This window comes from Lagopus muta, chromosome 6, assembly GCF_023343835.1.
Source record: "Lagopus muta isolate bLagMut1 chromosome 6, bLagMut1 primary, whole genome shotgun sequence".
NCBI lineage: Eukaryota > Metazoa > Chordata > Aves > Galliformes > Phasianidae > Lagopus > Lagopus muta.
In genome coordinates, this window is record NC_064438.1 from 55,768,097 (window position 1) to 56,337,960 (window position 569,864).

At 46.6% G+C, this 569,864-nt stretch overlaps 17 protein-coding genes, 1 long non-coding RNA gene and 2 other non-coding genes across 72 annotated transcripts in view; 8 read left to right on the forward strand and 12 right to left on the reverse strand.

The window, feature by feature from the left end:
- Positions 1-32,572: 32,572 nt before the first annotated feature.
- Positions 32,573-99,277, reverse strand: PELI2 (pellino E3 ubiquitin protein ligase family member 2). 3 transcript variants are annotated; one of them, XM_048948297.1, is made up of 9 exons: positions 99,110-99,166; positions 91,983-92,061; positions 90,960-91,460; positions 89,977-90,126; positions 76,850-76,979; positions 47,087-47,188; positions 41,380-41,577; positions 40,799-40,987; positions 32,573-38,126 (listed from the first exon to the last, which is right to left on the reverse strand). In XM_048948297.1, the coding sequence occupies exons 4-9, from the start codon at positions 90,090-90,092 to the stop codon at positions 37,560-37,562; spliced, it is 1,302 nt and encodes a 433-aa protein (XP_048804254.1). In that variant the 5' UTR covers positions 90,093-90,126; positions 90,960-91,460; positions 91,983-92,061; positions 99,110-99,166; the 3' UTR covers positions 32,573-37,559. The 3 variants fall into 3 exon arrangements, with proteins under 3 accessions (XP_048804254.1, XP_048804253.1, XP_048804255.1); XM_048948296.1 differs by having other exon boundaries at positions 90,960-92,061; XM_048948298.1 differs by lacking the exons at positions 89,977-90,126; positions 90,960-91,460; positions 91,983-92,061 and having other exon boundaries at positions 99,110-99,277.
- Positions 99,278-118,810: 19,533 nt separating this feature from the next.
- Positions 118,811-174,490, reverse strand: LOC125694708 (uncharacterized). Of its 2 annotated transcripts, XM_048948299.1 has the most exons (9): positions 173,163-174,490; positions 167,016-167,098; positions 166,889-166,922; positions 136,780-136,954; positions 136,546-136,670; positions 136,328-136,472; positions 135,383-135,547; positions 130,977-131,212; positions 118,811-119,727 (listed from the first exon to the last, which is right to left on the reverse strand). In XM_048948299.1, the coding sequence occupies exon 1, from the start codon at positions 174,171-174,173 to the stop codon at positions 173,259-173,261; it is 915 nt and encodes a 304-aa protein (XP_048804256.1). In that variant the 5' UTR covers positions 174,174-174,490; the 3' UTR covers positions 118,811-119,727; positions 130,977-131,212; positions 135,383-135,547; positions 136,328-136,472; positions 136,546-136,670; positions 136,780-136,954; positions 166,889-166,922; positions 167,016-167,098; positions 173,163-173,258. The 2 variants fall into 2 exon arrangements, with proteins under 2 accessions (XP_048804256.1, XP_048804257.1); XM_048948300.1 differs by lacking the exons at positions 118,811-119,727; positions 130,977-131,212; positions 135,383-135,547; ... (3 more) ...; positions 166,889-166,922; positions 167,016-167,098 and adding an exon at positions 141,893-141,911.
- Positions 174,491-175,127: 637 nt separating this feature from the next.
- Positions 175,128-245,127, reverse strand: KTN1 (kinectin 1). Of its 10 annotated transcripts, none has more exons than XM_048948066.1 (44): positions 244,957-245,127; positions 224,817-225,267; positions 222,822-222,959; positions 220,549-220,716; positions 218,005-218,135; positions 216,440-216,556; positions 213,963-214,103; positions 211,628-211,734; positions 209,981-210,113; positions 208,955-209,042; positions 208,496-208,662; positions 208,029-208,097; positions 207,187-207,224; positions 206,564-206,654; positions 206,193-206,261; positions 205,429-205,466; positions 205,234-205,324; positions 203,465-203,551; positions 202,320-202,354; positions 202,096-202,186; positions 201,255-201,323; positions 200,365-200,402; positions 199,621-199,711; positions 199,385-199,453; positions 197,794-197,831; positions 197,018-197,108; positions 196,831-196,908; positions 196,222-196,259; positions 195,030-195,120; positions 194,863-194,931; positions 194,398-194,435; positions 193,371-193,461; positions 191,413-191,499; positions 189,379-189,468; positions 188,370-188,450; positions 187,554-187,643; positions 187,377-187,469; positions 186,286-186,357; positions 185,691-185,774; positions 185,410-185,493; positions 182,872-182,955; positions 181,379-181,471; positions 176,524-176,647; positions 175,129-175,629 (listed from the first exon to the last, which is right to left on the reverse strand). In XM_048948066.1, exons 2-44 carry the CDS (start codon positions 225,232-225,234, stop codon positions 175,625-175,627), a joined length of 4,005 nt encoding a protein of 1,334 aa, XP_048804023.1. In that variant the 5' UTR covers positions 225,235-225,267; positions 244,957-245,127; the 3' UTR covers positions 175,129-175,624. The 10 variants fall into 10 exon arrangements, with proteins under 10 accessions (XP_048804020.1, XP_048804026.1, XP_048804023.1 ...); XM_048948061.1 differs by having other exon boundaries at positions 224,718-225,267; positions 244,957-245,126; XM_048948062.1 differs by lacking the exon at positions 244,957-245,127 and adding an exon at positions 239,545-239,554 and having other exon boundaries at positions 224,718-225,267.
- A 3,207-nt stretch (positions 245,128-248,334) lies between these two features.
- LOC125694415 (uncharacterized) lies at positions 248,335-252,109 on the reverse strand. The gene is made up of 3 exons (XR_007377545.1): positions 251,707-252,109; positions 250,632-251,004; positions 248,335-249,103 (listed from the first exon to the last, which is right to left on the reverse strand). It is a non-coding gene; the product is annotated as an uncharacterized LOC125694415 (long non-coding RNA).
- Positions 252,110-252,172: 63 nt separating this feature from the next.
- TBPL2 (TATA-box binding protein like 2) lies at positions 252,173-261,408 on the forward strand. Of its 3 annotated transcripts, XM_048947541.1 has the most exons (8): positions 252,453-252,500; positions 253,043-253,105; positions 255,214-255,620; positions 256,084-256,171; positions 256,750-256,841; positions 257,661-257,828; positions 258,621-258,715; positions 259,629-261,408. In XM_048947541.1, exons 3-8 carry the CDS (start codon positions 255,250-255,252, stop codon positions 259,706-259,708), a joined length of 894 nt encoding a protein of 297 aa, XP_048803498.1. In that variant the 5' UTR covers positions 252,453-252,500; positions 253,043-253,105; positions 255,214-255,249; the 3' UTR covers positions 259,709-261,408. The 3 variants fall into 3 exon arrangements, with proteins under 3 accessions (XP_048803497.1, XP_048803496.1, XP_048803498.1); XM_048947540.1 differs by lacking the exon at positions 253,043-253,105 and having other exon boundaries at positions 252,173-252,500; positions 258,657-258,715; XM_048947539.1 differs by lacking the exon at positions 253,043-253,105 and having other exon boundaries at positions 252,174-252,500.
- TRNAG-UCC (transfer RNA glycine (anticodon UCC)) lies at positions 252,532-252,603 on the reverse strand. The gene has a single exon. It is a non-coding gene; the product is annotated as a tRNA-Gly (tRNA).
- Positions 261,409-261,518: 110 nt separating the features above from the next.
- On the forward strand, positions 261,519-279,104 carry ATG14 (autophagy related 14). The gene is made up of 10 exons (XM_048947542.1): positions 261,519-262,064; positions 266,465-266,527; positions 266,647-266,689; positions 267,088-267,169; positions 270,432-270,669; positions 271,036-271,265; positions 271,726-271,843; positions 272,916-273,006; positions 273,109-273,194; positions 276,595-279,104. The coding sequence occupies exons 1-10, from the start codon at positions 261,787-261,789 to the stop codon at positions 276,899-276,901; spliced, it is 1,536 nt and encodes a 511-aa protein (XP_048803499.1). The 5' UTR covers positions 261,519-261,786; the 3' UTR covers positions 276,902-279,104.
- A 1,217-nt stretch (positions 279,105-280,321) lies between these two features.
- FBXO34 (F-box protein 34) lies at positions 280,322-322,146 on the reverse strand. 19 transcript variants are annotated; one of them, XM_048947563.1, is made up of 7 exons: positions 316,069-316,116; positions 303,857-303,936; positions 293,957-294,050; positions 291,275-291,474; positions 286,513-286,633; positions 285,029-285,170; positions 280,322-282,948 (listed from the first exon to the last, which is right to left on the reverse strand). In XM_048947563.1, exon 7 carries the CDS (start codon positions 282,936-282,938, stop codon positions 280,806-280,808), a length of 2,133 nt encoding a protein of 710 aa, XP_048803520.1. In that variant the 5' UTR covers positions 282,939-282,948; positions 285,029-285,170; positions 286,513-286,633; positions 291,275-291,474; positions 293,957-294,050; positions 303,857-303,936; positions 316,069-316,116; the 3' UTR covers positions 280,322-280,805. The 19 variants fall into 19 exon arrangements, with proteins under 19 accessions (XP_048803520.1, XP_048803518.1, XP_048803506.1 ...); XM_048947561.1 differs by having other exon boundaries at positions 285,029-285,503; XM_048947549.1 differs by lacking the exons at positions 285,029-285,170; positions 286,513-286,633 and adding exons at positions 291,808-291,914; positions 292,601-292,845.
- Positions 322,147-322,332: 186 nt separating this feature from the next.
- On the forward strand, positions 322,333-344,718 carry LOC125695074 (disks large-associated protein 5-like). Of its 2 annotated transcripts, none has more exons than XM_048949147.1 (19): positions 322,333-322,454; positions 325,046-325,296; positions 326,940-327,148; positions 327,595-327,687; positions 329,250-329,334; positions 331,459-331,557; positions 332,613-332,683; positions 334,545-334,810; positions 335,053-335,171; positions 335,254-335,383; positions 335,754-335,839; positions 336,296-336,456; positions 336,979-337,071; positions 338,590-338,809; positions 339,827-340,058; positions 340,407-340,464; positions 341,996-342,107; positions 342,540-342,589; positions 343,484-344,718. In XM_048949147.1, exons 2-19 carry the CDS (start codon positions 325,056-325,058, stop codon positions 343,604-343,606), a joined length of 2,448 nt encoding a protein of 815 aa, XP_048805104.1. In that variant the 5' UTR covers positions 322,333-322,454; positions 325,046-325,055; the 3' UTR covers positions 343,607-344,718. The 2 variants fall into 2 exon arrangements, with proteins under 2 accessions (XP_048805104.1, XP_048805105.1); XM_048949148.1 differs by lacking the exon at positions 322,333-322,454 and adding an exon at positions 324,061-324,152.
- Positions 344,719-346,090: 1,372 nt separating this feature from the next.
- On the reverse strand, positions 346,091-367,924 carry LGALS3 (galectin 3). 5 transcript variants are annotated; one of them, XM_048949210.1, is made up of 6 exons: positions 367,716-367,828; positions 348,337-348,359; positions 347,641-347,925; positions 347,344-347,432; positions 346,943-347,111; positions 346,091-346,378 (listed from the first exon to the last, which is right to left on the reverse strand). In XM_048949210.1, the coding sequence occupies exons 1-6, from the start codon at positions 367,786-367,788 to the stop codon at positions 346,223-346,225; spliced, it is 795 nt and encodes a 264-aa protein (XP_048805167.1). In that variant the 5' UTR covers positions 367,789-367,828; the 3' UTR covers positions 346,091-346,222. The 5 variants fall into 5 exon arrangements, with proteins under 5 accessions (XP_048805167.1, XP_048805165.1, XP_048805169.1 ...); XM_048949208.1 differs by lacking the exon at positions 367,716-367,828 and adding an exon at positions 349,331-349,434; XM_048949212.1 differs by having other exon boundaries at positions 346,092-346,378; positions 347,641-347,877; positions 367,716-367,820.
- Positions 352,930-363,103, forward strand: LOC125695518 (disks large-associated protein 5-like). Its single transcript, XM_048950077.1, has 12 exons — positions 352,930-353,195; positions 353,438-353,556; positions 353,639-353,768; positions 354,139-354,224; positions 354,681-354,841; positions 355,364-355,456; positions 356,975-357,194; positions 358,212-358,443; positions 358,792-358,849; positions 360,381-360,492; positions 360,925-360,974; positions 361,869-363,103. Exons 1-12 carry the CDS (start codon positions 352,930-352,932, stop codon positions 361,989-361,991), a joined length of 1,650 nt encoding a protein of 549 aa, XP_048806034.1. The 3' UTR covers positions 361,992-363,103.
- A 3,866-nt stretch (positions 367,925-371,790) lies between the features above and the next one.
- MAPK1IP1L (mitogen-activated protein kinase 1 interacting protein 1 like) lies at positions 371,791-382,417 on the reverse strand. The gene is made up of 4 exons (XM_048949220.1): positions 382,290-382,417; positions 376,186-376,213; positions 374,955-375,668; positions 371,791-374,388 (listed from the first exon to the last, which is right to left on the reverse strand). The coding sequence occupies exons 2-4, from the start codon at positions 376,207-376,209 to the stop codon at positions 374,377-374,379; spliced, it is 750 nt and encodes a 249-aa protein (XP_048805177.1). The 5' UTR covers positions 376,210-376,213; positions 382,290-382,417; the 3' UTR covers positions 371,791-374,376.
- A 395-nt stretch (positions 382,418-382,812) lies between these two features.
- SOCS4 (suppressor of cytokine signaling 4) lies at positions 382,813-403,701 on the reverse strand. 6 transcript variants are annotated; one of them, XM_048949182.1, is made up of 4 exons: positions 402,199-402,412; positions 400,801-401,145; positions 398,076-398,158; positions 391,128-397,632 (listed from the first exon to the last, which is right to left on the reverse strand). In XM_048949182.1, exon 4 carries the CDS (start codon positions 397,532-397,534, stop codon positions 396,224-396,226), a length of 1,311 nt encoding a protein of 436 aa, XP_048805139.1. In that variant the 5' UTR covers positions 397,535-397,632; positions 398,076-398,158; positions 400,801-401,145; positions 402,199-402,412; the 3' UTR covers positions 391,128-396,223. The 6 variants fall into 6 exon arrangements, 5 of the variants coding, with proteins under 5 accessions (XP_048805139.1, XP_048805138.1, XP_048805137.1 ...); XM_048949181.1 differs by lacking the exons at positions 400,801-401,145; positions 402,199-402,412 and adding an exon at positions 403,570-403,695; XM_048949180.1 differs by lacking the exon at positions 400,801-401,145.
- Positions 403,702-403,711: 10 nt separating this feature from the next.
- Positions 403,712-437,489, forward strand: WDHD1 (WD repeat and HMG-box DNA binding protein 1). Of its 6 annotated transcripts, none has more exons than XR_007377792.1 (28): positions 403,712-403,818; positions 404,387-404,475; positions 405,952-406,063; positions 408,891-409,042; positions 410,760-410,871; positions 411,169-411,219; positions 413,589-413,684; positions 415,386-415,478; positions 415,926-416,032; positions 418,398-418,533; positions 419,064-419,259; positions 419,463-419,656; positions 420,270-420,454; positions 421,594-421,835; positions 422,310-422,447; positions 422,723-422,879; positions 424,587-424,701; positions 425,953-426,084; positions 426,437-426,654; positions 428,158-428,288; positions 429,941-429,997; positions 430,840-430,883; positions 431,026-431,178; positions 431,601-431,734; positions 432,963-433,098; positions 433,696-434,436; positions 435,109-435,987; positions 436,787-437,489. XR_007377792.1 is itself a non-coding variant. In XM_048949128.1 (26 exons), the coding sequence occupies exons 2-26, from the start codon at positions 404,399-404,401 to the stop codon at positions 433,894-433,896; spliced, it is 3,369 nt and encodes a 1,122-aa protein (XP_048805085.1). In that variant the 5' UTR covers positions 403,712-403,818; positions 404,387-404,398; the 3' UTR covers positions 433,897-435,060. The 6 variants fall into 6 exon arrangements, 4 of the variants coding, with proteins under 4 accessions (XP_048805085.1, XP_048805087.1, XP_048805086.1 ...); XR_007377793.1 differs by lacking the exon at positions 436,787-437,489 and having other exon boundaries at positions 435,109-435,279; positions 435,810-436,187; XM_048949128.1 differs by lacking the exons at positions 435,109-435,987; positions 436,787-437,489 and having other exon boundaries at positions 433,696-435,060.
- TRNAG-UCC (transfer RNA glycine (anticodon UCC)) lies at positions 417,194-417,265 on the reverse strand. The gene has a single exon. It is a non-coding gene; the product is annotated as a tRNA-Gly (tRNA).
- A 1,074-nt stretch (positions 437,490-438,563) lies between the features above and the next one.
- On the forward strand, positions 438,564-457,765 carry GCH1 (GTP cyclohydrolase 1). The gene is made up of 6 exons (XM_048949222.1): positions 438,564-438,941; positions 448,347-448,456; positions 450,640-450,695; positions 453,456-453,487; positions 454,654-454,738; positions 455,617-457,765. The coding sequence occupies exons 1-6, from the start codon at positions 438,641-438,643 to the stop codon at positions 455,741-455,743; spliced, it is 711 nt and encodes a 236-aa protein (XP_048805179.1). The 5' UTR covers positions 438,564-438,640; the 3' UTR covers positions 455,744-457,765.
- Positions 457,766-463,451: 5,686 nt separating this feature from the next.
- SAMD4A (sterile alpha motif domain containing 4A) lies at positions 463,452-532,089 on the reverse strand. Of its 6 annotated transcripts, XR_007377800.1 has the most exons (13): positions 532,000-532,089; positions 531,064-531,411; positions 490,529-491,047; positions 479,501-479,764; positions 475,335-475,444; positions 474,653-474,739; positions 473,068-473,362; positions 472,371-472,456; positions 471,603-471,721; positions 470,289-470,490; positions 469,818-469,944; positions 467,883-468,791; positions 463,452-466,893 (listed from the first exon to the last, which is right to left on the reverse strand). XR_007377800.1 is itself a non-coding variant. In XM_048949166.1 (12 exons), the coding sequence occupies exons 1-12, from the start codon at positions 531,257-531,259 to the stop codon at positions 466,865-466,867; spliced, it is 2,118 nt and encodes a 705-aa protein (XP_048805123.1). In that variant the 5' UTR covers positions 531,260-531,646; the 3' UTR covers positions 463,452-466,864. The 6 variants fall into 6 exon arrangements, 2 of the variants coding, with proteins under 2 accessions (XP_048805123.1, XP_048805124.1); XR_007377799.1 differs by lacking the exon at positions 532,000-532,089 and having other exon boundaries at positions 531,064-531,647; XR_007377802.1 differs by lacking the exons at positions 531,064-531,411; positions 532,000-532,089 and adding an exon at positions 493,751-493,922.
- Positions 532,090-533,668: 1,579 nt separating this feature from the next.
- Positions 533,669-549,515, reverse strand: CGRRF1 (cell growth regulator with ring finger domain 1). Its single transcript, XM_048949207.1, has 6 exons — positions 549,339-549,515; positions 543,665-543,804; positions 542,110-542,287; positions 541,783-541,930; positions 540,369-540,476; positions 533,669-539,057 (listed from the first exon to the last, which is right to left on the reverse strand). The coding sequence occupies exons 1-6, from the start codon at positions 549,440-549,442 to the stop codon at positions 538,707-538,709; spliced, it is 1,029 nt and encodes a 342-aa protein (XP_048805164.1). The 5' UTR covers positions 549,443-549,515; the 3' UTR covers positions 533,669-538,706.
- A 232-nt stretch (positions 549,516-549,747) lies between these two features.
- On the forward strand, positions 549,748-561,767 carry GMFB (glia maturation factor beta). Its single transcript, XM_048949234.1, has 7 exons — positions 549,748-549,940; positions 551,210-551,306; positions 551,848-551,897; positions 552,839-552,888; positions 553,951-554,033; positions 555,498-555,571; positions 557,968-561,767. The coding sequence occupies exons 1-7, from the start codon at positions 549,938-549,940 to the stop codon at positions 558,037-558,039; spliced, it is 429 nt and encodes a 142-aa protein (XP_048805191.1). The 5' UTR covers positions 549,748-549,937; the 3' UTR covers positions 558,040-561,767.
- Positions 561,768-566,826: 5,059 nt separating this feature from the next.
- The window catches only part of CNIH1 (cornichon family AMPA receptor auxiliary protein 1), a 6,891-nt gene continuing 3,853 nt past the window's right edge, over positions 566,827-569,864 (forward strand). Inside the window, exons 1-2 of the mRNA XM_048949233.1 lie at positions 566,827-566,982; positions 567,251-567,319. Of these exons, the coding sequence (XP_048805190.1) occupies positions 566,902-566,982; positions 567,251-567,319 (150 nt within the window). The 5' untranslated portion in view covers positions 566,827-566,901. The remainder of the gene's footprint in view (positions 566,983-567,250; positions 567,320-569,864) is intronic.

The window sequence follows — 569,864 nt, forward strand, 5'->3', positions numbered from 1 at the left end:
GTGCCACCACTTGTTGGCTTTGGCCTTACGCCACCCTACAAAGCAGCATCTGTTCCTCAGGTCCATGGAGCTCCAGGAGACCAAGGCTGAGAAGAGAGAGAAACCAGTTTCTAACAGCCTCTAATCCCAGCCTTCCATAAGCAGTTTTAAAATGGCCATCAAATCTTCCCTCTGCCTTTAAATGAAAAAGTGATGTCAGCAGTAATCTGCTGCCCCAATTTATCCCCATATAGTTGGGCAGTTTGGGCTAATGCATTGTTCCATAAACATATGTTTTAACGCACCCGTGAGCGCATACACACAAAGAGAAAGCTTTGAATACGCTGCACTAGTTATGGAGACTAATGCCTTAAATATTACTTTTAAGACTAATGTCAGATTATTAAAAACATAATCCATTCTCCTGATTGGACCTAATGTAAGCGGGAGGATAAGAGGGCTTCTATCCATGCATTAACACATTTCATGGAGTGTAAAGCCACTTTCTTCCTCTTAAAACATAAGGTCAGGAACTAATAGAATCTGCACTTCAAGTGGTTTTTTTTGAAACATATTACACAGAAACTTTAGTGAAAGTTAATCTGTTGATAAGTGTTGGCTGGAGCTGTGTGGGTAAACAAGAAATAAATGTAATTCACATGGAATTTTTTTTCCCCCTGTTAAAGACCTATCTGTGCACTTCAAAACATTTATGTTTAAATAGAGCAGAGACCAGCACTAAGAAGCACTCAGCCCAAAGCAGCTTTATGTAAATGTGTCGTAAGGGACTAAAATAAAGTAAGCTACCCAAATCTCCCAAAGCTAACTGGAGAGGGGCTCTGACCCCATGGGAGCTCCCCCCCCCCCAACCCTGACCACCACTTTCTGGATTTCATTCCCTTTTCTGGCCTCTTTTTTTTTTCCTCATTGCCACTGTAGCAGGTTGAGTCGTCCCCCAAAACAGTCCCACTTCCCCATTTCCTTTGCCCAGCCTCTGCAGAGTGATTCAGAAAGCACAAACCAGGTGCTGACACAGAGACGATGTCCACAAAGGGCTGGTGTTGCCCAGGACCCATAAATCTGTCAGAAACATCAATTTTTAGCATCCTCAGCTCCTCAGTGGTGCTGGAGGCCAGGCAATGACCCAGCTGCAGCGGGAGAAGCAGGAGGTGGAAGCTTGTGCTGGCAAGCTCCGGGGCTTTGGCCCTTGTGCTCCCAGCTTCATGCCAGGGACTTAAGCTTTGGAAACGAGCAAAAGCCACCAGAAAGGGATTGATGACATATGGATTTCATACATTCAGCAAATGAAGGAAAAGCTCGCTGCGGCTGCATGGGATTAGAGCCATTCATGTGCAATTCCTTACAGGGAACCTCCATCTCAGGAGATACTGATAGAAAGATAAGAATCAGAATTTGGGGTTTTAGCCAACTCCAAGGAAATGGGGAACAAAGCGATTTCCCAGCCAACCAGCAACACCTGCCGAGATAGAAGTAAGTTGCTGGTGCTGCTTGCACCCCAAGGCTGCTCCAAATCCTTTGGTGACCAAAGTACCATCAGAAAGAAGCAGCAGCACCTTCCAGTCAAATACAAGCACAAAATATTCCCATCAGAACCCAGATAGCTCCTCTTACTTTCAAATATCCTCTGGATGCAACTGCTTTCCAATATATTCATCCCCATCAGATGTCATGCACCAATGAGGCTCCACAGTTCATGAGAAAAATTACTAAAAAAGGAAGAAAAAACAGTAAGATAAAGAACTGTGATGCTGGACAGTGATCCCTCATTGTGTGGCCATGTTACTTTAAAAAGTAAGATATGACTTTGCAAAAAAGTGGAAATTGGATTGTGTGTTTGGTGGTGGTAGGGAGCAGGAGGATACTGCTGTCTTAATCCCTTCTGTGGCTCTTGTCCTTAGCAGGAACTGATCATGCCTCAGGGGACCAAAAATCCTTACAAATGGGAATTCTTTGGCCATCTAAACGGCTATGATTTTGTCATGGAAGCCACAGGAGCCATGAATTTGAATTAACTCCATGAAATCTTACAAATGGATGGGGAAATATATCTAATTCGTCAGGTTCTTTTTCTCCTTTCCAAAAGACCATGTCCCACTGATGGCAATTCCAATCAGTGGAGGCATCATTCAGCAGGGAATTAGCTCTGGTAGCTGTGCCCATCCCCAAGGCACACAGCTGAACGGGGAGGTGGGAGTATTGGGAATGCCACCAAGGTCCCAAAGGGATGGGGAATATTGGAGCAAACGTGGCACGGCCAACTGGGCAGAGCGCTGTTATTGTATAAGAGAGAACACAGCAGCTCTAAAAGCTTTGAAGAAAAGCAGTAGGGAAAAAAATAAAAGGTGAAAGTGATATAATAATAATAGTAATAAAAGATGCTAAATAGAGGCTTTTGCCAATGAATTCCCAAGTCTTTCAGTGGTGACAAGCATTTGATCCTGGTCAGGCCAATCCTCTTGACCTGACTCCAATGTGCACTTTTCCCGTATTTGAAGGGTACTGTATTTGGCCAAAACTAAATTCAGAGCTTCATAAGCACAATTTCCAGTTAGTTATACAAAACCCTCTTGAATTGCTGTGTGATTTAAGCAATAGCATTCTTGTTGCCACCATTGCCTCTAAGAGGTCCATCAGGAGCCATCAATGGGAACGAAGTCGCAGATGGCAGCCTCAGCTTCCAATCACACCTCCATCAGGTTCTCTGCAGAGTAAATTAATGCCTCATCACCCTGTTAGGGACGGATGTAGCTTTCTGTTATGTGCATATGTAGGTCTGGCAGGTGTATATTTTATTATTTAAAAGCACCTTTAAGCCACCTGGGTCATTTGGTGTCATTCCAAGGACTTTTCCCCAGCTCTTACATCCTCCATGACATAAGCTCATTTTTACTGCTTTGAACCCATGGTTGCACTCATCTGCTGGAAAAATTCTTTGTTATATTTAAGTGTCTTTTTAGTGGTATTTCCTGTATGGCAAGCAATGGCAGGTTGGAGTTTCAACTTCTCCATCTCAGTGCAATGTCCCCTCCCCAGGCAGGCAGAGTGGGACTGGTGGTGAGAAGCCACAAGGCAACCAAGATGCCCATCTGAAAGGAAAGCAAGTGGTTCAGTAACGATGGGTAAAAAGCATGCAATTAAATTACCACGCATTTTAATTTACAGGCCATAGAGACAAACTGATTTAAACACATTTTCATTGCAAAATAGGTACGAGCATTGAAATATTACCCTCAGACTCAAGGACCAGCTCTTAATTCCTCATTTGCCTTCTGCTTAGCCTTTCCTCTCGTTTGGTTCAGCTTCCTGGCTGTCACAATGTGTGTGTATAATCCTGTAAAGACTTGGCTAAAGTGTTCAATTGGAGTGGCCTGATGGAAGCTGTCACCATAGATGAATGAGTTGACAAGGCCAAAAAATGCTCTGCTCTGGGTACACAGCAGGGATGGAGGAAGGTCCCTGTGCTGAGGGCAGGGTGACCCAGTGCCCTGTGAGTAGAGTCACATGCAAGGAGAGCATCCTCATCAGGTCCTTTTCCTTCTATAATCACGGCCTTCTCCAGCTCCTGCCTTCTCACTGAGGAAGAAGAATAACTCTCCTCCAAGCCAGCCTCCCATTGGGAAGGTCGTCCACATCTGTCCCTAACGTGGAAAGAGAGAGAAGAGAAGCAGTGAATGCAAGGAGACAAGGTGAATTGCAAGGCTGTCACATGGGGCAGAAGGTGGCCATGGCATTAAGGAACAAACTGCAGTACTCACACGGTGACTTTTTGCAACTTCTTTACACATAGCATAGGGAAAGAGGTGGCTGTGAGCTCGTTTGCCAAGTGTGGGTCCCACCAGGAGCAGAATGGTGGACGATACTGGAGGGAGGTGCTAAATTCACCTGCAAACACAGGCAGCTGAATTTTAAAACATTAACAAGTTAGGAAATGCCTCCTGTTTAGAAGATCAGTGAGTATTGAAACAAAATGGGGCCAGAAGCTAATTATATGGAAATATTTCTATTTGCACATTTCACTGGAAGGCAAAGCGAAGAGTGCAACTAATACATCTCTGCAACTGACAGGAATATTAAATTTTCTGTCATTTTGCTACCACGGCTACCTCTCTCAGCATGCATTCTGTCCTAGTTCCTATTAAGGTGAGAACAGAATCAAACTCATTAATTGTCTGCATTTTAGATATGATAAGAATTTAGTGGCTGGTCTTAATTAAACTACAAAACAACTCCTCTTGCTGCGGTGTGCATTCCAAGTTGGAGCAATTAATTCACTCACTTAAACTGATCAAGATTTAATTACCATCACTCTGTGCAATTACTCCATAATTAAAGTAATTTGGTTCATTCCACTCACTGACAGTGTCATTGAACAGCCATTCATTGTACCAAAAGAAGTGATAATTAACTTAAAGAACAGCTCAAGGCAGTTCTACACGGACTTTTAGTTATTCCTAAATATACCTGTACCAGAGAAAGCAACCTGTCCTATCATACATATCCCTGGTAAATGGTTTTTCATTGAAATTGCATGTTTCCTTTCCTGGAAAGAGAGAACCACCACCAGAGAGCAATGCATGCTATCTGAGAAGGACAGAGGGATTTTGGCCATCTTCTCAGGGAGCCCATTTTGCTCCCCAGCGTCATGGGAAGACAGATCACGTAGATAGTACCATCTGTCCATGCTCAACCTCACCCTGTAGCATCCCACAGCGTCCCCAGTTTTGCTCCCATACTCACAGGTTACCTCCATCAGGCCATGAGTCGGGTGTTGATGTGAATGGTGATGGTGGCACTGTGCTCTGTGATTTCCTATTGTAGGCTGCCTGTGTTCTCCTTGAGCATCCTTTCCTTCAGGGGACCTCAAAGGACCCATGGGTGCACAGTCAGCACAGAGCATCAGGTTTGGGGATCTCATCTGTGAGAAGAGATGAAAGGACAAGAGGTAATGGCTTTAAGCTGCACCAGGCGAGGTTCAGGTTGGATATGAGTGAAAATTCCTTCTCAGAAAGAGTGGTAGGGCATTGGAACAGGCTGCCCAGGGAGGTGATGGAGTGATTGTCCTTCAGGGTGCTCAAGAAAAGGATAGGTGTGACATGGTTTGGTGGGCATGGTGGTGATGGGTTGATGGTTGGACTTGATGGTCTTCTTCTAACATGAATAATCCAATGACTCATATAGGCACCAGAAAAAATGGCTTTAGGTATGTCTGGTTGCACCTCAGCCCAGGTAAATGTTAAGTGTGCCACAAATGACCCTTGCACCTGCACCCCTGGTAAAGCCAAGTGCTTTGGTTGGGATCCCAGCGCTTGTTGGCCTTTGGTGACTTAGTTGGCTGAGTTAATATCAGCTCTGCCCAGGGGAATAGAGACAATATTTCTTTTTTACTTAAAAAGAAACAAATCCCAAACATTATTTTTAAGCTCCTAAAAAAGAGCATTACAAAAGAATGAAGGGGAAGAAGGAAAAAAAAAAAGGAGACTACGTAAAGATTGCTTACCGGAGTCCTTTTGCAATAGTCAGCCACACAACAGAAATAGGTGGACATTAATTCATGCTAACCTTGCACACCTAAATACCATTAATTCATCAAAACTAATAACATTAATTCCTTCAAAAATGAGATTAAAGACAGGCACCCCTTGCAGTCATAATCTGTGGCTGATGACACTAAAATGAAACCTCCGCTAGACAAAGCTACCAGCAGAGCTCGTAGAATCTCATAAATTGCAGCTGGCAATACATAAATCCTCAAGACAATATATATTATTTTCCAGAGAGCATGCATTTGCACACCAAACACCAAACAAAAAGGAATGCAAAGTTGTGTAACTTCTCTCTCTACAGGAGCTGTCAGAGCAGCGGGACGCTGCAGGGAGCAATACTCACCCAAATGTGTCACAGCAGGATTGAGGACACCCGGCTGGGACCACATTTGTTGTGAGCTGGGTGCACAAAGCCCAGCACAAAGCTTGGGCTGACCTCCTGGGATGGTTTCCAGCAGGGATATCAATGGGGCTGTCCTTCATTTTCAGCAGGCTGGGGGCTATTGGTGCTGACATGGAGCACCTTAAAGGTAGGATTTGACCATGAAAACTATTCCACGAGATGGCACAAATTGCTGCAGGCCTTCCTTCCCCAAGCACGTGGGAATACGAGGGTTCAGCTTCAACACTTGGGATCATCATGACACGCATCTGTCTGATTCCTTCCTCAGCCCCATCCCTTTCTATCATTTATCCTCACCATGTCCAGGCATGGAGGGGGGGAGTGAAAAAAGAGGAGAGAAGGCACTGTGGCAGGATTTGGAGGATTTTTGAATCTTGCTCCTTTCTGAGCAGGTCAGGGTTTTCCATGCTGCACATGGTGCTCACTTATGGGGATAGACCAGGGCTTGCTTGGATTAAATGAGAAAAACAACTGAATAAGGGCAGCGTGGGAGCCCTGATACACTCATCAGGATATGCATCAGCGCCTGGTTCTGGATCCGCAGCCAAGAGCTGCCTGCAGCTTCACCTGCATGATCTGGGACTGTCAACAGCTCCAGCAGGAAGTAACACGGGCACATCTTGAACCCGCAAACATTCAGACTCCAAGCTTCCTATAGATTGCACCAAGAGGTGTCCCTGTCACAGCTAATGGCCAGATTGAGAGCAGGACCACCTGCAATGGGATGGATGCTGTGCGCCTCCGTGCTGCCCAACTTCACTGCCCCTTGGCCCTTTGGGGAAGCATCGATGCGTCCAAACACCGGAGGTATTATTTCAGATTAAAACCAGATTAAGCCCATTTAATTTTAACTCGGATTAAGCCCCTGTTTAGAGTCTGGCCCCGTTTCCAACGCAGTCAGGCTCCCTGCAGCCAACTGCCTTGGCCCTGGATTGGAGCAGAGCTGCATCTCCTCCTGCCTGCCTTTGGCTCAATGGTGCACTGGGGCTGTGCTTCATGGTTTTGAGTGGGCACCCCTGCAATCCCCAAGAGATAGAGGCACCAGTGCGTGCACTGCTCCAGATGAATGTGTCACCCACACATGCACACCCTCTGCATGTTTAATTACACAGTGCTTTTCAGTGCTTTTTAAGAAACACAATCCTTCAGTGCCTTTCAGAGAACAGTTGTTTGCAATGAAATTTAAGGAAAGAAAGGTTTTGGACCTGTTCAGTCTAGCTGGAAAACGGCAGCAGGGAAAACGCAATCCATCTCACCACACTGAGTTACACTGTCCTCATGGTGTCACAGGTCTGATTTCTGGGATATCTTTGTTTAAATTATTTTGAGATTTGGGGATTTTGCCTGTTTCCATCGGGTCATTCCTGATGTTTGAGGATGGATTGGTGCCCCATGGCCCCACGCTGCACTTGATCTAGGAGCAGTTCCTTGGCTGCAAGTCCCACACTTCAATGCTAAAACCACTTCTTGCTTCTGCTGGGAAGCGTTTTTCATTTGCAAAACAAACCCCACACAATTTCCCCGACTCCACTCACCATACTGGGTGTGCTTGTTTCAGCTGGGCTCTGTTCCCACGTGGGGAGCTGGAAACAACGCACAGCAGTGAGGTTGCAGCCTGGGTGAGTGAATAAGAGAGGTGATCAACCCAGACCATTCATCCCTTCAAACTTCTGGCCTCTTGAGGTGAATTCTGGGTCTGATCAAGGGCAGCGCTGCCCATGGGATGCATGGGACCTGAAAAATGGAGTCCCAACCCAATAGGAAGTGAGCTGCGGATTTGTGGAAGCCAATGATGACATCCCCAAACATGGCCCTGTCACAGCAATGGGACACAGTAGGTTCAATGTTCTCAGGAAACACAACTGAAGACTCAGTTTCTCAGCAGGAGAGCAGAGCCTGGCACCAATCACAGTGTTTGCAAACCCAGGGCTGCTTCCAAATAAATGCCAGAGCCCAGAGCAGTACTGGGATGCTCAGCTTCCCTACTTTTCCTACTGAGCACCCTCTCCTTAAAAATACTGAAAACAAATCTGATATTTTGATGCTTCCTGATAAATCTTACATCTGTCAAAAATGACCTTTTGGGGAAACAGCAATAGCTGGCATTAATCCTATTATTTTATCGTGATTTTTTTTTTAAACGCAGCTGCCATTTCATCTTGCACTAAGTGAATTGAAGTTCTCAGCTGGGGCACGCCACTCTCTTAGATGTGTAAAACACTGATAGCCATGACAAGAATCACAGCTCCTTCCCCTCCTGAGCCCCCAAACTTCTTTCCAAGTCTGCACTGAGACCTTCAGAAGAGTCAGCTCAGCATTGAGAAAAACAATCTCTCACCAAATGATGAAGGGGTCAGGTGAAATTCATGGCACCCTCTCATGGTATCAGCCCTCGTATCCCAGAGCTGCACAATGCAAGAAAGAACCTTTGTTAGTTCTGCAAAGAAGTGGGATAAAATTACTAATGATTTATCTTAAAAGAAACAATAAATGAATGTTGAACAATACTGTTCCAAGTCCGAATTAAAAGCAGATAAAGACATGAGCTAAAGCGTTATGAGTCAGTTAGACAAATTTCTTTCTGATTCAGATATCATTGCTCTTACCAGAGCACCAGACATAGATTTGGTGGCCTGGTGAGGTCCCTGCCAGCTGCAGTCTTGGTTTCTGTGCAAGGAAAGGGTTGGATTCTCAGGAGGTAACCATACAGAGCTGGTCCTGCTGAGCTGTGCATGGGCGCAGGCCATGGAAAGACATAGGAATAGGCATAGGTATGGGCAGGGGTAAGGGTGCAGATATGGCTTTGGGTATGGGGAGGAGTTTGACAGATGTGGGCATGGAGATGGGAATGGGCATGAATATGGACATAGGGATGAAAATGGACATGGAAAGACACGGCTATGGATGTGGACAATGCAATGGTTTGAACAACCACAATGGGCCCTTTGGGACTCACCACCAGAGCTGGCGCGGTGGGAGTTGCGCTGGGATTGGAGGCATCCCAGCAGCTCCCTTCCTGAGAGCTTTCCAAGGAACTGATTTCCAAGGAGTTCAGCCAACGCAGAGTAAAACCCTTCTTCTGCAGCCCTACACTCACCGTCCCAAAAAACCTTGGGTTGAACCCCTCCCAAGGCAAGGGGCGCCTGCCCTAGGGGACCCCTCTGCATTGAGGAGACAGCACTGGACAGAACCTTCTTCTGCAACTCTTCATTTGTCCTTTACAAGGTTCTGTGATTTAAGAACGTGTGTTAAATCTTCTGCAACAATCAATTCAAATATACAAGTTTGGCTATTCAAATTACTTTTCCAAAAGTACTTTAAAATGCATTAAGTTATTAATTGCCTGCTGGCACTTTAATCAAACGGGAAAATTGACATAGCTAGAGGCATGTATTTTTGTGGAAAGGAAATTTATTTAAGAAGAAACAGCAGCTCTTACTGCTTAATTTAAACTGAGAAAACTGTGGAAAATCAACTGCTATGGAAAATTAATAAAACATTTCCAGCTGCAAACAGTGACTAATTGTACAAGATGAAGACTGCCTGGAATTAATAACTTGCAATCTTCTGTGTGAAGAACCCCCTACCAGTTCAATTTACTGGGAGATTAAATTACTTCTAAGTTTGCCATATTAAAACAGAACATGAATAAAATGTTAGTGAAAGCACATCTATTATTTACTGTCTGTGATATGGATATAATTATTTCCAAACAACCACAATGTGACGTGACTGGCAATATTTAAGTTATTTGCTGGTGAATGCAGTTATACCACCCTGGTTTCTGTAAAAGCAGCCCAAATGGGTTCCTACAGCTGGCATACTCCTGCTACAATGAGTTCTCTCCCATCCAACCCACCATGCCCAGCATCCTCATCGCACTGCTCTTTCAGCACCGATGCTGCTGTGCTTTCTCCACCACCCCACGTTCTATGAACTCTGCACCTTCTTTGCTTTGCCTGGTTTTTTATATCCCCCCCCCACCCTTCCCCATTTTATAACAGGAGGCAGCTGGCTGCACTGAAAACCTCATGGAGCACAATTAGGTGAATGCTTTCCCTGCATGTAGGGGCTCTTCGCTGGACCCGCTGCAGAAGCTCGCTTTCTTTTTCAACGTGTGCCAAGTTCCCGGGGTGCATAAGCCCCTTTCAAAGCAGTAAAAATAGGAAGGTGAAAAAGACAGAAAGCCAGGTGAGAGGGTATTTGCTGAAACCCAAACAAAACCCGGTGGGATTTCAAAGCAAACCACGGAGTGGTGGGAGACGAAGGAGTCACGGCTGCTGGGATGCTGTGCTGTGGTCGTGGTGTTGCATGCTGACATTAAGCAAAAAAAGAGCTTGTGCATGACATGGCTTGGCTTTGGTGGAGGAGATGGTACTGAAAGTTGCAATGCTGGGAATGAGGAGGGACTACCTGGGACACATCGGGGCTGATAAGCTTGACAGAGATCCTTTGCCATGAAGCCATAGAATTGTTTAGATTTGAAAAGTCCTTAAAGATCATCACGACCAGCCATCAACCCATCACCACCACATCCACTAACTGTGTCCTTCAGTGCCACATCTCTTGAACGTGGCCTGGGGAAGCAATGAAATGAGGCGAGAGGGATGGAACTGGGTGAACCGCAGTGGGAATCACTCAGCAACTCATTCGAATAGGAATAAATGATTTACCATCAAAAGGGACTGTCTCTAAAGCTTTGCACAGACATTATAAACCATGAGTGCAATAAGCCAGAGCTGCTGGGGCGGCCGTGTCAGAGGAAGGCAGAACTGGCTGCATTGTGCTGGTCTGCGTAATTATTAACACTGGACGTTGAAAGATAAGCAGCCCTTCTTCCTCCATCCATGAGAAAATGAGTTGTAGTGCAGATCTGTAGGTTAATATACAGAATGTGCATGGATGGAGATGGAGCTTCCAGAAAATGTTTTCACATTTCGATAATTGAGTGTGTCACATTTAATTGCAATAGGCTTTCCACTGTGCAAACCCAGGGACCTCTCCTCTTGATATCAAGTTAGACCTGATTGCCTAATTGCAATTACCTGGGTAATTAGAAAGAAATAGAGTAGCCCTGTGCTGCCCGATAGTGACGATCCACTTCCTAAAAGAATTAGCCTAGCTTCAATGTGGAAAACTTGTACATCTACTGATAGACAGACAGACAACTTAACCTGCCTGTAATTACACAGATTATACCTGGAGTGCGTTCCTTCCAAGCAGTAGTTATAGATGTCACTGGAACAGGTTGCCCAAGGAGGCTGTGGATGCCCCATCCCTGCAGGCATTCAAGGCCAGGCTGGATGTGGCTCTGGGCAGCCTGGGCTGCTGGTTGGCGACCTGCACACAGCAGGGGGTTGGAGCTGGATGAGCACTGTGCTCCTTTGCAATCCAGGCCATTCTACGATTCTGTGTTAATTCTGGTTCCACGGAGACTCATCTGTGGATCTGGAGGTACCAGAGAGCAAAGCAGCCAGCATGCTCCCACCACACAGGAAATTTTCGCCACTGTGCCCCAATGCCACCATGCCACCACTGGGCCTTTCTCAGCCAGGCAGGAAAATGAGCTTTGCTCTGGAACAGATTCCAGAAGCAAGAAGAAAGCAGTAATTCCCCTGCAGGGTGCATTTCTCATAAACACAAGTGGTTGTGAATGCTTACCTGGAGATCAGCTTGCTTTAAAGTTCCCTTTTCTCCCCTGCAATCACATAAGTGGGGGATATGCCAGCCCTGAGTTGCATCTCCTTGGGATGGAGATGAGTAACGATGGCCACGGTGTGACCAAGCCCTGGTGAGGAGTGGGAAGAAGACATCATCTCTATAGGGCTGCTATTTAGGACACCATCAGCTCCTTTGCCAGCCCTCACACCAAAACCCACCCCAGGCAAGGCGAGGTGGCCTGGCTTAGCTCTGAAGGGCCCATTGCAGCCCCATTCCCCCATCCACCTCTCACCAGGCCACCCTCACCCATCACATTGCTCGCTACTCCCACCCTCCCTTTTCTCCTCGCTTTGTTAACTGCATTTTTTTTTTCCCCTTTCTCCCCCCTCCCCTCTTTTCTTTTACCCTTAAAGAGCGAACAAAACAAAACAAGAGAAAGCGGTGCCAATCCGATCCTCTTAGCACAACGTGCCCACCCCGGGGAGGGATCTCGCCTTGAGCCCCACGCATTCGTGCTGTTCCTTCAGAGCGACTCGAGCAAATTGAAAGCCGCGGAGGGGTGCGCCCCGAGGCACTCCGCAAATCCACTTCCTTTGTCATAACAAGAACAAATCCCACCTTTGAAGTTTTTTCCCTTCTTGTTACAAGGGGGAATGTCTTTTGTTTAATCCATTTTAGCCTTTAATGCCTGACCTGGATCAATCCTGTTGGGTAGATTACACATTACTCACGCCGACTTTAAACCACCCTACAGGGATTTTTATTTCCCCCCCCCTCCCCCCGCTGCATTGGTGTGAGAATCTCAGCAGTAATCAGCATTATGACTTTAGACCATCGCTCACTTTGAAGGAGGAGACCTTCCTTTAACAGGGGGGAAGGGGAGGAAACCCTCAAATATCAAACAGATTTAATCAGCTTTCAGGCCCTCCTATCTCCTATTCAGAACGGATCTTTATTAGTTATGAAAAATCAGTGCAGATTTTGGTTGGGCTCTGTCTCCTCCTTGGCCATTTGATGCTCTGTACCCCACCACTGATTGTTGGGACGTCCAGCTCCCAAACTACATCTGAACCTCCTGGTCTCCGTTCCACTGCTCATGCAAATACAAGAGGCTGAGAAATGCTGCCAGCAGAACCCAGGCACCCTCTTTGATGACCCAGATAGAGAATAAATGTATATACGACCCTTTAACCTCGCCTCATTTAACCTTACATTAGAACTTGGGATCTCAGCTCTCAGGGTTACCTCAGCCTTGCAAAAAAACCCTGCAGTCTCAACTCCTTTGCTCTCTAATAACCACTTACAGTGGCTACACTCCCATGTGAAAGCCTTCAGTCCACAGCACTCCTCTTCTACAGCACTTCAGCCCCCAATGGCTCCCAGCACCCTCTAGCAGGGTTGAAGAAGCTTTGGGGCAGGCCCTGCCTTGGGATCCCAACAAGGCACAGCTGTGCCTCACAGCCCCAACCTCTCAGTGAGAGGAGGTGATTGCTTCATTAGCGCAGCCAGACCCCATTAAGGCCAGCCCAGGGCCCTGACAGCCACCCCAATACCCTTGGGACTTGCCTTACACAGAGATGTCCCAGATGGCCACAGATATCACCTCACTGTGCAGGATGTGGTGGCAAGGCTGAGATGAAGGATGCAGGATCCAGGGTGTGGGATGAAGCTGCAGGAAGAAAGAGGACAGAGGATTTGGAGTGGTCCTGTGTGTAGTCAGGAATTAGACTCAGCGATCCTCATGGGTCCCTTCCAACTTAGGATATTCTGTTATTCTGTGTGTGATTTCTCCCTCCCCGCTCATTGAAGAACCCAATTTTGCTCACTTCTGACCTCAGTTCGTCACGTTTAGAATTCCTGCACAAAAGCTCTGGTCTCTCCCCTTCCCCGAGCTCCAAGGTGGACAGCAGTACCAGCTCAGCATCTCACCTGACCACACACAGGAAGACAAATGAAAAAGATAAAACTGCCTGAACGTCCCAGACACATCTTGTATTGCAGCTCTTGAGAGGACCAAAACATCTTCAGGCGGATGCAGCCCACCTGTTGGGTTGGGGTCCCAGTTAAGCATCCAGACCCTGTATCAATGAGCAGCTAGGAAGACTGGGGACGTGAGCTATAGATGCCCCTGTTCATTCATGGCCTAGGTGACCTGCAAAGATACCTTCCAGCTCAAATGATTCCGTGTGGGCATTTAGGAAGTGGGATGATGATGCGACAGGGTGCCACCAGCGCTGGGTGATTTGGGATCTGCCATTCTCACCCCAAGCACCAGTTCCACCGACAGATGGGAGCCATTTCTCACACCACTGACAAGGCTCTCCTTTGGGGATTTGCCAGCAGGAACCACAGGACACCCACCACGACCTTCCTGCATCACACTGGGGGGATTGCAAAGAGCAGGGATGTCCTATGGGAACAGCTGGGTCATTCTCCATGAAACTGAGCCAACTGTTCCATAGGATGGTGCAGGTAAGGAAATATCCTCTTTGTTTAGCTTCTTATGAGTTTGATATGTTTTGAAATTAGCAGCCCTCCATTAGCTCTCCAAATGGCTCTGCATCATTAGGGTCAGTACGTCTGCACTCCTCAGAATGAGCTTTTACCTGAATTAGCATCTCAAAGAGGCAGGGCTCCCTTCTCTGCTTTAATTCCAGCACCGCGGCACATCAGGATGAGTTCAGTGGCCAATCCAAGCCCCGCATCCCAAATACATTCAGGGGAACCTGCTGGCTTGTTTAAAATGTTCTTTTTCCTTCCCATTCTTTACTAAATGCCTATTATATTAATGTTTAAAATCCATTTAAGTTCATCATGGGTGGTTTTGTGAAAGGACACCGGCTCTGCCATTGTAATTAGATGATTTATTGCCCTCTCGTGGTGACACACGCTAACTAGAGAAGCTGTGATTTAAATTGGATGATCCTTCCAAGAGTGTTTGAGTGAGAAATAAAGGGAGAATTATTAATACCATTAGAAAGCAGCGGCGTATACATGCTAGGGATATACAGTGCCAGGAGAGGGATTAGCCCAAACTTGCTGGTTTGCAGCTGAGCACTGTGTCAGCCAGCATCCATCCCGACGTGGGACCAACATCAGTGATGGGCATCTCATAAAGATGGAGGTGGTGCATGAAATCTCTGGGTTTCAGCTGGGGAACTGTGGGGAATCCATTGACGTGGGGTCTGCTGCTCCCTGCGCCCTGGATCTGCCATCTCTTCTCACCTTCCATTTCCATTTCTGGCCACAGAAAGCAGTAGCTTAATTTTATTTACTTTTTTTTTTTTCTTTTCTCCAAAAGTTTGCTTTTTATATTTTCCTTTCGGATTAAAATAGGTTAAATGTGATCTTGGGTTTACCAGCCTTCCTCCACTCTATGGAAAAGCACCCCAAGTTAACCCATGTACAGTAATTTCCTGTCAGCGTATGGGAATCTGTATTAACATTTTTCATTCAATTTAAAGCAAACAAACAAACAGACAAGCCTGAACCACAACAATTTTGTATCGAACCCAAGTATAGACCTAGCCTGGAGCTGTTATTCAAATGCCTGGGTTAATACAGTGTAAAACCATGAGCACATCCTCTTACGGTGGGGGTTTAAATCTTTAAGAGTGGCTTATATCAATCTAGTTTAAGTCAATTCCTCACCCAGTTAAGCTAAATTGAAATAAGCACTCAGACCCCAAATGCCGGCACGAAGCCGGTGTCAACTAATCTCCTTGCACATAGACTTCAGCCAGGCACTGCATCCCTGCAGGGGACAGGGTGGTAGGGACAGCTCAGTCCCACTTCAGGTGGCTGTGCCTTAGCAGAGGGCTTTCAGCCTCAGCATCCACTTTTCAAGGCTTCGGGGGCAATTTCTGCTGTTGTGCTGAGCCCCAGGAGGGGCACAGCCGTCTTGCTCAAAGTTTATCCATGTTGGAACAAAGCTTCCCGACCTCTGCATCAATGGGATCTGTGTGCGCAGCTCCCCCAGGCTGCACTCATAGAATCATAGGGTCATAGAATCATTCAGGTTGGGAAAGATCATGAAGAGCCTGAAACCCAACCCAACCTGATCCACCCCACCATCTCTGCTGCCTGCATCCCTCAGTGCCGCATCTCCATGGTTCTGAAACACCTCCAGGGATGGTGACCCCCCTGCTCCCTGGGCAGCTGTGCCACCGCATCACTTCTTTCAGAGAGGAAATGTTTCCTGCTACCCAACCTGACCTTCCCCTGGCACAACTTGAGGCCCATCACCTCCCGCCTTTTGCCGACCCAAAGTCACTGCTGTGAAATCACCAAAGTCCCTTGGGAGATGCTTGGGAGATTAAATGGACACAGATTTGAAGATGTCACCGAAGAGTCCCACGCTCCCTCTTCCCTGACCTGCATTTTGCTTTTTGGGGCAGGACAAAAGCCATTTTTTAATCCATTCCAACTCATTACATACAGCAGCACAACTAAAACACAGAGATTAAAGAACCCATAAGAAGTGACTCGCAGGAAGAGGGTGCTTTGCCTGCAGATTTTGGGTGTGCTCAGCTAGTAGGACCAACCTATAACCAAACAGCATCCCGGGCTGCCCTGAGGCCTGACTTGAATGCTCTTGCTATTTGCATTGCCCAAAGGGCAATTTGGGAATGGCACTTGGGAAAGGGTTTTATCATTCATTCATTCATTTAACTATTTATCTAATCATTTATTTATATCTATATTATTATTATTTTCTCCTATGGTTTCCCAAAGGTCTCTCCCTGCTCTTCTCCAGCTCGTGGGCTCTGAGCGTTAGGTGGCAGCAGCGCTCAGGCAGTGAATGTATCCCCATCCTTCTCTTTTTTTTCCCGTGCTTTTAGCTCCCTATCATCCTTTACAGGACAGGAAAAGTTGGATGTTGGGATTTGAGGTCGGGGTATTTTGGAAAGTAGTTTTGGGTAGCTGGTGTTATCACATGGGTATCAACTCTGGTGCTTTGGTTGATGAACCTCTGGAGCATCCACGTTGTCCCGTCCCAGGGGAAATGGTGCTGTGGGCACACAGCCTGGGATCCCCTCACTGCTCCACCAAGAAAACTGCTGGAAAAATGGATAGTAGTAGGGAAAGCCACAGTGTCATAGAGGTTGAAAGGTACAGCTGGAGATCATCAAGCCCAACTCCCTGCTAAAGGTTCAGGTTGGATATTAGGGAACATTTCTTCTCAGGAGGGGCTGTGATGCAGTGGCACAGCTGCCCAGGAGCAGTGGGGTCACCATCCCTGGAGGTGTTCCAGAGCCATGGAGATGTGGTACTGAGGGATGTGGGCAGTGGGCATTGCAGGATGGGTTGGGCTTGGGGCTCTTGGAAGTCTTCTCCAACCTCAGTGATTGTGTGGTTCTGTGATTCTAAAGCAGGTCCCTACAGTAGGCTGCAAATCATAGCATTTAATGGAAGGGATTTGGGCCAACGTACGGTTTGGGGTGTTGGGGTGCAAGGAGGGGTCACCTCACCATCAGCACGACTTTCAGAAGGCCATTTGCAGGCTGAAAAGCAAGTTCTCCAGGATCAAGTAAGATAAAATGAAATCAAATCAAATAAAATTTGACTTCTTTGCTATTGCTGCAGCTGCAGAGGAATTCATGGAAGCACAGGACAGCTTGAACAGTACAGTAGTTAGCGCTGGGGAAGTGTGGTCAGGGTGCAGTTGGACTTGATGATCTTGAAGGTCTTTCCCAACCTGAGCAATTCTATGATTCTATTTATTTGTTTTATAGGACACATCCACTTGCTCACCTCACCTTGTCTTATCTACCAACTCCAATTAGTGCCCCCAAAAACAACAAACAAAACCAGAGATTAATAATCAAGAGAAATTGCATCAGGTCTGTGTGCCAAACGTGGGACAGAGAGCACTGTGTCCTTTGTCCTTCTGAGATTGGGCTGCCTGGAAACCACAGCACTGTTTGACCAAACAAGGCAGAGGAGGACGTGGGTTGGGGGTTTTTTCCTGGTGTCACGTCTGCAAACACGGGGCACCCCTGCACCCACACCCAGCATGGCAATGGAAGGAGCCTTTGCTTCAGCAATGAAAGAAGAAAACAAAGGTGTTTTAGGCTGCACTCTTGGCTGGTTTTGCTCCATGGGGCAACTGCCTCTGGTATGAACAGCCTACATTCACCAAACATCCCAAAGTCACCAAATACCTTAAATATCCCCTATACCCAAATACCTTGATCCTGGGCAGCCTGGTCTGGTATTAAACGTGGAGGTTGTGGCCCTGGGAGGGGGGGGGGGGGGGGGGGGGCTGGAGATTGATGATCCTTGAGGTCCTTTCCAATCCAAACCATTCTGTGATTCTGTGTGATTAAGTACCCCAAATACCCCACTTACCCCAAAATAACCCCTACCAGAGCCACCCTGTGCCATGCAAAGGGAAAATCCAGCCAGCTGCCCGTAAGCAAAGCTGGGCTGACCGGTTCAATCCTATCCAAATTTACAATATTACTTATTTTCTAAATAAGATTGGCTGTCACCTTCGGCCACGACCTCGCTGATGACATCCAGCTCTCTGCTGCCAAGAACAAGCTGTGGGTTTGCCAGGAGCTATGGAGCAGCGTGCCATCGTGGCTCAGGGGGATTTCGTGCCTTATCACACGTGCACTGCAGTGATTCACACCGTAACGGGAGGCAGCAGGAGGTCACATTCACAAATGTTGGCAAAAATCTTTAATTACTCCCCCAAAGGCTGCGTCGGAGCTACCGTAGGGCCAAAAAAGAGATTGGGAAGGATCGTTAAGGAAGTTGGCAGGCAGCTGCGCCCGCAGTGCCGCACCGCAATAAAGTCCGTGACCTTAACGCAGCGAGTGGGGAACCGACCGCAGTGTGAGGAATGCGGAGAGCTATGAGGATCCTCTGCAACCTGCATCGTGAGGTTGCTGCCCTGAAACGTTGACTGTGCTCTGTGCAAGGAGCAGCGCTGCCAAGAGAGGGCAGCCCAAGCCAGCACATCCATCTGAGCTGCTCCCAAATCCGTGAGTGGAGCCGTTGGGGTGCTGTGTGCAAACAGGAACGAGAAGGGTAGGGAAAGGGAAAAGGATAAAAGAGAAGGGAAAGGAAGGGATAAAAGGGAAGGGAAGGGAAGGGAAGGGAAGGGAAGGGAAGGGAAGGGAAGGGAAGGGAAGGGAAGGGAAGGGAAGGGAAGGGAAGGGAAGGGAAGGGAAGGGAAGGGAAGGGAAGGGAAGGGAAGGGAAGGGAAGGGAAGGGAAGGGAAGGGAAGGGAAGGGAAGGGAAGGGAAGGGAAGGGAAGGGAAAAAAGAAGAAATCTGAAAGGCATTCCGAGCCTAAATTCCCTGTCCAAAAAATGCTTTGGAAGAAAATACAAGGGGAAGCAAGGAGTCTCCAGCTTTGGAGTGAAGTAATAATTCTGCACACTGTGCAGAATGGCTGATTTTATGTGATTTTACAAGGCCAACCCAAATCCCTTCTGTAAGGGATCGTGGGGGATGACTTGCAATGAGATAACCCTGGGCTTTGTTTTCACAGTATTGTAGGAAGAGGAGAAAGCATCCAACGTGGGCCATAGCTCAGCCCCATGGAGTGCATCCTGGAGGACTCAGCCCCTCAGGAAGCATTGATTTCCCATGCAGATGTTTGGGTTTCTGTCTCCCCCGAGTCGACGAAAGGCCTTTTTCTCACAGAACGAGGCAGCTTTGCACATTTACAGAGTCCTTAATAAATAGTGACAACAAAACCCATGGAGGCTGTGTAATGGGTTGTGTCAGTGCTCCAGTGTGCATGTGAGGCTTTGCCAAGCCTTAATGGCGGTGGGGGAGCAGGTGGGGTGGGTTGCACCAAACATGCGGTTCGGACACGTAAAATGGACATTATCCACAGCCCCAACTTAAACATGGGATTCCTTTGTCCCCTTTCAGCGTGGATTTGTGCTGATAATAAAACCCGAGATGGTTGGGAAAACCCTCGTGGTCGGCAACAGCCCACAGCAGGAGGTTGGGACTGGATTATCTTTGAGGTCCCCCTCCATCCCAGGCTATTCTGTGGTTCCATGGATTAATGAAGATGATGGAATGAGGATAGGCCCCAAAGTGGCTGATTTTAAGTAAATTAATCAGGAGGAAAAAGAATTACCCAGCACATTCCCTCAACGTGTTGCATCAGTTTAAAGCGATGTTAATGTTGATTTATTGATTTGGAAAGGTACTTACATTTATAAAAGCAGCAAGGGCTTGTCCATAGTGCCAATAATGTGACATAGGCATGCTGGCTGGCACATGGGCTGCTCTGGTCCTGCCTGCCCATATCCAAGCAGCAAACCCATCATGGGATCAAAGGGAAAAAGCAGGAAGCTGTATTGCTTCTGCCATCACAGAATCTAGTTTGAAGGGATCTTTAGAGGTCATTTAGTCCAATTCCCCTGCAATGAACAGGGGCATATAAATAAATGATAGAAAATAGAATAAAACAAAACACAGCTGGAAGACAAAACAAGAAGCATTTTGCAGGGTGCTGGATGCTGGGGGACACTTGGAGACACCATGCTGTGCTTTGGGGAGCCCAGAAAGGACCCATGCAGGGGGCAGAAGTAGGGAGAAAATCCCTTTGCGTGGCAAAAACAAGTCAATAACCTCCTCCTGGCTCATTGTTAGGAGAGACATGGGATTAAAGGCATTTTTCTGAATAGGAGGCAGAAATCAGTCATATCCCACAGATCTGGCACAGCCCAGGTCAAGCAGGCAATAGCAATGCCTGCTTGTAAGGAAATCCATACCAGCACCCTGCAGACCGAGCTTACTTCTCAAATGGGAAATCAAGCTCCTTGCACAAGCTCTGGGGTTTTCCTGTGCTGAACCAACATGGAAAGGGCAGAAAAGGCAATGGGCAGCCCCAGCCATTGGCTTCCGCACCAAAAAAATGATGGAAAATAGCAAGAATGAATTGTCCACAAATTGTGCAAGCTGCAGAGGTTGCTCTGGTTACCAAAGAATTAAAGCTTCTGGTTGATAAAGCGATGGGGATGGTTATGGTGTAAAAACAGGGAGTGTGGGGAGGGGGCTCCTCCTCTACCCCTTCAGGGGCTGCCCCAGAGAAGTAAAACATCACGGATGGAAATGGAAGTGGATGAATCAGTGAGCTGATCGGGTCACAGATGAGAAATAGCACATCTGCTGCTGCTTTCAGTGCATTAACAAATAAGGCCACTGGATCAGACACCCTAATGCTTGGAATAATGAAGCTTCAAGAGCGATTAGAGCATAAATCACTTTTTTAAAATGTAGGCAGTCCTTCCTCAGCCATTGGGATATATTTGCTTTATTCTGCATGCTCCTGGCCACGCTGCTGCCCTGTTCTGTTGTACAAAGAAGCATAAACCCAGCCCTGTGAATTGCTTCCACGTGCATCAGGTCAATATCTGGGTGGATATTAGGAAGCATCTGTTCTCCAAAAGAGCAGTGCTGCAGTGGCCCAGCTGCCCAGGAGTGGTGGGGTCACCATCCCCAGAGGTGCTCATGAGCCATGGAGATGTGGCACTGAGGGACGTGGGCAGGAGGGATGGGTTGGAGTTGGACTTTGGGATCTTTGCTGACACGAATGGTTCTAAGATTCTGTACATTGGGTTTGCAGCAGTTTGGGGTTTGGCTTGCAAACTTCCAACTATGAATGTGGGGTCAAACCAGAGGGGCTCAACACCCAGTGGACCCACCAACATCTAGTCCCATAAGAAGGGATTTGGTAGGATTTTGGCACTTCCCAGCCCCTGCTCACAGGCTCTCGCAGTGTTCAGCCTTCTCCTCATTCCTATTTTCCCATCTCCCTACCATTGAACACGGGAAGGTCACAGCACCCCGAGTCTTAGAATCACAGAATCATTTGAGTTGGAAGGGACCTTTAAAAGTCATCCACTACTCCTTTATCCCCTCCACACCAAACACCAGCCCTGAGCTCACACCCTGCCAGTCATCATGGGTCACAAACCAGGAGATGTCAGCACCATTTGGGTCCCACAGATGCAGCCGGGGCTCTCCTACCCCTGCTGATCCCCAATTTCTCTCAGCCAACCCCACCTCCTTCATCCCCTTTGCATCCACTGCGCACAGACGAGCAGATCGATAAGCTCATCAAGCTGCTCCCCCAGGGCTTGTAAGAGAGATGGATCGTTATTGGTGTTTCTATTTTTAAACAGTGCTGGGATATTATAGCAATAGGGTCATCTGCGCTCCTGGCTCCACTGAATCGTGACTCAAACTGCAGATGTACGGGCCTTAAAGAATGGTGCAACCTGAATGTGGAAATCCGGCACCAAAATAGCAATAGGAAGAGCCAGTTTCTGGTATCCAGATGCAAATGCTTTGAGTCGAACACTGATGCTCCATCCCATATGGACAGAATTGTTCCACCCTGACTTCTTCCTCACGCAGAAGCACAGATGTGGCTGGGATAAGGATGCAGCCCTAATGCCCGTGGGCATTTTCCTGTCTGGAGTTCTGAGCCCCATTCCCATGCATGCATCCTTTGGGACAGGGGACATCCCCAGGGATTGCAGAGTGAACCGCTGCAGAAAAAGCCCCTGATTTTTCCGTTATGTCCCCTAGTGGTGGTGGCCTCAACGAGAGGATGAGAGGAAATGGCCTCAAGTTGCATCAGGGGAATTTCAGGTTGGGTATGGGGAAAAAAATCTCCAGTAGAGCAGTGATGCAGTGGCACAGCTGCCCAGGGAGCACTGGGGTCACCGTCCCTGGAGGTGCTCAGGTGCTCATCCACCATGGAGATGTGGCACTGAGGGCCATGGGCAGTGGGTATGGAGGGGGTGGGCTGGGGTTGGGTTCAGGGACCTTGAAGTTCTTTTCCAACCTCAGTGATTCTGTGATTCTGCCTGCAGCCCGTGAGCTGTGCACGAAGATGGGGTTGACTCGCAGGTCAGGAAGCTTTGTTCCAACACGAGATTTCATTTTGAGCAAAATATCTTGTGCTCTTGACTTTTTACCATGAGAACAGAATCACAGAATTACAGAATAGCTTGGGTTGGAAAGGACCTTAAAATCATCTCATTCCAGCCCCCCAACAAGGATGAACTGAACGGCTAACGTGGGCTTGACTGCTAAAACACAAGCACTCAGATCTTTGGAAATCACGTTTCATGAGAGCAAGGTGCTGCTTGGGATTCAGGGGCAGCCACATGGGATTACTGCACGACGGGATTATCGACCCATTAGGATTTCCTGCACTGCTGCTATCCAATTACTCAGCTCCAAATGCCTCCGCCGCCAGCCCACGCCTGTGCAAAATCGCTTCCCGTTGTCCTACCGGGGAGATGGCAAATGCGATCCTTCAGGCTTTATTGCTGGGCACTGAGAGCAGCCTGGAATTATCAATTTGCAGTGAAGGTGGGGAGGGCATCGCTGCGAGGGATGGGGCAGCAGCTTTAGATCGAGCAGCGAATAGCAGCGCGTTTCCCAGCCTAGATTAAGAGCTCTGCTCTCGCTGCGAGGTGCTCGATTTATTGCTGTGACAGCTGCGTGTGTTTGGATTAATATTAAAAGGCAAAGGACCATCCAGCTCCACTCATTCATTAGGAGGAGTATCGCAAAGAAGCCTGCTTGGGTTGAGATTACCTGTTTGCAAGTGATATCCATCGCTGAACCAAAAACTAATTACGTGGTTCGCTGGCTTTCCTCTCCCTTCGACTCTGCCACAAGACCCCCAAAAAGCCACGGGAGCACTGGGTGTTTGCAGCATAGAGCTGGAACTCGTCAGCATTCACACCATGAGCACCAGGAATCAGGGCTGGGTGCAGGGCTTTGGGATGGGGAAAGGCCCAGGTGGACCTTGGACCTCCTCCCCATCTCTGGGGATGCTCTGGTTGTGTCTCCAGTTGGCATCACGAGGCTCAGCGTCCCCTTGGGACCTCACCCTGGGTGGGTGGGTGCGTGGCTTTGGAGGAGCAAAGTGAAATCCATGTTTGTAAAGGCTGGGAGAAGGTCACTGCAGGCATCCATCCCAGCACAGCGTGGCTGCGTATCTGCGTTTTTTTTTAAAGGCATGCTTTCATGTTGGGAAGTGTTTAAAAATGCAGATTTTGACCTAAAAAGGGCTGGAATGGCTCCTTGGGTGTGCTTGCAGAAATTGTTTGTCTTTTGAGTTCAGAAGAGACTTCTCGCCCAGTGTGACTGGGCAGGGGGCTGCATCAGAGATGGGGATTTGTAAAGGGAAGTCACAGCATAGCCTGCAAAAAGGGGGTGGGAAAAAGGGGGAGAGGGGAAGGGAAAAGGAAAAGGAAAAGGGAAAGAAAGGAAAGGAGGAAGAGAAAAGGGAAGGACAAGAGAAGTGGAAGGATAGAGGGGAGAAGAAGGAAAAAAGGGAGAAAGAAAGAAAAAAAAGAGGAAATGAAAATGAAAAAGGGAAAAAAGGAGGAAACTAAGGGGAAAAGATCCCCACCACCCACATCCCACTGCTCAGCTTCTGCTCTGCAGAGCACGTGCAGAGCCAGCTCCACTGAAGAGCTGGCAATGTAGGTCAGAGCCGTGCTTTAAGCATCTTTCAATATTAAACAAAACTCAGGCACTGTGAGTAGCACATCTGCAGGGCTTCCTGCTCCCCTCCATTGGCTCAGCATGGAAGGCAGCAGCCCTGAGAGACACAAAATCTCCCATGGCACTGGGTCTTACGTGTGGAGGAGCGTGAAGCAAAGGTAACCTGCTTGGCAAACGTTTTGAAGTACTCAGGAGGTCACGTTTATGTGTTGATGCTGGGAAACCCACATTCCCCTTCTACATGAGCTATTTCATCTGAGTAAGGGTAGCATATCCTCCCCAGCCCTGTTGCTATCCTATTAAATGTGGGTCAATCCTCCAGGCAGGATTAGTGCTCCGGGGACACAGGACAGCTGGGGAGTGATGATGGCACCCAGATTTGAGCTGGATAAGACCCAGATGTAGATGGAACAAGACTCAGATGTGGATGGAACAAGACCTGGATGCATCCGGGACAAGAGCTCCCCATGGCTTTCCAAGGCTGCATGGCCAGGGGGCTGCATGGTATCTCCTCACTGCTCCCCACCCGACATCCCCAGCTGGAGCAGCTTGTCACAAAGGGTTTCAGATCAGATAAATCCAGGCTCAATTTAGTGCCTGTTACACTCTGCAGGGAGAAGGATGCCCCTGCCCAGAAAAATGCACTCGCCGGTTTTCATCCTTTTGATTTATGGAGCTTCTGGTTTAAGAGATGTTCCTCTCCTCTCCAAACGAAGCTGGTGCTGACAGCTCCATCCATCACCCGGGCTGTCAGAGGCCCAGTGCTTTAAATAAGCTATTAAAGTGAGATCTAGCTGGTTAACAGTCATAACAGACCAGAAATCAGAGAGTTTGCTTACTTCAGTGCTCGGCCAAATGAATTTCCTTTTAATGACCGGGGACCTGAAGGCACAAGGGCTGCAGTCTGACAACGGGAGATATTCCTGGCCTCAGCCATACCCTGTAAACAACCATCCACAGTCAGGAATTCATCTTTGTTATTGATGGTAAAGTCTCATTAAAGGGCTAATTAATGGGCTCCAACACCCATGGTGCTTGACCTTGGGACCTTCCATGGTGGTGATGGTGGGAGCAGCAGGGGAGGACACAGCAGCCCTCACTGGGCAGGCATCCCTCTGTCTGGAATGCATTTTTTAACAAAATGAAATATTTTGGATGTTTTCCCTTCCTTTAGAGCTCTTAATGCTTTGGCTCCAGTGCTGGTTCCTGCTGTGCCACAGCTCAGCAAAGCTCATCGTGTCCAAGAAGTGACCCACATCAGCAGCAGTGTAGCACCTTCTCCATTTTGTTTTGGTTTGTTTTTCTCTTAGCTCACCCAGAAAAATCCAGGCACTTTGTCTTTGTTAGCAAGCTCAACGCCCTTGTCATCTTTTCCCTTTCAATTCCCACCAGCCCGTGTCACCCATTCCCACCCCACCATCCATCTTGCCCACCTCCCCTCCTCCATCAATGTCCCAGCTCACATCACTTCACCTTCTTGCTGCACCCAATCTGTTCCCAAGGTTGGAGCACCTGCAAATCACTGGGATTTCACTGTCAGCCTCAGCACTGAAGCAAGGGGACTCTGCTGGAGCAAGCGTCACCACCACAGAACATGAATGGGAACTGGGACCCCAACCACAGCCCTATGCTTTTGCCTCTGGGTTATTGATGCCTCGAGGGAAACCTGCTCTAAAACCCATTTTGATGGCTCTAAGCCAGCCATCAAAACAAAGTGCTTTGCATCTGCAAGCAGGTTTTTCTCATCACGTGTGCAGCAGGAAAGGCACTGGGGCCATTTGGGGCACCTGGGTGTCCTGATACACGAATTGGGGCTCACCTCCCAGCTAACAGCAGAAGGAAGAGTGGCAATAGTCTCATGTTGCACCAGGGAAGGTTCAGGTTGGATGTTAGGAAACAGTTCTGCTCCAAACAAGCAGTCGGCACAGGCAGAGCTGCCCAGGAGTTGTGGGGTCAGCATCCCTGGAGGCGGTCAGGGAACGTGGAGATGTGGCACTGAGGGACGTGGGCAGTGAGCGCAGTGGGAGTTGAGTATCTTGGAGGTCTTTTCCAACCTGAACGATTCTGTGATTCTGTAATGATTCTAATTGCCATTCCCTCGGTGCTGATTACATCATTATCTGCCATGTGCTTCGCCTGGCAGCCTTTGCAGGGAGTGAAGGAACTCGCGTCCTCACCTGGATTCAGTGAGACACGGGGCCTTCACTCGCTTCTAAATTAGTTTGTAAACAGGGATTTTGTTGGCATTTGCTCTCAGACAGGTAATGCTTCTGGGCAAGGAGTCAAGCATAGATCTGCTGTCTTGCAGCACCGTCTCAGAGCCTTTAATCTGCACTGACACACAAAAAAAGCAGTTTTCCTCATTCTGTTTCTGCTGTGCAAGACCAGTACCACACTGCATGCACACAGCCAGCAAGAAACGGGAAAAAAAGCCATTTTATGGGTTCTCAGACCAGTGCTATGGCATGGGTTTTGCATGGGTTGGCAGTGGAGGGAGGCTTGGGGCTGATGTGGGGCAAAGGCACGGGATGAAAGCAGCGCTGTATGGTTCATCCCCACATTGAATTTTGCCCAAGACTCAGAAAAGAAATCCAGGATTTAGGATCATCACAGCCTGCCAATGTTTCTTTCTGGTACTATGAAACCTAATTCCTGGGCAGCAGGGACATCACCCTTTCCCACCTCCCTGGGATCATCCAGCAGCAATTCCAGGGGATCCTCACTTCACTGTTGGCTGAACCCAACGCACTGGCACAGGTTGCCCAAGGAGGCTGTGGATACCCCATCCCTGCAGGCATTCAAGGCCAGGCTGGATGTGGCTCTGGGCAGCCTGGGCTGCTGGTTGGTGACCTGCACACAGCAGGGGGTTGGAGCTGGATGAGCACTGTGCTCCTTTGCAATCCAGGCCATTCTAGGATTCTATGAAATACCCAAAGTCATGGTACAAAACAAAGGCCATTGGCTCCTTTTGGGAAGGATGGGGGAAAGGAGACAGACTGTGCCCAGAACCAGGGAAATCTCCCCAGACAGCGGCAGACGGGCGGCCTGATGGGAAGATTTAGCTGTAAATAATATCAGTATGCTAATAAGAATCCTGATTATCAGTCTTTCTTTGGGAGAGCGCAGCGGATGGGTTTTGTAGGGGCTGCTCCTCACAGCCACCAACGCAATGAAATCTGAGCTCCCCCAGCTCCAGTGCAGCGTTATTGGGCTCTCAGAAATCCAATTTTACTGCGTCCAATATTGAGAGTTGATTAAACCTGATTTGAATCGACAAATGTCTTGGGAGGGTGAGTGGGAGCCAGCTGCGAAAGGAGGGGGAGAGTTTAATAAACAGGCTTTGGAGATAAAAATCTCCTTTTATTCCAATAAAACACCCGCATCAGAACGCTGATGGCTGTATGGAGGGTTGGAGAGAGGGAGAAGGAAGTCTCGAAGACACAGAGAACTGGCTATCAAGAGCAGCAGAGATGAAAGATGAAAAGTAGGTGGGAAAGAAACTCTTTAAGTTGTTTACAGAGAGAGCAGTGAGGTGCTGGAACAGCTGCCCAAAGAGGCTGTGATGCCCCGTCCATCCCTGGAGGTGTTGAAGGCCAGGTTGGATGGGGCCCTGGGCAGCCTGGGCTGCTGTGAAATGTGGAGGTTGGTGGCCCTGCACGTGGCGGGGGGTTGGAGCTTCATGATCCTTGGGGTCCCTTCCAACACTGGCCATAGTGTGATTCTGCAGTTCCTTTGGTTCAAGACAATGGATCACAGCAACTAAAGCACAGCCAATGCCACAGAACTGCCTGTGGGGACAAGGAGATGCCCTCACTCCTATCCCATCATGAAGAGTAGCATGCCTGCGTTTGGGGCTGAGATACAGCTGTTGGGGTGCCAAAACCAAAACCCCAACAGAAAACCAGGCATCTCTGTGATGCGATCCCCAAGGAGACACAGTGACCCAACCACATTCTGCTGCACTTCTATGCCCACATGCCAGCCCCACAGCCTCCATCCTGCCCCATTCTGCCTTCTATTTGTGCTTCCCTTCTGATAAACCTGAACATCCCTCCCACCTGCAGCTTCGCTGTATGGTAGCAGTGCCATAAATCCCCGCATCCCTCTGCTGTAGGGCTGCTCAGTGCTGTCAGAGCCGCCTGTGAAACCTCCCCCTATGATTTAGGGAGCGGGACGATGCGAAACGCCGCAGTGCCCAAACCCTGCGGCATCCAAGCACTTGGAGCCAGAAGGAAAACTGTGCCCTGTGGGCATGAAACCAAGACCCACAGCACCTGGCATCGATAGGGGACCCCATGGGAGCTCCCAGCTCCAGCACACCCCAACAAAGCAGGCTTTTATCACCTTACAAAACATATTGCCATCTCCTGTGCAGCCGCCGGGCTCCTTGTTATTCAGCCCACATCCGTGCCGATGGCTCTCTCCCAGGCAGCAAAAGATCACAGCAAGGGCTGCTCGAGACACTCGTTGGGACTTTTTTTTTTCCCATAAGGAGTGTGTTGTCAAAACCTCCAGGTTTTTGTTCCTGCAAAAGGCTTAAAATGATTTTTACAGCAAGGGAGCACCGTTAAACCGTTATCCCCAGCTGTCCTAAAGGGATAATGGTTGGGTATTGGGAAACATTTCTTCCCTGAAAGAGCAGTGATGCAGTGGGATGCAGCTGCCTGGGGAATGGTGGAGTCACCATCCCTGGAGGTGCTTCAGAACCATGCAGATGTGGCACTGAGGGATGTGGGCAGTGGGCATGGTGGGGGTGGGCTGGGGTTGGGGATCATGGAGGTCTTTTCCAACCAGAGTGATTCTATAGTGATGCCATGGTTCTATGCGAAAGCTGCTTTCAAACAAACTGTCCAAACCACACTCACTTTTTCTGTCAGCTGTTTTATCCACAGGGCTGAAATCTCTAAACTGGACCCCCCTCCCCCCAGTTCTCCCACCAGATTGTGAAACTTAAAGCTTTGCTCAACCCCAGTGACAACATTCCATCTTAACACCACTTTGCAGCTTTCAGGGTTGAGTTTCAGAAAGCCCACACCAAAATCCCTGGAAGCAAAGGGGAAAATTAAAGGAATCTTGAAGGAATCCCAGCAAACACTGAGTGCAGAGCCCCAGGGCTCAGGTTTTGCACCTCACCAAAGGAGCACACCCCATCCCAGTGGGCCTTTATGGGAACGCTGCATATTTCCACGCACTGCAGAGCCAGCGCCCTCAGCTCGACCCCAAATCCCTGCACAACACAGAGACTTTGCTGCCAGGGGGAAGAAACAGGGATGCAGCCCATGTCTGCACCCCATAACTGCAGCACATGGTGCTCACGTGGCCCCACACACCGGGGACATCACTGCCTTCACTTCTGTTTACTCCATTATCCCATTTTCCACTCTCTAACTCCCTCAGCATTTTCAAGCCAAATCAACCCTCCCCCCCCCCCCCTTTTTTTTTTATTATTATTATTTTTTTAATTACTCATAATTAAGTGATTCTTGGCAGGGAGGCCTATGGAAACAGCATTATCCCACAGGCAGTCAGTCAGTTAGGAATTTCCTCTCGGCCCCCCTGGCCTGAAATGCATCTGGAAAAACAGATAATTGCTTTATTTACTACTGCAAAGTATTTCCTTGCTCGCACGGCCCCTCACAGCACCTCAGGACCTCGCTCAGCTGCTCCGTGCTTTGGTTCTTCATCACAGAACCATGAAACGGGTGGAGTTGGATGGGACCCTTAATGGCCATCTGCTCCCACTCCTCTGCAATGAGCAGGGATCAATGGACATGGGAAGGCTTTTTTGGTGTTGCTGCAGGACCCTGCAAAGAGCTGTTCCCATCTGATTCGGGCAGATAGTCACCTGAATTCAGCTGACAAAGAAAACAGAAATGCAAAAGCAACTGGTTTCCATGGGGTGGTTTTGGAGGAAATAAGCATTAAACAAACATGCTTTCCTTCTTAATGAGACAACAGGGTGAAAATCCATCCCCAAACCTCTGCTGAGGGCAGTCTGAGCTGGGAGGAGGTGTCCCTGACCTCACAAGGGGCTGAAACCAGACTGGCTTTAAGGTCTCTTCCAACCCCAACCGGTCTGCTGTTCCATGAACAGGAAGGTTCACAGCTGCTAATGAGAGAAGATGATTGAAAAGCAGATCCAGACTTGACTAAAGAACAAGGCAGGTATCTTTAGGACCTGTTGCCCCACTAGCCACCTTCAAAGGTCTTACCACACTCAGCCACCATCTATCCATCATTCCCATTCCCACCGCCAGCAGCATCCCCCACCACTCAGCCACAGCCTTGTGTTTCCATACAGCCTTCAACACAGCACAGAGGTTGGATTTGGGGAAACCAGCATCTCACCAGAAAGATGCAGAGCACGTGAGTCGGGTTTTTACCACAGGAAAGCAGGAGGCAGCTCAGCATGCACAGCCCTACTACAGCAATGCTACAGCCTACCTACAGCAATAGGCAGGCAAGAGGAAGAAGGCAGCAAAAACTGAGTGGGGACCAAAGGCAAACCCACGAGCCAACTTCTGGTTACTGTACCCACCAGCTTCTCTGCACATTCTTACGTGATTTTCTTACTTCCAATCCAAGATACTTGGTTGTGGTGGGTTTTCTTGGTTGTTATAAACCAGAAGGCCAAGCTCTGTTTCCAGAGATGTCCCTTAAAAGAAGCCAGACCCATGGAAGCACACCACAGCTCTTTGACCAGCATTAATGCAAAGGAACAGATTAATGCTTGCTGAGATCCAGGGCTGGGCCCTCATTTTGAGCAGGCTCTGTGTTAATTAAGTGCAGGTCTCACATACGAAATACACCAAGAGCCCTTCAGCTCTGCAGACAATGTCTGGTATCTCCTCCCAGCCCCCTGGCCCCAGTGAAGCTGCACCAGAACTACAGGTTGGATAACAGGAAAAAAATCCTTCCCTGAAAGTGGGGTCAGGCAGTGGAATGGGCTGCCAGGGAGTGGTAGGGTCAGCATCCTTGGAAGTCATTCAAGAAGCATTCAGATGTTGTACTGAGGGACGTGGTTTAGTGAGGAAAGATTGGTGGTGGGTGGATGGTTGGGCTGGATGATGCTGGAGGTCTTTTTCCAACCTTGGTGATGTGGTGACTCTATGAATCACTTGAAAAAAAAAAACAACTTGAGAATGGCCCAGGTTGGAAGGGACCTCAAGGATCATGAAGCTCCAAACCCCCAACACAGGCAGGGCCACCAACCTCCACATGTCATAGCAGCCCAGGCTGCCCAGGGCCCCATCCAACCTGGCCTTGAACACCTCCAGTTTTCTATCAAAGCTGCAAATTCTGTCCAAACAAAAGCAAACAACAAAAGGAAACAAGAAAAAAATACGGATTCTCATGCAGTTGCAGTGGAGGTCAAGCTTCTGTTTTCCCAATGAGACAGGACAACGTGCATCGGAGAGCAGAGCAGCAGGTTCCCAGAGCTCACAGCTACGGAGCTCCTTTCTGCTGCTCAGTATTCCCTCATCCCAAGCCCGTATTCAGCCATGAGATCTCAGAGTTAACATTTTAGAAGAATAAAGAAGAATCAGGCTCACACAACTCCGACACCTCCGTCAAACTTCTGTCTGCCTTGTTTTTACATGAAAGAGATTTCTTAAGTTCCTCCTAAAAATATGCATCCGTGCGGCGATACCTTGGAAGGGAAAGAAAGGGAAGACATCAGAGGTGCTCTGGAAACCTCTCACAAAGTGCACATCGATATCCCAAAGCTTTTCCTCTCCCGTTCACCTAAGAGCATCTTCCCAGGGAAGCACGTAAGGCTCCTATTTAGAAGGAAGCCTGCTAGCCAGCTGGCAGGTCACATGTAGAGAAAGCTGCTGAAATCCTGATTCTCCTTTATTATGCTCTTGTCAATGTTCTTTCCTTCTTACTGAAAAAAAAAAAGAGAAGCAGACCATTCATTTCAGTTCATTTTAAAGAAACGAAGCTTGCAAATTCACAGCAACTGCGTACAGAAAGGGCACAAACACACAGACGTAAATGAAATGCAGAATTACCATTATGAAAATTAATCTCAGGAGTCACAAAGCATATTATTCCTGGAAATTGCTTTTATTTTGCAATTATGTTAACACCGCGAGAAGGCAGCTGGCATTGGAAACAAACAGCTCCATTTAAAAACCAGGGGTGTCAATCAACTGGAATTTCAGGGCACTCACACCTGAATCCACTCTGTACCTCCAATGCTTAAGGATCCTCAGAGATGTGGGGCTTTGCTTGCTGAGGAACAGAGGGAAGGGGATAAGAGAGCAGGAGAAGTGGTGGCATTCTTAATAAGTTCTTCATACGGTTTTGCAAACCCTTGTCAAGCCCTGACAACCAATCAGCAGGAGGGAAAAGAAAACAACATTGGAGGAGTCGATGAGAATACTGAGATAACATTTTAATTTCTCCTTTTTTCTTGAAGGTTTCTGCCACCCCCTCCCTCCCTCCCCCCCAAAATGGCTTGTACTTCCACGGGTACAACAGCAAAGAAATCATTTCAGTTCATTTCACACAGTGTAGAAAAGACCAGCTTTACAAACACACCCAGAAGTCTACGAGCTGCTAAAGCTGCTGGAAGGTGAACGCTTCTCCATCACGCTGCGTGGCTGAGGCTGTTCCTATGGCTGTATGGCAGCAACAGGGGCTCTTCACCACACGTTTGATCCCTGGACACCCATCCCTAAGCACTGAGATGGAAACAGAAGGGACTTCAACTCCAAGGTGCCCTGCTGCAGTCAGTGGGGCCCGGTTTGCACGCTGCAACTTCTCAGCCCAGCAACTACCCCCACACCCCCAAAAAGCTCATGATCTTCTAAGCTCATCCCTTCAATTCACCAATACTGAGTGTGAAGGTTGTGAAGAGTGCTCATGAAATACAAATATTGAGGAAAAAATCAAAGACATTTGTAACTTCGTTTTCCTTAAAAAGAAGCAAGCCTGAAGGCATCTATTTCTTTTCCCTGCCTTCCTTTCAAGCCACGTTTACTGGTGTACCTGCAACGAGGCAGGTAAGTAGAGAAAGAAAGGAACCAAGAACTCACAAGAGGCTGAAAACTGAGTAAATGAGTAGGAAGGAAGGATCCTCAGTCAGAATACTCCAGAAGTTGGGCTGCCCACATCTACTCAGCCCCAATGCCCAACAGATTTCTGCCTGCCACCTCCTTGGGTCAACAGCTCTACATGTCCATAACGTGGGAGCCACTCATCCACATCCAGTGCAGAAAGTCAGCAATAACTGTGGGTAAAACGAGACTGACCACTCTCTGCAATATGATCCTTGACAAAAATGGACAAGCACAGCTCCTTTCAAACTGGAGTCAGTTTTCCTAGCACATTAAAAATGCTTTTCAATGACCATCAGTGCTAACGATGGCCAGATCGCTACCAACAGATCTCTCAGCCCAGAGAAATGAACTAGATGCACAGAAACGTGACGGCTTCCAAAAACAAAACAGCAGAAAAACGAGTGAGCAGCAAAGGGAGAGCTCCCACAGCCCCAACCAAGAGCTTATTTCACGAGGTACATGGAGTTCCAGTAAATCCTGGTCAGTGTGTTGCATTCTCAATGCAACTCCCAGCTGTTCAGGGCAGCCCCAGCCCAGCACCTCCACTCCCTGCTCGGGCTCTGAAGCAGAATCCTTCAATTCCAGGCACTGCCATGTTCACAACCAGTATTTTCCTGGGATGACCACAGCCTTCCCAATCTATTGTGGGGCCTCCTAACAAAAGTGAGTGCTTTTTGCAGCACGAACTGGGTCTGAAAGCAGAATGGTTATGGTCACAGCTCCTGGCACAGCACTTCATGGAAGCAGTCCGACAGCGGCTTTCGTCTCCTTTCAGTCCCATTCCCATCCTCCCCAAGAAACACAATCCTCCTTTAATTGCTATGCCAGTACAGTGCTGCTACTGTACCAGAGGCACAAAGTGACCACACTTGAAAAAAAAAATATCTTGATTAAAATGCAGTATCATGCTAACTCTTTTGTACAAGTTGGACCACGGTTCAAAAAAGAACAACACTCACTACTGAGCTGCCTATTGAGACTTCAGCGCTCTACCAAGAAGCTGCCAGGAAAAAGAGAAGTGTTACAGCTCCAGCATGCATGGGTATGACAGACTTTTTCCTGCTTTAAAGATCAGACTAGAAAAAAATACTTTTAACTTTAAGTTATGCAGTCAAAGCTGTTTCTGAAGCATTCAAATTGAGTTAACAGGTTAAAAAAAAAAACTTTACAGAATATGCTGCCAGTGCTTGAAATGGTATGTAAGAAACTCAACGTTGAGATCATGAAATGAGCTTTCAAAACAAAGTATGAGTGTGGTTCTCAAGTTCAGTCTCTCCAAACAGGATCAGTCTTGCTTGTCTAGAATCTACGGCTTCCAGTTGAGTTAGCAGAATGAGAAGCCGTGTGGTTATTGAGATGAGAGAAAGAGAAATGGGATGAGCAACTGAGCAGCCCCTCAGTTAATCAGAGCAGCACACGTGGCAATGGTGTTTGAGGAAAATAATGCTACCAACTCCTCTGCCTTCCCAGAAAACCCAGCCTTGTAGGATGCACCCTAGATTTGAGTACTGTTCATGGCAAAGTACCTGGATTTATACATGGGGCTGCAGAAGCTTGCTTCCCAGACAGAAGTTTTCCCTCCTGCAGTATTTTCATCATACAGAACTGCTGACAGTGAAAGCAAAGGAATCCTGCTTAAAACACAGCCTTTTGAAAGGACGCTTCCCTCAGACACAAACCATTCACCTGCCTTTCACTGCACACCAAACACGGCGACCAGATGGTGTGCTGGCACTTCCAACACGCGCTCCTCTAGCTCTGTGCATGCACTTTGCACAGGGCACAGCTACATGTAAGCCCCGAAGCAACAATTCATCTGCAACAGAAAAGGAGGCAAGTGAAGCACAATAATGGAGGTGCCTTGGAACCTGTGCTTCACATCCATTTAGGCTCAAAAGGAGACACGCGTGTCCCGATGAGCTAAAGCTCAGGAAAAGGCAGCTGCCAGCCCAGGCTGGTGAAGATGTTGCACATGGAACCCAAGACTTCTGCCCCCCCCCAGCATAAACACACAGCTCACAGCCAGAATTCAACAGTCAGCATTTCCTGAAAGTGTGTTTTCATCGCATCTCTTGTGAGAAACAAAGTTAAGCACTCCCGAGTCCAAGAGGAACGAGGTGGAGGTGAGACTGCCTCTCACAGATGAGGTATATGCTAAACAGAAATAATGCTGCACTATACATGTGGAACCTGAGGAACTCGTACTGAAGATAAACAGGGAAGAGGCACCTTCACATTTACAACAGAAACCAGGAGGAACTGAAGGCCAAAGGCGTTTCTTCCCCATCTGGTTGGATCGCCGTTCTTGATGAAGAGCAGCCACAAGGTTGTCTTGTGGGAGTAAGGACTCAGCACACGGAATCACAAGAGGATCTCATTGAGAAGGCACTAGGAAGAAGCATATTGTTTTCTGTTAACAAGATGCATCCTATTTCCAATCACTGAGTGGGACAAAACTGTACAGTTTGATTTTTCTTAGAGAAAATGCTACGGAACAAAACTGAAAAAACCAAAACCAAAAAAAAAAAACCAGCAAAAAGCAGTAAAAAGTAAAGCTATTTTCAAATTATTAAAATGCTGAACATTTATACAGCAAAATTACACTAAAACCAGCAGCAGACAAAGCATGTCCCAGCACCACCAGCAAGGGACACGTTAAATGTTTATAAGGTTAACTATAAAATAATTTTACAACCAAAATATGAACAGGCCAATTCAAGTATATATACAGAATATATTAAAATCATATAAATTATCTATTTATACAAAGGGCGCAAATATAGCAAAAAGCTACAGTTGATCAAACAGAACTGAGTTCGAGTCTGGAGATGCTGTAATTTTCTCCCGTTTTGTTGTTCTTTATAGACTGGATAGATTGATACCTCAGATACCAAGAGCACAGAAAGCAAAAGGCAGAAACCAAATCAGAGTTCTCACTCTGCATGAAATGACACTAACAGTGGGCAGGCTACATCTCATATGAAATTCTGATTTAATTATCTCCACAGTAAATATTTATCAGCTCCCTTAAAGAGTCAGGAATTCCAAGTGATCCACTTCAGATGTACCACCCCGATACGTGGATCTGATCACATCTGAATGTTGTTTGATTTGCAAACATTTAAGAAAGGAAGATACAAACACATCTCAATCTGCATAAAGAGGTGACAGATGGCAGCTAGTTGAAAACTGAACAGAAATACTCAGCTGAACCAGAAAGGATGCTCTCCTCACAGCATTTTGGCTACTAAGTGAACTCAAATAAATTATTTTTAACCTTTGCTTTTCTTTATTATTTCAAAGCGTAACAGTGCATAGCCACGACCCACTGAAGCACTTAGATCCTTGAATCCCATCTGTGGGATTATACTTGTATGTTAATTAAGTGCTTCCCTGAATTCAGGTCTATGTAAATAGGTTCTGTGTCAATTGCACCTGAATCTGCTGTTTTGCTGTAGCACTACATCCCTTTCTTGGATTTAGTTTTTCAAGGCTTGCTACATCTCAACCCAATGGTTGTGGGCATGCAAGGCGCAGGTAGGGCAAGCTAAGCTAAGCAGAAATACAGAGATCAGACTACACGTATGCAGAAGGCTGGCTTAAAACCAGATGTATGTATGTAGAAAAGTAAAGAGGTTTCACCATATGCAAGTTAAACAGGGAAGGAATAACAAAACAAAACCCAGCCACACACTACACATAACGAGCAGTGGACATCTATTACACTGAAAAGAAATCAATGCAAACAGGATTTCCTCAGTTTCAAGTAATCCTTGATGCCTTGTTGGCCAGCTGTGTTATACCATAATAGATATTTTAATTACATTTATACTCTGCAATTTAGGCAGCTAATTTTTCTCTTACATATCCAATTATCTCTAGTGAACATTCACCTATGGCTGTCCACACATTCTGCTTTAGCTCCTTGAGAAACTATTCAAGTTAAATTATACTGCAAATTAAAGACAGTTACATTCTGTATGTTCCTTCTAGGTTTGAAAAATAGGTTTTAAAGGCTTGTCAAAGTTTAGAAGAAAAACCTTTCCATTAAAAAATCTTAGCTTAAAAAAATCATTAAGACATCTTTTTCTGATCCAGGGTACTAATAAAAAGATTACAAATATACTACAATTTGACCAAGAAGACTTTGTGAATATGCTGCTTTTGAGCATGCAACCCCACTGATATCTGTCGAGTTCCAGGTATCAATGTATCCCATCCCACCACAGTTCCTCACCGTTTCCTTTGTCAGTTCCCCATCCCCACCCCACCACCCTATTAATAACGTTATAAAAAAAGGTAAAATCTAGAGTTAGTGGCAAAATTTTCACAGTAAGTTGTTAAACAAAACGCTATCGTGGTCATCGCAAAAGTGACATCAGTCGATTGGACCCTGAAAAATAAGCTTGACGCAGTTGTGTTCCCCAGACAGTTGTGTCGCACAAAAAGGGCAGGCAGCATGAAATGCGTGAGTACCGTGAGGCAGCGGGATTTGAGACCAGTACTTTGCAGACTTCTCAGAGCACACGTGTCCACAAGGGGTGAAAGCATGAGTCGGAGGGCCGGCATCCACGTAAAAGCCTGCTTCGCAACCAAGCCAGAGAGGCACGTAGGGGCCAACGGTTCTGCACATCGGACATTCCCGCTCGTTCGCTTCTGTGTCACTGCGATGTCCCCAGTTGTGATAGCCGTGAACGTGACCGCAGCTGAGGTATGCCCAGGGCTGCTTCTCTTCCACCACATCTTTACGGTTGATACTGGGAAACGCCAAAGTGTTTAACCCGACGGGACACTGCGGCCTGGCGGCGTTGATCTCCTGCCGCAGAGCTTCGATGTGTTTCTGGGTCGGGGTGTGAAACAGTCCGTCTGCTGTTCTCCACAGAAGGGTGGCTCCACACAGGTCAATGAGGGAGCCATCTTGTAGGACGTTGGTCTCGTTTTCTACCTAGTGGTGGAACACAAAGATCACAGAATCACCACAGAATCATCACAGAACGGCTTGGGTTGGAAGGGACCTCAAAGATGACGAAGCTCCAACCCCCCACCTCATGCAGGATCACCAAGCTCCACATTTCATAGCAGCCCAGGCTGCCCAGGGCCCCATCCAACCTGCCCTTGAACACTTCTAGGGACAGACCGTGCATCCACAGCCTGATAACCAAGATAAGGGGTCAGGTCTGAGACACCACTTTCTCACAACCAACTCTGTCTATAAATACACCCTCTCTCTCAAGAAACAATTACTTTCACCAGCATGCTAAATAATTACCTTGTTCTTTTGTTACAGTCCCCCATTTGTCTGAATTCATCTCTCACCTCTTCTGTATTTAAGATTACAATAAGCATAGCTCTTTTTCATCCTGTTCTTGTAGATGAGATCTTAAATTTGCAACCATTACATGCTACGGGAATACCAGTTACCATGCAGTTTTCTTTCCTCTAATTCTTTGTGAAATTATCACATTACACTAACTTCTTCATAAGGTGCCCCTTCCCATGGTGGGGTTGGAACTAGATGGTCTTCCAAGGTCCCCTCCAGTCCACACCATTCTGTGATTCTATAATTACTCTCACCTCTGAGCACGTTATTTTTTGTCTGGTACTGACTGCCTGCATGCCTTTTATGCCTTTGATAAGTCACCACAGATGGAAGGGGAAACCTGCCATTCCCTCAGGGCTGTCTCAGCCAGGCAGCAGCTAGCTCCCCTGTAATTCCATGCCCATGAGGACTGGCAGAGGGTTGCTCATGCTAAGACCCTCTATGGACCAAAACCAGCTACTACCAGGACCGTCCTGATACCCAGATCCCATTTTTTTGGCTTGTGGTAGGAGCAAAGCATTTTGCACAAGCATGAACCCCCACAGCATACCTTATTAACGGTGATTCTGCAGATACATTACGGATAAATGACAAATGCAGCACCAGCTGCACACACAGGTACATCCAAAGGTATCACCACACAGTGAATTACAAGTCACATCTCTCAAGAGACAAGTTCTGCAACCAAAGCCACCCAGCCTCAGCTTCTGAGCAATGATCCCCCCATCCCCCAAACTAATTAGCCCTCTCTTCAGTGAGGTGTTCCATGTAAATACAGCCCCAATAAGCACTGCCTAAGGGTTTCTCTTATCTGAATGAAAGCAGGTAATCGTGATACATTTTCAAGGGATTATGCTAAACACATTGTACTTCAGCGAAATATTCTAATTTATTTTAATTTCAAAAGTATATAGGCCATTGCCCCCAGTTTAGTTGTGAAGAATATGTATTAAATGAAATCAAGAGAGACAGCATACCTACTGCCCAGGTTTGTACATTGAAAATGAGTAGTAAATGCCACTAAGACAAAATAAATCCCCTGGACATTAAGTAGGTCACATAAAGTCATCACTACAGCCTAAGAATTCCATGAATGACAAGCAATTTGGCATTCACACTTTAATCCAGTTTAAATTCATACTAACTGTGTATCCTCCTTGGATAAAGCACCTAAATGGTACAATACAGACTGCAGATAAAAAGCCACCATCATAAAGTACTAAAAAATAAATAAAATACAAAAAAACTCAGTGGTTCAAATAGAGAATCCTTGATCTGATGCACTTCAGATAATGCCTTCACAAACAGAAAAGAAAAAAGCCCTCGTATGCAATGTGTTCAATTCATTATACGCTGCATTTGGTTTTATGAACCAAATCAACAAATACTGATCACATCAATACCAGCGTGCCATGTAATTTTATTTCAATGAGAATTCAAATCATTTTACATGCAGGAAAGGGGATTTGTTTTAGTACTGCCTTTCCTTAGGAGCTCTATCAAGGTAGCTTGCTAACAACGTACAAAGGGCACAACTGCAACACCAAAACAATTTATGTACTCCAGGTTGTTTTCTGGAGTTTCAGAATTTTATTCTGCATTCATTTCCCAAACCCACTGAAGGAGTTAGTTTTCAGCAAAGCAAAACTGGGTAATTCAGTTCAGCATGAGCACACGGATACCTCTAACACTATTAAACTAATGAGAACGAGGCAGCAGCACAAAAGCAGCTTTGGCATGAAGGAGAGAGCGATGAAAATCCTCTCCCCCTGTTCTCAATGTTTAAAGTCTGGCAGATGGATGAGGAATTTAACACACAAACCCTGGTTACATATGGCACAGGTTGGCAGCTGAAGCCTTCCTCTGCTGGTAAAGGTGAAGCTATCCTGCTCCATAGGAGAATACAGGAATATACTTAGCAGGGCTCCTTTTATCTTCCTAGTAGCAGGTAAATCAAACAGAAGCTGCACTATTCAAACTCGTTTTGCATACAAGCAGACTCTTTTAAGGTTCCAAGTGCACAGGGAGCTGTCTTTTGCAATACAAACTTCCAGATCTTCCCATGTCTCAGAAGGACATTTAAGAGGTGAACATTCACAAGAGCAAAGTTTGTTTAGCTTCTACACTCTTCTACACTGTTTCAGTTGGAAAGAAGTGACATTAGCAGAAAACTAAAGAGAATTCTGTGTCAGTAGAAACAGAGCAGCAACGAGAACACACTGTAGCACACACATACTTCAGTGCTACTGGTACCCTCTACCCTTGCTCTGGTTTAATGACCAGCTGCTTTCACTCACCAGCTTCCCTCTTTGCTGAGCAGATCTGGTTTCCCGGAGGGTGTACACATCCCCACAGACAGAGATCTCACGCCAAACTCCAGGTTTAGACTCCTCAGTGAACCCTCCTTTTGGATGCATGACCAACACCCCATTGGTTGTTAACCCATCCATGTGGCCATCAGGATTTTTCCATTTTGCTGCTTTTTCCTGCGGGTGACAACCAGCCCCAGAAAGAAAGTTTGTCTGTAAGTTTATAGATTGAAGTTTACAGATGAATTCCTTTGTCTTCAGCACCCAAATCCACAACAGCAGTATTCCCAGTGAACACCAAGAGCATAGCAGGCAAACCCAAAGAAAAATTCTACCAGCTACTGCAGTAGACCTTCATCAGTAAAGACAATTATCACCAAGAGTCCATGGTAATAAATTTGGCACATAAAACTACGGTTACTTCTTAATACCATGGCTGCTACTCTGCAGTAATAAAAGTCTAATGACAGGATAAGTTGCCAACTTATAACAAGAGAATCTGAGGGCTTGAAAATAAAAGAGGCCAAAAATTGAGTTTGCTCACATTTAACATAATCAGTAGTACTTACACCGAGAAATATGTTTTTAGAAGAGTCAAATCCAGCTGCAAAAATCCTTGCTGTGTATGGTGGGCTCCTGTCACAAACAATCCTGCATGCAAAGCGGGAGATGGTGCTCTGTGTAATCTGAGTTTCGTCGTTGTTTTGACTCCCAGAAATAGTATCTGTCACTACAAAGTCTATGGGGCTTTCTGTTGACCTCCCAACCTGCGAAAAGTAGTGAGATGATGGTACAGTTAGAAAGAATCATGGGAACATCACCCATCGAGGGCATAATTTTGTCAAGTTAACACTGATGACATCAATAACCTACTGTCTATTGAATTTCTGGATCATAGAATGGCCTGGGTTGCAAAGGATCACAATGCTCATCCAGCTCCAACCCCCTGCTGTGTGCAGGTCACCAACCAGCAGCCCAGGCTGCCCAGAGCCACATCCAGCCTGGCCTTGAATGCCTGCAGGGATGGGGCATCCACAGCCTCCTTGGGCAGCCTGTTGCAGTGTGATGGAACACACTGCATGGCAAGATCCACTTAGAGGCTCACACATTTTCACATTGGTCCTAGGCACAAATGCACTGCTAACAGCAAGACAGCTTATGTATGTTTGTCCATCACAGCTCCCACAAGCTGTTTGATGGCATATCAACAGCACAAAGGGATTATCACCTTGAGATTGCATAATGCAATTACAAGCTAGCCACCACCATATTCTGTCAATTAAGAAAAAAGCTTGAAAAAGAAAGCTAAGAAAAAGAAAGTTTTCTTTGTAATTTTTGTTCCAATTTAATTTGCCACGAAAATAAAGGACTTGTTTTTAGATCCAGAACCTGATTATCTTTGTATGTTTTAACAAGGAACTACACACCTTCACATTTTCAGAATTTGCAGTTGGAGAAACAGAAAAGCTTTCAGATAAAACCTAATCTATGATTAAGTTTATTCCAAATCATAAGCGTAAGGAAGTTAGAAACATATTTTTGTCCACTGACCAGCAGTGTTTTTATCTTTCTGAAGAGAAGGGAGTTTTGTTTTTGTTTTATATCTTGCTGCCTACATGTTTTAACTGTAAAACTGGGAACACCTCAGCAGTGCAAAACAGGACAGCAGGAACTGAACTTGTGGTTGGATGATTTTTACAGTCTTTCCCAATCTGAGCAATTCTATGATTCCATGATTTCATGAAATGCAATCCCAGTGCCCAAGAAATTGCATTCTGTTTAACTTCTTGCTCTACAAAAGCAGCTACTGGAACACACATCTTGTTTCGTCCTGAATATTAACGTCTCTGCAAATCAAATCCATTGTATCAACCTAAAACAGTAAAGAAAAGTTATCTAAGAGTTGAAAGTGATATGTTTGATACACATAACCCCTATTAAGCACTGTCACAACTGAATGATAGGAACAGTGCAGGATCTTTCCCATGCCCCTGTTCTACTTGCAGTTCTGCTCTGCAGTGCTACTCTTGAATGCAAGCTGAAAGTCGTGTCTCAAGGAACACATCCAATTCTTTCCTCTGCATCACAGCTCAAAGTAAAAAATATGATGAGCTTGTCAGAGAAAAACCACCAAGGAAATACTAGCAGAGGCCCCATCAAAAGTATGCACTTCAATTTTTCAGTGAAAGTAACACGATTGCCAGAATACCCAATAGATAGAGTTTAGAAAACCACTTAATATAGGAAATTCTGATTTATGAAACTTGACAGGTTCAATCTAATAAACTATAAAGCTGTTTTCTACAATATTACCACCAACAGGCTCCTATTTGCCACCCAATGCAGCTCCTGCTAAGAGTCAGCACTGACCAGCAGCAGGAACTTTATTCCTAACTTCTGACTAATCCGTATGCAAAGTCTCTTAAAGGGCAATCAATAACGAATATGAAGTTGTTCTTAACAAGCTCCTGCCTGTTGCAGTCTCCCCAGCAGCTCACTCAAGGCTTTTAAGAGGCAATTAGAAAATCCTGGCTTATTTTCCTGTAAAAGCTGCAAGCCTTCGTGCCTTGTCTTCCTCATACCTCCCTCATCTGTCAACATGAAATCCAAATACATCCAGACATAAGCATGAAATTACATATACCACCATCCTGCATTTTTAAAAAGCTGACATTAAAAGTAAATTTTGAGCAACAACGAAAGGCTGCATTTCAGGACTCTTTCTGACCCGTGCCATCATTTCACCCAACCACTTCCAACACCACGCTATGAATCTTGCAACTGATGTGCCAGACAGTTTCTGTTGTCTACACTACAAGCTGCTGTTAAAAGCTGTCAGAGCCAGGCCATCAGTCAACTCGCTGCTGCCTACTGTCAGTCAAACAGGTGTTATCAAAAAGCCCTCACTCCTGAGACAAGGCAAACCCAGACAGCCTGCCAGCACACAACGCAACCGCTGCAGACTCTTCAACTCAACACAACTCTGCTCTCATCACTGGGAGAAGCAGGGAGAAGCATCTTATGTTGTTTTCAAGAGAAGTCACAGAATCACAGAATCACCCGGGTTGGAAGGGACCCCAAGGATCATGTAGTTCCAACCCCCCTGCCTAGCAGGGCCACCAAACATACACATTCAGATCAGGTTGCCCAGGACCCCGTCCAACCTGGCCTTAAACACGTCCAAGGACGGGGCATCCACAACCTCCCTGGGCAGCCCGTTCCAGGGCCTAACCACTCTCCTTGTAAAGAACTTAGTCATAGAATCCTAGAATGGCCTGGGTTGAAAAGGACCGCCATGATCATCTAGTTTCAACCCCCCCGCTATGTGCAGGGTCAAATGTTCAAATCCAATGCTCATGTGCAATATACCCACTTCCTATATAGACCTGGAGTTATTTAGGCTGCTGGCTGCACACTGTGATCCTTCTAGAGGTACTAATTTGATCCACTCTTGTCTAAACAGACCGTGAAGGAACAGGTTCTGCTCCAACCTGATGCATCACCCACAGATTGCATCAACTCGTAAAAATCTTTTTCTTTTTCTTTTTTTTTTGCAACACACAGGTGATGAAAGGAACAACTTGTCTTTGGGGAAACAGAAAATGAAACGTTAGCACATCCATGCTTTTAACCAAATGAACACACTCCGTCTAGGTGTCACTAATACAAAGCTCCACGGTAGCGTTTGTGCTCAAAATTCACCAGACAATTACATCAAGGAAAAAAACACCCAACAGGATAATAAATACAAATGTAGTCTGCATGGCTAACACAGTGTGTGTGTGCACGGGAAACAGGGGCTGGAATATGGGTGCATATGGGGCATGGTGTTATAAACTAGACCAATAGGTTATACACAGGAACAGATGGAAACTTTAATGTCACTATTGAAAGTATCAAGAAATTGCATGGTTTGCCTATCATAGCACATGTCATCAGGAGTCTGAGGAGAGGCCCCAAGTCTTAAGATAATCCTCCACCTTGCATTAACCTTCCCTTTCCAGATTCTGTATCCTTACCACTGTTCTACAGAAGTCAGGAAAACAAACTTCAGAAGAAAGCAGCAAACTCAAAGAACTGTCTACTCGAGCAATGATTGATCAGCAGTAAAGTTTTATCCTGCAGATCAATACAGACAACTAGGAATTTGCCACTGTGTGGGATGGAGCAACATAAAACAGCCCTCCAGTAGCTACTCTGACAGCCCACAGCCTAAATCTTGAGAGTAATTAAAGCCCAGTGGCTTGCCCAAGTTAACTGAAGCCTCTTCAGCTGCTGTCTGAGCATGCCCCAAGCAGCAAAATACTGTCACAATCTACCAGACTATTTCCTTCCCCGTTACATGCTTATCAGAGCCTTCAGGCCCATATCTGCAGCACACCGAAGGAGGCTACAGGCAGAGGAAACACGAACCAGCATGCAGCACTCAAGGTAAAGCTGAGATCAAGTCACAGCATGACAGCCTTCACATCATGGCTGAGCTGAAAAGACAAATCGGAACAACACAGAAGTTGTAACCCTGACACATGAGCTGTTTGAGGGGGCACCAGGAGGACTGGGATGCTCTACAAACACCACACTTGTCTAAAAACGTTCTGTTAATAAGATGGGATGGGTTGGCTTGTAACAGGTCAAACCAGTCATGTAACTACAAAGGTAGGACAGACAGTGGCACGAACCACGGGCATCGTCTCAGAGGTGAATGAGTAGAGAAGCAAAAATGAGAGCTTTTGTGACATTTCACTCAGCCTCTGAGAGCTGATCCAGGCTTGCAGAACGGCACTGAGATGTGCACTGCAGTGCCAGCTGGTGCAGTAGGTCTCTGGGTCAGTTCAAGCTGTCTCACTGTGTTACTCCATGCAAGTTCCTGCTCTGCTGAGCATCAATGGATCCCAACGGGTGCCAGGGGAAGCTGCTACATTTGCTAGGCTGCTCCACACCGAAGTGAGTGTAGAGAGCTCCTCTCAAGGTAAAATCCTGGCTTAGGTTTGAAGTACCTTTAATTAGCTCCCTTACCCTCCTGCCTTAGACAGGCATCACCTCTACAGTAGTCTGCAGAGCATGGCTTTACTTCAGGCTGCTAGATTTCATTAGTGACAGCTGATCCCTCCAGCTAATTCTTTACTGACATCCTTCCCTAAAGGAAAAGCTGCAACTACCACTATATTATTATACAAGGAAAGAGTTATCTATACAATGCAACCAAAAAAGCAGCTGTTCTGCTACTCTTCACTAGCACAATGAATTCTTTTATCTGTGTTACTGTACACAAGAAGTAGAAAAACCTCCAGCTTTCTTAAATGGCTTTTCACGATTACTGAAATGTACAAACACTTTACTGCAGCTACTCAAAGCACCACGCAGAGACGAATATCAACCAGGAACTCAAAAGCAGGGGTTACGTTTTCCTTTTACCAAAGTTGTTATGTTCACCCCAAATGATCATTTTATAATGGTGGAGCATGTGGACAACACTGTTTCTTCCCACTCTCTCTTTGGACTGAACCATTTCCAAGAAATACTGGGAAAACATTACACAGAGTAAAGAACAGAAGCCCCACAAGGTAAGAAGCCCTTTTCATCTTGACAGAGATGTTTCCTCTTCTGTCAACAGCATGCAGTTGCTGACCCTTCTGAATTTGAATGAGCAGGGATAACAATCCATGATAAGATGCTCTAATTACAGAGGTCGCTGACGAGACAGACCCAGTAAGTCTAGATTGGAAAAGGTTGTGCATCTTTGTTTTTCCTCCAAGCTTGAAGTTTCCACTGAAATAAGCATCACACAATAGCTAGCTTAGGTTACCACACTATCAGATGAAGAGAAAAACAAACACGCATATGTGGGTAAGTGAAAACACACTGGATATTAAGGTACATAGAGAAAACTCAGCACGGGTCCCTTTCCTTCTTTCTCATCCCATGTTCTGCTCACATTCACTTCATTTTACTGCAGTTATTCAATCAACTGGAAGCTGGCACAGGCAGGAGGGTACATAATTTCTGCTTATTCATGAATTCAAATGGACTACTCATTCCTTTCTGGTAATATTTGTACCATCACCACACTGCCCTTGCAGAAAAAAACAAGTGTAGGGACAGCAGAGAGGCAGTACAGATATTAGCAGATGCTGGCAGTGCTTTGACAACATATTAGGGCAACTGCACAAGAATTCCACACCACAGACAAGATGCCCTGAAGAATATAAAGCAGAACTATGGCTTCACGTATTGCTTCAAAGAAATTAAAAAGAAAGGAGTTGCACAGAGCCTTACCTGAAACATGTCTGTATCTTTATCATGTGTGTACTCCACTACAACCGTCTGATTTCTGGATAAAGTGTAAGAGATACTGTGCTGACCTTTGCAGCTGATAGCCTGTTGAATTAAAAAAGAAAATAAATTATATACAGTTTTACAGGAATATCATAATCAAATTCATTTTGCTATATAAAAACCTTTGACCATGATCATAATTTTAATATGAGGCTTGGTAAATAAATGCAGGACTTCTCGTTATAATAGAAAATCACAAGCTGCTCTCATTTGCTTCTGGTTTTAAAGTACCCATACCTACCATTTTCATTGTCCAGACTCCAAGCATACAGTTTTAACTCAAATTATACGAAGTTCCCATGCCTCAGAGGAACCCAGCTCCAAAGATTGGGCTTTTAGGGTTCCTTAGTTCTGTCTTCTTTTTTAAGCAAGCATGCAATTAGATCAATTCCCAATTAAAAATGCCAGGATTTTGAAGGTAGGAGTCATTAGAATCGAGCAGACTTAGCACTTACATAAATCATGAGGAAGAGCGTGCACTTTCAACATGTTTTTCCTCACTCTAGTGTTTCTCACTCCCTGCCAAAGGAAACTGATCTCTACAGATACGAATGCAGCAAAGACCAAGCAGTACTTCAGCATTTAAAGCAAGACGACAAGAGGACACTCCTGTTGCACATAGCAGGAAGGTTGAAACTAGTTGATCATTGTGATCTTTTTCAACCCAGGCCATTCTATAATACGATATGATTTGGCTGAGTACGAATTCTTGTTAAGCCTTCCCAGGTTTACATCTCTACAGAAAAGCTGTACCAGTGCAATGACTTCCAGAACAGACCAGAGACATCACTCCAACATAGGAGTGCTCACAGCTCTAAAACAGACACCCACAAACAACAAAACAAACAGCAAGAAACCCATTTCCCCACCTAAAATAAGAGCACAGCTGTCCCAGTGGAGAGCTGTAAGAAGGGGTGGCACACAGCAATTTTTTTGGCACCTCTGAGACTCATACAGCATTTCTGTGGCACTAATGATCGGTTCTCAAGCTTGGGATTAATAGTTATTATGCAATGTCAAAGCATAATTGCACTCTGTGTACAATGTAAATGCATCAATAAAAGCTTCAGGACAGAGGAGAACCCACTGAGAAACTGTGCCTATTGGCTAACAGGAGACCGTGTGTAAATATCAAGTCCATACAATGACACGTCATTAGGAAAAAGGCAATGACTTACTACTCAGAAACACTTGCAGATACTTAAGTACTGAATTAATAAATCAAAGCTTTCTCCAGATTCCTGCTGAAGGGGTTTGTTTTCTAGTCTCAACAGCTTCATTCCCTAGTGGGGCTCTTCACCTACAAAATCACAGCTGGGGTGGGTAAGCCAAGCAGCTACAGGTATTCTGCTCTTCTATCTGACATCTCCCACAGAAGCCCAGAAGTTCCTATTGCTACAAGTGCTAAACAAATCATTAGAAGCGTTGCTGAATGTTAGAGCTACCTAAAACACTGCCATGCACACTGAAAGCCTACTAAGGGCGAGCAAAACTACTGATGCATACATGAAAAAACACTGGCAAAAGTATTCTTTTCTTTTTTGCAACCGAGTGTCTGCAGCAACAGATTAGAGACTGCTTTACAACATGCCTCTGCTGAAAGCTCCCAGCAGCTTCAACACCTGCTAAAGCTTTAGGCTTAGGTGATAATACCTGGAGGCAAAGGATTGGCAAGATGACCTCACTAGTCCCTCCCAAGTTTGTCTGCAAGCAAGCTTTTCACACTTGAGAGGTTCTGTGACTTCAAGCCATGGTGCCTAATTCCCCTGTTTTTCTTCCAGCAGGGATAATGACTGCTGAAAAGTGAGGTAAACACATTTGGTGATTGGTGGTGCGCTAACAGATTCGAAATGTCTCGTGTTCAATGGGCAGGCTGTTTGGTAATAACCATTATGCTGACGCACAGTGTGTTGCAAGAACTAACAGCATCTGTAGATGCAATGCAAATGAAGTCACCACCACTTTGTGACCCGCCAGGAGCAAAGCATGCAGCAAGAGCTTCTCCTCTTTGCTGTCCAACACGTGAGGAGTGGGATCTCATGCCCCAAGCAGGTCTCAGATGCTAGAGAGCGAACATGAAACATTAAGAGCAACAAGAGACCCTTACGCTTTGCATTTCAAGCATAATACTGCAATGATCAACTTCTACTCACGTTATCAGGCGTTTCAAGTGTCAGAAAGTAATTGCTTTCAGACAAAATTCATTTGTTTGTAAAAAAAAATGGTGGCAGCTGAAACCATCATGGGAGACAGCCCCATCCTTTACTGTTACCTGATGATCCTGCCTTAAGCTCCAGCCAGCCCATGAATACTGACCACCAGCAGCAGGGTGAAATTACCAGGCAAGGATGAGTGCCCTAAGCTTACACTCTTCTCAGTCTGCAATTTCTAAGGTCCAATTAAAACAAAACAAGATAAGTGGGAAAGTAAGAAGCTCCAGGAATACTTAAGGTCATGTCCTCATCAATAGAATGTAGGGCACAGATGTGCTAATAATTCCCATTAGGTCATCCATGGTCGGCATCTCATCTGAAATATTAGCGTAGGACATAATCTGTATTCTTCCCCCCCCCCCCCCCCCCCCTTTCTTCCTCATCTTATTTCTCCTCTTTGCCTTCCTCTGTTCAAACCCAGTCATTTCCAGTGCAAAAAGCCACATTTTGTTTCCTGGACTTGTGTAATCATTTCTCAAAAAGCTGAGACTATTACAAGCAATGTTCCAGCCCGGCTACTCAGCACCAACAGTTCCTTCAATTCAAAGGACATTTTACAAGTATTTTAATTGCTTGTCTCAAAGAAATTGACCATTTCTAGCTAAGAAGAAAAGTAGCACTATTTCAGGACTACACAAAACCCAAGAACTGGCACAATGAATTACAAGTGCAGGGCAAATATCTCAATAAAGCAGCACTGCGAGTGGAGTGCATCCACAGGCAAAAAATCATGAAGGACCTCAATAGCTTGATAAGCTATAGAAACACAGTGTTACCAGTCCCAAAAGCCTGGTGATGGATTGCTCCAATCCCCTTATACTTCTCCTAGGCTGCCACTAATTGCACAGTTCCAGTAAGCTGAGCTGGAATAAAACCCCACCTCACTAACACAAATAGCCTGAGCTTGCCAAACAGCTCAGAGACATGCAGTTCCAGGCTGGCCATTGCAAATACCACCTCTTGTCCAGCCAGAATGCTGCTGGGGAGATGCAGGCTAGATTCACCCTGCTGCCTATACAATTGGGTCCGTACGGCCTGCTGTCTCAAGCTGCTGCATTCAAGTAAAGCCTTCAGGAGATAGAGTGGGGACAAAAACTCTATGGAAGAAGAAAGTAAGAAGTAATCAGAGCAAGACATCTTCCATGACAATCCCACTGCCAGCAGCTCCATGCCCACACTGGGACTGAGGGATTTTAAGTCCAAATGAAAGGAAGAGGAAGATTGGGGTGCTATATTCCAGTTGGCATGAAGGCTTCCCCAGCACCTCTCCAAGCTGGAGCTCACGTTTGCAATAAGTCACTCACCTCCATGAGACTTTCAGCTGCAGGACAGCACACATTTGCTCCATGCTCCTGCATGCTGAAGCAGTTTATCTTAAGAGAAAACCTTCTCTCCATTGCTAAAAGCAAAGCTTGCAGTTAGCTCACTTGTGCAGTGCTCCCACAGCCTCAAAATTTGCATTCCAGTAATTTAAGGACATAAAAACTGCCATATATTAACAGAGGCTGGAGAGGTGCATATTAACCTCACTAACCCACCCTCACTCTTGACATGGCCAAAGCAGTTCAACTTAAATCAGAACTTTGCAAGCTACTTCATAGCAGCTCCTCAATCTTTCTGTTATTTTGCTCCCATGGGCCAAAATTACGCTTGGCCTTGGTTTTTCCCCACTTCTTTATCCACAATTTCCATCCTTGCTTCTTTCTCTCCAGATGGAGAGCAAGACTTCATCACAGCACTCTGCATAAAGGCCTCGGCTTACAGACCTGCCCGATCTCAGAGGAACCAACATCAAACAGTGCTTCCCCAACAGCAGTGCAGTAGCTCGGCCCACCCAAAACATCTCAGCCCACCTGAATGCATTGCTATCCCTCCAGATCCCCACATCACCATTTTGAGAACTGGGAAAGCCAAATGCACTCAGCCTATACAGAAAAACACCTAGCAGGTAAGGGGAGTAAGAACATACAAAGATTGTGTTAAAAAAGCAGTATCAGAACTCTACTTTTGCTAGCAAAATAGAGAAAAAGGAAGGATAACACCAAAAAAACACCTTCAGCAAACAAAACTTATGCCCAGTTAGCAGTAGCCATGCACAGCACCTTCTCATCTGCAGGCATCCAGCATTACTCAGGAGCAAGACAACACTGCAAGTGTCAACTCCTACCCTAACCACAGATGGGGCACACAGCCTCCATCCCAGCAATTAGCAGAGGGCAGTACCTCTGAAAACAAGCTTTAACCAGTTCCTGTTGTGCAACGACAGACTGATGTCAACACCACTCCAGAATTGCCTTTATGGACCAACAGGACACTGCAGGTATAGTAAATACCCTGGACTAAGGACGAGGCCCAAAGAAAGGTGTGCAAAGTACAGGTGTGTTTTTCCCCCAAGGTTAAATGCAGATCTCCTAGCAATATTCCCCTAGAGGGGAAAAATTACACGGGTTTCTTACCCACCATCAGGCAGATGTTCCTCATCTAGGAGCACCTGCTGATGTGCCACAGCCCTTCCCAGCACCGACATGATGAAGGTGCTCATGTGCTATAGGCACCTTCAGCCCAGCAGTTCAAGAACAGGTCAGAAACACTCAGCATTAACGCTGCCATGCAACGGGGTCAAAACTTCTGTGTCAGGAATGTGTCCATGAATCAACTGAAGCAGCAGATCCTGACATTCTCACAGCCTTCAGGCCGTTACGTACAAGCAGCAGGTCCAATCCACTGCCAGAAATGGATGTTTTCCTGCTTTTTTTTTTTGCTCTGCTGATAGTATTTTCAGGAAGAAGAATAATACGTGAGCTCTGCTTTGGAAACTGAAGCTTCACTCATGCCCAGCCATCTCCCCAAAGATCAGACGAAAGGCACAGCGTTATGGTTACCAACTCTCATGCACCACAGCAGAAGGAAAGCGCAAATCCATTAAGAAAAGAGGCAGCTGTCCTGCAGGAAGGGCTGTTCCATTAGAACAGGAGTCCTAGTTGAGTTAATTAGGTTGGATTAGGACAATAAAATGATTTATGGGAACGCTTTAGTTTCCTTTGTTGGTAGTCAAGCTGACCGACACCACACTGACGCGTGTGAAATTAATGACAGCAGTGCCTTCATGAGTTAAACGCTTTCTTCCTTGGCTGCCAGCCTTCAACTTCTTTCAGAAAAGAACACAAACACTCAGGCACACCAGACAAAAGTTCTTAAGAAGAAAAAAGAGGCTTTAGCCAGCAAGGAAGACTCTGTTTTAAAGGGAAGAACCCAGCACGCTTCCACTGGATTTCTAGACTGTCAGAGCCAACAACCATTGGGTTATCATGTAGAAACCACACCAAGGGTCCCTAATCATGACACTGAGATTTTGCCCACTTCAGAAGTTCCCCAGCAAATTAGACCAGTTTTCAATTCATGTAATGTTAACTAAAGCCTGCCTGCAGTGTTATCCAGCCTCAATGTAAAGCCACCAGTAATTGCCCAGAATTACTGCTTCTGTAGCGCTGTATTTCAATAACTCTGGAAATTTACACTGACCTCTAGCTACTGATACAGCTATTATATGCAATTGTCCCCCAGCCTCTTTCAGAGAAAATAAGAGACATTATCATGGAAATCTCCCCATGCCTGCATCTGCTCCCTGCACAGCTCCACACAAACCCTGCTTTCAGCACTCCCCTTTCCTTGGCAATAAGAGCCTGAATTACAACTGCAATATCTACGGCCTCTTCTGAATACCAACACCTCCCCTCTCTAATCAACATCAGTCTCAAACGCTGAGTGTCACGAAGTGGTTAAAGACAGTCAGCAAATGCAGGTGAGGAAAAAGCTGCTTTCTGAAAAGCACCAATTGTAACTGTAAAAACATCAAATTCCATACCAGTTTCAGACAGTCGTGTTTATTTGCTGATCTGAGCATTAACAGCCATAAACAACCCAAAGTGGGATTTTTGCCAGTTAAAGAAACAGTTTAAACCTCTGTACGCCCGGCACTGTTTGCAATCCCACTTGGAGCAAATCAATCTCTGTACAACTTGAGGCCACTTCTGTTCAATTCACCTAAGTGCAAGTCAGTCCCTCTGAAAGTCTGGGCTCAGCACCTAGAAACAAACTAATTCTAGTTGGTTATTTACACTTAAAAGCTTTTGTGGCTTCCAAGCGCTCATGTTTGTTTCCTATGAACCCTTTCATGCTGAGCTTGTATATTTGAGGGGGAGGGGGAAGAAGGGACAACGCATTTGTATACATGGCAGCCATCTGCTCCACGTGCACACGTGGGGTTGTGCTGCTGCTGAATTGCCATTTATCAGCTCAACGGGCAGACCTTACATCTCCTCCATTTGCTGAACTGAGGCTTGCACAAAGCTTTAGACAACACTGCAGACTGCCCTTTCTCCTCAAAGGGCACCAAAATATCCCATTGGAGTAGTTCTCTAGTCTGAGTAATGCAATAAGCAAGGAGGCAGTGATCTAAGAGCATCCCCAGGGAAGTTTATTGTAAAGCAAGGTGGATGTTGACAGATCACACAGAGCCCAACACCTCTGTGCATGCTGTTATTCTGGGGAATACTGCAGGGTGGGTTATTCCTATGAAAGCAAGCATTAATCAGTGCCTTAGCAAGGCATTCTGAATTGCATGGACTGACTCCAGATGGCCAAAATCATCATTACTGCAGACCCAAGTCCTGCCTTAACACCTAGGACTCCTGAGCACGTCTGGTAAAGCAGTGCAAGGCCTTCTGCTTTGTATTCCAGTGCATTAGGAGCAGCTTGAAGAAGGTGCAGTTTTATACTAACAGATGCAGCTATACTATGTAGTGCCTCAGGACCTCTTTGAGCATCACAAATTTCTTCTGAGTGTTATGAATCAACACTTTACCTGCCTAACCTGGGAAGCATTTTCCTTCCATCTGGCCTTCTAGCTTTTTTTTTTACCCCTTACAGACCTTTATCTTCCCCTTCCATTCTCCTTTAAGCATACATTAAGTAACACTACATTGCAGTGATCTTTCACACATCTTCGAAATCAAGTCTGTAAACACTCCTCCCTTAGTCAGCCCGCTCCATTTCCCCTCCCCCCAGCAGAGGAGAGCTGCAGGCAGCTCAGATGCACGCACAATAAGGCGCAGCAGTGCCAGATACATCACCCACTCAGCATCATCACTCACACCAAACTCCAGAATGCTCCTTTCAGCAAATTCCTGCCTGCACATTGCTCCTACACCGTCTACTGCAACTTCTTCAGAGCTGCTTACATATTCTGCTCCGAGGACATCACACCTGCTTTGAAAGCCCAGGAAAAGGCACACATTATCACTGCCCTGTACTGATTTTTGTCAATCTGATATACCTCACCTGGGTTCCAAAAACTGGTCTCTGACTTCCAGGACAGGACATGTATGCATGCTCCTTTAAACTTCACAGTTCTTACACTGGTAATCAACAGTAATTATTCACACTTAGAAATAGTCATCTCACAATTCCTCATTTATTCTATCATGCTGCCTTTTCATTACCTTAACTGTTCACTACAGGGTGTATGAGACATGGTTTGGTGACAGGACTCGGTAGGTGAAGCTGACGGTTGAACTGTGTAATCTTGGAAGTCTGCTCCAACCTAGATGATCGTATGACTCTTTCTGGAGATCCACCTTCCACATCACAGGTCGGATTCACATATACCTCCATCTTTCTTCCAGTTTTGAGGAATGGTTAAGATACTTTTTTGGATCACACACCTGTTCCCATCTCAGCTTCAGCCTACCATGCAGTCACATCACTGCCTTAAAGGAGAACGCATACAGGCATGGAGGAAGGCCCAAATATGATTTTGCTACAGCAGCTGGAGCACATCCCCCAACACTCTTGATACACCCACAGAAGTGTCTGTAATTAGAGAAGGATGCAACAGTGTTTGTAGCTGAACGTTCTGGTGCCAGCAGTTTACAATTCATTTATATACATCAGGAACAAAAGCAGCAGATGCTTGGCTACACTTATGTATTTGGATACGCCAAGCACACAAAACAGTCAGAAATTAGAATCTTTAACTAAAAACCACAAAAAATAGTGATAGAGTCCCCTCAAGGGCCTCTATCAATACACAGACTGAAAGATTTGTACACTTAGCACATCAGCAGTGAATGCTTCTGTGAATCAAAGCACCCACGAGCACCGATCTAAGCCTGCCTGCCAAAGGAGAGCACATAATAACAAGATGAGAAGCTGCATATCATTCTGTAGCTTCCAGAAACCATAAATTCAATCTGACACAAATCAATTTTACATTAAGACAGCCAAAGGCTCTCCAGACAGTTACCTTAACAGACCTGTTAAGCAGCTGCACGGAAATCTCTCAGGAGAGAGAAAAAGTTAACTCTTGCCAAAAAGCCATTTAACGCTTATGGAAAGCAGTTAGGTTTTATGGAGCCCAACAAAGGACAGAAGTTGCTTTCTGAACTTCACACTACAGCTTGAGCACTGTGAGAGAAAGCACAGAAGGAGCGTGCCCATAGGATCTGCCTCCAGCTGGGATGAAGGAGGAGGCTCTGATCAGCAGGCTCTTGGTGCATGTTCAGATCCTAAGTCAAAGAAATAGCACACCAGTTAACAACGTGCATTTCATATGCAGGAAACGTCCACTTTTTTTTTTTTTTATAATTTCTATGATCTTACAGTGAGAAAAAGTAATCCTAACCTTTACAGTTATACATATTACGGAGCATCTTCCTGTGTAAAGTTCAGAACTTGAATTCCTTATGTGCAACTCCGTATATTTAAAAAAACCCACACACTTACACTGCTTGCCTAAGCTACTGATGTGATTGAAGCCATAAAGTTAACACACTATGATGCTGCCCTGATGCTGCTGCACGGGAGATGCAAAACCAAACCCCTAACAAATGGGAAGCAAGGAGCTTTCCTCACTGTTTATGCAGCTGCCAAGTTCATATCAAACTGCAGCTGGCTATAAGAGCCTTCAGTAGTAGATACGTACAAAAAGGACAAGTCTGGCCGGCCCTGGGCCTCAGACTTGGTACTGATAAAAGTTATCCCAGGAAAGAAAGCAAGCCCCTCGCTGCACACAGTGAGATGGCACAATAATGGTAGTATGGAGCAGCACTGAGAATGGTCAGAAAGTGATGGGTGCTCAGTGCATCCTCAAGTGCAAACCCTCAGCCATCCACCCGAGCTGTGAGGAGGTGTGAACAACCAAATTTGGGATTCATTTATCAGTGTTTAGTCACTGGCTGTCACTCCAAGAGTTCTACAGGCTAACGGATTCACAAAGTAGATTCAGTGCTTGTACAGGGAGGTTCAGCTGAAAGCCAGTTAAAAAGCTTGCATACCTTGGCCTTTTTGGTTTGAATACCTATTTACAGCTTCAGCATGAAATACAAAGTGGGGAACAATTCAAGTATCAACAGTGAGCTAGAGAATAAAGAAGTACAAAAGAAGCACTGGAGCCAAAACACGGGGAACATTTACCATGGAACAGCTTTGATATCAGAGCAGAACCAAAGGACTTGTACAGGTCAGTCCAACACAGCCAACCAACCACTCAAACGACACACACCCAACCCACCAAAGCACAGCACTGCACTGACCTGAGCTTTCAGCTCCATTTCACAACCTGGGATGTCAATGGGTAATCAGAGGGCAATCAGCACCCAGGAAAAAAATCAAGCCTGAAGACAGACGTTTAGCAGAGTAGCCGCATCTGTTCTACTGCTGTCAGATAAAGACCACCACAGTCCATTACTATTCCAAGCTGGCAGCAAAATCCCTCCCTCTGCAGCTTTGGAAAGGAATAAATTGAGATTACTTGAGATTGTACTGAAGAACGTTCTGCAGCACAACTCCCAGTATTCACAGAAAGTAATTAGAGGATTAGTAGCCTCTATTGGTCTCAGTTCCTGTCATTTTCATTGTGTTCTCAAATCCACACTTTCTATCATTTTCCAGTAAAAATGGATTCAGATGAGAAGGAAGGAAAATTTATTCCCCTATAAAATTTAAATACAGCATCCTAGCTTAAACACTGGAAAGATTCGTTTTAAAAGAAGTAACAGTGGCACCTGGCTTCAGTAGGCTGTGCTGGGTGCACTCACAAGCAGGAGTTACCACTTATCTCTTCCGCAATTTATTAAAGTTTAAAGCAAGCTTTACAGGCAACTTGCTTTCTATTCCTACGTTACATTAGATAAGAGAACGTCTCATCAAATGTCTCATGCAGTTCACACAGCATGGTTTTACCACTGATAAGACTCACGTCCCTCCCTCCCCAAACACACACGCAGCCGTCCTTAGAAATAAGAGAGGCAGAATTGTGTCCTGTATAAATACATTTCTCCATGTGCATGCTCAGTGATAAAGCTCAAGTCATCCTGACCCTATGCTCAGATAACATCTCAACCCTCCAGGGTTGGAAGTAATAAAACATTAAATACATAAAGAGGTACAGCACAGAATTGAAGCTGCAGCAGCCAAGTTACAGAATACCTCACAATTTCTGTGGGAAACAGCAGCTAGGTATACTGGATTTTAAGATTTCACACTGAATGCAACAAATGCTGAGCAAAAGATATTGAACTGCAATACATTCCAGAGGCCTAGGGTGTAAAAAAGGCATGGCATGTGATTTGGGCTATAGAACAGCAAGTACCTCTGTACTTGCTGTCTGACTGCTCAGAGTGAAGATGACCAATGACAAAAATTCATACATCTGAATATTTCATAGAACCACAGAATGGCTTGGATTGGAAGGGACCCCAAGGATCACGAAGATCCAACCCCTGTGGAGGGCCACCAACCTCCCCATTTCACAGCAGCCCAGGCTGCCCAGGGCCCCATCCAACCTGGCCTTGAACACCTCCAGGGATGGACGGGGCATCACAGCCTCTCTGGGCAGCCGTTCCAGCACCTCACCACTCTCACAGCAAAGAACTTCCTCCTGACATCCAACCTCAATCTGCCCTCCTTCAACTTCAAACCATTTCCCCTTGTCCTGCTGTTATCTCCCCTTCCCAAGAGCTGACTCCCTCCTGTTTGTAGGCTCCCTGTAGGTACTGCAGGCTGCAATGAGGTCACCCCACAGCTACTGTCAAACAGTTTTAGTAGCAGCATTTGACTCGTTTCACAGTTAAATCATGCCCTCATCCTTAAGACTCCAAGTTCACTGATAAGCAGATAATGGGGAAAAAGCAACATAACCCCACCCAACCAAATCTCCCAGCCCTTCCTACGCCTTGGCACAACACGTGCACCATGGGGTGCCAGCAAGACTCGACTGTGTCCCCACCTCACTGTACTTAAGCTGCAGCTCTGATCTTGCAAAAAATAAATAAATAAATCCTGCTCCAAGTTCAACGGCTTTGGTACTCACCACCTCACACACCACTGAAGAACTGAACGCTTTGGAGGACAACTGATTTCATCCACACAATCCTATACAAAGCTCAGTCTGTCACCCGCTCACATTACAAAGGCTTTCAAGCTGATTTGGCACATTACACGAATACATATTCAACTACAGACCAAGATTTCCAAAGTTTGAGCTTTGATGACTCCAGCATAAGAATTAAAGTGTTCTGAATCACACAATCAATGACTAAGTGTGTCTGCTGCAGATAAGAACAGAAGATTCCCTTCTCTGTGCCCTCTGCCAAAAAGCCACATCACTGCCTTCCAAAAGCTGCTGCCTAAAAGCATTCCAAGTGGTGCACAAGTTGCCTGCACTGCTCCGTTCCCCTGCTCCCACTTGCAGACTTACCAGCCTGTTTTTGCACTACTGACCAACCACCTAATGGCATTGGTTTTACAGAACGTGGAAAATATATGTAGTAACATGTAATTTATGCCCTTTGTGTTCATTAAATGTAAAGTTAAATATTGAAATTGCATGCTCTTGGGTTGGATTTCACCACACATTTGGAACATCTGGATGCTATCCAGAGGAATCCTCAAGGACACTGAATGAAGTCAGCTGGGTGGACTAGGAAGCAGCTACAGGGGCTCCTTGGAGCAAACATTATCTGCAATAATTGATCACATTATCTAATGCAGACAGTAGAAAAATAATGAATAGGCTTTAAGCCAGCAGCAGCAGTGAAGATCGAACTGGTATAGTGAACAGCCACCTCTTATCTGAGCTCAAGAAGCAATTTAAAAACAGTTAACATGGGAAATGTGCACTGAAACCGGCTGATTCTTTCACAAAGTATGAATTCAAAGCTACGAAAAACAGCAAGACAACAGATAAAATAGCAATCCAGATCAAATGCCAGATTATAACTAAACACTTGATATATTTCCAGGGCAAAGATAACAGAGAGAAACCCAAAGAAAAACATAATCTCTTCAAAGTCAGTATTACTGAAGGACGCGTTCACATTTGCATTTAATAAAATGAGAAGGCAGGTTATCAGTTTTCATACCTAACAAGCTAGAGCAGATTCACCATTCCTTGAAAAACACAGAGCTTAATAACACTGTATTGTTGGGAAAACACAGACCACACAGACTGCAACGGCAAGAAGTTCTTTTAATGTACAGATCGTACACAAGCAGGCAGCTTTCTCTGAACTACCAGCTCAGAAACCAGAGCAATAACCCTTATCCAGCTCACCTCTACACACACAAGGAGGGATATCAGCCTGTCTCTGTAACTGAATGCACTCCCAATGGATGTTACACACTGCCTCAACGTCTTGTCCAGCAGATGCAAATAACAACTTACGTATTGAGTCTCCTATATTTAAACTGTGATTTATTTCACCTCCATCTAAGTTTCACGTAGGAACCTCAATCATTAGTCATCATATATTAAGTAATTAAGAACATTTTATCACAGAATCTCATTCTGGCCTCCTAGTTACTGTGCATGGCAACTGATTTAACTACTCAAGAGATTGATTCTCTTAAGCTAGGTGAGCCAATGGGGAAAACAGGGATTTAAAGCAATGGCAGATGGTGGAGCCAAAGATTTATGGCAGATAAGCCATCTCTTTACACTACATACAGCATCATTCCAACTTTTACTCTCCCACAGATTAAAAACAAACTGCAGTTTGAAGATGTTTCTGGCATTGGGAATAGTTAACGAGCCTCTACAATAATAGCCAATAATCACTTAAATCTGCTTTGTTGAGGACGCACTGCATCTGCTTTGCCTAACGAAGCACCAGAAACAAGGATCTGACAGCTGACTGCTCCACATCCATGAAGGCACGGGCTTTTACCTCCTCCCCTGCAATACGATGCCTCTGCAGGCAGAGCTGAGCTGACAAATCACACATGGGCAATAAAGCTGGTGTCTTCTGAAGACTAACGCTTCCCAGGTTTCCCACCCACACTCCATGCACAGATATTAGCTTCTCTTCTCTCTCTCCCAATAAGCACTATCATTTTCTACACCTGAAAAGAACAGGCCTTCAGTTTTGACAGTCGTTCACAATCACCCTTAATTTGTTTTACAACATCCCTTACCCTCCACATCCAGTTTCACACACTACAAACAGTGACTACTTTAACACACAGGAGCATTTTCCATCATCCAAGACAACACTACAGTTACTGCACTGCAACTTCTCCCTCCTCCAACAGACTTGGAAGAAAATAGCGCCTTCCTGCTTCAAAGTAACCAAAAACCTTTGAGCAGGTAAAGGGCTTTTTTGGAGAGTCCAAGTTTAATTAACTCGGAGTTTAAAAAGACTATTTATTTTTAATCAGGTCCCATTTTCCCCATACCAGGTATCTTCCATTTCCATCCCATCATCCTCGCAGTGTTCCTAACCACACTGTTTCAGATCTTTCACAAAGCCGCTCCAGGCCGATTTGTTCACATCAAGATATTTTTAGTCATCTTACCAAAGAATGGCCCGGGTTGGAAGGACCCCAATGATCACCAAGCTCCAACTTCCAGCCACAGGCAGGGCCACCAACCTCCACATTTCATACAGCCCAGGCTGCCCAGGGCCCCATCCAACCTGGCCTTGAACACCTCCAGGGATGGATGGGGCATCACAGCCTCTCTGTGCAGCTGTTCCAGCACCTCACCACTCTCATAGCAAAGAACTTCCCCCGACATCCAACCTCAACCATTTCCCCTTGTCCTGCTGTTATCTATCCTTTCAAAGAGTTGAAATCTTCCTTGGTTCCCATAGCTAACTCTTCTCTTAAAAAGCATCCTTTCTGTCTTCAGCATGTAGCTCTGGTTGCTGACTCCCCTGCTAGTGCAGAACGCCTTTTGGCCTCCCCTGTGCCCACGGCTGCAGGATGAGCACTAAACACAGAAAGCAAACCGTGTTGCAAGGAGCAGGAGCAGCAAGCTGGAACTGATAGGTAGTCCTGCAGTTCAGAAGCAAAGCTGTGAGCCACTTTCTGCGTTTCATGCATCCAGTCCCCATAGCAATAGACACAGACCTCACTGAAAGCTTCCACTTGTTCAGCTTTACTAGCATTTTGGTTACAGATTTCGTCAGATTAGGAATGGGGTTTTTGCTTTCTTTCCTCGATTTCATATGGTACATCCCACGCAGCAAATTGCTTATCTCTCTGGAATCCCATTAGTAACCAGCTCAGGAAATTAAGTTTCCTTGATAATTCCTTGGGATTTAAATGAATTAATAGCCAGCTGAAAATGGTTAAGATATTAAAACCACACAGTGCGCCTTCCTATTTCTCTCCTCTTCATTTCCCATACCAGAATACAATTAACTAAAATTAAAGAGAAAGGCAAATATAATACATAGTTAACAGTCAATCTACTAGCATTGTGGCAATCCTTACTTCAGTGTCACATAAAACTGTGAGGCAGAGGCAGTTATTCTTACTCTCTGTTAAGAATAAGGAAGTTCCTTCACATTTATGACAGTAACAACATTATTGCTGCCACAAGGTAGGTGAGCCACAATAACTGCCTTAATACCACATGCAATGGGGCACTGATACAGTTAAGCAGACAAGCATGCATGCTGAGGTCCTGCAAAATCAGTACATTACTGACAATAAAACATAACTGTGCTCACAACACAACGCCTGTCCTGGACAAAGAGCTGTAACTAATTCAATTCTGGTCTCTAATCATTCAGTTTACCTTTTTATATGCTTAGCAGACCACCAGAACTCGGCAGGAATCCCCCACTGCAATCCGCCCAGCACTGGCTCTCTTTGGCCACTTGGGATTCCAAGCAACACACCTGATTATAGGTAAACACCTATAATCTATAATCTATACTAGGATTCATTTTATAACCATCCAGTGTTCTGCTTTTTTCTCCTAAATAAAAACAACACACCTGTGAACAGGGATGAAAAGATGCTGCAGAGTTGTTGTGCGAGCTTTATCATTCTTACTTTCACTTAGGGAAAGGAAACCAATGAGCTCTCACCTGTTTCTAATAAAGAACGTCCAATTACTTTAACTATAGGAAAGATACTTCAAAGGCGAACAGCTAAACAGATGAGGAACCAGACTGTGGCATTCATGCTATGCTCCTGACCCCTTCTCCAATGAAAAGCAAAGGCAGAGTAGTTCAGATATCACACTCCTCCTTTGTATTTTCCACTGCCCTTTCTGAAGAGTCCTTTTTTATATCAACATTTCACTTACGCAAACCCTCAGCAAGTTACAGAAATGCCACAGCAAGTTTCTTGTCAAGAGATGATCTGCAGAGATTCCCTGCATTATTCTGTAGGCAAGCAAGGAATTTCTTTGGACCAGAATCTGCTGCGTAAGTTTCTCACATACGCTACTTAACACACCATGAACTGCCATCCTGGGTGTTTTCAGGTGTCTTCAACCTAGATGCTACTGCCACGTGCCAATAAAATTAAGGTCATCCTCCACACAGTCACAGAACTATTCAGGTTGAAAAGACCTCCAAGCCCAATCCTAACCCATGCCCATGTCCTTCAGTGCCACATCCCCGTGGTTCTTGAGCTCCTCCAGGGATGGTGGCTCCACCACTTCCCACTGAAACTGAACAAGAAGAGCATACAACACAAAAACATGTAGTTCTTGCTTCTCACAGTACATCTTTCTTCCTTCTTTCCTCCTTGCCAGGAGAGACTGAGAAGGCAGGCATTCGCATGGTACCAGATCCATATATTGATGCATTCAACACAAAACAAGCTCTTTGAAGAAAAAAAATTTGGATAGAGCTCCCTTAATCACCCCTACTTCTAAAAATAAGTATTAAACAATAGCTACATTTATTTTCCAGACAAAGAATTGTAAATTGCAGATTGCTACTTCAGTAAATGCTTTTAAGACCAGACATTCCTTCCAACTTGCTACAGACGTATATATGAATCAAGAAGCTGTTTGCTTGACTTGTTCTCAACCCTTAATTGCTGGCAAAGATACCACCATACACACACACTGCAGAAAAAGCCTCACAAAAATATGCAAAAGAAGTACATTCTGGAGTCATTAAAATCATACAATGAAATTCTAGCATGAATTATATGCAGTTTAATTATGTAAAGGGATTTGAAATATCAGGTGTCCAGCTGACATGTTCTTAGGTAGTGGAAAGTACAAGCATCAGACAGTTTTGGTTCCCATAATCCAATATATCCTTAAAATCTTGTGCTGAGACTCAAACTTGGATTCAATAGCTAAAATGTTTCACCAAAAAAGGTTTACAAAGTGTCATGAAAGAAAACCAATAACAGTGCACTACCTGAAAATATCACAGCCATGATGCAGAAATATTTGCCTAGAAGCTCTGAAGTATTCAATACTTGCCCTGGGGAGAACAGGTTATCAAATCAAACTTCAAGAAAGCCTGTTTAAAGACACTACCCCATCACAAAGTTGTTTTTAAAGCATAAGCTTTCAAGGGTTAAAGCACAAAGTACCTGTGAAAGCATATTAATCAATGGTGGAAATACACCAGCCTAAAGCCATTTCAGATATGCAGTTGTCCCCATCTCTTCCTGATAGTGGTGAATTGATGCACCAATACAGTTGATACTTTTGCTACACTGCTATCAAACAAGTTGATTTAAAGACTAGAAAGTCTGCCAGAAATTGCACAGATCCTCTGCTGTTGTAAGAACAGCAAGAAGGATGGCTTGATGTCCAACCTGTAGGCATGAAACACTGCATTACTGCTGAATAAGTTCCACAGACATAAGACCAAAACGACAGCAATTCGTCCTGAAGGAAGCAAGCTAGGCTGTTTTTATGAAGCTTTTCCAGCACGTTTGCTACAGGAGAAACAAGATGAAATTCTGTCCAGATTTGGAAGGCCTCATTTTATTTGTGACACGAGGAGACCACAGCTCAGCATGCTGCTGTTAGATACACGGCTGACTGACACTTTCTGCTCAGACAGCCTTCCAAGCAAAATGATAGCTTTGAGAAAATGATAGCTATGAAAGAGCTGCATGTATCCTACATTTTTCCCCTTCGGTAGCAAAAGGTCCCAGTACCAAAGAAAATATAAAGACAGCAGAAGAGCTTGCAACTGAAACATGTAATTTTTAATGCTTGCCTCCGTGCAGCTCACATAGCAAAGTGCGTACAGTAGTGATTTTCACTACAAATAGCAAACTAAGAGATAATCCAGCGCAACTAATACTCTAATTAGAGACGTAATTACAGAAATACATTTACAGCTCCAGGACCTTTCACCCTCCACGGAAGCATGAAGCAGCAACAACACAACCAAATCACCTTCCAACCTGCAGCTTCTTGCTTTACAAAGTTCAGACCTACTTCTCTGCAAAGATTCAAACCCAGAAATTCACAGAATTGTATCACAGAATCATAGAACCCATAGGCCTGGGTTGCAAAGGAGCACAGTGCTCATCCAGCTCCAACCCCCTGCTGCGTGCAGGTCACCAACCAGCAGCCCAGGCTGCCCAGAGCCACATCCAGCCTGGCCTTGAATGCCTGCAGGGATGGGGCATCCACAGCCTCCTTGGGCAACCTGTGCCAGTACCTCATCACCATCCTAATATCTAACCTAAACCTCCGCTGTCTTAGTTTAAAACCATTCCTCCTTGTCCTATTCTGAGCACACCAGATTGTTTTTCACTCCATGTAAGAAGGAAATTTTTCACTCAGGGTGGTGACTACTATCCTACTCCTACTATCCAATCTATCCTGCTCCTGGAGGATGAAGGTTCTCAAGCAGTAGTGAGTGCTAAGCACAGCCGAAATATGTTTTATGTATTAAATGCAAAATGAGAGGGAAAATTCTCTTTACGAACCTCCGAGTGCAGTTTTATCACTTTTCTTTCCCAGAAGAAAACGTTCAGCAGCACTTTTTCTAAAAGAGCTCAGCAAGAGCACCTCACAACAACCACATCCTCAGGACTCCTGGTGCCCCTTGCTGTGACAGCAGAGCACTGAGCAGAGCAGCACCACAGGTAATGGGCAGAGAGACGAGTGGGGAGGGACAGTGACTGCAGAACGCTTTCATCCATCCTTTCAAACCTACTCATTAAAGCAGAGGGCACTTGACCTACATATTTTCATAATATGCACAGCAGATTATCTGGAAGGGGAAACAACACGCTGCAAGCTTATTTTTCACTTTATTCCCATATCATATGTAATCTAGCCATAAAAAGTTACTGGAGTGCATTATGAAACTGTCACTGTCAGAATCTGCACGCCAATTATTTAAGAGTTTAATGCAACAGCCACCCCAAACGTTAACTGCTTTATCATAGAGTGATAGAATGGCTTGGGTTGGAAGGGACCTCAAGGATCACAAACCAAACCCCCACCACACACAGGGCCACCAACCTCCCCATTTCGTAGCAGCCCAGGCTGACCAGGGCCCCATCCAACCTGGCCTTGAACACCTCCAGGGATGGACGGGGCATCACAGCCTCTCTGGGCAGCTGTTCCAGCACCTCACCACTCTCATAGCAAAGAACTATTAAAGAACTTTATACCCCTGGCAACTCAGAATCTTGGAACTCTCTTCCAGCCCAGCAGTTTCACAGCAATTCACACAGAGGCCACATCAGACACACTGCCTTTGCCCTGGTTACACCTAACTGCACACCCCACAAGCAGACACCCAGCTCCACGTATCGATCGCAGTTGCTGTGAAAAGCACTTCATTACAACCACGTCCCCTATTTTAACTGTAAGGGTTCCTCACCCCCACAGAGCACGCAGCATACACTCAGCATAACAAACTATTGATAGAATGACTGCAGCAAAGGTTGAGCATCAATCAGAGCCAGATCTTGCTGACCACACCAAGCACTGAGCTCTCTTTGGGCCTTTCTGCTCAGCGTTCAGCTGTGTGCACAGAGCTATGTTAACCTCCTATCAAGGAACCATCTCACTCCAAGTCTTCAGCTGGGCTTCATAAAACAGCATTCCAAGACCACACCAGTTCATTAACTGGCAGTAAATTAGTTTTAAATGCAGTGATGCTTCATGAGAAAAGGTTACAACTGCTTGCTTCCTCCCTTCGGCTGTGAGTTCCCCACTGTAGGAGCAAGGTGAGCGTGGTATCTAAGACTAATGCAGCAACAAAACACCAAAAAAAAGAGAGTGCATAAGCAGCAAACCATCACACTGCATAAATGTGAACCCTGGTCTGTCACTGAAATGGGATTAAACATCCTTACTACTCAAAGTTTTCATTTTAAAGAAGAAATAATTTCTATATATTTCACAGAATGTCTTGGGTTGGAAAGGACCTCAAGAATCTACCTTTCAATCTTAATTGTCCTTCAAATATGTTTTGATGCATTATCTGAGAAGCTACACAGATAATACATGAAGTTATGCACCTGCATCAAGCATTACTCAGCACTCTCTCCTTCCTGATAACGAAGGTCAAGAAAGTCGAAGCGGAGGCAAACCCTGAAGCACTGAACAGACTTAGAGGCAGCTCCAGTTTGTGAACTTTCACTACTGCTAAAGGCTCAATTAACAAAGCCAGCCCTAAATGCAGACAGGGCTATGTACAATCCACAAACAGTTCTGGCTAGGACATTTCCTTGCGGAAGACTTCCTAGACTTCAAAGCAACGAGTACGTGAATCATTGCACCAGTACAGAAAAACGACTCTGCAGATGTTCCCTGAGTGCTTGGCAGAAAAATTACTGCGGGACAACAGCTGACATGAGGCTCCACAAAATGTCAAGCAGCCACTGCTCCAGTTCCTTCTGGAGTTGCTTTCAGCTGGAGCAAGATCTACTATCAAAGCAGCTGCATTGCCACAACCCACCCTACACACTTGATCTCCACTGTCCCTACCTCTGAGCACTGTTGTACACTGTTTTAACCAAGGCACAGTGGCTTGCTCAGAGCAGTGTCAGGCAGGATTGTCAGACTTACAGCTACGAGCAAGACTTTCTGGATATCAGATCTTACACACTAACAGTCTGCCATCGATGCTGTAGCTAAAAACAAGCTAAAAAAGAAAGGATTACTGGTTCATGAAAGCTGTAATGTTTGCTTGTTGAGGCAAAACCATCATTTCTCAGCATTTGCATAGCCTGCAATCCTACCTGAGGCAAATGTACTTCTTGCTACATTCCAAAACCTTTTCTTCCCCCCAGAGATTTGTTTGAAGCCATGCAATCCTTTGGCCTAGGATGCTGCCTCTGTATTCCTGTTTTAAAGTATGCATTTTAGTGCTTCTAAGGTTAAACACAGTCAGCTCCACTGTCACAAAATAAAACAGTTACCACCTTACCACCTACGTCCAGAAAAGCCTCAGCACATCAATTCATCCCTCTTGTCATTCGTACCTGGTGCTCATACACACCTCCCTACAAGCACGCTCACCGTTATGCTTCAAGTTGAATCAGACAATTTTCAACCCATATCAGTGCTTCACATCAGAATTTTATAACTGGGGGGCATAGCCATAAAATGAGGCAAACTGGAATCGAAGCAGCAACAGAATGCACACAGATACTGGTACAGAGCGGGTAATCCCAGAGCAGTAAGGATTAGAAATAAAGCCTGAACGCTACGGTTTGTACGGGAGGGGCAGGCTGAATTATGAGGGTTTTGTGATGTTCCTCACACCCACTCCTTAAGAAAAAGCCTTGTGAACTTGAACATCTGGAATTAAACCCCCACAGCAAACAGGAAGAAAGGCATTCTGCCAAAGGATTTAACTGTCGTATCGTAAAGGAGTTTTGTTCAACAGCCAGTATCGGAACTGAATACGCTGTAGGTCAAATAAAGAGCGCCTACTCCCGTTTAAAGAGCCATCTATCCAAATTTTAACACAGCCATTTTCATATCCATTGATTTTAAGCTGCAAATCTTTTCCGTCAAGATCCAATATTCTTCAGAGAACGACTGAAACGCTTTCATTTTTTTTTTCTCCAAAAATCCGTAAAAATATTTTACACAGTGAAAGCCATAAAAGCAGCTTACAAAATATACGAAACATCCATCACATCATCTAATAGCAGTGCATTACACAGTTATTTAACAGAAAAACGCTTCTGGAGCAAGGTTTTCAACGACTGAATGGGGCTACTGCGACTCAGGCAGATTTTTCACCAACTACTTGAGGCCGTAAGCAAATGCACACATCCAAAGGAATTCAGATGCACAACTTCCCTCAAAAACCCTTCTGCCTTATTTCTAAGAAGAAAAGGGAAAAAAAAGCTTCTCGGGAACTTCTGTGTTTTTGTATGCAATACAATCATAGAATAACTGGGGTTGGAAGGGACCTCAAGGATCATCAAGCTCCATCCCCCACCAACAACATCACAGCAATACTCTAAACTCCAGCAATTACGCGTTAGTACAGTACAAAGAGAGTAAAACTTAACTTTAAAGGACAAATATTTATCAAGGAAAATATGCTTAGACCTTCTCAGTTGCAGTTAAGGCTGTAACTGTGACATTGTAAGGAAATAGGGCCGTCTCCAGCAATAAATTGCAAACACTGTTTTGACTTGTATTTTATTTATTATGCTACAACAGCAACCGAGCCATTTTTGTAATTAAATACCAAAGAAGAGCATTTGAGAAAGCTCTGAGGGGGAGGGAGAAGTTAGGAAGAACATTAAGAGCTATTATAAGTTTTGCAATGCAGCTTTCCAAAGCTGGTTTTTCATTTGGAACAAAACAAGAGCAGCTGCCCATGCTGAAGCAAGGTCAGCTTTGTTCCTGCCTGCCTCCCACCTGGACCACCAAGACATTGCCTCATTGCTGACCCTCAGCAGCGGAAGATTCTTTGGTGGGCTGAAATAGAGAGAAAATGGTGCTCGAGACTGAATGTCAGCATATGGAAACAAGGAGCAAACCGTTTCTGGGCTCCTCAGTTGATTGCGTGAAGTTTTTAATACAGTATTCACTATGAACCACAAAGTCCCACCCAGAGTTGATGGGGGCATCCTGCAGTCCCTGTCTTCTTTAGTATTTCCTCCAAACCTACTCTGGTAGGAAATTAAACAACTATAAGGTCTGGATATACGAAATACATAGCTATCAAAAGTGCAACCGAGGTAAATCCTATCTAGAGAAATTAACCTATGATGACTGAAGACTTTTGGACCATTCACACGCTTTACTGGCAGATAGAAAAACTTTTATTTTAGTAACACTCAGCGAGCATTCCCAAACATCAAGCTGAAAAACCACACCTCTCCCTCACCTTCTCTCAACCACATCATCTCCTTAATTACTTCTTTGCCTTAATAACCTCTCCTGGAATTCTGGATTCTGAAGGAGACTGCATGTCAAGCAGACGCATAGCCAAAATACTGTGAAGGAAATACCTTCAAAGAGAGGTTGGTTGTTTACCTGTATGATCAGCTTACGTCCATCCAACCCTCCACCCAGTGAGAGACTCCAAGCAAAACTACCAGAGAACCAGTTGTGGAGCAAAAAGCTCCCAGGCTCAACACTTAAGCAAAAGATTGAAGGATGGCTTTCCCCAAGTACAGCAGCAAGACTGAAATGTGAAGAGAACATCTAGAATTGAACAGTGACTGCCAGCAGCATGCCCCTATTGCCAAGGAGGCCAACAGCAGGAGTGGTGAAGGGACTGTCCTCTTGGACGTGACACTGGTGAGACTGAGTTTTAGGTCCCTCACTACAAACAGGGCATGGAGATGCTTGAACGCATGAAGAAAAAAGCACTGAGGCTGACGAAGAGTGTTTGAGTTATGAAGAGGGGCTGAGGGAGCTGAGCTGCTCCACCTGGAGAATAGGAGGTTTGAGGAGACCTCTTCACTCTGCACAGTTGTATAGAGATCGCTGAAAAGAGGGGTTGGTCTTTTCTCATATGAGATGTGAGGAAACAACATCAAGTTGTGCCAGGGAAGGTATATATTGGACACTAGGAAGAATTTTTTTTGGAGAGGGTGGTCAAGCTAGAATAGGTTGCTCAGGGAAATGGTGGAATCTTCATCTTTGGAGGTATTTAAGAAGTGTGCGAACATGACTTATGAGGCTGATGGGCACAGTTTAGTGCTTGGACTTGGTTAGATTGATGGTTGGATCTTGATCCCAAAGGCAGCATCCAAGGCCAAGAAAGGAGCTCTTCAGTGAAAGCCCAGCCCAAAGAAAATCACCATTCAAACACTGGCCCCATTCACCTGAGCAAACAGTCAAACACGAGGCTAGCAGAGTGAGATTCCTAAAGGAAAAATGAAAATCCAACTCCAATAAACCAAATCAAGGTTTTCATGGTGACAGCAAGCAATACTCCTGCTTGCCTGGTGATATCAAAAAGCAGGGGAGAGATCATTTTTCATTCCCTGACTATGGTAAACTCAGCATAGGAGAGATCGCTCAGAGCTCACACTGATGTATGTAGTTGGAGAAGAACTCAGTACTGTACAACTAAGCAAGCTGGCAGTGTTAGGCCTATAATTAGCTTCCTCAAGTCAAAGTGATAGGCATCTGCTCTTACTGAATTAGAAGGCCAAAGTATATATTACCACACACATTATCTCACACGAGGCATCTGCAGAGTCCTGAACTTCCTGAAGTACTGGCAGAATCACAATGGACAGGAGACATGTGCAAACTTAAAAGACAAGTCTGTACACAACACATGGTCTTGCAGGGAGGTCACGTAAGTACAGGGTATGACAGAGTCAATGGTTAGAAAAGCTTGTTTTCATAGAAGGGCAGCTCACTGGACAATCCCAAAAGATAACCATCTTGTGGAAGCAAATCCTTAGTGTTAAAATGTTCTGAATTGTTCCTATGAAATCCAAACATGATAATGCCTTCTTTGCAAAAAAGCTCTGAAGTGCTGGGAGCATCCAGTGAACAAAGCATCCCTATAAGCATTTTGCTATAGGTACATCCTTTCAGAAGAGGTTATCCAAATGAAGGAGGTTATCCATTTTCTCCCTAAAATCTTCATGAGATGTTTGGTATGGAGTGTAAGCAGAATCCCAAAGTGAAGTAGTCCTGCATGTTCAATAAATCATGAACACTTTTCAGAGACCTACAAACAGCAGAACAGGAATCCTGTAGCCTCACAAATCACTCACCCCCTATTACATAGTGAGCAGATGAAATTAATTACTCTTTATACATGTATCATAAAGCACCCTTCTAAAACAAGTGCTTAAATTTTGTTCTCACCATCAACAAAAATCTCAAAGAACTCTGAAAATTAAGTATTTTCCTATTTTTAAGAACAGAAGTAGCAGTGCTTTGCTTCTTTGAAAAGCTCCTGGTGGCCTATGAGGCTTGAATTGCTTCCTGTGTTTTTAGAACAACTAATCCACTCAACAACCCCTTAAAACATAAGAGTCTCATCTACTGTTTGAGGCAGTTCCAGCTCCAGTGCCCCAGGACAGTTGTTCCACACAGCTCTAAGTAAATACCACCTTATTTTTCCAAAATACAATGCTCCATCTATTTCAGATTGTTTCCCCTTATAGGACAATACAGTTTGGGATACTAAAGTAAACATTTGTTTGGCTGCATATTGCCCTTTCACCTAGAACGCAACAGCAGATTTTCATTGCTTTTAAGGCTCTCACTTAGTAATGCCAACTTGCAATGATGCATTAAACCCAGAGCAAGTTCAAGGAGAAGTAACCCGTGTTCAGTTTTGGGCCCCTCACTTACAAGAAGGGCACTGAGGCCCTGGAGTGCAATCAAAGAAGGGGAACAAAGCCGTAAAGGTTCTGGAGCACAAGTCATATGGGGAAGGGCTGACAGAACTGGGATCGTTCAATCTGAAGGAGTTTCAAGAGATCTTACTGCTCTCTACAGCTTCCTTATAGGAGGCTGCAGCATGATGGGGTTAGCCTCTTCTCCCAGGTAACTTGATACAGGACATGAGTTGAGATAGGACATGAGGTACTGGCCTCAAGCTGCACCAAGGGAGGTTCAGGTTGGATTTTAGGGAGAAATTTCTTCTTAGAAAGTGTTATCAGTCACTGGAACAGGCTGCCCAGGAGGTGGTGGGGTCACCATCCCTGGAAGTGTTCAAGAATAGTGTTGATGTGGCACTGAGGGACACATGCAATGGGTTGATGGTTGGACTTCATGATCTTAGAGGTCTTTGCCAACCTTAATGATTATACGATTACCCAGGCCATGCAATTTCACTTGATCCAAAAATCAGCACTAAGTTACCCCTTAACCTTCAGGAAGACAAGACCAGCCGAGTTCTCAAGACAAGCACTTGTAAAACCAAATCCAGTTTACTCAGGACTCTTATTTGCCTCGAACAAGCATGTAACAAGAGAGATTCACCACTACACTAGATGGCCTCAACTTTCTGTTCTACATCCGAGATGAGGAGACAGAACATACAGAAACTAGTTAAACAGGAAGAAGTTGGTGTCAAACAAGTTGTCTTTTATTGAGTGGCTCTGCTTCTTGCAGTGCAAAGCTGCAAAACCCTATAGGTAGCTTCTTAACGTGATCCTTGCACACAGCACACCTTCCTCTGCCTCCAAAGGATAGAGGAATTCAAGTATAACCTGCTCCAAATATCAATTTATAGCAGATGTTGTTTAAACAGTTTACAAGGAAAGCATTTTCTGATCTTCTGTCTACCTTCTGAAGGAAAAGCATGAAAGCAAAAACAAAATGTTATAAAAAAAATAATTGTGGTCTTCAGCAGTTTAATTCCCCTTCCTTTTCTGAACATCTGTTTTTTGTTAGAAAACATTGCAAAGTGATTTTCAGAAATCTTTGACACGCATTCTGCTCAGTATGACCCAAAAGCTTAGGAAGAACATCAAACCAAGTGACAGTTGTTATTTATTAAGCAATACAAATGAAATTGGTATAGCCATTTTCTTCCATCCTACCATTCCCTACTATCTGGGAGAGCAAAGGGGTAGGGACATAGCATGTTATGAAGATTTCATTTAATAGAAAAGGACATTTAACAGCAAGGAAACCATTAATTAAGCAGATGAGCCAGGGACTCTGGACAACTCGGGACTTTCAAGACATGTATGCAATTAAGTTACTTGAGAACAAATTAGTGTTCCAAAAGCTGGTTACACAATAAATAAGCCCAACAAGAAATAAGAAAGCCACTGACAGGACACTGACAGCACCCTCCTCCCAGCAGCCAAGCTCTACAGCGCTCATCTAGAAGGAGCACCAAAAGCTCCACAAGGATTTTCAGCCTTTCTACTCAAAATTCATCACATACATCAAAGCAGACACAAGAACTTGCATTAGATAAGCAATCACAAGGATCCTATACTTTCATTTTCTCTAGCCACTCAAAGCACAAATCGCAGCTCTCTCTCCTGACCAGCTTGCATAGCTGCCTTTTATTCTTTTGCAGTAGCAGTATGAAACTTGATGGGAGCTGCAGGAACCCAGCCAGGGACTATACAAGCTGCTGTTGTGATAGCACAAGGCAGAAGCCAGCTCGGCAGGTAACTGGACTTCAAGTCAGAAAGATCTTCCCCAGTCAGCTTGAAACAATGATTTCAGAGGGAGGGAAAAGTACGTTGTCTTCATCTACCACAGGTTGCCAAAGGAAATCTTTTATCCTAAGACAGACAGACAAAAAAATAACGAAATCAAGATGCCCTTTCACAAAAAGCTATTACGGTCAGATTTTCTGTTGCACTCTACAGCAATTCCAAAGCCATTTGCAATCTTCTACCGATTCAGCATTAATATCCGACAAGAAAGAAGCACTTAGGTATCAAAACACAACATCCACTTGTTAGAAAGGAGCATTTCTAGTATTTGCTTGTTATATTGTACTGCCCATACAATGAAGCGCTTCTGCAGATCTCAACTGCAAGTAAGCTAACTCAGCAGCATCCTACACATTGCTACAATAGAGTTTATTCATGCTTTCAGAGTACTTCCATGGAATCCTGGAGGGCTAATGCCACCCCCTTAACTCTTGTATACAATTCAGGTTTCCAAATTGCATACTTCATGCAACTTTAAAATGCACATTGAGCCATTTATTCTTTTTATCCTAACCTACACGACCATGAAAGCAGTTCCAAAGTGTGAGGAACTCAAAGAAACCCTAAATGTATAAATACCTACAGTCGTGGGCAATTACATCATTTGACCATTCAGCATCACATTGTTAGTGCCCACTGCCAGCAACAGGACAGGGGAAGATCTCTCCCATGGCTCCCCCCATAAGAACTCCAACTGGCAGATTCCAACAGGGCCTTACTGTTGGCTGCAATGAGGAGGAAAGAGCAGCGAAGATCCACCTGTGCTTGAACAGAAGGAAAGCTAACAGCCCACTGAACCAACAGATGGGATGTATATGGGAAGATGAACATCTCTGCGTGGCAAAAATTGGGATCATACAGCCTGATTTACACAGGGCACATTCACCCACTTAAGATCTGTAAAAACACTCTGCCTCAAACATTATTCTACACAGATATTAAGCTGTTTATGTTTTTCAGTGAGAGAAATCTATCCCTTCCTCTTCCAGATACGTGCAATTATTTTTTCTGAGTAAATAAGCATCCCTCTCCCTACCAAAAAAGGGAACACAACCCCACACCAAGAAACCTCCTGAACCCCAATTTATCACATCAATCCTAGGTCTTAAGTTCCACATTCATCAGAAAACTTGCAAAACCTGTGCCTGGGTCTGCTGGCATCCAATACTAGATTCACTACTGCACATGAAAGCAACAGTTAAACTAAACCAACCCAAACTTCTAACACAATTAAAGGTTAGCTGTAAATAGCTCTAACATCTTGAAAATAAAAACTTGGCAATCCTAGCTATATCATGATGAACTATGAGATTGTACCTAAGGTTCAAGTAGTGCAGTCAGAGGAAAGCTGTTATCACTTGATCAACAACTGGTGAGAGACTTCTTCGTTAGGAGCTCCAGGTCAATCCAAGTAATGACCTTTCTAAGTAAAACCCGAATGTAGAACTGGAGAGGTAAGGATACACTTTCTTTAAATATCAATTTTGACTCTGCTGGGAAAAGTCTGTCTCAAATGAATGGCCTCAGTTCTGTGAAATGTGGACAGGACAATTCCCTGCATGGTGTCTAAGCATGGAGTTAATAAAACAGGTCTTGAAGTCAGGTGCATAACGTTGAAGAGATGTATGCATATTTTAAGTGTAATCTGAAAAACCTGTGACTCTTAACCTCATAAAATGCTTTCTTTTGGAATATACCCATTAATAGGCCAAACAATTGTGGAGGTGTCAAAGAAGGTAATTTAGAAGGCAGAGAGGCAAAGAAAAGCAGCACTTTGGGGGGAGGGAGCAAAAGGCGCTGATTCACACACAGTTAGATAGATTTGCTACTGAAACCATTGCTGCTCCAGCTGTCCTTGACACCTGCACATAGCTGGGACAACAGAACATGACAAGCATCCTCTCATGACCTACTGCAGCTTTCAGGCTCACACACTAACTTCAAATCAGTGACAGTTGTGGTTCTTGAGCTGCTGCATTAATGGAGTTGCACAAAACCACTGTGGCACCTTATTCAAGCATCCATGCCACAGCAGCAACAGAACAGATGAAAACAGTCAGTGCCTCACTCACCTCCAAAAAAGCATCAGCACCTGAGAGTAAAGAAACTTCCTTCTACTTAGAGACTCACTTCACATGGTGATGAACAAGCAAAATAAAATAACTTGTATCTGAAAAGTTGCAAGGGAGGAAACTTGTAATATCCTGTGCACTACAAGTTCCCACTGTTTTTCCTTCCCTGAGAATTAAACTGAAAGATTCAGAGCAGAAGGAAAATGTTGAGGTCAAGTTGCATATTATTTTCCAAGAACAAAGCTCTCTGTATTCTCTACCTCCCAATATTTCTGGGACCATTTACAGAAGCTGCATGCAGAAGCCATTCCAGATAAGGCAGTCAGCTTTCTGAATAAGGACAGAAGGGTCAGATTAACTCATACCTGAGGTTAAAGACTACTTTAAATAAGTAACTGGATTAGAGATCCATATCTCTAGAAAGAAAATCCACTACAGACTTTCCAAAGCAAGTATCTGACTACCAGAGAACAAACCAGCAGCAAGATGAATCAGGTAGCTGGGATACAACCCAAGAACACCAGAAAACAGGATCTGCCTCTGTTATGTACCTTGGATGCTTGAGGAGTAGAAATCACGTGAACAGTGCTGGGCTTAACTCCATTTGCTTTAGGTCGCTTATAAAGGGCGAATCTGCTTTTCCTGCGTCCTCTGTCACCATTAGGGAGGGAGCCATTATACCTGGAATTGAACAAAAAAAGAGTCTGTCAAAGCATCAGCAGTTTGAAACAGAAAAGGAAAGCAGCAATTTGGTCACAGTACCCTGATGATTTCGAACACGGGGCTAAAAAACAAGGCACAGTCATACTAAGCTTTGCCACCTAAATTACTACAGGCATTCAAACGCTCCTTTCTTGCCAATGGTTGATGACCTTATTAAAGAGGAATAAAGCTTCAACTACACATGAAACAATGAGCTGTTCAGCAACAGAAATAGTTATTGGCCTTTAGAATTAAAGGAATTCTGAAGAACAAGCTCTAGAACCTTTTGTTTCATTTCATGACATGGCGAGTTGGGAAAACGTCTTTGCACTGCTACTTGCTTCCCACAGATCATGCAAGAAGGGATAAGACAAGAGAGAGAAAAGGAGAAATTTGGGAAAAGCTGGGGAAAAAAATACAGTTTTAACTCCAGTCACATAGAATGGTTTTTTAATTTATTAAATGAAGCCTCTAGGAGTAGATTTATTATTAAGAGAAAAGGACATGTGCTTTTTGATTCATGTGAATCTATCTGAAGACTAGTTAATGACTGCCTTTATCAGGTGTAACCCAGTAACCTTCAGTCATTCTTTCATCTCTCACAAGACAGAAACCCAATGGGTAAGTTATTAGGAGAAGCACTGAGCCTCACGAGGATAATTCCTTCCCCAGGGAAGGAAGGAACTGCAAGTTTCTTTGCAATCCATGGGCAATGAAATCACATTTCCCCCTCCCCAAAGATTTAGGAAGGGTAAATGCTTCTCATCACAGCGCCTCCACCTGTCACATTCCTGATAGCTTTCAGCTGGTCTGTGCTCCCAGGACTTGGCTTTACTGCAGATGCCTCTTTCACACCTGATCTTCAGGCCCTTCTCTGAAGACCTACAGCTGCAATTCCACTTACAGATTTATGCAGTTTTACTGGTGAAGTCTATTCTACCTACTGGATCACCTATTTCTCTCCAGCAGTCTTTGTGATTAAAAGCTAACAGGAAAGCCACCTGAAAAGAAGGTTTTAAGGGGACCAACCCCCTAGAAATGAAATGAGGCCCAAGAATTAGAAGTCCTTATCTATTTAGGGATGCACCTCGAAGCAGTCCAGCTCTATATCCACCACACCATCTGCAGATCTGAAATAGTTTGTCTGTAGCCCTACAGAAGCCAAATTAATGGTCACTCACTGCTCAGGCTGTAAGAGCAATCCTACAGCTGCCAACTAGGAAAAGCAAGACAGTAACCCAGAATCATTTTTCAATAAGATTACCATTCAGCATACATAACCAACCAAGTTTGCCTTACAAGAAAACATGCTTGGGGAGTTTGTTTTGGTTTGTTTTGTATATATTTTTTTTCCCCCCCAAAAAAAGATGGGAAAAGTGAGGCAGACAAGGACACACAGCCTGCTCGCTAAAGCCCTGGAGCCCAGCCTTGCAGAAGCCCTACTTACAGCATCCAACAGATACCTGACAGCTCTATGGAAAATAGCTTCAGCTACACGTGGGAAGTACCTGGGGACGTGAGACCTGAACTACAGCACTGCTGAACATTCCTAAGCAGATAACAGATTTGAGATTATGCTCTCAAATTTAAGCGCTCTCAAACATAAAGCCAGACGTGAGGACTGCTTTTGATAAAGAGTCCCAGAGAGCCATGAGTAGTTCAGAGCTTTGGGCTGGGTTACAGCTCAACTTGTTCTGCCACTCCTGTTTTCACAAGGAAGATCACTTTGTCTCTCTGAAATATTAACAGATTCCCCAACACAGCAAAAAACAAAAAAACACTAACAGAAACAAACCACTCAGTTCACACCAAGACTATTTGTTTTTGGAAGCTTGTTAACTCTGTGCAAGGAGAGCAGAGCTCAGTTAACACAGCTGATCCTAATCCCTAAAGACCGATTCCATATATCCATGACTCACAGGGAATGAATACAAGCCCTCAAAGTGTGAGTGATTTGATTCTGCAGATCCAGTCTTTTTGGATACTGAGACAGGAGGTTTAGGTTGGGTATTAGGAGGAAGTTTTTCAGCCAGAGGGTGGTGAGGCACTGGAACAGGTTGCCCAAGGAGGCTGTGGATGCCCCATCCCTGCAGGCATTCAAGGCCAGGCTGGATGTGGCTCTGGGCAGCCTGGGCTGCTGGTTGGTGACCTGCACACAGCAGGGGGTTGGAACTGGATGAGCACTGTGCTCCTTTGCAACCCAGGCTGTTCTAGGATTGTAAGTACTGTCTTTCAGTGACACTATTACCTCGATTATGTCTATACCTTTCCTAATGACAACATTCCTCCTGCATGGATTTGTGCTTGAAAACCCAAAAAAAAACAACTCCTGAAGAAATCATGTGAGTAGCATCCTTACTGGCTTTACACTCTGCAATTACATTTGCTGTGCTGGTACCATTGTTAAGCAGTCTTGATTTTATGCAGTTTTGCTGAAAGTCAAAACCAGACTTGGCATGGTTATCTTGTTTGGCTTTTCTCATGGTCGCAGAACAATCAGCTGCAAAGGCCACTTGACTTCACTACAGGGTTTTTTTTTCCCCACCCTTGTTCAGAATTTAAACAGTTTTTAAACAAGAAAAGAAAGAAGCCACTCCAGGTTAAAGGCCTCTTGGAACCTAAATAGAAAGGAAATGCAAGCAAAATGAAAGCTTAATTCATCCATCCTGATTAGCACTGACAAGTTTTCACCAAGGTTTTCTTTGTGCCAATTTCTTCATTTCCTTTATATGAAAGGGCAGGAGGATTTGAGTATGCACAACAAACAGCAAAAACTAATCACAGACTCTTAAGTTTTATTCTGATCGGGAAGCTAGTGAAAAGCAATAGGACAATCGCAAGGCATTCCTATGCATTTCACAGGGAGGAAAACAGCATCAGATTGGAGCCTTTTCTCCCCACAGCCAACAGATGCAGCCCAGTACATTTTCCAAGTGCCTCTCAGAGGCAGCAGCACCGGGACAATCAGCATTATGAACCTCTCAGGATAATTATCTCCGTTGATAGCGCTGTTCCTTGCAAATAAGGGAGTGGTGCTGGCATTTCTCTAACTAACAAAGCCAGTTTCCAACAGATTTACATCAAACAGTTGAGGACTTTGGTATACCAAATGACATGCAAACTGCAGTAAGTTTTTCCCAGGGTTGGGGTATGTCATGGAAGCTTCTGCTTTGCTGCTTGGAAAGCAAGACCAACCAGTAATGCTTCCACTAGCCAAAAAGGAACAGCCTGACTTCATTTTCCTCACTATTCCTGACAGTTCCACTGCAGACACTGTACGTTCAAAGGCCATCCCATGCACAGGCTACCATTCCATCTCACAGACTCAGCTTTGAGCAGGCAACAGATGTTAGAATGGCTCTAATTTATGAGAAGAAAGCACGACTTTCCTGCGCTGAACAACAAAGCCACAAAAGCATTAGTGACAGCTTTCATTATGAGGTCAGACTTGAGTGAATTTTTTCCTTTTAAGTCCATTCTGATGCCATATTTGGTATCACACAGTAGTATATGCTCAGCACATACCAGAAGTCAGTCTGGGCTTACAGCACGCTTTTTACCATCACTGAACCAGTGTGGGCCAACACCGCTGCCAAAAGCAGCAGTCCCACCCTTCATTTGCTATTTTGTCCCTGCCCCAGTGCAGCTTCTCTCCCTGGTTCACATGCACTGGAAATAAAACCAGATTTATGCTTTAAATTTAGTTTAAACCACATCAATTCCTTGCTCTCTGGTTCACTGCAAGGCCACAGAAGCATTTTTATCAGCAACAAGGGGAAAAAATGGCACAGAGGACGGGAGAAAAATTCCTTTGGCAGCACTGCAAGCCTGCATTATGGTATCTACAACATTATAAGTCTAAAGATATATTATTTGCCTTGGCAATAACCAACCGCAGGTTTTCACAACTATAGGCTAAAGCCCTGAGTAGCTGGAAAGCCCTATTGTGCTGAAGCATCCAATTTTTCCTTTCTTGAACACAGATTAAACGGGGAAAAAAAATCCACATGCTTGTTTACATAAACACAAACAGCTTCAATACTGACTGCAAGATATATGAGCTTACAACTCCTTTTAGGTAATTCCACTGAGAGTACTTTACATTCTGAACAGTACCCTCTTCTATCACACTGAAACGTTCATTTTGAACACAGAAATGCTGTATTACTTCATAGGATCATTTGAGTTGGAAAAGATCTCCAAAGGTCACCTAGCTCAACTCCCTGCAATGGGCAGGGACGTTCACAGCAGTGTGCACCTTAGCAAAGCATACAGTTACTTGCTGGTCACTGAATGACAGAATAGAGCTTGTCAGAACTTCAGAAAGTCACCTTGTCTATCTTCAACTTGAAGACCCATTCCAAAGCATCCTCAATATTCCTGCTTCAGCCTGGAAAGCCCACTCCTCACTGCCTTACAGACAGCATGCTGCATACCTTCAGCAGTTGCATCCTAGGATTTCAGGATCTTTTGTGTTAAAACTCTCACCCATGCATTCAACAAGGGAGACTCCAGTCAAAGCAAGGCTGCAGCACTTCCTGTCAATAACCTCTGCTGTCAATAACTTCTGAAGAAAAGGATTTTAAGTTAAGGCTACTTCAGTTACTGCTGTAAGAGTTTTTGTTACTATGCCTTTAGCAACAAGTAACTCATGGGTAAGCAAAGAACTTCCATCCTTAGTTTAAGAAGAGCCACTGCTCCACAACCATGGCTCTTGGGTCATCCCGAATGAGAGCCCCAGTCTCACCCCAGACTCTGTTGGTGAAGATCTCCAGGCAGAAGTGCTTCCTGATCACCACACCAGCAGTACAGGTTAACAAAACAGCCTTCCTGTTGAGCAAGAAAATCCAAACCAGCAAGTTTGGAAGTCCCAAATAATCTCATCTCTTTCCCCAATTAAGGCAATGTTTTTGCATCTGTGAGCTTGATTATCCCTGAGAAAGGCATGTTGGCATAGTTAGTTGTGGCTAAATCAGCATCTTTTCCCCCCTAAGATAAATATTTGTTCCTATAACTTGCATTTGGGAAGCCATTTTACACCTGTAAACACCTTACAATGCATTCCCTTCTGTGGGGCTTTCAAAATATCCAGTGTGCTCACCACAAGCATCTCTTCCCCAGCATCATGCCTTAGCAGAGCTGCCTCATTGACTGCCACCTGTACAGTCCCAGAGCCTTCAAACAGAGAAATGCAGTCTAATCTGGCAGCTCCTTCAATTCTTGGGTAGACCATCAGTAAAGGCCGAGTTGGCGTGACTTGATAGTGACTAGAGGCAAGAGTTTTACTTGTCAAACAGATTATTTGAAAAGCCTGGTACAGATATGGGCCCCTACAAATGCTCTTCTACTACACTCCAGAAGTTCACTCCTAATTGCTCTTGTCTCCTAAGATCTGAGCAGACACCTTGACCAAAAGCTATATGCCAGCCTGATTGTGTTTGTATGGTCAAATACAGCCAGCTCCTCTTACAGATCAGGATAAGTGTGGCTATTCACACCATGGAGAAAGTTTCCCAAAGCCTCCTGCAACACATCAGATAAGCTAGAACCTCCTTCCCATGGTACACGGATAAACTTGAACCTTATCTCCTGAAAACACTGCACGAAGTCACACGCGAAACAGCGGGGTTCTCTGGGGTGAACTCAATTCTCCTTCACCATTCTGAAAAAGAACCAGTTGTTCTCCTGGTTCCCATCCCTGGCTGAGGCAAGGAGCCTGCTTCTGGCTGCCGCGACCTCCTCCTGATTTGCCATGCAAGGAGCTGCCATGCTGTGGTTCACATTAATTCACAGGCTGGCTGCTCAGCCAATACTCCTCCACACATCCCCATCCACCATCAGCAGGAGGACTCTGTAATTGTAGCAGCTAGAACATAATTAAAAAACCTGTTTAGTTCTATTTAGGACAATATTTAGACATCCTCCTGCAAGTTGAGCTTACATAATACAGGCAATCCAGGAAGATGCACACCTGATCTGTATGCATTTCTACCTCTAGGAAAAGATGCTACTGGCTTGCAAATACCATGTTAATCATATAGTGCAAATAAAGGAAATTAAAAGCAGTTCTTACACTTCCAGTTTCTTTCCAAATTCCCAAGCCTCTCTGTTACTCTCCCACACACTGCTATGGGAAATAATTTAACAGAGCAAGTAAATGCAGAAGCAAAGAGGTAAAAGCAATGCATCTCCAAGTGAGGAATGCAGGTGTGGCGCTTCATCACTACAACTTCTTGTAACATATGAAGACTGAATCCCACCAGAAACCTAGTTTTGAGACTTGTGCAAGCCATCTGGCATTTCTTCTGCAGAAGGGGGATCTCAATACTGAAACTTCTTATCGCTCCAACCAAGCCTTGCTTGCATGTGGTTTGCTATTTGTCCTAGATTGGAAAACACTGTTACTTTTACTCTTGCGAAAGCAAAGACAGAAGTCCTTTGTCACAGCTTCTGCAAGACAAAAGTCTCTGTAGAAAACTCAACTGATACTACAACCTTGGTTTAACTATTAAAGGAGAATCTTCAACTGCACTTATTACCGACAACAAGGAATTTGGCATTTCAAGAAGCAGCAACCGAAGATATTTGCTGCACAGGCTTCTGTAAGACACCTCCACACACAGCACAGGAGTTTGATTGAATGCTCACACACCTCACAAGCATGCTGATGTGGACTACCAGAGCCTCATGATGAGCTTCAATTAAAGCAGCCTGACAGTTTCAAACAACTTATTAGCTGAAAACCTACACAGACATCCCAGTTAAATACTACAGCCAGAGACAGTACGAGTGAAGTCACACCCACAACATGCATTTCTCAGAAGTCATCCATAATCACTTGATTAATGGGGAAAAAGAGCAGCTATCTTTAAAGGGAAAAAAAAACACACCACAAAAAACCCACAAATTTAAGACAGCATTACCCAATTATAACATAATACACTACAAGAGCATTCAAATGCAAAAGGTTTTCTTTTTGGAAAGCAAAGGGTAAGAGAATCAGTTTTTCACACAATGACTTCCTTGACAATCCTTATTTCCAGCACTTTCCTGCTACCACCCAGCACTCATCTAACAAGGAGGCAATTTTGTTCAGTGCTTTAAGCCCATCTTCAAAGCTGTCAACTGAAACCATTCACCAGAGCATCAAACCAGCAATGCTAGAGCACAGCAAAACACAGGGTACACACTAATTAAGTTCATTTCAAAGCATGCTTCTTCACTAGCTACAAGAGCTTGAAAGGTGGGGAAAGCACAATGTTTAGAGAATCTTCTTTCCAACCCCAAATCTCTCATATTAGAAAGCACCCAGATGAATAGCAGTTCCTAACTACAACCTAGCCAAACACCACTGAAATTATTCAACACAGCATTTTGTTAAAATGAATACAAATAGCTTTTGCTGTGTTGAAAACAAGTCAGATGAACACAAAGTCTCACTCAAAGCAAAGTACGATGCATAGCTGGGTTTGGAGAGAAGCAACAGATGCAAAAGCAGAAGACTGCACATCCAAAACACAGTAGACTTTTAGCATCCACACGTTTCAATACGGAAACAATTTATGGGCCTCTCAAGCAGCAGATCAAAAACAGCTGGGAGTTTTTCAAAACTAAGATAAATTAGACCTTATCCAGTGCAAGGGGACTGGAGGTCCTGTGACACACCTGCCCTGCCACACCAAGCACATTCCCAGCCTATCTGGGCTTCATACCGACTCGAAGGTGAAAAAGCAAACTGTCCAAATTGACAGCTGAGGAATGAATAGGAACACCACCATCTGATGCCTGAAGCTTCACTACATTTATCATTATAGAAAAAAAAGCATTGGATCCAAAGGATCATCTGGTCTATTAAAACAAACGCACGACTCAAACAAATCATTTTCTCAGCTGCCAAGTGCTTTCTTTAACACGCTATCAAGGACTATTTGACTGCTCACATTTTTATGAACTGAAGTGGTAGCTGCCTTATTATTTCAGTTCTCCTCCAAATATGAGCAGCTGGAATATTTTGTGATTGCACAGACAAGTAGTTCCAGGGTCTGTTGCTTACAGTATTTTCTAACACTCAAGCATGACAAGAATCTTTTTAGGTTCCTTCCAATAACATTAAGCATGGAGAAAGAAAACATACATCCATTTTGTGAACATAGGTGATCTCAGAGGCAAAGTACTCAATAGAAAGTGAAGCACTTAAGTCCAGAGAACATCAGGAAGCAGTGCAGCGTTACACCCAGAACAGCCAGAAAGGAAGCGAGCAAAGCCCATTCTTTGCTAGAAGTGTGTATATGTACCCTATTAGGAAAAACAAACAACAGAAACACCCTACAGGAGAAGTCAGTTCTTTAAATCTGGTTATGAGGAATTATCTCAAACCTACTGCATCAGTGGAGGTTTGCAAGCATTGTTGCACAGCTGACTGTTCCCTCCACAAGTCTTGATATACCAGAAATTATCAGTGCAGTAATCCAGAGAACTAGTCTGGGATCTGTACCATTTCTGATGGCAAAGTATATCAGCTTTACACTGCACTGCAAAATTCCTGATCTCCTGTTCTTCCCTCAAGAGAACTTCCCAGGATGTTACAAGAAATAAACTCAACTTCTCAACAACTCAACTTCTATACCAGCGTGATCTCAGAAGACAATCCCATGAATATTTAGGAGTTAACAATGAATTTGCATACACTTATTGAGAATAACTCATATCATAGAATGGCCTGGGTTGCAAAGGAGCACAGCGCTCATCCACTTCCAACCCCCTGCTGTGTGCAGGTCACCAGCCAGCAGCCCAGGCTGCCCAGAGCCACATCCAGCCTGGCCTTGAATGCCTGCAGGGATGAGGCATCCACAGCCTCCTTGGCAAAACATGACCTGAAGTCACATAAATGATGTATGCCTGAAGCTTCTCCTTTCTAGGAGCTCAGAGATTCCAGCCTCCAGAAGATTCCCACTCTACAGCTTTCTGTAACCCCATCAGTGCCTGCCTGAACAAGGGCTCTGCAGTACCAGCACCCAGATGGGAAGGCGCTCCACTCTCACTGATGCACAGTCAGCCACAAGCAAGACTGCTCACACACAGAAACAAGCACATAAACCCTAAAGCCACAGAGCAGGCTCGCCAGCAGTCAAATTCATTGGAGGATCAAAGTTCTCCCATAGCTCACACAACATGAACCCCAATGGTCTATAGAACTGAAACCAAGTTTAAAGCCATACATAGTTGTCTCAATCTCCTTCCTCCCACCCCCTCCCCCCCTTTTTTTTTTTTTTAAATCCAGTACCCACAGTTAGTCAGCACACCAGTACAATTCTTGCTCACTAGCTTCTGCAAAACAAGCCACACCATGTGTTTGTCTCTAAATATCTACATTCCTTTGATTTCGGAGGCAAGGGAGCACCATGCATCAAACTGAACCAAGGAAACAGGACCTGTTTCAAGCATTATCTCCCAAAGCACAGGCTATGACTCCAAACAGTATTACAGGAGTTACAAGCAGCATTTGCAAGCCAAACGGAAAAGCAACTGCACAAGTAGAGCTGATGATGAAACTGCAGTTGGAAGTAGCTTCCCCAGCAAAGTACATCTGACAAGAGCTAGTTCAGACACACAGAAATCAAGTAACACATTAAGCTGACTGGCTCAGGAGATTCCCTGTCACCCTCATCAGCTTTTATACTTGACATTCCAATGGGGCACCAGGGCCATAAGATGCTGTTTTCAACTGAACAGAGGAGCACGTGATGCTAACAAATGCCTCATTACACTGCTCTGCTAGCAGATGAGGACGTACAAATACATATATTATAATATATATAATACCTATAGATAATCATACATTTGTAAAAGCTCAGGTATCTGCAGAACATATATGTACACCTTTTCTCCCTTGCCTACCTAAATAGACTGCATGCATGTTAGAGCAAACAAAGAGCATATTCCTTCGTTACCCTGTCAGTACTCTGGCATTATACTTGTAAAACCCTATCTGTTTAATTCCTGTTAGCTATTCTACTTTCCTCTACAGCTCTATCAAAAGCAGAGGGAAGAGCTTTGGCATTTGTTTCTGTTACACAGAAGTCTCCTGTAAGAGATGCCATCGCTCTACCACCTCAGGAGGTAGGAGAAGATGGTTAAAAAAACAAGTACAGAAATACATTGCATCAGCCTGTTTTAACATCTTATGTCTCTAAAACTGTCAAGTGCATCTTTTGGAACTGCCCACTATAACATAACAAGCCTGAAGTCTACTAGAGAAATATTCACATCTGGGCAAATCCCAAACAAGCTTCTCCTTCTGGATTTTTGGACTGATTTACAGCCACTGGGAAAGTGTGACTTCTGCCCTCTGACAAAACTAAAGGCTTATATTAAGTAACACAAAATGCCAATCTGGGATTTGAACTGAGCTTGTACACAAGAAGAAGAATCACGAGGCTGCAGAACTACAGGGGATGTTATCTGGAATTCCCAAGACAAAGTTTCAGACTGTCTCTGAAAAGCTGGTTTTCCAGGAAAAACAGACACTGATTCTTCCAGGATGACTTTTCCACTGAAAAAGCAGAGAAAAGCTGACATAGCAGCAGTATGCATCACAGTAACTCAGTTCTATACACAGAACATCACAGAACGGCCTGGGTTAAAAAGGATCACAATGCTCATCCAGCTCCAACCCCTTGCTGTGTGCAGGTCGCCAACCAGCAGCCCAGGCTGCCCAGAGCCACATCCAGCCTGGCCTTGAATGCCTGCAGGGATGGGGCATCCACAGCCTCCTTGGGCAACCTGTGCCAGGGCCTCACCGCACAACACTTAAGGTTTTTCTAGTAACCTACTCACTGTCAGCTACTTCCACCCAAAGGCATTTCTCTCCCTTCCATTTACAACACAATGAACACATTTACTATACTCAGATTTTCTTCACAGCCACCTGGGTCAGGCCCTAAGACACAGCCCTGGCTGCCTGCAGGGAACACAGCACTTCTGCACCCAGACTGCCTCAGTCTGGTTAGCAGCAGTGACAGCACATCTGTGTTTGTTCCCATTCACTCAAGGCTGACATCGCACAATTATTACAAGCAGTAGAGGTGAAGCCACGGTAGTGACAAAGAGAAGAATCAAAAGCAAGGAATTTCATAAGCTAAAGAGCCAGCAAAGCATGATTTCCTCTGGGCAACATGACTTGCAGTTGGATCCCTTCTTTGTCTACTAAGGTGACAGCTCCAATTGAACAACTTCTGCAGCTGCGAGGCAATCACAGTCACGTGGATTCCCTGATGTCTAACGAAGCAGGGGGAGTGGTGGGCTGATTTATGTCACAGAGTCTCCTCAATAGAGCACAAACAGCATCGAGAGGCTGTGGAATAAAAATCAGTTCAATGACATCCTTCATTTCCAGTTACAGACTACAGCCTCACCTGCCACTACCTCTTTCAGTAAATCACTGAGCATTCATCAGAGGCAGATGGAAAACGACTGCAACGCAGAGCCAACAGTGCCAGCAGGTTGAGGATGTGGTGTCCTCCAGCAATGAGACTGCCTCGGCAGCAGGGGAGCAGCAGCCATCTTGCACACTGCCTCCATCTGTCTGGGTCAGCATCCTGATCCTGCCTATACCCCATGGCTGCCCATCACAGTCTAAAGGAGGCATCAGACCCTCGAACAGTCTGTCCCATTGCACCTAAACACTACCAGGCACTTTTTCAGCCAGAGGGTGGTGAGGCACTGGCACAGGTTGCCCAAGGAGGCTGCGGATGCCCCATCCCTGCAGGCATTCAAGGCCAGGCTGGATGTGGCTCTGGGCAGCCTGAGCTGCTGGTTGGTAACCTGCACACAGCAAGGGGTTGGAGCTGGATGAGCATTTTCTGAATATTAAAAAGCATCATACATGTGTGCAAGCCACCGATTTCCTCATTTAATTGTTTTGCTGCCTTAACTTATGCACAACAAACTGATTTTTAATGCGTTTCTCCAACCCAACACAGCACAGAGCATCTCACTTTTTACCATGCAACATATTCATAGCAAACTTCATCAATTCACAAAACCGAGACGGCTGTTTCTTCTCAACTGCCATCTCTGCCCAAAACTTACAAGTCAGCCAATATTCTTTTCTGGCTGGGATCTGAATAGAGCCTGCAGTTGGAATTCAGCCAACCCAAAATCCAGTTCCTTCCTTCCTGCCTGCCTGCACTGGCTACAGAATGCCCAGAGGAGAAAGAACAAATCACTTTTGCCACAGAAAGATCTGCTTACCCTTTAACAAAGTATTATTTTTACACACTGCTGAGAGATTTCCAGTAGGTAAAGCTTTAATATAAACTTCTTGGAGAAGACTGGTCTAGGGTGCAAAGTAGCAATACGTGATCAGAGGCCAATTCCTGAAGTCACATTGCGTATAATAAACCTTGAGCTTGACTAAGACCCTGCTAATCACTTAAACTCCCACTATGCTTACAAAAGGTACTGTACTTTATATTTTGTAGTCCTCCTGAATCCTTAAATGGAAAGGTATTTGCTATATTACACCAGCCCCTGCACATTGGAAACTCACAACTTGAGTGCTATATATCTAGTTTTACTGCAAGCATTACAGCTGGAAATGTGATTGTGCAACCAAAGAGATAAAGCAGGGCTGAGCCAGCAATGTAACAGCATTTCGTGCTCCAATGCTGAAAGTAAGGCACAAAACAGAAGTCAAACATTAAAGCTCTTCTGCTCTGACAGCAAAGAGATTGTGAAAACATTGGGGGGGGGGGGGGGGGGTGAAGAAAAGAAAACAAGGAACACATTTACAAGTGCTTTAGGGAAAGCTGTGTTAGTATTTAAATGGGTGCAGGGGTTCACTTCCAGACATGGTTATTTAAGAAAACCTTCTGGAAATATTGAAAAAAAACAAGTGTACATCCCTAAAAACAAGTGAGCAGCTTGTGTTCTGCACCCCAGCAGCCTGATCAACACATCTGAAGAGAAATCTCACCATAGACCATAAAACCGAAGCTTGCACAGATGCTGACCACAGAACCATGTTCCTGGAACTGCTGGGAATGCCAGCATATCCCATGGGCAGCTGGGCCATCTGAAGGAGCCTCTCATCTTTCAGACTTTGCCTGGGTCCCATGAAGATAAGCTGAAGACAAAAAAAGGAGTAAAAAAAGCCATGCAAAACCGATCTGTTCAGCTATTGCCAAACTTCCTTTTCAGATTCAGCTCTGATGGAAGGAGTTACTCAGCTGCTCACTGTCAAACTAAGTCTGCACCCTCTTGATCTGCCCTAAGATCAATTTGCTTAATTCGCTGCTATGTTTTGGCCAAAAACTTCTGAGGTATTGACAGTCCACTTAATGAAACCTTCCATCAGAATCAGATTAGGGAACACTTACGAATGAGTGGAAAGTGTTGCACTTGAGTCAGCACTTAAGTCCCAAATGCACACAGATTAAGAGAACCCCTTGAGAGCAGCCCTGCAGAGAAGGACTTGGGGGTCCTGGGGGGTGAGAAGCTGGACATGAGCCAGCAGTGTGCACTTGCCAGCCCAGATGGCCAACTGTGTTCTGGGCTGCACCAGCAGAATGGGGGTCAGCAGGGCAGGAAGGGATTGACTCCCTCTGCTCTGCCCTCACGAGCCCCCATCCAGAGCACTGCATTCAGGCCAGGGGCCCTCAGCACAAGAAAGATTCAGAGCTGTTGAAGGGGGTGTAGAAGAAGCAGTAAAGATGCTTAGCTTAGAGAGCTGGAGCAACTCTCCTACAAAGACAGGCTGAAAGAGCCAAACTTGTTCAGCACGGGGAAGAAAAGGCTCTGGGGTGAACTCAGTGTAGCCTTCCACTGCTTAAAGGGAGATTACAAAGAGGAAGGAGATTGACTTTTTACATGGGCTGACAGCAATGCAACGAGGGAGAATGGCCTTAAACTAAGAGAGGGGAGATTTAGGTTGGGTATTAGGAGGAAATCTTTACTCACAGGGCAGTGAGGTCCTGGCACAGACTGTCCAAAAAGCCATCCCTGGAGGCATCCAAGGCCATAGATGGGGTCCTGGGCAGCCTGATCCTGGCGAGGGGGTGGCCAAGGCCACAGCAGGGATTAATGGGCTTTAGGGTCCCTTTTAACTCCAGCCGTTCTGCGATTCTATGGTCAAAGCCTCTGCCCACACAACTGCTCCAGCAGCAGGGACACAGACACACACAAGGCCACAGGCTACAACAAGAGGTCATGCACTAAACCCATGAATTCAGAACTCCGTGATGCACTGGGAAACTGTTCTATCAAATATTAAGACGGAAAAAGTAATTCAAACAACCTACATGCTTGTTAGCACAGAGATAAGGACAATTACTATGAGGTAATGAAACACAACCAGACTAAAAGATTCCTCTTCAGTGCCAAACTCCTTTTTGAACCCAAAGGCCGAGATTCACAGCTGCCTGCCCTCGGGGGTCCAACGCAGACTAGAAGGAAGTCAAGCTGGAAGTACAGCAACATTTTGATTTATTAGTCAGTGTTCCATAAAAAAACATGGTGATCCATGGAGATGGACAGCATCCTGCCACAGGATGTACAGGGAAGCACAAGCTACAGCTTTAACATCTTTCAACAATTCAGCCTCTCCCATGAAGAGGCACACATGCACATTACTCCTGTTTCAAAGACTACCGCTACACCATTACTAAATCAGACAGCAACAAAGTAAAATCATGCTGCTTCATGTGAAGAAATACAGCTGTGCTTATATCAAAAGTTTCAGCCCATTAACTTCTGTGTCTAGACTAAACACTTCTTTCACTCTTCCTAAAGGCACGTGCTAGGGAGTTTGCACATTTGGTCTCCAGTTTATTTGCAATACACAAGAGGAGATTTGAGCTTTTAGATGCTTCAGTTTGTTTTGTTTACTTTCATACAGTGACTAATTGTCTTCACAGTCAGTACCGCTCTGTCCCTGACATTTATATGCCCTAAGAGGATGCACCCCATATGCCTGAAGGTTACCTGTTTGTTTAGGTATTATTCTCCAAACCGGATGGCTTTCGTTAAGTTCCTTCATGACCATTTATCAATTTACTGGATCCTAAAATGAAAACAGCATACACATTTCAAGGTGAAGAGTAACCTGAAAGCCTGCTAACCACATCATCAGTGCAGCTCAGTGTAAGGACTGCTTTCTAAAATGCAACGTTTAATCAATAAGAAAAAGATTATGCCAGACTTTCTCCTCTGCCCTCATTTTCTTCAGTGTAAGGGAGCGTTTTGCAACAGGGGTTAGTTTAACATTACAGCACTCAGAGACAGAAGTGTAGTAAGTACTTCTTGACCTTCTCCTTCCTTAAGCACACCATCAGCTGTCTTTGTTTCCTCCCTGTCCCCATTCATTTGTGGAGGCAGCACAATAAACCGACATTTGAAGCAAGTTTTTGTCTCACTGTGTGACTGGCTGCTTTAGCCTCTGCTTAACACAATTAACTGCTACAGTCAGTAACACAGCTATATTATAGTTAATGTAAGCAATAAAATGTGACAGATGAGTATTAGGTCAGGATATACAGTGTACTTAAGTCCTACAGTAAAGATGATATTGTTAAATGGAAGGGAAAAAAAGATCTCTCAGCTGAAGTAAATCACTTGCAGAAGCACAAGACGTGGCTCACTCAGTTTCCCTGCCCATCAGAGGCACAAACTCCTGCTGACAGAAGTGTGCCTAACAAGTCCTCAGCAATCAGCACTTTGATATCAGGCCTAATTAAGCTCAGCTCAAAACTTTGTTTTTAATGAATGAAACTGCTCAGCACTGCAGATGTTACCTGCGCCCGCTCTCACAGCCATCTATTCCACCTATCCAGCCTGTCTGTTGTGAAACAGAGGAAAGCTTTTAGCTCAACTGTTCTCTCTTCACCCTGACCCAATAACTGCCATTATTAAGCAGCAGCAGGCTGATCTCACAGGACTTCACAGCCCGGCCCTGGAGGAACAGAACAAAACTTAAGTGCAGAACCGCTGATATTTGCACGCACTGCTCAGAAGGCCCCTCTGTGAGCAGAAGTTACATTAATCACAGCAATGCAAGCCCCCAGTCACTTTGTCCACACTGCACTCAGAACACAGTCATTAAAACCCCACATTCTGCTGCCACACAGCCCTTCAGTAAGAAGCCTCCAAGGGCTTGGAATGTTTCTACTACTACTGTAGTGTGCATTGCACAGCCATCCACAGGACACAAAGACCCTGTGAGACAGCACTTGCTGTCACATTATAAGGCTGAATGCTAAAGTGATGCTATAGAAAGGGCACAATTGACTGGGGAGTGACAGGCTGCTCCTGCATCCATACTCCCAACAAGCTCATCTGCAGCCCTGGAAGCCCCTTCTGCTCTCAGCTGTGCTGCTTGCTTAGTGCAAGGACCAGGACCTGTTCTAGGCCACTAAGAAATAGAATTAAAAGAATCTAATCCCAAGCGTTACTTACAAATTGGTCCCTCCAAAGTATCCATAGAGCATGCAGACTCAGAAATAACCTGCAGAAAGCTACACCAGCAGCTGTCCAAAGCCCATATTTTATATCATGTGCTAATCAAAGAATTGTCACTACTCAGCAAGAGCTGACAAGTAGCTACCAACTGAAGAAGAAAGTTTCACACCTCACTGAGGCAAAGATCTGTTACATAGCAAATATAACCCTGGTACAAGTGACAGACATTTGTGTAGGCATGGAAATAACCTCTCATCTAGATCAGGGTGGCCACAGTCTTTCTTGCTAAGAGAACACAAGGAGTTTCAGCAGAAATAGGCTGGGAGTAGTGGAGGGGACAGAGAGATGGAGGTGGTGGAACATCCCAGCCTCTACTTAAAAGGTAAGAGAGACAAAAATCTGAACAGCATGCTCAGGGGAAAAAAGCATATTTAGAAGAGGTTCCTCTTCAACACAGCAATAGCATACTTAGGCAACAGACAGAAGTAAAAAGGATGCTGCATATGCTGCATTCCCATTCCTGTCCCTCAAGGTTTAGGACAAGCATGATGTAAAGCTTTTCACTGCTGACCTTGGGGCAGAGTGGAAAACAAACACCAAGTATACTTGCTGATAAAATACAAAGCACCCTGAACACAAATGAGATTTTGCTACCCAGACAACACTCAGTACACCTGGAAGCCTGAAAGCAAGTTTCTGCATGAAGCTAGGAGGTTGAACCAAATCATCCTCAATTCCACTTGCCTGGCTGACCAAGGGACAAATGAGGCAATTAGGACACGGCACAGTAACCAAACAACCCTAAGTGACATCAGAAACACTGCTACTAGACACAAAGCAAGATGTAGAATGCTCCTTCTAAGGCTACATACCCATACTAATCACAGATACTATGACACTGAGAACCAAACGAAGTGTAGGCAATATCAAGAAGAAAAACTGTCAAACCAAGGGCTAGCTCAGCCCACCTAAACACCTGTTGCCTGTATGTTTGTAAAAGCTGCTTTAAAACTTTTCTGCTGGCACTCTCAACTAATAAACCCCATCTTCAGCAAGGCAGGTTGGCTCACGTTCACCCAGCTTCTCCTTAGCCTGGAGTACACAAAAAGAAGGCTGCATCTTCCCAAAGCATCAAGTTGACATGTGCTATAACTGCTGAGAAATAATGATTAAGCAAGTTAAAGGGCAACATTAACTCCATAATAAGCGAGTATAAAACAGCCAGAAGTTCCTCACCTCTCTGGAAAAATCTGTTCTCTAGCAACCTTGCAATCACAGTTGAGAAACAGCCTGCTGTTACAATGGAGCATGAAGGAGCTTGAACAAGATACTGCTTTCAGTAGCAAAAAGCTAATCTTAGTAGCCTAGGAAGTCATTTCTAGTTTTATAGGCTTTTTTTTTTTTTTTTTTTTAATTAGAGGTAAGCAGACTTTCACATTATCTGCTTGTTTACAAATTCCAACTGAAAACAGGAAGCTAAGAATCCCTGATTCTGCCAAGGTAGGAAAGTAGCAGTCAGAGAGCAGTGAGGCACTGGCACAGGTTGCCCAAGGAGGCTGTGGATGCCCCATCCCTGCAGGCATTCAAGGCCAGGCTGGATGTGGCTCTGGGCAGCCTGGGCTGCTGGTTGGTGACCTGCACACAGCAGGGGGTTGGAGCTGGATGAGCGTTGTGATCCTTTCCAACCCAGGCCATTCTAGGATTCCACTGTCTTCTGATTCTACATGTGTGACCTACAGCCTTGCACATGCCAGAGGGAGTAGCACCACTTCCCAGAAGCACCTGATTTTATTTCTCCATAACAAGCACCCAACAGGCAGATATCTGATGCTCCGAATGGCTTTGTTTCACATAGCTTTTTGCTTCCCGTGTTTGAGATTTCTGCTCTCCAGCTTGATATCAATATTGTGATGCTGTGAACAAAGCCTATAGCTGAATACAAATCTGCATGCTGAGGAAGTCAGAAGTACTCCAAGGAATATGATAGTCACACAGAATGTTTTCTTTCTTACCATAAATGAAGCAGAATCTTTGCTCTACTCAACCACAAACAAGCTTTCATTAAGAAAACAAAAAAACTCAAGTCCATCAATGAAGTCTAATGCACATTCTAAAATAAGGTCCCAAAGCAGAACCAGAATTACCTAAGCAGCTCCAATAATGCATCTATGCCATACAGCATGGAAAGTTACAGAATCACTACAAGCCTTAGGTTTGTATCAAACAGCAAATCCACATAAGCACAAGGTAATTCTCCAGCAGGATGCCATAGCCAGGATGACCTTCCCTGCCTTCAGCCCATAAGCAGAAGCAAACAGATGCCAAGGACAAGCACAGATGCTACACTGCTTCTGCCTTCAGCAGCATGACTGGCACACTGCACCAGCCCCCCTTGCTGTGCAGTTGAAGGAGATGAACAAAAGAGTTCCAAAAAAGCCAAGCAGATAATTTAACAACTGGAAACGTGCTTAAACATAGGAAATACTTAGAGAACTTTATTTAGCTTATCAAGAAGGTAGTGATTAAGAGGAACTTGGAGCAGTCAGAAATAGCCTGTATGAGAAACAAGGGTCTAAAAATGAAAGTCTCCCAGATTAACACAAAGAAACGTGCTTCAAATCTGAATTGCTAATAGTATAGAGTGATCCATCAATGAGGACAGCTTCCCAAAAGTTAAGGCAGAATCTATCACTGTAAACATGGATCAGAATTTTACATATTTTTCTGAAAATTTCTTCAAGCAGAACTACAGCATGTCTGTTCAGAAGGGGGTCCAGTGGTCCTCATTAACCTGGCAGCAAGGTGCTGTTGCTGGGTAGTTGGACTGGATGACCTTCAGGAGACCCTTCCAACTCAAAGGATTCTATGCTGAGTTGCTTCTCTAACATCAGGGCCAAAATCCTTCTGTTGCTAGAGGTCTCTGCCTCCAAGACATGCTTCCCTGGTATTCCTGTGTCAGCTTACACCATCTTTTCAAGGCCATGCTGGATGGGGCTGTGAGCAACCAGGTCCAGAGAGAGGTGACCCTACCTATAGCAGGGGGCTGGAACTGGATGATTTTAAAGGTTCCTTCCAACTCAAACCACTCTATGATTCTATGATCTTACCATCTGAAAACAGCACACTGACACAGTGGATAAGTCTGCAGAGATGCAATCCCCTCAAGGGGATTGTTTGGTTTTCTATAGCACAGCTCTGACCACATGCAGCTCTATACAAGCAGCTACCAGACCAGCCAACCAGCTCATTAAATACCCCAATGCTCTACTGAGGTGCTTGCTACTGCATTCAGCTTCTCCTTCACAACTCCCTCCAGTCCCATGTTCCACAAAGCATTTAATGGAACACTGCTCTGAAGGGACTTCAAATAAAGGCTTTAAAAAAATAAAAATAAAATGACTGCGGATGCTTCCACTTCATCAAAAAGTCCACAGCCCTCTGTGAACAGATGATGTTAGGAGCAGATGTACACAACCAGATGATCTCTTCTTTACCAGCCATCTTGACCTGTCTGGCTTGATTTATATAAACTGCTTTTGCTCACTACAACACAGATTATGTAAATCTCAAGAAACCCTTCACCAAACAAGAACTGCCACACTACTTGCAGATGAGCAGCCTGCAGAACACAGCAGCACATCCTGGTGGGAGAACCACCTCCTGCCAAGGGAACACATTCCCCTTGACGTTAACACCAGGAACAGAAGAACCCCACTGCAATACTGCTAAGGCAGAGCAAGAACAAAAGAATCACAGGATCACCATAGAATAGCCAGGGTTGGAAGAGACCTCAAAGATCATGAGGCCCACCAACCTCCACATTTCATAGCAGCCCAGGCTGCCCAGGGCCCCATCCAACCTGGCCTTCAACACCTCCAGGGATAGACGGGGCATCACAGCCTCTCTGGGCAGCTGTTCCAGCACCTCACCACTCTCATAGCAAAGAACTTCCCCTTGACATCCAACCTCAATCTCCCCCCCTCAACTTCAAACCATTTCCCCTTGTCCTGCTGTTATCTACCCTTTCAAAGAGTTGATTCCCCTCCTGTCTGCAGGCTCCCTTTAGGTACTGAAAGGCAATGAGGTCACCCCGCAGCCTTCTTTTCTCCAGGCTGAACAAGCCCAGCTCCCTCAGCCTGTCTTTGTAGGGGAGGTGCTGCAGTCCCCTGATCATCCCTGTGGCTCTCCTCCAGACCCTCTCTAACAGCTCCCTGTCTTTCTTGTATTGGGTGCCCCAGACCTGGACACAGCATTCCAGATAGGGCATCACGAGGGCAGAGTAGAGGGGGACAATCACCTCCCTGCCCAAAAGATGAAAGTTTTACCATATCAAAAAGAGAGGTCTCAGCAGCTCACCAGGTAGGCCAACTCCTTTGTTCATCATCATTCTCCCCATCTAATTTACAAGTCTCACAGCTCCAGACAGGTTATGACGCTGATGAATGACTTCTATGTCATTTTTTTCCCCCTTCTTTTTTAAAGCTACGTGGTATCTCAAAACAACTTTTTAAAATTAGCTGTGAGGTCATTCTAACCGTTTAAATCAAGCGGGTATGACAAGAGCTGCAGTGCCAGGCTTCTGCATTTTACAGATCTCCGTTTCACTTCGAAGAGAGCAGATTTACGCCTTCTTAATTACACCGAACTCCAGATTGCGTGCTTTTAATACAAGGCAGGTATTAATGCATGTATTTTTAACGCTGCCCAACAGATGCTTGCTATGTTCTGAGAATTTCTAGTTGCAAACACTGAGTCACCAAAGAAGAAAACAGTAAGTTTGTGTTACCCAGGCTGGATGTGGCTCTGGGCAGCCTGGTTGATGACCCTGCACATAGCAGGGGGTTGAAACTCAACGATCACTGTAATCCTTTTCAACCCAGGCCATTCTATCATTACTTACAGGTTAAAACACCTCACGGGAAAGGTAGCAATCGGCTTTAACGGCGTTAAACGGCTCTTCACACACCGAAAACGTAATTAGCGAAGTCACGGCATTGCCCCCCGCCTGTCACGCCTCCATCACAACGCGTCTGGCGGAGGGGAACGGCGGCACTCCGCATCCGCGCTGCCCACAAAGGCACCGAGAGCACAGCTCAGCCCGCAGCCAGCCGCTTCGCACTGCAAGGACGAGATGCGCGTTTTCGGCAGCAGCCGGCTCTCAAATCCAAAACCCACACCGCACGAAGTTTATTTCATCTTCTCGGCGTTCCAACGCGCGGCGGGGAGGAGCGGGACCTCGGGCAGGAGCGATAAGCGGAGATCGGTGCGTTTCCACACGTTAAGATCACAGCCAAAACATCCCGTACTTCTGTTACTTTCAGCCGCAGCTGAAAACAGCGAAGCCACGGAGAGGAAAACACTTCCAGCTGCGCACAAAAAGCCTCCGCGGCACAACAGCAGCCCCGATGTAATTAAAGACCCGAGGTGACACGGCGTTGCACCGCACCATTGTTAGCGGCGGGGCCGCGCAGCCCGGCTTACCCTCCATTTTCACGAGGGAAGCAGCTCGCACGGCTCTTCACGAGACTGAGTCGGACGCTTCGCCCTAATGGAGTTACTTCCACTGGAGCCTCGGAGCCCCTTCCCCCTTCCCCCTCCCCGCTCTCCTCCTCCTCCTTCCCTCCCCATCAGGACGGCCCGACCGCAGCGCTCACCCCAGCACCACCAGCTCCCCGTACTTGACGGGCTCCTTGTTCGGGGCGCAGTGTTCCTCCTGGCTGGGGGAAAACATCGGGGCGACCGCCACCGAGATCACCCAGCGCCGGGTGCAGCTCCCGAGCGGGTTCCGCGCTGCGCCCCGCACTGAGCCGGCGGTCGCCCGACCGCGGACACTACACTCCGAGGGTCGTACCAAGTGCTGGAGGCGGGGGGGTGGGTAGGAGGAGCCAAGCGGCGCCCTCGCGCCCCGCTCTCGTTCACCGCCTGCGGAGGGGGCGCCCCCCGCCAGCACCGCCCCTTCGCCTCGCCGCGCCCCCCCCCCCTCCTCCGGCCGCGAGTGGTACGGCCCGGCTCTGTTATGTAAACATAGAGTAAAGGGGACGGGGCCGCTCTTAAAGGGGCCGCGCTGAGAGTTAGCGGGGGCGGGGCTGCGTGGGGAGGTGGGACCGCGTCTCTAAGTGGGGGGTGTCCAGAGTCAGTGTGGTGTGGAAGGAGCTGGTTTGGAGCTCTGGTGGCAGTAAACCCAGACTTTCTGTGGGCTTACACCTCAGCTGCACCCAGCAGCGCGGCCTTCCTTCCATTCCCTCCAAACCCAGCAGGAATCAGCCCCCAAATGGTATTCGCTCAGCCAGGCTCGAGCTCTCTGCTCCAGGAGCAAGGAAAAGTCATTGTGGTCTTCACCCAGAACCTTCCCTGAGCACAGAGCAGGAGTGGGCCCGGCTTCTCCTGCCCAGAGCTTTCCCATGGCTGAAATCACATTTAGCTATTAATTTTCACAGCGACGCTATTTTTCTGCCATCCCTGGTGAAGAGGTGAAATGGAAAAAGCCAGCCAATCTCACAGGGCTGCAGAATGGAGATCTTCCCAGGGGCTGTGCGAAGAAGACAAGGTTTTATTAAAGACAGAGAGCTGAATTATTACGGATTTATCTTCTTTATTGCCCTAACAAAATAGAAAAGAAAGCTGAGCTGTAAGTCACTGTCGAAGAAAACAAATACAGCCTGGAAAACAGTGAGAAAAACAAACCTCCTGGCTGCATCCTCTTTAAGTTCTGCCCCTTCTCCCCCCGAACACAAGTCCTTTGCTTTGCTTTTACATGGCATAAACAAACTTAAATTGTCTTCCAAGAGGCGCTCCGACAGTTCTTAGCTCAGGTTTCCTGTAAGCCCCAAAGCCCTGGATCAGGTTGGGTTTATGGCATTTTCTGCTTCCCAACAACCGCCTCGTGGGGATGGAGGAAGGACCTTGAAGGTCTGGTTTAGTCTGTGTTCTTTCTTGTTTTCTAGCACCTTTTGGAGACTTTATTACCGAAGCACTGGTTTTCTCCCTGCATCTCCCAAGGACCTACTGCTCCCAGCACCAAAAACCTGCTTTTAATTTGCTGGTGAGAGCAATGAAGCAGAGATGGAGCAAGGAGCTGCCCCACGGCTCCACATCCCCCACAGTCACAGCCACAGCACTGACGCTTCCTACAGCCCCAAACATTCCTCTTCGCAACGGGAGCAGAAAAAAAGGAGCTGCATTTCTCCCCAGATCTATTGAAATAATGGAGAAATGTATCTACAGCCACGTTTGCACAGGGAGGTGGTGGAGTCATCGTCCCTGGAGGTGTTCAAGTGCCATAGAAATGTGGCACTGGGGGACATGGTCTGTGGGCATGGTGGGGGTCAGCTGGGGTTGGGGATCTTGGAGGTCTTGTCCAACCTTAGTGATTCTATTATGTTTAAATTGAATATATCTTGTTCTCTCGCCTTCAGAATGTCTCCACGTGGCAGCTTTTTTGGGGAGCATCCTCCAGTTTTATTACAGCAGCTTTCTGGCCAAGGTGCATCTTTCAGCAGGAATATCCAGCAAAGCCAGGAAGGCATTAAAATCAGTGTCCGAAGAAGAATCCCAAGCACAAAGAAATAGTGCATACCCATTTGTTTTTAAAATGTAATAAAAAAAAATATATTTTAAATACGGGAAGATTAATAAGGCTGTAATTCAGCAAAGTGCTTGCAGATGTGCTGGGCTCAGAGTAAGTGCTTCAGCGCTTTCATGATTCGGGGCTTAGGGACTGAGCTTGAAATGTAGAAAAAGTACTGAAAGACATAATTTGCTGTGTACCTGTGGCTTGTGTTGCACACGAAGCTGACAGGACACACATCAGGTCTGGTGATATACTGGTGCGCAGGTTTCCGTTGCATTCCTGTGCAACACCATGCTGTGTAATGGTCCTTGATTCACAGAAACACCAAGAATTTAGAAGGGGAAACAACATGAGGAAGAAAGTGGAAGAGTGAAAAGCATGACACGATTTCAAGTCTCGCAGCAGCAGCTTAAGAATGAGTTACAGGCTTGGGATTAACACAGAGCAGTCCTCGCTAAAGGCCCTACCAGGTTTTAACAAAGCAAGGTAGTGAAGCAGCAGAGTTGAAAAAGCAGCTATCAAATAACTGTATCTAAGCAGGGAAAAGAGAATAAAGCATAAGCAGCATCGAATACAAAACCACAACAAGAAAAGCTGAAAGGATGTTACAGAAATGCTTGCCAAAGGCAAAGGATTTTAAAGAGATTCAGATATGACAACATTGAACAAGTCAATATGGATTCATAGGGATGCATCTGATGAGCCTGATACACTAGGGAGAAGGCAACAGCATCTTTTGCAGACAGAAGTCAAAGTTTATAGTATGTTCACACCCTCTGAAGCAGCCAATGAACATGATCACGTATCAGGATCTCATCTGAATTTTGCCACATAAAAGCTCTGAAAGAAATAAAAGTAGTGTGAAAAAGGAACAAAGTATGTCATGGCTTAGCAGCTGGCTGCAAGAGAATTGGGAGGCTTGAAGCTCTTCTTTTTGTGGTGAGGTCACTGCTGGGACATGGTGGTGCTCTGGGGGACCTTGGCCAGGCAGCTTGCTGGTAATGGAAAACTTTGCTGAGAAGCCAAAAATTTTAAGCTGACTGCAAAGAGTCAGCAGAAGACCTAGCAAGAAAATGTCCAGCTAAAGTACATAGAGAAGATGACCTTAGCCGTATCTACCTAATGACTGGCTCTAATTGAGCTATTATCATTCAGGAAAGACATCCTGAGACTTTACAGTCACTATAGGTCCTTCTCTTGTAGTGTTAGCCCAGAGATCAACAGAAGTCTAAAAGGTGAATAAAATGTGCAAAGGAGCCCTTGTACTTAAAACATGTCTCTGCTTCCAATGTCACAGGTACTCCTAGGAAAACCTGTTCTGTCTCTGGACAGATGGTCATCATCCTTCTCCGTGGGGTAAAGCCAAGGGCATTGCTCTGCTCTGTGCTCACCAGCTCTACCATCTCCCCTTCAGTGAACAGGGACACCTCCAGCTCCATCAGGTGCTCAGAGCCCCATCCAGCCTGACCTTAGGTGTCTGCAGGGATGGAGCACCTCCCCTCTCACAGCAATGATGCTCCACACTCGGGGAGGCCAGAGGAGCAGCCATGTCCACATCTACGGAGCTACATTCAACCAGCCCATAAATCAAATGGACCTCACGCAATGGACGTGAGGAGAATCCCAAATCAGTGCAGGACGTAAAGCTGGGATGCAATGGGAACTCTGTTGTCTCATAGCAGCAAACCTCAGACCCAAACCTTGCTCAGTTTGCAGCCACTTAGGGATTTCACCCACCAGCAATGCAAGAACACCCACAGAGCCACTTAAAACTGAAGACCATTTTCACATATTTCTGCTACAGAGAATGAAATGCGATTTAGAAATTACTGCATATTAAAAAGGAGCAGTCCCCCAGCTGCTGTTCCCACTTCAGATATCCAGCTGCAGATATCCAGCATCCTGCAAAGCTCCAGCACAATCCCACGAGTGTCACTCTGCAGCAGGGTGCAGCTCCCACACCCTTCTTTCCCTGCATAGTTTTGTCATGCTGCTACGTGCACATGGTCTTAGAGGAAAAGGGGAACAGCATTTGGCTGAGAACAGTAGGATCTATGGCTAATAACTACTCAGGAGTTCAGATTTCCCTGGCAGTAAGAACTCACAGTTAATGTTTTCTCCCCTCGTTAAGGGAAAGAGAGCTGGGTCGGAGCTGGGTATGTTAAAAGCAGCATTTGGTCTGCAAAGTATATACATCAGTAAGGTCTTATAACTACCTCCTAGCATCTGATATTCTTTTGATTACTGTCATTCAGTAAGCGAGCGCATTGCCAGGCCTCCAGGCTGCCTTCAGCCTAGTTAGGGCTGACCTTGGCAAAAGACTGGAAACCCCAAAACCTTGACATCCCAGCATGAGAAAAAGAAAAAGAAAGAAGCAAAAAAAACCAAACAAAACTCCACCGAAACCAAACAACAGGCGGGCACAGATGTCAGGAAGATGCAGCAAAAGGAACAATGTCCTGCAACATCCTGTTGGGTCGCTGTGCGAGTGCAACCCCCAGCACTGCCTTCCTCCCAGCCGTGAGAAGCCTGTGTGCTTGTGGATGCTCTCCTCTCCCACGCCTGCACGCTGTGGGCAATTATGAAGTCGTTAGCTCTGTAAGCTGAAAGGATCGCTGTTGTCAGGATCGGCTGAGACGCCGGTTCACTTGTCGTTATTATGGGCACTTTAGCAGATGGATGGCCAAAACTGTATTTGCAGCAATGAGGTAATGACTGAGAAATGCAATTCTGGTAGCCCCCTGATTGCTGCTGGCTTTCACTGGCATCATTAGGAGATGAAGATGCTTCGTACCTCAGCAGACAAAGCAGCTGAGTTATTTCAGGGAAGGGTGAGAATTCCTCACCTTTGGGTCTGCGGAGTAGCAGAGAGTTGCCAGAGTCACGTTAAGCTGGGGAAGATGTTGTACAAGAACTACGGAAGAAGCTCTGAAATGACCACAAAACTTTCTTCTTTTTTTTTTTTCTTTCTGTCATTAGGGGACACAAAATAGATGAAAAGAGGCTTTGAGTGGAAAGAAAATCAACATGGCTTCAATTAGTCATATACAGCATATATTCAACCAAAGAAACCAAAAATATGTTATAGAAGGAAGAACAGGCAACCACTTGGGTAGCTTAGTGGGCATGATGGTGATAGGTTGAGGGTTGGACAAGGTGATCTTAGAGGCCTTTTCCAACCTTAAGGATTCTATGACTCTACAATAAAAATCATCATCTACCTTTTGGAATGAAGAACATCCCATTTCAGATGGTTTAGTCAAAATAAAGAGTCCAGTCATAGAATCATAGAATCAAAGAATGGCTTGGGTTGGAAGGGACCTCAAGGATCATCAGTCTCCAACCCACAGGCTAATACTAGACCAGGCTGTCCATCCAGCCCAGCCTTGAACACCTCCAGGGATGGGACGTCCAGTCATTTTTACATGAAAGGAAAAGCACTTGTATCAATCTGGATAGTGAGGGCCATGGACACCTCCCATGTGGAGGATGAGGTCTGACTGCTCCAGGCAGCTGACTGAATAATAAAAACATAGCAACATACAACCATTAAGGTTGGAAAGGATCTCCAAGATCCCACGTCCAACCCTGCCCACCCCCACCATGCCCACTGCCTATGTCTCAGTGCCACATTCCCACAGCTCTTGAACACCCCAAGGGACGGTGACCCCACCACTCCCTGGCAGCTGTGCCACTGCATCACCACTTTTTCAGAGAATAAATGTTTTCTAATATCCAACCTTGTGCAACTTAAAACCATTACCTCTTGTCCAATTGTACAGCAAAACACCCAAAAATGCCTCCAGGAAAACACACACAGACCATTTTCTTCCCCTGCAAGCTGTGAAACCCTCTGCTCCCCGGCACATGACGGAGCTGTCGATAGGAACACACTGACATCTTCCCAAGGAAGAACAGGATGTGACAGCCCTGCAGGAGCTACGCAGCGTGGTTGGTTTGGTGTTGGGAACAGATGGGAGCAAAGCCACAGGGAGCCGCTTTGCTCCGGAGTTGGCCCAATGTGTGAACCAGCAGTGGGCTGGACCCAAGACTGCCCCATCTGCAACAGCCAAAACCTCGCTGAGCTGCTGCCTGCTGCCCCTGTACATCTTCACTCTTGCCCGTCAATAACTTCAAGATGCAAATGGGGCATATGGAGGCTGGAGACAGCAAAACAAAGGCAGGGGCCACGGGCAATTCACAGGATCAGAAACAGCAAGAGGTTCTCATTATGCAGAGGTCGCTGGCTGAGTGCAGTGCTACATTTAAATATTTCAGTGCGTGCTCGCCTGCATCCTCCCTGCAATGCCTGTGTGTGTATGTGCGTGCAGGCAGGAGCTCCTCCGGGTTGCAGCAGTGTTTTGGGCGAGATAAGGAACAAACAGAACAAGTGCAGATGCCCCCACATAGCACCACATGAAAACTTTAAAGCAGACCTGAGAATCTTGGGAGCTCACGGCTTCTTTCCTCCCTGTGCTTGCTTACTGATGCTTTGAGCCCTGCGTAGCGAAGATAAATGCTTCTGCATCCCCAAAGCCACGTGGGATCCATGCTGGCACCAATAGATGCTGGCCACAGGTGTTGTCCCACAAGGGTCCATCTTGGGACCGGTGCTCTTTGACAGCTTTATAAGTTATGTGGACAGTGGGATTGAGTGCACCCTCAGCAAGCTTGCAGACAGCACCAAGCTGAGCAGTGCAATTGGTACAGCAGAAGGAAGGGATGTCCCTGGACAGGCTCTAAAAATGGGCCCACAGGAACTTAATCAAGGCCAAGCATGAGGCGTTACACTTGGGTCAGAGCGATCCCAGCCATGAGCACAGATTGGAACAAGGCACCCTACCCCTGGAGATGCCCAAGGCCAGGCTGGGTGGGCCATGGGCAGCCTAATCTGGTGGGGGCAACCAGCCCATGACAGGGGGTGGCTCTGAGGTCCTTTCTAACCCAAACCATTCTGTGATTCTATGGTTCTGGTACACCCACAGTATGCTCTGGCTGTTACCTCCACCATCATCTCCACTGCACCCCCAGGACACGGCTGGCACAGGCAGGGCAGAGGGGACAACGTTGGGCATTTTTTCCCTCCTACTCCTCCTCTTTGCGAGCATGCAGCAGTGAGAGGGGACATTGTCAGCCTGCTCGTAGGCAGCACAAAGCGGTGGCTGTGCTGGCCTCCTTATAAAAATTCAAGGCTGTCCTCCTTTTTCCTGGAGGTTGCAGTGTTTTTGCACACACGTGCCTTTGTTGTGCCCACACCCTGTCCCAAAGCCCCCACAGTCAGATCAGTTCTTGCTACCAACCCGGAAAACTGCCAATTTGGATGTAATCGATCAAAACCAGGACAATTTGGGAGAAACTTTGGAAATGCATTTCTGAACAAACAAACCAAAACATAAAAATATCAGTTCTTTCTCCAGCAATTCTGCCAGTTGAAAACTTCAGCTGGAAGCACCTGCAGCCCAGTTCTCCCCCAAATCAGCGCCTCGAAGCCTATCTTTGCTGTGAGCATGGCAAAAGGGCATGATTCTGGGTTTCCCAGGAAACTACTTCACAGGTGAGATTAGGAGATTTTTGTTTTTGTATATTTTCCATGGCCACTGAGGTCCCTAGGCTGGAACTTGTGATTTTTCCCAAGTGCAGGATGGGTGCCCATTGGTACAGTTGGTAAGTATGGAGCTGGGCTTTATCCCTTAGCCACAGGCAGGATTAAGGCCCAAGAGCTCCTTCCTGCCAAAAACTGGGAGAATAATCCTGTCATAACCTATTAATATGGAGCTGTGCTGGCACTTGGCAGCAAACCACCAAACCCACAAAGTTGTGTTTAATTTGCTGTTATAGGACAGGCTGAGTCTTCTTCACTCAATTATCCTGAGCTGATCTTTCAGCAACCGCCCTGGAGAAAAGCCACCGTGCAGCTTCTCCATCCCCACATCTCCATCCTGGGTTCACCCAGATGCCTCAGAACCCCGGTCCCCAGTTTGCAGTGGCCCCACGTGCATAGCAGACTGGCAAGGGCAAGCAGGAATAACCCCAAGAAGACAGGCTGGGGAGATTATTTTGCTTCTTGCAGGTTTTCTTTCATAGAATCATAGAATTGTTTGAGTTGGTAAAGACCCTTAAAGACCATTTGGTCCAACCCCCCTGCAATGAACAGGGACATCTGCAGCTCCATCAGGTGCTCAGAGTCCCATCCAGCCTGATCTTAGGTGCCTGCAGGGATGGGGCACCAGCACCTCTCTGGGCAACCTGTGCCAGTGCCTCACCACTCTTATTGTAAAAGACTTTTTCCATATCTCCAGTCTAAATCTCCCCTCTTTTCATTTAAAACCATTTCCCTTTGGCCTATCCCAGCAGCCTCATGCTAAAGAGTCTTTCCCCTTCTTTCTTTCAGCTTCCCTTTAGGTACTAAAAGGCTGGTGCCGGGCTTTGCTTGGTGCTTTCCCATTTCCCCCTCATCCAGGATGTCATTTTTCTCTTTTCTATTTTTACCCAAATCCTTGACATCTTCAAGGCAGCAGCTTGGAGGAAATGGATTATCCCAGCAGTGGCATTGCACTGCTCTGGCCCCAAGAAAACTTCTCCTTCCCAGGGCTCACCGCATTCCTGACCTGGCTGCAGCCCTGCAAAATAGGAAACACAGTGCCCATTAGCTTTGTTCAGTAAAACTTTGTGATTAGTCACCATATCCTTCCCGTACATGGGAAACGGCAAGAAAGGAACATCTCCTGCTGGATTTGCACGTTTCAGCACACACAGCCTAGGGGACCCCATATCCTTCCATCTCATCCTGGAGGGGGGGGATCTCTGCTCAAGGCCAGGAAGCTGCTTCCCTACACCCAACATGCGGGTGATATTGCAAACAGGACACAAAGGTGCACTGAGGTATTTTGCAAACTGCAATGGGACCGCTGTTGGTGTTCATTTTGTCCCACACCTTATTCTGCAGCTACAGGGCCCAGTGCTGGTTTTTTTCTTGTGATTTTTGTTTTGCCGATTTTGATGAAAAATCAGCTGTTGGGTCCCGCTGTTCTTTTGTCTAAAACACACAGAAGTGCAGAACAACCATTGCCTGAGGAGCATTGAAAGGCAGCACTGGGAGAAACTCTAGAGCGGCTCCGCAGAGAGCTCCCACGTTCCTGAGATTCCTCTTCCAACGCTCCACAGACAGACTTGCAGTTTTATTTGCAAAAAACTGGGAAAGATTCCAAATCCGAGCCTATAAAGCCTTCCACTAAGAAAAAGGAAGAAAAAAGCCAGGAAAATCACATTTTCCCCCATAGCGGAGCAAGAGAGGCTCACAAGCAGCAAATCCTCTGCAGATGTGCACCACCAGTGTGCTGCTTCCCAGCAAGGGTGCGTGGTCCAGGAATCCAATCTGCAAGCCCAGCACTGGTTTATGTCTCTTCATCAGCAGGAAAATCCAAGGTGGGAATACACAGCACATGCTGGAAGCCCTGATGGAGCAGGGCCCCTGGCTGAGCTCTCCCACCTGTTGTTCTCACTTCTGGCTGTATCCATCCCTGTACAGCTGCTGAATTCCTTGGGTGAATGTGCACCTAGGTGTCAGAGCCTTGCAGTCACCTTCATTTCCCCCCCAAAACAGAGAAAAAAAGAAAATGGGAGCCCAATTGCATCCTGGCTTATATCAGAAATAGTGCAGCCAGCAGGATCAGGAGGTGACCATCCCTGTGTTCAGTTTTAGGCCACTTGGTACAAGAAAGACACCACTACAAGAAAAACATCAAGACTTTGGAGTGGGTCCAGAGAAGGGCTATGAAGGCTCTGGAGGACAAGGGATTCTCCCGTGTAACAGTGATAGGACAAGAGGTAATGGCCTCAAGATGTGCCAGGGTGGGGTTCAGATTGGATATTAGGAAAAGTTCATTCTCTGAAAGAGCAGTGATGCAGTGGCACAAGGACATGGTGGGAGTCACCATCCCTGGAGGTGTTCCAGGACTGTGGAGATGTGGCACTGAGGGACACGGGCAGTGGACATGATGGTTATGGGTTGGTGGTTGGACTCAGATCTTGGAGATCTTTTCCATGCTGAATGATTCTATGATTCTAATGCGGACTCAGGACTTTGTAACACACTTGGGTTTTGTTCCTTCATGTTTTACAGAATCAGAGCTGCTTAGGTTGGAAAAGACCATTAGGATCATCAAGTCCAGCCACCAACTTACCACAAGTTCACCTCTAAAGCATTCCCCTAAGTGCCACATCCACAGGGCTCCTAAATGTTTCCAAGGATAGAGATCACCATAGAATCATTAATACTGGCAACGATCACTAAGATCATCTACGTGGGCCTGTCCCAGTGCTTAACCACCCTTTCCATGAATAATTCTTTCCTAATATCCAATTTATTATCCCATCAGAGCTCAGGACAGCCATTGGCACATTGACTCCTCCCAAAGTGCCTCACTTGGCCAATTTGTGACACCAACAGGAGAGAAATAAAAACCTGACCCTATGGACACGGTGTGGTTTTTGCCTAATTTGAAACACCCCAAACACTCCTTTGGTTTGCTGGTGCAATTCTTGCAGCAATCACCTTTCAGTACGATCTGCTCCAGCTTGTTGCAGCCTCTGCTGAAGGATGGAAAGTGCTCAAGCAAAGCAAGGTGAACCCAGCAACTCTGCTGGGTTGCTTGGCCTCACCACGTAAAAGCACAGACATTGGTGTGGAGTGATCTGGCAGACCCTATTTTGCAGGCATCAATCTGTTAACAATCCACACAAAAGTACTTTGCTAAAAAGGAATGATACCATTAAGTTCACAGGTTTTCCCAAGCCAATCTTCCATTTTCTGTAATGCAGAAGCAGCCATGCACTGAGATCCATTCTCAGATCTGTAGTGAAACGCATTCGTTCAACTGTCAATAAGCCTACAGCTGCCCTTCAGACAGCCCCAGTTAGCAGTGGGTCCCCCATTATTCAGCCATGGGAAAGGACAGATGTGGTCCTGGCACAGCTCAGCCCCAGAGCTGGGAGTTGCTGTAGGGTCAGTTTGGAGGCAAGATGGAAAGCTTGCATTCTGCTGAATGGCTCGGATCAGACAGCACACTGTGTGCCCCCACAGCCAGAGCGAAACCCATGCCACTGTGCAGACAAACCCTACTGCAGATGTTATCAGGAAAGGGAATTATTTGCTACTGGAGAATGTACTTGTGCCTCGCAGCTATTCGGCTGCACAAGTATGTGGAGTATTGCCGATAACTCACCGAGGGAAGGCTGGAAAATGGATTCCGCTACGAGATAATTCTGCTTGTAGACTCTTATTTTATGTATTTCAGTTTCCTTCCTCCCTCTCTACCAGTCCCCCTCCCACCTTTTGCCATTTACATCTAAATGGGATCTTTATTTTCTCCGAGTCAATATTTAGTCACTTGTTCCCCATTCAAGCCTCCAAAGCTCAGCTTCCAAGAGCAGAGCCCCTCCCTGGGGACGGCAAGGACTGAGCAAAATGCCAGAGCTGTGCTCTGCAGTTCCTTTGGGTGCTCACAGTCCACTCTGGTCATGAGTTTTGCACATGGATTTGTAACCAGCTGAGCCAAACCTCCTTATTCCAAGCACTCAGAAATAAAAGCCACCTCCCGTATGCTGCTACCAATGGCATTTGATATTATGGAGATCCAAGACTGCATCCACCTTCAATGTTGATTACACCAGCAGATGGAAGTTCCCGTGACTTTAGATGCAAAGACACTTCCTTAAGGCCCTCCACAAACAAGGATGTATTTCTAGCTAATCGCTGCAGATCCTCTCTCTGCAGATCTATGCATTAGCTTCAGAAACAAGGAAACCTGTCCATTAATGAATTGATTTCCACTGAGATATCAGCCACTCGTTGCCCACTGTTTTCACAACAGCTGATGGAGCTCTGCTGACACTCAAGATTCCAGCACTTCTGGTCATTGCTTTTTCTTGCTTTTTGCAGCAAACCCACAATATATAAGCAGTGTTTGCTTCTGGGCTTGTCTATACGCAAAGGAGTTATTGGCTTATTGGCAGGCTGAGCTACACTCGCTGGAACACAAAGCACCACTTGTCGTTATTTTGATGAAAGCCTCTCTTAAGGCACATACTCTAACTAGATTTTATTTATGTTTGTAAATAAGCAGATACAGCAAGCAGGAAATTATATATATATATATATATATATTTAGTCTTACACCAAGCAGCACAGAGTTGTGCTGAAGCAAACACAGGTTGGATTACAATCTGTGAACACAGGAGGTTTTCCAGCTGTAGACCCAATCGTAATTTTTCAGTTCTACCATGTGGGGAAGCCCATAGGGTGCAACATTAAATGAACTTCACCTAACCTCATGCTCATAACCACACGGACTCTGGGAGGCTGCAGGCAACATCTCAGTGCCTGCCTGCTTTGCTCAGCAGAAATGTCTTCATCTCATGGGTAAACAGGAAAATAGAAATACCGAAAAGTCAGGCAGAAAAAAGAATTTGGTTTTGGCATGAGGACCCCCAAGAGATGTCCAGGGCATGGATGATCCCATGTTATCAGCCCACCCTACCAGCAGGATGGGGGTAAGTTTCCCTATGACTAGAAAAGAGCAGGAGGAGCTGGGACAGCTGCAGTTGGGGTGGTGGCCAAGGAGATGGGGAGGATCTGTGAGATGCCTACGCGTGGACATCTGGTGCATGACTGTTGGAGTCTTTGCTGTGAGCAGAGAGGATCCTGGTGAAAAGAGGAAAGAGCATCAGCATCTTTCAGAGTGAAAAATGGGGGAAAAAATAGATCTTACACCTTCTTCTCGTGGAGAGGTTTGTAGCAGACCAGAGGGAGATACACCCACCTCCTTCAGCTGAGCTCTCCCGAGAACATATGTGCCTACTCACACATCCTTACAGGCACACATATCTAATTTTGACCAAAAGTAACTCAAGTCATACAACCTACAAACACTAGGCTGGCACTTGGACCCAAGCCCTTTCTGCCTTCTAAGCCACTGACTGCAGCAGGAGAGTTTTGCATTTGGTTTTACTGCAATTCTTTTGCCTGCTGCTTTGAAAACGCATGGAGATTGAATTATATAACAGCACTATTTAAGCACTAGCAAAATGCACAATTTCATTAAACTCAGCAGTGCACCAACTCGGAGATGTAAAAAGACATCCATGTGCATTTTAACAAAGTTAAAGCCCAAAGCTTTTCATTTCATCCTAATGGATAGCAAAGGTCATTCTCCATTTGATAAATGACATCAGCATTGCTGCATTTGTCTTCTGGCTGGCAGTGCTGGATTCCTCTGAAGCTCGTGTTAATGAGATTCCTCCTACCACAGAAACGAAACGCTTCAGTGAGGCACTGGCACTGGATTTATAGCCAAAAAAACCCACCTATTCTGCATGCACACAACAGGATAAATGCAACTTCCCATCTAGCTGGAGAGGTGCCCACAGCAAATGTGCCCTGATGGAATGACGTTGTCCGTGACATAAGTCCCAAGTGTGGGACCTAACTCTGTGATGAGACATATTTCTTTTCCCCGTGACTCAGCTGAGCAATATTTTTCACAACAAAAACATACCAGCAAAGAATTAAAGAGTACATCCAATATTTGCCCCATGGGGATAGTGCTTAAAAATAGAGCTATCAGCCAAAATCCAAGAGAGGTGATATTTGTCTTGCTAAATCACCTGGCAACACCCAGCATGCATGAGGCTCCCAAAGACAATAAATGAGTAGAGCTGCATCCATGTGCTTCATGCTTACTCCTGCAGCCGGTGCAGTGAGAGACAAATGAATGACAGCTGTAGGAGATATGAGACATCTCTTCCAAGGCTGAGATGAGAACCACAGGGCAAGAAAGAGACCAGAGAGCAGTACAGGGAGAGATCCTGCCAAACAGGAGAAAGATAAGAAAAAAGACAAAGAAAGAATTTCTTCATGGAGAGGGTGGCCAAGCACCAGAACAGGCTGTCCATGGAGGTGGTGGAGTCCCCATTCCTGGAGATATTTAAGAGATGCATGGACATGGCACTAAGGGATATTTTTTAGTGATGGGTCAGGTTGATGGCTGGATTTGGTCATCTTGAAAGTCTTTTCCAATTCAAATGATTCCATGATCCTTTGATTCACAGGGCTATTCTGCAAGTAGGGGAGGAACAGAGGCAGGGGAGAGCCCATTGCACAGGCACCCAAAAGACTGCTTATATTTTGATGTCTCAGCAGCACCAGCCCTACTCTGCCCAATCAGGACAATCTGTGGGCAGTAGAATATGTTTAAGAGCCTGTAGCCACCAAAACATGGCACCTGTGGGTACAATCCCTTGTGGAGCATGACCTACAGCGTGAGAGGCACAGCCAGTCAAGAGCAGGAATGGTTTTAAAACAGTACATCTATCACTTCACCATGCTCCCTCTGCATCTGTGTTTCCAGCCTCTCCTTCACCACTACCATCTTTCCAAGCTCTTTGCACAGACAGGACAACAGCAGAGACCTCACACTGTCACCACGCAAAACCCCGTGACTTCAAAGCCCAAAGCAGCCCCAATCTACAACACAGCCAACACAAAGCTGAGCGTTGCCCCAGGGAACCAAAACACTCCTCAGCCCCATATCAAAGGGCACGGAGCTGACACATGATGGATTCCCAACCCATCCCATGCCAAGCGCACACAATGGCACCTTTCATCCCAACCTCCAAAAGTCACCTCTTTGGGCAGACATATGGCCCTTCTGCCCATGTGACCTTGCAGCCAGCCAGACAGGAGCACTAACACCCAAAACATGTTTACTCCCTCAAGGCTGAGTCACGGGGATCTTGCTTGGACGTGGGCTCCTTACCCATCACATCCAGATGGATGCACTTCTTGAGGATCTTCGCCCTCCCAGTTTCACCTCCATGCTACCTACAAGGATGCTTCATCTCCATCCTGGGCTCTGCTAATAAAGCACACAGCTGAGATTGGATGGAGAGCTGTAACAGTGCCTGCAACTCGTTAAAGGTTATCACAGCTGAATTACTCATCCCTGAGGGACAGGCAAGGGGAAGCAGCTGACTCACATTGTGAGACCAGAGCCCTGATTTTCCCCCTGGCACGGGGTTGCTATGTGAGTACAAGCTGTGCTTTTCCTCCAAAAATTCGTTGTTTTTTTTTTTTTTAAGGCCTAGTCTCACCCAAGGAAGATCTTCTCCTGGGTAAAGGGTTGGGGAAGTACCAGGATAAAAGCAAATTCAAACAAAGCAAAGAGTCCAGATTTTCCCTTCTGACACACTCTGCATGGCTTTGATCTGCAAACAGAGCTGCTAAAGACAGTGTGATATCTGCACAATGAGTAAGGAACCTTGGACCTAGCCCTGAATTTTAAAGGTTTGGTTTGAGTTTTTGCAATAAGCCACTTGCAGATATTTGCAAGATGCACACCCCTTGCTTTCACAGCAGAGATGCTCTTGCAGAGCCAGTAAAGAGGGGAGAAGAGGCGACTTGCTCGAATGTCAACCCCCCTGAAGCCTAAACTGCTGGGAAATGATTTCTCTGGTTCCTCCCCATGACAGTACATAGCACTTCTGGCAGCCCCTGGTGCTTTGTGTACCCTGAGGGTGCCTCATTCAAACCTCTTCCCAAAATTCCTCCACATCACACGTTTCATCCTGACCTCTGCTGACATCTTGCTCTGTGCTAAGGGAAACACCAGCTGACACTCATGTACTTAAGTTTAAAAAGCCATTAAGGCTCTTATCACAGCCATAAACCCACCACACCACTCCCTATGCTGGGGTGGCCTCAGCACCCAAATCTCTGGACCCAAATGGTGTTTGGGTGGCACATGAGAGCAGGCTCATAGAAACTGCTTTTACTCAAGCCTGACCTTGTGACCTCAGCAACTTCACAGCAGCCCTTTACAAACATCCCCCATGGTCATGTGAGCACCATGGGCAGCATCTCTTGGGAATGGCATGGCAGTGAGCACTGAGATGCTGCATCGAGATGCAGCAAAACCCCTCTCCATCAAAGCACTCTTGTTTTCATCTGACTGCCTGCCTTACTTTTGTATCAAGTTGCTCGTTAAAAATACCCCTCACCAGCAAGAAGGGAGTTATTTGGGGCACCCTTGTTTATCTTGGTTTGGAGGGAGTGCCATCAGCTGCTGCACTCCTCCTGAAAATCAACTTCTGCAAAACCCATCAGTGCTGTGCCAGGTCTCTGTTCCTGGGGCGATGCTTGTGGCTGGATGTTGCCAGTGCAAGCAGACAAGAACATAAGTGCCCATCTGATCTATAGTTTGGAGGAGATCCCATAGTCCAGCACATCACAGTTTGGGGATTTGAATAGGTTTTTCTGCAAGTACATCCCTGGATACAGGAAAAAGCAGAAGGAGAAAGCCCACTGGGGGCACAGGGAGGGAGAAGCACAGCCTGTGTCCCAAGCATAGAACTATAGAGCCATGAAGGCTGGAAAAGAGCACTGAGGTCACCATCCCAGCCCACCCCCACCATGCCCACTGCCTACATCCCTCAGTGCCACATCTCCACTGTTCTGGAACACCTCCAGATATATTACAGTGACTCCACCACCTCCCTGAGCAGACTGTGCCACTGCATCACCACTCTTTCAAAGAAGAAATTGTTCCTAATGTCCTTGCCATTGGCACCCAAAGAGCACCCAAACTGTGCTCTGAAAGCACCAAGTCCCCCTGGTTCCTGCAACCAAAAAAAAGCATGGAGCACATCGGGAAGGGTGATGCTGAAAACACTCCATCTGGGGCCCCACCAGGTGACCCCCAATGCGCATTGATTCCTCCTTGCTTTTATTTACTACAGGACATTTTAAGACCCGAAAACATTCCTGGGGAAACTGTAACACCTTGTTTGCAGCCACGGCCTGCCCTCATCAATGAATCAGGCCTTTCTTCTCACCCTCTGCAGCGTTGCTTCTTTCTTTTTGCTTTTTTTTTTAAACAGGTTAAAGTAATCACATAGTAAAAGTCTGGAATCCGACCGCAGGGAGCACAGAAATATTTGAGCAAGCTGTTTCAAATCAGGGCTCTGAGTCGCTTGAGCAACGGCCTCCTTGGTGGAGGCTGTGGCTGCTGCTTGGAGGTTGGGTCCCCAGTCCTCCATGAAGAGGACGAGATTCTTGAATCCTCCTTTTTTCATGATTTATTTCCTTATCTTGCACCAACCTGAGGTATTCCACGCGACCATCACTACTGCGTGTCCATGGAAAGAGTCACACAGCCCTGAGGTGACACCAAGTCCTTCCTAACAGCCTCCATTACCTCCCTTTGTGCCCCTGCTTCCATGCAGCCGGAGGGGCCGAGCCAAGCCCTGAGCCCAATGAGGACCAGTGCTCTCTGCTTTCCAAAGTAAATAATGACTTTAATTAGGATCTATGCATAATTAACCACACTGAGCTGATGACTCAGCTGGCTGTTGAAAGACCCCACAGCACTTTTTTTTTTTTCTTTCTTATTTATTTATTTATTTTTCTCAACCCAACTCTGCTCCATGGACGTTGGTACAGCAGGGTGACACTGAGTCCTTGGGTCCCCGAGCCAGGATGGAGAGATGAGGGCAAAGCACCTAGCACAGAGGACGGCCAGCTCCTGGAAATGAGATTATTGCTGTCCTCATTTGAATTTTAAAAAGCAAACAGGCTCTGTTGGTTCAGACATAACATGTAGAGTGGGGGTTGTAAATAATGCAAGCGTTGCTCTTTTTATCAGCTTGCTTGGCAAATCAATTGGAGGACTCGAAAAAGGATTGTCATCATAAACGAACGAATTCATTAACGCCCCTTGTTTGCCTTCGTGCTTTAATCGAATGCAAAGCAAATACAACAGGCAGGACACGCGTCCCTTATGGGTTTAAATCCTCGGGGAGGAAAAGGGAGCAGGACCTTGGTGCTTGGGGATTTGCAGCTCCTCTCCCATGTGTATTCCAAGGGAAAAGAATTTATCTCCTCATGTATTCAAGGCAAGGCTGGATGTGTCTCTGGGCAGCCTGGTCTGGTGGTTGGCAACCCTGCACATAGAAGGGATTGAAGCTAAGTGAGCATTGTGGTCCTTTTCAACTCAGGTCATTCTATGATTCTATGATATCTTATTCAATGCCCCAGTTCCTGCAGGGAAGGTCGGTGTCTGGCTGCTCCCCTTCTCTATCTGGAGGGACAGATGTAATTGAAAGCACACACAAAGCAGTAAATGCAAGAACTACAGTTCTTTAAGCATTTGCATGCCCTCCAACAGTCTTACCTTTCTATGAAACACTCCAGCCCCACCAGGACGGCTGTGCTGGTGCTGACATGAACTCAGTATGATGCTATTTGGCAGCCAAGTGGGAGGTTCCTTCATAGCACTTTGGATGTGCAAAAGGGGAAAGATACAGAGCACCATCTCCTTTTCTGTCATAGAATCATAGAATCGCCAAGGTTGGAAAAGACCTCCAAGATCATCCAGTCCAACCGTCCACCTACCACCAATATTTTTCCACTAAACCACATCCTTCAATACATCTGCACTTTTTTCTAACACCTCCAGACACAGTGATTCAGCCACCTCCCTAGGCATCCCATTCCAGTCCCCAACCACTATTTCAGAGAAGAAATTTTTCCAAACATCCATGATTGTGAGTGGTTTCATGAGCAATAATCCACTGGCCATCCAGCTGGGACACACCAAGAGCTCTGCATCCTCCTCTCACACAGACCCCAGTGCCTCCAGGTCCAATATGATTATTGTGTATTGCAAGGATGCTTCTCGCTAAGAGTTCTTACATAAGCCCCAAACCAGCAGTCATAGAATCATGGAATCATAGAATGGTTTGGGTTGGAAGGGACTTTAGAGTCCATCCAGTTCCAATTCCCTACCAAGGGCTGGTTTTCCCCATCAGATCGGGATGCCCAGGGCCCCATCCATGGCCTTGGCACCTCCAGGGAGTGGGCACCCATCATTACATTTCTTCCATGGATCTCCTTGGTGTTCACCTCACCATGTCTCTGGTACAGCATCAAAATTACACAGTTTCACAGCATTTGCAAGTTATCCAGGTGTCTGCGACCATGGCTGGCTGGGGGGCATTGCTCCTAATGGACTTAAAATGTTAAAAGTGGTGTTTTCACCCCACTTTCTCAGCACCAGAAATGACCCTTGGGCTCCTTCACTAAGTCCCCCTGGTACAGCTGTTCCATGGGACTCATTCAGCCCTGAGCAACGCCTGCCTCAAACCGAGCTAAAACCAAGCTCATTTGCACATATTTATCACAAAATATATATATAAATGTATATATAGCCGTTCACTGATCCAGAACATTCATCTCTAAATATTTACAAAGCATTATTTATCCGAACGAAAGAGACATTTTTCCACTCAACAAACCAGGCATATGGTGGCAGCGGGCAATAGGAGATGAATTGTGCAGCGTAATTCTAAACAGTTTTAATGCCAGCAATAATTATTTTTAATCAGACAGCAAGTTCCCTGGGTGATAACCGAGCATCTTGCATTTTCAAGCAATTGCATGGGCCACGCATTGTTTGATGCTATTTGTTCCAATATGCTCGTTGTGCCTTTTGATATTACAATGCAACTTTGCCCCCCCTCCATCTCCCTTGGAAAAAAAAAATAAATAAATTGAAAAGGAGAAAATAAACCAAGCCCTCTGTCATTTATTTCAAGCATGCCTTTTAATTACAGTGCTGTGTTGAGATAGTGTACAAAATATTCCGGGCTGGATGCCTGTTTTGCAGACTCCCGGGTTGCTGCTTGGAGCTGCTGGGCAGAACAGAGTGAATCATTCCCAAATCTCCCACTTCAGCCCATGCTGGGGAAAAAGGAGGACAACATGTACAGAAGGCAAGTGTTTAACAGAGAATGGCTGGGAGGGGGGATTTTGCCAGGCTGGGGGTTTTGGAGGTGTTTGGCGGATGGAACCTGCTGCCCTTTCCTGGGATTTGCAGTGCAGGTTCTGCTGCAATTCAAGAGCTTAATGGAACGTTGATTGGGGTGTAACCAACACGAGGACCTCATTGCCTAAACCTGCACCAACACACTGCATGGGATGGTCCTGGAACCTCAGCTAAAGATTGAAACTGCAAGGAGATAAGGAGCAGCAGCACGGGGAGCTCACAGGGCAGTTCTGGTATCCAAAAGGGAAAAGGTTTGGAGTCCAAAAGGAAAACTGTTTTGGGGTTCAAAAGGAAAAAGGATTGGGGCCCAAAAGGAAAATGTTTGGGATATAAATCTCCTCCCAGGGCTCTGCTCCTGTCTGCTGGTGTATTTCCCATAAATCAAACAGGGTAAGTGCTGGAGCCAGGAATCCAGCAGGCTTTTCATCTTCAGTTTGGGGACTGCTAGCAAAAAAAATATCTTCTTCACAGAAATCTATCCCCTGCATGCAAGAAATGCTCCAACCTGCCTCTAAACGTGATGGACATTCTGGTTGGTTTAATATCCTTTCCAACCACCGGCATTCGGGAAAGATAAATGAGATTTTGCTTCCATCCATGGAGCCTTTGCACTTTGGCTGGGCTTGAGCTGCTGGCATGCACGGGCTGAGCTGGAACACAGTCTGTTCTGACCAGAAGAGAGCTCAAGAAGGATCATCTTCTGCCTCTGGAGTGATATCATCAGGCCCAGGGACTGGTGTTTTATAGGAGACATTATTCAGGGCAGGAAAGAAGCAGTGCTGGGATCCAAAAGGGAAAAAGTTCGGGGTCCAAAAGGAAAACTCTGTGGGGGTTCAAAAGGAAAAAGGATTAGGGCCCAAAAGGAAAGTGTTTGGGATATAAATATATGGACATGGCCAACCCAAAGTGATGGCGCACTGTACACCATGGCTCATGTCAGCTCTGGGTGTTAGGGATGGTATTGGAGGTGCTGGGAGGATTTCTCATCCAAACCTGGGTTTGACCATAAATAAGCCCACAGGTTGCACACAGTGCATGAATCCAGCCAAAGCCCCCACCAGCTGCACATTGGGCCCTTCGCTACAAGAAGCCATTGAGACCCTGGAGCATGTCCAGAGGAAGGCAGCAGAGCTGTGAGGCGTCTGAAGCACACATCTATGGGGAGCAGCTGAGGGAGCTGGGGTTGTTCAGTCTGGAGAAGAGGAGGCTCAGGGGAGACCTCATTGCACTCTACAGCTCCCTGAAGGGAGGATGCGATGAGGTGGAGGTCAGCCTCTGCTCCCAGGTAGCAGTGACAGGACAAGAGGTGATGGCCTCATGTTGTGCCAGAAGAGGGTCAGGTTGGATGTTAGGAAACATTTCTTCTCTAAAAGAGTGGTGATGCAGTGGCACAGCTACCCAGGGAGGTGGTGGGGTCACCGTCCCTGGAGGTGTTGAAGAAGTGAGGATGTGGCACTGAGGTCAACCTCTTCCAACCTGAATGATTCTATGATTCTATGACCTCAAACAGTGCTCAGCCCCCAGAACAACATGGTGGATCTTACAGCGCTAAACGTTGCAACTATGCCCAAATATACTGGCACTGGGCACAGAGGTTGAACAATGGCTCCTCATGGCTACTATCAAAGCAGTGGTACAACAAGCACAGCACTGCCAACAGTTCATTATCCCTCCTCTGCCCTAATAGGACATGCTGCTGAACAGAAAGTCTCATTCTGGGGAGGGCTCTCAGGATCTGTGCATCAGATTTGCCCTTTTCTGATGAGAACCACCTCATTTGCATGCTCATCTAGCACTGTACGTACCTGTGCATCTTACAGCACCTTCCAGGTACATTATTCCTGTATTTGAAATCCAACCCATTTACAAAAACGTTTCCCTTAAACCGTAATTAGGTCACAGTGACCCCACATAATCTTTATCAAACCCCTTTGTGACTGAACAGCACAACCTCAGAAATGCTTTATCCCAGCACCCCCATCACGAGGTTGGGCGTGTTCCAATCCAATGCATTAACAGATCTGCAAGCTTCGTCCGATTAGCAAAACTGAAAAGCCTGGGGGGAAAAGAATGGAAAATCATTCCTAGTTCTGTTCCTGCTGCGGAACAAGCTCTCTTTTCACCTGGGAAAGCCTTCCCTTGCATGACCTTTTCCAAAATCCTATATCTAGGTCCTTGGGATAGAATCAGAGAATCGCAGAAGCATTCAGGCGGGAGAAGACCTCAAAGATCTCCGACCACAGCCCACCCTACCATGCCCACTGCCCTCATCCCTCAGTGCCACATCTCCATGGATCTGAAACACTTTCAGGGACAGTGATCCCCCCGCTTCCTGGGCAGCTGTGCCACTGCATCACCACTCTTCCAAAGAATAAGTTTTCCCTAATAACCCAAACAGAGCCCCCCCTGGGTAGGTCCTGGGGAGGTCTTACACTAGGACCTATCTCAAAACACAGCAAGAGGGCTCTGTGATCCATAAGTCTGGAGACCCACAGCCTGCAGGAGATATCCAGTCTGACTAGGAGGGAAAAAGTCATTTTTTCCCATTTCTGAGCTGCCCCATAACCCAGCCCCAGGACCAGGAGCTCGGCTCCTCCCTGCTCTGTCCCTGCTCGGGAGCTGTAGGTTTTTCTGCTGACATCGCCCTTCGCCTTCGCTCTATTTGCTCCCCACCCTGATGTTTACATTCCTGCTGTATTTATAGACAGTCACAGCGTCCTCTCCCAACCTCCTTGGCCAAACACAGACTGTTTTTTGCCTCCTCTCCTAAAATAGCCCCTTTTCCCCCGGCCGCCCCAGCAGCGCGGTGCAGCACCTGCTGAGATGTCAGCCCCTCTCTGGGGAGCACAGAGCAGACCTTGTGGACATATTCCCAAAGGGTTTCCTGAGCAGAGAGCACTTCCAGCACCACCATTTCCCTATGGGATGCTCAGGTCAGGGCTCTAATTCCCCTCTAGCTCATTAACTCACCCAGCAACTCACACTTTACATCTCCAATTACTCCCTCCTTTCCTTTTCATCCCAGCTTTGTGAGCTCAAGAGAAAATAAAACAACAAAACATTCTGATGATTAGCTCTTTCCCCCCGCCCCCTTTTCAAGCCTTTGCCATTCTCCAGGCAGACGATGCCCCCTCCACCTCTTCTGTCCACAAAGGGCTGCCCTGAGTGTTGGCTGCAAACGCTGCGGGGAGGAACGCTCCCTTCGTTCCGGGTTATTATCTCAGCAGAATGCCATACATTATCCAGCAATCTCCAGCTGAGCTGGGGGGAGGCTGTGGTATCCCCGTATCAGCCTGTATGGAGCACACAGATTGCTCGTCTTGTGTTTCTGCCCCCAAAACCAACAGAAAAGCACCCGCTTGTGCTGCTGAGAGAATCCTAGTGGAAAAAAATCCAAGCGAAGCGAGAGCTGATGGTGCAAGATTTGTCACAAGCACGAGCAGAGGCTCAGAAAGGCTCGGAAAGCACTGGGAGGGGGGTTGTAACCAGGGAGAAAATCCTCACAGCCCTTAGAGGATGCCATGTGCTGCTCTGCTCTGCATGACCGCAACGCTTTGTGAGCGGCACTTCATGGGACGTTGTTTGCACACGTGGCAGCAGAAGGCAGAGTTCAATGGGGCATGGTGCCTCTTGGTGTCTGGAGAGGGAGAAAGCTCCAGCCTTCCTCCTAAAGCTCCAAAATGTTGCATGCCTTTAAAATACATCCCATTAGAGCCCCAACACCATGGGCTTTTTGCCCCTACCAAAATTATTGCCTTGCTGTCAGCAACTTTGGGACCCCCTGGCAGCACGGGGCCATCCCAGCTAACCCAAGGTGAGTTGCTTATGGGGTTAATGACAGAAGCAATTTGACATGCCTGTGGTAATCAATTCCTCTGCTCAATTAGCCTTGCAGATTTAAGGAAAAGATGGAACTTGCTTGTGGAGCAAAAATCATCAGCGTCACTGGTGCGGATGCTCATGGAGGGTGATCCTGAAGGTCCCAGCTCTGTCTTCTGGTTCCTCTTTAGCAGACTGAGGGGTCTGTAGGACAAGGGGCCAAGCCACCACGGTGTCCCCAGCAGCAGCAGCACAGCCCAGGGCTCGGAGCAACCTTGGACATCAGCCACTGATGCAATGCTTCTTGCTGGTTGCAAAAATGATGCATCGCCACCACAAAAATGATGGCTCATGATGGTCTGCAGGAATGCAGCAACTGTCCTTGCTCCATCCTCTGCAGCCACAAAGCTCCTGCCCCTATTGCACAGCCCCATATTGAACTCTTAATGCCCTGCAGCACCGCAGAGCAGCATTCCCTCTGGACTAAGCGTGTTTGATTTGATTGCTCTTCTCCTTCCACTTGGAGAAGTGGTGGGAACTCCAGATCTCTCCCTAGGAAATTTGCTTTTCCCGTGTTCATCAGTGTAACCACAGCCTCAGATTAAATCGGAGTTAGATCTCATGCCCACAGAGGGAGGAGGTGGCTGAGCATGCCGAGCATTTGAGGTGGAGAATGAGAACTGTGGGGCTGAGTCCTGAAGAACCCCATGTGTTCTGCTCCACGGCCAAAGCCGATTTGCAAATCTGTCTCTTTTTTCCCTCTTAGGAGAATCTTAGGAAAAAAAACAAACCAATAGTGCATACACATGCATATACCAACTGTTACCATCTGGGAACAGCACCTTACTACAGGAGATTTATCACACAGAGAAGTAAGTGCAGTTGTCAACTTCTGTAATACAGATGAGCGCTGCGGTGCACATCTAAGAGCAGAACGCTGCCCCAGATCCCCTAGTAAGCTGAATACTGTCAGATTTCTCATGTGCATATCCTTCTGTTCTCTTTTCCAAGCCGTAATGAAAAAGAAACTGCAAGGCTGAAGAAAAAGGAGCAGTGCTGCTCCATCTGAAAACAAAACAGATTTTTCTTAGCAAGGAAAATCATGAAGAGAGTTCAGAGACAGCCACAATCAGGGAGCTGCTCATACCAGAGCTCAGCCCACATGGAGCTGTACAAAATCTTCTCCACCACTGGAATTATGCAGAACTGGGGGTAGAGAAGAGCCTTTCCAGGCTATTTCTCAGTAGATCTGAGAGTGAACTGAGTCCTGGGCTCTGAATTCACACCTGTACTTCAATTTAATAATTCATTCTCTCTCTTCAGATTAGGGAGGACATATGATCGTAAAATACCCCAAGTGGAAGAGACCCAGTAAGGAACATCAAGTCCAACTCCTGGCTTTTCTGGACTCCCTGATAGTTTTGCTGCACAGTGAGCCATGTGCTGTCCTGGTGTTTTCAAACACTTCATGGCTCAATGGGAGATGACACATCTCTGCACAGAGCTCCTGCACATGACCAGAGGCCCAACTATTCAATGTATTTATGTTAAAGCCCTTTTCACTGGTCCATTAGTCACAAGCACGTACACCAGACACGTTTCTTGTGGCTGTTGGGCAGCATGGACAGCCAACTATCTGCCCTTGGCTAGCAGCAGCTGCTCTTTCTGCCCAAATTTATGCCAACTTGGCAAATAATCCCATGATTATTTCATTTGTAGAGCGGCTATGGCTGAAAACACAAAGAATTTTGCAAAATACAGACTTTGGAGCATGACACAGATCTGCTAGGTGGGCCAAGAGGATTGGCTGCTGTTGGGTTGTGTCTTGGATTCCCTCCATGTCAACCTTGGAGACCTCTCCAAAGGCCCCAGGAGAAATCCCAGCATAAGGAACACAGTCACCAACCCCTCTCTGTCCTCAGCAGGGCTGGGATATCATCCCATACCCCTCAAAAATGCTTCCTGAATGTTAAATCCAGGGATTCCCATAACAGAACCATAGAATGGCTTGGGTTGAAAGGGATCTTAAAGATCATCTACTTCCAACACCCTGCTGCAGACAGGATTGCCAGCCACTACATTAGGTACCAGATCAGTCTGCCCAAGGCCCATCCAACCTGGTCTTTAAGACCTCCGAAGTTGAACCATGGAGCCTGCTAAGAGAATACATTGAGAGACTTTCTAAGGATGAGGAATTCCTTTTGGCATGAGTCCTCCAAAGATCTTGGCCACCCATAGGAAGGCCACTTCCCAAGAGGGCTCAGCAGCAGTGGAACTGAACCCAGCCCTCAATTATCTGAGGTGGCTGCAAACCTTAAGATGGGAGAGACCACCCCAGGCAGAAATCAGTCTGCTGGGTGCATCTAGAGAGCAGCAGAGTGCTGCTGGTGCATGCAGCCTACTTGCCAGCCAAGCTCAACTGTAGCAGCAACGTGATGGAGATTTGCAGTAATTGAATGGGATAAAATACTGTGCGCTGATTTTAAATATTTTTCATTCGGGGATAAATTAGGCTTTAATTAAACGGTGTCATTTAATGCACTGCCCAATAGATATGATAATTGCTTTCTTTTTTAAGAGGCAGCATGGTTATAACTGCTCATTCGTAAAGTGCTAGAGACACTAATCCAACCCGGTAGACATACAGATACAGCCATGCTATACATCACACCCTTTGGCAAGGCCAAACTGCTCACAACACCCACAGCTCATGCATCCTCTCATCCTTTCCTGCTCCCACCCTGGACTGAGCCCAAATCTCACAGGCAGAGATGTGGCTCTTGGCTCCTTCTTCATACCAAAAACACAATGTGCTGGGGATACCCTCCTCATGAGATTTGCCCCAGAGGATGCAGAGTGGAAAAGGGATGCCTCACAGGATGCTGTGTGAAAGCACCGGTTACATCAAGTTACACCAAGGGCAAGTAGCTCTCTGAGTTTGTACTTTAAGCATGGCACAGGGTGCACCGAGCTTACCCCACATTGCTCACGGCCATCCCCCTCTTTGAAAAACCCATGGTTAAAAGAGCATTTCTCAGAATTTTAAAGATGGCCCAAAATACCCCTTCCCTCCCAGTTCTGGATGCCACATCTCCCTCCTTCTGCATCCTGGCTCTGCTCCCCGCTGGGTTAATTCCCCTCGCTCCGAGCTGCCCTCCCTTTCATCCCTGATTTAATGAGCTAAGTCGTGGTTAATGATGCTCCTCTTTTAAAGCAACAAAAGAAACCGGGTTAATATTCAGGGCTGCTCTCTCAGGCTCCCTGCAAACTCTGTCTGGAGCAGATCTGCCACGCGATGCAGCAGGTGGAGTGATGTACGGCACGGCTGTGACATCCGCACCGCAACTGTTCTGATGGTGCAGCCAGCACCCCAGCACACCAAAACTCCCACGTCTGCCACTGCTAGTATTTCTGCAATGATTTTTGTTTTTAATTTCAGGCTGAAATAGAACTTACATATTATATATGTATATATTTGCAAACAGAGTAGCTAGACACTTGTGAATACATGGATGCTGCACACATGCTACAGCAGGTAGTGGGGTGTTTTTGAAGCTTGCAAACCTCCAACATGAGGCTCAGGGCAGCAGGACCAAAGCTTGCAAGAGGTGCACCCACAACAAGCTCCTGTTAGGCAAGGAGCTGTGGAGTGCACTGTGCTGGCAGTGGGGGAAGGATGGAGCAGCCCTCATCGTTAGCTTCAACAAAGCACACATTTTTCTGGCTCTATAATGCACTTGCATATTTTAACTCCTATCTTCTGTTCAGCAGCTAAAAAGAGACTTTCATTCGCATTCTGGCTGCTGCGTCGCCGTCCCCATTCGTGGGCTGTCACACAGGAGCTGATCCTGCAGCCCCATAATGGAGGAATTTGGGGTGCAGAGATGCCCTGAGCCCCTCTGCAGGCAGGTGGGGTTCTACAGGCTCCGGGTTTTGCAATCCTGTCACAGCAATGCTGGCAGCAAGGAGGGAATGTGAATCAGCACCGCGGCTAAATTAGCTTTCTGCCCACAGCTCGTCCCAGGAATTCTCACAAACAGAGATATATTTGTATTCGGCAAAAGAAGGACGGTAGGAAACTATAAATGCAACCCATCACCCACAATTAGAAATAAGAGAGAGCAGGATCATGAGAAACTTTCTATTTTCATGTCTTTTCGCATAACATGCTTGTGTGCATGTATGTATATTCATATATTCAAGGACTGTTTTAAAGCTATGGAGTATATATCTACATATACAGTGCATATACATACATATTTATCTATCTTTATCTACACAGAAATAGAGAGAGAGATAAGTGCAGATATAGAGACAGATGTAGACGCAGACAAGATAGAGGTAGAGATGAGACAGAGATAGAAAGATAGACATAGATGTAGATTACGAGATACAGAATGATAGATGAAATCATAGAATCATTAAGGATGGAAAAGACCACTAGGATCATCTATTCCAGCCACCAACCTATCACAGAAAGGATAGATACACAGAAGCAACCCAAAGAAACAGAGAACCTACTGACAAAAAAAAACTATTTGTTTGGAAAGTGTGGGAGGTGAAAGGTTTCTTTAAGCAGATTTAAAGCGAAAACCATTAGTGGAGCAATGTTCATTCAGTTCCTTTACTCATGACAATAGAACAAAATGATCTAATCTAAGCAAAACTTCTGGTTTCATAGCAACTACGAATATATATATGTATATATTTTTGGTGGGGAAATATAATGCAAATCAGTGCTTATGTACATAAATTGTAGCTGCCTTATTTCCTGTACTCACGTCTGTTGAAACAATCTTAAAATACAATTTAACTAAATGGCTTCCTGAAAAATAACAATAATAATAATAATAATAATAATAATAAAACCACTCCAGTTTTAAAGTCCAAAAATATATTAAAAAAGAAGCTTCTATGATTAAGTTGTTAAAAATAATAACAGTGTTTAGCTTTTATGTAACACTTTGCATGAGAGCTCAGATAACTTTCTGAAGACAATTGGATGCATTAGCCCTCCTCCAGCTCTGAGAAACAAGAGCTATTTCCCTTTGGAAACCAAAAATAAGGTTCCAAGCCATCGTCTAAGCTGAAGAGTAGACACCTGCACTAAGGTCTCCATCCTGAGGCTATGATGCCAAAGATGAATGGTGGCAGGTCCCTCTGGCCTCTAAATTTGGGTGAAAGTCACGGAATCACAGAATGGGTTGGGTTGGAAGGGAACTTAAAGCCCATCCAGTCACAATCCCTGCTGTGGGCTGTTGCCCACCACCAGCACAGGCTGCCCAGAGCCACATCCATGGCCTTGGGCACCTCCAAGGGTGGGATATCCACAAGTTCTTTGGGCAGTCAGAGAGAGTATCCACATCTCCTGTGCTGTGCTGTAGCTTGGTGCTCTGGCACCCAGCAGACCCCAGGAGCAGATCATAGTTTTAGAAACAAAAATAGAAGTGAAAGCTTGCCCAAGGAGGTTGTGGATGCTCCATTCAGGGCCAGGCTGGATGTGGCTCTGGGCAGCCTGATCTGCTGGTTGGTGACCTGCACACAGCAGGGGGTTGGAACTGGATGAGCGTTGTGCTCCTTTGCAACCCTGACCATTGGGGTCCTTTTCAACCCAGGCCATTCTATGATTCTATGATAAATTTATCACACAGAGGTTTTAGCCTCAATCTTCAGACACGTGCCATCAGCCATCTCTGAACATGTGGTCTTCAGTCCAGCTAGGGAGGTAACAATCAAAATATAGGTGAAGGGGATCTAGACGAGTTGGATCATGATTTTTGGGCAGCTACATAACCAACCCAACATCCCAATCAATGAAGAATTTGGCCAGTTTAGGTTTTGCCTTTAATCTTCTTCATTTTCTGCAAAATAAAGACAACCTTTCCTGTGAGGCAATTAACTCTTTGAATTTCCAGGGCTGTTTTATCAGCAATTCCTCCTGCAGGCTTCCACTTCCAGAGTTTCCCTTCCCCAAGTGGAAAATTGGAGGAAAAAAAAAAGAAAAGAGGAGTTTCACTGCCTTTCCCATATGGAAAATGCTCCTGGAATTTAAACTCCCTCACTACACTTTAAACTCTTTCTTTGTTTTCCTGTCTCTGATGAACAATGACGGAGAAATGTTATCACACAATATAAAATATTAAACACCTGTTGTAAATATTGAACTATATACAAATAGAGCCTGGCAAGGATAATACTCAATACATTGTTTACCTTGCTACTGATTAATATTGGAGATTAAAATTAATACTCACATAATATAAACATCAACATGCTTTTAGTGTGCAATTAAGCTGAACGATTTCATCAGCACAAAATGTTCTCATCCTTGCTAAACAGGGCAAACTAAAACCCAAGTTGGCCAGAAAATATTACCAAAACCAAATTCCCTGCTGCAAGAGATCTGGATTGTAAAAGATGCTTTTTCCACTTTGGAAAATCATTTTCCCAACCTGGAAGGGGAGCATCCTCTGGTCTTCTCCACCGCAATATCCATCTTCACCAATACAACAGAGCCATGAGAGCCAGCAATGTTTTCTTTCCCATTAAATGGGATGAGTTACCACAGTGGTTGGGTGTGAAGCACACTGAGTTGCCCTTTGGCACGGCTCACCGCTGTTGAGATCACAGCTGGAGTACCATGGGAGGATCCAAAGTGGGCAGAGCCCCACAGGTTGAAGGAAAGATGATGAAAACAGAACCCAGTGAGGAAGAACTGAAGGAAAATGGGGAAAAAAGAGAGAGGGGAGCCTTCTCAACGGTCCTCAGAGGCAGAATGTCCCCTCAGAGAAAGGAGTGCATGGTTTTCCTTGTCTGTGATGGGTAGGATGTGACATGGTGAATCAAAGTGCAGCACACCTTGGGTGACACTTGAGGAAACCTTCCTAATGACAGGGTTAATTAAGGACAGGTAATGAATTAGCTTGGGAAGTAAAGGAGTGCAGCACTGGAAGCAGTTAAGAACAAGTTAGGTAAATGTGTAGGAGCAACGTAGAAAAACGTCCATCATTTTTAACCAGCAGGAAACATGGTGTGTTTAATGCCATCAATTTTCCCCAGTTGTCCTTATCCCTCTTCTGATGGATTTTAGCACCTGGGAGCTAAGAGGTGCGTTGGCTCCCCAGCAAGCTCTGAGAGGCCAACCTGCATGAGTGCAGACCAAAGCAAAGAGATCCCATAACCCAAGGACAGTATTGCTCCACCTTGAGGACCCACGCTCAGTGCCTCTGCAGGGAATGAGTGAAGTGTAAAGCCAAGAAGAAGAAAATGTGGGCATGTAATCAGGTGGCAGCACGCATCCTGGTAGATGACTGCGGTGATAAAGCACAGCATATGTCCCAGCTCCGATGTAAATCATCTTCAAATGACATCGTTACGGAGCATCTGAACATACGCCGGTCCTTATGCTTTCTTCCTCCTTCCTACACACTGCCAAGCTCTAAATAGCTAAACATGGCTAACCTCTGACATTGCATGGAAAGGATCTGCTGCATCCCCGAAGCTCAGAGATTGCTCATCCCACATCTCTTGCTCACCCTCAAGAGCCAGACGAAGGCCATGCAGTGGGTACACAGTGCACAGGAGACACCTCATGCTCGCTGTATGGCTTTGGATGCTCTCTGCCAAACTGCAAGGGGTCTGGTGCCCAGGCATACAAAATTTGCATTAGCAACCCAGATGATTGACTGAAGAGTGCATTACAGTAACTCTGGGCTGGGAGGACTGCAAGGCGTCTGGAAGGCAGACGACTAGCGACGATCTGAATAAATTCACAGTGATAATTTGGAAGGAGCTAGACCAAACTTGGAGAAGTAAAGAGCTGCATTTGGGATGGATAACTACACCAGACAAACTGGAGAACAGCTTTTGGGGAGGTGTGAAATCCCAAATAGAGCCTGAGACTGTGGTGGCCCAGGGTGGATGCTGACGAGCAACCAGATGCAGTCAGCCCACGTTGGGAGGATTAAAGACTCTTTCACCATCCACTATTAAGGGAAAAATAAAAAAGCAAATGTTTTTTACCCATTACATTACCCAGAGATAATAATCACTGGGTAAGTCCTGCTGCAGGTTTTACAATAAGCAGTTTCACATCTGTGATCAGACACCAAAAAGGGGCTCCTGGGGCTGATCACAGCTCTGTGGCTGCTTGCCCTCACGTACCTCTGACCTCCTGCATCTTTCTAGAGATGAGATTCTCTTATTTTTATCCATTTCATAAAATTTCTGCAGTAAACACATATTTTGCTGCACCTTTCCTGGAACCGTTGCATGACCTCATTCTTCATTCAGTCACTGTTTTCCATGAATTTTTGCAATGTTCTTTTCCAAACCACTCCTCTGGAGCTGGCTTTTCCCTCGGGTGGGTCCCTCCATCCCAGCTGAGGGCTGGGCATGGCACAGGGGAGCAGGAGTTGTTCCCTGAGCAGGCACCGTACCTATTGTTCTCTGCATCCGCTGCTGCCACCAGGGGAGGAAATCAGCTTTATCTGAAGCAAAGAAAGACATCAATTAGGAAAGTTATCAGGGAAAATTTCCTGGCAATAGAGTAGCAACGCACGGGAACAGGCAATGCAGGCAGCTGCGGAAACAGCCATATTTTTAAGAAAACAGATGTATGGGAATGTTCTCCATGTGCCACCTCTTCCAATTTTGGCACTTTGTCCAACTGATCCCACTCTTCTTACACGGTTCCCTCCTTCTGACCCCAGCACATCACTGGTACCTCCTGGCCTTACCCTGACTCTTAGAGGTTCTGGAGGACATTTGGGTGAGGGTGGGCAGCTTGCCATCCTTTGGGAGTTGATCTCAGCTGGGGAAGGTGCATGGTGGCAACCGCTACAAGCCCACCCCATGAGGCTGCTTCTTTGCCTCCATACTCTGTAGCCCACCCAAGCACCATCCACGTAGGGAGCCCTCGCTAATGGGAAAACCACCTGTTCCTCCTTTGCAAGGAGAGAAGAAAAAAAAAAGAAAAAGAAAACAAGTCTTTTTCTTCTGCTAGCTCCAGCAAAGCAAACAAACCAGCCACCCCAAAAGTCCCTTGTAACCAAATTACCCCTTTGGAATAGAATGGGAGAGGAGAGGAGAGGAGAGGAGAGGAGAGGAGAGGAGAGGAGAGGAGAGGATGCCATGTGCTGCAGATTGGTACAGAGCAGAGCAACCCTCTCAGCTGCCCCACTGCTTAGGGAATTGGGAGGGGTTCATATTTATTTATGTGCTGGAGAAGAGGGGGAGTACTGAATGATGAGATCTGGTGCTCACTTGGCACCAAGAGGTGCCTCACACCTCTCAGTTGCCAACAAGCTGCTCCTGGCATACTCTGCTCCCAGCATCCCTGCCCTTTCTGTCCAACATCCCCATTTCAGGCTGTATGTTGGGAAAAATTTATTCCCTGAAAGAGCAGGGATGCAGTGGCACAGCTGCCCAGGGTGAGGTGGGGTCATCATCTCTAGGGGTGTTACAGAGCCATGGAGATGCAGCACTGAGGGATGTAGGCATGGTGGGGTGGGCTGGGGATCTGGGAGGGCTTTCCCAGTCTGAACAGTTCTATGATCCATCTGCTAGCAAGCCCATAACAGTAACACAAGTGCTCCCAGATTACACCGTATGGAGGAGCATCTCTCCCCTGTGTCAGTCAGTCCCCGGTATCCACATCCATCTCTCCATTTCGACCTCATGAATGTATGCTGCTTGTTTCCAGCTGGCAAAATAAATATGCCCAGTGCCAGGCTGAGGCTCCCTGGGGCCTTGCAGGGCTGCTTGGGAGGCTCACATCGGGGAAAAGCAGTGGCAAAGAGGCAGATTTTGGTTACTGTGCTTGTGTTTGAAGTTTCTGTAGCTACCAAAATGCTCCCATGCACCACTTTTGAGTGAAGAAGGGGGAAATAGCACACATCAGAAAGGGGTTTTGATTTCCGTACTTAAGCAGTTCTCACCTTCTCCATGCCCCTTTCCAGGTGGGACATCTGGCTGTGTTAGTGACGCTTCACAGAGCTCAGGAATCAAATTGCAGGGGCAGATGCCACACAGATTCCCTGCAGATCTGTGGGCAATGGTGGCCAAGGAGCTCAAAATCAGCTGGGGAGCAAACAGGCTTGTGGTCCTGGGCACCAACACTGTGTGCTGCTGGGCATCCTTGCTTGGAACCTTTGGAAACGCAAACCCTTTCATTTTTTCCTCCCTTTTCCTTTTTACATCAATCCTTCTGCGTGTACACACACAGCATGCAATGGATAACCTTTAAGTCAGTTGTATTTCTGCTTTCTGATATTAGGTAATCCAGCCTGGAGAGCGGGAGAAAAAGGACCAGAGGATGGATAAAAAGAGGAAAAACCTTCCAAAAGCACCCCTTTGGGCCCTGAGGCCACCTTTGCATTCTGCTTCCCGCATCTGCAGCTCACTGCAAAATGGTCAAATCTGCTTTCCTTCTCAAAACAACGAGCCAGTCTTTTCCTTGCATTAAGGAATAATGCACGCTCTGTTATACGCAGTGCTGAAATTGCTCCGGGGGGACAGAGGGGTACTCAGGCCAGGGATGATGGATTAGGTGTGAGGACAATTTCCTCAATGGGGTTCAGGTATTTGAGTCCTAGCAGTAATAGGACCCATTTTGTTTCAGGATTGAGGTGTTTGTGGAGTTGTGCTATCTAGATCCAAGGCATTTCTTCTTCTGCCAACCACTGGGACGCAGCAATCCACAATGATGTGCTCACATCAGACTTTTTTCACATTCTTGAAACAATGCAGTTGCTTTTCCACCATGCACACACATGCGTGCACTGAGGGTGTTGTCCCTCAGTACTTACAGAATAAGAAAATGAGAGGCTCGTTTTCACACGAGAAGTCAGAGGTTGGGTTCGCACAAACATCCAGAAGTTCAAATATTTTCCCAAAGCTGCTCTGAACTTTGCATGACCTTCCTTGGACCAGAAATGTGAAGCAACCAGTGTTCCCCGGGAGATTACCAACACGTCATGAATCTTGCAATGCCTGCAGCATCACCAGCAGAAAAATACTCTCCCTGCAGCATCCAAGTGATCTTGGTTTCAGCTGCTCACCAAGACCAGGAGGGCTGGGCTCTGGGTCGTGGTCAGATGGCAGAATTGCTTTGGATGGCTTCCAGGTGGATGTAACCAGCGAGATGTGGCCAGCAGGGTGAGGGAGGGGATCTGCCCCACTGCTCTGTGCTGTCAGACCTCACCTGGAGCACTGCGTCCAGATGGGAAGTCCTCAGTGCTGGAGAGACATGGACCTGCTGCAGAGCAAGGGCTACTAAAATGGTCCCAGGGATGGAACATCTCCCTACAAGGACAGGCTGAGAGCTGGGGCTGTGCAGCCTGCAGAGGAGAAAGCATCCTGATTTTGTTGTAGGTATCCCTGTTCACTTAGAGGAGTTCAACCAGAAGGTCTTTACAAGTCCCTTCCAACTCAAATGATTCCATGTCCATTATTCCATTATGTGGCCTTCAGGCCTTTCTCCACCCATCTTCAAGAGCCAGGACACTGGAAGTAAGGAGAAATTTTCTTCATGGAGCAGAGCCACCTGCCCTGAGCACCAATTTGCCAGCATGGGTGGCCATCACCAGGACACTGTGGGAAACCTGAAGGTGGCAAATGCACACCATACAGTTAACACTGCTATTCTTCAGTTCCTGTCCTGATTTATGCCTAGCCTGCTAAATGCTGTGCGCACATCCAGCAGTGGCACATCTTTATCTTTATTACAGAATCAGTCTCTTCCTGCAGGAGGTAGATGAGTCAGTGCTGAGCCCAAGCACTGTGTCCTGCAGATATCCACAGGGTAACAAACCACCCAGAAGCAGTAATGAACACAGGCGTCCTGGTGGACATTTTCTCTCTGCTCATTGAGATCACATGATATTTCATGACATTAAGATCACTCCACTTCTTTACTCTATCTCACCAACCAAACAAAGCTCACTACCTCAGGCCAGTGTTTTAGTCATAAGTTGCTTAACAGCATGCAAATATTTCTGCTGTTGCCCCTAACAAGCAATTTGCTACTTTTGCTGTTGCCCAAAATGCCAGAAGATTAACAATCTCTCCCCTGGGTCCACAAAATGTCCTTTTACCACTGAAACTAATTATGCTGTTAACCACTAATGCTGCCGGAGGAGAGCTAATGAGTTGCGAGACGGTGGGTGTTTTTATCACCCATGCACAAAAAGCTACAGCAGTGCAATGTGCAGCACCAACAGAAAACTTCTGCAGTGGCCACGAGCTGCCTTGCCAAAGAGAAAACCACAGAGGAGGAAAAGCCACTGCTCTGAAGCACCTTCCCCTGCCCCCATCACCTGCAGTGCCATGGAAATGGGATCGATGGGATGCCCCATTGCTTTAACACCCCCAGGGTGCTGTCATCTTTAATGCATTAATGTTGTTAAATCCTTCTGAGATCAACTGGGAAATGCTGTAGGAGAGGCATTTTCGAAGACAGCCCTCACCAAATAACGTCTCCAAGATCCCCAAGCTCAAGCCCAGCCCGCCCCCACCATGCTCACATCACTCAGTGCCACATCTCCAGGTTCCTTGAATACCTCCAGGGATGGTGATCCTACCACCTCTCTGGGCAGCTGTATCACTGCAGCACCATTCTCTGTGAGAAGCAATTTCTCCTAATATCCAACCTGACCCACCTTGGTGCAACCTGAGGCCATTCCTTCCCATCCTAAAATTTACTATAGGTATTGGTAGTACTGTCAACTTTGCATTGGACCTTCCTTTTCAAGCAGTCAGTTTGGATTCTTTCTTGTCCCCACACAAGCACTGGTGAAGAATTGCTCCTGGGAGCAGACCTGGAACTGAAGAGCATCACCAAGGCACTCAGCACAAGCATTTCCAGTGGTGGACACCTAAAACTCTGCAATCCTCTTTGTGCTCACTGTAGCTATAGGATGTTAATAGATATTCTTGGTCACGTTCATTAAATCTTGTGGAAACGTCTCCATCCATGGAGACACCCAAGGCCAGGCTGGACAGGGCTCTGAGCACCTGATGGAGCTGTGGGTGCCCCTGTTCACTGCAGGGCGTTGGACCAGATGGCCTTTATAGACCCCTTCCACCTCAAACAAGCTTAGCCCAAGAAGGAAGCAAGACAGACCCCAGAATGAACCCTAGTAGAGAGGGTTGCACAGACACACCTGCACACTTTTCAGCTCCCTGTCCATCCTCTACCATGATCAGTTTGCATTCCCACCCACAATTCACCGAGCATCTCACTTGTCCCTCAGCAGGTGATTTCCCTGCACATCACCAATTTTCAGCCTATGAATTCATGGCATTAATTATGCTCACACCAAAAGCAGCAGCTTCACAAAGCAGCCTGCACAGCTGCCAGCCTTCCTGCCTGGTTCATATAACTCCTCAAATCCTCTGCATCCAACTTTCTACACCTTTTCCAGCTCTACTAGTTTGAGGGTAAGAACATTTTTGTGTTGTATTCTTTGATGGATCATTCAAAGGCTTTCAATAACTACATTTCAGATTTGTAACCTTTCCTGAGCACTGCCTACCACTCTTGTTTTCATCTGGGACTTTCTGCTGCTCAAAAATTCCTTCATAAAAGTATTAGTTCATGGCACCTGAGTTGAATTCATGGCTGGAAATTGTATCCTTCTATGTGTTTGTAAGCTTTTTTCTGCATCTGGCACAGGCAGACAGCAGTTCTTTGCATCCTGGGGAGAAATCGCCTCTTCAAGAACATCCTTTCCATTGTTATGATGAATTCTGAAGGAAGAGAACAAAGCATACAGTGCAGGCAGGTAGGAAAAAAGGGGGTCAACACACATCAGAGACTTACCCAGCTCTGGCAAACTTCTGGATGTGGAACAAGGAGCATTTGCAAGGAAGATGCTGCTGAGGGAAAGCTATTTTCTCGTAGGCTGCATCTCCTTTTGAAAGCACACTGGTCCCATCCCACGTCAGCTGGGGAGCAGAAGGTGAGAGCCCAAAGGGGAACCCAGCTGCATCCTCAGGACATGCTTCCAAAATGGGCTCAGGAATCAGCACCTGCTCCACCACCACAGATACATACTTGGTGTTTCATGCTGACATTGATTTGTCATCTACCAGTGCAAGTGTCTCCTGGGGCTCCTCGGCTACCAAGTTTCTGTGTGTAATCCAGGGCAAAGAGCATAGATCTCATGTTGGAGGCTGAAGACTTCTACATCTTCTGGGTGAGGTTTTAGCCTGGGCCTGAGCCTCTCCCCCTGAGGTGAAGGGAAGAAGGAAGAGAAGGGGAATAGCGTGCTTTAAACATTCAGATGCTTCATCCCCAACATCAAATCCCTTCCAGGGATCACCATTCCAGGATGAGGAGCCAAAAACTCATCTCAAACCAGAAGCTGTAAAGGTTGCAAGGGACGTGACATGCTCAAGGTGGGACCTGCATCTTGCTAAGGCCTTCTTAGGTATAGTGGGCTCTCATGCCTCCACACAAACATTCTGTTCAAGGAATGCTATCAGGATAAAAAAAAATTGGTTCTGGAAAAGGGACAGTAGTTATGCATTACATTGCATACACCCTGTGTCTGTGTGCTGTTTATTCTGTTCTCCACTGGCAGCAAATGTAGAGGGACGGAGATGCTTGACCACATAGTGAGAGCTTTTAGAGCACATGATGGTGAGCAAACCCTGCAGGCAGCTGGAGCTGAGCAAGCCCTGGCTGAAAAGGATGAAGGAGAAAAAAGAAAAAAAAAAATCGAAGCAAAACTGATTACTTTTGGCTGGAGAAGTTTGTTTTTGTGTCTTCTCTGGAAAGGGAAGGAAGGGAAGGAAGGGAAGGAAGGGAAGGAAGGGAAGGAAGGGAAGGAAGGGAAGGAAGGGAAGGAAGGGAAGGAAGGGAAGGAAGGGAAGGAAGGGAACGAAGGGAACGAAGGGAACGAAGGGAACGAAGGGAACGAAGGGAACGAAGGGAACGAAGGGAACGAAGGGAACGAAGGGAACGAAGGGAACGAAGGGAACAGCATATTTCAAGGATGAGGAGGGGAGAAATTCTGACAAGCTCTCTTTCCCTCTCTCTGGCTAGACCCAAGACAGCTCAGACCAGGAGCAATGCTAGTGCACATCCTCAGACCTGCAGGAAAGACATCCCACCCCAGCCAGCTCAAGCTTTTAAGCCAAAACTCCCACAAGGCAGTGTCACTTGCTAATGGGAAGCAGATCAGAGACTCGTGGGACCACACTGATGCCCGTACATCTCAGCCCCTATGCCCACCTCCAGACCATTTCTCCACCACAATGAAGCCCTTCCTCTCCTCACTCCTCTTTTCTTTCTATCCCAAGTCCCGTGGCCCAGTTCTGGCCCTTGGTCCAGAAGGTTCTTCCTTGTTTCATTTGCTTTCCCATTGTGTTTCCCCTTCAGTATGTATCCTTCCAGCCCCAGACGCTTGTTTGCAAGGTGCCACGTTTCTGATTGCTGTCATAAATCCTTAAATCCTTTGGGCTGTCTGGTTTGGTGTCCTTGCCCATGGCAGGGTTTGGGACTGGGTGAGTTTTAATAATAGAATTATAGAATCATTCTGGTTGGAAAAGCCCGCTAAGAACATCAACTCTAACCATCAACCCACCCCACTATGGCCACTGTCCACATCCCTCAGTGCCACATCTGCACAACTCTGTTCTGGAACAGCTCCAGGGGCACCATCTCCCTGGATCACCACTCTCTGTGAGAAGCAATGTTTCCTACTATCCAACCTGAAGGTTTCTTCCAACCCAAACCTTCCTGTGATATCCTGAAATTTATGTTGGATGACTGTGCTCCTCTGACCCTAGCCAGAGATCGGCAGGCTGCTGAACCTGGACCAAAAATGCTCTTTTTTACGTTTATTTTCCCTGGAGTTTTATTTCACCAAGCAAAACACACCCTTGTTTTGGTGGGGGCATTTGTTGGACATAGTGCATGGGTGGGCTCTGCAGGCAGTGGATCATTTGACCAACCATGGGCGTGAGGTGTGCATCTCCTCTGGAATCCTGCCTCTTAGAGCCTGAGAATAAGACATTGCAAATGTCCCACCTGCAAGGAGAGGCTGGTGACACCTCCATGCTGTCTGACACCAGAACTGCACAGCTGTTCCATGGATGTTCTTAGAGCAATTGGTTTGTCTATGCACTAGAGAACTGAGATGGGAGAAAGGCAATTACAGAGGAGCTTGGTATCATATTATGGATTGCTGCTGCTGCTACTGCTGGTGTTATTGCCCTCTTCCCTTTGAGCCTTATTATATGAAAGCCAAACTCTCCTGAAATGTCAGCAGGCACCATGCACTTGAACGTCCAGCCCTGCAGCGCCCTGGAAATCTTGTTGATTGCTGTAGACACTATACAAACACAGGAAACCACAGCAAGCCTGCCCTCAGGCAACTCCCAGCCCTAAACAGCAGCAAACAAGAGGCAGCAAGGGCATCCTTCCACATAACACAACCTAGTCAATATCATAGAATCATCAAGGTTGGAAAAGACATTAAGATAATCTAGTCCAACCACCAAATGTCACAGAATCATCATAGAATGGCTTGAGTTGGAAGGGACCTCAAGGATCATGGAGATACAATCCCCCCTCACCACAGGCAGGGCCACCAACCTCCGCGTTTCATAGCAGCCCCGGCTGCCCAGGGCCCCATCCAACCTGGCCTTGAACACCTCCAGGGATGGACGGGGCATCACAGCCTCTCTGGGCAGCTGTTCCAGCACCTCACCACTCTCATAGCAAAGAACTTCCCCCCTGACATCCAACCTCAATCTTCCCTCCTTTAACTTCAAACCATTTTCCCTTATCCTGCTGTACTTGTTAACCAAGTGGTCCTTCCCTTATCCTCGTTTCAGGGTCTCCATGTGTACTCCTATTTTCCTGTATCCTCAAAGCAAGCTCCCATGTTCTTCATTTGGAATAGAGGAAGGTGCCCCCTTGCACTACCATCCATATCCAGAGCTTGCCACCTACCTTATCAGAGATAAACAACATACCTCTAATAACTCTCTCTAGAGGTATTATCTCTATTATCTCTCTCCAAAGAGAACTAGAGAGGCTCAAGCAGTGGGCCCAGGAGAACGTTTTGAGATTCAACAAAGCCAAGTGCAAGGTCTTGCACCTGAGTCACAGTAACACACCCCCATCAGACTTAAAGAGATTTAGACTGCACAGAATGGAAAAGTTCTTCACTATAAGGTTGGTGAGGCAGTGGTGCTCCATCCCTGCAGACACCCAAGGTCAGGCTGGATGGGCTCTGCGCACCTGATGGGTGTCCCTGTTCATTGCATGGAGTAAGATCGGATGGCTTTTAAAGGTCCCTTCATACTCAATTCTGTGATTCCACAGAAAAGCCAGATTTCTCTTGTTTTTCCATCAAAACCAACTAGAGGATACTTCAGGGCTTTCCTGGAGGTAGCTCGTGCAGAAATGGCAAGCCTGGTCTCCACACTTAAGCACGTAGAGGTACACAAAGAGCTCTACTTTCAAGTAACCTAACTTCACAAAAGATCAGAAGCGCTGGGCTTCCTCCAAGCCACCCCATGGCCAAGATGGGACAAATGGGACCACATCTGCTGTTTTCCAGCCCATAGACCTGCTCATGGTTAACACTTCTTCTGAATTTTTCCTCTTTGTGGGCTGCGTAGCACAGATAATTGTTGACTTCACCCCTCTGTGAGGCGTGGGAGGTTTGAGTTTTACGGCCTCAGAAGACAGAGTTCCACTTGCAGCAGCTCTTGCTGCCTCCTGAGGAGTTATATTTGCTCTTCCTTTCCTCACTGTTTTCCTTAAGCTAAAATAAAACATCCCAGACTGGGGAGGGAAAAAAAAAAAAAAAGAAATAGGGGAGCATGTTTTGCTCCCAGTGTCTGGACAAACATATCACATCCCAAGCCTTAAATAGAGCTAATGGGATGAGTCAGTACAAGCTTGCTAGGATGCTGCAGCTGCAGAAGCTAACAAGAAAACGAGGCAACAGAGCCTCCATGGGGACAGCTGCTGCCTTCAGACTTCTATTTTTTCCCCACCAAAACACAGCAATCGCGTGCAAAGAAGTCTCCCGCTGCGCGCTCCTCCTGGGAAGGTGTGCTCTGCCTCAGATCAGCAGCAATGGTTTGGCCTTTTGGCCATAAGGAGTTTGTGGGTTTTTTTATGCTTGGGTGGGTTTTTCGCTACCTCAGACCACCTCTCCCCAGATTTAACGAAATGCTGAAATGCTATCAAGCGTTGGAATTACATCCTCTGCTAGCTGCATGTAGGGCTGGCTGGTTAACCTGTTGTGTTTTGCATCAGTTTAAGAACTGAAGATGCTGAGATCGTGGGTCCTTCCTCAGGGTGGGCACCTCAGCATTCTCAATAGAGAAAGGAGGATGATCTCCTTGGGCTGCATCCACGGCAGAAGTCAGGGGAGCTTGTTTCTACAGCAGGTTCTTAATCCAGCTTTCTTCTGCTCCTCCCCACATCAGTTTGGATGAACTAAGAGCTAGCCAAAAATACAACCCCGTTCAACCAAAAGGTGTATTTTCTACTACAAAATAAGAAGGTGATGTTGACTGTGCTCCAACAGCAGCCCAAACCACAACTTTCAATACAGCTTTACTTCTGCAATCAAAGTTACCTGTGCAGAAATCACAGCCTCAGGAGACACAGGAAACACTTCTCCGTAGATCATTCCATCATCCATCCTCTAAACCATTCCTGAAACATCTTGCTCTATGACTGTGGCTGCCCTTTTATATTTCTGGGGGGCTTTAATTCTCTTCCAAGCTGACCTTGCAAAAATTACCACCCCCCTGGAAGGAAAGTGGCTGCTTCTAATTTACCATTCGCTTACCACTGGGATTTAAATCACCTGCTTATGGCTGAGTGTGAAGGATGCCCTGATGGCACTGACTCAGCTCCATCCAGGGGGAAAAGCCTGGAAAGAACAAGCATAGCTTCCATCTGTCCCAGGGTGAAGCTATTTAAGGGCAAGGACTTACCCAAGGAGAGTCCCACGGTGATCCCCAAAGTGTCCTGGCAGCCTGCTGGCTGGGTAATGCACATCCAATGCGATAGTAAGGAATAGGAGCCTTCAGCCCATGGTCCACTCCTACTCATTGTATTTGGTGCAGCCTCACAATGTGGTCTTGAAATAAAGTGATCTTTTATCAGGCATTTCCTTCGTGCAGTTGTCATTGCACACCTCAAAGGCCAGGCTGTAAACACGGAGCAATACATCCCTGATCACTAATGCGTTTCCAAACAGTGTTCTCACTTCTCTGCTTTGCTTTTCACAGCTCAGATAACAAAATGCTGATGTGAGCAAATCTAAAATTAATCATCTGAGTGTCTCACAGACTGCCAGGTAAGGAGGGCAGCTGAGAATCCTTGTCTCTGCAGGATGCACAGACCTTCAAGGACTGCTCATCTCCTCGCTCCTCCTGCCTTTCATGTGGGTTTGGATTGGAGCAAACCTCACATCCTCACTCAACTCTTTGAAAGGGTAGATAATAGCAAGACTAGGGGAAATGGTTTGAAGCTGAAAGAGAGAAGATTGAGGTTGGATGTCAGGGGGAAGTTCTTTGCTATGAGAGTGGTGAGGTGCTGGAACAGCTGCCCAGAGAGGCTGTGGATGCCCTGTCCATCCCTGGAGGTGTTCAAGGTTGGATGGGGCCCTGGGCAGCCTGGGCTGCTATGAAATGTGGAGGTTGGTGGCCCTGAGTGTGGTGAGGGGATTGGATCTTCATGATCCTTGAGGTCCCTTCCAAATCAAGCCATTCTGTGATTATGATTCTATCATCCTTACACGTGAGCATGAAGGGCAGAAAGTGGGCAGCTTCTCTGCCCCATGTAGATGGACAGAAGCTGGCAATATTAACAGAATTCTTCCTCTGAAACAGGTTTTGCCCCACCATGCCCCATCCCTATTCCTCCTATTCAAGCAGCCATGATGTTCCAGAGGAATAAAGGGTTTTGCAAAGGGGTTTTCCAGGCCCCAGCATGAGCACTGGCACAGGTACAGTGCAAATCTGCTGGAGTTCAAAGGCACTTTGCATTGACTCAAACCAGAAACCAGGCCAGTTACGCTCTAGGAATCCTTACTGGATTGCAAAGTCCTTTGGGCTATGGGGAATGTTTGAGCTGATAGGCAAGGTTTTGCAAGCAGGGATTAATCTACAAGAGCTGAGAGCTGGAGCTGTAAGCCAGGGCCCTGGCCCAGCATGGCAGGCCTCTTTCATTGCTACAGTTCAATAATTATTTGAACTACGGCTGCGTTTTCCCAGACACTGCCCTGAAAACCCGTAAGGAGTTTGATCTACAGCTTGGCAGAGGGTGTGCTGCTGCCTACCTGCGGAATAACTGCATCTGCCTGCCAACAACATGGTATGAATTCACTGCAGTTTGGGCTGAAATTCACAATATCCTGGCTGCTGAGCACACATTCAGTTTAGTGGGCATTTTACCAAAAGAAAGAAGAGATGCTTTTCCATAGCTGTTGTCTTTTGTTGCTCTGAGAGCACCTTTACTGGAGGTTCTTGTCCCGTCTCATCCAGCCCCTTTCCTCTGGCAATGCCTTCAATCCAGTCACGTCAGTGCCCCATCCCTGCAGACACCCAAGGTCAGGGTGGATGGGGCTCTGAGCAGTGATGGAGCTGTGGGTATCCCTGTTCATTGCAGGGGAGTGGGACCAGATGGCCTTTAAGGGTCCCTTCCAACCCAAACAATTATATAATTATATGACTGTATGATAATATAGTTCCATGATTCAAACTGGATCCCCAAAAATGGAGCTGCTGCTGGGAGTTATAAGCAAATGGAGAGCGTTTCTCCAAGGTCAGCGATATGCATTAGGTTGTGCACATCCAGAAGGGAAGAGGTTCTGGTCCTGGTGACCACCAGCTCCTGGCCAGGCTCCAGGCTGACCATCACCCACATTCCCACAGGTTTCCACCTTGAGAGACGAAGGAGGTGACTAGTAAAAAACAATAAATGTTTGCCAAAGCCCGCCTATCCCCAGCATCCCAGTCCTGTGTAGCCACTTGTAACCCTGAGTATGCACAATGAGAGCCTGAACCAGGGGCCTCTGCAAAGTGGGCAGCTGCAAGCTTGTAATCACGCTGTGGGATGTTTCTTCTGCTTTTGCCTTTCGCAGCTGCTGTGCCAGGACAACTCTCCAGCCATGCTACTCATCCACCTGCGGAGGGCACTTCCTCCATCTATGAGCCACATCCGCATCCAGCATCCTGCTTTTCTATCACACCTATTCCCAACATCTCCCGTTTTCCTATCACCATCCCCTTTTGTAGGATCTTAAAAACATGAAGGTTGGAAAAGACCTCCAAGATCCCCAAACCCAACCCACCTCCATCATGTCCCTCAGTGCCACATCTCCACAGTTCTTCAACACCTCTAGTAACGGTGACCCCACCACTCCCTGGGCAGCTGTGCCACTGCATCACCACTCATTCTGAGAAGAAATTGTTCCTAATATCCAACCTGAAATGGATATTACAAGTGGCTGTTGCATCCTTTCTAAGCAAAAGATACCACAGATGGCATCCACCCATGGCATCCACTGCACAGGCAGTGTCCCCTTGCCTTTGGCATCCCCTTTTTCTGGAGCTGAGCAGAGGTTAACTTTCAATCGGTGCCTCAAGTGTCTTCATTAGAGGCTTCTCTTTGGTCAGAAAAAGTAGTGCGGATTGGATTTGTTTTGTCTGAAACGATAAATCTAAGAGCAGGGAGATCAGCTTGAAGCCTTCCAGTTTGGAGGCCCCTATCTCATAAATTCCTAAAACCCTCTTTTCTCCAGCCCAGCTCGATCCAACACATTTGTTACTAGGCTAAGATCCAGCAAAGAGTTTTATTTTGAGTGCCAACAGCAAATTTTTATAACCACAGAGTAAACCTTGAAATATGATATGTTTAGATAAGCGATGGGAATGCTAAGAGACTCTCAGCAAATTGAATCAAGAGGTGTGAACAGTTCTGCTTAAAGGACATTCAAAAATAATAGCACCAGGGCTGTGCTGCAAGTTCCAGGAGGAAATATGATAGAGGCAACAGTCAGCAGACCATAATAATGCTGGTTGAATTATAGCTCTGCAAAGATGAGCTATAAAGGAGCTAGAGGAGATGCATAATGATCAGTCCTAAGGCAAGGGCAAGCTCCTGGGAAGTTTAGACCCCAGAGAAATGCCCCAAGGCTGCCTAACTAGGGCTGCTTTCACTGTATGCAAGAAGTCTCCTTCCCCTGCACATCCATGTCAAAGCAGCCCTATGTATCCCAGTGCATTTTCTTCCTGCATTGCACTGGAGCAAGTCCTGTGCTTCCAGATGAAACGCTCAGCCCATGCCAGCACTGAGCTGCTCACCAGCTACAATCCTACAGCTCTGTGCTGAGCGTGCAACCTCCCTGCCCAGGCAGATGATGACCTTCTTGGCAGCTCAGAGCCGAACCACAGCTGCAGCTCAGATCCAAGCCCAAGTCCTTGGCAATCTGAGTGCCCCAGGGAGCTTTTGCAGCCCATGTCCTCAATCCCAGCCTCTCCTCTCCTCTCTTCTCTGGGGATTCAGGGTCACCGCCTTTATCTTTGAAGCACCCCACGGTCAGGCTCTGGGCCAGATGAGCAAACCAGTAACAAACTCCATTGGTGGCCATTGCTTTGTGCATGGAGCAGAGCTCAGCTGTGCATTAGCGGCGCATTCTCAGGGGGGTCGTTGGCGATGGGGATGAACTCCTCCAGGAGCCATCGCAGACCTCCCCATCGCGTGCAAAGGGCACTTTGCTCACCTCAGGAAGGCAAAACAACACATTCTCAAATTAACAGGGACAAAGCAACACGAGCGGCTGCTCAGGCTGCCCCAGAGGAGAGGATAATGTGACAAACACTGAGCAGATGCCGGCCACCTGGCTCCAAGCACGACCCGCAGCAAGCAGCTTCATGCTGTAAAATAAAGGCTGGGCTTCGAGAAGCCAATGCTTTCCCATTACACTGATGTGACCAAAAAGAATGTGATTCGGTGTCACTTAACCTCAAATTCAGGTGTACCTCTCATCACGGCTAATACTTCAATGGAAGCCCCACGTTCCAGTGTCAGTGTGATGATGGAGAGGGCTCCACTCCTTCTTTTATAACCAATTCCAGACCCCAAAGCCTCAACCGAGGCTGAAACAGAATTTCTTAGTGTTTTTAGTAAATCCATATCCTGCATTCAGACACAAGGGTGAAGTGAAAGCCACCCAAAATTGCCCCATGCTTGGCTCCAAGATGTAGTGGGATCCTCTTGGTACCGAGCCTCGTGTGGATTTCCATGGTGAATTTTTCAATGGAATGAACCCGAGCCTGGGTCTCCTCTCTATTTTAATCCTGTTCCATCATTCCCAGCAAGAACCAGACAAACAGCCCCAAGAAATGCCTCAGAAAGTCTAGAGGACTAAAATAAATGCCCAGACTGTGGTTAGAGGGGCTGAGCTTGGCCGAGCCAACTTGGACTGGAAAACAAGCAGGCTGTTTTCTTTTAAAATAACTCCAGTGCCCAGAGATGCATAAATGCCATCCCATGGCTCAGAGCTGAGGGGAAGGAGGGAGCAGTGTTGGACAACCCCAACCTCAACTCACTTGAAAGTGAAGCTCCTGTAATCTACACTGAACTTCTTTTTCTCCCTTTCCACATCTTCCCTGCCCTCCTCCTCCTCTCTTTAGGTCTGTATCTGGATGTGCCAAAAATAAGCTCAGAAATCCTGCTTTTGCTGAACTCCAGCTGCCCACAGTGAGGGCTGGGGAGCAGATGTGGGACACGGTGGCTTTGTAGTAATGCAGCCCAGAAGAGTTGACTTTTCCTCCTGCTTTACTGCAGACTTTCTTGCTGACCTTATCTTTGCAGCTGCTGAAATTTTAAAGGTAGAAATAAATCAAAATATGAAAAAAAAAGAGACAAGAAAGCTAACTTTGTGGTTTTTGCAGACCAGTGGAGGCAGACTGTCACCCCACTGATGCCCTCCAAGCCAACACCGAATTAAAAGACTCATGGCAGAGCTGGGCTCAAGGTAAGAGGCACACAGACCTATGCTGGGCACAAAGACAGCCTGATCCTTCCAGGGTGAGAAACCTGGGTCTGTGGATGGAGTATAGAATCACGGAATCACAGAACTGTTCAGGTTGGAAAATACCTCCAGGATGCCCAAGCCCAACCCACCCCCACCATGACCACATCCCTCAGTGCCACCACTCCATGGATCTTGGACACCCCCAGGAATGAGGACCCCATCACCTCCCTGGGCAGCTGTGCCACTGCATCACCAGAAAGATATTTTCTAGAAACTGAGATGAAGGAACAGAGGAGGGAGGAGGAATCTGCATGTCTTTCAAGAGGAAAATGGGATCATTAACCTGATAGATCCTTTGCTGAACCAAGGACCAGTGAGCATGGAAATCACCTTGAGCAACAGCAGGTTTAGCTGTACCATGCATGTCCCTGCCTACCTCTAAACATGCTCTTGTTTTGTACCCTGGATCATAGAATCATAGAATCACGGAATGATAGAATCATAGAATGGCCTGGGTTGCAAAGGCCCACAGTGCTCATCCAGCTCCAACCCCCTGCTGTGTGCAGGTCGCCAAACAGCAGCCCAGGCTGCCCAGAGCCACATCCAGCCTGGCCTTGAATGCCTGCAGGGATGGGGCATCCACAGCCTCCTTGGGCAACCTGTGCCAGTGCCTCACCACCCTCTGGCTGAAAAACTTCCTCCTCATATCCAACCTAAACCTCCCCTGTCTCAGTTTAAAACCACCCCCCCCTTTTCCTATCACCATCCACCCTCACAAACATGTTCCCTTCAAGTACTGGAAGGCTACAGTGGATCTCTGGGATCTCTTCATAAGAGATTCAGGATGCTGGCTGTGGGTTCAGGCTGCACGTCTCACTGGCCTTGCTGGCAAAATAAACTCCTGCTCTTTGTCTGCTATAAATGAAGCCACAGCTGTCTAAACTCTTCCGTATTCTTGGCGGCTCTTAAGAAATTCACACAATCCTTAGTAGTCAAAATAATGAGATTGTCTCCTAATGTGAGATTTCCTTTGCAGGATAAAGTACACCTAAGGGCTGCTGATGTAATTCTCTCATACTAAGCTGATTAAGTGCTGAGGAGTTAGAGCCTTTTATAATTTTATTACATTAGATTCCAGAGATGAAATGAATAGAAATGACCAGACACCGAAGGAGGCAGAAATCTGTGTCCGCAGATTGTAGAGACTATCAATTACATTTGTCCAATATAGCTAGGTGTCTGCTAGAACAAATCTAATAATAGAGCGTCCGTCTGTTTGACAACATGGATAAACTCAGGCTGTTGGCCATTGTACAGCACTAAAAGGAGAATTGCAAGCAGGAGCACAGAGAACAAGCAAAGGTCGTCAGATCCCAAGGATTCATGCTGTCCATCCAAGGGACATCAGTGGCCATAAGTACTACTTAGCGACTGACTGCAGGCTCTTATTACCTTTGCTAATTATCTGTGGTAAAAGATGAAGGTTTGCTGGGCTGAACAGGGGACACATCACAATAAATCCACCATCCCTGCACGAGAGGTCTGAGCTGGATCCAGCTGCACCATAGTTATATATAAAGGTAGTTATTTGGCTGAGATTGGGAAGATAGCCCAGATATCTCCCAAAATCAACATGGAAACAGCAATATCCTTCTAGACACGATGTAGACATGGATTTGACCTTGGCTGGTTTGACTCATTTCAGACTTCCCAATCATTTCAATGGAGTGTCTTACACAAGTCACCTGGGAACGGCGATTATGACTGAGGCTTCTGCTTCTCAAGCTCCTTCCCATCTTCCTTCCAAAGGTTCAGCTTTGGCTGTATTGACCACACGACCTGGTCTGTAATCACTTGACAGGGTGATTTATGCAACTTCCCAACAAAGCAGGCAGTGTGAGTCATGCGACCCAACGTACAATGTGAATTTCAAGGGATATTCATGCACCAATGCTTTAAATTTTTCTCTGGGCACTGCTGTCAGCAAAATGCTCCAGTATTCAGATGAGGGTCCTATGAAAGGTCAAACTGAAATTTGCCTGCATATCTCAACAAATATTTGTGAACAGTTTTCCCCATTATTCCCTAAGCTTCACATGCAGCCCATTTGGCAGAGCGGTCCTTCTCAGAATATGGGGAGGGACTGCAGCGACTTAAAAACAGCCTGACATCAATTAAGGAGCTGACTACTCAAACACATTTTCTGCAAACAGAAGTTTATTTGCTATATATAGATAAATGCTACCAGTGGGCTAATTTGGAAGCATTGTTGATTACCCATTGTAATGAGGCCTATTACATAATTAAAAGAGTTTTCTCCTAACTGCATTTTCCTGCTAATTAACATTTTATGCCATCTACAATGGACACTTTGGGCTGCATCAAAGACATTATTATGCAATTTTATCCTAAGAGCAGCCTATGAATTATTAATTAATATTAAATCTGTTGATTAAAGGGTAATTTGTAAGCAAGCCAGTCATAACTACGAACAAGCTTGGCCTATAAGTATTCCCCTGAAATAAGCTCCAAAATAACATGTACTGAAGAGAAGGTTAAACAAAAAAAAACAACAAAATCCAAAGGATTGGAGAGTGTGAAACATGGGAGAATGGGGCAATTTGTTTATGAGAACCTGTGATGTTTTTCCAGACATTCCATTTGCTGGTGTTTCAATTAAATAGAGTCTTCTAGGATTCTTTGTCACGTCCCAGCAGGATGCACAACGCAGTCCTTGTTCTTTTTGCACTGACCACAACCTGGAAGTCTGGGTCAGAAAGCAGCCATAGGTGGAGCAATACTGGAGGCAGCAGATGCTGGCTGAGATCAGAGACATCCAAAGACACGCGTGTGCTCGTGCATCACCTTAAAACTTGAAACTTGGGGCACGTTGCCTTTGTGATGGTCACTAACACAGGTGCATTTATCTACATAAAGGTTCAGATGATTACGGAATCATAGAATCAGTAAGGTTGGGAAAGACCTCCACAGTCCCCAAGCCCAACCCTGGTCCACCCCACCGTGCCCACTGCCCACATCCCTCAGTGCCACATCTCCATGGTTCTGGGACACCTCCAGGGACAGTGACCACCACTCCCTGGGCAGCTGTGCTAATAACTCACTTTCTGGTCTGACCAAGCTACCAAAATGAGATACTGGGCAACATCTTGGCTTGCTGGAGTCAGGAGCAGTCTTCCTTCAACATCAGCCAATATGTCATCTGAACTGCCCACCAGGGATGACTGTCACTGCACACCAGGCCCCATAAATGTGTTTTCACACCAGCTGCTCCCCTGCACATCAGCTGTGAGGAAACAGGAGGGCTGGAGGAAAACTTGCATTTGGCCTTATTTTATAGGTGAGGAAACAGGCACACAAGGCTGGTAGGACAGGGTTATGGTCCCACTCAAGAGACCAGAACAGGACAATGGAGCAAGTCACCCAGAAAAGTCACTCTGAGGGCAGCAATGAAGGCCAGAACCCTGCAACCAGGGCTCATCCATCACGTGCTGTCCCAGGGCTCAAAGACAAATGCACGGCCCCAACCCCAGCATCTGCTCAGTGCTGCTGCAGCCCCTTTGTGCTCTGCACTCAGGCTCGTATCAGCTGCTTCCTATCTTGAGGTTGGGAACACTATAATTGCAATAGTAGCAATGATAATAATAAGAATAATAATAACAATAATCAAAATAATAATGATCAAAATAATAATAATCATCACCATCATCATCTAACAGCCTGCTGATGTGTGTGCTGTAGCACAGGGAGAGGTAGCCGGGCTGCTTTTTCTCCAACCTGTCAGCCTTGCTTGCCAACACAAACAGGCTGTGGGAGTACCAGGGGTTACCATGACGTAATCAAGCCCTTGTGCTTTAATTATTATTGGGGAAGAAAGGAGGGAGAACATGGGGGTTGTTGCAGCCCTGACCGTGCAGTGGATTGTGATGTGTTTCACACGCAATGTGATCAGAATGCCGTGCAACTCAGCTGAGAAAAGTAGCAAAATAGGTCAAAAATAGAAAAACAGGTCAAGCAGATGCTCCAGATCTTGGACCTGCACCGATGTCTTGGATGGAAAGGGCATTTTTGGAAACAAAATCAAATCCAGATTATTCCCACTCCCCAGAAAGTGAAAATGTCCCAGATTTCTGATTCAGACAAACCCTCAGCCCCAAAGGCTACTGTCCCATCCACTCTCACTGCAAGAGCTGCTCGTATGGATTCATCCAACCCCTGCAAGCCTGTGCCTGCACACAGCCTGGCCGGAGGCACGTCATTAACTCCTCATAGAAAAGCTAACGAAGCCCAGCATCAATTAGTCGCAGTCCTCCTCCCAAGAAAAGTACACAGAGAAAATAACTGTTGGAAGCCCTTGGATACAGAGATATTTAATGAGAGTAGCTAACTCGAAAGATGTGTAGGAAGAAACAGCTCTGTTTACGTCAGCCTTTCTCATTATGTTTCCCTCATTTTGACTTTTCCCATTATTCTGGGAGACCTAATGCAGAGCTCCTTTTGGTCATGCCATTTTCACAGAATCACAGAATCACAGAATCACAGAATCACAGAATCACCCGGGTTGGAAGGGACCCCAAGGATCATGTAGTTCCAACCCCCCTGCCTAGCAGGGCCACCAAACATACACATTCAGATCAGGTTGCCCAGGACCCCGTCCAACCTGGCCTTAAACACATCCAAGGACGGGGCATCCACAACCTCCCTGGGCAGCCCGTTCCAGGGCCTAACCACTCTCCTTGTAAAGAACTTCCCCCTAACATCTAACCTAAATCTTCCCTCCTTCAACTTGGATCCATTTCCCCTAGTCCTGCTGTTGTCAGCCCTTTTGAAGAGTTTACTCCCCTCCTGGGTGTAGGTTCCCTTCAGGTATTGATAGGCTGCAATGAGGTCACCCCGCAGCCTTCTCTTCTCCAGGCTGAACAAGCCCAACTCCCTCAGCCTGTCCTCATTTTCTTTCATTTCTGCCCATCAGGGCAAGCATAGAATCACAGAAGCATTCAGGTTGAAAAGACCTCCAAGATCCCCAAGTCCAGCCCCGTCCCACCCCACCATGCCCACAGCCCATGTCCCCAGTGCCACATCTCCATGGCTCTTGAACCTCCAGGAGTGATGACGTCCACATTAACTGGATGCACCCAAAGGCTCAAACTAACCCATTCATTTTTAACGCCGTGCAAACACAGAGGGCAAACTCCTCTCCCATCCCAGTAGTAACACCATGCCGTATTTCCTCCTCCTGCCATACAACACTGTGCACTTTCTGAGCCGGGCTGCTGGCAGAAAGCTGCACCACCCTATGCCTTTGTAGCATCGTTTTGATTTTTTAAAGTAAACGTATTGCATGTGAGAGCCTATAAATATCCAGACAATTTACCGCAGATTTACTGCTCTCCGTTTTTCTGATCTCAGCGCCACAGCTCCAAGTTCAGCCCCCAGCCAAATTAATACACAGGGGTAGCTTTGCATGTCAATTAGAGCGAGGGGGTTATTCTCTGGCCTGACCTCTGATAGCAAGTGCTAATGCACTACAGGAAAACGCAGTGATTTATCATCCAAACTCCAGCAAGGAGCACTTTTTCCTATGAGAAGGGTTGGCAATAACTTACATGATGCTATCCGTCATTTCTTGGCCTTCCTCGCAGGGGCATTTGCAGAGTTACGTCAAGTGCTGCAGGACCAGCAGTAATCAGCCCCAGATGATGACTGAACTCAACATGTTATTATTCATTTTATGGTAGTAGTTTCATGCTCTGGTCATGGAGCAAGACCCAGCCACGGAGAATCAAAGAATCATAGAATCATAGAATGGCTTAGATAGGCAGGGACATGAAGATTGTCAAGTTCCAACTCAACTGCTGAAAAACGCACTGGTTAAGGGAAAAAAAATGTGAACTGGTGAGCAGATATGGCTGGAAGCATTCAAAACACAGTTTTTAAGCAATCTCACTGCCATCTGTGCATATTAGAGATCAAGGGGCAGGTACAGCATGGCACAGAGATGAGATGCTGCCATCAGCAAGTGATATGGTTTGAGTGACGTGGTGTCATAGGCACGGTGGTTGTGGGTTGATGATATTAGTGGTCTTTTCCAACCTTAATGGTTCTATGATTCTATGATCAGACTTCCCTGAGCTACAAAACCTCTCCCATCTGGGGCTTTGTCATGCCTTTCCATGCCATCATCCACCTTGCTGGTGAGCATGGCTGGGCTTATGGAAGGGCAGGACAAGCAGGATGGGCTCATGTCCTGTAGCTGCAAGGAAAAGCTCCCAAAAAGAAGGTTAAAAAAGAACGTTACTTTTCTACTTTTGCCTTTCTGCTTTTTCTTCTTCCCTCCCTTTCTTCCTGTTTCCCAGAGCCCCACACATATGGCCAACAGTAACATGTCCCCACTGGGTGGTGTGGATGAGAAAGACGCCATGAGGCTGAGGAATGTTTCCCAATACCTGCTGTACAGCACATCCCCACAGTGAAGCACTCAGCAGAGATGCTCCTCCTGAAGCAGTGGTGGGAGAAGACTCACAAGCAGGAAAGGCTCCATGTCCACGCGTCGCTTTGCTTTCAGGAGCACAACACCATCCCACTTCTGAGTGGCTCAGGGCCTCATTTGCCTTTTTTCCCCAATTGCATATTCATCTGCTTAGCCTGTGAATCCCCGGAGCCTCGTTTGTCCAATTAGTGTTCTCTAAGTCTCTCAATACTGGCCAATAATAGGCTCTTCCATGCACTATTGCATTACCTGAAGGAGAATTACTTGGTGGCTGAGAGCTGAGCATCTCAGTGCCATGAGGAATAGAGAGGCAGCCCCTGCTCTTTCGCTGCCCTGACACAAGCCCTTGCAGGGAGATGGGGTTATTTAAGGAGACCCTTGCTTGTTTAGTGGGAAAAAATAGCTGGAAAAAAAAGCTGTATTCAGATACAGGAGCAAGGAGAGCATATCACTAAAGAAATCACCCGTGCTGGAATGTAGCAGAACCACAAAGCTCAGGTTTTCTTCCCTTTAGGCTGACATTCAGGCTAGGCTTATATATATTCCTTGACAGAGGTTTGTGAGCAATTTGACCTGTGCTAATTCTTCACTCCAACTGGGAGTGTGCAGCAAGCCAGAAATCAATCTGCTCGCTCGATTCCTTGTCCAGCTCTCTGCAGTTCCTTAGGAAGAAGCAAGCGTGTCCTTGCTGATTTATCATACAACTGCAGTAAGTGCATTTTATGGTTTAGGGCATATCCTTTCATGACTCTCATTATTTTAGACTGGTATTAAAGCAAAAAATAAAAAAAAACAAGCACCGTAAAAGTGTCTTTCTCCAGTGGAGTCAATTAGCCCTTCAGTTTAAGCCCCCCCCCAATGACTAGGAAAGAAGGAACTTTGTCTGTCAGTGTAGAGTAAGACACCAAGATGAGAATGCAAATAAGTGCCTACAAAAGGTGTCTAACATAACTGTGACTCCAGCTGGAGTCTGCTGTACATTGGTTGCTCCCCAGGATGGGATGGATGTGCTGCCTTTCCCGGATTGCCAATTCACATCCCTAGAGAAGACTCTTCCCATGGCTCTTTTTTGGCTTTATACAGGAGTAAGGGAGAGCAGAGTTAGGTCTGCAGCTGCTGGAATACCATCCGTCCATGAGCTGGCTTGGAACTGAGCAAATACAAAGTTGCATCAAAGATTCCAATGGGCACTAGGCTGAACCCTTTGTTCCTCTTCAGAACTGGAAATTAGCCAAAGACAGAAATACTTGCCCAAATTTCAGAATAAGCTGATCTAAAACTGGGAGTTCAGTTTAAAGCAGAGATTGATCCAACCTTGAACTCCAACATCTGTGCATCCCCACAGGTCCTTTACACGCACAAACATCCTTGTGAGTACTGTATGCTCTGCTGCTTAACCTCAGCTTGGGCAAATCTGAGCTTCCACTTGTGGAGGTTCTCACTGAAAGAGATTTTTATTTAATGATCATGGAGGATAGCAATATTTGGATATGATCCCCATCACTTTTTTTTCCTCCCCAATGCAGGGGATCAGCCCTGAGTGCTGATCCTGAGGATCTCTGCTGTATTCCAAGTGATGCAGCCAAGGAGAGACCGAGGACTGGGAACAAACCCATCCTCTGGCTTTTAAAACCTTATTTCCAATTGGTACAGACAGGGAAGGAACAGCTCTAAACTTAAAAAGACATCTCAAATTAACAAACATGAGCCGAGCCAGACTGAAGGATTAAATAAAATAAGACAAAGGCTGCCAGTGCCTGTTAACCTGCTCAGAGCAGGGTAAATGTTTGCACACCAGGTCTATTCTGCTCTTCCAGCAAACACCCTTCTGTCAGCTCGTGAACTGGGAGATTTCACTGCCCAAATGTGCTCAGAGTTCTGCCTTCACCATGAGTTGGAAGGGACCATTAAAGGCCATCTGGTTCCACTCCCCCACAGTGAACACGGATACTCATGGACCCATCAGGTGCTCAGAGCCCATCCAGCCTGACCTTGGGTGTCTGCAGGGATGGAGCATCCACCGAATGGGCTGAATCTCACTGCTACAGAGGCAAACAGAAGAGCACCCAGCATCCACATGTAGAAAAGAACTGCTTTAATTCAGGATCCTGCTGTGTTAGCTTAGAAGAACAGCAGGACAACAGCAACCCCCCCAGGCAGCATAAGATGCCCCGCTGCTGCTTTTGGGGACAGAAAGAAGCTGCTCTGCTCTATTTCTGCCGTGCCATACCAGAGGAAAAAAAAAAGGCCATAAAAAATTCCTGTACAGTCTAATGGGCCATGCACGTATCTGCTCCCAAATACTCATCCTTCAGCAAAAAAAAAAAGAAAGAAAAAAAGACATCTGCCTTTGAACTGCACACTCAGCACCAAACAGCAATTATTCCTCGTGAGCCCAAATAGGCGCCGAATGAGTCACGACTCCGCTGTGGAGCCCTTTCTGCTCTACTTTACAAATATTTGCTCTCGAGAAAAAAACGTTCCATTTGTCACACCAGCAGACTGCATCCTTTGTGCAAGGAGCCTCATTGTGCACGGGGAAACATCTGCTAAACGCAGGGATACAAAAGATCTCGACAAGCAAAGGCACACAGATGGAGCAGGGTCCAGGCAACACAAGTTGTGTCACGGCACACAGATCCCAAGAGCCGCCAGTCTCCCTCCAGGCTGTTCCCAGCTGAAGCTGTTAATTAGGTGGGTTAAATGCTGTCATCATTAGTGTCAGCCTCAGTTCTGGCAGTGGAGGAGGAGATGCTGAGTCCGCCCGGGTTGGATCTAATTGTTGTTTGGTGTCATGAGCCCATAATAGATTGTAGACACAGATTCTGAGGTGTCGTGTGCTGTTGTAGGCTGTGTGCACCAAAGTGCTCGGGGAGGCACCAGCTCCATGATCCCCATGCTTTCAGGGTGCCAACATGTACCTCACTAATGAAACCTCCTTGAAGGACCAATAAACAATGCTGTCCTTGGGATGGGAGCAACACTGAGCCCAGTAGGAAAAGCTTTTCAGGCAGCCCAAATGACCCAAGCATAGAATTCAACATAATGCCCCCGAGGCTTACAGCCAACATTTTTTATTTCCCAAGCAATTTCAGCGTGGACCAAAGCAAACAGGTTCCCATTCCCAAAAGCTCTTTATTAATCAGTTCTCTGTTAGGACAGCTCTCTGCAGCCCACAGCTCAAGCAGACGGCAGCGGTGCTGGTTGGGATGGGCGGCTCACCAGTGGGAAGCAGGATTGCGTTTGCAGGATATTCCCTGTGGGACACAGTTGTATTTACATCCCAGAGCAGACAGGAACAAGGCCAGTTCCTGAAGCAGAGGATTTTCCACTCTGAGATAGACAGAGGTGGACAGAGCCTAGGGTTGTGCTTTTCCTGTTATGTGACCAAAGCTATAGGTGGATTTCTTTGGTTTTTTTTTCCATCTCCCTCTGACGATTCAGGCTCATCTGAGAGCACCACACCTACTCACCAGGGTTCTTCACCCTGACCTTGATATGTGCAATGGGCATCCATTTGCTTGTGCAATTGCCTCAGAGCAGGAGGAGTTCCATGCTGCTCAGAAAGTGCTCGCTGGCTGGAAGGGGTTGCGCCAAAGAGCCCCAGGAGCAGGAGGAAATGGCACCAAATAGGAAACTGTCAGCTAAAATCCCAGCTCGTATACACAAGCACAGAATTCCAGCTTGTGTGCCCAACCACACACACACACAACCCTCTTTTTTTCCATATCATTTTTCTATGCCATTACTCAGGGCTTTGTTCGCAATGCGTAAGAAGCAAGAAGCAGCTCTTTGAAAGCCCATTCACTTGGCACCTTCATCCATATTTCAGACTGCTGCCCAAAATGAAAGCTTGCTACAAGCACAGAGTGCTGCTACCCTGGTCCACTCACCCCATCACCAGCTCTGGAGGTGACCAGATGGCAGATGGCACCACACCTGATCACCATGGGGTTGCAGGAGATAAGCCAGGAGAGTTCAGGTCCACCATCAGGTCTTCTGCAAGGGGCTGAAGCATTTTAGTTGTATCCCACAATCAGGAGACCATGCAGGGTGGAAATAATCTGTGTTCAATAAGGATAGTGTTCTCACTAGCAGATGATGGCATTCCCAGGATATCACAGAGCCATCCAAGGTGACCCAAAGCCCTGGGAAGGTGATTAGCAGCTGATAAATATGGTGCCTGTGATTTATCTCTTTTGCAGGTAAAGAACTGAGCCAAGAGGGCACAGAGAGGGAGATATGGGGGACTGGGCCAGTAGGATTCAGTGTTTGCCACCTCCATTGGCCATTTGGAATGTCTCCTGGTGCAGCCAGACACAGAGAGATCTGGGTTAAGCACTGCCTTTTTTTTTTTTTTTAATTGAAAGCAGGAACATTCCAAGATGGATTATAGGGCTTTAATGAATGTGTGCCCTGCAGCCAGCAGAAAGGAATGGAGAAACCTCTTTGGTGGAGGATGGTAAAGCTTTGGAGCAGGGCTTAGGGTAGTATCTCCATCCCTGGAGAATTTCAATGCTCAGTCAGACCAGAGGAACCAGAAAAATCCCATACATCCTGTTGAAGACTCCACAGCATCCCACCTCACTAGCACTGCTGTGGCCCATGGCCAGGTGGTGCACAGTTTGCTTTTAAAGGACATAAAATGAGGTGACCTCTCCTCTGGTAGCAGCAGTCCCATGGCCCCAAGACAACATGGTGGCACACGCCTGGTACAAACACAGAAATTCCCACCAAGAACCCTCTGCCAACAGATCTGGACCAAAGGAATCTGAAGTAGCATTGAATGGTGGCGATGGGTTGCTGGTTGGATGACAGTAGTGATCTTTTCCAACCTTAATGATTCTTTGATTCTATGAATTTCCCCAGGATCTGAGTGCTGGCTCTGTCAGGTCTCTTTCCAAGCCTCACCCCAGTAGTAGCAGGGTTATGGGAACCAGAACAGCCCCAGAGAGCATTGCCTCACCATAAGCACATGTACACCTCATACACAGGGCAATGAACTCAGCTCCATGGGACATACATGGGTGTGGACACACAAATTGTTGACTTGCCGCCACTAATTACCCTTGGTATTGATGCTGTTAAGAGATCATAACCCTGTAATGAGAAGCAAGAGGAGGAGATGAATGGGTGGCAGGGGAAAGACTAGAAAGCACAAGATGCAGCTGATCAGCTAGGCAGGCTGGAAGAACATTTGCAGCAAGAGTCCTCCATGAACATCTTTAATCTAAATTTAATTGGGAGCTTGGAAGAAGCCTTTTCCATCTGCTCTCAAGGAGGGAGGGCCAGGGGTATCCAAGCTGGCCAGAACCACATGCAAGGGATGATGGCTGGCCCTGACATCAGATCCCCTTCAAGGATTAAGGACAGTGAGGCACTGGCCCAGGTTGCCCAGAGAGGTGGTGGAAGCCCCAACCCTGCTGACACCCACGGTCAGGCTGGATGGGGCTCTAGGCACCCGATGGAGCTGTGGCTGTTCCTGTTCACTGCAAGGGAATTGGACCAGAGGGCCTTTAAGGGTCCTTCCAACTCAAGATTCTATCATTCTATGATTTCAACCATGCTTCATTGCCAGCAACTCCTAGACAAAGAACAGGTATCATGGCACATACCGACCCACTTCATCTCCTGTGCTTGCTCAGCCCAGCAGCCTCAGGGGAGGATGGATTTCCATCCCCACTTTCAACTCTTGCTGCTGATTATTGGTTAATGTCGTATCAGCCATCAAAGTTCCCATGAAACCAGTGAATAGGACACAAATTGCAAATTAGACTTTAATTAGAAACTGGCACCGGCTTTCTGACCAAGAAATACAATGAAGATGTCTATATGTTACTATGGCAGTCCAGCAACATAGATTTCTCTTTCAGGACCCTTTGAAGACAAATTTACTCAGCACTATAAACTTGTATGCCAAAGTGATTAACACTTTAATGCTAATATCAAGCCGGACCAGTTACACACATTTTATTCATTAGAAGGCATCATTTTTCAACTGTGTCTTATCAGTATGTAAATGAGATTTTGACTCGGTCGTTGTCTGCTCCCAAAAGCACAGCCAAAATGAATTCAATTAATGCGATTTACATCCCAATGTGACACGCGAGGCTGTGCAGGGCTTGATAAGGCAGCCCAGATGGGAGCTGGGCCCTCGGCCCCGCCATGCCGTCATTTCCATCTTGCCAGCTTCACTCCATGGAGTGGAGGATGTAAGGAAGGGAGCGAGAAAGAGGCTCAGCTTGGCCAGCTTGAGCCCAAAACTGACGTCCACCTTCATGCTCCTATCAGAATCATAGAATTGTACGGGTTGGAAGGGACCTCTGGAGATCATCCTGCCCAACCCCTATCAGCATCCTTAATCATAAACAACTGATGCCTCCTGATATGTCAATAATCACAAATAACTGGCTGTGGAGCCTCCAATTCTGAAAATTCATGGGCAGAGGGTCCAAAGATGAGCCATGAAGGTGATCAAAGGGAAGGAGAATCCATCCAGTGAAGACAGGTTGAAGGAGTGAGGTCATTTCACTCTGGAGGGACCCCGTCCCAGTGTTCCAGTGCTTACAGGGCAGCTACAAAGGGACAGAGGCTCTCTCTTCATGAGCTGCTACATGAAGAAAACAGAGCAAAGGGTACAGGGTGGCTACAGGCTGCCCCAGGAGGAGTTTCATCTTCATATAAGACAATTTTTCCGACATAAGACTTTTTTTTTCAACCATTACAACAATCTCCCCAAGGACATGGTAGGATCACCATCACTGGAGGCTTTCAAGATGTGATTGGACAGGATGAAGGATAAGCTCGTCCAAGCTCCCTTTTCTCTAAGAAGGTTGGACCTGACACTCTTCTGAGGTCATTCCCAGCCTGGCCTGTTCCATGATTCTGTGACTTCCAACTAAATCCCACCTCCCACCCACCACCGTGCTGCCAAAGCTGCTGAAATAGCACTGAAACCAGCCCAGGATCACACTGGGGTAACTGAGGACGAGTTCAGCCCTTCTCCCCAGCCCCTGCAGAGGTGGAACGCAGCTGGCCAAGCAGTTGGCACAGCAAAGTCCTGGCTCTCCTTGCCCTCTGTGGCACAGCAGGCAGTTGGCTCCAGCAGGGATGATGGCGAACGATGCTGCTCCACCAGCATCCACCCCGAGACCACTAAGTAGGGTTCAGTGACTCTCCTAATGCAAAATGCAGCAATTTGCCCCAAAGAGCTACTGATGCATTCTAGAACACCCCTGGGAGAAAGACAGAGCCATTTCATCAAGTGGCTGAGCTCCATCTACAAATTAAACAGTATTCTGTGCTTCTGCCCTTGCTGGGAAACTGCCCAGATGCCATGTGGCAGCAGCCCCTCCACTCAGCAGGGGCTGACTTATGGACCACGCTATGAGTTTCCTTGTGAGGGAACAAGCCCTTGCTAGGATCTCTGAAGCAGGCAGTATTTATAGCTTTGTTTGTTCAGTGCTGCTTGTGTCCAGGTAAATCACCGGCATCTCCCCCGACCTTCGGAATAAATACAAGGGAAAGATCCCTGTCTGTGTGCCAGCAGAGCCTGATTTACGCTGGGCAGTGGCAGGAGCATCGCACACACCACCAGTGCTCTCAGAGGCACCATGTGCTGCTTTCCCAAGTATTGAGCCACACTTGGGGACAAACAAGGACACAGCAAGGCCCCAAAGCCTCTACCCCATCAACACCTCGCCCACCCCATTTGTGAATGCTCGTGTCTGAGCATGCCCCTTTCTGCTTTGTGTTGTGTGGGGTGGGAAAGGTTTTCCACATCCAGCTGCCAGTGAGCTGTTTGTTATCATACCTGCGAGCTGGCTTCACATTTTTCCACAAAGAGAAACTTTCCGCAATAATTATTTGTCGTAACAGTTTGATTGTGGAGAGAAGCAAAAAGGAAAACGTGTTCCTGCAGAACAGAAGCGCAGGTGGGGCTGCAGCAGCCCCTGGGACCCCAAACCCCAAATCAATTCATGCTAAAAATTCTCGTGGGTAGGGTCCAGAGGACAGGCAATAGGCAAATTCACATTATTGCTGTGCCTTAATGAAGTCGCAGAATTACCTGCTTATTCATGTGAATTCTCTGCGACCAGCTTAAGTGCATTATCCAGTGTGGGGACCTGAAAATAAACAAGCTGGGTGCCTGGGGGAGATTAGCAGAGGGAACTCAGGACCCTGTGTCAGCACGAGCAGCTGAGGTGCTTCCAAATATCCCGATTAACTGCCAGATTGGCCTGGTATTAAGACAATACAATATGCCCTTATTGTCTGAGTGCAGACAATAACAGCCTCGTGCTTGGCTGGGGACAGCCCTGGGTTGGGAAAAGCCAATGCTGGGAGGGAGGGACCAGCTGATGGCTAGGAGATGCCAAAGGATGCCCACGTGCCACCCTCACTTTGTAAGCTACCCACTGGCACCAGGAAAGCACATGAACACGCAGAGCCCAGCTTCATTTGTGCAACCTCCATCATCATAGCATCAGAGAATCATTCAGGTTGGAAAAGACCTCTGAGATCCCCAAGCCCAACCCACCCCGCCATGCCCATTGCCCACGTCCCTCAGTGCCACATCTCCATGGTTCTGGAACACCTCGGGGGATGGTGACCCCACCACTCCCTGGGCAGCAACTGATTGCTCTTTTGGAAAACAAACTGATTGCTCTTTTGGAAAACAAACATTTTCCAACTTGAACCTCCCCTGGTGAAACTTGAGGCCAAAACATGAACAACAAGAAGCACCATCCTCCCACTCTGGGAGGATTTATCAATCTCTGTATACCAATACTGGTGCAAATTTCCATTTCTCCTTCCCACATCACTGGCTTGTGCCATCTCTAAGCCCTCATTTGTACAGCACACAAGACCACGTTTTGCACCAACCAAACAGGCTCCAAGTGTTTCCTCCAGAGAAATTTGGGTACTCAGAGACAACAATCCACGCCCAAGTAACCTTCTGAGCATGATTCAAGCTCTGCCTTTGGGAAGAAAACTGCAGAGATTTGGGCAGCCCTGGAGCAGTGAAATTAAAGACCCAATGGGGACAGACCTCATCCAAGCTCCAACACTGGCAACCAAGGCCATGCCAGCCTTGGAGAAAATGGGCTCAACTTGTCCTGTGATAAGTGTGCAAAATAGGTATGTGCACCATCCAGGATCCATCCATCACTGAAGCAATGAGCTGAACAGAGGGATTTGCATGCAGACATCTCAGAATTGTTGGTGACTTCAAGTCCAAAAAGATGAGCAAGAAGAAAGGGATCTCCAGAGACAAGAGCCATGCAGAGGGAGCTGTGAATGACATTGAGAACCCCACAGATCTCATTAAACTTGGCATTTCTTACAAAAAAAACCCAAACATATCTATATGGAGATGTAGGTGTGCTTGGCTTGAGGCTGGGGTTTGAAGGGCAAGGAGAAATAGGGCAAAGGAAACTCAGCACAGAACAAAGGGCAGTGCCATCATACAGCATTTGCTCCCCATTCAGACCCCTCCTACCACTAACATTTTAGGGCAGATGGTGTTGGTCTGAAAGCAGAGCTGGGGCACTCCCAGAGCACACAGTGCAGGTGGACAAAACAGACGAGCAACCTCAGCTTCTGCGTGCAAAGCAATTCTAGTTCAGCTTCAGGAAAGAGGGGCACCTTTGGAAATGTGATTTTTCCATGTGTTATTTTCCTATGTGACAAGGCTGTTGCAGGAACACAAATATTAACTTCCTTTTCCCTTATCAGCTGGGGGCAAAGAAATCGGCAGGCTGCTCACCCTGGCTAACCCCTGCCACAGCAACAGCAACGCTGTACACGTGTGTGCTGCTCCCCATGTAAATGAATGCATTAAAAGTATCAGGTGCCAGGAAACCAAGAGCAGCTTTGTGGCTCTCATAATGCTGAACATGCTCAGTGCTACGTGGTTGTGGATACCTCATCTCTGGAGGCGTTCATGGCCAGGTAGGATGGGGCCCTGGGCAGCCTGATCTGGTGTCCAATTTAGAGGTTGACAACGCTGCCTGTGGAAGGGAGGTTGGAACTCGATGATCTTTGCTATCCCTTCCAACCCAGCTATTCTTTGATTTTATGAAAAATAAAATGCCAGGGTAAGGTAGGTATAGCTTGTTAACAAAGGACATGGGTGTCACAGTGCTGGTTCTTTGGCATTTTGGCCAAATGAGGACAGTGGTACAAAACGTGAGGAGAGGAGAGGAGAGGAGAGGAGAGGAGAGGAGAGGAGAGGAGAGGAGAGGAGAGGAGAGGAGAGGAGAGGAGAGGAGAGGAGAGGAGAGGGGAGGGGAGGGGAGGGGAGGGGAGGGGAGGGGAGGGGAGGGGAGGGGAGGGGAGGGGAGGGGAGGGGAGGGGAGGGGAGGGGAGGGGAGGGGAGGGGAGGAGAGGAGAGGAGAGGAGAGGAGAGGAGAGGAGAGGAGAGGAGAGGAGAGGAGAGGAGAGGAGAGGAGAGGAGAGGAGAGGAGAGGAGAGGAGAGGAGAGGAGAGGAGAAACAAAGTTCAGAATATTTCAAAACCTTACCTTATTTTAGGTGAGCCCCATGTCTGTCCCAGAGCTGACTTCAGCACTCATGCATCAGCAAAATAAGGAGACAATGACAGCGGTTCCTTTTTGCAATTCCTTCTCCAAATAATCAGAAACTGCATTATTTATGGACAGCACCAAACTGGAGAGGAAAGTGCTTTTACAACAAAGCCAGCCCAGCTTGCTAAGGGAACCCACTGCTGCAGAGCAATCTGCCATTTCAAGCTCATGGTGATTTTATTGTAGGCAAGTTCTGATGGTAGATCCAACAGCAAATCCAATGGCAGACCCAATGGCAGACCTAACAGCAAATTCAGCTAGAGAGCTGAGGGCTGGGATACCTCCCAGCCTGTTCCCATGGGCAGCTGCTGGCCCAGTCCCCTGACAGTGCCAGTTCCCTTGCCCACCCTGGTGTCACCCAGCACATCACCACCAGCCTGTCCCCAGCATGGGGCTTGCAAAATGCTCTCTCATCCAGAACACCTGCTGCTGCAGAGAGGTTGTTCAGGCTTTTTTTTTTTTAATTTCTCTGATTTCCTTCTCTGCTTCCCATTCAAAACTAAAAGCAGCAGCTCTCTTTAGGAGCAGCGAACAAAAGAGCTGTAAAATTAGGCGGTTTCATCTGAAAAGCAGCTGTCTGTGCCATTCGGGAGGTTGCAGTGCCCCTGCTTCCCTTTTGAAGCCTGTTTGTAAAACCCCATTATTCTTCCCTCAAACACACAAAACAACTACAGTCAGGCCTCTGCTGGAGGAATAATATCTTTGCCTTCAAACCAGCACACTGCCCTTAGTGTTTTATTGCTCTTAAAGTACTTCACATCCTCCCTTTCCCCTTTCCCCTACTCATGACATGGGACATGCTTACACCAAGCTGCCCTGCAGTCCTTCATCCTCCTCGTCTGGGAGTCACCAGCAATTGGGAATGCTCAGCCCAGCTGAGGATAAGGATTTAGTGGATTAAAATTGGAAGCTCCTAGGACACCAGCCTCCTGACTTCTGTGGTCTCCTGGCTTGGATTCAGCTCTGTCCAGCTGAGCCATTTGGTGAACCTTCCTGCAAGGAACGTGATGCTCAAGGATGAGTACATCATGGGATGGGTGAGCACCATCCTCCCTTCTGCTCTTCATATTAAGAAATTAGCAGCTGAGATAATAAGCACCCAGCAACAATACCACTATAACAGCACCAGCCAGCCCCCTCCTCCCTCTTCCCACCACCCCAGAGGAAACAGGACAATTCCACCTTCTATGTATTCCCTATCTACGTCCTGAGCCTTTCCAAAGGTAAGAAAATCTTTTAATCCTCTACACTCTTATATCTCCATATCTCCTATTACAGCCCATGACCAGAGCTGATGCAGTTACTCAACTTGGTGAATGATGGCACAGGAGGGCAGCAGTGGTGTCACCAACCAGCTGTGGACAGGAGGCTTTGGTGAGGGGGACAGCAGTGTCCTATCCAAGCACAACATGATGGTGCTTTTTGAAGCCTGTTTCTGTCTGGAAAAGGGTTTTGTTTCATAGAATTATAGAATCATAGAATCATCACCATTGGTAAAAGACCATCATCCAGTCCAACCATCCACCCTACCAGGAATCACAGAATCATTCAGGTTGGAAAAATCCTCCCAGATCCCCCCAGCCCAAACCCAGGCCCCACTATGCCCACTGTCCACATCCCTCAGTGCCACATCTCCATGGCTCTGGAACATCTCCAGGGATGACCCCACCACTCCTGGGCAGCTGTGCCACTGCATCACCACTCTTTTGGAGAAGCTTTTCCTCCTTGCCAACCTTTCATTGCCCAGTCTGGCTGGTTGGGGACCCTCCATTTTAACACCCCGCTAAAGAAAGACATGTGGCAGGCACAGAAATTGCAAATGAGGTTATGGGCCTCCGCTCCCACACAATGCAAATTATTTTAATGCAGGGTGAGGGGACACCAGCTGCTGCCCTGCTGTCGGCCTGAGGCAATAGGGCCAGAGCTGCACGGCTCTGATGCTCCAGACAAGCGCTGTGCCCAAGTCCTACCATGATCCCCCCTTAGTGCTGCTCCCATGGGATGCAGAGTGTCTGTGCTCTCACCTGGGCCAGACACCGAGATGTAAGAAAGTCATCAACACCAAAACCCCCCAACCACTGAGATGTTTATATGTCAATGGGATCGCTAGCAGCATCGTGTCCCGTATCCCTGGACCATGCTGGTCACGTGCAGGGCAGAAAAATGCAAAGCACAGTAATTATCTGTTGCAGAGCCCTGGTAATGATTAAGTTTGGGAACCACTAACAATCAAGCCTATTGAAAGGACTACAAGGGTTTCAAAGTGTTTCCTCCGAACCATGTGACGGCAAATTGTTCTGAGTAGACGGCTCTTAATTCAAATGCTGGTTGTCATGGGGATGGGATAACACCCCTCCTATTCAAGGATGCCACACAAGAAGCCTACTATTCACTACAATAGGCTTTTAGTTCAGGCTACGCTTCATACGTAGCCAAAAATATATATATCCAGATAGTGATATTGGCACCGACCTTCCTTAACGCAGCAGAGCCCAAGGGCTGGAGGAAAAGCAGTGAGGGCATGGGCAGATGGATGGATAGACTGAGAGCCCATGCTCTGCCTGCATTGACTGGGCTCAGCCACAGGCATGTGGGTGGGCAGCTTCGTTTTAATTTCAAAATGTCACCAGTGAGGTCACCTCCCACTCGTGCTGGTGCCAGAAATCAGTCTGGATGTGCCAGGCTCCTGCAGATCTGGATTGGAGGAGTGGGGCTGGAGTCGCATCCAGCCTCAGCTGGGAAGCCCACTTGTCACCAAAGAGCCCAGACATGGGGCCAGCACCCCTAGAGTTCTTCCATCAGCACACAGCAGGGTCTGCTGAGAAAGCTGGATAGAGTTATGGATGGGAGCAGAGGATGTGAAGGGGGAGGAAGGCAACACCATGGCACAAGGATAGGAGAGAGAGGAGGGCTGGGGGGCTACAAGTCCATCCCATCCCATCCCTGGCCCCATAATACACCAGCATGCACCATACATGAGGCCCAGCCAATGTGGCCGTGGCTGAGAGCAGCTCCATGCCTTCACACTTGGAGAAACTGAACTTACTTGCTTCATAACTGGGGCTCCACCAAGGAGGCACCTGAGAAAAACATGGAAAACAGCACCCAGTAGCATTCCTTACTTTATCCTGAGCAAGAAGACATCTGGCTTGCTGGAGTTGTGCATGACTTACGTCTCCATCGGAGCCACCTATCAGCCCTCATCCCGTCTGCAGTGCCCAACATCCCACACCAGCACAGCTCTGCCAGGGATCACCTGCATCAACACAAAAGAGGAGACTTCATGTATAGCTCACCTGCTGCTGGAGAGCGCCACTGTGACTCTGCCATTCCCGGTGCTCTGCCCTGCACTGGCAGCTATAGGAGATGCAGGAGCAGCAAGACAAGCTGTATTGTTTCCCCTGACAAGGAAAGAAAACCACCTTCCTGCGTGGGAGCAGCACTGAAGGGTGAGAAGCAGCCTGCTAGACTGATGACTCATTCCATCACCTCCTCCTCCAGAGCCTGGCACCCTCCAAAGAAGAGCACTGGAAAAGAATCCTTCTCCTCTCAGCTCCTGCTTTGCCTGTAGGAGAATACAGAACTGCAGCCCCAAAACTATCTAGAGTTCCCAAATCCCAGACCCCAAGGCAGCACCCACAGAAGATGCGTGGTGCTCCATAATGATGGGGCAAAACCATTGTGCAGCAGCATCACCCACACCCCGTGTTCCAGCTGCACTTGGAATCATAGAATCACAGCATGGCCTGGGTTGCAAAGGAGCACAATGCTCATCCAGCTCCAACCCCCTGCTGTGTGCAGGTCACCAACCAGCAGCCCAGGCTGCCCAGAGCCACATCCAGCCTGGCCTTGAATGCCTGCAGGGATAGGGCATCCACAGCCTCCTTGGGCAACCTGTGCCAGTGCCTCACCACCCTCTGGCTGAAAAACTTCCTCCTCATATCCAACCTAAACCTCCCCTGTCTCAGTTTAAAGCCATTCCCCCTTGTCCTAAATGCAGTGTGCAATTGCACTGCAGTTTGCATGCAGCAGCACATGGGATCTTCTACACGGGAAGAAATTTGGCAACATTTTCTGCTGTCACATAACAAAGGATATTAAAAGACTCCACCATACCTCATCCTCACTGTTCAGCAGCAAGAAAAATTCAGGGGTTTCACATTAAAAAAGTTTGCAGTTGTGGGGGTTTTTGATAGAAGAAAAATGATGAAAGCGGGAGAAAATAAACGAATGGGAAACACTGAACATCACTGGGAAGCAGCGGTTCAAAGTGTCTGTGGCTGTTGGTTTATGTAAGCTCAGTGCTTTAATCAGATCCATCGCAGCTCCATACGATGCCCGCTGCCCTGCTCACAGGGTACACAATGTGTTCATTACACAGCGAATGGTAACAGAGGTCATGTGGGGGAAGCAGCAGCTTTTTAGAGAAATAGGAACAAAGTCATAACACGAGCGTGACAGGAGATGGGCTGGCTGGGAACTGCTAGCCATCATGGTGGCCACAGCCAGGGTGAGTGACTCCAGCAGTGCCCAGCCCTTTTCTCCAGCTGTCACCCCTCCCAGCAATGGCACCCACCTGGTTTGGGAACACGGAGACACGGAGGATGAGCTCCCATTTCTGGTTACAGAAAGGTTCATCGTCTCCTGGGTTAGCGCCCTCCTTATTCTTAATGGACGCAGCACTCCTCCATCCTCCAAACTTGAAGGCTGACAATAATTACCACAGTGAGTCCTCATTGATCCAGACCTCCCTCCCCTTCAGGAGGCACAGATCTAACACCGTAGCAGTGAACATGAAGAGCAGCTCTTCAAAGCAGGCGTTGGCAAACCTGTGGTCTTGTAATGAGCAGATTAACACAGGATGCAGATGTGTCCCTTTTTAAAGTGAGTATTTATTAAAAACACATCAATATATCACTGCTGTGGCACACATGTAGCTTATTAGCAAGAGCCCCCCTCCTGAGCTGGCTTTTGTCAGCAGCAAACAAAGCCACGGAGATGAACAGTGGCCCCTGTAACTAGAAGTAGCCCTCACATGAATGCTGACACCTCTTAGAGCAGCACATTGCTGTCTGCAACACCAGGAGGGCACCAATGGCAACAGCAACCCTAACGGTAGGCACTAGGCACGTGCATGCATATGTACATCAGATCATACAATCATTCAGGTTGGAAAGACCTCCAAGATCCCCCAGCCCAACCCAGCCCACTCCACCATGCCCACTGCCTACATCTCTCAGTGCCACATCTCCACAGCTCTGGAACACCTCCAGAGATGGTGACCCCACCACCTACCCGGGCAGCTGTGGCAATGCATCACCACTCTTTCAGTGAATAAATGTTTCCTAAAACCCAACTGACCCTCCTCCTCCTCCTCCTCAGAAAGCCATGACACTGGCTGTACCACTCTACAAACAGAGCTGCACCACAACCCATCAAACACCCCAAGGTCTATGACAAATACTCCACAACTGACAGCATCCAGAATCCAAGGGGAAGGGAAACCCCACAAACCTTATGAGGTTTCACACTTGCCCTGAGAGGAGGGAGGCGTCATTATCTCCCTGTTTCAGATGGGAAAGATGATGATGATGCTCACAAGATGCCCACATTGCTGGGGAGAGGACCCAGCTCCATCAGGTTGTTTGGTGCCCTGACTCCTATATCATCACTGCAGCACCAAGCCAGGAACTGGGAACACACCGTATAGGTGCTGAACATTGAGACAGGATGATCTGTATGGCCCCTTCCAACCCAAACACTTCTATCATTCAGCCCTGCTGAACAGCCAGCAAAACCTCAGTTTTCCCCAAACTCCTTTATCTGGACACACAAAGCTCCCCTGCAGAGCACCCCAGTGAGGCTGTGGGGAAGCTGCTCTTGTCATTTCAACTGTCAGGCACCTTCAGCCAATTTACAATTGCATCCATTAAATTAATAATGATGAGCCGGCACTGGCACTGCTGATACAGACCTGCTTGCCCTGCTCCTGAAATATTCATTGACTTTAAAGAACAATATCCCCGTGCCCAACGTGGCTCAGGTTGTTCTCAGCAGGGTTGGATTAGGACAAGTCAATTTGTTTAAATAAGAGGCCAGGCCTCCAAGGATGTCATCAGCACAGAAGCATAGAGTCATTCCAGTTGGAGAAGACCACTAAGATCACCAAGTCCAACCAACTGCCAAGGGCAGCAAAGCAGCTGGTTCTTAGTGCAGGACTAGATATCATAGAACAGCTTCGAAGGGACCTTAAAGATCATCCAGTTCCAACATATGGACTTGGCTCTTCCCTCTCCAAGCTTTAAGCAGGGCTGGGAGTGGATGAGTGCTTTACCCAAACGTGCCCTGCAAGTAGCAGAGCCCCTGGATCGCCCCAGATGGGCTCCATCCATCTCATGGCTTTGGTCCCACAGAGACATAAATGGACCCGTGGTTGTGTTTGGAGAGGAGGTTGTCAACACAAATAACTGCTGATGAGCCTGGAAAGCAAAGGCCTAATGAGCCCTCGGTGACGTTAACACCAGGTGTCTATAATGTAGTAGGATGCCATTCATCATCCAAAACCATTTCATAGAATCACAGAGTAATTCAGCTTGGGAAAGATCATGAAGATCCCTGGGTCCAACCCCAACCCACCCCCCCAAATGCCCACCAACCATGCTCCCATTTGCCCAATCCCATCTCTCACCCAGCTGAGCATTGAAGAGGTCTGCAGCCAACTCTGCTCACGGGGCTGAGATTGAAGATTCAATGGGGAAAACAGAGGAAAAAACTAAGAGTAGGGAACAGGCCCTGTGCAAAAGCCTGTGTTTCCTACCAGTTTAATTAGCTCTTCAACAACACAAAGGCAGAGCCTGCTTTCCCGAGAGCCTAAAAACATATTTTTAGGTGCAACAGCTCCGAAAATAGCAGCAGGAAGCTGAGCAAAGCCTCCAAGGAGCCACGTGTGGGTCGTGCTGAGGATGCAGGAGCCAACAGCTCACCCATCAGCATGGGGGGGATGGAGGCACACAGGGACCTGGAAGCATCCCAAACACGGCCAGGGCAAAACAATGGAAATAAAGGACATGTTAAGAACAGTCTTTTGTATGGAATCAGGCAGCACAGAGCTGCAGGACATCTGTCATCCCAGGATGGCTCAAGAAGGGGAAATGTGGCTGATGGGTTCCAGGCGTCGGGCTGAAGCGGGTCCCAATCTGCTGCAGATCAACACTGTGGATGGGAGATGCTGTTTTCTTTCCTTCTAGGAAAGAAAACAACTTTTTTTTTATTCTCTCCCAGCCAAAACACAGGAATTCAGTTGTTTTGAAGGGCTGGGGTGGCTCGGCCCTTTTGGCAGAGCCATTTTTCATTTACTATTGCTCTCAGCTGGCTTCTCCTTTAAAAACAGAGCCCGATGCAGTAAAAGAAAACACTGAGTGAGGGAAACATGGGACGTGAGTGGCCCAGAGCACCAACAGCCCTGGGGAGAAAACACAGCAGCACCACCACAAACTGCTTTAATGGCAAAAATCATTTGAGGGCGAATGAAAGTTGCACGAGATTTCTTTTTTTAATCGCAGTAACAAATAGCTGAGTGAGTCATGGGCCAAGAAAAGCCAGCAGCAGCTCCAGGAAGATGAGCAGGGGAAGTGGGGGGGGAGGAGGAGGAGGGGGAGTCACACTTGGGGACTGTGAGGATGCACAGCTCCCGGAGCTGCAGTGGGGACACAGAGGGCCTTCCCCTGCCTTTCTCCTTCCCGTTTCTCAGAGGTCGATTAAGAAACCCACTCTGAAGCTGGGAAGCTCACAGCACCGCGATGCACGCGATTTCTCCAGGAGCAAATTGCAATTAAAACCCCATCGCTGGCATCTGAGCATCCCAGGGCTGGCCTTTCTCCAGCTCAGCATCCATCAGCCATTGTCTCCCTCTAGCGCAGGCCTATGGCTCGGGGCTGCAGCTGGGAGACTTGGCAGTGATGACCGAGCTCCTTCCAATTGATTTTTAAGCCCTCGTGTTTTATTGTAGCAGATGCCCAGGGCACAGCTTTCCTAGTGACCAAACCACCTTCCAGATTGGAGAGACAGCTGCCAGAGGCTGCAGTGCTCAAGGATTGGGGAGGACACCAAGATGAAAGCAGCCCCAGGGCTATCCCAGCACTCCAGAGAGGGCATTGGGCTTTGCTCAGCCGGGCTCTTGCAGCTGCCTTTAACACCTTGGGACATCCCTCCTAAAGCAAAGCAGAAAACCTGCACTGAAATTTATTACAATGAATAAATTGCACGTCCTCTCCAGGGAGGATTTTTGCCAAGAGGAAAGGGAATGACGCTGCAGTTCTCACCCCTTTGAAACTGAGCTCTGCAGCTTAACCCAGAGGAGAAGTTCAAGGACCTGGAGAACGTGCTCCCACATTGCCCCTGCTCCTCTGGATGCTGCATCTGTGGCACCCAGCCCACAGCAGGGGCTGGGATCGGATGGGCTTTAAGGTCCCTTCCAACCCAAACCATCTTGTGGTTCTGCGATTCGGCTGCTGCCTACCCACAAAAACAGGCCTCCAGCTGCCTGCTGAAGGATCAGCACCTGGCCAGAACCTGGAGACCTTCCAGGGCTTGGCTTCCCCTCAGATCCAGTTGTAAGGAACGACCGTGGCACTAGAAAGGCTTAGTGCTTCAAAGAACCAACAAGCAGTCTAAGTTGTACTCAGTGACATAACATATCTAAGCAACACTGGTTTACTTAACTGCAGACATGAAAGGCAACCTCTGCACAGAAACACAGGCTCTAGCTTTCCTTTCCCAATTCGGAGCTATCCTGGCAGGACTTGTGACAAACTCACTGGTTTCCTGGGTGGTGCAACACTGAGGCTTCTTGCTCTCCCATCTGGCTGTCTGAGTCCCAAAAAGAACAAAAAATTTAAGAATTAAAAAAACCACAAAGGTAACAGAAAGCTCAAAGGGAACAGTTTCAACCATTTCACCTCTACAGTTACTCCACTTTGCCCCCCATTCTGTTTTACTGCCTCTCTTCAAATATTCGTATCCTCAAGTATTAGCCAAAGCTCAGCAAGAACAACATCATGCAGAACTGAAGAGTTCTTCTCAGACATGCATGGAATCACTCAAGCTGGAGAAGGCTTCCAGAGATCCCCCAGCTCAACCCCACCCCACCATGCCCACATCCCTCAGTGCCACATCTCTGTGATTCTTGAACACCTCCAGGGATGGTGACCACCCTGGGCAGCTGTGCCAGCTCACCACTCCTCATAGGAAATGTTTCCTAATAGCCAACCTGAACCTCCTGTCACAATGTGAGGCTGTTGCCTCTGTGCTATCGCTGTTACCTGGGACCAGAGGTTGACTGCTCCCCTTCAGGCAGTTGTAGACAGCAGTAAGATCTCCCTTGAACCTCCTCTTCTCCAGACTGAACCATCCCAGTGTCATGGTTCTATGTTTTTTGTTTTTGCCTTTCGAGATGGTGGTGGTTCTGAGGAGGGCCCCTCGCCTGGATCTTCCTCCTCCTCCTCCTCTTCTCTTTTTTGTTCAAGACGCGAAGACACTCGTTTCCATTTCTTGCCCTCCACAGGAGCAACTGGTATTGTTACTGGTGTCTCCTGTGATTGATTAGATTTGACTTGGGGATTTTCCCCTTTGGCTTGAACCTCAGCTCGGAAACTCTCTCTCTCCAGAATGGTATTATATAGGGCAAGGTAAGCACAAGCCAAACCCCAAATAAGTTGTACCTCCTTAGATTTATGTAAGCCGCATAGTCCCTGACTCAAATACTGGCTTAGTTTCTCAGGATCCCACAGGTGTTCAAGAGTAAAATCCCATGACACTGCGGGTCCCCATGCTTCTAAAACCTTTCCTAAACCTCTCCATATTCCCTGCCAATCATCATTCTCTAGTTTTGGAGAAGACTCCTTATTACAAATGCGTTGGAGTACATTCAGGAGAATTGATGACACGCACACCAACATGAGTATTAATTCAAGATTCGAAAAACGTTTAACAAACCGAGAAGAAAAACTGGAGACTGGTCTGAACATCGTGTTGTTTGTAAAATTAGCTATTCCATTTGGGATGTAGCTGTTTGTGAAATTAGCCATTCCTTCTGGGATGTAGTTGTTTGAGAAATTAGCCATTCCTTCTGGGATGTAGATGTCAAAGTTCAAATCATACCACATTGCAAATAGGTAAAACATAGGTGTCTCCATCAGTGCCCTTAGATAGTTATATACGGATGCAATTCCAAAACACACAAGTGTGAGATGGATTATTGGCCAGTAGGTTGTGACTAACACCATTGCTTTAAATCCTTTACCCAGCACCCCCACGATAACGAGTGGGTTCATCGCTGGTACTTGCTAAAAAAGGGTTAATGAATTGAAGCTAACAAGAGGAGGGAAAAAAAAAAGGAAAAAAGGCACTACTCAGACTAAGTAGTGCTCAAAGTTTACAAATATCCCAGAACACTGGCAGTACGCCTAATCTTTCAAGGTCAGGTTTTCCAGCACAGAAACCTGAACTACTGATAATGCTCCCTAACGAAGCTCTCTAAGAGCAGAGAGAAAAAAAGATTCGTTCTAAAAGCTAAAAAGCAGTCGTGCCCCATGTTGGGCGCCAAAAATCTGTCACGGATTTGACCAGATCAATCTATGTCCGTGACAGGGGCGACAGGCCTCTGCCCTCTCCCCCCCCACCCCAGTCCCACAAAAATGGGAAGGAAGGAAGGGAGGAAAAGAACAGCGGCAACAATCTATGGAGGAAAACTTATTTTACTATAATATTGGAATACAAGATAACACAATAGATACAATTTAATTGCAATTGAGATTAATGAATCAGACAAGATGAGAGAGAGAGAGTTCCCGGGACCGATTCAAACCTGAAAAGCTTGGAACGGCTAGGAAAGCACCTCCAGCACCCACTGCAAGGCAGCAAGAGTGCGCCCCCCCCACCCGGAAGAGCCAAATCCCGTGACTTCTGTAATGTACAGGGATAGGTAGCTGGGATTGGGCAGTGACACTTTAATGCCCCGTACACTACATGATGTTTTGATGTGGAATACTGAAACCCAAAAACAAAAAAAACAAAAACAAAAAACATAGAACCATGACACCCAGGAAGGAAAAGCACCTGAGCTCCCACACACCCAGAGGAATCCCTGTTCCATCTCTGAGCTCTGACCTGAGCAGACCCCCATCTGGAAGGAAGGTCTCCAAACAGAGCTGGCAATCTCACCTGAGCCCAGCGTGTCCAACACCAAGAACAGAAACAGCACAAATAATAGCATCCCTTTATTTGCTGACACCATTACAAAAACTGATTACATTAGCAACAACAAAAAAAAAAAAACCAAAAAAAAAAAACCAAAAAAAAGGAGTGTTTACTTGAGGTTGAAGTCAGAGGCAGCTAATCCCAAAAATGTATTTAAGTAAAACAGTGTACAACATCAGTATTAAAATGTTATATCCCATTGGTGACTTTGCCACATTGGAGTTTTCTGAACAAGTTTTACTGAGCAAAAGAAGACAAAAGATTACGTGTTTACTGTCTCTCCAGGAATGTAAAGGTCTAATTATCCAAACAGGTTTTCTTGTTATTATAAAACTAAACTCTGGAGGTGTCTACAGAGTCGGGTTTTTTTTCTTTAAATCAGTAGTCTAACAAGGATTAGAAAAGACAAAACGCTGTTCAGTGTCTCTGACGAAGTAGAAAGGGTGAAAACATAAATAAGGCTTTAATTTGGCAAAATATAATACAATGCCTTCTGCTATCCTCAGATCAGCGATTCCCCGTGACTTCATTCTGCAAGAGAAAGACACAACGCCACGTGAGCCCAGCAGTTCCTGACACGTTGGCCTCACCCACTGCTGGCCCTGGGATGACCTCTGCCAACCCTTGGCTCACTTGGGGCCATTTCAGAACTTCATGATGCAGTCAACCACCAAAGCCCAGGTCTCAAAGCTGGCTGAATATTAAAATAAAAGCCCTGTTGGTGCGTCTGTAAGCAGATCAAGAGTTCATGCCAGGCTGATGCTTTAGGTATTCATATCCCTGTGACCACAGCACACCACTGCTGCTAACTCAGGGAAGCCCAAGGGGGTTACATTACATCCCCAATCCCAAAGCAATCAGAGCTTACAAGTACAGACACTTCAAGTACAGACACTTGGCTCCTGTAACAGGGAAGAAGGAAACAAGGCACAGGCACTGTGGGAACAAAACTTTGCAAGGGATAAAGAGTTGTGTGCCTGAACTGAGAGGGTCACGGATGTGAGGTCAGTCCCAGTTGAGTGAAACCTGGCCCCGGAGAGGAAGAAACCTGGTGCCTACCAATACTGCTTTTAATGCAGTGCAGATTGCAGAATATGTCAAGTTGGAAGGGATCCATACGGACCAAGTCCAACTCCTGGCTTCACACAGGGCCACCCAAAACTCAGATCTTATGTCTGAGAACACAGCAACAGAGATCAAAGAACCATAGAATGGCCTGGGTTGCAAAGGAGCACAGTGCTCATCCAGTTCCAACCCCCTGCTATGTGCAGGGTTGCCAACCAGCAGCCCAGGCTGCCCAGAGCCACATCCAGCCTGGCCTTGAATGCCTCCAGATAGGAAGCTTCAGGTTTTAACACCTGTCTCATCAGACCCAAACCAAATCTCACACCATCACGGGGCAGCACCCCAGCCCTGCACACCCACCTACTAGCTGGTAATGTTCTCGTCCCTTTGACAGCATTTGGCTTACTGACACGAGCAGCTTCTTGAGATGACCTACATCCTGGTTAAGATTCACCGCCACATTTAGTCTTTTATCAGTCAATTCCTGGAAGAAGAAAAAAAAAAAAATCATTAAAAACTCATTTACAATCTAATTACCAAGAAAGTCTAGAATTAGCTCATCTGTATAAAATTACAGCTCCTCACACAGATGGGAACAATTTCTGTAAGTCAGAGGGTTACAGCCACATTTAAAGGGAACACTGTTCAAAGTCAAGAAGCCATTTCCCATTCCAAGGAATCACCTGCACACAGCATCGCTGCCCCCTGGCTCCAGAAGGATCACATGTGCTCCCTGCTTCCAGGAGCTGTGCTGCTTCAACTGCAGCTAAGCCAGACCCAGACAGCAGTGCCAAGCCACGGCCCTGCAAGCCTCACTACAAACCACAGAGTGCACGTGTCATTCTGTAGGATGGTTTCTGAGCCTGCTGCTGGAGGAATGAGGCTGCAGGACCACCAAGGACTTGTCTGATAGGGTGGGAAAGGGACGGCTGGTTGGAGCTGTTGGTGATTTCAGTGCACCATGAGCTGAGGTCAGCAGAAGAGACGGGTGAATGGCATCCCCAGGTTGTGGTTTTTTGTCCCGTGTCTTTTTTCAAGGAACTCAAAGCCTAAAAGCCACTGAAGCCTTTCATTTTCTGGTCTGCTGCCCTCTGGGGGATCGTGTCCTCAGCACTATTGAGTAACTGAGCTTCAGTCAGCAACCCAGAGAAATCTTTTGGGGATATCTGACTGGACATCCAACCCTTCATCCCCTGCACCGGCGCTGCTGGGCACACGGTGACAGACCTGCCCTGCAATGGCAACACCCAGCTCACTTTTTTCTCTCCTTTTTCTTTTTGAAAAGGAGTCCAACAGCTTCATATTAATAGGGAAAGTCCTGCAGCTCCAAAGTGGACTCTTCCCCTCCTGCCCGCCCTTCTCCCCAGGTCAGGCGTGCTGCGCTAACGATGCTATAATCCCTGTTTGATTACCTTTATTGATTGCCTCCTTCAGAGAGGCACCAAGAACTCCGCATCAGAACCGCTCCTCATTCAGCTCCCAAGACAGACGTGCAGACAGACCTGCAGGAGAGCTTCCCCTTGCAATTCATCAGCTAAAAATAAGCAAACCTGCCTCGGTGCCAGCGCTACAGCGGCACCCAATCCCCAACATGAACACGGCAGCGTTTGCGAGCGCTCAGCATCAGCCAACTGCACTCCAGCTGAAAGCAGCTCTCCTAACAGAACAAGACTGATGCATAATGCTGCTGCAAATCTCTCCCTGGGGTTTAAGGGAAATTAGAGCAAGTTCAGAGAGGGCCACTTTCCCAGCTCCCATTTGGCTTGCAACGCGGCTAGACTTGCTGTAACGCAGAGAGGGCAGTAAATCAAACTCAACCACCTGCACCATTACAGAAACTACTCTGGGCTCAGGCAAGAGAACAAAGCAATGTATTGCAGAGCTCTTTGCTTGCGTGCAACTGGTAAACATTTTTCTACTCTAAAAACCATTGGCATTGTACAGTAGCTTTAACCCATTTTACCCTTACTGAAGTAGCAAAGCAACTCTGTCAAGGGTGAGAATTCACACAGCAATCTCCTAAGGATTGATTAAAGTGGAGAGGCGAGTGCAATTAGCGTATCAGCTAATGAATGGACCACGGCACTGACCAACAGCACTGGGAATGCACACACGTTAGCATAGGAACCACCACAAGCTGAAGCAATGGAGGAGCCCTTCATTTCCCCCCCAGCCCTCACCTCAAGGAAGTGCCCTTCTCACCTATATTTGCCTCCTCCTCCCTTCTATTTTGTGGCTTTACTAATCGTAGAATCACAATTTTGGGGTCAGAAGAGAAGCTAAGGCACCCCCCCCACCCCACAACCCCACCATGGGCCGTTGCCCCCCATCAGATCAAGCTGCCCAGGACTCCATCCAGCCCAGCCTTGCATACCAATGAATTACAGACACATCCTCAGCTTTCACTGAGTCAAATCATGACCAGTCTTCAACGGGCTTGGGCTCAACTCAGGCACACAGCAGCTTCTGTTAGCCCACAGCTGCATTACGAGGCTGGTGCTGCACCCTGGCCCCATAGTTCTGGGGCTTGGGGGAGAACACCTTTGGGATGTGGGGAAGTAGAGAGGCAGCGGGGTGGCCATAGGAGCCTCTCAGAACCTGAATGATTTTATTCCCTCCTGGGTACGTCCCCGATCAGGTGTTCCATCTGACAGGCACTGAGCTGACAGATTCACCCCTGCTGTGCTCCACATGTAAGGCATTCTCAGTTTTCAAGGATGGAGTGTTTCACACAGATTCAGGGAAGAAAGCCCATTAGATTGCATATAATCCTCAAAATAAGTTTACTGCCTAAGAGAGCTGCTGAATATAAACGACTTCCTTAAAGCATACTAAAAGGCAGCCTTTAGTCATCATCTAGTCCCATAAGTGACAAGGAAGCAAGCTAATTAGAAAGCCCAAATGGTCTATTTTTAAATAGAAAGAAAAGGAGTCTAACGAAAACACACAGAATGTGTTTGAGGGTTTGTGCAAGCAGCATTTCTCAATTTTGTGGGTTGGTTCCAGTACCCAGAAGGAACAAATATGCTCATTTGCAAGCATGTGTTTTCAGGTCCCTCTTAACAAAAAATAAAAAGTCCCTGTTGCTAGGTGGAAGTGGCTGGAAGACTTTCTTTTTTTAATCTAACAGCTATTTTAAGCTGGGGTTTGAGGCTTCTGGGGAGACAGCTTTGCTGGTTTTTTTGTTCTGGAAAAAAAAAAAGCAGCAGCAAAAAAGGCATAAGGAAGGAGATAATGTTCTAATTTCAGCCTCTGCCAATGGCTACCTGTTTACAGCAGTGTTTAGACAATTAGCTTTTTTGTTTTTTTAATACTAATGAAGGCTTAATTACAGGTTCATTAGGACTGTTTTTCCACGCTCCTAAGAATAAAGCAACAGATATGCTACAGGAAAACTGGATAGGGCCCCACAATGCTCCCACACAGCCAGAGTGGAGGGATACATAAAGCAGAGGGGTTCTGCCAGGCTGAGGTGGTGAGATCCCAAACAGACAGGGTTTGGCCATAGCAGGGAACATCTAACGACACCTGGACAGCATTACCAGCCATGAAATGCCATGGCTGACAGCATCACGGCCTGGCTGACTCTGAGCACTGCAAGCAGGAGGAATAAGCAGGACAACGGATTCCTCTGGTGGTCAGCTTGTGCTGTTAGCCCTGCCCCAAACCCTGCACTTGCCTTTTCAGCAAATTGGGCAACCCCTGGCATCAAGCCCAAAGGAAGGCCAGATGGGCATAGCAGAAAACAAGCAGTTTGTCACTGACTTAAAGAGGGCTGCTTTTTTCCATCCTGCTAAAGACAGGGACATGGAGCACCCAATTGTCACCATCTGGCTTCTGCTGTCAGCACAGGACAGGGCTCAGCAGACCCAACACCCCTTCCAGGAAAGCAGCTCACAGGGTTGGGACATCAGTGGTTTCCCAAGCCCAGCTGCAGCTCTGGCCCTGAGGTAGGAAGCCCACACCACGTGGGTCGATCCATGAACAATCACTCTGAAAAAAGCCATCTCTTTCCTGCTAATGACTACAAAAGCTTTAATACTGTGCTCCTTAGAGGACTCCTAGCTTCCTGTCTCAACTGATGAAGCCACATATTTTTAGTGGCTAAAAGGAGTCGATATGAATTACTCATCCTACCAGCAAGTGCTCCTTTCCTCCTCAAATGGCAGCATTTCCTACCACTCTATCCATCAGATGAAAACGGGTAATGAGTTTCACCGACGCCGTTTAGCTGTGTAAAACATGCTGGGAAGACATCTGCTTTACCCATCCCAGCTGCCTACTGGAAAGCTCTTCTGAAGCCATTTTGAAGCTGATGAGCATGCTTTTGTTTCCAGAGATAGGGAAGTCCTGTTATGACACCAGGACTCAGGCACCTGTGCTAGTGGTGAGGGCCAGCTCTCTGGGATTACCAGCTGCAGAAACAGCTCAGCAATCCTCCATGCAAACAGTAACCCACAGGCTCAGGCAATTACTCATCAACATGAGAAAAAGCCACTTTAGAGTCCTTCAATTCCAGATCTTGCAACTGCAATCCAATTACCAGAGGACCTAAAAACAGTCAGTCTGCAGAGTTCTGTACTCACAGCACAAAGCAGCACTTGAGTTGGTTGCTTACTGACAAAGACTGGCATGACCTTGCTGCAGGACCACACCAAGGTCAGCACAGAATGGAGCAGGGGCCAGCTGGAGTTGCATTTAAGCACCTATCTGTGGCTAATGGCAGGCTCCTGCCCACAGCTGCAGAGAACCAAAAGGCTCAAGGTTCTGGCAAGAGATTTTCCCAGGACACTCAAGATTGCCCTCTTCCTTTGGTATTACTTACAGCAACCCAACTGTCAATATTGTAAGCTTACTTAGTAATCAGCAGATTTACTTATAGCATCTCTTCTTGAAGGGACAAGTTTGGGGATTTTCCCTTAACTTTTCTCTTCCCACTTCTGCTCAAACCAACAGCCGTTGGAAGCCCAGATCTCACATCCAGAATCTTTTCCCTTCCTTCTTGCAAATTTGACCCACAGGAATGAGGTCATAACCCAGATGGACAATGGAACACCCAATGCTTAGAAAGAAAGCACTGTGACAAGCTATGAGACAGGAAGTTTCATCAAGCTTTTATCTCCCCATCGAAATCATGCCTAAGCTGCAGCTAACTTCCCAAACTCGATACTGTGCATGAGATTTGTGCTGCTCTGAGCACAAGAGAAACACTCACCGACTCTGTGCGAACGTCGCTGTTTTCAATAACATTGGCATCCCCAACAACTTTTCCAATTTCTCTCTCAAGAGATGCCAAGGACTCCTGGGCCTGCAGGGTGGGAAAACACAAAACAAAACAGAGGAGGCAACAATTAGCAAAGGCTGAGAACTGAACCCCCCCCCCTCCCCCCCATCTCTCCAGGAGCAGCATTAGAGACACAGGAAATCATTGTTCAGCAGGAAATGTGTTTTATGCCAGATTTGCTCAGGGGACCAATACATTTGCCAAGATTGACATGTCTCCTTACAATCAGTACGTCGTGTGTCAGCCTGCCTGCATTTTAAAGCAATTCTATGGGGGAAACTCTAATAGTCTTACATCAAGTTACTACGTAAAAAAATTGCATATTTTTTTTTCATTTCATGTGAGAGTAGCTGCACAGGCAGGTCTCCAGAAGCCTGATTGCTGATCTGTATTTACACTGAGCACGCCACAAACCACAGGCATCAGTAGAGCTCCCTTCATTTGTACACACCCAGCATAACTGTTCCAAGCAAAAGGTTTTAAACACTTTATCATAGCAGATCTCCTTCGTCTTCTCACCTCCTGGCAGTGCTTTGGTGACTCTGTCAACCCCACTGGCCCATCACTGACAGGTCTTAGAGTACCTCAAGAGGCAGGACAGCTGTAGAAGACGCCTGGAAGAACTGCTGTTAACCCCAGACCACTAGCAACCTTTATTTAAGGCTTCTACATTCCTTCCCAGCTTCACCTCGTACTCGTGGCTGAGAAGACAGCATCACAGAAGGAACAAAGTGTTGTAGAGCCTAGAGCCTGGCCTCAGCTACTCCACAGGCTATTCTTGTCTCCCTCCATTTATCAGTCCTCCCATGAGAGGTTCCTCTCAGGAGCGACAGCACTGACACCTCACATCCTTAAAGATATTCCACTCCAATCCATCTTGCAAGAGCTACCAACACAGAAAAGCAGAGGTAACCCACCTGCTTGTCTCACTGAGCTTGTGTTGAGCTAACTTGAAAGACTTGCAGCCTCCTGGGCTACAGCCAACTTGTAACCACGTGCAAATGGGCAGATGGCTTGTGAGCCAACTTGTAACCATCACCATTTGAGCCTGGATTTAAAAGGTTTAAAAGGCTGTGATGTGGCTGTAGGGCTGTGAGATGGGGTTTTATTAGGCTGGGTTTCTTAAAATAAAGAATTATTTGTCAGCCTCAAATCACCTGTTGGCATAAAATTATCATGGACAAGAGACACTTGTGGGTAATGAAACAAAGCTGCTTGTTGCATTTTTATCATTTCAAAAGACCCACAGGTATCATGCACAAGCTCTTATACCCACAGCCTCAGCCACCTGGGAAAGCAGTGAGTGCAGTACCACCCCAGCAGGCAGGCAGTTGGAAACACCACATTTTCCAGCACTGTAAAACTACAGATTGAAAGGGCTTCAGCTGTATTTACATCTGTAACTGTTAAGGGTCTCTGCTTACCTTGGGCAAGTCACCAGCTACCTTCTGCCTCTCGTTTTGATCAACTTTGAGTTTCGACAGTGTTTCACTTAACTTCGTTTTCAGCTGCAAAACAGTAACAAAGAAAATCAGTTTCCCCCACATACAAACAGATGCAATTTGTCTCTCCCCTAGCTTGCCCTAGTGCACACTGCAACAGGAGTAAGATTGCTAACGATTACTGCACACATTGGATTAGTGAACACGTACGGTGAGGTTTACAAAGACAGTCGAAGAAGAGAGAGTCCATCTGTAAAGATAAGTGTCAGGAATGGAAACTACAGAAGAAAAGATGCAGTTGGAATCAGATTAACTACAAGTGATCTCAACTGTACTGCCAATAAGACCATTAGCAATATTGAGTGTACATAAGCCTCTCTAGCACTCCTATCACAAGCCAGTCCCAGCTTCGACTCAATTCATAGCAAATACCCCAAAATGTAGACTGTCATCTTCCTAATTCAGGCTACACTGTCACTTCACTGCTGAAAAAATTAAAAAACCCCTGCTTGTCATCTTAATAAAGCACCACTTGTTACAACTCTGTTGACTTAATCAGTCTGCTCATGTCAGATCAGGGAATGAATCACTGGCAGGGGTGTATTAAGTTGTCGATTGTGTTTAGATTCAGTCCAAAAAGTGAAACTATTTCCACCAAGAGGGATGAATACTTTGCACTGCCTGCCCTTAAAACACAGCCTTCCAGAGAAAGGAAATAAACTTTCTTTTTTTTTTTTTTAAAGAATATTTCAATTGCTCTTCAAGGCAGCACACACAACCAGCCACAGCACTTCAGACTGGAGCCTCAAATAGGAAAACTAATAAGAAGCTTGAGTGGCAATTTTGTAGGATTTGTGACTCTGAAGTGCACTGCACTAACGTCCACTATTCCTGCTGTCAATCTTCTTGGGAGCCAGCAGGGGATTAAAGCATCCAACAATGGGCTGCACAGACAGCCAGATTCTCCCTGGTTCCAAACCTCTGCAATACACATTTATCTCATGCACAGAAGGCTTCCCCCTTTGGAGCACGTGTACCAGTGGATGCTGGTTTCTACATTTTGGGGAAGCACTCTGCAGTGGTGCCTGCTTCTCTCCATGCTCAACCCACAAATAAATGGAAAGCCTTACAAAATCCCATCAATTCCTATTGCTTAGCCTCCTGCCCACTGCCAAAAACAAAATAAAGAGGGGAAAAAAAACCCTCCTATGCACTGGAGGCTGCTCCTGAGCCATTTGCACACAGGTACTTGTTTACTACCTCCTCCAAATAGCACAGCATCACCACACTGCCAAGTCAAGCTGCCCTAGCAGGGAGCTCAGCTTTTTAAGCTTCTGTTGTTACAGAACATAATAGATTGTTGCCTCCTATATTCAAGAGGCTGGCGTTTGCTGATTAACTTTAAGATATGCATTCAATTCCCATTTCCCTTGCTTTCAAAACAGGAGGCTTTGGTTGCTGAGGAAGGATGCTAATGAGTGCTGTATTAGACTTGCCAAGCATGCGATTACGCTTCAGTAGTGTGTGAATTTTTTTTATTTATTTATTTTTTCTTAAATTGACTATTTTAGCCACATTTGTGGAGGTGCCCAAGGCCATGGATGGAGCCCTGGGCAACCTGATCTGATGGGGGACACCCAGCCCAGGGCAGGGGGTGAGGCTCAATGATCTTTAAGGTCTCTTCCAAGCTCAGCCATTCTACAATATGCTTCTATAACAGGTTCTATAACTCCAAAACCCACTGAAGACACAGTGGCAGAAACAACCTTCTCTTGATCCTGGCTCAAAAGCACAAAGAAAGTTCAAACACAACCACGGGAAGGAAAAAAAAAAAGACACTGAAACAAATGAAAGGACTCAGATTGGAGAACCATGCATCTAGGGGGTCTACAGGTCTGGCCTCGGGTAATCCAACTGCTTCTTGAGAAAACCTGCAACAAGAGCATTATTGGCTGGATAGTGCTTCTAGCCAAGCATGCTGCACGTGGTGTCTGCCACAAGCCAGAAGAGTTATTCAGCCACATCAAAACACCAGCTGCAGAATGGCTGGATACTCAGAATTAATTCAATATTGCTTTGGATCCATCTGTGTATGACAGAGAAGGATGGAAAAGCCTCTGCCCAGTCAGAGCATGGATATCACAGGTGCATCCTCAAGAGCTTTGGAAAAAAAAAAACAAAAAACAACCAGAGAATATTCCTCAAATTGAAGTGATGGGAGCACATCTGCTGCTCCAAGGATGTTATATCTGCATATGTCCACACTATACAGCATTGACTCTCAAGAAGGCTCGGGTATCAAAGACGTAAAGACTTTGGAAAGTCTTAAGAACCAGACATGCTGTTGTTAGGAGCAGAGAAAGAGACAAATTGTAGAAGTCAGACTACACAAATGACCGAAATGGACAAAAATATCAAGCTGAAGAGGTTAGCAGAACAGACAGGACTTGGAATAAAGTCTCTGCTTCATAAGTAATGCTGGGAGCCTACGTTGTGCCCAGCAGAGAACAAGCTTCTTACCAAATTTAACTCTTCATTCTGTCTTACTGCTTCAGAATATGAATCATCAAGTTTTTTCTGCAATTCAGTCAACAGATCTTTGAGCTGAAATGAAGTTTAGAGTTTTAGGATTTGTCTCCTTAGGATGCCCACCTTTCTTCTGCTCATTATTAGTGTGCCGCTCTACCCTAAGGTCACAAGCATACAAATTCCTCAGCCGTAGGGGCTAAGCATTAGATTAGTTTGCCAGCCAGGTGGAAACCAAACAAAGGAAAAAGGACAGCTTGGTCAATCATGTTTACCTCTCTGACTTCTGAAACATAAGTAGATCGCTCTATTTCTGCCTTTTCTAGTTCACTTTCCAAATGTTCTCTCTCTTTTTTAAGCTAGAAACAGAAAAACAGAGTTAAAACAAATGTTTTCAATGTCTTCCTTGCAGCATCATTTTCTTAATTTATTATTAGCTACAAATTTCTATCAAGTATTCCATGACATTAAGAGAGCATTTCAAATCCAGTGACTGCCTAGCACAGATTTAAACTGTTAGACTTCAAAAAGACTAAAACAAAAATAAGAAGATCATAAAACAAAACAAAGAATCAAACCCAAGATTACTTTGATATATCTGCTTGTTGGCAAACTGCTTGGTCTCCCAAGAAAAGGGCCCCACTTTCCAGAGACTCAATCCAGTGGATGAGTACTGAAATAAAATCAGAACAGTTTCTAGAACTCTGCACCTCTGCTTCTCAAAAGCATGTGCCAAGAGGTTCAGCTTTAACAAGGCAAGAGGCACACTGCTTACAGAAGAGAAATCCCAGGATACTCAGATTTACAGCACAGGATTAAATTATGTTTTGAGTAACCAAAAGCTTCAAAGAGAAAAACACTTGCACGTACAGTTTCCACTTCTTTGATCTCTTCTTTTAACCTCTCTACCTCGTGCTCCAAAGAGGCGACCGATGAGCGCATCTGCAGAGATAAACACATCATTTGGTTGTGTTGGCCTAAGACAAATTTTCCATGTACGCATTTAAAAATGTTAGGGATGATGAAAAATCAGTGGCTGAATCAAAGCAGGTGCTCACTCCAGTAACTCAACATACTGAGCCTCTATTATAACACTTCTGCTTTCTCCCAGCGTGAGAAGTTGCGGTGCGTATTTACAGCCAGATGCCCAATAGATTTGGAGTGTAAGGACTAAACCAGTTCTTCATCAGTCAGGGAAATACCTTTCCCAGTCACCTAACAGGGAGAGCAGTCTCCATTCACAAGCTATACACAGCTAAAGCCAGCATATTTAGCCTTACTAAGGTCTGTATAAGCGCAGCAGATGGTGGCACATCTACAGCTCAAGATCTGACAGCCTTTTATAAGCCCCCCAAACAAGAGGTTTATAAATTATCTACATGTATGCTTCAGGCTCATACTCTCACACTCAAACTTGCTAAACAGAAATACTTTTCAGAAATAATTTCTTGCAAAGGAAAAAAAAAAACACAGTTTGACCTACTTTTACTCTAGATAAGGAAAGAAACATAAAAGGCTTACTTCTTGCCACTCGTGCAAGCAACAGAGCTTTCCTAAAAAGGCAAGCTTCAGAGGCAATCTCAAGTGTAATTAGCTGGCCATAATGGATTAAGTGCTTCAAAGAAACAAAACAAAAGCATCTTGCTTATCATTATATGATATTTAAACCTTAGCACCAGGAATCTGCATCTGCTTACAAACGGACTTGGAAAACAACAGGCACCCAACAGAAACACAGTTTGAGCTGCCCTGATAAGAAAATGTACATTCCTGGGCACTCTAATGGGACGCATACACTTCTATTATATTATTTGCAGACTTCACCTTTTTCATCCCTGGTCATGCACAGAACAAACCATACAGCTAGGGCTGTTCTACATGGTCTCTGCAGCTCTCAAACACCCTCTGCTACTTCAAGCAGAAGCTGCCTGACTAAATAAAAAGCAGATCTTCAGACATACCTGTTTGAGTTCCTTCTGTGATTCTTCAACTTTTATCTTCCACTTGCTTTCTTCCTCTTCCACGCTCCTCTGTAGCCTCTGTAAAATCCCCTCCTAGAAAGAGCATGGTTTGAAAGCTTTCAGCAGAAGAAGGGCAGCGTGCAGCACACAGGATATAAGGAGCAGCATCCCGCTTACCGTCTCCGCCAGAACCGATTTGTATTTCTCACACTCCAGTTGTAACAGTATGTGCAACTCCTCAGCCTCCTTCAACTTCTGCTCCATAACCTGTCAAAAAAGACAACCAGAAGTCACATTGCAGCTTTGAGTTCTACTAGCTACCTTACTTCAAAATAGCATTCGATATTGGCCAGTCTGACTTTCTACCCCATGCAAGGATGCCAACAGAATCACAGAATTATGGAATCCCAGCATGGCCTGGGTTGCAAAGGAGCACAGTGCTCATCCAGTTCCAACCCCCTGCTGTGTGCAGGTCACCAACCAGCAGCCCAGGCTGCCCAGAGCCACATCCAGCCTGGCCTTGAATGCCTGCAGGGATGGGGCATCCACAGCCTCCTTGGGCAACCTGTGCCAGTGTCACCAGCCTCTGCATGAAAATCTTCCTCCTAATATCCAACCTAAACCTCTGTCTTAATTTAAAACCATTCCCCTTTGTCCTCTCACTATCCAGCCTTGCAAAGAGCTGTTTACAATAGCAAGCACAACATTCACCTACACAGTCACAACCTTCAGAGAAGGGACTGCAGTAACCCTACTCACCCAAAACCAAACCAGTTACTTGAAAAAGGAACCAGGAATTTCAATCAGTGCTTTCACAGCTCAGCAAGGCCCTTTTCAAAGATGCAACCATATTTCCAATACACATAATACCAATAGCTATAAAGAAAACTTCTCTCAGCGCCTGTTTACCAATTTGAACTTCACAAGCCTGCAAGATTTGTACCAGAAAATAAAGTATGTCATGCACAAGGACTGTCCACTGCTTGTGCTTACCTTGATATCTTCAGATCCTGAAGCCCCTCTCAAATACTCTTTAGCCATCTTCTCAAATCCACATATCCACTCGCTATGGCTCTGTCGGGAAATGCATTCAGTTAGAGCAACAGGCAACCTCAGTAAAGTTATCTTGAGGACATCTGTCCTTCAATTGCAGTATTATGAAGCAGCATTTCAGTCCCCCAGCTCCCACAGACTGACCAACAGCCTGACACTGGTTATTCATCCAGTACTATGAGGTTTGAGGGGAAATTCAGACTGGATATAAGGAAAAAGGATTTTTTGTAGTTGTTTTGCTGTTGTTTTTGCAGACATCCACGCTCAGGCTGGATGGGCTCCGAGCACCTGATGGAGCTGTAGGTGTCCTGTTCACTGGAGGGGAGTGGAACCAGATAGCCTTTAAGGGTCACTTCCAACTCAAAGCGTTCTGAGTCTACTGTAAGCAGCCCAGACTCAACAGACAGCAATCCATGAGCATACGGTTATGACAGACACAGCTCATGGGGGTTTGCAAGTACTGAAATACAGTGGGGTCACAGAGGTCTCCCTGCAAGTGCCAGGGCTCTATGATAAATATTTCAAGAGCTAAAGGATCTTTTGTTGTTGTTAGATCTTTGAACGGCTAAAGCAGGCACTTGCCATGTAACTCTGGGGATCTCAGCAGGAAGGTTCCTTTATAACCTTGCAGAAAGCCATTTTAAAGACTTAAGCCTTGTGATGAATGGCCATCATCAGGAAACTGAGAATACTCAAATAGGGGTAGCACAGGCAGGTGAAAGAGATGTCAGGGAGGTTAAAAGGAAAAAGAAAGGATAAAGAACAAATGCTGTTCTCGAGGTAGCCAAGCTTTGCCTCTCTGCTGCTACCAAGCACACATCTCACAAGCAGGGAGCACTCGCTTCCCACTGGAGAACCCTTGGGAGAAAAGACTGCAGGGACACGTTGCAGAGCACCAATGCAGTGGGAACCCAGCTCCCAGCAGGTCAGTGAGCCCCACTTCTCTTACCATATCGGGGGGAAGAGAGACATTGGGGAACAGCTTCTGGAGCAGTTCTCGTGTCTCCACCTCGGCAGCTTCCACGTGCTGCTGCTTCTCCTAAACCAAGACAAGAGCTCACGTGAAATAGAGCAACACACTCCTCCAGTGTGGCAGTAGCCTCTCCTACACACAAAGTAACTTGTTTAACCCAGAAACGTGGCTTTCAGTGAGGAAGGCTCTGTGGTCTCTAGAATCGCCAGTAAATAGCTTCAAAAATCAACAGTAAATTGCTTCAGAATTTGGCCTTCACGTTTGTTTGTGCTTTTAAGGATTTATTTTCTTAAAGGTCTCCTCCAGCCTCACCTGTTGGCATCGTATTCACACCACCACTCACTTGTTCACAACACAACACAAACTACACTGTGCTGAGTGACCGGTTCCATAGATCACACCAACACTTCTACTCAAGTCGAGTGATCTCAAAACCAAGAGGTTTGGTCAATCCAGGTTTACAAACACCGTACTTTTTTCAAACAATTTTAGGAGGGGAGAAAAACAACAAACAAACACTGTAAATTAACATCATCTCATCAAAAACAGGGCATTAAAATCAAAAGTAAACTTTGTGTTAATGCACATTTGAACCAGGCCAAGAAAGCAAGACTGTTCCCTGTTGATTGCAGGGAGGTTGGACCAGATAATCCTTAAAGGTCCTTTCGACTCGGAGTACAGAATCATAGAATCATTTAAGTATTACTTTTATGTACATAAAAAGAGGACCCTTACACCCTCCTTCCCCAATTTGGGTGAAATGGGAAATAATTATTAGAGCTGTGTGAAAACCTTCAGGTTTTTTGCTTTGCAAACTCAAAAAAAAACAAAAAAAAAACAGCACAGAGCCAAGGGGTATCACAGATCCATCACTCCTTCCCAATTTATCTACCATGAGAAGTGCCCAGCCATGGGATGTTTGCTTGCAGTGCCTGTGGACACTGCTCACACTGCTCCCCATCAGGCTCTCACTGAAGGTTAAATGCTGAAACCCAACTCTGCACAAAGGCAGCTTCCAGTAAATGCCTCTTGCTAGCATTTAATTTTTCTTTTCCTTTGACATCACTGTTACTGCTCTGAGTTCCTCTGCTGCAAGAGACCAGTGGCATTACTAGGTTGGGATCCAGAGACAGAAACAGACACACAACAGGTTGTGAAGCTGTGCTGGGTGCATTATTTCTCAGCAATTTAGAAAACACCCCAAAGTGTCACGTGGCTGCTTAATGAAGCCTTCAGACTGCACGAGAAAGCAAGCAGGCATTAGAACACAGCAAAAGCACGTACACAAGTTCTTAGAGCACAGGGCTGAGCAAAGGAGAAGTGACATCTCCGGGACACAGATTGGCAGCCCTGAACCAGAGCACAGCTGCTTCTGGCTACCTGACTTTTGTGGTTTTTTCAGGTTAGTTGAATGCATTTTTGTTGTTGTTTCCTTTTTGTAATTCTGCACAGTGACAATCAGCATCAAGTCAGGCTCATAACAAATGCAAGCTCATTCCAGGGCAATTCAGACCCTGTGTCAGGTTAAGGATTGGCTCTGACAGGCTCTGTCAAGCTTCAAACAGTTTCAGGGAGGAAATTCACAGCTGCAGTGACACAGTTTTCCTGAGAAGCTCCCAGGTTTTTAAATAATCATCTGGTTCTAATTCTGCGTGGGGCCAATCAATGTATTGAAGCACAGAAGAAGCCCTGTAGATGAAAGCAGGTCGCTGCCCAGCCTGGTTTTGTTCTGGAGCTCCTCACCAAACCATTCACGACAGCTCTAACAATTATGCAAACGAATCACAAGTCAGCATGCCCACAAATTAAGGAGAAAAATGAACAAAAGGAACCTGAAGATGACAGGAAGAAGCAGAGGTGAGAGCATATGAATGATCACTCAGAACAGACGATACTTAAATTGCAGTAAAAGTTAAATGCCTCCATTCCACTTCAAAATAAAAATAAAAATAAACAGCTGCAGATCTGCTTCTGGCTTAACGCATCGTTTCTAGCAGTTAACATTACAACCTTGGCAGTCTTGTTCACTTTGTCCTGCAGCAATTTTTCAGTTGATGCCAATGCCTCCATTGCTTTCCAGTTTTTCTCCCGAAGGTCCTAATCATTTTTAGAAAGAATCATTTCAGTTCAGCCAATATTGAAACCGTTTCCACTTTTACTTCAGAGATATATTCTGCATTACACTCCACCATTTGCATTTAAATGCTGGTTACTGCATGATTTTGCTGGGTAGGATGACATACGCTAGCAAAAACACGTGTCATGACCCAAGAGTTCAAAGGAAAATGGGGAAAAAAAATGCCAATTTCTGCCCAATGTGCCCCATATCCAAAAACTGATCCCAGCCCTACCGGACTGCAGAGCACAGCATTGCAATGCTGGCAACCCCACACTTTGACTGCACTTGTAAGAAGAAAGAGGGAAGCTTCCAAAAGTAGTGAGGAACACAGACACCAAACCACAGATTACACAACAGAGTGTTAGGCATGTCGCAGTGCAGAACCCAGCATGGACCCAAATACACATGGAGGTGCACACACTGATGCTCCCAATCGTGCAACCAGATCTAACAGTGTCCATCTCAATGCCTCAGCACAAACCTACTAAGCCTACTGACAAGGCTCGGGGCCAAAGGAATCCTGAGGTGCTCACCAGTGCCCTTCTGATAAGCTCTGGGCTTTGACCAGAGGTGGGCAGGGCTCGGAGTGCTGCATCTTTCTTGGCGAGGTCATCAAACGTGTACTGCCATGAGTACTCAACAAGGCACAGGGAGGCTGAGAGCTCGTACAAAAAGGGCCTTGTGGTGAGGAGATTACAGTGCTTGGGACTTGGAGTTTTTTTTAATCATTTTTTTTTTCCCCCCCCAATCCTCGGAGCAATCTGCTTCAGCAAAGGACTGGTTTAGAAAGGCATCCAAATCCTTGCATGTGCCTACAGTGGCTTTATTTCCTCACTTCCTCACTCTGCCTGTCTGTCCTAAGAGCTCTTTCACGGCTCAGAAAACAAAATTGGCTAAAATTGCAGCATGGCAAGCTGGGACTTACAGTCACGGTCCACTCTTATCAGTAACCAAGTTTCTGCCTGCACCACCAAGGGTACTTGCAACTTCCCTGGAGTCGGTAGAAAGCACACACACATTCTACCATCTAGCTCATGTGTTTTCTGAGAAGACCCAACCACTTTCCCCTACTTTATTTCAGCTTTTAAGCAATCCTACTTGCTCAAAAGCAATACATTCTTAGTGTTTTCCTCATGTGTGATTCTTATCATGTCTCACTTTTAAGCAATGAGGCATATTGTAAGCATTCAGTAGGTTTTATAGGCCATTAAGTGAGCTAGAAATCCCACATTTTAACAGCTTTCCTCCATATAATTTAAAGACACCATTCTCTTGCTCTTCACAAGTCATTGTATTAAGGGGGGTACTTCAGAGAACTACAGTGGAAGATGCAATCTTTACTTCCACCCGCAAACAACCTGCATGGTGCTGCCAGGGGCTGATGCGAAAGGAGGCTGATTGCCCTCACCACCCCCAGAGGATCAGGATTAGCAGCTCCCAGGAGTGGGAAGTGGCAGATCTGAGAGTCTGAAGGTAATATCTCTTCCCATGTACCCACAGGACGCTCGGTCAGAGCACAGCCCTTCTTTCATCCTCCCACCCTTAGCCCCTTGGGAAAGGCTGTGCTTCTGAACGGGGCTGACAAGGTTGAACTCAAGGCTGAGAGCTGCTGCAGGATGTCTCCTCCCTCTCATCAATTCAGCAAGTAATTATTAAGCTGCCTAAACATAAGGGATCCTTACTCACTCCCAAGAAAAAAAAGAAAGAAGAGCGTCCAGAGGACACAATATGGGAAACAAGTGTCAGAAATATTCTCTTAGCAGAACACCCTAAAGAATTGAGGAACGCCATGCATGCAGGTTTCAGGGAAGGCTGCTGTTTGAATGTAGAGGGGGACAAGTTTCCTTACATTATTCTTTTTCCTCTGTTGCTCAAAAGCATTTCTCTGGCAGGCGAGCTCATTTTGGAGACTGGCAATTTCCTTCTCTTTCCCTGCAACCCTGAATGAGCAAAAAAGAATCATAAACAAGTCAGGAGACATTTAAAAAGACTTCACTGAAGCAGTGCTGCCCTATTACATATGCTCACTTTCTTCTCTCCTAGCAATGCACCCTCTTTGAAAAACTGCTCTTGCCACTTGGCAATCCCACTCGCTTCCAACAGCTCTATGAACTGTGGGCTGCCAGAGCACAGCCCATTGTAAACCTGCTGTTTGCTTACAACAAGCATCTGCACACATTTATCAAGGCCACGGAAAGGCAACACATTTGTTGAGGATAACTCAGCCAGCCCACGCTAGCACAATACCACAAAACAGGCACTGTCTGCTGGATTAGAGCGTTCCTTTCTGAGCACCTAGTCCACAATTTACAGCATTTAAAAGAAAATATTTCAGCCAGCAAAGAATGCATGACAGTGGCAATCTGTGGTGAGCAGCATAAGCTGGCACGGCATTGGCTTTCACATAGTTCTTCAGTCATCTCAAAGTTACAGCATTCTCCTACCCCCAGGACCTTGCCTGGAAAGCAATCTCTACCAAACAATTTCACAATATGGACAAGAATCCTACATATGGCTGAAGGTTTAAGGAAAAAAAGGCTTGTTATTTTACTTGAAACACCACCATTTAACTTTTCAGACACGCAGCCAAGTTGGCATGCACCTAAAATTAAAATCAATCGTGGTTTGCTTACTTGTGGTCAAATCATATACTGCAAGCACTGCTGCAGAAGATCCAAAATAAGAATTACTAGCATCAGCTGAATCTCTGTGCTCAAGTTTTATGAGATACTGAAGTTGTGTGTTATTGATTTTTTGGGGTTTTGTTTCGAACTGCAGCTACTGTACATTCGGCATTTATTTCATCTTCTACAGCCTCCAAGCAGCAATTGAAATTAAGCACTTATCTATTGCACTCGACCTCTGGCAGTACTCACACTTGCAGGAGCTCCTCACTTTGGACAGCCAGAGACGCCTACAAACAGATCAGAAACTCATTAAGAGCAGATCAGCAGCAAGGAGTGATGCAGCAAGCATGACGTGCCTCATTAATCAGGCTTTGCTGCAACATTCATCAGCAGCACCCCTGGCCTTCAAAGGATTCCTGCCCAGCCTACTTGAGCCAGAAGGACCCTAGCTGTGCCACAGCAGGTAAAGATAGGGGTGGAAAGCTAGACAAGAACACAGGACACATAAGAAAGAACACAAGGCTGCAAACCCACACGCTAAAGGGAAGCAGGAACGGATATGCAACAGCAAGAGAAGCTGGCTTAGTGCAATTCAACCCTGAAGTTGTCCCTGGATTTGCATGGCTAATGCAACTCTTGGTTTTCCACACATCCACGTAGGCTACAGCAACCCCCATTAACTTTGCTCAGTAACAAGGCAATTGAGAGCTGTACCTGCTTGCAGTTCTCCTGCTTTAATTCTTGAATTTGAGCTTTGAAGGATTCATTTTCATTTTGCATAGCCTATTTAAAGGAAAAAGACAACATTTGTATGCATATATAGAATTACACAATATATGCTCTACCCCTTACAACATAAGACACTTCTTCTGAAACTTTACCTGCAGCTGTTTAACTTGGCTTGCAATTTCTCTCTCTTTTTCTTCCAATACAGCTTTCAACTTACTCATTTGTTCTTCTTCCCCTCTCAACCTGCAGAGGAATTTTAGGAAAAAAAAAGTGAAAAGGGTTAAATTACTAAAAAGGGACAAATATTAGCTGGAACAGTTCTCACAGCAGCAGAAAAAACTAATCTTCACATACTATATATAAATAAGCAGCCACGTGGAGAAGAAACCATTAGAGTATGGCTCCAAACCAAGAAAACTAACAGAAATATGTGCCAGCTGTACTGCGAACACTTACTTGCTAAGAAGTGGCCTGAAGCAAGCTAACCACTTCATGTCTATCAGCAAACAAGTTTGGTCACGACTGATCTCAACAGCATTCGGAGTAGAAGAGGGAGAGGAGCAATTACTTGGGCCAGTCCTTCGAGCCAGAAGGCTTGGAAGGATGTGCCAAGTATGGGCTCCTAAAAGTGAGCCTAGGCAGCACATGGAGGCTGTACAGGAGCCTCCCTTGGAGGGCAGTACTGTGCATGGAAGGGAAGTGCTAGAGTCACCATCCTGGAGGTGTTTGAGAACCATGGAGATGTGGCACCAAGGGATGTGGTCAGAGGGCACGGTGGGAGCGGGCTGCACTTGGGACCTTAGTGGTCTTCTTTAGTGGTCTCTAAGACAAAGTCATGGCACAAGAACGTGCAGCCTGTCTGAATTAGAGCAGCCAGACGAAACAGAGTGAAAATAGAGGGACCTCTGGCAGCGTCTCTTCATAAAACAGGAGCTGGAAAACTAGTTATTGCATCTCAGACTGAAAACGGAAAACTCTTCATTGCTTTTACTGACTGAACTGCAGGTACTTAAACGCACGCTATTTTAAACACGCTAAACAGAAGGAGAAATTATCACTAGACACAAGCAGCAGCAACAGCTTCACTACTTAGTGCAGCCCTGGGTGATCATTCACTTTCACAAAGCATCTGAAGGCTGCAGCTCGGATGCACGAGGCAGGGCCACCAGACGCTGCTATTCCACGAGCAGCAGACGTGCTGGCTGGTGTGCATCCATCAGCACTAACAGCTTACTTTAGCAAAGCCCATAAAATTCTTGAAACCAAGTTGTACATTCCAATTTAAGCCAGACGCCAGCACTGAGTGCACGTTACAGCAGAGAAGCTGCTATGAAGTGCACTCACCGGCTCTCCAGGTCCTGGACTTGGGATGCAGCAGGTACCTGAAAAACAAGAATTCCCAATCTCATTTTGATAGCACAAGCCATGTCAGAAGTCTTTATGTTAACAGTCACTCCCAATGAGGCACTGAGAAGTTTGCACTGTAACAAAGCACGTTGCTCCAAGAATATCTAAACACGTGAATTTCAGAAGCATGGCGTTCTCCATGTATCCCAAATCACTGCAAAGCCTCAGCACTTCAAGGGAAAGCACTTCTGGAGCTCCCCTGCTACCCCTTCCCCTACAGACACTGCTTCAGTGTGGCAAGGAGGCACCCAGCACACAGCTGTGACTATGCTGATGAGCTCCTAAGTTTCCAGACTGCTCATTAAGGACAGTATCATCCAAGTTGAAGGAAAGCTCATCAAGCTCATCAGCTGCATTAACATCTGCTTTGGATAAACACAGGTGAAATAGGCTTACTGCATAGTATACCCCACCAGTTTAATCAAACAGAATTTAAAATAGCTCTGTAGATTGAAGCCAATACAAACTTTTTAAGAGGAGTAGAGGCTAAACATCTTCCAGTTCAACCAAGCACCCTCTATAATCACACCACTCTGCAAGCCATACCTGTTGGAGCTGCTGCAGGTTCTGCTGTTCTAACTCCTGAACTTTACTGGTTAATTGTGCAACTGTATCTTGCTGACCCTTTGTACAAACAGAAAAAAAAGGAGCTTAGAAGTATAAATGTAATCCTTCCACATCCAGAAACACTGCACCAGGATTTATTTCCCTTCAGAATACTAAGGAAGCTTACCTTCAGCCATTCTCCTTTCTGAACAATCTCTTTCTCCTTCTCTTCCAGTAAGGCCTCCATGGTTTTCACCTGATTTTCCTTCCCCTTCAACCTGTACCATCACACACACAGACACACAGAATAAAAGAGCAAGGGCTTATTCATCTCAAAAGAAAAGAAATACTGTGCTTTTCAGCATGTAACAAACAGAAGCAGTCTATGTGATCAAAGGCATAACCATAATTCACCTGCTGAAAAATCAATGTGGGAACATTTCCACATCAGACTTGGTTAGCAGGAGAAGCCCTTGATCATGGTACTGATCATTAAGCAAAAGCAGTCAAGTTCTGCATCAGCACACATTGCAGGGATTTCAAATGAGTGCTCTCCTCACCTAAAAATAATTCCTCCCCTTCTCCCAGTGGGGGAGGGAGTCCCAACTGGGGACATGAGGGACAGATGACCACAGCGATTCAATTCTTATTCACCAACCCACCTACTACAGTACAGACTCTATTAAAGTAAGCTTGCCACAGCACCTTGCCTACGTGCTTCCAAGCTGACTTGGATTTCATCCCATGTAAGTTAATTTAGGTCCACAAAGCCAAGCAGTGCTTCCCCCTTTGTTTGCAGGCAAACGCAGTAAAGTTGCACATCTACTAAGTCTGGTGTTGCTTGTTTGGCTCTCTTGATGAGAACCAGAGATATTCTTGGGCAAGAACACTTTAAACTGAAGACCAGAGCAGGGAAATGAGGGGTGCACAGGGCAGACGAAATATGTTAGCAGCTGTACTTACAGAGTCTGAAGTTCTTTGACTTGGGATGTAATTGACACCTAAAGAGAACAATCAGTACTTCAGTTCAGTAGCCATTGAGAAGACACATGAAAGCTATAAAGTGCTTTAGGGAGAAACAGGTGGAAGAACTTTAAACACCATTAAAAACAGGCAGCGATGTAAGCACAAACACAGAGTCTTTGTGAGAAAATAAATGATGAGAAGTGAAAGATCTCCGTTATTTACTTTCACCACTTTTAAAACAGGACTTCCACAGCAGAAAGGAAAAGAGTGCAAGTGGGAACACATGCAGGCCAACCAGAGCAGCGTTCGCTGAAGGCAACAAAGGAAAAAGCAGAGACTGATGACAACCACCTCACGGGGAAGGGCAGCTCAGGTCAGAGATCACCTCTGGTCATTCACATCTTTGCACGACAAGACTAGACATGAACTGAATAACTAAGACAGAATAGAGATATTTGCTTTGAATTTTGTATAGAAAACTGACAAAGCACAGAGTTGCTACCTGTGTCCATACCAGCTGTCCAAACAGCTCCGTGAGTTTAGCCCTCTCCAACCCACTTCAGACATTCCCAAAAGCCTCTGTTTCTACTTGCAGGAGACCAAGAGGTGCACATGTACTGCCTCTGGAAGAGGTGGGAGCTTGAACTGGATGATCTCCAGAGGTCCCTTCCAACCCCTGTGATATGCAGGGCCAGTGACACCAAAATGCATTTTGTCCTGGGCTCTGTGTCACTTCCATGGATGGAACAACACAAATAATTCCTCCAGTTCCTGGGAAACTGCACTAGAGGAAAGGTCCAAACATGTTCTATGAAGTTTTGCCTAGAAAGGACAAAACTTTAACACTAAGAAGAAAGTAGGTGACACACTGGAATGTCACTAGAAAGACTGAAAAACCAGACTAAAAAAGGCAGGCACCCCACACAAACAAGCAAGCAAACTTCCTGCCAGCACAATGGATCAAGCTGCCTGCAGAATGGACTCCCTAAGGAAACACGGGCTCCTAGATGCTAGACAGCCAGCATGCCAAAAAAGCCAGCACTCCTCCATTTCTGCATTCCTGATAGCTAGAGTAAAATCTCCCTCTGCCAAGACAGGCTTTCTTTGGACACTGGAAAAAGAATGGCCTTAGCTTTATCCAGAAACCAAATAAAATTTGGGTCAGTATTATTGTTCTAGTAACAAAGAACAACAGAAGGAGAGATTTCAGCAGCACTGGAGATTTCAGAAAGTCACAAAGCCAACAGACATCCTGGGGTTCCGCTGCACTGCAGGGACAGTACATCCCAGCACACTGTGTGCCCAGCCAGACCGAATGCTACAGTGTTTTAAGCAATGCCAAATCTTGCCAAAAGTCAGTGACAAATGTAAAAAGCTTTGGCATTCAGGGAAAGGTGGTTTCTGCAGGGCATTAGCAGTTACACTATATATTTACAGCTTCATATCAGAGAAAAGCATAGCTCTACCATCACAAGGTTTCCTGATCTAATGACATACATCAGTGAAAGAAAACACAGTCAAACAGAAATGAGTGAGCAGTGCATCCAAGGCAAGTCTGGTTCACACTTCTGGCGCTAAGGTGTTTTACCTGTTTCTCCATCTCAAGCTGGGAATTTCCTACTTCTTCTTTCAGAGCCTCTATTTTCTGTGTCAAAGCCTTTTCAATGACAAAACAAGACAGGATTGGACAATGGAAACAAAAACACCACAAAAATGGAAGCTACAAATTCATCTCTACAGAATGCCATGCAGTAACGAATAAACGGTGTCAATGCCATAGACACAGAAAGGAGCCAAGGTGTTGGAAGGTACTGAGATGGGTACCTGAACAGTCTTTTCCTTGCTTGCTACTTTAAGGATTTCTGCTTGTAGGAGTTCTTCCACTGATTTTATTTTGCCATCCTTCTCATGGATCCTTAGCAAGAGCAGAAGAATAGCATTAGTTGGCTGAACAGATGAGGCTATGTGGGCAAATACAGCTCACATCCCACCAGTAGCCTCTGGGAATCACAGTGGGACCTTCCACTCTTGCAGGCACTATTTTTCACTGCAGTCCCAAAACCAGAAGCGACCAGCAGGAGGAGTGTATGAGAACAGTGCAGAACACACCAGCTTTACATAACCAGTAGCTCATCATGCTAAATAGATAGCTTAATTTGCATACTTAAGCAAAAAAAATACACTGATACCTCTGGAATGAGGCACTTCAGCCTTCACTCAACATTTCAGCAAAGCATTTATTAACTTCAAATGCACATACATACACAGCTTGAACAAGCTCAGTCCTTTCAGAGCACCCAATGCAGACAAACAATTGTCTGACAATTCAGTGCAATCCCTCGTCCAGTCACAGTTAGACTTATGAAGTTAATGGCTTAGAAGAGAAACAACTGGATTTTCAAAGCTGTTCATCTGACCTGACATGCTTCCAAAGCAATGATGCTCCCTGCTGCACATGCACACTTCACCCAGTTAAAACTAAGCTGTTTCAGGGAAGCAAAACAAGCAGTCATGGAATAAAGACAGACAGAAGTGACAATCAGAAATGGAACTGGTGCAGGCACTTACACTTTCTGGAGTTCTTCTACCAGTGATTGGAAGGAAACCTGTTGAAAACAGATTTTCAACTTAGAAAAACAAGAGAGCAAAACTATCTGCAAATGGTAAGGGGTGAGGAGTAAAGAGCTTGGGCCCTTTGGCACTGGGTAAAAGAGAACATAGCAGTCTAGAGATGTTATCTATCTGGCTGTTCCTGCCAGAATTAGCTGGTCTGCAACAAATTACAGCAAAGCAAGACAAAGTCCACACTCCACCTTTACTAGGAGAAGTTGAGCTTTGCTGTACATCTCCCCACAGGGATTCTAACAATAAATATTTAGAGGTTTTTTTCCCCCTCTTTCAAACGATTTTACAGAGATGCTCTCCCCCATGAGCCACCCATGCAGAACTGGATACCAACAAGGTACCCTGTGATAGGCACTGAGTGCACTGAGTCAAAAACAATAATGCAGTAACGAGCATCATACTGTGATAGCGTCACAGAACACAGATACAAAGAGAAGGGGGCTAAATCACATCTGCACAAGTGTGGGTTAACACTAGAAATCTCAAATGTGCAGACTCAGGCTGATGCAGCAGGAGCTCCCTACCAGCCATGCTTATTGCACCAGGCTGCTAGAAAAACACAGCCCACAGCCATTGCAGTACGTGGCAAGATAAAACCAACCCACAACCACTGCTGAATTGGAACTTTGAGATCCAACACGTTTCTGACACTTATGCAAAGGAAGCATTTGACAGATATTACAGCTTCCAGACCAGCGCTAGAAGAAAACAGGATCCTTTGCCAACAGGCTTCAAAGACATCCTCGCCTTTTTCCCTTGACTTTTGCAACCACAGCAAGATCCTTTCAGATTTCAGTTTAGGTGTAATAAAAGTTTTAGATGAGAAGTACTACCTGCTCCGATAGCTGAATTTGCAGACTTTGAAGTTCTTTTCTCAAGGATGAATTTTCTGTTCGCAGTACCTTTGAAAGCAGAGAAACAGGTAATGAAAGACTCATTTATTGGGGAAAATGTGTTAAGCTTGACAGAAAAATAATTTATTTTAGAACAAGTGAAAGACTATTTGAAAGCCTGAAAGAGACCCCCCTCTGCAGCAGTTAGAGCCAAATTATTCAGTGGAATCATTATTCTTCAATCCACGGCAACACTTCAAACTTATGTCCAGGGAAACATTAAGATGATGTGCTCACATCTTTGGCTGTTTGGCACCCTGACAGTTTGCTAGCATGCAAGTTCTCCCTGGGGTCCCCAGTAATTCACCTGGAGCTTAGGGACACAAAGTGAGCATTGTTTCAGATACGTCCAGACAGACAGGACGGAGCATTCCAGAAAACTCAGCAGGAAACAGATCTTGGTACTGCCCTTCAGATTACCAGTAAGTAAAACTGATGCAATAGTCTCATGCTGCCAAGTTACTACAAAAAACCCTTTTCTAAAGACAGATTTGCTTCAGATTACACCAAACATACAGCTCTGGAGATGTATTACCTTTACTCCAAAGGACATCAAGATGCTAGTAAAGCCTACTCTAAACTAAGCAGAGAGAAGCACACACACATACCATTAATGCCTGTGTTTAGTCTGTGCTACCAAAAAGGTTTAACCCTATCTCCAGAAGCCTCTCCTACTCAAAGAGAACAATCTCAGATCTCACTATAAGCATTACAGCATATACTTTGCACAAGAGCACTTAAGCAATATTTCCCCATAAGAAGATAATACAGGAGTCTTTACCTTCAGCTCCTCCTCTTTATTAGCCATCTGTATGAGTCCTGCCTCAAGCAGCTCTTCAACCGTCTTGATTTTATCATCCCTCTCTCTCATTCTGAGAAATCAGAAGTGAGCATTAGGAAAGCAGTGTTAACTTCTGGCAGCATCTTAGCTATCAATAGCAATCCTGCTCCCAGAACTGGATCTCTACAGGATCCTTTGGTGCAAAAGAAAAAGTGGTTTCTTACCCTCTTTCCATCTCCTCTAACAAATCTTTGTTTGCCTGTCAAAAGAAAAAAAAGCAACAGGGTAACAGGGTGATCACCAGTGGGATCAGTAACAATTTGGGATCTTAACAACAAAAAGAATTAGAGAGCATCAGCTTCTCCACAAGTTTAGTTACTGAAGTGCACCAATCCAGCAGGTAACAGAGTTGGGGAGAATGTCCTCATTGCACAAGGGTCTAATGCTGATCCTGGACAGATGTCAGTTTGCCCAGAAAGGTACAGATCCAGCCCAAACACCTGAGAAATCTGTGTCCTTTCAGTATCTACCAAAATCACAAGCTCCACTTAAAGCTCACCCAACAGAGCATTTATGACTTCTCAAAGGCTAACAGTAATGCACTTTAAGAGATCCCACAAGAAATGTAAACCAGCCCCCAAGGAAAATCAGCTATTTCAGGCAGGACAACAAACCAGCCCTCTCAGGGGACTAAGAGCTGCAAACCTGATTATCTGCCAGAAGACAGGGAGCTGCTGACCAGCAGATACCAGCATGAGACTAGAAAGGAAACAGTTTCCTGTCCTGCAAGGCTTTCTCCAGCATTTCAGAAAGTTTTCTCACTTTACAGGAGCATGAAGTTGGGCATTCAAAGCTGTCTCAGGCTTTGAAACTGGGCAGAATAGCTCTTATCCTACAGTATCCTGCATGAGCACTCAGACTGATGCCATTGCAAAAAACATGGAAGAAGAGGGAGAAAGAAAAAGATAGCAATAGGAAAAAACCACCATATGGTGAGTCTGTTCTTTGATTAGTACTGGTTTGAGAACTCACTCTCAGACAGAATGAAAACAAGCAGCATGAAGATCTTACTCTGGTCTTTCCCCAGACCAATAAGAGATCTTTCTCCTAGGAGGGCTGGTTGCTCGTGGGGTTTTTCTACTCAGAAATTTATCATTAAAAGTGGGAGAGACTGCTTGCATTAAGCTAGCATTCTCCAGGGGAGGAAAAAAATACACGTTTTGTATGGATACTCTTTGCCAGATCTAGGAGCTGCATGACTTGGACTTTCCACATGTACCAAAAAAGCAACACATTTCGCTCACCCCATGGCCCACTTAAAAGAAAATACCTAAAAAATCCAAAAGAATTAGAGGACGTTTGATACAACCTCAAATGTTGGCTGTACTGGTTCAGATAGGAGAGTCTGCAGCTTCTGCACTTCAGCTTGCAAAGTTTTGTTCTGATCCTTGAGAATCTGAAACGAAATTCACATTTATCAGCTCAGAATTGTACACCCGAACTACAACATTTTCACAGTGGCAACAAGGTAATTAAATACCACAGAAGCTGTTACAGACAGTTCTTAGGGAGCTACAAGACTACAAAGAGTCCTTTAGTACAGGGAAGCAAGAAAGATGGCTAATACTTCTGTCCTTATGTTCCCATGAGAAATTCAGCTGTTACCATCCTCATTCCCTGGCAGAGGATCAGTCAGTGCCAAGTACACAGGCAAGAGAAACTGCATTTTCCTCCTCAAGGAGCATCAGCAGCATCTCAAGATTTGATAGCAGGAAGGGACAGCAAAGGTGAGGACTGAAGAATTGCTGTTTTGAGCCTGGTTTTTCCCTCTTCCATGTGCGTGGGAAGAAAGGAGCACTTGCTCAGGTAGAAGCATTCGGGGCAGACTTACGTTTGGGATCAAAGAAATTCCAAGGGCACAAAACATCCATGCTGAGTACACTGTGGATTTCCACACTATCACAAGAACCACCCTTTGCACTCAGGTCCCTGTTCACTTCCTGAGAACTGCCAAATTGCCTCCAGGTGATGTTTGGACACAAAGTACCTTGCTGATTTCAGCCCATAACCACCCCATAACGCCTCTAAAGTCTTTTTCCATACTAAATTCACATTATTCCTTATCACATCCACTTTCACCACTTCTTTCTTAACACATTGCACCACCTAGAAAGCCCCCTGTGATTCTTGAGAGTCAGATCACACAAGGTAATGAAATGCATAATACAGCTGTCACTTCTTCATGCTCACCTTCCACACCTCCCTGAAAGTTCAGCTAATAGCTTATTGTGAAGAACAACCACCTAAAGTCCTACTAACCAGCTATTAACTGAGGGAACCATTACCTGTTGTTCTTTGAGACCTTAGAGAAACTTTGGGGGTTTTGCCACCAAAATCTATTCAAAAATGCAATTTTCATAAGCGAACTGCATTCACTACTTGGTAACAGTTGCAAGAGCTCTAGGAGATCCATAGGGCATGGCCTCTCTTAGAGAAGCTATGCAGCCTACCCACCTGCTCTGTTCATCACCAGCAAACCTACCAACATGGTATTGCAAGGTTCAGACTGAGTTACGTTGATCTTTAGCAACACCACTTAAAAACAAGCACCAACTCTGCAGTGCAGACCCCAGATCACAGAACTAAAAGCTTTGGAAATTTAGCTGCTTCCTTATGAGAAACAATTTGGAAGCTGGCAGGAGGGAAATAAGCATTTTTATACCTACCTTGGCAGAAAAATAAAAAGAGGAATAAAAAAAAAAGATTGACAGCATGATAACCCAAGCAAAGGCTCCCACCAAGGCCTTGGGAGTTGCATTCAAATGTAGAATGCAACGAAACTGCAATAGTTTTTACTGAATAGCTTTCTCCTCCACATTTCAAAGACATCACTCTTTGCAACTGTAGACACTGCACTTGACTTGAGTTACCCCACATCTCTCACCATCTGTTGTTATTACTCTGATATCCCACCTTACCCTTGCCTTGTAAAAAAAGGAATGCTGTAACACAGCTTAACACCTGGAAGTCTGCTCTGTTTTACAAACCAACAATTCAATTGTCTAAACTATTCCACAACCTCAGAAGCCTGGAAAACCTGATGTGGTTAAGCACAAGGATAGCTGTTCTGCATCTTACCTTAAATTCTTCTTTTGTGTTCACAGTCTGAGCAAGTTCTTCTCGAAGCTGCTCCTCAAGAGTTCTTATTTTGTCATCTTTGATGTGAATGCTGAGACACAATAGAAGAGTTACATTCATCTTACAAAAAAGCATCAATTCAAAAGAACATAAAAGACTGATAAAAATTGTTTATTGAATGCCAGATCTATTTACCTTTTCTGCATCCTTTCCAGCTCATGTGCAGCAGCAGCCTAGATATAAAGAGGATTAACACAGACTTAAGATACATCACATGATTCAATCAACCTTTCATTCCACAATATTAAAAAGCTAGAACAAGTCGTTTGGCCTCTCAACACATGACAACTGCAAGAAAGAAAGGGATAAGCTTGTCATTATGCACTTGTAAAACACCACTACATACCAGGCAAGCATGCAATTACAAGAAGAAAGAAGATCTTGAAAGGATTCATTTAACAACCAGGATTTTCAGTAATTAATCAGAGCACTTCCACCTCTGTAATGCACTGGCCACACAGTAATAGCAGAGGAGAAAGCATTTGTTTGGTTTTAAAAATACATCTGTTGTCAGGTAGGTTTTTCTGTATACTCTTGGTTTTTACTTTCTTAGATGCCAGGGCTGCATATTTAACAACAGTTATGTTCACCCCTGTGCAATGTCCTTAGGACATCAGCAAATCTAGATAAACCCAACCAGCAAATGCTTCAGTCACTTGGCTATCTTAGTAAGAAACAGATTCGGCCAGTGAAGAAGGGAGGTTAAGAGCAGATCTCTGACCAAAAACAAAACCTCCAGGGAATCACATATTAACCTGATTCTGTAACCTCACACAACATCACACTGTTAGTGGTGTATAAGCTCACTTACACCAACAGATCTGCCTTTGCATTTAGGACAAAATAGGCAATGGGAAGATACCAAAAATGAAGCCTTAAAAATGAATCAGTTATTTTACCTGTTCATTTGTCAGAGCCTGCAACTTCTGTATTTCTGATTTCAGGGACAGGTTCATATTCTGCAAGACCTGAAGGAAGAAAAAACACATTTGCATTTTGCACATAGATGGTCTTTCAGCTAAGTGCACTTTTCAGTGTAAAATATCCCTGGTTGTTTTTTGTCGTAGACTAGAGGTGACTGCAAGGGAAACCCCTAACATTTGTCATCAGCTTTCATCACACACCAATCCTGGCTAGATCAGCTGCCTTACAGTCAAAGGAGCTGGTTCTACATCTAATGACAGCAACCACCTCACAGGCTTCATTTCATATGCACACCCAATGAGCCCATCCCTCCACCAGCTGGCATTTACATGTGCTTTTATTATACCTTGAGCTCTTCTTCCTTGCTTGTTAAATTGGCGTGTTCATTGCCTAATGAGTCCTCCATCTGCTTTAGCTGTTTGTCCTTTTCTGCAATGCTGTATAAATGAGAGTGATGACATATCAGTACTAGAAGGCCTAGAATGAAAGTTGCCCATGAAACAGGAAGCTGAACACAAAATACATGCTAGCCCTTCAGTCCAGGTCCTACCCACATTTCTGCTGACAGCACATTTTGAGTCCAAAAGCTTTTCCCTCCATTTCAAATGCTATCTGCTTGCCAAACATTTATGGGATGTTTTCTAGCTCCAAAACAAAACTACCCCATCTCCCAAAGGGAGAAATGGTCACACACATTGCTGCATTGATTCCCATAAACAACAGGAGGCACTGCTTTCTGTGCAGCACAGACCCCCATAAACAGGCTGCAAATCTGAGATCAGACACAGAAAGGAAGTCTGCAGGAAGTGTTTTCCCAGCTCTAAAGTGAATCTCATTTAGAAAGTGAAAAGCATTGACAACAATTCCTTCACCCTTCCCTCCCATGCACACTGTGCATGCACTGAGGAAAGGTGGTGTGTGATAGCAGCCAGTGACATCTCCCAAACACCAGGGGAAATGAATGCTCACACTTTGTGCAGTTCTTCTGCCAGGACTGAAGCTGAGGTCTGCAGAAAAAAAAGAAAAAAAACAACCACAGCTGAGAGTAAAGCAAGGCAAAGAATCAACCTCTGCAGCAAACCAGGAATAGAACTTGTAAGATTTGTCTCATTATTTCAAATTGACCCAGGCAGATTTCAAGTACTTCCTAGCTACACAACACAGAAAGGATCTCAGCACATACTAATATCCCTTCCCTTTCTGCTCAAGGCAACACAACCAGAAGATCCTCTTTGTCAGATTCCAAACAAGCACTGGGAATCACCAGCACTTGTCTCCTAAGCTTAGCTGCCTTATGGGACACCCCACTGTCAAACCACTTCATCAGCCCTGATGTCCACACAGGTACCTATCCACTCCAACCCTACTTCCTCAAAGGGGTTTTCTGCCAGGTGTTCTTTCCCCAGTGGACTGAACAGAGCTTTATACAGCAGCCACTTAAGTCACTGTTCCTCAATCTGATGACAAGGGGAAAAACACTATCAGCTGGTTCATGGGAGGACAGCAAAAAGACCAAAGAACCACATGAGAATACCCACACATGAAAAGGTATAGAAAAAAAGGAAATTGAATGGTAGTCCACTCCTAGTTCTAAATGAAAGGCAGTACAAGAGACAGGTGGACATCTTCCCTTCAAAGAAAGGAGAGCAGAAGCTTAAGTTTTAAATCAGGTTGAGAACACGACAAAAGAGGATGCTAACAAGTCTTCACTTTCATTATTGCTCATCTCACATCCACCTTAAAAAAAGGTCTTTTATAGAAGATTCACAATTAAAGACTACAGAAGAAAGGGAAGAGGGAACATGCTGTACCTGGGCTGCCATTTGTGAATGAAGCTTCTGAAGCTGAGTGTTCAAAGCATCGTTCTGCTCTACCAGCTCCTAGTAAGAGAGCAGAAAAAGAAAAGCAGGCTGAGATCTGTAGATGGTCAACTTCTGCTAGTATTACCTCCTAGTTGTGCTTCTATCAGTAAGAACAGTTTAGCATTTAATTTTCACATATTTTGGAGATGCCATCTTTCTCCCACAGAGATAGGTTGGTTTGAGGGAAGTGTAACATCCCACTTCATCTGAAAGGAAATATTCCCTACCCCACCACACACCTGCTGGTTTCCCTGCAGCCAGCAAGGATTATTACATGCTTGCTCCCAAACGGCTCCAGTCCTCCTCCCAACACTGCATGCAAGCTCCCAGTGGGAAAGCTTAGTTAAAGCAGCATTTCAAGGTTATTACTGTTTCCACAGACACAAAGGGGAAAGAAGAAGATCTGTGAGCAATACCTGCACCCTCAATTGCATAGAGTCCTCCTTAGAAGCTCTCTTTTGCTCATTCTCAATCAGCTGCAACATCCTCTGCTCCAGCTGCTGTTTCGACAGCATCATATCAGTAAGTTTGCTGTGCAAGCTCTGGATTTCGTTGTCTTTGGCGACAAGCTTATTCTGCACATCTGCAGCAGAAACATCAGGATTTAAATTCAGAAGTACATACTTGAACTCTAGGGGGAAGTAACTTGCACTGCAAACAGGGAAGCTGATGAGAAGCCTTGATCCAGCAAGCCAAGGTTCTACTCATCAGCATTTAAAGTTGTATCACAGCACACGATTTCCCCAGGGTGTGCAAGCACTACTGACATCAATTTGAGCTCTATTTAACACTTAAGCCAATTAATACTTTTCTTTTTTAATACAGCAAGATCACTGCAGTTAGCACTATGTGGGATTTTCTTGTTTGATACATGCCTTGTTGTGCTGCTTCGTGCTCTGCTGTTCTTTTCCTGAGATAAACCTGGATTTCTTCCCATCGTCTCTCAGCTTCCTGCTGCTGGACCTTCACATGGAAGACAGAATTGATGAAAATAAGTCTAATCTTTAATTTAGTTTTGAAACATTCGGAGTTCACCTCTTCAGTGCTATTCCCAAAACATATGGCAAGGAAGGAAAATTGTTCCTTGTTTTCATTAGGGCGCATCAGAGAGACAGAGCGCCCTGTAATCCTCCTCCCAGAACAGTTTATCCCATTAATTTGAAAGGCAAATTGTGAACACAATTTAATCACTGGCTCTTAACAGGATGATTTCTGTAGTACGGAAGTGCAGCATTTTTGCTCTGCAAGTTCAGAATTAACAGCAGGAGCCGGTCTAGCCACATAAAACACATCTGTAAATTAAACCACATCTCAGCCCTAGATATCAATTCTCCACCTGCAAGGACTGGAGGCAGACAGAACTTCTGAGCTGACGATCTCATCAGAAAATAAAAAAGATACATCAAAATATCAGTATACTTCTAAAAAATAATTGTGCATTGAAGCAAAAGTGTGGAGCTTCCAAACAAAGAAGACTAATTTTTATGGTACAATCAACAAGTAAAAGAATTATTAAAAAATCCTATTTGGATGAACTGCTCCAAAGTATCATGGAAACCAGGCCAAACCAAGACACAAATCTTGTCTGAATTGTAGAAAACAAAGTTCAGCATCACCAATTAAGGTTTTTAAAAGATATTCACCTGGGAGGGCAAGTTGTCGTCATAGTCTGTAATCACTGAAAATACAGGTACTGAATAAAAGCATTAAATAAGCCCACAGGCTGGCTCAGAAATTATCCACAAATTGATATTTGTGTATCTAAAGACAACAGACAGAGACCAGTGGCCAGGGAAACAGCAGAAGCAATTCTCACACTCCTTCCATCCTGCCCAGCTCAGGACTTGGCTCAGATAAAAACCTCAAGTGCAACTCAGCAAGGCAGAGAAAAGCAAAGTCACCTTTAGCTGAGCCACTGCCTGCTCTGCATTCTTCTTCTGGAGCTCCTCTTGCTGCAGCTTGCTGTTCTTCTCTCCCAGTTCATTCACCAGCCTGGCACAGTCCTGACGCAGTTTGTTCAGTTCAGCTGCCTGCCTAGAAATAAACATTTTTACAGCTTCTTGTTCAGTTCCTTCCCCTCTTCCAAGAAGCATAAGCAATACCAACAGCTAGTCAAACATCAAGTGTTATATCTGCAGCCAGAGGGCTGTGCTGAGTTTCACTCACATTGTTTTACCCTAGGAAAGGGATGAGGTCTGGAATGCTGGCTGTCAGCACAGCAGCTATAACCCAAAGCCAGAAACAAAAGGGAACTCCATAAGCCACAAGCAGCAGCTCCTTCAAAATGTTTGAAAGCTGATGGTTATAATTTGGATGGCTTTATACAAAAAGGGCCAGCACATGGAAAAGTCTCACAAATTCACATTCTGTTCCTCCTCCCATGAAGGATCCTTGATCTGTAACTCACTGAAGACTTAACTGTGGGAATCTCTCTGGACTACACACTGCCTCATGGACCTGACTCACTCTCGACTTGTGAAGGTGTATGATGCACTCTCTCACTTAGGGAGTGAAGATGCATTTGCATTTGTATCACACAAGGCAAGAATTCTGCAAGGCTCCTCTCTGTGTATAAGCAAACAAAAAGCATTATGTTATTTATATTTGCCCAAATGAAGCATTTTTTTCAAGACTTGGTAATTACAACACTTCATTTCTACAACCAGGGCATCTCTACAATCAGAGGACTTGCCCTTATTATATGCCATTACAGAAAGTGGGCAGGGAGCAGAAAGTGCATCTGCTGCATTATGCTCAGCAGTTCAGCAGTTGTTGGCAGAATGGTCCATAAGGAAGTAGCACCTCGGCGTGAACAGACCAGCCAGAAAATGAAGACACAGCAACATTTCCAAGCCATGACAGGGTTCTGACATTCCAGTCTCCAACAGTAACAAATCAGCTATCTGAGAGCATGTGAAGCGTGGTTTTGGCTTCCTGAGGGCAGAAGGCCACTAGCAGCAATTCACCCATGTGCCTACAGCCCTTATCAGGCACTCAGTTTGTCCCTGAGCTGACAGAGGACTGTGTGTGTGGTTGTAAAGTTAAGTCATAACTCACAAAAAGATGACACCTTGAGGTGCTTTTTGATTCTCCAAGCGATGGTGGATGGGATTCACCCAGCTGTCACCCAGTGGTACCATCACTGCAATACACTGACATCTTCCTTTTTAATGCAGGACCAACTTATAAGGTCAGAGCTGCTGTCCTCCCAAGAGATCTGCAATAGCACTTCTCCTAAAGCCAGGTGGACAAATGTACCCTACCAAATACACTGGCTATGACTGAGCACTCCTGCAGTTCTTCCTGTCAGACCTCAGACCTCTAGCAGCCTAGGCTTCATCTGATGAAAGACACTAATCAGTTTTGACAGCTGTGGCTCAACATAAATACAAACAGGTACCTTCATGCTCCAAAATCACAGTTACCTAGTTTAAACACAAATGCAAGGACAGCCAAGGAAATGGAAATGAAAGGAGCAGAAGCTAGAGTTCTTCAAGCAAAGCTTGAAGCTTAAAAATATGCAGAGCTCCAAGTAGCTGCTAACATACTTGCTCTCCATTTGATTGGTAGAAGTGCTGACAGCATCTCTCAGGATACCATTCTCCTGCTTCAGGTGGCTTATTTCTGCCTCCATCTGCTCACAGCGTTGCTGGAACTGAAGAGGGGAGAAAAAGATTACAGTAAAAGAGAAATCAGAAATCACCAAAATGTCACAGCAAATGCAACTATACAACAGTTAAAGGTAACAATATTCAGTGTTTTTCTGGGGAAAAGGACAGCTTTACTTCCCTTCCTCATACCACTCCTCCACTAAATTGATGCAGCTCAGCTCTACTTGCTTGAATAAAACATCAGTTTCCTTTTACACCACTGTATCAAGGCCACATTTCAAATAGTACACAAATATTACTCAGGATATTGATAACTATCTACAGTTGCACAGTTGAGTTATCGATAACTGGGTACCTATCTCCCTTTCCAAGGAAGAAATAGATTCACTGGATTAATGCCAGAGGTTTACAAAGCCTGTAAATGAAGCAGAAAAGTTGGAAATAACCAAAGATACGCAGATTGTAGCATGTAAACTGCAAAAAGGCTTGTCCAGATCTAACATCCTGAAGTTGAGACTACAAAGATCTTTTTCTTTAGGTAAAATTATGCTTCAGTTACATTTCAATGTGCTTGAGAGATGCCCTAAAACCCAAAGCTGCTTCACAGTAGTTTAAACATGACCAAAAGACAGGATTCAAAGGGGAAAGAAAGAACAACAAACGGACTTTGCATATCCAGATGCCAGCACAGCTGGTCCTACAGCCTGCTCTGAAAATCCTGAAGCATGTACAGCACATAACACGTTCTTCCTCTTCCAGCACCAGTTGCAGCTGACACCATTTCCAAGACCTAGTTTCACCATGAGTGACTCATCAGTGAGGATCTTGTAAGCACAGGTCCACAAAAAATAACACAAATACCAAACATCTGAATAACAACAACAGCAAGAGAGCGGTCCATTGGGGAGCAGCCACATCCAGCTCAGCACCAACACATCCAAGGAGTTGTTCTCTCTGGGCTTTGATGAGCTTGGGGTTGTTTTTCTTTAGTATTTGTTTTGTGGTAGTTTTTTTGTGTTCCTTGTTTAGTATTATTTTTACTTTAAACACCACACAGATGAAGAGGATCTGGAATCTTTGATGGCTATGGTTCAGCTTCTCTGCAGCACTGTGAAACAGCAGCAGGGGGAGCAGGACCAGAGCACACCTCTGCACAACCTTCCTCCAGCTGACTGCTATAGACGCTGGTAGAAATCACCCTTTGGTCCCCAGACCTCCTCCAGGAAGATCCTCTTACTTTGCAGTTTCCTGTGTAGGTTGAGGTGAAACAGTGTCTGCTCCAGAACTGCAGAGCTGGCATTCTCCAGAGTGCCAAGATACAACAGAAATATCACTGAAACTGGATGTTCACAAACCAGGCTTGATGCTGTGACAACCTTTCAGGAGAACACACCAGCATGACATATCTAAGCACATGTCAGGCCCTGCTATAGGCAGGGCTATTTTGCTTAAAAATATCTGCTGAAAACTCCTTCTGAAGTCACTACATCATAACAAATTCAAACAAGGGTCTAAAAACAAAAATATAAGCGCTGCCCTTCAAATATTCTCAGTAAAGCACCTTCCTAATCAACGATACTTCTTGTGTATCAACTTGACTAATCTCTCCATGCTGAGATTTAAGAGCAAGATTTATCAGCTTCTAAATGATCCTCAGCATTAATGTCTACCTGAAGTTGAGTATTTCAATTAGGTTTCATGCTCAATTGGTTAACATTTCAGTATACCACAAAGCAGAAGTATCTAGACAAGCCAGGCTGCCTCGCACTGGCCTTTTGCAGACTGAAACAGCCACCTTTGATAAGACTCTGCCTTACGAATCAGCCATGAATTTCCCTACCCTCATGCAGATGGGTCACACTAGCAGCTATCAGCACACTGCACTCAAGATTCCAGGTAACAACCACTTCCACAGAAGCTGACTTGAAATAACAAATGCTGCACTCTTTGCTAAAATAAAGGTTTCTTAGCACTGGTCTGCTTGTATACGAACTTCAACCCAAACAGTGAAGGATGAGAGGTGATGGCCTCAAGTTGTGGCAGGGAAGGTTTAGGTTGGATATTAGGAAATAGCTCTTCACAGAAAGAGTAGTAATGCAGTGGTACAGCTGCCCAGGGAGTGGAGGGGGGGGGAAGGAGGGGTCACCATCCCTGGGGGTGTCCAAGAGCCAGGTAGCACTGAGGGACGTGGTCAATGGGCACGGTGGGGTGGTTTGGACTTGGGGATCCCCAAGATCTTTTCCAGCCTTAATGATTCTACGAAAGCTTTTACCTTTATCTTCATCTGCTGGGATTCCTGGTAGCTAACATGTATTTTACTCTGAAAAGTGCCATGCTCCTTCTCCAGCGCGTTGATGCGTTCCCTCATTTTCGCTGTAAGCAAGCCGTTCCTCTCTTTTTCTGCAACCAGCTCCTTGGGTGGGAAACCAAAGGAAAAAGAAAAGAAATCACCTACCACTCTCTTCTAGAATCCAACAGACACAATGTTTTATGATTATGAGGAACATATCAAGCATACATCAAACTACAGCAAGCACCAGCATTCACTCACAAATTACAGAACTACACTGGCCAAGCTTTCAGCACCCTTTTGAGGATTTTAAATCAGCAATTTCACATGTATTAGAAAAGAGGTTTGCCACTTTAAACAACAACCTCCTGTTGTCTTATTTCTATCAAGTTTAGCCAGATAATACAGAGTCCTAACAATTAAAGTCACAGATACTGCACAGGGCGTACCTTGGATTTTCCTCCCAGGTACAGCAAAATGAAAGAAACTGGATAAAGAATTGCAGCAAAACTACAAAGCATTTCAGAGCATGTAATTGCTTTATAGCAGGTTGCAAAGCCAACGCTGAAAACAGTTTTGCCATGGGAGATGGGGTATTAGCACCCAGCAATAAGGCCTGAATTCCACCAGCATGCCACATTATAACTTCCAAATGAAAATACACAGTTCAATTTGGATTATTTATTAGCCAGTAACTCAACCTGGACACCTGAGAAATCCACAGAGCTGCTAATCTGCAATATAAGTGCATTTGCTGCAGAAAGCAAAACCATTGAGTGCAGGGCTCAGGCAGCTCTGTTCACAGGAGTATTTGCACACTCAAACTCCAAGTGCCTCCAGCTATGCCACACAACGTAGCTCCACACAGTGCCAGAGGCTTCTCCAGAGATCCAAAGTGCCCACATTAGCAGTCAGCCTCTCCGACAGCACGGAGAGCCCTGCCACAACGTTTCAGTGCTCCAAATAACTAGCCTGAATACCTTCCACCTCTTCAGAGTAATTATAAGCTTTGTCCACATTTCATTTTCAATAAAAGCTGTTCTCTCTTTTTAGAGCCAGTGAGTTGGCTTCAGGAAGCTGTCTTCTTCAGAATAAGAAAAAAAAATAAACCATAATAAGCTCCCAAGCATACATTCACAGAGTAACCAAAGACATTAGGAGATAGTTTAACACAAAGCCTTCTCAAACACGAGTGTCATTGGTCTTCCATCTGCTAGGATACAACAAGAGGGAGGCAGCATGACATTTTCTGGCTTCCTTCTACCCCTCCACCAACTTCTGCCATTCATCTACAACCCTCACCAGCCCATGCACCCCACCAAGGCAGTGCCACAGATGCTGGCAAGACCAGCTCTCACACCCTCAACACCACAGAGGTCAGGCACTCCTTGCTCTCATTCATCCTCTCCAGATATCACCTGCACTGACAGCCCCAGGGACATCTCTGCACCTCACTTTCTAAGTCCCTCCATAGCTTTCAACAGTGTGTTCAAAGGAACATGTTAATTAGAAGATAAAAGCTTGTTGAGTTTTTTCCCTTTGCTTACCCTGATGACTTAGCACTGCAGCAGCTCTGCCTTCACCTGCTTCCTCTCAGCTTTCAGAAATGCCTGTTCATCTTTCCTCTTCCCTTTCCTCCCCCTAACAAAACTTGGAAAACTAACAACCACCCCTCTTCTCTGCAGACCCTGCCTTGCTTTCCAACCACCACCCTGTAGATGGCTTTTCCCCCTCCACACTCATGCTCTGGCACTCACACTCCTTCTGCTCAGATCCTGTCCCACAGTATTCCTGATTCTAACATCACTCTACTTCCAAATTACCCAAAACATAAGAATCCTACCCCTGCCAAGTCTCTGATTTATTACAACACTGACATAATTCAGTTTTCCACAGTAACTGTTCTCCTTTGAAATATTCAATAGAAAAAAAAAAATAAATGTAGTTTCATGAAGTTATCTCGACAGTGGTACAACTGTAAGTCTAAAACCATCAGTGCTGCAACTCAAGGGGCCAAGCAGCATTCAAACTTGCTGCAGCTTTCTCAAAGAAAGCTGATCATTACTGTGCCTAGAAGCAAGCAAGCATCCAAATACTGGAATATGTACACTCAATTAAAGCTGCAATGGAAAAAGAGGTGTTTTATATTTATATCCATGTAATGCTCACGAAAAAAAAAAAGCATTTGCTCTTAATAACCTTTTGAAGAGAAAAATGGCCTCAGTTTAAAAATGCCAGTGAGTGAGCTACCTGGAAAAACTACTGGCAAACAGCTCTGCACAAACACACTAATAGCATCATAAAAACTAACACAGAGTCTTGGAACACCTTCCCAATATAAGAGATTCCAGCTTTTAATTTAGACTAACCTCAACAGGCCAGAATTTGTTGCTGCTCATTCTCCAAGCCCCTGCAATTATCCAAAAGCTCTCTGCACACACAAACTCCTTTGCATTTACCTGGGTTAGCTGCTTGCACTGCTCCTTTGCAACAGCTGCCTCTTCCTTCATTGCAGCGAGCATTTTCTCCTTCTCTTGCAGCTGATGCATAGCTGCAGCCGACTCTGCCTTGCTGGCCTGCAGCAAAAGCACACACGAGTGGTCAATACATGCCAGAAGTACACCAGCAGAGTGAGGCTGAAAGGAAGCAACACCCCCTCATGCCCTCACATGGTTTGTGTGCACAGCATACATGGCACCACGAGTACCCAGCCCTGCTGCTAATGGATCCTGCAGCGCTGGTTTTATTGGACCAGGAAATGCATTTTCAAATGCACTGAAACCAATTAAGAGAATAAATGGGCTCTTAAGGAGCTCCCACATTGGAAGATGGCTGCTTTGGTGGCACTGGGAAAAACAAAGAGCAGTCATTAAAGAAATAAAGGAAAACAGCACAGCCATGCTGAATCATTTGATAAATGAGAGAGGAAGAGATTGCCAACATCACCAGGTCCCACCCATGCTCAAAGCAGGCATAATCCAACCTGGAGTAGAAATACCACCTGATTTCCTGAAAGCTCACTACAAGGGAAACAGGGAACACTGGTCTGGTCCCCCTTCCACTCAGGAGAGCCTCCAGCTACAACAGTAACATCTCTGTGCGGGAGAATGACAAGTTTTAGAGGTGCTGTGGGACACAGAAGCAGAGGGAATGATCCCTGCTGTCCTGCCACTTGTACACTGGCCTTAGAAAATAAAATAACTGCCACAAGGGGCAAACCTTCTACACATACACATTCAGACTGTGTTAAATAAAGTCTGCTAGTAAAAGAAGCAGAGGGGAGTTGCAGTCCCACAAACCCATTCTCAATTTGGTTGGAAGATCGCCTTCGATAGTATTGTAAGATACTGGTGGTCATCACCCTGTTGTCTTAATACAGAACTGCAGAAATTAGGGAGTAAAGAAGCACCAAGCATTGGAATGGGTTGTCCAGAGAAGTTACTCAGCCTCAGTTCTTCATGGTTTAAAGCCTGACTGGATAAAGTCCTGAGCAGCCCAGGCTGACCAGGGAGCAGACCCTGCTTTGAGCAAGAGAATGGACCGCAGACCTTCCAATCTGAGGTATCCTAAGGTCCTATGAAACACATTCAAAATAGCCAGAACGCTTTAATGTGTAAGGTTTCTAAGAGGGAGTCCTGTTTGTTGCTTTTTTTCCTTAATTCCTATCACAGTTTTTCCTACATATTTGTGAGAGATGGCTGCTAAAGTCACCAGATAGCCTTCCCCCATGCCAACACACTGCGTCAGCTGCAACAGCCCTACATTACATAGCTTCTGCTGATGGTTATGGCTGCCCTTTACGAGCAGTTAGGAGCTATCAGCCTGTCTAGCCAGCCCTGGCAGATGGCAGATATCTGACAACTGCCTTCTGCATGTAAAAGCAGGCACAGACCAGCTGGAAAAAAGTCTTCCAAAGCCATAATGCAGAAACAGCGACAAAACATCCATTAGCTCATTTGACAGTGTCTCCTCCACTTTCTACCCATCTAAAAGCCTCCTCTCCCCCATACCCACAGACATTCACCTTTTGTAAGACGTCGTGAATTGCACCAGGTTTTTCCTTCAACACCTCCACTACACAACGGGCCTCATCTTCAGTGAAGATCATATTCTTCATGGCCATCACAAAGTCTTTAAATTTTACTTCAGCATTCTCTGCAACACAGAAGGGAGGATATATTTGCTTTGGACTCAGTACAGAATTATTTATTTTGCCTCGAAACAGCATGTGATGGGGTATCATTATGCATTATATTTAATTTCAGTCTGAAATGCCAAGAAGCAAAAGGTCATGAGCATTCAGTTAAAACAACATAACTCAGATTTAAATCTGATAACAATCTGCCAGCTGACAGTTTTGGGGGAAAAAAAATCCCATCGCTTTGTTTGTACAGTTGGTAACATTTATAGTGTTGCTAGCAAGAAGACAAAGCACAACACAGATCTGGGGGGAAAAATAGCACAAATGTGAGAACTTGAAGAGTTCTTCCCAGCATATTATGACAGTAATTCAAACTGAGCTCCCAGTTCAGAGGACAGCCTCGCTCCAAAAGCAATATGCAGACGACAGAGCAATGAATTTACATGGCACATTTCTGATTACAATGCATGGAATCAGAAAGATATTCCATCGGTCTAAGTTTGGAAATGAACTGCTGCAGGAATTCAGCAGCAGGCAGATAAATCAGTGAGATCCATCTTCATCACTGATTCTGTAAGTGTTCAGAAAGACACAAACAAAGCAAGTGCACTCCAGATCTGCCATGCTCTTACAGAAACAAAAGCATTTTTCATTAGAAAAACAGGCTGCACAAATAAGTCATTAGGTGGCCCCCTAACTTAAGGAAATGGAAGCACAAGTCTGAGGCACCCAGTATCCCTATCCAAGAGAAGTATGCCAAGAGACTGGAGGGGAGTAAAAAGAAAGTAAAAACTTAAGAAGGTTGCTTGGTTCAGATAGTGCCCCTAAGATAATGGAGAATGGTCCAGCTTTCTCACCACAGCTCTGGACGTGATATCAAACCACAAGGCAAACCCAAACCCCAGAAGAGAATAAAATATGAATGAAAAATAGGAAACTAAATTCTGGCAATATTAAGACCATAGGAAAAATTATCGAGCGTGAAAACAGAGAACTGAGTAACAGTCCAGAGAGCTGTGAGGGAAGCCCTGAGGAATTCCAGCACACCCCATCCTTGTCCTAAACCCAACTTGGCCTTGGCCACAGACTTCAAATCATGTCATCAATGCACTGACATCACCAGTGATGCTTTTACCAGGAACATACCAACATCCTGAGACCAGAGTCTGGTTTGCTGAAGGTCTACTGGGCTTGGAGCAGACCAAGCCCTGTGCTCCCTGAACACAGGAAGAGCCTTGCCCTTGCAAGAAGCTTACAGTTAGAATACAAGAAGATTTCTATATTGGGAGAGCAAATCCCAGCTGACACAGAAGAATTAGAAGCTCACATAGAAGGGTTACGGCTTGCAAAGGAAACGAGAAGGGACTGGTGCACAGGGGAGGCTTTCATGCCCCACAGCAATAATACACAGCCATTGAGTTGGAAGCACAAGAGGAGCCTCAGGCAAGTGGGAATCCAACTCAGGTATCACAGAGTTGCCAAGAAGACTTCAAAGTGTGCATTTTTGAATACAGGTCTAAAACCAGAAACGGTGGTGAGTCACTAGGCAGGCAATGCAGAGTCTGTCCTCTGAACAAGCCCGAACAGGGAACCACTGCCCAGCCATTTGGCTTCTTCTGCCCACAGATTTAAGGGTCTCAGCAAGCCTGTCGTGCTTTGAGCACATCCATGACCTACATGAAGCCTCAGTGGGACATGATGCTCAGGAATCGCATCAGTCTTCCCCAGCAGAGCATAAAGGAAGCCCCCCCTGCTCCTCTGCCAATTCCAAGCACACTGAAAGGAAAATTCAGCATCTTGCTGGAAACCAAGAGACTCCCACAGGCAATTTGCTTTCTGTGTTGCACTCAGGTATCTGCTGGCTGGTTGGCCCAAAGCAGCTTCAGAATAGCATGAAAGCACACAGCCTGCACTCCCAGCTCAGGCAGGCCCCAAGAGCACACAGGGAAACCTCTTGCTCTGGATTCCAACACTGTTAAAGATGCCTAAACTATGCTGTACAACTAGGAACAGGAAACAAAACGCTGGCGATACTGAGCCCCTAGCAGAAATTATCAAGCATGAAAAACAAATTGCTGAATAACAGCTCAGGAGGTGGGGGGAAAGCACTGAGAAATTCTAGCACACTCTCTCATGTGCATCTGTGTGGTCTGTGATCATCCATTTGCTCACTGTGAGGACACAAAAGCCTACAGTCAGCATTAAAAGGATTCAGATGGAGCAAAGCCCTTTCAGCCGTGCCAAAAACAGTAGAGAAGTGAACACAGACAAGAACAAACAGCGTCCTGCAGCCACAAACATTCTCCTCGAATCCTTTCTGTTTTGCTGGGAAGAAAGGATTTCTCTCCTCACAGAAAGCACGCTCACTCCCTGGGCACTGACTGCCTAGAAGTGTGAACAAAGCAAACCACATCATCAGCTTCTTACCTTTATCAGTTTCATTCTTCATTTTCTTGCCACCGCTCTTCTGGATCCCTTCATTCATGTTTTGTTTTGCTACTTCCACCACTTCTCTCTTTTCCAAAGCACCAGAATCAGAGTTATCCATCAAAGGAATGTAGGTAGTGGGCTGAATAAGAGGCTCATCCACCAAAACTGCAAGCAGAAGTCCACAGAACAAGTTAAAGCTTTTTAATAATTAACTTCAACATATGGAAAAGGAGCATAACACCTCAGTGAGTTGGATTACCACATATTTAACCACAGTAGTTAGTTAGTTATGTGCTATTATCCATCACAGCTTAACTCATTAAACCTCTTTAGGTAAGTTCATTAAATAAAGGTCTCTAATTTACAGTTATTTAATAACTCCAATTAAACTCACATTTTCAAAGGTGTTTTTATAGCATGATAAGAAGTAGCAGAGAAGAACCTCAACATTTTGACTTTCACTTCACTTTCTCATTAGAGCTGCACATAGCATCCATGAGACTGGTTTGCCTGGGGCAGCACCCTGAAACATGAGCACGATGATGTCTTTTGCTCCTGCTCTGCTAAATGCTAGTACCTTACTGCCAACACTTGCACCCACATTACATCACCAGCAACCTCAACCATTTAGGAAGAACGTGTGTTAGGGGCAGCAATCAGGCTTATTTCCCACGCAGACTCAGCTGTACCTAATGAGGATATCTCATCTGTCAGAGCAGGCTCCAGGCACCATCAGCATTCAGACACCCTGAAGTACTGACTGACCTCAGTCCCCACGCACACAGCACTGTATGAATGCAGTGAGAAAACCCCTGCCCAAAGAGCTGCTCAGTCTGCTCTGCTGAGACAAAGAGTAGAGAAGAGGAGAGGAAGAGCAACACATGAGGAATGATGGATGCAGCCAGCAACAGAGCTGGACTTGGGGTTTTCCCAGGGCACGCTTCCTGCAGCACACAAGACATTCTGCACAGAGCCACACTGTGGTGAGAAGGTTCACAGATCCCCTCAGCCCAGACAAAGGGCTGATGGAGATCAGAGGCCATGCAGTGGGCTGGGGAGAGGAGGAAATAGATGGGATACAAGTTTTCAGACATCAGCACAACACCAACGTGCCTTCCTGACAGCCAGAGAGATAGTTAGAAAATGCTTCCACATTCCATATGCCTTATTCTCCTCCTTAAAAAGCAGCCAAACCTTCAGTGTAACCTATAAGTATCTTCCCTCTTAAGCAGCAAGCAAACACCTGCACACACACAACAAGCACAGGAGTGAGAAGAGGCCCCCTCCAACAGAAATATCCACCTCCCAATCCTGTTAGCATCCTCAACTTTTTCAGGTTTCTCCTTATTATCTTCCCCTCCGTGTTTCAACCCCTTCCTTTTAAAAAGCCCACCTAAGAGCTGCAACACACTCAGTGCTGTCAGTCTGACTGGAGTCAACATCCACAAAGGACGTGGCCTGGTGGGTGTGCTGGAGATAAGCCGATGGTTGGACTGATGATCTTAGTGGACCTTAGTGTTAGACCTTAACAATTCCATGATCCACACCCTGATAACCTGACCAAAACACAGGAAGCACAGTGAGTGCTGCTGCTCACACCAGGAGCTGCTCACCAGCCGCCAGCTTCTTCAGAGCTGTCCCAGTGAAGAACAGTTTTGAGAAGCTAACAAGGTGGCCTCAGAGAACTTCATGGTCACGCTCTTCCCAAATGCCACAGACACAACAGCACTCATTGTAAAAGGCTGGAATACAGAGGCAGACTGAGCCAAGAGGAGACGAGAAACAGCATCTTGGCAGAGAGCGAAAGATGACGAACAGTGAAGGCCTTGACAGCAGTGATGAGCAGTTTATGTTGGAGCAACAGCTAGCTAACAAAAGGACAGTAAGAGAGGAACGTGGTCAATGCAACTGAGTAAAATAACTGCTGTCTTGTTTGGGGCAGATGACTGCAGCCATGCAGACGTGCCTTGCTTAGAGCAGCTTACAGCCTGTTCAGCTTACTCCCTGCATCAGTATATTACTCCTCAATTCTAGCGTGGATGTTTGGATCTAAAACCTCAAAAAAAACAATCAGTGTTATCTCACATTCATTGGTACCAGAGGTTCATAAAACAAAGAACTGTATATCAAGATCTTTCCTACCCGGAATTCCTACTTTTTCTAATTAAAAAAAAAATATTCTTCTACAGTTTCTTTCCCAAAAGTACAGACAAAAAAAGGTTTAATAGTCAGATGTGCCTGAACCGATAAGAAACCCTCAGTATTCTCACCATTATCAACTTTCTGCTTCTTTGCAGAGACTTTCTTCTTTCCCGATACGTTTTCTTGTTTTATCTCCTGGTGGAGCAGCACAGGTTCTTGCTTTTTGGCAGGAGATGCAACAGAATCAGTCTTAGTATCTTGATCATCTGTAACAGACAAGTGAGACAACGTGCTCTTCCTTACACTCTTCATTATTACTTTTAAATGAGTGGATCTAAATCACTCCCAGAATAAAAGAAACTCACGTATTTTAAGTGAGAACACAAAGTTACACACAGATACCTGTTAACACACCCCCAAGCACATACACTTCCCATATCAGATAAGACCCCAGAGCAAAAGAAAGGTTTTAGCAGAGTCAAGGGCCATAGCACTGAGTGGTCTGACAGACAGGAATTTTACCTGCATAACACAATGAAAAGTAGTGATTTAACAAATGCAGGTTATGCTGCAACAGAGCACACAGCACGTGTTACCTGGGTTAGTTTCTCATCTGCAAGAAGTATTCCCTCCCCCCATTCCATCAACACACTCGTGCACATTATACACACACACTCCAACAGCTACCAGGACTGTGAGAAGCAGAAAATAAGTGTTTCATGTTAGGGAACTGTTCTTTTTAAGAGTTATTTCAACAGAGAGGGTTGGGTTTTTTGTTGTTTTGTTGTTGGATCTGGGGTTTTTTGTTTTGTTTTTCATCTCTTTTGGACAGCAGGTGCTGTATGGTACACTCAGCAGAGCCGACACAGCACAGGGCTATGGTGTTAGATCCCATCACCGGGGGGGAAAGCTGTGGCAGCCCTCAGAGCAGTGGTTGCAGACCACATTTGAACCACGCCACAGAGATTTTTGGAAAGCTCCCAAAAACAAGAGGTTTTTTTTTGCTAATAGTGGGTGGGTCTTGTTCAGAAAAAAAGAAAAAAGAAATCACCACATCAAGCAGCAATGTCACTTTTTTTCTTCACTCCCTGTAGCAAGCCTGTCATATTACCAGTTACAGTGTCTGCAAATACTTTGTTTCTCACTTATTTCTGAGCACTCTCATTTTTCTCATCTTCCATTTATGGACACCTACACAGAGACATGCTGACTTCTGCTGAGCATACCATCAAAATGGTCACAAACAGCTCAGACTACAACTCTCCACCTGTTCTAATTTGGATGCTTCCACTGCTCAGTTGCAATGGCTAATCTGGGGGGGAGTTAAACATCCATTCCATTTGGTTAGGAGGGTGTAAGAAGTGGGAAGCAGCCTGCATCCCAGGCTGGATGTGACTCTGGGCAGCCTGGCCTGGTGGTTGGCAACCTGCCCACAGCAGGGGGTTGAAACTAGATGATCACTGTGGTCCTTTTGAAGCCAGGTCATCCTGTGATTCTATGATTTTAAGTGCTTCTTTCCACAAATCAACCACCAAAGATCTTTTTGTACATTAAGCCTACACTTAAACAGTGATTTATTTTGCACACTCTAGTATGGGGTTGCCCTAGAGGTCCTGACTTATCAGAGCAAATGCTCTTAGGACTCCACTTTTTTTCCATAGCTTGACATCAGAATGCACAGAGCAAACACTTAATGACTTTTGAGTTAATCAGAATTTCAACAGCTTGAGAGCAAAGTAGTCAAGTCACAGAGGAAAGGAGAGGTGCATGCTATGCTGTTTCCCTCAACAGCCTGTAGTGGAAGAAAGCAGGGATGGGAGAAGGAAACCCGGAGCATTGCTGCCAGATGAAAAACAGGGGGAAAAAAAGCAATAGCTCATCAAAAGGAAAAAGTTAGAAGTGAGCTTCGCCCCACAGAGATCAGGCAGAACAGTTCTGAGAGAGACACTCTGTGGCCTTGCAAGAAGCAGAGCACAGTTGTGGCGTTCTGTGCAAGAAGCGTATGCAACGTAAGGTACACATGCCATTTTTCTGCTTCTTCTGCCCAGGCTTCTTCTTAGATGCTGCTGATTCGGATGGTGGAGTGGGCTGTTTTGTAACAGGGACTGGTTCTACTTTCTTGCCTGAAGACTTGGATCCTTCCGACTCCTTAGTTACGTGATCATCTTGAGCTGCCTTCTGCTTCTTCTCCTTCTTCTTCCGTTCTCTGATGCCAGCAGATGCCTCAGTCGCACTCAGGGGAACAGGACCAACGTGCTCTTCATCTGTACCCAGGGCATCAGAGAGCTTGAAGTCCCGAGGCGTGCTTTCAGAGTCAGATTCGTGGATGTTCCCATTCTGAGCTTCTTTCTTCTTGTTCTTCTTCTTCTCTGTTTTCTTTTTATCGCTCTTGGTAGGTGGAAACTTTAGGTCCCTTTTCTGCTTCGCAAGGACTTCATCATATAATGTTTCTTTCATGAACAGCCAGAAGAAGAGAAAGATGACTGTAATAACCACAGAAGGAATGAGGATGATGAAGTAGGTAGACTCGTAAAACTCCATTGTGCTTTTCCTTAGCTATATTTAAAAAAAAATCTGCAAGGCAAAATGAAACAAGAATTAGTTTTTGACAATGTATTCCTCAAGACTTTTTTCCCCCCCGCCAATTGCAACAATAAGTGACACTTTGATATTGTTTCAGAAAAATCTGAAAAGCAGCTTTTGATGATGTTGTCAAACTGTATCAATGATGAATAACTTCTGTAATCATTTAGCACTTCCTTTAAAGCTGTTAGCCTGTATAGGAAGGCACTGCAGGTTGGAAGGCTGGCGATCTCAAAGTAGAGCAGTTCTCTTTCCTCACATTTACCCATCTTCCTTGTCTCCCTTCCCAAATGCATTTTATTAAGTTAAAGCTTTCGATATCAGAAACACAGGAGATCACAGTTTCAGAGGCTGTGAAACAAGGACTCACAGATGCTGAGCAACACTGATTCCTTTTAAATAAATTTTTCTTCACCTAAGTCAAGCATCCTGAATTAAGGTTGTCATGGTAAGTGGGAGCTAAGTTCCAATTTTTGCTCTCAGATTTATGAAAGTTTCACCAGTAGAATGAGGAGAAGGGAGACAGATGTAATCTGTAGTCAAACATGATCAGGTTTCTTTTTTCCCCCCCATAACTGCTTTTCAAAGTCTAAAACCCAGCTTTAAGCCCACAAAAAATTCCACACATCCGTAGGAAAGCAGGAAGACCTGTTACTTATTTTGCACATGTAACAGCATACAACCTCCATGGTATGAGCAGACATAGGAGAAGATTGTTTAGCTTGGAGAAGAGAAGGCTCCAGGGAGACCTCACAATGGCATTCCAACACTTTTTCAGCCAGAGGGTGGTGAGGCACTGGCACAGGTTGCCCAAGGAGGCTGTGGATGCCCCATCCCTGCAGGCATTCAAGGCCAGGCTGGATGTGGCTCTGGGCAGCCTGGGCTGCTGGTTGGTGACCTGCACACAGCAGGGGGTTGGAGCTGGATGAGCACTGTGCTCCTTTGCAACCCAGGCCGTTCTAGGATTCTAAAAACCCACTGGGGTCTGAAGGAATCTAACCCAAGTTGTGTGCCCCACAACCAACCTCTGTCACCCAACTGCAGCATGCCCTACCACTGCCAATACATGCAGAGGTCCCCAGCAAAAGCCCCTTTTAGAGCTATAAAGATGGGGAAGGGTCTGGAGGGGAAGAAGTATGAGGAGCACCTGGAGTTCCCAGGTTTGCTGGTGCAGTGCAGAGGTTGAGGGGAGGCCTCATGGCAGCCTACAGCTCCTCATAGGGAGCAGATGGGCCACACTGAGCCCTGCTCTCTAGTGACAGCAATTGTTTTTGAACAGAGTTGCTGTGATAATATATTTGTACAGTGCATTGAACAGCACAGAAAGCAAGGAGTGGGAACTCTAATTTAGCTATTAAGTTATCAAAATAAACAGCTAACGCTTCAATACTCTAATTGTTCACCAGTTGTCTTAACACTAAGTCTCCTCCCAGTTTGTGTATTTTGCTTCCTGAGCGTGCACAGCTTGATGAAAAGGTTTGCATCTGGAACTGCAGCCAGGGCAGAGTTTCACAAGGGCTGCACAAGTGGGAGAAAGAGATCAGATGCATGAAACTAAGAGGGAGCTTTTGGAATGGTTAGCTGCATTTGATAGAACAAGCTTTCCGCATTAAGTGCTACAACAATAGTTATCACTTGAAGGAAACAGATCTTGAAAAATCTGCCTCCACCAAAGTCAATATTGAATGTGCATGGGAGAAACTAATCCCTGAAGTAAATATGTGATTAAGCAGATTTTTCACAAGTGTAATTAAGTTGATCATTACTGCCACAATTTCAGTACCTAACCACAAAGAGCCCAGAACATGCCACCTCTGTCTCATCAATACACAAGCACAAGGCTGGCCATGGTGAGAGTGGTCAGCAAGGCAGGACCAAGGATGAGAGAACCACAGGATGGATTAGGAGGGAAGGGACCTTACAGCTCGTGCAGCCCCAAGCCCTGCCATGGGCAGGGACACCTCTCACCAGCTCAGACTGCTCAAGGCCCCATCCATGGCCTTGGGCATCTCCAGGGATGGGCAACCACAGATCACAGGGCAGCAGTGCCAGAGCCTCACCGCCTCTGAGGAAAAAAGGTTAAGTAGGTGATGGTTATCATTTTGAGACTAGAGAAGCCAGAAGCTTAATTCAGGCTCAGCTGCAACACACTGGCATGCTAAAGCCCAGACACTTGGCTAACTCAGGTCCCCAGCTGCACCAACCCCAAAAGATGCCAGAGCACGCTATTAAGGAAACGAAGGTAAGTCTGATGGTCTACGTGCTTTATCCAGTCACCAACAATGCTTTGGAAATTGTAATTAAAGCATGTTTGTTCCCAGAAAAGTGATGTTTTATTTGCCAAACAGGTGTGTATGCAGCTGGGAAAGCCCCAAATCTTCCTGATTAGCTAAACAGTCACACTAACACCTCTTCTGTATTTTTTCTGAGCCCAAAGTGAGCACCAAGTACAAGCTAAAGATGTGACCTCCTGGAACAAACACCCAATTCCCCTTCCCAGCCTGGAGTAAGCAAGGCAATTGCACACTATCCCTGGAGGTGCCCAAAGCCAGGGGGATGGGACCCTGGGCAGCCTGATCCAGTGGGAGTTACCCAGCTCATGGCAGGGGGTGGGACTAGGTAGGCTTTAAGGTCCTTTCCAACACAACCTCTGAAGCATCACCTCCTGGAGCACACCAATACTGGCTCATAGGCAGGCTGCCAAAGCCACATCCTTTACCACCTGCTCCTCGCCAAGAGGTCTTTGCAAGGTGACACTCACTATGGATAAATGGGCAGGGGTTTGCCTTGCAAAGCTGCCAGCTGTCCTCCAACAATCTCCAATCACTAAATCAACATCTCCATTCCCACTTACACTTCCATATTTCTCAACAAGCCACCTAGGAAGAAGCAGAAGGAATCAGTAGGGGAAAAAAAATCCTATATTGTAATAAGAGAAACAGGACAGAAGTTCTTCCTGTTAAACCTGAAAAAAGCGAATGCTGCACAACCTCAAAACCTCCACACATAAGCTCCAAAGATGTCAAGACACAGGTTCCACGCACACCCTCAGTGGAGGTGAGAAGTGGCACAGAAACCTCGAGTTGCTTTAAATCTTAAGGTTATTCACTCATTAAACACTCATCTGTGTTTTAAACCAAACCTGGAAGAGCATAGGGCACAAATGATGGAGCAGGTCAGCCCGTGCCCACGCAGCACTCATTCTGGGACAGGGGAACAAACAGCATCTGTCCCAGTCTGCACACAGACTCCATTACTGCTCCCATCCAGCATTTCAAAAAGATTGCACTTCTGTTCCCCTGAACAGAGCCCACACTGCAGAAACTACTCCTGAGCTCCAGCACAGTGTTTGCTTGCACCTGACTTCCTCTGCTAGTTAACTCTGGCATGGATTTCATAACACACCCTCTGCTTTCTGCATTTAACTCTCAGGTTTCACTCGGCACCAACACCGCATTTCACGGGGATATTCATTCAGTTTAGGTCCAGGGGATTAACTTACTTGGGAAGACAGAAATAAATTATGTTCCATCTGGCTAATGAGTCACCCATAGCTTAGCCCCAGCACGTTACGAGCACTGCTCCTACTAATGCCTGGGTCTCGAGATGCATGCCATCCCCAGAGATTTGTGCTTCTAAAAAGATAACATTAAACACAGGGGGAAAATACAGAACCATCTCATAGAATAGCCTGGGCTGCAAAGGAGCACAACGCTCATCCAGTTCCAACCCCCTGCTGTGTGCAGGTCACCAACCAGCAGCCCAGGCTGCCCAGAGCCACATCCAGCCTGGCCTTGAATGCCTGCAGGGATGGGGCATCCACAGCCTCCTTGGGCAACCTGTGCCAGTGCCTCACCACCCTCTGGGTGGAAAACTTCCTCCTAATATCCAACCTCACCTCTCGTCCCAGCTTGAATGCTAAGCTATTTAAGATACACACACATCTTAGCTAAGGCAGCAGTTCCTTTAACTGGGGTTTCTCCCCAGGCGTTTTCTCAGCAGCAGCTCTGTGAGACCTGCAGCAGAGATTTAAGACGTGATGCACAGAGGACACCCAGCCCACCACAGAAAGTAGCTTTCCTATGCTCATCACCCAGCATACAACACTGAAGTCAGTCATCTGCCTGGCAAGAGGACAGAGTAAAACTCCTCACATTCAACAGTCACCAGGAGCACAGCAAGAAGTCTGAGGAGCAGCTGCATTGTGTAAATTCCTCAGAGATAAAGCTCTAACACTGTTCCCCTTTAATCCACACACGGCTAGCAGCACACTTCATATTAGCCAGCTGCAAAAGAGGATTATCCCAAAAACAGCTTCATTCCCAAACTCATCCTCCCACAGAGTTCTGCAAGTAACACGGGCACTGGAAGAAGGAACTTCAGCCTAATTTGACACAGGGAACAAAAGGCAACAAGTTTTAGCTCCCCATCCATACAGCAGGGGCAAACAACTCAGGTAATGTCTGAACATCATCTACCCCAAGGCTCAAGACCACGGGAGAAGTGCTGCCTGAAACCCCAGAAATGATTCATTTCATGTCAGCATTGCTACTGAATTGCAGAGTTAGAACATAAGGGTTTCTCTTGGCAGGGGTGGGTGTTTTTATTTATTTACAGCAGTCCTACAACATCACAGAAAAACCAACCTGTTCTTTGTGCACCAAGACACCACACTGAAACCAGGAGAGCTCCTGAAACGTGACACTACAGCAGGCAGCAGTGAAAGCCAGGCCACCACAGCAGGCAGGGATTTCAGTCCATCAAACTTGCTCCAAGCTCGTTAACACCTGACTAATTTCAGCAGGTAATGAGCCTTTGCAATGCCATGTCCTCCACCTCCCTATTCCAGGGTTACACGCTCCCAAAAGCACTCTGCTCTGCAGAGGAGCAGACTGAGGAATGGAGCACAGGAACAGAGGGAGGAAAAGACCAAACCCGAATGTCATTTTAAAGGCAGCAGACTAAGATGTTACACATATATCTCACCTCCCAGCTGTGTGAAAGGCACAGCTCCCAGTAAGCTCACACCACCTTCTTTCAGGTTGCCTTTTAAGCTGCACTGTTGAAAGGCGTGCAAAAAAGAAAAAATAAATCAGCCATAACCCAGAAAACTCAGAGATCTAAACTGACCTGCAGCTTTGATCCAGATGGCAAAGTCCAAGCACTTTTTTCATATTAAACCCTGCATCCAAGAGCTACACTTGACAGTCTGTTGGCAGAAGTCCTCTCAAAACCCAGAGCTGGCGCAGAGCACAACAAGCAGCAGTGCAAATTCGGAGGGTTTCATTTAAATACAGCCCTGACAGCTTGACTTACACAGCCAGAGGAAAGCTTTAGTCACCAGTATTTACACACCAAGCCATTCGAGTATTAAAGTAACTCCTACCTGGGAAGGAGATCTATTGAAGTGCAGCTCAACAGGGCTCAAAACCCCCTCCCAATTTGTTAACAGCAAGAGGAGAAGACTTGTCAATAAATCTTTCCCTTCTTCGCTTGATTACACTGATACAATTAAGCCATTTGCAGAGCACGATCTCAGTGCTTCAAATACCCTCTAGGTAAATATTTTCCATTCCAAACGTGCCGCTGTTTGTACCATCTGTTGGGCTCTGCCTGCTCTCAGCTGCTCGATGTTAGTTAACAGAAACACACGATGTATTAAATTCCAGGAAAGAGTAACTTCAACCAAAGCCTTTTTATTCTCTTCCCACCCTTTTTAAATACAGCTTTAGAATCAACACCTTGGGAAAAAAAAAAAAAATGCAGTGGCAGCCCTGCAGCTGATGAGATACATCCCAGCTTGGAACTAGCTTCAGCAAAAGCAGAGTGAGCAACCTTATGTTGACATGGAGACAGAAACACACACTCTGTGGGGCTGGCAATCCTCCTGTCCCAGCACCCCAATCCCACTCAGACCCTTTGGTGAAGCTTTCTGGGGTTGCTGACATCAGTACATAGACACCATTATCACTCAGGGCTGAAAAAAATCTTAAGAAAGAGAAGTTTTCTTGCAACTTTTACAAAGGGATGATTTGGGATAAAAATCAGCAGCTGATAGGGGTGCCATCAGGACCGAAGGAACACGTTCTCAGCCCCACCAGGCTGCACGTTCTCCCTTGAAATTCCATCTCCTAACACACAACATTAATGTCAGTTTGAGGTTTTGCTGTGTCCCACGCTGGGCAGCAATACAGCCAAGGTCACTACCACAGAAGCTCCAAAGAGCCAAAATATCCCCAGCTGTATCTCTCTCGTTTGCTGTCACTTGCATTGCCACAGATTGTGCAGTCTAACTGCACAGCCAGTGACACTAACAGCAATGATAAGAGGAGCAGCTCTGCTGCCACTGACCTGCCAGCAAGCACACTGAGCCAGCTGCACCTCTCAGCTGCACAGAATGGCTTAGGTAGGAAAGGACCTTACAGCCCCCCAGCCCCATCTCCTGCCATCAGCTGGTTGTCCCCCACCAACTCAGGCTGCCCAGGGCTCCAGTCTTGAGCACCTCCAAAGATGCACCCACAGCTTTCTGGGCAGCCTGTTCCAGCATAATAAATCCAACATCGAGTTAAGCCTTAGCTTTAGCTCTACAAGCAACACAAACCTGGGTTTACATTCTCTCTCATGCCATATTACCTTCTCTTTCCCAGCCATATCAGAGCCGGATTATCTATTGAAAATAAGAGACTGAGCTACCAGATTAATGGCCAAAGCAAAGTTTACTTTACCAGCCTGAAGAGCAAATCCTCAGCATCACGGGGCCTCTAACAAGATGAGCCAGGCACAGATTTAAGGCAGGATTCTCGGGTCAGCACCTGAAATCTGTGTGCCCTGCATCTGGATGAGAAGGAGAAGCAAGCCCTGCCCGTTCTGCTATTTTGATCAGCTGTTGGAGAAGTTAGCAGAGGCTTGTACGAGCCAAGCTGATGCAACAGTCCAGAACAGCTCAGGTTTACTACACACAAAAGCCATTTACACAAATTTTAAGCCATTATGCACCTCAACAAAGGCCTTCTGACATCTGCCCAGTCTGTTGTATAAATACCCATCAGCTCACTCACCTCCATTGCTCACAGCCCTGCAGCTGCAGGTTGGTGAACCTGGCCTCTCATTGCATCCTCCTCATCCCCTCCTCCATCTGCTGACACAATGCAAACATCATCATCCCTCGCTTCTGCCAAAACCAGGCAGCTCTCAGCTGGGAGGCTATCAGGCAATCTAACACCCATGCATTTTAATCCTCTTCTGACACTGCACTAAGTTGTACCGGCAAGAGTGTATTTCATCTGAGCCACCCACACCTACCTGGCTGGGCTCTGGGAGCTCTACTTGGATCAAACAAGCTCTGCAGCACTTGTAGCCATGATGCTGCTCACTCTGGTCACAAATAAGGCTTAAATTCCAAGCTAAAAAAAACAAACACAAACCCTAAGATCCTCTCTTGAGCAATTTGAGGCTGCTACGTTCATTTTACTTCCACGTCCAATTCAGCCTCTGCAAGCACAGGGGAAAAGGGGAAAGCAGGTACAAGCAGCAGCTCTATGGTACCCAAATTCCACTTCTGCTCTCACAGCAACCTGCAGAGAAAAAAACTTGAGGGAAAGCTCTTCCCTTTTCCAGCACATACAGTAAGTTTACCTAAATATACATCCTTGCATTATATACCCTGCTTATATTTAGAAAAAATCAATGTAAAATAAGGAGACAGAAACAAAAGTGGAAAGTCTTCAGCTCGGCTTTTTTTTTTTTCCTTTTAAAATGTCTCTGCAGATTGCTGTGAAAATATGAATGGAATCCAAGAACTGGGAGGCTCACTTAGAAAAGTGAAGAAAAAACAACAAGTTTTATATAGGAGAGTGCAAGTAGTGAAGGAGAAGCCCCAGGTGTGTTACCTGCCCACTGCAGAAGCAGTGAACAAATCAAGGGCCCTGCACAGCCCCACAGCCTCAGGCACCTCCAGGGATGGGGCACCCACAGCTCTGGGCAGCAGTGCCAGGGCCTCACTGTCCCCTGGTTGAAGAGTTTCCTCTTCACACCTACCTTCAAGCTCCCCTCTTAATTTAAAGCCACAACACCTCATCCTAGCACTATCAGACCATACTGAAGGTCACTCTTCTGTATATAAGTTGCTTTTAGGTACTGGAAGGCTGCAACGAGGTCACTACACAGCCTTCTCTTCTCCAGGCTGAATACCCCCAGCTCCCTCAGCCTGTCTTTGTAGGAGAGGTGCTGCAGCCATCTGAGCATCTTCCTGCCGTTCACTGGACCTGCTCCAACAGCTCCACATCCCTGCCATGCTGGGGGCCCTGCACAACTCAAGGAATCCCTCAAGAAGCCAAGGAGCTCTCCTGGGATATACATACCTGCGATTGCCCCAACCCAAGCACAACAGGAACAGTTCTCATTTATTGCTTGATTCCCCTAATTACAACCTAACTCAACCCTCATCCATTGCAGTCGGACGTGTCAGCACACTCACAGGCTTTTCCTCCAACACAAGAAGTGCTGTTCCCAACCTGCCACTCACCCCATAGGACCCACAAGCAGCAGTGCTGATGGAACCACACAGAGGCTCTGACCCTGCAGGGCTGCTGAGCACTGCACTCTCTCCAGCAGAACCAATTAACCTTTGGCCCTCCCCACCCAACCAAGCAGTCCCACAGCCAGGCTGTGCACACCCCAGCAATGTCACACTGCAAAGCTCCACCACAATCAAGGTCTTGCATGGAACTGGGGAGCACAGGTAATGGGGTAAAAGGCAGATGGAGCCTCAGCATAAGTGAGAGAACATGGAAGTTTTCCTATAATACGTCACCAACGTTTTCTTGCAAGGCTTTATTATGCTCATAGTAAAAGCATTAACTTCGTTCCTACTAGAATTTCTTTCCCCTATAAAGAAAATTAATCAGGCAAAGATATTTTTAGTATGAATACCATAAAAGCAACTTCACCAAGACATAAAGGCGTATTTAGTGGATGACAGCAGAAGTCATCCTCTGCCAAGGCAGGTATGAGCCCAGGAGAATCGTTTTAGCATTCAATTTCTGAACTGAAGCATGTGCCTGCAGTCCCCTACCCTGCTGCAAGAAGAACAAAGGAAAAGGAAATGACTAATCAAAGCAACAGCGCATTAATATATTTTGGTATGTGGAAAGGGAAAATTGTAGTGCTTATTTTTAACATTCCCAACAGGGGAATGCACTTCCATACGTATGCCAGCCACCACGTAGCCTCAGCAGCTCAAAGGAGAGGGGAAAAAAAGAGACTGAGTCTAGGCAAAGAGTTACGTGTTTTCTTCCATCTCCCTCCAAGCAGCCCGAGGCTTTGCATGTATATATGCACAGAACATACAACTTTCATCCTGTGCTCCCTGCACTCTGTGCCCCCACTGGAGGCTCTCAGGGGCATACATGGGAATAGATCTGCTTAGCACAACAGGGCAGGAGCCCAAAGAACCCTTGTGATAACCCAAAATGAGAGCTTTCCAAGCCCTTCCTCAAAGGGATCAGAGCCAATTAGTGCAGTAACAGCCTGCCCTGGTCATTTATGCACTGGGATGGCACAGCACAAACACTGCTGGTCTGCTGCCTGTCTGTCCGATTGCAGTTTTCCCTCTACTTAGTAATTAAGGACTACAATTCCCCCTTCTTGCCAAGCCCCAGAAGGCTCATTGTAATAAAGCCATTCTAAATGAAGCCACTGCTGTACTGTAACAGTTCAGATCCCCATAGCTCTGACACTGTTAAACGCAAAAGCAGCAGAGAAACTAACACTGAACATTCTTGCAATGGGCTTTGCAATCACCACCCTACAGGCAGCTGGAATCCCAAAGCTTACACAGGTCTTTATCCCGGTGTTGCAAAATGACAACCTCGGTCACTCCACCAGCAAGATCTTCCCATTATTTCTGTTCAGTCTGCTATACAAAGAGACTGGACCACTGACAAAAAGAAAACAAAGTACTGCGTTAACCTTTCTGCAACTCAATGATCCCTTTGTTGAACAGCAGAGGACAAAAGGAAAAGGCACAGCACAGAGATGCTCCATGTGAGTTCCTAGAGGGAAACGCGATTGCCCTACCTTGGAAACAGGCAACAGGTTAAAGGAGAGTTGTTAATTCATCTGGGGAAATCAAATCCTCTAAGTGATTGCAAATCCTATCTGTTTGAGACGCTTTCATGTGGTTTCTTCTCACTGCCTGAAGTTTTGAGACAAGGCACAGGTTAATATCTCAGCAGCTGAGGGATTTCAGTTGTCTCTAAAGAGAAACAAGGTGTGATTGCTGCATCAAAGTTACTGTAAATGTGGCGTAGCTCTAGCTACATTAATGCATCAGGAGGCAGCAATGAAACACAACTGCTACATCTTACGCCCAGGCTAACCCTTGATAATGCTTCAGCTCAAGTCCTGGTAATTCTTCAGCTCAACAGGCAGGTGAAACCAGCATTTTTCACCCTTCATAGCACACAGAGCAAGTTGAAAAAAGTGGGGAAAAAAAACTACCAGCACTTGAACAACCAAAGTTCACAGAATGGTAGTAAGTTGTCAGACATGCCAAGAGTTTAAAACTCAGGGGGACGCAGTCAGTTCTCAACCCCACGACTTTAGAAGAGCAGGCTCAGCTTAGGCTTAGGTGATGGGAGGAATGCAGACTTGAGATACAGAAGTCAGAGTTCCTGCAAGTTGGCAGAGGCATCTAAATAAAGGCACCATCAACACGCAGAGCACAGCTTCCAAACTAGGGGCTGCGAGTCCCCCAGCCTCGCACTGCTGCACGCAGCTGGGGAAGCCCTCCATCAGCACAGCTATTTTTTGCCTTCAGTACCACATCCCACAGCCATGGTTGAGGAAGACACAAAACTGCAGTAGGATTCATACAACCTGGGCTGGCACTGCTTGCTCTCCCTGCTCCAAGCTCCCCCAGTGCCATACCCAGCCACCAGCTTCCTCCACTCTTACCTCGCAGGGTGGGGCTGAAGCCAGAGAACAATGCTGGCATGGGAACAAATGCATCTGTGGCCTGTTGTTAGCCATTTTTAACTGCAAGTTGGAAATATGCTTTCAGTCATCAAGGCAACGAGCTGCTCGGTGTGGCAGCAGCATTGCCTGCAGCCTTTACGTCACAGGTCCCACAGCAGCCTCCTGCTCCCAGCTCAGCCAGAGGCAAAGCAGAGCCCAGGATTGCAGGGGATGTGCTGTGACAAGAGGCCTCCAGCAGTCCTTTGCTAGCAGCAATCAGTGAGTTTTAATTCCTGGTTACATTGTTAAGAATGACACCTGCAAGGGAGGGCTGGATTTTACTACAAATTGCACGTTACATCTAAAATCAATTGCAAGATTAAAACCCCATGCTGTATTTATAAACTCCTTCAAATACAGAGGATGGGTCAAAGCACACTGAGGACAGAATTTGTACCACAGCAGCTGATGACAGGTTTGCCACAACACTGCTGCTTTGACTTTCTGAGCCAGCAGACATCTGCACCAAAGCATCCCATCACCAAGACTCACTTCTCAGCCAGGTTAGCTGCTCCCCAGCACAGCTGTCCTTCCACACGTACCCTGAAGCACGGCATTACCCAGCACAGGATAGCACTGGCACAGCTAAGCTGCTGATACTCTTAGAAAATATTAGTTAAAAGCTTCAGAATGGTTGGGGAACAAAAAGCTTTACAAGCAATCCTTACACACAGCATCAGCAGCATACAAATTACTCCAGTGTAATTCAACGTGTAAATTGCATTATAAGGTGGAACTTTCAACTCTATTTCAAAGCAATGTGAAGTTTAAGGAACTGCTGCTGAACTGGGGTGATTTCTCTACTGAGACAGTGAAGCACTGGGGTTTCTCCTTCAAGACAGGAGGCAATCCATTTATCAAAGGGTGGCACTGCAGGCTCACATCATCACCCAGCCCAAACACCTACCATGCTACTGCAGGCACCCCACTGCTACAGCTGCACCAAGACACCATTCTGTTAGCTCTCAGATCACTCCTGCACAGCAACGCATGCAGGAAGCAGCACAGCATTCCAGCACACGGTCTTAAAGATCTGCAGCAGAGCAGTCAGCTGCCCTCCAGCACCAGAGGAAAGGCTCCTCCACACCTTCCTCATGCCCTTTAATTATGGCTGAGCCATGCTGTGAAGCTCCCTTTGACCATCTTCCCCCTATGGGTGCCGATTCCATAGATGAGCAATGCTGGCATTGCTCTGAGCATTAGCATACTGTTCCCAGTACCCACACCAGTTCACTGCATGATGCAGCCTAGCACTGGGGGCTTACCAGCAAACAAGAACCACACTGCAGATGAGTTCACAGTGCATCTCCACAGGTTTGCTGATTTCCTCCACTTGTGACCATAAGGACTAAGAGTGATCACAAAGCTGCATTTCATTGTCATTATCAGAGATCTGAGCTCAAATCAATACCCCAACACCCTGGAAACGTCCCCTACAAACAGTCTCATAACACTCCAAAGCAATCAGCTGAACTGATCAGCATGCTCAGATGTGAACTACAGCTTCCATGAACATGTAGGCTTAAGAACATGCCAGGTTGCTTTAAATAATAAAGAAAAAAAACAAAAAACCCTAGTATGCTCAGCAAAAGAAATGCAGAGTAATTTAGGTCATTTCCTTCATGCTTCTGTGGGTTCTCGCTCTCCTTGCTTTACTGCCCCACAGTCTGCTCCTCTTTTGGCATGCAAGGATTTAATAAATATTTCACAGCAACCACACAGATGCAAACTTAATTGCCTCCAACTTTGGTTACACCCCTATTGCTGCCGCAGCCTGAAATGGAGAGGGGGAATTAAGAAATCAATTAAGAAATAGGCATGCCAGACACACAGCCATGAAATTCTTCCTTTGGAAGAATGGAAGGGAAAAAAAAAAAAGAAAAAAAACAGAGGAAACCAGGGGGCTGAGGCATGAAAACACCTCATCCAGAATTGTCATTGGCTTTTACAACTTTTGAAGCAGAAGCCATCAGCTGGCACTCGGTGCATGGCTCAGCCTGCAGCCCACACAGGCAAGCTGTAATCATGCCTCAGCAACCCTCCCACCAATCCACGTGTGTAAGTGCATCAAGGAGGAGACGGGAGCCAACCTATCACCCTATAACCACCCTGTGAGCTCCCACCCATGCAGGGAAAGCCTCACGCCGTTGTGCATTTTGTACCAGGCTCTAACCCATTAAAAGCTACTTTAAACAAAAATAAATGTGTTTTTACATACACACACATGCACACTAAGCTGTAAAGAGGTTTACTAAATTTAGCACGCAACTCAATCCTAGCAGCAGTGTAGCAAGGGTTGTGGATATGGAAGTGACCTTAAAGGAAGGTAACAAGTGAGGACTGAAGGTAGTGCCTAGCAAGCAGAAATCCTAACACACTCCACAAATCCTCCCTGAAGCCCAGCAGTTTCCAAGGCTTTGAGATACTGCCTCTGTCTCTCTTTTGGGCAATGCTTGTCATTGGCAAGGACACTTTCCCAGCAAACATTGGGCCAAGAACTCTTCTCTGGTCAGTCTGAATATGGAGAAGTGAAGCTCTGGTGGATCTTTGCCATACAAAATGAGGCAGCATGGGTAATGTTGAAAAAGCATCAGTTTTTAATCAATTCATCTCAGTGTAAGCTGCACATACTCCTGACAGGTATTTACCCAAGCAAAGGTCAGTAGGTGTGAGCTGGGATACAACGTTCACTCACGTGCTCCATTTGCTAGCAGCTTCCCAACATCACCCCCACTGAGAACCACAGACACCTCCTGGTCAGCGAGGAGGATGGGCTGAGCCCTCCTCCCTGGGTTTAATGAGGCAGAGAAGTTCCCTTCCAGCCCCAGGAGGAAAAGCCCCTCCGCCACAGCACTGCTCAACTCAGAACTGAAAGTGCCCTTTGAAAGGCTGTGCGTAACCTGCTGTAATCCTTGTGCTGCTGATGAGACCGAGAAGGGCAGAAGTGATACTGCAACATGGTCCACATCCCTGCTCACAGGGCTTCCTTCCAAAAATGGGACTCCACCACATGTAAAATCACAGGCACTAACCTTACTTTCCCTTCTGTTACACAAGAAGGCAGGAACCTCCAACCTCCCTGAGTGTGCCAGGGCACTCAGACAGAGCTGCAGTGGGCAGGTTTGGGTTCCCAGCAGGAAGAAATCCACCCGACCCAGAGAGAGGAGTGCAGCTGAGTCACAGCCCTGAAATACTTCTGCCACCGGGCACTCGCCTTGAGAGCTTGGGAACTGCTCACTTCCTCCCACGAACCGGGCTGCGCCAGTTTTGGCCTCACTGAATGAAGATTTTTCAACTCAGAACTCCCCAGTGAACAGGCTGAGGGGAAATAAAAATAAAAATAGTCGTAGGCAGTGGTCAGATTAAACCAGGAACAACACAGTTATCAGCTGCCTGACATTATAGGCTCTCTTATCAGTCAGTCATGATTTGTCCCAATCCTGGCACTCTCCCCAAAGAGCTGAACCTTGTGCAATAGCTTAGTCATCATCTGCCTCGACAGCTACGCACTTGCAAATGGATTACAAGTCCTTCCCAGTGCCCCTGCCAGCAGCAGTCTCCTTGCAACACCCCTCAGGGAGAGACAGCACTGGAATCGTGCATGGCACAGCCTCCACCACCAGACAGCTCAAGGAGGAGATGCTTTCATCTCCCAGGCTCAGCAGCTTCCTTCACACAGGATGCAGGCAGACCTAAGACACCTTTGCACGCAGTGGCAGGAGCAGGATGTGCTAGAATTTGCCTCTGCCCTGGAATATCCCACCTGCCATTTTAAGTCCATGTAGGAGAAAGTAACCAGGAGCAATGGAGAATGAAGCCAGCACTTCTGCTGTAAGAAATGTTCGTGGTGGGGACCGGAATCTGGATGTAAGAGAATGAGGAGCCCAAAATAACCAGGCTGGGTTGATATTGCTGTAGCTGTGACACAGCTCAGTGAGAGGTTACAGACACCGGACCGAGGGACTTTCCCTCTGCAGGATGGGAGCTGGATCACGTTTGGAAGCATCGTGAATCATGGGCATAAATACACCATCCTTAAAAGCCTTCAACACCCACGTAATCCCAAAGCTTCATTCTCCTGGGTCATTCGCAAACGCTGCATGAGCTGGACACCAGTCAGCCTGAGGTCAGCCATTCAATTAATACGCGTAGCCCAAAAATGAGGAGTCACGTTTTGCTGAGCAACACTAAAACACCTCCTCTGACACAGCAAAAAAGCCTTCCCTGATGCTCAACTCCTCGTTCAACCTGAAGAAAACCAGCAGCTCTGTTCCAGATCCTCGATTCCACAGCACAGAGCTGTTTCCCTCAGAAGGGCAGCAGGTAGCAACGTGCCTGAGCTCCAGAGTCATCTGCAGCATCACCCAGCCCTGAGCAGCTCCAGCCAGCACAGTGCAGAGCAGACAGCAGGGTCAGCAGTCTGGCATAGGAAGGTGCCAGCCTGCACACTGCTTCCAGTACTGGGACCTTGCCTGAAGATAAGATCACTGTGAATGCTTGGACTTTGCAGCAGCACTTTGCCTCCACTGCTGGGAGAGCCCTGTGATAAGTGTCACTTTGCAGAGTTTACTGTTTTGCTTGTGAAAGTCCTGTGCAGCTGACACTGAGAGCAGCAGTTTGCTGGTACCGCTGGTGGAGAACAATGCCATTTGTAATAGGGATCATTAAGGCAGGAAAATGAGTAGCTTGCCAACGCTGCTAATTTACAGACACTTTCTCTGAGTTATTATGCAGCCTCAGAGCAAGCTGAGATGAAGTTCAACTTGAAAAGTGAGAAAGCTGCTCCTCTTCCACGTAAGTCTTTGAAAGACAAGAGGAACAAACTGCAGCTAATTTTGCTCAGCAAGAGGAATTTAGAGCTGTGAACGCTGATAAGCGAGGTAGGACATGAAGCACTAACAAAAACAAAGCACGTTACATAAAACAAGGGGGAGAACTGCAAAGAAAGTAGTTCTTTTGCTTGTGATTAACCCAAAAATCTCATCCTTCCTGCTCCTCCTTCCCTCCCATCCCCCAAACTCTGCACAGCAAAACCGAAGGCTCAACATTCCTGAGCTACTTCTTTGCATCACATAGAAACAATATTCTTCATATTTGTGTTAGGAAGAGCCAGAAGGAGCTTCCCAGAGCTCTCACGTACATACTTCTAACAGAGACCTTTTCTCTTTTTCCCCTGTTTCAGCAGCATCTGAAAGCCTTACTAAAAATCACCTTTTCAGTTAGATGGGAAGCATTAAAAAGGATCATGAGATTTGCATTCTTCAGCACCTCGGATTAGTACAGTTTCCACAGCCGTTATTTCCCCTTCCAGCATCCCACCAAGCTGCCATTAAAGAACGCCCACATTTGAGCACGTTCTGACATTTCTCATACCAACGAGGCGCCGGAGCATCCTGGCCAGAAAGACAGCAAGGCAGCAGAATTTCTGCATTCACAGGCGATCTCCATTCAATGTCGTTGTACTGACAGACACTGCACCAAGCCTGTCCTGTGCCCAGCACCTATTTTTAGGGCCTAAGCTGACCTGAGAGTGCCTCCATAAGCTCATTTATTCAAATTCACTTATTCATTCTAACATAATCTAATTAAAGAGCAGCGCTCCTGCGCACAGGCAGCAGTGTGACAACCAAGGGAGGACAAAGCTGAGGCGCAGGCAGCTCAACGGCCACGAGTTGCTCCTGCTCCTGTGTGAAAAACCTTGCAGAGGAATTGCAGATCCTGACCGCATGGGCTGCAGGCTGCAGCAGCCTGGCTCAGCACAGGCACGTATCGATGCAACCATCGCTGCTCCCACTCCAAACTAACTGGAAATAGAAGATACAATTAAGCGCTGTGGAGCAAACATCCCATTGCTCTCAGCCAATGCTCACAGCAGAAGGCACAGCATTCCCAAGTCAGAGAGCAGAGGCAACCTTCAAGAAGTGTCAACAAGTCCACATTTTATAAAACATTACTTTGAAGGCTTCACCCTGGCAAGAGCTGCTAAGTTTTCAACGCTCAGAAGCAGCCATCTCTCTGCAGCCAGCTGGAGCTCAGACTTGCAAACAGGAAAAGAATTTTCAGCTTCTACAATATAAATACATATATAGTTAAAGACATCCTGAGTTCTATCTGTTTGGCCATCTCGTATAATGACAAGAGGAGAAACAGATTGTCCTGCAAGTCACAATCGGGCAGCACTCCGATCTATCATCTGTGCAGTTGGTGCACAGTCACTGACAAGAAGTGATCTGCCTGGCACAGATTTAGCCCCTGTGTCATCAGCCCGAAATCATCACCCCAGGAACACCAGAATGTTTGGGAGCTTACAACAGGGAGCAGGCCCCCAAAACACTCCTTTTGTTAACAATAGTCCAATCATGCTTGATTTGCCAACATAGCTGAGCGGGGTGCTTAAGAACTAAATACAAATGTATAAAACTCCCTTTCTAGTAAAAAGGTTTTGATGGGTAAAAGATTTTTATCAGGAAGGAAACAAGAAGAATATTGATGAGAGGATAGGAAGGAACATAAAGACTTTGACTCATTTACCCTATCAGAGCAAGCAGCTCTGAGGGGATACAACTGCTCCTTCTAATTGCCTCAGGGAGGGAAAACAACTGCTTAAACCAAATGGCACTGCTAGAACAAACACAAATTATACAAACCAGCCATAAACTGCATTAGGCTGGCAGCACAGCAATTGTTCTGAGACCTACAGGAGGCTCTGGAGCAGCTTTCCTGAGGTGTCAGCGTAGACTAAACTGATCAAGTTTACCCCAAAAGCAGTTATATTACAAGCAGCACTCACAACACAGATGTTTCCTACACACTAAGAAACTAAACTTGATCTTTCTGAGGGCTTTCCTCTGCCCCCAGCCTCTCACCAGACTGCATGCTGGCTCCAGGAAGGGCCCTCCTGCTACAATATTATCTGGGATGGCACTTGCCCTGCTCACCCAGGCAATGGAACTCAGGAGCTGGAGTTCTCAGCAGTCAGTGGTGAGAGATGGGTGTGCTGGCAGCAAAGGGGAAGGGATTAGGAGCAACCAAGCTCGATGCTTAAAATAAAACAAGTGCCCTCTCCTGCCACATCCTTAGGGTAAGGGTCTCAGCCAAAAGCGTATTTAAGCTACACCCACAGCCTCTGAAATCCATGCAGAATTTCAGTTCTGGAAGGATTCTGTCAATCCCAGGTTTATGGTGCCAATACTCAAGCAATGATGAGACAATTTTGAGCCAGAATCTCAGACAGACAGAACAGATGATGCAAGGGCAGGCTGTTCTGTGGTTAACACGACAATTTGACACATACCTGATCAAGCCTTTCCCTTCCCTTTAAGGTGTTTCAGAAGCAGTCATTAGCAGACTAATTTACCCGAAGTAAGGTTTTTATGACAGTGGGGTATAAAGAACCAAATTAACAACTAGCTGTATACTTCATACCCTCCTACTACTGCTATTTCTGACAGCAGGAAGCATCTTCTTGAAACTGGTTAGATAAGAGGGGGGAAAAATATGTAACAAAAAAGGTATGTATGTAGTAACTCTAACAGAGCACCAGCATTTGCATCCAAACCCCAACCCTTCCCCACTGCAACTACACACAAAAGTTATTTTAATCACCGCATACAGAAAGCAGCATCAGCATATGAGGCAAGAGAAAAAATATGTGGTAAAGCAAGTTGCATAGCCTGCTGGTGGACGGGAATCACAGCACAGTTATGGGAAGGAGAGCAGCGGCACTGCAAGCCTGAACCTCGCCGTGCAGCTGGGAACAGAACTGAGGATCCCCCTCTTACTTCCGCAGCACTCTGAGCTCCTACCAGAGATTTCTGCCTTGTCATATGCGAGGAGATGTTAAATAGGACTTGTCAGCTACACCTGCTAAATGCCATATGGGCATTGTGTGGCAGAGGCGGCGATGGAGGTACTGAAAAGAAAGGGGGAAAGAGGATTTTAAGTAGAGAACGACTACAGTGAAGTATCAGCTCATCGTAGAAGCCAACAGGGGGAGAGACGCTCTTCTTTCAGTTCTTCCACTCGTGACCGTACGCAGCACAGCCTGTCACACGGGCTGCCAATCGATCAGACTGAAAGCAGCATCGGGCACCGCTTAACACAAAAAGATACCAGACCGTGCTATTCTTAACGATGTACATTTAATTAAAATAAGGAGCGGGCTGGAATTAGCTGGGCCAAAGCACAAGGCCTTAGATGGAGCTTCATTCATGAGAAATTGGCCCCTCGGACCCGCCGGGGGGGTTCGGCACCCCAACCCCATAAAACGCCCTCGATAAACGCTGTGCTGCCTCCACCCCGCCACGCAGGGCTGGGCGCACGTTGTGACGAGGGGAAAAGCCTTCCTCCCCTCGCAGCGACGAACGCTCCGTATCGCCCTTTTCACTTCCACAGGACGGCCGCTTTAAGGTTACTACAGACAGACAGACACACAGACAGACAGCCGGCTCCCCCCCCCCCCGCCCTCATTCCCTCCCTTCCAGCCCCGCTGCCCCACGAGGCCGCTGCTGGGAAGCCGCCGACGGAGGCCTGGGCCCGGCCTCCCCGCTCGCACCTGCCCCGAGCCCGGCCGGGCCTGAACCAAGCGCCCCGCAGGTCGCACCGGGACCGCATCGCTCCCCGCACGGCCGGGCCGGGCCTACCGTGCTCCAGGGCGGGACTCACCGGGCTGCGGGGCCGGAGTGCAGGAGCCGGGCTGGTGCCTGCGCGGCGCTGGCTGGCAGGAAGGGAGCGGGCGGGGAAGGAGGAGGAGGAGGAGGAGGCGGTGCCGCACGTCCCCAGCACCCACCCGCCTCCCTCCCGTTAAAGGAGCGGAGCTGCCTCTCCTCGAGCCCTGCGGAGGGAACACCCCGGGAAGGCCGGGATACAGGGCTGCACCGAGCTTTTTACAACGAGACTGAGGCAGGAGGAGCCCTGACAGCCTCGGACCTCGCATGCGGATGACACGTTGCGGAGCTTCTTAGCTCTGGTTTGTTCACCCATTGCCCGTAAATTTCCCTTATTTGATTTAAAACTCTCAGATCTGCAGCCTGAATCTCCCGAGAAGCAGCCCAGTGTGCTCAAAGGATGGGATGCATTCATTGAATCATGGAATCATAGAATCGACCAGGTTGGAAAAGATTTTAAAGATCATCGAGTCCAACCATGACCTACCCACAGAATCACAGAATGGCCTGGGTTGGAAGGGACCTCAAGGATCACGAAGCTCCAACCCCCCACCAATGCAGGCCCACCAACCTCCACATCTCACAGCAGCCCAGGCTGCCCAGGGCCCCATCCAACCTGGCCTTGAACACCTCCAGGGATGGACGGGGCATCACAGCCTCTCTGGCAGCTGTTCCAGCACCTCACCACTCTCACAGCACACAACTTCCCCCTGACATCCAACCTCCATCTGCCCTCCCTCAACTTCAAACCATTTCCCCTTGTCCTGTTGTTATGGTTTCCAACTGAAAGAGAAGAGATTTAGAGTGGATAGGTTTTCTATAATAAGGGCAGTGAAGTACTGGCACAGGTTGCCCAGAGAGGTGGTGGATGGCCCTGGAGACATTCAAGGTCAGTCTGGATGGGGCTCTGAGCACCTGATGGAGCTGTGGGTGTCCACACAGGGGAATAGGTTCAGATAGCCTTGAAGGGTCCTTTCCAACTCATAATGATACTATGATTTTATGAAATGATGGGTTGTGTTGGTGCTGCAATCTAAAAGAGTTTAAAGACATTTTGGGTTTGGCCTGTGAAAACTGTGGCTTTTCCCTCACTCCAACATGTGCCACTCCTGGATTTCTTTCACTTCCAACACCACAACCCCAAACATTAACAGGAAAATAGCAGCCTTGTCAAGTGAAGGTTGAAGGCAAGGCCTCACTACTCAGCACGGTGCAAGCTGCAGTGGTAGCACAGTGCAGAACCACATGCTTCAGGTGCAGGAGGTAGTTTTGTATCATTTTGCTTTGTTTTCAGCAACTCGAAGGCAGCAGCAATGCCAGCATGAGAATGTTGTGTACCATTGCCCAACACATGAAGCAGTCACCCATCAGATTATTGCAAAACCCACCACAGAGCAACCGCAGTGCAGATCAGCAGCAGTGCCACATGCCCCAGCTGCAGGGAGAAGATAATGCAAACGGTGCTGAAATCCCAGCAGCACTGGGGGGAAAGAAAAGTGTTTGAAGCGCCTCAAGTCTTCGTTTGTGTTGGGATTTTTGCATTCTCAGATGGCAGATCTATGGGCTCGGGGATGATGCAGGGGGAAGACAACTGCAGGGCTAAGGCAGGGAAACTGATTATTGCTAATGTAGCGTTTTGTAGGAGAGAAGGAGAGATCCTTATCAATGCCAGGAACAAGTCTCAACACCTCACTGATTCAGCCTCTCTTTCCTGGCTAGGGAAAAACAACGATGACCAAATTTTCTTGTTGCCTCTGCTTATTTGCATTCATTTTCTTTTCATTTACAAGCGCAAATCCCTACAATCAGTTGGAGCTGGAAAGTAATATATCACATACCTGTGTACCAAAAAGATTTCAAATTCTGCTAAAGAAAGTCACAGAAATTGCTAAGAACTTTGTTCATGGGTGCCCCATCCCTGGAGGTGCCTATTGCCAGGCTGGATGGGGCAGCTTGATCTGGTGGGGGGCAACAAGCCCACAGCAGGGGGTGGGGGGTTGAGGTCCCTTCCAACCCAAGCTATTCTGTGATTCTATGGGAATTAGCTTTTCCTCCAGAAGAATTCTTAATCTTAAGGCAAAAGCAACAGCATTAGCTCAAAGAGCTCACTGCAAAGGAAAGAGTATTTTATGCGACTCCTTGGGTCATCAGGGCTGGGCCGCAGAGGTAGAATTTAATTTCTAATCTGGAGTTTTCAAGCCTTCGTTATCAGATATAGCTAAAGAGATCACAGGGAGGCTGGGCAGAAAAGCAGCTTTCCAAACAACACAAGATTAACCTTTGAATTAACATCAGGAATACTGCTTCAAAGGGAATTTAAAATATTCCTCCTCTTTCTGACTCTCGGTAGCATCGTAGCAGAAGATGAACTTTTAAGAGCTGGTGATCATTAAGCAAAGCAAGTGAAGGAATGTTACAGAGAATACTTCTATTGCTGTAAAACACCTCAGGTGCTGTATTCCAGAAATGGTTCACATATTTTCTTTCATTGATCAGTCTGCTTTTCCAGTTATTATTCATGCTGTTCCACATTGATCTATCGTGGCTTTTTGAATTCTTACCCTTCATCAGCACCTAAGGAATTATTAATATATTATTAATATATAAATAAAATATAAATATATAATTATAATATATTAAAAATAAATATAAAATAATAGTTATAATAATAAATCTAATGTTAGCAACAGAAAAGTTCTGCTCTTCCTAAGCACAGAACTATTAACTCACCTGAAATGCATCAGAAGCAAAGGGACACAGATGCACAAGAGGTGTCCCATGCCACTTATTTGGGACAGCATGATCACACATGCTGGAAGAAAGAGGACTGTAAACATAGCTGGGGATACATGTGAGCACATCTTAATGCCAATACAAGAAACCCAAAGGATCTGATGTGATCTGGGATCTGAAGCACCCAGCTTGAGACCATCCACATGCCCATCTGGGTTCCTAATATTCCCAGAAACATTACTGAGCCCTGTCAAGTGTTCTGAGCACAGACAGATAGAGCTGCTCTTGTATTACTGGCTTGGGCAAATGCTCACTGAAGGCAGTCCAAAGCAATTAAAGCATTTAATTATTTCTGTCAAGCCACAGATAAGAGGACTGAGGAAAAAAAAAAGAGGAGGGCCACAAAAATGATCCCGGGGTGGAACACCTCCCTACGAGGACAGGCTGAGAGCTGAGGCTGCACAGCCTGGTGGAGGGAAGGCTGTGGGGAGACATGAGAGCGGCCTTTGGGTTTCTAAAGGGGGCTGTAAGAAAGGGGATGGACTCTTAGAGGGCTCTGCTGGGATAGGATAATGGGAAATGGTTTCAAAATGAAGAGGGGAGATTTAGACTGGGTATAAGGAAAAGGTTTCTTACAATAAAGGTAATGAGGCAGTGGAGCAGGTTGCCCAAAGAGGTGGTGGGTGCTCTGCCTCCAGAGATCTTCAAGGTCAGGCTGGATAGGGCTCTGGCAGAGGAGTTGGTCAGGGTGGTCTTTAAAGATTTCTTCCAACCCAAATGATTCTATGATCAAAGATCGCAAGTGAGAAAGAGCAGGATCCAAATGGGAGTGAGGCTGCACTGTGCATGATTCCAGCTGGGCTCCTGTTTGCTTGGAACAGCGATGGAGATGCAATGCTCTGCAGCATTGCAGAGCCACACGTGCATGGCTTCATTACAGCTGAGCTAACAATGGTGCTGGGCAGCCTGCAGCAGAAGGGGCAGAGCGACAGAAACACGTCTATGTTAACAGCTAATTATGAGCATCGAGGCCCAAAAAGGTCGGAGGGAGGGTCGGAGTGTCTGCTGACATCTGGCAGTGGTTTGGGGAAGTCTGGTTCCTCCTGAGGTCCTTGTTGACTCAAGCATGCTGATTTGCTTGCTGCTAATTGGAGGAAGTGGTAACCAGGACTGACTAATCACCGAGCTGCACGCCCCGAGGACTCCTTCCATGTCAGCCACTGCATCTTGCTGAGCTGCCAGACAGCACTGTTCTATGGGGATTTCAGCAACCCATCAGCACTCTTTGCAGTGTTTGCATACAGCGAAGGCATTGCAGGTTGTGCTCTAATTCCTGCAGAACTTGCACCAAAGATGCCACGGATCCCAGCCCCAATTGCTCAAGTCTTCAGTGCTGCTGTGATCCCTGCAAACTAAATTCATAGAGCTCTGTTAGCACCTGCTACATGCACACCTCTGCTTTCCTGTGCAAACACGCATGACTGTTGTTACTATATTATTTCTCCAGACAGGGCTTAAAGGATCAGTATTTAATTGGAGGAGTAAGTTCAGGGTTTGAGACACGATGCTTGCATTAGAGCCATTTGTCACAAAACTTGGAGGGAAGCATCAGCAGTCAGATGATCCATTGCACGCTCACCTCATTTAAATGCAATTCAATCTACACAGAGCATTTGGCACAATATTTAGGGAGATGACTTAACAAAAGGCATTTCTGCAACCAGGTGTCTGATATATCCATGTGTGAGCTGCCCAAGAAAGCCTGTAGCCATTAATTGCTAGGTAGCAATTAAGGTGTCAGCCAATGTTTAAGGCTCCCATTTGCCTTTTCTAGCCATTTTCAAGGCAGCATAGAAAATAAAAATAGAGCAAAGTGCTTTCTTCTCCTCCACTCTGCAGTCCAAGTGTGAACTGTTCAGAGCGCGGCTGGGCAGGGAGAAGTGGATTTCTATGCAAACAACATACAGAAAGCCCTTAATCACTTGCTTTAGGCAAATAGGACAATTAAGTGCAGCTAACTGTATGGTTTTAAAGTCACCATTCAGTCCCTCAGCTGAGACAGATGGCTTTTTCTGATGTCGCTTCCTCTGGCATTCAGTGGAGGGTTTGGCAATCCTTTCCGGGTTTGGTTCTCAGCAACTCTCTGACATGGGAGTAGGCAGGGCTTTCATTGCAGACAATGTTCTGCAGAAGGCAGAAGAATGGCTCTTTTCCAGCCAGTTCACCCCTCTTCCCTTTGGCAGACGAGGATTTCTTCCCTGGGCCCAGAAGCCAACACATACCCAGCACTGACCTCACGTCAGTCCCTACCAGGGATATGGGAGATGTGCAGAAATGCTGAAAGCAAACCTGTGCTTGCAGAGAGCCCAATCCCCTGCCACTGGCACTGGCAGGGAATAAGGGATATAAGTAAAAAGTTCTTTATGATAAGGGTAGTGAGGCACTGGCACAGGTTGCCTGGAGAGGTGATGGATGCCTCGTCCTGGAGACATTCAAGATCAGGCAGGATGGGCCTCTGAGCACCAGATGAAGACGTAGGTGTTCCTGTTCACTGTGGGGGATTTGGACTAGATGGCCTTGAAGGGCCCCTTCCACCCCAAACAACTCCATGATTCTATGAAGGAGAGAACTTCAGGCTGCCTGGGACAAGGCAGAGGCCTCACCACTGGGCTGACGCAGGGCTGGATGGGTGATACTTTACACTGGGTGATACTTTACAGCCATCCTTCCCATCATCCAGTGATCCCATAAAATTAAACCAGACTCTGCCCCAACTTCTAGGCCTTGTGACTGCACTCCTGTAAGAGGGTCACTCCCAGCTGACACAGAGCAAGCCACTAAAAGTCAAATCCAGTGGATCTGATTCTGTTCCTCTTTACACCGTCACAGCCCAATGATGACACACTTTAATTACTCACAATTAAATGTCAAATTACTCACCATTACTCATGGTGCTTTCTCTCCTTCCCTGAAATAAATGTAACATCTACTCTCCCCTTCACAACAAGCCTGGTCCTGCTGCTGGTACCAACATAGAGAGCAGTGGGGCAATTGGAAGATATTGCAGTGGGACATAACTTGCACTTAATAAATGGCTTTTCTTGGAAGGTGCTCTTGCTCTCAGCTGCTTTTTTATCTTCCTCAGAAGCACGGCTTTAATGGTGCAGGCAGTGAGGGCACCAGCAGATACAAGCTGCACCTGAGACACTCTGCTCCTCATAGACAATTACAGCTACAGAAACTTAGCAGGAAGCTCAGGTGAGCAGAAAGCAGAATGCTGCCAGCCATGGGCTTTTCATTCCCAAAGCGGTTCCTGAAAAAGATAAGATAAAGCCCAACCAGATTAACTACCTTCAGAGCAAGCAGCAAGACATTTAAGGGGTGCTAGAATAGGTGACCGATGAGAGCATTAATGAATAGAACAGGTAGAGCCTCCTTACTGACTTGCCCCATGCCCCTTCCAGCTTTTTGGAAATCTCCTGTGAATAGTACCACCCCATAACCAGATCGTGGCATCCAGATAATGCTGTGTGCAATGGAAACATTTAAGAGACAAATACATTGCTGGGAGTAGCAGCTCTGCAGAGCTATCTTCTTGATCCAAGGAGGAATTGGGCTGATTTTGGGTGGTGCTGTGTGGAGCCAGGAGTTGGATTCTATGTTCCTTATGGGCAGCCCCTTCCCATTTGGGATATTCTATGACCATACAAAGAAGGATACTGAATTGCTCTTCAAAAAATGAACCCCACTCATCTCCAAGGGCTTCTGCTTGTCACTGCTGGTGTTAGCAAAGCATCACGGCATTAGACTGATGAGAGAATTAGTAGCACAGCTGTGTTAGCACCAGAGGAACACCACAGCCACCACAACACTCCCAGCTCCCAGTCTGAGCACAACTACAGCATTCATGTGCTGGGAGAGCAACACAGTCCTGCAGTGCTATCTGCAACCACCAGGGAGCCCTTAGGGGACACTGCAGTTTTAGCCATCGTGAACTGGTGCAAGCCAGCTTTACCGTCCCCTGTAGTTTAAGTGCAACTTCAGAGTCCCCTCCTTGCTCTGTCTCCTGCGTAAAGCACATGAACTCACTTGAGGCTGAATTTCACAGAATCATTGAAGTTGGGGTGAGAGGAATTTGGCACCTGCAAACCATCAGGGAAAGACAAGTCCCAAAAATGCCATAGAACCAGCTCAGCAGGCTGCACCAAGGAGACAAGGATGCTCATCAGTCACATACACTCTACTCTGTAGCTATAGGATGCAAACCTCATCTTTCACCGCCTTGGGGCAGTGAGAAGAGCCTGACAGCACCACCTAAAGCCTTTCTACGTGGGCTGAGGCTGCCCTGACAGTGAGGTGCTGCAAGACCAGCTGTACCCTATTACACCTGATGAAGCAGGTGGGCGAAGCTTAAGGCCTGCTGTACTTGCTCACTACAAAGCCACAGCAAAAGGTGAGGCTTTATGTTTGCATGCTCTCCCTTCTCAGCTCTGGCTCCTTGCTCATCCACAACCCTACGGAAAGGCTTAGGCTGTGCCTGTATCCTGATGGGGAGCACCAGGCAGAACCCCAATTTCTCCAGCACATCCCCAAGGTGAAAATTATCTACCAGCCTGCTTGCAAAGAGTAAAAACAATGCTGGAGGTCACAATTCCCCTTGCTGTTCACCACCAGCTGTGTCTCTATGAGCTGCACCTGCTCCGGGGCTGCCCCGTGCTATAAAACTGTGGTTGGGGGGTAGCAACAGTTTTTGCACGCATGGAGGACGTCTCGCCACTGGAGCAGTACCTGGAGCACTGCGGCACGCAGGTATCTATGGGGGGGAGAAAAAAATACAACTTGCGTTGGCCGGGAATCGAACCCGGGTCAACTGCTTGGAAGGCAGCTATGCTCACCACTATACCACCAACGCCGCGTTGATGGGGCTTTTCTGCACGTGTTCAAATTGCAGAGCAGCAATTCCTGCTTGCTTTCTCTTTCCCCTGGGTTTTTTCATGCTTCTTACTTTCTACATGATTTATTTGCATGGGGGAAATGGAGGGTTCCTTCGGCTAAGAGCTACTGGGGGCACAGAGGAGCCTATGCCCTTCTTGCATGAGACTGCTCTCATCTCCTGTGGAATAAACACTGCTACACTCTAGCCTATGTGCAAGGAGGCTCAATCTCCTCATGCTGGCTGGTAAACATGTGTAAAAATCTTTTCCTTTCTGTTTAAAATGGCTCTCCTGGCTCCAGGTGGCTTCCTGCTGTTGCAGTTACTGCAGCAATAACAGAGTACAGGGCTGTACTTCTAGGTCTGTGTGTTCACAGCTCCCACAGTTACACGTTTTTCTCCTTTTTACCATTTTCAGGTTAGAAGTTAAGTTTTACCCACGCTGCTTAAATTCCGAGACCTCCTGGTAGCAGTCAGCAATGTATGTATCCCCATAAGGTGTATAACATGGGGAGGTAGAACTTGGATTTTACAGATAAAATGGAATTTTCTATTTCAAACCTGTTGAGATACTTGATAGTAGCAGTTATTTAGGATGCTATTAAAAAAAAAAAAGCCAGGTCTGATGCTAAAAGCAGCTGGATTTGATTTACACATACCTGGGCTGCACAAACTACTGCAGCAGAAGTAAAAGGGCTCTTTTCCCCTCACACTGCCTCAAATGTGATGATCTCACACAGGATCAGTGTGGAGTTTCCTTTCTGGAGCTGCTAGGAAATGTCCAAAGCTATGTAGCTGATGGGGCCTTCAGTGAAGTTAATTAACCTGGAGTCTATAGCAATAACCCTTGGCAGCCAGCCCAAGGCAAATGTGGCTTTGTGCCCCTAACACAGCCTCTGAGCATCTGTCTAACATGAAGACCATCTTCCCCAGCATTTAACCCTATAAAGACTTTTCCTAAAACAGTTGCAGGGAAGATTGGCTTTCTTTTTCTATCCACCTTAGCAGTTTATTTTGTTCCTTTTAGATTATATATTTTCCAGCTCACGCTTCCAATCCCATTGACTGCACATCCACTAGCTTGTTTCTTTAAGCTATGCCTTCAACTGTTTGCTATTCATCTGTGTTTTTTTTTACCTTTATTTCTCATATGCTCTGATACCCTTTGCTAAGTGTGAATAGTCCTGTATGCTTGCAGTGACAAGGCTTTTATGTGAACCATCTTCTGCTTGTTATGACTTACATGCATTGTGACTTTCTTAGACAAGTCCTATGGAGCTGAGTTTTAGTCTGTAGTCAGTTCCTTTAGAGCTGCTGCTTGATCTGTTGGAGGTCTTGCAGAGACATTCCTTCCATTGTTCCTAGGAGAAAAATATATTAAAATGAATATTCCATAATACATTGTCATTTCTAAGTAACTGCATACTGCTCTAAAATGCTTGTATTTGACTTGGGTGCCTTATGATATGCGTCAGTGAATTCTGAGTGCTTTTGGGTCCTGTGCTGCAAAGGGGGGGCTGGGGTTTCCTCCAGCTGCATTCTGCCCTGATGATCTCACCTGGGGCTCTGCATCTAGAAGCCAGTTCTAGGGCTGCTTTTGAACCCACTTCAGAGCTAGACCTCCCTGTATCTATTTACACTAAGAGCCCTCTGTGATGATTGCTCACTCACTGAGAGTTTCACAAGCTGTGAATGTTTTCTCCAGGCAGGCATCCTGCAGAGTAACTGGGCGCAGAGCACACAACTGCTAAGTGAGCTGCTGAGCACAGAGCAGCACTGGCTCAGGGCTGAACACATCAATCTGGAAACCCTTTTCCCTGCAGAGCTTGGGCAGTCACTGCCAACTGAAGGGGCTCCGCCTTGCATGCAGTTTCCTGTTCTGATTTGTGCTTGGGTTTCCAAGCCCTTTAGGCTCTCAGTGCTAGAATTGCCTAAATGAACACAAAACCCTTTGTACAGACAGCCCAAGCTGCCACCTGCTGTGGCAGGTGAAGTCACCTTTTTGAAAGAAGCTTTCCTCTGACTTCAGGCTTGTGGCCCCAATGAAGGAGGGAATAAATTCTTCCCTGAACTCTTGCCTTCTCAATGATGTGATGCCTTTTAAATACTTCTAATTCCTTTTTTAAACGACGCTGATAAAGGAGCGCGTTAGTATGCAAGCATTTGCCTGCAGATACGTGGTGTGCTGTAATCACTTGATCTGGGGAAGGATGCTGGCTTTGGCTGCGTCTCGCTTGAATTAGTCTGGTAACCTCCAGCACCTGAATGCTTAATTTGCTCACGGGTCCGTGAACTGCTGCCCTCTATTGCACAAATCCAACACAACGCTGACGCTGTCCGTTGGTAGGAAAAGGAGGAGTGTTACAGAGTGAGAGCAAGACAGAAAGTGCTCGTGGTCCTCCCTGGGAAAACTCGGGAGCAATTCTGTAAATGATGGTTTCATACCCTAAGGCTCTTCCTTGCTATAATACTTGAGGGGAAAATGATGGAAAGCTCCTAGCTGAATAGAGAGAGAACCTAAGGTAGTCTCCCAGTTGAAGTCAGTGTTTTAATACAACATCCTTATTGATGTTTTTTTCTCCATTCAAGGATGACCTCTCTGCCAGTCCCCAGCTGTTTAATCCTATGAGCCCCTATGACGTGGACCTTCCAATTCAAGTAGCTGAAGATGTATCATTTGGTTCTCAATTTAATCAGCCCAAAGAGCTTCCTGCAGACTTCTCCTCCGTGGATCTCAGCTTTCTTCCAGATATTACCCAAGATAACAAAGAACAAAATCCATCTGAAGATGGTCATGAAATGCAAGGAGGGCTCAACGGATCAGTGCCGAGAAATGATGACAGAGGGATCTTCAAGGAGGAAAGCAGCCCATCGTACCCAGGTGCAACGCAGCCAAGCCCAGGAGAACCTGGTGTGTGTCCTCCCCTGACACCAATGACTCCTATGACCCCAGTGACACCTGCATCAGAGAGTTCTGGCATAGTTCCTCAGTTACAGTAAGTTGATGTTGCACGTGTAGCATGAGAAGAGCAGTACCACCATCACTGACTCGTCTCTGTTAGAGGCTGGAGAAAATACAGAGTAGCTTACACCTGTAAAGACAAATGTACTCTTTCCTTAGGAGAGCTCTAGGAAGTCTGTAAACACTCAGCAGTGGTGCAATTCAAAGCTGTAAATTACTTCAGTGATTTAGTTACTGGAAGACAAATAAATGTAGCACATTGGGACTAATAATTTTGTATCTGGTTATGTTTCCTCTTCTGAGAAATTAATTTTGGTATTGAATGGCTACAGTTTGGCAAAAATAGCTTAGTGCTGAAGTGGGAAAGAGGTGGGCAGCAAATTAAATGTTGGCAACTGTTAACAGGGCTGTGACTCCACATTAGCTGCTAATAATTTTGGGGTTTTGCTCTGTAGCAGCTTCTTTCTGCAACATGACAAATCTTTCTCATCCTTCAGGAATATTGTGTCAACTGTAAACTTGGCTTGTAAACTAGATCTGAAGAACATAGCTCTGCATGCCAGAAATGCAGAGTATAACCCAAAGGTAAATCCTGAGGGCTGAGCTTTATTTCTATTCCTATTCCCTTCTCTCAGTGCTGCTGGACTCCAATATACAGATGCACCCTGAGCTTCATCCCTTTTCTAACAGCACTGTCTTGACCTACAGCCCTTGCTGGGGAAAAGAAAGATATGCCCAAAAGCTAAAAGAAAGGGAATTACTTGGGTCAGAGTGGTACTGTGCATCTCTATGCTGTAGAAATGGACTGGGAATAAGTGGGGTTCATGTAGGTGACTCCAGGCTCAGTAAAATTGAGGTTTAGTTGTTCTAAATGCCCAAGTCATGGATGGAGGGAAAGTATAATAATTTCAGGGTGGTAAATAAATCCTTTTGCAAAGTAACTGCATGCAGTGCTGAGCTCTGTGGTAGTGGGAATTCTTTGAAAGAATGAACAGATGTGATACTGAGGAAGGGTAGATGTGGCACTGAGGGACACAGCTTAGTGGGTATGGTGGGGTGGGCTGGGGTTGGACTTGGTGATCTTAGTGGTCTTTTCCAACCTTTGTGGTTCTGGTTCTATGATTCTTTCAGCTTGACTCTGAGGTTTGCCTTTGAATTTCTAGAGGTTTGCTGCTGTGATCATGAGGATCAGGGAACCACGAACGACGGCCCTTATCTTCAGCTCAGGAAAAATGGTTTGCACAGGAGCAAAAAGGTACTTGTTTCTTTTGCCTCCTCAAAGGCCTTTCAGCTGTACCTGTTCTTCCTCAGCTCAGCCTTGTTTAAATTACCTAGCAAAGGGTTTGCTATCAACTGCAAGAAAAATGAAGCACTAGTCCTGAAAATGTTTTCTTTGTGGCAGGAGTTCTGTAATTACTGACCTGCGTGCTTCTGCCCCTGAATATAGATTAGCAGAGTAGGTATTAGCAGAAAAGCTGCTAAAATGCCCAGGAGTTGTTAAGGTTATTTGCATTTCTCACTGATTTTAAAGTGAGTTGAGATGTAACTTGTGTCTGTCAAGTTTCTTTGGTGTCAGCTCACTAGACGACACATGTGCCTGTAGTGAAAATGGAGGCTGGAGAAAAGCAAAGATGATTTCTGTACTCTGAAGGCCCTGCTCTCAAATTCAGCAGCTGCCTCAATATGTTGTTGTTCTTTAAGACTCTAAACTGCCCATGAGATGATGCATTGACTCATGGCTCAGGAAACCTTCTCCAACCCCCACCTAGCTGGATGGCCACACTGATATCTGTGGTCTCCCTCCTGGTTCAGCCCTAATTGAAGGGATGAGATAATGCTGCAAGGCATTACTTAAACAGTGGAAATCCTTGGTGATGTAATGTGCTCATATAAACCACAGGAAAATGAGCACCACAGCACGCTATTCTTTATAGCTCACTGAAGTGCTTCTGGGGATAAGAGCTTACTATTTTGAGCAGCAGCAGAGTAGCATGGTGGTGGCTCTACGTGGAATTCCAGCTTCAGAGCAGACGAAAGCCCTCAAGGCTGCTTCCCCCTTCTGCTCTTCCCTCAGTGAAGAGCAGTCACGGCTCGCAGCAAGGAAGTATGCGCGTGTGGTGCAGAAGCTGGGGTTCCCTGCCAAGTTTCTGGACTTCAAGATCCAGAACATGGTGGGGAGCTGTGATGTGAGGTTCCCCATCCGACTGGAAGGGCTGGTTCTCACCCACCAGCAGTTCAGCAGGTACGTGGGAGAGTGGGTTATGGCCCCATGGAGCTTGGAACGTTCTTTGTAAGCTGTAAAGAGGCTCAAATTCTGGAGCCTGGCAATTTAACGTAATAATTAACTGAGTAGTGAATATCAAGCGTATCTTTGGCTCACCAGAACTGGTTCAGCAGGCAAGAAGTGGCTGTAAATTCCACATACGGATAGCAAGGCATGCTTTCTGCACTAACTCCTGTTCTGAGCAGGGCTCGGGCCAAAGTAACCCTTGGCTTAATTACAGCAGTGACACGGTTGCAGTAAAGCCTACAGCAGTATGATAGCAATGAACCCATCTTGAACTTCCTTCCCTGTGCTGTTTGCTGCTTTCTCCTTGTAGGATGTCTAAGAGCAGCTAATGACCAACATTTTGTGTCTCCTATTATTGCCAAGTCCGATGCTGAAGCTCAGAGGGAGACTGCAGACCACGTACAAAAGGAAAATAATAAATATTAAAAAATAATAATAAATAAACTTAACTTAAATATTATTAGAAATAATTCAGGTTTAATTGAGGCAACCCTTAAGCTATTTGAACCTATGGAAAATGGGATTCATAAGTCTATAACAGTAAGCACAGGGCACTCCTACCAGCTCTGCTGGGGTTTACTACATTTCTGTTCAAGATATTTAGACTTTGACCTGTCTTTTTCTGGGTAGCTAGCTATAATCTGTGGGTTCAGCTTCCTGCTAGTGTAGTCATAGAGCATTTCATCATGCAACGCTGAAACAGCACTTGCATTTCACTAGTTTTACCTGCTTGTTTTCAAACAGCTATGAACCTGAGCTATTTCCTGGCCTTATTTATAGGATGGTCAAACCGAGGATAGTGTTGCTCATCTTTGTGTCTGGGAAAGTTGTTCTGACTGGTAAGTGGTCTCGTATTATCTGTAACTGAGAGCTACTACATCCTCTGAGGAAGTGTTTAAATTGAGCATACTGATGTCATATCTTGCTGCAGTAAAGCCACTTAGCAGTCTTTCTGATGCCTACTGCTGCTTATCTGTGTTTTCTGCAGATAACAATGTTGGTATTGTTGCACTAGAACCTCATGTTGCTTTGTGTAGTGCCTCAAATTTCCATGTCATTAAACTCGAGTGTCTTTATTCAAAGCATAATGCCTCATCGCTGCAAGGAATCCCACCAGGAGCCTGATGTGCCAGTACTACTCACAGTTGCTTAAATATGAGTATCACAAGCAGCAATTGAGAATTGGACAGGAAGTAAACTTCTTAAAACACTTCACTGGCAATGTATACTTAGGATTATTAGAGGAAAGGGTGGAGAAGTAAGAGCCTGTTCCAGATGGTTTGGCAAACTCGTGACCTAACACAGTGCAAAGAATACAAAACATCTTGGAATGGGAGGAGTGGAGCTCTTTAACTGTGGATGAATTTCCACTATGGGGAGAAATCTCTCCGTTTCTTTTTCCGCCTTGCTTCTTATCAAGAGGCAGAGCTGTTATGGTTAAGCAGATAAAACCATGATTCTTTGCAGCTGCATTACTTCAAAGCTAATGTATGACACTTTCAGGAAGAACCTTAAGCCTCAGCTTAACCAAAACTAGTCCAGTCTTACAGCAAGCTAGAGATTGTTGTTTGTGAGGTAGCAGAAGTAACAGGGTGGAAATTCTTCCTCCAGTTTTATCAATGTTAGCTTAAATTTGCTTTTAAACTCTTGTTTCTTCATGGTGTGCAAATCTCATTGTTAGGTTTGAAGTGCACTCAGTTGCTCTCAATACTGTTTCTTACCTTTTTTTTTCCCCCTCAAATGTCTTTACAGGAGCAAAAGAGCGTTCTGAAATCTATGAGGCGTTTGAGAACATCTATCCCATTCTTAGAGGTTTCAAGAAAACATCATGAAGCAGCCTGAAAAGTAGATAGAAATAACGTATGGGTTTGTATTGCTAAGCATGGAAGAGAAGCCAAGGCTATTCCTGGACCCAAATGTATAGATGTGGAGGATGAAAGTGATGTTATTGTGAATGCTATAAATGCTGATCCCTTCCTACAGTTTGTGAAATGTTTTTTGCTTGCAGATTTGTTGTCCATAATTCACTTTGGTTCTGACAACTTCCGTCAGGCAGAGAAGCTTACCAAACCAATGTACCTTTAACAGCATGCATAATAAGGTTGCATTTAGTTTGTAGTTGAAACCTTCTGCCTTTTCCCTGTTGAACAGGCAAACTGACACTACATTTCAAACCAACCGGCAACCCAGCTCCTGCAATGTTGTATTTTCATGCTGACTCATTCAAATTCAAAATACATTTGTTTTTTTTCTATACTACAGCTTACAAAATCCAGCATGACTTTATTTCAGTGTTTGGAAGGCAGTGACTGCAGAGGACACCGGACTCCCTCTGATCACACAGGTTGGATCAACTGTTGTGTAACGGTGCTGGTGTTCCATTAGCAGAGAAGATATTGAAGGGCAGTGCTGGAACACATTCAGAAAGGGGGCTTGCTAAGCTAATTGATTAATTGGTCATGGCACGGGTTTTAACAAAATGCTACCTGTTTGTGTTACTGAAGCCTGATCAGATGATGACTGATCAGGAACAGCCTTTAAAGTGGACTTGAGGAAAACACAAAAAAAGTCCTGGATGCTCAGGGCTTAATTATCTGAGTTATTTACCTAGATAACAGCAATGAAAGCATTTGGTGATTTTTGCAGCTGATGCTGTGGGCCTCTTCCACTTTCCTCAAGCAAAGGCTTTCTTTGCTAGAGGTGTCTCTCTCAGGTGAAACAAGCAGGAAGAGTGTAGAGATGATTCCTTTACTGTTCTGGTCTCTGCTCCGATTCTCTGGAAGCGAGAGTGCTTTTTCTTGTCTCAGAACAGAATTTTGGTGCTGCTGGGCCTCATCTCCTTCCCTTGTTTCCTGCTGAAGATGGGACAGATCTGTCAGTAAGCTCCCTGAGCCGCTAGAGGTTGCTATTTGATGATTTAAGCGCAACCTAAGCTAAAAGCTGCCTGTCCTCAGTAGAAGCATACAATGTTGGCAATGGTTTAATGCAGGACAGAGTACCTGTCATGTCTTGCTGCCACCAGCTTATTTCTGATTTGGAGAGGCAGTGACTTCAGTGTGTCTGAAATCTCACTCAAGTACTTTTATAACTTTGCTCCTCCGGAACAAAAAGCTTGGAAAACTTCATGCACTTCCTTATGATAAACTGGTCTCAACTGCCTTATCAGCTTCTTTGTCACAAGCAAACTGTGGGTTTCCATGCTCAAATCTATTCTAAACAGAGACTGACTTTTCTGTTTGCTTTCCAACACTGCAGACTTTCCACCGCTGTGGGCTGAGCTTCTGTTTGCGCTGTGGCTGTTACAGCTGATAAGCATGATTTAGCAGAATCCTTGCAAGTGAAAAGCAACAACCTGCTCTTATTGGTGTTTGGAGATGGCTTATCTGAGATGAGAAAGAAAACTGCTTTTTTCATCAAGAGCTGCATAATTTCACCAGTAAAATCAGCGCTCTTTTAAGAAGTGCGGAAAGAGCTTGGAGATAAGAAGTGGGCTCTGTCTTCTCAGAGCTGCTGATAACCTCATGTTTGCTATGGTAACTCGTCTTAAAAACAAGTATTGCTATTCTTTTTCAGTTTGAGATGGTTTCAGACTGAAAGAGGGGAGATTTAGGCTGGGTATGAGGGGAAAGCTGTTAAGAACAAGGGCGACGAGGCACAGGGTGCCGGTATGTCCTGCACACACCGGGGTTCGGGCTCTGAGCGCTGACGGAGCTGTGGGTGTCCTGGCGCTGCGGGGAGCCGGGATCGAAGGTCCCCTCTACCTCCAACTCCGTGATTTTATGATCCTGTTGTTTGTTTAACCGTGCCGTCGGCTTGCGGAGCCACAGCGCCAAGCGCTTACGCGCCAATTCCCGCTCCCTGTGAGGAGCGCGGCTCAGCCCGCCCCGCCGCCTCAGCGCCGCTCCCCACAATGCCCCGGGCCGACAACAAAGTCCCACGTGACCGGCGGCGCGCCGAGCCCATCATGGCGTCTCCCAGCGGCTGCCGGCCGCAGCCTGGCGGGCAGGGCGGCGGCGGCGGCATCGGGACCGGACCGGGGGTTCTGCGAGGCGCCGAAGAAGACGCCGAGGGGCTGTATGTGGCGGTGGAGCGCTGCCCGCTTTGCAACACCACCCGGCGCCGCCTCACCTGCGCCAAGTGCGTGCAGGGCGGGGACTTCGTCTTCTTCGACGGCCGCGACTCCGAGAGGTAGCGGGGTGGGGGGGTGGGGGGGGGAGGCGGTGTTCTGCGCTGTGAGGGCGGGGCGGCCCTGAGGTGCCCCGGCCCTGGAGGTGCCCGGTGGATGGGGCCCTGTTTACCAGCGGTGGTTTGTATCGTTAGCGGCTGCTGCGAGTGATTCCTTGTGCTATTTCGGGAAGGTTGGTAAGCGGGGCGTTGTGTGGAAGGTCCTCACGCCCGACGCCCTTCACATCTGTCTGCCAAATGTCAGAACGGCGGTGCCTTGCTGCTTCCCTCGGCTCTGCAGCTGACCCAAGCAGCTCTTTATGCCAGCAGGCGTTTAATGCCGTAAACTTTTTCTATAGCTGTTTGCTGGTAGTCTGTATGATTGGACGATGATGTGCCAGTCTCGCATTTAAACAAACGTGAGAGTCTGAAGCGAAACCCAAATACCAAAAATCGACTCATGCCTCCATCTGTATCCACACGAGCAGACCCTTAATCCTGGCTAAGGAGCATTACAGCCAATGGGAGTGGGCATAAAGGTGTCTGGTCTGGTACTAAATGGGAGGTCAGTGGCCCTGCATGTGGCAGGGGGGTTGGAAATTCACGATCCTTGAGGTCCCTTCCAACCCTGGCCATTCTGTGATTCTGTGTCAGCCTGCAACGTTCTGACTGTGGACTGCAACTTGTTGGGGTTTCTTTGTTTTTGTGTGACCTGGAACCACAAACTGCTCTCTCTGAAGTTGATGGAAAACTGTGTGTCTGTGTGAGGCTGCCCACGGTTACCTGTGATTTCCACAGAAATCTTGTTTTGGGCATTTGGAATATAAAGCAAGTACTTTGTGTTGCCCTTGTGCATACTAAAGATTTTGGCTAACCTTCAGGCTTCACTGAAGTAGCAAAGCCTCAATCATCCTGCATTAACCGAGGCACAAGGAGTTCCTTAACCCACTGGAAAACCAAAGCTATATAGGTGTAGTCCTGGCCAAGGTACCAGAGGCAACAACAGCTCGTCTTAAAAACAAAACAAAAAAACAACTCTCATCTTCCTCCTATTTCTCACATGGGGCAGGGTCAGCTCTTCTACCTGACTGCTCTCACTGCATCTTCCTAAGGTGCTTTAACCATCCTGTTTAGCTTTGTATGTTTAACCTGCTTTGCTTATTTGTAAGAATAATTTCCTGTGGGTTTTTTCCCCTTTTTTTTTTTCTTTCCCTTTGGTCTGAGTGCAGTCTTCTGTCCTGTACCCCCTGGATTTGGTGTCTTGCTGCTCAGAGCTTTTCTAACAGAAACACAGCCGTGCATAGCAGCTTTGCATTCACAAATAAGGGAATAACATCACATGAATAGCGTAAGGTCAGTTGATTGCAGTAGGAAAGTTTGCCGTGGGGACAATGCTTCCTAAAGCTTGGATTTCTTGTTCTTTCAAAGCTTTACAATTGCTGATGGTTTAAAACCGTGCTTGAAATGTGTTATCTGTGCTGGATAATTAATGTTTGAGTGACTGATAGTGAAGTAAAGGAATCACAGAATGGCCTGGGTTGCACAGGAGCACAATGCTCATCCAGCTCCAACCCCCTGCTGTGTGCAGGTCACCAACCAGCAGCCCAGGCTGCCCAGAGCCACATCCAGCCTGGCCTTGAATGCCTGCAGGGATGGGGCATCCACAGCCTCCTTGGGCAACCTGTGCCAGTGCCTCACCACCCTCTGGCTGAAAAACTTCCTCCTAAAGTGGGAGGAGAGAGGGAGAACCAGCCCTCATCTCAGCAGTCAGCTGCATTGCAGTGAGGGGTTTCCATGCATTCCTTGGGCAGTGAGCACAGGCAGGAGCGACCTTTGCAGCCCGGCAGGGACAGCTGCAGGCACGGGCTGAGCACAGGCTGTGTTTGCTGGCAGCGTTCTGTGTTTGGTCACTTGATGCCTTCGAGTGGGACGTGGGTTAATTTTAGCTGGGAGTCACCTGGATGGGGTCACAAGAAGGTTGCTCTGGGGAAGCTGCTGGGATTGCTGTCAGAAACTGCTTTGGGATGCACAGGGACACCCATGCCTCCCGCACTGGAGTCCTCCAGGCTGGAGGGAAGTGTTGTTGCCTCTCTCTTCTTAAAGAGTATTCTGTAGTATCCAGTGATGTGGCACTTTGGATTTTCTTGTGTGTTTTTTCCCCGATTAAGGTAAATATTTTAATATTCTAACAGCAAAGATCTGCTTTTCATTAGATGATTCTGTGTGCTAAAAGCTGCAGTAAGGTTGAAAATCGCACCCTGTGTCTGTGAGGAGGAGCTGTTAAGATTAATTATTGAAATAGGACTATAATTAAGGATGAGCAGTCCGGAAGTCCTGCATTAAATAATTGCTGACGTTCTTCCTCTCATTAGCAATGTGCTGTACGTTACACCAGCATCTCAGTGCTAATTTCAGCCTGGAGACTCTTTCCTCACAGGAGCTTTTTCCCTCTGCCATAGGCAGAAGTCCTCAGAGTATGTATTCCAAGCATGTGGACTTGCTTTGCTTTGTATTTCTGCAGGTAACAAAAAACAAAGACAACACAGTTGTGGTGTCTGAGGCTGCCTGTCTGACTTCTCCAGGCAAAAATCGGTGGCTTTTTGCAACAAAAGGGTTTTATTGGAGAGAATTGGTACAGCACTGCCACAGCTGCCCTGGGGATGGTGGGTCACCCTGCATGGAGGTGTTACAGAACTTTGGAGATGTGGCACTTAGGGACGTGGGCATGGTGGGGTGGGCTGGGGTTGGGCTTGGGGATACACCATGCAACACAATTAAAAATAGGGCAATATAAAGAAATTGAAATGTTTGCTTTAGGAGGAAGTTTTTCAGCCAAAGGGTGGTGAGGCACTGGCACAGGTTGCCCAAGGAGGCTGTGGATGCCCCATCCCTGCAGGCATTCAAGGCCAGGCTGGATGTGGCTCTGGGCAGCCTGGGCTGCTGGTTGGCGACCTGCACACAGCAGGGGTTGGAACTGGATGAGCACTGTGCTCCTTTGCAACCCAGGCTGTTCTAGGATTCTATGAGAAACCTGCTGAAGGAGTTTGCAGGAGCTGCTTGACGCAGCTGCTAAAGTGCGTGGTGAGCTGGAATCTTTGCAGCCCCCCACAAATATTGCCACCTTTCCTCCTTACAAAGAACTTCCTTTAGCCCCAAATTCTTGACAGATCGCTCACCTTTTTGCTGACGTGGTGGACGTGATTCAGGTAATGGCATTGAGTCAGACTCTGTGCCCATAGGAAAACAAGCACTGCCAAATTTGCTCAGCTCTCCCGGTGCTGGGTGCTGTGTTTGTGGGCTGAGCTATTTCTGCCTTTAGCTCAAGGTTGGAGGTGCTGGTGGTGTGTGTGCTGCTGTGTGTAAACACACACTGGTGCAGCTTACATGGTGAGAATACATAGAAGGAGACAGGGGAAGATGGACTGATGGATGCTGAGCCACCAGGCTCTGGTTGCACTGCATTCCTTGGGTGCACACGTGGCCTCAGGCCCCTGTTCCAGCACCTGCCATTGGGTTGATGTTGGTTTGGAAGGAGAAGGGATACTTCTGGCCTGCAGACTCTGAGGGCAGCAGACAGAATTTCTGTTGTTTTAATGTTTTTAATGTGATTGCATACATCATAAAGCCATGGTTGGGGTCCACACTTTCAGTTTTGGGCACTTTGAGAAGAGGAATGAAGCATTTTGAGGTTTAATGCGAAATCCAATCCACGGGAGGGAGGGAGAGATCCCAGACACCACCCAGCCAAGCTCACTCACTGTGTAATTCCTTCTAAATAAAGTTGAGATGTCCCTGAAATAGAGGGCTGGGTGGGGATGTGTGTGAAGCATTTCACTTTTTATTAGGGTGTTCAAGAAGTGCAGAGATGTGGATCTGAGGGATGTGGGGGTGGGCTGGGGGGGGGGATCTTGGAGGGTTTTTTCCAACCGTGATGGTTGGAACCTATGGAGGCAAGCAGAACACAGCTGTTGCACATCCAGGGGAAGGAAATGCAGGAACCCTAAAAGAATACTTGCTCCTGATTGGTTACTGTCAGCTCCCATGGCTCAGACCTGCACCTCAAGCAGGCACTTGGGTCATGGGCTTGTGATGCCTCCAAGTGCTTGGTAGGAATAAGTAGGAAACAGTGCACCTTATTGCTGCTGCTGGTACAAGGAGTTGGATGTCATTTAGAAGCCTTAAGTGAGAGCTCTCCTATGGGGCACCATTGCTGAGTATAGTAAGAGGTTCTGTTGCTATCCCTGGGAGATGGATGCTATACAGTTCTGCAGGAGTTCCATACATTTAGCTATTTACTTCCAAGGGTTGAGAGAGAATTCAGGTTTAGAGACACCTGCGAGCTTCAGGCTTTTTACTGTTTCAGGCAACTTACAATGCCAAAAAACTGTGCAAAAACTGGAATAAAAGCATTTAATCTCTTCCAGGTTTTCAGACAAGAAAGAAAGGCTGATGCATCTGAAGACCAAACAGAGAGAATTCCAAAAACAGTAAGTTGCAGTCATTAAGTGAAAGTAAATTCCTTTAGAAGATCTCTCTGATGCACTGCTGCTGGAGACAGATGTAGTCCAGATAGTCAAATAACTTTCATTCATGTTTTTCCCCCCAGTGTTTTGAAGGCCATGGAAGGCAAAGAGATAACTGATCAGCTGGTGAGTTATTCAAAGCTTCCCATAGTTTCTGAGCTCTCTGAATTGCTGGATCACATTCTTTCAAGTTACATTTTACCTCGAGGGCGTTGCCTTGCTTTCCTAAAAAGCCTGTTGTAAGCAAAAGCAAAATCAGCTCTGCAAGTGCCAATATGCTTCATTTTTTACTAGGTATCATTCCTTCAGTAACTTATTATGCTGACTGACTTTAAGCTAAGCTTTCTACTTGTTCGTGGCTTTCCTCTGTGCCGAAAACAGTACATGAAATGTTTATGTGTTGCTCTGAGCCGATGCAGAACGTCCTGCTCCTTTTGCACCAGAGCTGCTGGCTTCGTTGTTAATCATTAGTCAGTGCATTCGAAACGGTTTGTGCCCTATTGCTGCTGAACCTTCTTTTTCAGAGATGGAAAATAATGTCGTGCAAGATGAGGATCGAGCAGCTGAAGCAGACCATTTGCAAAGAGAACGATGAAATGGCCAGGCGTGAGTAGTGCCCTGCTTCTCTAACGTGCGTAACTGCATCTCAGGGAGCAAAAACTCAACTGGTTTGGATTTGAGGGCCAGCTCTTAAAAATAGCGGATTTCCAAGGCAAATCAGCGAGTGGATTGCAGCCTTTTTATGCTTGGATGTTAATTAGCAAGCAGTAGGCATTATGCAGCTGGATGGAGATCATTTTGCAACGGCTTAAAAAGTAAATGCTTAGCAGCCTATGAATTTCTCCCTGGAGATGGTTTTATTCAGTGCAGCGTTCCTGATCACTTCCTCTTGATAAAGAGCAGCAAACAGCTCTGCAGCTGTTATGGATTTCACGTAGCTGATGAATTTTAACCCACACCTGTCTAGAAATCCCAAATTCCTTCTTGAGTAATACTGTCATTGCAGTATGGCACGAGCTGGAGAGTTGCTGACATTCAGCAGCTTCAGTTGTGAAATTCGTTAAGCATTTTACACAGGAGAGATTTGTAGTGTCATTTTTCAGGAGAGGACGTGCAGCTCCTCAGCCTGCTCCTTATAACCTCCATGCAAAGGTGAGATGGGAAGCATATGCCAAAACACACTGACTGAATCAGGGGTGCTGTGATGACTTCAGATTCAAGAGGAGCCATATGAGAAGTGGTGGCATGGTCATGTAACTGAGAATAGTTATAAAAGAATGGCACAGGCTAACATTAATAACATCCAAACCAGCGAGGTGCAGGATGGTTTTGTAGTTGGGAGGATGGATAGTCACAGTAAGAAACATATGATAAGAAAAAGATGAAGGACAGGTGAGTCTGTTAGTTAAGAGGAAAGTGAATTCAGCACCTTCTTGCTTCTTCTAACAAGGAAAACGTGATCAGGTGTTGAACCAGATTAAATTTTACATCGTGAGAGGACTGCAGGGCAAGGAAGGAAATCAGGCAGTTAAAGGTTGTTTTGGTTATGTCAGTGCAGCCTTATCAGATTCACTGTAGGGAACTTGAGGAATGGGCAGTGGAGCTCTTGAGAACACTTGAGGTGGAAAGGATGTCTGAAGGAATAGAGTGCAAACAGCATCTGTTGTCAGAGGATGGATGGAAAGGGAACCTTAAACTGATGACACAGTCACCCTCTTGTAATCTTACTGCATTGTAGGAACACAGAAAATAGCAAAAAGTGATGCCTGCTTTTAATTAAGAATAGGTCAGGCTGAATTGACCCCTTCTCTGGGGTCAGGTGCTGCAGTGGAGGAAGCAAAAGATGCAAACATACCTTGTCTTTGGGCTCTGCCCCAGACTACCTCACGAGCAAGCAAATAAACACAGACTGGATGTAATCACAGAAAGACTGCATTCAGAGAGAGGTGATGCTTGTCAAACCAGGGAGGTGAGATGGGCAGGGCTCCACAGGGAGCAGTTCCTGGCCCAGTTGTCTTTACTGTTTTCCATAATAGCTTTCTCAGTAGCACAGAAAGTGGAATGGAGGAAGCCAAGGGGGATGACAGCATGAACTCTGTGCAGAATGGGATCAGATTCAAAATCGTGCAGATAAGTTGATTGAATCATCTGAAATGAAGGAAGTTAAGACCATGTTGTTTAAGAAAGAGAAACTATAACCTCATAGCAGGGAAAGGTGGTAGAGTTTGATAGGACAGAATGTGAGGAATTGCAAATTAAATAAAAAATACCAATGAAGTGCTGTTCCAGAAAGGTTCGGACCTCATTCTGAGTTATACCGAGGTAGGCTTTGTATTTAAGAAGGGAGCAATTATCCTTCTGTTCTCTGCATCAGTGCTGCCTCAGTGGGAGCCCGGAGCCCAATTTGAGCAATTGAAGAAAGATATGAATCAACTGGAGAAAATCCAGGAGGAAACATCAGGAATAAAACAGAGTGGCTACAAAAAAATGGTGTTTGGTTTGCTTTGCTTTGCTTCTTTAAAAATAATAATAAGAAGAAGAAAATGAAGAAGAGCAGTTTCCAGGGACCAGTTAGGGAGTGAAGCTCCTCCACCTTTCTGTTATTCTCAGAAATAAATGCTTACATGTTCTTAGTGTGCAGCTTTTACTGCTTACCTGATGAATCCATGATCTGACCTGACTCTTACCCAGTCAGCCTGCCATTGGCTCAGTAGACCCAAAAGGAACTCTTGCAGTGAGTGGCCAACAGTTCCTTCAATTGCTGTGCTCCCCTGTCTGTGAAAGGTAGCAGCCTGTGTGCATTGAGGCAGATAGAACTGCTTGGATGTTTTCTTGATTGTCTTTTCAATGGCATATAATGTAGTTCCTTCTTGGAGCAGCAGAAGCCACAAAACATTCTTACTGTACCTCTGGTCTCCTCTGTGCCTTGCAATCAAAATATATCAGAGGAGCAATGTCAGGGCTTACTGCCTGCCTTCTGTGCGAGGGGCAGTTATCCCATTTCTTGATTACAGGGAAGTGAGCGCTGTGCTGTGTGCAGGGCATGACTAATGCTGCTTCCTTTCAGCCATAAAAACCGGCACTGAGCACTAGAAGGGGGCTCTTATTCAAACTAGGGTACATTAACATTTCTCCATATGTATTTGGAGACGTTTTCCTCTGCTTTTGAACGACGGAGGCAGTGAAGTCACCCTCTGCAGCACCATATGTTTGTGGAAGCGTTGCTGCAGTGAATTATTTTATAGAAGAATCAGCAGATGCTCTTGCAGGAATTTTTTTCCAGCTCTTTGTGTGCCTGCTGCATGGAGGATATTTGGGCAGTCGCAGCATTTCATAAGCACGAGCACATTTGCCATTTTGTGCTAAGGAGAGGATTGTGCCACTGGGATCCAGGAGCTTTACGAGGCCATACGTGAGCACAAAGCCCAAATAATGTATGTTAATAGGAGCAGTGGTGCCAGAAATCGTGAGTGGAGATGCTATCTGCTCTTGATTTTGGCTGCAAGCAGCTCGTGCCTGTTTGGCCAACACCACGCAAGCATGTAGAGTCAAGCAATTTCTGTCACGATGATTAGCGTAGAGGCTTAATTAAGCTGTGAAATCTTGGCTTTTCTGTTCCAAATCCAAAAATAGCTGGGTAAAAGATAGGGAGAGATTAATCCCAATGTCAGTCTCTTTGGAGCTCTTTAGAAAAGATTAGAAAGTTGTACCACTTAGCAGCTGGAGAGCGTTAATAGCGAGGCAGAGTTTTCTGTTCTAAGCCGCTGTGGATCTCATTGGCTATAAATATTAATAAAGCTTTTCTCAGGCTTACTGCAAGTACCTCGCAGCTCCTTTTCCTAGCTAACATCTGCTGCTGCCTTCACAGATGCAGAGGGGCTTCTGAGAATTAAAGAGGAGAACCAGAAGCATTATCGCAGGGCTCAGCGGCATCAGGAGAAGAAGGAGAAGATCCAGAGGCACAACCGCAAACTGGGGGACTTGGTGGAGAAAAAAACCTACGACTTGAAAACCCAGCACGAACACCTGGCAAAGCTGCGCCGGACGCACATCCTGGAGCTAACGTCAGTCATATTTCCCATTGAAGAAGTAAAGACAAGCGTGAGGTAAGCAAGGCTCGTCCTTTCGGCCTTGTTTTTCCTACCTTTGGACACCCAGGTGTGAGCTGTGTGAGTCTGAGCTCAACGCCGCGGCTCCCTGAGCATCTGTGGGGAGGGAGGAGGTGCTTCCCAAAGGAGTTGGACCTGAAGACCAGAGTGTAAGAATCTGAGAGGTCTGAGCTGTGTGTCCACTCTTAAAATAGATGATAAAAAAGGCAGAACGGAGTAGTGTGGCGATGGAGGAGCATAGCAGGGCTGTTTCTACAGGTGTTCTGCTCTCTGAAGTCTGGTTGCATGCCTGCCAAGCACACTGCTGACTGTATTTTTTTTAAACTAACTTTAAAATGCTCTGTTCTTCCTTGGGTGCTGCAGGGATCCTGCAGATGTGTCTTCTGAGAGTGACAATGCTATGACCTCCAGCACTGTGAGCAAGCTTGCAGAAGCCAGGAGAACCACGTATCTCTCTGGGAGATGGGTGTGTGATGACCACAATGGGGACACCAGCATTAGCATCACGGGGCCTTGGATAACCCTTCCTAATAACGGAGACTACTCAGCATATTACAACTGGGTTGAGGAGAAGAAGACTACACAAGGGCCAGGTAAGGAGAGAGGTCTGATGAGGCGTCTGGGATGCTCCATAAGCCATAGAAGTTGCAGCTTTGAATGCCAGCAGAAAGCACTGGGGATCAGTAGCCCGGCCCTTTGGTTCTTTCCTGGGCAAACCTGAGTCACAAGTAAAGAAACACCAGTATAGGGAGTAGTCCACTGCCAGCCTCCTTTGCAGGAAATGCTCATTGGGACACGGTGCAAAGTAATAGAGAGATAAAGTTAATTATTCACAGTTTTGACATGGTTTGCATGCTTATCGATTTAACAGGAATTCCAAGGATTACTGTTTTGTACCAATTTCTGACAGATCTCACTGTAAATGATTGCTGCATTCAGGCAGCTCTCAGTACTGACAAATGACATTTCCAGAGGAGACTTCAGAAATGCTTTAACACACCCACTGAGGCTTCATTTAAAATGAGACTTTCATGCTGTTTTTATTCCTTTTAGATATGGAGCACAATAACCCTGCTCATACCATCAGTGCTGCACTGTGCTATGCAACCCAGCTCGTTAACACTTTGTCTCTCATACTTGATGTAAATCTTCCCAAGAAGCTCTGCAACAGGCAAGTAAATGCAAGCCTCTGAGAAGATGAATCAGTTACCAGTGCTGAATAACCTTAATTCAGTTTGGTTTTGTGAATGAAGTCATTGCTTGGAACGGCCTTTATGGTAATGGCTGATGGCTCACAGATTTTTTTGTGCCATTTAATTTCATGGGGAGGTCCAGTAGGAATTTAGACTGCAGTTAATCCTCCCTCCCTCCTTTTCTACCTTCTGAGAGCACAGACCAGCCATTCAGAAGGACAACCTTCTAACCACCTCAGTCAGCATCCTCATATTGGAGTGAAATACGACAGTGTGTGAATAGCACTTTTCATTTGATCAGACCCCACTGTGCTTTACAAAATACCAGCTCAATTCAGCAGCTCTTAGTCATCCTGAACAGCTCCACTGCTGTAAGAGATGTAAAATGGGACCTTGTGATATGGTATGACAGCAGTGTTATTCTCTCTGGATTAAAACACTGGTGGGGAACGTAGCTGGCTGCCAGGTATCTGGGAGTGTGTAAACCCAGCTGTGATGAAAGGCACCATTGGGTTTTTAGTGCCTACACAGAGCAGATGGGACCTGTACAAAAGTAATTCAGAGGAAGCTGTGAGCTTGGTTTGTCTTCCAGGGGTTTCAACTGTACTGCTGAGATTCTTCTAGTGTTTAAAAAACCACAGAATTAGAATCATAGAATCATTAAGGTTGGAAAAATACTAAGGTCATCTGGTCCAACTGTCAGCCCATCACCACCGTGCCCAGTGGAGCAGTGATTGCCAAAGTGAGGACACAGTGGTTGGGTAGGATCCCTGCAGGTTTTCTTGTGCTATTATTTGGTTGTTCAGTCTCCACAGGACAAAAAGGTTGGGAGCAGGGAAATGAGGCAAGATTTAAAAGGAGAACCAAAACAATTTGGCTGTGTTGAAACCTTGAGTTTGCATATGGTTCACATCAGCTGTCCTGGTGAAACCACTGAGGCTCGGGCAAGCCTTGTTTGCTGATAAAATGCTAACAGAGAGAATGCTGATGGCTGTAGTAGGTGTCACAGCATTTTTTGTGTGCATGTGTGTGTATGTGGTCCTTCAACAGCGAGTTCTGCGGGGAGAATCTCAGCAGGCACAGGTTCACGCGAGCAGTGAAGAAGCTGAATGCTAACATCCTTCACCTCTGCTTCTCTCAGGTAAGGGCAATGCACACATGGATCCTTTGAATAGCTTTTAACTTCCCAGCTGTAGGTTTCCTCCAGTAACTGGTTGTCTTTTTCTCCCCTTCTCCATGGCAGCATGTCAATTTAGATCTGCTGCACCCACTGCACACGCTCAGGAACCTCATGTACCTGGTCAGCCCAGACACTGAGAACTTGGGCAGGTAAGAAAAGCAGCACGTCAACACACCTGTGCCTGAATCCCCTTGGCAGTTATTATGCATTTGCACTGTGGCTCATGAGGGAAGTTGTTCTTCTTTTCTGCTGCACCTTTGCATAAATCCTCAGCACATCAGAAGTTCGGGTGGCCACGTGGGGAGGACAGAGGGAGGGGATTCTGAGCAGGGCATTTCAGACACATCTGTGTGGTGTGGCTGTGTGTGGCAGGGCTCAGCTGGGGGCTTCATGACTGACTGTATGGACTGGTGTCTCTTGTGCTCCAAAGCAGGAACTGCTTCCCCCAGAGCACAGCAGCACATCCCATCAATCTCAATGTGCTCTGAGCATGACCCTGCCCACATCCTGCAAACGTGTATAAGAGCAGCCAGCAGTATCAGCCTTAAAGTAAATACCAAGCAAAGCTTTCCCAAAATAATTCCAATCAATGAGCACCCTAGACCAAAGTCCACACTCAAATAATATTCATTTATGTGTACATTAACAATTTTTCTGTTAACTTAGTATGTGATTAGAAGAACATAAGTTCCTATAGGCTGCACACAGCAGTTTTATTATTATTCGTTATTTATTTTCTTCAGTTTAAGAAAGTTAATACTCATTTCCTCTTGGGATAATCCAGTCACTTGAGGCTGAGGCAGTCTGCAAATGTCTGTGAATTGTACTCTTTTACTCACCCTCAAATGCACCAATGCTTTGACATCCCCTTTTCTGCTCTGTTCTGGTGTACAGCTCTAGTCTGACTTAAGCCTGCAGTGTCACTGTGTCTTCAGATTGATGTTCTTTGGGTATACCCCTACTTAGTCAGCCCAAACATACAGGGAGCCAACTTAGCTCACTGTGGAAAAACTGATGTGCTTGTCTGCAAACAGGGAGGGCAAGAAACACCCAGAAAGTGAAGAGCTGTGTCCTGGGAAGGATGCTGAAAGGGATGTGAGAGCCACAGTGGGCAGAGAGCTAAACCTGATGGGTGCCCGTGATGGGAAGTAGAAAGGCAGAGCAGAGAGATGGGTCTCATTTCTCTGTGCAACTCACAGGAAATAGAGGCTATGCATGGCTTTGTGGTCCTGCAGAGACCACAAGCACCACTGAAAGCAAAGAGTCGGGGCTGGGTTGAAATGAGGTGCATGCTTTTAACACAGAGATTTAACTTCCAGCAAGAACGGAGTGGAGGAGTTCTTTATTTCCTTGTGTCTTCTTGTCAAGGCGGGATGAGTTCTGGAATGGATGTGTTCATCAGGCAGGATTCAATGGGGGATGTGGAATGCAGTGGCCTTTGTTAGAGAGGAGGTCACAGCAGATGATCTCATGGTCCCTCCTGGCCTTAAACCCGATGACTCCCTTCTTGTGTTGCCTTGTTAAGCAAAATGCTGTGCCAGAGGGCAGTGCTCCCATTCCTTTCTGTATGATGAAAGAATTTACCTCCAGTTTCTTGGCTGTCTGCAAGGTCTGCAGCAACTAGCTGTCGTCATTTTCCTTCAGACTCCTAGGCCTCTAGTTGCCTGATGGCCACCTTTATAAGCTAATATTTTCACATATGTATAATTTTACCAAGCTTTAATTGTTCAGGTTAACATTTCCTGTGCTAAACGGCTGCTTCAGGCTGCTTCTCCATGTAAGGTAGGAGAACCACCATTAACTGTGCTAAATTCTTGCTCCTGTCTCACTGAGAACCTGAAAGACCTTTGTGCTTTGGAATTAGATTTGTTTAACAGAGACTCTGCTTGTGGGGAACCAGCTTTCTCCTGCCTTTGTGAGCACCTCACTTCGTCTGACAGTGTCTCAAAGGCCTCTGAAACTCTGCAGGTGCTCTGGATTATCATAGAAATCCTTTGAGTTGCAAGGGACCCTTCAAGGCCATCTGGTCCAACCCCCCTGCAATGCACAGGGACACCCACAGCTCCATCAGGTGCTCAGAGCCCATCCAGCCTCACCTTGGGTGCCTGCAGGGATGGGGCACCAGCACCTCTATGGGCAACCTGTGCCAGTGCCTCACTACCTTTATTGTAAAAACGTTTTTCCTTATATCTCATCTAAATCTCCCTTTAGTTTGAAACCATTTTCCCTCATCCTATCACAATAGACTCCGCTAGAGAGTCTGTCCTCTTCTTTCTTATAGCCTCCCTTTAGATTTTGACTCGCCACACTCTGGTGCAAGGCTGTGGGACTGGGCAGAGTGCAGTTGCTTCTATTACCAGGCAGTGGCAGCAGGGAACTCAGAGTCGCTCCCAGCAGAGCTGGGTTTGGCCGGGACATCAGGAGATCTTATCTGAAGTCCCACTCAGAGCAGAATGAACTACAACCAGTTACTGAGGACCAGCTTTGAGTATACTGAGGGGGGCTTTGAGTATCTCCAGTGATGGAGACTCCACAACCTGTCTGGGTGAACAGTTTTATCACTCTCACGTGAAAAAGAACTGCAGCTCTTGCTTGAGGTGAAGTGCTGCTATGGACAGTCTCTGTTAGGGAGTTGTGCCAACCATCTCCACAAGCTGTAAAGTGCAGCCTCCCCTGCAGCCTCCCCTGCAGCCTCCCCTGCAGCCTCCCCTGCAGCCTCCCCTGCAGCCTCCCCTGCAGCCTCCCCTGCAGCCTCCCCTGCAGCCTCCCCTGCAGCCTCCCCTGCAGCCTTCCCTGCAGCCTTCCCTGCAGCCTTCCCTGCAGCCTTCCCTGCAGCCTTCCCTGCAGCCTTCCCTGCAGCCTTCCCTGCAGCCTTCCCTGCAGCCTTCCCTGCAGCCTTCCCTGCAGCCTTCCCTGCAGCCTTCCCTGCAGCCTTCCCTGCAGCCTTCCCTGCAGCCTTCCCTGCAGCCTTCCCTGCAGCCTTCCCTGCAGCCTTCCCTGCAGCCTTCCCTGCAGCCTTCCCTGCAGCCTTCCCTGCAGCCTTCCCTGCAGCCTTCCCTGCAGCCTTCCCTGCAGCCTTCCCTGCAGCCTTCCCTGCAGCCTTCCCTGCAGCCTTCCCTGCAGCCTTCCCTGCAGCCTTCCCTGCAGCCTTCCCTGCAGCCTTCCCTGCAGCCTTCCCTGCAGCCTTCCCTGCAGCCTTCTTGGCCTGGACAAAGCTAGCATTAAAAATCAAAGCTGTTCCACATCAAGCTGAGATTTCCACCATTGGAGCTGTGAGTTACTATCAGTAGCTGTGTGTGTTTCACTGTGCACTGCCAAAGCCAAACAGCTCCTCTGCCGTTCCTGCTCATCGCTTCCTTGGCCAACTGTTTTACCGTTGTCACAATGCGGTTGTAGCCAGGGAGCTTCTCTGTGCCAGCTGATAAAGGCAGAGGTTTTCTAATGTCTGTTCCATGTGCAATGACAGAGCAGGCTGCTTAGGCAGGCCTAGGACAGCCCCTCTTCTGCGCTGTACTGGAAGCACTGACAGCGCTGTGTCCGTGTCCACAGGTCTGGCCCTTTTGAAATCAGTGCTGACCTGGAAGACTCCATGGAGTTTGTGGATCCCAGTGCCACCGGTGAGACAGATGAGAGCGGAGATGAACACGTCAGCGACGAAGAGACGGATCTGGGGACAGACTGGGAGAATCTGCCGAGCCCCAGGTTCTGTGACATCCCTTCCCAGCAGGTGGAGATGCTGCAGAGCCAGAGCACGCAGGTGTCACAGCCCATCGCCAGCAGCAGTGCTGGCGGGATGATCTCCTCTGCTGCTGCCTCAGTGACCTCGTGGTTTAAGGCGTACACCGGGCATCGCTAACGAGCACGGGAAAAGGATCACAGGATTTTGGAAGGAATCCCTCCCCAGCAATGCTGTAGTAAACCTTACATATTCAGTTAAGTAGTGCCTGGAACAAAGAAAAGGTCCGACTTCGATTTTGTAAACCAGAAGAACCTTTTTATTGACCCAAGATGACTGTGATGGTACCGTTTTGTACATTAGCTAGCTACGTAATTCTGACAGATTCTGTGCTGGCACTTTGTGTCTTGGTTCTGTCTGCATTGTTGGATATCAGAGGAGGACCCAGCGGCCTCCAGCTCTGTCTCCTAAAGAAGAAACAGATTCTGTAGTGTTTGGATCCAAACGAGTACAGAGGGAAGGCTGCTCAGTATTCAGTCTGGACAGTGGTGCGAATGCAATTCACGCGTTCTTAACTCCTCACAGGGTTTATGTTTGTTTTAAATCTGTCTTGCATAATGCAAAAATGCACATTTCTAAATTTTCTTTTCTCATTCAGGACATGACAATGATGCATTTTTAACATGTTTTCTAATCTCTGTTGCCATATTTTTTTAATATGGAGAATCAGCATGGACAAGAATCCACACAGCAGGTTGCTCATGTTTCAGGTTTTGGTGTGGATCTTGGCCCAGTTTTGCTGTAGGAAATTGGCTTGCTCCACCAGTAGGCAATCTACACGTACCATGTTGTGCTCTCCAGGCACGATGCTCTTTACTCTTGATACCACACACCAAAGAAACACTGGATGTTCTTAGCTAGACCCACATCTGACACTGTTGTTGCAATAAGACTCATCGGTTACACCGTGTTGCCATTTTTAATATTAGAGAAGCCTCATTTCAAGCTAGCTTCATGAAGTCCCATGTTCTACGTGCCACGTGCGTTTTAAACCCTGTTCCACTCTGTGTTGCTGGTGGGTTTTTCTTTCTGTTCTTGTTTGCTGATTGCCAAGGAGCTGATTTCATCTCGCTGCAGCGCTGCTCCCAGAACTGCGGGAGCTGCGATGCTGACAGGGGTTTGCTAACAAGTGCTCCTCCACTTCCTCTGCCTCTCTTAAGGATGGTTTTCCATTGTATGGTTTGCATTTCATGCAGCTGGGATGTTGTACATCTTCGTGGGCATTTGTGTGAAATCATCCTCCCATCCCTCTCAGATGGAAGATTGCAGTCTTCTCTGTTGAAGCAGCTGGGGATGCAAGTGAGGCACACAGAGGTGAGGCACAGAGAGGCAGCATCCTTGTGCACAGCAGCAAAGCAGCACCAGCCCTGCTGAGCTCTGCGCCCAGCAGTACAGCCCAGCTCTGTCCTGCACAGCAGCTCCTGGTCTTTGGGATGGGAATCGATTTGGGGGTTCTTTGGACCGAAGACCCTTAACTCTGCACTAACAGTACGCTGTTCTGTGAAGACACCCTTAGTCCTAAACCCAAGTTAGGTTCATTCTGGGAAGTTAAGTTAAACAAACAGCACAGACCCCCATGACAACTGCAGTCTTGGCCCTACTGACTACTTTCCCCTTAGAAGCTGTTGGTGTCTGAGCAGCCAGCACCCAGCAGTGCCCTATGCTGGGCTTTTAGCATCACACAGCCCATCTTGCTTCCCTATATACATATTTTACTACACCTTTCAATCACTCTCATTGCTGCCTTTGCATTACTTAGAGCCCTAATGGCCAGGACATGATTCTGTTTGGATGCTGCCATTTATGGATTCTGAGGGGGGGGGGAAAAGCCACCACCACAACACCTTCTGAAGCCATATCCCTATTTTGACCATGGTGTTTTCCAAATAATTTATTTCCCACCACATCATAGAGTGCACAGTGGCACTGTGAAGGCATGAATGCATGGAGACCGGTCCTTTCAAGGAACAATTGTGTAACAGGATAGAGTGTTGGTTTTAAAGTGTTTTGCACACGTGTAGCTCAGGGAGAGTTACATGTGTCCTAACCTCCAGTGCAATCAGTGGGATTGGTTTTCCAGGTTGTTTGGGGGTGAGGGAAGGAAGCACTGTCTGCTCATTGGAGGTTTCTGTAGGCAGCCAGCTGAGTTTGCAGAACAGTTGGTGTGGGGTGAAGACAGCAGTTCTGGCTCAGGCTGATCCCTGCAGCTGGATTTGGCCATTGTGACTTCCCAATGAGATGGAACTAAATACAATTATTATTATTATTATTATTTTTCTTTTCTAAGTTTTATTGTATTATTGCAATAAATCTTTAACAGTAATTTTTTTTTTTTAAGTGGTAGAATTGTCACTTCTTCATGGTTTGAAATGCTCTGGGGGGGTACATGACAATTTCCAGCCTTCGAAGCATCACAGGCACCAGCCCTGCTACAGTGCAATTGGGAAGGAGCAAAACATGCAGCAGCAAGGTAAAAGAAAGAATACTTTTGCTTCAAACAATGGCATCTCCATTGAGGCACACCCCTCTCTATGCAGGGGATTCAGCAGTTTAAAAGCAAGCTTGGAGCTTGTTATTCTCATTTTTCTCCATCCCCCCCAGAGGCCTCAGTCACTGAAGGTGACCAGAATCTCACAGCTTGTTCTAAGCAAAATGACCTCACTGCTTCCTTATCTAGGTACAAAATATTTTCCTCTGCTGCTTCTACTTCAGCCCAGCAGTGACTTTCCTCACCACCATCAGCGCCACGCATTTATCTCCACTTTTCCAGAGTCCTGGGCAGGGGGCAGGAAAGCTCTTTCTTCTCCCTCTTCCTTAACTGAAATTCAGGTGTGGCCTTTGATCCCATCAGTTTTGGCATGATTTCAACCACAGGGCAGTCCTGCTCATCCCGGCCCTGCACCCCATTATGAACCCAAGTCCCAGGGGATGCCAATTCTCCTCCATGCAGCTTTCTGCTCTCCTTGCTCCTGGCTGGCACTGCAGAGGGCAGAGCAGCACCCAGGTGTAGCTACAGCAAGAAGAGCAGCAGCATCCCTTACAAAGCTGAGCGCAGGCTGCCAGGGCTCTGCCTTTTCTTGCACAATAACGCACCATAAACAGCAAACCAAAGCCCACTCCTGTCTGCAGAGCAGAACAGCCACTGCTGGGGGTTCTGCCCCACATTTCAGCCCTCCCTGGGCACAGGGACAGAATGCAGGAGATGAAAGCAAACGCTCCAAGAGACACCATGAAGAGTTCAAGGAATCACCACCATTCAGTTGTGCTTCTGGCAGCCCTCAGAGCGCTGACACACAGCAGAAAGCAGCAGGCAGGGGCTGGAGCACAGCTCTACCAGGAAGGGTTTTTGCTTCATAGGATCAGGCTGCAAGTCTGGGCTCCAGCACAACACCAAGTGCTCACCTCCTGTTTCACAGTATTTTCACAAGACCAAGGCAGCTAAGGCAGATCTAGAATGCACATTTTATTTAAGTAAAAAAAAAAAAAACCCAAAAAACCAACCAGACAACATGGATAAGGTAGGCAAGAACTTCTTTTATATTCTGACTATACAATAATATTCCTCTCTTTTTTTCCTCCGCTGCCACCACTACTGTCATGTTTCTGTTCTAGTCTAGTTTTAAGGTTGTCCAGTTAAGTTGTTTGAAGATTCTTTAACCAGGTTGGCCTTTACCTATTTAGAGTTTCTTCTCAGAAACATTCATATATTATACAGGATATACAGATTTTGAAACAAGACACTTAAAAACACACACACCTATAGCCGCAACACTATCATAGCTGCATTGTAGTGATTACGTTGTTCAGCCAGCTGTAGACTCTGTATGTACAATTAGTTTTTATAGTGTTATTTACATAGATGGACTAAAAGCTTTCTTTATTCTAAAAGGTAAAGGCTCTTGTGTTGAAGTATGTGCAGTTTCATAGCCCTGTGAAAAACACGACAATTATATACACTGTAAACAGCACAAGGCATGAGAATCTCCTCCTACCCCAAACCATCTCACAGGAAAGTGTATGTGCACTAATATTCCTCTTCTCCTTCGGCTCCCGCTCCTCTGGTCTTCTTATGGAGAGCACGGTTAAAGCTGTGGCAGGCAGGAACCCAATGATTGTCATGGAGACCCAACTTACAGCCCGGGATGCCCTTCTGGGACCTGTGACAGCACATCCAGTAGCCAGGCCCGTAGGGTAAAGCTTGGCAGTAAGGTTTGGGGTGCCAGCGGCACAGCGACACGTCCCCCTTCACGTACTTCTTCTTGCACTGCTTGCAGGGGTCTTCTCGGTAGCGGGGGTCGCGGACCCAACGTGAGTCTGCTGGCCTGATGTTGTAGTACTCGATGATGAACTTGAAGTAGTAGCAAGTACATTTTAGGGCCACCAGGCTCCTCGTAGGGAGCAAGCCGAAGATCTTCACTATGATGTGGTGAGGCAGGAAAGCCATATACTGCTGAGGTTCCAGAAGCTGCTGGATTTTAAACCTGGTCTCCAAAAAGTCATGCGAGACCTGCCGTTTCAAGCAGGAAGCATCGAGTACTTGCAAAGCACCTTCTGGAGGGGGAACAGAAAGGGCTGATGGCTCAGGAGAGACGCTGGTCCCGACACACGATTTGTCAGATTCCACAGCCTCCTCATCCTCGTTCTGCACTCCTTCTCCTGGCTTCCCTTGGGTACATTCCTGCAGCGGCTGTGGTGCAGGAGCGGCATTCTGTTCAGCCTGGAGAAAAAACAACCTCCCTGGGAGGGGGTCTTCACTCAAACTGGAGGGAGGGAGCTTCTCTTTCCTATCACTCTTGGCGACCGATATACTGATGCACAAGGGCTCCTTCCTAGCAGGATGCAGGCTCTGCTTCGAGAGGATCACAGCTTCTTTCGACGTACAATCAACACTCGTGCTCTTGCTCGGCAAGGAATCCGCCAGCACCCCAGCCACAGCCGGACACAGGGCTGGCAGAGCCCTGGGAGGCTCAACCCGCCTTTCAGCATCGCTCCTTCCAGCCGCAATGGCCAACACAGCATGAGCAAGTCCCGAACCCGCATTCCCCTCCAACCCAGGAGGGAACGGCTGCGGAGCAGAGGCAGCGCCATCCCACAGCCCAGCATCCCCACACCTGGCTCCGCAGCCAGCCCCCGCCGCCCCCAGCTCTTCACCCACACTGCCTACAGAGGCCCTGCCAGGCTCAGCAGCGGGCTGCGTGCTGCTGGCCAGGAGCACCCGCCCCACGTTCCTGCGGAAGCTGTTGTTGCGCGACAGGCTGCCGCCGTCCCGCTCGCTCTGCCGCCGCAGGCACTCCGACTCCAGCTTGGCCACCATGTCCAGGACGCGCACCGGCTCGCTCTGCTGCTGCTCGCTGCCACCACAGCTTCCCCTCTCATGTACCTCACACGGCCCGGCGGCAGAGAAAGGCTCAGAGCTGGGAAGAGCACCTTTAGACACAGCGCTCAGCCTCGCCGTGGAGGCAGACGTGCAAGTTTTAGCACAGTCTACCAGTAAAGCACTTGCTCGCTGCTCCAGAAACGCAACCATCTCTATCACAGAGAGGGACCTGCCCGGGAACACCCCCTCACCACTGTCATTCACACAATGCACCGAGCAGTGCTCGATGCCGCACGCGAAAGGCTCCGGCTGGGAGCACCTGGCATTCGCCTCTCTCATCCTTTCCAACTGGAGCTTGGCTTTTTTCAGATCTACCGTTTTTTTCCGGCGTTTCACCGTTCTCCCATCGATATCCCACGTGCTTTTGAGCTTCATGGAGCCCAGCCGGTTGTTGCTGCTGCACTGCTGGGCCGCGAAGAAAGCGATCTTCTCCTTCGTGTTGCCGGGCTTCACCACGGCCCACACATCCAGAGGCCCTTCCCCTTCTTCTCCCTGATGGATCGTTGCCGACAGGACGTTTTTCTTCTCCCTGGCGCTCAGACCATCTGCCGGACCTTTCCCGTTCATATTGCACATAGTATTTGGATAAATAATTCCCAGAAGCTTTCGAGATGGACTCACAAGGGGGGGTTTGGGGAAAACGCTCAGTTTGGTGCAGTTGGTGGCGTATTTGTCTTCTCGGGGTGACCTCTGATGGGTCATAGGTGGGCCTCTGAGGGAGTCCTGGCTTATTTCTGATCGCTCTTTCCTCTGTAACTTGAGATATGGCTTTAAGTGCATACCAGAAACCCTAGAAAAACAGAAAGGGAAGAAATTATAGTTGCAAAATATGCCTGCCTGGAACAAGAGAAAGTGGCTCAGGGTAGGCACCAGTGTGCCTCCTACCCTTCATCAAGCAGCCCACACCTCAAAAGGAACCACATGAAAAAGGAAAAGCAGCAGCCAGGCAGCTACAGTCGGCCCTCGGAGAACGACTCACATCTTGCAATGATTGAAATCTTAAGGACAGCAGAGATCTTCCCAATAGAGTAATTTGTGTCCAGGGAGTCCCGAGGTGAAATCCTAATGCTTAAGTTATGTCCATGGTGCAAATGCAGTGGCTTATTCTAGAGTCCAAGCAATCCTTCCATCCGTTCAGCCCCGACCCTGCTGTAAGGCACTCAGGGGTCACAGCGCTTACCTTGACCTTACCTACCAGCTACAAGGACTCTTTTCAGAAGATAATTAAAGCTAAGAGGGGAAATCAGCAAGTGTAAGTACACTGATCAGACATCCCAGCAGACTGCCAGTCTCATAACACCACCTGAAATGATCATAGAACCACAGAACGGTTTGGGTTGGAAGGGAGCTTTAAGACCATCCAGTTCCAACCCCCTGCTATAGCAGGGACACCTCCCTCTACAGCAGGCTGCTCACAGCCCCATCCAGCCTGGCCCTGAATGCCTCCAAGGAGCAGCACCCATAGCCACACTGAGCAATCAGTGCATCACCAGTTCCAGTGCATCAGCACCCTCACAATAAAGAATTTATTCCTAATATCTAGCCTAAATCTACCCAACGATGCCTATTATCCTTGAGTATATCGACACTGGCAGATTTGGCACGCTCCCCCTTGTGCTGCACATCAGATGCCAAACCAAAAAGTGACAGAAGCACCAACTCTGGCTGGACAAAACCACATCCAAGCAAGCCTTTTTATGGTTAAGATCTAAGAGCTGTGAAGGAGACACTACTTGGACACTGCTGCCCTGACAGCAGCACTACTCAGGCAATGGCCCTACGCCCCTGGCCCCACTCGATTCATCCTTTCTGTTGCACCTCCACCATAATCTCAAACACAAAGCTCAAAAACACAGAAGCCCAGGGCACTGCCACATGGGATTCCATCATCAGGTGACTTCAGGCTCTTCCTCCAGGGTGAACAGATAAGCACATTGCTGAACTAACTACAGATTGCGTTTCCATGGCAATCTCTGAATTGTTACATTAAATGCAGAACTTTTTGAAATGAAGATCCTCCCTGACTGTTAGTTTAAAACCAGCACACTCAACGCCATCACCAGCTGGTGCAGACACCAATTTCCCCTTGCAGCCACCACCAATTTCTGGTATTGCATTTCTAGTCCTAAAAACAACTTTGAACTCAAAGTTCCCACACAGCCCCATGCGTCAGCCAATGCAGTCCCTCAATAACTGCTGAATAGCAGAATCACAAGTTGGAAAAGTCCCCCAAGATCCCCAACACAACCTCACCCCACCATGCCCACGTCCCTCATGCTGCAGCTCCATGGCTCTGAACACTCCTAGGGACGGTGACCCCAGCACTCCATGGGCAGCTGTGCCACTGCAGCACTGCTCCTCCTGAGAGGAAACAGTCCCTAATATCCAACCTGAGCCTCCCCTAGTGCAACTTGAGGTCATTCCCTATCACTAGGAACCCAGGAAAAGAGCATAACGTGCTCAGCAACGAGCATCTCTTCCCTTTCAGTTTTACAGGCAGAACATGACGTCACCCTTGCAACCAGTGCTAATGTCACCTTCCCTTCAGCAACACACTGTGGGGATAAGAGAGCTCCCACTTCTGCACACACACGCACCCAGTTGCTGGGTTAATTCTCTCCCCATGCCTTCTGTGCTAATTCCAGCTCTTGCTGGAATTGGGTCACCTCCCAGTTCACTTTCCTCTGCAGAATGCAACTGAGCTATTTTGTTTCCCTTCTCAGTTGGATGCTAACAACTAAAATAACCTCATAAAAATAGAACTTCGGGGTGATGAAATAGAAGAGAGGATAGGAAATCAAGGCTGCTGCAAGTTTGCTCGAGCCTACTTTTCCACAATTCATAGCTGCTCAGTCAGGCCACCAACACACCTGGGTCAGTGTCCAGGCCAGAATCAAGGTGCAGGTGAAAGGCAGCAGAGAAGCATGCCTGCAATCTTCCCTTCCCCACTCAGAAGGGCATTTTGGAGGTGCTTTCAGGAGAAAAGCTGTGGTAGCTGCACACAGCAGTACCCTGGGGGAAGAAAAGGTGAAGGCAGTGCAACACACAGCTTTCCACCTTGAAATCCCAGGAGCTGGGAACGAAAGATCAGATTTCCTTGCTGAGTTTTCACGCCAGGGTGCTTGAAAGATGAGCTGAATTATGTGCTAAAAAGGCTTTCTTCAAACCATTTTCAGGAATCCAGCAGGACAAATCACTTCAACACCCTTCATTAAGGGAAAACTGTAAATGAAGGTGAGCTCAGGTATTACATGAATGAGAACAGGACTGAACTGGTTACCCAGCGGGCTCGGAGGACACGTTTAGCCAGCAAAGTTGGTTCAGCTGCTCACAGCTATTTCAGGTCTACGGAGAAAGACAAAGGATAAAGTTATGCCTCACCTACTATGGATTTCTCATTTAAGGTTATATTTCCTCCTGTGTTTCAGTTGGTCTCCAGCTAGGCCAACAATACCATTTAAGGTTGAAAAGTTACAATTTGCATAACAAAATTATGCCTTAGTCAGAAGTTTTACTGCCAGAATAATTGCCTCATTTGAATTCAGCATTCAGCTCATTGCACTGTTTTAATGGATCCAGATTTAAAGAAAACCTTCCTTTAATAGTTTCAGACAGCTACAAAACTCCATCTGAATGGCACTGCCACTTCCCTTCAAGTTTTCAGGCCATGAGGAAGAGCTTTTAGTAGCAGATCTTACCTGAAAGCGTCGCTAAGAGAGAAGCAAATCCTCACCCCCACCACTTACACACTTTGCCATGAACATTCAAAATTCATCCTTCTTAAACACGAAGAACATCTTCCCCATGCATCAGCAGCACGTTTCATTCCTAGCTCCAGGAATCAGAGCAAGGATTTCCAGCAGAAAATGCTCTGAACGCAAACCAGAGCCCAATCCTTTCCCCCCAGTGCCCACCCTATTTCTGCACCACTGCAGTGCTGGCAAGCAGAGAACTGTGGCTGCTGCAGGTGAAGTTTTTAAGTTACAAGTTTTTTAATAAACACCAAAAATAATTGTTAAAAGGAGAAGTCACTGACAATTCCCTATCATACTTGAGAATAATTCTGTTTCTTTTCCCCTAGTCTGTAAGCCATCAAGCTTTCTCATTCTATCTTTAGAGACAGTGACTCTTCAGAACTTCATGGCATAAACATAAGAGATCCTCAATCCCACATGTGTGGTTTTGAAATGCTGATAAGAGAATTCTGCCAAGAGCCATCAGCGCTGAAACAACTGGCAGTGCTGCCTTCACACTGTTATTCCATCCTTAAGCCAATGAAGTGAGAGGACCAGGTTGTTTTTTGTTTTAATTTCTAATCAGCCATGTCTCAGGCACATAAAAACAGGATACTTACAGTTCTGGAATGACACTGCTGTTTTTACAAGTTTCAGTACAGCTCCTTGTCACTACAGTTGGCTCCTATGCTGGACTGGTGCATAAATGCAAGCCTTCATACATGCACACACCTCCCCTCTCTGTGTGGAAGGGAAGATCCATTAGCTACTGCACCAAGCCAACCAGAATCTTTCTGCATTTATACATCATCTACATCACAACGGCCTAAAAACCAAAGTATTTCCTTGAATAGAAACTGGAGGAAAAAAAAATAATCAATACAAGAGGCTCCACTTTCACAACTCACAGAATTGCAGGGGTTGGGAGGGACCTCCAAAGACCAAGTCCAACCCCCCCACTACATCAGCACCCCACCATAGGTCACACAGCTCAGTGTCCAGCCCTTGGCTACCTGCACAAAAGGAGACTCCACCAGCTCTCTGGGCAGCACTGCACCACTCTCACCATAAAGAAGTTCTAGATGATTTTAAAGGTCCCTTTCAAACCATTCTATGATTCTTTGTTCAACAAGACCAGACCCAGCACCAACCCAAAGTCCTTCCTAGGGTCTACAGAGAGCCTACAGATCCCATCCTGCGCCTCGGTCAGGACTCCCAAAATGCCCTGTGAAGCACAAAGATTCCCTCTGGCCAGCAAAAACAACAAAACCAACTATGCTCTCAAACAGCACATTCACACTATATGTTTTCTGGGCAAAGCACCAGAAGGTTTTATTAAGAAGAATATTTCAATCTAAACCCAAAAGCTCCCCTAGAAGTTCTGTAAGCACTCCAGTAGGCAAGATTTCCTAGCACTGCTGACTGCGCGTGCAACTCTGAAAAACCCCTCAGGACACACAAACACAAGGCACCAGCCAGAAAAAAAAAGGCAGCAGCAATGAAAAGCCACACCAAGAGCAACCTCTGGCAGGGCACATCTCTTCCCTGGCATCCCATCTCTCTTATGGGAAACTTTGCTCCTCTGCAAAGAACACTGACAATTACCAAGGACTGAGCGCTGCACGTCAGTTCAACCACGGTCAACCACTTGTTATTTCTGGAAGTGCTCAGTGGGTGCAATCTCCAGTACCACTTCCATCCCCTTTGTACTGCTGGGGCAGGCAGAGCAGACAGAGAGCTGCTTCAAAGGCATTCTGCAGATCCTTCTGGGGTGGGAAAGTCCCAGCTAAGAGCCAGGGTGGACGACACTCTGCTACTCACTGAAGCTTGTTCTGGTGCATGGAAAGCATCCAAGCCTGGACAGAGGTGGGTTGGGAAGCACGGTGCTCCAGAGCAGGGGCTGGTGGGACTGTAGCAGCTGTGGAGGCATCTGGTTTCTTGAAAAAAGCACTCCCTTGCAGCACTACCTTCAGACTGAAGCAACTGCTCCCAATCCCTTTGTGCCTGCCTAACTGCAACACAGCATGGCCTGGGTTGCAAAGGAGCACAGTGCTGATCCAGTTCCAACCCCCTGCTGTGTGCAGGTCACCAACCAGCAGCCCAGGCTGCCCAGAGCCACATCCAGCCTGGCCTTGAATGCCTGCAGGGATGGGGACAGAGAACAAGCAAGGAGTATCACAGACCACGCAGCTAAACAGGTCTCTTTTCACAAGACTTGCCAGTGTTTTGGATGTAGGTCGCTCTGAATGTACTGCCTCCTATTTATTTCCATGGAAACTCCAAGAGATACAAAGAGCACAATAACACTATGTGACAGAACAAATTCTCAGCTACAAAACACTGTTTTTCAATGCAGTCACCACCATAAGCTCTGCAGGTTTGCCAACGATGCACAAGATCCAGAACCAGCAGAGGTGACCCACTGTCACTGTTGCCACATCCACTGTTTGGTCTCCAAATAATTTGGTTGTGGATGCCCCATCCCTGCAGGCATTCAAGGCCAGGCTGGATGTGGCTCTGGGCAGCCTGGGCTGCTGGTTGGCGACCTGCACACAGCAGGGGGTTGGAGCTGGATGAGCACTGTGCTCCTTTATGGCTCCATAAACATTCACTGATGAATGTCAGTGGGTGCCATTATTTCTGCATGGAGGAATTCAATGACACACCTCTGCTTCACACTCACTTCTGTGTCAGATGCCATTTCATCAGGCTGCCCCTCCACTGCCCATCTGCCAACAAAATTTAACAGAATATTGGTTGAAAGGTTCAATCTCTACTGCCATACCATCAATTTCCACCTGCAATGTTGTGGGTCAACACAAGAAAAATAGGATGCATTGCTCTGGGAACAGCCATTGTACAAAGGCACTTACCAGATGACATACATCAATTATTCATTGCAGCCTCAGGAAGCTCAGATCTCCGTTCCCTACTTTCCAATCACACCACAGATGACACAAGGATGACAGAAAGAGAGAAAACAACTGAAAGAGCTGGAATTCAGAGTCATCTCCAAAAGCATCTCCAAAGGCATTCAGCACCATGATGATGGCAGAGCAAGCATCCCAGACAGACATTCCCTAACTTTACAGAAACTCTGATGTTTCCTTTTGGAAGCATTATCTTTCCACAATGTTCATTCCCTCTCTTATTAATTGCAACTGGACCAAGGTCGTTTTTAATACAGTGGGGTAAGAAGTTTCATCAGGTAGTTAAACCAGCAGTGACACTATTCAGACTTTAAGACATACAGAATGTGCACACGTGAAAGGCTGTAGGAATTAACCTTGGACTGAACTATCATTAAGAAACACAGGAGCTCAAAAGGAAGGATAAGCAGAAACAGAAGGAAAGCCACCAGTTTGTTCTTTGAAAGTCAAGCCTTAAAGGATCCAGTTCATGAAGCTGGCCACACTGTGGTGTAGAAGATTTCTCTGCAGACAGAGTGACCCAAGAGGCATTCTTCCAGGAGTCAAGAGGTGTTCTCATTATAATGAACACATCCCAAATAAGAAAAACTCCAACTGAACACGTTTCTTCTTCAGGAAGGATACAAGAAGTAGCCATAGGTTTCAAGTCTTCAGATCAATATTGCCTGGAATGCAGCGCTGCATTGGAGAAAGATTGTGGCATCTCCAGGCCTGCTGGTCTTACTTTGGTGTAAAACAGTGCTTTGAAAGAAAAGAGGATTACAAGGACATGGGGAATGGGGAAAAGAAATAATACAATATGTCAGACCAATCTGAAGGTTTTCAGAAGAGCTTTCTTGAACAACACTCTGATGTGGTTTATTCATATGGTCTCAGGAGGCACACGAAGATCTACTGGGTAGGACAGATTTGACAAAAAGCTGTTGAAAGGCACAAAGAAGCTGTCTTAACAGCAGGGAGCCCCAGGTGATGAACAATAAAACACCAGCCTCAAAACCAAACACACTCCTCAAGAATCAGCCTGGAGAACCATTGGTTTTTCTTACAAACAGCCTCAACAACAAAGCTACAGAAATGAAAGGCAATGCCAATAGGGATGAGGTGCAAAGCACTTGGTTAACAGAAACAGGGCAAAATTCTGAAGTACAGGTGGTGATACAGCAGAAGGCTGAACACCAAGAAGCACAGTTTTCACTGAAAAAGGTGCTGCAAAGACACATCCATGACACAGAGGCAAATGAAGGCAGATCTGTGACACTGAAAAGCACTCCTATAAGGTCTCCCTTGGAAGTCAGCACACAGTTATTGTCCTGGCTCAGAGGAGATTTACCTTGACTAAGAACAGGCACTGCTCAGTAAGCTACTAGAAAGCACGGGGCCACTGGGCACAGCAAAACATAGGTGAGGGGATACAGCTGCAGCTTACAGAACACAGCAAAAAAGGTAATACTGAAAACGAGAGGAGGTCCTTATACAAAATAGGTAACACCACCAGCTCAAATTAAGCTGGCATGAACATTCGTTCCGGGGATCGAAACGTTCCTAACTGCACAGTTAGAGCTGTCATCTTCAGTAATGGTTTAATCTATGGGAGAAGAAAAGACAGAAGTCCGGCCTAAAAACAAGTTCACCCAAAGGATTACGAGACACTCCTTGGGAAAGCAAGGAGCTGGGCAACCAAGGGAGTCCTTTCCAGCCCTAAATTACTATGAGACTAACATAGCAAGTATGTGTTGCCTACACAACCACAAGGAACAAAGGTTAAAGTTTACTTTAAACCCACATGAATTTTGGAAATGAGAAAGCTGCCTCTCTTCCTTCAGATTGAGGAAGTCTAAGAGTCTTGGTTTCAAAGGAGATACGTATTTTTTTGTTGTTCAAACTGGCATGTTCTTTCATTTGCATAAGCACAAGTTGTTCTGTACGGTGTTCCTATAACAGGACACAGTGAGAGGCGTTCACTTCATTGTCACATAAGCACAAGTGTTTGAAATCAGTTGTGCATTTCTTCTTAGCAAGAGACACAGGAGAAGGAGCAATACAAAACCTCAGATTAAGCCAATCCAGTTACTTACTCCATAGTAAGAGAAACCACAACAATGACTGCCAGCATTTCCACTGGCTGTAAGCTGACTGCATATTTTAAAGCCTACTGTGATGAGCTACTCTCCAAAATACTTCAAAGCCACATTCCCAAATTAATTTACAGCTGTTACTAAACAGAATTATAATAATCAAAGGTTTCTCCAAGTACAGTACCACCTGTAGTTGTCATTATCAAACAACAGTGTCAAAGAACATTTCTGCCCTCAAGCCATCACATTTTAGTTAAAGGCTATCGGAAAGTAAGGATTGAGACCAACTAAGTGATACAAGATGATAAGAAAGCAAGGAGAAGGCCAAATGGGTGCTAAATGCTTAGCTAAAGGCAGGCCAGCTGCTCTGCTCGTACCGTTTGACTTGATGGAAGGTAGAAGATGCAGAATTCAGTGGTTCCCTGTGGAGGCCAGCTCTGCAGGAACTCTTCATCGTAACTCCCCCTCCAGCTAAGGCACGCCGTCACAGCCAGTCCATCCTGGTTCACATGCAAGGCTCCCTCCTCAGCTCTCCTCGCCCTGCACAGAGCTTCACAGTGTCTCTCCCACCTAGAAACTGAACAAACATGAGAAAAGTAGCATCATGTCAGAGTACAGCAGGGCACAGGTATCGGGACAAGGATCCCTTCCCAAAGAAGGTGAAGAAGGATAGAAAATATGCATAGATATAAATACACCACTACACATTGTAGATACTCTGTGTATACACAAACACACACCATACAGACATGTCCACATACATAAATATAAAAAGAACTTATAAATATATAAAGAACTTATACAACATCATGCCATTATTGCAGCTGGGGTTTCTGAACACCATTAAAACAGAAATGAACACCCCCAACATCACGTATGCTGCTGTGCTTATATGCAGCTACAGCCCTACCTGGGTACCTCCCATGGGACACGTTGTCCTCCAGGCTCCATGCAAACCAGACACGCAAGCCCTTTCTTCTTGTTAGCACAGCATCAGGCCAGCAGTAAGATCTGATGCTGCCAGACGAGTTACGTTAGCGTTCTAATCAAAGTAACGTGTCCCCTTCATAGAGAACAAAATAAACATGCCACCACCAAGCTCCAAACCTTCTCAAAACTGCCCTGTCTTTGCATCACACACAGATAAGGCAGCAGATTTCACCAAAACAAAGCTGTTCTGTATCTCACTTGCCTTCTACGCCTTGTCCTTGGAGCTGACACGGCAGCAGTGCTGCAGCATGCTTTGACAGTGGAAGAACAACCACCATCAAATTGGAACATGAAACATGTGACGCAGTTCAGGTGCCCTGGAAAAGCTTGAATATTCAAGCCTGAGTTGCTGGTAGACTGCTATGGTGATTGCTTCCTTCCTCCTCTCTGATTGACTACGCACAGCAATGCCGTAACGTAGAACACTAACGATAAAGCTGTGGCCTCACAGTATTTGGGATTCAGTGCAGGTTGTTCTCAGCTCCAAGATGAGAGCCTCTCCCATCACCTTCTGCCCATTGAGGTTCTGAATGCCCCCTCCCTGGAGGTGTTCAAGACAAGGCTGGATGGGGCTGTGAGCAGCCTGCTCTAGAGGGAGGTGTCCCTGCCTATAGCAGGGTGCTGGAACTGGATGGTCTTAAAGCTCCCTTCCAACCCATTCTGTGATTCTATGATGATTCTGCAACATCTGGGGACTTCAGAGCAGCACCCACCTTTGCACTGTGCAAATCAATGTGGCTTACATCTCAATGCTGCCACTGAATGCTCCTGGCCTGGGAAGCCCTCTCCAACTTTGCAGCCAAGCTCAGTGAAAGCGGTTAAGGATGATTTTCTCAGCAGAGAGAGAGAGAAGTTGGTTTACATCCAGCTGGACTTGTGTGTTAAAGGAATTTCACGATTCCTCCAGTGATGGGAAATGAGAGGTTAATCATTCACCCATGTTTGAGTAAGCAGGAGCCTAAAATAATACATAAAATATTATACAAATACATTCCAGTCCTTCACGAAGAAGTCTCTGCTGAGCTCCACACAATGCAAAGAAACACACTGAACTGAGAAGACAGAGGCATTGCACAGGCAGAGCTGGAGGGTGAGAGTGTGCCCTCTGCTCCACGAGACCAGAAAGACCAGCAGATAGAAGACATGGTTAAGAGCTGCACGCATCACAGCTTTGTACTTAAACACCATCCTCACTAAACTACCCAGAGCCTGCAATAAGGACCTACCTGCACGAGTGAAATCTGAGCACCAAAAAGAAAAACCAGACATTTGGGATGTTTTTAGAAAATACATTTCTATAAACATATGCCCATTGCTTTATGAAAATGAGAAGTTCAACAAAATCATTCCTTTCCCAGGAACCACCAGTAAGAGGCACTGGAATTCTGACTTCCATCCAAGCTTTTGTCTGGCTTCGCCTTCTGGCTTTACTGACACCAGCATTTCAGACTCAGCAGGAACTGTATCACAGAAACATTATTATATCCACACCCAAATAAATGCAAACATACAGTTTTAAGAATGCCAGTCACTTTTTCACTAGCTTAAACTCTGTTGATGTACCCCCGGTTGAGAGCACCGTGTGTTTTGTTGCAGTCCTGCTGCTTCGTAAATCAAAATGTAAAAAGAGAAACTGAGAAGTGATTAAAAAAAAGATAGCTATATATATAAGGAAAAAACCTCATTTATAGCAGAGCCTGAAAAGCAATAACATCATGCAAATTCACTCCAGTTGGGGTAGGCACAACCCCAATCCAAGCACAGGTATCGTATCATGGGATGCCATGCATTTAAAGAAAGGCCTAGCACCTTCTAGAGGAAGGCAAAAGCTGACAAAATCCATACTGACAAGTTCACAGTGCAGCCCAGATGAAAACACAGCTCCATACAAAGCATGCTTTTTCCCCTTCTTTAGCTGCTGGTCTATAGAAAAGAGCTGAAATAGACTATTAATGGCAGCAATCTACTGACAAATTCCCACTGTGTGAGTACTAAAAAGCTGTGCTTGTGAATTAAAAAAAAAAAAAAGGAGAAATAATCAGCATCCAAGCCAGCACAGAGATACTTACTGCCTCTTAGCTACCACAGCATTTCTTAACAGAGGCTGATCCTTATCAGGAGATGCTTCCCTTCCTTGCTTAGTTTTGCAGAGTTGAGTGCAGCCTGAAAATCAAAATACAGATGCACAGAGAAACAGAACAGAAAGAGGAAAATAAGAAACTAATCTTCTAGCTCTCCTTTCCTGAAACCGCCCCCAAACATATGCCTGGATGCATCAGATGTGGGAAGGACTCAGATCTTGGCAGCAGGAAGCATCACACTCACACTCTCAGCAGCGGACAGCAGATTGCTGGATGGTCTCACCAAACTCCCTACCTTACCATCATTTCTGAACTGCTCCTGCAGTATTAAGTAGCATGGAATCAGGGGGAAATCGTCTGTGCAGCAACACACCACAGCTTTTGTTATTTACAGGCATTGCAGCAGTTAAAGCTTTACTGCAGGCCCAGCGTGTTTCCAGCAGCAACAGTAACTGCTGAAGTGTTCCAAAGGATGGGCTTGCTTCTTGAGAACATTTGCTTTCTAGGAAGGAGGCAGTGGCACAGGGACTGGCTCTGAGCAGAACCCCCGCTGTTGCTAAGAGCAGAACAGTCTCTGCCAGCCTGAGCAGCCCACCTCCAGACAGGGACTGGCTCTGGGATGCCCTCCAGCCACACAGCACCGTGGCACTGGCTCAGCTGGGCAGCAACCAGCACGCTCAGGAGGCAGAAGGAAGCAAAGGCAAGTCTTTCAAAAGAAACTCAGAAGAGTTAACACAGATATAGTCATTAGAAGGGACTTCAACCATCGCTCAGGCCTTATAATACAGAGCTTTGTTTGGTCTATACCAAGCAGTCAGCGACAGCTCCTGCATCCCAATGTTTCTGCTTTTTCATCCAATGCAGTGAGAATCTGGGATTCTGCATGGTGGATTCAACATATGCACTTCTAGCTCCTCTTTAATCATAGCTTCTTTCTAAAGCCACTCCTTGAAGCATACCGTGAAAGGTGCCTGCCCTCAAAGGGGTTTTTATATTCCTTCCAGTCAGTGGAAATAAACTTTTGAACACACAACATGTAGTGTTTCACTTGTAAGAGGAGAACAAGCACGTGAGCTCCAAAGCCCTGAAGCTGGATTGCTCACTGCTGTCAAACATCAGAACTTGAAGTCACCATCCCTAGAGATGAAAGGTGGAGATGTGGCACTGAAGGACAGCTAGGTGGGGCACAGTGGTGAGAGACTGGCAGCTGAACTAACTGATGATGGTCTTTTCCAATGCTAATGATTCTATACCTGCTGCATTATCAAGTCCTCATTCTAATGAAGCACCACAGGGAGAGCCTGTCTCCCTTTCCAAGATCATGTCAATCAAGAATGAAAGGTTTTCAACTTACAGCTCTGGTGTTTTCCCCTCTTCAGGTGTGCTTGGTGTTGGAATGAACTAGCTATCCCCTTTCCACTCAAAAGGGAAAATCTCAAAAGGGAAGAAGAAAACAAGCTCCACTGCACCTTACTGATGCTCTGTTTTTGTACTGGAAACGATCACAAGATGTTTCACTTGTTCAACTATTCCTGAAAGGCTTCAGCTGTCTTGCTCTATTTGCTTAGGGATATTATCTGTTGCTCAACTGGGAAGAAGAACTGGCTCACTGGATTTGTTCTGCTTGACCCAAGAGAAAAACAAAACCAGCATAAATCCATTATTTGTCAATTCTGCTGCAGCACTGATGACAAACACACAGATCACACATTACTTCACTCTCTAGAAAGCAACCACCTCCTTTGGCACTCACTGCCACTGCTTAATCCATGCTGTGTCCCGAATGATAAGCAGAGGGTAGCTGAGCACTGTTGCTACAGCTGCAGTGCTCTTGGGTTACTAGGTATGGGTAAAGACACTGCAGTGCATTTAGGGCCACGTGATCCATGAGCCACAGCTGAATTATTCAGCATATAAAACTAGATTTGTTTTGCCATGCAGATTGTGAATTAATGGAAGCTCAGCTGAATGGCTACTTTCTTGGGGCGAGGGGAAGGAGAAAGCTTCCAGAAGCCTTCCTATTATAGAAGCAATAGAGCTAGTTCCAAAAATAGTAGGCAAGCACTCCAAGAGCTCTGGAGACGTCGTGCCCTGGTTTTATGAGGCTGAAGCCTCACTCAATTGCTCCTCTACATGCAGAGGATGCTGGAAACGTCTGAAAGATGCAGAAATGACATTAAATTGGGAGTTTCAGGACAAACACCAGAGAGAAATCTAGACAGTCTAGATGAAAGAGATCAACCTGAATACCAACAGGGAGCAACCTGTCCCACTTTAGAGACAGACAGATAAAAGCAGAAAGCAGAATCCTATCTTTCCTCAAGAACACAATGTTAGTTTGCTAAAGATCATGATTATTAGAACAGTGATGCTGCAGATTGAGATTGTCAACAGCAATTGCATCACTCTGTTTTGCTTTTTGGATATTAGGGACCCTGGCTAGAGAGGTTCACTTGACTCATTTTGGCACGCATTTGGTAGATGTGTTTTTGCTGCAACAGCTAATAAATAGTCCATCACATGGCCTGGCTGACAGTAATCATGCACTGGTTAGCCAGCAATGGTTTGTTAGTGATCCAACAGGACAGCATAACCCACTCTAATTCTTAATTTTCAGTTTCTTTGTCCGTTTTGCAGCAGCACTTACACTACAATGAGAATAAACTACTTTGCAGTACTCCTCTGACTACAGATGTAACTCTGCACCTTTGTACTCCAGCACAGGACTACTTTTCTATTGGCACATCCTGAAATAGCATCAGGAAACAAATCCTCCACTTGATGCTCTAAGATAAAGTCTCCCCACAACACAGCACACAGTGCTAAATAGGGTATTAAATGCTTCTAAAGCCACTAGATAGGCAAACACAGTTCCTTCTTGCGAGCTTTGTTAATAAAGAGAACCCCACAGTAAGTGACTTGGTATTAATCACTGTATTTATCAGCTTTGATGTTTGCTGAATATGGCTCCTTCTGGCTTGGATGAGCCTTTGGGATGACAGCTGTGCTCTGATGCAGACTGCCCCAAATGCTGTGTGCACAGGTCCAGCCCCAGCAGCTCAGCAGGGCGAGCTGCAAGTGATTTTTGTTCCTTTCTGCAGAATCACTCTCCTTAACCAAAGGGCTATACAGCAGATTTCTCTGTCCTGTATCTTTCCCAGCAAAATCCAGCCTTTGAAAAAATAAAAGTGGATTCATTCAGCTAACTCATAGGAGAGCTGTCAACTGACAGTATTCACTATGCATTCCAAAAGCATCCCAATTTTTCTCAGTGGGCTCCAAAACTACACTTAGCAACGGGAAGCCCTGCTAGAGCAAGGGAAACAGTAGGTTAAAGATGACAGTGCCCACAGAAAATTGCTTTATAAGTAACTGTGACATTTCTGTGCAGTATTTCTGTACTTGAAAATACCCATTTTTTGTAGTATATTCCTGAATCCACCCTGTTTTCATATATGGGTATCCCAGGCTGGATGTGGCTCTGGGCAGCCTGGTCTGGTAGGTGGTGACCCTGCACATAGCAGGGGGTTGAAACCTGATGATCATTCTGGGCCTTCTCAATCCAGGCCATTGTATCTTCCAACAAATTTGCACCTATGTGCCCCATGATTCGTCAGGAAACCTTAAGATCCTTTCAGATTTTCATTTGCTGCTGTGTAAGCCTGCCAACGGCCAAACTTCATACATTTATAGAAAACTATCTTTCATCTTGCCAGGATAACATAAAACGCTGCACTATGAAATGTGCAGTTTCCATGTCAGCAGCTTTCCACACTTAGGAAAGCAGTTAAACTAAGTACACCCAACTTCAGAGCAGCTGACACTCAATAGGAAGCTCAAACTCTTTTGCACCTAACATTTCATTGCTCAAGGCACCATTAGTTCTACTGAGGACAGCAAACTTTCAACAGAACAGATTTGTTAAGAGCATTTAGAAACAACCCACCCACAAACAGCACACCACCACCTACATCCTCTCAACAAGCATTGGATTCACTCCTTTCCAGAGGTATCTTTCTTAACAAAAAGAAGTTCAGGAAGAACAAGTTGCAATTTCTGACCGAAAAAATAAATTGCTCATTAACATGAGGTTCTAACATGGTCTACAGGGGCACTAATGAAAAGAAAATGCTGTTCTGATATGTAACTTGTTTCAGGTGTATAGCTAGCCATATGCCACAAAACATACCCTAAAACTCAGAACATTTTCAGAGCATTAACTCCAAAGCATCCTGGTCTTATACACCTGCCAGCTATGCAATCTGGGCAGCAACAAGGCACAACACATCCAACTCTGAACTGATGCATTTGCCTCCACCCAAGTAACAGCTCTCAGAGAGAACACAGCCTGGATTTTGAACAGAGGCTGTCTCTATCAGTTAATCTCATGCCACTATTGCCCAAAACTCCTCACTGTGCTCCACTTAAAGGATCTCAACTCTGCCCCAGCTGATCTGAGAACCCACCAACCTGTAATGAAAACAACTTCAAACTGTTATCGTTTCCTTCACTGCTTGTATCAGATGAAGGTGGCAAGGTGGGAGGGACAGCTGGGGTGCTCTGTGTGGGACACAGCCAGCTCCACGATGCCTCCATACAGGGCACTGCCCAACAAGTGGCACTTCCAGGAGAATATACTGAAGAACAGGCAAAAAACACCAAAAGGAAGGGGGGAAAACATGAAGATTAGAGAATGAATGCCTGTACCTCCTAACAGTGTGAGGTTGAGCATGGGAAAAGGAAAAGGCATTAGCTTAATATTTCTCTTTCTGTTGCTAGCTCCTTACATCTATTTGAACCAGGAACAATTTAATATCCCCCGTCACCAATAGGCTTTGCCCAGAACAGGAGTTGTGAAGCAAAGGCCCCAGGTTTTCCAGACCCACAAGCAATGAAATTCAGGAGGATGATCTGGAGAGCAGCATCAGGATGCAGAGCATGTTTCTCACTGCTCAGCTGCTTCAATAGTGCAAAACAAAGCCTGGTCAAGCAGACCAGAAAAGCCTTGGAGAGCCCAAAAGCACAGGCACACCACCAGTGACATGCTAAGGCTACAGATGACGACAGAATAGCAATTACATGTGCTAAAACTCAAAGTATGTGCTTGCTGGGTTTTTCAACAAATTCTTGAAAGAAGAATATACATGAAACATCTTCTACTGAAATAACTCAGCCATGGATAAGCTTGTTTTCTTGGCAAGTAAATGGCAGTACAGATCAGCATTAAATACAGTGTTTCTGGAAGACTGCTTCAAAAGGCTGTTGAAACATCCAAGCTAATTCTGAAACCTACCAATCCTGTGGATCTTCAGATATTTTGTTACATTTTAAAGGCTTTTTCCATTAATAACTCAGAGTTCCTTGATGCAAAAAATAGTTTCCCCATTCTTCAGAGCCCTGCAGTCAAAACGCCTTGCAACACAATTAAATTTTTAGAAATTCCAAGCATAGCACAAATTCTGCCATGAATTCTTTTTTGAAAGGAACTAAAAATAGCATCTGCATTTTGGTATAGGTTGAGCATATTCAATTACCTCATTAACTGCGAGGAGCTGTGCTGCACATCTCTCACTTCTCACCCTCGTCTTCAACATCCAGCAACCTGTACCTGCACTTGAAGGCTTGTTAATGTGAAAGTATCTTCATCAGCAAGAGGAACAAGGAAAAGCATGCTCCTATATAGCTCAGTGCTCCCCCCCAGTACCAACAGAATCCTAGAACAGCCTGGGTTGCAAAGGAGCACAGTGCTCATCCAGCTCCAACCCCCTGCTGTGTGCAGGTCACCAACCAGCAGCCCAGGCTGCCCAGAGCCACATCCAGCCTGGCCTTGAATGCCTGCAGGGATGGGGCATCCACAGCCTCCTTGGGCAACCTGTGCCAGTGCCTCACCACCCTCTGGGGGAAAAACTTCCTCCTAAAATAATACTGTCTTTTCAAGGTTGCACCTCTAGGACAGAACATTAGAAATGCAAATGAAAATAAGGAAACAAATCAGCAGGAGATCAGAAAAGACAGAAAAACAGAGCATCCCAAACTGTTTTTTCTGCAGAAGGGTGATTTAACTGCACCAGATATCAGGCTGGGGACTGTTAGTTTGCTGTGAAACCACTCAGCACATTTTTAGGCTTCCCAGCAGAGCAGCTGTTGTGGTGCTCACAACAGAAGAACATAACCTTGCAAATTAAACATGCCAGCTCCAGAGGTCCTGCTCATTGCACTGCCTTTTGTCAACACATTGCTACCAAAACCCTTCCCTGCAAGCCAGCTGCATTCTGCTAGCCTGAGAACTGAATTACCAAAGTAATAACCAAGCTGTATCAGCTGCATCTCTCAGCGTTTAACATCTCGGACTAATTTTCTGTGAGCCTGCAGGAAATAGTTTCTAACAGCTCCCTCAAGAAAATAAGCTACAAGCTGGAGTTGGTGTGGGTTGTTTTTTTTTCCCCATTCTGAGCCATCTCTGCACTATTTCATAGCTCTGATAATTGTACCACTGACTAACCTCCAACTGGGAATAACTGTTTTTATCATCACTATTAAAAACAGTCCCTCACACTGTTAGGAATCTGGAAAGTCACTGTAGCTGCATCCCACCCTTCAGCCTCTCAAAACACTACAGAGCAATGAAAATATGTGCTGAAACCAGAGGATCCCTGTGCTGAGCACCTCCTGTAATTTGGGGGTAATTACAGCTGCTTCTCAGAGAAGGCAGCCGTGGAAATTTGATTATTGATTTTAGAGGGGCAAACGATGTGAGATCTCATAAAGGAAGAGTGAACTTTTAATGTTTCATACTGGACTGGGGAAGTTGAATTATTTTCAGAAGTGCAAGGTGGGTGCTGTCAAACCTCACACATTCACCTAACCTCAGAGCTGATGGTTGGTTTGGGTTTCAAAGCATGAGATCCATCTGCAGTTCTCATCTCCTGATCCCACACTTCCTTGGTTTTTACAGATTAGGCAGAAGAATGATTGATGGCATTCAGAGAAGCTGCGAGATGCAAGAAAAAAAACACAAAACAAAACAACAGCATCAAGAACAGCAGATTTCAAAAACAGCTTTTAATTATTTGAAGGTGCAGCTGCCAAGCAGACAGCAGAGGCTGTGCATCACGTACAGACAGGGAAGTTCCCATGGGCTTATTCCTCAGCCAATTACAGCGGATTAACCTATTAGTAAGAGTAAAATATTTTTGTTTGGACTCAAGTTTCAGTGACCTGAAAAAAAATCCCTGCCACTCACAGTCTGACACGCAGGATCAGCAGTCTGTTATATCACACTTCCAGTCATCACTGCCCATAAACACACCCTACAGGAGACCCCTCCCTCTTGTTTAATGCATCTTCTGTCATCAGTTCCCTCACGGAGATCGACGTTCTGCTTCAACTACCATTTATATACCTGTTAAAATCAGTGCCAGTATTAAAGAGCAGCACCAAGTGCCCCTCAACCTTTATGCATCCCCTCACACAACCCCCCAGGTGCTTCATATTACACACTTCTGCCTCTGTGAGATGTCCTTGTCCAACATCTGTCAAACAGCAAAGCATCGCCGCAGAGCAGAGCAGCTTTCCAGGATCCCTGTGCTCAACACTGGGTGTGCCTACTTTTGTTTGGTATCAAGTTCATTCTGCTGGCTCCCTTACACGGATAGTTAAGCTTTTCCCCCACCTCCAAAAACATCTGTTCTTTTTCTAAGTTCTCCAGACTTCCTTCCCCTTGACCGTATCACAAAGACTCTCTTTTTAGCAGGGCTGCCTTCTTGATAGCCCATCACCATTATCTTGTTGTTCATTGCCAAGCCATGCAGAACACTAAATCTTGCCGAGCTTCCAGCCCTTTCAGCTCCAGGCCAGGCACCAAAATTCAAGCATTCTGATGTAGAGAGAGGGTTGCTAAACTCCTTCCCTGTTTCTTAAACGCTCCACAGCTTCCTGTCCTGGGAGGCAACCAAACTGCTGTAAGAAATGCCAGGTTCTGTTCAACGTCCTCGATCCCTGTGACACTGAACACTGAAAACAATTAGGTCCCTTCCAAATCTTGCCCTGTAACAGCTTTTATTCCAGGAAGTGTAGAGATGAGTGTAAATTACTTCAGCACGAAGGAGTTTGAGCTGGTCACTTGCTAAATCCCACAGCAATTCAAGTGAATGTTCAGGCTTGGCACAAGCAGCCAAGCACACAGCACAGTGTTACCCCTCAAATCCCCACTGTTCAACCTCAAGGCACAACTCCCCCCCCCCTTTATTTTTTTTAAGGATGCATGAGCTGATGACTGAAAGTGGAAATGCATCATTTAGCACTTGTTCAACTGTTCACAGCATGCAAATAAAACACTGTGTTGTGCAAAAGTCATTCAGCCTCCCCGTCCGTAGATATGAGCAATGGAACTGTGTCCAGGAAAGAGAAACTTGGAGCAGCATGCAAATATTTCAGTCCTTCACTCCCAATATTCACATACCAGGCTGAAGCCCACATCAGTGTCACGCAGAGGGGTGACCACGTTGAGAAGCTGTTGCACAGAATGAGTGGGAAAACAACCATTATCTGTCTTTGCCCCAGTGCTGCACCCTTTTATTTGTAGTTATTACTGCAAACTGCTTTTTTTTTTCTTCTAGACAATGGTTGTGTTATTATAGGTACCTTCATGCCGTGCCAAAGCACATACACACAGCAATTCAGAACAATCAGCCTTGTTTTCATGGGAGCAAAGGTTGCGGCCAAATGAAATGGGTGGAGATCACATTAAACAATCTTGGAATCTGCTAATAGGATATAGGAAAATGTGACCATAATGCAGATGCAGAGTTCCCCCTTCCACCTTCCAATATCACGGATAAAATAAAAGCTTTGGAAAACCAATTAAGCTATTTGTACACTATGCAAGAAAAAGCTGTCTCAGTACACTAACAAGTATGCCAACGAGAAGCTCTCTGAAACAACACAACCAAACACTGACCTTTCAAAGGTCTGAAACCAACAAGCAAGTTCCCCCAGCCCAGAACACCACCTGCTGAAAAGAAACAGGATACCTGCTGGATGCCTGCTTATCCCCTGTAAACAGAAGCTCACTGCGCCGAATGTTCCTGCCTTAAAGACATCATCACATCCTCCTCTGCCTGACAGGGGAGTTTTCATCCTGAAACACCTCGCTTGGTCAGCCATAACCTGCACTCCCCTTGCTGGCTTTTGAGATGTGCATTAGTCAGCTTTCACCTTCACAAATCTGATCGTGCCTCCGCATGATCGTACACTGAAGTCATGTCCTTGAGCCTGTGACATCAGTCTGTTGCCATGGAAATGTACAGGGCAGTCCAAAATTCAGTATTATGGCATCACTGCAGGATCAGGCAGCAGATCAAGCCAACGCCCCAGAGCTGGTTAATGCAGCACAAACAGCTGAGACATTGCAATCTCAGTGCTACAGTCCAACTGCACTTTATCTTAATATTCTTCCCAAATAGGGCTTGAAGCCTCTTGTCAAGAAAGATGACCCAGGCTGTCATTAACATCATGACAAACAGGCCAGCCATGACGCATCACTGAAGAAGGGCAATATGTTTCCAGGGACGGCCACGAAGGACAAGGGAAGTTCAGCTCTCTGAACAGAAGCTACCATCTGTTCCTACAGCAATACCAGACCTGCCTGGAGAAATCTTTCACAGAGAAACAAGGGTGGTCCCCTCAGCACACGGATCAGGTAGTAGTTTACACAAAGCTTTTCTGGAAATAAAAGAGTGCAGTGTCACACTTCCGTCACCATTTTGGAAAAGAAGGCATTACATAAGATGTGGATCTTCACATTGAGCTTTGGCTGTGAACCAAAGATCAGTCCATCATTAACCCAACCTATAACAGAGTAGTTTATTAGTTAAAAAAGGGTGGTACCTTCAAACAGCTGTTATTCCGTGTAGTGTTAGACATTACAGTTCTGTAGGTTTCCTTGCACACTCACGAGAATCACATTTCTGAAGAGCAAAAGGGAAGGAAAAAGGAAATTAGTTACAAGTTAATGACTTGCCAGCCCCTGAAACCAAAAAGTCTGCCAGTTTAACACAAAAAGCCAGTCCAGGAACACTCTTCATTCATCCCATTGCTAATGGTGTATAGGAACCACCAGGACAATGCTGACAGTCAGAAAACAACCAATTACAGAACCACAGAACGGCCCGGGTTGGAAGGGACCTCAAGGATCACGAAGCTCCAACCCCCCACCAATGCAGGGCCACCAACCTCCACATTTCATAGCAGCCCAGGCTGCCCAGGGCCCCATCCAACCTGGCCTTCAACACCTCCAGGGATGGACGGGGCATCACAGCCTCTCTGGGCAGCTGTTCCAGCACTTCACCTCTCTCACAGCACACAACTTCCCCCTGACATCCAACCTCCATCTGCCCTCCCTCAACTTCAAACCATTTCCCCTTGTCCTGCAGTTGTCAACCCTTTCCAAGAGTTGATTCCCCTCCTGTTTGTAGGCTCCCTTTAGGTACTGAAATGCTGCAATGAGGTCAATTAGGAGGACTCCTCAGTGTCAACTGAGCAAATACACCCCAAAGAGAGTCCAACTGCCATCAAAGGCAGCTGCCTTGCCACCAGGGTAAATCCTACTGGGAAAAAGCTGCTTCAGAACCACAGGTACCAGGCTGCAAGGACTACAAAGTGGAACCAGAAAGCTTGAAGCAGCAATTCCAGACCCCTTCCTTTAGCTGCTACTCCATTCACACTGAGCACAGACAGGGGTCTGGCTGCTGATCTCAACACCCAAACCCAGGACCTTGCAGCCCCATTGCTGCTGCATACTAGGTCTCCATGCAAACACAGCCACTCCCTGTGCGCTCAGCCCATTTCAGTTCACCTCCTTCCGCTTTTTCTTAGTAATCCACACGACTTCTGTAACTCACTCAACGCTTCCTCCTGCAGAGCTGACCTCTATCCTTCCCATAACCTCAGACGCACCCATACTTTCTTCATAGTGCCATTAGAGAGCTGTGGGCACAACAAGGAACACTCGGTGTTCTCGGCACCGACGTAACCCTTACCTGCTCCTAACCCCCCCCGCCCAGGTCCCTGGCTATAATTAACCCATAGTGTGTTATCTAACACTAAACGCAAGCCTCAGGGCTGGGAACCATCATTTATTTGTCTCTGCAATGCCACACACCCCAGTGGTGTTGTATAAATAAATTCCACAACCTGTTTGAGCGTGAGTCTGAGCTTGATTCAGACCTGAATTATACCAGGTTTCTGAATGTACAAACAGCTCTGTTCAACTCCCTGCTCTCTTCAGCAATGACAACTTACGCAATTAGCCAGCAGCGCCAAACATCACGACAGCTAATTGCTGCTGTGGACCACAACGGCAAGGAAAAACACAACGTTTAAATCCCTTCGCTTTTAAATACAAATTGCAAATTATGAAGGGATGAACAGCCTGCTGTCATCCAGAAGTACGCGCCCTGACAAGTGCCACGTGCCAATGCCACCTCAGCCACCAAAGCACTCAGACCTGCCCCAGCCTCAGCCCTCACACACCCGATGCGTTACCCAGTTCCAAGGCTGAAGCACTGCAGGAGCAGAGATTCTTGCGGCAACCTGACGTGAAATGGATTTCAGACCAAAATAAAGCCAGTAGGCTTCATCTCCATGGAGCTCCTGCAACATAACATAGGCTGAGCAAGTTACTTAGGCTAGAAGTCCTTCTCATTAACGACCTAGGAATTTACATTTAAGCCAGATAGTGTTTCCTCTTTCCTAGATCACTGATGCTATCCAGCCCTGAAAAATCAACCCAGCTTCTGCAACAAGGAAAACTTGCTCACATGTACGTGCCAACAGAAATATATGTGATTTCTGTCTATCCCAGATCCACGTTAGACTTTTTCCCAATAAATTCTCTGCTAGTAGATAATTTAACTTCAGCTTACTTTCTACATTCAAGACAGATCACACCCCAGTGATGGATGCTGAAGCTTTCTAGTAGGCCCAGGCATCCATCCCAGCTGACAAGCACCAAAACGCAAAGACCTGCAGCCACTCAGCATCCTTTTCCCAGTCTGTACACTGACTGCAGCAATCCCACATGGCTTCAGGTTGCTCGGCACAGCAACCACACCTGCAAGGCAAATACACAAAAGGAAGGAAATGCTGAGGGCACAGTTCAACCATCAACAGGTAAATAAAGGCCTGGGAAGATCCAAGGCTGGATGGCTGCCAGCAGAAGGTTGGTTAACAAGCTTCAAGAAACTGAGCACGGAGAAGGACAACTTCACCATCCCAAATAGCCATGGGAGCCTTATCAACTCGCACAGACCCCAGAGCAATTCCCAAATACCAAGTGCAGCGTTGGCAAGTCAGACAGACCATTTGGGGAAGCAGGACTTGCATAAGGATCACGTGGCCAACAGCTTTCTGAAGCAGCAGTGGCCAAGAACAAGCTGAGTCAGGGAGCCCTGCTTCCAGAGTACATATCAGGCTTCAATCTTGTTCCTCTTGATAATGCCCAACCCAACCTGCCAGCCTCCTGTCCCTGCAATATCCATGGACAAAAGCAAAAGCAGAGCAGCGTTCAGCTACAGCTTTCCAAAGTAGTATGTCATTTTTTCACAAAAAGCAATAAATGCCTCCTTAAAAAAAAGGTGATGCAGTTCGTCTCATTAAGAGACCCATATTGTTCTTATCAAAGCATGGACCCACTCCAGTGCACTATGTATGCAGCAGCTTGCAAAGCACGTGTGGGTCTTTTTCTCTCTGAAAGCCACTCAACCAATGCAAGACCTGACCAGGGGGCCTCACACTCTCTAATTATTTGAAATCCACCATCCCTTCACCTTCAGCTATTCCAAGAGCTTAATGCTGCAGCTGGATCAGTACAGTGTTATTCTACACGACCAACCCAGCAGCCAAGTTACAACCAACACAACCAAGCCCAAAACTTCAGAAAAAAAATATAATAATCTATCAACATAAAAAAGCACATTACACTTTCTTTCCCAAGACACTTCACTCGTCATCAAATATCTGTCTTAGTGCGTTACCATCCTCCCATCATCCTGACTCGAGTTACCATGCTTACAGCAAGAAGCAGCCAGAGCCAAGAGCACTGCCTCGAGTCCAAGCACAGCTTGCAAGAACAGACCCCCTTTGGGGCAGTGACAGTTGAGTTCAATTTAATTAAAAAACAAACTACATTTCCATTCGAGTCAAAGTCAGAGACAAAGAACTGTACACAGCTCAGACTGCACAGTCAGCTGTCTCTATAGGAATAGATCAGATTAAACAGTCCTGCAGCAGTCCAAAAAGAAAACGTTACTCGGACAAGAGTTTAAGCACTGACCAGTCCTACGCTACCCAAGATCCAGGCATTTCTCTGTGGTGCCTCATGGCTGAAGCACCATCTTTCTGAATCATCAGTTCCAAGGAGCTATTTTATCAGGATTCAAACCGATGCACAAATGCACTGTTATCCTGTTTCAAAGGAAGACAAGGAGTCCTCCCTACAGCTCTGCCAATAATTCTCTTTTGCATCACATGGGTTGCATTGAGGGCCACTTCTCCCTCCGCTGGGGAACAGAACCAATGTGGTTCAGGTACAGGCTGTTCCCCAAGCCCACTCACACTGCAGGGCTCCTGTTCTATGGCAGCAGGCTGGTGGCAGAGGCTGACTCCAGCTGTTCAATTTGGCTATTCAGGACCTAATGCGGACAGAAATTCATTAACGCATCTCTGTGGAAGCAAATATCAACCAGTTAGCATTCCATTTTCATTTAAATCTTTTAGGACAAATAACATGAGCACTATGTCTCTTTGCCTGGCAAAGCTCTGGGAGAAACCTCACCTGAAGCTGCCAGGCAAGAAATTTTAGGATACCTTTGCTACATACCACTGCAGACACACCTCTAGCACACACAAAACCCAAAGAAGCATCACGACAGCTGAAGAAAACTTTGCCCTGGCTAACATTCATGTAATTAAATTACAGTTTCACTCCAGGGAAAAAGGAGAGAGCACTTAAGTTTTGTTTAGATTGAAGTGCTGCAAGCCATGCCGCTTATCTGCTATCAGAACAGACTGCAGGGCTGCTCCGGTGATAATTCAGTAATGAAGTAACTGCAATTGGAAGGTATGCAATTAGGCCCATCTCCTCCCCTCCTCTCTCCCCCAAAAAGAAAAGGAAGCACAGTTGTTATCACATCTCCTCCTAGCTCTGCTACCCCCACCACTTAAAATACCTACAGAGCAAAGTAGAGCTGTCACAAGCTGCTAACAAGCCTGGCTTGGCCTGGCTGGCAGACCAAAGGAGGCATTCTCAGCATCTCCTCAGAATGAAGTTACTACTTTACTTAGTGGGACGCCGTTCTCAGGCACCCACACACATTCATATATTAAGGTTAACATGCCCGTTTTGGGCTGCTCCAGGAAAAGCACCAGGAAAATGAAAAAACATGGCTGCTCCTGCTAATTTTAACTGTTAGCATCTCTCACCAACCCTCTGGGAGCCAAATGTGACACAGGTGGCACTCCATGGCTTTGCTGACTCCAGCCTGGACACTGTGCTGATGGGTTGACAGCTGGACTAGGAGATCTCAGTGGTCTTATCCAACCTTAATGATTCCATGGTTCTGTGGTATGTTGGCTTATTTTACCTGAACAACCTGCACCCATTTGCCCTTACAGAGCTGCATATTGCTGCCTAGGTTTTTACCATTTACCTTGAAGCCTATAGCTGCCATATCACTGGACACCTTCTAGCAATCAGGTCAGCTGTTAAAGCATAACCAACCAATCGTTAGGAGAACTGGTTTAGACTCCTGTCTGTGATATCTCATGCACCATCAGCACAGGGAGCATCTCACCACTCAAACCATTCCGGGCTCCCATTCAGAAGACTGCAGTGCTGTATCAAAAATGAACTCTCCACAAGTTAGAATCTCATTAAAGGCTGGAAAAGAGCTTTAAGCTCACCAAGTTCACTGCTATCAGTAACCCTTCAAAAGTAAGCATTTCAAGAGCGGTGGCAGAGGATCACCCAGGCCTGCTGTTCTGGGCATGAGCTCAAAAAGGCAAATCACACAATGGTTTGGGTTGGAAGGGAGCTTTAAGACCATCAAGTTCCAACCCCCTGCTGTAGGCAGGGACACCTCCCTCTAGAGCAGGTTGCTTTACATGCCATCCAGCCTGGCCCTGAATGCTTCCAGGTAGGTGGCATCCACTGCTTCTCTGGGCAATGCTGAACATCCCAGTCAGTGCAGTCAAAGCAAGAGCAGAACACTGACACACTGGGAAAGGGCTGCTAGAGGGGACAAGGAGCAGCCCTGCACACATTTAGCAAAACACAAAACAGACCAAGAGCGCAGTGCCAGAGCTGATGCTGCACCAAGGAAGGCATCTTGACATTTCGCAATAAAAGCTTAGGTGAGGCAAAGCTCAGAACAAAGACCTCAGTTAAGAGCTTTATAAATCAAAAAGGAGCTGGGCTGTCTCATAAAGCAGCACACAAGGCAGAGAATGAACCTCCAGCTCAGTGCTAGCAACTATCGCTTCAGCCACCCCAAGTCTTCTTCCAACCCAGAACCCAAACTCACTGTAAAACATAACCTCCAGTACGACACACTGCAGTGTGACTTACAGGCAAGATTTTATGCTTGACTTTCTGCCAGCTCGAGACAAACCAGAGCCCAGCAATACAACCCTGGTCGTCCCAGAGAAGGAACTCCCCAGTTCTCCATTCCATCCAAGAGGATATTAACCACTCCAGAACAGTCCAATAAAGCCACTTCCATTTTCCTTCATAGATTCCTTACTAAAAAAATCCAATCTTTTTCATATTTTACAGATTAGAGGCCTCCCCTGCCTGGCACCTCGCAAAACCACCTTGAGATGCTGAAAAATAAAGCAAAACAGCAGCCTCTTACTAACAGAGAGTGTTCAGTAACTACATGCAAGGATGACTTGCTATCAAACTCTTTAGAGCTTAAGAATTCACACAATGGGAACAGCTTTTCACAGAATTAGGATCAGACTTGATGTGCCCCAGTTTCCCCAGGGTTACTTTTAGAAAACCCACCTACACCTAAAACACATCAGCTGCTCCTCACGCAGTGCAACAGAATGACTGAAACCTCATTTTTAACGGTACTGTTTCAGCATTCGCTTGAATTTAATGTCAACGCTTTGTTGGGGCTTTTTTTGTACTCAAGTGACAGAAGGAACTGTGTCAGATCCCAGGCTGAAAGATACTGGAATTGCAGCAAACTGCTGTTAGATGTGCAAGTCATTGGGAGGAGGAAAAAGACACAACTGAAGCTTACTAAATCCAAGCTGGTAAAGCACCAAAAGCATAAAGTGAGCTAGAAGTGCCTTACAGTTGCTAGGGATGCTTAAAATTAACAAAATCTAAAGTTATTTCCAAAGTTCACACTTAGTAATTAGCACAGCAATAAGGAGGCCCCAAATAAGTGAAGTCAGCCTCGCTCTGGCTGTTCTGACAGATGGAATAAGCTGTGTGCAAAGTTATTTTTGCAATTAGCAATTATACGTATCCTAAATATCAATTCTGCAAGTACAGCATGCAATAATGCATATATGGTACCAGAAATATTAAAGAAACACCATCTGAGTACTTGTTTTCCATCATTCTAGACATAAAACTAAAGAGACTGGGGTTGGATTTCTATTTAACGCCTCATTTTTCAAATCAATTAACTATCACAGAATCACAGACTGGCTTGGGTTGGAAGGGACCTCAAGGATCACGAAGCTCCAACCCCCCACCAATGCAGGGCCACCAACCTCCACATTTCACAGCAGCCCAGGCTGCCCAGGGCCCCATCCAACCTGGCCTTGAACACCTCCAGGGATGGACGGGGCATCACAGCCTCTCTGGGCAGCTGTTCCAGCACCTCACCACTCTCACAGCACACAACTTCCCCCTGACATCCAACCTCCATCTGCCCTCCCTCAACTTCAAACCATTTCCCCTCGTCCTGCTGTTATCTACCCATAATTTCACTGAAGCAATTTCTCTCCATGAAGTACATTTGCACAAACTGTCCAAACAGTTTTCTCCAAAGAAAAATGGCTGCTTTGTCTAGAAACACATCCTCCTGATGTGCCAACTGTCAGAATGAAAATGTATCTGAATTCATGTTCAAACAACGTGCTTATTCTGGAAAGTCTCCACATTCTGCCCATTACTTCTCCAAAACCCAGCTTATAGGCATATCTATCCTATATTGTGCATCATATAATGGAATGGAAAATCTGGATTTGTGCATTCCTACTGATTTCTCACTCACTTCAAGCTAAAGAGATCCAGCCTCCTCCTAAGCCCGGCAGTTCTCGAGCTCCCTGCAGCAGCGTGATGAAGGATGGCTGAACCCCAAGTGCCCTTGACCAAGATACTCAACCTGTGTTCTACATTCTGAATTTAGTTTCTCTGTGCATGAAAGTCTACAGCTGCTCCAGCGTAGGAAGTTTGTCTCAAAGGCACCCAAAAACCCAGCAACTTCCCTCAGTGGTTCACCTTGACCTCAGTGGTTATGCAGTGAGCAGCCCTGCAGGCACATCCAGTCCAGAGGGCATCTGCCAAGGGATGCCCAGCATATAGTGCCAGCCTGAGCAGATATACAGCCAAAAAACACTGGGAGGTCAATCAAAACCAACCCTATGCTCACCGTGATGTGATGGGAAGCTTCTCATATTGGAGAAGAGGCCTCAGCTTCTGAAGAAAGCGAGAACAAGGCACAACCTCGATGCATTAATGCTGCTTTGCAGCTCCAGAAAAGGTATCCAGAACCCCTGTGTGCTGCTAGAAGAATGCCAAAGCTCTGCATGTTTAAAAGAATACTGGGAAGAGAAAGGATAATCCAAACCGATGTCATTTGCAAGGCAAATATGCAACACACAGGACTGCATGCTATTAACCAACATTGAGCAACACTGCAAGCAGAGGTTCTGAAAGCAGCAGGAAGCTCTGCCTGAAACAAAGCGAAAATGCTTTCACAAAAATACTTCTGTGGCCAAATGAAATACTGAGTTCAACGAAGCAAGCAAGCACTTACACCTATCGTGGTGGGGTTTTTCCCTTTCCTCTTCTTCTCAACCAGGGAGTCATTTATCTCTAAGCTATCAAAAGAAAACACTTTCAGAGTCGAAGTGAGAAAAGCTGCAGAAAAGAAAGCCCTGCCTGGCACAAACAGATAATATTTGACAAATAAAGAAGAGAACCTCCAAGCTAGAGGAAGGAAGAAAACAGTTCTGAATAATTTACTTCGTGTAGCTTAGTTCCTGCCAAAACAGCTCTATAAATCCCATGGTGGTTCTGATAATCTCCATTCTTAGAACAAAAAAAGCTAAGACTGAACATTAGCAACATTAATTGTGCGATATGACCTGAATGATGCAGGAACAAGTAGTTAAACCAACCACAGCATCTGCTGAATTTTTAATCACTACTTGTTTTGCTGCGAGGCAGAAGAACGCTGCATACTGGCTTGCAAGCACTGTAAAGAACAGCACATTAGGACAGCAAGATTTCAACTGGCAGAAATTCAGCCTCCGTCCTACCTACATGCCATGACTTTGCTATGAACTGCAGACATAGCAGCTTCTAAAGCAGGAATTTTTTGTTAATCGCTTGGAAAAGACCATGCTTTCTGCACCCCAAGGTAACAGTCAGCCATTTCTGACTAATTAAAGAAATGATGTTTCCTGAACGGCCATTTGCATGTCCCTCTGTAGGGTACTGCTGCTCACAAAACATTATCAGGCAGCTGCACAGCCACCCAGCAGCAACTCCATATGAAAGTAGCAGCTGAACCTCAGATGTGTAAGAAGGTGGTCTACTTAAATATGTACTGCAAGAGGTGCAACTGCAACACCTCGAGGCATCCTTGAGCTATATTTAATCCATCTGCCTCTGATACCCTCTGCACTGACACTGCAGAAACCCACACCTCACTGTGGCTGCCCAGGGTAGAATCCTAGAATGGCCTGGGTTGAAAAGGACCACAATGATCATCTGGTTTCAACCCCCTGCTATGTGCAGTCGCCAACCAGCAGACCAGGCTGCCACCATCGCAAACTGCACAAGGGCCCCCAAAGGCAAAGCCAGCCTTGCTGTGCTTTCACTGCTTTTGAAGCCCAAAATAGCTTGATTAGAACTAACCACCATGCCTACAGTGACACATGCACCTCTAGTGATGGTACAGGCATGAAACTGCAACAGCAGGATTAGCAAGTGATACAGCAAACAGTCAAAAGGGGGCAAAAAAAACAAGTTATTTGGGGAATAAATGCATACAAATTCCACAGCTACCCCCAGAATTTGCATGATAAGCAGTTATCTTGATTCTTATTCTGATTCAGTGGGGGGAGAGCGACTTTTCTTTAAAAAAGACAATATTTACAAACACAAAAAAGTAAAAATATTGCCTTTAATAAGTCTGTCATGATGACTCTAATAGATTCTAACTTTGGTAAGTTATTAAAGTCAAAACAGCTTAGAAAATAAGACCAGAAAGTGTGGTACGAATAAGAACCGAGCAGCCACATATACCAAAGCAGCATTCCTGTGCCTCCCCCACTGCAGAGCTCCCAGATCTGAGAAGCTGGGGTCTGACCAGCAGCTTTCACTGAGACCTCCTTCCAAAGCTTAATAACACTAGATGTTCCCATCTGTACATTTGAGTCCAAATAACTCATGAGAGGAAAGAAAAAAGCAGTAGATTGTGACAGGAGATAGGCATGCTTCCAGAATTGCGTGATCTTGAACAGCAACCTTCAGACCAGCACTACGTTTTCCTTACAGGCTCAGCTATAATGGGGGCAAGAAAAGCTGCCACCTTCATTGCACTGCACTGATGGGAGAACAGATTAAAATCAGCAGCAGAAATACTGAAATACACAATACCTGAGGTTAATAAAGTAACTGGCGTTTGAATACTGTACTGAACCACCCGTGCTGTGAAGGTACAGGGTGGCAAGAAGCTAAACTAACACGTCACACTGAATGTGTCAATTCTTGGAACCTCAGGGCCAGTTAGCTGCCAGGTGGTATCTTGTGCATTCTACACCATGTTCAGCTACACAGCACATCAATCAACACAGCACCTCTGTACCCCAAACCGCAGCCCTTCCTGGCATGGAAGCTGCAGGCAGGTCTCTATGCACAGCTTGCTGTTACGGAGTCGCTGCCCAGTGCCACAGCACACACCTGCAGCACGAGCTTCCAGCTCTAAGGGACACGTAGAGGTGTTTTATGCACCTGTAAGAAAATCACTTGCAGCTTAGAGCTTGACAAGTCACTCCTGCACGCTCACAATCCTTATCTGAGTAAAGATTTTAATGAGCGTTTAGAACATAAAGCTGCTTCTTCAATCTCTGCCTGTCCTCCAATTAAAAAGGAAGGAAACAACTTAATCATCCAGAGCCTGCAAGATGATTTTAAGACAGCGGCATCAAATCCCACAACTTTTCACACCCATTAAAATGGAACTTTGTCATCTGAAGGGGAGATTTTGATAAGTGCAATGCAATTAACAGATGCTGCCTTTGTTACCAGACTGCTCGTGACGAAGCGCAGGCTCCTTGACATTCCATCTCCTTCCCTCAAAGGCGCTGCGCTGCAGCAAATTTATGGTTTTACCACGTAAAAGGAGAATTTGGGCAGGTTACCTTCAGAATCACTCAATAAGGCTCTTTCACTCCAGGAAGGCGGGTGGCTGCTGGAAAGCCATAGAGGCACTCCCTTCCCCCTTCCCTCAGGACCAAAAACGCTGCATGGAAAACACTCCCACCCCCTGCAGCAAGGGATTAGGTATTTATTAAAAAGGAATCAAAATAATGTTTAAAATAAAATAAAATAAAAGGCTTCCAGTTATGATCTCAGGGGTAAAAAGCAGCTCTGGTGCAACTAAAGTGGGGCTGCGTTAGGAATTCTTCTGCTCACCGAAAAGTTGCTGCTCCCATGTAGGCAGGATGCCCTTCGTCCGCCTGCGCTGCTCACACTGAGCGCAGAAATAGATGTGTTGAATTTTCTTTCCTCCCAGTGAGTCATTTTGCTACCACCGCGTTAAGCAGTAACAACATTAACAACCTACAGGCACCTACGGGTTCAGACTTTGGACTCCCAAAAACGACTGCCTACCTCCACCAGCGGGGTTTTTCAGCTCTTCTCCGGGGGTGACAGACAATTACAGAGGCCAATTATGTAAAACCTTTCATCCGAGAAAACGCGGAGCACTACGCAAACATTCATTAAGCCTCGCAACTCCTCGAACTCACCAGTTCAAAGCCAGCTCGCCTATCTCAAGCCACCAAAACTGGATCCCGAGAGCAGCATAACCGAGATAGCATGCAGCGCAGCAGGGCCAACCACTCGGCTATTTACGCAGCTCCACGGGCGGGTTTTACAGCCGTCAGCCGGTTCTATGGGAGCAGACAGGCACACTGCTGCGGGAGCGCTGCTATCCCCACGGCTCCTGCTGACGAAACGGGTTTGGTTTTTTTTTCTTCCCCCCCTCAAATAAAAGCCACACGGTCACCTCGGTTTGCTGAAGGAACTGAAAGCTGCGCTCGTTGCTCCAAGCGAGGCCTCGGAGGAAGCAATGTTGAGAAGAAATCGTTCCCACTGCGTTGGGCTGTAAAGCTTTCCCTCGGTCCTTACACAACTCCCACGTGAAGGCGCAATCAGAAGCAACACCCACTCGACCCAGCCGTATTTTCGCTACACTGACGGATATTCAGAACCGCTTCCCCGGCAGGCTGCGGAAAGCCCCCTCAGGAAGCGGCAGCACGCACAGCCGCGGGCCGGCCGGCCGGCCGTTCAGGAGGCCCCGCGAGCCCCGCACGGGCGGCCCGGAGGAGTCCGGCCCCGGCCCCGCAGCGCGGCCCCGTCACGGACGGGAAGGCCCGGAGCGAGCAGGCCCGCGGCCGGGACGCAGCCAACCGCCCCTCCACGGCCCCGCAGCCGCCATAGCCGGCCGGGAGCGCGGGCGCTGCGCGCGGGGCCTGCTCGCCTCCCGCTCGCCTCCCGTTGGCCGCTCGCTCTCCTGCCGCCCACCTGCCCGCCCAGAGACCCCGCCGCGCCGCCAGAGGCCTACCCGGAGCGTGGCCCACAGCGAAGGGAATCCCGGCGGCGCGCAGCGCGAAGCCGCCAGGCTCGGCTCGGCGCGGCGCGGCCGGATCCCCCGAGCCCAGCGGCGGCGGCGGGAGGAGCTGCGGAGGCCGCGCCAATCCGCGCCCTGGGCGGGGCGGGGCGGGACGGGTCTGGGCCCGCCGGGGAGGTACGCGGAACGCCGCCCCCGCGCCGTGCCAGGCACCGCGCCGCCCGAGTGCTCGGCGCCTCCGCGCCTCTGGAAGGGCCGGGGCTGCCGCGGATCGCGGAGCCTTCCTTGCGGAGCCTTCCTTCCCTGGGCCCCCAGCTCTTCGTAGGACCGTGGTGCCCTACATGGGGCTCGCGGCTCTCCGCTGCTCCCGAGATCTCCGTAGTGTCCAGAATTCTCTTCAGGACATCGGTGCAGCCAGGCACTGACAGATCATAGAACCACTCAATGATTCATTGCATGGCCTGGGTTGCAAAGGAGTGCCCATCCACTATCAATCCCCTGCTGTGTGCAGGTCACCAACCAGCAGCCCAGGCTGCCCAGAGCCACATCCAGCCTAGCCTCGAGTGCCTCCAGGGATGGGGCATCCACAGCCTCCTTGGGCAACCGGTCCCATGTGTCATGAAGGATCCTGGCAGGTCTTTCCCCCCAGCAATGCCCATAGGTTCCAGGCCTGGGATGTCTGAAAGCAGACCCTGGGGTTTGGAGCTGCTTGTTCACCCTAATGCCTTGAGGCTTGTGCCTTCATGCCAGTGTGCTGGGTGCTGTGAGGTTGAGTGACCAACATGATGTGACACTGAAAGCAATGGGATTGCCAGCTTAGAATCACAAAATTGGAACAGACCTCACAGATCCCAAGTCCAACCCACCCCCACCACACCCAGTGACCATATCCCCCATTGAATGCCACATCTCCACTGTTCTTAACACCTCCAAGGATGGTGACCCACCACTCCCTGTGCAGTTGTGCCAAACTTTCACCGTGATCCACGGCACTGATAGCTGATAAGCAGCTTGAATGCATCAATAGGCTAAAAACGAAACAGTCCACCACAAGCAGCCAAAATAATTAATTTGCCTTTAAAAACTACCTAACTCCTCCCAGAAGGGGGTTAGTGCCTGAAGAGGTGTCCTGGCCATGGAGGATGTTAGGACCATCATCAGCACAGTGCCAGCCATTTCAGCTGGCTTGCTCCACTGTTTCCTCCTGAGCACAATAACTAAATACATTCTGTCATTGTTTGTGTGGTTGCTACCGTCAGCTGACAAAAACACAAGCTGTTTTTTCTGCTGTGGATGTATCCACGGGCACTGCAGGCCCTGGGCCGCAGTTGGTCACACCAGCATCACCCCAGGCATTGCTGCTGTGCTGGCCTGCACAGGGAAACCTCAGCATGCTGGGAGAAAGGGATGGCAACCAGAGAAATCCTCTCAACCAAAGGCATTGAGAACAAGAGTGAAATGCAAAGGGAATGCATTGGTAGAAGGGGAATTAAGTAGTGTCACCAGATGGTAGTGTGAGCCTCAGTGTTCCCTGTGAGGAGCCTCCCCCCTCCTCAAAAGATTTCAGCAGTTCATGGCTACTTAGAGAGAAGCAGGGAGCGATGCAGGTCCCTGCAGGGGACCACAGATGATCAGGGTGAGATCAGGACTGAAGCTATCTGTAAACAAACCAAAAAGGGGTGATTCCTGCAGCCTGCAGGAAGGCTGCAATGGAGAGATTACTACTTCTGCGTGATGCAACACTGCAAAAAGATCCCTGAGACCATTGTCAAGCTAAGAGCAGTGTACTGCATCAGCACAGCACCGTGCCTCGAGAGCCCTACCGAGCAGCAGAACTAATCAGCCAAGGCACAGATGCGCATTAACATGGCATCTCAGATGGCTGAGGTGAATCTCCCAAAGCCTCTGGGGGCTCTTGGCTACACAGACACTGTTCACAAAGCTGGAGAGAGAAAAAGGAAAATGCTGGTAAAATGTGCTCAAGGTCAAACACCACATTGGTGAGAGGACTGACAACAGAACCTGCAGTTCCTCGCTCCTCCAGTGCTTTCTCCACGGGATCACCACAAAATCCCAGAAGAACAATGGGGTTTTGCTGCTGGTGACACAGTAGCTTCACAGTAGGTATTCTGGTATAGGATCAGTGATTTCTTTCCCCTAGGCTTTGTACTAGCCCAGCACAACATTTCAGTGACAGACTCAAGAAGATACCACCAGATGTCTTAAAGGGGAATGAAAACTGTCACATTAGTCCCCAGGACTGTACAGACCCAATCTTTTGTTGTAAGTTGATAAAAGACAGCGAAATGCCATTTGCTGCTAAGTGACTTGTAATGATTAAATAAGGTTTCTCCTTCCATCATCTCCACCCCACCCATGGCATTTAGTGATAATATAAGACAGATTTTGCAAGTTGTTTAGCTTATATGGCCATCTGGCACTTTTGCATTTCAGTAGCCTTGAACATTGGAAAAACAACAGATAAAGAAAACCAGTTTTATCTTATCAGAAACCTGGAGAAGTTTAACTCTCTCAGAGTACAAAGGATTAACCAGGTCACTATAGCTCTTCATTTACAGTTCCCATCTTAATTAGCAGTCATATTCTGCAAAGGTTTTCCACTCTAAACCCAGTTGTTCCTCATCTCCTTTGCTGTTGTTTAGGTGGTGAAACACTTCACTCCAGCAGTTGCACCCAGCTTCTAAATAACACTCTGCTCCTGGGTGATGGAATCACATGCTGAGAAATAAACCACAGGTTCTAACCCTGAATAAAAAACGAAGGGTGTCTTGTCAATGCTTGAGGGGAGGATGCTCTTTTCAAATGAAAACACAGTGGTCCTGACTTAACTCAATTAGAAACCTACCTAATGCTGCTGAAACATCAACTAATACCACTGCACTAAGCAGTTTCTTCATCTGCTTTTGCTAAAGGGGATAGCTGTACAGTTCACCCACAGTAACCTCACTCCAAGCAGTGCCTGGAAAGAACTCAAAGTGTGCCCCCCGCTCAGCGGTGGCTTAGGGCTGATCCTGCATTTGTTCTTGGGTTAATTCCTGCTCCCATCTTCCTTGGGGGGGGGGGGGGGGGGGGGGAAGAAAAAAAGAAGTGAATCTCTTTGGAAGTGAATGTAATTTCCTTAAGAATATGGTTTTAAAACAGCTTTTGGCCTCGGAGCATGAGACCAGCTGCAGGATGCTTCCACCTGTAGTGCTGAGTGAGAAGGACTTTTGACTGGAATCTGTGACAGCAGGGAATGTTCACTGTAAACACAATGTAAATAACAGAGGATGTAAAGATATGCAGATAAAAACTACCCTTGTCGTTTTTATAGACCTTGTAGTTTTGTAGACCTTGTTTTCAACTACACCTCACATTTTATGATTGCTAGTTTGCATTTTAGACTCCATGGAGTGAAAGCTGGGATCTTATAAATGTGCTACAACATCTGACTGCTAGGTATCAGGCTGCCAGAGTGCAATTTAACACCTCGAGTCAGGTACCTCGCCTTGCTATTTATAACCCAGTAAGTGTGAGACAGCTCCCAAGGGTGAGTGGAAACTCCCACCTCCCTTGCAGAGACCTGGCTGCAGGAAACATTACAAGAGGGCTCGTCCAATGGAGTGAGGTTACCACTTTATTTTTAACACCGTGGGCTGCAGGGACTGTGCTTGATGTGGTTTATTGCGTATAGTTGAGGCAGTAGAGAGAACACCCCAAAAAAGGGAAGCTCTCCTTGTCCTGGTGAGAGTCCCAACATACATCTCCTTCTTGGCCCAAGGTAGGACTGTATGCATGCTCCCTCCCAGGCTATAGGCTGACACATCAGGGGGTTCATGGGTCACTGCTGTGCTACTTGTACTCCTTGTGGAGGCCTTCTTCCTATGACAGCAGCAGCTACGTGATGCTGTGGACTACAGCTTTGTAACTCCATTTGCCTGAACTTTCGCCAAAAATATATTCAGAAATTGCAATTTCTACTCTATATCTAAGGATAGGTTTCTCTATGTATTGCTCTTCAGTAATGGGCATTTATGCAAAGGTAGGAAGAATTACCCTCACAAAACACAATATCTCACACGAAAGAATGAAAAGTAGAGTAGGAAGAGCATGTTAGCAGATTTCCACAAAATGATTTCTCTGGTACAAAATCTGATAATGACACTCACATTGTCAAGAAATGGGGAAAATCTAATTGGTTCTCAAAGCTTCAGTGGCTTAAATGTAAGCATATTATCACAAAATCATCAGGACTGCATGAGAATGACACATTTAATCTTTTGGGCATGGATAATATCTGTACAAGATAATGGGTTTATGTATTCATATTGCTTTTTTATCTCTATTAAATGGTAATATGTTTTTTCTTAACACAGTAAAATCAGTAGCAATCAGGAATTTGGCTGGAGAAAAAAAAACCATGCTTTATCTTAACGTGACATTGAAATACTTTAAAATTGTGGCATTATTCAAATACAAAAAGACCACTGCAGTGTCCTAGATATCGTTAGTGGAAAGTGTAATTGCAGTGCGTTAAGGAAACTCATTCTGGCTGTAGCCTCCCCAGCTCAGGTAACAACCAGTGAAGCTGCAGGCACAGTCTGAGCTTGCCAAGGACCTAAGTTACGTTCTCACCTTACCAGTTTGCATGGAGTGTGCACTGCTAGGCTATCACTGATGTTACCTGAGCTGGTGAGGTTAAAGCCCAGGCTGTAGTACAGCCACGCTGCCTAAACTCAGTACTTACAGACACTCAAGAAGAAATTAACTGAACAATGGCTCTGGTCTAGATGCTCTCCCGGTATGGAATAAGAAAAAATGATTTTTGGTTGGAAAACCGTTTGTTGTTGTTGTTGTTTCTGAAAGCCAGTGGTTCAGCATGGTTCAAATTACTGGTCTTTATTCTGATATCATAGGTTAGAATTCTTAAATGCTCTCAAATTCCACTGATCCAGGGGGAAAATGGCAGTAACAAAATGCAGTAAAGCGTCAGCACTACATTGGATTCCATGGGCAGAGTCAATACAAATACAAACTCCTGTAGCTGTTGTTTAATAGGGCCTTTTTTATACCACTGGGCTACTTCAGAGCCTCAATAAACTCCAAACTGTTTATTATTATTTTACAGTAAATGAAGAACTTTATGGCCAGGATTTTCAAAGTTTCCAAATCTTTGCTGTATCCCTGGGCAGCCCACACGAGGAAACGTGTGGTGGCATTTCTCTGCCAGCTGCATTCTGTGATGCGCAGAACCAATAGCAAATGGTGCAAAGGAGATCACTGCTGCAAGAAGCAGCTCTGCACTCAGACTGTGCAGCCTTTAACCCACTTCTTGCTGTCTCCATTCACTGTAACCGTGTTTAAATAAAAATTTACTGATGTTTTAGCATACCACCATTAGGAGATGCTGCTTGCAAGACGTGGCTGTTGACCAGTGCTGACCACTGTACTCAGCAGTTCCCTGTCTGGCCATATTCATACAATGTCCACATTTTTGCAGTGCCACCAAGTGGCTGATTTCCTCATCAACATTTCTGCATTTTTATCGTGATAAAACAAGTGCAGAACAAATCACCTTGCATGTGAGAGGCACCAAACACAGCTGCACGAGGAAGCCGGGACACTGCTTTTGGATTTATACTCCTGCATATGAGAGAACGACCATGAATGATACATAACAGGTAGGGAATATATTAAGTTTCTCAGAAAAGCAAGGTTATCCTTGACATAGCTGAAAAATCCTATAGCGCGTTCACAAGTCTCAGACAATACTGAATTCATGCCCTTACAGGGCAAAGTTACCTCAGGAATTCCTCACGCAATGGTGGCAATGCTCCCATGTCACCTTCTTCTCGCTCACAGAACCCTCTGAGAACATCAGTGCTTTTCTGTCACAACACAACCGGAACAACGCCCCCAAACCGGCTCCCTGAGGTGGCAAGCACAGCAGGTAGGCGTATGCTGGCAGCAAGACCTTGGCATGGCTCCTCAGAAAGCCTAAGCGAAGTCCAGAGGGCACAGACCCCCCACCCAGACCGCCGAAATAAAATGATAAAAACCCCACAGCGCCTCAGCCCGCCGCCATCTTACAGCCCCTGCACTTCCAGAGGCTCCCACCCCGCGCAGCTCGCCAGCCAATGAGCGGCAAGCGCGGGGTGGGGCAATGCTCAGCGCAGCCAATGAGCATCAAGCTCGGCGATGACGCTGACCAGTAAACAGCTCACTACGCGAGTTAGGCTCTGCCCATCAACCGTCCGTTAGGAGGGAGCCAATGAAAGCCCGGTGATTGGCCGGAGCTAGCCAATCAGAGGCGCCAGGTGAAATTTGAAAGCGAGTGGAGGCGGCAGCACTGAGGGAAGCGGAGCGGCGGGCCCGGCAAGGTATGAGCGGGGCTGGCGGGCGCGGGAATGGCTTCGTGGCTTCGGGACGGAGAACCTGAGGCAGCCCTCAGGGGGAGTTGGGAGGCGATGTGCGGTTTGCTGTAGTACCCGAGGATCCGGGTCCTGAATCGGGCCGCGTTCCGTCTTTAATATGTTATTTGTGTTTGCTGTAATCTGTAAGCACTGGGGCTATATCAGACTACTGCTTTCTTCCTGGCCTTTCTTAATCCAGGATGTGGGATGAGGGTATCTTTGTGTTAAAAGTGAGTGGGGAATCTGTCTCTACCTACATTGCATTTGTTTTCTTCAGATTTCATATGGTCGTGTCTGCAAGATTAATTGCTCAAAAGCAATTAAAAAGCTTTAAAAAGCTTTTTTTTTTTTTTTTTTTTTTTTTTTTTTTTTTTTTTTTTAATCTTAAAAAGCTTAAAAGTTCGCTGTTAATGCTTATCCGTGGCAGAAGGACCTAAGAAGGCCTATAGTACAATAGCTGGAGCCACGCTTTCTTAAAATGGAAGACAAAGCATGAAAGTCCTTGAAATGTGTTAAAATCTTTGCCAGGTTTTTGTAAGCTTGCCTGATACCTAACAGCTACTGTATGGCTCTGGTACCTTCCACAATTTAAAAAACATGTGTGCAGTCTGGATAGGCTGCTGTGTTTATAGAGAACAGATAAGGAGACTCAAACATTGGAAATTTGACCTATAAATTGTCGGAGTCCTGAGGATTCCCTGTGTATAATAGCATGTATTTTTTCTGACAGCTCAGGCAGAAGCTTCGTGATCTCTGCTCATACTTTGGTACATTTAGATGGTATCTCCCTACTTTGCTCCCCTGTTCTTTGCAGACACCCAAGCCTAAGTGCTGCTACAGAGTAATTAAAGAGATAAGGAGAGAATCATTCTGATGTTAACAAAGCCAGGTACCCATCCTTGGGCAGATAGACTCCTTGAGTAGCTTGCTAAGTGTCACAGTTCTAAGGAGGAATCAAGTAAGGTGGGAGTCTGGAGGGATGGCTCTTGCAGGATTGATGCACCCAGTATTAATCTTAGAATGGCCTGGGTTGAAAAGGACCACAATGATCATCTAGTTTCAACCCCCTGCTATGTGCAGGGTCGCCAACCAGCAGACCAGGCTCAGAAGTGAGCAGTTGGGATCATACACAGACAGCTAGCTTTTAGTTGAAAGAAATGTCCATTTAGTTTGGATAAACTTCTTGGCTGAGCCTCTCAAATCTTTAATATTATCATCTTTACCACCATGATGTCCACAGAGGATGGCTGTAAGGTCTTGATGGTAACTGCTGCTTTTAAGAATGGTTTTCTTTTGGTGGGTATTAAAAAAAACCTGCCTATTGTAGGTGGTAGAGAGTAGAGGTATACTTCCACTGTTTTCTAAAGGGTTTTTAGTGACCCTGTAGAAACTACTAACAAGATCAGCCCAAAGATGATTATTGGAGAAGTTCATGTATTAACATTCCTTAATTGCTTACCTGTAAATTGGGGTAAATATGACCTGTGAACTGTGGTAGACTCCATCTGGTCATTTGCAATCCTTAACTGGCATCTTTAATGAATTTCTGGAAGTTGGAACATAAAATGAAAAGACCAATGGAAGACATTAACCAATCAGTTGGTACTGACATGCACCAGGACATGCTTCCAGGATCACATGGAAGACATCTGGTCTCTGACTTGGGTACTTTAAGCTGAGTTTTGCTTTTTTATTTCCATTTGATCATTTAAACTTCCTTAAGCTGTTTTGTCCTCCTGCAGTGCTAAGCATATTGGGGAGAAAAAGATGCAAAGCATAGCCATATAGATTTCTGACTCATTCATTGTCTCTAATATCTATCCCAAGCCCTTCCAAATGGCTGTGCAAGCCCTGCTAGTGATGTGCAAGTTATTCTGGGCATAGCTACTGCCATGAAGTTGGGCACAAGGAGCTGCCACTCCAGCCCCAGAGCACAGACTCACCTTATATTTCCCTCCCCAGAAGCATGAGAACTCTCAAAAAGGCTTCAGTAGGTGCAGGGATTCATGCTTTTTGCATTGCAGTAAGCACAGCATGTACAGATCAACTGTTGCTTTCATCAGGTCTTCCTCAAGTTAAAAAAGTAGGCAAAAATCCTGCTGGAAATAAATGCTATTGTGTTACAGTTGCATCCTGGAAACTCAATTAGGAGCCAGAGCCAAATACTCTGATGCATGACAAAAATGCCTTGCCATCAGATAGGGCATAAAGTAAATGCTTAGTGGCAATGCTGCTTCCAAGTATTGTCCTACAACCTTGTCATTTGCTTGCTTGTCTCCTTAACGAGAAAAACATCTGTGTTGAAAACAGGCTAGTCAGTCCCTGGCAATGACAAAGCCTTCCCTGCTAATTCTGTCTCAGAGTTGATTACTTAGCAAGCAAACGAGCACCTTGACTACATAAAATGAAGAGTCATTGCTGAAACTGTCATTTGTACATGTACCAGAGCAAATGCAGCAATGAAGAAGCTAGATCTATCTTTGTGACATACAAACTCGAACAAAAAGGGCACAACAAACCTTGTCTCCTTTTTTCCTCTCGTTACCATTTTTGTTCAGGATAATCAAGATGGCTGCTACCTCCCACTTTGTCGGTCGGTACAAAAAGGATTTGAGCACAGAAACCATCAGAACGAAAGTTGCTCGTAGAAAATCCATGCTCCAAAAGGAGAGCAGACACAAGTTGTTTGAAAAGGGCAGACAGTTTGGACTGACAGATGTCAATGTTCAGGTGTCAAAAACGAGGGGGATTTCTCAAGGAAGTGGGGCAAGCGAAACGTGCTTGCAGGAGAACAGCAGTTTGAAACAGAGTAAGTAAAGCCTTGTTATATAGCTTTTTAATTTGTTAAATGTGGTCTCCATGTTTTAATTTATAACTATCAAGAAAATAGACTTAATACCATCCTTTATGACTCCAGGACTGTTTTTAGTCTTAATTTTGTCCACAGCCTCCTAAGGAAGGATGCATTGTGCTGTTAATATTCGCTAGGATGGCTTTGTTATTCAAGAAGTGAACCTTCGATTTATAATCTCATCTCTGTAAAACTGTCTGTCACATGCTTTAAGAATGGTTAGAAATTGGCAATGTATCTCACAATTTTATTTTTAATTTACTCCTTTTTGTCAATTTCTCCTTTCTGTGGGAAAACGAGTCTTGCACGTACTGGATTCTGCCTGTGTGGCTCTTCTGTGTGCTGATGGCTAAAGAACTAAATAACTCTTTAATGATATTAAAGTGTTCTCCACCTTCAGTATTTGGATAGGAAAAAATAATTGAAGGAAAGACTCAAATCCCCATGGAATCACATCAAATACATAACTTGAGAAATTACAGCCTGGTCATCTTTGATGAACTTTAACATCAGTAGGTTTGTTTTGTTTTTCCAGACAGACACGTCACGAGGTTTTGTTCTCTCACATTTCATGTCATTTACTCTGAGCTTCCAGCAGACTTCAGTATTTGGTATCTAAAGCTGACTTGATCTTCAGCGTCCAGTGATAATTAAACAACTGTAGAGTTGACTGCAACTCATTGAACATGGCCATACAGTCCATGCAAGTATTTCAGTAGAGAAGCTGGTACAAAACAGCTAATCAACAATCTAATGCCTAAGTGTTTACTTTAGTACTAATAGCCTTGCAGGAACAGCCTGTACACTATAAAATGGCATGAACTTGCAGCATTTCTAGCATGCAGATTTGAGGACGTGTATTTGTAAGCTGGAATTTATCACTGAATACATTGCAGAGAATTTAGGCTTTTAGCAAGCTGACAGATTGTGTGTTTATGTTATAAAACTTACATTGAAAAGTATAGGCATGTACTCCAGGCAGTCATTTTATAGAATTCTAGCATGGCCTGGGTTGTAAAGGAGCACAGTGCTCATCCAGCTCCAACCCCTGCTGTGTGCAGGTCACCAACCAGCAGCCCAGGCTGCCCAGAGCCACATCCAGCCTGGCCTTGAATGCCTGCAGGGATGGGGCATCCACAGCCTCCTTGGGCAACCTGTGCCAGTGCCTCACCACCCTCTGGCTGAAAAACTTCCTCCTCATATCCAACCCAAACCTCCCCTGTCTCAGTTTAAAACCATTCCCCTTTTCCTATCACCATCCACCCTCACAAACAGCCATTCCCCTCCTGTTTATGCACTTTTCAAGTACTGGAAGGCCACCATGAGTTGTCCCTGGAGCCTTTCCTTCTCCAAGCTGAACAACCCCAGTTCCCCCAACCTTTCCTCACAGGAGAGGTGCTCCAGCCCTCTGATCATCTTAATGGCCCTCCTCTGGACCCGCTCTAAAAGTTCCACATCCTTGTACTCTTCTTGCTAACCTGGTGTGTTCATCTTGGGTCTTGCAACATTTGTCTAGCAGTTCTCCAACTTGCTTAGTTTCTGACTTTGACTTGGATGAAAAATATCTCCAATGTAATAAATCATGTCTGTCTTTACCTCAGAACAATCTACAGATGCAGCCACCAAGAGGGTGAATGAACGCAGGGAAATGCTTCAACGCTATAAAGAAGAGAAGGAGCTCCGAAAACTGAAAGAACAAAGAGAAAAAGCAAAAAAGGGTGTGTTTAAAGTTGGGTTATATAAACCTACTGCTTGTGGATTTCTTTCACTTGCACCTGAAGTTCCCACAACAACAAAGCCAAAAGAAAAGGTAATGAGAATAACATTAAATTTCTAAATGAGTCTTATGTAGCATATGACATTAAAACTTATGGTTATGTAAGTTTTATGCAAGTTATGTGAAGTAAATATAGTATAAAGAATTCATAAATATTTTGTAATAAGGAATGGTAAGGGAGTAATTTCATTCTTTTTTTAACAAAGCAGGAAATACAAGAAATGTGTTAATTTTTGTAGTTGTGACTATGGCCTCAGTTCAAAAAATAGTGATTCACCTGCAAATAAAAGCTAAGCTGTTTTAGAACTGGTAACTTGTTTGTATTCAGTCCATCTGACTTTTTCAAATCACTCAATATGTTTTGACTCTCAAGTGCACAGGCTTGTTGCTTTACCTACTTAGGCTTCTTGCTCACTCTGGCAGTGATGGCAGGGAGACAAAGGTGTATGTTAACCTTGTTTCCTTGGGAATGTTTCCAGGCAGCTCCTGCTTTCTCTGAGAGGATTACTCGATCAAAGGCCAAGAACCAAACAGAAAAGGCTGCGATATCAACTGCATTGAAGCCCTCTACGGTTTGTCCCTTAAATGAACTTTAGTGAATAAACTGGGAGAAAAAGATGCAATTATCCTTGAGCATGTAAATCAGGGTTGTATTCTGATGTGAAAAATGATACCTCCAAGCAGGTTTTCCTGATGAAAAGGGCAGATTAGGTCAGAAAAGCTTTCAGCAAGCTGATAGAATTTATTGTGGTGATTTGAGTGTTGTGTTGAACTGAGCTACAGAGTTTGATTGAGTCAATACAGAGAAAAGTGCAATGATCTTTCAGATTCCTTTTTCCCTGTGAAATATTATTGCAGTCAGCAAGGAATGCAAGTAAGAATAGAGGCAGTAATGAGACTGAAAGTAAATACTTTGGCTTGGAGAACCTGTGAAGCTCTCCTGGCTGCAGAAAGTCTTTTGTGAATGCAGACTATGAAGTCAGTTCTTCTTCTGCATTTCACTGCAGCTTCAGAAAGTTGAACCCAGCAAATGGACTGCTTGTTACACACTGTACGTTTTTGCTCTCACAGTGGGGAAGAGCACTTGTTCTTAAAATTCAACCTCAAAGCATTATGGTATGTTATGCCATCTTATTTAGCTACCTGTTTAAAGGTGTGTGATTGAGATGTCCATCAGACCCCATACATTTGATTGCATGGAGCCCGTAGTGACAGATCTGAAATCTGATTGATTTGGCATCTTAATTTCATACTGATGAAGTACCTAACTTGTAGAATATTTTACCCCACATTAATGTATGTAAGACTATCACTGCCAAATGTATTATTTTCAACAAGCTGGGTATGAAGCTGTTTTATTTTGAGAATTTCCTATGCAAGAAGATCTTTGTCTTGTACTTTCCACCTATTTGGGATAATAAGTAAGTAGAACCAGTGGCTAGAAGTCCAAGAAGACGTAGCAGTTGTGCAATCTTCCATTTAATGCTGCAGCCTTCAAGCCTTATAAATGAAGATGTATGTTGTTGGAAAGCAATTACTGTAGCTATCACCCATGATTAATCTTTACTGCTAAAAGTTGGAGTCAATTCACTGTTGGCATATCTTACTAGGAATCTTGATAGGCTCGTGGTTTTATTTGTATTAAAAAGTAGGTTTTCTGAGGAATGTCATCTGCAGTAATCTGCAAAGGGAGCTTTAATTTGCATCTAGCAATCTTGCCTTATGTAATTTGAATGCATTTGGAAGGTTTCCAATCCTGGCTGCGCAAAGGGAGAACTGAGTTAATTCTGATCTTTTTTTTTCTTTCCTCAAAAGTGGCTTTTAGATCACACAATATGTACCAAGATGCAACAGTAATTACCATCTACTTTCAGAGTAAATTGAGTAATTTTCTTCATTCTGTTAGATAAAATCTTAATTAGTTGGTATTTTAATATCTGAAATGAGCTATTTTAGTTATCCTTAATATCACTGGCATTTTTACCTTTGTAAAACCTTTGTAAAACAAATACCTTGGTTCTAAATTACCTGCCTTTTGTTTTACTGGAGCCTAGGAGAGCAAGATGAGGAAAGAAGCTGGGCTACTTCACTTTGGCAATCTTGGTGCTTCATGCAATGTGATGTTCCTTTGTAGGTCTGTGCCAATGGGCAGAGCGTGCGCCCTGCACAAGCAGCACGTAAGCAGATGAGCACAGAGAAAATGGCTGCAAAAGGCAAAGGTATGAAACTAGAACGATCCCACATCTGGGTCTGAAAGGACATGGCTGTTATGCTTTTGAGCCAGTAGTTGTAGCACTGTGAGAGTGAGGCAAGGAATGTTTTTAGGAAACATCCCCAGTGTGTGTGTTGTTGGGGTTTAGGGAACAACAGAGTTTTTAGGATGACAGTTTCTTGCCATTAGAACAAAGGCAACTGCTGAAAGACTATGGATCATGTGACTGTAGGTGTTTTATGTACTTGTAGCTTCTGTAGACTGGGGGAGGTGGAATGCAGGATATTTAATGCAATTGTGGTTACTGGTGATCACTGCAGGAAAGGGAGAAGGAGGTCAATAGGCAGAATTGCATGGCTGCTAGCTGTCTGACAGCTGGAGCAATACAGAGCTTCCTATTTACCTCTAAGGGAAATATCACATGTTGCTGCTGTTATTATAGATTAAATGACTGGAAAAAACAAGAGATAGCTGATAGAAGTAAAATATGCATTTTGGTGTTACAGCTCTCCCCCAAAACAGCTAATTATGTGAGCTGTAAATATTTTGAGTGAAGTTTGATACTATGCAGTAGTTATGCTACGTGAAACTTGTTGCATAACGTGACACTGAAATAGGTTTAGAAAGAATGGTCTTCTGGCAGAGCACGTGAGCAATACAGCACAGGGAGCAAGAGCCCCAACTTCTGATACACACTGATGTAACTGAGTACATGTGTGGTTGTCTGCTTCCATAGATGACAAGCACAATCTGTTGTTTTCATATTTCAAAACAGCTCCTTCTGTATCTGTCTAGCTGTTGCACTTCCAGAGTGAAGATTCCATACATTTCTCGAGAAAACAAAACAAAATCAAACAAAACCAACCCAAGCCATCTCTGTTTAAGCAAGTAGAGAATACATTTAATAATAAATTCTTCCTGGTAGTGCTGCAGTGTCAAGGCTTCAAGTTGTTAATGCTAAGTCACGTAGAATAGTTAACACATGATATTCTGTAATTCAGTGTGAAGTTATTTTCACATCACCATGTAATTAAGTCAGCAAGCAGCAGATGTCTATTTAAACAAATTTCATTCATGCTTTCAGTGAATGCTGAACAGATTTCTCATCAATGTTTGAATAACAATTAAAACATTAATTTAGATTGATCACTAGATTTGATAATGCTTTTGGGGAATGAAGACTATGCATTATGTGCTTAAACACTAGCATGGAAACGTTAGGGAAGTGTATGTTTGGGTAAATCCAACATTATGGTTATTCAGCAAGTAATTTTTTTCCCAACTTATCAAACAGCAATTCTGTGGGAAGCAGAGCAGCATTGTAAGAGACAAATATCATTAACAATAACCAAGTGGGCTACTTGATTTCCTGCAGATACAGAAAGGCAGAGCATGAAATCAAGAGCTGTTAAATTTTTGTGTGTGTTAATGCTGCTGGTTTTGAAGGTAGTAAATAAAGGTACTAAAACACATGGATGAAAATGATTAAGATGGCAGTGCATGAGTCATATTTTATAAAAAAAATATTTCAGGTATGATTAAAATTAAAGGATACTTTAACGTTGTTTAATAAATTCACACTTTAGAATGCTTTACTGTAATGACCAAGGCATCATTGGGTGTTACAGAGTTGCTTAAGATTCCAGCTGTGCAGATAACTACCAGTTATTCCTCCAGAAAGCTTCATCTGAAAGATAGGATGATGTCAACTCAGTGATTGCAGGAGCACTGAGGAGGGTTCCTTAAGCCTTGTGCTTAGCATCTGGCATGCTGATATGTTGGTCTTATCGTGACACTGGAAGCACTACTGTAAAATGAAGATGTTTTCTGTCAAGGTTCTGCAGAGCATTGCCTTGGTGCCAAGGCTGAGCTGTGCTGCCTTTGTTTAGCACAGAAGTGACAAAACCACTCCTTGATTCTGGTTGGTGGCCCTGCCTGTGGCAGGAAAGTTGGAACTCGATGATCCTTTGGGTCCCTTCCAACCCAAGGCATTCTATGATTCTAACAAACTAATGCAACTGATATTTACTTGTACAGCTTTCTGATCACTGCAAAACCAAAACTTTTTATTATACTACTTAAACGCATCACCTGAGCAAGCTTTGTAATCTCTGGAATTAATATTTCTTAGTGTTGCAGCCTTCAGTCCAGACAGCATCAAATGTAAGAGTCACCAGAGCAGCTGCCTCTGCAGCTAGACAGGTGCCAAAAACAGCTGCAGCTGCTACTGGTAAGTGAGGCAGTAAGTATAGCTGTGTATAACTATACATGTGTAGCTGGTATCTAAGCATTTCATATGGTGTACAGAGGTGTCCTGGCTGATGCTGTGTGCGTGAGTACTGGAAACGACATGTGAATTTGTACTGCTGTTAAGTTCACTGTCAAGTGATACGCCAGGGCAGCGTTGTCTTTAGGGTCTTGTTTATCCCAGACACTCTGCTCTGGAGATACGTATCAGCTTGTTCTGAACTGGCTTAGCACGCTACATTCTGCTGTGTAGCATCTCTTTGGAATAGATAGACCAAAGCAATCATGCTAAATTGTCACATAAGAAACTGAGCAAATACCCATGACTTAAAATCTCACCTGGAACTATGTTGGAATATTTAAATAACGATGCTGAAACCAACGTTGGGCAGTTTGCTGTAAAAATCCATCTGTGTGGGCTGTCAATATCAATAATTATAGATTGAAAGAACAAAAACTGGACTGGTAAAGATTTGCCAGTTTGGTGCATTGCTGCTTAAGGATTGATAAGACTCATAAAGAATAGCTATGTCTGCACAAGATGGGAGCCCATATTCTCCAACTCAGGAATTTTTTCTTCATGTTTGCTTACTCAAGTAGGGGAATTTGATGGTTTAATGAAGGGGATATTTTTAGTAGTATGATCTTGTCCTCATGATAGTAATGGTTTTGGTCCATCTGTAGAAGTCCTGTGCCATGCATAAAGTCACAATCTAAACTCATTTGACTTCAGTCACTTCAGCCTTTGAGGAAATGAGGTGACTCTTTTGAACACCTGATGATGTGTGAAGGCTAATGGCTTAATGAATCTCTTTTCCCAGTGATTTATCTCTTATTAGACTGTTAAATCCTAGGCCAGGTTTTCTTTTGAATGAACACTTGCAATTAGGTATCTGCCCTTTAGTTCCCTCCCACTCAAGAAGCAAAGCCATCTCTCCCTGTCTTTAACCACCAGACTTTTGCATCAATCTTTTGAAAATGCTGGTGAATGATTCTTTTAATCAGATGTGTTTTGATTTGGAGTTTGTTCCTCTTCAGGTAACATGTCACAGAGAAAGCCAGCAAATGCAGCAAAGCAGAAGAAAGCAGTCAAACCTGATGTCATAGAGGTAGGTCATGAAATATTTGAAATGGAAAAGCTGATTTAAGAGCCAGTACAAATAGTAGTGCACGTGTTTCTTAAATATAGTTGTATTTGTGTGTCAAAGTAACAGGAAGCTCACTGATAGATTTTGGGACAAAACTGTACTTATGTTGTACTGTTAAGACCTAAGACTAAATTTGCTTTGCAGGTGTGGATGACTTGTCTACCAATCCTCCAGCTTTGGACAGTGATTTAAGCTTGAGATCTTGCATGACAAATCTTTTACGTGATGTTTCCACTACTTAACATAAAAAAAAGACCTTTTTCAGTTTTCTGGTTGTAATGAATGTTTATAAACTTCATACGGTGCGTTTATTCCTGCAGCTTACTCTGAATGCATCCCTTCAGTGATCAGGGAATTATAATGTGAGGCTTTAGAATCTGAGGATGAAATGCATGTTCAGTTTTTGAATGCCGAGAACATGGTGAATATCATAGGGGAAAAGATTCCCAGCTATAATTAAAGATGGTCACTTTTGTTATCCTACTGAAAATGCAGACCAAACTTCACTGCTTCTGTGTAGAGACCACTGTATTTGAATGCAGTGTGTCCTCCAATTCAGGTTCCTAAATGATTCATGTGTGCATTCATGCCCTGACAGTCCTGTGCAGAAGCATCTGTTTCCTTCCCTCTCCCTACACTCCACTCTTCCCTCTCATTTAGTGCTTCCCCCACAGCTCCCTTCTCCAGTTCTATTTCAGCAACTGCAGCTGTGTACAAGCATTGTCTTCAAGCTGGTTTCTTTGTGCACAAACACTGACAGGAGGTAAAAGGCACTTGTATCTTAATTCAGATAAGGATCTCTTCACAAGCAGGAGTTGCTAGATGCTGCCGGGTGGTAAGCCCTTGCTGTAACCTTAGTCATATTGCCACAAGAAATCTGTTAAAATTCAAAGCTTACATTCCAAGCAAGGGTATCTAAAGTACAACAAAACTTCCAGTGTCTTGAAGATACATCTTTGCTCAAGAAACAGTCTCAGATCTTTTGGCTAATTTGAGCTAACAATATCTCAATACAAGTACCTCAGAAATGTTCTGAGTAATTGCCTTGTTGCTCATCTCATAGGAATGTGAACTTCCTTCTCTTTCAACAACATTCTCTGCTTTTAAGTGCACTTGTACTCTCCTTTTCTTGGGCTGCATTCCTCAACTATCACAGAATCACAGAATGGCCAGGGTTGGAAGGGACCTCAAGGATCATGAATCTCCAACACCCCTGCCACATGCAGGGCCACCAACCTCCACGTTTAATGCTAAACCAGGCTGCCCAGGGCCCCATCCAACCTGGCCTTGAACACCTCCAAGGACGGGGCATCCACAACCTCTCTGGGCAGCCTGTTCCAGTACCTCACTACTCTCTGGGTAAAGAATTTATCAACTTTTGTTAGTTTGTTCTTCAACCTTTAAGTTAGGTTGTGTGTATAAACTGATTATTCCACAGGCCTAGTTGGATTTGGAGCCAGTATGCTACTCAGCTCTTGAGGAGCTCATCACCTTCAAGCATTTTCCTCTAACAGTGAGAGAAGCATCTGCTGGTTTGAATTACTGCTCCACTAGGCCAGGTGTTCTGCTGCTCTGGCCCCTTCAGTGGATTATTACATTCCTCGTAGTCAATTGCTACTACTGCTGTGAGAATGATTTGCAGGTGTCAAAAGCTAGTTGGCCTATGGTAAATCAAGACTTCTGTACATGCACGCAGTTGTAGAAAGCAAATTACCTGAAATTGTTTCTTTTATGTTGGCTTTCAAGCAGTCATCTTACAATTCTGCTAACATCTATTAGTAAACACTTTGTGATTTGGTAATATGGTGCTTCTTTTGTGCAGATAATTCCTTTTAAACACGAAGTGAACGAAAATGCTCCACTGGACCCAGTGATTTGTTCAGCATCAGAACTTAAACAGGAACAGACATCTGTAGAAAAGAACAACTCTGCTCCTGGAAGACCCAGAACGCGCTCCTTTGCACCACAGAATTTTGTGTTTCAGCCCTTAGAAGGACTAACAGCCTACAAAGTTACACCCATGACTCCATCTAGGGCAAATGCATTTTTGTCACCTGATGCCTTCTGGGATTTCTCCAAATCTCCAGTGTAAGATTCTTGCTTCTAATAACCTAAAATGCAATGCAGCTTTTGTGATGCTACAGAGGAAGTGGTGTTTCTGTCGTGAGATTCCATGTGTAACAAGTTGTTGATACACCTGATCACAGTTGTTGTGTGAACCGAAAATAGTCTTCAGAATTTTGAGGTCTTGTGTGTTTGGTCATATTTGAGGTCAATTTCTCAACATTTCTTAATTCTTAAGCATATCTTTTTTCTTTTTTTCCCCTTAGTAATACAGTTGAAAAATCCAGTGAAACTAAGGTACAGGAGCCTAATTTAAGAAGTCAGATTTCACCTTCTGATCAAGACATTCAAGAACAGCAAGTGACTACAAGTTTGCAAGGAGAAGGTATCAAGTTCACGTATGGTTTATCACTGTACCTTTTCTAGTTTTCACCAGATTCTGAGTAAATGCCTTCCATATTTCTCAGCACACGAATCAGATAAGGAGGCTTCCATTCAGAGATCCAACGAAACAATTCCTGTATCTACAGAAATGGCAGTGACAGAAACAAAGTCGGGTGATATAAGAGAGCAAGAGCATGATGTGCCCTATTTCAGGTTTGTGTCTATTTGTTTGCCTTCCTGGTTGTCTGTTCTGGGTCCTGAACGAGTAACAACTTGCAAACAGTAGCTTATGATGGTTGATGTCTGTCAGTAGCAATTTTGGTGGTCATCATTGCTGTCTTTCCTATTGTTAGTGCAAGTAAAGAATATGAAATTCTGAAGACTAATGCTCCATCCTGTGTACATAAAGCTTGAAAGTAATATAAATTACATTACAGCTAGTCTTAACTGAAGCAATCTAATGGGTTCTGCTCAAAGACTGTGTAACTTGTCTGAAAGCAAAAGGGGAATAATAATTAACAGTTACAAATAGTGACAACAGTTGGAACATCCTCAAATTACTTTTCTCATTATTTATTTTAAGAAACATTCTACAGTCTGAGACAGAAAGACTGATGTCTCAGTGCCTTCAGTGGGATGGAAAACTTGAGCTGGACATTCCAGAGGATGGTAAGACTGAGCTGTGATAGGCATAATTAGTAATAGTAGGCTCATCTCCTAATGTTACATCTTAAGTGTGATGTTTGAAGTGACAGTAGTGAATGCTGAGCTGCTGGTAGTTAATGTTGAAGTGCCTCTTGCTTTTCTGTGAAGTCTAAGTATGTCTGAATGCATGAGATTTAAGAAATATATATAAATGTTTTAACTTGCCTGTGCTTTTTTTATTTTAAAGACTTGCAGAATTGGTAGCAATTGTATTTTTATTTTGTTTGAAAGGAAGGTTAGAGGATTTCAGTGGAGAGATGGGCTGCAAGTAAACTGCATTGCAGGTCTGAGCTTAGTCTAAAGAGCAAGCAGATTCCAAACTCTTCAGTTACTTATTTATATCAGTTGTGGAATGATGGCTTATTCCAGTATATTCTAAATACATTCTAATTTCTTCCCTTGGTTTCTTGTTACCATCAGCTAAAGATCTCATTCGCACAGCAGTTGGTCAGACAAGACTGCTTGTAGCAGAAAGGTTTAAACAGTTTGAAGGACTGGTGGATAACTGTGAATTCAAGCGGGGTGAAAAGGAAACGACGTGTACAGACTTGGATGGATTTTGGGATATGATTAATTTTCAGGTATGTCCTTGCAGGTTTACTTACTGTAATAAATACACATGATGGAGGTACTTACCAACAATGCAGTGAATCTATTTTATTCATTTGAATATTCAGACTCAGATATTTTTTTCTGTTAAAAATGTGTCCTTGCTGAACGTTTTGTAGCAGTGAATAGCACCAGCTGGTATGCTGTGGTTTTAAACTTCATGGACCAGTTAAGCAATCTTTTGTAGAACCAGTTACTGGAAAAAGATGTCTTACTTAGGCTTGCTGTATCTCTGGGGGCAGTTCAGGTTTCTTCTGGTCATCTGCTGGTTTACACAGAATCACAGAATTGTAGGGCCTGGGGGGGACCTCTAGAGATCATGGAGTCCAACCCCATTGCAAAGCTTTAGTTTGCTTTGGTGTTTGAAGCAGAAGTATTTAACAAATAGAAGCATGGCTGTGCATTTCATCTAACTTCCTAAACCAGTGGTTTTTTGTGTGTGAATGTTGTAAATCTTGTAAATTAAAGTTGGACTTCTCTGGGATTTCCAATAGATTGAAGATGTGAATAAGAAATTTGATAATCTGCAGAAGCTTCAAGATAACAAATGGCAACCAGTTGCTGTACCAGGCAAAGAAGCTGTCAAGGTACGTATGGCTCCTAAAGCATTCAGATACAACGATGTACTGAGATATTTAAAATAATTGGTAAGCTGTTGGAGTCCTGAATACTTTTCTTAAATGAAAGTTCCTTTTAATGCCCTGCTTATAGATGTTGGTGATGATCAAAAAGTCCAGTGAAATTCTTCTCAAATTTCACCTTCCTTCCTTGCATCTTGCATGTGTGCTCAGAATTGGTGCTTTTGGTACTAGTTGCTCCTTTCTGTTGGGAAGATTAGAGCTGAGAATTAGCAATGGCTCATGGAGTCCTTGAACTCTTTGTTAGTAAGACAAATGAGTTAAATTTGAAACAGAAATTTACCCTTTGGATGTGAAACATTTTCTCTGAGCTGCCAGTGTTGGCACTGATGTGTCACAGGAATTTAGAAGTGCCTGGCAGTTTGAAGCAGTGAGTGCTAAGTGATAAAGGTGACTTATTAAGGTAGGACCATGGGCAGCTAATCCTCTGAGCATTAATAGGTCTGACACTGCCCCAAATGTGGGATTGATTATTGCAGAATAGGCTTTAATGTAGGTTATTTTATTGACATTTTGGTCTGGAATATAGAATCCTAGAATGGCCTGGGTTGCAAAGGAGCACAGTGCTCATCCAGCTCCAACCCCCTGCTGTGTGCAGGTCACCAACCAGCAGCCCAGGCTGCCCAGAGCCACATCCAGCCTGGCCTTGAATGCCTGCAGGGATGGGGCATCCACAGCCTCCTTGGGCAACCTGTGCCAGTGCCTCACCACCCTCTGGCTCAAAAACTTCCTCCTCATATCCAACCTAAACCTCCCCGTCTCTGTTTAAAGCCATTCCCCTTTGTCCTGTCACCATCCACCCTCATAAACAGCCATTTCCCTCCTGTTTATCCAGTCCCTTCAAGTACTGGAGGGGCACAATGAGATCTCCCTGGAGCCTTCTCTTCTCCAAGCAATATGTAGCTGTTCTTAATCACTCAGCATTAAGAATCATGTTCACATTGCCTGAACTCCATGCCATTCCTCAAGACTGCTCAACTGATCATAACAATGATGTGAAGATCAATAAGAAACTCCAAACATGGAACTGGAGGAAGTGTAGTCTTACATCAGCTGACCATAAACGTCTCAACTGTAGTTACTGTACACGACACAAAACTTCCTTTGAAATATGAATGCCAGGAGAGACTTCACTGCTTAACGAGTGTCTGCCCATGAGTTACTTTATGTCCGTGCCACTAGGAGTCCCTGCACCCCACTCTTTTCAAAAACGTGAACTACAGCAGTTAGAGAAAGCACTAAGGAAAATTTATACCAAGTATTTGTGAGCTGAGAACTTGGTGTGAGAAACTGACTTAAAACTGCCATTGTAAATGAACCTTGGCAGATAAATGGCAGACCAAGACTTTCTGGAGATAAACAGAGATCTTGTCTCTAGCAGAGGCCTGCTGCTGTCTGTGTCCAGCAGCCTCCTGGATGTTCACGTGCAGCTATTTGCCTGAAGCTTCTATTTTCTTTCTATTTCAGAAGCAGACTGTTCCAAATATGGTCTGTAAACCAAAGCTGGGAGCAGCTGGAAGGACTGCTGCCCGAAAGAGGCTTGCTGCTGTGAAAGCTGCTATGAGGGATAAAATGAAGCAGGATGGAGTTGCTGATAGTGCGTATCAGGATAAGCAACCGGAAGTAGAAAAAGTGGTTTTTGAAGCAGGATTTTTCAGAATTGAAAGCCCTGTAAAAAGCTTTCCAGGTGGGTGAAGCTTAATCATTATTTCTCTGACCTGAAAATGCTGAAGAGATTTGAAGCAAGCTCACTGCAGACAGATTATGCTGTTTATACTGGATATAACTCCAGTGCTAGGCACAATTAACGTTTCATCTAATGATTTGTTACGTCAGGGAACCAAAGTAAACCGTTCTGCATGATTGCCATAATTGCTCAAATCAGCACGATGTGAATTCTTTACCTACATACAGAGTTACAAGCAGTTGTATCCATTTTTTTTCTTAACGTACGTTTAGCAATGAAATTTTCATCTGGGCATTCCTAGACTTAGCAGGCAGCACGTTCAGAGTCAATGCAGGCTGATGGCTTTTATTTGTAAGATAGGAATTGGAATTAGTGTGAACTAAATTTTGCTGGCTTCCAGCTTGCAAATACAGCACACCTGTAATCAGAATTCATGTGCAACAAGATTGCAGTATATTCCAATCTGCTAGGAAAGCTGCTGGGAGCTTTTCTTGAGCAGAAGCTCCAAACAAGGCTGTAATTTGGGCATTTATCTTATTGCAATCTGTGAAGCTCGTGCTTTCTGTGATCCTGGTTTAACAGCTGCGCTGCTTCTCTCCCCTATTTCAAGTGCCAAAGATGATTTTGAGTTTCCAAAGATTCTCTCAATGAGTGTTATAAAAATCAATTAGGAATTTATCTTTTTTAATTCTATCAAAATTATATAATATGAGATATTGAGTTTCATGACAAGAGCTTCCACTGCGTAGATCTAATGAGAACAGCAAATCTCATTGTTTCAGGTTCTGTGTGAAGAGTAGTTGTGCTACATTGCTGAGCTGGTGTAAAGGTAGCTTTGTAACTTATTGCTGTGGTTGCCACCACATCATTTTTTCAGTTTCTGCTTGCAGTGTACAGAACAAATATAATATTTATGTAAAACACACAAGAAAAAGTAGAGTGTTACCAGCTAGAATCCTAACCATTCCATCTTCTGGAAATTGCTGTTGTAACAAAGCTTTAAATGCTCTTTTTCAGGTTCACTTTCAAAGACGCCTCGCAGATCAGGGCAGCAGACTTGGGAAGGTCTGACAGCTCCAAGATCATCCAGGAGAGCTTTGCTGCAGGGCAGCTCTGTGCCTTGTAACCCTGAGGATACAACTGCAAAACAAACGACGCCACTGCTCGAAGGCTGCCACCCAGCACAGCGTTTGGAAGTGCACCCATGTCCCACTGAAACAACTCTCCCTGGTGGTTTTCTTGAACAAAGGTAGCCACGTTCAGGCAGCTGTTAATTGAGCTTTGTGCAGCTAATTGTACAGTTTCAATTAGAAGAATTAATCTTAATGTCCATTAAGTGTTAACCTTCTTTCAGTGGGGGAGGGACAAAGGTTGTGAAGTTGTTCTGCCTTTTCCATCCCTCAAGCAGACGTTAAGAGCTCTGCCCAAATGTCGTCTCATTGCAGGCTAGGAGTTTGGGGGTTTTTTGTCCAGAAAACTTTATATAGCTGACTTGTGCCAAACCAGCAAGCAGAATTGGAAAGCTCATTTCAAATCAGTTGTGCACGTTGCAATCTTTTGATTGAGAAGAATTAAAAGATTGTTGTTTCTCTTTCAGCATTTCCCCAGCTGCAGAAGAACACAATCCTGTTGCTGGCGCAGCAGAGGGCACCTGGGTAAGTCATGCTTAGTTCATGTATGTCCTTTAAACATCTTTCTACTATTAACTGAAGACAAAGAGTGACAGATATTCACATCTTAAGTGGGTAGGCACCTTGATTCATTATCCTTGTGTGCAGAACAGTGATTTGATGCTTCAAATCTACCTATTGCAGCAGCTCTCGTTGCCTGAGGAAATTCAGTGCTGTGTTCAAAGCTTTTCCACTTGCTACTTTCTTGCCCTGTCCCACTCAGGATAAGGGTGCCCAAGTGCCCAAACCTGATCTGCTGGTTTCACAGTTGGTTTTTATTAGCCCTGGGTACCTGGATATCTGATCAAACATTCAAAGTACCTTTGGTGTTCCTCAGGATGAGGCGTTTTCCTGTTCTGTAGGACACAGATTAGGACTGCTGCAGCTTTCTTGCATTCTCTCTATTTTTGGAGCTACCTTTTGGAGCTCTTGTTGGCTCTGCTGTATGATGCTCATCACTTGTCCCAGCACAGCTCCTTCAAGCCCCCTCCTGTTTTTCTGGTGTGAATTTTTAAATGGATTTGCATTTGGGGGGCTAAGCCTAAAAGGAATAATAGTCTCTAGCTCTCTGGGTCTCTGTTGCCACATCAAAGCACAAGGCTGTTAAACTGTTCAAAGGTGCAGCAAGAGCATAGTTGGTAACACAGGCATCAGAGTTCAGGAATCTGTGTCCTGATGTGTCTGTGGGCTTGGTGATATGCCAGCTTCTGAGTAGCCATTGAAGTCCAGAATGCAGCCTCCACAGTAGTTCCTTTCATTGGGAATCTAGGGTCTTCATTTTTGTTACTTCTTGGATCTGTACATTGCTGCAGCAGTGTTTATATATACATACATGTGCACACGTACATGCTTGTGTTTTAAAGTCTGTTACTGTTTGCTCTTCTTTTTTTCTGCTGTTTTCACAAGTCACATGAGGAATTACTTGTTGGTGATGCTACTATCTGGAGAATCTGGCAATCTGTAACATTTGGTATTGCTGGTGGTATTTTTCTGAGGCAAAGTCTCACAAGAGAACAACCTCAGAATGCTTTTTGGCACTTTAAGTTCAAAATCCATTTGTGGAGGAATTTCCCTATATGCTCTTCAAAAGATAATCCCATTTATGAGGGTGCTTGGCAAATAGTTCACGGGAAATAAATCGCAGTGTTAAGCTCACAGCTTTGCTTTTCCTGACCTTTGTACAAGCTCAAGTTCAAAAGCTCTCTCTCCTAAATTGCCAGTGAGACCTGTAGATGTCATGTATGAATTGTTTAACACAATACAGATGTGTTGGTTGTTGTAAACTCGCTTCCCTTGAATGTCCTGGCCACCTCTTCTCCTTTGTGCTTGCTGCATCAAAGCTACCAAAGTGCCTTTTACAACAGACAAAACAGAAAAGGAAGCTTCCTGGTGTCATTCAAACTGCTTTATGTCCTGATTGCGCTGATGTTTTGCTTCTGCCTCTCTGGGAAGCAAACACAGCTGACATCTGAGCTCTACAGAGGGTTAGGAACAGTTAAAATTCCTGTTTTTTCAGGTGCTGGAAAACTGTAGCAGTGAATTAAAAGCAGTGGATGACATGGAAGAGATGGAACTGTCTGCTCCAGAGCAACAGGGCCAAGATCCCACCATGTGCAGCCCAGAGAAGGGTACGTGCACTGGGTTCAGCTTCACTCAGCCTGGAGAACCAAAAATGCATCAGATGGGTACACATCTTCAAGCTGTTGCAGTTTGTGGTATTGCTGGGTTATGTTTGTTCTACAGACTTTATAGTCTAAATATTACTCTTTGAAATCACTGCTGTTGTAGCTTTGTGAGTCTGTGTGTGCTTGTAGCAAAACCTGTGTTTGTTAGCATGACTTATGTGTGCTCTGCACATGAACAAACAGTTCCCATGGCTTCCCTATGTAGTTGCCCTGTGGTACATGAAGCAGAAAGCTTCTAGAAGAGGCTTGCAGTAGAAGTAGTTGCCAGCTGATCTGTTTTGCTTCAGTAAATGCAGGAAACAATACTGTTTTTTCAGCCTTAGCAATATCAGGCTAACCCTCAGAAGAAAATAACAAAGTGTTCTTATTTTTCAGACATTTTCTTGAGAGATTTGGCTTCCATTGACAGAAATCCTTCAGATACAGTAAGTTGACCTTTCAGTTTATTTGGCTACAGTCTGCTTGTTAACAATACCATTAACCTTTTCTGCAGAATCAGTTTCTACATGAAGTAAATTAAGCTCTGGAGGGTGATGTTATCAAACCAAAGCACACAGCTTACTCTAATAAATGCAGGCCACAATTCCTGTCCCCTTGTTCTGGCTCACACTCATTCCTCGTTGCACACATCAAACACAGGACAAATTGAGACTTGTAACAGAAGAATGACTGATCTCTTTGGGCTGATCACTAAAATGACTTCTCTTGTGGATTTCCTTGTAGATATTTACTAACATAATGAACCACCTGACCTCTTCCTTCCACTTACTTGGAGTTTTCCAGCTCTGTTCCTTCCCATCTCTATAGTTTTATCTTCTGCAGACAGAAGCAAGGTGCAGCAAGGAAAAACAGATGTACAAAAGCTTTCAAGCAGCTAAAAGAACTTGGTTGTACAGCTTTCTTGGTCTCAAATAGAAAAAAAAATCCTCTTTAACTTATAGATTACTGCATTAAGTAATGACTGCCTTCATAAAGGACCACCTACTGGCTCCTTATTTTCTGCCTAGAAATAAGCTTGCAGGATTCCTTAGGAAGGCCATGGAACTTGAAGTGGTGAATGACTTCTTCAAAGCGACATGCACAGCTCCAAGCACCACATAAAGACAAGGACGTGAGCATTTCTGCATCCACCAAACTGCTGTGCATTTCAGGAAGGGTTTCAGATTTCCCTGGCAGGTCTTTGCTGTGCATGTTGTGAAGCTGCAGTGTGCCCATAGGGGGTTTGCCATTAGCTTGTTTCGTGTGCCCTTGCAGTGCTGGTTTGTAGAGCAGACACCAGTTGCTTCTGAGTGCTTATTTCCCACTGATTTCTCCCATAGCCCATGCTGGATGCTGAGCTTCCCTTCACTCCAGTCAAGAACAACGTCCAGAAGTTCACAGCAGCTGAAAGGTTCAGTGACCTGATTGTATTTTCTCCTCTTTCTCCCTCTGGAGAAAAATGAATGACTGGAAATTTGAAATGAATAAATTCTATTCAGTAGAAAACAGAAGCTGTCTGGAACACCATCTGCAACCCCTGAGCTGTGTTCTTTGTGACACCTGTGCTATTTTTGAGTGGAACTTGGTAGAAAACTTGGTAACATTTCTGCTGTGAGCAGTGGTGCAGTCACTGCACTGTGCATATTGCTGTGCAGTTTGCTGGCTTTACCTCCTGCATCCAATGAAATATTCTGAAATATTCTTATTTGTTTATAATTTCATGTATTTCTTGTCTCAGAGTTATAAAACTGTCCACCTTAATTCTCTTCTGTCTTGGCTTTAATTACTTTGTGAGTTGTTTTTATGAGATGGGATATGGGTTGTGTAACAGACATGTTCCATTAGCTGCTCCTATCTCCATTTGTGATGAGGGCACCTCCAGAGGTGCCTGTTATCTACCCCAAAGCACTGTTTTGTATTCAGTGCTGTTGCAGCCTTTAGCTCCAGTACTCTGTGCATTAACTGCACCTAATCAGCAGATGGGATGAGGTTAGATTCTTTCCTTTCCTGTGGGATTTTTCCTATTGCCTAACAATCACTTGCTTGAATTTCTGCTGTTAACGAAGCATTTCAAAACCAGATAATATCTATTCCTTACAGTGTGTTAATAGGGATGGATTTTTGAAGATGCTCAGTGCTGAGCTGTGTCATTAAGTACCTTCAAGCTAAATTCCATTTTCTTTTTCATCTGGCAGTCCCTTAACCACTCTCCTTGAACGTTTGGCTGTTAACCTCAGCTTCCTCTTGCATCTTTCTCTCATCTGGACTAATCTATTTAAGCACAAGGAGTGTGCCAGTTCCTGCTACTCCAACATGGAGTTTATATGTAGTAGAATACCTCCAGTTCTTATATTTTTAAGAGGTGCCTGATCAGCCTGCTTCTTGTGATGCTGTTCCTTGTGTGCTGCACACATTCTTCCACTGGCCTTTATTGTCAGCTGAGCAAATGCCACACAAACCCTTCAGCAGAAGGCATTGTTGTTACATCTGGGGCTTTGTTGTTTGACTGCAGTTCTGACTTGGAAGTTGTGTACTGATAGCACTGAAATAAATGGAGGAAGCTGACCTGACCCAGGTTAATGTGCTGGAATGAACTTTTGGTTTTATAGATAGCTTCAAAAAGATAAAAGGCAAGTCAGTAAGAGCTCTTCACAGAATGGCCCGGGTTGGAAGAGACCTCAAGGATCACAAAGCTCCAACCCCCCACCACAGGCTGGGCCACCAACCTCCACATTTCACAGCAGCCCAGGCTGCCCAGGGCCCCATCCAACCTGGCCTTCAACACCTCCAGGGATGGACGGGGCATCACAGCCTCTCTGGGCAGCTGTTCCAGCACCTCACCACTCTCACAGCACACAACTTCCCCCTGACATCCAACCTCCATCTGCCCTCCCTCAACTTCAAGCCATTTCCCCTTGTCTTACTGTTATCCACCCTTTCAAAGAGTTGCCCCCCTCTTTATAGGCTCCCTTTAGGTACTGAAGGCCGTACTTCTCAGTGTTCAGAGCTGCAATGAATAGTGGTAACAGTGGCTCTACTAGTGGTGTGCCTGTCCTAGGCAAGAACTTTGAACATTGGGGTTGTTGTTTGGCAACTCCATGGATAAATGAAGCAACTGTTACAAAAGGCTGTGGGATGTGTTGGAGAGATCCTAAACAACTCCAGTAGTGGCTCTTACGTTGTTGTTCTGCAGACAAGACTGGAAGAATGTTCCCTCTTCTGTGAGTCATACTTGATTTACCAGCGTGACTCATGTGCTGAGCTTGCCAGTAAACCTCCACCCCACCCCTGAAACTGCTCTTGGCTGATGGAGAAGTGCTGAGGTGGGAGAAGAACCACAGGGCTCATGCTCTGTGTGCTGGGGGGTGCAATGTATGTAAGGAGTGCATCTCCCTCGGGTTGGAAGTGTGACAAGGATATGCAGATTTAGGCCACTCTAAGCAGCTGTGCAGGCAAAACAAGAAATGGAGAAGGGGGGCAGTTTTGCTTCCTCCAGCCTTAACTCTGAGCCCCCTCCTGAAATGCCTTGTCTGATCCTGACCAGAACACTTGAGCTTTCAGTGTTCTCTGGTGTTGCTTAGTTGCTTAGGTCACTGAAGTGGCACTTTGTCACTTATGCACAAACCTTCCCAGCCTGGCTATGCAATTCCTATTCTCCTGTTCCCCCTTTAGAGAGAACCAAAGCACCACTTTGCAGCACTACTTTGATACAGGAATGACTGCTCTACTAACAGAGGAACTGAGGCTAAAACATTGATCAGTTATCTGGGACTTCCAGCAGTAATCTTCAGCCCTATCTTAACTCATTCACAGGACAACTGCCTGTAGGCTACATACAGCTTTCCCACATATTCTTCCTGCAAATCAGAAATGATTCATAGTCATTATCCTCTGGCAGAGGTTCAAATTCTAAAGCAAGAATTCGGCTTCTTCCACATCCAAATACAGCTTGCATCTTAACCAAAACCAAATTTTACTTGTGAAAATGCTTTATTGCTTCAAAATAATCAGACAGGAAGGCACTCCTGTTACAATTCTCTGAAGAGTGCTAGACTTGTGTTAAAGGCACAGCTTGCTAATTAAATCATGGAGGTGAAAACGCTGGTGAGAGTGATGTCCCCAGCAATGCAGAGCTTGGTGATCTCATTCAGCTTCTTCTCACGGAAGCCGTACTGCAGCAGGTGAGCATCGTTCACTGCTACCTTGAAGTGATCCCCCTCACAGAGCACCTGGAGCTGAAAGAGAAATGCAAAGTGAGCCAAATTGGAACCATCAGCTGCAGGAACACCAGTGACCTTTGCCTTCCCCAGAGCCCTGCTGTGCTCATCTTCCTTGATGATTCAGCTGCAGTGTCTGTCCCATGACTACGCCTTTCAAGCAGCATGAAATGCAGGGAGGGCAGAGTGCACCCGTTTGTTTGGCAGGAGAAACAGACTGGGGAGAGAGCTGGAATGCACTGCAGGTTTTAGGAGGAAGTTCTTCAGCCAGAGGGTGGTGAGGCACTGGCACAGGTTGCCCAAGGAGGCTGTGGATGCCCCATCCCTGCAGGCATTCAAGGCCAGGCTGGATGTGGCTCTGGGCAGCCTGGGCTGCTGGTTGGTGACCTGCACACAGCAAGGGGTTGGAACTGGATGAGCACTGTGCTCCTTTGCAACCCAGGCCATGCTGTGATTCTGTGACAATGGATGCCTTACAGCAACCTGCCCAATAGCTGCTGCACAATAACAGCACCAGTAGGGAGAATGCAATAAGAAATGGGAATAACAGATTTTTTTTTAATTTCTTTTCTCCATTGTTACCTTGAAGGGGGCTCCAGGTTCAAATGGAAATCTAGGAGCTGTTCTCTCCTCTTTTCCCCAGCTGTTGTGGAACATTGAGTTACAGACGATGACCCTTTTGCGGTCTTCCTTGAAACGGGGGTTAAAGTGGAAGGCAATGTCTTGCCCCCTCTTGAAATCCAGTGAAAACCTGCAAAGGCAATAATCTGTGAGCTGCTTTTTCTGCAGAAGACACGAGCTGTCTCCCAGGGCTGCTGGAAAGCAGCAGCAAGCGGACAAAAATGCACAGGGCCCACTGGGTAACAACAGGGCAGTTCTGGAGGATTTGCATGGTCGTTTTGAGTCCCGTTTGATTTCACAGAAGGTGGGTGCTATTCAGAAAGTGAACTCTGCCCCTTAACGCTATCGCAACCCATCCGTACCTGCTGGGGTTTGGGTTCACAGTCCCCGTGATGGTTATGAGCATGCGAGGCATGAGTCCTGCTGGTAGAGGAAGATCGTAGGGGACTTTCTGGAGAGGACAGAGATTTTGGTGTTAGCAGAACAGCATGTTGGTGAGCAGCACAGGCCTGACGGTCAGGCAGGGGCTGGGTGTTGGTGTGACAGCAGTGTGGCTGCTCATGCAGCTCCTAAAGACACACACCCCAGGTGCCACCCACAGCCGAGCACAACGAGCAACCAGAGAAAGCAAAAGCTTTCAAATATGTCTGAGCTGTTACCAGTGGAGCAGCTGGTGCTCCGGAGAATGGTGCAGCTGGTCCTCCAGAATAGGGTCCTGCTGCTGCTGGTCCTCCCGGATAAGGCCCTGGTGGTCCTCCAGGGAATGGTCCGGGCGGTCCATGATGTGGTCCAGGTGGTCCATGATGCGGACCAGGTGGTCCATGATGCGGTCCCGGTCCCCCAGGGTATCCGGGGTATGCCGGGAAGGCCCCAGGACCTGGGGGCTGGTTCCAGCCCTGGGTTGGGGGGGCACCAGGGTTGTGAGTAGGCAGGGCGTCAGAGAGCTGGGGATGGAGGGGAGAGTAGGAGGAGAAAGACAGGCAGCATCCGGTAGGGCTGCCAGCACCTGGCCTTCATGGCCTGCGCGACGCCAAGCGCTGCGTCTGAAACGGCCAGGAGCCCCAGTGGTGCTGAGAGCCCAAAAGTCCCTTAATGCTCCTTGATTGGTGTTACATGGATTGGTAACAACGCGGAATCGTAGAATCACAAAATCATTAAGGTTGGAAAAGACTTCAGAATCACCATTCTCACTGCCCACATCCCTCACAACGCATCCCCACGGTTCCTAAACGCCTCCAGGGATGATTTCCTCACTGCTCCCTGGGCAGCTGGGCCAAGTCCCACCACAAGTCCCCACCTTCACGCAATGACCACCATGGGGCCCCTGTGTGTTTGTTCAAGAAATCAATACTCACAGAGAAACCGTCCGACATTTTTCCTACAACAAAAAGGAGATCGTGAGGTCATTTTGTGCCCCTCCCAGGTTACACGGCTGTTTGTGGTTCATCACCTCCATCATAACCGCTGCTGGGCCCAGAGGTGCCACAGAATCCCAAACCCAAAGGCCCAGCCTGCAGCTGGGATGGGATGGGAGAGGAGGGGTCCTACAGGGGGACCCCCTGTGCTGTTCCTATGGGAGACGTGTGGTCTGCAGTGGGGTTTGCAGCCACCCCAAAAGGCGAAGCTGCGCCATGCAGAAATGCTGCGGCCCGGGGCTGAATGCCTGCTATCAAAGAGTGCATTCATAAACCAAGAGAGGAGAAAGAAAAAACAAACAAACAGGGAGAGGCAGAAATGGGAGGGAAAAAGGAAAATTCCAAAGGGAAAGCAGAGAAGTCTAATTCTCTTCAAATGAAACACTGAGCAACACAAAGGTCTGAGTGAACCTGCTTCAGCAATACGGAAATCACGCCGAGTTTCCCCAGCACCAAACCCTTCCCCCAGCAAAAGGCAGCACAGAGCCTGCGTGACTTCTAAGCAGTCCTGGAGCAATGACTTTCAGCTGCCCCAACCTGGCAGTGCAGATATTTGCCTTCTGCTTTTTCCACCCCTCTGCTTCCCAGGGTGCAGGACCCAGTGCTCCACTAACTGCAGGCAGCCCCAGCACAGCCAGGCAGGTGCCAACGAACCCCACGAGTTCTGAAAGTCCCACTTTATAATTCGCAGAGCGGTTAAGGTTGGAAAAGACCCCCTAAGATGGCTGAGTCCAACCATCACGTCGGCTCCTGCCAGGCTCAGCCTTTGCCACGCATTGGGAAACCATTTGGGAAAAGGATTTCGAAGCAAAGCAACCTCGATACGTGAAGGATGGTGGGCAAAGCCGTACAACCCAACTCGCCAAGGATGGGAGCTCTGTCCAACCCCGGACCCCCAGTGCCAGCACTCAGCCCCTTCCCGGAGCTCCCTTACCTGCAGGTGTCGGGCCGTGTAGCAGGGCCGGGTGTCGGGCTGCGCTCTGGGGCTGGGCAATATCCCCACCCATAGCTGCCCCAGCCCCGGGGCGGAGCACCGAGCAGAGCCCAGCCCCGCGGGCAGCACGGCACGAGGACACCCGCGGCGTCCCCTCCCAGCTGTTAGGAATGCCACCCCACTGAACACGGAGGAATCGGATGCATTGAAGGTTCCAACTCACTGCTGGGCCATCGCCCATCCCGGCGGCGCCCGACGTGAGTCATAGGATCATAGAGCCATAAAACCACCGAGGTTGGAAAAAGACCTCAAAGATGGAGCAGCAGCTAACGCCCAGGAGCCCAGCACAGCACGCTGAATCCACTCCTGGAGTGATGGCAGCGCTGCTTAAAGCGGGGTGAAAGGCAAAGATGTGCAGGAGTGCTGGAATGCTTTTGCTGTGCAGGCAGGCTGAGGGTGCAGCCCAGGACGGAGGGCTTTTCCAAGAGGTTCTGGTGTTTTTCATCTCCTGCTGCAAAAGTGTTGCAGCTTCAGTTACACAACAGACACAGTGTTACAAAAGCAGAAATGAAAACAGGAAACAGAACCCGAGCGTGGGTTCATTCACAGAATCACGGAATGGCCCGGGTTGGAAGGGACCTCAAGGGTCACGAAGCTCCAACCCCCCTGTGCCATGCAGGGCCACCAACCTCCACATTTCACAGCAGCCCAGGCTGCCCAGGGCCCCATCCAACCTGGCCTTCAACACCTCCAGGGATGGACGGGGCATCACAGCCTCTCTGGGCAGCTGTTCAGCACCTCACCACTCTCACAGCACACAACTTCCCCTGACATCCAACCTCCATCTGCCCTCCCTCAACTCCAAACCATTTCCCCTTGTCCTGCTGCCATCTCCCCTTTCCAAGAGCTGACTCCCCTCCTGTCTGCAGGCTCCCTTCAGGTACTGCAGGCTGCACTGAGCTCACCCCGCAGCCTTCTTTTCTCCAGGTTGAACAAGCCCAGCTCCCTCAGCCTGTCTTTGTAGGGGAGGTGCTCCAGTCCATCATTCATCTGAATGGGCTCAGAAAGCCTTTGCATGCAGTGCTGTTGGGCAGCTGCAGCATCAAGGAACTGGAGAACTGATGGGTTGGACCACGAGGGCCAGAAACATTCTCCAAACACAACTTGCTTCCTCCTGAGTTTATCTGATGGCATCATTTTGTGGTAATCCAGAAACAAAAGCAGAGCTGATCTGTGGAGCTGAGTGCTCACCCCACCCCTGGTGCTGTTTCACAGGACATCCTGGCACCACCCGCCCTAAGACAACACAGCACTCAGCGTTTCCCTTTGATAGGCTGCCCTGCAATCATCCACAGAGCTTCAGTCTACTTAATTGTGTTTATTGAGGAGATTTCGTGTCATTGCCTCGTAGCAATATTTACTGTATGACTGCCATCTGGGTCAATTAACTGCATGCTCTGTTAGCTCAGGTTAAAAAGGGAGCAGAGGGCAAACAGGTTGCAGGTATGCTGAAGAACTGCACAAAACCAAGCAGAGGATGCAGCTCTGGGCAGCCTGGGCTGCTGGTTGGTGACCCTGCACACAGCAGGGGATGGAACTGGATGAGCACTGTGCTCCTTTGCAACCCAGGCCGTTCTGTGATTGTACAAAAAATGAATTCAGAGACTGACCCAAAGCTCCTGTGCCCCTTTGCAGCCACCAGTGATCACAGGCTGGAATTACCAACCCCTTACCATCGGTCCCAGAATGCTCCACACTGACCTATAGCAAGACTTAATGCCTTATAGAATCATAGAACCATTCAGGTTGCAAAAGATTTTGGAGATCCCCAACCTCAACCAACCCCTGCCGTGCCTGCATCCCTCAGTGCCACATCCCCATGGTTCTGGAGCACCTCCAGGGATGGTGATCCCAGCACTCCATGGGCAGCTGTGCCACCGCATCACCACTCTTTTGCAGAAGAAACATTTCCTCACATCCAGCACGAAGCTGTGTGCTGCTTTCCATCATTCCTGGGGACACCGAGTCCTGCAGAGACAAAAATCCCAACCTCGATGGCAGAGCTATCTACGTGGGCTTAAATCACTTCAAACCAAGAAACTGCTGGCTGGAAATGAACAATTCCTGTCTACTTTATAGGGCTGTTTGTTTTTCAGTGAGCCATACAGTCAACCCATAAAATTGTGAACCATCCAGGCTGGCAAAAATGTACAAGGTCATCAAGTCCAACCATCAGCCCTATCACCAAACCCCACCCCTCCACCACCTCCAGGGATGGGGAACTCCATCACCGCCCCACGCAGTGCCTGATCCCTCATCCACATGAAGGAACTCCTCCTGATGTCCAACCTAAGCCTCTCCAGCACAACCCGAGGCCGGTTTCCTCACATCCTATCATTTGACACCTGAGAAAAGAGACCAACACCTCCTCAGCGCCAACTTCCTGCCTTTGTGGCTCCTAGAAAACGAGAGCACAGGCAAAAAACCAGCACTTTGTGGGAGCAATTTGTGTCAATGGAGACTACAGGAACCCCCGGCCCCCTCCAAACCCAATGCGGTTTGATGCAGGTCTGTGCAAAGAAGCAAACTTACAGTGCCATCTCCCAACCAACCCAAGGGCGCTGTGTGAAGAATCACAGCATGGCCTGGGTTGCACAGGAGCACAGTGCTCATCCAGCTCCAATCCCTGCTGTGTGCAGGTCACCAACCAGCAGCCCAGGCTGCCCAGAGCCACATCCAGCCTGGCCTTGAATGCCTGCAGGGATGGGGCATCCACAGCCTCCTTGGGCAACCTGTGCCAGTGCCTCACCACCTCTGGCTCAAAAACTTCCTCCTCATATCCAACCTAAACCTCCCCTGTCTCAGTTTAAGACCATTCCCCCTTGTCCTATCCCAGAAGCCACCACCATCCCCAGCACCACCCCACACGGCAGCCCTCCTTACCCCAAACAATGCTGCCAGGCACTGAACTGCTGCAATTGTCTCCTTCCTTTTTAAATCCATTGAGTACGTTCAATGAGGATGTCTCAGAGCAGAGGTCCCCCAGGAGGGCTCTCAAACAGCAGCACTGCCCTCTGCTGACTCCGGCGGGGCTCTGCTCTGTACGTGCAGGCAGCAGCTCGTTCACTCAGCACCCGAGCCGTTTAGAGCAGGTAGCAGACGAGCAGCTTTTGCTCGGTGTCAGACGCTGAGGAGCAGCAGAGCACCATTCAATGATGCTACAGAGCTCAGCGGTGCTCAGCTCCTGTGCTGAGGTGCTTCTGCTACCGTGCTGTCCAGTTCAATCTCCAAGGATGGAAACTGCACGGCCCCTTTGGACACAAGCACTGCAGCACTCCACCAGCCTCGTGGTGAAGAGGTCTGTTTTACAGCACCACCCGCTGCTTGCTCTAAAACGCTCTCCCCACCAGCTGGAAGCTTCTCTTTAGACCTGAGCTGTGAGCAATGCCCCCCATCCCACACTGAGGATTTCAGCCGTAGCCTCAGTGTCAGCAGAACACAGCTGGCCATAAGAACATCGGCTTGCTCGGCTCCTTCCCAACCTCCCCCCAGGGTCAAACCTTCCCCAGATCCAACAGCTCACCCCGGTGCCCCTGGCGATGGCCAGGGAGCAAAGTCAGCTCCTACGTGAGGCCTTCAGCCATTCTGTGATGCTCCACGGGCTGCTCTGGGCCCACGCCCAGAGAGAGCAGAGAAAGAACAACTCTGCTCCTGGAAGACCCAGAACGCGCTCCTTTGCACCACAGAATTTTGTGTTTCAGCCCTTAGAAGGACTAACAGCCTACAAAGTTACACCCATGACTCCATCTAGGGCAAATGCATTTTTGTCACCTGATGCCTTCTGGGATTTCTCCAAATCTCCAGTGTAAGATTCTTGCTTCTAATAACCTAAAATGCAATGCAGCTTTTGTGATGCTACAGAGGAAGTGGTGTTTCTGTCGTGAGATTCCATGTGTAACAAGTTGTTGATACACCTGATCACAGTTGTTGTGTGAACCGAAAATAGTCTTCAGAATTTTGAGGTCTTGTGTGTTTGGTCATATTTGAGGTCAATTTCTCAACATTTCTTAATTCTTAAGCATATCTTTTTTCTTTTTTTCCCCTTAGTAATACAGTTGAAAAATCCAGTGAAACTAAGGTACAGGAGCCTAATTTAAGAAGTCAGATTTCACCTTCTGATCAAGACATTCAAGAACAGCAAGTGACTACAAGTTTGCAAGGAGAAGGTATCAAGTTCACGTATGGTTTATCACTGTACCTTTTCTAGTTTTCACCAGATTCTGAGTAAATGCCTTCCATATTTCTCAGCACACGAATCAGATAAGGAGGCTTCCATTCAGAGATCCAACGAAACAATTCCTGTATCTACAGAAATGGCAGTGACAGAAACAAAGTCGGGTGATATAAGAGAGCAAGAGCATGATGTGCCCTATTTCAGGTTTGTGTCTATTTGTTTGCCTTCCTGGTTGTCTGTTCTGGGTCCTGAACGAGTAACAACTTGCAAACAGTAGCTTATGATGGTTGATGTCTGTCAGTAGCAATTTTGGTGGTCATCATTGCTGTCTTTCCTATTGTTAGTGCAAGTAAAGAATATGAAATTCTGAAGACTAATGCTCCATCCTGTGTACATAAAGCTTGAAAGTAATATAAATTACATTACAGCTAGTCTTAACTGAAGCAATCTAATGGGTTCTGCTCAAAGACTGTGTAACTTGTCTGAAAGCAAAAGGGGAATAATAATTAACAGTTACAAATAGTGACAACAGTTGGAACATCCTCAAATTACTTTTCTCATTATTTATTTTAAGAAACATTCTACAGTCTGAGACAGAAAGACTGATGTCTCAGTGCCTTCAGTGGGATGGAAAACTTGAGCTGGACATTCCAGAGGATGGTAAGACTGAGCTGTGATAGGCATAATTAGTAATAGTAGGCTCATCTCCTAATGTTACATCTTAAGTGTGATGTTTGAAGTGACAGTAGTGAATGCTGAGCTGCTGGTAGTTAATGTTGAAGTGCCTCTTGCTTTTCTGTGAAGTCTAAGTATGTCTGAATGCATGAGATTTAAGAAATATATATAAATGTTTTAACTTGCCTGTGCTTTTTTTATTTTAAAGACTTGCAGAATTGGTAGCAATTGTATTTTTATTTTGTTTGAAAGGAAGGTTAGAGGATTTCAGTGGAGAGATGGGCTGCAAGTAAACTGCATTGCAGGTCTGAGCTTAGTCTAAAGAGCAAGCAGATTCCAAACTCTTCAGTTACTTATTTATATCAGTTGTGGAATGATGGCTTATTCCAGTATATTCTAAATACATTCTAATTTCTTCCCTTGGTTTCTTGTTACCATCAGCTAAAGATCTCATTCGCACAGCAGTTGGTCAGACAAGACTGCTTGTAGCAGAAAGGTTTAAACAGTTTGAAGGACTGGTGGATAACTGTGAATTCAAGCGGGGTGAAAAGGAAACGACGTGTACAGACTTGGATGGATTTTGGGATATGATTAATTTTCAGGTATGTCCTTGCAGGTTTACTTACTGTAATAAATACACATGATGGAGGTACTTACCAACAATGCAGTGAATCTATTTTATTCATTTGAATATTCAGACTCAGATATTTTTTTCTGTTAAAAATGTGTCCTTGCTGAACGTTTTGTAGCAGTGAATAGCACCAGCTGGTATGCTGTGGTTTTAAACTTCATGGACCAGTTAAGCAATCTTTTGTAGAACCAGTTACTGGAAAAAGATGTCTTACTTAGGCTTGCTGTATCTCTGGGGGCAGTTCAGGTTTCTTCTGGTCATCTGCTGGTTTACACAGAATCACAGAATTGTAGGGCCTGGGGGGGACCTCTAGAGATCATGGAGTCCAACCCCATTGCAAAGCTTTAGTTTGCTTTGGTGTTTGAAGCAGAAGTATTTAACAAATAGAAGCATGGCTGTGCATTTCATCTAACTTCCTAAACCAGTGGTTTTTTGTGTGTGAATGTTGTAAATCTTGTAAATTAAAGTTGGACTTCTCTGGGATTTCCAATAGATTGAAGATGTGAATAAGAAATTTGATAATCTGCAGAAGCTTCAAGATAACAAATGGCAACCAGTTGCTGTACCAGGCAAAGAAGCTGTCAAGGTACGTATGGCTCCTAAAGCATTCAGATACAACGATGTACTGAGATATTTAAAATAATTGGTAAGCTGTTGGAGTCCTGAATACTTTTCTTAAATGAAAGTTCCTTTTAATGCCCTGCTTATAGATGTTGGTGATGATCAAAAAGTCCAGTGAAATTCTTCTCAAATTTCACCTTCCTTCCTTGCATCTTGCATGTGTGCTCAGAATTGGTGCTTTTGGTACTAGTTGCTCCTTTCTGTTGGGAAGATTAGAGCTGAGAATTAGCAATGGCTCATGGAGTCCTTGAACTCTTTGTTAGTAAGACAAATGAGTTAAATTTGAAACAGAAATTTACCCTTTGGATGTGAAACATTTTCTCTGAGCTGCCAGTGTTGGCACTGATGTGTCACAGGAATTTAGAAGTGCCTGGCAGTTTGAAGCAGTGAGTGCTAAGTGATAAAGGTGACTTATTAAGGTAGGACCATGGGCAGCTAATCCTCTGAGCATTAATAGGTCTGACACTGCCCCAAATGTGGGATTGATTATTGCAGAATAGGCTTTAATGTAGGTTATTTTATTGACATTTTGGTCTGGAATATAGAATCCTAGAATGGCCTGGGTTGCAAAGGAGCACAGTGCTCATCCAGCTCCAACCCCCTGCTGTGTGCAGGTCACCAACCAGCAGCCCAGGCTGCCCAGAGCCACATCCAGCCTGGCCTTGAATGCCTGCAGGGATGGGGCATCCACAGCCTCCTTGGGCAACCTGTGCCAGTGCCTCACCACCCTCTGGCTCAAAAACTTCCTCCTCATATCCAACCTAAACCTCCCCGTCTCTGTTTAAAGCCATTCCCCTTTGTCCTGTCACCATCCACCCTCATAAACAGCCATTTCCCTCCTGTTTATCCAGTCCCTTCAAGTACTGGAGGGGCACAATGAGATCTCCCTGGAGCCTTCTCTTCTCCAAGCAATATGTAGCTGTTCTTAATCACTCAGCATTAAGAATCATGTTCACATTGCCTGAACTCCATGCCATTCCTCAAGACTGCTCAACTGATCATAACAATGATGTGAAGATCAATAAGAAACTCCAAACATGGAACTGGAGGAAGTGTAGTCTTACATCAGCTGACCATAAACGTCTCAACTGTAGTTACTGTACACGACACAAAACTTCCTTTGAAATATGAATGCCAGGAGAGACTTCACTGCTTAACGAGTGTCTGCCCATGAGTTACTTTATGTCCGTGCCACTAGGAGTCCCTGCACCCCACTCTTTTCAAAAACGTGAACTACAGCAGTTAGAGAAAGCACTAAGGAAAATTTATACCAAGTATTTGTGAGCTGAGAACTTGGTGTGAGAAACTGACTTAAAACTGCCATTGTAAATGAACCTTGGCAGATAAATGGCAGACCAAGACTTTCTGGAGATAAACAGAGATCTTGTCTCTAGCAGAGGCCTGCTGCTGTCTGTGTCCAGCAGCCTCCTGGATGTTCACGTGCAGCTATTTGCCTGAAGCTTCTATTTTCTTTCTATTTCAGAAGCAGACTGTTCCAAATATGGTCTGTAAACCAAAGCTGGGAGCAGCTGGAAGGACTGCTGCCCGAAAGAGGCTTGCTGCTGTGAAAGCTGCTATGAGGGATAAAATGAAGCAGGATGGAGTTGCTGATAGTGCGTATCAGGATAAGCAACCGGAAGTAGAAAAAGTGGTTTTTGAAGCAGGATTTTTCAGAATTGAAAGCCCTGTAAAAAGCTTTCCAGGTGGGTGAAGCTTAATCATTATTTCTCTGACCTGAAAATGCTGAAGAGATTTGAAGCAAGCTCACTGCAGACAGATTATGCTGTTTATACTGGATATAACTCCAGTGCTAGGCACAATTAACGTTTCATCTAATGATTTGTTACGTCAGGGAACCAAAGTAAACCGTTCTGCATGATTGCCATAATTGCTCAAATCAGCACGATGTGAATTCTTTACCTACATACAGAGTTACAAGCAGTTGTATCCATTTTTTTTCTTAACGTACGTTTAGCAATGAAATTTTCATCTGGGCATTCCTAGACTTAGCAGGCAGCACGTTCAGAGTCAATGCAGGCTGATGGCTTTTATTTGTAAGATAGGAATTGGAATTAGTGTGAACTAAATTTTGCTGGCTTCCAGCTTGCAAATACAGCACACCTGTAATCAGAATTCATGTGCAACAAGATTGCAGTATATTCCAATCTGCTAGGAAAGCTGCTGGGAGCTTTTCTTGAGCAGAAGCTCCAAACAAGGCTGTAATTTGGGCATTTATCTTATTGCAATCTGTGAAGCTCGTGCTTTCTGTGATCCTGGTTTAACAGCTGCGCTGCTTCTCTCCCCTATTTCAAGTGCCAAAGATGATTTTGAGTTTCCAAAGATTCTCTCAATGAGTGTTATAAAAATCAATTAGGAATTTATCTTTTTTAATTCTATCAAAATTATATAATATGAGATATTGAGTTTCATGACAAGAGCTTCCACTGCGTAGATCTAATGAGAACAGCAAATCTCATTGTTTCAGGTTCTGTGTGAAGAGTAGTTGTGCTACATTGCTGAGCTGGTGTAAAGGTAGCTTTGTAACTTATTGCTGTGGTTGCCACCACATCATTTTTTCAGTTTCTGCTTGCAGTGTACAGAACAAATATAATATTTATGTAAAACACACAAGAAAAAGTAGAGTGTTACCAGCTAGAATCCTAACCATTCCATCTTCTGGAAATTGCTGTTGTAACAAAGCTTTAAATGCTCTTTTTCAGGTTCACTTTCAAAGACGCCTCGCAGATCAGGGCAGCAGACTTGGGAAGGTCTGACAGCTCCAAGATCATCCAGGAGAGCTTTGCTGCAGGGCAGCTCTGTGCCTTGTAACCCTGAGGATACAACTGCAAAACAAACGACGCCACTGCTCGAAGGCTGCCACCCAGCACAGCGTTTGGAAGTGCACCCATGTCCCACTGAAACAACTCTCCCTGGTGGTTTTCTTGAACAAAGGTAGCCACGTTCAGGCAGCTGTTAATTGAGCTTTGTGCAGCTAATTGTACAGTTTCAATTAGAAGAATTAATCTTAATGTCCATTAAGTGTTAACCTTCTTTCAGTGGGGGAGGGACAAAGGTTGTGAAGTTGTTCTGCCTTTTCCATCCCTCAAGCAGACGTTAAGAGCTCTGCCCAAATGTCGTCTCATTGCAGGCTAGGAGTTTGGGGGTTTTTTGTCCAGAAAACTTTATATAGCTGACTTGTGCCAAACCAGCAAGCAGAATTGGAAAGCTCATTTCAAATCAGTTGTGCACGTTGCAATCTTTTGATTGAGAAGAATTAAAAGATTGTTGTTTCTCTTTCAGCATTTCCCCAGCTGCAGAAGAACACAATCCTGTTGCTGGCGCAGCAGAGGGCACCTGGGTAAGTCATGCTTAGTTCATGTATGTCCTTTAAACATCTTTCTACTATTAACTGAAGACAAAGAGTGACAGATATTCACATCTTAAGTGGGTAGGCACCTTGATTCATTATCCTTGTGTGCAGAACAGTGATTTGATGCTTCAAATCTACCTATTGCAGCAGCTCTCGTTGCCTGAGGAAATTCAGTGCTGTGTTCAAAGCTTTTCCACTTGCTACTTTCTTGCCCTGTCCCACTCAGGATAAGGGTGCCCAAGTGCCCAAACCTGATCTGCTGGTTTCACAGTTGGTTTTTATTAGCCCTGGGTACCTGGATATCTGATCAAACATTCAAAGTACCTTTGGTGTTCCTCAGGATGAGGCGTTTTCCTGTTCTGTAGGACACAGATTAGGACTGCTGCAGCTTTCTTGCATTCTCTCTATTTTTGGAGCTACCTTTTGGAGCTCTTGTTGGCTCTGCTGTATGATGCTCATCACTTGTCCCAGCACAGCTCCTTCAAGCCCCCTCCTGTTTTTCTGGTGTGAATTTTTAAATGGATTTGCATTTGGGGGGCTAAGCCTAAAAGGAATAATAGTCTCTAGCTCTCTGGGTCTCTGTTGCCACATCAAAGCACAAGGCTGTTAAACTGTTCAAAGGTGCAGCAAGAGCATAGTTGGTAACACAGGCATCAGAGTTCAGGAATCTGTGTCCTGATGTGTCTGTGGGCTTGGTGATATGCCAGCTTCTGAGTAGCCATTGAAGTCCAGAATGCAGCCTCCACAGTAGTTCCTTTCATTGGGAATCTAGGGTCTTCATTTTTGTTACTTCTTGGATCTGTACATTGCTGCAGCAGTGTTTATATATACATACATGTGCACACGTACATGCTTGTGTTTTAAAGTCTGTTACTGTTTGCTCTTCTTTTTTTCTGCTGTTTTCACAAGTCACATGAGGAATTACTTGTTGGTGATGCTACTATCTGGAGAATCTGGCAATCTGTAACATTTGGTATTGCTGGTGGTATTTTTCTGAGGCAAAGTCTCACAAGAGAACAACCTCAGAATGCTTTTTGGCACTTTAAGTTCAAAATCCATTTGTGGAGGAATTTCCCTATATGCTCTTCAAAAGATAATCCCATTTATGAGGGTGCTTGGCAAATAGTTCACGGGAAATAAATCGCAGTGTTAAGCTCACAGCTTTGCTTTTCCTGACCTTTGTACAAGCTCAAGTTCAAAAGCTCTCTCTCCTAAATTGCCAGTGAGACCTGTAGATGTCATGTATGAATTGTTTAACACAATACAGATGTGTTGGTTGTTGTAAACTCGCTTCCCTTGAATGTCCTGGCCACCTCTTCTCCTTTGTGCTTGCTGCATCAAAGCTACCAAAGTGCCTTTTACAACAGACAAAACAGAAAAGGAAGCTTCCTGGTGTCATTCAAACTGCTTTATGTCCTGATTGCGCTGATGTTTTGCTTCTGCCTCTCTGGGAAGCAAACACAGCTGACATCTGAGCTCTACAGAGGGTTAGGAACAGTTAAAATTCCTGTTTTTTCAGGTGCTGGAAAACTGTAGCAGTGAATTAAAAGCAGTGGATGACATGGAAGAGATGGAACTGTCTGCTCCAGAGCAACAGGGCCAAGATCCCACCATGTGCAGCCCAGAGAAGGGTACGTGCACTGGGTTCAGCTTCACTCAGCCTGGAGAACCAAAAATGCATCAGATGGGTACACATCTTCAAGCTGTTGCAGTTTGTGGTATTGCTGGGTTATGTTTGTTCTACAGACTTTATAGTCTAAATATTACTCTTTGAAATCACTGCTGTTGTAGCTTTGTGAGTCTGTGTGTGCTTGTAGCAAAACCTGTGTTTGTTAGCATGACTTATGTGTGCTCTGCACATGAACAAACAGTTCCCATGGCTTCCCTATGTAGTTGCCCTGTGGTACATGAAGCAGAAAGCTTCTAGAAGAGGCTTGCAGTAGAAGTAGTTGCCAGCTGATCTGTTTTGCTTCAGTAAATGCAGGAAACAATACTGTTTTTTCAGCCTTAGCAATATCAGGCTAACCCTCAGAAGAAAATAACAAAGTGTTCTTATTTTTCAGACATTTTCTTGAGAGATTTGGCTTCCATTGACAGAAATCCTTCAGATACAGTAAGTTGACCTTTCAGTTTATTTGGCTACAGTCTGCTTGTTAACAATACCATTAACCTTTTCTGCAGAATCAGTTTCTACATGAAGTAAATTAAGCTCTGGAGGGTGATGTTATCAAACCAAAGCACACAGCTTACTCTAATAAATGCAGGCCACAATTCCTGTCCCCTTGTTCTGGCTCACACTCATTCCTCGTTGCACACATCAAACACAGGACAAATTGAGACTTGTAACAGAAGAATGACTGATCTCTTTGGGCTGATCACTAAAATGACTTCTCTTGTGGATTTCCTTGTAGATATTTACTAACATAATGAACCACCTGACCTCTTCCTTCCACTTACTTGGAGTTTTCCAGCTCTGTTCCTTCCCATCTCTATAGTTTTATCTTCTGCAGACAGAAGCAAGGTGCAGCAAGGAAAAACAGATGTACAAAAGCTTTCAAGCAGCTAAAAGAACTTGGTTGTACAGCTTTCTTGGTCTCAAATAGAAAAAAAAATCCTCTTTAACTTATAGATTACTGCATTAAGTAATGACTGCCTTCATAAAGGACCACCTACTGGCTCCTTATTTTCTGCCTAGAAATAAGCTTGCAGGATTCCTTAGGAAGGCCATGGAACTTGAAGTGGTGAATGACTTCTTCAAAGCGACATGCACAGCTCCAAGCACCACATAAAGACAAGGACGTGAGCATTTCTGCATCCACCAAACTGCTGTGCATTTCAGGAAGGGTTTCAGATTTCCCTGGCAGGTCTTTGCTGTGCATGTTGTGAAGCTGCAGTGTGCCCATAGGGGGTTTGCCATTAGCTTGTTTCGTGTGCCCTTGCAGTGCTGGTTTGTAGAGCAGACACCAGTTGCTTCTGAGTGCTTATTTCCCACTGATTTCTCCCATAGCCCATGCTGGATGCTGAGCTTCCCTTCACTCCAGTCAAGAACAACGTCCAGAAGTTCACAGCAGCTGAAAGGTTCAGTGACCTGATTGTATTTTCTCCTCTTTCTCCCTCTGGAGAAAAATGAATGACTGGAAATTTGAAATGAATAAATTCTATTCAGTAGAAAACAGAAGCTGTCTGGAACACCATCTGCAACCCCTGAGCTGTGTTCTTTGTGACACCTGTGCTATTTTTGAGTGGAACTTGGTAGAAAACTTGGTAACATTTCTGCTGTGAGCAGTGGTGCAGTCACTGCACTGTGCATATTGCTGTGCAGTTTGCTGGCTTTACCTCCTGCATCCAATGAAATATTCTGAAATATTCTTATTTGTTTATAATTTCATGTATTTCTTGTCTCAGAGTTATAAAACTGTCCACCTTAATTCTCTTCTGTCTTGGCTTTAATTACTTTGTGAGTTGTTTTTATGAGATGGGATATGGGTTGTGTAACAGACATGTTCCATTAGCTGCTCCTATCTCCATTTGTGATGAGGGCACCTCCAGAGGTGCCTGTTATCTACCCCAAAGCACTGTTTTGTATTCAGTGCTGTTGCAGCCTTTAGCTCCAGTACTCTGTGCATTAACTGCACCTAATCAGCAGATGGGATGAGGTTAGATTCTTTCCTTTCCTGTGGGATTTTTCCTATTGCCTAACAATCACTTGCTTGAATTTCTGCTGTTAACGAAGCATTTCAAAACCAGATAATATCTATTCCTTACAGTGTGTTAATAGGGATGGATTTTTGAAGATGCTCAGTGCTGAGCTGTGTCATTAAGTACCTTCAAGCTAAATTCCATTTTCTTTTTCATCTGGCAGTCCCTTAACCACTCTCCTTGAACGTTTGGCTGTTAACCTCAGCTTCCTCTTGCATCTTTCTCTCATCTGGACTAATCTATTTAAGCACAAGGAGTGTGCCAGTTCCTGCTACTCCAACATGGAGTTTATATGTAGTAGAATACCTCCAGTTCTTATATTTTTAAGAGGTGCCTGATCAGCCTGCTTCTTGTGATGCTGTTCCTTGTGTGCTGCACACATTCTTCCACTGGCCTTTATTGTCAGCTGAGCAAATGCCACACAAACCCTTCAGCAGAAGGCATTGTTGTTACATCTGGGGCTTTGTTGTTTGACTGCAGTTCTGACTTGGAAGTTGTGTACTGATAGCACTGAAATAAATGGAGGAAGCTGACCTGACCCAGGTTAATGTGCTGGAATGAACTTTTGGTTTTATAGATAGCTTCAAAAAGATAAAAGGCAAGTCAGTAAGAGCTCTTCACAGAATGGCCCGGGTTGGAAGAGACCTCAAGGATCACAAAGCTCCAACCCCCCACCACAGGCTGGGCCACCAACCTCCACATTTCACAGCAGCCCAGGCTGCCCAGGGCCCCATCCAACCTGGCCTTCAACACCTCCAGGGATGGACGGGGCATCACAGCCTCTCTGGGCAGCTGTTCCAGCACCTCACCACTCTCACAGCACACAACTTCCCCCTGACATCCAACCTCCATCTGCCCTCCCTCAACTTCAAGCCATTTCCCCTTGTCTTACTGTTATCCACCCTTTCAAAGAGTTGCCCCCCTCTTTATAGGCTCCCTTTAGGTACTGAAGGCCGTACTTCTCAGTGTTCAGAGCTGCAATGAATAGTGGTAACAGTGGCTCTACTAGTGGTGTGCCTGTCCTAGGCAAGAACTTTGAACATTGGGGTTGTTGTTTGGCAACTCCATGGATAAATGAAGCAACTGTTACAAAAGGCTGTGGGATGTGTTGGAGAGATCCTAAACAACTCCAGTAGTGGCTCTTACGTTGTTGTTCTGCAGACAAGACTGGAAGAATGTTCCCTCTTCTGTGAGTCATACTTGATTTACCAGCGTGACTCATGTGCTGAGCTTGCCAGTAAACCTCCACCCCACCCCTGAAACTGCTCTTGGCTGATGGAGAAGTGCTGAGGTGGGAGAAGAACCACAGGGCTCATGCTCTGTGTGCTGGGGGGTGCAATGTATGTAAGGAGTGCATCTCCCTCGGGTTGGAAGTGTGACAAGGATATGCAGATTTAGGCCACTCTAAGCAGCTGTGCAGGCAAAACAAGAAATGGAGAAGGGGGGCAGTTTTGCTTCCTCCAGCCTTAACTCTGAGCCCCCTCCTGAAATGCCTTGTCTGATCCTGACCAGAACACTTGAGCTTTCAGTGTTCTCTGGTGTTGCTTAGTTGCTTAGGTCACTGAAGTGGCACTTTGTCACTTATGCACAAACCTTCCCAGCCTGGCTATGCAATTCCTATTCTCCTGTTCCCCCTTTAGAGAGAACCAAAGCACCACTTTGCAGCACTACTTTGATACAGGAATGACTGCTCTACTAACAGAGGAACTGAGGCTAAAACATTGATCAGTTATCTGGGACTTCCAGCAGTAATCTTCAGCCCTATCTTAACTCATTCACAGGACAACTGCCTGTAGGCTACATACAGCTTTCCCACATATTCTTCCTGCAAATCAGAAATGATTCATAGTCATTATCCTCTGGCAGAGGTTCAAATTCTAAAGCAAGAATTCGGCTTCTTCCACATCCAAATACAGCTTGCATCTTAACCAAAACCAAATTTTACTTGTGAAAATGCTTTATTGCTTCAAAATAATCAGACAGGAAGGCACTCCTGTTACAATTCTCTGAAGAGTGCTAGACTTGTGTTAAAGGCACAGCTTGCTAATTAAATCATGGAGGTGAAAACGCTGGTGAGAGTGATGTCCCCAGCAATGCAGAGCTTGGTGATCTCATTCAGCTTCTTCTCACGGAAGCCGTACTGCAGCAGGTGAGCATCGTTCACTGCTACCTTGAAGTGATCCCCCTCACAGAGCACCTGGAGCTGAAAGAGAAATGCAAAGTGAGCCAAATTGGAACCATCAGCTGCAGGAACACCAGTGACCTTTGCCTTCCCCAGAGCCCTGCTGTGCTCATCTTCCTTGATGATTCAGCTGCAGTGTCTGTCCCATGACTACGCCTTTCAAGCAGCATGAAATGCAGGGAGGGCAGAGTGCACCCGTTTGTTTGGCAGGAGAAACAGACTGGGGAGAGAGCTGGAATGCACTGCAGGTTTTAGGAGGAAGTTCTTCAGCCAGAGGGTGGTGAGGCACTGGCACAGGTTGCCCAAGGAGGCTGTGGATGCCCCATCCCTGCAGGCATTCAAGGCCAGGCTGGATGTGGCTCTGGGCAGCCTGGGCTGCTGGTTGGTGACCTGCACACAGCAAGGGGTTGGAACTGGATGAGCACTGTGCTCCTTTGCAACCCAGGCCATGCTGTGATTCTGTGACAATGGATGCCTTACAGCAACCTGCCCAATAGCTGCTGCACAATAACAGCACCAGTAGGGAGAATGCAATAAGAAATGGGAATAACAGATTTTTTTTTAATTTCTTTTCTCCATTGTTACCTTGAAGGGGGCTCCAGGTTCAAATGGAAATCTAGGAGCTGTTCTCTCCTCTTTTCCCCAGCTGTTGTGGAACATTGAGTTACAGACGATGACCCTTTTGCGGTCTTCCTTGAAACGGGGGTTAAAGTGGAAGGCAATGTCTTGCCCCCTCTTGAAATCCAGTGAAAACCTGCAAAGGCAATAATCTGTGAGCTGCTTTTTCTGCAGAAGACACGAGCTGTCTCCCAGGGCTGCTGGAAAGCAGCAGCAAGCGGACAAAAATGCACAGGGCCCACTGGGTAACAACAGGGCAGTTCTGGAGGATTTGCATGGTCGTTTTGAGTCCCGTTTGATTTCACAGAAGGTGGGTGCTATTCAGAAAGTGAACTCTGCCCCTTAACGCTATCGCAACCCATCCGTACCTGCTGGGGTTTGGGTTCACAGTCCCCGTGATGGTTATGAGCATGCGAGGCATGAGTCCTGCTGGTAGAGGAAGATCGTAGGGGACTTTCTGGAGAGGACAGAGATTTTGGTGTTAGCAGAACAGCATGTTGGTGAGCAGCACAGGCCTGACGGTCAGGCAGGGGCTGGGTGTTGGTGTGACAGCAGTGTGGCTGCTCATGCAGCTCCTAAAGACACACACCCCAGGTGCCACCCACAGCCGAGCACAACGAGCAACCAGAGAAAGCAAAAGCTTTCAAATATGTCTGAGCTGTTACCAGTGGAGCAGCTGGTGCTCCGGAGAATGGTGCAGCTGGTCCTCCAGAATAGGGTCCTGCTGCTGCTGGTCCTCCCGGATAAGGCCCTGGTGGTCCTCCAGGGAATGGTCCGGGCGGTCCATGATGTGGTCCAGGTGGTCCATGATGCGGACCAGGTGGTCCATGATGCGGTCCCGGTCCCCCAGGGTATCCGGGGTATGCCGGGAAGGCCCCAGGACCTGGGGGCTGGTTCCAGCCCTGGGTTGGGGGGGCACCAGGGTTGTGAGTAGGCAGGGCGTCAGAGAGCTGGGGATGGAGGGGAGAGTAGGAGGAGAAAGACAGGCAGCATCCGGTAGGGCTGCCAGCACCTGGCCTTCATGGCCTGCGCGACGCCAAGCGCTGCGTCTGAAACGGCCAGGAGCCCCAGTGGTGCTGAGAGCCCAAAAGTCCCTTAATGCTCCTTGATTGGTGTTACATGGATTGGTAACAACGCGGAATCGTAGAATCACAAAATCATTAAGGTTGGAAAAGACTTCAGAATCACCATTCTCACTGCCCACATCCCTCACAACGCATCCCCACGGTTCCTAAACGCCTCCAGGGATGATTTCCTCACTGCTCCCTGGGCAGCTGGGCCAAGTCCCACCACAAGTCCCCACCTTCACGCAATGACCACCATGGGGCCCCTGTGTGTTTGTTCAAGAAATCAATACTCACAGAGAAACCGTCCGACATTTTTCCTACAACAAAAAGGAGATCGTGAGGTCATTTTGTGCCCCTCCCAGGTTACACGGCTGTTTGTGGTTCATCACCTCCATCATAACCGCTGCTGGGCCCAGAGGTGCCACAGAATCCCAAACCCAAAGGCCCAGCCTGCAGCTGGGATGGGATGGGAGAGGAGGGGTCCTACAGGGGGACCCCCTGTGCTGTTCCTATGGGAGACGTGTGGTCTGCAGTGGGGTTTGCAGCCACCCCAAAAGGCGAAGCTGCGCCATGCAGAAATGCTGCGGCCCGGGGCTGAATGCCTGCTATCAAAGAGTGCATTCATAAACCAAGAGAGGAGAAAGAAAAAACAAACAAACAGGGAGAGGCAGAAATGGGAGGGAAAAAGGAAAATTCCAAAGGGAAAGCAGAGAAGTCTAATTCTCTTCAAATGAAACACTGAGCAACACAAAGGTCTGAGTGAACCTGCTTCAGCAATACGGAAATCACGCCGAGTTTCCCCAGCACCAAACCCTTCCCCCAGCAAAAGGCAGCACAGAGCCTGCGTGACTTCTAAGCAGTCCTGGAGCAATGACTTTCAGCTGCCCCAACCTGGCAGTGCAGATATTTGCCTTCTGCTTTTTCCACCCCTCTGCTTCCCAGGGTGCAGGACCCAGTGCTCCACTAACTGCAGGCAGCCCCAGCACAGCCAGGCAGGTGCCAACGAACCCCACGAGTTCTGAAAGTCCCACTTTATAATTCGCAGAGCGGTTAAGGTTGGAAAAGACCCCCTAAGATGGCTGAGTCCAACCATCACGTCGGCTCCTGCCAGGCTCAGCCTTTGCCACGCATTGGGAAACCATTTGGGAAAAGGATTTCGAAGCAAAGCAACCTCGATACGTGAAGGATGGTGGGCAAAGCCGTACAACCCAACTCGCCAAGGATGGGAGCTCTGTCCAACCCCGGACCCCCAGTGCCAGCACTCAGCCCCTTCCCGGAGCTCCCTTACCTGCAGGTGTCGGGCCGTGTAGCAGGGCCGGGTGTCGGGCTGCGCTCTGGGGCTGGGCAATATCCCCACCCATAGCTGCCCCAGCCCCGGGGCGGAGCACCGAGCAGAGCCCAGCCCCGCGGGCAGCACGGCACGAGGACACCCGCGGCGTCCCCTCCCAGCTGTTAGGAATGCCACCCCACTGAACACGGAGGAATCGGATGCATTGAAGGTTCCAACTCACTGCTGGGCCATCGCCCATCCCGGCGGCGCCCGACGTGAGTCATAGGATCATAGAGCCATAAAACCACCGAGGTTGGAAAAAGACCTCAAAGATGGAGCAGCAGCTAACGCCCAGGAGCCCAGCACAGCACGCTGAATCCACTCCTGGAGTGATGGCAGCGCTGCTTAAAGCGGGGTGAAAGGCAAAGATGTGCAGGAGTGCTGGAATGCTTTTGCTGTGCAGGCAGGCTGAGGGTGCAGCCCAGGACGGAGGGCTTTTCCAAGAGGTTCTGGTGTTTTTCATCTCCTGCTGCAAAAGTGTTGCAGCTTCAGTTACACAACAGACACAGTGTTACAAAAGCAGAAATGAAAACAGGAAACAGAACCCGAGCGTGGGTTCATTCACAGAATCACGGAATGGCCCGGGTTGGAAGGGACCTCAAGGGTCACGAAGCTCCAACCCCCCTGTGCCATGCAGGGCCACCAACCTCCACATTTCACAGCAGCCCAGGCTGCCCAGGGCCCCATCCAACCTGGCCTTCAACACCTCCAGGGATGGACGGGGCATCACAGCCTCTCTGGGCAGCTGTTCAGCACCTCACCACTCTCACAGCACACAACTTCCCCTGACATCCAACCTCCATCTGCCCTCCCTCAACTCCAAACCATTTCCCCTTGTCCTGCTGCCATCTCCCCTTTCCAAGAGCTGACTCCCCTCCTGTCTGCAGGCTCCCTTCAGGTACTGCAGGCTGCACTGAGCTCACCCCGCAGCCTTCTTTTCTCCAGGTTGAACAAGCCCAGCTCCCTCAGCCTGTCTTTGTAGGGGAGGTGCTCCAGTCCATCATTCATCTGAATGGGCTCAGAAAGCCTTTGCATGCAGTGCTGTTGGGCAGCTGCAGCATCAAGGAACTGGAGAACTGATGGGTTGGACCACGAGGGCCAGAAACATTCTCCAAACACAACTTGCTTCCTCCTGAGTTTATCTGATGGCATCATTTTGTGGTAATCCAGAAACAAAAGCAGAGCTGATCTGTGGAGCTGAGTGCTCACCCCACCCCTGGTGCTGTTTCACAGGACATCCTGGCACCACCCGCCCTAAGACAACACAGCACTCAGCGTTTCCCTTTGATAGGCTGCCCTGCAATCATCCACAGAGCTTCAGTCTACTTAATTGTGTTTATTGAGGAGATTTCGTGTCATTGCCTCGTAGCAATATTTACTGTATGACTGCCATCTGGGTCAATTAACTGCATGCTCTGTTAGCTCAGGTTAAAAAGGGAGCAGAGGGCAAACAGGTTGCAGGTATGCTGAAGAACTGCACAAAACCAAGCAGAGGATGCAGCTCTGGGCAGCCTGGGCTGCTGGTTGGTGACCCTGCACACAGCAGGGGATGGAACTGGATGAGCACTGTGCTCCTTTGCAACCCAGGCCGTTCTGTGATTGTACAAAAAATGAATTCAGAGACTGACCCAAAGCTCCTGTGCCCCTTTGCAGCCACCAGTGATCACAGGCTGGAATTACCAACCCCTTACCATCGGTCCCAGAATGCTCCACACTGACCTATAGCAAGACTTAATGCCTTATAGAATCATAGAACCATTCAGGTTGCAAAAGATTTTGGAGATCCCCAACCTCAACCAACCCCTGCCGTGCCTGCATCCCTCAGTGCCACATCCCCATGGTTCTGGAGCACCTCCAGGGATGGTGATCCCAGCACTCCATGGGCAGCTGTGCCACCGCATCACCACTCTTTTGCAGAAGAAACATTTCCTCACATCCAGCACGAAGCTGTGTGCTGCTTTCCATCATTCCTGGGGACACCGAGTCCTGCAGAGACAAAAATCCCAACCTCGATGGCAGAGCTATCTACGTGGGCTTAAATCACTTCAAACCAAGAAACTGCTGGCTGGAAATGAACAATTCCTGTCTACTTTATAGGGCTGTTTGTTTTTCAGTGAGCCATACAGTCAACCCATAAAATTGTGAACCATCCAGGCTGGCAAAAATGTACAAGGTCATCAAGTCCAACCATCAGCCCTATCACCAAACCCCACCCCTCCACCACCTCCAGGGATGGGGAACTCCATCACCGCCCCACGCAGTGCCTGATCCCTCATCCACATGAAGGAACTCCTCCTGATGTCCAACCTAAGCCTCTCCAGCACAACCCGAGGCCGGTTTCCTCACATCCTATCATTTGACACCTGAGAAAAGAGACCAACACCTCCTCAGCGCCAACTTCCTGCCTTTGTGGCTCCTAGAAAACGAGAGCACAGGCAAAAAACCAGCACTTTGTGGGAGCAATTTGTGTCAATGGAGACTACAGGAACCCCCGGCCCCCTCCAAACCCAATGCGGTTTGATGCAGGTCTGTGCAAAGAAGCAAACTTACAGTGCCATCTCCCAACCAACCCAAGGGCGCTGTGTGAAGAATCACAGCATGGCCTGGGTTGCACAGGAGCACAGTGCTCATCCAGCTCCAATCCCTGCTGTGTGCAGGTCACCAACCAGCAGCCCAGGCTGCCCAGAGCCACATCCAGCCTGGCCTTGAATGCCTGCAGGGATGGGGCATCCACAGCCTCCTTGGGCAACCTGTGCCAGTGCCTCACCACCTCTGGCTCAAAAACTTCCTCCTCATATCCAACCTAAACCTCCCCTGTCTCAGTTTAAGACCATTCCCCCTTGTCCTATCCCAGAAGCCACCACCATCCCCAGCACCACCCCACACGGCAGCCCTCCTTACCCCAAACAATGCTGCCAGGCACTGAACTGCTGCAATTGTCTCCTTCCTTTTTAAATCCATTGAGTACGTTCAATGAGGATGTCTCAGAGCAGAGGTCCCCCAGGAGGGCTCTCAAACAGCAGCACTGCCCTCTGCTGACTCCGGCGGGGCTCTGCTCTGTACGTGCAGGCAGCAGCTCGTTCACTCAGCACCCGAGCCGTTTAGAGCAGGTAGCAGACGAGCAGCTTTTGCTCGGTGTCAGACGCTGAGGAGCAGCAGAGCACCATTCAATGATGCTACAGAGCTCAGCGGTGCTCAGCTCCTGTGCTGAGGTGCTTCTGCTACCGTGCTGTCCAGTTCAATCTCCAAGGATGGAAACTGCACGGCCCCTTTGGACACAAGCACTGCAGCACTCCACCAGCCTCGTGGTGAAGAGGTCTGTTTTACAGCACCACCCGCTGCTTGCTCTAAAACGCTCTCCCCACCAGCTGGAAGCTTCTCTTTAGACCTGAGCTGTGAGCAATGCCCCCCATCCCACACTGAGGATTTCAGCCGTAGCCTCAGTGTCAGCAGAACACAGCTGGCCATAAGAACATCGGCTTGCTCGGCTCCTTCCCAACCTCCCCCCAGGGTCAAACCTTCCCCAGATCCAACAGCTCACCCCGGTGCCCCTGGCGATGGCCAGGGAGCAAAGTCAGCTCCTACGTGAGGCCTTCAGCCATTCTGTGATGCTCCACGGGCTGCTCTGGGCCCACGCCGTCCTGCTGAGCAAACCTGTGTGGGATCTGCATTTCCTATCCCAAATCACAGAGCGAACTCCTGGCCTGCTATTAAGCACGGAGGTTGGTGGCCCTGCCTGCAGCACGGGGTTGGAGCTTTGTGATCCTTGAGGTCCCTTCCAGCCCAAGCCATTCTGTGATCCACACACAGCCACGCACCCCCTCAGCACTTGTGAACGTGCTGAAGGCACAAAAACCACAAAAGGAAGAGGAAAAACACACAAGTCCAATAATTCTGATTTTATATTCAGTCGTTGCAAACCAAGGACGTCCTGTTTCTTTACTATTTCATTCAAGGCTAAAATAAAATAAAATCAAATAAAAATCTACACAAGCATGCCAAGGGCTGTGAGTGAAGAACAGTGAACACGACAGTCTTGAAAATACGTTTAATGTCTAATCTTATACAAAAGTGACAGCATCTTCAAAAAAATATCAAATCCTGTATTTATAGCTTCTCACTATCATACAGCAATATTTGTTTCATCTAAAGAAAATACAGCAGCAGGTGATAATCTATACTTTAAAGATGTGATTGCTTATATTTCATATTGTAAACAAATGCAGTATGTCAACCTCAAAGCACAAAACGAACTCCTCAGCAATTTAACTCAAACGATGCATAGAAATGGACAAATTCCATTGCAAAAGCTTCAGGCCAGAAGTTGCTCACACTTGACATAACATGTGATAAAGTTACTACACGGCATATAGTGACAACTTGAGTTTTTACACAATAGATTAACAGGGATACCCTTTTTTTCACTGCTATGCAAAGAACTTGGCTCACAAAAACAAAGGGGTTATGAAACAGTTCTCATGACCTCAAGAAATACGAATATACATTGAAAAAACATCCCATATATACTGAATTTTAGCCTAAATGTTCCGGTAATTGATCCTGCCTACTTCAGGAAGAACCTGGAAGCCTGGTTACCAAAACAAATCCCCTTCCAGCAGTCATTCCTTGCTACGTTTGCTGCCCTCTCCTTTCCTACCTCTTCCCATTCCGCACAGAGACGCAGAGTGCAGTGTGGAACTGGAGGGTGCTGCACGATCCGCTCCTTTGGGACAGGTGTTGTTCATCACATTGGTTTATAACCTAAGGCTGCAGGTATTGAAATTAAAAGCACTTGAGCAAATGTAGGCAGTGTTCTACTGTGTTTATTTGGAATTGGTCTTGCCAAGATGTAATGAAGTGCGCTGCCCGGGGGGCCAAGGGGTTTGTTTAAGGTAATACTGACAACTTTGGGTTCTGATTCCTAGGGTCAGAGCTGGCATGCTGAAGTGTTAAGCATTTCTCTTCAGCTCCAGTGCCATCTTCCTATAACTGAGACAAGAGATGCTCGTACCTTCGGTTTTCATGGCAGACTCAAGGAGCCCCAGCTCTCCCCTGCAGGGACACCGCAGTGCTCTGCCATGGGCTGGCACAGCCAACAGGCACCACTGCCAGCTCAGCCCACTTGTTCTGAAGTTCATCACATGCATGCAGGAAGCCATGGCAAGGTTTGGGAAGCGAATTAACTTGCTTTCACAGTTCCACGATACGAAGACTCCCTAACGAGCTACACGTTAAGCAACACTGATTCCTAATTCTACCTACAGAGGCTAAGTTAGGAGATCCCCACCTGAGGAGAAGCCAAACGTCCACGCTCAAATCCAGGCTATGAAATGCCACCAGAGCTCCTCAGCAACGCGTGGCTGTGCCTCAGTAATGCCGCACCAGCAGTTACCCCAGCACAGATATGGCAAGAATATAAAGCTTCCTGCAGCGCCCCTTCCAGAGCAGGGGCAGCCACACAGCAGCACACAGCTTCTAAACATCCCAAATTATGCTCTCAGTGAGGTATGCAGGCACCTGGCCGGGAACAGAGCGCTGCTCTCCATTCCCACGTTCAGTGGAGCCCCGGTGAGGTTTGCTCGTCCCCAGCTGTGGCAGTAAGGATGGCACAAGGGAATGGCTGGAGCAGATAGAAAGAAAAGCCTCGCCAAAACCTGCTGGGAAGGGAATGGCCAGGCTGGTTTTCTTCACCTTTTAAGCTCAAGTTCAGTTTCTAGGGACTCTGAAAACACCCGCTGAGTTTACACAACTCGGCAGACAAGTCAAATTTTAAACAACCAGAACCCAGGTTAGATATAGGGAAGTACTTTACCTACGTGGGAGTTAATGCTTTACACAGACCAACTCAAACCTCCAACCACCACAGAACGAGAACTGGCAAAACGAAGTCCTCATCGGCATGCACGAAACTCACAGCGGTCCATGAAAGGGAACGGCACGTCCAGCTCACTGCACTGCACAGACAGCAGCAGGGCACTGACCAGTCAGACCCAGCATTCCAATGCACGCCTCCTCCTCCTCCTCCGCAGTCCCAGACCGGGCCATTAACTGTGTGCAGGATTTACAGAGTGCTGAGAAAGCCTTCGAGTTCACGCGCTCCGTCTCTGTCGTTTCCATTACTGTAGCACGTTCAAAAATTACATTTCTTGACCAAAAAAAAAATCTTGAAATACTTTTTATTGACATTTTAGAATAACCTGAAAATAGACAAGATACGACCATCCATCCATTCAACAACCAGCACCAGTCCGGCAACGAGACTTAAAGCATTCGTGGAAATTTAAGCTGTTTCTGATTCGCGAGTCCTTGTGCCTGATTCTTTAGGATCCTTACTTGGCAGCTCTCATTTTCCCAAGGAATATTGGCCAGAGTAAGAACCACGGATTTCAGTTTTACTTCTGCTCTTTGTAGCTCGTTTTATTAAACCAAACAATTACGCCAACATACGAGCAAGTTAATGTTATGCAAATTGCTAAATTGCTCCTTCATACCTCAAATGCACATACAAGAGGCAAGTATTCTTCATAGCCCCAAACATTACTGAAACAAAAACTGTAAAAATCTCTGTAAGTAGTGGATGAAGGTGGAAAGCTACAGTACTTTGTTGCCCAGAACGTGTTCAACGGTAAGGCTGCAAGAGACAACGAGAATTGGTGGTCATTGCAGGGCTTTCACAAAGCAGTTCATTAGCATTACAGCACTTCTGAGCTCAAGAACATTTGACCACGGGTTGTTATTCCCCGTGCATCCTGAAAAGCAATCTCTCCAGACTACACACTACAGTATCTTTCATTCCTAACATTATTACAAGCTCTTCCCCTTTATTTTTTGTGTCTTTTAGAGAAGGCTTTCCAACAAGTGGAAGACCACTACAGTGCAGTGCTCAGACACGCTCCACCTCGATGGAATGTGACTGCTCTGGTGCACGAAGTTCAATGTTTAAGCAGAAAATTGCCTGTTATTCCACTGACTACGCAGACGAGCCCTTAAAGTTCTTACCTGCATTAATAGGTCTTTCGCTACCCAATTCCCACGCTTAAAAGCATCAAGAACAATTCACTGATAACAAAAAACTAAGTCATAGAATGGGTTGAAAAGGACAACAGTGAGCATCTAGTTTCAACCCTCCTGCTACCTGCAGGCTCGCCCAACCACCACAGCAGGCTGCCCAGCGCCACATCCAGCATATATACTCACATGGGGGCCGCCCGGCATGGACGGAGCACCAGCAGGACCAGACGGCACTTGAAAAGGATTAGGGGGCGTAGGATAGAGTCCTGGAGCCGGGTACGATCCTGCGGGTGGAGGAAACGGACCTGGCGGCGAAGGTCCCCACGTTCCAGGTGGGACTGTGCCCCACGGTACCGTCGGCGCCGCTCCCGGAGTCTGGGCAGGAGCAGAGTACGGCCCTGGGGGGGGATACGGCATGCTGGGTGCGGGATACTGCCCCGCCATCGTCGGTCCCCATGCTGCAGAGGGCATGGATCCCCACGGCCCGACGGGAGCGGGAGGCGCAGCCGGCTCCGTCGGACCGCCATAAGGTCGTGGAAGCTCTGGAAAGGGCATGTTTGGTGGAGGATACTGGCCCGGAGGGACGGGGCCCGGCACGGCTGGGGGCGGATACGGACCTCCGGGAGGAGGGCAAGAGGGTCCGCTAGGAGGAGGAGGAAATGGAGCAGGCGGTCCGGGGGGCATTGAAGGATACATTCCTGTAGGAGGAGGTCCGAAGGGCACGCTGGAAGCGGAGGTGTTGGGCGGCAGCGCCGAGGGCCCGGCAGGGGGAGCGCTCGGGTTGTTCCAAGGATTCGAGGGCGGCCAACCCTGAGGCGGCTGGGAGGGCTGCTGGCCCGGCTTCGCACCGCTCACTTTGGGGGTCTTAGCGGGAGACTGATCGGGCAAAGCATCTGCCAACTGAGAGAGAAAGGGCCGTGAGCATGGCAGATCCCTGCGGGAGCTGCTGGTTGCCCACCTTCACCCACTACACAAATGCACTGCAGCTGCCTGAACGGGAGGAAAAGAGCATCTGTCGCTGCAGACAGGGCTGCGTTCACTTTGTGCAGCTTCTATGGTTAAAGGAGAGAGGCATCCTGACGTGCCACAGTTCTAAAGCCAAAGATAAAAGGCAACCTTCAGCAGTAGAATCATAAGCAATTCTGGTATAAATTCAGGAAGAAGAGTTGTAAGTTTCCATTGTAGCTATTCTGATGCTATCAGGACAAAAGCCCTCTGTGAGCACCGCAGCAGAAGAGAGCCTGCGAGGCACACCTGGAGGCCACAGACTGTTAGCTCTGCCCCAAAGCAAAGAGCTGCTACTGCAATGCCAAGGCAATCATCTCAGCTGAGAGCTGCCCCTCTTCTCACAGAAGTGCCTGAGCAGAACGAAGTAACACAACTGGCAGATCTTCAGGAACAAAAAGCCATTACTTACCGAAAAATCATCAGTTCCAGACATTTTGCTGAAAAGTAAGGTAAAATAGAGTGAAATTCCTTGAAAATAAAGTACATCGAGGAAGAGTTCGATAAAGAATAAAGAATTGGACATTTGTCTCATTCAAACCCAAAGGGATGTCCAGCTGGCAGAGCTTCTCAGCAATGGTTCCATCCCAACCACTGGGGTGCAGACAGACAGCAGCCACCCAAATGCTCTCCCTCAATACAGGAGCCAGGAAACAGCAGAACTGCAGCCTCCATCTCATCTCAGATGGGAGCAATGCAGTGTAAATGGGTCACAACACCAAGAAGAAACATTTCAGGTATTCGTGCCAAACAAGCAGCCTCTGCAGCAATGCCAGCAGGTATCCAGGCTCTATTCTAAACTGGGACTCGGAGAAGTTGGTGAAGTCAATGCCCCTAAAATTAAACACGATTACACCCCCATTCAGATCTTATTTTCAGAAGTACCAAACATGGGTTTTAAATACACTGAAGTCGGTGGATGCTCCGATTTGCTTTCACTGACTTCAGCCAAGCAGCCTTGAATGTAGACACAAGGAAAGCCTCTAACAAGTGCCTGATTCCTGACCTCTCAACACCTAAAGAAATGTTGCAAGACGGCCCCAGCAGAAAGGCTTATAAGCCTCCCACTGAATTCCAATCTACATAATGCAAATATTTCACATGGAACTGAACCTGTTTTAGTAAGGTCTGTTTGTTTTTAAATCGACACAATTTGCTGATGGTAAAACAGCACTGCTGTGGGCAGTGGGACAATGAGCTCAGCCCCCATTTCATCTTCAGCAGCGTCTGCAGGGAAGAACAGCAGCAATGACAGCTCAGTGCTTCCAACCACCCGAGGCACCTCTGTCACCTTCAGGTGATGCTCCTTCGTGCTGCAGATCTGTTCTCACCCAGCCCCTCTCTGTGCTGCTCATTACTGTGTGTTCTTCCCATTCTCTTCCAGCCATTCCTCCTCCGTGCTGAGATGGAGCCGATTCCACTCACCCTTGCACAGCACCTATTCCATCCCCTCAAGTATCCTCACTGCTTCTCTTTGAGGTGCCTCCAATTCTTTTGTATCTCTTGAGATGAACGACAAGAAACAGCCACAAAGAATCCAAAATGTGGGTGAGCCATTGATTTATACAGTTCCATAATTACATTCTGGTTCATCCTCTATTTCCTTCCCAATACTTGTTCATGTTTCATCTTCTTTTTGCTCACTGCTGAAACTGACTCCCACAGCAGTACTTTATTCTTCAGTGTTAAGGGTCAGCCCATCATTTTATATACAAAGTGATGCACACAATTTCACATTCAAGCTCTCTGAATCACATCACATTTATCTACATTGAATTCTGTTTGCCATTTTATTACCTAAGCCTTACTTTCCTGACAGCACGACTCTGCTCATTTCCCAGCAACGATCCATCGGGCAACCAAAGCCCTGCAGAAGCAGAGCGAACTCCTCAGCTGTAGGTGAAGTTATGGGATGGCAGAGACCATCTGCCATGGTTTAGGTTGGATGTGAGGAGGAAGTTCTTCAGCCAGAGGGTGGTGAGGCACTGGCACAGGTTGCCCAAGGAGGCTGTGGATGCCCCATCCCTGCAGGCATTCAAGGCCAGGCTGGATGTGGCTCTGGGCAGCCTGGGCTGCTGGTTGGTGACCTGCACACAGCAGGGGTTGGAGCTGGATGAGCACTGTGCTCCTTTGCAACCCAGGCCATGCTGTGATTCTGTGACAACGGATGGCTGCAGCAGAAAGAGGCCTGCCTGCAAAGTGCCAGCAAAAATCCCCAATATTTATCAGCTGATTATTTCAAAAGACTTCTGTGCTATGAAAATTAAGGAAACAATTCTGCTGTATGGCTGTTAGGAGAAAACCTGCAGCAAAGCACAGCTTCTGATAAAGATTTAGTGGCTCTCTCACTTTGGCAAGCAGACTGGAGCAACATTTGCTGGCAACATTTGGCATAACTGAGACAGTGCCAAGCATGTCAAGGATCCTCTTGCAGACAGGATGGCCTCGTTTGGGGACCTTCCTCAAACACCCATTTCATCTGTGCAGTGCCACCTCCATTTATTAAAGGAGTGACTCTGGTGCTGTTAGACACACTCACCACACAAACCCATCTAGAATCCATGTGCCATTCCAGCTGCACAGCACTGAACTCCAATCAAAACCTCCCTGAAATACCAGTTCTATCTGTAGCACTGCCCAAGGCATCCACATGTTCATAAAGAAACTCTGACATTGTTGGACCGAAGATCTCAGGGTCCCCACTGCCAACCTGTGGGCTCACCATCTCAGAAAACACACTGTTGCATTGATGAGGCTTTTAGCACAAGTGGGCTTGGAGTCTCCCTTTGCAGTTCTGTGTAGAGAAAAGCCAGTCACAGAATCACAGCCCACAGGTCAGACATCTCTTCCTGCTGCATTTAAACCCTACTTCAGACTGCACTTTCTTGGGGCGAGGGGAAAAAGAAGAGTGAGTAGAAGGAGGAGGATTCAAGGAGTTGAAGTAATTTGGCAGGCAGGAGAAAGGCCACAGAACTGGCAGCATTCAATCCAAAGTCCTGCTTGCATCCACGCTGCTGCAGGACAACATTTCCTTTGTGCTGTGCAGACCAACGCCCCTGGCAGCACCCTGTGCTTCACAGAAGCACTCAGCCTGCAGCTCCAGACACAGCATAGGGCCAAAAACATCAAACTGAAGTGAGGCAAAGAGGAAACACCAGTGTCTGGGATAAACAGAGGGACAGCATGAGGAGCAGAATCTCCCATCCTTTATCCCGAGCTGAAACTTGGCACGGAGGACTTCCAGCACACCTCCCCAGAAACTACAGAAACAGCCTGCAGACAAGAATCCAAGGCCTCCTGGACACCCAACAACTCACCTCTAATTACTAGGAATTAACAACATGCAGGTGAGAATGGCAGAGGCCCAAACGTGCTCCTCTACAGCACCGCCAGGCCAGTCCTACCTGCAACACTGAACACCAGCTGAATACACAGCAAGCTTCAGAGCTCTGTGGAAACCCCATTGCTGGGCTTGATGCTCCGTAAGGCAAACCAAATCCTTCAGCCTCTGCCATAAAACAGCCCCACGGTGTTTCTTCAGCTCTGTGTCCTCTCTGCTCCCATCAGAACCAAGTAGAAATGAGCAGTGCAGGAGCATTTTTCCCATGCTCTTGCCCTCCCTGGCTTTTCTTCATCACTGGTCCCCGGTGGCTGCCATTAGAAAGCGCTGCCCCAAACCCTGCTTCCTTCTTTTGCTAAAGCTATTCAAACAAAGCCTCGACTGTTTTCATAACTTCATCGGCTGCACAACATTTTCTGCACTCCTGATGTGACAGATTGAGTTCCCATCTCCAAGATCACAGAATCAGAACCACAGAACGGCCCGGGTTGGAAGGGACCTCAAGGATCACGAAGCTCCAACCCCCCTGTGCCATGCAGGGCCACCAACCTCCCCATTTCACAGCAGCCCAGGCTGCCCAGGGCCCCATCCAACCTGGCCTTGAACACCTCCAGGGATGGACGGGGCATCACAGCCTCTCTGGGCAGCTGTTCCAGCACCTCACCACTCTCACAGCACACAACTTCCCCCTGACATCCAACCTCCATCTGCCCTCCTTCAACTTCAAACCATTTCCCCTTGCCCTGCAGTTATCTGCCCTTTCAGAGTTGATTCCCCTGAGATCACCTTCCAAAGAGCAACAGAAATCCTCCTCAATGCAACAGGCACAGCTGCATTTCCACCGGGTGGCACGGCTCTATCAGCAAAGAGGTTCTTTTGTCACTGTGACATGACTAATGCCTACCAGCAAAACCTCAGCTACAACAGGATTCCTGCCCACATAACTCTAACTACCAACACAGCTACGCAGATCAAATGCAAGAGAGACCACTGCCAGCTTCTACTGCAGCTTCTCCCTTCAGGCATTAAGCATCAGCAGTTTATAGCTGCACCTTCTCCATTTTTAGGGTCTTTTGGATGCCACACTCCAGCACCATGCAACAATTTCGCCTTTATCCATTAGGGAAATAAACGGCAGGGAGACTGAAGATAAAAAGCAACAGTTGCATAGTTAGCAGCTGCTTTAGATGCGGTGATCTTTTTGTTCTCTCCTCCGCCTGTTTTGACTGAAAAGGCAGGAGGAGGGTTTTTAGTCTTCAGATTGTCAGCACTGATCTAATCGTGAATGACAACCACAACGACGCTCGTTAGCGCGTTTGCTATAAATTACCAACGACCAGAAAAAAAAACCAATTCAAAACAGAAGTCTTACCAGTTTCCAAGGCCCACAAAATACACGGCCATAAGGAACTGTAATCTGTTCCATTTCTCCACACAAGACAAGCCGTTCCGTTTCACAGCTGCCTCCCCTCCTAAGATGAGACCTGATCAATTCGGGTGGCCCCAACATCACAAACAGAAGCTTCCCAAACCAGCAAACATACATCAGTGCTGAGGTGGCTTATCTGTGTGCCAGCTGTGCTGCAAACCAGCAGAAAACTGCAAGTCTCCACTGCCAAAGATCACTCCTGGCCACAACAGGGGGTGGTGAGGCACTGGCACAGGTTGCCCAAGGAGGCTGTGGATGCCCCATCCCTGCAGGCATTCAAGGCCAGGCTGGATGTGGCTCTGGGCAGCCTGGGCTGCTGGTTGGCGACCTGCACACAGCAGGGGGTTGGAGCTGGATGAGCATTGTGCTCCTTTGCAACCCAGGCTGTTCTTTGATGATTCCATGAAGATCCTACCCTGGGAGTTTTACAGAGATGCGAGTCGAGCAGCTCCAAGAAAATTAAAACATCTCTTCCAAAGCAGCTTCTGAACATTCCTCAGAGACATGCAGTCCATTTTCACCACATTGTCCTTGTTTTGAGAAGCCTGCTTATGTATTTCCAGCTTTAGCTTTGTTATCAATTCTTTGGAAGGCTTCCTGAACTACCTGTAAATGTTAACGAACACCTACATCCTCCTCCTAACAACGGTACATACTCACCAATTACCAGCTAAATGTGAGCAGTTATTGAAGGTCCTCCTTGTTTTTAAAGCAACACCAAAACTATGTGTCATCTTCCAGTATCAGCCCCACCGATGACAAACAGAACTCCACGCCCTTCTGCTTCTCTGCAGAGATCCTTCTCCAGCATAACTGCTTTTCAGAATACAGCCTCACCGAATGGTCACAGTTGGTGCCTTTTCATTCTTGATTCCTCACTGAAAGGGTATGCTTGAATGAACTTCAGTTTCAAAATTACCTGAAGTGCTCTACAGGAGGAGCTTGATGGTTGGCACACATTTTAACATCAGTCATTGGTCCCACTGCTCTAGGGAAGGGATGCTTCAGGATGTGCCTTCTTAAAAATTATTGTTTAAAAAATAAAGACCCCTTGTTTCCTACATCCACAGACAAAAAGGTTGAACAAACAGCAAGAGGTGATCATTTTCCTTTGAATGCACCTCAAAACCCGTTTCCCTGGCAAATAGGCAGCTCGGTCTCCAGGAAATGCTCTCTTCAATTTTGTCCCTTTGTCAGTGAGTCACCCACCTGAACGATAGCAACACTCGAGAAAACAAAATGACTTCTCACAAGCCACAATCACAAACCTGATTCGGGACTTCTCTTAATGAGAAACGTTTAACGGTTATTTATACACCGCATTTATATATTCATTTATAAGCTCAGATCCTAACTGCGGAAACCGACCAAATATTTCACCCAGCCGAAGCGGAGCAACCCGCTCCCCCGAGGCCTAAAATAGGGATCGTCACGAACCAGCCAGCTCGGCTTCCCAGCCCCCAGCCCCACCTAGGCGCAGGCGGCCGCAGCCACCGCGCAGCCCCTCCCCGTGACCTCGGAGCCCTACGCCCACCCCGCCCCGAGCTCCCGCCACTCCCCTCAGGGCAGCGACCACCGGCGCCGCCCCCGCGCGGCTCCACGGGGCCTGGAGGGGCGCAGCCAGCTGCGGCCCAGCGGTCCCCGGGGGCGGCTCCGTGTTTGCGGGGAGAAAGGCGGCGCCCCGCCGCTCGGGCCCTCCATCCCCCCCTCCCTCCTCGTGTGCCGGTGCCCGGGGCCGGGCGGGTACCTGCGGGAGTAGCGCGGCGCGGCACAGGCCGGAGCGGAACCAGGCAGCAGGCGGCGGCCCGCAGCACCACCGCCTCCCCTACGCCCAGGCGGAAGCGGAAATGCGTCACACGCCCCGCCCCCGCGCCGACCGGAAGGGTGGGCGAACCAAGCCCCACCCACCCCACGTGACAATCCCCAATTCGTCCCGCCCTTCCGCGGTCACGTGGCGCTGCCCCTCCCCCACCACCGCTGAGGGGAGGTGGGGGTGGGCGCGGCTCTTCCGGCCCTTCAGGGCGCCGCGCGTCGCTGCCGCTGCCGCTGCCGCTGCCGTGCCTTCAGGGCGCCGTGCGCCATGTCCGCGCCGATGCGCGTTGCTTTCCCGTATTCACATTTATTCACATTCACCCCCAGCTCCTGTCAGGGAGCTGTAGAGAGCAGTGGGTGCTCCCCGAGCCTCCTCTTCCCCACACTGACCCACCCAGCTCCCTCAGCCGCCCCCATCAGCCCTCCCCGCTCCCTTCCCCTCCCTTAGCACACTCCAGGGCTCCGTGTCTCCCTTGCATGCCACCGACCCATGGTCGTGCCAGGAGCAGTGCTTGGAGGCTCTAACGCACAGCCCTGGCTGCGTCCCATTGGAAGACATTGCAACACGCTCCAAACTGTGCAGTGGGAAAAGAAAAAGAAAAAAAAGTTGGGATGAAATTACAAGTTCAGAGCCTGCATGCAATTCTTAGGGAAGACAATGGAAGCTGTGTGTAAAAAAATTGGCTCCGAATTGTAAGAAGCGTTGTTTTCCATCAGTCCATTTTGAGTCCCGCTGTGGGATTATTTCAGTTATTCAGAAAGGGAGTTTTGTGCCTCTGTGAGAGCAGCTCTGCATCGTAGGGCCTGCGCTGTTGCCTCTGCATTACAAACCTGGGCCACTGTTTTTTATCATATAAACATTTGGGCTGCAAAGCAGCAGTGCTGTAACCTCCTGTTCAAAACAGGGCCAGCTTTGAACCTTGGCCTGTTGGGTTTTGAGCGTCTCCAAAGAGAGAGATTGCACGACATCTCTGGATATCAGTGCAGTCCTTACACACCAGCACAGTGAATACCACCATTATGCCCTGTAATAGTCAGACTTTCCCTTGCTGTGACTTGGGATTCGTTGTCCTTTCGCCAAGTGGGAGCATCTGTCTGCTCTGTAACCCCCCATGCACTGTGCCCTCCCCAGCTGTATGAGTGAGCTGCCTTCTCAATGGATCAGGATCCCTTTTGTCTTTCAAAGGCCGAACTGTGAGCCTGAGAGCAACAGACCATACCGAAAGTAGGTCTGTTATTCTGTACTACAAGCAATATGGTACGATTCACCAGCAGGCTGATCTCAGGTGGGCTGAGAATGCAATGGTGTAGGCAGTGTGAGCATCCGGATCTCTCCTGTTGGATTCTTGCTTACATGACACTGGATTTCACTTCATAACTTTCCAGCCTGTCAGATTTAGTACTTTGCAGGGACAATAACAGAGGTTTTGAAATGTGACAAACATTACAGTTGGGAAACTTTATTGCACCCAGAGGGCAGTGCATGCCACAGGCAGTAAATCCAGAGGAACAACAACAGTATGGATTTTGTACCTTCTGCTTTTACAGCAGCCAGTCAGAAGGTGGAAATCCGACACATGGCAGAGGCGTCCCTTTTTCACCTAACTGGAAAGTGAAAGGATTTGTTTTGTGGGGTTTTTTTCTTTTTTTTTTTTTCTTTTTTCTTTTTAATAGGATTAAAATGATGGACTGTGACATCAGTCTTAGTGAAGAAAATGCCAGCCTTTGATCATAGAATCCTAGAATGGCCTGGCTTGCAAAGGAGCACAATGCTCATCCAGCTCCAACCCCCTGCTATGAGAAGGACACCAACCAGCAGCCCAGGCTGCCCAGAGCCACATCCAGCCTGGCCTTGAATGCCTGCAGGGATGACGATGGGCTGGAACAGCGAGATCCGAGATAGAAAGCTTCAGTTGCAGTGTTGGTTCTCTCTGGGTTATGTCACTCCGCTTTTATATTCATGCTTCAGTGTACACTGTGAACATTATGCACTCGGAAGAATGAGCTGAGCCACCCTGAAGCTCGATTTTAAAGGATTCCAGATGGTATGTTCAGTGCACGTGGTAAGCTTTTATATGCTTTCCCCTGTGGCCAATCACCGACTGATAATTTATTTCAAAGCCCTCATAAAATAAATCACTTTGAAAATGACGCTGTCTCTAGTTAATAAGCGCTCCTTCTCAAGGCAGAAGGTTGTTGCCATGAAGATAAAATCATAGGACTGGTTCAAAGTGCGTGGGGATGGCAAATGCACCCCATTGAGAAGATGAGATAAACTGGATTGAGCTGGAAAGGAAGCATTGCTGCTTGCTTGTTGTGAAATTATGAGCAGGTGAACTGTCATTAGAGGCACTTGGACAGGCACTTAGGTTCCAGTATGGGTGTTCTGTGACAAGGAGTGAATTTCTGGGGTACGTTTTCTTTGCACAGTGGTGGATGTGTAGAGCCTTGATCGTACATCAAGCCACCATGTGAGCTTGTTTTCACAGTTCAGAGCTGCTGACTGTGGCTGGCGGCAGTAGAGAGTTCTCTTCACTTGTTCTTCAGTGAATAGGAATTAGAAAATTCCTCTCTGTGTGACATCAGTGAAACCCACCTGACTTCTCTTCTCCCAAAGAGGCCCAAACCCTCTCCCTTCCTCATGGCTCCAGGCCTTTCTCAATTCTGTTTCTGTTCTCCCCTCCCCCTGCCCAATGGCTGACTTTGTGTTCTGTCTGGTGTTGCAATCCTCAGTCTCTCAATGAGTTTCGTGCCATTTGCTGCTTGGCTTTCAGCCTCAGATCCCGCTGACAGATGATAATATGAAATCATGGCCCCTTCATTCTCTGGAGGATCACATTTTCAAGTGCTTGCTGCAGTGGAGACAAGCTGGAAAACTTTTCTTAGGCCATCACTAAATTAAAGGTATTGCTCCTGCCATGGCATGTCCGCTGATCATCTCTGCAACCATGTGAGCAGCTCCAAGCAGGAAGAACATGCCTGGATTGCTAAAGCTCCATCACTGCGTTTTTCACCACCGCCCTGCCATGCCATTTGTGGCCATATATTCGTGCCTCGTTTTATCTTTCTGTGCAAAGCACTTGGGATCCGTGTGTTCATCAAGAGATGCTTCTGTGCTCAGGCTCTTTTTCTCCATCTGGCACTCTGCACTTCCTCTGCAATCCCTCTGGGGGCCTTTGAGATCTCCAGTTTTGCACGACCCCTTTCACATGCATTTCCATATGTGAAATTAATCGTTCAATACCAAGTCACTCATGTCTCTGCTTCAGATGCGTATTGATGGCATAATCATACTGCTAAGGTCAACGATCTGCTGATTGGTGCCAAAGAACCCATTTACAGTCAAATGGCTTGTAGTAATTCAGGGAACGATGCACATAAGGATCATTTGGGCTTGGGAGGGCTCAGTAAGTTACTGATAGGACAAAGGTGCTACTGAAGGGCGTGTGATGAATTACTGTTCTGTGCAAGATATCGTGTATGAAGGGCTACATCCAGATCTGATGCAGTCAGTGTGAGCTGAGCTTCTTCTTCTCTTTGCATGAGGTTTGGAGGCTGGCTCCTCTGCCTCCTGCTCTACTCGTGCATCTGGGAGTGCCCTTCTATTTTAGCAGCACAACAGAACTCAACCACCTGACCCAAACCCTCCAAATGAAGACCAGGTTGATGTTCACTTGCTGTCTCTCATAGTCGGGGTATTTCCCCCAGTGCTGCCATGACGAACCAGGCTGAACATTTACCAGATACATGGAGCAGCTGAGAGAGCGCAGTGCCTTCCCCACCGACATCAGTACTTCTTACAGCACTGATACAGTGGGACCCACGGCAGAGAAATATCATGCCATGTATCATTTCCTCCATCCTCACATCGTGGCTATCAAGAAAGTTACTCTGCTAGGAGCCGTTTTGCTGTGGTGCAGTGTTTTAGCTTTTTCCAGCAGTAACACGAGCGTTCTGTTAGCTGGATGTCCCACACAGTGATGGACCAGGGAAACACAAACAAGAGATTGATCAAGAAGAATAAATTGTGTGGAGTTGGAGGCGAAAAAAAGCAGCTTCAAAGAGGACTGAAGTTTGGAATCTGACTTCCTTCTCCCTCACTGAAGATAGGGACTTGATGACTTGTTGTCGTGTTAGTTTCAGGCTGCCCCTTCAAAAGAGCACAGATCTCATCCACTGCAGCTGCAATAGGGTAAATTCTTGTTGCTCAGCTAACAGTCGTTTAACGCTCTGCGAAAATCCGTGGGAATAACACCCATGTCCTTCCTCCTCCTCTTTCTCTTGAGCTTTCAGCCCCTGATTCAGCAAATAGCTGAAGTGCCGTGCTGAACTGGTGCCTTTGAGTTGCTAATGCCGTGCAAAAACGGCCATGAGAATAAAACAGTCTGCATGACCGCTGCTAAGAATCCACTTCCTTCTTTGGGTCTTGTTTTTTCCACCAGCCTGCTGGAAGGGCACTGCTGGAAAAAAGCTTAGCCTGGGAAAGACTTCTGAGCTAATAAACCCGCCGCAAAAACATTTCTGCAGTGATACTTGAGGTCAGATGGATTTGTCGAGTCAATAGCCACCAAAGTCTGAAGGATTCCTATAAATAAAAGTGACTTGAAATGTTTTTCTTGTCTGACAGAGCTCCTTTAAAGTGCAAATACGGCTGGAATGAATTGAAGTCCGGATGAAAAGAAAAGAAACACCTACTTCTGAACTTGTAAACCTTGGAGTTCTCTCCAGTCACATCCTCAGCTGATAATGAATGTGGCAAATTCAATGAAGAATCTCTGCTCTTTGGGCTCTTGAGGCATTCAGCATGATTTCACAGTTCCTCTATTTCTCTTCTGAAAACAGGAAGAAATTATGCAGGGTAGTAGCTGTTTAAATACTAGAAAGTCTCTCCGGGGAGAATTACAGACATCTGAGTGATAAATTGGAAGTGAGATAACGGAGGGTTTGGAACGAGCCTGATGCAAAGTTCATTTCAGTCAAAGTTTCCTCACTGATGTTGGAGCTTTGTATGAGAGTCTTGTGACGAGCAGTGTGTTGGGTGATGGTTTTGTCATGGCAAAGGGTTCCCTGTGCAGTTTCCACAGGAGCAGGGCAAAGGAGAGGGGAAAAAAGGGGGGAAAAAAAAACACCAATTCATCCAGCACTGGGTTTTGTTCATGGAAGTTGTGCATCCAAACTGCACCGAGTGATACTTGCAGCCAGGCTGCTGTTCTCCTGCCAGACCTCTCCTGTAGCTCCGGGCAGTGTGGGTTTGTGTTGTGATTCCGTGTTATGCCAGAATCTCCCCTTCCCAGCAAGCTGAATTAGCAGAACCACTCCACACAGGCAGCCATTTCAAAGGAAAGGCACAGACTGCTGGGATAAAGTGCCTCACAGAACACGCTGGGCTGCTGGAGCAGCATCGTGGCACCCAAGGAAGGGGACGCAGTGGCTGTGCTGCTTTGTGCTCCCTGGGCACTGCTGGAGGCGGCTGAGCAGAAGGGGTGCTTGCAGGCTGCCTGCAGCACAGCCCATTGCCACATCTGCCTGCCTTCCCAGCTCGGCCTGCCTTCGCCCAGCTTGGCAGCAGTTCCTTCTCCTCCTCCAGGAAATTCCTGTCCTTTAATTCCACACCCCGTGACTGCTGCCCCACGCTTGGTTAATGCCAGTGCTGCAGAACTCCCTCCCTTGGCCACCGCTGCTGTATTCCTGAGCCTATTTTAGGCTCAGACCTGACGTTCTTTGGGACGTGGAGCATCTCCTTGCTTTAGTTTCCAGCATCCTGAACAACGAGGTAATAGCATCGAGCCACTGTTGTGACACAAATAATGAAGACAAATGACTCTTTCTCAGTAGTATTTCGGCTCAGTGACCCGAGGTCCAGGCTGGTTGGCAACCTGAGAAAACCAGTCTCATCCCGGACTGCTTCACACCCCTCCCTCAGCCCTCCTTCAGCTAAACACATTCCGAGCAAACAACAAAATGTGCTGCCAAAATACAAGAAAGAAGCAACTCCCTAAACAGGAGTTTCCCCGGCCCCGCAGTGTGAACCACAGGTTTAATGAAGAGACAGGCAGCAAAAACAAGAAGCACGTTGCTGTTATAACCTATGAACACAGAATGAATCGCATAAGCAGTTTCTAAGGAACAAGGAGGTGGTGAGGACTGCGGGATCAGACTCGGAAAGGATTGCGCTGAAGCGCAGGAGAAATGAATGGACTCTCCCTGTCTGCAAAGATTGAACAGCTTGCGTCGTACTTAGGCCTGGGATTGCTAAAAACTGCTCCTCTTTTAGATGAAATACAGATGGTATGCCTGCTGAAATGTGTTTTCGTGATTAAAAATAAGCTGCCATTGGCCCATGAGGTAAGTAGGCATGTGTGGCGGGGTACTTCATTCATTCACCACGTTGCAGCCAGTTCTCTGCAGTGATTGTCCCCACTGCTGGAAATTCACAACTACGGCCACATTTAAATAGTAGAACCACCAGCATCTAGTGCCTCTTTTGGAATGGTTTAGTAACAGTGCTATTGCTAATGCTGATTTTGGTAGAGACAAGGCAATTATGGTCTGCTTCCATTATCTGTGTGACTGTCCCTCAGGCATTTACCAGCGCTCACCGGTACTTGGCTGCATGGATGCTTGGCCAGTGTTGTGCTTTATATCGAAATAGAGAAGACATTATGAAGGTATTGTATCAGAATATGGATACGATGAAGCTGAAGGATCAGTTTTCTGGCCAAGAAACGAAATGAAAGAACTTTGGCTTTGGATGTGGGTGGCGGTACTGCAGCCAGTATGAAGCGGAAAGAGGCACAGACCTTTTTGCTTGACTTCTTACCACTGTGCTTTTCAGGTTAAGGGGGTTAAGATATACTCAGCTGTGTTTTCAGCTGCTACAACACCGTGTGTTATTTGCTAATGCCATATGTTGTCTGTGCGATAACAAATGTCCCTTTCCCTTCCCCGCCTGGAATCACAATAAAGGAATGTGTCCAATACAGCGAGGAATTATTTACTTGTGCTTTTGCTACTAAAGGAAGAGCAATACCCACCTTTCAGTCCATCTTCTCCAGTACAATATTCTCCTATTTTCCCTTCACATTTGCCCTCCTTTTGGGCACGGGATCAAGATGACTTGTGTACAAGGGCCAGCAGCATTACACCAAGATGCAATTTGGCTCTGAGCATGTAGAAATGACAGGATAAAAATGACAGGATGTCCCACGCGCCAACCTGGCGCTCCCCTGATGGCAGCCAGATCTCAGGCATCTTCTGGTCTAGTGCCAGCATCTTTTTACTGTAGAGATACAGTGAAGAAAACCCTCCAGCTTGTCCTTAGCATGCAGCTTGTCAGGTCACAAGTGTCCTGGGAAGTGAGGAATTTCAGGGAAGGCTAAAGTTGAGGCAGTGATGTTCTCCACCAAAACCACGAGGGTGGTGTTGTCCCATTTTTACTGAGAGAGCTCGTGGTCATGCACACAGAAGAATGTTTCTGCTGTACCCTGGCACGGGTTCCATCCCTCAGTTCAGCTGACACCCCAAATTCCCCTTTCTCGCTGCAGTTTCCCACTCAAGTTCCCTTTGTGCTCCCACAGACGTGCTGCCACGGAGGTACCCTTGGCTTACTTGATTTATTAGATGCCTCGGGAATAACACTGGGGTGCAGATAAAGTAGAGAAACTAAGTTCTGGGGCTTGTCCTATTACAACCAGACAAATATCCACGAGCCCTAAATTACCTCTGTGATTTTGCAGCTGTGTTGGTGGAGAGGCACTCCGTGGCAAACACAGTAGGGCTCTGCCCTTTCCCCAACCCCCCATCAACCCTGCAGTATTTTCAGGAGACCTTTCCTCCTTCCCTAAGAGAGAGGAGATGAAGGCTTGGGTGGCTCTGGCCAAGCTGTATGGCCACGCAGCTCAGGCTGATTTTTCTTGAGTGAATTTGCTGGATTCAGGCTTTGGATATCAATTAAAAGAACACTACTCTTTTGTCTCGTGTGTTGCCCCCCCTAAAAAATAATGAGCTGTTTAATACACTAGAGGCAATTTCAAATTATCTCCCTTAATGAGGAAGGTTGTGACAGAAGATTTATTACCCTTTCTGATCTGCTGATGTATTTCCCTAACCGTTCCAGCAGAACCAATTGCTGTATGTGTATGATAGGCTCTATTTTCGGGGGTTCATTAGTTGTAGGCTAAAAATAACACCAAAGGTCTCAGTCTGAGAGCTAATCCAATTCTTTTAATTGGAAATAAAATTTGATAAGACAACATTCGAATCGTAACAGCATCAAACATTAAGACCCTCACTGGGCGTTCTGTCCAAATTGGAACTTCATGTGACTGCACAGAAAGACCTGACCTAGAAACACCATTGCATCACTGCTAAAAAGGACCAAACCCAGCCTCCTCATTAAAAAAACCCAACAAAACAACTCACTTTTGTACAAGCAATGGATGGTAGTCTAGTCCAATCGATGCACTTAGAAAAAAAGGTTTGGCAGTGAACCTGTTCAGCTGAAGCAAACTCAGGGATGCTCTTAGCTAGAAGCTGGTTTAATGAGAACGGGGAAACGACTAGGATTTCTTTTCCCATGGAAAGAATTAAAGAGAAAAGAAGGAAAGTAATATGGAACAGCTCCCAGCTGGGCGTCCTACCTCTGTGCTGGATTCAAACCTTGCTGAAGCTGCTACAGCCCAGCGATGGCGTTGTGCCGGGACATGAATGACGGTGCGTAACACGAGCCCAGGGCTTTTCCTGCTGCATCATTCCAACGGCCACGGACCTAATAGGGAGACAAATGCTTTGGGTCTTACAGGCTGTGCTCCTTGCAGAAAAGGAGAGAAAGCCTTGCTTCGGAGTTCCCAGGGAATTCACATTCCCTGCGGGATTCATGGCAGCCAGCCTGAAGGGAGCTGGGGCCAAGGAAGCCTTTGGGGCTGCTGGCGCATCACAGGTAGCCAGGGGGTTGTTAAGATGGATGCAGGGAACAGGGAAGTCGTTGCGACTCACTTCAGCCTCACCCTATAGATTTTATATGCATCAATTATATATTTACATCTCAAACTCTATTATTCATCGAGTTGAGTAAACAGGCATTGATTTTTGCGCTGCAGCACAGCCGCGTGTTTCTGAGGGTGGTGTTCTCTGTAACCTCGTAACCCTGACCTCATCCGTGCTTCCTGAGAGCAGGATTTCACGTGGGTCATCAAGCAGACCAAATCTGCAAGCAGCCACAGTCTGAATGGCAATCGATGGGCTTTCCGTTCTGAACGGGCTCCTCCACCCACCCCACGTCACACAGCTGCCAATGCACCTCTAGGATGCAGAAGCAGCCAGAATGAGATGGAAAGGACGCCTGCCGTGGTCTTGGTTTGTCAGGCAACAGCAGCTCTCCCACCTCAGGGAAAGAGAAACGTGGTGGCTGTGTGGATGCAGCACCAAGGGCTCACACAGTGCAGCTCAGAAGGCTCCTGCAGTCAGCAGGTGAGCTCCCTACCAAACCTTATGATGCTTCCAGGTGCACGTCAGGGGGGCAGAGAGAAACCCTGAATTGCATTCTGGAGCCCTGCCTTATTTCAGAGGTGAAGAAAAATGACCGACTTCATAGCTGGCTTGGCTATATTGAATCAATGTACAAGTTCCTTATTGGATTTTTATTGCAGATAAAATTGACAGAGAAAATCACTGGGATATACTTAAAAATGGGAAGGAAATGTGCGTTCCCAATAAAAAGGTCTCTGAAGGTCTCTTGTTTCATAGGAAGGAAGCTGTCTTTATATTACATGAACTATAAAAAATGATTAAAACTGAAGAGAGACAGGAAGCTGATAATTTGATTTATCATCTTAATGGCTATGATTCATGAATAAATAATATAATGGTTTATGTCTCTCTTGTAAAAGAAGTAGAGAAGAGCAATTTGTCTAACAAATGACTTCAAAAATTACAGCTGAGCCTTGTTTGCCACATTTGTTCTATTTAAAAAGAATGAGCGAGTATCTTACGTCTTATTACTTACTAGGACATTTGTTGTATTATTTATAAGAGTCAAAAACCTTAACTAAAAGCCACTCATCTCTGACCACAGTCTCCCATTAGCTTTAAATCCAGGAAAGAGAAAGGGATTGATCACTGGATCAATAAATCTAGCCTTCGAGCTGACTAAAAGCTTCCTTTAGCCTCCTTCCTACAGCATCCTTTTTCAAAATTAAAGCATCCCCCTTTTTAATTATTGAAGAAGGCGTCGGTTTTACAGTAAGGCCACGTGTGTCTGCATCACACAAGGATTTCTTTTTCACGTTGGAAACAAACCAGCATCTTTAAAAGAAGAGCATTTCAATGACGGTCGCTAGGTTCAGTTTTTTAAATGTCTACTAAAGATAGACACATCCTTCCCAAATGTGCCTCAGATTTAAGTGTGACAGCTGTTGAGAACAGGAAATGGAGAAGAAACGTATACTCCAAATCACTGGACAGACAAACTACCCCAAACCCATCCTGGGAACAGAACGAACACAGTGGTTCATGTTTTCAAAGCACCCTGTAAAAACAGCTTGTAGACGTTTGCTCAGCCTGCATCACGAACCTGAGTCCCTTTATCAGAATCATTGATCAAAATCAGATCCCTCTTCCCTATCACAGTCGGTTACACTGATGTAAGGCATTGCCCTCCCACAGAACCACAAAGTAACGTAGGTGAGCCTTCAAAGCAGCACAAACCACTTGATGGACAGAATTCCTGCATAGAGTTGGCTGGGTGTCTCCTCTCCAAGCAGGGGCCTGAAGCCAGGGCTGCTACTGAGGGATGACTCCATCAGCCACGTGCCTGCTGGCACCTCAAGCACTTGTATTTCTCCACACCTTTCTTTGTTCCATGTTCAATCTTTACCTGCAAGAACCTGGGATGACAAAACAGAAGTCCTTACCCTGTTTCTGAGGCTTTCTGAGACATCCGAAGGGCTTCACTGCTGATCTTTAAGATTTGGTTATCTTTGGAACATCCTTCAGATGGATGATGTGAGGTGTTACAAAGGATTATTTGAGCACCAGTGAGACTGTTAATCACAGAATGATAGAATGGCCTGGGTTGCACAGGAGCACAGTGCTCATCCAGTTCCAACCCCCTGCTGTGTGCAGGTCGCCAACCAGCAGCCCAGGCTGCCCAGAGCCACATCCAGCCTGGCCTTGAATGCCTGCAGGGATGGGGCATCCACAGCCTCCTTGGGCAACCTGTGCCAGTGCCTCACCACCCTCTGGCTGAAAAACTTCCTCCTCATATCCAACCTAAACCTCCCCTGTCTCACTTTAAAGCCATTCCCCTTGTCCTATCACCATCCACCCTCACAAACAGCCATTCCCCCTCCTGTTTATCCGCTCCCTTCAAGCACTGGAAGGCCACCATGAGGTCTCCCTGGGGCTTCTCTTCTCCAGGTTAAACCCAGTTAATAAGAACAGCAGGAAGAAACTTCAGGATGACCACGCTTTGCACACTAAAATCAGTTAATTTCTACAAAGCTTATTAAAAAGAAAAACAAGGAGAGAGGGGACATAGGTTTTAGCAAAATAGAGTTTTTGATTTCTCACATCTCATGAAAAACTGCGTACTTCATGAAATACATCTCTCAGACTGCATGCACACACAAAATTCAGACTGTACCAAGGTCACACTCACAGTATGATCCGAACAATTATAACAGGAAAAAAGCACAGGGTGAGCTTCCATAGCCTGTTCATTAGGACTTTTTGTGTGATTTCAGATCATAGAATGGCCTGGGTTGAAAAGGACCACAGTGCTCATCTAGTTTCAACCTATATGCAGGGTTGCCAACCACGACACCAGGCTGCCCAGACTCACATCCAGCCTCGAAAGGCACTATTTTTACATGTAGCACCTTCATCCCTCATCTGCTATACTATATAGGGCTCCTAAAAACGGAGAGCTGTAGACGTTTTTGGGGTAAGCGATGCATCAACACCCTGTGGCTGCCAAAGTAGTGTAGGCTGCAGAAGGAACGACACTGAATTGACAGCAAGTTGCAGACCTGAGCCCTAAAAGGTTCTTTCATGACCTTTCATCCTGAAGGGACATTGCTCAGATGGCTTTGAAAGAGCTGGTGGCCTTTGATACGTTCCAAAGCGGATGAGACTCTTGGCTGAAATCTATGTTTTGTGGACCTGTAGGAAACATAATAATGGGAACTGCCATCTGAAACTGAGCTGAACTGTTTCTGAAAGACTGCTAGTAGCTCTGAAATCACTAAAATCAAGTCAGATTTCAAGCCAGTTACCACTATTTTTGATTGCAGCAGTGCTTTGTATTGACAGGCAAAAACAGCAAATTTGTCCCCTGCTATTCTTTCATTTTGTGTAAGGAAAATGGCAGGGGTAGATCAAGAAGAAATAGATTTACTAATAGGAAGCTGTTCTTGAATAAACACAGCTTATGCAAAAATTAGTATCAGTTGAATGGAAGCAGCACAAGGAAAACATTGCCCCCCCCCCAAAAAAAGCAGTAATTTTTCTGACATCAGTCATACAATTATCATTTGCATGTGGAGGAGGGAGACTCTCAGCTGGTATAAACTGTTCTAAGTGCATCAATAAAGCCATGCTGATTTATAGCAGCTGAGAGTTTGTCCTGCAGCTCATTCATCCATGTGCGATGCGATAGATTGATGTGTTTGCATTTTCTCCCTGGAGACTTTGGTTTGAAACCTGTTTAAAACACAGTGAAAACAAACTGGCTGGTCTCTAAGCAGATGTCCCTGGAAATCTATTTACATCACAGTGGCAGCAGTTCAGGGGAAAGGGTGTTCTTGTGCAGGGGCAGCGTGGGCAGGAAAGCAGGTCCCCAGTGGAGCTGTATTGCAGAGCTTCCCTGGTAACTCAACAGGCAGCTTCCAGGACAGCTCTGCAAATTCACAGCGTGCAGCACCAGGTGAAATGGAAATATTCAATGAGAAATATTGCTTGTGCTCCTGTAGCCCTTAGTCTGCAACCCAGGAGCAGGACTGGGCTGTGCTGCGTGCTCCCACTTTTATCCTGCGTGTGTATTTTACGAGCAACTGCCCATTTTGGATCTTTTCCACACATTAAACCAGTGACAGCAGCAGATCTGACTGTCCATCACTACCTCAGGACACAAGATCAGCTAGTTTAATACCCACAAACTGCAGGGTCCTTAAGGGGGTGTCTTCTTCCTCCCCCTCCCACGCTGTGCTTTATCATTTCAGAAGCAGCAGCTCCTATAGAAAGGAGTTTGTTCCTGTACTCAGCACTGGCCTCAGCTTGAATTGTTTTTCCCCCTCCCTGGTGTTCAGTCCCCTGATGTATTTATAGAAAGATCATATCCTCTTTCAAACTTCATTTTGCTAGGAATAGTAATGTTAGAAATAGATTGATGAAATTACTGTATTAAAGACAGACATACACACAGACACAAGACTAGAGACTCGTTTTAAAAGAAATGCAGAAAATACAGATGAGTCAGTCTTCAGTTAACAGTGCATTATTTCAAACATGTCAGCAACAGATGGAAATACAATATAAAAGATGGATCAAGTTCAAAACCAATTTCTAAGGTTTTTCGATCTAAAGACTATCCATCTATAGAAATACCAGAAAGCCTACCTGAAAATCCATAAAACTAGTTTAGGAACAGTACCAAAAGCCCACAAGGAATATCATTTCTAAAAGAGAGCTGGGAAGACTCAAAGTACAGTTGGATAAAAAAAGCCTTAAGCAGAGGCCTGTTTGGGTTGAATGATCTGCAGAAAGAGGAAGAAAAACGTCAAACTGCCATTGAAAAGGAACTTAAAGGGAGGAAGGACTGACCACACAATTCACCTGTTTAGAGACCATTTCATTCTGTCACAAAAATATTTTCTAGCTTTGCTGCTCTGGTACATCGATCCTGAGTACTCTAACTTTCGATTTATAATGGTATTCCTTCAGATACAGCTTCACTGATGGAGGAATGGGCAGTGCATCAATACCATCGTAGGTCGTACAGTTGCAAATAACTGTTCTACATATATGCTGAAGGGAGAAAGGAAAAGTCCTGTTCAACGGAGTGGACAAAAGCGGTTCGAAGAACATACAGGAGCTTGGATCCTTATAGTGCTCTAGGAGTCCCGTGATGTCAGGAGAGTGGAAGACACAAGGATCGTGGGCATCAAAGCTGAAGTTATGATTCCACTGCTCTATCCGCGCGTGCAGAGAGCGGCTGTAGCGCCTGAAGCTCACGGAAAACAAGTAGTCTTCCTGGGCAGAATCTCGTAACAAAAACGTTCCCTCTGGCTTTCCTTCCAGCAGTGCTTCGGCTGCATACTTATCCATGACTCCCCAGTAGCAGGGGTTGTTGTTGATCTGCAGGAGGTCTGGGACTAGGCAGTGCACATAATCGATCTGCGTATGGTATTTCGGAGGCGTTTCCATCCGCAGCAGCTCATCGTCAGTTTCCCATTTGGGCTTGTTTCTTTTCCTAGAGCTTGTGCACAGCGTTACAACTTCATCGTCGGAGTCCATGTCGCTGTCATCTTTACTGCTCCTTACCACCTTCCCTGCTGCCAGCTCAGACCGCGAGTCCCGCCTGGAGGGAATGCCATCAGTAAGGTCAGAGGATGGGGAGGGAGCCGATGGGGGATCGGACTCTATCTCATTGTCTCGTAGGTCCTCCTCCTTTTCCTCATTCTGGGATAAGTCAGCAATTGTCCAGTCTTCTGCTTTTTGGCTTATAGGGGCTGTATGCCTTTTAATCAAGTGCCACCGAAAAGCGAGCTCCGAGCGTGGAGGAAAAGGACACTTATCTAGCATCAACTCACTGATATGAATTTTTCTTTTCGATTGAAGTCCTGAGGCGTGCCGACTGGTACAATTTTTGATGGGAAAGCACTGACCCACAGCATCTTGCAGTTTTTGTTTGAGAGACCGGCCTAAAAACCTGTGTCCACACGAACGATCTAGATCCAGCTCGATAGAAGAACAGCTATACTTTCTCTCCTGGCTCCTTAAATTAGGCCCTGACCTTCCTGCAGCGTTCGCCGTCTCAGTGTCAGAACAGCGCTCAGACTTTTTCGACCAGGAGAGTTTCTTTCCACTCCAGACATAACCATCCTTTCTGTCTGCACTCCTGCTCCGGCTGCTCTTGGGTCTCACATCTGTGTTTTTAAGATTACTGTCCTTATTCTCTGCCATTTCGACAGCTCTGCTCCCCAAGCTTCCAGAAAGCGCAGTTTTTTTCTTGCAGGGTTTTCTACTCAAGGAAGCTTCTTTGTGGTGCTTTCTGAAAGTATCTGAGGACAAAGAGAAGACAGCTAAGTTAACAGCTTTGCATGCACACAACACAAGATGAATGCCTGTGTATGCATGACAACAGCAACAATTAATCGTTAGCCACCTATAAATAATGATCAAGCTGAATTCTTGAGAGCCCTCCACAAATCCTGGTCCGATCCCAGCCAAGGATCTTAAGCCTTCCTTGTAAAAAGCATCCTCCAGAATCAACGATTTGATGTATCTTTAGAGCCCCTATTCTGACTATGCAGCAGAGCAGAAGGTTGGAGGTGCTGGCAATCCTCTTTTGCAAGGGAACATTTGAAGATGAAGCACTTCACATGGCAGGTGACGCTGCTTTAGTTGTTTTTCGAGCAAATTCTGCATCTCTTCCAAATAACCTCTCAAGAAGAAACAAGGCAGAGCAGAAACAAGTAGGTCAGAGTACAAAGAGCTACTGTACCTAGATGATACGCCTGTTTGCTGCTAATCCACAGAGTGGGATGCCAGAGATCTTTTTCTTAACTGACACTTTTGGGTCACTTTCTGGATAAAAAAAAATAAATTATATCAGTCACAGATTCTGTCAATTTCTGAAAGCTGTTTTCCTTTGCCTTTTAAACCGGAGCTAGAAAATACTGAGCCCCCAAGGGATTGAAATATCTGGGGCTTTACATACTGAAAAGGATTAAAACAAATCCAGTCCCTTACTAAAAGCAATTTTAAAAGGCCATGAAAGATGGAACCGCTTATTACTCATTAGAGAAGAAAGTTTACATTATTAAAATCACTGCTGCTTTGAGACCCACAGTTGCTGATTTCATTCGCTTTTGTTTTCAAAAATGCAGTGAATTCTCAACTAGATAAGAGATCTCCTTTTGAATGTTGCTCTTTGAAGAACAAGAATTCCTCTTTTGATTGCTCAGTTGAAAGTAGAGCAGAGATATTTTTTTTTAAGGAACATAGACAGCAATATGCTGTGTATGATACACCCTGCTGAGGCATGGCAGGATGCAGAACTGCTTTCCATCACACACCACCATGCCTTTGCACCAACACGAGATTCCGAGCCTGCTGTCCACCGTTGGTTTTTAAAACTAATTGACCTGGTAAATATTAAGCAGGAAAAGAAAAGGGCATCCACTTCCTCTCTCCATTCAATTCGTCCTCATCATTAGGATTAGCCAGCATGACACAATCTCCCTGCAGTCCCCCAGGGGCTGAGCAGGCTGAGGTCTTGCCTCTGCTTTCAGTAAAGAGAAAGCCTGCTGTGCCAGAGGCTTACATGCAATCTGCAGACCAAATGCAACCCAGATGGAACTTGCACTGAGAATTTCTGACATTGTGTTCATTGCTTACAATCCACAAACCTGGGGGGGTGGAGAGGAAAAGGGAAGGGAAAGGTGGAGCAATGTGAGGAGATGAAGGAATGTGGAATGAGGGTAAGAGAGAAAACATTGCAGATATGTGGGAAAAAAAACCAACCCTGGTGTTAGAGGCAGCTGGATGAACAATCCCTCAGTGGTTGTGGAAGCAGAGAATGTGTCCACATTTCAGCAATTACAAATCATCAAATATTAAAGACTGCTTTCTTCTCTCAAGGTTTTACACACCACTTTTCAGTGAAAACACTGCAGATGTAATACTAACAGGAGAAAGACTGCATTTAAGTGAAACTTAAACTGCCTTTATTTAGACCAAAACTCGGTGACTGCTTCTGCACTATCTCTACTTTTCATCCAGAGTGGAGCACTGAGTTTTCTACACAATGACTGAAAAAAACCCCACAAACCTATTCTAGATTCAGTCTGTAGGAATCTACTAACTCTATACATGGCATTTTTAATTGGAAAGGGAAATCTCATTTCATAGAATCACAGAATGGCCCGGGTTGGAAGGGACCTCAAGGATCACGAAGCTCCAACCCTCCACCAATGCAGGGCCACCAACCTCCACATTTCACAGCAGCCCAGGCTGCCCAGGGCCCCATCCAACCTGGCCTTCAACACCTCCAGGGATGGACGGGGCATCACAGCCTCTCTGGGCAGCTGTTCCAGCACCTCACCACTCTCACAGCACACAACTTCCCCCTGACATCCAACCTCAATCCTCCCTCCATTTAGGGTACAAAGTCAGGTACTTAAAAATTAGGATATGACAGTTTGTAATTGACTTTGAAACCTTTAATTTCCTCATCCTGCACGCCCAGACCGTATAAGGAGTAAGAAGATGCAGAATATGGGATTTTAATTAAAAACTTTGAAATGTACAAAACCCAAAAGTGCCAAAAGGTCTGATATCCCCCAGCATGACAGCACAGCATTACTGCTGAAATTACTTTGCTGCTTTCTGTCATCTCTGCCTTGTTGAGCTGTTCTTGTATTTAATTGCAATGCCACGTTCTACTTCCTACCTTTCCTCCATCACGTCCCAGTGGTATCTGAACCCTGCAACTCAAAGTGAAGCGATAGCACATGATGTTGTAAGACATGCACCATTAGCCAGCAGCACAGAAAGCTGCTCCCAGGGGCTGACGGCTGCTGGGAGCAAGGCACAATCCTGCCACGTCACAGAAGTAATCATTCATCAGACATCCATGGAAAGAGTGCAGAGTGGGTGAAGAAAATGGGACATCATCCTACTAAAGCCAAATCTGAATCTAACCTTGTGGAAGAAGAGCAAAGGATAGCTCCGCACGCACCCCAGCACCACATGGAATGCCCAAACCCCTCTGTCTCATGTTCCAACCAGGAGTCGTGCCTTCATACTTTTCCCAATCCACGACTAAGAGCCCTCTCTGTAAAATGGCAACTGAAAATGTTTTAAGTACGCAGACATAAAGGACAGTGGTGCATTCAGTGCCGTATTACCCTTAAGGCCACCTACCTAAACCGACCATCCCCTGCACTGCACACTTGTGAGGAAATACAATGTTGTACCTATATCCCTTAATGGCTGAATGCAACTGAAAGAGCAGAAGAGGAAAGGGAGAATAAAAACCAGGGAACACAGAGTGTACTTTTCCCTACAGGCAATGCTAAATGGGAAAGTCATGCTCCGCGCAGCTTACATACGTCAGTTCTGAGATCTCTCCTGCAAAAAGTGAAGAGACAAGCACTGGTAGAGAATGAACAGCACAGATACGATTAGTCCTCCGCCTACAAAAGCTTTCTTTGAAGTGGGGATACCTTAGGCATCTCAGAAGCAGATGTATTTGACAAAAAACCTGATGTTCGCAATTCTAAGCGAGCGGCAGAACAAAAGCAACACGCAGGGATAAACAGAGTTCACATCAGGCCATGGGATCCGGCTTGCAGTTCAAGGTTATCCAACACTGCTGTGGCTTGCAATCCCCGAGGAGAGGCAGCAGGGTGGGTTCTGTTGTTGTTTTCACCAGGGCACAGCTCCCTGAACACGCAGAGCCTCTCTGGCTCCGTCCGCAGGCTCTGGAGTGGATGGGGCAGCAGCTGTTCCAGGTGCTCTTTCCTTCCAGCACCGATGCCCTGACACTAAACTTCAGGCCTCCCAGCCACCTGCAAAATGCCACCTCAGTGCTTATCTGTGAGAAGGCACATTCAGCCTCACCATAAGCCTACTTATATCACCTGCAAAACACCCAGTAACTCCATCAGCAGAATCAAAACTCTCAGCGTAGGCAAATCCCCCCCCTTTCCAATAAATAGTGAATAGCTTGAACTAGATATTTACACCCTAGACCCTTGCCTCAAGCCTCCAAGTCCCTTCTGTGAAGCTGCTTCAGTCTCTGTGCAAAGAAGAAAGAGAATGTCATAACATCCCCTGGGTGCTGGTTGAAAAGCTGCCTGCAGCCCAACCTCCAGCCCTCCAGAGCTGGAGAGTCTGTCCTGGGCACCACAAGGACAGAGGCCCCATTGCCTCTGTGGGCAACCTGCTCCCATCTGCATGACCCTCGTGCAGAAAGCACTTAGCAGGTTTGCTGTTCTTGTACAGAAAAGCCAAAGGGTCACTGTATGGTAACTCTAATCGTTTCTAAAAGGGAAGATTCATACGCTAAATTAAATGAATCTTGTTATTTTTTTTTCTAGTCTTTCTTTCTGACAAAGAAGCAAAAAGGAAAAATGCTCCAATTTATTACAACGTACATAGAAGCCATTTCAAAAATCTCTCAGCGATCACATGCTGTTTTCATTACTTTCACCCAATTAAATTTTGGCTGCAAGACTGCATTTTAAAACCTGACCTTCCACTGAAGTTGAGCTGTTATTGACTTTTTTTGGAAAAAGGCCCAGCCTATTAAGAGTAACAGTGAGTTTCAACTCCTCTTAACTTATTTTTCTCCGTTTTGAATGCATTTATTTTGATTTACGATACAGCATCCAAAATACCTAACTCTAGAATGGAGCTCTACTCCAGCTTTCAACTAATTAAAGAAATTATCACATGCACAAAACAGAAATTACTGCCTAAAGATACAGCTGGTAAACCAGAATGACAGAAGCAATTGCCTGGAAGTACGCCCGATCCCCACTGAGTCTGTATATTCCCAGAACTACAGGGCATGCAGCAACACCTCCCTCAACCCCAAAGCAGGGCTCTTTTATTCATACCTGAGATGTGAATGAGGCTTGGAAAGCTCAGACCTGCTGCTTTCAAGGCACCCCGTGCATGGGTTGCAGGAGAGCAGGGCAGAGCGCTCAGCAGCCTCTCAAGCACTAAACCAGGAACAGCTTTATGTCCCATGACCAACACCTCACTCGTGCTCCACCCAGAAACCCTGCAGGTGAGCAGCATGCTCCCACCCTGCCACTTCTGCCCTCCCAACCAGCTACACCTCCTCATAAAGCCAGCTGCTTTAATTTCCACCTGGATTTAAAGGCTAACCTTGATGCCTCGTTACTTCCAATAGGACAGAGCCAGGGTGCCCTGTTCCCTTGGCCAAGTGACCTTCAAACCCACAGACCCCAAAAGCTTTCCCAGGAATCACAGAGCTCTTCCAGCAGGCAGCACCTCTGGACTGTGAACTGGGACATCTGCATGAAGCTGAGCTTTTATACCATACAATGTTTCAGGTGCAGTTTGCACGAGACATTCTGCAAACTAAAATAAATAATTAGAGGCATAATAATACAGCTGGCACACGCTTCTCTCAGCCCCAGGAGCTTGCTATAAGAATAGCTTGGCCTTCCCACTCATCCGGTAAGTGGTTCAGCTAGAATCACGGTGCTAGCACACATTATCCTCTCCAGAAATCACGCTTTGCTGAGATATGTCAGGGTACACCCATGGAAAACATGTCTTCACACAGCTGCCACGGGGTTTAATAATGAAATCCAGGCATATTCATTAAAAAAATTAAGTAAAGGCAAAAACGAAGCATGCCTACTTGGCAACGCTGCCTCACTCATTCATGAAAGTAGCAACACAGTGTTATGAAGAGCCCGGTCGCATTTCCAGCACAAATAGATCCGGTGCTCGCCCAGCACCGATCGCAGGGTGAAACTGAGGATCAAAGGGCTCTGCCTGCAAGCCATTTTCCTTAGAAGAAGGAACAATTTGGGCCAGAACATTGAAATTACATAAAGGAAAAGCAGAGAACTACTATTTTTTTTTTTTTTGGGGGGGGGGAGGAGATTATTTTCTGTTTATTTCAGGTACGCCAAGCTCTCACACGTCTCGTCCTTTAAGAAACATAAAGAAGCTCAGCTCCTACGGACACGCTTCATGTCGTATCGTATCGCGACCTGCTTCCAGCCCCAGCTGTGCTGACAGAGGCACGGCACAGCTCTGACCCGCGCGGACGGCAGCAGCCCTGTGCCACCATTCGGGACCCACGAGCCCGAGGAGCTCCTACAGCACGTTCACTGAGGCAAACCGTGCAGGAGAAGAGGAAGAAGAGAAAGAAGGAAGGAAGGAATGCAGGCAGGCCGCCCGGCTCGGCTCCGCACCGCCGCGCTCCTCGCGTCCCCCTCGGTGCTCACCTGCCGCTGCCGCCCGGCAGTCGTGAGGAGGCGGCCCCGCTCCGGCCCCGTCACCTGTCGGATCTCAGCCGCCTCCGAGCGGTCCCGGCCTCGCCCGCCGCCGCCATCCCGCTGTCTGCCGGCCGGCCCGGCCCCCGCCGCTCGCAGCTCCGCCCCGTGTCCTGACGGCGCGCTGACGGAGCAGGGCCCGGCCCCGGCGCGGGCGGGAGCGCGGGAAGGCTCGAAGTGGAGGCTGGGACGGGCCGTGAGGTGAGTTGAGCTGAGCCGAGCTGAGCTGAGCGCGGCCTGGGCCCGGCGCCCGGCCTGGGGCGGGGGAGCTCCTGGTCCACACCCCGAGGGGCTGCGCGGCTCTGGGGCCGCTGCTACGGCGGTGAGGCCGCCTGAGCCTCTCTGTTTTCTTCCCCGTTTTGGGGTCATGCTGGGTTACGGCCCTATTGGGGTACAGCGCTTCCAGCCTCCGTGGGCGGGATTCCCCATCTGGGGCTCTTCCTAAAGACTTTTCACGCTGGATGTGGTAATGCCGAGCTTTTCTTTCTTTCTCTTTCTCTTTTCTTTTTTTTCTTTTTTTTTTTTTTTTTTTTTGGTGTGACTGTCATGTGAGGGGATGCTGCTTTTCTATTTGCTGTAGGGAAACGGGATTGTTTTTCTACTCGGGATAAATTTCACCTCATACAGAAAGAGCAAAAAGGGCCCCGTATATCAGATAAATCCCACGGTGAGGTATTAACTGTGCTTGACAGAGGTCTGTGCTTCTTCCTGTGATTCTGTGATTCTTTCTTTAAAAAAATTGATGTTATTTCCCACCCTTGTTAGACAGGGAAGAAGAAAAATGCCGTCAGCACAAAAGCCAATGCGGTATGGACACACGGAGGGACACACAGACGTGTGCTTTGATGACAGCAGCAGGTAACTGCCCCAATCCTAGAGAGAAGGGGAAAATATCATCATAAAAATCATTCCAGGGATGGGACACCTCCCTGCGAGGACAGGCTGAGAGCTGGGACTGTGCATCATGGAGAAGGAAAGGCCTCAGGGAGACCTGAAAGCCAGCTTTGGGTATCTGAAAGGGCTGACAGAAAGAAGGGGACGGATTCTTTAGTGGGGTCTGTTGTGACAGGACAAGGAGAAACGGTTTCCAACTAAAAGAGGGAGAGTTAGATTGGTCATAGGAAAGATGTTTTTCACAGTAAAGGCTGTGAAGCACTGGCACAGGTTGCCCAGAGAGGTGGTGGATGGCCCTGCAGACACCTGAGGTCAGGCTGGATGGGGCTCTAAGCACCTGATGGAGCTGTGGATGTCCCTATTTATTGCAAGGAGTGGGACCAGGTGGCCTTGAGGGGTCCCTTCCAACTCAAACAATTCTGTGACCATCTAGGGGATGGATGGTCACATGCCTATCTGTTGCTTTCTGAGAATTATCTCTTCAGCTGCAATACTGGACAGGTGGACCTATGACCTTGCTTGGTCTGGCACATCCTTTATTCGTCTTTGTTGAGAACAGTATGTGTGTAGGACATATAGAGTCATTAAGGTTGGAAAAGACCTCTAGGATCATCCATCACCCCCAGTATTGCCTACTAAACCATGTTCTTTAATAGTGCATTTCCATGCTTTTTAAGCACCTCTAGGGATGCTGACTCCACCACCTCCCTGGGCAGCCTGTGCCAGCACCTCACCTCTCTTTGGGATCAGTTTCCTATCCTATTCCTATTATGTTTCCTAATATCCAACCTGACTCCCCCCAGGTGCAACTCAAGGCCATTACTTCTCATTCTATCACTGGTTATCTCGGAAAAGAGGCCGACCCCTACACACACACACACACACACACACACACACATGTACAAGATCCTCTATATATTCTCTTCTACAGAAGTGATTTCATAGACTCTAAATGTATCTTGGAAGAAGATATGTTTGCATATGCTGTATGAAGTCAAAGCTATATCTATCTCCAGCAAACTTGACAGTTGAACACCATGTTAATATTTTTATGGTTCTGTAGGTCTGAAACGTGTGAAGCTTGTTAAACTTAAGTCAAGTGTGTGTTAACGCTCTTAGTTTTGCCCTCAGCTGCAAGGTAAATTTTCAGAGGTTTAAGAAGCAATTAAATGCTCAGCTGGCAGTGAAATCAGTGCTCTGAAAAATCCCATCTAGATCCTGGTGAGCATGGATTGATAAGTGAAGTTCAGTTCAGTAGTGCCAGGCCTAGCGGGTTCTCAGAAATAGCAGCACCGTGTTGTGCTACCAGACCTGTATTTTTTGTCATGTTTATTAAGTACAGTGTTCAGTGAATTATGATTCATATGTATTGTGTTGCAGTAAATAAAAAACAACCCACACTTTGTTTTCATTTGGTTCAAATCCTGTGTCTTTGAACAGCTGCATCGTAACTTGCGGCAGTGATGGAGATGTTAGGATTTGGGAAAACCTGGATGATGATGATCCAAAGTCCATTAATGTTGGAGAGAGAGCTTATTCATGTGCTCTGAAGGTATGGTAATTAACAGATCTGTTAAACTGTGTCGTGCTGATGTTGATATTTGTCTGTTGAGATACTGCTGGTGTTCTTAAGTGACGTTTACACGTAAATTGAGGTAATATCTGGAAAAGGCAAGAATGATATTGTGTGCAGCACATGTCAGTCTGTTTGTCTTCACATCAGTGTATGGGAAACAGCATTGAGTGGGGGTTAATCAGTGGCAGGTTTTGTTTAAAGTTGAGCATACCACCACTTAGTATCTTTGTGTCAGTGAAAATATTTAAGTAATACTGAAAACACTTTTCAAAAAGCCTCTAGAATTGCTGAATATTTTAGCTAAATGAAGTACTTTATGTAAACAAGAGTACTTCTAACAATTCATTTTTCACCATGTAGGCTTGTAGAGGAATTATTCATTATACTAAATTTCTGTAATGTTCTTTTTTTCCCCTCTCCCCTCACAGTCAGTTATAATTATTCCAGACTTTGATCTCCTTTTTGAAGAACAAACCAAGCAGATTAAACTCATTATTCAGTGAACTCTGTAGACTGTTTCAGTATTTTCTCACAATGTCAGTCACTAGAAGTTTCCCAGCAGTTTATGGTGCAGCTGATTCCTGCTCTTCTGCCCATCCCATCTCAGAGGCTCTGCACTGCTGTTGAAGGGTATATGAAAATAGAAAGCCAAGAGCTTGTTTTGTGTGGCTCTGTTCTGAGGTCCAGGGAATTGTAGTATTTGTTAATCAAAAAATTACTTTCCTGAGTCAGTGTCTGGTAATGCTTTGATTTTATATATATATATATATATATATATATATAAAATCAAAGCATTACCAGTATATATATATATATATATACTGTATATATATATATGTATATATATATATACCAGTGTGTATATATATATATATATATATAAAATTAATATATATATATATTAATAATTAGTTGATATTTAGCTCTCAAAATTGGTACTAGACCAGAATTCAGACATTTTGCTCCCCTTTGTCCCTTCCCCTCCCTTCCGAGTTGGAGGAGAACAAGATTTGTCTTTAATAGTAATTAATGTAAGAGCATACAGATTAGAGGCTCTTCTGTCACTTGGCTGACTTGTTCTGCTGTTTGAAGTATGGCCTGCTCTGTTTATTTCAATGCTAAGGCAGTTCCTTGTAGTGTATCTAGAAACTGTGGTTGTAAATAAGAAGGTAAATAAGTTAACTTTATAAATTTGTGTAATAGAAAGTAATTCTCTTTAATACTTCTTCATGTATTTAGCTTGAGAATTCTCACACAAATTCCTTTGTGTGCAATTATTCTTACGTTATGTTAGTAATAGAGGGTCCAAAATGTTGTCTTTATGGCAGAAAGGAATTCTAGAAGTCTCCATCTGTTCTTCAGGTATCATAAAATAAACTTTGCAGGGATAAAGGAGAATTTAAAATTGGTTTTCAACTCGTTGTGGTTTTGAAGGGGAGTCTAACAGATGAAATAAATGAGAATTCATGCAGATGTATGATTTTAAAGCTAATTGGTTTTCATCAAGTCACTTCCAGTTGCTCACACAAAGTGAGGGGGTTTTGAGTGAGTTCATCAGTGTCAGAAACGGTGAAAATTAGTGCTGAATACAGGAGGGAAACATCTTGGTTGTAATTTTTGGACATCAGTGGGAACAGTTGTGTGTTCTTAGCTTATTGGAAAGGACTTTTAGCTCTGATCTCTAGTTTTTCCTATTTTCTCAGGTTATTTAGCACTGGCTACTGCTTTCTTTTTCTTCAGCATCTTTACTATAACTTTAGGCTTCTTTAAAAATAAGAAAGAAATGCAGCATTTTTCAGTACGCTGCCAAAACTTGTTGCTGCATGCAAGTGAGGAATCATATTGTCACTTCAGCAAGACATGCTACTGTTCCAAGCTTAGGATAATTATTTCTTTGTTTTGCAATCAATTTTAACCTGGAATAATTTTTTAGTAGACATCTCCCTTCTGCTTCTGAAAAGGACAAAGCTCATGAACTTTTCATCTTTCCCTAGTGAAGTTTAACTGTCAAGTTTGGTCCAAGGCTGCCCTCTCCTGATGATGTAGCATATTGATCGACACAGGGTGCAACAGCCTTCCTGTTCTAAGAGCTTTTTTACCTATTTAAAAGGATGGGTTTTTTCTATCCGACTAAAGAAGAGCAGACGGTTCTCTGAAATTCATTAGTGACTTTTCAGGGTATTTGTTATTTTAGTGAATATGCAATTACAGAATCACAGAAGCATAGAATGGCCAGGGTTGGAAGGGACCTCAAGGATCACGAAGCTCCAATCCCCCACCAATGCAAGGCCACCAACCTCCCCATTTCACAGCAGCCCAGGCTGCCCAGGGCCCCATCCAACCTGGCCTTGAACACCTCCAGGGATGGACGGGGCATCACAGCCTCTCTGGGCAGCTGTTCCAGCACCTCACCACTCTCATAGCAAAGAACTTAAGTTGGAAAGATCTCAATGATGTAAATTGCCATATGGTTAACATAATGAATTTTAACTGTACTGAAACAACTGGAGTGTATTTCTACAGCACTGAAACAAAGAGAATCATTGTATTAGTTTTTAAGTAGTTGGGTTAATCTGAGAAAGTAGTAAAGTTGTTGTGCTACTCTGTATTTTTAATGGAAGAAATACAAGGTAAAAGAGTATTTCCCCCACTACTCTTGCTGTCACATGTCTTTTGGAACTATTAAAGTCAATCTGCCCAAATATTGGGAACATCAACTCATTTCTTTGGCTTCTTGGGCGTAAATGTAGTTTCACCAGTACATTTGATGTTGTTGCTTGTTTTTCTTTTGTTCTCTTTTTAGAATGGCAGATTGATCACAGCAGTATCAAACAACACTGTTCAGATACACACGTTTCCTGAAGGAGCTCCAGATGGCATCCTTACTCGTTTTACCACGAATGCAAACCACGTTGTCTTTAATAGTGATGGTACCAGAATTGCTGCTGGATCTAGGTAATGTGTGCATCATAAGGAAAGGCATTGCTGTTGTTCAGAGTGTGGCAGCTTCCTCACACAGTGATTTTTTACCCTGAGGTTATTAATCCACATACCTCTGAGGGTTTTAAAGTAATGTGTAATGCCTTCCAGGGAGGGTGGCAGTGGGGGAATGAATGAAAAGAACTGTTAAGCAGCAATTCTCTGGGAGGCATTTGATCCACTAAATAGTTTTAGGAAGAAAGTGTGGTGTTGTGAAATAATTCCTGCTCTTGAGGAGCTTTGAATGTTTTCAGCTTTCAGTCCTGTAATGCAGAAGCACAAGTGTTTGCCCACATGGATCTCACTGCAGCATCAAGGATTTTGTTACTGTGTGCTAAAGATAATGGCCTGTCTCATCAGCGTCGTAATGTGGCAAATGTATGTATGCACACATGCAGAAGTTGGCTGAGTGCTGATCTGATGAGCTTTTTAGGCACTGTGGCTAATCCAGACTGCCTGCTTGCTTCTCTGTTGGAATTTGTCCTCCATCCCTGCAGCAGAGATGGCTGAACGTTACATCTGCTGCCTGCCTCCTCGAAGTGTGAAGTGAACTAGAAAGCAGTTTGGATCGATGCTGGGCTGTAAAGCCTGGCAGCTGCAGAGCAGACATGCCAGCTCCACCAAAAGTGGGAGACTGGAGAGCTGGGGACATTAGCTGCTCTAATCTCTAAATCTGACAGAGATCATGAATTTGGGCTCTTTGCCAGTGCTGATTTCTGAGGGAACAGCTCTGCCCCAGGCTGTGACTTTGATTTGAGAGATAAAGCAGACAGCAAATTCCTTCTGCTTCCAAAAACTTTTACCCCCCAATCAGTACTTCCACAGCCTGATCAGGGCCCTCACATGAGATGCTGTAAAATTGAGCTCCCCCCTTGATGAGATCTTCTGTAACACACTGAAGGAGGTCGACAGCTGTGGCATAGGGAAGTACAGCTAAGAAGAATTGCTTTTGTTATCACATATTTCTCAGTTTTTCGGTGAAGTCTGTACACTTGAGTTTTGTGGCAGCTTAATGTAGTCAGAGGAATGGCTAATCTTATAAAATGAGTGCCTAAAATTAAGTTCCCCTGTGAAAACATAGCAGTGAAGTAGCACAGGGAACAGTACTGAAAGATTCTGACAGGAGCTCTTTGGCTTAGAAGTTATTAGCGTGGCTGCTTTGAATTCAACTGTAGTAATGTTTGTCGTTTTGGAGGAGGGAATAAAGTTTAAAAAAATGTAAATAAATGATAATAATAATAATAATAAATATATAGATCTGATACTGATCTTAATCATCTTGTTAACAGCTTTACAAGATGAAGCATTTGCTTTACCTTTTTTGACCAAGAGAATTATTTGTAATAAATGCAGGTTCCATTTAACAGGTAGTTCTTGTAAAGTCAGCTTTTGGTATCTAAGCACCAGTTTTCCCTTGAGTTCATAAAACACTGTGTTTAGCAGCTGTGTGGTCTGCATGTATGCCATATCTTCAACCATATTTCATGAACTTTCATTTGAATGAAAATTATCTTTTGATGAAGATAATCTGTCCTTGCTCTTATTGTAACAAACGTTCAGACTCTTCTCCTTTAGGTTGTTCTTCCCAGCAGATAACTGTTGTCCAAATTGATGTTTATTACTGTAAACAAATACTCTGTCACCATTGATACCAATGCTAATGCTTTTATCTCTGTGCCATTGTAATCTACAGTGACTTCATGGTCAAAGTTGTGGAGGTGGCTGACAGCAGCAAACAGAAAACGTTCCGAGGACATGATGCACCTGTTTTAAGCCTGTCTTTTGACCCCATGGATATTTATCTGGTAAAAACACTTCCTTGTTTATTTTCTACCTTGAATTTCCTTTTCCCTGTGAGAAAAAAAAAAGAAATATTTGTTGAGTGAAATGAACAAACAAACAGAACCAAGTGAGTGGGCACATAAATCTTCATTGCAGTTAACTACTGAAACTACTTGGAATTACCAAGGTGATTTGACAGAAGGTTTTAAGTCTTAAAACAGTTTAAACAAGGAGGCTTTCTTTTTAAAAGTGCTTATGCATTCTATATCTGAATTGTTGGTTATAGCATTTAAGTTCATTTGCAAAACTCTCTTCCATAGGCATCAGCAAGCTGCGATGGTTCTGTCAGAGTATGGAAAGTGGAAGATCAGGTAAAAGGCATTCCTTTCTGAGTTGAGTGTTTCATGGAAAAACAGGGATTTCACAGGCAGCAAAAGGAACTGGACTGAAGTAACCCTGCTGGAATAAATGCTGCTTATCTTTTTATATATTATCAGTAACAGCTGACAGCACTTACAAAAACTGTTTATATAGGGGGGTTCATATGCATGTAGAAGGGCAGCTATACTCTAAAACACCTGGAAGAAGGCATGCTGGATGTTGAATACTGGTTTTTTTTAGTAAGAAATTTGAGTGTACTTTATAGAATGCTTTTATCTATTTCTGGGAGAAATTCTAAGCTGGAGCATGAAATGCTGCCTGGGCTCTGGGCTGTTATCCTGTGGAATCCCTGATTTTTTTTCTGTCCATCTTTCTTAATTGGCCAACATCGTGTATTTTGTCCTCAGCATATTCAAAAATAACCCTCTGTGCAAAGGTAACAGCACTGGATGCCTTTTTTCCTTAGAATTACAGAATCATAGAGTGGTTTGGGTTAGAAAGGGCCTTAAATATCATCTAGTCCTTACTCCCCTGCCATGAGCAGGGATACTAGGGTTTCAGAATATCATCTGTTCCTTTCAGGGTTACAGAGTAAACTTTATGCTAATAAACTGTTGTCTAGGTGTGTTTTGTTTTCATTTACCTTTCCTGAGCTCTCTGTGAATTACCAATCCATTTTCAGACTGACTAGTGGCTTCTTTGACTTGGGTTTAGGAAGGGATTTGGGATTCACATGCCATGGTCTCTTCTCACTTGTGACAGGATGAGGGGAAGTGGCCTCAAGTTGCACCAGGGTAAGTTTAGGTTGGCTATCAGGACAAACTTGTTTACAGAAAGGGTTGTTAAGCACTGCAATGGGCTGCCCAGGGGACGTGGTTGAGTCACCATCCCTGGATGTGTTGAAGAACCGTTTTGGTGTGGTGCTCAGGGCCATGGCCTAGCAGTTAGGGTAGTATGGTCAGGTTGTGGTTGGACTTGATGATCTTTAGGGTCTTTTCCAACCTGGGCAATTCTGTGATTCTGTGTTCAGTGAGATGATGCCCATTTTCCTTGGTAGAGGTCTTTGTGCAGTGGTGCTTTCATCTCTCTTGCTCTCTGCCTATGGCACACAAACCTAGTTTGCCAAGGACTCAAGGTTCAACTAACTGCATTTCAGTCTTTTTTATTTGTGGAGATGGGGCCATGTTGTAGTGAGTCCAAGGCTATTGAGAAAGGACTTGGTATGCTGTTTTTTAGAAACAATCAAAAAACAACAGCAAAAATAATCCATTGCAAACTTTACAGCAATTTTTCTCACATAAGAGGGGTGTAAATCACAGACTGAAGAACATAATACTTAAGAATTACAGTCATTGGGCTCAGCTTAGCAATATTTATGACAAATAGTTCAGGGCATGTAAGAAATAAGATTTGGTGAGCCTGCTGTCTCTGCTGGCCTTGCAGTCTAAGGAGCTTGAGAAGAAGGTTTCAAGTGAGCCTATAATAAAGCAGTTCTGCATATACATATGGGATTGTTTTTGCTAAATGCCATTATTGACTGGACGAAGTATCCATGCAGAATTATTCCTGTAAGTATAATTAGGAATGTACTCTGCTTGTGCAATTGCTACTTTTTCAAAGAAAAACATACTTCTAATGTGAATTTCATACTGACAGTGGGTGCCTTTTGGGGCACTTAGGCTAACTGTGTCCTGGGGCTGTGGCAGTGATGTATGGCATCTGTGCTGTAGGAGAACTTAGCAATGCATTCATCTTTACATTGCTGTTGTAAGATTCAGGCTGCTGTGTGTCACCTTGCTGCAGTCAGTCTGGATTTGACAAGAGGAGTTTGGCCAGATTTCTCTCTTAGTAACCTAAATGTGTGAAGCTCTTTTGTTCTGTACGTCATTAAAAATACTTTTGCTGTGATCTTAACTCATAAGTACTTGCATTGTAATTAAATATTTTCAGGTCTACATTGGCAAAGTATTTTTCGGTCTTTTTGGATATATATATATATTTTTTTTTAAGGAGTAGGTACTTGTATGAAAGAGGTTATTTCAGTTCTAAAAATTATATGCCTTTTTTCCTTCTAGCTTTTTCCACAGAATCACAGAATGGCCTGGGTTGAAAGAGACCTCAAGGATCACGAAGCTCCAACTCCCCACCAATGCAGGGCCACCAACCTCCACATTTCACAGCAGCCCAGGCTGCCCAGGGCCCCATCCAACCTGGCCTTGAACACCTCCAGGGATGGACGGGGCATCACAGCCTCTCTGGGCAGCTGATCCAGCACCTCACCACTCTCCTTTCAGGCTTTTAAAAATACAGTAGATTTTCATAGAACTGGAGAACTCATTTTTGAATATTTTGTTTTCAGACATGCGTGACAAACTGGCTGCTGCTGCAGAAATGTAATGATGTGATAAATGCTAAATCCATATGCAGGCTTGCCTGGCAACCTGGCAGTGCCAAGGTAAGTGACAGATTGTTGTAGCCACATCTTAATCCTTCGTTTCTCTTTGTACAGTAGAACTCAATCCAGGCAAGTCCAAATTCCAACTCCAGAGAGTAAGGAAAATATTTGGGGTGAAGTTCACTTTTAGGAAAAACAACAACTTGGAAGTGTTTGCTCGCTTAAGTGCCAGACTGTGTTTGGCAGCAGTCCATCTGTCAGCCCCAAACAATGTTGAACAGTCACACTGTGCTGAGTAGGAAGGAACATTGTGCATGAGGGAAATGACCTAATTGTTCACAGCAGAGCGTCAAAGGAGTTCAGTCTCTCTCTGGGTAAATTTTATCAATTAGTAATCTTGCTTTGCAAATGTCACTAAAGTAGTAAACTATTCCTGACTTAGTGGATGGTATCCCAGCCTGTGGTAGGAAGGTTGGAACTGGATGATCTTTAAGGTCCCTTCCAACCCAAACTGTTCTATGATTCTTAACTGAAGAACAGAGTTAATGCTGCTGTGGGTAATGGTGGTGCTGACGATAGTACATACTATGTATCCAGTGACTGTACGTGTGCTGATGCAAGAGCACTATGTACAGATCACTTAGCACAAATAGGGTAAGGAGGAGGGAAGTTTGCATAGCTGTGTAGATGTCTCTGTATCATATAACCTAGAGCACACCTGCCCCAGCTGGTAACACAAAGGAGAGAGGAGCAGATAGATTCAAACCTGTATGAAATGAGGCATGCTGCATCATACTTCAAGTAAAGGACAGAGAATTGAGCAAAAGGTGGTAATTTGGGAAAAATTGCTTGGTGGCTTTTGTTCTTGCCTGCTGTCTGGAAGGATGAATAATAGGTTCTGTCATACTATCGACATTCTAGTATGCAGGGTCTAAGGAGTGTTTTCCAGTAGTTTCTCAGAGTTCTGACTTGAATAATCTTCTATTTCCCCAACTTAGCCTTTTGTGAGCAGTGTCTGCATGTGTCCACTCTCTGAAATACCTAGCATTATGGATTACTGTTCTGTGGGAGCCAGAATGTCACTTAAAGCACAGGTTACTTTGTACACATATTGCATAAAAGCACAGACTTCAGTGTTTACACGACTTCACTGTCACACAAATGTCACCAGCTGCTTCACTCCTATTACACAGCAGATTATTAGAAATCTCTTTAAAACAAAAATAAACAAAACCAACTAACACACAAATCCCATGAAGTAAACAGGCAGCAACAGCTATGCAGGCTTGCTAAATACCAAATGAACTATTTCAGGAACGAGCTATTCAAGTAAGGTTTATAGAGGAATTGTCATCTGATAAGAAGAGGGATGGGGAGGAAAGAAGAGGGAGAACATAAGATTTGTGCTCAGAGCACCAAAATTTATTTATGCGTGTTTCTTAGCTGTTACATAAATAGGAACTTAGAACCTTATGTTGCAGCTGTCATCAGTTTTCTGCCAGAAATAAATGAAGATTAAAATAAAAACAAACATTCTTTGCTGTGTTGCATATGAAAAGCATTGAAGAACCTTGTAATTCAAGATTATTTCAGCATTCTTTACTTTCTCTGTTGGTATTGCTAGGATGCCAAGTGAACTGCTGGACATGTAGGCTGACACTGCTGTAATACTTTTGAATGAAGAAGCTATGCTTTTTGCTTGAATGTTTTCTTGAAAGATAACTTGTTCTAAATTACCTGATTCTTGTTTCCTTTCAACAGCTGCTGGCAATTCCTGTAGACAAAGTTGTTAAACTATACAGAAGAGAAACCTGGGATAATCAAGTTGATCTATCAGATACTTCCATCACTCAGGTAGGTACACAAAACAGCTGCTTGCTATATCTTCCATACTCTCAAGTGTTCTTCAGCTAGAAATTTACCTTCTGCATAGGATTTTTTTCCCTTCCCACTTTTATTTCTGATCCTATTAACTTGATGTCGGAAACCAAGGCAAGAGATATTAGATGAGTGTCAAACTTGTCTATGTGTCTCTGTTTTTTGTCATGGGTTGTTTGACATGGTTTGTATCACAGCATTTAGTGACAGAAGTTGAGTATTCTGAAGGAGAGTAAGTGTGCTGTCTTTAAAGAATGGTTTTGCTGGGAACTTGGCAGTTGAAGGCAGTTCTAGTTTGGGAAGCTGGATGTGGTTTGCTAAAGATTTTTTTTTTCCTTCTAGAACATCCATTTTATGCTTCAGAATATGAATGCTTTGTGTTCATTGGTAATTCTTCTCCCTATAATTTTTCCTTTTTCCTAGCCCCTGAATGTTGTGGTGTGGTCTCCCTGTGGGCAGTACCTGGCAGCTGGAAGTGTGAATGGGAGTATAGTGGTGTGGAAGGTGGAAACCCAGGAGTGCATAGAGAGGTACGTAGTGCTGTTCCACAACGCCCATAATACATCCTTTTTGTTAAAATAGAACTGTTATATCTCCTCCTTAAAACTTATTTGTGCAAATTGAGAACCACTGAATAGTCTACTTGAGATTCACAGGATAAAACAGTAAGCTTTCTGCTAAAGTTCCACTGCAAACTGTACAATCATGGAGCATCCCTTGTTGGAAGGGATCCACAGGGATCATCGAGTCCCAGCCCTTTGTCTCCACACAGTACCACCCCAAATCACCCTGTGTCTGAGTGCATTGCCCAAATGCTCTTTCCAGCAGCTTGGGGCCATGCCCCCTGTCCTGGGCAGCCTGTTCCATGCCCATCACTCTCTGGTGCAGAACCTTTCCCTAATCTCTACCTGGCCCTCCCCCAGCACAGCTCCATTCTGTTCCCTTAGGTCTAATTGCTGTCACCAGAGAGCAGAGATCCCAGTCCACGGCTCCTCCTAATTAAGTATCACCCACAAACTTAGCTACTATGCATTTGAGTGTGTGTCCAGATTGTTTATAAAAACTTTGAAGGGATTTTACTATAACCCTTCAAGTCTGAGCCATCAGCCAATTGTTCACCCTTTGTGTTTTGTATGTTGGGCATTTTGTTTAGAGGGGTACTGTGAGAAACAGTATCAAAAACTGCTAAAATCCAGAAAGATCACATCTATTGGCTTCCATTTGTCATCTAGGTGGACAACCTTTTCATGAAGGGGAATTAAGTTTATCAAGCACTGCTTTCCCCTTTGAAGACTGTTGTTGGCTGTGAGCAATGACTACATTGTCTTTCAAGTGTTTTTCAGTAACTCCCAGAATAATCTCCGTAATTTAACCAGGCACTGAAGTGAGACTGACAGTCCTGTAATTATCAGGGTCTCCTTTCTTGTGCTTCTTAAAAACTGGGACATCTGCCAGCTTCTGGACCTCTCCAGATTTCCAAGACCCTACAAAAGTAGTTGAGAGAGGTCTCAGGTTGACATCAGCCAGCTCCCTGAGATGCTGGCTGATCCCATTGAGCCCCATAGGCTTATAGGCTTTAGGTAGAGCAGCGAATCCCACACAGGTGTGGGGTTGGCTGGGGTTTTACTGTCACTACAGGTCACAGTCATCCAACTCAGGGCTCTGAGGATTCCAGAACCCAAAATGCAAACTGCGTTGGCCGGGAATCGAACCCGGGTCAACTGCTTGGAAGGCAGCTATGCTCACCACTATACCACCAACGCTGTGCTGTGCTTGCAACAACTCCAGGAGGCAGCAAAATAAAGGCTTTAGCTAAAAAATCCCATCTATCTGATCTTGTAGATGGTCTCTGCAAGCACATCAGGAGAGAGGGAGAACACAGGCAAGCACAGGTTTGGAAGAGTGGTGTCAGGTCTGGGTGGTCCCTGCTGTGATGCAGGGCCACTGTTCAGGCTAGGCTTGAGCAAGGGAGCAAGAGGAGGGCTCTTGCCTTATGCAATTTGGGTGAGGCATACTGATACCTCATTTCTTGTGCTGATGGGTATTCAGGGGCTGCCACATCATTCCCATGTTCTGCCAGGAAGCAACTTGCACTGATGTCTGTCAGGTAGGAAAGTGGCACTGCTTTGCCTTCCCCCACCATATGTAGTGTGCATAGCTAAAAGAACCTGGAAGCATTTCAAAGGCATTATTTTTTTATTACATTTTAATCTTCTAATTGATTAAAGAATAGTTTTGATGGAAACAGATCTTCAAGTTACAGAGTTCAAGATTGTTGGCAGTAAGATGCAACTGAGGAGAAATACTGACATGTCAGTAAGTCAGAAGGCAGAAAAAGGACAAATAGAACTTTATGTTGGTTAGTTACAGTGAGGAACAGAAGGGGGGCTTTATCTATCTTGAGTCAGAAACATGATTGTTACTCTAGTGCATATGTAAAGCCTTAAAGACATCGTGTAAATAATTCATGGGAGGATTGTTTTCTGAGAATAAAGGGAGGAAAAGATAAAGGACTAAATCATCAGTTTGGTACAAGAGAAACAGCCTAATGTTCTTTTTATAACTGGATGGTTCTGGAACATACTGTCTGCTGGGGAATTACTTTGTATTCTGCATGCATCAGGAAGCTGTTGTTTTATGAATATGAATCTGATTGATTTTAAAGCTTAAATAATTTCCTCCATAGAAAAGGAAGGTCTGCTGTATTTTGTAGCATAACTATTTATTCCAAAGGTAATTTATTAATTATTTTGTCACCTGTATATATATACTTATGTTATTTTCATTTAGTATTACAAGTGCTTACAATAGAATCATAGATAGAATCATTAAACTTGAGGGTGTTTGTGCTCTGAGAGCCTTAATAAAAATAGGGAATTTTCATGTTCTTTTTAGGATGAAGCATGAGAAAAGTTACTCGATTTGTGGACTGGCATGGCATCCCAAATATGAGCAAATAGCTTACACAGATACTGAAGGAAATCTGGGCTTGTGGGAGGATATCGGTGGTGGAAAGAAACCAAACGACGAGGTGATCAGCACCAGTTATTTCTTACATTAAACTGATAGCTTATGTCATCAAATTGCATGAAACGTTCTCTACTGAGTGTTGAAAGCTCCTTCTTGTGCATGGATTCATTCCTTGAATTCTGTATTCAAAAGAAGATGTAATCATAGCACCACAGAGTGGTTTGGGTTGAAAGGGACCAGACCGTCTGGTTCCAACCCCTGCCGTGGGCAGGGACACCTCCCATCAGCTCAGGCTGCCCAGGGCCCCATCCAGCATGGCACTGAGCACCTCCAGGGGTGGGACACCCACAGCTCTGGGCAGTGCCAGGACCTCATCACCCTCAGTTTAGCATTTTTTCCTAATGCCTAATCTAAATCTACCTTCTGATAGTTTGAACCCATTACCCCTTGTCCTATTGCTACACTCTGATAAATTCCCTCTCCAGATTTTCCCTCCTTTATATACTGGAAGGAATTAGAATTGCTAATAATAATAAAAATAGGTAATAATTATCAACTGATAATTAATTATAATTGATAACATGGTTTTAGGTTGCCAATACTGTTACGAAAGACTATGAAGATCTCTTTGATGGAGATGATGATGACTATTTAAATGGAGATATGATTGAACCACAATCTTCCCCAAACACTGGAGCTAATGAAGATCATGGTGATGATGATGACCTTATGCCAACATCAGGCCATCCAAGACGGGCAATAATTGATGATGATGATAACTCATTAGGTACAGAATAAGCTAGTTTTGCAGAGCTCTGTAATGCTGTTATTGAAACGATTTCTTAGCATCCTTTCTTGGCATCATCTATTTACCTACATTGTCTTATTTTTCCAGATAAGTTTAACTGTATTAATATTTTTACCTATTTTCTGCTGCAATAATAATACTTGGAAGATATCAATATATATGTATGTGTTTGAAACTTTTAGATATTGGAATGATAAAAGCTAGTTCCAATCTACTTGAAAAGGAGGAGGATGATGATGATGATCAGATTGGTGGCTTTCCAGCTTTGCCAACATCATCTACACAGCAGCCTTTCTATGATGGGCCAAGGCCAACCCCCAGGCAAAAGCCATTCCAGTCTGGCTCCACTCCTGTGCATCTCATGCACCGCTTCATGGTAAATCTCACTTCTGTGTGATTATGTAGATGTAGTTGCTTTGTTAATATTGTCCTGGTTTTGTTAATCTTAATCTGATCTTTCTCAAATCTATATTTGTATGTTGTGGTTTTGTTCTTTTATTTATTTATCTATTTTTTAAATGCTTCACAGTGTGAAGCTAACTAGTAAAAAGCAGGCTTTGTGTTAATGCATAATTTTCTGCCTTGTGTTTTGGTTGCTTTTGATGTACAAGTAAATATTTGGCTTCAAGACAGAAATACAGTTTGTACCTGTGCTGTGGAAGTGAAATGAATCTGTTTTGAGCTTCCTTTTTAGTCAGAATTTGTGGATATTCTTATACTTCTAAGAATTGTACACTCATCATTCATTATTTCTTTATAACTGCAAGCTGTTAACGTTTTATTTTGTAAGGAGAAACATGGCTAAGCAATGAGAACAAAACAGTTTTTTGACCTAGTTGAGCTGTTTTAGAACCAAATCCAGACCTGCCTGTGTAACTCTTCAGCCTTATTCCAGTTTCCCACCTAGTGCTGGTTCAGGTGGTTATCTTACAGCAGGCTATTTGAGGGCAGTCAGTATGATGGACGATTTTATTATTTCTTTTTAATAGGTTTGGAATTCTGTTGGTATCATTCGTTGTTACAACGATGAACAAGACAACGCTATTGATATAGAATTCCATGATACCTCCATACATCATGCCACACACCTCCCTAACTCCCTGAACCACACCATGGCCGACCTCTCTACTGAAGCTATTTTATTGGCCTGTGAGAGTACAGAGGAACTCGCAAGGTGAGCCATGGCTTTGCTCTGTCAAGCTTGTAGTGTGGAATTACGCTTACCACGTTTCACATATCTCAGCTTTTATCACTTCAGTTTAGATTTTTGGCTTTTGATCTTGTTCTTTTATTTATGGGGCTGCTTTTGAGGAGGATTTTTCACCCCCACCCACGTGCAATCTTCAGGATATTTAAAGATGTATTTTGTTTCCTGTGGATTTTCTTCAAATCCTTTTCTTCTTTTTTCCCAAACACACACATACTAGAAAGTGCATGCACTGCCAGCACAAAGGAAACTGTAAATGTGAACAATAGTCTTTCAGTCTGCTCAGATCAATGATAAATTGTGAGGTCTGTGCTATTTCTTTTCATAGCGTTGCTAAGGAGAGATGTTTGGAGATACCCACAGTCTTAGAAGAAAAATTATAATGTGAAGAGCTTAAGAACATTTAAGAGCAGCAGCAATACTATTGCTGGTTTTTTTGGTTGTTTTTTTTCTGTAGAAATATCTTGAAGGAAGAACTTTTTTTACTTACTCTGACACAAATAGCACTGTGACAGGCTGAGAAGCAATCTTTGCCTTTGGGAGTATTATTTGTATGTATTGATTATCTGACTTTGGACTTTTTTTTTCCCAAAGTGAGGTGAACATGTGAGTTATCTATCAAAAATAATGGTGTCTGTGAAATGGTTACAGACAATTTTCAATTATTAAGATGTCAGAAACAAAGTTCCCTTTTTTTTCTCCTGAAGGACAGCATGATTTGACAAATATGTAATAAAGGCTTGTAGTCAGGAGTACTGAGCACCTTCAGTTCTTATTAACGCTAATTAAGCACAAAACTTGTCTATTTCCATCTAAAAATCTCCTTTCAGACCTCTAATGTGTCTCTCATGCTTCAGAGGCTCTAAATCCACAGTGCTGGAGTTCAGGTTGGTTCTTCAGTTTTTGAATAGTAAGAGCAGGGCTTTGCAAATGACTCCTTGTAATCTGTAGGATGACATTGTTCCTTTCCAGGAGAGCCACAGATTCAAGGGCTCTGATAGAAACTTATTAGGTTAGTATAGTTGAAGTGCATGGTATATTTTCAGATATTTTATTTATTTTTTCTTGTTTAAATACATACCTCTTGTTCTTTTTCTCTCTTTCAGCAAACTCCACTGCATTCACTTTAGCTCCTGGGATGCAAACAAGGAGTGGACAGTAGATATGCCAAAGGATGAAGATATTGAAGCTATCTGTCTAGGTCAGGGCTGGGCTGCTTGTGCCACTAGTGCCTTGCTGGTTCGACTGTTTACAGTTGGAGGAGTTCAGAAAGAGATATTCTGTCTCCCAGGTCCAGTGGTGTCTATGGCAGGGCACGGAGAGCAGCTGATGATTATTTACCACAGAGGTATTTCTCCCTTCTGTCCTTTTTATGTCCTGAGTTCGTGTTTCCATTCCTTGTCTGTTACTGGCTTCAGATGCTGTATTTGTGTAGTCATCAGAAGTATTTTACTTTTCCCCCTTGTCTTGATGATGGTTACACTGTCACAACCTGTAAGTCTTCAGCATCTGACAGTAAAGCATATGTTTTATATTGGGATGCCTAGATTAACTTGTGGGGAAGAGGAGAATTTTGTAACAGTAGCACAAATAGATTGAACTTAGGTTTCAGTCATGCCATGATTAATTACTCGAGGAAATTAAGGAGCTAGTTGTTATGCATACTTTGTATGTCCGAAGTGGCAAGTAGTCTCTTGTCTGGGAGTTTGTTTGTGAATAACACTGCCTTAGACTTAGCTTTTGATTCAGAAGTTACCTAAATCTAGCTAAGTGACAAAGACCATTTGCTTTCTAACACAGTCTTTGACCAACTTCTTCCTAGGTACTGGATTTGATGGAGAGCAGTGCCTTGGGGTACAGCTGATGGAGCTAGGAAAGAAGAAGAAACAAATTTTGCACGGAGACCCTCTTTCTCTTACACAGAAGTCCTATTTGGTGTGGGCTGGATTCTCAGCAGAAGGTATGAAATTAAATGAAACGCAAATAGAATTAATAAGATAAAATTAATTAAAGTCCTGAACTGGGATCAGTTCCCTTGCAGTAGCACTGGCTGTCAGAAGGTGGCGCTTCCTTCTCAGGAAAGCAGTTTGCCAGCGCGGTCGCGCTGCTTGGGTGAGAGGATATTGAATTTGAGTTATGTAAAACGTCATTTCCCAGCAGTATCCACCAGTTCAAACTCAGCCACGTCATAATTAGTTGCCTGTCAGAATAATGCCCTGCATTTGTATCCAACAGGTACCCCGTGTTACGTGGATTCTGAGGGAATTGTGAGGATGTTGAACCGAGCACTTGGGAACACTTGGATTCCGGTGTGTAACACACGAGAGCATTGCAAAGGAAAATCTGATCACTACTGGGTCGTTGGCATCCATGAAAACCCCCAGCAGCTGAGGTCAGATATACCCCAAAGGAAATGCTCTGTTTGTCTTACCTTCTAGAAAGAGAAACTGGAAATGAGTTTTACTAAAACAGATACACAGTAATGGCTCTAGTTCCCAAATGTAATTCAGCATGGATGTTTCGTTACTAAGTTTGTTTTGAGTAAACTCTTGGTTTTATAATGTGTAACAAACTAATATTAGCTGCTTGCCTTGGCTGACAGGCATGTGCACTTTGTTATGAAATCACGTCTCTGATGCAGGCACATTTGTAAGACTGCACTTTGCTTATGGTTGCTCTTAGGATTCTGCTTCTGTTGCTGATATATTTTTTTTTTAAATTTCTGAGTTTTCAGCTATATTTTTCCCTTTTGTCCCTTTGAGAAGACTCAAATCCTGTAACTAATCTACATTGTTGGGCACAGATAAATAAGAACAATCTGGCACTATGTTAATATTTAAACTGTGGCCACAAGAAAGATTCTGGAAAAGTGCTGATGTGCTCAAATAGTTATCTAGCTGAGAGTGACCCATTACTTTCAAAATGTGAGTATTCCTCTTAATTGCAACAAGCACCAGAGACACTGAGTTGCCAAGCTTTGTGTGTCATCTTGTTCAGTGATCTATGTCCTTTTCCCACTGGATCATAGAATCCTAGAATCATAGAATGGCCTGGGTTGCAAAGGAGCACAGTGCTCACCCAGTTCCAACCCCCTGCTGTGTGCAGGTCACCAACCAGCAGCCCAGGCTGCCCAGAGCCACATCCAGCCTGGCCTTGAATGCCTGCAGGGATGGGGCATCCACAGCTTCCTTGGGCAACCTGTTGCATTTTATTGAAATTTAGGCTGTCTCACTTTGCTGCTCATGCAGTTCACCATGAATGTGCAGGACACGTTGCATTGGTGAGGTGATCAGCTGCAAGTCAGTCCTCTTGTCTTTCTGCTCCAAGAGGGATGGTGCTGACCTCTGAATTGCAGAGGGCATTCGATTCAAAGCCACCAGCATACTGAAGATAAGGAGTGGGGAGCGTTATTGTAGGAACAACATGTGCTGTAATCAACGTGGATAGCCAGAGCACTAATGCTTCCTGTTCCTTTTTCCCCTAGTGTCTGAAACAGCAGCTTAGAGCTATGAAAGCAGACATTTTTGTCAATGCTTGTTGGTGCTGCTGGAAGCACAGCTCTTCTCCAATCACTGTGTTGCTTCAGTGATAGTTACCAGAACACTAGTTCAATGAAACATTAAGACTACGTTGTTAGTATCTGTGTATCTGCATGCCCTCCCTTTTTGTTTTTGCCCTCTGTGTGCCTACATGCATCACTGTTAAGTCCAAAACCTTCATCAGAATAAGCACTCTGTGCCTGCTCTTTTTCCAGTGGCCTTTTGTTGTTTGGTAGATTCTGCATTTGATAAACTGCACTTACGTTTTGTAATTGCTGTCAAATTGTGTGTTGTGTGAGATAGAGATCTGTGTCTGTTCTGTGCCATGCTTGGAGTTTCTGATGTGAACAAGAGCAGCGTGTGCCTTGCTGCTTTCAAAATCTTTTATTGGTTGCAATGTAAAAATAACCCTTCATAATGCAATCTTACATCTTGCTATATTTAAGTCAGTAATTTAATTACTACTTTTTAAAGACCAAATCCTCTTAAAGTGCCTTGCTTCTTAGGAGATGTGGTTTAGATGATGAGGATCACATCTGCTTTTTCTTTCCCGTGCACAGGTGTATTCCTTGCAAAGGAGCCCGATTCCCTCCAACACTTCCACGTCCTGCAGTGGCAATATTATCTTTTACGCTCCCTTACTGCCAAGTTACAACAGAAAAGGGACAGATGGAGGTATGGAATGATGTTGAGACCACAGCTGATTGTCTTAGACATCCGCATAGCAGGGATTATACAAGCTTTCTATTAATCATCTCTGCGAGGAAGAGAGTGGTACAAACTCTGCATAAGGCACCTGGCAAAGGAGGTTATCTGAGTTCAGGCTTTTGGGTGGCTTTTTTCTGTTTGTTTTGCTTTACAGCTGGTTCTAGACAAATACTTAATGAGGCTAGAGTTAGAGTTGACACAAGGTTTATATCTACATTATAAATTATGTATATTGTATATATAAAACAATATTTAAAATATTTATTTATATTTATAAATAATCTCATTCTGACCAATAAAGGAGAACACCTAGGAAAGTATATCAATTATCCAATTTTTAATTGATTTGTGTATTACGGTGTCGTGGGGTTCAGCTGTAGTGCACAAAATAGAAATGAAAATGAAATGCTGGCTTCAAACTTAGAGACTGTCTAGTGCTGTTGGAAGTTTATTCTCATTGATAGAAGTCTAAAGAGTTTCAACAAGTGCTTTGCTTCTGTGAACTCATTGGAATTCATGTTGAGGATCTATTTATTTATTAATGTATTCTTTATTTGATGGACCATGGTGGTTTGCTTGTTTTGTTTTGTTTTTCCTGTCCTTTCCAAACAATAAAAGGGAAACTTTGGGAACTGTCAGTTTAGCCTGAGGGAATGTGTACTTTAGTGTGTGTTGTGCTTATGAAGAAACAGATGATTCCTAATAGATCTAATGAATGGCTTTGAATGAGTTATTTTTCCACAGAGCTAGGCTGGTGCAATAACCATACCAGTATTTCACTGGAAAACATCAGCTATGAGGTTTTTTTTTTCAGCTGTCTCACAAATGAGTGTTACTCCTACAGTTCCAGTGTTACTGTGGAATCCTTCCACTTTGCTAGGGGACAGAAATTACAAGATAAAACAATCAATTTGTTCAAGAATTGCCTGTGCTGGTAGCAAAGTGATAAATATCTAAGAATCATCCTACTGAAAGCCTGTGGTGCAAATGGGATTTAGAATACATGGAGTCTGTTCAGTTTGTAGATGGATGTTAGTGTGGTTCATCCTGAGGAGGCATTGGCATTTGAGGAGAGCTGCCTACCTCTCACCATTGTTATAAAATGAAAAGAAGACTTAAGAACGAATGATAAAATCCTTTGTAAGTTGTTGGGCATTGAGCTCAGAGCTTCCTTGTTTCCCCCCCACCTGACCTCCAGAATGTCTTTCTTTTTTTCAGGAGCAATACTGGCGTTCAGTTGTATTTCACAACTATGTGGATTACTTATCAAAAAATGGCTATGAGCTTGATGAAAATGCTAAAAGTCAGCCAGTGAAGGAACAGCAGGAACTTCTGATGAAATTGTTTGCTGTAAGTACAAGGAAATCAAAACCAAAAACGATCCCTGAAACTTTGAGTAGATGGCATTTGATTTAAACTCTGATGTGATTCTCTGAGTGGAAGTATGGCTCATCCAGTGGAAGTTGGTGCTCCCCAAATGCAATAAGAGGTGGATGGCAGGTCATGTTGTTATTGCTTATCACAGGACAGAAAGAAGGAAGGCTTCCTAACCAAAAATCAAAGAAAAAACAACCCTCTAAAAGAAGGTTGATAATTTTTGGCAGTTCGTCTTTATTCACGAACCTCATCATGTGCTGGTCCTGTAGTCTTCAGAGGGCTGTGTCACTGAGCTGTGTAACTCTCAAGGCTTTTCTCCTTCCAGCTTTCTTGTAAACTGGAGCGTGAATTCCGCTGTGTGGAGCTTGCTGACCTCATGACACAAAATGCTGTGAGTTTAGCCATCAAGTATGCATCCCGCTCACGAAGACTCAATTTAGCTGAGCGACTCAGCGAGGTGGCTGTAGAGAAAGCAAGTGAACTGGCAACAGCCCTGGAGGATGAGGAGGAGGAGGAGGATTTCCCAACTCACGTGAATGCTGGGTAATGCAAATTTCTGGGATTAAAAAGCTGGGAATGTTTTTACTGATTTCTTAACAGTGGCTTCAGAGGCAAAGTGGAGCTGATTCTGAGTTGCTCTGATTATTTTTTACTTCTGTTTTCTTCTAAGCTTTTGTTGTTTTGATCGACTCCAACCTATTTTTCTTCTCTTTGCCTTTTACCTCTTTTTCATCCACACCCACCTTAAGGCCTTTTACTTCCCTCCAGCTCCCTCTTCTTTCAGCTACCTCAGGGTATCCCACTATGTCTTATTCCCTCACCTCTAATCCCAGCTCTTCAAAACGAATGAAATATTACAGGTTTGCAGTTCATTCATTTCTTTATATCTGTGCTGCCTACCTTTCCTCCTATACCTATGTCTGTTTTATCTGGAGGCAAAATAAGTTTGTTTTCCTCTCTCTGTTTATTGTTGTTTTGCATTTGTTTTAAACTGTGGAACATATGGGAAGAGCTGTGTGTTCTTGCTTTGCATCTGGATGATGCAGCTGGAAGGAAGCAAGTAGCTAACCACCAGTCAGTTAAAGCAGAGAAATGTCATAATGTTTTATCAGAAGCAGTGTCCTCCCACAGCAATTTTCTGTATGCAATTTGTAACTTTTTTTAAGCAAGAGGAAGTGATAAGCTGAGGGATTTATCTATAGCCTTTCCCTTTTCTCCTGTGTGAAACTGCATGTTTAAAACTCCTTGCCAAATGGTCTGCCCCCTTCTGGAGCATGAATGGGAGTTGCTATCCCATGTCTGCCCACTCCGAGGGCTGAAATACACCACAGACACTGCATTGTTCTTAGCACCCAAGCAATTTAATACTGGCATTCTGATTAAGAGAAATGAACCTTTTGTTTACGTGTGCATGCATTTTAGTAATCAGTAAAGAGGGAAATGCAAGAAATGTACATGCTATAATTTGGGAATTTAGAATATAACTGGGTTAAACATGAAAACCTGCTGCCTAAATTTCAGGCTGAACATACCAGTCTCTGTTGTCACATGTGCATTTGTTTATGCAGAAAAGTAGCCTGGTATTTCTCACCATAGTGGAGGTATTTAAATTTAAATGAAGATTACAGAAGGTGTCTTCTGTTTGTGTTTACCTTTGTGGCAAAGTGTCCTTAGCAGCCTTGTTGTGAGCTCTGAAGAAGGTGGCAAAAGCTTGCTCTTTCTGTTTGAGCGTTCGCTCTTGTGTGCAGAGCTGTTTGAAGAATGGTGCCTGCACTTGTACTGGTGTGAGACTCAGGTGGTTTGGTAGCTGTGTGGTCTGTCTTAGAGCTACATGAGAACCACTGCAAGTGCTTTGTGCTGAACTGCAGTGGTTAATGAAACTTGATTTTTAGTAATCATTGCGTTGTAATCGGTGTAACAAGTGCCAAATGTTACTCATCTTATTTCCTAAATTAGTTAAGTAAGTCAGCCTTCGTTTCAGTTTACTGTGTGAATGTGGTGGAGTTCCAGGCACCTCTTCCTTCCTGATGAATTCCTTCCTTTTAGTTACAGCACCTCTGCCACAGAGTGGGGCCGGCTGCCAGGCAGAAGTGCTCAGCAGGACCAAGAGATGGAAGAGGCTGAGGAAACGGATGGGTGTGAGGAGGCAGAAGGAGTGCCTGAAGTGCCTAAACAGAGTAAGAAAAATCTGTTCTCTGAGTGGGATGGAAGCTATAGAATCGTTTGAGTTGGAAGGGACCCTTAAGGGCCATCTAGTCCAGCCCTGCTGCTATGAGCAGGAACACCTTGATCAGAGCCCCATCCAGCCTGAGCTTGGGCAGAAACAAAACAGAAGCAGGGCATCAACCACCTGTCTGGGAAACCTGTGCCAGTGCTTCACTACCCTTATTGTAGAAGACTTCTTTCTGATATGCAGACTAAATCTCCCCTCTTTTAACTGGAAACCATTTCCCCTTGCCCTATCAAGACATCTTATCTGGATGTGTTCTTCACAGACTTGATAAGGAATTCTGGAAATTCTCTGATAACTTTTAGTTTGGATAACTCAGCAGTATATAGCACCAAACAAGTAATCATAGAATCACAAGGTTGGAAAGGACCTGCAAGATCATGTAGTCCAACCATCCTAATGGAGTTTTCTCTCTATTTTTTTATTTTATTTTTTATTTTTTACATAAAATTTAGGGAAGGCAGGCACACCACCTGACAAAGAGGTGAGGTTCAATTTAGAAGCCAGTATAAATTGTTTCTTTCACTGAGTTTTGACAGCTTGCAACTGTAGCAGGGGCTGTGTTTTCTGTAGGCTAGTTAGAACAGGCCTAGTGGTTTCTAATCCCTCTTGGCTTTAGCACATGAAAAAATATGCAACAGGTCTAACAGGGTGACATACAGAAACTTCTGCCCCTGAGCTTCCTGTTACCAGAATCCCCTGCATGACAGAGCCCACCTGATCAGGGTCTGTAGTCGCTGCAGAGTAACAGAATGTGCATCTCCTGCTCTGTCACAGCTCGCTCGTGTATTGTCCATAACTGCTTAAAGGGATCCCTGGGGAGTTCTTTTGTTGTCTGACACTGTTTCTAATGTGCTAGGTCACTCTGTGATGCTATTATTTGATTTCAGTTCAAGTCCTGCAGGAGATGAACTGATGAACCAACAGTTCACTGAGTATTCCCTCTTCAGCATCTGGGCTTTTACTTGCAAAAGAATTGTCAGGCAGTCTGCAGTGTTCTGATGTTCCTATCATTACCAAAGGCAGACTGCTTTTTTTTCCCCTTTACTTTGTCTCCGTTCACCTTCTCATCTGTCCCATCCTGCTGTGTATTTCTATGTGGTGAAAATGTTCATTTGGGGGCTTTTAAGTGGTGATCTGGAGGAGAAAAGCAAAATGAGTTTAGTGATAATCTGTAGGGTGTGTTAGCTTCTTACCTCCAAAGAAAGGAGACAAAAGATGGATGGATGGAAAGATAGCTTTACCTGTAAAACAGAACTACTGCTTTCTGGTTTACTGTAGTTATGCCAATGCTGTAAAAAGTAAATATAAGTATCTTATAGTTGTCTACCCCTTACTGTTAAGCATTTATTTAAAAATCATGCTTCTCTCTTTCAGACATGACTAGCTTTTCTAATTAAAAAAAAAATAAGTTTAAGAAATAAGTATAGAACTCTTAAGATAAATCCAGTTAAAGAAGATGGATGGCTTTGCAAAAGTGTGTGCACAATTTGGAAATGCATACTTTAAAGTACAGACTGGTTCCTATGACTTGCTTGTGTGTTTAGGATTTTGTTTTTAACTGGTTCTTACATTTTACTGTACCTTTTTGTTCCAAAGGGCCAAATCCTTTCTCCAAAGCAGTCTCTGCAGCAGAGGTGATTACTCCTAAGTCTGGTGAGTAAATCTCCATTTATTCCACTGTAAGAACTTTGCCGTGCCTCACCACCTCCGTGCCTGATTTTATTTTCTGTCCTCTCATTGCTACTACAATACAGTGCCTAAAAGTGCTGTCAAGGAGTAAATTATGCTGATTGTTATGTTCACGTTTTCAAGAGGTTCCTTATTCCTGTTGATGTCATCTTTACCTAATGATGCTCTTCAACACCACGCTGATAACCTTGCTTGTGCCAAGTGCTGAATCACTTGTCTGCCTGGCTGTGTCCTAAAGGTGTTCTTTCAGACAGGGAAAAATTAGAACAATAATCATTTGATTTGTCTTCATAATTACAGATATGTGCCTTGATTGCACTCACAGAGCAGAGTTAGTAACCCTGCCATAGGACTGTTAGTCTGGTTTAACAGGCAGGGCAGAATACAGTCCTGCATTCTTTCTTGCTTCTTCCCTCCTGCCATCCTCCAGCAAGAAGAATAGGAATGGAAATGGAGGAAATAATGGGTGTTCCTATGGATTTGTACTTGTAGGTCCAGTGTGGCTTTTCTGATGACTAATAGCTGAGGATGTATAGTATGACCTTCATGCAGTTAACAAAGTGCTTTTCTTTTTAGCCAAATGCTTTCAAGCTAAAGGGAACTTCTTTGCTTTGGTGTGGGATAATGAATGCCTCTGATCCAGTCATCATCTTTAATTTTCAACTAACAGAGGCTGAAACATGAAAAATGAGTGTTAGCCATGTTTTTTGCAAACGAGGCTAATGATCTTTCATCTACATACCTACAGTGTGCGTGTTGTGTGCGCATGCATTTTTACATTCTTCTTTTTCTTTCCTATTAAATAGCTGTAATTGCATCAAGCAGCCAAGGACGAGTGAATCCCTTCAAGGTAAGAATCTTGAACAGTCTGGTTTGATTGTGGCGCTCTGAAAATCACAGCAGATGATGATATCTAAATAAACAGTACAACTACGATGGAAATCTTGGAGGGACAGAGGATAAAGGATGTGTCTGTTTGTTTGTTTTGCTAGGTCTCATCCAGCAAAAAGGACCCTTTGGTCCCCTCAGCAAATGTTCTAGACACTATGAGCAAATACTCAAAGAAAATTTCTAGCAGTCGAGCTGTAAACAAGCAGAGCCCTCCAGTTATAAAGCCTCTGATTCCTAAGCCAAAGTCCAAGCAGGTAATGCTTCTGGTCTTTTCATGTTGTTTCAATAAGCAAAAAACAGTCAATTGAGTTTCACCAGCTTTCATCAAGTGTGAAACCTGTTGATTCAGTAAATTGTTGTAGATGGCAGTGTTCTTTTAACCATAATGCAGAAATTGATGCAAACACAGAACAGGAATAAGAAAGTGTTTCTTCATTTGCACAAATTATATTCTGCAGTGAATCTCATGCTTTTATTTTAAATAATGTGAAGTAAATGCTGTGCTGAAGTTGAGCAGTTTATGTAACATTCTTTGGATTAGTTGTTCCGTTCATGGAAATGATTGCTATGCCTTTAGGAAAAGCTTTTTGTTAGGCTCTATGATGTGCCTTGTTTGAGGGTGGCACTGCTGCATTTTTTCATTCACCTTCTTTTTTTAATGCACCAACTTCTGCAGGCTTCAGCAGCGTCCTTCTTCCAGGTACGCACAGCCAGCTGCAGTGAAAAAAGAGTGGGAGAAAGAGAAGAAAAAGCAGGAAATGAGCCCCCTGTGGTCCAAGTCACTGCACAGGACAACACAGAAAACAAAAGGTGAGTGAACACTTGCTGCTCAGTGCCATGGTCTGATCTTGATAGAACAGCAAGTCCACAAACTGCTTGTTTCTGAAGACACAGGGCTAGCCAAGGTGGCTTAATATCAAGGTTGAAGTTTTAGCTCACAAGTTGTCACATTTGGGAGTTTTCTTCAGAAGAACAGCAAACTGGTGCTTACATTGTGGCAGTTTGATAACATGCTTATTGCATTCACAGTGGCAGAGCAGAGAAAGTTCTTGTTTATTTGATCTTTCCAGTTATGCATGGCAGCTTTATTCAAAGTGTAAGTTTTGCATCAGCCTGAAACAAATCCATAGAGTGTGTGCATGAATGTGTGGATGAATAATAAACAAACAGTGTGTAATGCACAGTGTGTCGTTTCAGGGCTGTAAGCAACAATTTTTGCCTTGATGATTTTGAAACTGATAATAACCTTTGAAAGATAAGCCATGCTGCTGTACTGTTTCCAAATACAGGGAAAGCTTAGCATTAAAACATGCCTAGGCAGATTCAGAGATCTGAAAGCTAAACGTTGTATGTGGATGTGTAAATGGTTAATTTTAATATGGGTGCTGCTGGTTTGCTTTGTGCTGTGTATTTTTGTTTTACAATTTTATTCATACACTTTCTAAGGAAAAACAGAAAGCCAAAAACTGGCATCACTGAAGCAATATATCTCTTTCTAGCTAACACTCTTAATACATGTTATTCCTCTGCAGCAGATGTATTTTCCACAATCCCAGTCCTCATGAAACTTGCATTATTATAATGACTTTTCATTTAGACTTCATTTAGCTGAGGAAGTCAAATGTAATTATTATTCATTTGGACTACTATTCTTTTCATTGGCCTTAACAGATAAGGTTCTAAAGCATGGGACAAAGAGGACTGTGAAAAGGATTAGCTGAAACTGCTAAAATGTGCTCTGCTTTTAGGCTGAGGAGACCTTGTCAGAAAGGAAGAGAACCATTATGCTTTATCATTCTGAACCTGAAATGTTCATCTCCACATCTATCACAGAATTAATAAACACACTTGGATTAGCCTTGCCTTGTCAGCATGTTCTGTTAGCATACAGCAAGAGGAGAAAGTGAGCTGCTGACTATATGTGCTGTTGCTTTTGAGAACAAAAAACCCTCTCAAGTGCTGTTTAGAAATGTTATTTTGGGGCATATGGTTTTCTTGTAACCTTCATTAGCTGACATTCTTTCTGTGCTTGTTTAAGACCAAAGACAGGTTTCCAGATGTGGCTAGAAGAGAACAGAGCAAACATTTTAACAGATAATCCTGGTCTGAATGAATCAGAAGTAATAAAAGAAGGCATGAGTCGGTTTAGGATTCTGTCAACAGAAGAAAGAATGGTAAGAAATGTTCTCTCATTTATTTTTATTTTAGATTTCTTTCTTCCCCCACCAATTTCTTTGATTATTTCCAGTTAGCACTTTTTTTCCTTTATATTCCACTGTTGTCCCTCCTCAGGAACTTCAGTTTTGAATTGGACCATGATCTAAAACGTACACTTTGTGAAAATATTGCCTGTGTTGATGTCTTACTAATAAACAAAACAGAAAGCTGCTTTCCCAAAATGGGGCATCTGGGAGAAATGTAATCAATGAAGAAATAACAAGTGAGAAGGGAAGGAGTTAAAAGTGATACAGTGAGACTTAATTCATTGGGGCTTGGTTCTAAAGCCTTTTGGCTTTCTTATGTGTCCAGAAAGACCATTAAAGCCTTCGGTTTCATTTGCAGGCTCAAAGGAATTGTACTTTTGAAGGTGAATGCTGTTACAAAAGAAAAGTGAGGACATTTTACTCAACTTGATTAGCAGCCTCCCTTAGTTCTTAAGAGGAATTACTCCATTGCTCCCTTACAGTCAGAGAAAGAGGGCATGTAAAATAATGCAGTGAATTCTGTGGCCTGCTGTGTCCTTTTCTACTTAACATGTGCTTTCTTCACAGGTGTGGACTGAGAAAGCAAAAGGTGGAGCAGGAAATGATTTCACAGAAGATAAAAAACGGAAGCGTCCCACAGCTGCTGAAGATGAGGCGAAAAAGAATGAGGAGCAAAAATCAGAGGAGTCAAATGTATCCAAAAAGAAGAAGCCTTTAGATCAATCAACCAACGTCAGACTGTCATCTTTTGCATTCAAGCAGACCTAAATAATACCAGCAGAGCTGGTACCTCCTCAGCATCTGCTTTCTCAGTGCAGTTATGCAGTGTTTTCAGAAATGTGCTGCTGCACCCAAAGAGCACTAACAAAAAAGGAGTGCCTTGCTCCAAATGTTTTTAGAAAGTATTTTGTGATGGACTCTTTAGAGAAATGTTGAATCCATTCATCAGGTCTCTTTGCAAGTTGCTAGTGTAAAGACAGACAGAAGAACTAATGGACCTGTTACCTAGAAGTGCAGTGCCACAGTTTTGTGCAGCCATGTGTCTGCACGCTCATAATATTTGGTGCTAAATATGGGTGAGTTGTTTTGGGGAGCATATGCTATGTACAAAACTGTCCTGTGGTTTTAGAGCCGTGGCTTCTCTGCCATTCCTTCTGCCTGCTGCAAACACTTGTAAGAGAAGGACAGTGCAAGGAATGAGAAGGAGAGGAAGATGATGACTTAACATCTTGATGGTCAGCTGCAGTGTCAGCATGTGAGGCAGTCACTGAGAAGCCTGACCCAGGCTGGGACAGCAAACCAGGGCAGGTAGGACCGAAGCTGAATTAGGAGTGTTAGGTGTGCAAAAACGAGCCATGCCAGACTGTGCCAATGTGCTTTCCCTGTCTGTACTTCAGTGCTCAGAAACTGTGTGCATTGTTCCACGTGTTTGTTTTTAAAATGAAATGGGATTGTTCCTTTCCTTTACAGTTTTTGTAATTAAACAGACCTTAAGGCAGTCATATTTACCCTTCTGTGGGGAAGAGGCAATGTGTCTAGTAGATACATTTGAAAGAAATTCAAGTTTCAGAACTTTTTTTTTTTTGAGATAAACCAATTTAACATAACAGCATCCTGTTGGTTTTTTTTTTTCTGGCTTTACGAATCTTTTTATTCTTCATTTCTCTTCATTTTATTACTGAAAAGCCAAATGATTCTCCATTGGGAAGACATTTTTAACATTAAAATCTGTAGGTTGAAGATCCAGAGTGATTTTTGTACACTGCAGAGGTGTTCTGCAAAGAAAAACCCCTCCTGTTTTCCCTGTACTTAGAAAATAGAAGGGTGATGATGTCAGCTGGGATGGTAAACACATAGGGAACAATCTTAAGACCCGTTAATTTAAATCCCTTTTTTAGATCCACTGTTCTTGTAATTGTTTCTCATGTTATGGTTCAGTGCTGACAGTAAGAAAGAATTAATGTAAGTGTACTTACACAGAGGGACTGCATTGACACAGCAGAAAATCCAGAAGAGTAGTGGGATATTCCAACAGTTGTCTGCATACTTTGAGAAGAAATGATGGTATTGATGGCTGTACAGGATGAGTGTTTTAGGCAGCAAGGCATATTTCAGCATTTGGGTTTACTGAAGAACAACAGGATAGCAGTGGTAAGAAAAACATCCTGATAGAAAATCACTGTGGGCTTAGTGAACTGTGTAATGTTGTTTTTCTGCTGGACTGGGTAATTGTGATGACAGTTTAGAGTCCTCATCATGGTCCTGGGAGATGGGGTGAGTGGGAATGGACAACGTTTCTTTTTTTCTTCGTATTCAAACTGAGCTACCTGCCCAGTGTCCTTTTATGCAGGCCAAAATACAAGAAGAAATTAAGTCTCCAGGGCTCCCTCATGAAGGCTGCATCGTGTACTTGTGCAATGCATTGATATCTTGGGCTCATGACATTGAAGTCCTTTGCAGGCTCAAAAGGTGAACTGAAAAATCAGGTAGATAAGAAAAGAGTCTGGAACTGGCTTAGAAATGTACTCTGTGTCCCAAATTATGATAGGAAAACAAAACAAAACATTTTAATGACTAAGATGGAAATCCCTCTTTGAGAAGCAGAATGTTCAGATTGGATGACTGTGGGAATATCTGGGCACGTGTCAGTGAATTATTTCTATCTTATTCCTCCTGAGCAGGATGCTGACTGGTAGCTTCTGATGCAGTGGCATTGTTTTGGAGGGAAAAAGAGTGCTGCTGATGAAAGAGAAACAGAACCAAGCTGGTCTGTAGATCCAGCTGTTGGGTCTCTGTTTGCTGTGTCACATCTTCAAATTGCACAAATCCAGCACAGTTCCTGCTCTGCAATGGAAGCAGGTAGGTACAGCTGGTCCCACGAAGCATCCAAAGTCCTTTTGGCTCCTGTAGGAGGGAGGAAACATCCAAAGTAAACTTGCAGAAAAGTTTTCTGGCTGGTTTCAGAGAGCTGGATCTTTGCAATCGCGTGGCTCTTCTGAACAAACATGCCAAAGGTCTGTTTTGAGGGAGACTCCTGGATTTAGTGGATGAATTCATGGAAATAACTGAGAGGACGTCAGATTCCATTTGCAAGTCCCCAGTTCCTGTTTGCTTTTCTCCTGGCTTAATTTTTGTTTTATATTTTTTGTGGGTTTCATCAGACCCAATGTCCACAGCCTGGGGGCCACAGTCTGAATCTCACTGCTATGCACGGGGCTGGAAAGCAGCAGCAGAACTGCTTTCTACATTACAGCTGGGATCTCAGAGGTAGGGGGCTGGAGGTGGTGGTGTGTCCTTGCAGTCCTCCACTTTGCAAAATGGTGGAGAGGTGCAAAAAGGAACAGCATTTTAGCCCTGGCATTTAATTAAGCCTTAACTAAGCACTGCTGCTGGCCCCAGCACCAAAATTAGCAGCCAGCAGCAGCACCTGCCTTGCTTCCAGACCCCAGCTCTTTTATCAGAGCTGCACTCTGCTCCATTGCCCAGCTGCAGGCAGAGCTGCAAATAACCTCCCAGTGCCAGGAGGCTTCCACCTGGCTGGGCAGTGCCAAGCAGAGCTGGGTGTTCACAGAACGGTGAACTCAAACCCACCAGAAAACATGGAATGGATCTTTAAGGAAAACTTAAAACCTGACTAGCTGTTTTTCTTTCATAATAGGACTTAATTCCCAGCTGTGGGGCTCTGTGCTCACCCCAAGCCTGCAGTGCAGCAATGGAAAGCACTGCTGCATCTCAGCCTGCTCCCCTGCTACTGTCACAGCTCCTTTCCACATCCCGGGAGCACAAAGCATCTCCTCTCCCTCACTCTACTTCTGACTGCTGCATTCTTCCATTTCATCATGTTATTTGACCTTAAAGACAATCCCCATGCCAAAACCTGCTGTCTTGTTTTGCACGTGAGGTATTCTGTTGTACATCAACAGATCAAGTTGTGCAACACGTCCAGCCTTGCAAGACAGATACAACTGCCAAAAACCAGCAAAAAAGACTCATAGCAGAGGGTGCAGCCTGCTGGCCTTTCAAAGCAGTGAGCATCCACCTGAGCTCTGCAGCTGGAGAGCGTGGCAAGCCCTTTATCTCTGGAGAAGATCTATAAATGGACGACTTGGCGTGCTGGAGCATTGCAGACCTGTTTGATTTCAGAGGGAGTGCCAGGCTCACAGGAAGCCAGACATTTATTCTGAGAAAAGAACACTTGTACTGTAAAGCAATAAGGTTTGTGTTCACCTCCCAAAGAGTATTTTCTTTGGCTTTCCAAGCTTTGTAATATAATTCTGCTGCAAAGGAAAACAATGGCCCAACTCATTCGTTTACTTAGAGGCAGGCACCACGCTGATCTTTACCTGGGCTGTGAAGAGCCACTTGACGCAGGACTTGAGTGGACACAAATGGTCAGGAAATGGGGGTGAACAATTTCAAGTGCTGCGTTGCCAGAGAGCAGCCTGCTCTGCGAATGGCTTTATTGATCCTGGGCTAATAATGCTGGGAAGCAATGGAGTGGGGAGATGCATGGGCACAGCGAGCTCCACTGGTGAAGCTGAAGCCATCTGTGGTTCAGAATTGGGATGGAGAGCTCTGCAGGGCTGTGCTGGGGCTACGCTCTGACTCAATGCTAATGGTGCTATTGATCTGCATTGCTCTCCTGCCTGAGCTCTTAGCAAGACATCAGGCTGACACAAATCGTTGCGGATGGGTTGAGGAGGAGGAATTTGTCAGCTCAGACTTTAAGTGCTGAGTTCAGTGCCCAGTGCTCCTACTTGAGTCAATGGCAGAAAAAATACAGCATGTGATTTAATTCTGCAATTTAATGGCTGTCAGTGCAGAAATTGCATTTAAGAAATGCTTTTTAGATGGCTTCACTTGACTCAGAGAATACTGCCCAGGTCCTTCCTCAGCCATTCTGGCACAGCAGTGGTTCCCTTGAGGAGTTCTTAGTGGTCGTCGTTGCCCAGTGGGCACTGGGGTTAATTAATAGAGAATTGTTCATACAATCTTGGCCCGAGGAGTACCGAGGAACATAGGCACCTTTGGAAACTCCTTTGGTTCCAACGACTAAACCCAGCAGCACATCCCCATTGAATGCAGGGCTGCAGGTGGGAGCACAGAAACACCAGCGTACGGAATTATCCCATATGATGGGAACATACTGATGAATGTGTAATTGCACGTGGAACAAATGACGTATTTCCATCACGGAAAAGCGCTGTTTGACATATCCCAAGACCCCCTGAAGGCAGCAGCCAGTCGTTTTCCCCTTTCCCCCCATCCCTGCTTTTGCAGCTCCGTGCTCCCCACGGCCGGTTTGCGGGTGGTTCGGCCCCCGCCTCGAACCCGGATCCCGGCGGCTGGCTGAGCGGTGACGTAAGAGCGGCGCCAGCCAATGGGAGCGGCGCGGGCGGTATAAAGCGGGCCGCTGCGCTCAGTCGGGCGGGAGCGTGGTGGGGTTGAGGGAGGGCAGCGCGGGACCGGGGTTTGTGTAGCGCTCTCGGTCGGGCCGGCTCTGCCGGCGCCTATGGCGGCGGCACGGAGCTGCAACGGGTACGCACGGCGGGAAGGACCGCCATCCCCCACGCTGGGCACGGAGAAGCCGCGCGTGTCCGCCGCTAGCGGCGGCAGCGGGGACGGATGGCGGGGCGAGCGGCCCCGCAGCGAGGAGGACAACGAGCTGAGCCTGCCCAGCCTGGCGGCCGCCTACACCACCATCCTGAGGGCGCTGGGCGAGGATCCCGAGCGGCAGGGGCTACTGAAGACTCCCTGGAGGGCGGCCACCGCCATGCAGTTCTTCACCAAGGGCTACCAGGAGACCATCGCGGGTAGGCGGCCGCGCCGAGCCCGGAGGGGCACCTGGGGCGGGGGTTCACCTCGCCTTCCTTCCTCCTAGCCGTGCCAGTAAGGGCTGCGCTTGGTGCGTGCTGTAATGCGGGGCTTGGGAAACGAGGGAGTTCCCCTCCGGTTCCCCTTCCGCTCCTTCTGACGCTCGTAGGTGAGTTTCGGTTGGAGGATGAGGGACGCGAGCGCTGAGCCGGGCGCTGCTCAACCCGGAGCCTGCCTTGCTGCTTCCCTTTCCCTTTTCGTTTCCCCGAAGCCCTTCTGCATGTAACTCGCGGCGCTAACTCGCTGAGCAATTCTTCCTGTTGCGATGTCACGTCCTAAACTCGCCCTGGGAGCTGCTGCTCCGTCTCTGGGAGCGAGCCTGGTGTTCAGCTTCACGTCGGTGCTGGGTTGTCCTCTCGTTCGGTCTCGCCGCACGCCGTGTTTGGGATGGACTCTCATCGAGGTCTCGCACAACGACACTTTGTCTGCTCAGAGTCATAGAATGGCCCGGGTCGGAAGGGACCTCAAGGATCACGAATCTCCAGCCCCACCGTGCCACCCTGCTCTGGGGCTGCATTTGTCTCCTTGTTGCTCTGTAATACAGGAGCTCTCACACCCAACCTGCCTGGTTCAAGCAGGGTTTTCTTCTTCTGAACACATTTCCGTGCTGAGAGGTTGCTCACTCTCAGCTCCTCTCTCAATATTGCTGCAGCTAAACCAGATGGATTCCTGTTAATTCACCCCAAGCTTTTGCTCCGCTGGATAATGAGGGATGCTGGTTCATCTGTCCCAGTCTCAAATGTGTTTCTTAGAGCAGAGTGGTTCTGGGTACCCCCTCCTGAATGGTCAGCCTTGGTGGCACTGGCACAGGTTGCCCAAGGAGGCTGTGGATGCCCCATCCCTGCAGGCATTCAAGGCCAGGCTGGATGTGGCTCTGGGCAGCCTGGGCTGCTAGTTGGTGACCTGCACACAGCAGGGGGTTGGAACTGGATGAGCACTGTGCTCCTTTGCAACCCAGGTCATTCTATGATGATTCTATACACTGTTTCTATCCACCTGTTACTCTCACTGTTAGGTACTGTGCTCCTGATCTGCTTTTTGTTTTGCTACTTTTCTAGGAAATAAGAGGAAGCTGTGATGCAGGCATCCTTTCCTGTGCTGGGTGGGTTGTGTCTTGTGCTTCTGGTCTTCCTGCTCTTAGTAGTGAAGTGGGGGGGGGGGAGGGTTGAACTGTAGCTGAAGAACAGTTTGTTACAAGCCAGCAAAATATCTGGTGGTTGGAGTTGTGAATTGGTGTGGAGTTCAGTTCTGCATGGGAGGTCCTAAGTGCATTGTGAAATACAGAGCTGAAAACCAGACAGACTGAAGCAGGGAATGCAGTACATCTACAGGTCTTGAAGTCAGCCTTCTGCTTGGGTAACCACCTTGGGTAGGGAGGTGGGGCGGAAAGCAGCTTTAATTTTACTTTTCCATACGGTACAGGAACACAAAATGATGTAATAAACGTATTTCCAAGCTGTGAAATCTAGGAGAGGATGGACAGGATGCAGTGAAAAGTACACCAGAGGAGATCTGCAGTGTTTGGTGTTTCTGACTCGAGCTTCTCCTCCAGTAAGCAAGAACTGAGTTATGTGGTTGGTCACAGCTCAGCTGCCTGCTGTTTGTTAATGAATGGTGCCTCGCTTTGATTTGCCACTGAGTGTTTCTGAGTGCAGACGGGGTGCTGGAAGCTGTTGTACTTCTTTATCCTTCATAAATAAATCCTGTGTTGCAGGGAGGATTACGTCTGAATTCTGCCCTTTCTCTCCATTCAGGTTTCTGTGAGTAGCAGAGAACCTGACGTAGCTTCTGTTGCAGGTGTATTTCCTAGCTTGACAGTGCAGAGTAACAGTGTTCCTGCTTTACATTTATTCATCCTTATCTGTTTTCTGCAGCTGTCAGTGTTGCATTTCAGAGCCATCAGTAGAGTTGATTTGCTGAATATCTGCTTTCAGTCTTCTTTCTGGATGTGTTCTCCCTTTCATAGAATCATAGAATGGCCTGGGTTGGGTTGAAAAGGGCCATAATGATCATCTACTTTCAACCCCTGCTATGTGCATTAATCCTGGTTGGGCTCCTAAAGGCCCAAGCTCTCACCTTGACAAAAGATGTTCAAATTAATGCATTGATCTCATCTTATGGTGGACACCATCAGATTTTTATTGGAGGAGCATGGATACCCCTGGGGGTTTCAGGTAAAATCCATCTGGGGAGCAGATCTAAAGATACTAGCAGTTTACTCTTGAGTTTGTGTATATTGGTAGCCATTGCAAGACACCAGAAGTTTTACTTCTTCATTTCACTCAGTGCTTCTGCATGACCCCACGAGAATGTATTTTCTTTCCCTGCGCCAGGGTCAGATTTAGTGGCTTGTTCATTCTGGAAGCAGATGACAACAAAACAGAAATGTGTTCTTTTGATTAATCAAAGTAATTTGAGCTGTTAATTGCTGGCTGGCAGCCTTCAGGATCCTTGCAGTCGTTCAGGCAATTGTCTATCAAACACTCGAAGGCAGAATTTGGGGAGATCTGTCCCTCCTTCAGTAAGTGCTTGATGTTATGCTTGGAAGTGCTGTTCATTGGACTATGAATGCTGCACAGCATAAATGTGTGCATAGGGCATTCTGGCCTAGTATTAAATGTGGAGGTTGGTGGACCTGCATGCAACAGGGAGGTTGGAGCTTCATGATCCTTCAGGTCCTTTCCAACCCAAGCCATTCTATGATACACAGCAAATGGGTGAATATATGGAAATCAAAACTGCAGGCCAACTTGTAACTGAAATCTTCAGTTATAATTTTGTGAGTTCCAGAGACAGCACACGTTGGAGATGCCTCAAAACAAAACATGGGACAGCAGATCCTGCTCCTTTACAGTCCTGCAGGAAACATCAGACAAAGCTGAACAGGTTCCCTACATCTGCAGGGGGAAGTTAACTTGTCTTCATTGTATGTAAGCACTTCAAGCTGAGAGGCGTGTTTGCTAAATAGTTGCTGGTAAGGATGGTTGTCATATAAATAAAAGCTGGAAGACCTCTCCAGTTGGTGTGCAGCTTTCAATCAAGTTAGGAGGTTCAGCTGTCCTTCTGGTGTGTTGAACCTTGTTAAAATCGTAGAGTCAGAAGATGGTTTGTGTTGCTGGAGACGCAAAAGCTGCTCCAGCCCCACCTCTGCCATGGGCTGGGTGTCCCCCATTAGCTCAGTTGGGCCTTGTTGAACCTCATTAGATTCATCTGGGCCCTCTTTTCAAGCCTGTCTCAGTCCCTCTGGATGGTGTCCTTTTCTTCTTTTGTATCATCTGCACCACTCAGCTTGGTGTCATCAATCAACTTGCTGAGGGTGTCTTCTGTCCCATCATCTGTGTCATTGGTAAAGGTGTTGTGTGTGGGGTGCACCACTCACGATCAGTCTCTATCTGAACGTAGATCATTGCAATGATCCAAGCAGCTCTTTACTCACCGTATAGCCCACCCTTCCAATCTGTATCTCTCCAACTTAGAGACAAGGTTATGATGTGGGACTGTATCAAACGCCTTGCAGAAGCCCAGGTAGATGACATCAGTTGTCTTTCCTTTGTCCGTTGGTGCCATCACTCCATCCTTGAGCACCACCAGATGGGTCAGGTGAGGTCTAATACCAGTAGATTAACACCTGCTGAGCTGTGTGTGTCTGTATAGAAATAGGCAGTGCCTTAAGCAAACAAGGCTGACTGAAAGCACTGCCCTTTGCTGAGGGCTGAGGAGTTGCTTCAGTGGTTTGTTGCTGGAGGCAAAGCACTGCTGGTTCTCTTACTTTTCACTGGTATAACAGCATTATGTATGAACTTAAATATCAGCAGTGTGGCTTTGGTTTGTTTCTTGAACTGAAGGCTGGGAAGGAGGGGTTGTCCAGGGTAAGATGTTGGGGTGCTTCTCAGCCCCCAGCCCTGGTGCTGAAGGCAGTGAGAATCCTGTGCTCTAGCATTGGGCCTTCTCAGGATGACCTCCCTGACCATCAGTAGTTAAGCAACACCAAATTTCATACACTTAGATTTTTCCCCCAGAGTTTATTAACTATCTTAATCTCTTGGATCTTACGCTATTAAAGACTTCTGATCTCTTCATGTTGTTTTTCAAAGCGTTGTTATGTTGTCTGTGATCTCCATTTGGTTCATTTTCAGAAAGAAGCCTGGATGGGAGCTTCCAGCACCTTCTGTGAAATGAGGTGTTCAAATCCAGATACATATTAATGAGTGTCTCCACGGCCCTGATTTCCCTCTGTTTAAGAAATATATTGGCAAAAAACAACTTCCAGACCTCAGCTTAGCTTCATCTGAGAGTCTGCCATGACTCATATGAAAAGACTTCAGTCTCTCTCTGCAATGTGGAGTGTCTTTGTAAGAGGGTGAATGAGTCCATAAAGTTGATGGCTAGAATTAGCGGAGCAGCCCTGGTGCTTCTCCTCCTTATTTAATTCTTCAGTGTGAGTTGTAAAAGAGCTGGACCAGATGTATAATTTCTGGCAGCTGGAGAATTAAGTTTTGCTTCTGAAAAGAATGTTCCTTTCTGAAGCAGAAGGTCTGTTTCCAGTCCTCTGGTGTGACAGTGATGGAGTCGGAAATGTTAGTCATAAACTTGCAAATCCTTTTTTCTGATGCTTTGCTTCCTTCCTGTTGGGAAGGTATACGGTGGCAAGGAAGCCATGTGGTGCTAATGCCTGTTTAATTATTCTCTGCAGGTTTGGAACTCTTATTGCCAGCTAAAATAGCCTCATTACAGCTTAGGTTGAGTCTCTTCGTAGAGCTGTTCAAGACTTCTGAAAGCAGATGGTGATTCTGTTGGGAATTGGCATACCCAGTCCACCCTCTGCCTTAGCAACCTGAAGTCATTAACTTTCTGCAGGAGTACAAATTCTCTTTATATGAATGAGTTTTCTAGCCTGATTTTCCTCTTTTTATGCATAATAAATTCCTGGTACCTTTCAGGGCTGAAAAGCTGCAATAATTCTCTTGTGTTTCTTGGCTGGAATGTTTTCTCTAGCTTCAGTTCTTGTGTAGTATGGATGCATGAATACGAACAGTCAGTTTTGACTCTCAATCTCACCACTTAGCAACAACTGAAAGATTTTATAGCAGTTTTCTTCTTGGCTTGCTTACCATGCCTTCATCTATTAGCTCAGGTCTTCTGCTCTGTCAATTCCATCTCTTCTCAGATTGAGAGGATGTGCCCAATAAAGCCAGCCGAATGTATCTGCCTCTGTGCCTCAGCTGGTTCCATCTCAATGAACAGTTTGTCTGTGGTCTCTGGGCTCTTTGGAGCATCCTCTACATCTACCATGTGAGTGAGAGCAGTCTGGAGCCTTGCAGAACCTTGTGCTTATGGCTACCAGGATGGCTGAGCTCAAGGAGCTGGGTTGCTAAATCTGAGACCGCCTCCATCCCTCTTACAGTGAGCAATCCTCAGCTTGGCTTCCTCCTTGGAGTGAAGCAACCCAGCTCATACTGAGAGCATCCTACAACCATCTCAGGCTCTTATCTGAAAGATCTAGCCAAGACCAGGCATCTGAAATGCTGCAGTGCTGCTCTACAGAGGGCTGTCATCCTCCATTCCCCTCACCTACGGAGCCAGCTGCTGGGTGGGCTCCATCTTCTTTGGTTGCCAGAGGTGCATTTGCTTTCCTGTGTCACATTAAAGCTATGCAAATAGTTTCTATAGCAACAGGTCTTTTTGCTGAGCTCTGACGCAAAGTCCTGAAAGGTCTTTCTCATTCTGTCTTTATCCGGTTATGATTTTTTTTTTAAATCAACTCTTGAGGAAGATAAAGGGGGAAATTAATTCTGATCTGTTTCAGGAGTTGCAGCAGGAATGACCGCTTAGTCTTTAACAGCCCAATGAAGTTTCTATATCAGAACATGGGATCTGGGCTGGCGGATGTACCGACTGGAATAACTGTCTGTAACTCTGTGCTTGCTCTTGTTCACTTCCTTACAGCTGTGTATTTTTATCCAAACCTTTGTATTCCTTTAACGTGATGCACCTGGGCTTAAGCAACAAGTTCACTCAGCCTTTCTTGGGTGGCGGAGAATGAAAGTAGTGATGTTTGCAGGCTCCTTTGGTGCGTTGACAGTGTTTGGTAGCAGCTCAAGCACAGCTGTGACTAATAAAAGCAGGGTGAATTGAGGGAAGTATCATCCCAAGGGGCCAAGAGATGGATGTGCCAACCTCCTTGTAAGCAGAGGATGTGCAAATCTTGTCCTTTTCTTGATATGGAGGATTACACGGATGGCACTTGGAGGGAGTTTTTCCTTGTTGAATTAAGGCGCAGCAGGATACAGTCCAGCATCTTGGCTCAGCTACCTTTACCTGACTCATCTGATGCCACTCAGGGCTTGGATTCGAAAGGATGTGTGTGTATGGGAGGTGCTGAGACAGACACAGACTTTGAACGGTGCTCATTTTTCAGGAGAGGCAGCTTGTAAAGTGAGCAGGAATGACTCGAGCAGGACTGGAGCTCTGCTCTTACAGCACAGTCAGGTGCTGGCCTTCTGTCTCACCTCTTGTTTTGCCTCTGTCTGCCTGGTATCACCTGGCAGTGGTGAAGGGGTAGCAGAGGGGTTAACACGAAGCTTCTTTCTTCCTCTGTGGCTTCTGGCCCTCCTCCTCCTCCAGGTGCTGGTTGTTCCAATTGACACAGCTTGCTGTGGGCACAACTGGAGAAGTTTTGCAGCTGAGCAGCTCTCGGCTGTCACCTGGCTGCAGTTTGTTAGTAATATTCAGAAGATCTTATGCAAAATTGACAAGATCTGTATAAATGAGAAGTTTGAAATACCCTGCAGCTCTGTGGTTATATTCTTGGCACAAAGATCTACGTGCTTATTTGCTTCTAAACTTCCTTCGCTGCCCAAGCTGCCATAACCTGACAGAGGATATGCAAAAAGGAGGGATGACCTTTGTGTACCTATTTAATTGCTTTGGCCATGGGGAGGGATGTATTTCTTTTCCTGAGGTTGCCTGTGTGACACTTGATGGGTCTGCTGGCCTTCTTTTTCCCTGCCCTACGCTATGGTAACAGCTGCCTCCATAACACAACACAACTCCTCCTTCTTCAACTCTTCACAAGGGTAGATAATGGCAGGTCAAGGGGAAATGGTTTGAAGCTGAGGGAGGGCAGATGGAGGTTGGATGTCAGGGGGAAGTTGTGTGCTGTGAGAGTGGTGAGGTGCTGGAACAGCTGCCCAGAGAGGCTGTGATGCCCCGTCCATCCCTGGAGGTGTTGAAGGCCAGGTTGGATGGGGCCCTGGGCAGCCTGGGCTGCTGTGAAATGTGGAGGTTGGTGGCCCTGCATGGTACAGGGGGGTTGGAGCTTCGTGATCCTTGAGGTCTCTCTTAACCCAAGCCATTCTGTAATTCTGGTAACTGATCTTGGCCCCTTGGATGAAGTCTCTAAGGACCCACTTATATATATTTCATCAATGAGTTTGTATATGCATACATTTATGTGTGTTTGGATATTAATATGAGACTTTTCCGTGTTGAATTACCTTCTGCTGTGTGACACAATGCTGTCACACATTACGGTGGCTCTTAATGAGGATGTGAACATTTCTTATTGTCCTGAACATTCTGCTCCACAACTGTGCTGACGTAAATCCATATCTAACATCAGGCCCCGATGCGCTGCTGGCAGTGCTGGTGTGAGCCAAGCTGGTGGTCTAATAACAGCATCAGTTGCTCTGGAGATGCTTCTGGGATCTGTTTGGCTTTTGTTTTATCAGTGCTGGGCATAGCAGCAGGTTTTGTGAAACCACTGTTTGCCTTTCTGCTGTGGAAATGGCACATCTGTGGAGCGCGGGGTGAGTGCTGAGAACCTGCATTACTGCTCTGGCTTCTCTTTGTTGTCCTCCAAGCCTGCTCTCTTCCAAATTCTGTCTCTTTCTGGCTGCATTCATAATACAACAGCATGATGCTTCCCATGTAATCAAAAACCTTCCCAACAGTGTCTGGTGTAAACTGGGCTGTAAAATTTGATGCACGAAATCATGTGCCTTTATGGGATTTTTTCCTGGCCTCTTTCATGCCCTCTGTCCCTGCTCAGAAGCCTTCTGGGCTTCAGCCCTGCTGTTCTGCAGGTCGCCAGCCCTTCTTGAGAAGGACGTGCATAGCAGGCAGAACATCTTGCACACAGTTTCCAGGGTTACCTGTGTAGTGCTGATAGCAAGCAGGAAATTAAAATGCTCCGTGATGATGATACGTATCGACAACAGATGGTGGCCATTAGGTGTGCGTGCATGTCAGGGGAAGGCATAAAGGCATAAAGCCAAACAGAGTGGCTCCTTGTTCCCTTACGGCCATGGTGGGTCTTTGCTTCTTGGAAATGACTCCAAGTGTGTGTGGCTTCAAGCTAACTTCTTTGCAGAGCTCCTTGTGCTGATTGTCAGCCCTTCTGTCCCTTCCCTCACTCTGTTTTTCCCTCTGTTTTCTCTCGTCTCCTAAAAGGCTCCCTTACCTTGGGGCTGTTCTACTTTGAAACTCTCCAAACACGGTCTTGCTCACTGTGGCCTTTCTTTGTGGAGACCACAGTGATCTGCTGTAACCTGAACTGAAGGATCCTGGGGGACTTTAATATCAGGGGGTTGCTAAATCTTGGAAAACCAACTGAGGATCTGTTGTGCTGAGCTCTGGGACTAGCAAAGTCTCATGCTACGTGTTCCTTTCCTTACTGCACCAACTCTTCCTCTTGATGGGTTTCTCCATATTAAGTCTCCATTACATCTGAGATGCAGAATTCAGAAGCAGTATACAATGCGTGCTTGCTCTCAGTGCAGAACAGCAAATATCCCCCTGATCTTTGGCTACAGATCTTTCTGACTGCTGCATGTGCCTGGTCAGCTGCTGGCTGGTGTGCTTCAGGGTGAGATGCAAAGCTATCGTCTGGGCATGGAGCATCCTGGAGGATAGCAATGCTGGTGTTGGGGCTGCAGAAACCACTGTGATGGCTTAGTTTTTCTCAAACCTAAGGCTCAGCTTTGCTCGAGGTATGTGCAAGCACAATGAAAACCCATCTAGACGTGTGCTCTGCTCCTCATTGCTGGCTTGATGAGATGTAGTTTTAATTGATATTAGATGCTAGAAGTTCCACAAAGGCTGGATTTGTTCTAACCTGGGCACAAACTATTATTCAAATAGAACACTACAGACTGACTTTTGACGTAGTGTACATGCGGTTGTGATTGTGTCCAAACCAAAGTGTGCTGGTGATGCTACTCCTTGCTTCCCATAACTCAGCCCTAAAATCTATACTTTTGAGCCACAAATCTACTGAGATATTGGCTGGAAGAAGCTTCCATGCTTGTGCATGTATTTTTCTTAATGCAAATATTTAATTTCAGATGTTCTGAACGATGCCATCTTTGACGAAGACCACGATGAGATGGTAATTGTGAAGGACATAGACATGTTCTCATTGTGTGAGCATCACCTCGTTCCATTTGTTGGAAAGGTAACTCTTCCTCGTCAAACAAACGTGGGAATACGTGATAAAAGACACATGTAAAAGACTTTGTAGCTATAACTGCAAAGCTTTTAAAGCTGTAAGTATTTACTGCTTACGGCTATGATTCTAAAAGTCAATCTCCAGAGAATACAAATAAGAAAGACCTCCTTAATGTGAGTTTTATTTGGATTTAAAGCTCTATGCTCAACCTTTCCTAGTCTAACTAATCTAATGGTTTCTGACATTTCACATTAAAGCTCTTCTTTGTGAAGCAGCAGCAAGCCTCGAGGGCAGACATCTTGATATTAAACCAGCTCACCCTGCACGCTGCCTCCGTCACGGATTTAGTTGCTGGCTCAGAGCTATCCTGTGCCTCTGTGAATGGAGCAAACTTCTGATTAGCAGCCCTCTGTTAAATGGGCTGGCAGGAGGCTGCGTGGCTTGGGACTCCCAAGTACAGAGCTGGTGTTTCAAATGGTGCTACCAACAGCTGAACGCTCCCCCCTGATCCCCACCACCAACAAAAACAACTCAACGTCTGTCAGCTTGAATAGTTCAGTGTTGGTAGTTCTGAAAACCTCAGCCTCCTCACTCTTGTAAGAGCACAGGAGGATGGGCCTTATTCTGATCCGTCTGTTCTCCATTGAGTGCTCCCAGGACAGAGGAGCAAGTGCTCTTGTAATCTGTCAAATTTGATCAGTACCACAAAATGTTCCAAGTAAACTGTCCCCCAAAAATGAAACACCCCGACAGAAACCAACTGTTTATTGAGTCAACTCATTTTCCTCCGCTTTCTTTTCTTACTGTTAGCATTTTCTACCAGAGAACAAAATAACTTCTGTTCCTGTGAAAGCTTTCTATTTCACCTGTTATTCTTGGTTACTCGGTCTGTGTGTGTTCACTTCATTACTTCTGTGGCAATCCATGCGTTCCTTTTACATCTAGCAGTTTAGCCTGTGTGCTTTGGAGAAATCTCACAAGCACTGAGTTGGTCCTGCTCATACAGTGGTCTGCTGAATGCCTGAGTACACCTCTAAATGTTCTCAGCCTAACCATTCTCCTGCTGGGTACATCAAACAGGCTGCAAATCCCCATCAGCAGATCTTGTATTTGCAGCTCTATGTTGAATGAAATCCAGAAATTCACACACACACACAAATTACTCTGTGGGGAACAAGATTCAGCACTTATTTCTGAGTTATGTCTCTTGCTTTATCTGAAATGTTTCGTGTCTTTTCAGGTGTCAGTGGGTTGATTACCCAACAGAAGTGATAGGAATGAGCGAGTTAGCCAGGTAATTAGGTGTGCTGTGGTGCCTCTACCTGCAGGTACAGCAAAACAGGGCTCTGAGGTGGGGCCTCCAGGCAAAGCACGAAGGCAGAATCCTACACTGATGCTCCCCTACCTTATTGTGGCTAATTTTTCAAGTCTCTGATACAGTGACATAAGTGCTGGTTTGTAATCTGTCACTAGTGTGAGCCCACTTGATTTCAGCAGCCTTCTGTATAGCAGGAAGCTGAATGCCTTTCCTTCTCCCGTCAGATCTGAGCACTTTTCTACTCCATAACTCATTTCAGCCTAGTGCAGTTACATGTTCCTGATGGGTGTTCAGTCAGTCCGTGGTCAGGCAGGACAGAAGCTGGCTGATTCATACAGTGATCTGTGGTGCTACTGGTAGCACATGAGTTGGCATTAAAGCAATAATAGTAGAGAAACAACAGAAAGTGCAGCCTGGTTTTGGTGGCAAAGTACTTCTTGCCATCAGATCCTTTACTGGAATGGCAGTCCTTCTCTCTCCCTTTATCCACTGTAGGACTTGAAAGAAAAGCATGGCTATGTCAGATGGACAGGGCTGCGCTGAGTAGTAACAAGTAATGCTTTTTGTGCCTAAAGACAGCATCTGTGGCATTCCTGAGACTTGGAACATAAGCCTTGACTTTCAGAGAACTGATTTTCCTCTCCTGCCTCAGAATGCTGTACTTATCCTGCACCAGGGCACTGACCTCACGAGGCATTACAGCCTTTGATAGCTCCACAGTTAATTTTTCAGGCTTGTTCCTCCCACATGCTAAGATTTCTGGGCTGTTCACTACTGGGACATATGCACATCTCACTCTCTATGCATGGGTTTTGTACACGTTTGGAAGTTTGGTTTTCATTCTGCTAATGGCTTGTTCTCCTCTGTCTAGGTACATATTGGCTATCTTCCTAACAAACAAGTACTTGGCCTCAGCAAGCTCGCTAGGTAAGTGCTAATGTAATGAAAGTGATGCTAATTTGTAAAAAGGATTCCAAGCTGTGCTAACTGTGTTAATCTTGCTAATCTTGTCCCCCTCTGAAGCTCAGCACACTTTGTGTCCTGGATTTGGATTTAAACCAATCCTCAGCATTACACGTTTGTGTGTGTGTGTGTGGAGAGGACAGATGAGTGTTAGAGCTCTGTCTTAATTAATATCACAGTTAATTGGAATAGAGCCATAACACTTCTGCACGTCCATCTGTCCAGAACATTGGTGTTGAAAGAGAACGCAGAAGCAAGAACAAGTGGAGAGTCTTGGCTGTGTCATCAGCAGGCAGATTGGGGATCTCCAGCAGCTGGAGATCTGCGTGTGTTTGGACTGATAAGAGCAGGGATCTCAAACTGCAGACCAACACACCGTCTGGATCCGAATGCAAAGCTTTCATCAGATAAATCTGGCATTTCTTTCTTTCTCTCATGGCCTGCTGAGAGAGTCATGGGGTAGACTTTTTTGCTAAGGCTCCGCTTTAGAAAGAAAGTATTTAAGATACACTGGAGAAACCCACTTGTTATGTAAAATATTGTTTTCCCTGGCAAGTGCCCTTGGGTCAGGGCTGTTGCTGAGTTGTGTTATAAGGTGACAATTTAATGGGGGATGGTAGATCCCTCACCTGGGCAGATGATTGGGCACCTGAGTGGAAGGATGTCTTGCAGCTTGAAAACACGGGCTGTAGTCCAGAAAAACCACATAGGACACACTTATACTTTCCTGATACATCTGTTAATCTTTCTGTAGTTCCAATCACACCAAGGAGAATTAGCCTAGTAATTCTGCATGCCTGTGAGTTTTCTTAGTGGGTAAGAGATGTGTGGTGTGTGATGCTGAAGTGCTTTAAAATCAGCCATCTCTGCTCTGTGCTCTGCTTGCACAGCAGTGAGTTTGGGCTGGAAGCAGAAGGGCCCTGGGAGGTCACGTTTTGAACCTCGTATTACAGGGCAACCAGCTTCACATCTTCTAGCAGCGCTTGCAGGAGTGGAATTTGCTCTGATCAGAAGGCTGACACAGTTAAACACTTAAATTCTCGTGGCAGACATTGGTTATGCCTGCACTTAGCTGCCTCCTGATACTGTAGGATCTGCCATTGCCTCTGGGTTTGCTGGTTTAGAACTGTCTCAAATGGTCCTTAATGCAAGTGGCAGCATTGTGCTAGAAGAGTCCAGTTTTCCCACTGTTTATTCTCAGTATGAAATATGTTTGGGTGTGTGCATGTCTTCCTGCACTGTTCTCTGAATGTTAAATATTGCCCTTTTTTTTCTCTTCTCAAGTGAGGGTAAAACTTCCATATCCTTCAATAATGAAAAGATTAGATCCTTGTATAACCAAATCTTCTCTATCCTTGCTTGCTTTTCTGTACTCGCCATGAGGAGATCTGTAGGCCAAATAGTGCTTCCTTTTCTCGCCCTATATAATGCAACCAGTGTTCACACAAAGATTTGTGAGGCTGTTGGTACTGGAGACCTAATCTTTCATAATAGGATTAGTCTAATGTGGTGTGTTCCTGCCGTCGGGATGACCTGCATTCAGCAGACAAACACTTTTCCTTGGATTTTAAGCTCAGGTTTGATAACACCACCTCTGTTTTCACGCAGACATGCTTACAGGACACACACAGAACAAACCCCAAGCATCAATTGTGTTTCTAAATGTCTAAATATTATGTTGCTTTGTTCAGAATAGCTATAACACGGCCATTTCATTTCTGGAGGGGACTTTCTGCATATAATTCTCTCTCCAAAGCAGCAGGCAAGTCTCATTGTCAGAAATGTTTCTTGTAAGTGATGCCTCAGGCTGCCAGCCAGGGTCTGGCTTTTGTCTGCTCTGACCAGATGGGTATTGAATTTTTCTGCAGCAACTTTTAACATGGCCACTTGACGTGTAATTAAGCATTTGGTCTGCATGCATAAGGACTGCATGAATAACTCGCTGAGTCACAGAGCAGCCATGGACTTTTTTTCTTGAAATATGTGGATTTCGGCACTGTGTTGATAGATGATCAAACCATCACTCGAATCGCTTTGCAGATGGCTTGCATTTGAAACCCTGTTAGAGATGAGCATCAAGGTGAGCCCTGCACTGAAATGTGAAGGATGGGTAGAGAGTATCTGCTTTATTGTAGGATCATAGAATGGCTTGGGTTGGAAGGGACCTCAAGGATCACCAAGCTCCAACCCCCCTGCTGCAGGCAGGGCCACCAACCTCCACATCTAATAAAAACAATTATTTTCCCACAGCTCTCAGTTAAATCTGGGGTTAAATGTAGGAATCTAGAACATCTCTTGCTTAAGGCCAGTAGCCTTCTGGGAATCCCAGTATCTGAACATCCTTAAAACAGCATTTGGTGGGCAGTCTGTTAACTCAAGGATTAGCTTTCAGGGAGTCTTTGGCTGTGGATTCCCTTGCAAGCATGTGGTCCAGGTGGGTGGTAGAACAAATACTTCAGAAGTAACAACCAAAGCAAAGAAGCTCCAAGGAGAAGTGATAGGTCTGCCCCTAAAATGGTGGGGTAGCAGACAAGGGGTACCTGCCACTAGAACCAGCAATGGTAAGGGAATTCATTGAGCCATGCCAACCAGGGGCTGAGCACAAGCATTGCTGGATGGATTTCCAGGAAGAGCTTTGATCAATACAGTGATCTGTTGGTAGTGGAAAGATCAGACAATATTCAGAAAGGAATAACTGAAACAAATTGCCTTTTTCTCTTCTAGGATTGTGGAGATATACAGTAGAAGACTACAAGGTAAACAACTGGATCTTTTTATTGCTTGTGCAGCCCTTTGCTGGCTAGCTTGGTGTAGCAGTAATTAGAGGTGGGCTACAGCTGTTCAGATTTTAGAGAGTGAAGAAAAGCAGTGCGTTCTTGAAGAGGTGTTTCTCATCTGTCTCCTTACTTAGCCTCTGCGTTTCCCCTGAGGGGTAAAATGTGCCTATGAAAATGAATGTAGGCAGGAACTGATTCGTGGGATAAATGTAAGATACAGCTGCAAGGAATAACTGGAGTTGCTGGATGCTGCTGGAGGTGTGCTCTCCTCCAGATGATTGAGCATGCCTTCAAGGAGTGTTGTCAGAAGAGATGGACTGAGAGCTGCTGTATTAAGGAAGTTTGCTGCTCTGGAGAAGCTACAGGAGCTACAGCTAGAGGAAACCACAGAGCTGCTCCAAGGCTTTGGATCAGGCTCAGCCAGCTCTCACTGTCCTGTGGTTGAATTTGGCCAGGTTGTGGCAACAGAAGTCTTAGTGGCCGTTAGTGTCAAACTGGTGAATAGCTGCAGGAAGTAAAGCTTTGGAGGGCAATAGGCTCCCTTAATTTGCTCTTTAATTTTTTTTTAAAGCTCTATATCCTTTTCTTAAAATAAAGGGAAATTGTAAGTGTAGGCAGTGGAGAGTGTAGCAGTAAAGCCAGTGAGTAAATATGTGAAAAAGTAAATGAAAGAACAGAGGAAGGCAAGAAAATCTAACTGTGTAATTCCCATAACTGCAAGTCACAGTAATACAAACTCTTGCAAACACATAATGGAAAATGACTTCCAGTATAAACAAGCAAATAAAAGATCCATTCCAAGGTACAAAATATAAGCTAAGGTTTGGTATTAATAAAAATCATTTGGAGACAACAGGGCTCGGGCTGGGGGCAGGGAGCAGCATCATAGAATGGCCTGGGTTGAAAAGGATCACAATGATCATTTAGTTCCAACCCCCTGCTGTGTGCAGGTCGCCAACCAGCAGCCCAGGCTGCCCAGAGCCACATCCAGCCTGGCCTTGGATGCCTGCAGGGATGGAGCATCCACAACCTGCTTGAGCAGAAGGGACAGGCACACTTGGAAGTGAGGATGCTTGCAGGGAATGATGATGCATTTAAGCTTGTCAGTTTTAAGAGTGGTTCTGAACTCCTTGTTGTCCTTTCAGTCCAGGAACGCCTTACCAAACAAATTGCAATAGCCATCACAGAAGCCTTACAGCCTGCTGGAGTTGGAGTGGTGATTGAAGCTACGTGAGTTACCCCGAGCTGCTCTGCAGCAGTGTATGGGCTGGGTGTGATAACAGCTGTGTGCTGCAGAGCTGCTGTGTGTTGCCTCAGCTCTTCTAAGCTGTGTGACACTTACCTGAAGCAGAGAGGAGGTAGACAGATGTGATCTTGGCCCATTCAGTGCAAGGGGTTGGAGCTGTTTGAAGTGTGGGCTTGCCTTAACCATTGCAGAAATATGACAACTGGGTCAGCTGTCCCATTCGCACGGGATCCCCAAGTACAGCAGAGCTTAAGTCTAGCAACAAGTGTGTCCTTGTGATGATCACATTGGTAAGGTGGGATTTTCCTAGGATCTGCAGAGAGAAGACAGCACTCAGAAGCTGAGAACTTGGCTTTCTTTGTCCCAGAGGACAGCTGATATCCATTGGCCCTTCCAACAGTTTGCCATTCATGGAATCATAGAATGGCCCAGGTTGAGAGAGACCTCAAGGATCACGAAGCTCCAACCCCCCTGTGCCATGCAGGGCCACCAACCTCCACATTTCACAGCAGCCCAGGCTGCCCAGGGCCCCATCCAACCTGGCCTTCAACACCTCCAGGGATGGACGGGGCATCACAGCCTCTCTGGGCAGCTGTTCCAGCACCTCACCACTCTCACAGCACACAACTTCCCCCTGACATCCAACCTCCATCTGCCCTCCCTCAACTTCAAACCATTTCCCCTTGTCCTGCCATTATCTACCTTCTCAAACAGTTGACCCCCTTTCTAGATGTAGAAGTTTTGTTTTAGCTTCATTTTTCCACAGAATTTAAGGTGACCCCATAAGAAACACTTGTCTTCATGGCACTTCTTATTTCTTCCTAGCACATCTCATTTACTGACTTCCTCTCCTTTCTCCTAGGCATATGTGTATGGTAATGCGTGGGGTACAGAAAATGAACAGTAAAACTGTAACCAGCACAATGTTGGGGGTATTCCGGGAAGACCCAAAGACCCGTGAGGAGTTCTTGACACTCATCAGGAGCTGAAACTGTTATTCTCTAAATGCACTCTGGAGGTTGTTCTGTCCAGTGTCGCCGTCTGTTCTTACTTGTTCCTACGTCGCACTCTTAAATTAAATGGTCGTGAGCTGTTGTCATAGTCTTTGTTCAGTAAAAGACTTGTGATGGCAAATGAGAAATGTCATGATGAGGTTGGCTGCTCCTGGATCTCCAACTGGGCTGATATTGCAGAACTACAGGCTACGAACAGGGGGTTGAACGTGGTTCTTTACACCTACCATGCAGAGCACACTGCTGTGAGGGGGAAAGCGTGCTTTGGGAATGAAATGGGTATTTGTGAAATAACAATGTTAGTGGAGTAAACGTGGTGCAGCACTGGAAGCAAACGGCTGTGGATCCTTGTAGGACTGCTTACATGCTGCCAATACTGCACCTCTGGTGAGAAGGATGGTTGTGAATTGTCTCTGGGTCGTTATTACCAGTCCTGCAGTGGCTTTTTCAGTGTCTGGATATGTCTGTTATACCTCTTTGAGATGTTACCTCTGGTGGTGTTTTATATTCTTGCTAGTATTAACTCTGTTTGTCGTACTTGAGAATTTAAAACACATTTTTCCTAACCTCTTAACATGCAGGGAATTCACTTCTAAATGATTTGGAACGCAGTTTTATCTCAATATGAAGGGTTTATGCACCTTTCTCTCTGTGCCTCAGGATGTCTCACCGCTTTAACTGTCAGTTTCGTACTATTTTTAAGCAAACTCTAATGGGGTTTTGGGAGGAAGACCCAGAATTTGTCTGCAAAGAGCTCAGATATCCAAAGAGGTATTTTTCCCTGTCTTTAAGTTTTCCCCCTTGGATTTCCATCAGTCAGACTGAGAAGCTAGATCTGGTTTGATCTCAAAATGAGGATTTCTCTTCAAGCATTCCAAGGTTTGCATCATGAACGTTGGACCAAAGGTGAGCACTGAAATCCTGAGCAGAGCACGTTGTGTTTGTGCCTGATGGCAGTTCATTCTGGGGCAAAGCAACCTGAAATTACAGCTTATTTCATAAGAGCAATTGAGAAAAGCATTTCCAGGGGCGTCAAAATGAATTAAACTGCAGTTTTCTGTCTATGTGGCAACCTCTGTATGTGGCAGCGTTGGTACAGAAAGTTTTAGGCAGCTGAACTGACTTGAACTGCTTATACTCTGTTAGGATTTTAATGGGAGTTGTGTAACTCTTAATTGGGAAAACATGATGTGCAATTGAAAGCCACCCTCCTTAAACTAAGGACAGGAGACAAAACAAAGGCAATGCCAGCTGTGCTGTGGGATGCCCACAGTGCAGGTCCCCACAGTCACCCTGGCTTTGCTGAATATGAATCCCAAGGTGTTCAGCTAACCTGAATCGTAGTTCCTGGTTGGCAAGCTAGACCTGTTGAGTTAGGTGCTATGGAACTGTCTGCTATCATGAACAAGCTGTGCTGCACACTTACAAAATACACTAATTCCATGGCTTTAGTTCTCCTTATTGACAGACAGCAGATCCTGCCTCTCTCAAGTTCAGCATTGGTTTCACACATCCAGATGAAAAGCCTTAAGTCTTTCTTGCTTGAAGTTCAATGTCAAACTCTCCTTTTTAGGTTGGAAGGAGAACTTGGGGACCAAAGAGGTGCACAGAAATGTATTTGTTTCTCTCTGCTTGCTTTAGTTGTTTGAAGTTAAGGCTTTGTAAAACACAATCTTACTCCTGAGGTAGTGAAATGGTTGTGTTTTAACCACTTATCTCTATTCAGGATAAAGTTCATATTTCATCACTGCTGCTTTTTATTTCTGTGTGACCTGTAGTCTTTAAAACATACCTCTATACTTGTGGCCTTGGATTTTGTTCCCTATTTGTTGTAAGACTGGTGCACTTTTTTTGGAACATGTCAAATACATCAGCTTTAATGACAACCAGTGTGTGTATGTGTGTAGTACAAACAGCCTGCTGTTGTACCTCATCAGTGTCCATTGTCTCAAAAACATTCATTGTTTCAAGAACATTGAAGCACAGTGTTATCCTTTGGAGTGGTAGCATCCTTGGTGACTGGCAGGTGATGGCAGCACAGGATGAGGTGGGTGGTGGTGCCATAGAATCATCACCAAGCTTGGAAAGACGTCCCAAGATCATCCAGTCCAACGGTCCACCTACCACCAATATTTCCCTGTAGTTTCAGTGCTTGCAAGTGCTCCAGCCTTGTGACAATGATGTTCAGTTTCTCTTCTGAAGCAGTAGCAGGTTTCTGTTTGTTGACAGAGCAACAGAAAAAAAACCTAAAACAAACACAAAACAAGCCCAAATTCATCTTCCTTCAAGGTTGGTGCAACCTTCCTCATTCTGGTCTTCAGTATCAGAGGATTCAGCAACAGGAAGAGGGGAGGCAGTGGCTGCTCTGGAGGATGTTGTGTGCACTGGGATTCATGTGGGCTCAGAGTCCTTTTGTGGACTGAAGCCCTGTTGAAGGCATCATTGGAGGTCTTTCCATAGACCAGAGCCTCTGTCCTTGACTCTCCCAGCTGGAGCCGAGCATCTTGGGGTTGAAACTAGGTGATCATTGTGGTCCTTTCCAACCCAGGCCATTCTGTGATCTGATGGGGAGGATGCAGCGGTGAGTTCTGCTGCCCCATAGCCAGGGCTGTGCCTCTGTGAAATGAGCAAGAGCCACCAGGGATGAGAATTTTAATGCTCCTGTGTTCAATCTGCCCGAATGAATATACCCCAACAGCAGAAAAGATGCAGGTGTGATCCAACCTTGAGGATGAAGTTGTGCTTTATCTTGGCTGAGTCAGCCCAGCGTGTACCATGTAAGCAGTGAGCTCAGCTGGGGCCAGCAGCTGCTCCTGCAGGATGGGAAGGCTGTGTTAAAGGAACTGGCTCTGGTGTCCTCATGGGATGCAGCTACCTCTGAAATTCAGAGACGAATCCTTGAAAATAATAGAAAAGACTTGCAGAACCAAGACACTGGAAGGGATGGCAGCCTAGGTGAGCAAATGGGAGGAAGAAGAAGGAATGAAACGCTTTTAAGGAAGTCACCATCGCTTTATGAATCTCTCATCCACATCTCTGTGTCAAAGCACAGATGAGGGTGAGCAAAGGCACTCAGAAATGTTGAGGCTACAGGCGATGGGGGATCTGCTGGGTGCAGCCAGCTTGGTGGGTGAGCTTTGTGGTGGCCACAAACAGAGGAGTGATGAATGGGAAGGCCCTCCAGCCTCATGTGTTTCTTCTGAGGGACCCTGTCCTGTTTGGAAATGGCTCTCGTGGGAAGCCTCAGGAGCATTTTTAAGAATTGCCTTTGTTGTGAAGTGGAGTTTCTGTTCTCGTTGTGGTTGTGTGTTGAAGCTGGTGGCTATGGTGGGAAACAGCCTTTTGGGCAAAGCAGATGCTTCTGCAAGAGATTTTCTATTCCCTGCCTTGAAAACAAAGCAAAACAGAAACAAAACCGACAGCGTGGGATTTGAAAGGAACCTCCCTGGTTTTGTAATCGTGTGAAATTCTGTTTTCATTGAGGTGAAAAAAAATAGCTTGAAAGTCTACGGCTCAGAGCCCGGGGGAGAGAGCTGTGGTGGGGTCACCATCCCTGGAGGTGCTCAGTGAACGTGGAGATGTGGCACTGAGCGATGTGCGAGTGAGGATGAGTCGGGGATGGGGATCTTAGAGGTCATTTCCAAACGGAGTGCCTTTATGTAGCCATCACAACCTGCCAGCAGCTCCTCGTTGCTTAATGAGCTCGGATTGCTCATTTATATGGCCCCTGCTTTCTGCCCCTGCTGTCTCTATGTGGTTATCAATGTTGGGAAAGACACTGCGGTCAGCTCTGCCCTTTGAGCCTTGGCTAAACCCTTCTGCTGAACTCTTGGAAATAACCTTGCTGCAAAGCCTGCCTTCCAGTTGTATTTAAAGCTGCGGTCACAGTTTGGCAGTTGAGAGGATATGAAACATTAAAGCTCTTTTTAGTAAGTTTTGGGCCATGCTGGTAACAGGGACATCCATTAAATCACCATGCACAACATCACAGCCAAATTTTGCTGTAATAACCTAAGGGTATCAAAGCAAGGTTTGGTGGGCTTTTTTCATCAGCTTTAGGCTGTGGTTTTGATGCTGGGACATTTCAGAGGAGGCTTTACTGCTCCATTTGCATTACTGATCTGATGGCAACAGTGGAGCAAAAGCTAAAGATCTGTCCTAAGAGTGGTTGGATTATACAAGCCCATTTAAATAAGAGCAGTGAGGCAGTGCACAGCCTGCCCAAGAGGTGGTGTTGCCCCAACCTTGCAGACACCTGAGGCCAGGAGATGAGCTGTGAGCACTGATGGAGCTGCAGGTGTCCCTGTGCACTGCAAAGAGGGGGACCTGATGGCCTTTAAGAGTCCCTTCCAACTCAAACCATTCTGTGCTTCTGTGATCCACCGAACTGTTTTAAAGGTGCTCGGGCAAAGCAGGGCGTAGGAGGCAGGGTTCATCCTTTAGCCATAAGCATTGCAGGTTTTGGGGTCTGTGGATAAGTTAATTATTGGGAGGCAAAAAAACTTCAGCCCAAACGTCTGCCCCATTGGTGTCACCTTTATAACACAGCTGTGGGATGAGTTTGCTTTTCAAGTCACGTGGGGTTACAGCTTAGAGCTGTGTTAGGGCTTTCCATTGGGACCTGAATTCAGAGGCCTGGGGGGGGGTCAGCCCAGGGCAGTGCACATCTGGCTGCGTCCTCCTTCCCATCACTGCTCCCTGGGGAGGTGAGCTGGATGGAGGGAGGTGTTAGCACATGGGGATGGCAGGGATGGAGGAAGGAAAGCAAAGAGGACAGGAAAGGCTGTTGCAATAAAGGAAAATGAGTCTGGTCGTGGAGACCCTGTCCTCTCGGCTTGGTGATGCTCAGGCTGCTGTTGCAGCCCTGGTCACGCATCAACACCCTGAGATGCAGAAATAAGGCTGGGAGGAGCAGACTCGGCAGCAGCACAGTCTGTGGCTCCCTCTGCTGAGCCCAGCCCCGTCTCTGTGAGCTGCAGGCCTCAGAAACAGCCGTATTTTCTGTACAAAAGTGGGAACTGTGGCTGAGCTGGGCGATGTGCCCCCAGCTGAGCAGGGGCAGAGCTGTGGGCATCTCCTGCTACCTGCCACCAGGACCCTGCCCCCAAACTGCACAGAGGTGGGGGCTGCTGATACAAACAGACATAAGCATCCACCCAGGCACCTTGCTGGGGTGTGGAGGGCTGCCTTATCTTCACAAGACTGCAAACACTGATAGTGTGGAGATGCAGAGATTTATGGCACCCATTCAGGCTGGCATATGGCAGGTAGTCCTTATCTATCTGCCTTTCCCTGTGGCATTCAGAGGCCAATAAAAGGCTGTTCCTGGCCTGCCAGCACCCCAAGGCATAGGGCATATAAGGGCAGACCCGCTGTCCCCCCATGCTGCTTCCACCTCCCAAAGATGCCAGCGCCTGCCTTGTGTTACAGAGCTATTTGCAGCTCCCTTTGCTGGTGGGCATGCAAAGAAAAATAGCTTGGAGACTGCTGAGCCCGGCAGTGAGGTCACCCCTGGTGCTGCCAAAAAGCCCTGCAGAGTCACAGCTACTCCTGCAGCCCCACGTTGGGGGCTCCACCTTCTCTGGGACTTGGCACTGCTCCTAGGGGCATGGCTCTCCATCAGGAGGAGGGGACAGAGGCTATGATGTCTTGTCCCTGCTGCCAGCCCTGTGCAGGGGTTAATTATTTCCTCTAACACAAGGATCTCACCCGGGAAAGACCTCTTTACCCATATTAAACTTCTGAGCATTGGGAAATCCCTGCCTGATGCTGACAAGAGGTTGTAACCTTGTTAAGGTAAATAGGAGTTCTTTGCACTTGCATGGGGGTTTTGTGTTTAGGACACAGGAGGACGGGAGCAGGGGGTTGGAATTAGATGGTCCCTCCAACCTCAAGCATTCCCTGGTCTGCAGTTCACCTCGAGCAGCTGGGCACGGGCTGCAAAGCCGCAGCTCAGCAGCCAGACGGGGCTGGAGCATGGCACAACCCCAGATCCTCAGCTGCTGGGGGCTGATCCACGTCACCATCTCCCAGCAGCATGGAAACAGTTCTTTGCTTTTCCTTTTTTAAGCCTCTTTCCAGCGAGCCCAACAGCAGGCCCTGCAGACGTTTCCTAACCGCGCGGCTGCTGCAGTCTTCCCCTGGAGCCCTTTCAGCCCTTCCAGCTCCAATTTTCCATCCGAGGGCTTTTTTTTTTTCCCCCCCTTCTTTTTCTTTCCCTTTTCATTCGGTAGTAGCACAACAAACACATGCTTTGAAATCCAGACTGCAGACGCACGTATGTGGAAAGTCAAACTGTTTATGGAAGGAAAAAGCATCTCGCTGGGTTTTAGGTAATGCTTTTCTTAGCACAATGCAGTGCAGTTGGTGCCCTGTGTGCAGCCAGCCCAAGCTCTGGGCAGGGTAATTTGGGTGGGATAGAGCAATGCAATGAGTCCTTCCCTCCAGGGCTGGCCCTTCCTGCACTGCCCAGGAGCAGCTTGAAATAGCAGGAGCTTCACTGAGGTTGCGCTCAGTGCTGTCGTCTGCCATTGAAGCCACAGCTCAGCTGGAGTTGGAGCTGATGAGGGACAGGGATGTCCCATGAGGGCTGGTGGGATGCACTCAGGAGCCATTGTGAGGTCGCTCTCGGCAGTCCTGGGGCAGCTGTGGTAATCAGGGATGTTTCTGAGGATGGGAAGAGAGCAAAGGTGACTCCTTCAGAAAGCCTGAAGGTGTTGGGGGAGCCGATCCTGGCACCACCTCCAGGCTCCTGAAGGACATGTAGTCATGGGGAGCAGTCAGCATGGATTCACCAGGGGGATTCATGGCGTCGTTCAGCTTAGAAAAGACCTCCAAGATCCCCAAGCCCAACCTTAACCCCCACCTTGTCCACTGCCCGTGTCCACCTTGTCCACTGCCACATCTCCACCACCAGGGATGGTGCACTGCCATCCTCAGGGACTACACTGGGTTGTTGGGATGGCCAAAAGGAACGTCATGCTGCTCAGCAGGGCCACAGCAATGGAAATACTGGGGCCAATGGCCTGGCAAGCAGAAGGAGCTGGGAGTTCTGGGGTTGCTGGGCCTTGAGAAGTTGAAGCCCAGTAGGAGCTCAGTGCTGTGTGTAAACACCCAATGATGGGGATAAAAAGCTCAGAGCTACGAGAGGCAATGGCCACAAGCTGAAGTCAAGGAAATTCCATTTCAATGCCAGGAATTGCTTTATTTTTTGTTCACTGTAAGGGCTGCCTAACCCTGGAAAAGGTCGTGCATTGGACTGTCCCAAACCCAAGCAGATAAGGGATGCCCTGAGCAGCCACCATGGCTTGGGTGGGACCATCTGCTCTGAGCTGCGCCTCTTCAGCCTAGTGCTAAAACAAGAGCTGTGGTTTCTTCCCTGCCTTGGTGCTGCCCAGAGCACAGCTGTTGGCATCTTGTAGAAAGCCAAGAAAGCTGAGAAAATACGGAAGAAAATAGGAGTTGTAGCCCTGGTATCCACACTGCCCATGTCCCTGTGGGACAGATGTGCAGGGAAGGCCGATTTGTATCTACCCAACTACAGTGGGAGGGAAAGCACAACCATCGTGGGGAGCTGAGCGCTCTTCCCTCCCATCCCTCAGCCCGCCATCGCCTTGCTGCTTCCCTTTTGGCTCTCAGCCATCCTGCCTTGAAGAGAGCAAAATGAAGAGGCGGCACACCGCGGTGTTACAAAACCTTGTATTAATCATCTCCCTTCACTTTCAATATAACGTCGATATGAAATATAGCCATGACTCCTAGTTACATGGGAGCAAATGAGTAATAAATACATTGGAGCAAGTTGAAATCACGAGGGTGTTTCACTGGTAACAACATTTGAAAACTGTACACTTGCAAAGACCAGCATCTCCAAACATTAGTATTTCTGTATATCGGGAAGCTTTTACATGTAACAAACATGCTATTTCCATATATGACAAAATGTAAAAAATAGGCATTGCTTGGCAACATGAACTAGGCAAAAATATTTCTTTGTGCACTAATTTTGTACAGAAAAAACAGGACTAAAGGCATGCATGTACAATAAAGGGCTGCCCGGGAACGGCATGCAACAGAAGAGAGGTCAAAGCTCTTGGAAGTCAGCTTACAATAGGCATAAATACAGAGGGTTATATATTAATAAGGGAGGAAGTATTCTGTTTAACATTATTAACATTCCTGGTTGGGTTTGGTTGGTTGTTTTTTTGTTTTTTTTTTCCTTTTTTTTGGTTTTTTTTTTTCTTCTTTTTTTATTTATTTATTTTCTTCCTATTCCTCCCAGAGGAATACACATTCACCTTTAAGTAAAGATAAAGGAATACAAAAAATAAAACTCACTTTTGCAAACTCTCGATGACTCGGTATAAAATCAACTTTTAGTGTTCTCGGAGCTGCGTGTGCAAAATGCGACGTCTGCAGGACCTACTTTCCATCAGGCACATCCAAATAAAAACCCACCCACCGAGGAAGGTGACACCACAAATTCCTCAACGCCGAGTGCTGACCGGAGCCTGCGATGCGGGATCACAGCGTGCTGGGCTCACCGGGATGAGCCCCTCCCCAACGCCGGGCTTCACGATGAGCTGAGAAGCCTTGGGTTGCCCCTCTCCTGGCTCGGCTAAGGGCTCATCCCCAGCGGGACGGCGACACCTCAAAAGAAATGGGGTTATCCTCAGCGTCGCGGCCCCATAGGGCTGCCCCAGCGGGGCTGTGGGTTCAGGCTGTGGGGCAGCAGCACCAGGAGCTGCCGGGGCCGCGGGCGTAGGGAACAGTTGCACGTGGTGGGGGGGGATGAGAGGGAAATGGGTGGATACAAAAAAGAAAGGCACTGCCGCGTTATTACTAAATATCTGACTTCACAGCCTTATTCATGCAACTCTTTTTGTTGGTTTTTTTTTTTAATTCTTTTTTCTTTTTTTTTTTTTCTTTTTTTTTTTCTTTTTTTTTTTTGCCTGTGTTGTGTCTTATAAATACCAGGATTCGATCCGTCTCTTTGAACAGAGCTCTGCTGTTACCTGCACTCAGCGCAGGGCTCCGACAGAGCCAGGAGGGACTTCCAAAATGGAAACCGAAGCCGCTTTTCCTTACTTATAAAAACAAGCAACAGCAAACACAACGGAAGAGCCATTAACCCATACACTGCCAATGGGAAACAAGCTTTGAGAAAAAGAAAACAACAAACAAATAAACCAACACAAAGAACCCAAATGATTCGGTTGTTAATAACAGACATCATCATGGTTACCAGCCATAGCACGTTCACATGTAATATATCCAAAATAATCTCTCTTTAACAATCAGATAACCTCTGTTTCTATATTCAGCAAAGGAATAAATAGGATTTCGGGCTTTCCTCGTGCTGCCCTGCCCTGCTTGTCCCATAGCACTCCCACTTTGCTTCTCCCTTCTCCGCTCCCCCACATAAACATCGCCTCAACACCTTCCGGTCAACAGCAAACCAAGGAACAGCAAATGTAAAACATTGCATTTGGCACTTCTTTTTCTATATATATCTATATATATACACACACACACACATATATATATATAGATATATAGATGCATATGAAACTACTTAAAAATGCTGCATCGCCAATGGATTTGCGCATCTGCCGAGAGCTGCACAACCAGCCCTGCTCAGCCCCTGGAAGAGCAGCACTGCTGGTCACACCTCAACTGGAGCTGCCCATTGGTGCTGTGGGTTGAGCCAGTGTTGGGAACCCTACAGCCTCATATATGAGCAGGGACTGAATCCCATTGCTCGTACGCCCTTCTATTAGTAGGGACCGACTGCAGTGCTTACAGCAAAACCCACCCAGGGGGCACCACGACCATTCACCTCCTGCTCTGAGCATCTTTAGGTGTTACTCATTTCCTCCACTAAGTCCATTAGGGGTGAGCATCATTCATGTCCCCTTCCTGATGCTTTTTGTGCCCCATAACAGGGCTGAGTTTTGGTGCCCGCTCTCATTTGGTTGGTTCTGCTCTTCCAGAACGTCCTCTCATCTTGGGGCCAGGATTACCCCATTGCAGGGCTGGGGAAACCCCATTTTAATGGGCTTTTAGTTGGAAATTCTTTACTTAGAGGATGGTGAGGCCCTGGCACTGCCCAGAGCTGTGGGTGCCCCATCCCTGGAGGTGCTCAGGCCATGGTTGGGCCCTGGGCAGCCTGAGCTGGGGGGCACCCAGCCCACAGCAGGGGTGGAACCAGAAGGTCTTTACAACCCCTTCCAACCCAACCATTCAGCGACGCCACGATGAATGTGGTGATGATGCAGTGATGGTTTGGGCAGGCTGGGCAGATGTGCAAACCCAGGATGCAGCACCTTTCTTCTACCACACACACAAGACAGAGACACGGACACCCATCACTCACTGCATCGCCCCTCACCGACATCCCCAGCCCTTCACAACCCAACAGCAGGACGGGCGCCCCGCAACACCGCACCGACGGACGGATCTCTGTGCCGGGTGCTCTTTGCAAAACAGAAAGGCAGGTTTGTTTCTGCTTTTTCTTTTTCTTTTTTTTTAATCTTTTTTTTTTTGATTTTGGTTTTTACAATTCAGCCACCGGTTCCATCCATCCCAAGGGGCCTTTTTTTTTTTTGCATAGGCTACAGCCCAGCCCCTATGGGATGAGGACAAGGACGGGCCAGCTGGCAGCACCCGCGGGGTCCCCTATGGCAAATCCTCCCTTCAGGGCTTTGGTCACACACAGGTGACATTCGCCGCCCATGGCGAAACCACAAAGTCAGCACTTTTCTGCCTCACCCCCCACCCACCCCAGGCATTTTTTTGCTGTTTGTTTTTCTCAGCGTTGTTTCTTTCTTTGCCATCCCTCCTCTCCCTCCCTCCCCCCCTCCCCCCTTTCCGTTTTTTAGCACGGATGTAAGAAAGGACAACACAAATTCCAAGTCTAATGGTATGTTCACAAGGACAATCTACACGTTCACCAAATTAAAACAGGAGAAAAGAGAGGAAGAGAGAGAAAGACAGAAAGGATGCAAGCTGTCACTGAGGCTCCCGTGCCTGGACCTCTCCGCTGGACCTGCAGCAGTTCTTCTCCCATCAGCACCGCCGCCATCAGGCTGTCCTCCTCTAGATGGTGGAGGTCCGGTCGACACCGTCTGCAAGTGGGAAGGCAGAGTTAGGGGCGGCCCTGGGGTCACACTGCTCTGCTCCTGACTGCCCCTGGTCATCCCCTGAAGTGGGATGGAAGCGGGGCAATCCCCCATTCATCCTCCCGTAGGGTGGCAATCGGGTCTTTGGGGGCTGATATAACCGCTCTCCTCCCACAGTCTCTTTGCAACCCACATTGGTACCATGGCCTGAGTGGGGTTTTGCTCCTGCCACGGCCCCCTGTCCCCTTCTCCAGGAGCAGATGGGGGTTCCTGACAGTTTGGTGGCAATGTGGCCATGAGTCTGGGACTCCCCATTCCAGCACGTGGGGATGGAGCCGGCCCTGGGGTACTGCCTTGCTCCTCTCCAGATCGTCCAACCCAGCGGTACCGATTGATAAAAGCCCCACAGCCTTTTCAACCCAGCACAGCAGGGATGCGACCAGCCCACAGCCCTGCAGCCAAGGATGTGCCACCCAACCCAAAGCTGCACAACAGGACCCAGTGCAAGCATCCCTCCACCTCCACCAGCACACAAGGAGGCTGCCACAGCGCACAAAGTGCACCCCAACCCTATTTCCACCCCCCCCAGCACAAGATGCCCCCCTGCATGAACCACAGCGCACCCCCAACCCTCCTCCAAACCCCATCCCAATCCCTGGGGTGCAGAGCGGGGCTACCCTCTCTCCCCACACTCTGCACAATGCAGAATGAGCTGCATTACACTCAGGGGATACGCAGGGGCAGCACACAGCAGGGTTTGTGCCCACCCCAACAGAGCACTGCCTGTTCTGCTCAGCCAGGCGGGATTTAAGACTTGAAAACAAACAGGTTTGTTACTCTTAGATATTTTTTTCCCCCAAAGGTTTATTATTATTATTCAATATTATTTTTTCTGCAGAGCTATTTATAGCACAGCCGGGTTGGAGAGGCTTGGGGGGGGTGGGGAGGGGGGGGAATACGACCTGGAAAAAACAAATAACTTGGAGGAGCAGTACCCTGCACAGGAACAACACAGCTAAGCCTCGCCTGGGCGCACGCCGCAGGAACGCGTCGGTGACAGCAGTGTCCTTGTGCCCACGGCCAGCACCCTGCTGCCACGTCCAGTCCTCGCTCCCACGTCCCTGTCCCTGGGCAGTGCCATCGCTGCAGGGAGCCTTGTCCTCCCCGTGGGTTCCCATCCTCCACCATCCGACAGTCTGTGGCTTTTGGGGCTGTGTATTCAGGAGGCTCTGGGCGACGCGGGCTGCTCGGCTCGTCCCATCCTGGCGTCTCCACGCCATCCGGGTCCGCTGCGTCACGGCGTGTCCGGTGCCTCCCTGGGCTCCCCTCTTGCACTGCTTGCAGCCTGGACCTCCTCCTCCCTCCCTGCTCCTTGTCCCCACCCAGGCTGCCAGCATCAGCGCGACCCCAAAGGGATGGCTGCAGCCCTGGGGGTCCCCGTGTCCCCCAGCAAAGCAGGGCTTGGGCTGGCAGAGGGGTAGAGCACTCTGAAGCCTGTGCACCATTCGAGAGCTTGGGTGGCTTTGTCATTAATTAACAGCAGACTAGTGAGCTAACACTAATGATGATTAGCAAGCTAACTAGTGGCTAAAAGCACAGGCTTTGCCAGCGCCGGGCGCAATCCCTGCGTTTAGTTTTACCCCTCTGTCCCGACAGAGCTGGCTGAGACCTCTCCGTGGGAGCAGCAACCATCCCACCCTGTCTCATCTCTCACAGCCAAAGCTGGTCCCAGCCCTTGGGGGGCGTGGGGCAGCCCCTGGGGGGCTTGGCTGAGGCCGCCTGGACGTGCTGGAAGAGCCCAAGGAGGAGGGAGTGCTCACCGCTGAGCGCGTGCTCCGTCATGCTCAGGCACAGGGACTCCAGCCTGTTGTTGATGTCAGGTTCAGTCACCGGCACCTGGAACTCTGCAAGAGACAGGGACAGAAGAGCTGGGTCAGGGGACACGCTGGGGACCTGACCTACACCCCTTTGGCTTCCCTTTGCTTGGTTTTCTCCCACTCCAACCAACACCCACCCACATCCCAGCGCACTATCACTGCACTTAACACTCCTTTTTCCAGTGCAATAACCTCAGTAAAGAGAAGTTTCCAAAAATCACCACGTTTCTCCTACACTTCCTATCAATGTATTTCCCATCCTGTAAATCCTACATTCTGTTTCCTATCCTACAAATCCTGTATTTCCGATCCGATAAATCAGGGAGAGCTGGAGTGGCAACACAAGATGGATGGGCCAGAGGGCTGTAGGTGCTGCTGCTGTCCCTTGGCTTTTCCACTGCCCTGTCCCCAAATACCCTGGCTGTAAGTGATCTGCACCCCCAGCCCGGCGGCATTTCAGCCCGCAGGTCACACACAGTGCCAGCTTTAAATAGAGCACACGTGGGAGGCCACGCTTGGTCCCAGTTTGTCAGGGGTGTAATGCCCCATATGAATTGCCATAGTAAGAAAAGCCATGCTCAAAGGGTGACGGAGGGCTGCCCAGAGGAATGGGGACGAGCATCCCCACGGGAAGGATGGGGACTTCACAGGAACCACTGAATCAGAGGATGCTCCTACAGGAGCTCCTCGAGTTCCTAGGGAACATTATCCAGGTGTTCAGGAGGGAAGCAGAGATGGGAGCGTTCACCTTCATAGGCATTAACAAAAGAATTTCCTTTGAGGCATCCAGTCACTTCTTCCACACCAAGGCCACATGCAAGTGACAAAGTGACCACAGAGCGACAGCGTGAAGTGAACTGCCCCAGAGGGAAGTTATGCAGGGCACCGGCACGGCTGCGGTGTCATTTGTAGGGCCAAGCAGTATCTCTGCTTCAACCCATCCCAAAGGCATCCTGGTGGCATGATGTCCTAAATAAGAGCAAGGCATGGCTGGCAAGGCCACTTCCACACCATGGGATGAGGAGAAGCAAAAGGGAAATGCTTGCTTCCTACCTGGCTGCTGGAACATCAGCATGGTCTGCGGGGAGGTGTGCACCGGCAGCGAGCGCGTCCTCTGCACTGAGCTGTGGCTCCTGCTGGGCATGCTGTTGCTGCCCCCAGGGTTGGCAAACCAGAGATTCTGTAGGATGCAAAGAACCGAGTGAGGTGGGAACTGGTGGGAGACGATGGCGTTGGATGGGAGATGATGGGAGATGGGGAATGGGGGGAGATGGAAACTGGTGGGAGATGGGAAATAGTGGAAGAAGGGAAATGGTGTGCATCGGGACAGTGATGCTCTCATCCACACCCATATGAGCCTCTCCACCCTCCTGCCAGGTATTTATTAATACACACCCCCGGGTGTGATATACATCTATGGATCAATACCAAAGTACCCCGTGGGCTCAATTCTCCCCCTCTGTGCACCCAGCTGCCCTCTCTCCTCCACAGATCGCTCCCCACAAAGCCACGAGCAAGACCAACCTGTCTGCCTTGCTTGAGGATGGCAGGGCTGGTGGCAGGGCTGCGCTGTGGGGTGCCCAGCAGCCCACTGGGACCCAGCAGCCCCAGGCGGGCAGTGGGGAGGTTGCGGGAGGGGATCTGGAACTGGCGGGGGTTTCGTCTGCCCAGCCCTGCCCCGGCGGATCCGGCTGTAGGTAAGGAGTTGGACTGCCCAAAGCCTCGGCTGCAGAGAGAGAAATGCTGGGGTGAGACTGGAGGTGCTCTCCAGGTGGGTTTGTGATGGTTGCAATGGGGCTCTGTGCCCTCCCACCCGCTGACCATGGGTCCATGCTGTCTGTTTTCTTGGGGTTTGATTTAAACTCATCTTGCAGCTGGGGCACAAAAGAAGTCTCTCCCATTTGGATTCCTTAATGACTGATAGAGGCTCAGCTCAAGCTGTTGGAACTTTCTCTTCCGTGAGGTTTGTTTTTATGAACAAAGCCCTCTCTGACACTGCGCCAGTTTGGTAAGATTTGGTCATAATGGCTTTCTGAGCCACTTGGGACACACTGAGTGAAAGGCAGCCAGGTGGTGGGACCTGCTCTAACATCACAACCCCAGGTCTGCAGCAGAATGGCCCAGACCCAAGATCAGGCGGTCACAAGTGGAATTAATGGGGGCAGACATTGAGGCCATGGCCCTGGCCGTGGTAGGGTTGGAACCAGGTACCCTTTAAGGCTCCTTCCAAGCCACTCTATAACCCTGACAGGCCTCTATGAAATGCAAAGTGCAAGGCAGTGCCACGTCCCCTCTGCCCACCACCCCCTCTTGCTCTGGCAGCAAGCAGTGCTGATTGCAATCACATGTATTTAGTGGAACGAAGCAAAAGGCTGACATTATTGTTCAAACTGGTCTAAAAATAGCCTTGTTCTTGAAACAACCCAACTGCATGCTAGGATCACCCAAACCCCAGCATCACTGTGGATGAGTAAACAATGTGTTCATAGCACCGTGCTCCCTAACAGCGGGCTTCCAACCTATCTGCCAGCTTTCTGATGGCTTTTTGGTGGAACTCCAGCCCTGATCTAATGAGCAGAAGGCAGGAGGGAAGTAGGCAGGGTGAGAAGTGGCACAGGGATGCCCTCTGCTTGCTCAGCTCCTCGCTGACTGAGCTTCCCATCTGTGAAATGGGTGCAATCACGCTGCCCTCCTGCTTCTGGATGGATTTAATCTGCTAGATGCCTGGGATCAGGGCCAGGCTGTGGGGTAGCATCAGGCAGCAGCATGAGCATCCCCATCCAAAATGGAGCTGCAGGACTGTTTGCCACCCCTCCATCCTCCCCAGTGCCCGCGTACCTCCGCTGCTGCCGATAGCCTGACAGCTCCAGGAGGGATTTCCGAGGGAAAGACCTAAAGAGTTTTTGCACCTGCTGTTTCCATGACAACAGCCGTTTCTTCTGTATCTCTGTAAACGCCTGTCCACCCCAAAAAAAAAAAAAAAGAGAGAGAAATAAGAAACACATGAGTATTTTTCTGGATGGAATGAGTAGGGCTGTGTATGTGCATGCACAGAAAGCAGCAGGCAGTGGCACGATCCCATAGCTGTGGTCACAGCCCTGAGCTGCCAGTTCAAGAAGCATCTGGACGCTACTCTCAGACATATGGTCTGATTTTTGGGTGGTCCTGTGTGGAGCCAGGAATTGGACTCAAAGATCCTTATGATTCCCTTCCAATTTGGGATATTCTATGATTCTATGATATAAAAAAAAACAACACCCAGAGATTTCCCTATCCCTGCCAGGACACAGCTGTACCTCTTGCACCATTTCCAGGGGTCCCCGGGGGTACCAGCTCAGTGGGAACACTCCTTGGATGCTCACAAATCAGCCTGCCTTTTATTTAAGCTGCATGCACAGCTTGGAGCTTAGTAGGGCCAGGCTGGCACGAGGCACTTCCCAGCTCCATATCCATGCCACCATGTAAGCACTGGGGGAGCAGTGTTTCTGTGCACCCTACTGGCCCCATAATTACTATTAATACTCCCCAAAAATATTTGTGTTAGAAACCAGAGCGTTTACATAAACAGATACTTTGGAAACAACAACAAGATTTGTCACAACTCACCTCATGTATTAGACATTTGTCTATAAGCTGTAAATAGGAGCTTATATTCTCTTCATCTGGTCGGGAAACTAAAAGTTGTGTGCACACTGCAAGAAAGAGAAGGGAAAATCAGAGGGAACGTAGTGCTGAGCTGGGATCAGGGCCTTGGATCCCCCCTTCCCTTGTATCAATGAGAAAAAAAGCACGTCCCTAATTCCTGTCCTATATTTAGGGTCAGATTTTGTTCTCAGTTACACTGGTGTCCATTCAGATGAGTCCCCAGAATTAGACCCAAGCAAGCCAGGAGCACAGGACCTGCCCCTCTCCCGTCTCCCCATTACAACATGTGAAAGGCAGCAGACGACAGCAGGTTTTTAACAGAGCTGCTGTTTCCCAATGCACCTCAGAAAGTTTCCTTCTACTCTTGGTCTTCTGTGCACGCTTGCTGGATGCAGCCAGCATGAACACCTCAGATACCATGGAGGGGAAGCAGGACGTGTCTAAATTACCTGCTGCAGCAGCCCTGTGTATGGCACACGATGCTGCTCTCCACCTCGCACTTCTACCATCCACCCCCAGGCACATTAATCCCTATGCAAACCCTACACCCTGCATGGAACAGCGCCTGCATGTTTGAACGTCCTGCATCTAACCCGCAGTTTAAAAAGGGGCTTAGACCCAGCTGGCCTGTGTGGGACACTCACAAAACCTCGCTCACCTTTCCCCATCACCCTTGTGAACTGTCCAGGCAGGTCACCTTCAGGCAAAGGGCCTCCCCCCGACTCGCCCTCACAGCCCGGCAGGTGATGCTGCTGCATGCCCCCCGCTGCAGAGTCCTTGCCATCGGAGCCCTGGCTGTCTGAGCCCAGCAGGGCGGGGGGATGATGTGAGTCCGTGTCCCGGCTGTGCTCCTCCGGGCTGGAGATTTGGGAAGAGTAGGCTTTGATGGGGGTGAGGATCATTTGGTGTAGTTCCTGCAGCGGGACACGCAGGTTGCCACCTTCCAGGATGTCCTGTGGGTTCAAGGCAAGGGAGGATTTGTGGTGAAGAAAGGGCACTGCTTACAAACCAGACCAGCACCATTGAGTTGGTTTGAGTTGGAAGAGACCTTAAAGCCCATCCAGTCCCACTCCGTGCCATGGGCAGAGGCACCTCCCATCAGATCAGGATGCCCGAAACCCCATCCGTGGCCTTGGGTGCCTCCAGGGACGGGAGATGGGACACGCACAGCTCTGTGCAGCCTGCAGTTGAACTGAAATCCCTGCAGCAAAAAAAAGTCAGCCTGGAGATACAGGGATGCACGACGTCAGGCTGTTGGGCAATACTTTCTGGGGAAATCTGCTGCTCTGCTAACCGGCAGAGAGGGTGGAGCAGCCTCTTTCCAAGAAAGCAGCAATCTTCAGCAGCAAGACAATGCCCCAAAAAATCCATCACACACACATGCTCTTGCTTAACCTCAGGATAAAAAAAACAAAAAAAGAAAACTATTTGGATAGGAAGCCTGGAAAACCAGAGGTGTCTCTTCCCAAGCGCAGCAGCACTGAGTTCCAGCACAGTGTGGTACAGGGAGATCCCCCAGCCCACACCCAGCATGTGAGTGCCATCCAGAGGGAGCTGGACAGGCTCGAGAAGTGGGCCCACATGAAGCTCATGAGGTTCAATGAGGCCAAAGTGCTCATTTGGGTCGGGGCAATCCCAGGCATGTGTACAGACCAGGAGGAGAACTCACTGAGAGCTGCTCTGCTGAGGACTGGAGGGTCCTGGTGGACAAAAAGCTGGACATGAAGTCCTTCCCAACCCAAGCTATTCTCTGCTATGAGTCTATGATTCTAAGCAAAGCAGCCCCTGGCACTTCCCTCCTTGTATTTTGCAGCATACATAGCTGGCTGGGCTGGGCTTGTGGTCAATGCCATATCCCAAAACCTACATGGAGAGGAGGGAGTAGAGCTGGAAAACACATCGCAGAGGTGAGCTCAATCCAGAGGGCTGCCTCTTGGATTTAATAGTGATTATTAATGTATGGCAGTAAATATGACTTAATTAGCTCCTGCAATACTCCAAGTACAATCCTGTATTATAAATAAATAGCGAAGCAGTGAGCTAAGGAAAACACCAATAAATAGCAACACACCACAGAGGTATTTAAAGGCCCCTAGTGGGAGGCTGTGCTGGTTGCTGTTGGAGGATGGTGCAATTAAATATAATACAATATCCCAATAACAAATAGCAAAAGGTCAGGCGAGCTGCTCCCACCGGGTCTGTGGGGGAAAACAGGAAACATAAAAGCTGTTGTCATTACTTACCCTTTCTAATGATTTGAGCAGGTTTTGTCTTTCTTTTAGCTTTTGGATGCTGATGACTATTTTGTGTCTTGCGCCTTTGGTAACGTTCTGCAAAAACAGCACACAGCCTGGCATTACCATTTCCATGGGATGGCCTGAGCAACCCAAAGCCCTTCCCTCTGAAATGGAACGGGCTGCTATAAATTAATCCAATTTCTGATCTGCATAGAAAACCAGTCAGGAAGTTGCTGGAGATGCAGATTTCTAGCTAACCCATCCCTACCCTGCTATATCTCAGAGAGTGAAAGCAAAGGTGTTGCCTGGATTTTTTTACACCAAGGCTAACACAGATATAAGCTGAGACAGGGGACGTTCTCAAAGGTTTACTCAGTAATCAGCCACCAAAGTCCCACTGACTTTCGGGAGCTACGGCCTGAAGCCTGTGCCCCCAAAACGCCCAAATCCCAACATGACCAAACCCCAAGCACAGCTCCCAGCGACTTCAAAGAAGATGGGAATTCCGGTAAGAAATCAGGGATGTGGCCTTCTCAAAGTACACTGAGTTTTTTCACTCTCCCAATGCTCCATGCTCCTTTTGCTGTTTGCTCTCCAACCAGCCACGAGGGCACAAGACGCATCCAGGCGTCCCGTTGCCAGTGGGATGCGCTGGGGCTGACAGCCTTGTGCCCTCCTGCAGACCTACTTGTGCCTCGAGCTGGCATTCAGTGAGGGCCATCATCTCCTCGTACGTCATCTGTGAGAAGAGCGCGGCGTACTTGTGCAGCCGGAGACTCTTCAGCCAGGCTGGAACATCTGCAGCACAAGGGCAATGGGACAAGAGCTCCCCGTTAGTTATGATGCTGCTTAATGACACGTGTTATCAACAGCTGGGTCAACTGAGGAGGCAACAGAGGGGTTTTTTAAGGGCTGCTTTCCCCATGTGCCATCCCACTGATGCTGCAGGTGCCCAACTGAGCTTCACGGGGCCCTAAGGAGGCTGAGATGCTATGGGTGCGATGGAAGGGGGACTCAGAGTTAGTTCCCTGGCTCTTGAAACCACTCTGATCCAATCACTCTTGTCTACACTACACCCGAGATAAAACCATTAGGATGTGTTCCAGCATCTGCTCCACTCATCACAAAGCATCCCACCAAGCTCAGTGGGTCCAGAACCACTGCAATACACTCAATCCCTACACAGGGCCCCTTCACAAAATGACCTCAAGTCTTTCCCTAAAGCAGAGTTGGCTGCCCTGATGCCCATCTGCAGCCATGCGATTTGGTGATGCTACATGGGGGGCTGGTGTTGTGCCATGGCATGGGCTTGTTCCTCATGCTTTGTTGGAAACATGGAAGCTGCAGAAGGGAATGGTGGGATTGAGCTTAGCACCAGCAAATGGCTGTGCTGCAGCTTACAGACACTGATTTACAGCGTGAGGGAAGATGAGGTGTGCTGAAAATTTAAACAGCTGCTTAAAGAGAAACAAACAGATCGTCATTATTTTACATTGGAGAAGGGAGAAATGATGTGCTGTCAAAGATGGTCTTCAAAACCCACTTTTGTAGCTTCAGCCCCACTCAGAGCTTCCCCTGGGTTCTGCAGGTGATGGTTTCAGCCCATGCTGCTGCTTCTGCTCTATGTCCTACAGGCTTCAAATGCTCTGGCAGATTGGGACCTGACTCATTTAGCACCTGAACAGCACCATGTAGCCTGCCAAGCCCACTGCACTCCATTGGCACCCTCAGCAATCCCATCAGTCCCATCAGTCCTTGTCCCCTGCCTCATCCATGAGATATCTTCCAGAACCAACTCAGCCTGCACTGGGCAGCACAGGAATAAAAAACAGCATTTCAGCCCCAAACAGCATTGAAGCCCACACTTATGTAAGGCAGAACATATGGTGGGCCCTGACTGCCTGTGCAGGAAGGCACTGACCATCAAGGAGTACCCACTTCCCCATGCACAGACCCCTTTGCTGCTTGCTAAAGGAGGGTCACCTGTGTCTCATCCCTGTAAAGACCCCAGTGCCACGCTCAGCCCACCTCAACAGGTCTCCAGTGAGTTTTCATCTGCAAACAGGCAAAGCTCCCACCCTCCTGGTAAGACCTCCTGCTCCATCCCTGCAATGCCCAAGGCCAGGCTGGATGGGGCTTTGGGCACCCTGGGCTGGTGGGAAGTGTCCCTGCCCATGGCAGCAGCTGGGACTGGATGTTCCCTTCCAACCCAAACCATCCTGCCCACTGACAGGCTCTGTCTACTGACACAGGTCAGGACTTGTGTTCCAATTAAATCCCTGAAGGAGATGAACCTCACACCCAACAAGGGGGCAAAGCAGTTACCAAGTGCAGACAAGTTCAAGTTTGCCATTTTCCAAGGGTCCCAACACGTGACAATTCTAAACCCCACTACCAAAAGCCTCACCCCAATTTTCTGCTTTGAGAAATGAAAAGCCATTAACAGCAAGCCCTCTGCTTCCAGCACAGGGCCTGGCAGGTTTGAATCTCAGCTTCATTTATGGGAAACACAACATTCTAGTGATGGCACATTAGAGACCTGCCTGTTCCTCTATTCCCTGGGGACATTTGCATTTGGCACAGGACAAAGTCAATGGGAAAGTCCAACTGGACACCAGCAGAAGAGAGATTCAACTTCACACACACGGAACCCTGCAGAAAATAAGGATGTGCAAAAGGCTGCATAAGGTGATTTCATGGCCCTTGGAAAGCCCAACTCCCCAGCGACCCCATGGAGCAGTGAGCTTGCCTTCCACACACAGAGCTACTCCTTAATCACCAATTATTGGGACATAATTGCTAAGTCATGGCACGATTGCACAAAACGCCGTGTCTAACGTGAGCAGCAGGATGAGGACTTCTGTGCTTCCTTCAGCACGAAGATAGATGGAAAATAGAGAAATACATAACATCAGGGGAGATGAACCACGGGTGGGGGTCCCTGGTGGGCCCCAATGCATCCAATGGTTGCCCTGGAGGGTGGAAGAGAGAGCAAGTTTGGGGAAGGCACTTCAGAAGACGTGGCTGCAGCTCAGAACGGATCTGGCAAAGCAAGAACCCGATCTGGATGAAATAAGACACAGTCCAATAAAAATGCATGAAGTTGTGCACGGATGTAGGAACAGCAAATGGCACAGAATGAGAGCAGGGAACGGGCAGTACTTTTTGCAGGGGAGATCTGGGGATACAATGGATCACATGCAGCCATGCTGTCGTGTTATTTGAGCACAGCAAGCTGCACAGCACCAGAACCCTGTCCATGTGGCAACCAAGTCCTCTCTGCTCAGCTCTGATACAAAGCCCAGTCCTGGGCAACACATCTTCAGAAGGATATGGGCTTTATGGAAGAAAACCAGAGGAGAGAAGTTTAGAAAACTGGGAATAAAACAGGTCAGTGCAGCCTGAAGGAAATACAGTTGAGGGGACGGCATGACAGACTTTGGGCATGAGACCAGAGGCTGCAGACATCTGGTTTGCATGTCCCTGAGAGCGGGACAGAAGCAGATTGTCTGACTCAGCAGTGGGGGAACAGAGCAGGGATGTGCATGAAGCATCCTGCAGAGAGGGGCGAGGAGGGGAAGCGGTGACAAAGAGACTGGGCTGGGTTAGGAAGGTCCCGATGGGCAAAAGCACCTCTGGTTGTTATGTTTGGTTCTCTGAAGGAAATTGAGCAGCCTTGGCCATATGGGTGAGGTGTGGGGGATTCAATGCACTTCTCTGGGAAAATTACCACCCAGGTCACAATCATGCAGAGTGAAGCCCAGCCAAGTCTCTTCCCCAGCCTCACCAGCAGAAACCCAGAGAAACGTCATGTGGGGAAAACCCACTCTGTGCCACCTGCCCTGATGTGGTTCTCCCTGCCTGAGCTCCCTAATTAGAAGCTTGTTAGTGAGCAGAGCTCCCCTAGAAACCCCTTCTGTCACATCCACAGCCCGTGGCCGCTGTCCCAAGGCATCATCTCAAGGCAAAGCCCACCCAGGGATGGGGCTCAGCACACAGCATCACAGGGCAAACCAGGAGTGTTTCCACACATTTCTTCCATGCAAATCACAGAAAGTCACACCGTGCCCGTTCAAATACTGCTCCACATTACAGAGGACTCCTCCATACCCAGATCTGTCTGCCATTAGAACAAAATCACCCCTTGTGACTACTGAAAAATATGTTTCCTTGTTCTAGTGCACCATCAGTCTTCATGCGATAGAGCTGCTTTGCATTAATGAGAAGCAACCGTCCCTGCTGGCACTGTGTTACACTGCATGCCTGACAGCAGTTGTTTAAATAAGTCTCTGCTAGCTGTGAGTTCATTTCCAGTCATTTTCTCTGCTCACAAGAACACGCAGGCTGTGAGTTTGCCCATTCTGCACAGTTACAGCGATTCATTCCCCTACAGCCTGACGTTTGCCTTCCATCTTTGCAGCAAAGAGGTTTCATTTCTGCCTTACTTACTAAAAGTCTCTGTGAAAAGCAGGCAAAATGGGAAAAACAACTGAGATACGTGGGATGAAGTCAGTGCAAACAAGCATCCTGGGCCCCAGATGCTCGGTGGGGTTCTGGTCACATCAACCATCGCAATGATAAATGACCCATGACTTGTTAAACTTATTTTTTCACTGTAATTGGAAAATTGAAAGAGGAAGAGAGCACCACTGGCAGCTAAAACCACAGGCTATGGAGAAAATGCAGCTTTTTGGAGCCTAAGCCATCACCCTAATATGGTGAGACCAAAACGATGACGCAGCGATGACGCCAACAAGGGTGAGACCAAAGCCCAAGTTCCCCAAAAATGGCCCCAAAAAGGTCCTGGGAGCAGGCAGGGGCAAAAAGGGGGGAGGCATCTCAGTTGTCACTCACCTTTCATACCACTCCCTTCCTCCTGGAATGTGTTACGAGCGGAAGGCTGATCTTCTAAATGTTCACTCCCACCACTTCCCGAAGAGGCTACACTGCTTTGTGGAGACAGGGGGGCATGATCGGAAGGGATGCACTGGGGTCCTCTAGCTCGTAAGTCCTCATGAGACATCCATCCATGTCCTAGAGGCTGGTTTGGCACATTCATGGGTGGGGTAAGGGACACAGAGCGTTTCAAAGGGCTGTGGTGTGTCTGGCCTGAGAGAACTGAAAAAAAATAAAATCAAACAGGTTATTCCCCCCTCGCGGCCCAGGATGCAGCAGAGTCCCCCGAAAAAAAAATATGTATATTTATATATATTTATATATAAAAAAATCAAATGGGTGGTGACTCGGCACGGTGCCGGGGGCTTCATGGTGCCCAGGATGCTGGAATCCTGCTCTTTTTTTTGCTCTTTGCCTCCCAGTACCTGCAACAAGATGGGGTTACGTGAGCTCCATGGGGATGCTTTGGTGAGGGTGAGCCACGGGTTTCTCTCCAGCCAAAAAAAAGGAGCCTCTGCCTGTCTGATAAGGAGGATGCTGCTGGTATTTCAGGCAGAATGGGAAATTTCAAGCAGCTACGCTGAGCTCATTAAACATCCTGCTACCATCACACACTGCCCCAGAACCAACCCTTGCTGAGAAAGGCATGGAAGCTTTTCAGAAGGGGAAGCTTTTCCCTCTGGGCTAGCACTCAGCTCATGCCCTGAAGCAAGAGCATTTGCACATCTGCCTAAGGTAACCGTGGAGAAACTTATTACCCAAATAGATCTCTCAGCCTCTTGAAGTCCTACCAAGCTCCTGCAGTCAGCTGAGCTATCGTCAGTAATGAGAGCATCCCCGCTCCCCAGCCCAGCAGGCATGCTTTCATCTGCATGCTGCCTTCCCCAAAAAAGCAAAATGCAAAGCAGCAGAAAAAGCACAGCCTGGACATGGAGGTGAGTCTGAGTCCCCCACTGCAGAATTCTCCTTGGAAAGCTTCGGATTTGCTTTTCCCCCCACTTTTATGCATGTTTGTATCTCCTGCCTGACATTTTAACACCATCAAGATCAATTTCTTTCTAATGAATGATTTCAATGATGCTGGGAAAAGAGCAATGGCTAACCCCTGCATTTGAAATTATTTCAGAGTTCTCTGAATCCAGGATCATCGGGGAACCCCACACAGGTGCAGGTTTAGTGGGACAATCTGCTTTAGCTCTGCATCCAGAGCTACAGCATCATAGTGTCCTTTGAGTTGGAAGGGATCACTAAAAACCCTCTGATCCAACTCCTCTGCAATAACCAAGGACACTCACAGCTCCATCAGGTGCTCAGAGCCCCATCCAACCTGACCTGAGCTATCTGTAGGGATGGGGCACCAGCACCTCTCTGGGCAATCTGAGCAGTGCCTCAATGTCCTTCCAGTCCACGATTCCCCTGTGGGGTAATCAGGGCACATCTCTAGCATTCCTGTCTCTGACAGTGCCTTCCCTGCTGGCACGTACTGCAAGCATCACACAGAAAGAGTGGCTCGTGGTGAGGAATGTGCTCTCTTCCCATTGAACAACTACAGAAATGCCTCGCAGAAGCCTCTTGACAGAAAAGGACGTCAGTGCAGAGCTGGAATTGTTTTCAAAGCAGTGTTTCCTAAATGGGAAAACATCCTGACGGTAAAACAGAAATATTTCAGGTTTTCTTGGATGAGATATTTAAGTGCTGTGGCTCAGCCAGGAAAGCCAAACTGTGCCAAGCCCTGCAACATCCAGGGGGCTGAGGTCACCCCAGACAACTGTAGCATAAATTCCTTTAAGGACATATTCATGCAGAGATGTACAGGAATGGGGTATGGGCAGCACAGGAGCTTGCAGGGCATGAGCTGACTGTAGGATCATCATAGGATAGCTTGTAGGGAGCCCAGGGCTGCTGCTTGCAAGCTGTCCTCTCCCCAAGTAAGAGGATGCTCTGGGCTTAAATCCAGCACGGATTTCCTCCTGAGCAACCATCCCCTTGCAAACTGCTGCTCTTCCATCTTCATTTTACATCCCCTAATTAGAAGCCGGCGTCAGCTGGTGGAGAAATAATGGACTATGCAGGCTGGTCAGGAACAATTAGAAACCACCCAGTGCAACACATAAAAATCAGTTCCACTTCTTCTCCCGAGATAGCACAAAGCCAGCATCCAGCAGGCTGCTGTATGAGCCCATTCACACAGCTCCTGAGAAATGCTGTAGGGAAACTCCTCCAAAAAGGATGCTGCACATTACAATCTTACTTTGTAATTGTGGTAGGAGGCCCTGGAGCTGGCAGGCAATGCTTGACCCAGGAGCATGACACAGCGTGGGTGCCCATTTGTTGGCACACTGATGAATGCTGCTGCTTGGGCTTCTGCTCTCTTGCTTCTTGAAATAACAGATGCAGCCGATGATCCTGAAAGCATCACCTCCTTCCCTGCTTTTGGAGCACTTTTTGGGTGGTCTGAGGTGAAGCTGGTGATGCCAATGGCTGAGCTGGGATAATCTGCTCCTTTGGTCTTCTGCTAAAATAAATGAGCTGCACGTGCTCAATCCTGGGCAGCCTCAGCCCATTGCTGCAATACAGCTCCTAAATCACACCCAAACCACAGACAGCCACAACCTGGCCGTCACTGCTAAATATAACGCCTCTGAGATCAGCCTGAGACGTTTGGCATCCTAGGGAAAAATATAATAAATAACCCAGAGCCAGCATTGAGAAATGTGTGCTGTGCTGCCGGAGCACTCTTGGGTTTCAGACCAAGCTTGGCGTCGTGTTTCCAAGGGACAAAAATAAAAGGGTAGAGAAGGAGTGGGTCTGCATCTGGGCTATGGGATGCTGCAGGAGGGACAGAGCAGTGAGGAGAAAACTCGGGTCACCCCTATGCTTCCTGGCTTTAGCATCACTCACCTCAAAATCTGGCTTTGGGGTGACACACCGAGCTGCTGGGGTGCCCTTTAAACCAACCTCGCATCCCTTTCATCACTGCACAGGGAAAGCACTGCATTGCAAAGCGAGCCTTGAGCCAAGGAATCAGGAAGAAGCACAGACAGCAGAAAAGCCTGTCGTGCAAACTCCAGAAAGAAAACCACCAAAAACAAAACCCCACGACTTTTGAAAATGCTGTTTCCTGTTCAAGAAGAGCACTGGACAGAGCAACAATAACCCATTTGTCAGTGTCACAGCTCTTGTGGGGCCCCATCCAGGCTGCACTGGGAATGGAGCAGGCAATGGGCACTGGGGCACAGAGGGTCTGCCCTGAGCCAGGTGAATGCAATGCCCTCTCTGCTGGCCAATAAACGCAGTTTCTTTTATACATTCATACACAAATCAACCCTGGGGAATTCTGATCCATTAATAATAATGCTTCTGTGCTAAGCTGAGCCTCAGCCATTAGCTCAGAATTAATTAATTTTTGCTAGGAGCTCCTGGATCACTTTGGCAAACCCAGGGTGGTATCTGGTGTGGTCAAATGCAGCCATGCAAGCTGGAAAACATGTTTCAAGCCTGGACGTAGGCAAAACCCTGTGGGATGCCTCCAGCAGCCACTGCATTAGCCACTGGTAAGACCTCCAGCCTGAGAAACATCTGCATTAGCTTCTACAACATAATATTCTACAATCCAGGGAGGTGGTGGAGTCTCCTTCTCTAGAGATGTTCAAGACCTGCCTGGATGCCTACTTGTGTGACCTGGTGTAGGAACCTGCTTTGGTAGGGGGGTTGGACTCGATGATCTCTGGAGGCCCCTTCCAACCCCTATAATTCTGTGATTCTGTGATATTCTTTGAATGGAGAACCCCCTCCATCCTCCATTTCTAGAGACCAAGCTGGAAGATATAGGTTGGCAATGTGCCTTTACAGAGCAATGTGCAACCTGTAGGATAAGCAAAGGACTCTGAGCAGGACAAGTGGAAGAGATGGATGCCAGGTTAACTGGCAATAGGGCAAGAGCAATGACCCCAGGCTGCACCAGGGTAGCCTAAAGTTGGGTATTAGGAAGAATTTCTGCACTGAAAGAGCAGCGCTAGAGTGGCACAGCTGCCCAGGAGTGGTGGGGTCACCATCCCTGGGGGAGCTCCAGAGCCGTGGAGATGTGGCACTGAGGGACATAGGAAGTGGGCATGGTGGGGTGGGCAGGGCTTGGGGATCTGGGAGGTTTTTTCCAGCCTTAATAATTCTATGGTTCTATGATTGTATCTGAAAGGGATGTTTTCACTCTGAAAAAGCACCAGCTATACGGTACTGAAATCTCTTCCATGCTCACTGACTTGTCCCAACTGGGATTTTCTTCTCACTCTTCCTTTCTTTACCCACTTTTGCTCATTGAAATCTTGCAGTTTGGCCATGCAGGCACCTCTGCAAATCCTCTGCATCTCAGCCCAACCCACCTCCCCCAGCCCCAGCCAGCTGGGATGCTCAGCAGGATGCAGGCACACACCGTCCCGCCAGCCTCCATCAGCACCACACACGAGCTCTTATCACGTTGACTTTTTGCCACTATCATCCCAAACCAACTCATCTCAGCTTTCTGCCTCCTCTGCAAACTGAGAGCTCGTGTGTGCTACAGATCCACCCCGAGCATCCTGAAACATCTGCATTTCCTCAGACATTTCCTTGCATTTGACTTACAGCAGGGATCTCCGTGCTAACACCAGGCTGCATTACTCAGCAAACGGCGGGGACCGCAATTAAAAGAAAACACTGAGCACAGAATTGCATAATGAATAGGAACAGCAAGTTTGAGGAGGGAAAAAAAAAAAAAGGAAAAGAAAAAAAAATAAGGCACGGCTTCAAGGCTGCCAAAAACAAGCCATTGATTACAGCACATTTGATCCATTTGCATTCAGAGAGCCTTGCTTGGGAGCCGAGATGGAAACAGAGTCTTAATATAGCTGGAGAGAAAATATCCTCCTTGCACTCTCCTTGCTGCACTTTGATAGGAAGCAGCCACAGAGCAGATGGTGCCTATATATAATCACTAGACCTATTATCCCAGCCTCTTTTAGTAATTTGAAGGATGTGATAACCACAAGGAGGATGGCAAATATTCCCCCTCCTCCCCTCCTTTCCCCCTGGCTAAGAAAAATATCCAAAAAAATAAAAGAGCAGGAAGCTGTAATTACGGCAACGATTAAAAGGATTTCCAAATGAAGTAAATAACTGTTTTGCACGCTGCTCCTTTAAACCAGAAGTCAGAAGTTAATTAAATAGCTGCACGCTGCAGATCTGGGATAACGCAGCCAGTCCCAGCACAGTGCTGCAGCTGGGATTGACATGAGAGAAACCCAAACCACGCGTGTGCATTGCTGTCCTCCTGCTGGAAGCAGAGCTGATCTTTCTTGAGTTATTTATTTGCCAGATCTGAGGGGGAGAGCAGAGCTCAGTGCATGAGCAACTACAGCTCACTGCTGTCTGTGCCGGTGACAGTGGGCACCAGGTGAAATATGCCCAGCTCTAGGAGGGTCCATCCAGCAGGAAATCCTGATGGCAGCCGAAGGGGCTGGAAGAATTACTGGGGATGTCTGATTTCACCCACAGCTCACAGAGCATCAATCAGCTGTGCTGGCATTCTCTGAATCACAGAATCACTGAATGGCCCAGGTTGGAAGGGACCTCAAGGATCATGAAGCTCCAACCCCCTGCCACAGGCAGGACCACCAACCTCCCCATTTCATACCAGACCAGGCTGCCCAGGGCCCCATCCCACCTGGACCTGAACACCTCCAGGGATCCACAACCTCTCTGGGCAGCCTGTTCCAGCACCTCAAGTGGAGATAGGAATCCCAAGGACCACAGGATAAGGCACAAAACCACTGCTGCTGCTTCTCAGTGTCCCCGAGGCACCCCAGCAGCTGTAAGGAAAGCAGAGGCAGTAAAGGAGCTGCACCCTCCTGCCTGCAGCTATCCAAGCCCCAGTGCCAATGCAGGAGGCTGGGAGCACCACCACCACATGCTGCTGGAAGAGCACTGAGGAACATGGTTAGAGGACATGGTGGGGAGGGGTTGACAGTTGGACTAGATGATCTTAGTGGTCTTTTCCAACCTTAATGTTTTTAATGTTTCCATGATTCTATGTTTCTAAGAGGGCTTCCCAAATTTGATGGCATCTTTGGAACCCATGAGCCAGGAAGGCAAGGAGCCATTCCATCAGGTAGCTGAAGGATACAGGCATAGGTCATGCCCCCAAAGCTGAAGACACAACAACACAGCAAGGATGGTTCAACCCCACCTCCTGAGATGGTGGGATCTCTTGTCTTCCACCACACCCCAGTGCCCCCTTGCTAAGTGATGCTCTGCAGGTTAATGGGCCACATTTCTCAGGAGAAGGGCCAGGAAATCTATACCTGATGTTCAGTGCTGATGTAGAAGACGCTGTCTCCCCCTCTCAGTCCCATCTGTGTGTATTCTGCATGGATTTGGACAAATAACTCTACTCACACAGCTCTGCTCACACCTTCTCTCTGTACGCCTCCTCCTCTGTTTTTAAGCTACAGAACAAGTGAGATACTGTAGTGAAGTGACTGGCAAACAGCAACTCCTACATATGTTCTCCCATCGTTACAAGCAACACTAGAGGGCATGAGCAAGACAACAGTTGCCCTGCTCTCCCATGGCTGAAAGGCTCAGCATGATAAAGGCCAACACACTTTGCAGAACCAATCACTAAAAGAGAGAAAAAAGCAAAAACCATTTGAGCCCAACTAAGGTTTTATAACCCCACGTTCCCATCCCTAAGCAATGAGGATGATAGGTGTGTTGAAGGATCCCACCCCAGTATGGCAATGTCCAAAAGGCGCTGGCTCAAAACACAACTCCCTCCACACATGACAGCAAATCTACACCTGCAAGTGTTATAGTTGCAAGCTGCCCATCAACCCAACCCAAACCGAGGTTAAAACATGCAGTTCCTGTCTGCTACCAGGATACTGAGTCCATTGGTGGGTTCCTCTACTGTGGCAATGACCTGCTGCACAACGCTGCAGGATAAACAAGATACTCACACTCAGTCCATGACAAATGCTTTCTTGGTGTTGTTTTTTCCACCTTAGTTTCCTGATGAGATTGGGGAAAACCTCACCACCTTGTTTTCTCATCACTAGGAAGCTCAGAACTGCGGTAAACGGAGGCAAGCAGTGGTAGGACAACATGTGATGGCCTTAAGTTGTGCCAGGGCAGGTTCAGGATGGATACCAGGAAAAATGTTTTCTCTGAAAAGAGCAGTGATGCACTGGCAGGTGGCAGAGTCCCCATCCCTGGAGGTGTTCAAAAGCTCTGGAGATGTGGCACTGAGGGACATGGTTAGTGGGCATGGTGGGGGTGCTCTGGTGCTGGGCTTATTATCACTTACGGTGGGGTGCTGTGGGGTTGGGCTTGGGAATCTTAGTGGTCTTTTCCATCCTGAATGATCCTATAAATGCATGAAAATCCAGCAAGAGTTGGCAATGTAAGTGGAGAGAAAGGAATGTGGGCAAAAGCAAGCACTGCTGACCTGCATCAAAGGCTCATTTACTCCTTCTCTTCAGGTTTAGGACAAGAGAAGATAATTTTCTTTTGTGGAACGAGGAAGTTACACAGCAGTGTATTTCTCCTGCATCTATCATCCTGCTCACTCTCCTCCTCCTCCTGGAGACAAACATGGGTTTTCTGGCAGGGAATTCTGTGGGAATGGCAGACTGCACCATGCACATTTGTTCAGCAGCAGAAGTGTGACTGTCAATGCTGCTCCAAGCTTTGCTTACATGCAGGGGATTCCAGGCAGAGCAGTGACACTGGAATACCAGGGTTTGTGACATCTCTTCTGCCTGGTGACATCCTCAGCACCCAGGATCTCTGCCCTGTGGGATATTCCATAATGAAGTCTCTGATCTGTGATGCACACATTTCACCTGATTTAATTCAAGTATCTGGGGGAAATTCTCTGTGAATGAGCCTTTCTGTAGGGCTGGCTTGTCTGGGGACCTGCTCTCCACAGGGAACCTTGTGTGCCTTGGCTTTACACCAGGGATGGGAATACAGCGAAATCTCACCATAAATCAACAAAAGAAGTAACACAGCTATCCCCAGGTGATGCACTGGGAGTAGAGGAGGGGAAAACACAGGGTTAAGCTGTGCTGGGCTTGCACTTGACAAAAGAAACCCAGCTGGAAGCCAGATCATGCTCAGATGGAACCTATTACATATGGCAGAGAAAGAGGTCAGGAGAAATGCTCCTCTACAGCTTGTATTGTGTGTCCCTTGGTCACTGAGCTCTGAGCACAGAGCCCAGGGCACTGCTCTGGTTTGGCTGAGTTTAATTGTGCCAAAACATCAGGCACAAGTGCCTCCAGACACCTCCAGGAAGGGCTCTGCCCCATGCTGGTGCTGGAAGCAGACACTGATAGGCTGAGCCCTGCCCACATCAACACCTCTGGGGAGAGGAGAACCCAACAAGAATAGCAATAAAACCTAAACAAGCAGTGAGTGCTTGAGGGCTTTGCTTTGGAATAGGAGATTTATGGATGTAGTGAGCGACTCGAGGGGCTGGGACAAAGGCTGGCTGGCCAGTGTTTGGTTTTGAGCATCTATTTGTGGATTCACTGTGCTTCCGTCCAAGTAAATATTGCATTAAGGAAACTCAGGGCCAAACATACAGAGCATGGCCTCCAGCTGCACCTGCAGGCTGTCTGTGCTCACTGCCACCCAAATGAACCAGCAGGAGCTGTGCAGTCCAATGATGTGGCACTGAGGGACATGGTCAGTGGGGTGGCTTGGGGCTGGGCTTGTTATCTTAATGGTCTTTTCCAACCTAAACAATTCTATGATTAAATCCCACAGCAGAACAACGTGGGTGTGATGGTGCCATGTGAAGCAGTGCTATGGGACACAAGGGAGACCTGGCCCAGGCAGGGGATGCTGTGCTGGGACCACTGTGGCAAAGGGCCATGGCAATACAACAAATTCACATCAGGTTGAGCAGCTTATTGAGAAGTGTCCTTTAAGACCCAGCGCTTCTTACCCAGCTTGTCAATGATTAACCTGCTGCACCCAAAGCTTCTTTTGTCACAGGCTTTTTTCCTGCAAGCCTGACCTGGATCAATGAGGCCTTTCCTCTCTTGCCTAAACATCCCAAACCTCCCCAACACCTTGGGTCTCCTGGAGCACATCACTTTGCCACTGGCAAAGTCGGTGTTACTTCACCCGCATCATCCTCAGATTAAGCTCATACCTCCCTGCAAGGACCCAAATCCCTCCTGCAGCCACCAATTCTAATCCCCTCCCTGGCAAGCAAAGCTTCCAGCCATGCAAACACCACGAGGGGGGACAAAAAATGAAGAAAAATAAACAACGGGAGGTTTAATATCACAGCTGCAAACGCATTAATGACTCTTTTCACTCACTGAACCTTTCCCGTGCTGCTCAGTCACTCTGATGCAGCTCTCCTCTGCCCCGTGCAAGGCAATGAAGAAGCCCCATGTTGTGCAATCGCAGGGTACCAGGAGCCAGAGCATCAGAGCTGCTGCCAACCCTTGTATCACCTCCTAAAGCTGCCTGACTTGGTTCCAACGCCACACGTGCTGCTCCCTGATCTGCTCTACAGAGAGCTACATGATGGGATGGGATGAGAACATCAGCCAGTGTCTAGATGCTGCTAAATCCCTTTCTGCTAAATCCCTGGGTGACAAAGATGGGTGCTGGAGAGGCAGGGGCTGGGCTGCATGAATCCAGAACTGCATCTCCCATTGCTGTTCATTTAGAACACAACCTAATAGAGCACTGATTAGAGGAGTGGAAAAAAACAAAACAACAGCAGCCTTAAGTGAGCATTTTACACCTTCTAGTGATTTCATGGTGCTTTCCATAGGCTGATGGAGATACCAATGCCTCACTGCAAGCACTCTCTGCATCCCTTAGGAAGATGCCAGGTGGGGAAGGCCACAGAGGGAGCAATAACATACCGAATTTTGGGGAGGAATGGGCATTTATTGCTATTAATCAGCTCCAATAGCACAGATAGAAGCAGGGAACAAGGAACCATGTGAAGCAGCCCCAGGTAGGGAATTGTCAGTGCTTTGAACAAGATCACCCCAATAGCAGGTGGAGAAGGGTTGAACAGAGAGGGGGAAGGGCAGGGTGAGAAGACTGTGTTAAAATGGGGACAAAAAGCATGCATAAGGGAATGCGCTTGCTTCCATGGCCCGTCAGGCAAGATCCAGTGATACAGAAGCCAAGGAAGGTCTCTCAGCAGAAGCCATGTGTGATCAGGGATAAGTATGCAACAACCACACAGTAGAGGAGCTCACTGAAAACATGCTCTGCTCCTCTCCCAAGCTGCTCTAAGAAAGCCAGAGCTGCACTACACCTCCATTCACCACCAGTGACAAAGTCCCAGCTGTGGCACCTTCCCAGTGTTCAAGCCTTGGGCTGGGCTCTGCGCCGTCCCCACCAAAACTCGTCAGGACCTCAATAGGGAAGAGCTTCCCATCTCTCCACCTCTTGGAAAACACAGAGAACTTTGCAACTAAACCTCTCAAACACCATCAGCTTCACACCTCTCTGTGCTGCAGATTAAAGGGGATGTTCTCAAAGATTCCAGAACCCAGGCCTGCTTCTCAACACAATGCCTGCTCTTTTTTCTGCCCTGATCTCATTTCAGGTCCCCAGGTTGCTTTTGGAAACAAAGCATCAGCTGCCTGCTTTGGGAACTTCTAGAGCTGCAAACCTAGATGGAGCTGCATGAAACAGAAGGGGCTGCCCTCCATAACACACCATTTTGCTCTTCTAGCTTTCCGGCTGCTTTTCTGTCCTCTCCAGCAACCTTTTTAAAAGCCCACAGAATTAAAGGGAGAACACCAAAAAGACAGGTGGGAAATTAAAAAAAAAAAACAAAACACAAGCAGATAATGGAAAAACACCAAAACCAGGGAGTTTTCTGTGGCCTGGATGAAACTTTCCCCTCTGCTTAACGTGGCAAAGAGGGATGGTGGGACCAGCTCCCCAGAGCTCCCAGGTACTTACTGGTGCTTGTGCTAGTGCCGATGGTGTTGATGGTGGTGGGGACGGAGGAGGAGGAGTAGAGGGGCAGATGGCCGTTCTCGCAGGCCAGGTTTTTGTCCTGCCAGCTGGAAGCGCTGACGCTTATGCCCGAGTCTCGAGAGTTTTGCCATCCGTTGAGTTTATCATCGGAGTTCTGTCTTTGGTGATAGTAGTGAGTCTGCCCGTAGTCCACAGAGTCCGAACGGCCCCTGCCCTGGCTGCCAAAGGTCCCCGACGTGCGGTCCTCCAGGTGGTTGAGCCACATGGCCAGAGCGCTGCGGTCCTCCAGTGAGGTGGCCGGGTGGATCAAGGCGTAGGACAACAGCTGCCTGCTCTCCTCGATGTGTTGGTTGTGTTCGATCGAGTGGGCAAGGATTTTAGGCAAGAGTTTCATGTATTCGACTTTCGCTTCGATGTTTCCGGGCTTCAGTAAAGGCAGGTGGGTTAACAATAGGGATATCACTTTATCCTTGGATTCCTGTTGCCATTGGTTAATGATTCCTGTTGAAGGAATTGGGGGGAAAAAAAACGAGAATTGAGAAATCAGCAAACAGATCTAATGAATAAATGAATGGACTGGAACAGGTTGCCCAAGGAGGCTGTGGATGCCCCATCCCTGCAGGCATTCAAGGCCAGGCTGGATGTGGCTCTGGGCAGCCTGGGCTGCTGGTTGGCGACCTGCACACAGCAGGGGGTTGGAACTGGATGAGCACTGTGCTCCTTTGCAACCCAGGCCATTCTATGATATTATATGATATGATATGACTCAGAGAGGGTAAATACAACATGACAAAGGGATCCCTGTGTGCGTGATGCCACAGCACAAATTTCTGTCAAGCAGGGAGTCACTGCTCTTCAAATTCAGGACCGACAGCCACCGGGCATCCTGCACCCATAGGGAGTGAAAAGGAGCTGGCACAGGGTGTGAGCCCTAAAGAAAAGTCAGCATTCCACAGGGACATGAGGTGTGGGACAAGCAAGCCAAAGTGTGCAGAGTGACAACCTGCCTGCAGGAATTCAAGGAAGGGCTGCGTTGTAGCAACTGCAGGGCTGTTGTTAGCTCGTGGCAGTTGGGAGAGGCTTTGGAAGAGCAGAGGAAAAAAAAAAACATGGGGTCTAGCTTAAAAAATATGCAAACAGAGAAGACAGGGAATTACAAACTGGTCACTCAACTCATGCGCCTGGAAAACTGATGGAACAAATAATGAAACAAGCTACTTGTAAGTACTCAGAAGATAACAAGATGATAAGTGACTGCTGACACAGATTTGTCAAGAACAATTTAATTTCCCTCTGCGACAGAGTAACTGGCCTGCGAATAGCTGGAGCAGCAGCAAGCACCGTATGTCTTGATGTTCATCAGACGCTGCTGCACACAGCTTCCTTGCCAGCAACGCAGAGAGACACACTCAGGTGGAACAGCCGCCATGTGGGCACAAGGCTCATCAGAAAACCATATGGGAGTTGTCAGGAGTGGTGACCCACTGTCAGCGGGGAGGTGAGCTCAGCAGGGAGCCCTGGACCCACTGATGCTACTTGGAGTTTTGTTAGTGATAAAATCATAGCATCATTTAGGTTGGAAGAGACGTCCAAGATCCCCAAGCCCAATCATCAGGCCACCCCACCGTGCCCACTGCCCCTGTCCCTCAGTGCCACAACTCCATGGCTCTGGAACACCTCCAGGGATGGTGACCCCACCACTCCTGGACAGCTGTGCCACTCCATCACTGCTGTTTCGGAGAATTTTTTCCTAATATCCAAGCTGACCCTCCCTTGGAGCAACTTGAGGGCCATAACCTCTCATCTATCAATAGGGTGATGTGATAGATGTATTTGATGTACGCATCCATGAAATGAAGATTTCGATGTCCACCTGTAGGGTCAGCCCACCAGCTTGGGAAGACCCAAGCGCAGCAATCAACCCAACACTTCCAACACCTTATTACACCACGACCCTAAAAAAGGCACTGCTCAGCATCCAGCTAACATAATCACAGAATGGCCCGGGTTGGAAGGGGCCTCAAGGATCATGAAGCTCCAACCCCCCACCACACGCAGGGCCACCAACCACCACATTTCACAGCAGCCCAGGCTGCCCAGGGCCCCATCCAACCTGGCCTTGAACACCTCCAGGGATGGACGGGGCATCACAGCCTCTCTGGGCAGCTGTTCCAGCACCTCACCACTCTCACAGCACAGAACTTCCCACTGACATCCAACCTCCATCTGCCCTTCCTCAACTTCAAACCATTTCCCCTTGTCCTGCTGTTATCTCCCCTTTCAAAGAGATGAAACAAACAAACCCTAAAGTCAGCTCCCTGACACAAACACCAGTGAGCAGCAGCAAACAGCACTCTGGCTTCACATTCCCATTTCCAGGCATGCAACTGTTTTAATAGGAAGCCACTAGATGGCTTGCTGGAAGCGCTGCTGGCTCTCCCTGGAACTTTCTGCAGTGGCACACGCTTCCCTGCAGCCCCAGCCTCCTCCCCATCCCTGCTCACCATCGTGTGACGCAGCTTTGGGTGGGACAGAACCCCGGTTCTGGCAGCAGAACCGAGATGTTGGCGCTCAGTGCATGCGGACATGTGCACGCTCTGCTGCTTAAGAAGTGGATTTGGAAAAGCAACACTCAACCTAAGTACACTTGTAGGGAATACAGAAGTGCAGCAAGAGGCTGGGTGCATTCTGCTGTGGATACATAACATTTTGGGTCATAATTCACTGTTCTGAACTCTTCTAGCTGGCCACTGTTTGGGGGATCTGAGCATGATCTCTCTGCCAAGAGAGATCTCACCATTACTCTTACCAAGTAATCGGGTGCTCTGCATGGGACCACTCTCAAAACACTCTGGTGCAGCTCTGCTTTTTCACACAGAGTAATTAAACACAAACAGAAAAGCAAGAAGAGTGTTAAAGACCCTTTGCCTCCAGAAGATCCTAGTAGGGAATTTGGGATTATTTGGGGTAACCTTCTCAGTGAGAACAGCCCATGCAGTTTTCCTGTGCCTGTAGCTCTGGGTTGTTAACCCTCCCCAGCACAGAGGGTTGGAGCTCCATGATCTTTAAGGTCCCCTCCAACTTAAACCATTCTGCCATTCTTTGATGATCCTATGACCAACCTCATCACCATCACTTCTGGCCCTTGCTATCTTTTCCATCATTTCCACAGTTTGCAAAGGCAATATGAAGCTGAAGACTTACTGTACAAAGCTGATGAAGGCAGATTTGTGCTGCAAGGCCAACAGGATGACCACACACCCAGTCACTGACAGAGCTCCTGCTTGGGACACTTGCTTTGAGCACCCAAGAGGTTTTAAGGGTTGAAATAACAAGTCCTAAAGGATGGAGACCTTATCCCAGAGCTGTGGATGAGGGGTGGGCAACCTCAGCAGGAGCTGTTGCCAAAATCAGCCTCCCATGATCAGGTGGGACTTAACTTGTGTCCCAGCTGCCAGCTCTCCCAGTCCCTACATGCTGCCTGCGATGCTCACAGGTCACAGGTGTGGACACTAATGAGATAACAGCCTCATTAGTTCCTCTAGGTGCTGCTTCAACAACACTTGATGCTCTCTGAGGCAAAAATAAAACCTCTGGTTGCTTGAAGGAATGCCAGGGATATAAAAGATATTCAGATATTTGCAACAGCCATGTAAAGTGCCATGTGAAACTGCAGTCTCATTTATCCTTCCAGAGTGGTATGCCTGCCACAGAGCAAAGCACAGGGGGTGCCAGCCTCAGATATCACAGAATGGCCAGGGCTGGAAGGGACGTCAAGGATCATGAATCTCCAACCCTTCTGCCACATGCAGGGCCACCAACCTCCACCCATATCACTGGGTCCTTCTATTAAGGCTGAAGCTCATGCTGCTTTATGAGCAGATGCAGTGGGGAGACAGCAGAGAGAGCACTCTTGTCCTCTCAGCCTTCCTCCATCAAAACAATGTCTGGTGTTTAGAAAGCTCAAAGTAGGCAATACCTGTTTGTTTGTTTGTTTGCTCCATTCTAATTTTTGCAAGCAGCCTTCTAGCTTCAAGTTGGAAACCAGTGACCCTGCACAGAAGGATGGGCTGCCAGCACACTCTCAGGGATGCATTTGCTCATTAGCGGTGATGTCTCCGAGGAACAATGAAATGCATGATATCTCTTGAGTGCTTAAAATAAAAAACAACAACCCCAGCCAAGATAAACCTTTTCATTTTGAAAGCAGAAGGGAGAGCTTTGTGGCAGAAATTGGGTTATGCTCCTATTGTCGTACGCAAGTTATCGCATTTCACAAGTGAAGTAGACAAATGTGTCAGCTGAGGCTTTGACAAAGCGGGCAAGATGAATGATGTGCGATTTATGAGCCAGACACCAGCCTATAATGAGTAACAAGGACAACAATTAAAGACTGCAAGTGTTTTAAAAGCTGCCCAAGGATTTTCTGAATGACAAAGAGTATGTTTAAATAGCAGGCTTGGTATCATTGCTCCACAATGGTAAGTCAGTGCATTTAAGGGCTCCTGTTGTCAGTGAATTACTCTTAAATTACTGTTTTATTATACCCTTGTTTTCAGTTTAACAACATATTCCACAAAAAGTTCTCAAAAACACATTCAGATGATTTGCACAAGCAAGAAATGACTAAGAGTTAGTAAGCTCCATGTATCTGAAGGGCACTGACTAAGCAGGACACCTCCGGAATGGCCAAACAGATCAGTGCTCCCAGCTCTACCCAAGGACTAAAAACAGAGTTTCTATCAAAAATTGATACTGGGATCCCTGATCTTGCATGGGATGTGCCCCAGCATTGGGGTCTTGGAGGAGGAACGGAGCCCAACTGACCGAACCCTCCTAGGGATGGACTAAACTGAGGATGGACTACACCCCAGGTACACCACTGCATCTACTTGGAGCGAGCCTGAAATTGGCTGCCCTGGTGCACATAATGGCTATTTCTGGGCGTGCAGGAAGGGCAAAAAATGCCCACCTAGAGAAACTCTTCCTCAGCAACATTCCCAGAAGAGCTTCCCATTGTTTGCAGTTTCCTGCATCACCACTGCGGCCCTGGCACTGCTGCAGGGCACAGCTCAGTGGAAGCATCCACTCTTTTTGGCATAAAAAACAGCACTTGGACCTCTCCTGCTTCACAAAGCTCCAGCAGCACACGTATTAACAGCCCTACAGTGTCTTTGGGCACACGCCATCTTCCAGGGAAGTGCCATCACCAAGAGGCAAACAGCACCCCTATTCTTAACGGCCATTTGTTCCCACGTGTCTCAAACACTTGCCTTGATTTCCATTTGGATTTTGATGAGTTAAGCTTGAATTTATCTTTTTTTTTTTGCTTCTGGATGAACTGCAGTCTGATTTAACCAGATCTCACGTTCTGCATCTTCTCAAGACACTTGTGAACCTGTGCTCAAGCCTCCTTCCATTCTTGTTTCCCTTAAGTTCCACAGAAGATAAAAGCTGCATCTCTAGCAGGATGTGACTCCACATTCATTAATCCTGAGACCATCGTAATGCTTCTGCTGGCTCTGTGACTTCCAGAGGCCACACTGATCAGCTGTTATTTGGCTTAGTATTAAGTTTGAGTGGAACAGAGTGACCAATCCCAACCCTACACAGAGTGGTTTGAAAACAAGAGAGCAAAAAAAGAAGTCAGATCTTGGCCAGAAGACACAGCACGTTGTTTCAGTGGATTTACATCATTTTCTCCCTACATAAGGCCCAATCAAAAGAGCAACATTCAAGCAAACCAAGTGAGAACCCTGCTGGAAACCCTCTCTGTACCCCTTCCAGAACACATCAATACCCCCACCATTAAAAATTGGCAGCCTTCCCCTGCATGAGAGGCCAATAATAAGTATTTCAGCATGTGCCTTTGCTTTATGGCAACTGATGCTAATTAAAAAAAATATATCTCGACGACGAAGATTTCTGCAGACCTGTCAATTGCAGCAGATAGATACAAGCTGTGAGCACGGCTCTTGCTTGAAAATATGGTGAACCCAAATCCTGCTCCTTGTCTCACCAAAACCAAGGCTCTCACCTATGCAGGTCTTGGGAAAAAATGTGGGAAGTGGTGAGCAAGCTCTATTCCTGTAGGAAATGTTGGCAAGGAGATGGGAAAAGGAGGTCTCAAAGCAAGCAGAAACCAGGAAGGCTTGTGGGCTGGACTGCCCACCTCAACACCTACAAAACCCAATGGTCTGCAGTTGCTTCATTCTATAGGATGAGAAGTAATGCATTCAAGCTGTGCCAGGGAAGGTTCAGGTTGGATACTAGGAAGAATTTCTTCTCCAAAAAAGTAATGAGACAGTGGCACAGCTGCCCAGGGAGTGGTGGGGTCACCGTCCCTGGAGGTGTTCAGAGAAGGTGGAGATGTGGCACTGAGGGACATGGGTAACAGGCATGGTGGGATGGATTGGAGTTGGGGATCCTGAAGTCTCTTCCAACCTGAATGATTCTGTCATTCTATAATGCATCACAACAAGGCAATTACCAAACTGCCCCTTCCTCTACCTGGTTGATTTCCATGCAGATGATCTCAAAGGACAAATGGATCTTTTGCCATCAGCACCCACTACAAGGGGACGGACAGACAGCAATCTGCGCCTTCAGCCATGAAAAGCCCATATACAGCACCCATCCTCCAGCACCCCAACCAGTGCATACTTCAGACTCAATGGAAAATGTGTTGGTTATGCTCTGCAACCCATGGGTCCTCTTGGCACTGGCGCTCCTCTGTGCTGCCAACAGCAACCTCACATTCAACAGGGATAAAAATATATCAAGCACTTTCCTAACATTTTGTTTTCATCTGGCAGAAAAGCTCAGAGCAGAAGGGGAGATCAACAGGCCGTGGTGGATGGCGAGGAAGAAAGAGGAGATGCCATAAAAATGGAGCAAGAGCGATGGGCACTGCATGGAGGGGGCTGGAGAAGTCCCAGTGCAGGCAACACCAGTCCCTTGGAAAAGCAAAGGCAAGAACCAGGCAGCAAAAGCAAATGTTTGTGACTGTAGCCACAGTGCTGAGAGAAGCACAGAGGACTTCAGGATGGAGGATCTTCACTGTCTTTAATGAAGGAGATTAAGGACCTCCATGTAAACTACACGATATCCCTTCAACAGGCAAACTCTTCAGCACCCATCTCCAAGGCAGCAGGATGGGCTCGCTGGCACTGATGGGCTGCAAGCTCCAAAGAGCTCCCTGACCATCATCAGCCATATTTTTGTGCTGGAGGTCAGGTCCCCGCAGCTCTGAAATGAAGGTACCCTGGTGCAGAAGTAGATGGGCATGGAAGAGCATCGCAGGGCTGGCTGCTGTGTCTTGAATGCACTTTGATTCTGAAAAACAGCCAAGTTCTTCCAACTCTCCTATGCAAGCCACTCTGAGGTGCTGCTGGCCATACGACATGCAGCTTATGGCAAAAACAAACCAAAGCAAACCACAAAACCCCAGTTCTTTGGAGGCTGTGACATGAGCCCAACTTTGCCCTTTTAAATGCAGTACACCAAACCCTCCAAAGCATCGTCAGCCCTGTCAATGGTCTGCTTCACAGTGAATGTTCCCTTTCTTGCATGGAAGACATCACTGCAAAGGATGCTCCCAGATGGAGCAAAACACTCCTTGTTTTGTTCAGCAGCAGAATGAACTGGGAGATCCCTACACAAAATGTCCCTTAATTCACACAGAGCTACAGGGACAGAAGAGCCTGGCTCCACTGTGCTGGAGAATGAGTAGAAGGAAAAAAGATTTTCACTTTTAACACTGCTTTCTCCCTAAACGCAGTGACCTTCCAGAGCTCCAGTTCTTGTGAATCCATTCGTACAAACCCAGAACCAATGTACTTTTAGCACTGGAGAATCGAATGGCACAAGCATTATGTGTGTGTGCTTCTGCAGACAGCAACAAGAATGAAGATTTTTCCTAGCACCTATTTCCTAGCACCACTAGGGTCATCAACCCAAAGCAGACTTTCAGGAAATCCACTGGGAGCATGAGTCTTTTTCCACAACATAATAAATACCAAGCTGAAGTTTGCTCCATTTTCACACCATGCATCTGGTGGGAAGTTTACGGGCTTGTTTTCTAGGCCATAACTGTCGCACATTTTTGCTGTGGAGCATAAAACCACGTATTATCATAATACTCCCTAGCAACATGATTTTTAATTCAGTGCAGAGCTTTGCAACGTGGAGAGCATCTCACTGAGTCACAGCTAAGACAACATGCTGGGAAACCTCATCAAAAGCCCCACAGGTGCCACAGGGACCCAGACCATGCTGATCACAGAATCACAGAATGGCTTGGGTTTAAAGGGACCTCAAAGATCTGATGAACGATGGCATTCAGTTTCAATGCAATGAAATACCTGGGAAAGACAAATTAGCATCCCGAATTTCGTCAGCTGCGGTCCAGAAGGCTCAACCTTGTTGAGCAGTGACAGCATAGATGGAAGCAGTGCCAACGGATGTGAATCGGGGCTGAAGAGTGAAAATCCCACAAGTTCTGTCTGACTTGGACAGAAAAATGTGGGAAATGATGCAGTGTCAGAAATCAGAGCTCAGAGCTGGCCAAGGTACCACCTCTGCACTTCTTATGCAAAGCCCAAGAGGAGGCCAGATGCTCACCAGGGCATGGGAAAAAGAACATGCTGCAAGGAATGACCAACAGGAGTGGATCAGAGACTCACGTGCTTGAGATTCAAACAGAACAGGAGCCTCCAGACATGTCCTGGTGGTTTCTGAAGCATTCCTTGCCTCATCCCTATGCACTGTAGGGTAGCAATGAGCCATGGGCACGAGCACTTGCAGTCTTCGATATCGCTCAGAGATCCCAAAACACTTTCCCAACTCAGGCTGGAGGAGAAGCAAACCCCAACTGAAGCTCAAGCAGGCAGCCCGTCACCAGACAAGGCCTCACAGTGCTAGTTTCTATTTATTTGCTGGAGCACACGAGCTCCTTGTGGGCACTGGAGGCATCGTGCTCCCAAGCCCAGAGAACTATGGATACCCATTCCTGGAGGTGTTCAAAGATGGGGCCCTGGGCAGATTGATCTGGTGTCTGATATAGTGGCTAGCAACCAGCCCATGGCATTGGAGTTGGAACTGGAGGTCCCTCCCATCCCAAGCCATTCTATGACTGTATCTGCTGATGGAGGAAAGCAGCTGAAAAAGCAAGGGGACATTCTGTATGGGACGAGGGAAGGTAGCAACGACACCAAAATGTGGTTTCAGTGCTGTTCCTGGGCCATAAGAGGAAGAGAGGAGGGAATCCAGCACATCCTGAGCATGCAATGCCGCGACAGAAATACCGAGATGGCCGTCCCTGCAGTGGGACAAAGATATCCCTGCTGCTGGGTCGGATGGCTGCTGGGATGGGTCAGTGAGGATTAAAAGCACAAATGGAAAAGGGTGCCTCCAGCTGCCCCGTGGCCTCCTGCAGCTTGGGATTGCAGCAACAGCAGAACTTGGAGGGTTTTGCTGCTTTGGGAAGCATGGGGTGCAGATGGTAGATGAGCTCACTGCTTCTACTTGCCTTGGGGTTACATTGCTCATGTGCCTCTGCTTGTCCTCCTGTCCAAGTTTTGAGTGGAATTTCTTAGGATATAGGAAGCCAAACGTAACAAAGCACGTGACAAAGGGCAGAGGTGGCTGGGGGAGCGGGGGACATGGTGCTGCTGGGTTGGGGTTGGACTTGGTGATCTTGAAGGTCTTTTCCAACCTGAACAATTCTGTGATTCTATGATTCTGTGCCTTCCATAACTCTTCTCTGAGCCCAGTGCATAAAAACACCCAAAGCTTCATTACTTTCAGCAGGGAGATTACAGGCAAAAGCACACACGCTGAGGAAGCACTCCTCTGACTTCTTCATTTCAATTGCAAAAAGCCTTTTAGCAAAAGCTCAATTGAAATGCAGATAAGTTTCTTCAAAGGCTATAAAAAAAATATTATCTGGATGTCATAACTGTGTTGCCTAACATGGATAAAGGATTTAGAAGGGGGAAAATACTAAAAATAAGTTATGAAGAGTATGTAAGGTATTGATATACAGCACATGGTTTCAACTGTTAATCATTGAACAGATTCCAGTGTAAAAATAAAGAGACTGGAGCTGCACATAATGGAGGAGTTGCTCTATTTATAAACTTCTCTGTGCAAAGGGCAGCGAGGGCCGGGGCGAGCGGGCAGCGAGGCGGAGGGCTGTGCGACCCAGCACATCTTTTGAGGGAAAAGAAGGAGATTTTTTTCTTCACTTCAGCGTTGTCAACAAAATCCAAGCGAGTTGTACGAGGGGCCGTGTGTTCCACGTGACCGTCAGCATTTGCAGCTACTGCATGTGACAGCTCTCCCAATTTAGCCCGCAACTGACTCCCTCTGACCTGCAATAACACCACTCCCAAATTAGAGCCCTCCATTTGGCTTGGCTTTGCGCCGGCCCGGGGAGCGACATAAAGCATCCTTTTTCTCTCTCCCCCCCCCCCCCCCCACTGAACATTCATAATCCCATCCTTCGACTCTGCCAACTCAAACCCCAGCTCTGGGCTCTTTTAGCTTTTTCCTCTTCTTTTTGGGGGGTGAAGGGAGCGTGGGGCAGCAACAGAGGCGGGTGGAAAAACACCAAGAGATGAAAACAACAACAAAATCAGCCCAAAAATTCCAACTCGGTGACATTCAGCTGGAAAAGCTCAATGACTCACATGCAAATAAAATCTGCCTGAATTCGCCGCTGCATGACGCAGGCCGCTGGCTTCGACATAAAAAGGCCGCGATGAAATCATCCACCATTCAATTCCAGCTTGGAAGGCGGTGAAAAAAGCGGCCGCATCAGCGCGGCTCCCTCGGCTTAATAGGAAACACTAAGGAAGGAAGCAGAGCAGGGTGAGAACATCCCCGTTCTCCCCTCCTTCCCCCCGGCACCTCACGCCATCCGTCGGCATGGCCTCTCGGCTCTGGGCGCTGGCAGGCCGCTCTCTGACTAGCTCAAAAGTGAAATAAAAATAAAACGTGGCGACGTAGGAAGGCGAAGCCTCGCTTCTCCCAGTGGCTTCTTGCAGAGATTTCTGCCCTGGCCTTTGCAGAGCGCTGCGATGTTGTGTAATTCACATTTACAAACGCTGGAGAGGGTCCAGGTGCTGCCAGCATCCCCCTATGCACATGGTAAATCTTAGCTCTTGGGTGTTCCCTTGCTTTGAAACACGATTGCTTTTTGCACGCTGCCTGACGCTCCTGCAGTGCTCTGGGGATGGTGTGCATGGGGCCCCCCAGCACTACCATTAACAGCTAAAATTAACAGAGGGAAGGGGTCAATCAACTCAGAAAGGTAATTTTCATAGGACTGCAGAGCTGTCTGAGTTGGAAGGGATCCTTAAAGGACATCCAGTGCAACCCCCCTACAACAGACAGGGACACCCACAGCTCCACCAGGTGCTCAGAGCCCCATCCGGTCTGATGTCTTCAGGGACGGGACATCCATCATATCACTGGGCTACTGATGCTGAAGGCTCTCCAGAAGGCTCTTCCTGCTCCAGCTGAAAGAAGTCCTTAAAATGAGCATTGGCACCCCAAAATATTGCTCCAGGGCACAGCAAGTGTGCACCCACTGCTCACCCCAGCATCCGGTGAGGCCACACATGGTTTCAGCTGGGATAATGGAAGGAACGTCAGGGCACTCGGTGATGTCCTGAGTGCTGGTCCCCAAGGGGTTTCGTACCCAGCTGGATCCCAACCCGGTCCTGCAGTGAGGAGCAGGGAGACGAAGGTCCATAAAAGGGAACCAGGAGAAGCGAGACTCCTGCCAGCAAGCCTGCATTTGCTCTGCAGGAATCTGCACCTCCCCTGGAGGGAGAAAAATATAAATATCCAGAGGTCTGCAAGTGGGGAAAGGTTGGAAACACCCATACGGAGCCATCGGTAGAGCTGGGGCCATCTGGTCAGCCCCGGGCGAAGGGACACTGCCCTCCCCTCGCCACCAGATGCTAATTCCTTTCATCCTCATCCCGTGTAATTTTAGGTTTGGGAATGGGACCATCTGCCGGGGAGATGCTCGGTTATTTCTGTCTGTGCCCTGCCTTTCGCCACTCCCTCTTTAAAGGAAATCCAAATCGGGCATCGTCGCACGCTGCGTTGCTCATCCCGTCCTCTAATCACGGCGTGCTAACGAGCAGCACGCTCTGCAAGGCTGGCACTCCTCAAAGCATGGGCTGTCATTATCTTCAAAGCACTTTTTTGTTCCTCCCCACATCACCACCGCAAGGCGGTCATTATTCAATTCTTCTCAATCTGGTGGGCTTGGTTCACTCTCCTGGAGCCCGGCCAAGACGTGCACAGCAAAATTCAGCGCGGCCATAGGAAAGATAAAACAAACCCGTTCCTATCTTTGGATGCTCACAGGCCACTGCTGTTGCTTCCCGTCACACAGCGGACATGGAAATGTTAAAAATAAAGTGAATGCTGGAAACGCACCGGCCAATAATGTAATTTCCACATATTAAGAGGAAACAGAGCCTGACGAAAAAGGAGTTTCAAGGAAAGTTTTACTCAGCTACACATCCAAATCGTGCAATCACAGAATCGTTACGGTTGGGAAAGGCCACCAAGTCCAACTGCCAATCCATCACTACCATGTGTTTCAGTCTGAGGTTTGGCCTGCTTCTCAGATCTGAACCCATTTTTATTGCTGGAAACCAGCATGACGCAACACAGTCCATTGGGAGCACCTTGAGCTGACATCCATCCACTGGTGGCACCCCAGTGCACTGAAGATTCAGACCCTAAAGACCCTGCTAGAGATTGCTCTGCTGCCAGGCTCCTCAAAGCACAACCTATATAGTACTGTCCATGGAAAACACACCTGTGATTTTACAACAAAAACCTCCTTGCAATGCTGGAGGTATAAGAACCAAGCCCTGGCCACAGTTCTGCACTGCAGGAGTGTGGGGAATCACAGAATCACCAAGGATAGAAAAGACCTCTGGGATCATCCAGTCCAACCATGCACCTATCACCAGTAGCTCTCACTAAACCATATCCCTCAACACAACACCTAAATGTTCCCTGAACACCTCCAGGGCTGGTGATCCAGCACCTCTCTGGCATCTTGTGAAGCCGCTGCTCACCTCAATCTGAACATGAGATGCATGGGTCTGCATGAGCATTTACCTTAACGAGCAGCATTGATGCCCTTGCAATTACATGGCCCTGCTGCTCAGCTGCTTGCTTTGGCTTTGTACAGTGCTGAATACCCAAGGACTCCCCTTCCCCACCACCTGCTGCCCATGGAAGTCCCCAGAACAGCACTGAGCATGTTCACAGCAGATATATGTTACATCCTCGTACTCATCATCCTAGAATGGCTTGGATTGGAAGGGACCTCAAAAATCATGCTGTTCCAAGCCCCTTGCCACAGGCAAGGGTTGCCAACCATGAGATCAGACTATCCAGGAACCCAGTGTTCCCACTGCTGGATCACACACAGTTTTTTGGTCCACCAACAGTCCCAAGAGCTTCTCTCCATCTACTGCTTACTCAGCCTGCATTCATGCTTGGGACTGCCCTGACCCAGGGCTGAAAAGTTTCTAAACAGTCAATGAAATCATTCCTCTTCTTCCCTTTTCTTTCTCTTGACCAAATATCGCAGTATTTGGGACAAAACATCCAACCAAATGGAAGACAAGTGTTTTCTTTCCTGCACAGGAAAATCACCTTCCGTGCATCCTGTTGTTCTCCCCTCTGCAGCAGCAGTGCATTGCAATAACCCCCACGGAGAGATTCAGCCCACGCTGCTCTGCACTAACATTCTCTGGGGTTTCTCAATGGATAAATCCACACATCTCCAATCAATTGCTGTGAGCTAGCAGCTCCTGTGGTGCCCAAAGCGTGAACTGTGGAAGGAAAGGAGCTGTGCTGATAAAGCTGGTGGGAGTGGAAGATGCAGCGGACACAGGGAGAGTGCCACAGCCTCAGGCAGCCACGTACTGGGCTGCAGGGAGATCTGACTGCTGAATACCTGCAGTGTTTCACAATCTGGCCAGACGGGATAGAACTGCACCCCATGGGGACGCAGACAGTTTTGCTGTGTTGCCTGAGTCCAACAGAATCCTCCTCCTGCTCATCGCTGCTTCTGCAGCACCTGTGTTGGCAGAGCCGTGGGAGGCTGAAGCTTCCCAGCTCAGAGGAATTCCTGCAGCTGCTTGGGTCCTCCCTATCTCCAGCCTCCCTGTGTGATGCGTAGGGAAGCTTCAGGATGTGGGGCACACTCCTCTGCATTATCACCCATCTCCTCCTGTTATCAGGAGACTCTTCTCAATATTTTCTGATGCTGAAAGCAAAGCAACCTCCCTGCAAGGCCCAGCAATTTTCTTTAATTCTTTTCCTTTGAATTTCCTTCATCTAAGACTAAGCACAGTTACTTTTCATAATGTAAATACGTCTATTATGAAGATAATTTATGGCCTGGCATTATTCACTGAGATTAATGAAGCATCCTCACTTCTGTAGATAAAACATCTTTCCAAGTGCTTCCTATAGAAACATTGCTTATTCAGACTTACTACATTATTCATCTGCAACACAACCCCGTAACGGCTTTCCATTAGCAGCCACTTCTGCAAATAGGAGACAAAGCAGCACCCCTATGGCACAGCTGAGGACTCCCCAAGGCTTCACCGTGCCATTCCTCCCCCACATCTCCCAGCCTTTCACAATGCAGGGTGAGGCACTGGCACAGGTTGCCCAAGAAGGCTGTGGATGCCCCATCCCTGCAGGCATTCAAGGCCAGGCTGGATGTGGCTCTGGGCAGCCTGGGCTGCTGGTTGGCAACCCCGCACATAGCAGGGGGTTGGAACTGGATGAGCACTGTGCTCCTTTGCAACCCAGGCCATTCTATGACTCTACAATGCTCCTAAATGACTTCTGGGGGAAAACCATGTAGGAGGCCAAGCTAGTAAGTTGCATCTAATCATGCAGTGCATGACTTCGAGTAGACATTTTGCCATTTCTTCCAGGCCTGCTTTACATGCTTTGTGGCTGTGCCCCTGGCACCTTCCCTGCACATGGGGTGAGGCCATAAAGGCAAAAAGCCATCTCTTTGGATTGCAATGCACGGAGATACCCACAGCTCCATCAGTGCTCAGAGCCCATCATCTCTGAGCAGTCTGTGCCAGTGCCTCACTGCCTGTATCATAAAACCTTTTTCCTTAAGGATCTCCCTGTGAAGTACCTTATAGAATAGAAAGTTAACTCTGCATGCTTCTCAGAAGAGTCCTTCGCAACCTGAGGAGCAGCACTGCAAAACACCACCTCTATCAATCAACATCTAAAGTAGCTATAATACTCCCTCATAGCTCCCACACAATTCCCATAGAACTATCTCCAGTCAAGACACAAATCCAGCTCCCTTTGTCTCCCATCTGCAGCCACAGACGTCTTTCAGAAACCCAAGCAGATCAGCAGTCATTTCGGAAGGAAAAGTTACAATCATAGAATCATTAAGTTTGGAAGGACCACCAAGACCACCCAGCCCACCCATCAACCCATCACCACCACACCACTATACCACGTCCTTTCCTGAGCACCTCCAGGGACAGTGATCCCACCACTCCCTGGGCAACCTGCTTCAACACATCACCACTCCTTCTGAGAAGAAATGCCTCCTAATACTCAACCTGAATCTCCCCTGGTGCAACTTAAGGCCATTACCACTTGTTCTGTCGAAGACCTATTGCCCTCAGCTTCTGGCAAACCATGGGGACTCACAATGGAAGAAGTATTAGTTTATCAAACAGGGAAAATCTGCTCGTAGTAAGGACCCCAAAGCACTGGCACAAGGAGCTGGGCAATCTTCGTTATAGGAAGAATTTACAAGCAGAACAGACAAGTGTGTCTAGTGGAGACAGAGCATCTCCAGGCTCTTTCCACCAGTCTGCACAACACTACCTCACGATCAAGTTTATCCATCTCCTTTGCACTTCAACAAAATGGTTTTACAGATCTTTTGTCTAAGATGACAGCTATGCTTACTTAGAAATAAATACTCAGAGCAAAAAAGTGCTTTTCTTGCGCTTCCTGAGACACGCGGGTTTGATTAGGGCTGGTGAGAATGGAAGCCTTGCTGATCAAATACAGTAGGTGATACGACCCAACATCTGAAAGCCTGGAAAAATAGCTTTAGAAAGCATTAGCTCCCACATTTTCGTGTAATCAGACGCAATGCTAGCCAACAAAACCCTGGTTCTAATAGCCAATCCAAGTTTTGCTTGGCTGGCAGACAAGAGTTGCTTTCTGTTTTTTAACTCCAGCATAAGTCACTCTTGAGAAACAGATTTCGCCTGCATTGTATTTTAAACAAGTCAATAAAAATGTAATTTAGAGGAGTTGGTATTAAAAGGTTGGGGTGAGGTTTTTCCATTTCTTATTCCTGAGTAGATGTTACACTCCAATCTATCTGTCTGGCATGTACAAAACCTGTCTAGAGCAGCTCCTCAGGAGTATGTGCTATCCCCCAGTGATTTGTGAATGATTTTCCATCACTCTGAGTGGATATATTCTGCTTTATAGCTATCCCATCGTGCTGCCTTCCCTTCAGATCTTCGTCCCTGCGCAGGTGAGAGCCTACACGGGGAGCATAGGGCACCCATCATCACAGCATCCATGTGTTCAATGAGGGAAGAAATCTGAGCACACATATATAAATATATATAAAACCACAAATTCATTACGGTTGGAAGGGACCTGCAAGATCCCCAAGCCCAACCATGCCCACTGTGCCACATCTCCACTGTTCTGGATCACCTCCAGGGATGGTGACCCCACCACTCTCTGGGCAGCCTGTTTCAGCACATCACCACTCCTTCTGAGAATAAATTGTTCCTGATATCCAACCTGACCCTCCCCTGGTGCAAGTTGAGGCTATTACCTCTCTAGTTATACAAGTCTTTGGACAATGAGGCAAGTTTCCTAAGAAAAGATCATTCTGAACATCTGAAAACAGAGCACACTGGTACTGCAATGTATCTTTCATTTACCACTACAGGCTGCATCACTACCAATGGGATTCTTTGTTTTCGCAGATCAATCAAAAGCCCAACAGGTTGCTTGGAGCCCCTTAAGACTTCTTTTCTTTTGCAGCTGTTTAGGGTTGGAGACTGGCAGGATGGGAGGGAGGCACAGCAAACACATGACTGCAGACCTAAAAATACACTCTTGGTATCACAACAGGCCAAGAATAGAGAGTGGGACGAGCCTGATGCCAACGTGTTTCTTTGTTTTATTTTTCCACTCTGCGCAGCATCAGGTGGATCAACGAGACTGGCTCTTGGCACTGCTATGTGGGCTTGGGTTGGAAGGGCCTTAAAGATCATTCAATTCCAACCATGCCATGGGCTGGTTGCCCCCAGGAGCTCATGCTGCCCGTGGCTCCATCCATGGCCTTGGGCACCTCTAGGGTGAGGCACCCACAGCTTCTTTGGGCAGCCTGTTCCAGTGCCTCACCAAGCTGCCCAAAGAAGCTGTAGGTGCCCCATCCTTGGAGATACTCAGGACCAGGTCTGATGATGGAAAAAAGGCTGAGATGGGTCACAGTCACTAACAGAGAACCCTCATGCCCTTGGCAGGGCCTTCCTTCCAAAGGTGAACTGGGATTTTTAGAACATGCAACTGGAGGCAAGGCTGGAGGCGTAGCAAGAAACATATCAGGTGTGGGGAGAGACATCTCCCACTAAGGTTTAAAGAAAAAACATTACGAGATTACTGACAGGTTCGTAAGGGAGCTGGTATAATGGCTGTGCAGGGCTGGGTGGTGATCAATTACACGACTTGCTGCATTTGGAGTAATGAGTGCTTTATGCCCGTGGGATCCCCGCTTTTCTATCCACTTCAATACAGCTCTCATGCACGGATCAAACTGCCTGCGAAGGTATTTATACATGGCTGGATCAATTCTTTGCATCCTCCTGGGTAAACTAAACAGAGTGCTTTCCCTAAGCATCCTCTAACACAGGATGCCAGGCTTGTTTCTCCCAGGTGCTCTGTGCGCTAACAAAGAGCTGGTGCAGATTCATCCACGGTCAGCACAAACACCTCACATTCATTTCTTTGTCCCCAGGAAGGAGGTCCCAACCTCCTGTGTCACACTGACTGCATTCATAGAATCATAGAATCACAGAATCGTGGAATGGCCTGGGTTGAAAGGGACTACAATGATCATTGAGTTTCAACCCCCTGATATGTGCAGGGTTGCCAACCACCAGACAAGGCTGCCCAAAGCCACATCCAGCCTGGAATTCAGCAGGATCCTGCATGGAAACCTCATTAAAACACCACAAGGACACACAACTGGGATGCTTCCATTCTCCCTCAAGCCTCATCATCATACAAACAAAAGCAGGTTGCTCTGCAGCCAACCATCTCCAATTGGCACAGGTTGTCCACAGAGGTGGTGCTCCATCCCTGTAGACACCCAAGGGCAGAGGATGGGCTGTGAGCACTGATGGAGCTGTGGGTATCCCTGTTCATTGCAGGGGAGTGGGACCAGAGGGCCTTTAAGAGTCCCTTCCAACACAAACCATTCTATGACACAGAGTTCCTTATTTTCCTTCTCCTTTAAGGGCTTGAAGTGTCTGAAAATAGAACATTCCGTGATGGCAGAAAAAAAATAAGAAAAAAAGAACCAAAAAACAACACCCATCAAATAAGAAGTAGGTCAATCAGATAATAGGCGTGATTTAGGAGAAAAAAGGCAGCGTTCGTAATGGGCTAAAAACGGCGCTGATGTGTTGCCGAGAAAGAATATAATTAAAAGTATTTTTAAAGCGGCGCTTCCCCACCCCAGTCACAGAAATCACAGCTCACACTACCAGGATTGCTTCCACCTCATGGAGCAGGAATGTGCTGGCATGCCACAAGCTGGCCGAAGAATGCGGAGTTTCCGTAGGACGAGAGAAGATCCCAACCGACAGCGGTTAGCTGCATTCTTTCACTGGTACATCACTGCGACCCATTTATACAGCACGGCAACGGAAACCGGCTGGGGGGTGGGATGTGACATTTCCATCCCTTCGCTGGTTAATGAGGTGGGGGGAGAGGTCTGAAAAATGCAGATGTGGGTGAGTGAAATGGGAAGTAGAAGGTGATGGGATGGGTGATGGGGTATGTCTTACTGGAGGCTCTCTGGCTGCTGAGGATGGACATCGGTGACTTATATAAGGAGCACACCTTTGAGCTGCATTCATTCAAGACCGAGCTCCTTGGAACAAGGCTCTGCCCTAATTAGGTGCACATGGCCCAATTCAAACACGCCCGGGACATGACTCAGGAATTGCCGAGTGGAAGGCTCCAGCCCTGTGTTATGCAAGAGGTCACGCCAGACAAACCCTCTGGCTCCCTTTGGCCTGAAAATACTGAAACCCAAGTGCTGCATGTGGGCAAAGCAGGCTGCCTCCTTGCTTTTCTGGGACTCCACCAAACGCCAGGCAGCCCCTTGCTCAGCAGCACTGGCCGGATCCCTGTGAGGCCCCAGGGCTGCCGGACAAAGCCATCGCATCCAAGGATGCCGTTGGACGTGGGAAGCATCTCCAGGGACATTCCCACCCACTCTGCTCTCGGTGCTGCCAGAGAGGAGCAAAGGGGATGAGTCAGGCCCAGAGAGTTCATTCCTTCAACTCCTGCTCCTTGCTATAATTATCCTTTGGGGTAATTAGATAAGCAGCCCTTCCTTTCATCTCCCCACAGTGCGGTACCATCCGCCCTGCAGTGTGAGGAACCGCTGTCAGCCCCCAGGTGGGAGCAGTGCCCCCAGCCCCCACAGCCTCCCCCCCCCCAAGCTTTGCACCCACTCAGGATCAGTGAATGCACAACAGAGGTGATGGGAGAGGGAGAACTGGGGGCTGCATCAAAAGGAGGCACGAGGAGACGCACATCTCAAGATTCTCCTGCCTACAAAGGGGTGGCTGGACGCCTATAAACCCAACTCGGAGCAATCCCACCACCCCCTCAGCACCCCAGCAAGCAGCAGGCACATCAGGCGTGCCGAGCCCGGCAGCTCCCTGCTGGAAAATGTGGGCTCGAGCCTCCCCCCTCCCATCCCACCCGCACTCCCTCTCCTACAGGCACGCACAGGGAGGGAGAGAAGAGAGAAACCACAAGCAAATGTTCTGCTGCGTGATTTCCCCTCATCAGGCTCTCATACTCAAGGCTTGAATTGTCTTCAGGAGGAAATGAAAAAGGAAAAACGAAATCCTGGAGGCAGCACCGGAGGACATGCATGATGCCCCATTGACATTCGGTGTAAAGGTAAACTCCTCTGCCAGAGCTTAATTGAATCGGAGAACAATTAAGCATTATTAGCACCTGTAATTTTTTTTTTTTTTATATGGTAAAAACTCCTCGTGGCACAGGTTGGAAAACCTCCAAGCCTTTGACCATTAGCAGTGAAGACTGGTGGAGAAGGACACACAGTGGTTACGTACACAGGCAGCACAATGGAGCTCCGGAGGCTTTGCAAGCATGTTACACACCTAGTGTGACAAAAAGAGCAGCCTCCTTTCTTGCTGTGATACGACATGGGGGGCTCTGCCTTATCTCTGGGCATCCCATGGTACCCGCTGTGGTCTGAACATTGCTGTCCCACCCTGCAAACAGAGCACGGCGTTTTCCAGCACTTTGGAAAAACAGTTTCAGAGGCAGCAGAACCTCTCTTGGCACCTCCAGCAAGTTTCCATTAGTTCAATGCTGAGGGATGATTTCACTTCGGAGCCGAAACGTGGAAAGAGGCAGAATGAGTAAGAAGCAGCTAAACACACGTTAGTGCCCCTCCTAAGGCTGAAGGGCTCCTGTCAGCTCCTTGGGGGCACTGCCTCACCCTGCACATCTAGGGAGATGCTTGCAGGGAGGATTTCTGAGCTGTGTGCTGGTAAACGAAGCTCCAGTGGGGGTTTCTCTGAGTCCTGGTGGGGTTCACATCCTGTAACCACATCCTGAAGGTGCAGGGGTGCCCCAGGACACCCATCTTCCCTGCACCCACAGCACCAGGGGCTCTGTCTGGGATAGAGACAAGCCCATATACTGCAGTGCTGTACACCATGTCCTGCACTTTGTCCTCCTCTGATCAAAGAAGGCTGATAATTCACAATAAAGGTGGTGAAGCACTGCACAGGCTGCCCAGAAAGGTGGTAGTGCTCCATTCCTGCAGACAGCCAAGGTCAGGAGATGGGCTCTGAGCACTGATGGAGCTGTGGGTGCCTCTGTGCATTGCAGGGAAGTTGGACCACAGGGCCTTTAAAAGTCTCTTCCAACTCGAATGGTTCTATGCTGCAATATGCTTACAGATGAAGGCTGAAGTGGCTGCAACCCACCCAAAAGCAGAGCACTCACCAGCCAAGGGCAGCCCCTGCACGGTGCAGGACAGGGCTCTGGGTAGGGATGGAGCCAGCCCAGGGGAACACCACGAGGTCCTGCAGCATCCCTGCCCACACTGAACACCAGTAGTGCTGCAAGTAAAGCCAAGGTTTATCCAGGTCCAAGCAACTCAGCTATAAATAACACCACTGCTCAGACTTCCCGAGCAGAATGTGTCTTTTTTGGAGCTTGGAGTGATGGAAGGAAATGGCAGCAGTCAACAGGTAGCAGGCATTCAGTTATTTAAAGCATTTTCATAAAATTAATTGGCATTTTCCTTACAGAGGGAAAAAAAAAGGAAGAGATGGTGACAGGACATACCCCAGGGACCCAGACGATCCAATTTCAGGCACCTAATTAAAATTAAATTTCAATTAATTTCCAATTACTTTATTTGAAATTCATTTTTGTATTTCTGCTTTTTTTTCTTTTGGTGAGTTGCCTAAAAATGAGCACATCCCTTCCTTTGCTCCTCAATCCAACACCACCCCCCATACCAGGAGTGCAGCTCTGCAGCACACACAGCGCTTGCACTTCCAGGTCTAGAATAATTCATTACATTTTTGCTGAAGACATTGCTGGCACATCACATATTCCTTCTCTGCCTCTGGTCCTTTTCTCCTCCAAACTACCGAGGCCTTGTTTAAATCAGAGCTTCGTTATTAGTACTATTACTACTGCTGCAGTCTCTTGGTTGCTTTCAGAATTGCTCCTCCTCCCTTCAGGTCTTACTGCCACCACCATGGGGCCACAGTGATGGGAGGAGTCATAGCAAAAACCAAATAGCTGCTAAATAACAGCAAACCAACTCTTCTATGCTGGTGCATTTCACATTCTTCATAGCCAGAGTTCTGGATTAACCCCAGGGAAACATTGCTAGTGCTTGGAGAGGCTCATTGAGGTTTGCAGGGAGCCTGGGAGCCCTCAGTGCCAGGCAAGAGTGCAGGGTTGGGTTTTTGTGGTAGCTTTTAAATCTCTGTGCTCATGGTGGAGTGACTCCATCAGGTCTAAAAACACCTCTCCACACTTCTGCTGAGCCCACCCTGATAAAAACGGGCACAGAAGGGGAATATAAACACATTGCAGCTTGCCCAAGGAGGCTGTGGATGCCCCGTCCCTGCAGGCATTCAAGGCCAGGCTGGATGTGGCTCTGGGCAGCCTGGGCTGCTGGTTGGAGACCCTGCACATAGCAGGGGGCTGGAGCTGGGTGAGCATTGTGCTCCTTTGCAACCCAGGCCATTCTAGGATTCTATATAAACCAGCTGAGGGTACGGGAGTGGATTTTGGATAACCAACTGGGAGCATGAACCATTCAGACTGGAACAGATCTCCAAGATCCCCAACCCCAGCCCACCCCACCATGCCCACTGCCCACATCCCTCAGTGCCACATCTCCACAGTTCTGGAACACCTCCAGGGATGGTTATTTGTTCCTAACATCTTTAGAAAGGGAGAAAAATAATATCTTTGTGTTCTTTTACTCTACCCTTAAAGAGACCGGTTTGATTCCTGATGCTCTGGCATATTTCTGTCTCTTACTGTACTTCAAGGCTATTTTCTCGCTGCCAAAATATGCAACGAAAAGCAACACGAGTCCTGCAGCTCTGGGGGAAGGGCTGGCCCTGCAGCTCTTGTTATCTTTGGATGGGAAGACAGAGACAGGCAGACACAGTTAACGCCTCGGATATATCCAGATCTAACCACTGTCCTACCAAGGAAGTTAGAAAACAGAAAAACACCACAAAGGGCATTTCAAATGACAAGATGAAAGCCCAGTTGGATTTATTACCGGCGTCCGCAGCCTCTCGGATGTAGCCCACTTGATGATGCTGATTGTACAGCACGGGATCTCGGACTGAAACAGGAAACCTGGAAGCTGAGCAGCGCCAAACCTCCTCCTGGAGGGTCACTGCTTCTGCCATTGTGTCATGGACCCGGTGTTTCTGGTTCAGGTTGGGTATTAGGGAGGATTTCTTCTCTGAAAGAGCAGGGATGTGCTGGCACAGCTGCACAGGGAGCGGGGGAGGATCATCATCTCTGGGGGTGTACAAGAGCCATAGAGATGTGGCACTGAGGTACACGGGCAGTGGGCACAGTGGGGATGGGTTGGGCTTGGGGACCTCAGAGGTCTTTTCCAACCTGAATGATTCTGTGATTCTAACACAGGGGGGGCTGTATTAATTGCTGTGCTGAAAACTCAGAGGGAGTGTGCTGAGCTTCAAAGACTCATTTACTTCCCCCAGAACAAGAGACAAAAGTCCTTCGGTCTGTTTTCCATTAGAAGAGAAGTAGCCTGAATAGCTTCCTATTGTTCTTCTGCTTATGGGGCTCGCTTCCCATACTCACATCACAGCCCAGTTGGTCTAGATGGAAACTAAGAAAACCCCAGAAATGCTGATTTTTGGAAAATGAGAGTTTATACTGGGAAAACCTCACTTACAAGCCTTGCTGCTGAGTCTGTTTCCCAGGCATCTGCAAGCATTTGCCAAGGGCAGAAAATCCAGCAGACACCCAACCTGCCCCGTCCCAACACCCGTGCAGCCCTGTCCTCTCTACAGCCAAAATAATGCAAGCAAAAAACATTGCCACCCCAGCCGTGCCCTCCAGCATCCAGCCCCCAGTGTACCTGTAAAGCTCAGTTGTCAAGGGGTTGGCCACACATTGCATCCCATGGGGACCAGACTGAGGTCACAGCTGTTAACCATATACACCTGGCCACTAATGTCCAGCATATATCTAATCGTAGAGGTACAGCAAGTTCCTATATGGAAAGTACCAGCAACACAGATCAAGGTGCAGATGAATAAACCACACTGTGTGCTGCTCCTACCTGCATAGGACACAGACTCAGACTTCGCCAAGCCCATGCAGAGGAACTCTTTGCAAGCTGGAGAACTGCCTGCCTGGTGATGAGGGTAGGCTGCAGGAAGGCTGGTTCTGCAGATGCCACGGGGCTTGGGTTGGCCAGGAACAGGACTCACCGTGCTGGTGGAATGGCAAAGCTCTTCTTGCACTCACAGGTGCTCCGCTGAGCACTTTGCTAACTGAATGGACAACTCCACACTCAACTGAACGTATGGCGTTTGTACCAGTGCTGTTTTTATTTCAATAGGCCCCTGCAAAGTATTTTAAGGCCAGGCTGGACTGCTAAACTATCATTAGAGACCCTTTTGTGGAAAAAAAACAGGGTTTACTTTAGCCTGTTTTTCAAAGCCTCAGCATCAGGGCAGGGTCTGGGTGTGAGCCCAGGCCCAGATGCCCAGCCTGGGGACACGTCATCCCATGCTTCCAGGGGCACAGTGCCCACAACCAGCTGGAAAATGGCCAGAGAGCTCTAATTAATCAAATTGCTTGTTTGCATTTACAGAACTGCTTGTCCAGTGGGCTCCAGCAGATGCTGGAAGTAAAGTAGAGCTGCTGCACCCCTCCCTAAGTGCAGAGGGACCCAGGGGTCAGGGAGGTGCTGCCTTAAACCTGCTCCATCCCTTTGCTGGTTTGAAGGCCAGGAGAACAAATGGGAGGAATGGGAAAAAACAGCAGGAATGTGAAAGCTGGCTGAGACCCCAGCAGCTGCACCAAATGGCACAGCACAGAACCACAGGACTATAGGAGTTGGAGGGGACCTCTAGAGATCATCAAGTGCAAACCCTGCTAAAGCAGGCTCCCTACAGCAGGCTGCACAGAATGTATCCAGGTGGGTTTGTGCATCTGCAGAGAAGGAGACTCCACCACCCCTCAGGGCAGCCAGAACCTGTGCTCCATCACAGGAGGGAGAGGGGAGAATCACCTCCCTCACCCTGCTGGCCACGATCTATGGCCCTCTTGGCCACCAGGACACATTGCTGGCTCATGGTCACCCTGATGGTCACCAGGACACCAAAGTCCTTCTCTGCAGAACAACTCTCCAGCAGCAAAGCCCCAAACTGTACTGATGCATGCAGATAGGAGGGGAAACTCTGGGAAGGGTGGATAATGGGTGGGCATGGGGCAGAGGGAAGAAAGGATAAAGAAAGAAAGGAAAATGCGGCAGAGCAAAAATGAAAAGGCCTGTAGGAGTGATACAGAGCTGGCTTGCAGTGCCTGGGATCTTGCATTTTCTGGCCTTATTTATGAAACACAAATAATCCAGCCTTCTCTGTACACAGCCAGATCCGGTGGAATTACATGTCTGAAGACTCTGTCAACAGAGCTGTGGAAACACAGCTCAAGGCAACCCACACTAACAAGGGTGCCTTTATCACTGGACCTGGCCACCTGAAGCACATGGGATGGCTGTGAGAATGCTCCATGGGCTGCTGGGGACACTGTGGGGTGGGACCTGGTGCCATGATCCAGCAAGGAGAACTGCCCATTCTGCAGAGATAGTGGCAAATTACAAAGCAAAAACCCAGCTCACCCAAAAGGCAGAGTATGGAGAGACAGAGCATGGAGTGACAAGGCACGACTGCCAGCCTGTTAGATGGGGAAGATGACGGGTCCTCCAAGAGCTTGGCCCCAATAAGCACAATCCAAAGGCAAGTAAAAGGCTCCACTTCAGAACTAGAGGTCATGAAGAGCAATGCTCGCCTGATTATTCCTTCTCTATTCACACTTTCAATTGCACAGGCAGATTTTTAAGGCAATGCAGAAAAGCCTCAGCACATTTCTGTGTGTGCATGAGCACACTCGCTCCATCCCAGCGCTGTACGGCACCGTGCCTACACCCACACTTTGTGCTTACTGCAGCATTTCTATCCAGAGCCCTCAGCACAAATTCAGTTAGCTTCCCACTACCCTTGCCAGGTAGATTATCTGCCTCTTACAGAAAGGACCATGGAACACAGATGAAGCCATCTGATATCTCCTATCACAAACTGTGGACCCCTTCTTGTTCATCTCTGGGACAAAGGGATAACAGCACAGCGCCCTGTGGGGGGCTCAGCAGTTTCAAGCAAGGCATTTCACCTCAGAGCAGGACCTGGGAGCCACCATCCCCATTTGGGTTCCTTGGTGGATGTCTACCCTACTTCCTAAGTCAGAAAGGAGCATGATTTAGGGCTGGTCCACAACTGGAGAACAAGATCATACATGTGGACAGGCATAGGACAGGCATAGAGATGACAGCGCACAGACCTGCAAGAGCTGCCATGGGCGCTGCTTCTCTTGCCCCAGTACCAAAAAATAAGCCTTAATTCCTAATGACTGAACTTGAAGCAAGAGCAAAGATGATGTGGAAATACAGGTCTCAGTGGCAGCAGGCTCAGAAGGAACAGCAGCACCTGCTATAGCAGCCACCCTGTCTTGGTCCCACTCCATGGCACAGGCACTCACCCCAGACTCTGGTTCCTAAATTGAAGACAGCCAAACAGAGAGGAGCTCTGAAACAAGAGCCAAAGCCAGAGCTGGGCGCATGCCATGAGGGAGGGAATCCATCCCCACGCAGCCCTCACCCTGCTCTGGTGGTGTGAGATGGAGACGGACGGAGACCCAGCATGGGGAGCGTGGGTTCAAGGACAGCCTGGCCTTAGCCTTCCCCTCCACACCCTGTGAGGGGCTGTAACCACCATGAGGCCTCTGCTCTGGGTCCAACAAACCCAGTCCTCATCCACCTCTTGCCCTCCGGACCCCCCTCCATCCCCACAGCCCTCCTTCAGCCGTTCTCAAAAAAACAAAGAGAAATCTTCAGCACCGAAAATCCCACACAGCAAAACTGAGCAAAGCACGTCAACAACAGCAACTGGTGTGCTGTAACCCAGGCACAAGTGTTCTCCTTGCAAGAAGGAGATGCATTTTTAGAAAGCTTCTTTTGCAAAAGCTGTTGGTGTCGGCGGGCCTTTTGTTTTCCTTCCCAGCACCAAGTACTCACGAGCATCCTGGAAACCAACCAAAGGCCATTTTTAGACTGAGATGTGAAGAGAAGAGCATGTCACTACGCGTCTGAGCTAGATGCAAAACTCTCAGCCATATGCTGGAGGTTGCTGTAACAAAAGAGACAGCGACAACGAAGGGAAGCCTCAGTGCTCAAGCACTGGGTAGATAAGCGAGATCAGAAAACAGCTCACTTCTATTTCATTGATGGGGTTTAAAAGGATGGAATTTCTCCCTGATGTGAAAGCAGTACAGGAGTTGGACAAGATGACCTTTCAGGGTCCCCTTGGACTCAGATGATTCCATAAAAGTTATCAAATTACTCATTTAAAAGCAGTGCAAATCTTGTCATCTACTCAATAGAGGCTGCCCAGAGCAGTGGGTGCCCCATCTCTGGAGATGCTCAAGGCCACGGATGGGGCCCGGGGCAGGCTGAGTAGGGGAGCACCCAGCCCACAGCAGGCGGTGGAAATGGATGCATCCTAAACATATCCACATCAGTATTAAATTCTGCCACAGAGGCAGGAAGCTTCTGCCCAGCGCCCAGCCCCTTGATGAGGGAGGTGGCAGCGAGGCATCCCACCAATGCTTCCTCTCCACCATCCCTCTGAGGCAGCCGGTGACCATGCCGAGGGGCCCTGCTCATCCTCAGCCTCCTCTTCCCGGCCCAGCTACAATTTCAGGCTGCAGTTGTTCCTCAATCACTTCTTGTTACACACACCCCATCCTTCCTCTCCAGGGCAGGGTGCCTGCACAAGACGATGGCGCGTTCTACAAGAGCAAAGTTAAAGCAACCTTTCCCTAAGATCCAATAACCCAGCAGCTGCTGCGCTCCGATTAAACACAGCTACCTGGAGGATCCATATATAGATAAGTATGGCTGATTTCTACTGGGCATCCTGTAGAAAAGGGAATAAGGAATGTGACAGCACTGCAGGGCAGCTTCACCCACTGTGAAGCATTCGCTGATACTGCAGGATCAACACGTGCTCCAATCTGCACAAATACAGCTAGAAGAAGTGGCTTACACCAATCCCGATCATAGAATCATTTATAGAATCATAGAAAGAATCATAGAATGGCTTGGGTTGGAAAGTACCATAAAGATCATCTATGTTCAACCCCCCTGCTAAGTGTAGGGTCACCAACCACTAGAAGTTTCTAACTTCAGGTTGGAAAAGACCACGAAGCTGATGATGTCCAACCCCAGCCCACCCTCACCATGCCCACGTCCCTCACTGCCACATCTCCACAGCTCTTGAACACCTCCACAGACGGTGATACTACCATCTCCCTGCCAATAGATGCCATGCCCAGAGCTGCAGCTCAACCAAGTAATCACGACATGAGTTTTTTAGGGCAGAAAATACTCAAAGCAGAACGAAGGAAGGTATTTCAGACACATGAATGCCACTATGCGTATCCAAACTATTTCCACGTGGGTTCTGGAGAGCCAGCCACCGCATTCTGGTGGCCAACAGGCAGCTCACAAGCAAGTGTTGCAGATTAAGCACTAAGCAACATTTAAAAAACAGCTGTAAACACTCATGCCATTCGAACCCAAGGGCCAGGAGCAAGGCTGAGCCTTGGAGACAGCAGTCCTGCTACATTACAGCAAATGGGTGTTATTTGTTATGTGATGAGAATCAAAAGGACACGGTTTAGCAGGCAATACTGGTGGTAGGTGGATGGTTGACTGGATGACCTTAGAGGTCTTTTCGAACAGGAATGATTCTGTGAAAGAGTTTGTGCTCTTTAATGGAGCTTTAGGTTGGATATGAGGAGGAACTTTTTCAGCCAGAGGGTGGTGAGGCAGTGGCACAGGTTGCCCAAGGAGGCTGTGGATGCCCCATCCCTGCAGGCATTCAAGGCCAGGCTGGATGTGGCTCTGGGCAGCCTGGGCTGCTGGTTGGTGACCTGCACACAGCAGGGGGTTGGAACTGGACGAGCATTGTGATCCTTTCCAACCCAGGCCATTCTGTGGGCTCAAATTGTGGTTTACCACCAAGAAAATCCATCTCTAGAAAACAAGAGCACATGCTGCAGCTTCAGAATACGCTCAACATTAAAAGTTGTACTGTTATCTGACTGCAACACCCAGCTCTGAGCAGCAATACATCACAGAGCCATCCTACCCTTGTGAAGGCGTCGCTTCTGTGCAATAGCCCTCCCATACACAGAGCAAACCATAGGAAAAGAAGGAAAAAAAGAAGAAAGCCTCAAAAAAGCCCACATTTCCTTGACGAGTTTTATTTTTAAATGCCGGTCGCCCCAGCCTGCTCGGGGAATTGGGACGTGAGGAGCAGCTCCCGTGCGAGGGGATGACTGGTGACTCAGCAGGTAAAAGCTGTCAAAAACACGTCCAAAATTGGAAGGAAAAAAAAAAAATCAGAAGAGAAAACTAAAAATACAGCAGCAGCACTGCTATGAGCGCTGGCTGAGTGCCTGGCCCCACCAGGAACACACTGCAGCACGGGGATCCCCATCCCTATGGGGGAACCCTGCCCCAGGGCTGGGTGAGGAGGGGTCCCACTGGGCCACCAACACCAGCAGGGCCAGGTGACACAAGGACCCCGTGCTCACCCCCACCAACCCCTACATGCACAAAACATCCCATTTTTGCACCTGGTTTTTCCTTTCTTTTTGAAAGAAGAGTCCAAAAGCCAACATGAAAGGCTGCATATACACCCTTTCCCCCAAAATGCCTCTGACTTCTTGAATCACAGAATCCTTAGAGTTGGAAGGGACTTTTAAAGACCATCTAGTCCAACCCCCTGCAGTGAGCACAGACACCACAGCTCCATCAGGTTGCCCAGGGCCCGATCCAGCCTTGCCTTAACGGAAGCTCCCTATTGCCACGTTGATGCTAACTGCTGGGTTCCGTGCTGCCGAGTCTCCTTACAGGAATTGAAAAACAATAAATTAATTGCATTTGGAGAAACGCCATCATTTACAATTGAGCAATTAAGAACAGATCTCATTCCCGATATTGCCGCATTCTTCAGCTTATTGAGTTAGTCAGAAACTCGTACTATCAGCACACTCCATTCCCTGTTCCTCAAAACAAAACTCAGGCCGCGTCCTTGCTGCTCACATTAGAGGTTCCCTACAACAGGTCACCCAGGTTGGCATCCAGCCGACTCTTGGCTATCTCCATAGAAGCAGACCCCACCACCACTCTGGGCAGCTTGTTCCACTGCTCCGTCACCCTGACCATAAAAAAGCTCTTCCATATGTTGGTATGGAACTTCCCGCATTCAAGTTTTAGGCCATTACTCCTCGTCCTATTGCTACGCACCACCAAAAAGAGCCTGGCCTCATCCATTTGCCTCCCATCTCCCTTTAGATATTTATAAACATTCATCAGATCCCATCTCAATCTTCTCCAGAACAGACGCAGATCATGCAGCCTTTCCTCATAGACACTCCAGAACCTTTATCATCTTTGTGGCCCTCTATTGGGCTCCTTCTGGGGGATCCCTGTCTTTTTTGAACCAAGGATCCCAAAACGGGACACAGTGTTCTAAATGTGGCCTCACCAGGGCAGAGTAGAGGGGGAGAATCACCTCCCCTAGACCTGCTGGCCACGCTTATTTTGTTGCACCCCAGGATACCATCGATTGGCCTTGTTGACCACGAAGGCACACTGCTCACTTGTGGCCAACCTGTCATCCACCAGGCCCTTCTCTGCACAGCTCATCGCCAGCAGGTCAGCCCCTAACCCGTACTGATGCATGTAGTTATCCTCCCCCTGCCCCCCTGCAAAGTGCAAGACTCTACATTTGCTTTTGTTAAACCTCATCAGCTTCCTCTCTGCCCAACTCTCCAGTCTGCCCAGGTCTTGCTGAATGGAAGCACAGTCCTCAGATGTGTCAGCTGGCTTTGTACCATCAGTGAACTTGCTGAGTCCTGGGAGGCATTCAAGAACTGAGATGTGGCACTGAGAAACACGGTCGGTGGGCACAGGGGGTGGGTTAGGGCAGGATATCATCTTAGTGGTCTTTCCCAACCTTCACAACTCTGTGATTCTAACACCTGCCCTGCACATCACCCGAAATGCTGGTGGAACTGCAGCATCCCAAAGGCAAGCTGGCTCAACCCAAGCCAAGTAAGACCTGGGCTTCTGCAGGGATCCCCCTTACAAAACACATAAAATAATAAAGTGATGGAAAACCCGCCACATACTTGTAGTGACAGCGATTCCAGCAGTCTCATTTCCTGCTAAAACCTTCTCCAAGACACACGCATTGTTTCACTAATTGTAAGTCTATTGAGAAACAGGCTACCCTCTGCTTTCAGACTGGAGTTAGTTACGCTTGGTCTGACCTTGCATTACTTCGAAGCACTGCAACATTAAGAGAAAATTAGAGTGTCTTGTTAAATTCTTTAAAAGGTAAAGCAACCCTATTACTCCAGGTTCACATGCAAAAAAATCAGGCTCTTAACAAATCACAACCACTGCTTTAATGCGGCAGGATTTAGCCTTTTATTTTAAGTTCATTCATTTCTCATTTACTTGAGTGATCGTGCCAGCTTTAATGAGCTCTCCCTATGAACACCGCAACAACAAAGGATTGGGGCTGCTTGTGTTACAGGGCTCTTCACACCTAGGATGAAATTCCTACATCATTGCCTCTGTCCCGACTGCCAAAAACAGATGATCTGTTTTTATAAATGCATCTGACAGAGAGGATTCGTCTCTTTGGTCACGATAAAGAAATTAGAGTAACTGTATGTGTAAACTGAACTAAAGAGTGCATCAGATTAAAACACATCTGGGCCGCTGTGCTGCTCCTGGATCACCTTTCAGCACCTATCTGGTACCCAACATCTGCACACCCTGAGCACTGATTCCAAGCAGCCCAGGAGCCACCGTTTTGGGCAAGAGGCTCTGAAGGTTATGGACTGACTCAAGCACATAGGATGTTAGGGCAAGGCTGTGCCCCACAGGGCTGTGGGCATGGCACAGCTCCCAGGGCAGCGGGCACAGCCCTGAGTGCCGGAGCTCAGGGAGTGCTTGGGGCACTGCTCTGACATTGGGTTTGGGTTTTGGATGATCTCGTATAGAGCCAGGAGTTGGACTTGGTGCCCAACACAATGTCCTTGATGGACCTTGTGGGTCACACTGGAGCTGGTCGGGCTCTGCACCCTGGGCGTTTGCATCACTGACCACCATCCACTCGAGGTACAGGGGCAAAAATAAGTTGCTTCTATTTTAAACCCAGAAAGCAACTGAACATCAGTGCCAGCGTGCAGTTTGGCTTTATGAGGGATTTGAAGAACTTGGCTCCTTCATTCTCTAATCCCACACGATGCTTCCCCGCTACCCGCCAGTATCGACTTAACAATGCAAAAGCATCTGCCCACATTTTTGCCATTATTTCGAACCCAGCAAAGAGCACCCTCCCCTTTCAGGAGGGTTAATCTAAAGAGCAGTTGCCAAAATGCTGAGAACAGGGCCAAACAATAGCTCCTCTGATGGAATTCCTCCACTGCATAGAGAAGAACGCAGGATCCCCCTGGGGCTCACCCGCTCCCATACAAAAGATGACAAGCAGAAAGTTCCAAGTGCACCTAAATGCAATGCTGCACATCAACCACAACGTGAGGTTGGATCAGTGCAACAATGGCTTTGGCAAAATGCAAAGCCCAGCCATCAGCGCTGGCCACCTATCCTTAAGATGGAGCCTCACTCCCTTCTTAGTGCACAACCCGCTTTTAGCTGCTCCCCTGCTTTAAATACCTCCATACCCACTCCCTGTGGAATCTCAGATCAGCTTTTCCAAAGCCTGGGCGGTGATGCAGACAGCTGGGCAGCAGCAGCTACGGTCCCCATCCACCCAGTGTTATTTATAAGGGCTCTCTGCCTGACCCAGGGTTGACATCGACCACAAAAAGTGTTCAGCATCCAACCGACTGCTGCGGAATAACGCCATGAGCACAGCCTGAGCACACACCTCTGCACTGCACTGTGTGCTACATGTATCATAACAGCAGCTCTATGTCATCCATTTCCCCAGCACAGACCCATAAGGGCTGGAAGGGACCTCTGGGAATCATCCAGTCCAGCAAGTAGCCCAATGCATTGAGTTGTGCATCTCTAGTTGGTACGCACCCTAAATGGACAGATTAGTAGTTTTTTTAGAACCTAATTAGAAAGCATTTCATAGAATCACAGCATGGCCTGGGTTACAAAGGAGCACAGTGCTCACCCAGCTCCAACCCCCTGCTGTGTGCAGGTCACCAACCAGCAGCCCAGGCTGCCCAGAGCCACATCCAGCCTGGCCTTGAATGCCTGCAGGGATGGGGCATCCACAGCCTCCTTGGGCAACCTGTGCCAGTGCCTCACCACCCTCTGGATGGAAAACTTCCTCCTCATATCCAACCCAAACCTCCCCTGTCTCAGTTTAAAGCCATTCCACCTTGTCCCATCACCATCCACCTCACAAACAGCCATTCCCCCTCCTGTTTATCCGCTCCCTTCAAGTACTGGAAGGCCACCATGAGGTCTCCCTGGAGCCTTCTCTTCTCCAAGCTGAACAATTCCAGTTCCCTCAACCTTTCCTCATAGGAGAGGTGCTCCAGCCCTCTGACCATCTTAGTGACCCTCCTCTGGACCCATTCCAAGAGCACTGCATCTTTCTTGTACTGGGGGCCCCAGGCCTGGATGCTGTACTGCAGACAGGGACTCACAAAAGCTGACAGAATCACCTCCCTCTCCCTGCTGGCCACCCTTAACGCAGCCCAGTTTATAGTTGGCCTTCCAGGCTGCAAGCTGTCTGCCTTATTTGGCCTACCCCCCTTCTCCCACATCTTCACATCCGGGCCCATTGTAGGGGAGTGGGACCAGATGACCTTTAAGGAGCCCTTCCAACTCAAATGATTCACCTTCCCGCTCATCTCCTGGTTGGCTGCACCTGGGAACCACAAGGATGGATGCATGCCTTCTATGACACACAGATACCAGCTACACGAGCACAAGGGGGTAGGGAAGGAAAAAAATCAATGGCTCCAGGTTGTTTTCTGCAACTCCACCAACCATAGCACCAGCATGACAGCAGACATGGCCAACTTTGCTGGCAAACACTCAGCTATAAACAGCAAACAGGAGCCGTCCTTGCCCTGCTGCTCACAGCCACCAGCAGCATCCATCCCCAAACCCATTCTGTCCACATTCACCCTCAATTCACTGCAAATTAGGGAAATTCGGGACCAGCATCGGTGTGAGGAGGCCCCCAGCTCTGGGGATCCTTTGGGGACACCCTTGAGACACCAGCATCACGAGCAGCTCCATCTCCAGCCCGTTGTTATGGTTACAGAGTGTTGATTTTTCCCTTCTTTTAAAAAGGATTCTTATCAGTTTAGCATAATTCTGCCAGTCAATAACAATTCTTATCTCAAAAGGTCACTCGGGTGGCTACAGCTCAGCACTGCATCTCCACTCGCGTTATCGGCAGGGAAACAGCCTGGGGACATCATTTGTTTCTCCTTTTGAACACAATCCATCCCTTTGGAACACTGAGATTTGAGCTGACCCTAGGGGTGATCACAACGAGGATCATCATCTTCTACAGGTTAAGCCTCTGCTCCCAGGTAACAGTGATAGGATGAGAGGTGATGGTCTCAGGTTGTGCCAGGGGAGGGTCAGGTTGGATACCAGGAAGGATTTATTCTCCAAAAGGCAGCGATGCAGTGGCACAGCTGCCCAGGGAAAGGGGGTTCACTGTTCCTGGAGGTGTTCCTAGAGGGATGAGGCACTGAGGGACATTAGCAGTGGGTATGGTGAAACAAGAAAATAAATTGCAGCGGCGTGCAAATTTTGGAGTATTTCAAGCATTCAAACCATGTTTTACAGCTCCTTGAGTACTTCCCACAGCAATCAAGTCTCCAACCCCAACACCAGCCACATCCCATCAGACGTATACAAGGAACAGGTTAGAAGTACAGTTTGTGGCTCATCTGAAATAGGTTTTACCAAAAAAAAAATAAGAAGAAAAAAAGGCAGTCTGGAAGGAATTACTCATGGAGATAAGTAACAGATGAGCTTCCCCAGGTTCTGCATGGCCCCTCCAGGGCTGCTTGAGAGCAAAGGAAGAGCAGAGCTGCCAAACCCTGCTCATGGCACTTGCAATATTAACACTGCTTCAAGGAAAGAGCATCTTTAAGCCACGTCTAGCTCCTGCAAATGCCAGGTGAGGCTTGTGGGGACAGCAGCAGAAGCTGCCATTGGTGCCACAACGGTAATGGAAACACCTCTGGATTTGTTTGAGCACACTGGCACAGGAGAAGGTCTTCTGCTGCCCTGAGACAGCAGAAGTAAAATTATTTATTTTAAATGTAACCAAAGGAAGATTTTGCATTGTACCTCAAGGCTGCACCCAGGAATGGCCGCAAAGGGCAACAGAATCAATACCAGCAAACCCCAAGGTCCTCACCCAGGTCTTTGTGCAGAGATCAGTCCCACGCAGGAAGGCAGAGCAGAGCCACCAGCAACAATCCGGGCACCTTTGCCAACATTTCCAGTGCACCCATCTCATGGCATACATCAACAAATGGAGCTGCAAGCTGCAGATCCGTGCTTGGCTCCCACCAGACCCAGAGGCGTTCGCCTGCTGCGTGGCAAAGCTGAGAAAAGCTCCTGCCAGGGAGCGGGAAGCCAGCCCTGGGTCTCTGCCTGCTCCAGCCCAAACCTCCTCCTCCTTCAGCATCACGCAGAGCCTTGAGGCAGCTCTTGGGAAACCAAGAGTTAACAGAGAGCACCGCTCTTGTTTATGCGCTGAATATAGAAGGAGAAAATAGAGGGGGCGATGCACACTCAGAGGCACACAGGCATCCACGCATGATTCATGCAAGGATCGGTCCCCTCCGTGCCAAGCCCCACTGCTGGGCTGCCCCTGCAGCAGGAAGCCTTCAACAGCCACCGGAGCTTGGCTGAGGGCTGCTGCACACAGCGGGTAGGGGGAGCCCCAAACCCATCTGCACCCCAAAACGGATCCAAATCACCGCTCTCAGCTCTGCCCCCACAGCTCAGCAGCACGAGGCGACCTGCCCTTTCCCTGCAGGTTATCTGCAGTAACATTAGCCAGCAGCACGGAGCCAGAGGGCTGCAGCACTGACGAATGTGTCTTAAAATAAAGCCGGCGTTCACACTAATTACTATTTCAGTTAGTCACATTGATTGCAAACATTGCTCCCAGCCTGGAAAATAACGGCGTTCATGGGCTACATGTTAAGGAGGCGGTCAGTGGGCAGATGGGGATGGGTTGGGGTTAGACTTGGGGATCTTAAGAGGTCTTTTCCAACCTTAATGATTATGTGATTATAAGTTAAATTAATGATAACGGTGGGGTTTGATGAGGGATTACAAGAACCTGGAATCATAAAATGGCCTGGGTTGAAAAGGACCACAATGATCATCCAGTTTCAACCCCCTGCTATGTGCAGGGTCGCCAACCAGCAGCCCAGGCTGCCCAGAGCCACGTCCAGCCTGGCCTCCACAAGATATCACCAACTCCGGCACAGACGAAGCAGGGGGACAGCACTGAGGGCTCCAACTCTCCCCAGCTGACAAAAGCCCCTTAAAAAGAAAACCATTTTAATTAAAACAGAATATCACAAGTGAAGTTCATCATCTACCAGGACCAAAGCTGGCAGCTCTGTTGGCATCCCCTTTAGGTAGAGATGTGCTGGCAGCACTGCCTCCAGCGTTTCCCAGTGCTCCCATCTCACAGGCACTTAAACCAGAACTCAACATTACAGCAAAGCCAAGGAAAACAGAAAGCAGGGCACGGCCCTCAGGCTGGGTACAGGGTAGTTTGCTATGGGTGGTTGGAGGGGAATGGGGTTTTGCTTCCCAACAAAATGGAGCCACAGCCACCCCAGGGCAACCGAGGCGAGCTCTGCAGGCACAAGCTGTGGCTTTTATTAGACAGCTGGAAAAAAAAATACGAGCACAAGCCCTCCTTTGAGCTGGTGCACCTTTGCGCTTGGCCATTTTTTCCAGCTGCATCATTTGGTCTAATTAAAGGCACTGCCTCTCCCTGGCTCTTCCTCCAGCAGCTCCTTGTCGGGACACCAAATCTGTGTGGTGTGGATGCCCTCATCGGGGTGTAGGACTGTGAGGTCCTGGGGTAACCCTGCCCAGCACTGAGGGATGCACTCCATGCTCAAAACCCCACAGTGAGCCAAGTGGAGGGTGAGCTTTGTCTGCATACCTCCCATGGCCATTGTGCAGGACAACCACAAGCCAAATACTTCACCAGAGCAAGGAGGAGAGAATTTGCTTCTTCCTTGTCCTTTACAACTGAGCACCAACACCTTCAAGGCAGCCCCGCTCCCATGGAACAAACAGCAGGATTCAAAGAGCAGAGCAGCACAGGGCTCAGTGACGATGCTGCTTTCAGAACTTGGTGTGATTCCATTGCCAGTCAAGTGACAAATGCTATTTAAAAGACACAGGTGGTTTTATGGACAGGGCAGCAGACCAAAAGCTGCTTCCTACAGCCGAGAGCTGCGGGGCAGATCTCCAATTCCCCTTCCCATTAAGGAACCATCACATCCCTTGGGATGCTTGCAGGTACCCGGCTCCTTGCCAAGGGAAACCCCCCAGAGAGAAGGGGACTGATGGCACAACCTGGGTTTGCGGTACAGATGTTAGAGGATGTGTCCCTGGCCCCACAGCTGAGCACCAGCCCTGGCTATGGGGAGTGAAGACAGCCAGGGGATGACATTTCCCATCATCAGAGCAAGTGACCCCATGGCTCAGCCTTACTTCACCACACTGCCTGCATCACAACCCCATGGCTGAATGGCAAACATAGACACAGCTCTCCATTCTCCAGGGACATGGCAGTCATCCATCCAAAACATTACTGGGACTCAGGGATACCCAAAAGGCAGCCAGAAATCAAGGGCAACCACAACGGGATACCAAGATACAACCAGAACCAAAGAAGATCCACAGAGACATCCCAAAACACAACCAGAACCCAAGGGCACCCAGAATGGGACATCCCAAAACACAACCAGAACCCAAGGGCACCCAGAATGGGACATCCCAAAACACAACCAGAACCCAAGGGCACCCAGAACAGGACATCCCAAAACACAACCAGAACCCAAGGGCACCCACAATGGGACATCCCAAAACACAACCAGAACCCAAGGGCACCCAGAACAGGACATCCCAAAACACAACCAGAACCCAAGGGCACCCACAGTGGGACATCCCAAAACACAGCCAGAACCCAAGGGCACCCACAATGGGACATCCCAAAACACAACTGGAACCCAAGGGCACCCAGAATGGGACATCCCAAAACACAACCGGAACCCAAGGGCACCCAGAACGGGACATCCCAAAACACAACTGACTCCAAGGGATACTCAACACAGAGCACCCCAAACCACAACTAGAACCTACAGTCACCCACAACAGGATACCCAAAAGACAACCAGAAGTCGGGGATATCCACAGCAAGACACCCAAAACCACACCTGGAACCCAGGGGCACCCACACTGGGATGTGCAAAACACAACTGGAACCCATGGGCACCCACAGTGGAAAACTCAAAACACAATGTGAAGGAAAACAGCAGTGCAGGTAAGAATTAAACCACAGCTCTATCTGCCGCAGGGGATGCAAGGCTGGGCTGCGCCGACGCGGGCGGCCGTGCTTCGGCCCTTCAGCCGTTTCTAAAAGCAGCATCCCAGCACCGAGGCGCACCCCGCAGCATTCCTGCCTCTCATTCCTGCAGCTATAAAAGGAAATGGCCAATTCCAGCCTTTCTCCCTCGGACCATCGCCGATCTCGGGGTGGTTTCCTGCGGGCGGGCGGCTCGGCCCCGCGGCGCTGGCCCTCGTCACCAAATGGCAGCGGGGCCGGCTGCCAAGCGGCCCTAATGGGGAACAGCTGGAGCGGGACTGCGCTCCTCCCGCCCCGCAGACACTGGGGCTCTGTTTGGGAGCCGACTGCAGCGGATCGCCATTGGGATCTGCTCGATGCGTTCCGGCCCTGAGCGGAACCGCTGGGTCTGAAGCAAAAAGGATGCTTTGCAATAGGGCTTAGGTTTTTTTTTTTCCCTCCCCCTCCCTTTTTATTTCTTGTCCACTTTTCCTTCTTTTTGTTTTTCCCTCTCTGTTTTCCTTTCCTTTTTTTTTTTTTTTTTTTTCTTTCCCTCCATTTTCCTCCTTTTTTTTTTTCCATTTCCTCCATTTCTGGGGGGACAGACTGGGGAAAACCCAACTGTCCAACTTTAAGACTCGCATTCCACACCGCAGAAACTCTACAGCAACTTCCATCCCCATCACTGTAAATACACACACGGGGACATACGCTAGCAATACATGCATGCAAAGGCACGTACAGGAACATACGTGGCTCTGGGCAGCCTGGTCTGCTGGTTGGCGACCCTGCATATAGCAGGGGGTTGAAACGAGACGATCATTGTGGTCCTTTTCAACCCAGGCCATTCTATGATATGCACATATAACAACCCCAATAACTGCATTAACACTTTACTCCAACTCCATTGACTTCTGCAGAGTTGAGGAAGTCGGGACAGCAGTCACATAAAGCCCCAATGCACTTTCCCAGCCCTGCACACTCCCTGCAGTGCATCCCGTGAATGCAGCAGCAGAAAGAACACAAGGGGGGTATTGAGAGCTGCAGGAAAAGAAAAAAAAAAAAAAAAAAAAAAAAAAAGGAAAAAAAAAAAAAAAAAAAAGTGTGTCCAAACAGGATCTGAGTGATGAAACAGAAATTGCCACATTTCAAAGAAATTCGGATAACCCAGCTGGCCAGACCTTGAGAAAATAACAGTTCGCCTAAGGTAGCAATGGGCTCCTTGTTGCAGAGAGCAAAGCGAGCCACGTTGTCCAAAAGAAGCCTGGAAAATCCAGACTCTACGTGACCTGACTTACTTATTGCACAGGAAACTGCATGGAAGGAGGAAGGGGGGGAGGAATAAAAAAAAAAAAGAAAAGAAGCCACCAATCATTCATGCTCCCGTAGTTACACCGCGCAATAGTTGGCTGTGCTGGAAGCCAAGTGGAATGAGCCATCAGCAGTTTGAAAATGTGAGAGATGGCGGGGCGGGTGGGGAGATCAACAGGGTTAGGTATGGATATATGGCTTTGGCTGCATTAGGGCAGATAAGGGGGAACACACAAAGGGGGAAAGTAAATAAAAAGGCGGGGGGGAAAGGAAAGGAAAAGGACAAGGAGAAAAAAAAACTGAAAAACGGAATAGAAAAGGGGGAAATAAAAGGGGTTGCAGCAAACTCACCGGGGTTGTTGGCCTCCCCTTCGAGGACGTGCAGCTCGGTGCAGTCTGCCAGCGAGTGCTCCAGGCAGAGCTGCAGGAAGCGCGCCTGGGTCCGGCTCACGCGTTTGAGCAGCGAGAGCAGCGCAACAGTCTGCTCGCACTCGTTCCAGCCCTTGAACCAGCCGGCCAGAACGCCGACCTGGTCTCGAAACATCATGGTGCTGAGGGCCGGGGTGCGAGGGGAGGGCTGCTCTCCTCCTCCCCCCCAACCCCCGGTGATAGAGCCGGGTGACGGTGAGGATTTCCTCTGCGATGCGAGGCTGGGTTGGTGGGTGGGCGTAGGGTGCAGCTTCGGGTTCGCTCGGTTTTCTTCGGGGGTGGTGATGGCGATGCGGAGTAAATGGGGGTGGGAGGAGTGGGAGGGGAGGTGGGGAAAAAAAATTAAGAAAAATTTAAAAAGATGAAGGAGGGGAAAAAAAAAAAAAAAGGTAAAATAATAAGGAAAAGCCCAGCGGTCTGCGTGCACCGAGCCGGCCCTGCGCTGCGAGTGTGGGCAAGGCACGGAACGAGCGGGATCGGGCCGGGGGGGGGGTCACACCTGGAAGAGAGAAATGGGGAGGGGTCAGAGGGGGGCAGGAGGAGGAGGAGAGGAGAGGAGAGGAGAGGAGAGGAGAGGAGAGGAGAGGAGAGGAGAAAGGCACGCAGCAGCCGGGCACTGCAGCCCGCTGCCTTTCTCCTCCTCCTCCAGATCTGGGCTCACCCCACCGCTTTGGGGGGGGGGGGACGACAGTGGGAGCCCCCTCCCAGCGCGCAGACAGCCCCCAGAAAATATCCCTGGGGGAAAGGAGGAAGGGATGGATCTCTTCCAACACCCTTCTAGGAGGGGGCAACGCAGCAATTTCCGCCCCCCCACAAAATAAAAGTTCCCCCCCCCCCCGCCCGCTGCCCAGCACTCACCTCATTCACACCGGCCTCGGGGTGCTGGAAGAGGAGGGAGGGGGGGGAGAGAGGCGTGGGGGGGGTCGTGCCATGGCGGGGAATGGGGAGGGGGGGGAATAAGGGGGAGAGAAGGGGGGGGCGCGGGGCGCGAGCGGCGGCGGCGGCTCCGCGGCGCGAGACTGAGCCCGGCGGCGCGCCGAGCCCCCGCTCCCCACATTGCGCTCATTTGCATAGCGGTGACGTCATCGGGAGGGCGGGGCGCGGGAAACGAAGGGGGGGGGGGGGGGACGCGCGCCCTCCTCTCGTTCCCCGCGTGCCCCAACCCCGTGCAACAGCTCCGCGCGAATCCGCGCTGCTAATTCAGCGCTCCGGTCCCCTCGCGCCAAAAAAAGCGCCGCAGTCACACCTCCCCCCCGCCCTCCCCGCTCCCCATCCGCAAAGCTTCCCCCCCCCCCAAACCCCCAGCCGTCATCCCGCCCTCAAAGCTGCGGGCTTCCCGCTGGGGGAAGCCGCCATCTAGTGGAGACAGCGGGGATGGCAGCGGCCGCTTGGATCATTTAATTATATTTCATGATACGCATCATATGCATATATGCGTATTGGGCCAGCCGTTGGTGAGGGTATCGCTGTGTGGGATGCGGGGGCTCAGTGGTGGTTGTTGGTGCTTTGGGCTGTGATGAGTCCAGTGGGTTGGAGTTGTTGGGTGTTGTGAAGTGGTGCGAGTTTGGGGGGGAAAGGAAGAGGAGAAAAGGAGGAGATAAAAGAATGGAAAAGGAGGGGAACGAAAGTAAAGAGGAGGATGAGAAAAGGAAGCAAAAGAAGGGAAGGTAAAGAAAAAAGGAAAGGAAAACAAAATGAAAATAGGTGAGAAGGAAGAAAAGGAAAGAAGAAAGAAAAATAAAAGGAAAAAGAAAGAAAAATAAAAGAAAGCCTTTTGTAGAAGGCTGCGTATCCATCAGCACACGGAGGCCTAGATTTCCTATCTTGTTAGAAGCAAACCTGAATAAAAACATCACAGCAGGAAGGATGGAAGAATTAAACGCAGCATCTCTTGCTTGTTCCTAAACAAAGTCTGGGAGCTGCCCACCAAGACGTGACTGCATTTTCATTACCTTGCACCGCGCCGTGGGCTGAGAGCTGCGCCATTCCCAGCAGTTGGAAACCTGCTTCCAACCCGAGATGTGCCAGCAGCACAGATAGAAAGGCAGTTTTTGTACTTAATTAGCAATTAAGTGTGTCTGGTGCTGACAGAATGATGGGGATTTTAGGTTTTAGATGAAGCCAGGCTGCTGGGGGGGAGGAAAATCTTCCTCCTATGAAGAAAGGTTGAGGGAAGTGGGCTTGTTTAGCTTGGAGAAGAGAAGGTGGCAGGGAGACCTCATGGTGGCCTTCCAGTGCTTGAAAAGTGTATAAACAGGAGGGGAATGGCTGTTTGGGAGGGTGGGTGGTGATAGGACAAGGAGGAATGGCTTTAAAGTGAGACAGGGGAGGTTTAGGTTGGATATGAGGAGGAAGTTTTTCAGCCAGAGGGTGGTGAGGCACTGGCACAGGTTGCCCAAGGAGGCTGTGGATGCCCCATCCCTGCAGGCATTCAAGGCCAGGCTGGATGTGGCTCTGGACAGCCTGGGCTGCTGGTTGGTGACCTGCACTACCTGATTAAAATAAGAGATCAGGATGATGTTCCGGTGTAGATGGCTGTGGTTACAAATCTGCCAAGTGAAATTACAAAGCCTGCCCACGAGGTGCTGTGGGATGAGCATCTAACATGTTGCTGCAAGCAGATCCATTGGTTGGGTCCTGGGAACAGCTTGCTCGTTGCTTACAGGTTGCTAAAAATGAAAGATATAAATGAGCCCATCAAAACACGTCAGAATATCTGGAGACCTTTATATCACATTATTTTCAGGCCAGGAGAAAAGCAAACAGTTTGCCACAGGTAGAGCATCAGATGCTGCTGGACTTGCTGGAGACTTTTTAGTATTTGTTAAAAAGTTGGGCTGAAAGAGAAGATCGTAGCAGGCAGATTTATTTACACATTTTCACATGTCTGGGAAGATACTTAAAGGCTGAAAAGCTGGAAAAGCTATAGCTGTTCATGTTCTCATAAACACGAGCCCACCAGCTCTTGGTGGATCTCTTTCTTCAGTCTTACAGCAAGATCACAGCATGGCCTGGGTTGCAAAGGAGCACAATGCTCATCCAGCTCCAACCCCTGCTGTGTGCAGGTCACCAACCAGCAGCCCAGGCTGCCCAGAGCCACATCCAGCCTGGCCTTGAATGCCTGCAGGGATGGGGCATCCACAGCCTCCTTGGGCAACCTGTGCCAGTGCCTCAGCACCCTCTGTGTGAAAAGAGATATAAGGGTAAGTTACAGGCTGGATTCAGGCTGGACTTGGAGCAGGTCATCCTGCAGAGGAAGGTTTGCCAGGGTCTAGAGTTGGCCACCTATGAAGAAGGCAGCTTCCAAAGGAGCAGCAGCAGCTGAGTTGTCGATCTTGTCTTCACGTATGGCAGTGCCTGGGGGAAGGCAGTGCTTTCCAAGCTGTCACGTGCCATAAATCACTGGCCTGTTTGGTCTTTGATCAATGAAACGTGCTGTCATAGAAAGGGGTCTGCTAACCTTGGCAGCCAGAGCAGCCACATGAGAAAGGCATTGCCTGCCCCTTGGGGCTCCCTGCTTGCCGGAATCCTCCTCAGCCTGCCAGCATCAGCCCACCCCAGGCTTCCTGCAAGCTGCTGCATTCTGAACTTGCAGTCTTGGCTCTTTCCCTGCAGGGGAAAATGGTGAAATCAAGGACCCTCGGGAAGACCAAAACCCCATACCTAGAGCAAGGTGCCTGCACTGTGACTGACCAGCTAAGAAGCAGCACAACATCTGTATCTCACAGCCAGTTCTGGCAGCAGGAGACTGATGCACGATGAGCCTGGTAACCCATGGGGTCTCGCAGGTGGACTCAGTAACACCTGTGAACTCAGAAGGAAAAAAGAAGAGGACCAACTGCAAAGATAATTCACAAGTTAGCAATCCCTCCTCTAACTTGTTAAAGTAGCCTTGCTCACAAGGAGCTGATAGACATCGAAATAAGGATCATTATGAGAAATTTCTCACCAGTCCCCTGACTTCAGCTGCTATTGAGAAGTCTGCCAAGAAACACTAGATTTGAAGTGGTAATTCAGTGGGAGAGTAAAGAATATTAGGCCAGCCCTAAACCTTCATTTACAGAGACAAAACCCTGGAGGAAACATCTGAAACCTAGAGAGCTTTCTAGGCACGAACTTGCTCCTGACACAAGGACACCACAGACTGAAGCTATGAAGCAAAGGTAATAATTTGTGTAGATAATTTACTGCAGAATTAATTCTGGAATTCGTCTGACCCTCAGAAGAGCATCCAGTCACCCTGCTGGTGTTGTCTAAAAAAAAAATGGGAATGCAGTGAGTGTGGCAATGACGATGGCAGAAGTCACAGGGATGGCATTTCTATGGTGGAGGAGTGCATTTGCAGGGAGGGTGAACTAAACCAAGTGGAGAGGATTAACTCCTATTTATATTCTGCAACAAAAATCATTACAAATTAATAATGCCCCAACACTGTTCAAAAGAATCAACTCTTGCAGCAAGATGCCTGCATGTGCTCCTGATGTCACCACATCCATAAACCTAACCTTTAATGAGTAGAAAATGAACTCAATGTTTTATTACATTTATCACAACAGAATGACAGAGGTTTTTTTCTCCTCTCAGTTTTTGTGGATCACAGGATGGTTTTATTTCTGCATTACAGCCTTGAATCCCTGTTTTAAGACAATCAAGAGAGGCACAAGACAGCCTTAAGGCTGCTCCTGTTACTTCTCTCCTCATTCATTTTTTGAGATGGCTTCTTAGAAGGGCAAACGTAATAAGCCAGCTACTGTACTTGCCATAACTCTCAGTTGGGTCTTTGATTCGGGCCAGCAAGGAAGCTCGTTACATCTGATAAAGCAACTAAGCATCTCTGGAAAATGCTGTTAAAAATAGAACATGAAGCAAATGAAAAGCTAGGAGACCTAATGGTAAATACATGGCCTGGAAGTTCAGCACAGCTACATCCTGTTTGCCATTATTATTTAATACTGGCATCGATCTGCTGAAGGATAAGACAGACCAGGCAATTCTCTGTGGAGTTTACTTGAATACCATTCCAGCCTGAGATTAAAAAAAGCCCAGAAGCTTGCATCATACTGGGAAACTTCAATAAATTGGTGCTGCTGGTAGTTTTACAGTAGTAAAAAAAGCCCACCAAACTCACTTCTTTCTTTGATCACTCCCAAAGCCAAACCAAGTCCCTGCTAAAGCACAGAGCCACAAAGCAGTGCCCAGCTCCAGGTTAGAAGTAGTGCAGCACTAAGCCGTGCCTCTAATGATCTGCATGGCCTCTATACCAAATGCAGGTAGGGTAAATTGTACATGTGGCACCGTGCATACAAGGAAGTCTGAAAAGCAATTATTTCTACCATCATCACCTCTCCTTCCATGCACAACATTCAGCAACACAGACAGAGAGGCTAAACTCAGCAACCACCTCCCTCCATCAGGTCTGCAGCAACCAAGCCAGCAAAACTCAGGATAACAGACACAGGGAAAGTGATCTTTGTTTTCAAAACTGCTTTCACCCCTCTGCTTCTTGCATGTTCACATACTCACTAGCAGCAAGACGTGTGTCCAAATGGTTGAGACTGCCTACAGTGAAAGAGAAGGCAAGGAATGTTTGTCTATCAAATCCTCATGCCTTCGCAGCTCAGACTGAGTGCTGAAGACACCAGATGGTATTTAGAGTCTTCATAAGCTCTCAATACAGGCAGCTCTGGTTCTTTTGAAGTTGCATCACTCTGTTGTTTCTCCACATCTGCACCGTGTTCTCACCTGTGGGATAGCCTTGCTACCAGCAGCACTCCAGCCAGCAATTGCTCCTTCTGTTATTGCACTCTCTGCATTCCTCTTAGTGTTCTCAGCCTCTTAAATTGCCTCACATACACCATTCATTGCCGTGATGATTTCCAAACAGAACCATTTGTCTTTGGAAGTTCTCTGTAAGCACTTTTCAGTCCTTCCTCAAATATATATGCATTTAACTCCTGTTAGATACACAGTGCAAACAGCAGGCTGATTTGGCCAGCCATTTATTCCAGGGTTCTCTGGTAAGGAAGGTCACTGTAGGTAGAGCAGACAAACAGTCTTACACAAAGCCTATGGATATTTGGAAGTCTGTGGCCATGTGCATCAATTCCCAACCTCTGTCTATCTTCACAAACAAGCACAACTCTTTTCATGACTACTGAAGTCTTTTACTCAAAAATAAATGCCAAGAATTTAGACAAATCGAGGCAAAACTAACAGAAAAGAAAATAAGTGACAGAAAGATGAAGATGGAATACCTCGAGCAGAAGCTGCCTTCCCTGTTTTGGAGGTGTGTGACACCGAAATCAGCACTAGGGCAGCGTTGATACAGGAGCCACAGGAGAGTGCAGCTGAAATGCTTGGAGCACAGCTTTTTCTCCCTGGGACTGAGCATGTGTCCTGAAAATGGATATGGGGCAAAGGGACAGAGGAACACGATGCAAGACAGAGCAGGCACTCCCTGTTTTTACAGGTTCTAGCAAGTGTCTGCATTTGTGTCCTCTATCAGTAGATTTGAAACCCAGCCTGTGTTTGGCTCTCAAGCACAACAACTTCTCATCAGCCATTTTTACTGCTTTTGACAATGCTACTAAGAGAAAAAAAGATAGTTTTCAACAATTCTTTAGCTTCTTTCTTTATTAGAGTAAGCAAATGGCCTGGGACTACTGATAAAAGGAAAAGTAATGGTCAACTGTTCATCCAATCTGACAATGCAAGTAAACAGAATTGGAAATTCCCCAAGCAGGCAACTGGTATAAGAATAGCACAGCAGAACTGCTCAAGTAACTCCATGGAGTAATTAACTAACATTTGTATGGAGAACAAGTTCTTGCAGCCATTGCCAGAAGATTGAAAATCTGTTGCAAGATGACATAGTAGTAGCAGCTCAGGCTTGAAAGTGTCAGCAAGGTTTAGTTCAAGGCAACAAATAGCAACAGAACCCTTTGCATTCCTTCCACTGGGCTTTGGCTCAGGCCCTTCACACGCACATCATATCAAAACAGCCCCAAACAGTGTCCTGAACAACTTCTCCTTCCAGCTCCTGTCACACCGCAGCCTTTGTCTACAGAATAAATATGCATGGGTTTGACTACAAAGAATGTAGCCTTTCCTTCATTTGTCACGCTCTGTAAAGTGCCAGGTTTCTAAATTATAAGGAATTAAGATGACATAAAGCTCTAATATCTTAAATATAATAAATATAGAATAAGCTGTGTCATTCACAGCTTATTCACTTCAACTTCACTTGCAAGTTTTGTTTGCAAGTAGATAAAGCTAAATTTAGTAATCAAAATAGCCTGCAGTAGTACTCCATGAAAAATTAGTAAGAAGCTATAAAAATAATCCCATCCTTCAAGTAGGTCCTACGCACTTCTTCTGTCCACATTGCACAGAGAAATGCAATGTTCCTGCGAGCATATGGAGCGAAGACACATAAGGAAGCTGAAAATTGCCTAGCAGTGAAAAGCAAAACTGTACAAGTTAATGCTAGATATCCTCCCATAAACAGTCTGTTCTCTACATTTAACCTTGGTGCATACAACCCAATCCTTTTATTTTTGTCTCCATTAAAAAACTCTTCCAGGATGAACATCTTGCGAGATCTGGGTTGATTCATCTTCATCTTGCTCCTTTTTACTGCAGAGTGGGAAAGACTCTTGAACAAACTGCCTACACATGGGACACTGCTGAAAATACTTAATGCAGCCATCGCACAAGCACGTGTGCCTGCAGGGCAGGAGCACCCAGTTCACTGTGCCATTCTGGCACACAACGCAGTCTTTACTGTTTTCTTCATGCAATTCTGGTTCGTCTTCAGCCAGTCCGGCTTTTTCCAGCAAGCTTCTGTCTGTGCTTCTCTCATCTGGAGAGGTACCACACGAAGGTGGTGTAGGACTATTTGCAGACATGAAGAGCTGCTAAAATACACATACACACAAGCATTTAGCACAAGTCAGCAATCTACCCCCAATACCTGGATACACACGTTCCATGTAAATTCCCACCACGACAGATTTGTTTGGTCCCACTGGGTCAAATAGGACCAGCCTCATTCCTTGCACGAGTCAGGACAGTTTCCTGGCCTTCAATGATACATATCAATTCTATGCTTCTGAAATACAAAACACTGGCAAAATAGTAAAGATAAGCTGTCAAATCTTACCTTAATCAAATCAGTGTGCATGCGTGAACTTTAACTGAACCGCACTGGTTGTGAGCAGCTCAGCTTTCTGTTTCTGGCTTATCATTATCTGTGCCTAGAGGGATGCTTCTACCCACTCCCACCCCACATATATCCCAGCAAACCTTCAGAATTACCTCCCTTTACCCACTCTGCTCTTTCTCACCTTGAAATCCTTTATTCCTTTCTAGGGTGTTTTATGGAAAGAACAAATTCTTCTGGGCATGGCCTGTTAATAAAGCTGGTGAACTACCATGCAGACAAAGGTGCCCATAGGGAACACACTGCTCAACTGTATTACAAAGTGCAGCTGCACAGTTGTTTCTGTTTAGTTTAAGCTGTATTTTTTACAACAGTAACAGAAAAATAAACCTCAAATGGGGTCAACTTGGAAGTTTACCTGGATTAAATATGTCAGTAAAAGATGGCCAAGACAAACATCTCTTGGGAAAAATTTCTTTCCAGATGAATGCTAAGTGAGTCAATTGAATTGATTTGGCACCATTTCTAGCTAGTTGATATTATACATTACTGTTATTATCATGATAATAGAATTACATCATCAACAGACATGGGACACAAACAGTCCCAAACACACATAGATAAGGGAAACTGAAAAGGAATGAAGAGAACATAGGTTCATCTGATAGCAGCCTGCACTAATCTTTGTACACATTGTGGTAAAAAGAAATTAAGAAGTCTTCTAAGGCTCTTCCAGTTGTATAGCAAAAGAGGAGAAAGTGCTGCTTTGAGAGACTAGCAAGGAAATAACTGTTTTGTAGAGAAGCAACATTCAGTAGCTAGTTAATTTATTACTAGTGCCTTAACAGGTGGACAGGAGCTAGGCATCCGAGACTAGAAACACCTTCTTTAGTAAATCCTGGATACTTTCAGGTATTCCTGCACAGTAACTTTGGCTGGAACTTCTCAACTAATAAAATAATTGTAACTATTACTGCAAGGAACTTGATAAAAAGTCATGCACTAACTTAAGCTCCTGAAAGCCCACACAAACTAAGCTTAGCACAAGTGTCAGAACGTGGCTTACCTTCAGATCATGGTACTGGCCTTGAGCTAGAAGCAGGTACTGATATAATATTCTGCAGGAAAGTCTGTAGCTCTCATCAGGAACATGAATGACAGCCACCATTGAAATCTACCAAATGAAAAAGTATGTTTAATATCTTTCCTTTCTATGATATGCTTCATATAAAATGGTGTGACATGGAAAGGCTTGGGTTGGAAGGAACCTCAAGCTTTAAAGATCACATATGCTGCTGTAACTTCTGACCTGCTCATTTCCTTACACAATCAGGTCTTCATCAATACTGACTTCAAGCACAGAGGAAAACAGAATGCAGGCTAAGGTAAAAATGGGAAGTGGCACAAGAAAGCTCTTGGTGGAGTCTCAGCTTCCTGCCCTGGTCATCCACTGCACCCTCCTGTAACCAGCTTACAGCAGAGAGTTGCCCTGCCTGCTCTCAGCTGCTGGAATTGGGCCCTGTACCAAAAAGCTCATGCCCTCCTCCTGAAGCTCAGTGCTTAAGTGCTTATGCAACTGAGGTAGGGCTTACACACTCACACATGTGCCTCAGCCTCAAAATCCACTACGTGGCTAATTACACACAGAGCTTAATACACACATACCTGTGCACGTGTATTTATACTAACTGCATTTACTATCCTTTCTGCAATAAGGGTTTTTTTCTCTAATCACAATGCCTCAAGAAAATTCACAAAGCTTCGTGCTGGCTTAGTTTTGGAACCTGAAAGTCATCAATTCTCCATGAGAATTCAGCCCTCGTGCTTTGATGAGGTTCTACAAGCTAGCAGTGTGTCTGTATTACACCATCACACCCCAAATGCTGTTTCAGTGGCAATGCATGTCCTCAGCTCACTGCTCATTCAGACAGAGGCAACTTTCTGAACCACGAGTAGGAGCCATTCCAGATGGAAACATCTCAGCTCTTTAAGGTGTTGTTTCCTCTGTTGTGCTGCCCTAGAGGACAGAAATCTATTCAGTGATGCTAGGACCTGGCATTAACTTTGTGCTGTTTGATCATAAATCTTCCTTTCGAGTGCTTTCTATCTTTTTAGTTGTACACCACGACCAAGTTACTTCTCAATCTTCTGTTTAATACACTGAGTCTTCTACACCTTCAGTTCTGCTGTTCTTCAAATAATTTCTGTAACGTTTTTCTGTTGTCACATGAATCTGGTGTGGAAAACTAGAGGAAAATTCCAGCACAAAACCACACAGGCATGATCTGGCCATAAATGCATTCAGGATGAAAGTTAGCCCATGTTCTTAGCTTTCAAGTCAGCCATCAGCACAAATATCTCTGCCAGATCTAAAAAAGAAGGTCTTTCTTTGCCAACAGCAATCTGAAACACCGTATCTATCAGCGACAGGAGCTCCAGCACAGAGAAATATCCCTAAAATATATTCCTGTATTACTTACAATATCATATATTTCCCTGTCTTCTTCATCGGCTAATGTCAGCAGTGCTATCAGAGGATAGCAAAGTCGAGGCACTGGGCCAAAATCGACAACTTGAGCATCTTCTGGTAGCTGACAATATTTTTCTTCCCTGTCATTTTTTTTGATGCTTTCTTTGTGTCAAGGAAAACAATCAGTGTCACAGTGATAGCAGTGACGTTTGCATAAAGAATATCTGTCACCAGATTTATTCCTAGTTACATCGTACCAAGAGCTGCCTCATGTTCACAGCTCTCCCTGTGCCAGCAAATTAGCAGATTCTGTCAAACCAGTTGAAAGAAAGGATACAAGTATTGCTGTCGATAGAGATATTCGTTGTACAGAGCATCCTCTAATGCTTGAGGAGTATTTATTCTGAAGCAGTAGACGTGTTTTTGCAACGCCTCGTGGAGTTTTTGAACATTGCAGCCCCAGTAGCACGTGAGAACACAGTCTTCCAGACAGTCAGGTGTCAGTGTCACACCCTCTTTTAGAAAGAAGATAAGGACTTCATTAATTGCATTGACTCACCCATGTGCAGGAATTCTAAGAACTGCTAAGTTTTAAAAGGAAACAGGCAGAAAGCAACCTCAGCATCCCAGATCTTTACCGTTTTAATCTAATCTTTAAAAATCCAAACTAGGTTTGGTGCTTCTGGAAGACAACGATGAGAGGGCAGTGGGTGTGGGGAGATACAAACACTGCCTGAGCTAAGAGAAGCAGCATGTGCACTACAAAGGGTAAATTTTAACTTCTGCTAACATTTTACAAGCACACTGGAAGGCTCAAGAGTGTAATCTCTAGACCAAAGTCCGTTCCCTCTTTAGACAATGACAGTAATTGAATCACTGACCTACAGCACCCACCATGGCCTACAAGGATAAGGCCCTCTTGGTCATGCAGAGGAATGCTAAAAAGAGGATGTGTGCTGCATTCCCTCCTTAAAAACCAAGCATCCAACACAGCAACCTCTTCAATGCTAACAGCACAAACAGGAACACAACTCTTGAGAAGTCCCACCAAATTCAAGTGCTCAAACCTGCTGGAAAATTCATGCCACTTGATGACTAACTGCAGGGATTTGTTCTGAGTGTGCTTCTTTGTTGTTTGGTTTGTTGTGTTCCTGTTCTCTTTTTTAGGTTTTTAAAGAAATGAAGACAAGGAATGTTCTGCTGCAGCCTTTTCTCATCCATTGGAAGGCTTTGCATCTGCTTGGGTGGAAAACGCTCGGCCTTGTTTCATACTCCCAGCCATGCAGAAGTACATGAATTTTACTTCCTGTGTGGGTGATCTCAAGGATTGCAGGGACTACTTGATCCACGCAGATACTTCACTTCAGTGTCCACTGAATCATACATACATATTTTCTTTATAGTGTAGTGCAGTTCCAAACACCAGTGCAGAAGAAATTTGATTGTGAATCAGATAGTGCATACTCTATACTGAATTCTAATTAAAGTTTACAAAAAACACTGACAGTAATTGGTAATCTGCAAGTTTTTCTAATTACTTGAAAACCTGTTATAGCAGGAAGTGATTCAATAATAAGAATTAAACTGTTCTTAAATATCCAAATATTCTGCTTTAAACACAGAATCATAGATTCCTAGAATGGCCTGGCTTGAAAAGGACCACAGTGATCATCTGGTTTCAACCGCCTGCTCTTGCAGGGTCACCAACCAGCAGACCAGGCTGCCCAGAGCCTGTTTGTAGCCTATTTATGAATGGTGACAAAAGGATTATTCCTTCTGTAATGATGGAAGTGTATTTCAGAGGAAGTACTGATAAGTGGTGAGAGCAAGAAAGAGAAAGTATTACATTTAGGACCACTAACAAAAATTAAGCACATTAGAAATCTACTGACTTGTCACTGAAGCTGTGTCAGGATGAGAGATTTCTAAACCAAAAGGATTCTTCACTTGTCTCATCTGCTTCTTCAGTACTCTGGTGCTGGATTCTGCTTCTTCTGAGTTTCTGAGAATAACAGGAACACCCAAACCGAACCTGAGAGACACAGAATAAGAGCAATGAGCACGTTATGCACCGCTGTTGGCATGTCTGAGTTTCTGTTCAGCTCTAAGTAACTTGCAGCACAACAAATGGATCCAGTGTGGCTCTGCACAATATCTGTTAGGATGCATATAAGAGAGCATATAAACAGGAGGGGGAATGGCTGTTTGTGAGGGTGACAGGACAAGGGGGAATGGTTTTAAAGTGAGACAGGGGAGGTTTGGGTTGGATATGAGGAGGAAGTTTTTCAGCCAGAGGGTGGTGAGGCACTGGCACAGGTTGCCCAAGGAGGCTGTGGATGCCCCATCCCTGCAGGCATTCAAGGCCAGGCTGGATGTGGCTCTGGGCAGCCTGGGCTGCTGGTTGGTGACCTGCACACAGCAGGGGGTTGGAGCTGGATGAGCACTGTAACCCAGAGCACTTTGCAACCCAGGCCATGCTGTGATTCTGTGCATAAATAACACAGCCTGCCAATTCAGCTCCAGCTTTTCATGGCAGAACATAGGGGTCTTCAGTGTTTAAAAACAAACAAACAAACAGGGAGAATACTTTGACAGTATTTCCAGAGAGAAATTAGTGAGGATGGTCAATGCCCCCTAGTGGTAAACGGTTAACCAAAGCTTTCTTACATTGACATTCTGCACATCCAACCACAGGACAAAAAAGCCATTGCTTACTGAGATGGAGCAGATTTAAGGGACTGGGTGCTGTGCAGGAAGACCTGCGAGTGAATCATCCAGCCCTGTGGTAAGCATAGCTGTAACCACAGCCAGTGAGATGGCTGTAGAGATCAAGATCCTGATTTTGCATTTTATCCTTGATTACAACAAAATGCCATGTCTAAATCAGAGGTCTTACAACCTCTGCACTGAGCCAGAAACCAAATGTGAAACAGCCAAGACTGAATCACAGGTGCAACTCCAAGACCTCTGCAAAGGTGAAAGTAGCACGCAAGCCCAAGCTGCAGCTTGACTCTAAAGTGACAACTTCTGAACCTTTGCTTCCTCTACTTAAGCATCCCATAAACGAAAATAAAAATCAAAGAAAATGACAAGAAATATTTCAGGGTGGTTTCTGACATCATCTTAAAAACCCTGAGGTTTTCACATTGCCCAGGGCTCTTAGGGAACTGCCACAGAAGATCAGGATCTACAAAACAAGCTCCATAGAACACTTCCTTTGTCTTTTGGCTAAAAACAACTCAGTGTTAAGGTGACAGCAATAACTGTCAGTAAGCAAAGGATAATTAGAGAAGCCACCCTAGACACACAGTCACAAAAGTGCTTCAGAGACCGATGGGATTTTTGTACCTGCGTTAATCCAGCATTGCCTCATTCCTCAGGTGACAGGGAGGCTGTGGGGGTCCTTTGCTAATCTAGTTGAGAACACAGTTATTAATTAGCTCAGGCTGCACTGTCACCATTTAGAGCTGCTGCTGCCATCGCTGTCTGTTCAATGGCCTCAAATTTTACTTATTACTTCATCTTTGATAAATTCCTTTGGTCTGCCAGACTGATGGAAGCACTGACATTTCTTTGCTGATATAACATAGGGTGCTCAGCCATGCTTAGTTTGTGCATGTGGAACATCAGATCTCTTATCCAGTGCAACTAAACACAGCCATGCCTACTTTGCAGGGGCTGTAATGAATTATGCCAGCTTCACATCTTACTCTTAAAGAACCCAGGTGCAGCAGCTGCTCCACTTATTCAGCATCTAAGACTCAGTGGAGCTAATCTCTCCAGCCACACATAAAGATGCCTCCTGTTTTACACCATCTGGCCGATTCCAAAGTAAGAACCCTGTTCATTGGAAACTTCCAAATCCTCTGGTTAAAAGCAACAGGATAATCACCATGAAAAAAAGAAAGAAAAAAAAGGCTCCAGTATGGTTTTAGCAGCAGCTGAAGGCAAAAGGCCCTCTCTGCTCAACAGTAAGATACAGCGCTTCTGTCAATTTTAAGGCAGCATTCGGCACACAAGGGATGAAAAAAGCCTTCATGATTTAACTTTCCACCAGCCCAGGTTGACAGCTAGTATATGGGACAATTAATTTCTTTAGAACCACCCTCGTTTACAAAAGGCAGGTAGTTCCAATGGTTTTGTCCAAGCTGATTTCTTCAGTGGGCCGTGCGGACCTGGAAGAGATGCTGAGCTCACAGCTCCCCCTGCTACAAGCATTCATCTCCAGTCAGGAGGCAACTCACAGGGCCATATGCAGCCAGCCTAAACCCCACTTTTGTCTCTGTGCCCATCTAATGAGCTGGCTCTTCCAGCAAGCTTCCTGTTCTGTAACCTATTCTCTAAGTAGGGCCACTGCCTGTAAAAAAATGATGCTCTTCAAATCAAGGCATGGTTTTGTTAATTCAAACATCAGCATTCCTAGGCAGTTGGTGTTTTCCAGGCTAGCTGCCACCATCACCTGTATGTTTACGAAACAGGCTGATGATTGATGGATCCTGAATGATTGATTGATCCTGGAGAAAAGAAGGCTGCGGGGTGACCTCAATGCAGCCTGCAGTACCTGAAGGGAGCCTACAGACATGAGTCAGCTCTTGGAAAGGGGAGATGACAGCAGGACAAGGGGAAATGGCTGGAAGTTGAGGGAGGGCAGATGGAGGTTGGATGTCAGGGGGAAGTTGTGTGCTGTGAGAGTGGTGAGGTGCTGGAACAGCTGCCCAGAGAGGCTGTGATGCCCCGTCCATCCCTGGAGGTGTTCAAGGCCAGGTTGGATGGGGCCCTGGGCAGCCTGGACTGCTGTGAAATGGGGAGGTTGGTGGCCCTGCATGGCACAGGGGGGTTGGAGCTTCGTGATCCTTGAGGTCCCTTCCAACCTGGGCCATTCTATGATTCAGTGATGCTGAACATGATGGGGTGAACAAAGTTGGGTTGGACTCGATGATCTCTGGAGGTCCCTTCCAACCCCTACAATTCTGTGATTCTGTGAAAGTGTCATTATGGCAATCCATCAGATAGCATGCATTCAGATGATACCATATGAACTTATAGCATCCTGTGTAGCAGATTGCTTTCATGAGTTAGGAGGTTCAAAAAGTACTTTGGCAGAGCTGTAGCTGCAGACACACTGAATTTGCTTGGAGCTTCTTGGATTCTTCAGTGCTGGACATGCTTTTATTAAGACTGAATATCTTTAGAAAGAGATTTTCACCTTCACCAGATGCAAACCAATCTACAAAAGTTATACGTGGAAGTTAAGTTCACCTATGTTCAGTTAATAGATGAGTTCAACATAGATTGAGTTTAACATTTAGAGAAGCCAGGTCTATCATTGAGACGTGATAAAGGTGCACAGTGATAAAATAACCCCTATCTATAGAATACAAGGTTTTCAGAAGATGTAGTCCATCAGAAATACACTTCCCTGCTCTCTCAATTATCTATGCAAAAGCATGTCACAAGAAATAAGACCTGGGGAAAATAATAACTAAAATAATGAGTAATTTGGTAAAGAAACACTGGTTTTTGCATTTATATACAAGAGATTTATTTAAAACATGATTTAGTATCTCGATTGACAGATGTAGTGAAAAAGGGGAGTGCAGTGAATGGTAAGATAGCACTGCCAGTGTGCAGTGGGACAGAGGGAATTGTGAAAAAAGATTTCTACCACCTCTCCTGAAGTAAGAAACGATGTGGAGCTTCATCCAGCAGGACCAACCTTGCCTTCACTTCCTCCTACCCAGCACTAGGGGAGGCAACGCAAAACAAGAATAAAATCTTTCCACAGAACATATCTGAAAGATCAAAAGGTAAATTAATTCAGACTGAAAGCAATTGATGGTATATCTTTGAGGCAGTAGCAGCTAATGAAGTGATGTAAACAAGAGCAAGACATTGCACTAAAGGAAAAGTCTGCCACAGCATTTATAAGCTGCCAAAAGAACAAAAAGCTACAGCTAAAACATCAGCATTTTAATGAGACAAAGAAAGCAATACACTGAAGCAGAGCACTTCAGATATTAATACTGAGCCAAGAGGATGAAATGCAGTTTCCTCCAGAAACCACACAAATGTCATGTATTCACATTCTGATTGCCAATCGATGCTCTCAGCTTGGCATGCATCTGTATTTATTTAAGTGCTTTCCTTTGAGAGTGGTGAGGTGCTGGAACAGCTGCCCAGAGAGGCTGTGATGCCCCATCCATCCCTGGAGGTGTTCAAGGCCAGGTTGGATGGGGCCCTGGGCAGCCTGGGCTGCTATGAAATGGGGAGGTTGGTGGCCCTGCATTGGTGGGGGTTGGAGCTTCGTGATCCTTGAGGTCCCTTCCAACCTGGGCCATTCTGTAATTCTGTGAAATGATGAAGCTGACGCACTGGTTCAAGTCTGATGGATTGAGGATTCACCATATGAGAGCATTGCCTGATGGTCACGTCAGAAGCTGGACAAAAGACAACATGGGCAGCTGCTAAAGCATGGGGGCTGCCCATACAACTGTCTGATACTGTCCAAGTGTGCTAAGAACTCAAGGCTCTATCAGCTCTAGAAATTCAACCCCCTGCTTGTTCATAAGATGGAAGTGCTCCTCTGCAGTGCCCTGGCTCAGCAGCAGGTCTCCCAGCAGCACTCACACACAAGGAGCAGGCTGGGGATGGCTGGCTCACTCTCCACATCTGCCTCTGCAGCCCGTGCAGACAAACTCATGGAGCCTTAAGCTTCAAGACCTTGGGATTAAACTGCAGAAAGGAGAGCAGCTGCAGCATCAGCACAGGGAATACAGACAAAAATAGGAAAATAGAAAAAATAGACAAAGAGAGGAGAAGGGGGAATGGCTTTAAAGTGAGACAGGGGAGGTTTAGGTTGGATATGAGGAGGAAGTTTTTCAGCCAGAGGGTGGTGAGGCACTGGCACAGGTTGCCCAAGGAGGCTGTGGATGCCCCATCCCTGGATGGGGATTCAAGGCCAGGCTGGCTGTGGCTCTGGGCAGCCTGGGCTGCTGGTTGGTGACCTGCACACAGCAGGGGGTTGGAGCTGGATGAGCACTGTGCTCCTTTGCAACCCTGGCCATTCAGGATTCTATGATTCTATTCTATGTTTTTTCTTCTCACGTGTGCATGTAAGCTGTGCAGAAGTGGGATCTCAGCCACACTGATAGAGGTACATGGAAAGCCCCTTCTAAACTGCAGAGAAACAACAGGTTTTTTTTTTACATACCCAATAAGTTCAGTCTTAATCTGTGGAAGTCTGCACATTTTTACTGCTAAGTTTAGCAGTGTTAGATTCCTCCTTGATAGCTGCAACTGGACTGACTTCCTTCAGCTAACTCTTCTTCATCATCATTCTGTGATTCTTTCCCCCACACAAAGCAGCCCCTCACCCACTCCAGCAGGTTCCAGCCCCCCTCATCCCCAAACCTATGACATCTCACACAGCCTCACTTCTCCCACCACCCCAGCCCTCACCCCACAGCTCCATTCCCACATCGCAGCAGCCCCCCCCCCATTACCTCAGCCCAGGCCCATCACCCCACACCGGCCTCACAGGCAGCACCGGCCCCCCGCCGCACTCACCAGCCCAGCACCAGGCCGCTGGTGACGAGGAAACAAACGAACACCACCGTGATGTAGAAAAGCGGCGAGTACTCATAGAGTGTGACGAGAAACACAGTGGCCATAGGGCCGACCGGCAGACAGCCGAGCCCAGCCGCCCGCCCCACCGCACAGGCTACCGGCCAGCTGCTGCGCAGAGCGCATGCGCAAAAACCGGACGCATGCGCAGCAGCGGAGTGAAGCCGTTGCCCTCACCTTAGCGCCCTCTCCTGAGGGAACGCCTCGTTGCCATGACACCGCGCGGAGGGCGGGGCCTCGGCGTCATGGCAACAGGGCGCGGCGCGAGGACGGAGGGGGTCACGTGGCCTCACGGCACGCGCCTTTGCCCTTTCCCTTTCCTTCTCTCTCCCTGGGGGCCTTGAACCTCCTCGCTTCCCGTAGGTGGCTGCCAGTTCCCGCCCAGACGCGGCGACGACGCTGATTGGCTGAAAGAGAGGAGCGGGGAGGGAGGGAGGAAGGCGGGGTCCTTTTGGCGCAGGCGCAGTGGGGGGGGCGGCTCAGTGAGGAGGCGGCGGGGCGGCGGCGCGGACGGTTGTGGTGTTGGCGCGCGCGCGCTCAAGATGGTGAGAGGAGCTCGCGCCGCCTGAGGGGGGATGGGCGGGACGGAACGGAACTCTGTGGGGGAGCGGGGTTTGTGTACGCACAGCTCTTTCCTGCGGGTTTGGGCTCAGCCCGGGTCGGGAGTGAGGGAAACGCTCCCTTCTGAGAAGAGCTCTGAGGAGAGCGGGGCTCGTGGCGGCTGTGGGAGCCGTGGGGAAGCTTAGATCTGAGGAGAAATAAGCACAGGGGAAGGCGGTGCGCGCGCAGCGCTTGCAGCTGGAGGAGCCCCGTGACAGCAGAGCCTGAGATTTATTTTTTTTTAGTTATTTTTATTTATTCTTTTTTACGAAGTTTAAAAACGCAGCCGTTGAGGCAGGGAAACCTTAGGAATTGTTGGGTAACGGGCGAGCTGGGGCTGTGCGAGGTGTGCTGGGGGGAGGCTCAGGAAGCGGTGCGAAGATTGCGTGTGTCAGGGCAGCAACCTGCGGGTGACACCGCTGCTTCCTTCCCCATCGTCAGCGTGGTGACTCATAGGGCAGCTGGGTGCTGCTTCGGAAAGCTCAGGCTTCACAAATGTTGCTCCCGTTTTTTTAAATGCTTTGGGTTTTTTTCCGCTCGTGCTGCTGTGTGTTAGTTCCATGTAGTTGGCTTGTCAAGTCTTGAGGGAACGCCTCTTTCCTTTTAAGGGCTATATGGTGGGAAAAGAAATCCTTGATAGCAATGGAGGAGAATAGTCTTGCTTCAAGGATACAATGTAATGTGTTTATAGTTAAATGTTGGCTTTGAGGAGGGATGGGAGGACAGGAAGGCGTGTTGTTCTTAAAACCTGCTTTCACAGAATGGCTCGGGTTGGAAGGGACCTCAAGGATCATGAAGCTCCAACCCCCTGCCACCAATGCAGGGCCACCAACCTCCCTGTTTCGTAGCTGCCCAGGGCCCCATCCAACCTGGCCTTCAACACCTCCAGGGATGGACGGGGCATCACAGCCTCTCTGGGCAGCTGTTCCAGCACCTCACCACTCTCATAGCAAAGAACTTCCCCCTGACATCCAACCTCAATCTGCCCTCCTTCAGCTTCAAACCATTTCCCTTTGTCCTGCTGTTATCTCCCCTTTCAAAGAGTTTATGGGCTCCCTTATTTCCTAGTTTATGTGTTTGCGTTGAAACTTCTGACAGATGACTTCAATTCCATTTCCTAAGAGTTTAAGGGCACATATCCCTGATGTGGGGGTATTTCTCATATTAAAGAGCTTTCTCTCAGCTGTCTTTTACCTCTGCAATTCTCTCCATAGAGTGAATCTCTGGTGGTTTGTGATGTTGCTGAAGACCTGGTGGAGAAGCTGCGAAAATTCCGGTTCCGTAAAGAAACCAACAATGCTGCCATTATAAGTAAGTTTAAAACGTGACTGGCGAAGATCCTACGATCCTGTGGGATCCTTTCTTTCTTCCCATGTAGTTTTGTTGCTGTAACAGGTAGGTGTGAGCCAAGAGTCTGCGTCTGCCATGAACTGGAGTACCTCCTGTTCTGCCTCTCTACTGCTAACAGTAGAGAAATACAGTTTTAATGACATGAGGCCTGACTTCATCTGCTCTTGGTAGAGCTTTTTGTGGTTAGTTGTGGCTCAGAGTTCATGGCTGGTTTTAAAATGATAGCAAAAACAATTTGTGGCATGGTCACTTCAAGTTTGTAAATTGTATAGCTTTTAAGCGTGATATTTTTGACCCTTGTCTCTGAAATCTGCAAAATACATGTTGCTGTGAACAGCCTTTGTATAACTTCTGACTTCAGGGATTTTGTGAAACCACGGGGCAGGGTCTGAAGAAATAATGGAGGGATGAGAAATGTACTTGTGAGGTGCTGTTAAAAAGCTTTATGCTTATGTTGTGTAAATCACTTGAAAGCTGATCTGTGTTTTATTTTGATTTGTAGTGAAAATCGACAAGGATAAGCAGTTGGTGGTACTGGATGAGGAGCATGAGGTTTGTTAAATGCATTGTAAATAAGAGTATCTTCAGCCTGCAATGTATTGTTGTCTCTAAGGTACTGCCTTAGTTTCAAATTGTTATCAAACTCTTAATCTAATTTGGGTCATGAGCTGGTTTGAATGCATGGACACTGCATGTAAAGCACGGTGCTATTAATAGTGGGACTGCAGAAGTGAGGAACTGTGAGGCAACAAATGAATTGCACGAAATATAAGTTAATTCAAAGCTGTGATGGTGCAACTCTGTATGTAAGAGGCATCTTTGGCACCTGCTGGCTTCTCAAAGACTTCTCTGCAGCGTTTCCACGTGGATCTGCATATGGATCTCTGAACTCATCTGCTGTCAGTTAGAAGCTAGGCTTGCTAGTCCTTTGCAGCTCCTAAATTTGATAGATGGCATAGTAAGCCACCTTGTAGTATTTCTTAATGGTACATGGGGCAAAATTAAATCCTCCAAAGGGATTGGAGCGTTACTTGTAGCTCTTACACCCTAGAATGTAGCAGCTGACATAGTGTTTGAGTGGCGTGGGGGCTCTTGGCTCGTTCAAGGAGCAATTTCTCAAGGAGCACCTTTTATGTAGCTGGTTTTTAACAGATACTTATTTGGATGTGCTTGTTTACCTCTGTTTAGTGCTGGAGTTACAAAAGCACTGTAGCTGCCAGCTTATCCAACTAGAGCCAGAATGTTTTCCAAAGTCATTATGCCTAAACTAGGGATGATTATTCACATTAATGTTTAGTCACAGAAATCTATTAGCAGACAAGCTTTCTTAAGCTGTTCTAGTAATCTGTGTTAGAGATAGTTATCAATTAAACTGGAGACGTGCATCTAACTTGCAGGTGTTTTACCACCCCACTGTTGTGCTTTAGCCTTCACAGTATACCTTCAAGTGCAAGTTCATTTGTTCAAATACTGCTTGTGTTTAATGTTACCAGGGTATTTCCCCAGATGAGCTAAAAGATGAGCTGCCTGAGAGACAACCTCGATATCCTTTTGTGCTGCTGGCATTTGTCTTAGTCGCTCCTGGAAGCTGTTCAAATGTTTAAAGTTGAACTTCACCTTTTTAGGCTAATGCTTGCCTGTGATGAGACTTCAGTAACACTTGATTTGTGAGGCATCTTGGGGATCAGTTCTCGTGATGCACCGAATGATTGTCCCAGTTCTTAAAGACTTAAAGCAGCGACTGATGCAGTTAGGCCTTTCCCAAGGCTTTATTTCCTTCTAAGCTACGCTCTGTAACATTTAGGGAAGTGCTGTTAACTCACAAAGCGAGTAAAGTGCTCCAGTTTTGCATGTTGCTACTTGCACATACAGAATGCTGCCCGTGTAACTTAGGATCTGTTTTGGTGCTTTCCTAGCATGTGCTCCTTGCTGTTTTGCTGCAGGTACTGCTGCTGGGAGCACTTTAGGCTGGGATGTAGGGGAGAATCCCTGTGCTGAAAGAGGGGAGGGGGGAAAAAAAAATAAAAGAAGTGAGTTGGCAGAGGGAAGTGAACTTTTTCTAACTAAACAAAACAAGAGGGGTACTTAAGCTACAGCTGATGAAAATATCTGTTTTCAGTATCCTTCAGAGCTGGCTTGCAACGTTCCAGGTGCCATTCTGAAGCTTTACTTCCATGACTGTCGTGCAGTAGGAGGCTGTAAAGCTGGAGTTCAAACTCCTGAGAGCACCTGGAGCAGTGAAGTGCTCGGTCTGTGCTGAAGGGATGTGGCTTTCAGCAGGCCAGCAACAAGACAGCCATGAGTGTGAGAAGTCTTCTTACCAAAGTGGAGGAGGAATCTTTGCAATGAAAGGGGTGTTTTTAGCTGTCTGATCTTCAACAGCTGTAAGGAGGCAACCTTCACCATCTGGCTGCTGTAGAGGTTGGTAAAAACAGGCAGGCCCAGTTCTGAAAGTCAAATATGGAAGTGAAAGTAAAAGACAGACTGCAAATTTGAGTCATCTTCTAGAACGCGTGACTTCTTTGTGCCTGTATCAAGCTCTGATCATTGATGATTATCCTCACCAAATAATTGGTTTCTCAGTTTCCTTAACCTCAGAAAAAACATTTATTGTGTACAGTTACAAGTATCAGCATGAAGATGGAAGAGTTTCTTATCCGCTGTGCTTTATCTTCTCCAGTCCTGTTGGTGAGTGAACCCTGTGAATGGCAGCTACTGCGTGCTGTGAATGTGGGAATGTTCTTTGCAATAGAGGAGAAGATAAGTGCTTAATGCTCAAATATTGGTGCAAGGCTGAATTTATTTATGCCTGTGCTGCAATCAGGGCACTATAAAGCTGTGGCACTGCCTGGAGACCTTTTTTGGAAGAGAGGAATCTCTAGTATATTAACTCTGTCCTCACCATCTGCTCGAGGCAATTGTTAACGCTCCCATCTGCCCAGATCTCCCTACTTGCTAGAGGTTTTCACTGCATTTGGGGTTCACATTTAAGACACTTAGGTAGTAGAGTGCAAATATGCTTTGTTGTCCATTTCTGAAGGCTGAAATGAAATATCAGTTTCCTGCATAGGTGTCCAAATGGTGTGTTTTTCTGACTGGGCCCACTGTGATCTCAGTGGCACGCTCTGTAACGTTTTCCTCTGAATGACAGGAGCCTGCAGTGCTCTGCATCTGTTCGTGTAGGTTTAGCAGTAATGCATTTCCTTGTCAGCCTCTCTTCAAATCTTGGGGATTCCTCAAAGCATGACCAGAGTGGCTTCAGGAAATGAGTGAGGAGAGGGCTAGAGCCACCTCTGTATGTCCTGCATCTGGGGTGTTAGACAGTGGGCAAGAGGCAATTTCTGTCCTTCTCAGAAGGCCGTGTCTGGCTGTGAGAGGATCAGGACTGCATAAAAGGGAAAGGATGGAAGCTAAGAGGATTTTCTTGCAGGCCTATATGTAGTGGACAGCAACAATTGCCTCTCAGCAGTGTTGTGATTTGGAAGTGTCACAGCTGTAGCTAAAAAGGAGAATAGGAAGCTCCATAACTCAGATCTGGGCAGGTAAAAGTGTGAGTGAACAGAAAATATCTGAGGGGGGGGAAAAATAAGTGTAACCAAAGATCATCCCAAGTTTTTACAGCTTGCTTCACAGCAACCCCCATCTTACCTGTGCAGGGAAGTGTCTAATATAAAAATCATGGTACATTTCAGCTGACTTGGTTTGATCTGAGTTTGATCTTTGCATGTGCTATAAAGATTGGAGTAGAACAAGGAGAAATTTCTGGAAATCTTCCAGAAGGAGCAGGATGGCAAAGAATGGTGTGTAATGTAACCAGCACACCACTGCAGTGGCAGGAATTACTGCTTGGATGGCTGTTTTATTCTGAATTGCAATTCCAGTTCAGGTACTGCAGTATCAGATGTTTCTGAGTAGAAATACAGGTGCGTGTTGAGAGCATTGATTCAACTGTTTAAGTGCCAGGTATGAGCAAAGATAATACTGAAGAATATAGACATTATACTGAAGTATGTACAGAACTGGTCACTTTTCTGAATTTAAGAAGTGGCCTAATTCAGCTTTCAGTTAAAAAAACAAATAACTTTGAGGTGTAGCAGCTGAAATAACCAAGCACCACCTTTGTCTTTTTTTTTTCTCTCCACACAACTACAGGATGCAAGCCTGAGCAGCAGATGATGTATGCTGGGAGCAAGAATAAGCTTGTACAGACAGCTGAGCTCACTAAGGTATAATTAATTAATCGAAGTAACTGCCTCTGCATCAAATGTGGTTTGCTGTTTAGTGTCTTGCTTGAACCCAGCATGAAAAGGATGTTATGAGACTTTTTAATTACAGTGTGTAGATTCTGTTTTAGGAAGACTGAAGACAGCAGGTTTTCTTGGAGGTAGGGGGGATTTCTTCTCTTTTAGAGGTCAGGAAGAACAGTGTTCCAAAAAGTAACTGAAGTACCCTTCAGTAGGATGGAAATCTTCACTTCCACAGTGTATTGAAGTACAGGCTAAAGTTCTGGTATGGTATAGACTGGTTTTGGGGTTTGTATGCTCACAGAACATACCTACATACCTTTCAGGGTATGTGACATTCGTGCCAAGTGCTGAACAATCCTAAACCTCCCTGCGTTTGTCCTCTCCAGTACTGAGACCAGAAGAAATCATAAAATGGCCTGGGTTGAAAAGGCCCACAATGACCATCTGGTTTCAGCCCCCCCTGCTATGTGCAGGGTTCCCAACCACCAGACTACCTAGGAATGGATGTGAAAGTCCATGATTATCTTCCTTCTGAAGTTGTTTCCTCCCCCTTCAGATGTGCTTTACTCTGCCCTTCACTGAGCCTCGATTCATTCTAGCTCGTGCTTTTTCTTCCTGCTGTGACTTCTGCATGTGAGCTTAAGTCCTCTTATTTTTCTCACCGGCTTCCATGTTAGCTTGGCTCCTGATAAGCTAAATGAATGCTCTAGAATTCCATTTAGAATGCTAAATTTTTTGTTCCCCTCACCCTGTATCTTTTACAAGAGAAGAAAAATAGCATTAGTTGGTAGTTTCACTGCCTGGACATGAGGGGCAGCATTCAGAGTCCAAGCCATGTGAGATGGGAAACAAGGGGAAAAAGACAAACAGCCAGAATTGTTTCATGAAGAGGATTAAAATGCTGAAATGGCTCAGGAAAGAACTGATATGGAGCTCATTTTAAAACAGTGGGTTCACTGAGAAGCTTGAATTGTGTGTCCTCCAAAAACCTGGTGGCCCTGCTGGTGGCCCTGCTGGTGGCCCTGCTGGTGGCCCTGCTGGTGGCCCTGCTGGTGGCCCTGCTGGTGGCCCTGCTGGTGGCTCTGCTGGTGGCTCTGCTGGTGGCTCTGCTGGTGGCTCTGCTGGTGGCTCTGCTGGTGGCTCTGCTGGTGGCTCTGCTGGTGGCTCTGCTGGTGGCTCTGCTGGTGGCTCTGCTGGTGGCTCTGCTGGTGGCTCTGCTGGTGGCTCTGCTGGTGGCTCTGCTGGTGGCTCTGCTGGTGGCTCTGCTGGTGGCTCTGCTGGTGGCTCTGCTGGTGGCTCTGCTGGTGGCTCTGCTGGTGGCTCTGCTGGTGGCTCTGCTGGTGGCTCTGCTGGTGGCTCTGCTGGTGGCTCTGCTGGTGGCTCTGCTGGTGGCTCTGCTGGTGGCTCTGCTGGTGGCTCTGCTGGTGGCTCTGCTGGTGGCTCTGCTGGTGGCTCTGCTGGTGGCTCTGCTGGTGGCTCTGCTGGTGGCTCTGCTGGCCCTAGCTCACTTTCTGCAGCTATGCAGTTAGCCAGATAAAGCTATTTCAGCACTAAATCAGTTATTTTCAGTCTTGTCGGAACAGGAACAGTAGAGTGCAGTGAAATACTCCCCTTGTTCACTGCCTAGCAGAATGTTCTTGAAGGCTTGTTGATTTCATTTGCTTGAATCTCCTGAAAAGATAACCTGCTTGTTGGCATCTCAAGGACAGTACAGAATTAGCTTACCCTCTCAAGGGTGTTAAAGCTCAAATTCTAAATCACCTGCACGTAGGGGATGTGAAGAGTTCCCTGGCTACTTTGGTCTCGTTTGCTGCTTCCAGGCTTTGTTGAGAGCTGAAGACTTGCATGCAGCTTCGGGTTGGTTCTCTGTGAGCCTTCTGAGGTATCATGAGCCCCTTTCTGTAAGGACCAACCTGTTATTAGATGCTGTGATTTTACTTCAGAACAGCTGTATGCTGGGCTTACAAGCACGCTTCCTGAACTTGGATCTTAATTCAGCCTAGAGGTTAAATTAATTTCTGCTGTTGAAATACATCCTATTGCTGAGATATTTAAGGAGTGCTGTGTGAGATGGTGTGATTTCAGAGCAAGTTTAAAGTGTAGCAAATGTTGTCACCTGCTTTTTTTTTTTTATTTTTAAGAACAAGAATGAAGTCTAGAAATAGGAATTGGAGAATTGTTGTCAAGGCATTGACATCCTTTGTCAGTCTTCCACTGGTATTACTGTAGAATAGTAATCAATGCATTCAGGAAAGCAAAGGAGAACTCTTGGTTACTGCTTTGTACAGCTTAGACAACTGATGTGGAAAGGTATTGCTTGCATTGTATCCAAGTACCAGCAGCACAAATATTTCTGCAATGTGATTTTTATTTAGGTATTTGAAATAAGAAATACAGAAGATCTAACCGAAGAATGGCTGCGTGAGAAACTGGGCTTCTTCCATTAAGAAAACCTCTGCAATGAGTATTTATGTACCATCCTGATCGTACTGGAACCAGACATGAATTCTTACAGCTAAGAATGCACTGTGTTTGCATCTTGTTTCCTGCAGTATGTCTCTTGTGCAAAGTTTGTGCAAAGAATAGCAGGTCTGTCTCCTTGAAGTAACAAATCTTTGCAGATGTTTCCTTACGTGTACCTGGTAAAAGGGAATACTCCTCTGCAGGGAATCCTTTTGCACTCTTGTGACTAATATTTCTACAACTAAAATAGTTCAGTTCTGAGTTTATATACAGGCATAATTTGGAAGCTGATGCTAACTTTCTGAGCTACAAATGCATCCTTACGACGTGTACTAGCCATTTATATGCAAAAACTGTGTACTGTCATTATTGTCAGAATTTATGATGTCCCCTCAACTTTTAAACCATTTAGTGTTCAACAGACAGAATCCTTGTACAGCAGACCTACCCATTTATCCCTCTGTGTTCTGTCCACGTGAACTTCCTCAAATTCTTGGAACTCATTCTTGTCATTCCAGTAATTCCTCAGCTGACTGAGGCAGTCGTACTAAATTTCAGGGCTTGGACTGTCCAATTCTCATGCAGATGCAGTCTTACAGGGACTAGAAGATCACCAAGGGCTGAGTTACGACTCTGGTTCCTCTCACACCAGACGTCTGGCGTTTCTAACTTGCTACACTGTTAAGAAGTTTACCTCTTTGCTCCTTTCCTCTCACACGAACACCTGTGAATACTGTGTGCCTTTAATTTGTTAGCTTTAAAAGGACTTGAGAATTTTACACTGCCACTTAATACAAATTTGGTAAAAACCTTTGTTAAAGAGTCCAAGTAACGTCCTTCCTAGTGCCTAGTGCTGCAGATGGCATCTGTAAAACAGGAGCCGACCTCCTTGTCTGAGCAATTCCAGTCATCTGCTCTGTTCCTAGGAGTCCAGGAGGTTGAAGCTTTTCATGGTACTGATTTATACCTTTGTTGTTATACGAGTTGGCCACACGTAGCTTTTTCACTATTTTAATGACAGTCTCTAATTTTCTTAACTGCTTGTTAGTCAGAATTACATTCCAGATGAAAGCTTTTGCATACAGGATTTGATTTATTTTTTTTTCAGTGACTTACAGTTCATCTCTTTGAAACAGTCAAGATTCTAATGTGCAAATAGTGTGTAACTTTTATAAATGACCTTTTTACGGAGCCATTTTATACTGAGTAGAGTAGCTGCCTGCTGTGGGACGTCGTGTTCAGCCAACGCAGTGGCAGGAGGAGTGCTGGTGTGTGACAGCATCTCACTGTCTTACCGTGTTTGTTGTGCTGCTGAGTGAGTGTGTGGAAGAGCAGCTTCCTGCTGATAACATACCTTAAAACACAGCTGCCCTACCAGCTCTGCTTGGTGAGGAGGGACAAGTTGTTAAATCTGGAGGCCAGTATTTCATGCTGTGAAACCTTTGCCAAATGAAGGTCTGGTTGTTTTGTTGTTTTTTGTTTGTTTGTAGGCATATGTTGTTAGTGTTCTAACACTAATTCCTTAGAGATCACAAGGGATTGATTTGCAGAGGTCCTCAGTGTGGATAGATTTCTTAGTTTGATGTTACTGCTCATTTCTTTGTATGTGGATCTGACTTGAGAGGAGCTCTTCAAAATAAGTGTTAGAATGATTCAATCAAATTGATCTTTCAGTTCTGAAAGGAAATGCTTGTAATGAAAATACAATTTCTCTGGTGAACTGGAAAACCAATTTCATTTCCCTGGACGAAAAAAGATGTTGCCTATGAAACTGCTTGATCATTCTCTACTACCACCTTTTATTTCTTAACAAACGTTGTGTAAGTAAGACTTAACTTTAGAAGAATGATGTCAGTGATGGCATCAGTGTTGAGGCAGCAGAAGTCTTGTTTCCTTGGTGTGCTGCAGGTAAGGCCTGTTAAAGTGCAGCGTGGCTGAAGAAAATTTGCCACTTGAAATATTCAACTTGACATTTTTTTGATTGGGAAAACTGGATCAATAGCTCTTATTACTGTATTTCGTACACTGCTGGGCTGCCAGCATCCAACTGCTGCTTGCACAGGTCTCAACAAAAACACCTGTAAAAAGGAGAAGGAAGGAGCTGCTGCAGTCAGATGAGTGAAGCAGGTTCTGCATCTCTGCATCGCTCCGCCTTCTGCTGAACAACCTCTGCTACTTGAGATCATGTCTGTGTAGTGGAGCTCTTCATTTGGAGTTCTTTACTGTTCACTTTGAGTGTTCTTGCTTCTTCCACTTAGGGATTTCTGCCTTAGATGCTGCCCTTTGAGTCTTGCAGAAAGCAAACTAGTGCTAAAGCCCACGTTCTTGGGGAAGGTGGTATTGATGCTGCTCAGCCTGCCAGTGTTACTTTTGTAACAGCCTTGCTTCACAGCTGTGGCTCCTTCCCTGCTTTGAGCTGTGGCAGTGAGGAAGAAGCAGCTGCAGGTGCTCGAAGGAAGACTACACAGAGGATGTTTGCCATTCTAGGCTTGTTGTTTTCTTGTTTCCAGTGTTTTGGCACAATTATCTGCCAAGTGCTGCCCCAGGCCCTTGAGATGTAGGTAATGCTAATACTTGGTTAAGCAAAGACATTGATGATATCCAAATCTGTTCCGCACAAATGCTTTTCTTTGTTATTTGTCCCACCTTATCTATGTCTATTCCTTAATCCTCCCCCTTTAAGATCAGAGGGAGGTTGGTGTGTCTGTGTTCAGAAGGCCAGTATATTCTGACTGTGATTTGCTGTTACCTGACACCATGTGCTTGTCTTGTATTTTCAGATCTCTAAAGATGGTTCAAACAAGATAAATTAAATAATGCAGCCTATGGGAGCCTTTGTAGCTGAAAGGTCTGAGAGTCAGCATTTTCCATTGTGAGCTCCTATTTTTCAGGAGTTTGTGAATTGGCCATCAAATCTTTGGCCAAGAGTTTAAGGTCTTTCATAAAGAGACTTCTGCCACAGTTTTGCTTTCAGTATTGACTAGATGGCTGGGATACAGCTCTTGTAATCCTGCTCATTGATGGTAAACTGAATTAAAGCATGAATTTGCATGGCAACCCATAAAATGGACTTGTAACGTTCAGATATTTTTTAACTACCTGTAAATGCTGATATTTGATGGTTCAAGTGTGTTTCTAGAATCATGAATGCTGTTCTGAGCTTTCACAGGAGGCAATAATGATGATGTTGACACCTTTCCACTTCTCCAAAGGAGCATCTTGTGTATTTGTACCGAGATTCCATTTTTGTACCTTTAACTGTAAAATAAATAGTCCAGAAATCAAGTTAAGCAAGCAAAGGGGATCTGAGTCAAACACACAAAAGCAAGGGGTGCTGACAACTCCTCGTGTCGCTGTGCTTGCGAGGACTTTTGAAGTCACACCTTTTGATACGTGCAACCAGTGACTGCAAAGCACAGCTGTGCTGTGACATGAGGACTGAGGCTCTTTGCTTTTGCTGTGTGGCCCAGGCTTGCTGTGCCTCGTGCACTGTGATCTGTCCATGTTGGTATCAGTGCTGCAGGTGGCAAAAAGGTGGGAGGGATTCATGGCCAGTCTTGGAACCCAGCAGTTCCATGAGCATACCAGTAACCAGTACAACTTCCATATGCTGTTTAGTCTCTGCTAGTTCATATTGCATGTTCACTTTAAACCAAATCTTTTTTGCTAAGCATGGTGCTTGTATTGGTATAAATAAAATGTTTAATTAAGATGTTCTGTTTCCCTGTTTTAATTGCAAAGTAGCACAGAGAGCATGGATCTACCTGAAAGGGGGAAGTCATTAATGTTAGCCACGACCTTCTTCCTCCCAGCAACCTGGAACTTGCTTTGAACTTGTCTTGTGGTGTTTAGTGTCCACTGGCTCTTCTCAGGGTAAGAATTCCTCTTTCCATCCATTATGAAGGGCAGCAGCAGGAAAGAGGACAGAATGGCTCTTCAGAATTTCTTTTTCCTTTTCCTACTTGTTGGAAAAGCTGCTGAAAATAGTTGTGGTGATTCAGTGTCAGTAGCTGACGTGTCATCACTTCTGCCAGTGCTGAAAAACAGAATTAATGGACCACAGTTCAGATATGATAGAAGTAAACCCCTTCTTCCTCAGGTGCACGCAATCGCTGGTGAATTTAACAGCTGTGATGGAGGTCATGCACAGCAGCTTCACAGCTGGCTTCTGAATGGCTTCCTGGTCACCTGAGTATGTTACAACAGAATTTGTTGCCAACAGCTCTGAGAAAGTTGGCTGAGCTGCTGTGGAACAGAAATGGCTCTCGAGAGCAGCTGATGAAAGAGAAGAAGAAAGAAAAGATGGGAATAAAAAGCTCTCATGTTGGGAGGAGGTGACCTGGGCAGCCCCGTGGTGTTCTCTTGTTCACTGAGGGTGCTTAACTAGAAAATGTAGGCATAGCTTACTGATAATTCTAGGTTATCAAGATGATAAAAGCTGACTAAAAAGCTTTGCAGAAGGATACAGAGACGTGAAGGGCAGCCCTGCTCCCATTCAGAAAAGGTCATTGGCTTGTAATAGTTATATGGAAAGGTCAGTTGAGTGCTTATTAAAGTGAAAGCTAGAGCAGGAATCAGGAACAAAATGGAGAACCTCTGTGCAGTGATACAAATCTGCTTGAATGTCATGTACAGGCTGTGTTTTCTCTTCCAGATTTGTCAACACATGGCTTGTCTGAGATGAGCTTGCTAAGGAGATCTCTTAGAATCACAGAATCCTCAGAGTTGGAAGGGACCTCTGAGGACCATCCAGTCCAGCTCCCCTGCAACGAGCAGGGGCACCACAGCTCCCTCAGGTTACCCATGGCCTGATCCAGCCTTGCCTTGAAAGCCTCCAGGGACAGAAGCATCCACCACATCTCTGGGCAACACATTTGTTTTCCAACTTTATATTGAGAAGTTAAGCAAACTTGGCCACTGTTACCCCTTGAAGCTTCTGTATCTGCTGCTCCTTTTGGTGATACTGAGGCTGTGCAGTCTTGTGGGGATGGCAGGTGTCTGCTGCAGCCTCACCATGGTCTGTCTGGGTTCTGTGTCTTTTCTCCAGTGGATCCATAAAGTGAAGGAGATGATTTTGATACCTGTGCATAGATGTAGTAAAATCTGCACGGTTGGTTTTGTGCTTGTTGGTTTGGGCTTCTTTCCTCTGGGCTGCTCTGTGCTGTTTCATTCCTTCAGGGACAGCAAACATCCCCTCGGTTAACCTCATTCACCTTTGGTGCTAAGTGAGGCATCGCATGCAGAACGTGATTGAGCTCAGCTGAAATGCCTCTGACAGCTCCAGCAGCTCCTCAGCAGGAGGCAGAGGGGAGAGGAGAGCAATTATCAGCCAGAAAGACACTGAATGCAGAACAGATGTGAACACTGGGAAAACAGCGGGGCTGTCTTTCATGGCAAATTTACTGCTGCGGTGGGGAAGTCCCATCAAGGCTGTTCCTGCTGTTACATGCCATGGAAGGCTGCTAGGAGCATGAATGCAGCTTCTCTTTTCTACAGCACTCTGCTCTACAATTAGTGTAGAGCAGCCCTGAAATCCCACGCTGTCCAGCATCTGTTGTTGTCACCTCTTTTCTGAGGGGAGAAAAAAAAGAGAACAGAGGAAGAAAATGGGGCAGAAAATGTTCAGTTGGAAGGGGAAGGGGGCAATGGCCATCCTATATGCTTCCTAAATCCCTATGGAGCAGAAGTAGAGCAGAAAGTTAGGGGTCAGTGCCCTTAACTGAGCTGAATAAGGAACGGGAGAGATTTAGCATTTCTTCCAAATAATGTCTTAAGTTTCAATATCCGCTGCTGGATGATAGGAGGAATGCTGTGCTGCCTCACAGACACAGCCTGGCCATCTGCTCTGACAGCATCAAATCCTGGATTGATTTGTGAACGTGATTAATTCAGCAGGATGGCTGGATCGAGGGATGAGTGAGAGATAATATTTATACCCTACCTCCAGCTGTGAATGTGCAATTGTTTGCTTCAGAAGCACAAAAGGAATTGTGTAGCTGTATTACTGCAAGAGTGACAAAAGAGATGCATCCACTCAACAGCCCTTCTTTTCTTAGGCACCCAGGTTTCAAGGATAGGCTGACATAAGCCTGCTTCTGCTGGCTGTGAGGGGAGCACAGCCACTGTCCTTTTCCAGAGAACTTTTTTTCAGAGAATCACAGCATGGCCTGGGTTGCAAAGGAGCACAGTGCTCATCCAGCTCCAACCCCTGCTGTGTGCAGGTCACCAACCAGCAGCCCAGGCTGCCCAGAGCCACATCCAGCCTGGCCTTGAATGCCTGCAGGGATGGGGCATCCACAGCCTCCTTGGGCAACCTGTGCCAGTGCCTCTCCACCCTCTGGCTGAAAAACTTCCTCCTCATATCCAACCTAAACCTCCCCTGTCTCACTTTAAAACCATTCCCCCTTCTCCTCTCTTTGTCTATTTTTTCTGTTTTCCTATTTTTGTCTGTATTCCCTGTGCTGTCGCTGCAGCTGCTCTCCTTTCTGCAGTTTAATCCCAAGATCTTGAAGCTTAAGGCTCCATGAGTTTGTCTGCACGGGCTGCAGAGGCAGATGTGGAGAGTGAGGCAGCCATCCCCAGCCTGCTCCTTGCATGTGAGTGCTGCTGGGAGACCTGCTGCTGAGCCAGGGCACTGCAGAGGAGCACTTCCATCTTATGAACAAGCAGGGGGTTGAATTTCTAGAGCTGGTAGAGCCTTGAGCTGATTTGGTAATACGGATATAGCCTGAGAGATCAAAAGCAAGACTTTGAAAGGACTTGAGATGGAGATGAAGGCTTTTGGAAATCCTGTTTAGTGTGACTTAAGCGTGTCAGTACGTTCTGGACCTGAGGGTTCTGTACTCAAAGCCCTGCAGGATGTCTGTGGACAACAACGAGACAGAAGTCTCCCTTGTCCCACACTGACTTCCCCCTCCCACATTTTCAAGCGTGTTGCATATCATCTGCTGGGACTCTCAGAGCTGCAGAGGGAAGTGTGACGTTCTGATAACTGGGCCGCATCTTCTGGCTGCTTCATGCATGTCCCCTGCCTTGGGGCAGTGATAACGTTACACCTGGAGGAGCAGATTTGCCCTGGTAGGCAGCTTATTTTAGTTTGATCAAATTGTAACCCCATATCCAACGGTGACTCTGTTTCTACTAATTAGCAGTGGATTTTTTTAGTGTTATCATTACATACCAGGTGTAATGCCATTTTAAAGTTCTAAGCCTGTGGTTTCTGCTTCTGTTTATTCAAGCTGAGAGAGCTGCAGTAGTTGATATTGGGATCAGAATTTAAAGCTGTTCTTTGAAGGGCGAAGGATTGAGAATGTGATCTTCAGCCATCACTGCTGCACCTAAACTTGTGTGCAACGTTTTGGAAAACTCCATTTGTTAAAGAGACATCAAGGCCAGGCTGGATGTGGCTCTGGGCAGCCTGGGCTGCTGGTTGGTGACCTGCACACAGCAGGGGGTTGGAGCTGGATGAGCACTGTGCTCCTGTGCAACCCAGGCCATTCCATGATTCTATGATTCTATTCTGTTTTTTCTTCTCACGTGTGCATGTAAGCTGTGCAGAAGTGGGATCTCAGCCACACTGATAGAGGTACATGGAAAGCCCCTTCTAAACTGCAGAGAAACAACAGGTGTTTTTTTTACATACCCAATAAGTTCAGTCTTAATCTGTGGAAGTCTGCACATTTTTACTGCTAAGTTTAGCAGTGTTAGATTCCTCCTTGATAGCTGCAACTGGGCTGACTTCCTTCAGCTAACTCTTGTTGTGACCAGACTGTAAGCACTCAATTGTGGCTGATCGTGTGTCTGTTCTCTGATAGGAACAAATGCTTCAGAGGGATTTAAGATGGACACACACTGACATTTTCCCTTGTGATTCCAACCAGGATTAAATTGGTCTGGTATTGAATGTGGAGGTTGGTGGCCCTGCATGTGGCGGGGGATTGGAGCTTCATGATCCTTGAGGTCCCTTCCAACCCTGCCCATTCTGTGATTCTGTGATTAAACTCAGTGAGTCCAGGAAGATGCATTAGAAGCTACAGGCCATCTTCAGATCACTGCTGTGCTTCCCTCATCTTGTTTTCTTGGCTCTTTTATAATTCATACAAGGAAGAAGTTGTTCTAATCCTGAGGAGGTGGCTGCTGTGTGTTTTGAAATCCCAAACAAATGAGCGAAATGAAAACCAGGTTGGGCCTTTTCTACAGAATTTGCTCTTCATTCCATTGGTGTTTTAAAAAGCCAATCCATAATACAACACACCCTTCACTGAACAAGCCTTTGTCACACAGAACTACTGCCCTCTGTTACTCCAGACAAGGTCCTTGCAGAGGAATGCTGTGCACGCTCTGGCAAAGATCACCAGTTTAGTTTTGTGTCCATCATTCATTACAGCACCTGCCCAGAAGTGACTGCAGCGCGTGACCCTGCATTTATTATTGTTACTGCAGGGAGCCATCATTAAAACTGCAGGGACACTTATACGAACCCATGGGAGAAATATATCCGAACTTCTCCTCCAGCCGTTTGTTTTCTCATCCCTTTGCTGTTTCCTCTGGCTCCGGGTTGTGCCGATCGGAAGCGCTGCGAGCCCGTTTCGCTGCGGGCACGCGCACTCCGCGCTCTCATTCTTTCCTATCTGCCGGTTCGCGTCTCCCACCGAGCCCGCGCACGTGGCCACGCCCACTTTGACGTGGCCACGCCCACTTTGACGTGGCCACGCCCACCGCCACCTCAGCAGTGCCGGCGGGCACCACCAGGGGGCGCCATAGCCCAGCGGCTGCGCGGCCCGGCCCCGGCGGTGAATGATCGCGCCCGGCAGCCCCCGCGCCGCGCCCGGCCCGCCGCCACCGCCATGGCGTTCACGTTCGCAGCCTTCTGCTACATGCTGGCGCTGCTGCTCACCGCCGCGCTCATCTTCTTCGCCATTTGGCACGTGAGTGAGGGAGGGGAGAGGGGAGGGGGGAGCCGCCGGGGTCAGCCCGGGGGTTGGAGCCGCTCCACAGCGTGGCCTGGGGGAGCAGTGCCAGGCCGGGAGGGAATGGAGGGGATGGGATGGGATGGGCGGGATGGGAGCCTTTGGTGCTTTAGAAGCTATTGGGAAGTAACGCTGGCAGTGCGGCCCTGTGCCCACGCGTTGCTTTTGGCTCATCGAACTGCTGCTTCCGGGCTGCAGAATCACAGCTGTTCCAATTCTGTTGCAGATTATAGCGTTTGATGAGTTGAAGACAGATTACAAGAATCCCATCGACCAATGCAACACGCTCAATCCCGTAAGTTGCTCACTAACGATTTTGCTTCCTGTGTCCGTGTGAAGTGCTTGTGTTTGCTGTTACCTTGTTAGAATGGAGCAGCAGTTGCATCTGTGCTGAGCAGCCTGGTGGAACTGTAGCGGAAACTCTTTGATTCTTCTGTGCTTTCAAGTTGAGTGTTCTGACTGTTGTTGATCTGTGGTGATCTTGTCAGCTGTCCCACTAACACTCTTTCAATCTGCTTTCTACGTTTTCGGCACAAAGACAGTTGAAAGGGTCAAAAAGATTAAAAGAGTCAAAATTGCATTAAAGGTGTGTACTGCTTCTCAGTTTCATTTTTAACGCCGCTTTCATTTCGTTAGGAACATCCGTTATACCTGAGATGTTTCATTCTGTCTGCCTGCTCATCTGCTCGGTTTTTGTTCTGTGGGGTTTCTCACAGCTTCGTGGATTCCCATATTTTGTGCCCAACAATTTTGCTTGCTTTAGCTTCTCTGTCAAGTGAGGAAAACTGTTACATGCCCATTTTGTGTGTCCTGCGGGTTAGAATCAGAGGATAACTGAAGTTGAAGGGGTCCTTACAGATCATCCAGATGTAACCCCTGCCACTGGGGGTTGTTGTAGTAACCTCAGGTTGAAATTAATCTTGCCATTGCTGAAGCTCTGAGGTTGTTAGAGATGAGTTCTTATCAAGCACTGAGTGAAGAAATTCCACTTCTGCTTGAGGGTTGAGGTGACTTGAAAGGTGGGACCGGGTGAATCCAATGGAGTTCAACACAGCACGGTGCAAGGTTTTGCACTTGGGCCAGAGGAATCCCAGGCATCCATACAGACTGGAAACAGAAGTCCTTGAGAGCAGCCCTGCAGAGAAGGACCTGGCGGTCCTGGTGGATAAAAGGCTTAACATGAGCCAGCAGTGTGCTCTTGTAGCTTGAAAAGCAAATGGTATCCTGGGCTCCATCAGCAGAGGGGTGGCCAGCAGGGACAGGAGGTGATTGGCCCCCTCTGCTCTGCTCTTGTGAGGCCCCTGCTGCAGTGCTGTGTCCAGGTCTGGAGCCCCCAGTACAGGAAAGGCAGGGAGCTGTTGGAGAGGGTCCAGGGGAGCCACAAAGATGAGCAGGGGGCTGCAGCACCTCCACTACAAAGACAGGCTGAGGGAGCTGGGCTTGTTCAGCATGGAGAAAAGAAGGCTGCGGGGTGACCTCAGTGCAGCCTGCAGTACCTAAAGGGAGCCTGCAGACAGGAGGGGAGTCAGCTCTTGGAAAGGGGAGATGACAGCAGGACAAGGGGAAATGGTTTGGAGTTGAGGGAGGGCAGATTGAGGTTGGATGTCAGGGGGAAGTTGTGTGCTGTGAGAGTGGTGAGGTGCTGGAACAGCTGCCCAGAGAGGCTGTGATGCCCCGTCCATCCCTGGAGGTGTTGAAGGCCAGGTTGGATGGGGCCCTGGGCAGCCTGGGCTGCTGTGAAATGGGGAGGTTGGTGGCCCTGCCTGTGGTGGGGGGTGTTGGAGCTTCGTGATCCTTGAGGTCCCTTCCAACCCAGGCCATTCTATGACTGAGGTGGCCATAACACAATACATGTTATCCTCGCTTTTTTGTTTGGTGTTCCACAATCAGGGATGCAGCTCTGATACTCCCTGCTTTGTGAGAAGCACTGGAGGCAAACTGTTTGCTTGTATCTGTAACCAGGAGCACGAGGGGAGCTCGTTCAAGAGCGCAGGGTTTGGTAAAGCAGGTGTTTCTGACCCTGTGTCCCATGGCTTTTTCTTTTAGCCTGGTTTGGGGCAGTGCAGAAGTGAGTCCTGCACTGCAACTCGCTGTGTTTTGAAGAGCCAGGTAAATTATCCAGAAGGAAATGTATTTTATAGTAGCTGGGGGGGAGAGTGCGTGTCAGATGTGTGGGATGTAAATGGTCAGCAAGAGAAGGGCAGGAGGCCATAGGCAGAGCACTGCTGCCTGGGTAGCCGTGCATCTAACAGTTTCCCTTGCTGGGCCTGCTGCAGTGTGGGGGAAGGCAAATTCTCATTGCATTGATGCATTATGTCGTTATTGCAACCTTTTAATGTATTACAGTGTGCATGTTTGAAGCAAATATTAACTTTCTGCTAACCCACATGCATGTGGTGGTTGTTTATATGATGGCTTCGTTGGAAATAGTGACTAGCTTGGGATTTGTTGTGGAAGGAGGTTAGCAACTGGAAGTGAAGAGCTGGGCTCTTGAAGGGCTTTGCTAAATGGTGGTAAGAGCAGCTGGGGAGGGTTGTGGAGCATTGCAAGAGAGCTGTCCTGCTGTGGGAGTAGGATCCAATAGAGAAGGTAAAGAGAAATACGTTCTGAAAGGTGTCGTGAAATCAACTACAGATTTCAGAGCTGGTAAACAGGCTGCTGCACAGAGCAGCACTGGTTTTGTTGTTGTTCCACTATAAGTAGAGCCGAGTTGTAGCTGGTAAGTACACCCAGAAGGGGCTGGGCACAGACACCTTGCTGAGACCTTTCAGGTACGACAGCTTGGTTTTGTTGTGCTTTGTTTGGTGTTTGCCACTTGGGGAAGCAAAACGTAGCAGCAG

Excerpts from the sequence above, each read along its gene's own strand:
- SAMD4A (XM_048949166.1), bottom strand. The coding sequence starts at position 531,259 with ATGATGTTTCGAGACCAGGTCGGCGTTCTGGCCGGCTGGTTCAAGGGC. Across the intron at positions 473,363-474,652 it reads TGCTCAAATCATTAGAAAGG|GACATCCTGGAAGGTGGCAA; the intron begins GTAAGTAATGAC and ends TTGAACCCACAG. Across the intron at positions 471,722-472,370 it reads ACAAATGTCTAATACATGAG|GCGTTTACAGAGATACAGAA; the intron begins GTGAGTTGTGAC and ends TGGGGTGGACAG.
- LOC125695518 (XM_048950077.1), top strand. The coding sequence starts at position 352,930 with ATGGCCAGGGAGCAAAGTCAGCTCCTACGTGAGGCCTTCAGCCATTCT. Across the intron at positions 353,557-353,638 it reads TACAAGTTTGCAAGGAGAAG|CACACGAATCAGATAAGGAG; the intron begins GTATCAAGTTCA and ends CATATTTCTCAG. Across the intron at positions 360,975-361,868 it reads ACAGAAATCCTTCAGATACA|CCCATGCTGGATGCTGAGCT; the intron begins GTAAGTTGACCT and ends TTTCTCCCATAG.
- MAPK1IP1L (XM_048949220.1), bottom strand. The coding sequence starts at position 376,209 with ATGTCTGGAACTGATGATTTTTCG. Across the intron at positions 375,669-376,185 it reads CTGGAACTGATGATTTTTCG|TTGGCAGATGCTTTGCCCGA; the intron begins GTAAGTAATGGC and ends TTTCTCTCTCAG.
- ATG14 (XM_048947542.1), top strand. The coding sequence starts at position 261,787 with ATGCCCCGGGCCGACAACAAAGTCCCACGTGACCGGCGGCGCGCCGAG. Across the intron at positions 266,690-267,087 it reads AAGAGATAACTGATCAGCTG|AGATGGAAAATAATGTCGTG; the intron begins GTGAGTTATTCA and ends CTTCTTTTTCAG. Across the intron at positions 267,170-270,431 it reads GAACGATGAAATGGCCAGGC|ATGCAGAGGGGCTTCTGAGA; the intron begins GTGAGTAGTGCC and ends CTGCCTTCACAG.
- FBXO34 (XM_048947560.1), bottom strand. The coding sequence starts at position 291,351 with ATGAAGAGTTCCTGCAGAGCTGGCCTCCACAGGGAACCACTGAATTCT. Across the intron at positions 282,949-291,274 it reads ACCTTCCATCAAGTCAAACG|GGTTTCTGGTATGCACTTAA; the intron begins GTACGAGCAGAG and ends CTGTTTTTCTAG.
- CGRRF1 (XM_048949207.1), bottom strand. The coding sequence starts at position 549,442 with ATGGCCACTGTGTTTCTCGTCACACTCTATGAGTACTCGCCGCTTTTC. Across the intron at positions 542,288-543,664 it reads TGACACAGCTTCAGTGACAA|AGGGTGTGACACTGACACCT; the intron begins GTCAGTAGATTT and ends TCTTTCTAAAAG. Across the intron at positions 540,477-541,782 it reads ACAGGGAAATATATGATATT|ATTTCAATGGTGGCTGTCAT; the intron begins GTAAGTAATACA and ends TTCATTTGGTAG.
- LOC125694708 (XM_048948299.1), bottom strand. The coding sequence starts at position 174,173 with ATGAACCCACTCGTTATCGTGGGGGTGCTGGGTAAAGGATTTAAAGCA.
- PELI2 (XM_048948297.1), bottom strand. The coding sequence starts at position 90,092 with ATGAGAGGCTCCTTCAGATGGCCCAGCTGCCCATGGGATATGCTGGCA. Across the intron at positions 47,189-76,849 it reads CTACTCCTCAAGCATCCAAG|GCTATCAGCTGCAAAGGTCA; the intron begins GTACATAACAGA and ends TTAATTCAACAG. Across the intron at positions 38,127-40,798 it reads CTCAGCAAAGAGGGAAGCTG|GTAGAAAACGAGACCAACGT; the intron begins GTGAGTGAAAGC and ends TTCCACCACTAG.
- WDHD1 (XM_048949128.1), top strand. The coding sequence starts at position 404,399 with ATGCCGTCAGCACAAAAGCCAATGCGGTATGGACACACGGAGGGACAC. Across the intron at positions 404,476-405,951 it reads TGCTTTGATGACAGCAGCAG|CTGCATCGTAACTTGCGGCA; the intron begins GTAACTGCCCCA and ends GTCTTTGAACAG. Across the intron at positions 430,884-431,025 it reads GACGAGTGAATCCCTTCAAG|GTCTCATCCAGCAAAAAGGA; the intron begins GTAAGAATCTTG and ends TTGTTTTGCTAG.
- SOCS4 (XM_048949178.1), bottom strand. The coding sequence starts at position 402,382 with ATGCTGCTCACCTGCAGGGTTTCTGGGTGGAGCACGAGTGAGGTGTTG. Across the intron at positions 397,633-402,198 it reads AAGCCTCATTCACATCTCAG|ATACTTTCAGAAAGCACCAC; the intron begins GTATGAATAAAA and ends CTTTGTCCTCAG.
- LOC125695074 (XM_048949147.1), top strand. The coding sequence starts at position 325,056 with ATGGCTGCTACCTCCCACTTTGTCGGTCGGTACAAAAAGGATTTGAGC. Across the intron at positions 327,688-329,249 it reads CTGCATTGAAGCCCTCTACG|GTCTGTGCCAATGGGCAGAG; the intron begins GTTTGTCCCTTA and ends GTTCCTTTGTAG. Across the intron at positions 335,172-335,253 it reads TACAAGTTTGCAAGGAGAAG|CACACGAATCAGATAAGGAG; the intron begins GTATCAAGTTCA and ends CATATTTCTCAG.
- GCH1 (XM_048949222.1), top strand. The coding sequence starts at position 438,641 with ATGGCGGCGGCACGGAGCTGCAACGGGTACGCACGGCGGGAAGGACCG. Across the intron at positions 450,696-453,455 it reads GGCCTCAGCAAGCTCGCTAG|GATTGTGGAGATATACAGTA; the intron begins GTAAGTGCTAAT and ends TTTCTCTTCTAG. Across the intron at positions 454,739-455,616 it reads GGAGTGGTGATTGAAGCTAC|GCATATGTGTATGGTAATGC; the intron begins GTGAGTTACCCC and ends CCTTTCTCCTAG.
- GMFB (XM_048949234.1), top strand. Across the intron at positions 551,307-551,847 it reads CAACAATGCTGCCATTATAA|TGAAAATCGACAAGGATAAG; the intron begins GTAAGTTTAAAA and ends TTTGATTTGTAG. Across the intron at positions 552,889-553,950 it reads CTGCCTGAGAGACAACCTCG|ATTTATTGTGTACAGTTACA; the intron begins ATATCCTTTTGT and ends CTCAGAAAAAAC.
- TBPL2 (XM_048947539.1), top strand. The coding sequence starts at position 252,450 with ATGGAGGACGTCTCGCCACTGGAGCAGTACCTGGAGCACTGCGGCACG. Across the intron at positions 252,501-255,213 it reads TGGAGCACTGCGGCACGCAG|GATGACCTCTCTGCCAGTCC; the intron begins GTATCTATGGGG and ends TCTCCATTCAAG. Across the intron at positions 257,829-258,620 it reads ACCCACCAGCAGTTCAGCAG|CTATGAACCTGAGCTATTTC; the intron begins GTACGTGGGAGA and ends GTTTTCAAACAG.
- KTN1 (XM_048948061.1), bottom strand. The coding sequence starts at position 225,234 with ATGGAGTTTTACGAGTCTACCTACTTCATCATCCTCATTCCTTCTGTG. Across the intron at positions 216,557-218,004 it reads TTCACGACGTCTTACAAAAG|GCCAGCAAGGCAGAGTCGGC; the intron begins GTGAATGTCTGT and ends CTTTTGCTGCAG. Across the intron at positions 211,735-213,962 it reads CCCAGCAGATGAAGATAAAG|TTCCAGCAACGCTGTGAGCA; the intron begins GTAAAAGCTTTC and ends TCCCCTCTTCAG.
- LGALS3 (XM_048949210.1), bottom strand. The coding sequence starts at position 367,788 with ATGGGTGGGGATATTGCCCAGCCCCAGAGCGCAGCCCGACACCCGGCC. Across the intron at positions 348,360-367,715 it reads ACACGGCCCGACACCTGCAG|GAAAAATGTCGGACGGTTTC; the intron begins GTAAGGGAGCTC and ends TTTTTGTTGTAG. Across the intron at positions 346,379-346,942 it reads AACCTGGAGCCCCCTTCAAG|CTCCAGGTGCTCTGTGAGGG; the intron begins GTAACAATGGAG and ends TTTCTCTTTCAG.